General features: G+C 38.1%; 1 protein-coding gene and 1 pseudogene across 1 annotated transcript; one reads left to right on the forward strand and one right to left on the reverse strand.

The window, feature by feature from the left end:
• The first annotated feature begins 66878 nt into the window (after positions 1 to 66878).
• On the forward strand, positions 66879 to 69853 carry LOC109560974 (PR domain zinc finger protein 14-like; annotated as a pseudogene).
• Positions 69854 to 194388: 124535 nt separating this feature from the next.
• CHSY3 (chondroitin sulfate synthase 3) lies at positions 194389 to 485116 on the reverse strand. The gene is made up of 3 exons (XM_019964587.2): positions 483936 to 485116; positions 481118 to 481401; positions 194389 to 197539 (listed from the first exon to the last, which is right to left on the reverse strand). Exons 1-3 carry the CDS (start codon positions 484735 to 484737, stop codon positions 195977 to 195979), a joined length of 2649 nt encoding a protein of 882 aa, XP_019820146.2. The 5' UTR covers positions 484738 to 485116; the 3' UTR covers positions 194389 to 195976.
• Positions 485117 to 492107: the final 6991 nt, after the last annotated feature.

Raw genomic sequence — 492107 nt, forward strand, 5'->3', positions numbered from 1 at the left:
ACAACAACTACAAGATTTAATGTGATCACGACGATCTGTGGGCTTACTTATTTTAGGAATATCAGCTTTAATAGCAGCAATTGCTTCTGTTACTGTGGCAGCAATATCATTGACTCAACAAGTGCATACTGCCCAATATGTTGATACCATGTCTAAAAATGTTTCTTTAACTCTAGCAACACAGAAAGTTATAGATAGAAAATTGGAGATGAGAGTAGAGGCCTTAAAAGAGGCAATAATGCATATTGGGACTGAGTTACAGGCTTTAAAAGTGAAAATGGCTCTGTCTTGCCACGCTGATTACTGGTGGATATGCGTGACATCTTTAAAGGTAAACGAGACAGATTATAAATGAAAAAAATTACAAATCATATTTCAGGTGTTTGGAACAGCTCTGACATTGGCTTAGGGAAACTTCAAAATCAAATACAGGCCCTGGAACACTGTCGACTGGATTTTACCACCGCTGGAGCAGCTAATGACTTACTTCACACCTTCTCTAACTTTACTTCTGGAAAAAACATTCTAATATCTTTAGTTCTAATTTTGCTTCTCATAATCATTCTTCCTTGTATTGTCAGGATTCTTTGGCAGAGCATTCAAAAGCTCGAGACTGAGCTGCCTCTGGCTGTTTTAAGAAATAAAAAAGGGGGAGATGCGGGGAGCGAGCGCCTCTGGCAAAGGTCATGAGGAAGGAGGCTTGGCATACGCAAAGGCGGGATCAAGCCTCAGGAGTCTCCCTGGAAATTCTCGAGCAATCTACCCCCAAAGCCAGAGTCTGCCTACTTTCTGCTTTGTGCTTTCACCTACACCTCTGACTTTACGGGGGGCTCTCCCCAACGACCTCTCTGAAAAAAGAGTTAGCTTACAGCTCCAGTTAATAATTCCTGGGTGTGACAGTGTTTAACCTACAAACTCCTTTGGAAATCCTCTAGCCTGCTTGAATAGGTTTTTCCGGCCACATGTGATTGTTCAGAGCCTCCCAACTGTGAGAGGCAGGAGATGTTCTAAACTGTCTAAACACAGATTCTTTTGAGTAGTTAAAAGATTGATTAGAAATTGTATTGGTGAAGGGATTTTCACTTGTTGGGCCAATGTTTGCTGCTAAGTTTCCATATCCCTTACCTGCTGTGTCCCTGGCAGTGTATTGATTAATATAGTTGGTGTAAGTAGTAGCTTTAATGTTTGTAACCTGGGACCCTTGAGTTAATTCTTTTTCTTGTTATAGCCCACCACACCTTTGCTCTGTAGGAATGCAACTTTATCTAATGCTTTTCGGAGGCTGGCGCCTGACTTGAGAATAATCACCTTTAGAGAAAAAGGCCTCCGGGCCAGAAGATGATGCAAATCACCTAAACTTTTGCATATGATATGTTTGCAGGAAGAAAGCCTGGCTTACTGCATGACTCTACCCCTTCCCCCATTATCCTCTATGCATAACTTAAGGTATAAAAACTACTTTGGAAAATAAAGTGCGGGCCTTGTTCACCGAAACTTGGTCTCACCATGTCGTTCTTTCTCTTACCTTCTGGCTGAATTATTCAGCCTCTTTTCTCCACTGAATTTCCTCACTGAGCTATCCTTATTTCAGCCTCTTTTCTTCACTGAATTTTACTGAGCTATCCTCATTCTATTACTCTTTATATCCTTAATTAACATTTAATTAAGCAATTGTTTCCTGATCTTCGCCGACGCTGTCCCCGCTTCGAATTCCCTGGATCAGCCGGGGCTGGTCCCCGGCAAAACATACCACATTTAGCACAATAGAAATCTGGTTGAAAGGTTGGCTGTTGACTAATAGAATTCTAAATCTCTGGGTTTGACTTCCCAGGGACTTAATGATGGAAGAATTATTATTTTCTTTAATGATTCAGTTCTTCTATGAATTCAAAGAAGATCCTACTGGGTTAGCTCTTCCCCAACTTTACCTTTTTTTCCCTTTTGGCAAAAGCATTTCAAAGATAATGATTTGGAAGCATGGCTATTCCATTTTTTCATAGGTAATGGAGTTTGCTGTTTCCATTCACACTTTTGCATTTGGTATTTCTCAAGCAAAAAGCATGCAGAATTTGCTTTTCCATCTTTAACAACAGTCCAAATGTGACCAGTTGCCTAGTAACTAATTGTTCTTGCAACGAAGACCAAAATACACATATCTTACTTCCAAGGTTACAAGTCATGATATCATAGAAAGGGGTGGTATCTCCATGGGCCCAAGAATGAAAGAGTTTTAAATACTGACATCCTAGATGCTAATGAAGAAGCTGTCATCTGATTTATTTGAGAGATAATAGCATTGTTGCCACAGATTCAACAAAATCATATTCTCTGGCTTTTCATTCATAAACTGTACTTTTTTACTTTTATAAACTTGAATGAAGATATTCTGAAACAATTAGGAAAGTTCACAAAAGCTGTAATTTTGAAATTCCAATCTAATATACATGAAGTATTGGCATTTTTGTGAAACATAAGTCATGAAATTATATTTCTATCTTTTGGCTCACACGTCTGGTTCTTATTCATTATGAGGCAATTCAAAGCTCTCAGTTCTGCAATCTTAGTGCCTTGATTTGATAGGTTCTACAGAATCTGGAAGAGGTCAGTTTTCATTCCAATCCCAAAGAAGGTGAATGCCAAAGAATGTTCAAACTACTGTACAATTGTGCTCATTTCACGTTAGCAAGGTAAGCTCAAAGTCCTTCAAGCTAGGCTTTAACAGTACATGAAGCAAGAAATTCCAGATTTACAAGCTGGATTTAGAAAAGGCAGATGGACCAGGGATCAAATTGCCAACATTGGCTGGATCATAGAAAAGGCAAGGGAATTCCAGAAAAAAATCTACTTCTGCTTCATTGACTATGCTAAAGCTTTTGACTGTGTGGATCACAACAAACTGTGGAAAATTCAAGAGATGGATTGAATGCCAGACTACCATAGCTGCCTCCTGAGAAATCTGTATTTAGGTCAAGAAGCAACAGTTAGAACCAGACATGGAACAATGGACGGGTGCAAAATTGGGAAGGGAGTATGTCAAGGCTGTGCATTGTCACCCTGCTAATTTAACTTCTATACATCACATGAAATGTGAGGCTGGATGACTCACAGCTAGAATCAAGATTGCCAGGAGAAATTTCAATAACCTCAGATATGCAGATTAACACCATCCTAATGGCAGAAAGAGAAGAGGAACTAAAGAGTCTCTTCATGAAGGAAAAAGAGGAGAGTGAAAAAGCTGGCTTAAAGCTCAACACTCAAAAAACAAGTATCATGGCATCTGGTACCATCACTTCATGGCAAATAGAGAAAAAATGGAAACAGTGACAGAATTTATTTTCTTGGGTTCCAAAATCACTGTGGATGGTGACTGTAGCCATGGAATTAAAAGACACTTGCTCTTCGGAAGAAAAGCTATGACAAATCTAGACAGCACATTAAAAAGCAGAGACATCACTTTGCTAACAAACGACCATATAGTGAAAACTATGGTTTTTCCAGTAGTCATGAATGGATGTGAGAGTTGAATCATAAAGAAGATTGAGCACCAAAGAATTGATGCTTTCAAACTTTGGTGCTGGAGAAGACTCTTGAGAGCCCCTTGGACTGCAAGGAGATCAAACCAGTCAGTCCTAAAGGAAATCAGTCCTGAATATTCATTGGAAGAACTGATGCTGAAGCTGAAGTTCCACCTCCTAATGTGAAGAGCCGACTTATTGGAAAAGACCCTGATGCTGGGAAAGAGTGAAGGCAGAAAGAGAAGGGGGCAAAAGAGGATGAAATGGCTGGATGGCATTACTAACACAGTGGACATGAGTTTGAGCAAACTGTGGGAGATGGTGAAGGGCAGGGAAGCCTGGCACACTGCAGTCCATTGGGTTGCAAAGTGCGGACATGACTGAGCAACTGAAAAATAAAACGTTCATTATATTGATTGTTGTTGAGATCTCATGGGTGCATATATGCAACAAAGATACCAACTTGTAAGTTATAAAGATTTGCTATTTATAGTACGACAAAAGTTGTTTATCATTTTTAATTTTCAGGGAAAAAAATTTTTAAACCACAATGACAGTACTTTTAAACCCATTATAAAAGCTAAAACTTAGAAGTCAGACAAAATGAAATGTTAGTAAGAATATGTGGTGACAGAAATTTTTATACATTCCTGGTGGTTGTATAAAGTGGAACAACACTTTGGAAAATTATTTGGCATTTTCCTATAAATTTAAACCCACATTTATTCTGTAATTTAGAAATTTAACTCTTGGATATTTACCCAAGGGGATAAAAACATATACCCTCACAAAGCCTTTCACAATACTGTTTCTGGCAGCTTTATTAAACTCAGCACCAAATTAGAAACAAGTAAAATGTCCTTCAACAAGATATTTGATAATTCATGAAATCTTTATAGAGTTAAAAAATAGTACCAAGTAATACAAGGGATCGAGTTACCAATGCACGCATCCCCAAAACATTATGCTGAGAGAAAGAAACAAGATACAAAACAGTACATGCTGTCAATATCACATGATTTCATCTGAATAAAGTTGAAATCAGGCAAAACTAATCAGTGGTGACGGGAATCAAGCTATTGTTTCTACGGGGTAAGACACTGTCTGGACAAAGGGACAATGGAAATTTTTGGTGCAATGGAAATATTCTGTATTCTTACTGGGATGGTGATTACATGAGCGTATGTGTTTGTTAAGCTCAAAACCGAACACTTAAAAATCTGTGTATTTCACCGTATGTATTTTACTTCAATACGATGGAATATTAATCAGACATAAAAATGAAATACTGCCATTTGAAGCAGCATGGATGAACCTAGAGATTGTCATACTGAGTGAAGTAAGTCAGAGAAAGAGAAGTATCATAGGGTATCGCTTTGTGTAGAATCTAAAAAAGGGTTACAAAGCTATTTACATTTTCTATGTGAATGATAAAAATTATCTCCAAATAACTTTTTAAAATTCCTAGCCTATGCCCTAACATATTTTTTTTCTTTTTATACTATCTAGGGCCTCCAATAAAACACAGAATAGATGTGGTGGTAAGGGACATATCTGACTTATATGTTATTTTTAAGGGGTTACTTCTACTGTTATTTTATTTAAGATGATGTTTGTTCTATATTTATGATAAAGTTATATTAGGCTTTGGAAATTCCCATCTATTTCTAATTTACTGTTTGTTCTATTTGTATTATATATGGAATCATATATTGAAAGCAAATGCTTTTTTTTGCAACTACCACCATGCTGGAGGTAGGAAATGTTGATTAGAATCTAGTTTGGTTTCTCGAGACTAGTTCCCCAGAGTTTTTAACTCTGGTCTCTGTAATCTTGGGTCCTCTGACTCATTCTTATTCTATGAGAAATGGCTTATATTTCCATCTGAGCAGTTCTATAGTACTGTTTCCTCCCCTTAGATGGCTGAGGGCTGAGTCCTCTTTTCATTTTCAACAATCTCTATCCTTTTCAGTCCAAAATACACCAAATCCTTTAAATGTTTTGTTGACTTTCTCTATATTAGATTATAATCCACTCTATTAGATTACAGCCACACTTGTATATATCTTTAATCCATGATCATTTCTACTTCTGGCTGAAAAGCCAAGGTTATAAGGCAATGCATTAACTTTTTGAACCCCTTTGCTAGCGGAGAAGCTATAAGGGCCACCTCAAATTTATCAGGGTCTTGTTACGAGTCTGATATTTGCACCTATGACTTGATCTGATTTCAACTAGATTTTGGAATAAAAGCCCTTAAAGCTCTTAATGGACCGATTTTCATGCTTACATAAATGAAAAGGCAAGAAACACTGATTCTCAGGGGAAAAGTACAGGTAATTATTTGAATATATCAATAATAGCAAGTATAAGAAAATAAAGTAAAATTAACAATCCACTGTTCTTAACTATCCCTTTCCCATGGCAACCGTGTTGGTTTTCTCAGTCTATGAGTCTCCTTCTGTTTTGTAAGTAAGTTCATTTGTACCATTTCTTTTTAGATTTTACATGTAAGGGATGTCTGCAAAGTTTAAATGGATAATAACAAAAACCTATTGTATAGCACATGGAGCTCTGCTCAGTGTTATGTGCCAGCTTGTATGGAAGGAGGATTTGGGGGAATGCATGCATGTGTATGTATGGCTGAGTCCCTCTGTTGTTTACCTGAAACTGTCACAACATTGTTAATTGGCTATACGCCAATGCAAAATGTTTTTGGTGTTAAAAAATAAAAATAAAATTTAAAAAACCAACCAAACAAAAAAAATCCACTGTTGTTTCATTTTTTAAATGGAAATAATTATGACACCTCCCTCAAGGACTGGTTAGTATTTCCTTTTAGTTTTCAAATGTAAAAACTCTGGGATAGGAAGACAAAGAACCTAATTTTTTACCTCCTGAATTATAAATTATTTTTAAGGGGAAACCCACTGTCTTCATTCTTCCTTGATTCTATTCTTTCAGCTTCTGAAAAGATTAGTTACAGAGTCCCTATGTTAAGCTCCTTATGCAGACAGTCTGTACTATTTCAAGAGCACTTCTTCCTGACAAAATACTGCTGGACTAACTAAACAAGGGAACAGAGCTTCATATGAAAGATGTGGTCATTAACTGCTCAACCAGATTAATTAAAGTTGGTCATTTTACTTGTGCTACTTAATTCTCATCATAATCACTGATACATTTTAAAACTCAATTGATGGCTTTTAAAACTAAAAGAAAAATCAATATTAATTTTATATCATGGAAAGAGAGAGTGTTTCTGGATAAATTCAATATCTAAGGAAGAGACTCACAAATCTATTTAAATAGAAAGGTCAGCCATAGAAACTTCAAGTAAATCAAAAGCTAACCAGCCATGGCTGTTTCATTATCTCCAAGTGAAAGGCAATCTCTGGAAATTGTGTGCTATGATTAATAGAATTTACATGGCTTGTTTTTATTTCCTTGCCAAATGCTGTCTGCTGAATAGCTACCAAAATCTTCCCTTCATAGATGATGAGACAAAGGTTATAAAATTTTATCAAAAGAAATTTATTTAACTTATATGTATAGGGCATCTGCTAAATGCCAGGCTAGGCACTAAAAATACCAGGATTCTGCCTGAATGGAAGGCTTCTCTATGGGAGAAAAAATAACAGTGAAGACTTTGTAATTAAAAAAATGCATTTTCACTGTAATTTATGACTATGAAACTTCTATGAAGTAGACCAATCTTATACCACGCATAATGTAAAATCTTCTGACTTTTAATGATTTAAATAAAATGAGGCATGAAAAACTGTTGTAAATGTGGGACAAAAATGATATACAATTCACTTTTGTTCCACATCTACATCTCTAAGGAATCACTATTTTACTAACATATTAGGGATCCAAATTGGTGATCTTAATCAAAATATCTTAATCATAAGAGGTTTTTATTTATTTATACTTAAGCCTAAAGACATTGATCAAAGTAAGAGTCAGCTGGTTATATTTTAGTATGGCATTAATTAATATTTTGGCTTTGACTTTTTCTATACCAGATATCAAGAAGCTTTTTCTATGAACGACCATACAGCAAAAATATGTAGGCGTGGGCCAGTTTCTGTAACAACCACTCAATTCTAAAGTTGCAGTAGGAACGAAGTCCTAGACAAAACACATGAGTGGATCCGTTACCACAAAATTTCACTTCAAAACCATGAGGTGGGCTGGACTGTGGCTGTGGGACACAGTTTGGCAGTCTGTATACTACAGGTACATTTTCTTTATTTTCAATTTCAAGATTTCTTTCTTTTTTTGGTCTTTATTTTATGTGATACTTATTATAGTAACTAAACAGTCCTTACTTATTCTTTTTCAAAAATTAACAGTGAATCTCAAATACAGTTGATATTACCATCTGGCATTTTTTCACAAGACCTTATGTACTTTAGTTCTTAATTTCCTGCAAATGAATGATCATATCATTTCCTTAAACTGTTTTTACTACTACATGATGGCATATTTGTATCAGCTTATAAATTTTCCTTATGGTAGATTTCACTGAAAATCTTAACTTTTAATCAAATATAATTCTTTGGAGCTACACTGTATCATGCAACTTTGGAATAGAGACCAGGGAAAGAGGAAAGGTAGAACAATTTGTCTTCTGCTTCCAAAAAAGCATTCCAAAATTCTCATTTAGAATATTGCTTTTTCTACTGTAGCATGAAAAATCTGAAGCTAAACCTTATTAATGTGCATCACTGCAAGTTATATTCAAGCCCCTTTTAATTTCTCAGTTGGATCTCTATGTCCTTGAAATTATTTGAATGAGCATTACTTCTTTTCTCTTGACAAAGATGAATAGTAAGTACTTTGACGGGATATTTTTATCTATTCTTGACTATATTTGCATGCCTTATCATGAAGAAGATATAGGAATGCAAGTTCATTTCGAAAAACATATAAACTTTTATCAAAAGGAAATATTAGATATATTTCTTGATTTTATACAATAAAATCTAGCACCCAATTGCAACAACTGAGGATATGTTCCTCTTAATAATTATGTTGTTTTCTTTAATAATAAAAACATTTTCTTCTGGCTAAATGTTTTCAAGTTATGGGGGTAGGGGGAGAAAAAAGGATGACATAATATATAATACCTAATTCCTAAGGAGGTTTTTTTTTCCCCATTTGTTTGGAGTGACTAGAGAATCATGACCACGTGGTCTGTGACATCATATTTTTATAGTAGAAAACTACTAATGAAGGATATTTCAGTATTCCTACCAGGAAATCCTAAGTTTTACATTAAGAATGTTTAAATTAAAATAACAAACTAATAATTATCTTAGAAGAGGTTTTTTTACAAAGTCCTCCAATTTCTGCCTTTTCATGCACATCTTTTGATGCTCAATTTTTAAATGCAGTTTTTCCTCAGGAAACAACATTTATTAAGATTTCATATTTAAATCAAAGCTAAGTTTCTATGCATGTATGTATAAATATTTTAAAATCTTAATTCCTAGCAGAGGTTTTATTTTTTAAAAATACATAAATTTTATCAGTCAGTAATGTAAAGAATAACTTATTCATTTACATTTTATTTCAATAAGATAAGGAATCAGGCATCATTTTACTCAACCTCACTCACCCATTCAGCTCTACATTTCATTAATAAAATCTGGGATTTTATATACAGATAATATATCTTACCATTATTTGTTACCTTTATGTTTATATATATAAGCTTTCTGTTTATATATATAAACTTTGTTTATGAGGTTTTGTTACTAGATTTTCTGGCTCTTGTACCCAGACGTTCCATTTGGAAGGATCTAAGTTTTTGATTCCTGAAAGCCCCTCTGCAAGGGGTAGTGGAAATATTCTCCTATTTCTTCCTATGGTTGAAGCCCTTTTGTGATTTGATGCGTAAAAATTCCTTTTAAATTTTGCAGATAATTAAACTGAATTTTTAGAACTTTAGTGATGTTACATGCTACTGCTAAGTCATTTCGTTTCAGTCGTGTCCGACTCTGTGCAACCCCACAGACAGCAGCCCACCAGGCTCCCCGTCCCCAGGATTCTCCAGGCAAGAACACTGGAGTGGGTTGCCATTTCCTTCTCCAATGCATGAAAGTGAAAAGTGAAAGTGAAGTCGCTCAGTCGTGTCCGACTCTTAGCGACCCAATGGACTGCAGCCTACCAGGCTCCTCGGTCCATGGGATTTTCCAGGCAAGAGTACTGGAGTGGGGTGCCAGTGCCTTCTCCAAGTGATGTTACATACGTATGTGCATTTTGATGAATGTCTCAGTGGAAAATGAAGGTGGCAGTTCAGATTCCTCTACTAAACAACCATTACTATACCCCAGAAATCAGTATTTTCAGATGTGTGTGTGTGTTGGGGTGTGTGTTGGGGTGTGTGTGTGTGTGTTGTTGTTGTGTGTGTGTGTGTGTGCTCCGTCATGTCTGACTCTTTGCGATCCCATAGACTGTAGCCTGCCAGGTCCCTCTGCCCAGGCAAGAATACTGGAATGGGTTGCCATTTTCTACTCCCGGGGATCTTTCCAACCCAGGGATCAAACCCACATCTCTTGTGTCTCCTGCTTTGATAAGCAGATTCTTTACCAATACCACCACCTGGACAGAATAGCTTAAAATGTCCTGGAAGAGCCATCATAAAAAATGTTTTGGGAAAAAACCAAAAACTCAACTGCAACAAATATGGTGACCATATTTTCACTATTTACTCTTACTTCATATATCACAACTTATTTGATCACAATGTTTCAAGATTAAAGTTGCATATCAGTTAAATTTTATGGCCCATTTTTTCCCTTAAATGTTAAATCGTTTAAAGAAAATATCTTTACTCATATGGAAGTTATTCCCTGAAAAAAATAAACATAGCTGTACTTTGAAATATCTTACAAAGTTTACTTGATAATTATATTATTAAAAGGTAGTTGTTGTTTAGTCACTAAGTCATGTCCAACTCTTTGTGAACCTATGAACTGTAGCCCACCAGGCTCCTCTGTCCATGGAATTTCCCAGTCAAGAATATTGGAGTGGGTTTCCATTTCCTCCTCCAGGGGATCTCCCTGATCCAGGGATTGAAACCATGTCTCCTACATTGGAAGGTAGATTCTTTACCACTGAGACACCAGGGAAGCCCATTATTAAAAGGACAACACTTTTAACATGAATTTGGAGATATATAATAAATCTCTACTATGTCCAATATATTACCAGGTTTCTGGAACATAGCTGGTAAAGAACAAACCATAATCAAGTAAAAAGTTAAATACTTTAAAAGAAATAGCTATATGATCACTAAAAATAAAAGAAACATTTCCCTAGATTGCAACTTAATATGCTTCCTTCAAGCATAAGAATCTAGTTTCCTGACTTCTTTCTTTTTCATTAGGCAAAGTTGATGCTGTGCAATGGTTTAAACCTTTTGGAATTATACTTTAAAACTGAGTACAGGGAGCATTTCTCTGAGCAGTGGATTATTTTTGTAGATTCTTTTTTTTTTTTGTAGATTCTTATATTATGATTATTGACCACACCTGCTGAAGAAACCACATGCTTACTGGGCAAGTTGGGGAGGGTCTAGGAAATCAACCAGTAGTACTGAGACAAGATAAATTATTTTATGTGAGTGATTAGAATTTGCATTATTTTCTTATTCCTAACAAGTTTCAGATTATTTAATTTAAAAATAAAGATTATATTTTGGGGGAATAGGTAAAAATAGGTAGAATCCGGCTGCTATGCAGGAGACCTGGGTTTGACTCCTGGGTCAGGGAGATTTGCTGGAAAAGAGATAGCTACTGACTCCAGTATTCTTGGGCTTCCTTTATAAATCAACGGGTAAAGAATCCATCTGAAGTGCAAGAGACCTGGGTTCAGTCCCTGGGTTGGGAAGATTCCCTGGAGAAGGGAACGGCTACCCACTCCAGTATTCTGGCCTGGAGAATTTCATGGGAGTATAATCCATGCAGTCACAAAGAGTTGGATACGACTGAGCGACTTTCTCCTTCCATCATAAGAAGTTATACCAGAACCAGCAGTTAAAATAAACTCTATAGAAATTCTCAGTATGTCAATGTTCTTACATCTGCTACCAGTTGTCTAAGCCCTAGGCACACTTACAACTAGATTTCCACCCATCTTCAATGCAAAACACTATCTCATCACATCCTTTACTTAAAATTTAAAAATCATCTTGTTTGTACACAGGACACTGGGCTATGCTCAGGAGAATGACATGAACAACTATAAGAGAGCTTAGTATATGAGAACAAATTTAATTTTCCACAGGTTTCCTACAGTGAATTTTCTTCAAAGAGAATAAAAGCAAAAAGTTTGTTTCTTCTGTATAAAAGAAAGGAGGGCATACTAAAAGGCCAAGACTTTGCTCTAATTAAAACACTAACAATAATGGCACTTAAATCCTCATTTTCTTACAAAGTATGTGAAGAATACATGCACATGGTTTTCCAAGCACTGGTCTTGTCACCACTGTCGGTAAACACGTCATCTCTTTCACAACTCAGTGCTTTGAGCTTCCACATGATCTGTTGCTATTAAATGGAGATGTAACATTGAGAACTAGTCTGTATGTTCTATTTATATAAATTTCAGTATATGATAAGTAGCAGGGTCCTAATTTGGGGGACAGATTAAGAAGTATCACAATAAATCCAGGCTTAAAAATGAGAGAAACACAAAGCCATATGCACTGCATTTGTTTTTTTTTTAATCTTGCTTGTACAGGCTTTAAAAAAGCCAAAACAGGGCTTCCCTGGTGGTCCAGTGGTTAAGACTCTGCCTTGCAACGCAGGGCACACTGGTTTGACCCCTGGTCTGGAAAGATCCCACATGCCACAGGGCAACTAAGCCAGTGTGCTGCAACTACTGAGCCCATACTCTAGAGCCCAAAAGCCACAGCTACTGAAGCCCATATGCCCTAGAGTCTGCGCTCCATAATAAGAGAAGCCTGTGCACTGCAACCAGAGTAGCCCCCACTCACCACTAGAGAAAGCCCGCACACAGCACCGAAGACGCAGCACAGCCAAAAAATAAATAAAATACATTAAAAAAATTTAAAAAGAAAAAAAAAACCAGTTGGCACTAGTGTTTTATGCCACTCTGATAAATTAACAGGGGAAAAAAGAGCAATAAATACTGATAAAATTACAATTTTCAATATGGTTGTCAGAGTCAAATTCTAGGAAGCTTACCAAGTTGTTAGTTTAGAAATTCTATGAACACACATATTTTCTAAAGAACACATATCATTCATCATATAGAGGTTCTCTCATTTCATCCCCATATGATACAGCTTCTTTTTTTCACTGGTATAAACATTTAGGTTAGATGAAATAATGACAAAAATCAGTAGGAAGTAACAAACAGTGGCTAGCACTATTTATGTTGCATATAAAAAACTAAGAGATAGTGTGAGCAAAATTAGTCCTAAAACATATAGAAATGTAATATAAAGCCCCCTTGGAAAATCCCATAGCTCTACTGGTCACATAAGAATCAATGCCATTTGGTGAGTGCACTGTTTGACTTAGGACGAACTGGAGCTAGGATTGACCTTCTTTCACCTAAAATCAGGATACCTGAGGAACCCTGTACCTGTTTAGCTTTGCCTAGATACTTATTTTTCATATTTTTATTCAGAATACTGTTCAAATGCAAGCAATCTGCATTCTATTTTGTCCATATAGCCTCAATCCAATGTCCACTCATCACAAATCCAAGACTTTGTCTGCTCTAGCTCCTCAGGCAACAGACTGAGGATTTATATTTTTTTTAATGAGGAATTTCTCTCAAAATCTTTTCAACACTTTGTTATCCAAATTCTTATATGCAAAATGGCAGATCTTGATTCTCTGGCTTCCTTCCTCATCTGATACACTGACAGAATAAGAGATGACTCTTGTTATTGAAAAACTTGGGGTTCTTTGCTTTGAAGGTTAGTGACTTTTTTTTTTCTCCTAAGACTCTCTGGGCTCAGACATGTACAGACTGAATGAATTCACAGATTCCTCCTTCCCCTTCCACCTTTCAGATCACTGACATCAATAATGACCAAGTAAGACTGTATGGCCCTTAACTTTATCAAATAATCATTTAATTTCTGGAAATTTGAATGAGGCTTATAATGGGAGCCAACAAATAGTTTGGTACCTAAGGTCTAGCTTATGCTTTAGAACAATGCTTTTTTCACTGTTATAAATTAAGACAAAAGTATCAGAATTAAAGTGTGAATTATAATACATCATTAGAATCAAATTGTAGGAGATTTTGGCATTGAGGGCATGGGAAAAACTCTGATACCCATCTTTATCTTTTTAAAAGTGATACACTAATGAGTTTATAGAGATCACTGATGTCTACAATTCTAAGTACATTCCACACCAAAAAGTATGATTTAGCCAGACACACATTTTTCTTATTTTTCAGGATATTTACTATACTAATACTACTCTAAGAAAAGTGAAAATTTCTCAGTTGTGTCCAACTCTTTCCGACTCCATAGACTGTACCTGCTAGGCTCCTCCGTCCATGGAACTCTCCAGACAAGAATACTGGAGGGAGTAGCTGTTCCCTTCTCCATGGGATCTTCCCAACCCAGTGATTGAACTTAGGTCTTCCACATTGCAGGCGGATTCTTTACTGTCTGAGCTACGAGGGAAGCCCATTGTAGTAAGCAAACAAACAAATCATAAAACATTTGAATCAGAGCTAGATCCTACTCAAAAATATAAAATTAATTAGATGTGGTGTTAAATTAGATAAGGTATGTGTGTCAGTAAAGTTTTGCTAAATAACTTCATCATGCAAATTGAAAAAGAAACAAAGAGTAGTTGTCTATTTACAGTATAACTTTTTAAAAAGTATATAACATCTAGTAAAATTCATGTAAAAATTAAAATTTTCTGTTAAAAATGTAAAGTCCTATAATAGAGTCAGTGTTAAAAAGATGAAACTAATTCATTCAAAGAGTTAATTTTTTCAAACTTAAAGCTAGTCTTTTGACTGTGGGCTCTCTCTTATCTCATTTGAGGCCCTTAGTTATTCTATATTTGTGGCTTATCACTCCACTGAAATATCTTTAAAAAGTCACTCAAATTTCCAAATTCATAAACAAAGAGGAAAATCTTCCATCCTTCTTCTTCAATCATTCAATGGCATTTCACACCAGTCACCACGCCTTCCTTCACATAAACCTCTCCTCCCTCAGTCTTGGTGCCCTCCTAGAGCTTTCTTTTCAGCCTGTCCTTTACATGGTGTTAATCCTTGGGTTTTCTGCCTTCTGTTTCTCTTTGCCTTCTCTGAGAAATGTTAAACTTTCCTTCTGCTTTAGCTTTCACAATCATGCCAAATGTGATGCCGAAGCTTAGAATTTATTGCCACTTTATCCCCCGCTACATGCCCGTGATTTAAAACAGAATCTGTTTATAAATCCTTCCAGATTTGTTCATTCTCCAAATCCATCACAATGTGAACTGAAAATAGAGTTCATTTCCCCAGATGAAGTTTGATAATCATGGGCAGATCTCCATCAAGGATATGGGAACAACTCCAAAGAAATATAAACTAGGTGTTCCTCACAGTGTGTTTTGCCAGGATACAGCTCATGGATGGTTCAACAACTTTATATTAAATAACAGCAACTACTCAGAGAATATTATTACCAGCAGCTCTGGGCCTTTCACATGAATAGCTGAAATCAAAAGAATGCAGCAAAAATATTCTTAAGAAGCAATCACATCCAGGTAACTTTCTGGTTTGGACAGCCTGTCCTCTGCATGTTTGTGGTTCACGTGTGTCTGCTTCCTGTGCTTGCTGTTTATATTAAAAGGTGTCAGCACAGTTTTTCAAGATATGTATATCATTTTCATCGTACTATCAGTGGTCAAAGGTAAAAATCAGTGAGTGTATCTAAAAATTCTATTTCACATAGAAATAAATTTTATAAATAATGATTTGGACAGTAAACATTAGTTAATGTCAATTAATTGTTATTGTTAGTTAACTGTCAATGTGTAACAATGCTCAGATATTTAAAACCAATAATAAAAGATGCCATTATCTGAAAACTAAACGTTAGCTCAAAGGGTAAGAAGTATGCTGAGCCTCTCTAGTAATTCATATTAAAGCAAAGATAAAATATTTTATTAGAGAGCCATAGAATTTAATTATTGGGGACATGTTAGAATTTTCATGAAGCAAATTGTAAAAAATTATCATTTATAGAGAAGGCTATTGTGTATAGGGAATATCTCTTCCATAAGCTTTCATTTTTCTCAGTAAAATCTCATATTAATGTGTTTATCCACCAAAGTTATACAAGAATTACATTTCTACAATAGGTAACAAAGTTACAGGAGCAAGAGTATTTTAATTGGATTATTCCTATCTCTGTTAAGCTTTCCTCAAAATAATTTAAAAATAAAGCATTCACCCAAGGGATAAAATGTTCAAGCAGGAATGGCAAGATAAATATATGACAGGAAAGAGGATGAACTCCTGTTTGGTTCAGTAAATTGTCTGGTGTATTTATTTGTTTTCCATTATGTGTAAGGTGCTACAAAGAATTATGAAAATGGGATGGAATCAAGATGAGGACTATCTTTGCACAGCAAATGACTTTTCAATACAGCAGTTAATTGAACTGTTTTCCTGTAACGAAGGTCACAGACAGTATTATTAACTATCAGAAATTTTAGAGAAAAGTGTCACACTCTCACTATTTGGAAATTTTATTTAGTCCTATTAAGTTACAAGAGAAAACTAAACATAGTCTACAAAATTAAGATAAACTACTGGCAGGGCTACATTTTCTTCACTTATTTCAAGTAACTTTGTTCATTTTTCACTGTCTCACTAAGCTATCCATTACTGACCATACTGTTTTGGAGAATACAATAATACCAATGACAGAACCTGGGAAAATGTCTTCAGGGTGACGATTTGCATTTACACAGACACTTCCCATAAGCAGAGAATACATAGATGATTGTAGCCAGTACAATCCTTGAACCAATTCAAGAGGGGTCCCAGGCCTGGATACAGCACTTGAGAAGGCCCGTCCCTTGTCTTCCTTTCATCTTGCCATAAGGGCAAAGAGCTAGGAGGCCAAGGGACAAGTTCACTGTGATACTGTATGTTTCCCCACTTCTTCACCATGTTTTTGGTGCCTGAGATGCTGGAATACCCTGCCCAAATGGTGCCAAGCCTATATCCAAGGCCTGTACCAAGCGCTCCCCAGGCCCACCTTCCAGAATGTAGATCACATCTCCACTGTGGTCATCCTTAGGTTATAGGAATGACTAAGGAAGAGACACCGTATGAAAGAATGGAGCTGGATAAGGTTGTATAGGTGCGGGAGGGAAAAGAAGGAAAGTGGGCCCAGGAGCAGCTTTTCTTATGTGGCCATATCTACACATTTGCTCATGTTGCTCCCCATCTGCAGTTCTCCTTATTCTCCTGGTGAATTCTGACTTACTTTTCAAGGCTAGCTTCCTGGGCATACTGCTTATTTCTTAATTTATACATGTTTCTATTATTGCACTTATATGATACTACAGTTGTTTGCTTATCTGTTTTCCCTTTGAGCTCTTGAGTGCTGATAAAATATTTTATTCCATTTCTGTATCCCTCATGCCTTTCCCTATGCATATACTAAAGTATCACGTGACAGATGTTAATGATTTCTTTTGATCTAAATAGTGATCACATATTATCTAAACAAAATTTAAGACTCTCATTTCAGCTGATTAGTGAGTGACCCAAATAAATTTATTGTGTAGTATCCTTGTTACAGAAAGCTGCTATTCTAAATATGTTTTACAGAATAATTGAGAGTTTTCTTGGTATGATACTCTTATTTGTTCAACTGGCATATGAGTACAAGGGAAAAGAAAAATATGGCTAGATTAAGATAAAATTAATAATTCCAAAAATTCTGATTAATTATTGAACTCAACAAGTCCTCAGAATCAAGAAGATACTTGATAACAGAAAAAAAAGCAATGGTGTAATGGAAGTTTATCTTTCAGGCTATTCTATAGAGACTTTATACTGGGTAGCATAATTTCATTATCTACCATAAAAAATAATGGAAAAACTTCATTTTTGCGTATCTTGTACTGTTTTGCGTCAAACAGTGCCTTGCATTATTCTGTATAATTCTGTGTAAAACTGTCCTTGTGAAAATGTTAAGTAACCACAAACACAGTTTTAATGAAAAAAGTGTCAAGAAGCCTATCAACTGCTACATATTTATTTCTACCAATTACAATAATGTGAACTTTCTGCCTAAATATCACTCCATTTAATATTTGTAATGAGCATCTGTTAAAGTTCTGTTCAGTTACTCTTTGTTGAACATCTTTCTAAACTCATACTGTGCTTGTTATGTAGGTTCCAAGAGAAATAATGAGTTGGAAGTCATTATCCAAATTATAAAGATTTCCTAGAAAATTAAATCAAACACATTTAGGAAAACATAAAGGAGCAATAATTAAATAAGTACTCAGCAAGGGCCTTGGAAAATTTAGGAAGAAGGACATAAGTACAATTTGGCTTCAATTTGGTTTCAGGAAGGGTAAATGCTTGTGTGGGTCTTGAAAGCTGGATTTAAATAAGTAAAAGGTAGAGAGAACTTTGGAGGACTCAGGGCTTGAGGTGGATCATGGTTGCCTATATGAGGTAACACAACTGGAGCCATGCAGATCAGAACAAGCAAATACCTGCTTTGAGATGACATTTTAACTCATGAGAACCAAATATTAGCCAATTATCTGATTAAATCAGTTGACAGTGGGATACAGGAGATAATAATATTGTTTGGAAATAAAGAAAACAGGTAATTCTGAAAAAGCAACTTACTTACTACTATACCAAACAATGTTTTTGTAGCCCAAATCATTCCTGAGTTCGAAATTGTAATTTCTACATGAATTCTTAGCATTTATTTATAATTTAATGCCTCAAATTTGTCAAACTCAATATGTATAAGAGAACCCTTCATTTTCATTCAAATATCCACATATCAGTAAATGTTCCACCATATATCTAGTTTTTTAAGGCAGAAGTCTACTTTTGTCCAGTTGGTTGTCAACCCCTGCTTACTTTTACATCCAATTTTCCATCAAGTTTTAATCTACCTTGAAAATATGAGTAACTCTACCTTCCTATGTCCATACCTATGGCTTCTATCAATTGTATCTCTAATCTGAATTTTTGCAGCCACCCCTCAGCTGCTCCCTTTGTGACTAGTAATCTTTCCCTATATTATCTTAAAATGTAAAGAAGATCCTGCTCATTTGTTACTTGAAACCCCTTAAAGGCTTCCATCACACTTGGAATAAAAATTCCAATGACTTCCTGCACCTCCTGATCCTTCCTGCATTCACCCTGATTTATTTCTCCATCCTTATCATTTAATACACCTTCCCTGATCACTATGCTCCTGCCACAGTTTTCTTTCCTGAGTTCTTTTGTTGTCATCCACTCCAGTTTTCACATGACTATCACCTTCTAACTATTTAATTTTCAGTTTAAACATGCACTTCTCAAATAAGTTTTTTTCGCATATAAGTAACCGTTTCACCCCATACCCATTTTTTTTATCGCTTTCATAGTATTTACCACAATTTATAAAGTCTCTTTCATTTGCTAGCTACTATGCTTTTTCTTATATTCTGTGAGAACAGGAACCACTCCTTTTTGATTCACTACTACATTTACTTCAACTAGCATGGTTCCTGGAACATAATAGGTACTCAAGTAATATTTGTTATCAAATAAGCAGATTTGGGGTACATTTACCAATATATAGCCCTCTGAAGTACTTTGAAAAAATACTTTAATGTAAATCATACTGATATTAATGTTTCCTCTTAAAATAATATTCAGACAAGTTGGAATATAAGTATTAGTATTTAAACAAAGAAAGAATCAATCAATACAATTTTAAGTTCAATGGTGATGGTAAATTGGAATGACCATAATGAAAAACAGTATGAGTATTTCTCAAAAACTTGAAAACAAAACCACCATATGGTCTAGCAATCCTACTTCTGGGTATATAATCAAAGGAAACGAAATGAGTATCTCAAAAAATATCTACATTACCAGGTTCATTTCAACATCACTTGCAATAGCCAAGATGTGCAAACATCAGCATCCCTGGAAAGATGAATGAAAAATAGGGACAGGAAAATCTGGCACATGCATGCACACACACACACACAGAGGAATATTATTCAGACAGAGAAATATCTTGCCATTTGTGACAACACAGATGACCCTGGCAGACATTATGTTAAGTGAAATAAGCCAACCATAGAAAGACAAACATTGTATCATCTCATTTATATGTGGAATCTTAAAGAGCTGAATTTACAGGACCAAAGAATAGAATTGTGATTGTCAGGGGCTGCAGGGTATTGGGAAATGGGGAGATACTGTTCAAAAGATGAGCAAATTCTGGGGATCTAAGATATAGCATGGTGACTACAGTGAATATTAATAATACTCTATTGTATACTTGAAATTTTCTAAGAAAACCTGTGCTGTGCTAAGTCACTTCAGCCATGTCTCACTCTTTGCCATCCTATGGACTGTAGCCTGCCAGGTTCCTCTGTCCACGGGATTCTCCAGGCAAGAATACTCGAGTGGGTTGCCATTTCCTTCTCCAGAGGATCATCCTGACCCAGGGACTGAATCTGCATCTCTTATGTCTCCTGCACCGGCAGGCAGGTTCTTTACCATGAGCACCACGTGCTAAGAAAATTGATCTTAAGTATTCTCACCACAAAAAATAGTAACTATTTGATGTGATGGACATACTAATTAACTTGATTGTGGGAATTATTTCACAATGTTTACATATACCAAAACATCAAGTTGTATAATTCAAATATATATTTTTACTTGTCAATTATATCTCAATAATTCTGGAAAATGGTGAAGGTAATATATAATTCAATATAACACTACTCTGCAGACCTTAGTAATCTCTGATATACCAGATAAGAACAAAGGTTTCCAAAATGTCAATCCTTAGATGGCAAAAGACACTTGCTACTTTCAAACTCGGTTGATCTTTACAATTAATTTCAGAAAAATGAACTGCTTGCAATATAAAATTTCATCTATTAATTTCACATTTAACCTCATAATTTAAAAGTGACTTCTATTTGCCAGTGGATTATTGATCAAAAATATGTTTGTAAATAGCATTTGCTCATTTTTGAAATGAGGTGTGAAAGAGTATTTCAAATTTTTCCAATCTCATGAAAGAATAGTCAAAATTTCTGAGAAAAGTAAAAGCTACTCTAGACATGCTTATTTTTCATAGTTTGGTTTTGGGTTAAATTAAAAAACACAATAGATCAAATATAACTCAGGTCTTAATAAGATTTTTCTTCTGGATAAAAATTTCAGGTGATAGAAACGGAAAGAATTTTAAGTCTAAATCCTTTTTTTTTCATTTTTGGGGTAGACTCAGTGCATACTGGGCAGTTATTAATTACAAGATAGAAGAATCTGTCCTTAAGTTAAAATGGAAATTCATTCCAATCAGTGCTACCTCTACAATTCAATCTCCTGGGGAAAGAGTGCCAGCAAAAACACGTGAGAACAAATCATTCTAGACAAGGTATGAAATGCGATACATCTTAACATTTACACATTTATTTTTTTCTCTTCTATAGAACCTAGCAAACAATTGTATTATTATGAGGCAAAGTAGTGTTTATAATAAAAAAAATTACATTCAATTCAGTTGCTCAGTCATGTCCAGCTCTCTGTGACCCCATGGACTGCAGCACGCTAGGCCTCCCTGTCCATCACCAACTTCCGGAGCTTGCTCAAACTCACGTCCATTGAGTCGGTGATGCCGTCCAACCATCTCATCCTCTGTTGTCCCCTTCTCCTCCGGCCTTCACTCTTTCCCAGCATCAGGGTCTTTTCAAATGAGTCAGCTCTTCTCATTAGGTCGCCAAAGTATTGGAGTTTCAACTTCAACATCACTCCTTCCAATGAACATTCAGGACTGATTTCCTTTAGGATGGACTGGTTGGATCTCCTTGCAGTCCAGGGGACTCTCAAGAGTCTTCTCTTGAGAAAACTGGCAATGTCTCTGCTTTATACTAAGTTGGTCATAGCTTTTCTTCCAAGGAACAAGCATCTTTTATTTTCATACATTCACTATCTGCAGTGATTTTAGAGCCCCGAAAGATAAAGTCTGCCACTGTTTCCACTGTTTCCTCATCTATTTGCCATGAAGTGAAGGGACCGGATGTCATGATCTTTGTTTTTGAATGCTGAGCTTTAAGCCAACTTTTTCACTCTCCTCTTTCACTTTCATCAAGAGTCTCTTTAGTTCTTCACTTTCTGCCATAAGGGTCATGTCATCTGCATATCTGAGGTTATTGATATTTATCCCAGCAATTTTGACTCCACCTTGTGCTTCCTCCAGCCCAGCGTTTCTCATGATGTACTCTGCATGTAAGTTAAATAAGCAGGGTGACAATATACAGCCTTGACGTACTCCTTTTCCTATTTGGGACCAGTCTGTTGTTCCATGTCCAGTTCTCACTGTTGCTTCCCGACCTGGAGCGGCAAGCAGCTGAGAGAAGATACCCCGTGTCCAAGATCAGGAGCAGCGGCCGTCAGGAGATACCCCACATCCAAGGTCAGGAGCAGTGCCTGCGCTTCACTGGAGCAGCCGTGAATAGATATTCCTCTTCCAAGAACAGGAGCGGGCGGCTGCACTTCGCTGGACCAGCCATGTGGAAATACCCCATGTCCAAGATTAGAGAAACTCCACTAAGATGGTAGGTGCTGGAGTGGCTGTGAGGAGATACCCCACATCCAAGGGCAATGGAGAAGCCCCAGCAAGATGGCAGGAGGGGCGAATTTGCATTTAGAATCAAACTCCTTTCCTGCCAGAGACACTCACAGGGCTCAAACCAATCTTGTGTGCACCAGGACCCAGGGACCCCACAGAGACTAACACAGAACTGTGTTTGATCATCTCCTGTGGAGGTATGGGTCAGCAGTGGACTGCCACAGGGCCAGGGGCTCTGGCTGTGGGTATGGCATAAGTCCTCTTGGAGGAGGTCGCCATTTACCCCACCATAGAGCTGCCAAAACTTACACAGGACTGGGAATAGACTCTTGGAGGGCACAACAGAACCTTGTGCACCAGGACCCAGGAGAAAGGAACAGTGACCCCACAGGAGACAGTCCCAGACTTGCGTGTGGTTTGTCCGGGAGTCTCCGACGGAGGCGTGGGTCTGTGGTGGCCTGCTGCAAGGTTGGGGGCATGGACTCTAGCAGTACCTGCATGGGATCTTTTGAGGGTGATCACCTTATCTTCATTAACCTCCACCATAGTTTGGCCCCAGGTAAATAGTAGGGAGGGAACACAGCTCCACCCATCAACAGAAAATTGGATTAAAAATTTACTGAGCATGGCCCCACCCATCAGAAGAAGACCCAGTATCCCCCTCAGTCAGTCTATTCCATCAGGAAGCTTTCATAAGCCTCTTATCCTTCTCCATCAGAGGGTAGACAGATTGAAAACCACTATCACAGAAAACTAACCGATCTAATCACATGGACCACAGCCTTGTCTAAGGAAACTGAGCCATTCAACGTAGGATCACTCAAGATGGACAGGTCATGGTGGAGAGTTCTGACAAAATGTGGTCCACTGAAGAAGGGAATACCAAATCACTTCAGTATTCCTGCCTTGAGAACCCCATGAACAGTATGAAAAGACAAAAAGATAGGACAATGAAAGATAAACTCCCCAATTCAGTAGGTGCCCAATACACTATTGGAGAACAGTGGAGAAATAACTCCAGAAAGAATGAAAGTGGTGGCGGTGGTGAAGTCGTTAAGTCGTGTCCGACTCTTGTGACCCCATGGACTGTAGCCCGCCAGGCTCCTCTGTCCATGAGATTTTCCAGGCAAGAATACTGGAGTGGATTTCCATTTCCTTCCGCAGGGGATCTTCCCAACCCAGGAATTGAACCCAGGTCTCCTGCATTGCAGGCAGATTCTTTACCGACTTAGCTATGAGGGAAGCCCTAGAAAGAATGAAGAGACGGAGCCAAAGCAAAAACAATATCCAGTTGTGGATGTGACTGGTGATGGAAGCAAGGTCCGATGCTATAAAGAGCAATATTGCATAGGAACCTGGAATGTTAGGTCCATGAATCAAGGCAAATTGGAAGTTTCAAACAGGAGATGGCAAGAGTAAATGTAGATATTTTAGGAATCAGCCAACTAAAATGGACTGGAATGGGTAAATTTAACTCAGATGACCATTATATCTACTACTGTGGGCAAGAATCCCTTAGAAGACATGGAGTAGCCATCACAATAAACAAAAGAGTCTGAAATACAGTGCTTGGATGCAGTCTCAAAAATGACTGAATGATCTCTGTTCATTTCCAGAAACCATTCAATATCACAGTAATCCAAGTCTATGCCCTGACCAGTAATGCTGAAGAAGCTGAAGTTGAATGGTTCTATGAAGACTTACAAGAACTTCTAGAACTAACACCCCCAAAAGATGTCCTTTTCATTACAGGGTACTGGAATGCAAAAGTAGGAAGTCATGAAACACCTGGAGTAACAGGCAAATTTGGCCTTGGAGTACAGAATGAAGAACGGCAAAGGCTAACAGATTTCTGCCATAAGAATGCATTGGTCATAGCAAACACCTTCTTTCAACAACACAAGAGAAGACTCTACACATGGACATCACCAGATGGTCAACACCAAAATTAGATTGATTATATTCTTTGCAGCCAAAGATGGAGAAGCTCTATATAGTTAGCGAAATTGAAGAAAGTAGGGAAAACCACTAGACCATTCAGGTATGACCTAAATCAAATCCCTTATGATTATACAGTGGAAGTGAGAAATAGATTTAAGGGACTAGATCTGATATAGTGCCTGATGAAATATGGTCGCAGGTTTGTGTTATTGTACAGGAAACAGGGATCAAAACCATCCCCAAGAAAAAGAAATGCAAAAAAAGCAAAATGGTTGTCTGCGGAGGTGTTACTAATAGCTGTGAAAAGAAGAGAAGCGAAAAGCAAAGGAGAAAAGGAAAGATATACCCATCTGAATGCAGAGTTTCAAAGAATAGCAAGGAGAGATAAGAAAGCCTTCTTCAGTGATCAGTGCAAAGAAATAGAGGAAAACAATAAAATGGGAAAGACTAGAGATCTCTTCAAGAAAATTAGAGATACCAAGGGAACATTTCATGAAAAGTTGGGCTCAATAAATGACAGAAATGGTATGGACCTGATAGAAGCAGAAGATATAAGAAGAGGTGGTAAGAATACACAGAAGAACTGTACAAAACAGATCTTCATAACTCAGATAATCACGATGGTGCGATCACTCACCTAGAGCCAGACATCCTGGAATATGAAGTCAAGTGGGCCTTAGGAAGCATCACTGTGAACAAAGCTAGTGGAGGTGATGGAATTCCAGTTGAGCTATTTCAAATCCTAAAAAATGATGTTGTGAAAGAATTACATTATAGAAAGACATTTTGGATTTTAATCTTTCTGTTTCAAAACTGCTCCTCATTCTGGGACAAACCTCATTGTGATTTTTCTACTTGATATGAATCAAAAATTTCAGGACACAAAATAATATATTTCTTATTCCTCTATATTAAAAAGAACATGTAAACCATGCTCAGTTACTACTCATGACACTCTAGAGCATCTCTGCTTAGCAGTAGCAAATTCAATGACCCATGAAGTGTTGGCCACCAAGCTCTTGGGGGGTGTGTCTGTATATGCTCAGTCATTTAGTAATAGCTGACTCTTTGAGACCCCACGGACTATAGCCTGCCAGGCTCCTCTGTCCATGGGATTCTCTAGGCAAGAATATTAAAGTGGCTTGCCATTTCCTCCTTCAGGGACTCCTCCCTGAATCAGGGACTGAACCTGCACCTTCTTTATCTCCTACACTGGCAGGCAGATTCTTTACTACTGCACCACCTGGTCACGGTTTCAGCATGGCAGGGGCAGACAAAATGAGGAGAGGTGGATCATGACTTGTATCCGCCTAAACAACGAGCTCAAAATCCCAGTCTACATTCACAACTATGATCTAAGAGAACAGAAGTAAGGTAAGTGGTAAAGTTAACACACTGCCATAATGTCATTTAGTGTAAAGTCCTAAGTAATTTCTTAAATGGAGATTTAGGTATTTTTCCCAAATGGGTTTAGATAGAGTAATCACGGGATTCTGGAACTGAAAATCTTAAAGCCAGGAGATACATATGTAATAACCAACATTCCTTGTGAAAACTTAGATATATTTTATAGAAAAAAGAGAAACTCCTTCTTAGGGCAGTGTTTGTAATACAAAATAATATATTTTGTCACAATAAGGGAAACATTATATGGCAGAATAAGAAATTAAAGTTTTTTCTGTCTCCCTTAAAAGTCCCAAACTATAAAATTAAAACTCAGTCATGGTATCTATTAACCCTGCAATGAATTTTATCATATTTTATAATCAAATATAAAAATCACATGTAAGCTATCATATATAAACCATCATAATGGTTAAAATCATACAGAAGTTTCTAACTTATTTTGTAGATTGTGAGATATTGTAGATAGAGATAAGAAATACTTCTAAGGACCAAACATTTTTAATGATTTCCCAAGATTCAAGTGGATTTATAGTTAACAGATTTTTTAATAGAAGATACAGTTCACAAAAAAAGTTAATTTACAAAACTAGATGCAGTTTACCAAATGGAATTAGTAATAGCATCTAGTAATCCAAAGTAAGAAAAGGAGAATGAGGTTTAAATGAATCGGAGAACACTCGAATTAAATCAGCTCACCTCTCTTGTGAACCAAATGAGCTTACATTGTAAGTATTCTTTGATTCACTCCAGCAATCCAAAATGGCCTAAGTATTCAGCTAAGCAGTAATTTTATTTGCAATTACTTAGACTTTATAAGTGCTGACTGGTCATGGCGTGTGTTTTTATTTGTTGTGAATTAACAAAGACGACCTTCCTAGATACACTAGAGTCATTTGTCCCATCACTAGAATATATTGATTTGGCATTACAAAAAAGAAGTAAAACAAATGGGCCATATGTGTAACTCTTTTTAAGAAACATTTATATAATTTGACCTAGGGAAAAATGGTGACATTTCAGAGGATTCTTTTGGGGAAAAGATGAGAAGGACACTGAGATCTCTCTTCATGGAAGGCTTTTAAAGTAAAATATACCTCAAATCTACAGAAAATTTATAATGGCATTCATAATGAAAAATTCACTCATCTCTCTCTGAGAAAGATCTTATTTTGTACTTCCTCAACATATTGTCACACTGGATGCATTTGAATTTGTACAAGACAAAATTCTCTTTAATAGTGAAGGAAACTATAGAGTATCTTTCACTTTTAAGTCGCAAGATATTGGCAAAGATTCCCTTGAACTTCCAGTGTCCTCAGTATAACACTCATTGAGAGGTATTATAGCATATGGATTATAGTAAAAGTTTGGAGCCATGCAGATCTGGGTTCAAATTCTGGCTCCAATACTGGATCATTACAAGCGAAAGAAAATACAGTTTAAACGAGTCTAAGCAGGAATTGGGGCAATTGGTGGAACCCCTCCTGCATTCAACCGTGCAGCTCCTGGAGCTGAATTTGATCCAAACAAACGTCGCCGATACTAATAAAATTGCAGTGTCTAGTTTCCCAAAACCCTTCAAAGAAGGACGCTTTTTGGATTTAGCCGAATTCTACTCTGGAAAAGTGTTAGGGATTCCTCCCAATAGTTTAGGTCTTCCCTGCCTGTAGTACTCTAGGGAGTATGTTGGAGGCAGGGGGTAAGGGAGGGCTGATATTTAACAAATCAGTTCTATGTGGTATATCCTTTCACTAATCAGTTCTGTGTGGTGCATTCCTAAAATCTCATGTGATTGTTGAGAGCCTGCAAGGGCCAGGGAGCCATGGCAGAATGGATCCAGTTAGAGCCCCCATTAATCTTAATCATTCCACTCTTTGCCCACTCTGTTCTATTTGCTTTCTTGTTCTTACACCACCCCCACCACCCCAGTCGGTAAAGAATCTGCCTGCAATGCTGGAGACCTGGGTTCGATTCCTGGGTTGGGAAGATCCCCTGGAGAAGGAAATGGCAACCCACTCCAGGATTCTTGCCTGGAGAATCCCACAGACAGAGGAGCCTGGCAGGCTACAGTCCATGGGGTCGCAAGAGTCAGACATGACTTAGTGCACTGTCTCAAGCAATTTTTAAAAATCTCTTTGCGCGGAGGAGCCAAGATGGCGGAGGAGTAGGACAGGGAGAACACTTTCTCCCCCACAAATTCATCAAAAGAGCATTTAAACGTCGAGTAAATTCCACAAAACAACTTCTGAATGCCGGCAGAGGACATCAGGCACCCAGAAAAGCAATCCAACTCTTTGAAAGGAGGTAGGAAAAAATATAAAAGACAAAAAAAGAGACAAAAGAGGGAGGGATGGAGTTCCGTCCCGGGAAGGGAGTCTTAAAAAGAGAGAAGTTTCCAAACACCAGGAAACCTTCTCACTGCCGAATCTGTGCCGAGCTTTGGAAGCACAGAGGGCAACATAACAGGAAGAAAAAATAAATAAACAATTAAAACTCGAAGATTGCGAGTCCTACGGTAACTCCCCCAGCGGAGAAGAAGCGCAGACGCCTGCACGCGCCATTAACAAGCGGGGGCTGGGCAGGGAGGCGCAGCGCGGGCTGCATCGCTTAGAGTAAGAATCTGGCCTGAATACCCTGAGCACTATCTGAGCGAAATAATTTGGGCTAGCAAACCAGACTGTGGGATATCTACCACGCGAAAAGCCAGCCCCAACCTAAGACACCGCCAGGCCCGCGCACGGAACAAAGAATTGAACAGAGATAGCCGGCTGAAGACCTTCCCCCTCCGGTGACAGGCAGCCAGAGCCGGAGGGGGGCAATCGCAGCCCCAGAGAGACATTATCTATAAAACTGTAAGCAGGCTTCTTTGCTAACTAAAACTTCTTGGGGGTCTGGACGGTTAACATCTGCCTAAGAAGGTGCGCCGGTTTTACGCCCAGATAACCGAGTGGCGGGGAGGCGATAAGTCGCAGCATTGGCACTCGCCAAACACCTCATCACTTGAGCTGCTCGGACCTGGGAAGAGCACAATACTCAGGCCCAACTGAGTCTGCGCCTCTGAGGACTATCCGAGTGCCTGAACCTGAGTGGCTTGGACCTGGGAGGTACATGCAACCCAGGGCCAGCCTCGGATTGTTCCCGGCGGAACAACCTAGAACCCGAGCAGTGTGGGCAGGGAGGCTACACGCGCCGTGAGCGGGGGCAGACCCAGTGTGGCTGAGGCACTGCGAGCGCACGCCAGTGTTATTTGTTTGCAGCATCCCTCCCTCCCTCCCTCCCCACAGCGCGACTGAACAAAGAGAAGAAATACAGTTCCACCCATCAGAACACTGACACAAGCTTCCCTAACCAGGAAACCTTGACAAGCCACCTGTACAAACCCACACACAGCGAGGAAAAGCCACAATAAAGAGAACTCCACAAACTGCCAGAATACAGAAAGGACACCCCAAACTCAGCAATTTAAACAAGATGAAGAGACAGAGGAATAGCCAGCAGATAAAGGAACAGGATAAATGCCCACCAAACCAAACAAAAGAGGAAGAGATAGGGAATCTACCTGATAAAGAATTCCGAATAATGATAGTGAAATTGATCCAAAATCTTGAAATTAAAATGGAATCACAGATAAACAGCCTGGAGACAAGGATTGAGAAGATGCAAGAAAGGTTTAACAAGGACCTAGAAGAAATAAAAAAGAGTCAATATATAATGAATAATGCAATAAATGAAATTAAAGACACTCTGGAGGCAACAAATAGTAGAATAACAGAGGCAGAAGATAGGATTAGTGAATTAGAAGATAGAATGGTAGAAATAAATCAATCAGAGAGAATAAAAGAAAAACGAATTAAAAGAAATGAGGACAATCTCAGAGACCTCCAGGACAATATTAAACGCTACAACATTCGAATCATAGGGGTTCCAGAAGAAGAAGACAAAAAGAAAGACCATGAGAAAATACTTGAGGAGATAATAGTTGAAAACTTCCCTAAATTGGGGAAGGAAATAAACACCCAAGTCCAAGAAACCCAGAGAATCCCAAACAGGATAAACCCAAGGCGAAACACCCCAAGACACATATTAATCAAATTAACAAAGATCAAACATAAAGAACAAATATTAAAAGCAGCAAGGGAAAAACAACAAATAACACACAAGGGAATTCCCATAAGGATAACAGCTGATCTTTCAATAGAAACTCTTCAAGCCAGGAGGGAATGGCAAGACATACTTAAAATGATGAAAGAAAATAACCTACAGCCCAGATTATTGTACCCAGCAAGGATTTCATTCAAGTATGAAGGAGAAATCAAAAGCTTCTCAGACAAGCAAAAGCTGAGAGAATTCTGCACCACCAAACCAGCTCTACAACAAATACTAAAGGATATTCTCTAGACAGGAAACACAAAAATGGTGTATAAATTCGAACCCCAAACAATAAAGTAAATGGCAATGGGATCACACTTATCAGTAATTACCTTAAACGTAAATGGGTTGAATGCCCCAACCAAAAGACAAAGACTGGCTGAATGGATACAAAAACAAGACCCCTACATATGTTGTCTACAGGAGACCCACCTCAAAACAGGGGACACATACAGACTGAAAGTGAAGGGCTGGAAAAAGATTTTCCATGCAAATAGGGACCAAAAGAAAGCAGGAGTAGCAATACTCATATCAGATAAAATAGACTTTAAAACAAAGGCTGTGAAAAGAGACAAAGAAGGTCACTACATAATGATCAAAGGATCAATCCAAGAAGAAGATATAACAATTATAAATATATATGCACCCAACACGGGAGCACCACAGTATGTAAGACAAATGCTAACAAGTATGAAAGGAGAAATTAACAATAACACAATAATAGTGGGAGACTTTAATACCCCACTCACACCTATGGATAGATCAACTAAACAGAAAATTAACAAGGAAACACAAACTTTAAACGATACAATAGACCAGTTAGACCTAATTGATATCTATAGGACATTTCATCCCAAAACAATGAATTTCACCTTTTTCTCAAGCGCACATGGAACCTTCTCCAGGATAGATCACATCCTGGGCCATAAAGCTAGCCTTGGTAAATTCAAAAAAATAGAAATCATTCCAAGCATCTTTTCTGACCACAATGCAGTAAGATTAGATCTCAATTACAGGAGAAAAACTATTAAAAATTCCAACATATGGAGGCTGAACAACACGCTGCTGAATAACCAACAAATCACAGAAGAAATCAAAAAAGAAATCAAAATTTGCATAGAAACGAATGAAAATGAAAACACAACAACCCAAAACCTGTGGGACACAGTAAAAGCAGTCCTAAGGGGAAAGTTCATAGCAATACAGGCACACCTCAAGAAACAAGAAAAAAGTCAAATAAATAACCTAACTCTACACCTAAAGCAACTAGAAAAGGAAGAAATGAAGAACCCCAGGGTTAGTAGAAGGAAAGAAATCTTAAAAATTAGAGCAGAAATAAATGCAAAAGAAACAAAAGAGACCATAGCAAAAATCAACAAAGCCAAAAGCTGGTTCTTTGAAAGGATAAATAAAATTGACAAACCATTAGCCAGACTCATCAAGAAACAAAGAGAGAAAAATCAAATCAATAAAATTAGAAATGACAGTGGAGAGATCACAACAGACAACATAGAAATACAAAGGATCATAAGAGACTATTATCAACAATTATATGCCAATAAAATGGACAACGAGGAAGAAATGGACAAATTCTTAGAAAAGTACAACTTTCCAAAACTCGACCAGGAAGAAATAGAAAACCTTAACAGACCCATCACAAGCACGGAAATTGAAACTGTAATCAAAAATCTTCCAGCAAACAAAAGCCCAGGTCCAGACGGCTTCACAGCTGAATTCTACCAAAAATTTAGAGAAGAGCTAACACCTATCCTGCTCAAACTCTTCCAGAAAATTGCAGAGGAAGGTAAACTTCCAAACTCATTCTATGAGGCCACCATCACCCTAATACCAAAACCTGACAAAGATGCCACAAAAAAAGAAAACTACAGGCCAATATCACTGATGAACATAGATGCAAAAATCCTAAACAAAATTCTAGCAATCAGAATCCAGCAACACATTAAAAAGATCATACACCATGACCAAGTGGGCTTTATCCCAGGGATGCAAGGATTCTTCAATATCCGCAAATCAATCAATGTAATACACCACATTAACAAATTGAAAAACAAAAACCATATGATTATCTCAATAGATGCAGAGAAAGCCTTTGACAAAATTCAACATGCGTTTATGATAAAAACTCTCCAGAAAGCAGGAATAGAAGGAACATACCTCAACATAATAAAAGCTATATATGACAAACCCACAGCAAACATTATCCTCAATGGTGAAAAATTGAAAGCATTCCCTCTAAAGTCAGGAACAAGACAAGGGTGCCCACTTTCACCATTACTATTCAACATAGTTTTGGAAGTTTTGGCTACAGCAATCAGAGCAGAAAAAGAAATAAAAGGAATCCAAATTGGAAAAGAAGAAGTAAAACTCTCACTATTTGCAGATGACATGATCCTCTACATAGAAAACCCTAAAGATTCCACCAGAAAATTACTAGAACTAATCAATGATTATAGTAAAGTTGCAGGATATAAAATCAACACACAGAAATCCCTTGCATTCCTATACACTAATAATGAGAAAACAGAAAGAGAAATTAAGGAAACAATTCCATTCACCATTGCAATGAAAAGAATAAAATACTTAGGAATATATCTACCTAAAGAAACTAAAGACCTATATATAGAAAACTATAAAACACTGGTGAAAGAAATCAAAGAGGACACTAATAGATGGAGAAATATACCATGTTCATGGATTGGAAGAATCAATATAGTGAAAATGAATATACTACCCAAAGCAATTTATAGATTCAATGCAATCCCTATCAAGCTACCAACAGTATTCTTCACAGAGCTAGAACAAATAATTTCACAATTTGTATGGAAATACAAAAAACCTCGAATAGCCAAAGCGATCTTGAGAAAGAAAAATGGAACTGGAGGAATCAACCTACCTGACTTCAGGCTCTACTACAAAGCCACAGTTATCAAGACAGTATGGTACTGGCACAAAGACAGAAATATAGATCAATGGAACAAAATAGAAAGCCCAGAGATAAATCCACGCACATATGGACACCTTATCTTTGACAAAGGAGGCAAGAATGTACAGTGGATTAAAGACAATCTCTTTAACAAGTGGTGCTGGGAAATCTGGTCAACCACTTGTAAAAGAATGAAACTAGAACACTTTCTAACACCATATACAAAAATAAACTCAAAATGGATTAAAGATCTCAACGTAAGACCAGAAACTATAAAACTCCTAGAGGAGAACATAGGCAAAACACTCTCTGACATACATCACAGCAGGATCTTCTATGACCCACCTCCCAGAATATTGGAAATAAAAGCAAAAATAAACAAATGGGACGTAATTAAACTTAAAAGCTTCTGCACATCAAAGGAAACTATTAGCAAGGTGAAAAGACAGCCTTCAGAATGGGAGAAAATAATAGCAAATGAAGCAACTGACAAACAACTAATCTCAAAAATATACAAGCAACTCCTACAGCTCAACTCCAGAAAAATAAATGACCCAATCAAAAAATGGACCAAAGATCTAAATAGACATTTCTCCAAAGAAGACATACAGATGGCTAACAAACACATGAAAAGATGCTCAACATCACTCATTATCAGAGAAATGCAAATCAAAACCACTATGAGGTACCATTTCACACCAGTCAGAATGGCTGCGATCCAAAAGTCTACAAATAATAAATGCTGGAGAGGGTGTGGAGAAAAGGGAACCCTCTTACACTGTTGGTGGGAATGCAAACTAGTACAGCCACTATGGAGAACAGTGTGGAGATTCCTTAAAAAACTGGAAATAGAACTGCCTTATGGTCCAGCAATCCCACTGCTGGGCATACACACTGAGGAAACCAGAAGGGAAAGAGACACGTGTACCCCAATGTTCATCGCAGCACTGTTTATAATAGCCAGGACATGGAAGCAACCTAGATGTCCATCAGCAGATGAATGGATAAGAAAGCCATGGTACATATACACAATGGAGTATTACTCAGCCATTAAAAAGAATACATTTGAATCAGTTCTAATGAGGTGGATGAAACTGGAGCCTATTATACAGAGTGAAGTAAGCCAGAAGGAAAAACATAAATATAGTATACTAACGCATATATATGGAATTTAGAAAGATGGTAACGATAACCCTGTATACGAGACAGCAAAAGAGACACTGATGTATAGAACAGTCTTATGGACTCTGTGGGAGAGGGAGAGGGTGGGAAGATTTGGGAGAATGGCATTGAAACATGTGAAATGTCATGTATGAAACGAGATGCCAGTCCAGGTTCAGTGCACGATGCTGGATGCTTGGGGCTGGTGTGCTGGGACGGCCCAGGGGGATGGTATGGGGAGGGGGGAGGGAGGAGGGTTCAGGATGGGGAGCACGTGTATACCTGAAATTTAAAAAAAAAAATAAATAAATAAACTCAAAAAAAAAATAAATAAAAATAAAATAAATAATTAAAAAAAAAAATCTCTTTGCGCAAATAATTTTTAAAAATTTAGCATAGCTGAAACTTTATTCCCTTTGGTCAACATTTATTCCACCCCTCACCCCCTCCCCTAGGCCCTGGCATGCATGTTCTACTTTCTGCTTCTATGAATTTGATTTTTTTAATTAAATTTATTTAATTGGAAGTTAATTACTTTACAATATTGTATTGGTTTTGCCATACATCAACATGAATTCGCCACGGGTGTACACGTGCTCCCCAGCCTGAACCCCCCTCCCACCTCCCTCCCTGTACCATCCCTCTGGGTCATACCAGTGCACCAGCCCCAAGCAACTTCTATCCTGCATTGAACCTGGACTGGCGATTCATTTCTTATATGGTATTATACATGTTTCAATGCCATTCTCCCAAATCATCCCACCCTCGCCCTCTCCCACAGAGTCCAAAAGACTGTTCTATACATCTGTGTCTCTTTTGCTGTCTCACATACAGGGTTGTCATTACTATCTTTCTAAATTCCATATATATGCATTAGTATACTGTATTGGTGTTTTTCTTTCTGGCTTTTTTTTTTTTTTTAAGATTCTACATATAAATGAAGTCATACGGTATTTGTCTTCCTCAGTCTTATCTTACTAGGCATAATGTCCTTCAGGTTCACCCATATTCTTACAAATGGTAGGATTTCCTTCTTTTTTTAAGTTGAATAATATTCCATTGCATATTTACCATATTTTCACAGTTTTGGCTGCAAAATGAATAAATTTAGGAGATCTAATGTACAGCATGGTGACCATAGTTAACTGTACTGTATTATATACTTGAAATTTCCTAAGACATTTTAATGCTCAAAAACAACAAAAAAGGTACCTATGTGAGATGATAGATATGTGTATCAAAACATGTTTACACATGTTAAATATAAACAATTTTCATTTGTCAGTTATATTCAAAAAGCTAAAAACAAGTCCCGGAGGGAGTTAGGGTCAGCTGAATTCAGGGATCAAATAGGGTTAACAAGACTGAATTTTCTTCACCATTTGGCATGTTTCTCTCTCTTTCCCACTATGATTTTGTTTATTTGCTGGAAAATGGTTAAAGCTCCATATTCTCCCAAGAGTAAAATCCAGCCATGAAGATGACAGGCTTACAGAGCTTAAAAATTACATGATCTGAAAGTTAAATTCGATTACTAGAGAGAGGTAAATGGATTTTCGGGGACAAAAATGCCATTTCCCCTAAAATCTTCTATTGACTGTGTGATCTTCAGCAACTTACTTAACTCACCCAAGTACAAAATGGACATCACAACACAGACTATGTTCTATGGTGTCCTGGGAGTTAAATAAATTTTTGACAATAGTTTCTAAAACTCTTGGCAGAATGCAGACAAATAATAAGTGAGGAATAAAACTGCTGAAAATGCTCCAGAAAGAGCTGGAATAGAAAAACGGGGTCCCGGCCTCAGCTCCTGATCACTAGGATGGATGGTCTCTCTAAAGCGAAACCACACTTCCGTGACAAAAATACATCTGAAAGTGTGCAGCTAAGTGCAAACCAGAGCTTAAACTTGCCAAAGAAAATTACACTAGCATGTAGGAAAGGTGTTAGTGTTTGGCAAAGAGAAAGAAAAAGGAAAAAAAAAAAAAAACATTTGTACCCTTGTTATATGAAAAATACATCATTTGGTTTCATCCTTCTAGTTACAGATGAAAAGGAGAGAATGAAGGACAAAGCCATAGCTTCATGCATGTACAACAGCTGGATATGGGGCGGGGCGGGGTGGGGGGGAACTGGTGAGATTTCCCTGTGTCTGCCAGGGATCTTCAGACTGGTATCTCAAAGTTTACCCACTGTACTAGAATGATGAGACACAGAGAGGAAAGAGCAAACGAGAGAGAGTAGAGAGAGAAAAGGAAAGATTAAGGTGAAGAAGGGGTAAAGAGGGGAGACATGGAGGAAGGAAGCAAGGATAAAGCAGAGATATGTGCATTACTCCACAGTAGCAAATGGAGAAGGGGCACTTGATCTCCTTAGAAACATGCTAATGACTTTATTCCAAGTTCCTTGTGTACGAAATATGGATTTTCAGATGAGAACAACAGATAACTGCCCTAACTGGGAAAATGCCTGGAAGTAGAATACTGATTCCAAAAACTCTCTAACAGTCCTGTATTGTCGGAACTCAAGGCACCTTCTGGAGACAGGAGGTAGACTACAGGGATGAATCACAGTGGTTCCTGTTAATTCAGTTGTAGTCACATAATAAAGACTACAAAAGAAGCACAACAGGGCAAGTTGGTAGATATACTAAGCAGGTTTGACAATTATCTTTTTTTTTCCATTTCTATCTCAGAGTCCCTCCAAACACAATATGGATTTTTATTAAATGGTGTTCAATATACATGTATGTTTTGCCACAGGGTTATTTGACTTTATCAGTATGCTATCATAATCAAGTAGGCAACAATTTGCAATTGATAATTATCCAAAACAATTCAACACACTATATTGAAGATATCTTAATAACAAAATTTTTAGGGGAAGAAGTGCTACAAAGAGTAGTTAAGGCTGTAATTATTCATATGACAAATAAAGATTGGTTGATAAACCTACCCACTACTATATATAAAACAGGTTACCTGATAAGAACTGATAGAGCACAGGAAACTGTACCTGATAGTCTGTAATGAGTTATATGCGAACAGAATCAAAAAGTGGATATAAGTATATGTGTAACTGACCCACTTGCTGTATACCTGAAGGTAATGCAACATTGAAAATCAACTAAAATCCAATAAAATTTTAACTATTCAAAGGCTCACTGAGGATTTGAAATCTGGGGCAATTACATGAGGTGGAGCAACCAGCTAACATATTAATAATCTTGCTACTAAACAAAATACCCATTCACTGTCATTACATAGCCCTCACATACATTGTTCTTTTTAAACTTTTAAATTGTTAATTACCTTTCACAGTAATGAGAAGAAAAATGTCTTTTATATTTACCTTGATTTTATCTTCCCTAGTGCTTTCTTGATGAACCTGCTAAAGTTTTATCTGTTTTGTCTATCTTTTCAATGAACTACCTTTTAGTTTCATTGATCTTTTTCTACTGTTTTGTCTCTTATTTCATTTATTTTTCCTTGCTCTGATCTTTATGATTTCTTTCCTTCTGTAAACTGTGTGTTTTGTTTGGTCGTCTTTCTCTAGTTGCTTTAGGTATAAGGTTAGTTTTTTATTTGGAATTTTTTCTTATTTCCTAAGATCATATTGCTATAAACTCCCTTCTTAGCACTGCTTTTGCTGCATCCCACAGATTTTGGATCATTATGTTTCCATTTTCATTTGTCTCTAGGTTATTTTTTGATTTCTTCAGTGATCTATTTGTTGTTTTAGTAGCATACTGTTTAGCCTCCATGTGTTTCTGTTTTTTGTTTTTAAAGTACAGTTGTAATTTCTGATCTCATAGCACTGTGGTCAGTAAAGATACTTGATGTGATTTCAGTTTTCTTAAATTTACCTAAGCTTGCTTTATGGCTCAGCATGTGATCTATCCTAGAGAATGTTTCACGTGCACTTGAAAAGAATATTGTATTCTGCTGCTTTTGGATGGAATGCTCTGTAAATGTCAATTAAACCCATCTGCTTTAATGAGTCATTAAGGCCTGTGTTTCAACAGTTCTATATAGAGTTCTGCCAAGAGGATACACTGGTCATAGAAAACACTCCCTTCCAACAACACAAGAGAAGACTCTACACATGGACATCACCAGATGGTCAACACCGAAATCAGATTGATTATATTCTTTGCAGCCAAAAATGGAGAAGCTCTATACAGTCAGCAAAAACAAGACCAGGAGCTGACTATGGCTCAGATCATGAACTCCTTATTGCCAAATTCAGACTGAAATTGAAGAAAATGGAGAAAACGACTAGACCATTCAGGTATGACCTAAATCAAATCCCTTATGATTATACAGTGGAAGGGAGAACTAGATTTAAGGGACTAGATATGATAGAGTGCCTGATGAACTATGGATGGAGGTTCGTGGCATTATACAGGAGACAGGAATCAAGAACATCCCCAAGAAAAAGAAATGCAAAAAGGCAAAATGGATGTCTGAGGAGGCCTTACAAATAGCTGTGAAAAGAAGGGAAGCGAAAAGCAAAGGAGAAAAGGAAAGATATACCCATCTGAATGCAGAATTCCAAAGAATAGCAAGGAGAGATAAGAAAGCCTTCCTCAGCAATCAATGCAAAGAAATAGAGGGAAACAATAGAGGGAAATACTAGAGATATTTTCAAGAAAATTAGAGATACCAAGGGAACATTTCATGCAAAGATGGGCACAATAAAGGACAGAAATGGTATGGATCTAACAGAAGCAGAAGATATTAAGAAGAGGTGGCAAGAATACACAGAAGAACTGTACAAAAAGATCTTCATGACCCAGATAATCACAATGGTGTGATCACTCACCTAGAGCCAGACATCCTGGAATGTGAAGTCAAGTGGGCCTTAGGAAGCATCACTACTAACAAAGCTAGTGGAGGTGATATAATTCCAGTTGAGCTATTTCAAATCCTGAAAGATGATGCTGTGAAAGTCCTGCACTCAATATGCCAGCAAATTTGGAAAAACTAGCAGTGGCCACAGGACTGGAAAAGGTCAGTTTTCATTCTAATCCCAAAGAAAGGCAATGCCAAAGAATGCTAAAACTACAAGTAACATAATGCTCAAAATTCTCTAAGCCAGTCTTCAGCAATACGTGAACCGTGAACTTCCAGATGTTCAACCTGGTTTTAGAAAAGGCAGAGGAACCAGAGATCAAATTGCCAACATCCGCTGGATCATGGAAAAAGCAAGAGAGTTCCAGAAAAAACATCTATTTCTGCTTTATTGACTATGCCAAAGCCTTTGACTGTGTGGATCACAATAAACTGTGGAAAATTCTGAAAGAGATGGGAATAACAGACCACCTGACCTGCCTCTTGAGAAACCTATATGCAGGTCAGGAAGCAACAGTTAGAACTAGATATGGAACAACAGACTGGTTCCAAATAGAAGAGGAGTATGTCAATGCTATATATTGTCACCCTGCTTACTTAACTTCTATGCAGAGTACATCATGAGAAATGCTGGGCTGGAAGAAGCACAAGCTGGAATCAAGATTGCCGGGAGAAATATCAATCACCTCAGATATGCAGATGACACCACCCTTATGGCAGAAAGTGAAGAGGAACTAAAAAGCCTCTTGATGAAAGTGAAAGAGGAGAGTGAAAAAGTTGGCTTAAAGCTCAACATTCAGAAAACTAAGATCATGGCATCTGGTCCCATCACTTCATGGCAAATAGATGGGGAAACAGTGGAAACAGTGTCAGACTTTATTTTTGGGGGCTCCAAAATCACTGCAGATGGTGACTGCAGCCATGAAATTAAAAGATGCTTACTCCTTGGAAGGAAAGTTATGACCAACCTAGACAGCATATTCAAAAGCAGAGACATTACTTTGCCAACAAAGGTCCGTCTAGTCAAGGCTATGGTTTTTCCATTGGTCTTGTATGGATGTGAGAGTTGGACTGTGAAGAAAGCTGAGCACCAAAGAATTGATGCTTTTGAACTGTGGTGTTGGAGAAGACTCTTGAGAGTCCCTTGGACTGCAAGGAGATCCATCCAGTTCATTCTGAAGGTCAGCCCTGGGATTTCTTTGGAAGGAATGATGCTAAAGCTGAAACTCCAGTACTTTGGCCACCTCATGTGAAGAGTTGACTCACTGGAAAAAAACTCTGATGCTGCGAGGGATTGGGGGCAGGAGGAGAAGGAGATGACAGAGGATGGGATGGCTGGATGGCATTACTCACTTGATGGATATGAGTCTGAGTGAACTCCGGGAGTTGGTGATGGACAGGGAGGCCTGGCATGCTGCGATTCATGGGGTCGCAAAGAGTCGGACACGACTGAGTGACTGAACTGAACTGAACTGAACTGAGCTCTTGTATTTGTGCTGGGTTTTGGACACAAGATTTCCTGCTCTAATTGAACAGATTTCTTTTTTGTTTATGGCAGAGCCTGAAACCAAGTGATTTTCCTCCTTCTCCCTCAACCAGAAGTCTTCTGATCTGCCGTTCCGTGGAAGCAGTATTTTTTCATCTAGGTCCTGGGGTTGGAAAGGTATGAGGAAATCCTCTCTCAAGGCCCTTATGGTTTCATTTATGTGAAAGTAGTATTTAGAAAAGCAGTTGATATTTTGTGTGACTCAAGTGGCAACTGATAATCATTTGCATACCTGCATGGTAGAGAGGGCAATTTCCAGTCTCCTGACTTTTCTGTGGGCACTGGATGGATGCCTATGCCTACGCAAAAGAGCTCTCAGGTTAATATGGCCTCCCCTCTTCACTAACACTCTCAGTTATTCAAAACTGATTTGCTAGCCCTGGTTAGCTGGCCTACTACTGTATAGCTATAAAGGATGTAAAGGGCTATAGTTTATTATGGAGGGTATAACCAGTGCCATGAAGGCATAAGGAATCAGGAAGAGAGGCTTTTTCTTGTCCAGAGCGCAAAAAGGAATAAGTGACTTACTCAACATTAACAGAGTTTGAAATATAAATTTTCAGTCCCCACCAGCATAAATCCTATTTTAGAAAAAATGTTGAGTGGGATCCCAAAAATCAAGAGAAAAAAGCAAAATTTTATTAATATTATTTAACAATGTAGGATATATCGATACTACTTACTTATTCAGAAAGTAAATGAAATGACAAGGTGAGTTTTTGATGAACACAGGCATTTAAAATTTGGACTTACTCACATGGGCAAATGGATGGTTATGGTACAATGTTTTCAATCATCTATCTTGAAATCTTAGGATATTCTTCAGTTAAGAAGAATTGGCAAGAAAAGATTTTTGTCCTTGAAAACTGCATAAATATGAATAAATCTATCATAAAATTAGCATACTGATCATCTTTAATATGCTAAACCATGCTACATAGCACATTTATGTTTTAAATTATACCTTTAATAGTATAAATGTATTTATAAAATTCAAATTGATTTGGTGACATCCTGAACCCCCTCTAGAGACACTCCATCCATCTGAATCATAAATTTATAAGAAAAGAGTTACCCATAAAAATACTGAAATAAATAAAATATAGTTTCTAATTAGTCTGGTGAGGGTAAATATACTAAAGTTCCCATTCTCCACTAGCTATTTTGAATGTAGCTTAACACCTGGTTTGCTCTATTTCCCCCTAAACAAATGTATTAGTTACTATGTTAGCATAGTCAGAGACTTTCCAAGAAATTTAGCTTCATAATACCAACTAAAATAGTTCTCTTGAGAGAATGAGCCATAAAATCACTTTTGTAAAAGCATACAAGTTATTTTTTGTACAATTAAATTTATCTAGAACCTACAGGGCAAGGGGTAACTCAAATTTGTTTTTTTTTAAATTTTTTTTGGCATCAAAACCAACACAAGAGGTGACAAGTCAAGGCCTTAAAATAATCATGTTGATATTTCAATGACAGCCTTATCCATAGGAGAATACATTTTATTTTCCAAATCCACTAATGTAAATTCAGCCTTTACCAAATTAAGAACATTTTAATCTCCTCACAGTACACTCTGACTGAAGATTTAGGCACCTTCCAAATAGTAGTGATTAGTATTCAAACATTCTTGCCTTTCAGAAAATGCTTTTGAACAAATTGATGTGTAAATTGAACAAACTATCAGCTCCATCTCATTATTAAAGAACAGCAATTTTGGCACTTCCTCTGCCAGGTCCTTTGTTTTAGTAAAAAATGTCTTACATTTTGTGATAGACTCCACTAGTCCACTGGTTCGTTTACAATGCTTTCACCAAGCCCCCCGTGTGTCTTGAAAACCAGCTGAGTCTCATTTCCCTTCCATTTTGGACTACACATTTGGAGCACCACGTAATGGTTTTGGCTATATGAGCAGTAGCAGAATGATTCCAGAACCATTCCAACCATTGCTTTCGGCTTTAATTCACTTTTATTAGTCTTTGATTGTGTTGACAAGACCCAGCTGTGAGTCTAATTATCAATACTTCTACAAAGTCTTGGTGCTTATGACACCATCAGAGCAGGAAAAATCAGGACTAGTATCTTAACTAAAGAGATTGTAATTTAATGTGATTTTAAATTATCTGATAATAATGTGATGACACTTTTAGATAGATCAAAAGATGGCTCTTCTACCACAGCAAATAAAAAGCAGAAAAATTTTGTATGCTAACAACCTGGTTTTGCTCAAGGTTTTGAACCAATGGAAGCTGTATAATTCAAAAGTTACTGATACAAAAAAGGATTCAACAAAAAAGATTTCCATTGATGAATATTTTAAAAGCCAGAATTAAACAAATCCATACAGAAAACTTTGGCATTAACTATTCAGCTAGACATGTGGAGAAATCATATTAATGGCCTTTTGCTAAGTTCTTTTTTCTACCTGTGGTGGATAAAAGTTCAGGATAAATTATTTATCTTTTGGGGGAAACTGTGATGGCTATGTAATGGGTCACTTGGCTAAGATGAAAACTGTATTACCCAGAATTCTCCTTTTTGTAAGTTTCCTATTAGGGCAAACCAGAAGAAGACTCTTTCAAGACTGGAAAGAACTAGGAACACAGGCAGCTATTTTGTAACTTACTCATATAGCTGATTGGCTGGTTCATCTCAAAGGTACAAGGCAGGAATTTAACCTCCAATTCTCTACTTTTTCTGGATTCATCTTCAGTTTTTTTCTGGGTTTTGGCCAGGTGTGTATTTAGCTCTATAATCCCTTCTGCAGGATACAATTTTCACTAACATCAGAGACAACAAGAATGGACATGAGTTTCAGTCCATCTTCCAGGGGTTTCAGCACTTTTTCACCGGGTTCCACCTCACACTTGTGATTTTCCCTTCCTAACTGCCTGACTATGAACTTCAAGCTCCAGTAATAGATGTGAAGACAGATACCATTTTAAAAAGACTATTTAACCAGTCTGATTATGTAAGCCAATTACCTGTGATAAATATGTATATGTATATATAGGTATGTATGTGTATATAAATGTATATAATTTATGTTGTCTCTCTTCTCTAGCAGCTCTGAGGGAAAAGAATTTTGTATCTAGAATTTTATAAAAAGACAAATTTTTAATCAAGTTAAAGGGAAAAATGAAATTATTTCAAGACATATTAAGAATTCAGAAAGTTTCCCTCCCAAGTACTCTTTGAGGAAACTTATTGAGTACATTCTATAAAAGCAGATATCCAAGATAGAAGGTATACAAAATCCAAGAAACAGGACAGATACAGGATAGGACAGAAAGGAACATGACAGACACAGGACCACAAGAGCAAATGGAAGAAATGTGAGGAAAGACAGCTGGGCAATAAGCCTGAAAAATAATTGGTCCAAAATCGATGAGGGAAGTCTTAAATTTTAAGAATACTTTAAAAAGAAAGTAGAGTTACTGCAACAAATAATTAGATGTATATGGTGAACAGTCTTAGAGATAAATTCTTATCCTCTTCTCATCAAGAAAAAAAGGAGGATAACTCTTATCTTCCTCTTCTCACCATCTACAAACTACAGGGGTGCAGAATGGGGAGAGCTGTACAAGAAAGTCATGATGAAGAATAATATCCTGAGTAGTTAATTTTATGTTAGAAAATGGTACACACAGGAGACAAATATTATGCTTTTCAACTGCTTTAAACCTTTTGTACATCCCTTTTATGCTTGGAGAGTTTTTTGTCTCTGAATCTGTATCCCCAAAGCAGAAATCCCCAACTCACTCCCTTTCAGCCATGTATGTGATGCAGGCTCTGCCATACAGATACAGCCTTATAAGACCTGGAAATAGACAATGTGCAGAAGCAGTCAAAACCTTCTAATAGGCTGGCAGAGAAGACCAGTCTTCACCAGTCTTCAGTGAGAGAAAAAGCAGAAGTTTAAACATCAAGAGCTGAGAATACAAAGACACACTCTGGTGACTGTATTCTTATGTGATAGCAGGAAGGCTCCAACTGATATCACATTGTGTTCAATGGGATAGCAGGATTTCCTCCATGAAATAATTTGTCCATGCTGCTCCTTACAATGCCTCCAAATCTAACTGTTCAGTCCTGACATATAGCCTGATCTGAAAATGACATTATTTTCCATTTGAACTACCTATAACAGGTTGTGCCATTTGAAATTAAGAAAATTCACTTATGTAGTAATTGGTACCAAGAGTTTCAGAAGAAAGCAGAACTTGAAGGAAATGAGAATTAACACTTGGTCATGCAACTCTGGCAACCCGTAATAAGACTTTTAGACCTTGTAATTGCTACCTATGAACAGTAAAAAAGGAACAAGGCTCTTCCTCTCTATACTGGAGAGAGTACAGAAACACACTGACAAATAGAGCGATAAGAAACAAACCTCCGAATTTCTTTCTTTCACAGTGCTTAAGTAAATAAAAACAAAAACAAAAAAATCATATTTTTTTGTAAACTGCTAAATTATATCAACTTAATTTGAAATATCACCTGGGATCTTATGGGAGAATCAGAACGATGGTTGGAAGAGTGGCATCCTTGGTATTAAAATGGAGACATGCAGGTGTATGCGGATTACTCAGAGAACCCCAAACTTCACACTCCTTCTGCCATTCTGAAAACTAGCAACGCCTTTCCTGCTTGACATAATTGTTCACTGCTTCTTGGCTTCTTTTTTCCTTTTTTTTTCCCCTGGAAACTTAGGCTACGGTTAACAAAACTACCTTATCAGGAGCTCACTCTATCAATCAAATCTTCACAAAAAGATCCCAAATCTGAGGATTTCAAATATGATACAGGCTCTGATTTCTCATGTAGTGAGTTTAGAACTTGCCACTCCATTATAAGAAGTAAAAAGATGAACACTGAAAATTCAAAACTTATTCTTAGAGCCATAAGAGAAGTGAGGTCACCAGGCAAACTGCTGCTCTCAAAACTGGAGAGACTAACAAGAACATACAGAGAATCACAACTCACATGAGTAGAACTCATGAGCTGAAACCTCTCTGGGAACCAGTTTCTGATAGGAAAATAACTGTAGCCGACAAATTGCGAGAGGCTCAGAGTGGACAAGTTTTATAGTTTAGAAGTCCAGGAGGACTCAGTATTGGGGGGTTGGGGGGGTCCACATTTTTGCAAGTTTTACAGGTCCTTAACCAGGATCTCATAACATGTATCAGAGAAAACTCCTCATGCTGTTCATGGGAATATAAATTGCTATAGCCACTATGGAAAATAGTATGGAGCTTCCTTAAAAACTAAAATTAGAGTTACCCTGTGATCCTTCAAGCATGAATCTGGATAAAACTGTAATTTGAAAAGATACATGCACCTCAGTGTTCACTGCAGCACTATTTACAATAGCCAAGATGTGGAAACAACCTAAATGACCCTCAAGGGGTGAATAAAGGCGATGTGGTGTATTTACACAATGGAATATTACTCAGCCATTAAACTAAACGAAATACTGCCATTTGCAGCATGGATGAACCTAGAGACGATCATATTAAGTAAAGTAAGCCAAGGACAAATACCATGATACCTTTTCCATGTGGAATATTAAAAAACATAAAAACGAACTTATATACAAAACAGAAATAGACCCATAGATAGAGAAAACAAACTTATAGTTACGAAAGAGAGAAGAGGGGATGAATACATTAGGAGTTTGGGATTAATATATACATATTACTATATATAAAATAGATAACAAACAAGGACCTACTACATAGCATAGGGAACCATACTCAATATTCTGAAATAAACAATAAGGGAAAATAATATGAAAACTGAATCACTTTTCTATACACCTGAAACTAACACAACACTGTAAATCATGTTTACATGATTATGTTCTCTGTAAACACAAACATATTTACAGTTTATGTTCTCTGCTTTTCTGATTCACGTTAAAAAAGGCAGGTTAATCAAATCTTTTACAGGTCATAAGTGGTATAAAAATCAAGCTAATATTCATACCATTTTAGTTAGTACTTTTTAAAAACTGTCTTAAGATTTAATACAATTCTTTCCCTTTGAGAAACATCTGAGATCCTAAAACTGATATTTGACTGTTATTTTTTGCTTTAAAAAGTATGTTAATAGAAACTTTAGTATGCAACATAAATGATAACCTCACCAATCTTATCAACATTTGTACATGAATGAGAAGACAGGATTAAAAAAAAATAAAAGAAGACTATAACCAGAGGATAACTGGTTGTTGTTCAGTTGTTAAGTCATGTCTGACTGTGACTCCATGAACTGCAGCATCCCTGTCCTTCACCATCTCCCGCAGTTTGCTCAAACTCATTTCCATTGAGTAAGTGATGGAATCCAACCATCTCATCCTCTGCCATCCCCTTCTCTTGTACTCAATCTTTCCTAGCATTAGGATCTTTTCCAGTGAGTCGGCTCTTCATATCAGGTGGCCACAGTATTGGAGCTTCAGCTTCAACATCAGTCCTTCCAATGAATATTCAGGGTTGATTTCCTTTAGGATTGACTGGTTTGATCTTGCAGTCCAAGGGACTCTCAAGAGTCTTCTCCAACACCACAGTTCAAAAGGATCAGTTCTTTGGTGCTCAGCCTTCTTTATGGTCTAACTCTCACATCCATACACAGCTATTGGAAAAACTGTAGCTTTGACTGTATGGAACTTTGTTGGCAAAGTGATGTCTCTGCTTTTTAATACACTGTCTAGGTTTGTCATAGCTATTCTTCCAAGGAGCTAGCATCATTTAATTTTGTGGCTACAGTCACCATCCACATTGATTTTGCAGCCCAAGAAAATGAAATCTGACAGTTTCCACATTTTAAGGATAAACATATGTGTAAGTAATAGTCAGTCATGTCTGATTCTTTGGGACCCTGTGGACTGTAGCCTGTCAGGCTTGTCTGTCCATGGAATTCTCTAGGCAAGAATCCTGGAGTGTACATTGCCATTCCCTTCTCCAGGCGATCTTCCTGACCCAGAGATTGAACTCAGTTCTCCTGCATTACAGGCAGATTCTTTACTATCTGAGCTGCAAGGGAAGCCTGTCATTAAATCTACTAGATATCTTATAAAAACTCCTGAAGCATGGTAGGGAAAGCTCCTGAGCACAATGTGATCCAACTTTTTAGCTTAAAATTATCTGGCCTGTAAAATGTTTTAACTAAATAAAATACAGCTTTGGATTTCTAACCTTTCATTCTATATTTTTCTCTTAGTATAAAGTGAAAGATTTGAAATTATCCTATATAGCCAAACAGCTGTTTCATCTTCAAGTAAGTTCAGCTTTCCTAAGCTTATTTATAAGATCAAGTGTCTTCAATTTACAGCATCCAGTCTTTTCCTAAACATCAAAGAGTATAAACATTCCTTGTATTCACAGGACATATGAGAATAGTTGCCACATGATTAAATTCTTCCAACATAGGTCCATTTAAAAACATTTAAATGAATTTTACCACTGGTTTGATATGATATGATACTGTCTGCATCTTGAAATAAGTTTCTTCACGTCACATCTTCCAGGCAATACTTAACACATATGCATGAAATCAATGGGCTGTTATTTTCCCATTGTCTTAAGTGAGATAGAATCCAAATTCCTACAAGTCAACATCTTCTCAATATTACAGATTAATCTAATATCACTCATGAATTACAACACAACAATGCCATCATTTATCATTTAGAATTCACTGCTGGGAATAGATATCACTCAAGGTATTTAAAAAGGAAGGGGTTTAATGAAAATAATCAAATTAACATTCAAAGAACTGAATGAGTTGGGTCTAAGACCACCAAGAATGACTCCCAGAATAATAAAAATAACAATTAGGGAAACTATTCTATTTACAACAGCATCAGAAACAATAAAAGACGTAGGAATAAATTTAACAGAAGAAGGACTGAATTTAAATTTGGCCAAGAAATCCTTGAAATGAACTGAATTTCCTGAAAGCATCTAGAATGAGTTGCCTGCAGTAAGGCAGTCTAGAGCTTTATTATAAAACATGTTAAAACTCCATTTTTAGACATTTGATCTTATAGGCCAATGGAACTGTATCTTTACATTAGTCTATATATTTTGAATTTCTGCGGACACAAAAAAGTGTGCCTTCATACTCAGAATGGGATTCCCTGGTGGCTCAGATAGTAGAGCCTGCCTCCAATGCTGGAGACCTGGGTTTGATTCCTTGGTTGGGAAGATCCCCTGGAGAAGGAAATGGCAACCCACTCCAGTATTCTAGCCTGGAAAATCCCATGGACAGAGGAGCCTGCCAGGCTACAGTCCATGGGGTCTCAAAGAGTTGGACACGACTGAGTGACTTCACTTTCATTCTCTTTCTTTTTTCATACTCAGAACATACTAACTTAACTGAATTCAAACTATTAACTTAAAAAAAAATAAAAGTACTATTAAAAAAACATATACAGTGAATAATCAACTTGACTCAGGATTCTACTTCCAAATGAGTGGGATATTTTTCCTGCAGCATATAGGGCAGATACTCAAAACAAAATATAGATGTTGGCAAGTTTCTATTTTAAAAGATAGGCTTTACTCATTGTTTCTAGCTCATTTATTTCTGTCCTTGTTTAATTGCTTATAAGCTCTTAGGGTATTATAAGATAGATAATAGTTCCACAAAAATGTTTTTGTTATGTAAATTATAGTATACATGCAATAAAAAGTTTTATATTAGATCTTAGCATCAAATTCCTCTAACTGCATGAGTCAACTACACTGGCTTTTAACATCTAAAAAATTTGTACCACATTCAAATCTCTCTCTCATATTATTCAGAAAATAAATTACAGGAAAAGCACTAAAATGGTTTCCTCTTAACCTAATTATGAAAAGTGACTTAGTATGGCACACTTAGTACACTTAGTCGCATGTTAAAATGAGCACAGAAAAGGAAGTCAACAAGGAGAGAAGAGCTGTAATAGCCGGTATCACAAAGTATCAAGGAAAGCACTTGAAAATGATTCATAAAGCTTTCAAAGCATCAAATGGTTCCATATATGCCATTACCCATAAGAGCAACTATTTCCACTTCTGACAGCTTGGAGGTACAGGAAGCTGCTCATTGAGGATGTCGGCAATTATCTGTTTGATTCTGTGGTACCTGCTCCACTAAACCAATCAAAGAGAAACCCAAGGTAGTTGCAGTTAGAAATCAATTCTTTTTGCTGCTTCATTTTAAATGTGTTATTGGCTAAGGTGTTGGTATTGAATGATGCCGTAGCTAGGTGTTTCACTGCATTTAGATTCTTGAATTAAAATTCTGCTTCTAAGTCACTACAATTACATACCTCAGTTTACTTGCATATTCTGAAATGTTATGCCTTATCAGGACTCTCTGTCCCCCTAAATTGGGGATTTCCTCAGACCTCACATTTTGTAATTGGGAAAGTGACTTCTCTGATAATTTAACTAGTTGTTAGTAATGAAAGCTAAACAGAGAACTGGAGCTTATAGGTGATTTACATCCAGGACATAATTAATTGTCCATGAGAGAATTATTTTCTATAATGTTTATTTAACATGTACCATACTCCCTTGTATGTTTAAATATTCTTTTTGTTATCATATTATATCTTTCCAGTCTGTGCTTAGGGGCCATTGGTACTATTTTCCAGTGCTCCACCACAGCAACTAACGTTACATGTGATCATAAACTACTGGGCTGACAGGATCCTCTCACTCAACACCTTCACATCAAAGATGAAGAAACAGATCTACAAGTTTGAATGACTTTCTAGAGGTCACAGAGTTAATTTCAAATGTAGAGTGAAAACACAGATTTCCAGTGTTCTCTCTACTATGTTGTACAATCTCTGAAGCCAGGATGTCATTCTCATGTATTCAGTGACAATGGTCCTTGTATGGAGGAGACTCTCCCTGACAGAGGACAAGTGATCATGATGATTCTGACATTGTGCTGCTGGCTTCTTTTTGAAGACACTACTATTAACTCCCTGCAAGATGAGCCTGCAATTCAGCCACATTTTTGGTAGGGGCAATTGATTATCAATAAGCCAAACATATTCTTAATTGACTCCTCGGGTTTATGGTCAAGGACTAAAGTAGAAGAAACTTGCCTACTTTAGCATTATTTTTCTCAATAAAACACTTGGCAAGAATCAACTACAAAAATCTAGAAAGAGAAGTCAATTTTAGCAAGAATTTTAGATCAAGGAAGGAAAGGTCTGTTTTGGCTGCAATTTGCAAATCTCTTTCCAGCCAATATACCAAGACTGAAAGAAAGCACATACGTGTCAGTTCCATTAAGGTGATGAGGCAGAAATTCAAATAATATGAACCACCCCAGACTTATGCTAAATGACTGAAAACAAATTCAATTTAACTTTGTTTAACCAAGAAGAGAATTCTTATTTCATCTGAGGGCCAAGCAACATTTATTCAGACAACTCCTACAGAATTATAGCCATAAACATTGAACACCACAGTTAAAAAGGGCTTAAAACCTTGGAGATTATTGGAGATTGACTGTCTACATGACAACTGAGAAGCTGTGCTGACCTGCTCCCCATTGAATATAGTGAAAACTATATTGAACAAAAACATTTTTTAAAAAAACGAAACTATGGAAATGGACCTAAAGGCAAACAGTAAATGAAGAAACATCAACTAAAGAAAATTTTGAAATTTTGGTTTAAATGAAAGTACAAGAGTTTGTGGTATTCGAAGAAGAGTACTCACTACTACACCTCCCAAATGAGCAAGGTGGGGACTCCATTCCAAACTGCTGCAGCTTCGAACACAGGGCTCCTTGTCCCCAGCTCCCTGTCACAAAGCAATTTCCCCTCAGGGTAGAGTAAGACATTTCACCCCACCCCCTAGCTACCTGTTGTTGAGGCTATATCCTGGATGAATGTCATTGAGGGGCAGCCCTCACTCATGGTACAAAGTCTTTACTACATGATACTGTCAGCCTGAAAGTGGAGGCTCTTTTTATCTTTGCCCTGGTTCATGAAGCAGTAGTCCCATGTTAGGTGAGATAAGCACCTGAGGACTTCTGTCTCCTCTACCCTGACTTCTTAGGATTCCAATCCTAGAGGGAGAAGGGTCACTCAAAGAGAAGCATACCACTGTTCACAGTTTAACTCTTGAGCCCAAGGTTAGAGATTTTGCCTGGGGTGGACAAACTGTAAAACAGCTCTGAATCACCGAATCACTTCCTGAACTGATTTCGCTGGAGAAAATCAAGCCTAAGGGCATTCTCAAAATCTGTGGAAGTTGCAGTGAAAGGCAACTGGGAGGAAATTTAAGCTCAGTTGATAAAGAATCCGCCTGGAATGCAGGAGACCTGGGTTTGATTCCTGGGTCAGGAAGATCCACTGGAGGCAGTATAGGCTACCCACCCCAGTATCCTTAGGCTTCCTTTGCGGCTCAGTTAGTAAAGAATCCGTCTGCAATGCGGGAGACCTGGGTTCAATCCCTGGGTTGGGAAGACCCCTTGGAGAAGGGAAAGGCTACCCACTCCAGTATTCTGGCGTGGAGAATTCCATGGACTGTGTATTCCATAGGGTCTCAAATAGTGGGACACGACTGAGCAACTTTCACTTTCACTTTCAAACCAGTAGGCTGGGTAATTTATAAGAGTTCTCTCTTATAACTACAGACAACTAGGCCAAAACAACTAGACAGAAGATCCCACAAGAAAATAAAAGACTTTAGCAACTCTGAGCCAGCTAGATCTAACAGATATTTATTTAGCACTCCACACAACAGCAAGAGGATATATGCAGATTTAATATTCTCCAGGATAATCTATATGCTAGGCCATAATCCAAAACTCAATAAACTTAAAAGGCTAGAACAATACAAAATGTGTTCTCCTACCACAATGGAACGGAATTAGAAATCAGTAGTAAGAGAAAATTTGGAAAACTCATTAATATGTTTAAACAACACACTCCTAAATAACCAATGGGTTAAAAAAGAACTCAAAAGGGAAATCAGAAAATACACTGAGATAAACGAAAACAAGACACAACAAATACATTGCTTAGAAAGAAATGTATAGCTATATGCCTATGTTAAGGAAGATCCAAATCAATAACCTAAACTTCTACGTAAGACACTAAGAAACCAAAGAGACTAAAGTAAGCAGAAGGAAAGAAATAATAAAGGGTGTGTGTGTGTGTGTGTGTGTGTGTATGTGAGTGTGAGTGTGTGTGTGCTCCGCCATCTGACTTTGTGATCCCATGGACTGTAGCCCACCTCTGTCCATGGAATTTTCAGGCAAGAATACTCGAGAGGGTTGCCACTTCCTCCTCTGGGTATCTTCCCAACCCATGGATCAAACCCGCATTTCTTGTGTCTCCTGCATTGGCAGGTGGATTCTCTGCCACTTGAGAAGCCCTAATAAAGGTTAGAGGAGAAATTAATTAATAGAAACAGTAAGTTAACATCTCCAAAGGAACAGTAGTCTTCTTTCTCCAGGAAAGCACTATAGGAGGGCTGTGGCTGATGAATTCAGTAGCTTATAATACTTTGCTTTTGTTACTTACTGTCACATTGGACTAGGCTTCCCCAGTGGCTCAGATGGTAAAGAATCTCCCTGCAATGCAGGAGAACAGAGTTCAATCCCTGGGTCAGGAAGATCCCCTGCAGAAGGGAATGGCAACCCACTCCAGTATTCTTGCCTGGAGAATTCCATGGACAGAGGAGCCTGGTGGGCTACAGTCCACGGGGTCACTAAGAGGCAGACGTGACTAAGCCGCTAACACTTTCACCCCACTGGACCACAAGTTGTCATTCAGTTAAACTTTAGACAGAATTTCTTTTCTGAATAAATGGAACCACTATCTATGTAGATGTGCAAACGACAGAATATTCCCAACCTTCATTAAAATTGCATGTACACATGGATATTGAATAGGTATCTTAAAACAACAAACCCAATTTTGGATGATCAAAAATTCTTTTCTCTCCCTTCTATCCTTGGAAAATCTATTCCTCCCCAGGTCTATTTCTTCCATCTAAGAACATGACCTATGCAGTTGTTCAACCAAAAATAGAGAGGGATCTCTTTCTTGATAATATCTAATCCAACAGTAAATCCTTCCTTGTTTACCTCAAAAACAACCCGAAATGTGTATTTGTTTTCTCCATCTTCATCAATGACATACTAGTCACGACCATCATCTTCCATCTGCAAATGGAATCTAATCACCTTGCTTTTCAAAACAATTTTATGCCTTTTCCTAGGCACTGCATAAAATGTAAACTGTTGAACTTGGTACACCAGGTCTGACACAATTTAGCCATGCCTGCCTCTCCAACTTCATTTCTTCTATTACCCTTTTGTTCACCAGTTTCCAGACAAAGTGGCCTTTATTTACTTGATGATATTAGGTGTTTTCTTTCTTTTTTTTTTTTAATTACAGCATCTTCACTGGCTTTTTTATTGTGATCTGGAATACTCCAACTCTATTTCTTGTGACTGGGTCATTTTTGTCATTAATACGTCAACTTAACTCTTACCTACTCCCTAGACACTTCTAAGTAAAAATATTTCTTCAGGCACTATTATCACTGTATTTTATTTTCCTCAAAATAAATATCATTTTCATATATTTTATTCATTTCTTGTTTATCTATTTGTCTCTTCCAATGGACTGTAAGCTTCACAAGAGCAGAGACCTTGTCGATCCTGTTCACTGGTATATCCTCAGCTACTGAAGAATGCCCAGCAAATGGTAGTGACTCCATAAATAAATGAACACATTCTTGAAATTTCCTACTATTCCAATCCTATATTCAACCTTTTACTGTTGTTTACTGTTTTAATGTTGAATAATCCTGGTGGTATTAGTTTATAAATATCTTTTGAATATATCTACTTCTTCCCATTCCCTCTATTACCTTGCCAGATAACATTAATCTCTTAACTGAGATTAAGAATCTCTGACTCTGAGACAGCCTCCTACCTGAATTTCTGGTATCATCTTTTGTCCCTCTCTCATCTTCTTACCACCCTGAAGATATGAATAATCCATTCAAAACTATAATAGAATCATGTCGCTCTGCTATTTGGTAATGTTCAGTGGCTTCCCACTGTTAGACAAATATAAAAATTACTAAGAGCTACAAGGCCATAGGTGGTCTTATTCCTATATACCTCTTCAGTTTCATCTCACTATTTTCTCCTTCATGCTCCAATTTCTGGCCACCCTGGCTTTCACTGAATTACTTGCCCTATTCTGCTTTTTGCATCACGAAGCTTTAGTGTGTGCTACTCCATCAGCCTGGAACAGTTGTCTTACTCCTCTTTAATACTTATGTTTCAGATCTCAATCAAGAGTGTTAAATGCTTTAGGAAAGTCGTGTTTGATCCATAGTCAAGATCAAATACTCAAGCCTGGGTTATCAGCAGGAACACTGTTGAAAAAAGAAGAAAAGTGAGAAAATAAAAAAAGAAAATCCAGATGAGATGCCTGGGTTCATCCCATGCTTGTTGGGTCAGATTATAAAGGAGAGGGTTCTAGCCACTCATATTTTCTAAACAACCTCCCCTTCTGTTTGTTATCTCTGATTATGAAACTCTGATTCTACAGGATCTCAAGCTATTGCTGAAAATACTTCAAACATTGAGACTAAACTATTTCTCAAGGCTGAGCATCCCCTTTTGGTTAGCTCCAACTGATCATTAGAAAGATCAATTTTAGTGACTGAGCAAAAATTGGTTTTCCCTCAACCTCTTTCAACTGATGCTCATTCTGTACCTCTAACATATATAACAAATTCGAATTTGGTGAAACACAGGGCTGCTTTGTTTTACTGACAAGTCATCTGACACTTTGACTCATAATAAGCTTTCTTTTCATCTAGTATCTAAGCCTCTGACACTGATGCTAACTAACGCTTCCCCCCTTAATGCACATGGACAGTGTTCTGTGTGTCTTTTTCACTTGAGCATACTATTCTTCAATATACCTATTGTATTTGATTTCATTCCATTTAGCCTATTCTAGAATGACAAAATCTTTGGGGTCCTGATCTGCTACCCTTCTGTTTTACTTCTTCTAGTAATGAATATAGATGTGCCTTCAGAAAATCATTAATGAAAATGTTTAATAAAAAAAAATCTAGATCACAGACATTTTCTATGTCACTGAAAACATTTCTTTACACTAAATTCTTCTGATATCAACTCAGTTACAAATTCACCATTTAATCAGTTTAGACAATATTGAAAACTTTCCAAAATGTGATAGTTTGGACAACTATAACAAAATATCATAAACTGGGTAACTTATAATCAACATAAATTTATTTCTTACAGTTGTGGAGGTTGGGATGTCCAAGATCAGGGAGCTGGCACATTCTGTACCTGGTGAAAGCCCCCTTCCAGTTTGTAGACTATCAACTTTTCCCTCTGTCTTCACTTGGCAGAACAGGCAAGGGAACTCATTTTCAAAGTGCATTTATTTCATTCATGAGGGATCTGCCCCCATGATTTAATCACCTCTCAAATGTGCCGACCCCTAATACTAACTATAACATTGGGCAGTAGGATTTCAATGTTTGAACTTCAGGGGCACAAAAATATTTAGCCTATAGCACCCTGTGTATATGTGCTCAGTTGCTCAGTCATGTCTGACTCTTTGCAATCCCATGTACTGTAGTCACCCAAGCTCCTCTGTCCTGGAATTTTCCAGGCAAGAATACTGGAGCGGGTTGTCATTTTCCACTCCAGGGGATCTTCCCGGCCCAGGAATCAAATCCGAGTCTCTTACATCTCCTACACTGGCAGACGGATTCTTTTACCACTGTGCCACCTGGGAAACACCCAGGATATTTTATCTAAAGCTTCTTTTAAAACAATGGCAACAGTCATAAAATAGCTTATTTTATTCCGGGTGTTATTATGTATTAGGCAGCATTTTTCTCGAGCTTAAATCTATTAATTTATGTGACAAGAACTCAAAGAAAAGTGAACATTGCAATTTTTATTGTTTTCTTTCCAATTATTATTTCTATTATTATTGTCCTTAGCAGTTCTATAACCAATTGTAACATTGTCAGGAAAAAAAAAAGGAAAACAAACTGTAGTTACTCTGATATAACTTGTTTTAATGAGGCCATGCTGGCTTTAATGATCCTGTTTCCTTTCCCAATTGCTCACATATCAACCTTAAAATAATATATTTTAAATTTTAGCCTGGAAAAAAGGCCAAGTTTTCTTGTTTGCAGAGTGTACATATCAGAACTGCTTTTTTTGGTTGTTGTTTCTGCATAGTACCTTAGAGTTACTCAGTATTAACTGTAGGAGAAATGCACATTTTTGGAAGTTTGGGATCAGATTATTAAATAAAGTCTATTTGAAAGGCAGACATGATTAATACTTCAATGCTTATACAGACCACCAAATGGCTGATTAATGTGTCTTAATAGTTCATTTTTTATATTCTAAGGATGATTATACCACTTTCTATATAGGCACAAGTGATTATCACAGATTTTTGACCACTAAGTTAAAACTATCTTGATTATAGCGTACAGCAACATTTAGATAGGCACTTCATCTCTAAAGAGGTTTCATGTAATGACTAATATGCAGTATTAGGAAGGAACCTCCATTCCTCTGGTTTTGTTTTTCCATACAGAGTGACAATAACCCTATAATACCCAGTCTTCTTTCTTCATCCCTGTATACCCAATCCTCTTTGCTCATCCCTTCCTTTATTCTACCTCATACAGAAGAAGTGTTTGTGGTTGACTGGGCAAGGGCATTGATTCATGTATTTTAATTAGCAGAGCTCATCTATTAAACATCTATGGGCTCTGGGGATTAATTTTCTTTTTTTCCCACTCAGGACAGTTATCCCGGGTCAGTATATCTGGTTAACTCAAAGTTTCCCTTGGTAAGTTTTAGCAAATCTTTTGGTCAGCAAATGAAAGTCATAGCCTCTAATTAGCTTTATTAATACTAAAACCAGTATTTGATCTCTGTCATTCTCTCTTCCATGTCTTATTTCTCAATTGGTTCTAAATTCAAGATGGAGCCAAAAAAGGGTGTGATTTATTGGTTTTCCCACACTGAGAACTCTCCAGCTCATTCTTTGAGATCCCATAGGATCTAAATGTTTTTCTTGAGGACTGTGAGACTTTCTTTAACTTAGCTGGAGGTATTTACCCAGAAACAACACGTCTTATTCATGATGGCTCAAGTCCCTCCTTGTTTAGGAATCAGCAGATCTATCTCCTATTTTGGAGGGCAACCCCTGCCAAGTTGCGTTGGCTCTTTAGAGCTATCCTGAGGAATCCTATCCCTAGAAACTTAATTTTGGGGGTGTTCATTAGAATAGCACTCATTTTTGGTTCTGAACAGGCATTTGGCTCTCCCAGGGGCTCACAGGTGTAGAGTGTCCTCTTCTGTTTTCTTCCATGGCTGGACTCATGAATAGTGAATCCAGGAATTGTGTCCTGGTACCTTGACTGATGTGGGGGTAGAAAGTATTGCAGGGTAGGGGCCCTTCCACACGAGCTGGAGTTGAGCCTTTGGGGACCCGTCTTTCCAGACTTTAATTAGGACTTGAGTCCCTGGAGCATATAGTGGTGGCTCTTTAGAATCTTTTGAGTCCTGGTTGACATTACACAAGCATATATCCTGTTGGAATTGCCCAATGGCCATGGTTTAAGACCAGAGGGTCTGAGCCTCTGGATCTAGGAAGAGGTCACTGACACAAACCACAGGTCTCCCATATAGCATCTCATAAGGACTAAGACCAACCTGTTCCTTAGGGGCAATACGGGTGAAGAGGAGAGCTGTTGGTAAAGCCTTCTTCTATCCCAGGGAGGTCTCCTGGGTTATCTTTTTTATCGCTGATTTTAAGAATTGGTTGGCTCTTTCTACTTTTCCTGAAGACTGAGGCCTCCAGACAATTGGAAACAATAAGGAATGCCCAATGCTTTAGAGACCCCTTGGGTGACCTTAGAAGTAAATGATGTCCCATTGTCACTTTATAACGACTTGGGCAGACCAAATCTTGGAATGATTTCATGGAGCAGTTTTTTTTTACCACCTCCTCAGCCTTCTCAGTCTGAGTGGGAAAGCCTTCAGTCCATCCTGTGAATGTATCTATCATGACTGGTACGTATTTATACCCTTGAGAAACTGGCATCTGGGTGAAGTCCATCTGCCAGTCCTTTCCTGGGTTGGGTCCATGCCATTGGATGGGCTGGGCTAGCTGGGGTTCCCGAGCTCCTTGGAGGTTGTTTAACTGGAAAGTGGAAAAAGAGGAGACCATTTGCCTTATAATCATTTGGAGGCTTGTTCCTCTGAAGGACCTTTCTAGTAATTTTTGGAGTGGTGGCATGTAAGGAGTTAACCAACTTCCATTGGAGGTTCCCAGGCAGAAAAGGGAGTCCCTCCTTTTGGAACACCCCATATGATCTTCTTGAAAGCCCTCACTCATAGCTTTAAGAGTCTCACCTTCAGTATATGAAGGAGTTTCTAGCAAATTAGTCTGTGGAACTAAGGTGGCAAACCCTATTAGGTCATTGTTCTGTACTGCTGCTCTCTCAGCTGCCTGATCAGCTACTTGGTTCCCTCGTGCCACTTCCGTGCTCCCTTTTTGGTGTCCTTTACAATGGGAGACTGAAACCTCGGCGGGCAGATGGACTGCCTCCAAGAGCCTAAGGCTTTGATCACCATATTTGACTGGAGACCCTCACATGGTCAAGTGGCCCTTTTCTTTCCAAATAGCAGCATGTGCGTGTAGCACCAGAAAGGCATACTTGGAGTCAGTGTAAATGGCTACTCTTTTTCCTTTTCTCAGCTCTAAAGCTCGAGTCAGGGCTGTGAGCTCAGCCAATTGGGCTGAAGTACCTGGTGGCAAAGGTTTAGCCTCTATGGTCTCAAAGTTAGAGACTACTGCATATCCAGCTCTTCTTTTTCTATCCAGGACAAAACTGCTTCCATCAGTGTACCAGATTTCCTCAGGATTGGTCAGAGGATCTTTTGACAATCCCTCTCGGGGTTTTGTACAGTGGCCTAAAGTTTCTAGGCAAGAGTAAAAGGGTAGAGAGCCCTCAGGGGTAGGCAGGAACATAGCTGGGTTAAGAACCTCACAAGGGGATACAGTCAGGCCTGGATTTTCCATCAGCACTACTTGATATCTGAGAATCCTTTGATCAGACATCCATAAATGGCCTCTCTGATTCAGGAGTTGTTTTACTTGGTGGCTGGCAAAAATAGTTTGCCCCCAGAGAGTTTTAAAGCATCTTCTATCAGGACCACAATAGCTGCAAGATTTTGAAGGCAGGGAAAGATCGCTTCCTAATAAGGGAGTAGGACACTCAGGGACCACCAGAAACTGGTGGGAAAATATTTGTCCATCCCAACAACAAAGTGCTCTGGTGCATCTGTTTGTAATTGTCTCTCCTGTAGCACCCAAAATGGTACAGGTTTGGGAGGAGAAGGCTCTGGAGAAGGAGGTCAGGACACAGTAGGTAGCCCCTGTATCAAACAAGAAATTCTCGGATCTACCTGCCACATGCAGTTGTACCCTTGGCTCCAGCCCTGTGATGGTTATCTGTGACAGTCGGGTTGGCTGGAGTGGGCCACTTCAGTCCTGTTGAACCACTGTGAGGGAAGGCTTGGTGCTTGACCTTGAGGCTTTTGGGCCCCAAGGGCAGAGTGCCGCCCAATGTCCCAGTTGATGGCATTTGTAGCAAGCCATTTAAGGAGACTTGCTATGGTTTGGCAGAGAAGGCAACGGCACCCCACTCCAGCACTCTTGCCTGGAAAATCCCATGGACGGAGGAGCCTGGTGGGCTGCAGTCCATCGGGTCGCTAAGAGTCGGACACAACTGAGCAACTTCACTTTCACTTTTCACTTTCATGCATTGGAGAAGGAAATGGCAACCCACTCCAGTGTCCTTGCCTGGAGAATCCCAGGGACAGGGGGAGCCTGGTGGGCTGCCTCTGGGGTCTCACAGAGTCGGACACAACTGAAGTGACTTAGCAGCAGCAGCAGCCATGGTTTGGACACTCTTTGGCCTGTATACAGATTAGACATTTGCCTTGTGCCTGTCCTTTGAGGACTTGGGGTTTGCCATAGGACTTCCCTAGAAGGCGGCCAGCATCTGGGCATGCCTCGTCTCTTTCATTCTCTCCCTTTCCTGGGCCCTTGGCCTCCCTCTCCTGTTCTTTGTTATAAAAGGTATTGGTGGCTGTCTGGACCATCTCATCTAAAGAAGCAGCAGGGTCCTGCTGCTGTAGCTGTTGTAAGTTTATCCTGATGCCTGATGCACATTGGGACAGGAATTTGTCCTTTAAAATCAGCTGTCCCTCATAAGAGTCTAAGTTCAGATTGGTAAACTTTTGAAGGTCCCTTTTTAGATGTTCCAGAAAGGCAATGGGATTCTCATTGGGCTTCTGAGTTACTGCTGAGACCAGGCACAGTCCCACAACTAATAGGCATCCTTCTATTTCCATGGGTGGGCTTCCTTAGGGGTGAGTCTTTCTGAAGCTTATCCTACCCAGTACTGTTGCAACCTGAGAGCTGGGTGTCCCTGAATCAGGATGCAGATCCCCAGACAGGTTGAGGCATCACAATTATCTGGAGATCGAATCCCTAGGCAGGTTGAGGCAGGTCAGCCTCCTGAGAATTGGGTCCCTAGGCAGGTCAAGGCATGCTGACCTCCTGGGACCCCTGGGCAGGTGGATCCCCAAGCAGGTTGAGGCATGACAACCACCTGAGGACCAGATCCCTAGACAGGTCAAGGCAGGTCGACCTCCTGGGACCCCCACGCTGGAGTTGGGCATCCCCAAGGTCTCCAGTGTGACTAGTGCTGGGCAGAATTAAGGGATTGTAATCTTACTCATCGGAGAAGGCAATGGCACCCCACTCCAGTACTTTTGCCTAGAAAATCCCATGGACGGAGGAGCCTGGTAGGCTGCAGTCCATGAGGTCGCTAGAGTCAGACACGACTGAGTGACTTCACTTTCACTTTTCACTTTCATGCATTGGAGAAGGAAATGGCAACCCACTCCAGTGTTCTTGCCTGGAGAATCCCAGGGACGGGGAAGCCTGGTAGGCTGCTGTCTATGGGGTCACACAGAGTCGGACACGACTGAAGCGACTTAGCAGCAGTAGCAGCAGCAATCTTACTCATTGCTAGTTTGTCCACCATGGATGGGAATAGAAACCATGATGTAAAGCAATCCAAGCCTGCGCCCTGAGACTGGGAACCTGGTGCAACAGCCATAAGCCTTATCCTCTTATTGCTCTGAGGGAATGTAGGTAACTGATTTCTTCCCTAGTCCTCCACAAAAGCAGTTTAGGGTGTTTCCAATGGTAAACATTTTATTGTCATAGATCCACTTTAGGTAATAACAGAAGTAATGACAAAGGAGTGGGTTATTTGGTCCTGTTAGGGGCATTAAGAGTATTTAATAATAAGCAGGGTGGAGCGATGTTGTCTACAAGGGAGCAGGGTCCTGGTTGTAGGAGTTAGGAAGTGGTTTAGGAACAAATCAGTAAGAGACAACAGACCAGATGTTCAATAAAAGTGGAGTGGCGATTTGATCCGAGGGGTATGTTTGTGACTTTAGGAGAAGGTTAGTAAGGGTTTGGGCCCAAATGGCCTGCAGGGCTAATTCCCAAGTGGCAAAAATTATCCCTGGAAGCCCAATTGCCCTTGAAGGGATGCCACCAACAGATGGACTTCTAGCACTGTGTGCCTGACACCCGCCCTAGAGGGTTCACTGAGAGATGCTGTTGTTGCACATGTTGTAGGAAACATGGAAGATGAAGGCCTGAATATCTAGAAGGATTGGATATTATACAGTATTTCCCTCCCAAGGGCCAGCTATTTTATGTTTGTCCCTCCAGAAGATTGTAGAGGAAACACTGTGGGCCAGGAAGGGGCTCAGGAAAAGAGCATGAAATAGGAGGGAAGAGGGCAGGGCACAACTTTTGAAAGAATGACATAGCCCAAGGGCATAACATAAACAGATTAAAATCAGATGGGCCCAAGATGACCAGGCAAATTCAACTAAACCTTGATCCTCAATCTGCAAGCTAAATGACACAACCAGAGGTGCCAGGACAGTTCCAAGACACTGTCAAAAGGAGTTGGAATGAACCTCCCACTCATTAGCATATGAAATCACCCAGCCCATAAAAAACCAACCTCACCACATTCCATGTCCATCGCACTCGCCCTCAGTGATGGCCCACACTCTTGGAGTGTGCTTCTCTCTGAATCCGAACAAATCCACCTCTTACCTATTGCTGTGTTTCTCACTGAATTTTTTTTGCAATGAGACATCAAGAACCTGAGCTTCATTAGATCCTAAAATCAGGCACCCAGGGTTTTGGCTGGGCTCAAGACCCAGCAGAATACGACTAAGTGGCTAAGCATAGCACAGAGTCCCTGCCACGTGGGTTTGGGTCCTAATCTTAGGTAAACAGTTTCAAACACAACTTTTCCCCTTCAGGAGAGATGATGACCTGCCCAATATTTTGTAAGCAGTGGCATAGATGGAGAGAGGAGCTGAAGGACTGAAGGAAAATGCAGTGAGAAAAACATGCCGAGGAAACCCCTTCATAATCTGCCAGAAAATCTGCTAAGTACCTGACCTGTGCTCACAATTTTCATTGGCCTAATCCTTGGCACAAAGATTAAGGAAAGAGGAACCCTCACGCACTTGGGCAACAGCTACTAAGGAGCAGCAGATAGTAGAGCCTTTGGGACACATTGGGGAGTAACCCCTGCCAGAGTCCCTCACTGCACCCACTGCCACTCACCTGTCTGCAGGGGTTTCAAGAAACAAGAATCAAGAGATTGTAAAGGAATTAAGATTTTGCTAGCCATATGTCCTCCCAGCCATATGAGCAAGGACCTCCTACCTTAACCGGAGGTCTACTGGAATCTGAGACTGAGCTGTGTGAGCTTGATGTCAAATTTGTTATTGCAGTCCTGGTTCCCCGCATGCTGGGCTTCTTCTCACTTTCACTGCACTAGGTTTTCTTTGTGATCAGCTTCCACTGTGGGAGCTTTCACAAAGTTGGGCTTCTGCTGTGCTTGGCCTCTGCCTCGTAGGGGCCAAACCGAGGTTGTTTCAGCCAGGTTAAATCTGAGTCATGGCACCAGATATGTTGGGGGAGTGTGTAATTTCCTTGGTTCGGTCTCACTGCAGCAAAAACTTGAAGCAGCAGACCAGTGTTACAGCTCGGTTTTATTTGGCAAGCAAAGGAAAATACAACCTTAGGCATGAGGGCGGACCGACCCAAAAGAGGCCTCAATCCATCTTGGCTTCCTTCTTTTTATATGTTTGTCTCCTCCCCATCACCCCTTGAGCCTGCCCTATGCAAACTGGGCTGGCCAAGAAGCGGGTGTGTTTGTTTTGCCTGAAGTTCTCACTCTGGTCCTCGGACCTTCCTTTGTTCCATTTTTGCAGGCTTCTCCCTTCTTTGTCTTTTAGTCACCACCATTTTGGACTCCTTTTTCCTATTCTAACTACCTAACACCTTTAAATTTATTAATATATCATTTTAATTCCATATGGCTCAGATCTGTAGCCTCACCCACATAATATAGAAACAAAATCTTCTTATTTAATCATGAATACATTTCTTTTTTTTTAATTTTATTTTTAAACTTTACAATATTGTATTAGTTTTGCCAAATATCGAAATGAATCCACCACAGGTATACCTGTGTTCCCCATCCTGAACCCTCCTCCCTCCTCCCTCCCCATACCCTCCCTCTGGGTCGTCCCAGTGCACCAGCCCCAAGCATCCAGTATCGTGCATCGAACCTGGACTGGCGACTCGTTTCATACATGATATTATACATGTTTCACTGCTATTCTCCCAAATCTCCCCACCCTCTCCCTCTCCCACAGAGTCCATAAGACTGATCTATACATCAGTGTCTCTTTTGCTGTCTCGTACACAGGGTTATTGTTACCATCTTTCTAAATTCCATATATATGCGTTAGTATACTGTATTGGTGTTTTTCTTTCTGGCTTACTTCACTCTGTATAATGAATACATTTCTAAAAGCAAATTTCCAAAGCATCATTCCTTCCCCAATCTACCCTTCTAATTCCATGATATTAAAATTATGTACCATACATGGTTAGTGACTCATTTCCTGAAGAGAAGCAGGAGTTTATACAGTAACATGCTGTTTTTATGTACTTTTTAAAACAAAATGAACAATAGAACAAAAAAATGCCCTTGTGAGAAAATCAAGAATTCGTTCAGTTGCAAGTGATACAAACTCAATTTCAACTAGTTTAAGTAAAACAAAAATAAAACAAAAAGGGAACTAAAAGACTCTATAAACTGGAAAAAGAAGGGATACTGTGCTACAGTAACAGCAGGTACCCACTGCGTTCCACTGACCGGCGCCCTTGCATGCACACACAAACTGCTATATACATATTTCCTTCCAAATATACAATTCATTTAAGTGTTTGTTCAGCATTATTTACACAATTATTACAAGGAATGAAGAATGCACTCTCAGTGTTAGGAGGTGAAATAGATGAAAGTAAAAACCTACCTCAACTACCACAAGCAATCCCTGCTTTTATACCAGTTTATCAGATTATAGCTACAGGCTCTTTTTTTTTTTTTTCTTTAAATACACATACACACTTAAGTTTTTAGAGAAACATACAATGTTGATGCATGCATGTATATCTTTGTGTTTTTCACAGAAAAGTCACACTTCATGTAATATAAAAATTGCTTCCATCCCTCTCCCTCTCGCCCACCACAATAAGTCCCTTGGAGAGTTTGCCATGTCATTTTCAAACCTGATATATAGTATGTCATGGCTGTATATACCATAATCTATTTGCAGTTTATTTTCCCACTAATGGACATACAGGCTGCTTCCAATTTTACAGTAATAAACAATACTGCAATGAAAATACTCGTTTATTCCTTCTTCTGAGTATAGTATTAAAACTGGGTGTATAACAAGAAATTGTATAAATTGTGTTTATATTTTCTTCCCTGTTTTCCATTAGTCTGTGATTTTCATTATTTGGCTACCATTTACATATTTTACTATTAATCCAGTGTTCACTGTTTGTATATTCTTTTCCATCTTGCTTTCTAACATCTTGCTTTCTAACACTGCTTATAGTGAAGTGTATTGGTTGCAGAGACTTTAAAAATGTTATATAGTCAAGTTTATCAATTTAACTTTATGGCTTCTAATTTTGGTTTACAGAGAGCTTCCATAACCCACAGTCCCCAGATTATTTTGATTTATTTTCTTTAAAAGTAATTTTATGTTTCAGAACTTTAATTCAACTAGAATTTATTTTTACAACTCAAGTGAAGAAGATCTTTAACTGTGGTTTTGCCAAATACTTATCAGAATTTTCAGCACTACCTTTAGGTAGCTTAAAGGTTCTCTGTCAATTCAAAAGAGTTAAAATTATTTTTATAACTAACTTTCCATATACATAGGTCACTTTCTGTCAAAATGATCAGTTTTTTACATCTGTACCAAATAACCAGTGCTTTAATTATTTTATATTAGAGAAAATTGTCTCAAACATTTCGCTGTAAATCATCTCAGTTGCTTTCTACTTTAAACTGAGCTAGAACAGAGACTGGATTTACTCTTCCAGAAGAAATACTGGACAAAATACACAAACAATAGTCTTTAAGACATTGAAAAAGGAAAATGATCACTGAGAGAAAGGAAACAAATTTAGGCTTACCACTGTCACAGGTTTATGACCTTGAATGTTCCAGGCAACAGAACAGGGAGGAAAAACCCAGGCAGAGCCTGGGCGATTTCCTGACCTGAGATGGTGGAAATGGGAACTGAGTGGCTATAGTTAGCCCAAACACTACTCTGTTACTAACAAGTCTCAAAAGTAGAAACTATTCCAAGTAACTTAATCTCATCTCAGAACAAAGCTCAATCATACACGTTATCAATGCAAAAATGTCCAGCACTTAAGGCAAAATTCTCAATGTCTGACATTGGGGAAACCCAGGAAAAGACAACCCCAAATTAGGGGGGAAAAATAATACTAATAAAAAGCAAACAACAAGGTCTGAAAAGCCCAGCACACCTGAGGTGGCAAGCTTTCCGGGCAGGGACTCGCCATGCTGGGGTGGTCTGGGGTGGCCTTGTGGCCACCAGGGGAGGCTGGACCCTAGGACAAGGGGTGCTTCCTGCCTGACTGGCTCCAGAGAAGCTCCCAACACCTAGCTGCATACTATGCACCTTTACCGTCCACCCCCAACTATGGCCACTACAGGTACGCCCTGACCCCCAAAGAGGAGGGCTTCCAACCTTTCTCACAGTTGCAGTCCCTGTCCACATAGGCTTCTGGACAGCATCTTCCTTGCTGTGTACACTGGCCTGACCTTGCCAAGGGAGCCACTCTATGACCTGCCCTGGTACAGCAAGCTGCCAACTTGGTACCCTATTCCTCACCTCCCCAAGGAGGTGGCACACTTCCAGAATGGCAGTCACCACCAGCGAAGACTTGGGACACACTGGTGGCCACTGTGATGGTGGACAGTGCTGGGAACCTGAAATTTTCATTTTGCTGCCGCCCAGGGATGCTTTGCTATTACCTGAGAGGCCAAAGCCCTCCCTGCTGTTACCTGAGTCCCCCAGTGACCTCTGGAAAGTCAAAGTGTTAGCTGTGCAGTCCTTAGGTCTAGTTTTGTGATCGCATGGACTGTAGCCCACCAGGCTCCTCTGTTGATGGAATTCTCCAGCCCCAAACTCGTGAACTGAGGGGAGGGCATCTCACCGCTACCACTTTACCCAGGAAGACCTGCACGTAGGTCTATACTGGGTCATCCCCAGCCCGCAGCTTTCAGCTCACCTGCACCATGCAATTTCCAGCCTCCTGATCCCCACCGACAGCTCCAGGTCTGATTTTCCTCCTCAGACTCTGAATAACAACTCCCTTCAGCTACCAGAAGGTCTCCACCTCCAGCAGATGGAAGTTCGGTGAAGTCACAGATTTAGGGGTATTCTATAGTAGCTTGGGGGCCAAAGGAATCAGGTTTGGGACCTTTCAGCATAAAGTGGTCAACACCAGTGAAGTCAAGACACAAGTCCTTAATACATGGGAGATCTTTGAAGATGGTCATTTGAGCCACTGTATTGATGGAAAAGGAGGTGCAAGGAACTGGACATCCTATGTCAGCTGTGCCAGCTGGAGAAGAACCTTGTGGCCAGACTATGTCAAGGGCAGATCTTTTATGAAAGCTGTAAGGAGACCTACCAGAACCAAGAGCTCCTCCTGTGGTATGGAGATTGCTGTAATATCTTTGGATATTCCGGTGAGCCTACAGGTTGTAAAGCAGGGGAAGCAGGCATCCTGCTTTGGGTCCTCCAAAGGGGATGACACATCTTTGCCATACCCAGTGAGGCCCTCTTAGTGGAAGGACTGGGCTCTTTCCTGCAGCTTCTCCACTTGCCTATGGAATGTCTCCCTTCCAACTCTAACGCAGAACACAAAACTGAGGGCGTGTCTAACCAGATGGCCATTACCCAGATGGAGGAAGATGTCATGTCCTCATCTTTCCAAAGCTTCTGAACCTACTTCTGTTCACCAGCATACTTCTTCTTCTATCCCTTAACCCGTTCACAGAGAAAAAAATAAAAGTGAAACAAATGGATGCAACCTCTGCCTTAAAAAAAAAGCAAATAAGAAAACAGAGATTAAAATTAACAGTGATATAAAGTTGGTTGTCATAACTATATTCCACATGGTTAATAAGTTCAGTAAAAAACTGAGCATGTTGAATAGAGACATGGAAAGTATAAAAAAGATCCAAAAAACTCCAAACCAAAATCTCAGAGCTTAAAATTATGTCAGAAATGAAAAATCCTCTGGATGCGACTGATGGCTGACTGGATATTGCAGCACAAATAATTGATGAACTTGAAGACATAGCAACAGAGATTATAGAATACGAAAAAGAGAGCAGAAAGTCTAAAATAATGATGAGGAGAATTAGCGAGCTATGTGACAACTTCAAGCAACCTAATATATGTGTGATTAAAGTCCCAGAAGTAGAGAAGAAACAGGGGGTACAGAAAAAACATATGAAGAATAATGGCTCAATTTTTTGCTAATTTTATGAAAAGTATAGTGCACAGCGTGAAGTTTTACAAAGGCAAAAGAAACATTTTAAAAACGGCACCAGAGCATATCATGATCAAACTGCTCAAAACCAGTGATAAAGGCAAAAATATTAAAAACAGCCAGAGAAAAAAGACACATTACATACAAAGGAATAGAGATAAGGATGGCAAAATATTTCTTATCAGAAGTAATATGAACCTGGCCATAGTGGAGCAACATCTTTAAAGTACTAAAAAAAAATCAACTTATTAATAGAAATCTATACTTAGCAAGGGGCAGGGAGGTTTGGGAGGGAGACAAAACTACAGAAAGGAAGAAACCTTTGTGGATGATGAATATGTTCATTGTCTTGATGAACAGGTATGTACCTATGTCAAAATGTATCAAAATATGCACTTCAAATTTGCAATTTATCATATGTCAATATATTTAAATAAAGCTATTAACTTTTTTAATGGTGAAAAATTTGGCATTCTTACACAGTTTACTATTTTCTTTTTTAAAATCAGCTGGTCAAGTTTCATTGTAATCTCTAATGGAATTTAAATTTGAATTCCACTGATGCATGATATGAGAAAGAACTGATATGATTTTGATTCCATTTTCTTAATTTGTGTGTGGGTTCTGATTGTTTCTGGAAATGTTGAACTGTCTAAATTGTGTCTTTTCAATTTCTCTTTCCTCCTTGAACCTTACAGGCATACTTGTAATTTCAAAAATGTCCCAACTAACTTCAATGTATGAATGAAAGTACAGTTATTCCCCCATCAAAGGGTAACAACCAGTTTCTCTATCCAGTTGTATCTAGTTATTATCCAATAACACATGTTCCTCTGCTGCTGCTAAGTCGCTTCAGTTGTGTCGACTCTGTGCGACTCCATAGACGGCAGCCCACTAGGCTCCCCAGCCCCTGGGATTCTCCAGGCAAGAACAATGGAGTGGGTTGCCATTGTCTTCTCCAATGCATGAAAGTGAAAAGTGAAAGTGAAGTCGCTCAGTCGTGTCCGATCCTCAGCGACCCCATGGACTGCAGCCTACCAGGCTCCTCCATCCATGGGATTTTCCAGGCAAGAGTACTGGAGTGGGGTGCCACTGCCTTCTCCCCAGTTCCAAATTCAGGATCTCTAACTGAACAGATTCAGAAATGGTTCCTTAGGATCCCGTTAATTCAAACCACAATGGGAGGAAAGATTGAGAAGTTCTCATTTAGAAATGGAGGAATAGGTCCTGGTAGTCGTGATTTGGGTCCAGGATTTACATCATATCCAGATGGGCCCGAGAAGCAGAGGTTTCCTACTCCGGAAGTAGTACAAGTTACTTATTCTGCCTAACTGGCTGCCTCTTGCTCTGCTTCCTGTAAATATCTCTTTCTGATACTAGAGAGAGGTATACTATAAAGACTACCGCTGCTGGTGACCATGCCAGTTCAGCAGTCCAGATGTTGTTGCTGCCTGGTTTATGGCCTAAAAAACAGCAGAGATATTGAGCAATCATAAGCCTTGGATGCCTGCCTCAGATCTCTCTGACAATCCAACTCCTGAAATTTATTGGTTCTCTATCAATTTTGCTCTTACAAACTCTGCTACCTACCAACCAAAACCAGAATCTTTAGTAGCCAGAACTTTGAATCCAGGCATCATCTGAGTATTTTATGTTCCTTAGCAATTGGCATGCAGATTTTATCTTGTCCCCAGTTACCAACCTAAAAGGTCGTGTTGGCTTCTGCGTAATGGCAACATAAAATTACAATCTGTGATGGTGAAAGAGAGCTAATCTGCCCCAAAGTTCATCCCAGTGAAAAGCACAGTTAATGTAGAAAATTACTCCTTGTGTAACACAGCACATGGAACTGTAGACCATCAGGTGGTTGTGAGTAATCATGCCGCAATGAGCGTGGACTGCAGGTATTTGCTTGATATCCTGTTTTCAAATCTTTTGACATATACCCACAAGTGGAACTGCCATTTAGTTATTTAGTTCTATTTTAGTTCTTGAGGATATTCTATATTGCTATCCACGGGTTGCATCAATCTGCATTCCCACCAAGAGGGCACAAGAGTTAGTCCCTTTTCTTCCACATCCTCCCCAGCACTTCTTATTTCTTGCTTTTGTGACAACAAATGTGCCAGTCTAACAAGTGGGAGGTGATAGTTCATGTGGATTTAATTTGCATTTCCTCGATGATTTCTACTGTTGAGCACCTTTTCATGTATCTGTTGGCCTACTGTATTTCTTCTTTGAAAAAAGTCTATTCAGTTCACAGCAGGATCCTCTATGACCCACCTCCCAGAATATTGGAAATCAAAGCAAAAATAAACAAATGGGATCTAATTAAACTTAAAAGCTTCTGCATAACAAAAGAAACTATAAGCAAGGTGAAAAGACAGCCTTCAGAATGGGAGAAAATAATAGCAAATGAAGCAACTGACAAACAACTAATCTCAGAAATATACAAGCAACTCCTACAGCTCAACTCCAGAAAAATAAATGACCCAATCAAAAAATGGGCCAAAGAACTAAATAGACATTTCTCCAAAGAAGGCATACAGATGGCTAACAAACACATGAAAAGATGCTCAACATCACTCATTATCAGAGAAATGCAAATCAAAACCACAATGAGGTACCATTTCACGCCAGTCAGAATGGCTGTGATCCAAAAGTCTACAAGCAATAAATGCTGGAGAGGATGTGGAGAAAAGGGAACCCTCTTACACTGTTGGTGGGAATGCAAACTAGTACAGCCACTATGGAGAACAGTGTGGAGATTCCTTAAAAAACTGGAAATAGAACTGCCTTATGATCCAGCAATCCCACTGCTGGGCATATACACTGAGGAAACCAGAAGGGAAAGAGACACATGTACCCCAATGTTCGTTGCAGCACTGTTTATAATAGCCAGGACATGGAAGCAACCTAGATGTCCATCAGCAGATGAATGGATAAGAAAGCTGTGGTACATATACACAATGGAGTATTACTCAGCCATTAAAAAGAATACATTTGAATCAGTTCTAATGAGGTGGATGAAACTGGAGCCTATTATACAGAGTGAAGTAAGCCAGAAAGAAAAACACCAATACAGTATGCTAACGCATATATATGGGATTTAGAAAGATGGTAACGATAACCCTGTATGCGAGACAGCAAAAGAGACACAAATGTATAGAACAGTCTTTTGGACTCTGTGGGAGAGGGAGGCGGGGATGATTTGGGAGAATGGCATTAAAACATGTATAATATCATATAAGAAATGAATCACCAATCCAGGTACGATGCAGGATACAGGAAGCTTGGGGCTGGTGCACTGGGATGACCCAGAGGGATAGTATGGGGAGGGAGGTCGGAGGGGGGTTCAGGATGAAGAACACGTGTACACCCGTGGTGGATGCATGTTGATGTATGGCAAAAACCAATACAATATTGTAAAGTAAAAATAAATAAATAAAATAAAATCAGATTGTTTAGGGGTTTTTGTATTCTTATGCCAGTTTGTTGTTGAACTATAGATGATACTGCAGACTGCCTCAGGTTTACCTGATGCCACCTTCTGGTCTCAGAGTAAATACACCTTTATCATCCATTATTTATATATTAACTCCCACATAAAAGATCACTTCAGTTCAGTTCAGTCACTCAGTCGTGTCCGACTCTTTGCGACCCCATGAATCGCAGCAAGCCAGGCCTCCCTGTCCATCACCAACTCCCAGAGCTTACCCAAACTCATGTCCATCGAGTCGGTGATGCCATCCAGCCATCTCATCCTCTGTCTTCCCCTTTTCCTCCTGTCCCAAATCCCTCCCAGCATTAGGGTCTTTTCCAATGAATCAACTCTTTGCATGAGGTGGCCAAAGTATTGGAGTTTCAGCTTCAGCATCAGTCCTTCCAATGAGCACCCAGAACTGATGTCCTTTAGGATGGACTGGTTGGATCTCCTTGCAGTCCAAGGGACTCTCAAGAGTCTTCTCCAACACCATAGTTCAAATGCATCAATTCTTCGGTGCTCAGCTTTCTTCACAGTCCAACTCTCACACCCATACATGACCACTGGAAAAACCATAGCCTTGACTAGACGGACTTTAGTTGGCAAAGTAATGTCTCTGCTTTTGAATATGCTACCACTTAGCGTTTATTAATTTATTTTTTTAACATTCAGCTAATACATTGGCTGCTTTGCTAGTCATAGAACACATTACCCTTGTCAAGTTTGGTGGACGATGACTGGTCTCTTTGTCAGGGAGCAACAGTTTCAAAGGATCTAACTTACAAGAAGGTAGAAATTATCTTTGTCAGATAATATCTTTGTCAGATAAGTAAATGTTCTTGATGGGACAAAAAAACAAAAAGAAAGCCTTGAAAGTGATGGCATCAAGGATTGACATCACCTGATAAAAACCAGTAATTTTTTTTAGGCCGAAATTTTGTAAGTTAAAAAGCAGAAGATTTACCCAATCTCCCAATTCCCGAATCTCTTACATTTGAAGGAAATTCCAGTGGATAAACTCAAGTATGTACCTGCTTAAAAAATCAAAGATTCTTTGCTTTGCTCTTACATTCTAGAATTGTGGAAAATTTGTGAATTAATAACAAAATACTAATAATAGTTAACATTTATTCAGTGTTTGTCACATGCCAGATTCTAAGTACTTTCCATACATTGATTTATTAACCCTCATAACAACCATTATGAGGCAACTATTGTTAGTATTCCTATTTAAGAGGTTAGTAAATGGAAGGCCTGGAGTTTAGACTCAGGGCTGTCTGCTGCTGAGTGGGCATATTCACCTCTCTACAAACTGCCTTTCTTTTAGTACATAGAAGGTTCTCAATATGACTTTTCAGAATGAAAAGAATGAAAAGTACACCGAGGACTGCAGGAATGATAAAAGAAGGACCTTGTATATTTTCTTAATCTTGAAATACTAAAAGGTTGGGCTTCTCTGGTGGCTCAGCTAGTAAAGAATCTGCCTGTAATGCGGGAGACCTGGGTTTGATCCCAGGGTTGGAAAGATCTCCTGTAGAAGGCAAAGGCTACCCTTTTCAGTATGTTAGCCTGAAGAATTCCATGGTCTGTATTGTCCATGGGGTCGCAAAGAGTCAGACATGACTGAACAATTTTCACTTTCCTATCTTTTGGAGGGTAAATTTGAAGAAAATTTTAATACTCTTAAAAAATGTTTCCAGTAGCACATTTGGTTTCATAAAAGCTGTGCTTCTTATCTTCTAGGTATTCTTAGGATATTGCTTGGAACCCTTTTTAAATTCTACATGCTATAAGCTACTCTGACATAATGGATCTTTTGAAAGTACATAAATTGCCATTTAAGAAGTGCCTAAACACCAGAAGAATCTAAGTTCTGTATCCATTCACTCGAGATGAGTTTTTGTGGAGGTAAGCTTCCTTGCTGCTGTTTTACAGGAATGAGAGTTTGGCTGCCTATCCTGCGACAGGTGCTGAGGTAAATACTTTCTGACCTCTCAACTCCTTTAGTCAGACTCAGTTCTTCATAAGCAACAACTGCTCTATGTGTCCGGCTAGTCATCAAAGGGATTCTCAGGCCTTCTTTCACCAACATCACAAGTTTAATTCTTTTAATTGTGCTCAAGTCATCTACATGGGTCTCTGAAACAACAATTTTCTGCTGAATTAAGCAAGGTTGTAAATTCAAAGAGGATAGCTTACTACAAAGGCTTATTGGATTGCAAATCAATGTAAACAATTTACTTCAAAGGTCTCTGCCTGGATCAACACTTAAGGTTGAAATGTGCTTCAATAGTGCCTGAAAGCTTAAACAAAACTGTCATTTAGATATTCCACATTTTCATGTTGTAGTTTGACAGATTTTTCCTCATTCTGTTTTCTCACTAAAAAAGATTAGTCATTTGCATTTTAGAATCTTCTAAGAGTTATTCTGTTGATCTACTATGACTTTTGATTACATTGAGAAGAATGTTCACACTCCAAGTTTCATGAAATTTTACTCTCAAGTAGACTGGAATAACAGACAAATTCTCAATATGTTTCTGAAACTTCTTTTAAAAATTGTTCATACAATTTTAATAACATTTTCTTTAAACATTGGACTTCTGTACAGAAGGTTGTATCTTAAGCAAATGTAAGAAAACTTTTATTTCAATTGTTTAATTGCTTTCCCCTGTAAGTCATTCCAACCCAAACCGCCCAACCAAGCAAGCACTCTATACCATTGAGTGTTGTGTTTTTCTTGTTCAGTTCAGTTGTTCAGTCGTGTCCAACTCTTTGCGACCTCATGACCCCAGAATGCCAGGCCTCCCTGTCCATCGCCAACTCCTGGAGTTTACTCAAACTCATGTCCATTGAATCAGTGATGCCATCCAACCATTTCATCCTCTGTCATCCCCTTATTCTCCTGCCCTCTATCTTTCCCAGCATCAGGGTCTTTTCCAATGAGTCAGTTCTTCGCATCAGGTGGCCTAAGTACTGGAGTTTCAGCTTTAACATCACTCCTTCCAATGAACACTCAGGACTGATCTCCTTTAGGATGGACTGGTTGGATATCCTTGCAGACCAAGGGACTCTCAAGAGTCTTCTCCAACACCACAGTTCAAAAGCATCAGTTGTTCGGTGCTCAGCTTTCTTTATAGTCCAACTCTCACATTCATACATGACTACTGGAAAATCCATAGCCTTGACTAGACGGACCTTTATTGGCAAAGTAACGTCTCTGCTTTTGAATATGCTGTCTAGGTTGGTCATAGCTTTTCTTCCAAGGAGCAAGCATCTTTTAATTTCATGGCTGCAGCGACTATCTGCAGTGATTCTGGAGCCCAAAAAACTAAAGTCTGCCACTGTTTCCACTGTTTCCCCATCTATTTGCCATGAAGTGATGGGACCGGATGCCATGATCTTAAGTTTTCTGAATGTTGAGCTTTAAGCCAACTTTTTCACTTTTCATTTTCATCAAGAGGCTCTTTAGTTCTTTTTCATTTTTTGCCATAAGGGTGGTGTCATCTGCATATCTGAGGGTATTGATATTTCTCCCAGCAATCTTGATTCCAGCTTGTGCTTCATCCAGCCCAGCATTTCTCATGATGTACTCTGCATATAAGTTAAATAAGCAGGGTGACAATATACAGCCTCGACATACTCCTTTTCCTATTTGGAACCAGTCTGTTGTTCCATGTCCAGTATGTGTTTATAAAACATGTATTCTTATTTTAAGGTGATGTATTTTTAATCTCTGTAAGATATATTAGGCTATACAAATTATTCTGGTGTGTTTTCTAAACTTTTCTCATACGAGCACATAGTTTGGAGTGGGTTTTTTTGGTTGAATTTTTTGATCATGGTAAAATTTACATGGAGAAAAATACACAGATCTTAAGTGTCCACTGATGAGTTTTGATAAAAGGATTCATTTCTATAATGATTATTCCAATGAGATACAAACTACAGAAATTTTTCTGTTCACTCCTTTACTTAACACTCAGCCATTATTTTGATTCCTATCAACATTTATTGACAGACTTGCAAATCAGAAAATAAAAATTATTTATATAGGAATAAGTGAGGAAGTGAAAAGACTGATGAAAGATCATGTAGTTTATAAGATTGAATTCTGAAATTCTTATAACTGTATTTTGTGTGATATCTTGACTTGTTGGAAGAATCTTTTAACAGAATTTCTATTTTTAATTGGAAAAATTTACATGAGAAGGCCTATGATTTGCATATGCATTTGGTAAAATTTCAGAAGGATTATAAATAGAATTTATGAAAGTAGTCTTGAAAAACATTTTTTTATTGAAAAAAGATATTCTAAATGAAGCAAAAAATGCAGTACTGGGAAAAATACATGGGTTAAAATATATGTAAATTTTAATATGGAAATAATAAAAATTGAGAATATCAGCCATTTAGAAAAAAATATTGCCTGGATGTTAAACAAAAAACCACATACAGAGAGAATATTTTCTCCATTAAAAGTAGTATGGTATTCAAAGAAGAGCTCATTAAAAATGTCAAATATCTTCAAAACTACTAACAATAAAATTAAACTTTTAAGGTATTTGTATTATCTGGAAAAATAAGACCAGCTGAATAACAGGGACATACTATTAGAGACTAATAAAGTTTTCAAACTAATTAAAGTAGATGCATATGTGTCAAGAATAAGTATTTAAATTATGCTGTTTTTAATGTTGGATAATTAATGATTTTAAAAAATGATTTCATGGACATAAATGCATGTTAGTTTCATTTTAAGAAAATTACATTTAAAAATAATTGTTGAGAAAAAGTATCTTATAGATCCACACATATAATAAAACTAATTTTGTAGTCAATAAGTAAATATTTAAAAATTAAAATTTTCCTTTTCTCAAGCAATTCCAAAAAACTGAAGAGGATGGAACACCCCCAAATTTATTTTATGAAGCCAACATTACCCTGATACCAAAACCAGACAATGAGATTACAAAAAAGGAAAATTACTTGCCAATATTTCTATTAAATATTGATGTCAAAATCCTCATCAAAACATCAGCAAGCCAAATTGACAATATACAAAAAGGATCATACACCATGATCTAGTGAGCTGTATTCCAGGGATGCAAGGATGGTTCAATACCTACAGATCAACCAATGTGATACACCACACCAACAAAAGAAAGGATAAGATCACAGGATTATCTCAAGAGATGCAGAAAAGGCATCCAATTAACTCAACATCCATTCATGATTAAAACTCTTATCAAAGTTGAAAGAAAGCAAACATCTCAATATAATAAAGGTATTTTATGGCACAGATAATATACTCAATGGAGAAAGTTGGAAATTTCTTCTTCTCAAATCATGAAGAAGGATGCACACTGTCACCACTTCTATCTTACATAACACTGGAAGTCTCAGTAACAGCAATCAGACATGAGAAAGAAAAGGTATTCAAATTAGAAGAAAAAAAAAAAAAGAAGTAAAACTGTCATTGCTGACATGATACTAGAAAGAGAAAACCCTAAAATCTCCACCAAAAAATTCTTAGAATAAATTGAGTTCAGTAAAGGTGGAGGATGGTGATGGTGAAGTCACTCAGTTGTGTCCGACCCTTTGCGACCCCATGGACTGTAGCCTACCAGGCTTCCCCATCTATGGGATTCTCCAGGCAAGAATATGAGAGTGGATTACCATTTCCTTCTCCAGGGTATCTTCCCAACCCAGGGACTGAACCCAGGTCTCCCACATTGGAGGCAGACGCTTTAACCTTTGAGCCACCAGGGAAGCCCTGGTGGAGGATACAAGTCTAATATTCAGAAATATGTTGCTTTTTATAGTGCTAACAATGAAAGAGAAAGCAAGAAAACCATCCCATTTAAAATCACATAAAAATTATAAAATATTTAATAAACTAAACAATAAGAGAAAGACCTATATTCCAAAGACTTTATAACACTGACGAAGGAAACTGAAGATGATACCAAAAAAATGGAAAGATAATTCATATCATGAATTGGAAGTATTAATACTGCTAAAATTGCCATACTACCAAAAGAAATATATAGATTTAATGTAATCTCTATCAAAATACTCATGACAGTTTTCACAGAACTAAAACAAACATCCCTAAAATTTATATGGAACCACAAAAGACCTATAATAACCAAAGAATAAAGCTAGAAGTATCATTGCTACCTGACTTTAGACAATGCTACAAAACTACAGTAAACAGAACCATATGGTGCTGGCACAAAACCAGGCATATAGATCAATGGAAAAATCCATAAGTAAACCCACACACTTAGGTAAATTATGATAAAAAAGTAAGGATACACAGTAGAGGAAAAATAGTCTCTTCAAAGAATGTTGCTCTGAAAACTGAACAACTACATGTAAAAGAATGAATAAGAACATTTTCTCACATTATATAAAAAAAATTAACTCAGAATGGATTAAAGACTTAAATATAAGATCAGAAACAATAAAATTCCTAGAAGAAAACTTAGGCAGAGCACTCTTTGACATAAATTGCAGCAATAATTTCTAGATCTACCTTCTAAGGCAAAGGAAACATAAGCAAAAGTAAACAAATGAGAACTAATTAAACTTATAAGCATTTGCACAGCAAAGAAAGCCATTCCCCATACCAAAAAAATATATACTGAAAGAAAAATATTTATGAATGATATGACCAATAAGGGGATAATATCCAAAATATATAAATCAAGTCAAAATTAAAAAAAAAAAAAACAAAAAAAACCCTGGTTAAAGAATGGGCAGAAGACCTGAATAGACGTTTTTCCAAAGAAGACATACAGACGGCCAACAGGCACATGAAAACATGCTCAACATCACTAATCATCAGAGAAATGCAAATCAAAAGAAAAATGAGGTAACACCTCAAACCTGTCAGAATGGCTATCATCAAGATGTCTACAAATGACGAATACTGGCAAGGATGTGGAGAAAAGGGAAACCTAGTACAAGGTTGGTGGGGGTAAATTGGTGCAGCCAATATAGAAAACTTATGGAGATTCCTCAAAAAAACGAAAAGTAGAACTCCCATATAATGCAACAATTCCACTCCTTAGTATTTATCTGAAGAAAATGAAAAATTTTGAAAAGACACATGCACTCTAATGTTCACAGTAGCATTATTTACTATAGTCAAGATATGGAAGCCACCAATGTGTCCATGGATGAATGGATAAAGATGTGGTATAAATATATACACACACAATAGAATATTAGCCATAAAGAGAACGAAATCTTTCCATTTGAAACAACACAGATGGACTTAGTGGGTATTATGCTTAGAGAAATAAGTCAGACAGATAAAGACAAATACTGTATGTTATCACTTATATGTGGAATCAAAAAAAATGAATTAATATAACAAATCAGAAATAGGCTCACAGATATAAAGAACAAACTAGTGGCAACCTGTGAGGAGAGGAACTGGGGAGGGCAAGATAGGGGTAAGGAATTAAGATCTATAAACCACTAAGAATAACATATATAAGCTATCAGGCTATATTTTACAGCACAGGGGATATAGCGAATATTTTACAGTAATTAAATGGAGCAAAATCTACAAAACTGTTGAATCACTACGATGTACACCAGAAACTAACAATATCATAAATCAGCTATATTTCATTAAATTTTAATTACATAAATTATTTTAGCATCTTTTTTTATTCTCTAAAGTGCCCTAGTTTAGAAAATAAATTACATAATCACTATGATGAACAATGTCCTTGAAATTTCTTATGTGACATTCACTCTCTAAGAAAGTAAAAATACAATCCCTAACAATGAGTTATCTTTTTTTTTTTTTTAAACTTTACACTATTGTATTAGTTTTGCCAAATATCGAAATGAATCCGCCACAGGTATACCTGTGTTCCCCATCCTGAACCCTCCTCCCTCCTCCCTCCCCACACCCTCCCTCTGGGTCATCCCAGTGCACCAGTCCCAAGCATCCAGTATCGTGCATCGAACCTGGACTGGCGACTCGTTTCATGCATAATATTATACATGTTTCAATGCCATTCTCCCAAATCTCCCCACCCTCTCCCTCTCCCACAGAGTTCCATAAGACTTCCTGTAATGCAAGCTGTCTATGGAAGCACATTCTCTTTCCTACTCACTGCTTTATGTTGAGCAGTTAGAACAGGGCCAAAATATAGTAGAGGCTGACTAATAAAATCTTACAAAACACTCTTTTGTTATGGGACAGATGTGTTTTCAACATACCTAATGGCAATTTATATTCCCAACACATTTATATGAAATTATTTACTTGAAATTATTAATGAAATGAATTTGGCCATGGCAGTAAAATGATTTTCACCATATATTGTTATAACATTTTAGAAAGCTATTTCAGATATATATATATCATAAAAGAAAAATTCAAACTCAATCATTTAAAATATTCACTAATAAAAAATATATATATTTAAATACTGTATAGCCAGAATCTCCCTTGAGCAAAAGTAGTACAATTTTATGTCTTCAGAATTTGTTATGGGTAGGTGCATTTTCATCATGACTAATGGGAACTAGAGAGGTGATGGAATTCCAGTTGAGCTATTTCAAATCCTGAAAGATGATGCTGTGAAACTGCTGCACTCAATATGCCAGCAAACCTGGTAAACTCAACAGTGGCCACAGGACTGGAAAAGGTCAGTTTTGATTCCAATCCCAAAGAAAGGCAATGCCAAAGAATGCTCAAACTACCACAGAATTGCACTCATCTCACATGCTAGCAAAGTAATGCTCAAAATTCTCCAAGCCAGGCTTCAACAGTACGTGAACCATCAATGTCCAGATGTTCAAGCCGATTTTAGAAAAGGCAGAGGAACCAGAGATCAAATTGCCAACATCCACTGGATCATTGAAAAAGCAAGAGACTTCCAGAGAAACATCTATTTCTGCTTTATTGACTATGCCAAAGCCTTTGACTATGTGGATCACAACAATCTGTGGAAAATTCTGAAAGAGATGGGAATACCAGACCACCTGACCTGCCTCTTGAAAAACCTGTATTCAGGTCAGGAAGCAACAGGTAGAAATGGACATAGAACAACAGACTGGTTCCAAATAGGAAAAGGAGTACGTCGAGGCTGTATATTGTCACCCTGCTTATTTAACTTATATGCAGAGTACATCATGAAAAACACCAGGCTGGATAAACCACAAGCTGGAATCAAGATTACCGAGAGAAATATCAATAAATTCAGATATGCAGATGACACCACCCTTATGGCAAAAAGTGAAGAAGAACTAAAGAGCCTCTTGATGAAAGTGAAAGAGGAGACTGAAAATGTTGGCTTAAAGCTCAACATTCAGAAAACTTAAGATCATGGCATCCGGTCCCATCACTTCATGGCAAATAGATGGGGAAACAGTAGAAACAGTGTCAGACTTTATTTTTGGGGGCTCCAAAATCACTGCAGATGGTGACTGCAGCCATGAAATTAAAAGACGCTTGCTCCTTGGAAGAAAAGCTATGACCAACCTAGATAGCATATTAAAAAGCAGAGATTACTTCGCCAACAAAGGTCTGTCTAGTCAAGGCTATGGTTTTTCCAGTGGTCATGTATGGATGTGAGAGTTGGACTATAAAGCTGACCACTGAATAATTGATGGTTTTGAACTGTGGTGTTGGACAAGACTCTTGAGAGTCCCTTGGTGTGCAAGGAGACCCAACCAGTCCATCCTAAAGGACATCAGTCCTGAGTGTTCACTTGAAGGAGTGAGGTTAAAGCTGAAACTCCAGTACTTAGGCCACCTGATGCAAAGAACTGACTCATTGGAAAAGAGCCTGATGCTGGGAAAAATTGAGGGCCAGAGGAGAAGGGGATGACAGAGGATGAGATGGTTGGATGGCATCGCCGACTCAATGGACATGATTTTGGGTAAACTCCGGGTGTTGGTGATGAACAGGGAGCCTGGCATGTTGCAGTCCATGGGGTTGCAAAGAGTCGGATTTGACTGAGCGACTGAACTGAACTGAAATGAACGGGAACTTGCTTTCGTACTAAACCGATAATATTTTCTTCATGTCTCTACCTTGAACTAGAACTTACAGTGGTTTTCTACTTCTGGGTCAAGTAAAATTTACTTATTTCTGAAAGTATTTAATTATAAATTTATTTTTATGAAATGGTCACATGTACTTACAAAAGGTAGACTGACAATGGAAATTTCTTTTCCAACAATCACAAGTAAGGCAGATTAGGCATTCAGTTAGATCTTGGTTCCCCAAGGTGAGAAGACACAGCTGTGAGTCCAGGGAATCCTAGAAACTGTATGTATAGGGCAGTATCCCAGAAACAAGAGGAAGGCACTAACAAGAGACTCTGAAGACCTGCAGAGGTTTCCCTCAAGTCTTTAGCTGAGGACTGATCAGCATATTTGTGCGGAGAAACTGTCTGAAGACAAAGAAAAGAATCACCAGGAAAAAAGTAGGGAGAGTAAGTACTGAGCTTATTCCAGACAAAGTGATAAACTTAACAAACAAAAATAAACAAAATACAAAAACGCTGCTAAGTCACTTCAGTCGTGTCCGACTCTGTGCGACCCCATAGACGGCAGTCCACCAGGCTCCCCCATCCCTGGGGTTCTCCAGGCAGGAATGCTGGAGTGGGTTGCCATTTCCTTCTCCAATGCATGAAAGTGAAAAGTGAAAGGGAATTCGGTCAGTCGTGTCCGACTCTTAGCGACCCCCTGGACTGCAGCCTACCAGGCTCCTCCATCCATGGGATTTTCCAGGCAAGAGTACTGGAGTGGGGTGCCGTCGCCTTCCCCGAAATACAAAAATATGCAGCACTAAATAAGATAAAATTTATCTCGCATCCAGTAAGAAGGGGCTTCCCTTGTGACTCAGCTGGTAAAGAATCTGCCTGCAATGTGGGAGACCTGGGTTTGATTCCTGGGTTGGGAAAATCCCCTGGAGAAGGGAAAGGCTATCCACTCCAGTGTTCTGGTCTGGAGAATTCCATGGACTGTATAGTCCATGGGGTTGCAAAGAGTCAGACACGGCTGAGTGACTTTCACTCTCACTTTCCAGTAAGAAATTACCAGAGAGGCAAGGAAGAAAGAAAAAAGGCCCATAATACGGAGAAAAATCAATCAAAAGAAATGACAGAATAATAAAGATGACAGAACTAGTAAACAAGGACATTAAAATAGTTTTATAACTGTAATTCACATTTTCAAAAAACTAGGGGAAAAAGGAGGATATGGAAAAAAAGACCCAAATTGTTCTTTTAGAATGAAAATAATGTCAAAAATAAACACACTGCGATTAATGGCAGATCAGATATTGAAGCCAAATAAGATTCGTGAACTTGAAAGCCAGGAGAAAACTACAAAATGAAACACATGAAGAAAATGACTTAAAAAAAATGGTAACAGTGCATGAGTGAGTTAATAAACAACTTCAAGTTGCTTAATATACATGGTTCATGAAGAAAAGATAAGAAATAACATGTAGTTGAAGAGCAGAAAAGACCTATAGTTGAAATAATGGCTGAAAAATTTTCCAATTTGATGAAAATTACAACCCTCACAGACCCATAGAGCTCAAATAACTGCAATCACAAAAGACAAAACTACATCAAGGCACATATTAATCAAATTACTGAAAACTAGTGGTATAGAAATAACCTTAAAATCAACCAGAGGAAAAAAACACAAAATGTACACATGACAATAAATACAGATGACAGTGTATTTCTCACTGGACACAATGCAAATAAGAAGAGCAACATCTTTAAGTACTGGGGTGGTTGAGGTGAGGGGTGGGGTTTTCAATCTAGACTTTTATTTCTAGCACATATTTTTTAAAACTAAGGAAGACTAAGCTTTTTCATTATACAAAATCTAAAAGAATTATTAGCATCAGAGCTGCACTTCAAGAAATGTTTAAAGATGCTCTTCAGACAGAAAGAAAATGGTATCAGAAGGAGATGCAAATCTATACAAAGTAAGAATGAACACTGGAAATGGTATCTTCAAGATTTAAGTAAAATTTATTTTTATTATTATTTAAATATTTTTGAAAGGTTATTGAGAATTTAAAGCAAAAGCAATAACAATGCACTAATACAGGAAGAAATAAAATATATAGCAATGACAGTGCAAAATCAGGCAAGAAGAAATGAACATATCTAACTGCAAGGTCCTTATATTATCTGTGAAGTGGCATAATACCAATTAAAAGTTGATTGTGATATATTAACTATGTATATCATATAACCTCAAAAGAACCACTAGCATAATCCCAAAAAGTTGTAGTAAGATAAGAAAAGAGATAAATAGAAGAAAAAGTATGCAATTCAAAGAAGACAATGAAAAACAAAAAGGAACAAGAACAGAAGGAAAATAGGAAATTTATAGCATGATGATAGATTTAAATCAAAACATATCAGTAATCATATTAAATGGGAATAGTCTAATCACTCCAATAACCATGGACTGTAGCCCACCAGGCTCCTCTGTCCATGAGATTTCCCAGGCAAGAACACTGGAGTAGGTTGCCATTTCCTCCTCCAGGGGATCTTCCTGACCCAGGAATCAAACCTGCATCTCCTGGGTCTTCAGCATTGCAGGTGGATTCTTTACCACTTAAGCCATCAGGGAAGCCCTTTTTAATTATAAAGGAAGGACAGTCAGTTTGGATAGAAAGGTGACACTCAACTAAATGCTGCCCAAGAAACACTCTTTAATTAAAAAGCTACAAAGAAGTTAACTGAAAATTGATGGGAAAATACATGTAATGGTCATGTATGGATGTGAAAGTTGGACTGTGAAGATAGCTGAGTGCTGAAAAATTGATGCTTTTGAACTGTGGTGTTGGAGAAGACTCTTGAGAGTCCCTTGGACCGCAAGGATATCCAACCAGTCCATCCTAAAGGAGTTCAGTCCTTGATATTCATTGGAAGGACTGATGCTAAAGCTGAAGCTCCAATACTTTGGCCACCTCATGCAAAGAGTTGACTCATTGGAAAAGACCCTGATGCTGGGAGGGATTGGGGGCAGGAGGAGAAAGGGATGACAGAAGATGAGATGGCTGGATGGCATCACCGACTCGATGGACCTGAGTTTGGGTAAACTCTGGGAGTTGATGGACAGGGAGGCCTGGTGTGCTGTGATTCATGGGGTCGCAAAGAGTTGGACACGACTGAGCAACTGAACTGAACTGAAAGGAAAGAGTCTTTAAAAGTGTGGTACCAAATTTCCAACTTAGACTAAGTGAGATTGATATTTCCCTACATTTATACTGAACTCTTAAAGAACAGAAGCCACAACTTATTCGTTTCTCTAGTCCTAAGACATGCACAGTGCCGAGATCTTTCTACATATTCAGAGAATATTTGTAGAATGGCTGAAAATAAGGCTTAACATTTCTAACATTTGCAATGAATTTTTAAGCAGCTCTAACACAATTGTGTTTACTTTTTTGCATTGATTCCATATTTCTATCAGTTTGGTGTTCCTACCAATTAATGCATATTTTCAAAATGTCCAAGTATAGTTCTACAGAACTTACCATTTTTTAAGTCACATTCATTTACCTCATACTTCCCTGATAATTATAAATGTCTGTAACAAAATGTGAATGAGCATGGACACCAGGAAATTACTCTTTCTGCTTTAAGTACAAGTCTATCATCATGTACCAATTTTTAAAAATAAAAGCATGATTTTATTGGGTAAATATATAAGGATCCAAAAAAATCTGAAAAACATTGCTATGCTGACTAATAGTCAGAATGTTTTTGTAGAAATTTTCCAAAACAAGTTTGTGAGAAAGCATTACCCTTCTTGTCCCCTTTTTTGGCTTGTCTTTCATTTTTGTTATTTTAATCAGTGTTTTCTCCAAGCTGAATGATGTTGTTTGCTAGTCTCCCTACGTTACATGAAATGAATCTGAAAACCCTCCGAGATGTTTAAATAGCAAATGCAGTGAATATTCATCATGTGGAATTAGTACAGTATCTTGAGATGTTCATTTTTTTTTTTTTAATGGCCTCTCTTTACCACAAAGAACCATCACCCAATGTGGTATTAAAAACAAAGGATGGCCGTTGTTGGATCTTATATTACACTGACAGTAGAAAAGGAACAACTCTGAGATCACCCAGGTGACAAGCTCTGAATAACCCACTTTCAAGGTTTATGTCTTATCAAGTATTTTGGGAAAAATCAGTAAAATTTGTTTACTCAGATAATATTTCTAACAAGAAATGAACTAAATAATTATAAACTGGCTGAATAAACTAATATCCATTCACTGCTAATTTCTGATACAATAAAACTGCAAACTTAATAGTTTTCTGTTGATCACAAGAAATTATCAGACTTATAAAAACTAGAACTTTCCAGTGAGATGTTGGAATTCCCTGGTGGCTCAGCTGGTAAAGAATCTGCCCTCAGTGCGGGAGACCTGGGTTTGATCCCTGGGTTGGGAAGATCCCCTGGACAAGGGAATGGATACCCACTCCAATATTCTTGCCTGGAAAATTTTATGGACAGAGAAGCCTGATGGGTTACAGAACACAGGGCCGCAGAGTTGGACATGACTGAGCAACTAACACACGCACAGCTAGAAAAATAACTAGATCTGCCAATTGTTGTAGTTACTTTTATTCCTGCCACTCTTCTCATTAACATTTACTTGAAAAAACACACATAGGGAGATGTTAATTATATAGAGCCAGTGAAGGAGTTCTGCAGAATGTACTGTGATTTCTGATTTATGGAAAGACTTTATCTTGAGTCACATTCAATTTGTGTATCTTATTTATTTGTATTATCAAGTCTAATAGAAAGAAAGAAAAAGGAGCAAAGTCTAACAAAATCAAGTGACAGAAGACTTGAGGTCACTGTGATTTTTTCAAATGTGCTTCATTAGTTGGGTGGTACTTATTTGAACTATATTTTTGCCTTTCCTCTTTAAAATAAACTTTAAAAGCTAGAAAAATAACTAGATCTGCCAATTGTTGTAGTTACTTTTATTCCTGCCACTCTTCTCATTAACATTTACTTGGAAAAATAAAAAGACTCCAAGAATTGGTGACAGTAATTTTAATTCCATGTGTTAAGTTTATTTATTGAACTGTTTCAAAATTTCAAAATTTAAGGCTAGCTTGATAGCAAAATTAGTATATTTAAATTTTATCTTCAGTAACTACTAGGAGATTTTTTAAATGTATAATTTCCAAGTTACTAAAGAGAAAAGAACAAAGAAGACTCGATTAGTTAGAGAAATGGAGGGAAAATAAATAAAACAAACCAAAAAAAACCCCCCAAAGTTCAAAGAAAACCCATAAGTAGGTCTTGACAAATCCAGAGTATCTGTTAGAGTAACTTTACAAACTATTTGGGACACAATTCATGTATTATATCCCTTATAGCCTTTTCTTAAAGCCTCTATTAAATATGGAGATTAGAAGGTCCATTAGTCATTTTCCTGGCAAATAGAAGTTTCCATTCTGTCAAATATCTGGAAATCAAATGTTGGTATTTTTCATACAATTATTGTCAAGAAACATTTCCTTAGGGATATCAAACTAGCTGCCAGTAGAAGGAACTAAAAAACACATTTGTCCATTTGTTCTGCCTCCAGAGACGATTTGCCTTTGCCACTTGGGTGCCAATTGGTAACGAAAACACATTTGAACATATTAAAACTAACAATCTGTGCAACAGACACTCACTGCCCTTCAGAATAGGCCAGGAAATGTCGCTGGTGCCACTGATACAATTTAAATTTAGATGCAATTAGACTTTGACCCAAGCTTTATCTCCCCAAATTTGAGCTGTTTGCTGCCATTTGATGAAGATCCTTCTATGTCACAAAAATGTACATTTCAAAAGCACCATAAACACGATCCTTGCAAAAACACATGACTTTTCAGAGACTCTTCACAAGCACAGAGATACTGCTTTTCCTCCTTGTTTCCCAATGATGTATGTATATATATATGAATTAATATATACATACAATAGGATCAAACTAAAGTTTCCAAAGATGACTACGAAAAAATTAAAATTTTAAAAAGAAATTTAAGCAGAGTTTTTTTTTTAAACTAGTAATTGTAGGTGGATGTTTTCCAAAGAGGGCTGAATGAAACAACACAAAGCTAAAGTGAGATGAATATCAAAACAGTTTCCCTTTTTTTCTGTCTTAATGCAAGAAAATAGGAAAATCTGACTACATACATCAGAACGTATAGAAGTTCTGGTTCATGCTAATTAAGAATTATCTAGATGGATTTTCTAAGCCTCTGGCAGAACTGGAAGCTCCGTAAGCACCAAGTATTGTTATAATCTTGAACAGAGATTTCAAGTCAAAACTTGTCAAATTTGATAAATTCAAATTTTCCAAAGAAAAGTCTCAGAATACAAGTGAGTGGGAAATATAAAGGTGTGAGTAAAGAGTGCTCCTCCATAGATGGATAAGAAAACACAAAACAGACTATAGATAAATAATAAAATAGAGCAAGATAAGACATATATAAGGACAGAAAATGCCCCCGGCAATCTAATGATGAAATTAATCACTGTACAAATGAGCAAGAATAAAAAGTCATACTATTAAATGGTATATCACTACAAGTACTTTCACTTACTAGTGATTATGCTGCTGCTGCTGCTGCTGCTGCTAAGTCGCTTCAGTCGTGTCCGACTCTGTGTGACCCCATAGACGGCAGCCCACCAGGCTCCCCCGTCCCTGGGATTCTCCAGGCAAGAACACTGGAGTGGGTTACTAGTGATTATAGTGCACAGCTTATAATAGTGTCAAGAACAAGAATATGAAGAAAATTTTCAGTATTTCCCCCAATGAATTCAACTGGTATATCGGTATATCCTTATCTATCTTTGTGAAAAGAAGAAAAAAATCTAAATCATAAGGGAATGACCAAATTATCTTTGTGGATATCCTCAAAGAAATATGGTATAGGAATTAAAGATGCCTATTAAACTTGGAGTAATTTGAAAACCTTAAACTATTCTAATGATAAACCAAGAAAAATTAGCTCAAAAAGTTTTACATGTAAAGTTTGATGACAACTATGTAAACCACAATCTATGCACAGAAACACATCAAAACAGTTACTAAAGTCTTCTTTAGGAGCTGACACCAATGATACAGTTCTTTTCTTTATATTTTCCTGTATCTTAAAAATTATTTATAATGAATCTTACAGCATACTTTTTTTGTATAAAATGTAAGGTTTTCTTTAGGCTCACTTAGGCTATGTAAAAGTGTCCCTTTAATTTCCTTTCCAGATACTATCTAACATTCCTGCATTTACTTATATCTTCTCGAGACATTATTTTATAGTCTCCTCAGCTTTTGTTTCACTTGCTTCCTCTTTAGCCTGGATTTAAATGAATCAAATACATTCAGTTGATCAATAATGAATAACAAATGATCATTTTGCTATTTTCCCAAGTCACAGATCAGATCTTTTTCTTTAATTAATTGAATTATTTGACATTACATTGCTTCCCCCAATAGCTATACTCCATATTTTTTGTACACTCGTAAATCAAGATAAAGTTAAGTATACTACCATCACATACAAGAGAGGCAAAAGAGTGCTATGCATGTGTCAGCTGACAAAAACACTCCACAACACTCAAATGCAGTCTTTTAGGCTACCGACAACTGAAACAATACCAAAACAATCTATCCCTGGAATTGAGCTTGCTCCCTTCTTCATAAATTTTGTCAGGTATCATCATCTCACTTGGAAGGTTTGGTTAGCTCTCCTCGGTTTTTACATAATTATCTTAATTGAGAGTCTTTCCTTATGTAAGGAATAAAATAAAGGTAATCACAATATAATAATATTATCTATATCTACTATTTTTTATGCATACAAATAGTAAGGAGTCTCCACTCCAGTACTCTTGCCTGGAAAATCCCATGGATGGAGGGGCTTGGTGGGTTGCAGTCCATGGGGTTGCTAAGAGTCGGACATGATTGAGTGACTTCACTTTCACTTTTCACTTTCATGCATTGGAGAAGGAAATGGCAACCCACTCCAGTGTTCTTGCCTGGAGAATCCCAGAGACAGGGGAGCCTGGTGGGCTGCCGTCTATGGGGTCGCACAGAGTCGGACACGACTGAAGCGACTTAGCAGCAGCAGCAGCAGTATAGTTAACACAGCTGGAGTGTACAGATGTACTGAATTCCTTACATTTTGTACTAAGAGTCATGAATTTTATTTTTCTTAATTATGCAAATTAAGATGTATGAGGCTCACAGTTCTAATACATATCTAAATATTAATGAGTTTTAAAAGTGTGTCTAAATTTTCTTAGTCCTTCTATACTTAGTTTCAATAAAACTTCAGAAAACAATGTCTGCCTCTTCTTGGTCTGTACCAAAGCTGAGGTGAAAATATTTTAAAGCTCATTAAAATTTATTTTAAAAATGAGGAAATTTTCTTTTCATACAAGTTCTATTTACATATCATTAAATATCAAAACTAAAATAGTCCAACAGGAGAATGAAAAAAATGTGACTGATTGATGTACCTGTTCTTATTTGCTTAATGACAGTCCTAGTCTTGCTTATATACAATCAACATTTCAACATTTAAAAGTCTGCAGTCATCATGGAAGTCAAAAATTATAAAGTCAAAGGGAAACCAAAAGTACAAAACATAAAGTGTAATTTGTTTTCTACGCCATCATACATTTTCTCATGGTTAGGATGTTGCACTGATGGCCTCTGATCTTGAGATCAGCCATCTATAGTTTTTGAGCAAATTATGAGATGGGAAGGGAAGAGGAAAGCTACTGCCCTCATTAAAAAGCCTATGAACAGAACCAAACGACGTATCTGTTCTGTATACACTCTGAAGGTAGCGTGGTTCATAGTTTTAATGATTACAATTTTATATAAAAAACTGCCCATTCCCTGTTTTTTGTTATTTTCTCTGTTTCTTTCTGTCACTTTCTTGTGGTTGTCTTCCAAGAATGAAGAAACACACAATGGGGCTAAGAAGCTCTGGACATGGAGCCAACTGGTCAGCTCTGCTTAGTTCTTAAATGACACAGACCAGTTGTTATTTTTCTGAACCTCAGAGGCTTAATCTAAAAGAGGGGTAATATTATCTGTGTACTTCTTGTAATTTTGAGTCTCAATAAAATTAGGTTTAGTACAATTACACTGAAAAAGTATATCAATATTATTACATCTTCTTTGTTTACAGTATTCAGTTTCAGCATGAAGAAGCTTATTAATTATTCCAGTATTTTAACAGTGCCTATATATATATATATATATAGGCTATATAAATTTTTGCCCAAAATATATAATAATTACTCCAGACAGCAGGCATATGGTTAACCAACTTAATAATACTGAGCTGGACAAGTTTTCAGCATATCATTAGACACAAGTGAATTCCAACAAGTAATTTAACACTTTGAAATTGCCTACTTGCCAAATGCCATGCTGTGTAAAAGAACTGAAATGGAAGAGTACGGTCATTATTTGAACAATGGAAACCAAAACACCACTTTTGTCTCTTTCATAGCAAATGGCTTTTGAACTCAATTTCACCTTTAGAAAAAAGGAGACTTGGTCTTTCTTTCACTAATTTCATTTCTTAAAAACTCTGCTTATTGCTGTGCATAAATTCCCTATCAAAGAAACGATCCTATACAGTAGGTGTTATCATCTCCATTTTTCAGATAAAGAAACTGAGTTACAAAGGATTACACAGGCTTCACCTGAAACATGAATATGCTACACTCTTAAAACTATGTACTGTGATGAAGATGTACTTCTTAAAGCTGCAATGAAAAATAGCATTTTTATGACTTAAAACCAATGTACTTAAATGCTGCTCTGTATCAATTACTAAATATAGTATCTATTATATAGCAATTCCTCAAAAATGGTCACTATCATTGTCACTAATAATATTCCAAAAAATTACAGACAAATCATAAGAAATACTGAGTCATGATAAGAGTCAAGAAAGATTTTTTCATTTTAAAATATTATCAGGAATGTTCAAATGAATTTTTGGACAGAATAATAAAAAGCCAATCAAAGTGGCAAATTAGAGTGCTTTTTTTCTTTTCATAATTTTACAGGTCACTTATACAAGCACTGTAAATTAATGAAATTTCCTGGGCTCTAGGAGCATATCAGAATAAAACTGCCTCAAGTGTTCTTTCTAGAGAGACCATTACATTGCAGCACCATTAGATTAACAACTTCATTGTGAGAGAGGAAAGGGGAAAGTCACTTAATTTATAAAAGTGATAAATTACTTCAATTCAAAATTGAATTAATCAGTAAGTACACATTTCAGAAAGAATGAAGTTCAAATCCTCAATAGACTTACAGCCCTTTTTAAAGGCAAGACTATCCATTATTTTCAATCTAGTGGAACATCAAATATTACCAATAGCAGAATATTTCTGTTAAAATCATATTCATTTTTAAAGTATAGTGCAGGAGACACCCTGGTTGGAAAGATCCCCTGGAGGGCATGGCAATCCACTCCAGTATTCTCACCTGGAGAATCCCATGGACAGAGAAGCCTGGCAGGCTACAGTCCATAGGGTCGCAAAGAATCGAACACGACTGAAGCGACTGAGCAAGCATGCATGCATTTAGAAAGCCATTAGATATTTAAACATTTAGTACACTACTAATAATAACTGTAGCAAAAGACTGATCTGTTTGACTCTATACAGACAATTTGGACAGGTAAAGATAACGATCAGAAATTTCCAAAAACACATAGGAAAAAAAAGTTTTCCTCTTTAACAAAGTAAAAGATGGAACACTTTAATTGGAACTATGCCAACATTCCATAAATGTTTACTACTTAAAGTTGATACTAGGAGTTTCTGGTTGTTATTTCAAATGCAAATTTTGTCATACTTGCATTTGGAGCAGTTACTGAGGAACCTGGTCCTCAACTGCACTCCATGGTCTCTCCCACGACTTGTCCAGTGACATAGAGACAACAAGCTGATGCGAACAGCTGCATTGCAGAACTCAAGATTTAGAGACTAGAAAGGGAGACAAGGCATCAGCAAATCTTCCTGGAGGCACCGCCAAGTTCTTGAACTTGCACAGCTTGTTGCTTAGACCATATACCCAGTCAGAAACAATTAACACCATCTTTCGGTGGGTTTTATCATAGTGCTGCTAGTGGCTCCTGAGATGAAGTGACTACATATGGCAATAGCCTCATGAGAGGCCTTCCTCAACAGCAGGAATCAGGAAAGGAAGAACTTTTCCCAAACGAGGCATCTATTTTTTTTTTTTTTTTTTTTATGCTACAGCCCTGGGCCAAATCTTGTTATGGCATCTTCCCAGGTGCCCAATTTGCTAGCACTCCTCCCTTGTCTATGAGTGTCTTATTTCCCCGGACTTCCCCTCCTCACCTACTTACTCTGCCTATTATTACTTTGTGCTGACTATCAATAAATTTTTCCTAAGGTCTTTATTACAGTGGACCCAGTAAGGCAATAACCTGTACAGGAAGCCGTCTGATTTTTCCATCCACTAAAAAAGCCTTTTGTTCAGGGCTGCCTGGTAGACTTCCACTACCTCTGCTACTAGGTTAGCTCAGGCCACTTGTCTTTTTGAGAAGTGATTTATCATAATTGCTACCTTTCCCTTGATCACAAAAGATAAATTCTCCTTTCTCCTGCTTACATGGAACAAAACAAATGAAGAATTGTATTACCAATGAGTTTGTATGATCCCACTCACAGCCTTAGTCTTGTGTAAGGATAAAATGTGCCACCTACTTTGCCAATCTCCTGCACTAAACCACAGCATTCCTGAGAATGCTAGTCACTTCTCTCAACAATCACTAAAGCTAAATTTGGAAATTCATTCATTTGCCTGGTTCTCCTTGGATTGTTTTAACAACTCTGGAGCAGTAAAGATAGTGAACTGGGACTTCAACATAACTGTTCTCTAGGGAATAACACGGGTGACCTGGACTATGTCAGACTTACAGGTTTGCTTCCCACTGGGATATACAAAGTCTGCACACATACACACACGTACACATGTGTGCATATCTACAGGTTATGTAGTTATGAAATTCAGTTGTCTCAAGAAACAACTGAAACAAGAGTTGTCCTGAAACCTGGTTTCAGGTCACCCAAGAAACCAGCACATTGGGACGACCCAGAGGGATGGTATGGGGAGGGAGGAGGGAGGAGGGTTCAGGATGGGGAACACATGTATACCTGTGGTGGATTCATTTTGATGTTTGGCAAAACTAATACAATTATGTAAAGTTTAAAAATAAAATAAAATTAAAAAAAATAAATAAAATAAAATTTTAAACTTTTAAAATGTTTTTCAAGATCAAACTCTGTTTAAGAGAAAACATTTTAACTCACATCTTGCTCTATGAATATTAAGAGTATAAATTATAAAACATCAATTCAAGGTAAGAAAAAGAATTAGTTAAGATATAAGGAACTGGAAGTTGTAAATATTTTTAGTTTTTGAGACAATTATGATAACTAAATGTTATGTAGTTTTTAAACATGCCAGGTACTATGCTAAGTACCACAGATAAATTATTTCATTTGTTGCTTTCAGCAACATGGTAAGTTAGATTCTAATATTATCTCTATTTGTAAAATAAAGAAACAAGTTCAGAGGAATTAAGTACCTACCCCAAAGCATACAGCCAAAAAATGACAAAATGGAACCAGAACACAGGTCTGCCTTTGGGACAGCAAAGATAGGGCTTAGAGGATCTAAAAATCTTCTCTCTCTAGCAATACTGTGCATCATTTGTCCCCAGTTCTTCATGTTCCAGTCATGCTGGCCTTCATTCAATTTTTCATATTCTTTATGTTTCTACAGTTCCTACTCCTGGACTTACCCCATTATAATATTTAATAATAATATATTTACTCTGATTGTTTGGTTAATTTCTTTCTCCATCACTAGTGAAGGCCAAGTGCCATGTCCACTTTGCTTACTGTTACTTGAGAAGAACAGGATGGAGTGGTACTCAAAAGCATGGGTTTTGGAGCCAAACTACCTGACTTCCCTACTTAATGTTACCATGCATAAGTTATTTAACTTCTGTCTCAATGTTTTCATCTATAAAATGAGGACAGCAATAACACTTACTTCATGAGAAGTATTAAGGAGTAAATGGGTTTTTAAAACATGAACACTTGAACCATATCTTGGTACTAGCAGGGTTAAATAAGAATCAGTTTATTATTATTCCTGTTTATTTCTAACAACTGTCCAGGGCTTGTTAGATAGCAATAGAAAGCACTTCATACATATTTTTAAAATAAATGCATGTTGTGCATGCACAAATGAATGACTAAATCTTCTAGAGTTATCCCAATATCATCTTTGGCTTCATCCCATCACAGATATTCAAGGTTTGACACTGACTACCCCCTGGTGGCTCAGACAGTAAAGCGTCTGTCTGCAATGCAGGAGACACAGGTTCAATCCCTGCGTTGGGACGGTCCGCTGGAGAAGGAAATGGCAGCCCCCTCCAGTATTCTTGCCTGGAAAATCCTATGGACGGTGGAGCCTGGTAGGCTACCATCCGTCGGGTCGCAAAGAATCAGACAAAACTGAGCGACTTCACTTCACCAAAAATTTAGCCAAGTATTAGTGCTGCTTAATCCTGCATCAAGTATACACATCATCTCTGTATCCTCTTGAAGAGTTCTGACTTTGGAGTTTTGAGGTCATAGATATGATCCTTCCACTCTTAAATGAATAACTTAGTGTCATGGCTTGGTACTGGCAGCTTCAAAATATTTCTTTTTTCTTCTAAGAAAGTGAGAAAGAATACAGAAAATTCACTGACAAGATCTGAGCTCAGAAAACCTTTGGGTATATTCAAAATTGCCTTGCAGTTGTAAAACAAGAGCATGCCCTTCTGATAACCAAACTGCACATGAACATTTCATATCAATAATGATACATTTTTGGACACTTACCATGTTTCAAGAATTTAACATACACAATCCCCAAACATCATAACAACCCTATGTGGGAACTGCCATTATTTCCATTTTATCAGGGAGAAACTTAATAGAAGTTAAGGAACTTGAGCAAACTTGTACAAGAATAGGAAGGCATGTGATTGGAATAATATAGAGCCTCATTTTATTCTTGTATAGGTTACTCTGAATTCAGTAATTAGCACAAATACCTTCTAAACGAAAGATAATTGCTAAAAGTCAGATTTTTAGCACACTGAAGGCAATTAGTAAAGATGTTAAAACATCAGTAAATGTGGTTTGCTTTCAAATGTCAAAGATAAAAATAACACTAAAATATTTTTGGCATCTTTACTAGACTTCCCATCTTTGGGCATGAGCTAAGGCAATGGTTTTATTCATGTTTCCTCAGGAACACAGCTAAGATTTAGTGGGTAGGTTAAATTTAGTGTGGAGCTACTGTTTGCAGCTGTCTGTTATAAAGCAGATGTTAGATTCTGTCAATATCATATTTGCAGAAAAATACAGTTCCTTTGGCTTTAATTTGTGAAAAAGTAAGATCTTTCCTAATAGAGGAACCCTAGAGGCCATCTGTCCAAGGGAAAGAGCCTATTCCCAAGCTGACCAAAACAGCATGAAAAGTATTTATTTATGCTGTAGCTTAAAGTCTTATGTACATGCTCAGTCGCATCTGATTCTTTGTGACCCCATGGACTGTAGCCCACCAGGCTTCTCTGTTCATGGAAATTTCAAGGCAAGAATACGGGAGCAGGCTGCCATTTTCTCCTCCAGGGGATCTCCCAACCCAGGGATCCAACAGCATCTGTCTCCTGCACTGGCAGGCAGATTCTTTACCACTATGCCACAAAGTCCTATGACTAGGCTTTAAAGGGACAAACAGGATTTCAACCTGGCAGACAAGAATAAACTGCCCCAGCTAAGAAAACCAATGAAGAGAGAACCCAGATGAGTGAGTTTTCCTTATGTTTAAGTTGCAGTCAGTTATACAGTGATGCTTACAGATCCACTGAATGAGAGACTTAATATTCCCCTCAGACCAAACTTTAAGTTTCTTCCTGCCTATATAAGACCCTGAAATCCCTTTTCCTAGAGAATTTACTGTAGACAATTTAGAATTCTAAAGTCTTTCTCCATTCCTTGAGATGGAAATCTTCTCCCACCTTCCTGTTTCACAACCCAAGGAAGTCTTTCTAAAGTCCCAGGGAGCCAATTCTCCTACTGAAATGTAATCATCAAAGTCAGAACCCAAGCCTCTAACTCCCAGTCTCTGTGGGAGGATAGGAGACAAATTCTCGTAAGAGCCAGGTAGCAAACACAAGTGGTCTAATCACATTGATCAATCTCCCATTCTCCAACATCCTCTAGTACTTTTCCGCCAGTTTACCTCTGTCAACTATACACTGGAACTTGCCATCTACTTCTACAAGGATTTAAATCATGTGCTGCTGCAGCTGCCAATTTTAAGTTCAGTTCAGTTGCTGAGTCATGTCTGACTCTTTGCGACCCCATGGACTGCAGCACACCAGGCTTCCCTGTCCATCAGCAACTCCTGGAACTTGCTTAAACTCACATCCATCAAATCAGTGATGCCATCCAACCATCTCATCCTCTGTCATCCCCTTATCCTCCTGCCTTCAATCTTTCCCAGCATCAGGGTCTTTCCAAATGAGTCCGTTCTTCACATCATGTGGCCAAAGCATTGGAGTTTCAGCTTCAGCATCAGTCCTTCCAATGAATATTCAGGACTGATTTCCTTTACGATTGACTGGTTTGATCTTCTTGCTGTCCAAGGGATTCTCAAGAGTCTTCTCTAACACCACAGTTCAAAAGCATAAGTTCTTCCATGCCTGGCTTTCTTTATAGTCCAACTCTCACATCCATACATGACTACTGGAAAAACCATAACTTTAACTAGATGGACCTTTGTTGGCAAGGTGATTTTCAACACCTCCTGAAAAGAGTCCAGGATGCAGAGCAGAAATGAGGCACTCTGTCCTACTGGAAAAAGTGGCAGAACAGGTCTTCAGATAGATATTTTCAGAAGCCAATTTTATTAGTCCAGTTCTTATATCTCCTCATATCTAGACAAGCACTAAAACCCTTCATGATGATGGTCTGCTCCTTGTGACTAGCAGTAATTGTCACATGACTAGCAGAAACCTGCAAAAATATGTGCTTGGATGAGAACAAGATAGTGGGGGAGTAGGTGGATGTGAAGTACATCTCCCTCCATGGAAACATCAGGAATATACCAACAGAATAGGACCCCAGACAGCGGGGGGCCCTCTATGTGCCTGAGACACTGAACAACAGAGAAGGACCCCAGGCAAGGGAGCCCTCTAAGTGCCTGAATAGGTGAAGCTGCGGAGAAAGACTAGCCAAAGAGGCCTTCTGATCTCCACCTATAAAAGGCTCATAAAAAAGACACTGATAGGGCCATACCTCCTGCGGCAGAGGCAGTCCCTGTCCCTGCACACTGGTGCTGCTAGGGTCCCCACAAGCCAAGCAGCAGAACCACCTCCACGTTCAGCTCTCACTGGGGCAGAGCTGCCACAGGCAAAAAAGTCTTGCGTCTATACACACAGGGTTGCTTTGGTCGTGTCCGACTCTTTGAAACCCTGTAGACTGTGGCCTGCCAGGCTTCTCTGTCAGGGAGGGGGTTCTCCAGGCAAGAATACTGGAGCGTATTGGCCAATACTGATTGCCATACCCTTCTAGAGCACTATATTTTCTGTTGCCCTAGCTGCCAACTCCCATGAGTATCTGGTGCTTCCAGAACCGCTGTGACCCAAGCAGCTGGACCACCTCCACACCTGGCCCTCACAGGGGCAAACCCAAGCCCTCCAAGGGCAGCCTCAGGAGCTAAACCCCAGTGGACGACCCATATGTATAGGTGGAAAGAGAACCACAACTGAAACCCAGAGGCAGTGTGACTAAAGAAGAAGATCCAAAATCTTCCCACCAGCTATACAAGCTGAAGATTAAATCCACATGGTCAATGAGGCAGACTCTGTGTCTATGGAATATATAAAAGGCTACTGAGAGCTCCCACAAAAGAAAACGCACTAGTTCTGATAGCTGTGGACATTGGAGGCAAGAACACACAGGAGTAGGACCAGATTAGAAACTGAGCTGCCCCCACAGCAGGTCCAGAGATCAGCTCAGTGTTGGAGGGCATCCTAGGGAGGTGAGGTGGATTGTGCCTCCCAGCGAGGGAAAGACTGACAGCAGTGACTCAAGGAAAACATTTATTATTCTTATGTTTTGACTTCTTCTGTAGATTCTTTTGGATTTCTTTCTTCTTTTTCTTTTCCTTCCCCCGCAACCCCGTCCCCCCAGTCCCCCGCCCCCAACTCTGTTGTAGTTGCCAATTTTATTGGCACTAAGAAATCCAATTAAGCTTTTGAGCTTTTTTTTTCCCCTCAGTCTCATTTTTTATTGTTGTCATAAACCTCTGCCTCTACATTGGTCTTTTGCAGTTCTGTGGAGTTTTCCTTTTTTTTTTTTTTTCTTTTTTTAATTTTTAAACCTATTATTATTTTTTCTACATTTATTCATTTGCTTTTCCTACTGTTCCTTTCCCATTGCAGTTAACTTTTAATGTATATAAATCTTCTTTATCTACCTCTATTTAACACTGCATATCTAGTTTTTCTTTCTTTTATGTCCTTTCCTCTGAACATAATTTTTAGCTTTATTTTCATTGCTTTATTCCCCAATTGGCAATTTGCTTTAGTTTTGTTTTCCAGTTTGTGCTTTAATTAGTTTTGTTCTGGTAGATATAATTTTTGTTTTTCTTTGTTCATCAGGTCAATCTACTGTACTCTATTTTCGTTGGACTGTTTTGATTTTGCTTATGGGTGATATGTATATGTGCATATTCAGTCACATTTCCTATTGTTGTTATAAACCTCTGCCTCTACGTTGGGCTTTTGCAGTTCTGTAGAGTTTTCCTTTTTTTCCCCCTTTTTTCTTTCTTCCTCTGTTTTTTCTTTTCTCTTTTTTATAATTTTAATTTTTAAAATCTATTATATTTTTCTACATTTATTCCTTTGTTTGCCTTTTCTACTGTTCTTCTCCCATTGCAGTTAATCTTTAATGTATATAACTCTTCTTCATCCACCTCTATTTAACTTTGCATATCTATTCTTTCTTTCTTTTCTTTCCTTTCCTCTCAACATATTGCTTTAGTCTCCACTTGGCACCTTGCTTTAGTTTTGTTTTCCAGTTTGTGCTTAAGTTAGTTTTGCTCTTAACTGGGAAATACAATTTTTGATTTCCTTTGTTCGGCGGGTCAGTCTACTGTACTTTGTTTTTGTTGTACTGTTTTCACTTTGCTCATGGGTGTATATGTATATGTATATATTTCATTATTTTAAATATTATTTGCCTGATTTTGTAACTGTCATTTGTGTGGGGTTCATCTTTGGTTTCTCGTTTTTGGATATTTATTTTAATCTCACTTAATACCATAACAAACCACTTGTGGAATCTTCATTCTTGACCAGAAATCAAGCCCTGAGCCTTTGGAGTGGGAGCACTGACTCCAAGATCCTAGACTACCAGAGAACTAACCCTAGGTAGTATCAAATAGTGAGAACTCACACAAACGAAACCACTTGAATACAAGACCTGGCATCACCCAACCATGAGTAGCACCCTTTGCAGGACACCACATCTAAACAACAAACAAAACAAAAATACAAACCCAATCATAGCAGACAGGATTACCACCTCACTCAGCCTTGCCCATCAGAGGAAAAACAAACAAACAAACAAAAACTCAGCACACATCTCACCCTATAGAAGCTCACACAAACCACTGCACCAACCTTAGGAGGACAGAAACTAAAAGGAAGAGAGTATTCAACCTTCTTCAAGCAGAGAATTCAACTTTCCTTGAAGCCTGGGAAAAGAAAACCTCAAACACAATAACTCAAAAAAAAAAAAAAAAAAAAACAAATAGAGAAATACTGCACAAATGAAGGAACAAACTAGAAACACAGAAGTCCAAATAAATGAGGAGGAAATAGGCAAACTACCTAAAAAGGAATTCAGAATAATGATAGTAAAGATGATCAAAAGCCTTGAAAACAAAATGGAGAAAATGTAAGAATCAATTAACAAAGACCTAGAAGAATTAAAAAGTAAACATGCAGAGACAAACAACACAATTACTGAAATTAAAAATACTCCAGAAGGAGGAATCAACCTGCCTGACTTCAGGTTATACTACAAAGCCACAGTTATCAAGACAGTATGGTACTGGCACAAAGACATAAATATAGATCAATGGAACAAAATAGGAAGTCCAGAGATACATCCACACACCTATGGACACCCTATCTTAGACAAAGGAGGTGAGAATATACAATAGAGAAAAGATAATCTCTTTAACAACTGGTGCTGGGAAAACTGGTCAACCACCTGTAAAAGAATGAAACTAGAACACTTTCTAACACCATACACAAAAATAAACTCAAAATGGATTAAAGATCTAAATGTAAGACCAGAAACTATAAAACTCCTAGAGGGAAACATAGGCAAAACACTCTCTGACATAAAACACACAGCAGGATCCTCTATGACCCACCTCCCAGAGTAATGGAAATAAAAGCAAAAATAAACAAATGGGACCTAATTAAATTTAAAAGTTTTGCACAATGAAGGAAGCTATAAGCAAGGTGAAAAGACAGCATTCAGAATGGGAGAAAATAAAGCAAACAAAGCAACTGACAAAGAATTAATCTCAAAAATATACAAGCTAAGAGTTGGACACAACTGAGCGACTTCACTTTCACTTTTCACTTTCATGCACTGGAGAAGGAAATAGCAACCCACTCCAGTGTTCTTGCCTGGAGAATCCCAAGGACAGGGGAGCCTGGTGGGCTGCTGTCTATGGGGTTGCACAGAGTCAGACGCGACTAAAGCAACTTAGCAGCAGCAGCAGCATGCAGCTCAATACCAGAAAAATAAACGATCTAATCAAAAAATGGGCCAAAGAACTAAACAGACATTTCTACAAAGAAGACATATAGATGGGTAACAAACATATGAAAAGATGCTCAACATCACTCATTATCAGAGAAATGCAAATCAAAACCACAAAGAGGTATCATCTCACGCCAGTCTGAATGGCTGCTATCAAAAAGTTTACAAACAGTAAATGCTGGAGAGGGTGCAGAGAAAAAGGAACACTCATGCACTGCTGGTGGGAATGCAAACTAGTACAGCCACTATGGAGAACAGTGTGGAGATTCCTTAAAAAACTGGAAATAGAACTGCCATATGACCCAGCAATCCCACTGCTGGGCATACACACCGAGGAAACCAGAATTGAAAGAGACACATGTACCCCAATGTTCATCGCAGCACTGTTTATAATAGCCAGGACATGGAAGCAACCTAGATGTCCACTGACAGATGAATGGATAAGAAAGCTGTGGTACATATACATAATGAAATATTACTCAGCTATTAAAAAGAATGCATTTGAATCAGTTCTAATGAGGTGGATGAAACTGGAGCCTATTATACAGAGTGAAGTAAGCCAGAAAGAAAAACACCAATACAGTATATAACACATATATATGGAATTTAGAAAGATGGTAACGATGACCCTATATGCAAGATAGCAAAAGAGACACAGATATAAAGAACAGAGTTTTGGACTCTGTGGGAGAAGGCAAGGGTCAGATGATTTAAGAGAAGAGCATTGAAACATGTATATTACCATATGTGAAATAGATAGCCAGTCCAAGTTCGATGCATGAAACAGGGCACTCAAAGCCAGTGCACTCGAACAACTCTGAGGGATGGGATGGGGAGGGTGGTGGGAGGGGGGTTCAGGATGGGGGACACATGTACACCCATGGCTGATTCATGTCAATGTATGGCCAAAACCAGTACAATATTGTATAGTAATTAGCCTCCAATTAAATTAATTAATTAAAAAATACTCTAGAAGGAATTAATAGCAGAATATCTGAAGCAGAAGAATGAATTAGTGAGCTGGAAGATAAAATAGTGGAAATAACTCCTGAAGAGCAGAATAAGGTAAAAATAATGAAAAGAGCTAAGGACAGTCTTAGAGACCTCTGGGACCATAACAAATGTACCAACATTCGAATTGTATGGGTCCCAGAAGAAGAGAAAAAGAAAGGGTAGGAGAACAATTTTTAAGAGATTGTAGTTGAACATTTCCCCAACATGGTGAAGGAAACAGTCAATCAAATCCTAGAGGCACAAAGAGTCCCATACAGGATAAATCCAAGGAGAAACATGCCAAGACACATACTAATCAAACTAACAAAGACTAAACACAAAGAATATTAAAAGCAGCAAGGGGGAAGCAACAAGTAATATACAAGGGAAACCCCTATGCTTAACAGCTGATCTTTCAGCAGAAACTCTGAAGGCCAGAAGGGAATAGCAGGATATATTTCAAGTACTGAAAGGGAAAAATCTACAACCAACATTACTGTACCTGGTAAGGATCTCATTCAAAATTGATGGAGAAAAAAATGCTTTTCAGACAAACAAAAGGTAAGATAATGCAGTACCACCAAAGCTTTACAACACATGTTAAAGGGACTTATATAGTCAAGAAATATAACAGAAGAAAAAGATCTACAAAACCAACGTCAAACAATTAAGAAAATGGCAATAGGAATGTATATATCAATAATTAATTTAAATGTAAATGGATTAAATGCTCCAACCAAAAGACAAAGACTGGCTGAATGGATACAAAAACAAGACCCATATATATATGCTGTCGACAAGAGACCCACATCAGACCTAAAGACACATACAGACTGAAAGTGAGAGGATGGAAAAATATATTCCATGCAAATAGGAAGCAAAAGAAAGCTGGAGTAGCATCCTCCCTCAGAATGGGAGAATAGCAAATGCAATAACTGACAAAGGATTAATTTTCAAAATATATAAGCAGCTCATACAACTCAATGCCAGAAAGACAAACAACCTAATAAAAAAAGTGGGAAAAAGACTTAGACATTTCTCCAAAGACATACATGGCTAACAAACACATGAAAAGATGCTCAATTATTAGAGAAATGCAAATCAAAACTATAATGAGACATTACCTCACACCAGTCAGAATGGCCACCATAAAAAAGTCTACAAACAATAAATGGTGGAAAGGGTATGGAAAAACGGGAAGGTTCTTGCACTGTTGGTGGGAATGTAAATGGATACAGCCACTATGGAAGACGGTATGGGGGTTCCTTAAAAAACGAGGAATAAAATCACCATAGGACTCAGCAATCCCACTCCTGGGCATATACCCTGAGGAAACCAAAACTGAAAAAGACACACGTATCCCATTGTTCATTAAAGCACTATTTACAATAGTTAGAACATGGAAGCAACCTAGATGTCCATCGACAGATGAAGATAAAAAAGTTATACATATACACAATGGAATATTACTCAGCCATAAAAAGGAACATATTTGAGTCAGTTCTGATGCGGTGGATGAACCTAGAACTTGTTATACAGAGTGAAGTGAGTCAGAAGCAGAAAGATAAATATTGTATTCTAATGCACGTGTATGGAATCTAGAAAAAAGGTACTGAAGAATTTATTTACAGGGCAGCACTCCTTGGAAGAAAAGTTATGACCAACCTAAATAGCATATTGAAAAGCAGAAACATTACTTTGCCAACAAAGGTCCGTCTAGTCAAGGCTTTGGTTTTTCCAGTGGTCATGTATGGATGTGAGAGTTGGACTGTGAAGAAAGCTGAGCGCCAAAGAATTGATGCTTTTCAACTGTGGTGTTGGATAAGGCTCTTGAGAGTCCCTTGGACTCAAGGAGATCCAACCAGTCCATTCTGAAGGAGATCAGCCCTGGGTGTTCTTTGGAAGGAATGATGCTAAAGCTGAAACTCCAGTACCTTGGCCATCTCACGCGAAGAGCTGACTCATTGGAAAAGACTCTGATGCTGGGAGGGATTGGGGGCAGGAGGAGAAGGGGACAACAGAGGATGAGATGGCTGGATGGCATCACTGACTCGATGGACGAGAGTCTGAGTGAACTCCAGGAGATGGTGATGGACAGGGAGGCCTGGCGTGCTGCGATTCATGGGGTCACAAGAGTCGGACATGACTGAGCGACTGAACTGAACTGAATTGAATGGAGAACAGAGATGGACTTACGGACATGGGGAAAGAGGAGGAGAGGGTGAGATGTATGGAAAGAGTAACATGGAAACTTACACTACCATATGTAAAATAGATAGCCAACGGGAATTTGCTGTATGTCTCAGGAAACTCAAATAGGGGCTCTGTATCAACCTAGATGGGTGGGATGGGGAGGTAGATGGAAGGAAGTTTCAAAAGGGAGAGGATATATGTATACTTATGGCTGATTAATGTTGAGGTTTGGCAGAAAACAGCAAAATTCTGTAAAGCAATTATCCTTCAATAAAAAATAAAATTAATTTTTAAAAATCTCAAAAAAAAAAAGTGCTTGATTGTATGTACTCCTCCTTCACCAAAATCACATATACACTGATGGTCCCCCCTACCTCTTTGGAGCAGTTTCTCAGAGCTATCTGAGATGCTGTCTCCTGAGCTACAGTCCTCATTTTGTCCCAAATAAAACTCAACTCACAACTCTCATGGTGTGCATTTTTTTTTAAGTCAGCACCTCAGTGTTTAAAAACATTCCCATCTTTTTTTTTCAACCGGAGTTGAATTCAAGCTCTCTTCCCTCTTGCAATACTCTTAATAAGTTTACCTTGCCTATTTAACTCCATCAGGTGCAATTTTCTTTGACATCTCAGAGGAACTTCTTTTAGAAAGACACTGCTGTAAGGTCAAGTTTCTAGCAGCTCTACCTTCTACTCTACAATCAAACTGTCAAAAACCCCCGTAATACCCACTCCAGCCATTAAACCCCCGATTCTGTCTCACCAGCTCTAAAATAAAACCAGTTAACACTAACTTACGATTTTTTGTGTGTGTTCCACTGGACTGTGAGCTCCTGGAAGGAAGAGAAAGTTTTTATTCACTTTTCTATTCCCAGTGGCTAAGCCAATACCTGCAGGACACACTCGCATCACTCTAAGGGGAACACTCAGGCAACCTTCTCATACCTTATATATGGGGTGACCATATAGTTCTCGTTTACATCAGGACAGTTTTGAGAGTGAAAACAATTTTATATAATTTCTGAAATATTTTGTTGCCACATGAATTAGTCTTTTTAAAATAATGATTAAGGAAAAAAAGTCCCTAAAATTTATTTAATAAGTTTAGATGCTGAAGAATCACAGGCTTTCTGAATTTCAACCCATTCCAGAACAGAATATCAATTTATACAACTATAAACAGAAATTCAATCAAATGTTCTTCTCATAAGATATTCCAAAACACAGTTATAGAATTTCAAAATTTATCCTATACCTCAGCTGAATTCCCATCATCTAATTTCTTTAGTTCCTCTCTTGCTGTCACAGGGATGTATTTCAATTGCTCTGTTTGCAAGCTTTGTCTTCAAAAATTCAACTTGATAAAGTTAAATTTTTGGTGCTCCATCTGTTGAGTACTTTTATTAAAGACCTTTTACTTGTTTTTAAAATGTAACCAAATTTTATTTTGTAGTAATGGTCTACACTATTGTAGAACATTTAGACTGAAATTTAAATATTCTCCAAAGATTTAGTATTTCTAAAATTTTCCTGATGATGGAGAGAGAAACAAAGTCATGCTGAAGTATTTATTTTATACAATATGGCTTTCTCAGGAAACAATTTGAAGTCCAGTTACATACATAACGTGACTTACAGATTTTAACGTTTTGCTTGTATGAAGATTGGTAGTGCATTTCCACTTACTTGGATGCATTATACACCTCAAACAATTTCAAGGTGATTTCTGTTCCATAAACACTTTAATTTATTAATAACCCTTTTTTCACTATAATGTTCTGAGCTACTGAAATCTCTATTCATATTATCAACACACAAGAAACTCTTTTAACACCATTTTAACTACTAAATAAAGTCATATCTCTTTTTAATAATGTCACTTTTGACAGATTTAACTTCTGAAAGCTTTACTTTCTTCCATGAATTGGATTTTAAAAAATGGAACCATTGTTAGAATCTATTGGTTTCTATTTCAAGCAAACTGATGACATTGACATAAAATCTATGTAACTGAGCAATTCCCCTTTTGCTAATGCATTAATAGCCATTGATTCATTCTATGTATACATACAAGAAAATCTAAAGTCATAATGAGCAAAATTAATACTGATGAAAACAATTATATAACTGAAATGAAAAGTCATATTTCTGGAGTGATAAGCAAACTGACCTTTGTAGCTATATGTATTAAATCATTGTCTTTGATCACAGTCCTAAAATAATGATTAAATTTTAGGATGGGGAGGCTTCTTAAGCAGATGTGTTCTCTGGTTTTGAGTGTCAACGTGATTCACTATTGTGCCCCTGGTGGATGGTAAATGTCCACAAACATTTTAAGTCAAACCTACAATATTAAAATTGACTAACAAACATGATGCATTCATTTTTTTCATTAAATATATGCTTTTGTTTTTAAAACTATATTGCTATGAAATGATTTAATTTAAACTTGAAAACATTACAAAACAATAAAATAAAAAGCTGTAGAATTATAGCATGGAATAAGAAGCCATATCACTGACGATGCAGCAGAACCATTAAATCTTTCACATACTCCTTCCTCTAATTCCCCTGTTCACCCCGACCCACCCTGAGGCTTCCTACCTCTAGTAGGTTGAGACACCAAGTGGGGAGCAGGAGTCAGGTACTTTCCTCACCAATTCTTGGGAACTTCTTTGGGGAAAAAAAAAAAACATATATACATATCAAAATTTATGCACAATTCGTTGAAGGAAGCCGGTGCACGTGTGGAGCCCTAGGTCTTAGGCATTAGCTTCACAGTCCATGGGCTGGTCAAGGGGAGGAAAGGGCTGCCAGTCCCCAGCACCGCTGCTGCTAAGTCACTTCAGTCGTGTCCGACTCTGTGCGCCCCCATAGACGGCAGCCCACCAGGCTCCCCCATCCCTGGGATTCTCCAGGCAAGAACACTGGAGTGGGTTGCCATTTCCTTCTCCAATGCATGAAACTGAAAAGTGAAAGTGAAGTCGCTCAGTCGTGTCCGACTCTTCGCGACCTCATGGACCGCAGCCTACCAGGCTCCTCTGCCCATGGTATTTTTCCAGGCAAGAGTACTGGAGTGGGGTGCCATTGCCTTCTCCGAGTCCCCAGCACAGGACACAGTAAATACAGGCCAGGCGCTGAGACGCCCGACAAAGGGAGGAAGGGACAAGACAGAAGGCTGCTGAGGAGAGCCGTAACCAGACCCTGTAAAAATTTATAATCCACAGTAAGGAATCTGAAGAGGATAAACAAGTGAATAAAGTACTTAATTACTAGGAAACTTTTTTTTTGTTTCTTTCTTTTGGAGAGGATGGGCTGAGAGGAACGGAGCTTCAGAACTGGCTCAGACAATGGTGGAACCAAGCCAGAGAGGCCCAGTAGCTGAAACCCGATCTCGCGGAATCTTGGGAGATCTTGGCGGGGGTTGGGGGTGGGGCTAAGCTTCTGGCGCGGAATTCTGGAGTACTGATCTGATAGAATGATGCTAAAGCTGAAACTCCAGTACTTTGGCCACCTCATGCGAAGAGTTGACTCATTGGAAAAGACTCTGATGCTGGGAGGGCTTGGGGGCAGGAGGAGAAGGGGACGACAGAGGATGAGATGGCTGGGTGGCATCACCGACTCGATGGACGTGAGTCTGAGTGAACTCCGGGAGTTGGTGATGGACAGGAAGGCCTGGCGTGCTGCGATTCATGGGGTCGCAAAGAGTCGACACGACTGAGCGACTGAACTGAACTGAATTTGCATCTTCCAAAGCCAGGGCACCCCTAATGTACTGTTCCATATGCACACCCTTGGCACGGTTCCTGCCTGCTGCTGAAAGGATCTAAAGTTTGTCCCAGGAGACCATCTCTGCCTGTTCCTAAGAAAATGACTTGAAGAGCAGTCTAAGGGCATTGCTCTCTGCTTCTGAACCTGTCAGCGCATTAGGATGGGGATGCTGGCTCCTCCACCTACCGTAGGGAATACCATGGTCCAGGGCCTGGTCAGATGGATGGAGTGAGGGGTTTCCAAAAAAGGACTTGGGTGTAAGCAAAAGGAGAAAGATTTCTTCCATCGTCCAAAGACAGTCATCTAATGGCACCCATATACAGAAATTTAAGCTCTTGGATGGATGAGGCTCCTGCACTGACATGGCTCTCCATTTCCCATCTGCAGAGTGTGAGAATTAGACTAAGATTGCTTGTGCCTTAAAAATTTAGTTCCAAAATTCTTTGAAAATATTCTCTTTTTCTTACATTGACTTTGAAGATTCCTAGGAAAAAAAGTTTTCTATAGATTCCTAATACAAGGTGAATTTGAGCTTGTTTTACTGTGATTATCTTTTCTAGTACTAGGATGCAGTATTAATCATTTGTTCTTGTCACAAATTTTATGACATTTTCATCTTGACTTCCTCCTTCAACTATGACATCCATAAGGGTAGTGAAAAGGTAGTGACAAGTACTTGTCTCTAAACCTCTCAAAGTGACAAGTGAAGTGTCTAGCACATGTCTACTGTATCTGAAAGCCTTTGCTGCATGACACACCATCCCAAAACTTATTGACTAAAACAACAAACATGTATTATTTCTCACAATTCAGTGAGTTGACATGGTATGTTTGCTAATATTGACCACAACCAGTCACATGACCGTGCCAGATTCAGAGGGTAGTGAAAGACTCCGCCTCATGTTGAGACCAGATTCTTTAAATCTATCCTATCCACCCAGAAACTGGTGATTTCTGAATTCATATTTCTGCATCACCCTCTAGGTGTCCCTAAAACAGGAATGCAAGGGTTTTCCACTGTATCTCTCTATCCCTCATGTGGCTGGAACTGTAGGTGTAGGGGGAAATGGAAGTGAAGAAACTATAAGGAATGCGATTCTGTTTGAAGGTTAAAAGGAGAATAGGAAAGAAATATTCCTCCACATCCCCATTATTATAAAAATACTAGAATGAAATAGAAGCTGAACAAGAAACCCTTGATATTTTACCTAACTGATGTTTAATAAACACCAATATTAAAATGTTACATTTTATACAGCCAAGGTTTGTTCATGTGGAATGGTGAAAAGAATAGATACATTTTGGCATTTCTCAGATCATTATTTGAATTCTATCTAGGCCAGTGACTAGCATGAGACTTTGAAACAATAAAATTTTACCCTCAGTTTTCCAATTTGATAAATGAGATAATCATACTTCAGAATACTACTCTGAAAGTTAAACTATGTAACATAACATACATGCTTCACACATGTTAGGCACTCAAAAGTTGGTTTCTTCCCTTCCTTATGTTTATACTTACTTTCTTTGATTTATACATTATTACATGTTTTTTGAAAAGACCTGAGTTCTTCAATCATAAACCTTAAAAGCATTTTCTATGTTAATAGCTCACATACACAAATATGTATATATATAGTATATACAGTAACCCTGTTATAGCTCTTGCTAGGTTCTAAGTGTTGTTATAAATGTTCCTTTTAAAGTAATTTATTTAAACCTCACAATATCTATGCAGTTGGTAATACTACCATGATTTAGTACAGAAGAAAACCATATATAGGGATGTGTCTTACACCTGGCCAAAAAATGAAGCTGAAATTATAACCCACACAAGTGTGTCTCCTGATATGTTCTTCTAATCACTGTACTAAGCTGCCACTCTAAGGCAAAGATTCACTGCAGCTATAGTTAGTAAAATGACTTTAAAAAATTAATTATATCAATTAAACTGAAATGTGATTCTGTTTCAATTAAAATAATTAGCACATGCTTTCCCCATATACTTGTACCCCCTAGCAGTGTTTTAAAACAAAAAAGTCTAGAAAAGGAAATACCACCCACATTGCATTGCTTATTTTTCTGAAAGTGTTTGGGGAGATGGCCTAAATCTGGGAAAAAATTTCACGGTACTATAATTTTAACTAGCTACTATAGTGGAGAAGGCCATGGCACCCCACTCCAGTACTCTTGCCTGGAAAATCCCATGGATGGAGGAGCCTGGTGTGCTGCAGTCCATGGGGTTGCTAAGAGTTGGACACGACTGTGTGACTTCACTTGCACTTTTCACTTTCATGTATTGGAGAAGGAAATAGCAACCCACTCCAGTGTTCTTGCCTGGAGAATCCCAGGGACCGGGTAGCCTGGTGGGCTGCATAGTCCAGTCTATGGGGTCACATAGAGTCGGACATGACTGAAGCAACTTAGCAGCAGCAGCAGCATAATGCCTTGAACTTTAGAACAGAACCCTAACAAGAATAGGTTGGATATATAAGAATATAGCTTAACTCTAGCAAACTTTTGGAACTAAAAATGGGTAGTCATTTTGAAAAGGACAAGGACTAGGTAAAATATTCAAAAGGTCAAGGCAAATTTTGTTATATCTAAAATAGTCATGCCTCATCATGCAGTTCCAAATATCACCTAGTATACAAAATTGTACAGTTGTTTTAATTCTATTTGCATTTGGGAAATGCTAAGAATATATTGGACAGGCATTTTGATAGAAATGCACAGCACATTTTCTTTTTAAAGAAAGAAACTCTTTCTACAGAGAATTCAATTCAGCAGTAACTAAAAAACTAAAAACACTGAGTCAACTAAATGCAGTCATATAGTTCAATACTGAAAATATATGATAGTTGGAAAAATCCAGCACCTCTTACTTTATGGAAGACAGAACACATTGTTTTTCTCTGCTGGTGCCTTTTACCTTCCTAAGATTTCCTTTTCTCCCATCTTTATTCACGTCACTGAATGTTTTGTGCCCTTCGATGGCTTAAATGAATACTACTTACTCTGCATTTTCTGCTGAAGTGGCCCCTCAGCCTTCTATACTCTATTTACATTGAGGGTCAGGTTGGGACAAGACGGGTAGTCTTCTCGTTTAACATTGTCATTTCTTGCCAGATCACGGCCCATGCCTCATGTTAAAATCTGCACTATCTGCGCTTCTGAGCCTCTATTACAGGCCCAAATGGTATAAAGCCCTCCTATGTTTCTGTCCTGGACATACCCTGTATTTTGAGCAGCTCCCCCTCTTAATTCTGTTATTGCTCTATACATGAGATGATTCATGCAACATCGACCTCAAATTTATTCACTTCTTCAGCTCCAGAAATCTTCAGCTCCACTCTACTGTAGCCTCACACACATGCCCTTACTTTGAACCTAGTTATTATCCAGAACACTATCCAGAGCAAGCTGCTTAAGGACAGGGGCAGTTATTCTAGGGTTGATAACAGCATCCTCATCCATTAGCACAGCATCTAGTATATATTAGATACTTAACTAGTTATTCATAAATGAATACATTAATCACATCCCATCAGGAAATGTTAAACTCCAATTAATTATTTCATCTCTTCCTAACTTTCCTTGGGCCCTAGTTTTCTTAGGACCTAAATTCCAATGTTTCTTTCTTATCACAATGACTCATTATCCGCATCCTTTTTCTATTTCCTCCTCCTCTCTCAGCCACCCTCTATGTTTCACGTGTTTTACTGATCAATACCAAAACGACAAACTTCTGACCAAACACTCCTCTGTATCACTTGCCCATTCCAACACCATACATAGTCATACCGCAGTACTCTGAATCATCCTGTGTTTAACGACATTGCCTTGCCCACTACTGCTGTATAAGAACAAGAACATTTTAAGGCGTTGCCCCAGGAGTTAGAGAGTTGTGACAAAATTTTAAAACCCACAGATGTGCACTTCTGATCATGTCCATCCATGAGATGAAATGGCAGTAGTAATGATTCACTGTCTACTTATTCATAACACTCTTAATGAGAACCTGTTTGGAGTTAGAAACAAGGTCAGGTTCCGAGGACATAAAGAAGAAAACATGTGTCCTACTTTCAAGAGTTTGCTCACAATCTATTAAGACGACAGATATTCAGATTTGGTTCTCTCACTCATACTGTATATAAACCAACATGAGTGAAGATGGAAATTCTGACAGGAGTATAAATATGGTATAAATTATAGGATATCAAATCAAGATAATGAAATTAATTTTATGTAAATAAACATGTGTTAAGAAAAGTGAGAATAGAAGACGTACTAAATTGCCAATATGATTTCTGTTATGAAGAAGAGATAACTATAAATATTTTAAAATAAATAACATAAAGCATTCATATCAATCTTTAAAGTTAATCAAATATATTCACTATCAAATCCTGTTTCTTCACTTTTAGATCTTAAGAACTGGAGCCTGTATTCACCTAACAAAGGTCATCCTAAAATTCTGTGCCTAGAACTAAATAAATACTTGTTCCTGTCACATTTCCTGTTTGTTACTCAGTGCTGTCACAAGGTGCCTAAAGCAATGAAATTTGGGTTAGAAAGAAAAACAAGTATCAGAGTTTGAAATTCACAAAAATTTTGAATAGTGAAAGGTTCAGAAGTTAAAATTCTGAGTTGGGAGCTCACCAGGATCAGAGGAGTTCTTCGGTTAATAGGTGATTATTTATAAGGGGTAATATACCACTTTCATTCCCCCTTCTCACCAGGAGAATTAGGTGATTATGTTATTTAAATGAAACCTGATATCAGTATGCACCATGCTCATAGCAGTGCCCTATTATTCTGTGGCTTTTTGATTAAGGAAGTCACTGATACTCTCTAATCCTTTCATAGTACCCCAATTTTTTTTTCAGAAAATTGAATTCTTCTGATATATATATACATATATATACACACACATATATATGTATGTACATATATATATACATATATATATATATATCAGTAAAGATTATTGATATATATTGGGGCTTCCCTGGTGGCTCAGAGGTTAAAGCATCTGCCTGCAATGTGGGAGATCTGGGTTCAATCCCTGGGTGGGGAAGATCCCCTGGAAAAGGAAATGGCAACCCACTCCAGTATTCTTGCCTGGAGAATCCCATGGATGGAGGAGCCTGGTAGGCTACAGTCCACAGGGTCGCAAAGAGTCAGACATGACTGAGCAACTTCACTTTCACTTTCATATATATCAGTACAGATTATTAACCTAGTCACATCAAATCTGTCACATCTTAGTGTAACTAAATATCCCTGAAAGTAAAGTTGTGTAACATTTCATCAGAAAGTTGGAGAAAATAGGGTTAATACCATTAGCAACGAACTTAAACCAAAATAGTGACCCTGATTCAACAGAATTCAATCCAAGACTGGTTCTCAATGAGAGATTTGCCTGAGGACAAAAGTTAGCCTGTCCAAAGGAAATGCTCTTGGAAATGCCTTCTTTATTGTAATTAAGCCCTTCCTATACCCCACTGGCTTAAAATTTTGACTTAACACTAAACTTTTTTTCATAGTTTTCTGAAGTTTTTTATACTAGACAGAACCAAAGTCCCACAAGGATACTCCTTACATGACTAGGCCTACTCTTGGAAATCACAGATAGTATCTAACAGATAGGTAAGGTCCAGCCAATGCAGACAGTTATCCATGATATTGTAATTCATAATAAGAAATTGCAAAAAAAAAATAAAAAATAAAATAATAGGAACAGAAACCTCTAACAGACTCAGGAGACCTGAGGAGGGAACTCTCATGCCCTGCAACATTAGCCAAGACTAATAGGAAGAAGAAAGACTCCCCTTCTTTCCCAGCAAGTGACTCAGCCAATGAAGAGCCATGGACTCTTTGTTTACTCGAGCCTTCTCAGCTTCCTCTCCCTCTCTGTAAAAGTGTTCTGGTTTTCTTGCTGTGCGGAGAACTTGCATATGGAGTACTTGCTTATGACTCACTGTGGTTGCAGACCCTAAACTGTGATTCTCTGCTGATCCCAAATAAATCTTTGCTGGAATGAAATAATAAACAAAATGAAAGGCAATCCACAGTTTGGGAGAAAATATCTGCAAATGATGTGACTGAAAAGGGATCAATTACCCAAATTTATAAACAGCTCGAGATACATCACAGTAGTAAAACAAACAACCCCAAAGAAAAATGGGCAGAAGACCTAAATAGGCATTTCTCCAAAGAAGACATACAGATGGCCAAGAGGCACATGAAAAGATGTTCAATATCACTAATTATTAGAGAAATGCAAACCAAAACTTCAATGAGATATTACCTCACACCAGCCAGAATGGTGTGAAAATCCACACACAAAAAAATACACTGTTGGTGGGAATGTATTTGGTACAGCCACTACGGAGAATAGCATGAAGGTTCTTTAAAAAACTGAAAACAGAGCTAACCATATGACCCTACAATCCCATTCCTGGGCATATATCTGGAGAAAAATATAGCATGAAAGGATACATGCACCCCAGTGTTCACTGCAGCACTGTTTACAACAGCCAAATCTTGGAAGTAACCTAAATGTCCATGGACAGAGGAATGGATAAAGGTGATGTGGTACATATATATAATAGACTACTACTCGGCCATTAGAAAGAATGAAATAATGCCATTTGCAGTAACATGGACGGACCTAGAGATGGTAATACTGAGTCAACTAAGTCAGACAGAGAGGGAGAAATATTATATGACATCCCTTATACGTGGAATCTAAAAGAAAATGATTCAAATGAACTTACTTACAAAACAGAAAAAGACTCACAGATTTAAAGAACAAACTTATGGCCGCCAGGATTGGGGAAAAAATGAGAGGAAGGGATAATTAGGGAGTTTGGGATGGACATGTACACACTGCTATGTTTAAAATGGATAATCAACAAGGACCTACTGAATAGCACAGGGAACTCTGCTGAATGTTATGTGACAGCTAGATGGGAGAGGAGTTTGGGGAATACATGTATATGTATGGCTGAGTCCCTCTGGTGTTCTCCTGAAACTATCACAATATTTTTGTTAATTGGCTCTACCCCAATACAAAATAAAAAGTTAAAAAAACAAATATTCACTTGAGAAACATCTGGCAGTCTATCTAAGTGTTTTAGGTTAATAAAATATATATTTGGCTTTTGTCTTCATTTCTAATTCAGAGCTGCTAAAACCATTAGAATTTCTGAAGAGAAAAGAGTCATAAAGCTGTCTTCTGTTATGTTAACGAGGTGACTTGGGGAAATCACCTAGGTAACCTAAGGATGGGGGCCAGTTGCATTCCCCACCTCCCACTCCCACCTCTAGAGAGGGGAGGTGGGTAGAACTTAAATTGATTGCCAATGGTTTGATCAGTATTGACTGCAATGAAGTACCCCACAAAACTGAAAAGGATGGGGCTTGGAGAGCTTCCAGGTTGATGAACACATGGGCATATTGGGAGAGTGATGCACTTTGAGAGAGCATGGAAGCTTCATACCCTCTTCCTATGTATCACTTCCATTTGCTGTTCCTTTAGTAATAAACCAGTAACAAGTAAGTTAAGTTTTTCTTTAAGTTCTGTGAGCTGTTCTTCCAAATAAATCAAACCCAAGGAGCTATCTTTGGAACCTTCAATCTATAGCTGGCTGGCAGGAAGCACAGGTGATAACCTGGACTTGCAACTCTTCCCTTGTTTGCAGGGGAGAGCAGGCAATTTTGTAGGATGAAACCCTTAATATTGGCTCTAAAACTATCTACAGTAGATAGTCTCAGAATTGAGTTGAATTGTAGAACATCCACCTGGCGTTGGAGAATTGCTTGATGGTATGGGAACCCACTACCTTTGTGTGCATGCCTGCATGCGTGCACACACACACAGACACAAAAAGAAACTGGTGATCAATCATTAGTATTTAAAACAAAATTTACAATGACTGATTGATTTAGGACTGTGTGAAGGTTGAATTATTGATAGACAGACTAACCCCATTTTATGTACGAAGAGTTACATACATTTTATCAGTACATACTAACAAATTCAAGTTACAAAGAATACCCAATGGATTCTGCTAACAACATCTAGGCATTCAGCACTCAGGCACCAATGATGATGCTTAATTGAAATGGCTAAGTGAAGAGTCTCTGGATTCTTAACTGGGGAGGTATGGGGGAGTTCCACAATGCCCTTGATTTATACAGATTCTGGACTTTACCGAATAGATACTTCACTCTTATGACTTTTATTACTACATCACCTAATTCTTAAGATTTGTTTAATAACAGGTTTATAGAACTAAAGTTCACTCCAGAAATGATGACACCATGTTTCAGTTCTGGCTCCCTGAGCTTGGTGTTTGATAATGAGCAACCTTTGCTGCAACGGATATATTTTCTCTGTATAATTACAATGGAAGGTATGCTTTTAAAAGGAGGGAAAGATCTTTTCTTACTTGTAGCCTAAAATGAAAATAGATTCCTTATTTTTAGAGTATCATGACATTTCATATGCAACATCATTAAGCATCCCCCAATAATGGCCAATGCAGCCTGGTGTGCTGCGGTCCATGGGGCAGCAAAGAGTCAGACATAACTGAGTGACTGAACTGAACTGAATGATGGCCAAAACAGAGTAATCATTTCATTAACACTTAACATCACAGCACATATGGAAGATACCAAAACACACTTCTCACTCAATGCAAACATTCCAGGATGGATATATGAGGTCCCTTCTGGAAGAGCCCTGATGAGGAAAATTTTGGAGAGCATAAGGAAGCCTTTCTCATTTTTTAATTAGTAAATTTTTAAAAAAATCTTTTGTTTATTTTTACATTATATTAAGCCTGAGTTCTTCTATTCCTCTAATTGGACTTCTGTCTTTTGTTATTTATTTGCAAATGTTGGCCTTTTAACCATTAGAGTACAGTTATCACACTCTCTTCCCTCATCCTGAACTTTGATTTATTCACTTTCCATTGTTCGGGGAATAAATGCATTGGTCTATATTTCTCTAGGCAGTGATTTCTTTAGTAGCACAGATTAGGACAAAATCTATTTAAACAAAAAAATGACACTTTTAAAGAGAGTTATAGGGATATATCAGAGACTTCAAGGGAAGGGCAAATAAGTTCCTCAACAGATTGTGACAGGGAGTAAAAGTCACTAGGAATACAGGCATCTATGCTCTGTGTGTGTGTTACTGTAGAGAGGAATTTTTTTCACCTCTGTTTCTCTGAGTGGATTGGCTTCAGTTTCCTTTCTCTCTAAAGAGTTAATTTCTCTGGCCCAGCATGGTTAACTCAGATGCCATTTTACATGACTTTCTTGTTGAACTGATAAATAAACTAGTCTTTGTGTCCTAATACCAAATTCCCAGAGAACACATATAATTAGCTTAAACTGTAGAATGACATGTATTGACTCAGTCAATTTGGCTTGATAGCAAGAATTCATTTACGGTTTGAAGGTGAGAATGAGTTTTTTCAGAAAAAGAACAGTTGTAAAGTGAACAGAAGTTTTTTTCTTCTCATAATCATCTAAAGACATAACATGGTATTTTAGATGTGATCTGAATAAAGCAGAGTGTCTTGACAGGCTATGACTTCTTTCCAGCATACATTATAGTTCATTAATGAAGCACTAGATTGAGTTACAGTGATATTTAAAGTAATATCTTAATTATCAAAGAGACTAATGATCACAAAGCTTCTGGAAGCTTTTTCTTTAATATTTCTTTTATCACTTAAATAAGGAATGGTATTGATATATAGATTTGAAAAGTAGCAATTTAATGCTATGAACAAATGTTATTTGTAGAACTGTAGAAACTATGGGCTTCCCTGGTGGCTCAGTGGTAAAGAATCTGCCTGCCAAGGCAGAAGACCTAAATTTGATCCCTGGGTCAGGAAGATTCCCTGGAGAAGGAAATGGCAACCCACTCCAGTATCCTTGCCTAGAAATCCTGTGGACAGAAGAGCCTGGCAGGCTACAGTCCATCGGGTCACAAAAGATCTGGACATGACCAAGCAACTAAACAAGAGAGAAACTATAGAATGAGATCTATCATGGGTCACATGGATTATTATTGAGACCATTTGAGTCTTAACATTTTTTTTATGATGTTACTAGAATACTAAGTCAAGAAATCTTATAGATCATTAATACATCTTACCTAATTCTATTTACCAATTATTTTCACCACAGATTTAATGCAAATTGGCAAAGTTTTCATAAAAAGATCATGAAAATGGGATATGATATCAAACAATTAAACTAATGAACTATCATTGGCTCATGCCATCTAATAAATCACTGGATGATTTATGACTGAAATATATATATATGATAATTTCTATGAAGTTTTAGTAATTTTTACCATATTTTCAGAAATTGGCTAAAATATTGAGGAAGCATACTTAACCATAAGAGCTATGCATAGGACATTCAAATTTATCAGTGGAATACTTTTTATTTTTGAGACATCTGGTCTAATAAAAAATATATGTATCCTTTTACAGTACAGAATGCCCTTCTGTTTGTTTTTTTATTTCCTCCCCAGACAGATTTACTTACTGCACTATTTACCTCAAAGGCCTAGCAGTGCCCAGAGTGAAACAGTGAATGATAAATCACTCATTTTTTAGTTTACTATGTGACAGACACTCTGTCATATGGGGATCCTGAGTGTCCAGTTCTAAAACTCTTATTAGAGTTTCTGAGTTACTGGCAAACTCATTAGAAGTATGGCCAAAACCTGAGAAAGTAACCATGAAAAAGAGAAGTCATACAAAAAAAATTCTAGTCCTTTCTTGCTTTTGTAAAATACCTTAACTTTCAAGGACCAGGAACGGGTCTTTGCTCTCCTTTTCCATTTGAAGATGGCAGTAAATATATTGGAGCTGTTCAACATTAGTGAAGTTGTTAAAATATTCAAGATGCTCATATTTAAAATATGTTTCATAGGTTGGAATTAGTGACTTGCTTCCAAAAACCAGAGTATGAAAAGGGAAAATAGTAACTTCACAGTAAACTAGCAGACACTACCTTGATCAAGTGGCCAAGTATAAGATCACCAGTGATGTCATCTAATATGATGTAAGAAGAATATTTCATCTATGTGGTATTCTTCCCCAAAACTCATAGGCCCAGTTAAACGGTAGGAAGACACCACATTGAGAGGCACAGTCTTCAAACCTGACTTTTCAGTCTGTCAACCTCATAAAAACAAGGAAGCTTGTTTGATGCTTTAAAGCAGTTAAGGTCATGAAAAACAAGACAGTCTGAGGAACTGTCACTCATCAGAGGAGACAAGGGAGACATGACAACTGAGTGCAGTGTGGTACCCTGGACTGGATCCTGGAACAGAGAAGGGATGTTGGTGGAAAAACTGTTGAAATCCAAATAATGTCCTCAGCTTAGGTATTCATTTCTTCATCTAGACAAATGCATCATGGTTATATAAGACAGTAACATGAGGAGAAACTACCCGAATGACCTCTCTATGAAACTTTTCTGTAAATCTAAAATTATTCTAAAATAGTTTACTTTAAAATATATGCTTTAAATAATGATGATCTTGCATGTGAGTTACTACTCAACTCTCCATTTTTCAATTTTGCCATTTTACGCTTCTTTCTCATTTCTCCATTTTGTTTTACTCGCGATAAATAAATGCATAGATGTTTGATAAAGCATAAAAAGCTTTTCAGCCCTCAATTTGTTTATGGATAGCAGGATAAAAGAATACATAGCTATGTAAGGGTTTGCTTTGCAATCCTTTACAAGCTTGCAGCAATAACTAATTGCTAATGATATTTTAGGTTAGTTTTAAGTGTATTTGATAATATACATTATAAAAAAGCTTGTAATTATTCAGTGTTTTCAAAACCTTTTAGACACATATTACAAAGCCTTTCTGGACACCCAGTCATTATTTTTCCTTGCTAAATTTATTTCCAATGTCACACTTGTGATGTCACTGAAGGCAGAGTATTGACAGTTCCCATTCTTAAAGGGCTTGCCCCTGCCAGTGCGCTGACAGTCTGTTTTCCCCACAGAATGCATTTCAATGTTATTTCAAATATGAACGTTTTTGAGGTAATATTCCAATTGTTTTCTTTGTATAAAGGTTAAGTGGCTAAATCTTCCTGCACTGAACTAAGAGAGAAGGGTATATTTGGCATACAAATGTTTTCCTGAGCACAGAGTCAATCAATGGTTTTCTTTAGGCACTCCAAGAGTTCCATTACCAAAGAAGATAATACACATAGTTAAAAAGGATTTTGTATAAAATGTATTTTGAAATCACTTCCTAATGCTAAATAATGATTTGAAAATAATTTTTCTGATCCAAAATAATGTATGTTTATATATCAATTTTTCACATTTCTAAAAACTGTAAGAGATTCTTAACATAGCTTATAGTAAAATTGTAAGCAATTCCAATTAAGTATTTTACCATTTTCATTAAAATACTCACTATTAATAAGTATATACTATATTAAAGAAATTATTCTTCCCTGTAAAAATTTTCATTCAGATTTTCACAGGAAATGTTTTTACTCAAAATCTAAGTCCATATTCTGCTACAAAATTTACAGTATAAAGTAAAATTTGGTAGCAGATAGTCAGATACTTGGAAACCTAAACTCATTTTAAAAGATATTCGTATTATCTAAAGTAATTGTTTTAAACATTGAGGCTTTTTTTAGATATTGTCACAGTTTTCCAATTAGCATGTATAAATGAAATCAAAGACTTAAAAAAACTATAAAATTTTAGTTTAATAGTAAAAATATACTGTTTGAAGCCATTCCAAGAGACAAAGTATAATATTTTTGCCTTATGTCAGTATTTAACATTTATTATGACGACTTAGTATATATAAAATTTTTCAACTTATTTTTGTCCAATGTGGAGAGAATTCCATATAAGAGCAATTTCAACTTTTTTCTCTTCTTATATTTTAATTATGAATTTACAAATATAGTGGTCTGTAGCACTTGGTTTGTAATGGGAACAAGCTTCTACACTTTTCTCCAAGACCTCATTAAAGAAGATAGATTAACAATTTATAAGACATTATAATAAAGCGGTAGGAGGGAGATCCATCAGAAAACATGAAGTATCAATAAATGGAATAGATGGGTGATGACAGAGCATGGGAAATAATAACCTAGAATATATGAGGAGAGGGTAGCAGGTGAGGAGGGAATAGGTTGTCTGGAAAAATTCACAGCAATACTCTAGTCAGACAGCAGGTATGGCTGTGGCCCACAGTGAGTCATGAGCTGCCAGCAGAACGAACGTTTGCAATCCTCTACATGACACAATGCACAATTCTTTCTCTATACCATGCGTCGTGTGTAACAGTCATTCACTTAGAATCCAAGCAAAAGGGAAAAATGTCATACTCCTTTAAGGAGATATAATTTATTATCTAGCAAAATCTGGGGCAGAGAGAGTAATGTTGGAGCTCCAAAGCAAAATTCTCCATACCCTGGTGCAGAAGAGTTTCATGTAAAATGGCCAGTTCTGCCTACCTACACTGAGCACCTTGTTAGAATTCCTATTGATAGTCTCATATATGAAGGAACAATAAAGAATAAAGGAAAGTTAGTTGAATAAATGAAAAAGCCCAAGATGAACTGAAAAAGAGCCCCCAAAGAAAACATAAATAAAAAAGAGAATATAAAGGAAAAAACAGTCATTAAAAAATTTCCTAAAGATTAAATACAGGATTGTCAAAGTAAAAATGTGGAAAGTGTAGAATATAAATACTGAAAAGATATACTGAAAATATTGAAAAAACATACTGAAAAGATATTAAAGTGAAACAAAAAGAAAACAATAAAAGGTGGGATATAAGTGAAAAATAAAGAGATTTAAAGAATCATGCCACATCTGGATAACAGATAATACAAAAAAGTCCAGAAGTAAAATGGAAGAAACTATGAAAGAAATCATACAGGATTGGGACGTTAAAGGTACTCCAAGTTAGATTATAATAAAATGTTCTGATAATTTCTTGCTATATATTGACATTTCAGTACTAACCCTGTACCCTACTCATGCTCATCATGCCTATTCAACATTTTATTGGAGAGCCTAGTCAATGCAAGGAGGCACAAAGAAGGAAATAAAAGGAGAAATATGACCGCCTCTGTTGACAGACAATATGATTGCCTATGTAAATAATCCCAATAAAAGTACAAAAAAGTTTTTAGAATTAGCAGTTTTTAAAGAGGTAATAAACTACAGTCAATATACAAAATTGATTGTATTTTTATGTGCCAGCAATGAACTGGAAATTAAAAATGGAAAAAATTATTTTTATAAAACATAGAAAAACATGAAATACTTAGGTGTTAATATAACAGATCCTTTATAAAATATATATGCTGTTCACTGCAATACACTGATGTAAGAAAACAAAGGCGATCTAAACATGTGACATACTGCATTCATGTATAGAAGACTCAGGATTGTAATTTGTCCCCAAAGTGATCTACAGATGCAATGTAATCCCAACAAAAAATTCCAGTAATTTTCCAGTTTTTTTTTCCCATAAACTGAGAAGTGGCTACTGAGATTTATATGAAAATAAGAAATGAATTATCCAGAATAACCAAAAATAAATTTGAAGAAGAACAGGGCAGAGAATGACACCAACAGCTATTATTACTTACTCTAAAGCAAGAGTAATCAAGAGTGCAATACTGGCAAAGGGATGAACATATAGATAAATGTAACAGAATAAAGAATCCAAAATAAGCCTCACATGTAAGTGGTCAATTGATTTTTGACAAAGGCTAATTTTTGACATGGGCAATTCAATAGACAGAAACAATTTTTAACAGATAGTGCTGGACACTGAACATTTCATATGCAAAATAAACCTCTATCCACAGATCAAAGACCTAAATTTAACATGAACTATATAACCTCTAGAGAAAATGAAGGAAAAGTTTGTTTCTTAGTTATGACATCAAAAGAACAATCCATAAAAGAAAAAAACATGACAAATTTATAAAATAGACTTCATGGAAACTAGAAAACCTCTCCTCTTTGAAAGATAGCATTCAAAGAATGAATAAACAAGTCACAGAATTTGAGAAAATATTTACAAAACACATATTTGAAAAAACACAATATATATCCAGAATATAAATGGATGTGATGTGAACAGACAGAAAGATACATGAATGGAAAATAAACACTAGAAAAGCCTCTGCTCAGAGTTAAACCCTAAGAAAATATAAATTAAAATCAGTGAGATACCACTACCCACAATTTAAAATGACTATAATAAAGTTAGTAAAATAAAAACCTGACAATATCAAATGCTAATGAGGTTGCTATGGAACTAGATTCTTCCAATTGAACAAGGAAAATTCTTAAGCATTGCTGATGAGAAAACAGAATGGAAAACTGCTCAGCATTTCTTGTAAAATTAAATATGCACTTACATAACCCATTATTCCTACTACTAGGAATGTACTCAAATGAAAAAAAAAAGCTTATGTTACAAAAACAGCTATGTGTGGATATTTATAACAACTTGATTCATAATTACCAAAAATTAGAAATAATTCAAATTTTCTTTTGCTGGTAAATTAATAAACTAACCATTGTATAGTGATACAACAAAAGGCTATTCAACAATAGAAAGATACAGACTGATACAGGAAACAAGATGGATGAATTTCAAATCTACTCGGCTAAAAAAAAAAAGCTAGACTCAAAAGCCAAATCCTATTTAATTCCAACTATGCACCATTCTGGAATAAGTAAAACTACAAGAAGAGAAAACTGATCAGTAATTACCAGAGCTTGGGGATGAAAGGAGGGTTTGGTTCTAAAAATGCACCTACATTTTAATTTAAAGGCCATCATAACAGGCATGGATAATAAAGTTAAGATGTGGTAGTATTTTAAGCAGTAAGTAACATTAGTTCAATATTTGTCATTTGGCCATATAACAGAATGACTAAACCAAAAATATGGAGACCATGTAGCCACCATGCTAATTTAGGCTGATGACTTCATATCTAAAATAATATTTTCAATCCCTCTGTCATATTTTAAAAGGACTATGTGTTATGATCAACCTAGATAGCATATTCAAAAGCAGAGACATTACTTTGCCAACAAAGGTCCGTCTAGTCAAGGCTATGGTTTTTCCTGTGGTCATGTATGGATGTGAGAGTTGGACTGTGAAGAAGGCTGAGTGCCGAAGAATTGATGCTTTTGAACTGTGGTGTTGGAGAAGACTCTTGAGAGTCCCTTGGACTGCAAGGAGATCCAACCAGTCCATTTTAAAGGAGATCAGCCCTGGGATTTCTTTGGAAGGAATGATGCTAAAGCTGAAACTCCAGTACTTTGGCCACCTCATGTGAAGAGTTGATTCATTGGAAAAGACTCTGATGCTGGGAGGGATTGGGGGCAAGAGGAGAAGGGGACGACAGAGGATGAGATGGCTGAATGGCATCATTGACTCGATGGACATGAGTCTGAGTGAACTCCGGGAGTTGGTTATGGACAGGGAGGCGTGGCATGCTGCGATTCATGGGGTCACAAAGAGTCGGACACGACTGAGCGACTGATCTGATCTGATGTGTTTAAAAAGGACACAATAGCAATTGTCCAGAATTGTTTGATAAACATGACATATTTAGAATATTTGAAATAAGTAAGGAAGATTGAACTTTAACTGTTCTTTGAAAAGGGTAAAAGAAAACACAAATTCCATGAAAAAGCACTGGTCTGTACACTTTATTTCTACAGATAGCAGAACTCAGACATATTGTTATAGTTACACGGATACACACCTGAATCCTAAATAATGACAGTAACAACTGAAAGAAGTGGTAACAGAACTATATCTAACTCTGGGCAAAAATTGGGTACTATATGTGAGAATGCTTTGAAAGAGACTCTTTTTATTGATGAGCAATTAACATTACTCTAGAGGCTGTGCTAGTAGCCACAACCACTCATGCCACCAATATTAAGTACTGAACATCAATATTAAGATAGGCATGGTACAAAATGTTGGGCATAGGAACATGTGTTATTCAGTCTTCCTCATTGGAAATTTCTGAATCAAATGGAGGAGAGAGATGGTGGTTTGTGATTTCTCGTAAGAAACAGATATATTTGTTCTTCCTCCACAGTTCCTGGCTCAGAGCTCCCAAACCATTGGCATTTAAGTGATGGGAGCCATAAAGGTGTCTTCTGTTACATTTGGATAGGGCTGGCTGCTTCAGGAGCCAGTGCTGTGATTAGAGGTTGGCACTTTCATTCCCATCCCCCAACCTTGGGGATGCCAGAGGGGCAGGAGCATGAATCTACTGCCACTGGCAAATGATTTAGTAATGTCTGTATAATGGAGTCTCAAAAACAAACAAAAAACCCTAAAAGGACTAGGTTCAGAAGCTTCTGGATTGGTGAACACATGGAAATATCGAGACTTTGGTGAGCTCAGAGAGGGCATGAAAGTTCTGTACCCTCTACACATATCTTGCCCTACACATGTCTTATATCTGGATGTTTCTGATTTATATTCTTCAGTAATAAACCAGTAATATAGTGAATAGGCTCCAGGAGTTGATGATGGACAGGGAAGCCTGGCTTGCTGCAGTCCATGGGGTCGCAAAGAATCAGACACGACTGAGCAACTGAACTGACTAGTAAGTAATTTTTTCTCTGAATTCTGTAACCTGCTCCAGCAAATTAATCAAACCCAAGGAGGGAGTCTTTGGAAATTCAAATATATAGCCAGTTAATCAGAAGCACAGGTGATAATCAGACTTGCAGTTGGCTTCTGAAGTGGGAGGGGGCAGGTGCGTGGGAGTGACCCCTCAGCCTGTGGAATCTGATGCTATCTCCAAGTAGACACTGTTAGAATTGAGATGAATTATAGGACACCCAGCTACCATCCAGAGAATTGCTTGGTGGTATATGGGGGAACCACTTCCTCCCAGTGCAATTCGGTCTAGAACCTAATTTAGAGACAGACACACAAAATGATTATTAGCATAGTAATGATAATTTTGGGACCCAGGGCAAGTTGCCACTAAGTATGCCTCAATGGCATATTGATTATTCTAAATTAAAGTTACTCAAGAAACAGCTGATTCAAGAGAAGCACTTAGACCTTCCTCTCTGTCTCCCTGACACCAGGAAATAAAACTCCCGTTGAAAGGTGCCCTCCCTGTACCAGCAGGCAGGAAGATGTCCTTATCATCAGAGACGGGAATTGAGGGCCAAGAAGCCTGTATAAACAAATCATGTTACTTCTTTAGCAATTTACCATCCAAGCCCAAACTTTGCTTGAATTCTTTATTAATTACGCACCCCCATCTAATTTATTTGTTCTTTCGAGTCCTTTCAACTTTTTTGTATCTTCACCTAAAAAGCATAAAAGCTGTCTACTTTGGCCACTTCTTAGTTTCTACTTCCGTGAGACCACCATACACGCATGAATCTCTTTCTTGTTCTCTCGTTAATCTGTCTTGTGTCAATTTTATTATTGGTCCAGCCATAAGAACTCAAGAGGGATAGAGGAAGAAATCCCCCCAACAGTAAACACATAAAAATTTATGTGCAAAGAATACTGAGAACAGTGAATAAGATGAAATTAACAAACACCCCTGCTCCTCTTGCTCCAGGGTTAAGACAGTTTCTACACAAAGAAGGAATGTGAGCTGTAAGGGTGAAGTGATTGTTTTTAAAAGCAGAGTACAGCTTGTGCTTTTATATAACCAGACATGGGAAAGAGATGGCCATGTTCATAAACCACAACTAGTGTGCTATAGCAAGAACTGTAGTCTGCAAACCTGATGTGGGTATTGCTGGCTGAGTATTTAGACTCTGAAAGCATATGAACACATGGTAAATATTAAGGGATTTAATATCCTCAGTCCTCTAAAGTTGTTTTCAGAAAACAGATGTGCCTGAGAAAGCACCATTTTTTTAAGGCCCCATAACGGATGGAGACTTGGGGCATTACGGCCTGTCCTGGGATCCTCTAAGGTTCAAGGTATTGTCATAGTGGGGCAGAGGGAATAATGACAATTTTCATAAGAAGATCTTGCTGCTTTTCTTATTAGACTTTCTAAAAACATGTCATTACTGAGGGAAAGAATTAGTAAGAAATATGGAACGGAGCAGGACTTTAATGTCTCCTTACGACACACCCATGGCAAGGTTCTGTGCCTTGTCCATCTGTCTCAGAATGAGATTTCCATAGTCCCCTATAAAACGAGGAGTAAATAATCTCAATACTGAATTCTCACTAAGAAAAAGTTGGGGGAGAACTGTCAAACATCAGTGTCTTACATGTTTTGCATTGTGTTTATCACGAAAAGGTTAAAAATCCTAATTTTATCTCTGAAAGATCAAGGTTGTATTTTCAAATAAAACAAAACTTTTTATAAAAGAGGCAGGAGGTATAGGTTCAATACCTGGTCAGGAAGATCCCCTGGAGAAGGAAATACACTCCAGTATTCTTGTCTAGAAAATCCCATGGATAGAGGAGCTTAGTGGGCTACACTCCACGGAGTTGGAAAGAGTCAGACACAACTTAGTGACTAAACAACAACAATAATGTTATTTAGCTCAAGAGTTCAAATAATTGAGTGACTTTGGACCAACAAAGAATCGTATCCAATGCAATCCAATCCAATCCCTCTACTTATCCAAGAGAATGAAGCTTCTCAGCTTATATATCTATGGGGAAAAAAAGAAAATGCCATTCATATATTTACAGGATATGTTTCCAATCAATTATTAATTTTTGAGTCAGCTACTTACTATCAAATTGTCCATATATGTTGTTTTGTTTGACTACTTACTACTAATAGCTATATTGCTAGTTTAATTCAGAATAAATATTTTCACTCTTAAAATCTTTGGTCACAGGAAACTGAAAAATCAATTTCAATGCTTAAATATATTTTTTGTTGGAGAGCCACAAAAATGGATAAAGCCATCTCGCCTTGTGGAAAAGGAGAGAAAAAGAAAATTATAAGAATATTAGTACTGAGAGAAGACTAGGAAGGAAAAGAGCCATAAAACTTAATGGTGACAGAAGATAGAGAGGTAGTAGGCAAATTAAATGTGAGAACTCAGGTTTTGAGTATTTTAAGAAGGAAAAACATATAATCAAATACTGCTGTGAGCAAAGTAAGGCAAGACCTGACCTGTATCAATTGGATTTAGTTACAAGGAGGTCATTGGTGATTTTTTTTTCAGGACTCTGTAAGGCTGTTTTAAACTACTAAGAAATTTAAAAGATATTATCTTGAGATGCTCCCAAACACAAAGAATCTTATCCAATGCAAGCATTAAAAAAGGATTTATTTTTTCACGAGACTTATATCATTATTTCTATGTATCCCTTGAAGCTCCTATAACAGGAAATATTGTTTTATCACAAAGAAATCTAGCCAATGAATTTTCTTTTTTGGAATATTTTGGTAGTATTAAGCCATGGTTGGGAATCTTAATTCACTAGTCTTTTATAATAATGATTTATATTTAGCTTGTATATTCTCTTTAACTGATTTTAGTAACTGCACTTGTATTAAAGAAAAATAATTGCTATGTATTTAGGCATTAATTCATCATTTTAGGAATTTATTATTTTTAAGACTTTCTGGTAAAAGACTGTCAGTGTATTATTTGAGGAAATAGGTCCAAGGGAGTGCTAAACTAAGAAACAAAATTATTAAAAAAAAAAACAAACAGAAAAACCACTGACTTTCCAATATTATGAAGCTCAAAATATGTTAAATTTTGCTAATGAATTTTTAAGAATGCATGCCTTAGAGACAGACATTAACAAAGATAGTGGAAAGTGGCTTTTTTTCCAGTTGATATAAAAATGCACATTACTTATCAACACACTGAACAAACGATATTTAAAATGAAGAAATTCACTAGTATGTAGTAAAATTTCTCAGGATCTACATTTACTTGTGGACTATGAGCAAAATAAATCATAATTTCACTCAAGGCTGTTAAAGGAATTCCTTTGGAATTTAACTGACAATTTAAAGCAGACGTTCCTATAAATAACAAATGTTGGTGAGGCTATGGAGAAAGGGGAACCCTTGTATACTATTGGTGGGAATGTTAAATTGGTACAACCATTATGGAAAACAATATGGAGGCTTCTCAACAAACAAACAAACAAACAGAAAACAAAAATAGAGCTAGCATATGACCCAGCAATTCTACTCTTGAGTGTGTATATATATATATCTAGAGCAAAACAAAAACAGTAATTCAAAAAAATACATGCACCCCAATGTTCAGAGCAACATTAGTTACAATTGCCAGTATGGAAGAAACTTGTAATTTACATATTAAATTAAACTTGTAATTTACAATTACAAGTATGGAAGAAAGCTAAGATGTGTTCGTCAACAAATGAAAGGATAAAGAAGCTGTGATACACATGCACACACGTGTGTGCACACACACACATATATACACACAATGGAATACTACTCATCCATAAAAATAAAATTTTGCCATTTGCAACAACATGGAAAAACTCGGAGAGCATTATACTAAGTGAAATAAGTCAGACAAATACTGTATGACATCACTTATATGTGGAATCTAAAAAAATAAAACTAGTGAACAAAACAGAAAGGAGACTCAGAGATACAGAGAACAAACTAATGTCTACCAACAGGCAGAGGGAAGAGGGGAGGGACAATACAGAGGTAGAGGGGCAAAAAAGGGTTATTAAATGAAATCGTGTGTGAGAAATTTTTCAAAATCATAAAGCATTATAGAATCTTTAAAATCTTTCATTTAATTAACACAATAACAACAACAAAAACAAGGCTCCTGCCAAAATAGAGACAAATTGTGCTTGGTCTAAAAGGCATTTATACGTCTGACTTGAACACGTCAGAGCTGAGATATGCTCTCTAGTGTGATGGACAGCTCTACCAGGCTCTATTGTCTTTCACCCTGGTGAAAGTGAATGTGAAAGTGAAGGTCGCTCAGTGGTATCTGACTCTGAGACCGCATGGACTCTAGAGTCCATTGAATTCTCCATGCCAGAATACTGGAGTGGGTAGCCTTTCCCTTCTCCAGGGGAATCTTCCCGACCCAGGGATCGAACCCAGGTCTCCCGCATTGCAGGCAGATTCTTTACCAGCTGAGCCACAAGGGAAGCCCTTCACCCTGGTAATCGACCCTTTTACCAGCCTAACCCTGAAGGTTCGGCATCTGTACCCCAACTTTAGAACCTTAATCTGGCTACAGTGAGTAAAATACAGGTCAAAGGCAGGGAATTTTAACCTATACGTTCACATACCTGTATTAAAATTAATCTATTTCTGTTTGCCATCCTGGGCTTCTCTATTCCAGACCAATAGTGATTTGACAAGAATAAAAATTATGTGATGTGGATGTGTAATTTGTTTAACGGAACTAATTAACAATCAGTGCCTGGTTTACAAAGTTTCCTTTCTGTCCTCTCAGCGTGACATACTTGAGGGGTAAGCCAGGGGCCTATTAGCAAAATGGTTTGAGGTCTGTCCAGAGTTATTGAGCTCTGGGCATCACATAAAACGATAACCTAGGTAGATCACTTATGTGTGAGTAAATGTTTCTATTTTTAAATGAATATCTTAGAACAGTTTTCAGTTTACAGAAAAAGTGTGAAGATAACACAAAGTTCTTATAGACTCCATACTCAATTTCTCCTACTAATAACATCTTACATCAGTATGGTATGTGTGTTGGAATGAATGAATAAATATTGATACATTATTACTAATTAAAATTCACACTTCACCTGAATCTTCTTAGTTTTTACCTAATGTGCTTGTCCTGCTCCAAGATCTTTTCCAGGACACTATTTCATCTGTAGTCACTGTGTTTCATAAGCTTCCTCTCAGTTGTGACAATTTCTCAGACTTTCCTTGTTTTGATGACCTTGAAGGTTATGAGGAATACTGGTCAGATATTTTGTGAAATGTCCTTCAGCTGAGATTTGTCTGATGTTTTCTCATGATCATGGAGGGGTTATTGGATTTGGGAAGAAGACCAAAAGAGGTATAGGACCATTTTCACCACCTAAATAAAGGACACATGCTGTCAACATGACTCATCATTGTTGATGTTGACCTTGATCACCTGGCTGAAGTAGTGTGTGTCCGTTTCCTCTAAAGTTACTGTTTTTCTCCCCCTTTTTAAACTGCATTCTTTGGAAGGAAGTCACCATGTATAGCCCACAGTTAAGTAGCAGGAAACTCTCTTGCATCTCCTTGAGAGTGGAGACTTATCTATATAAGTCATTTGGAATTCTTCTGCAGGTAAGATTTCTCTATTCTCTCCCTGTGATTTACTTATTCAATCACCTGTTTATATCAGTATGGACTCATGAATATTTATTTTATATTTGGTGTTATAACACAATACTACTTAATTTTGTTGCTCAATTTGTTCCAGCTTTGGCTGCTGAGAGCTTTTTCAGTTGGGGTCTGTGCCACTCTGATATACCTCCATCACTGTGGGATGGATGGATGGATAGAATTTGGAACTATAAGATGTTCCAGGAGTATTTATTATATTTCCTGCCCGAGGTAAAAATTTTAAATGGCTCTCTAGTGGGGGAAAAGCCTCAATTTGTGGCATTTGCTGTTTGCTGTTGTTGTTTGTCAGTAAGTCATGTCCAACTCATTTGAGACCCCATGAACTGTAATCCGCCAGACTCCTCTATCCATGGGATTTCCCAGGCAAGGATACTGGAGTGCGTTGCCATTTCCTGTGCTATAAATACTTCACTATCGCCAGTTTCAAGCTACCAAAATGCTGTCACTGTATGGAGAGTTGGGTAAGGACAGGCAGTAGCACACTCTTATATTGTATTTCTACCACATAGTTGCAATGGACCTCAAGAGCACAAATAATATAAAATAAAGTAAAAATAACTAGAAAGAGAAATATTTTTATTACTTAATACATTTGTATAATTTAGTTGTAGGTTTTAATACATTTGTATAATTTAGTTGTAAGTTTTAATACATTTGTATAATTTAATTGTAAGTTTACAAAGTTTAACTTTTAATAATGGCTATTTTAATAGCAGGTTCACAAAATGCCTGCAAATTTAACAATTTGATCTTGCAAGTCAGCTATGGTACACCACTGAAATGGGTGTTAAGCAGAATTCATTATACTTATGATGACAATTATGAAGAAAAAGCAGACAAGAAGGAGAAGAAAGAAGAGAAACCAGCTTGAGACATGCTTATATTACCAGTAATGTGTAAGAGCTCCATATGCATTGTGTTGTTTAATTTCACAAATCAGCCCATGGGACAGATCAGAATTAAGGGAAATTTGAGGAATTTGACAGCCAGAAAATGACTGTCATAAAAGATAATCTTCATAAATTAGATGCATTTTTCTTTTCTAAAAAATACTTTTTCATATTCTCTCCTTACAGTGTATATTTAGAATACACAAAAAGCAAAATGTCACTTTAACATTTTGACAGTTCATTAGCTCCACTTACATATTTTTCTTTTACTGATGCCAGAAAGGGACAAATAACTGATTGCTGACTTTTACAGATTAAGGGGACAGTGAGGGATATAGAAAATATACAAGCTGTTACAGAAAATAAACATGATGTAGTAATTATATTCAGTATAACTCAGTTTCCATTAATAACAGTCAAAAATAGCACATAATAATAAATGCCATTTTGGACATTTTCTAAATTAAGGTGATCTTTAATTATTTAAAAATATTAAATTTCATGCAGCATTTTACTAAAAGCTTTAGTGAAGCTTACTGGAGCTTGCACACTGGATGGAAGTGCCACAAAAAAGGATAAACTAAAAATGGTGAAGTCATCTGAAGTTTTTTTACTTTAAAACTACATAAGATACTACGGCAGTAACTAGCAAATCAATTATCACACTACTGCTCTCCATACAAATTATCTGAAAATAAACTCTCTCCTATTAATACTTTTACTGCACCAATAACTGCTAAAAAGCAAAAAAGGTCATTTCTGAAGATAATCAAACAAGAAACTCTTAAGCTGTAAATGCTGAAACGCCTGCAGTGTCCTGAGTGTAACCCCCAAAGACAATGATACCTCACATCATGATTTGGGCTCCCAGGAAGGGTAACCTGAAGATGCTTCAGAATATGGTGCGCTTTCATAGTTCTTCCCTCCAAAATGCTGTCCTGATTTTCAGCCTCTGTGATCAGCATCTATTTCTTGGATAGATGATTTTCTATCTTCATTAATGGATTTTATAATAAAATGCTCATCAAAAGATTTTTACAAAGAATAACAAATTGTTACTAAATAGACCTGTGATTTTTAAATGTGATCATTTCAACTCCTTAATCTGTAATAAGGCAATTTATATTATACCAACAGTTCCTTGGATAGTCTAATTTGAAGAAGACTGTACCTTCCAAGATGGTTACCCACCACAGGGGCTACTGGGTACATAAAATATAGCTAGTGACACATGCTGAAATAATAATATTTTGAATATATTAGGTAAGTTAAAATATAATCATAAAATTTATTTTGTGTGTTTCTTTTAATATGGCCATTTATATTTCTACCATAAAGTAAGCCATGCCCATTCAAATCAAAAGCCAGAAAGAATAGAGGCTTTTGGTATTTAGAGCAAACAGGTAGCAAATCTTACCATTTGGATGTGGGCATCTTGAGAGAAGAATGCTTTCTCCACAGAGGAAACTATTTTGGGTGATGGTTTAAAGAAGGGAATATAGGCTTCCTTGATGGTTCATGCTAAAGAATCTGCCTGCCAGTGCAGGAGACACAGGTTTGATCTCTGATCCGGGAAGATTCCACATGCTACAGAGCAAATAAGCCTGTGTACCACAGCTACTGAACCTGCGCTCTAGAGCCCAGGAGTCGCAACTACCGAGTCCATGTGCCTACAGCTCGGCAGCAAGAGAAACCACTGCAGTGAGAAGCCCGTGCGCTACACCTAGAGTGTAGTCCCAACTCACCGCAACCAGAGAAAAGCCCACACAGCAACAAAGACCCAGCACGGCCATAAATAGGTAAGTAAATAACTTTAAAAAAATAAGGGAATGCAGTGTTAAGGGGCTGGGTATGAACGTCGATTTCCACTCATGAATTATGTGACCCTGGACAAGTTATTTAATCTAATTCCTCACCCTTCTGTTTTGGAAAAAGATTATGGTATTTTTATCCCAGGAATGTTGTGAGGAAGAAATGGAATAGCAGCTATGCAAAACACTTCGTGTTGCCTTGGTACACAGTGAGCACAAAATAAATGCTGGCTATGTTGCTTGTATCCTATTACGATGATTACTGATATATAAGAACTAGACTTCTACAGGGTTTAGATGAATGATGGTAACACTTAAGATGAAAAATATAAAGTGTATAGCAAAAGAATTCTATTCTGATATGGAATATAACAAACATATTCTTTGAACACCAGCCATGTTCCAGGCACTGTGATGGGAATTACAAATTTTGGAGTTTTGAAAAATTACAGATTTTGAAGTTTTAAAAAATAAACAAACAAAAATACAGCAAATACGATCCCAGAGAGAATTTTCGTATAGAAAGTATAGGAATGTTTACTCATTAAGATATGAGAAAGACATTTGTCTTCTTTAAAAGTATGTAGTCTACAAAACTTTAAATCACATTGACTACAACCAATAAGAAAGTAAAGACTCCTTCACTAAACTTTGTTATAAGTTTCCTTTACTTTAATCAACTATTTGAAGTTAGTAAACATTTAAGAAGTCAAATGTTACTCATTTTTCTAATTTCAATGAGTAAAATGACTAGACAGTTTTTAATAATAAGTATAAAGAATGTATTAAAGGAATTTCTATACAATTTAATCAATTAGGAAGAAATATAGCTTTCTACTTATTCAGTGGGAGCACCTGTAAAATTAGTACATTAAAATTCCTGTAAAATTAGTACATTAGTAATTATTTGTACTAACAATTATATTCTAACAAACTAAAACTATAATTAAAAGTTAATAGGACAGGTAGAAGTCTGCTGATTACTTTGCTAACAGAACAAAGAGTAAAATTCTTATCACTATTTTAAGATTAACTTAAAAATATCAGACCCCCTTCAACAGTCAAGGAGGTTTGTCCTTTGAGAAAGGAATATACTTATTAATGGAGAAATGTCATTTCAGATTTTATTGCAGACCACTATCCTTACATTATTGGACAATCCTGCCTCCAGTGTGGCTAAAAAGTTAAAAGAGAAAAACAGATCTTGGAAATACCAAGAGGATCATTCTAGTTTCTAAAGTTGTAAGCATTTCGTATAATCAGTTCTCTCAATATGGAATGGACATTAAAGGCTTTTAATAAAACTTTTTTGTTGTTGTTATAACAGTATCAAGAAGGCAATGGCACCCCACTCCAGTACTCTTGCCTGGAAAATCCCATGGACGGAAGAGCCTGGTAGGCTGCAGTCCATGGGGTTGCTAAGAGTCAGACATGACTGAGCGACTTCACTTTCACTTTTCACTTTCATGCACTGGAGGAGGAAATGGCAACCCACTCCAGTGTTCTTCCCTGGAGAATCCCAGGGATGGCGGGGCCTGGTGGGCTGCTGTCTATGGGGTCGAACAGAGTCGGACACAGCTGAAGCGACTTAGCAGTAGCAGCAGCAACAGTATCAACACAGTTAAAGACATCAAGAAGATACAAGTGCTCCAAAATTTAAAGACAATTTATTTAAATCAAGGTGAACTACAATGGAGGGAGATGATTTTCTCATGGCTCCCCTGATCAGTGAGTCTTAAAATTAAACATTACTTGAGCGTGTGTTAGTGTTTCTTTAAAAGATGCAACTGTTACAATCTTTTCAAATAAATCGATTTAAGATTTCAAATATCTATAGTCCCTTCTCTTTCAAAGAATTTTTAAAATTCATGCATCTTGAAGGTTAACATAAGCCCTTACAATGAGGCAGACACTCTGCTAGGTCCGTACAACCCTAGGAAGTTGGTGCTACCGTTCCATGCAATTTTACAGTGAGAAAGTTGGGACCTAAGGAGGTGCAGTAACAAATCTGAATACAGGGACTTGGGCTGGCAGATATAGCCTGTAACCCAAACAGGCTAACTCCAGAGCCCAACCTGAACAATGAGAAATCTTACTGTAAAGCAGCGTAAGAGTCACAGCGTCCTGCCTTAGAAAGTCAATTCAGGAGGTCTGGAGAGGGGCCCAGTAAAAAGCTTTTATTTTTAAAAAACAACAACAACAACAAGTATACTATAGTGTTGCTTTGTTTCATTTCTCATTGCTATACTGACCCAGTTTTGAGGTTCTGATTACAGCCCTGTCAATTCCTTTTTCTGAGCAACTGATTAAGTCTACACCCCAATTACTCTCCTTATTGAAGCTCACAGTCTGGGCAACTAAACACCACCCCAATAGCTCCAGGACCTGGTTACAGACAACTACGCAGAGCACCAAAACCCTGGAACCCTCCAAGTTCTTCAAGTCAGCCAATCCCCAGGATCCTTGCAAACCTACTAACCTTGTCCCACCGGCCATAGAAGAGCTGCCCTTAAGAGCTGCAGCTTGCTACTATGCTGTCCCAGCCTGGAACCCACTGTGGGTCCTCCCTGGCCACTCTCTCTCCCCTGGAGCTATAAGTGGCAAGAGTTCTGTCTTTCATCTATCCAACTGTCAATGTGCTACGTCTCAACATCAAAATAACCTGTAAGTAATATGAGGCGATCAACACTGTGAGCAGGATGGCATGGCCAAGACCGCTCACCCTTGAATAACTAACTTTCTGGGGTTCTGCTCTTGGTTCACTCATTGGTTCTCAAGCACCCTGAGACTAGTGGCTTGGACTTGAAGTTGAGCTTTCACTTGGATAGCCTTGCTTCGTACTGCTGTGCCTGCCAGAGAAGACTGCTGGTCTCCCTGAGGGATATTCAAAATGAGCTGTGCTAACCAGTTAGCACACCGACTCCAGGGACTAAGATCAGTCCAAGTGGGGGCACATCTCAGGGCACTAGAAGGACACGCCTCTTGAGCCTCACTTTCCTGGGTTGGGACATTTAAATAGGACCTAATTAACTAGCAGGTCCTTAAGCCCACTCCTTGTGCATTTGAAAGCTGATTTTATTTGCTCTAAAATGTGAAAAAATAAATGGTGCCTCTTGGTGGATCACTGCCACCTTGATGCTGTGGTCCCACCCATTAAGGCCCCAAACCCAATACCCAATATTATTAAAATGATTAATCTCATCTAATTAATAACTGAAAAATACATTGGTATTACAGATTTGGCTCAGATGTTCTTCTTCAATGCCTGTTTCAACAATTTGTTAGTCAACATTCACCCTCATGTCTGAAGGCACCTTTGTGCCTTCACAGAGGTGCCTTCAGGTGCAAGGCAAAATGCACCTCTACTAGGCTGCCATGGAGGACCTCAGCAGCTTGTCCCCACACAGACTTCATAGACAAGATCTTAAACTGCATGTGTCTTTCTTCAGAGCACAGGTATAACATACTGATCAACGTTTTCTCCAAGGAGTTTTGACACACATACTCATCAAGGACATGAATGTGCAACAACTTTTAGTTCTTTTGGGGTTATAGAGGCAATCAATTCCTCATTTGCAAATTTTACTTAATCTCACAGATACAGCTATTAATGAATCAGCTGCTTTAAAAGGGAGCCCACTTTAGCAAAAGGCTCTAGAATTCACCTAGATTAAAATGAACAGGCTCTTCCATTAGTGTCCTCAAAGAGTCCTTCACCATAGAGGCTTTAGCAACCCCTTCTCATGCCTGCTGGATTCTCTGATTAGCCATGGACTCTAGGACCCTTAGGAGAAGGCAATGGCACCCCACTCCAGTACTCTTGCCTGGAAAATCCCATGGTGGAGGAGCCTGGTGGGCTGCAATCCATGGGGTTGCAAACAGTTGGACACGACTGAGCGACTTCACTTTCACTTTTCACGTTCATGCACTGGAGAAGGAAATGGCAACCCACTCCAATGTTCTTGCCTGGAGAAACCCAGGGACGGCGGAGCCTAGTGGGCTGCCGTCTATGGGGTCACACAGAGTTGGGCATGACTGAAGCGACTTAGCAGCTAGGACTCTTAAGAGACAGAAATGCAACAGATCATTGGCCCATGTTTATACAGATGAGATCAAAGAAAAGTCTTAGGGAACCATCTGAAGCTTGAAGTATGGGGCAAAAGATAGAGAACAGCCCAATTTATTCTGTTAATAATACAATACAGGTGATAACATTAGACTCCAAGCTTTATTTATTTTATTATTTTTTTTCAAGTTTTATTTTTAAAGTACAACTGTGTGTGAAGAGAGAATAAAGGTCAGAGAAAATAGGTACAATTATATTATTGTAAGGACTTTGAACCAACGGAAATTGGGAAAGGAATATGTCAAGGTTGTATGTTGTATAAGCAGTTGTATAAATACTGCTTATTTAACTTATATGAAGAATACATCATGCAAAATGCCAGGCTGGATAAAGCACAAGCTGGAATCAAGATTTCTGGGAGAAATATCAATAACCTCAGATATGCAGATGATACCACCCTTATGGCAGAAAGTGAAGAGAACTAAAGAGCCTCTTGATGAAAGTGAAAGAGGAGAGTGAAAAAGTTGGCTTATAATTCAACATTCAAAAAATGAAATGACATCTGGTCCCATCACTTCATGGCAAATAGATGGGGAAGCTATGGAAACAGTGACAGACTTTACTTTCTTGGGCTCCAAAATTGCTGCAGATGGTGACTGCAGCCATGAAATTAAAAGACGCTTGCTCATTGGAACAAAAGCTATGACCAACCTAGGCAGCTTATTAAAAAGCAGACACATTACTTTGCCAACAAAGTCCATCTATTCAAAGCTATGGTTTTTCAAGCAGTCATGTATGGATATGAAAATTGAACCATAAAGAAGGCTGAGCATCAAAGAATTGATGCTTTTGAACTGTGGTGTTGGAGAAGACTCCTGGGAGTCCCTTGAACTGCAATAAGATCCAACCAGTCCATCCTAAAGGAAATCAGTCCTGAATATTCATTGGAAGAACTGATGCTGAAGCTGAAACTCCAATACTTTGGCCACCTGATGTGCAGAACTAACCCACTAGAAAAGACCCTGATGCTGGGCAAGATTGAAGGCAGGAGGAGAAGGGGACAACAGAGGATGAAATGGTTGGATGGCATCACTGACTCAATGGACATGAGTTTGAGCAAGCTCAGGGGGATGGTGGAGGACAGTAAGGGCTGGTGTGTTGCAATCCATGGGATGGCAAAGAGTTGGACACAACTGAGAGACTGAACAACAACCAACAACAAGGACTTTGAAATGGTAAGAGTTGATAAAAGCCTAAATTAAGAAAATGACAGTGTGGCTAGAAAGTCAACAGTTTCAAGATAGATTCTAATCAACTGAATATGAGAACTGAAGAATAAATATCTGTGAAACACTAGATATCTAGCATGAGAAATGGTGTAGATTGTGACAAGTTTCAATCATAGTGAAAGAGCCAAGGCCCTTTGTAAGTTTTTTGAATAATTCAGGCTCCAGGATTCTGTCCTGTCCAAAAACAGGGGGAAGAGATCCTTAAATAATTCTTAAGATGGGCTTTTCTGTTAAACGTGACTATCTAGAGGCCAAATATTTAATACATTTATAAAAGAAAAAAAGGTGATGATTTACATAACTCATTTTATTACTTATTTGAGAGGAACTTATGTTAAGCCAGTAGATTTATCAATTACAAGGTCTCTGCTAATACAGTAAAGTTAGTTTCAACAGAGTGAACTTCTTTGGTGGCAAGTTGCAGGGGGGAGATTCATGCTAGGCATTTGTAATGAGTAGACTGCCTTCTAATAAAAGTGGACGGTGCAGCGAAATTGAGGGTAAAGTTTGGAATAAGAAAAATGTCATTTCTGCTTGCCTGCTTAGGACTTATTCTAAAATGGAGAAGAAGAAGCCATAGAGAGGTAAGCATATTAAACACAGAGGAAAATCAGTATAAACCAGGAGAAGCATCTGCTGCAGATGATTCTGAATTCATTTATCGAATTTTAACCTTCAGCACAGAATCCTATTGTAAGCACATGAAGTAATTTTAGAGAAACGGCCAGATAGTTTTGTCAGGCTCGTAAGTTTAAAAAAAAAAAAAAATTATAGTTCAGATAGTATCATACATAAAAGCAGACAGAAATATTCTGATGAATAATCATTTAGATTGCTCTGAGGTAATTCAGATTACCAGTAAAAGACTGCTCTGATGTATATAAGAATCACTAGCAAAAAAAAAATCACTGAGTACTTTTTAAAAAGCAAGCTTATTGGTAGACACTAAGTCACTGGCCTGAATTATTAACTAAAGAAACAGATTTACTGAAGTTGGTGAAGCAAAATGAACTATTTTTAAATATATTAATTCATTGCTGATGGTGAAAGAACTTCATACATAAGTAAGGGCCATAACATTTTTATGAAATCAGTGCTACTATTTAATCAGAAGAAAACTTTCCAAGATGGGGACAGGAACCATCTGAACCAAGTTTGCAATGAACACAGTCTATTAATAGAAAAGCAAAGAGACTAACCAGTGAGAAATTGAGTTAACAAATAGGACAGGGTTAGATCAGTGGCTCTCAACAAGGAATGATTTTGCTTCTCCTCCCTCCTCAACCCCCCCACCCCTGCCCCACTGCCAGGGACATCTGGCAATGTTTGGAGACATTTTGGGAGTTCAGTAGATAGAGGCCAGGTTTGCTGCTAAACATCTTGCAATGCACAAGGGAGCCTTACACAAACATGAACTTCCAGACCAAAATGTCAGAATGCCAAGGTTGAGAAGCCCCGGCCTAGTTAAATTGGAGGAGTTCAGTTTATTTTAGATGGAAGCAAAGAACTGTTGCTTCTGCTGCTGCTGCTGCTGCTGCTGCTGGGTCACTTCAGTCGTGTCCAACTTTGTGGGGCCCCACAGATGGCAGCCTACGAGGCTCCCCCGTCCCTAGGATTCTGGAGTGGGTTGCCATTTCCTTATCCAATGCATGAAAGTGAAAAGTGAAAGTGAAGTCGCTCAGTCGTGTCCGACTCTTAGCGACCCCATGGACTGCAGCCTACCAGGCTCCTCCGTCCGTGATTTTCCAGGCAAGAGTACTGGAGTGGGGTGCCATTGCCTTCTCCGAAAGAACTGTTAGAGATGTTAAATCAGCTGGTGACACAATGAAATCATCCTGACAATGACTAGACTAGAAGCGAGATGTAGCTAATGGATGAGGACATGGAAGGAGAAACTAGGGAATACAGGTCTGAGGAAGCAGGTGACCACTGAAGTGGTCCTCTGGGAGATAAAGAGGAAGAGCTCAAAGCGAGTGATCTATGAAGAGAAAACAACCTCATACGAATTGAACTATTCTGAAACTGAATCCATAAGTGATCGATTTACCTCTGATGTTATCCTTTATCAACTGTTAAGACTCTAAACTTCCTCAATGGTCCTAATCTAGGTCCTTTATTGTTAAGTCATTTAAGAGCTTGGACAGCAAAAGTATTTTTGTAAACTATTAAATTACTTGGCTTTTTTCTCTTTAATTTTAAAATATGTAACATTTTCACATGGTTCTTAATATAAAAATACTCAGAAAAGTATATGGCAAAAAAAAAAAAAAAATTCTCTCAGCCTTGTTCTCCACGTGATGGTTCCCACCTACCTACCTACATACCTTCTCTTAAGTTTCTTATATCCTTGAAGCATTTTTATGTCATTACTGACTCAACTGAGAGACTCTTATGTTTTTAAATCAGTAATAGTATATCAATTCTGAGATTGTGTTTATAAAAATAAAGTATTTATAAGAAAAAGAGCACAATTCAACTGTTTCAGTGTGAGTAAAGAAAACAGAACTATGAAATAAGGAGGCGGCTTACTTAAACATTATTCTCACCCCTGTTTCTAAGTGCAAAGAAATGGAGGTAGAGGGAAAAGCAGTGTTGGATCTGCAGAGTGAAATGGAAGTTTCTTTTGATAAGAATTCTAAATCCACAAAAATACTTGCAGTACAACTGAACTGCTGAACAACAGGCTTTAAAAAGTTGTCAGAAAAGATGTGACAAGACAAGCAGCCAAAATAAATATCTGAGCTAGAAGTCAAATTGACAATCCTCAGAGAATTTTGACCAAGACTCTCCACAGAGCAGGGTCCGAGGCCTGACTGAAGCTAACTGAGGAAAATCTATGACATGTGTAGCAAAAAAATAGGTGTTATTAAGAATTCATTTGGAGGTTACTAATATCTTTTAGGGTTATTTACTATAATTAATAAAGTCAAAATATGTTCTTAAAAAAGAAAAGTTTCACATGAAAGGATTATGTATGGAACTTATGAGAAACAGCAGTACAAGGTTTCAATATTTCTCAGGAAATTTTACTGTAAAATTTCTCTAATACAATAAAAATTTCTAAAGCATAACCAAAATGCTACTAAAAGAGTTTCATTCCTTTGCTATTCTTTGAGCTTCTACTGGTGTCTGGACTGACCCAGGTGCTAAAAATGCAGCAAGGGATGAAGAAAAGTTCCTGTACACATGATGCTTATATTGAAAGGAGAATGGAGGGAGGAGGTGAGCAGAGTCGACTATAAACAACAGGTAGGAAAGATAATTTGCTACATTAGAACTTGGAGAGATAAACAAGGAGTACTACTCTGTTCCTATTTTGTTTCCTTCTTTTGCCTACAAAGAGTTATATTCAAATTGGAAAGCATAGAGAACACATTATAATGAGTCAATCATAGGTCAGAAGACATGAAACTAGAAATTAGAAGTGACCTTCCCCACAAAATCATATTTAAGAAAAGTGGAAAGATTTGCAGATGTAATTATAAGACATTAGCTACATTTTACATTTTTATAAAGATAAATGAAGTTTGGGAAACTGGTCAAAAGTTTCTAAATTGGGGTGAAAAGTGGTTTCCTGAAGCTTTACACCAATGTGTTAATTGTTGATCCTGATTAGCACCCTAGAAATGAATATCAAAAAGAATGGTTCTATCAAGGACTCAGTGGACATGAATTTGAGCAAACTCCGGGAGACAGTGAAGGAGAGGGAAGCCTGGTATGCTACAGTCCATGGGGCTGCAAAGGGTCAGACACGACTTAGCAACTGAACAACAAATCTTTATGAAAAGGATGCACCAATTACTGAACACCAGCAGAGATTAACTGGCTAGAATATCTAAAGCAGAGGAAAATGTTTTGAAATACTCCATCTTGATTTACCAAAGCATTTTCTCCAAAGTCTTCTGGATAAAATAGAGCAATGTGACTTACTGATGTATACAAAGTTTCAATGAACGATAGTGACAAACCACAACCAAGAAAATGTAGTCTGCATCCATTGAAAATCTGACATGGCATTAAGATAACATGATACTCTACACAGAAAATCCTTAAGATGTCACCCAAAAACCACTAGAGTTCATCAATGAATTTGGTAAACTTGCAGGATACAAAACTAATATACATAAATCTCTTGCATTTGTATATACTAACAATGAACTATCAGAAAGAGAAATTAAGGGAACAATTCCATTTACAATTGCATCAAAAAGAATAATATACCCAGAAATAAACCCAGCTAAGGAGGTAAAAGACCTGTACTCAAAAAACTTCAAGACACTTATGGAAGAAATTGAAGACAACACTAACAGATGAAAAGATATTCCATGTTCACTGATTATAAGAATGAATATTGTTAAAATGACCATACTGCCCAAGGCAATCTACAAATTCAATGTAATCCCTATAAAACTAGCATAAACATTTTTCACAGAACTAGAATAAATGATTTTCTAATTTGTATGGAAATACAAAAGCCCCCAAATAGCCAAAAAATATCTTGAGAAAGAACAGAGCTGGAGGTATCACACTTTCTGACTTTAGAACTACAGTAATCAAACCAGTATGGTACTGGCACATAAATAGACACATAGATCAATAAAACAGAATAGAGAGTTGAAATAAACCCTTGCATTTATGGTCAATTAATCTATGACAAAGGATGCAAGAATATACAGTGGAAAAAAGACAGTCTGTTCAATAAGTGTGTTGGGAAAACTGAACAGCTACAGCTAAAAGAATGAAATTGGAATATCCTTTAATACAATACACAAAATAAATTCAAAATGGATTAAAGAGCTAAATTTGAGATCTGAAACTCCTAGAAGAATATACAGGCAGAACACTATTTGATATAAATCACAACAATATTTTTTTGATCTGTCTCCTAAAACAAAGGAAATAAAAGCAAAAATAAAATGAATGGGACCTAATTAAACTTAAAATCTTTTACACAGCAAAGGAAACCAATGGTGAAATGAAAAGACAACCTTCTAAAGGGGAGAAAGTATTTGCAAATTATATGACCAATAAGGGTTAATATCTAAAAATATGTAATCAGCTCACAAAATTCAACAGCAAAAAGACTTCATTAAAGAAATGAGCAGAAGACATTTTTCTAAAGACATACAGATGGCCAACAGGTACATAAAAATATGTTCAATATCACTAGTAACCAGATAAATGCAAGTCAAAACAACAATGAGGTGTCACCTCACATCTGTAAGAATGGCCATAAGAAAAAATACCCATAATGACAAATGTTGGCAAGGATATGGAGAAAGGGGAACCCTCACCCACTGTTGGTAGGAATGCAAATTGGTGCAGCTACTGTGGAAAACAATATGAATGTTTCTCAAAAGTAAAAATAGACCTACCATGTGGCCCAGCAATTTCACTCCTGGGTATAAATTTTGAAAAAAAAGAAAAAAACCCACTAATTAAAATAGGATGGGCTTCCTTGGTGGCTCAGTGGTAAAGAACCCACCTGCCAATGCAGGAGATCTGGGTTCAATCTGTGGGTCGGGAAGATCCCCTAGAGAAGGAAATGGCAACCCACTTCAGTATTCTTGCCCAGGAAATCTCATGAACAGAGGAGTCTAGCAGGCTACAATCCACGGGGTTGCAAATGAGTCAGACATGACTTAGTGACTAAGTAACAGCAACAATTCAAAAAGATACATGCACCCCAATGGTCACAGCAGCATTACTTAAGGTTGCCAATATATGGAAGCAATCTAAGTGTCCATCAACTGATGAATGGATAAAGAAGCTGTGGTGTGTGTGTATTCAAACAAAGGAACACTACTCAACCATAAATAAAAAAGAATGAAATTTTGCCTGATGCAACAGCATGGATGGACTTGAAGGGTATTATACTGAGTGAAAAAAAATACTGTATGATATCACTTAGATGTGCAATCTAAAAAATACAACAAACTAGTGAATATAAGAAAACATGAACAGACTCAAAGATATGGAGAATAAATTAGTGGTACTAGTGGGGAGAGGGAAAGGAAGAGAAGCTGAGAGGGGTACAGGATTAAGAGATACAAACTAGTATATAAAATAAATAACCTACAAGCATTTATAATACAACACACAGAATATGGCCAACATTTTATAATAAGTATAAATGGAATATAACCTTTTAAAACGGTGAATCACTGTGTTGTACACCTGAAACTTACAAAATATTGTACATCGACTACACCTCAATTTAAAAAATTGTAAAATAAAGTTAGGCATTAAAATAAAACTACTGGATACCTCCAAATCATGGAAATAAAATATGACAACTCAATAGTTTTCTGCTGCAACATCAGGAAGAAAGAAATAACCAAATAATATATACCTCCTGAAGAAAGTATAATATGCAATACTACCTATGAAGTAATCATGGCAAAGAAAGGTGGGGGGGGGGATCTGAAATGAATCTAATTTTCTAGTTTTTATGAAAATTTATATAAAGTATCTTTGGAACGTTTGTGTCTCATCTAGTTTTTATGAAAACTAATATTTATAACTAGTCAGCAGAGAACAGATAAGGCGGCTGAGCGGACAACCATTTAGGAAATTGCTCCTGGGTACATGCCCATCAGCCATCTGGAAAGCTTCAAGAACAGCTGGTAGACAATCTGAAAGGAGTTAACTTGTAGAAATGAAACTCATGGGTATGTGTTTCGACAATAATTTGGATCGCAGTCGTGATTGTAATAACGGTTGTCTTCATTCACAGTTTTACCTCAGCTCACACTTCCTCTTCAAATTCCATAGAGACTGTTCATGCCACCTCACCAATGGCCTCCAATGGTCATTTATTTGTCCTTATGCTACCTGACCTAACAGGAGCACTTGTCCAGTGGACAACATCCTCCTTTTGAATACATCTTCTTTATTTGCCTTTTGCTATTTGCCTCACTCTTACATTCATTTTGCTTCATAGGCCACTTCTTCTCAATGTCCTCCAAAGAGGCCTCTTTTTCTTTGAAACCTCTAAGTACTAGATGTCTATTTAATAGTCATCTTTTCCCTCATTTTGGAGAAGGAAATGGCAACCCACTCCAGTACCCTTGCGTGGAAAATCCCATGGACAGAGGAGCCTTGTATACTACAGTCCATGGGGTCGCAAAGAGTCGGACACGACTGAGCGACTTCACTCTCCTTTCCTTTCACTTTCCTTTTCCCCTCATTTACGCTTGAATCCGTCAGCAAATCCTGCAGGCCTATGTCTTCAAACCACATCCCGGATCTGACCTCTTTATCACCACTATGGCTATCACATTAGTCCATGTGATCATTATCTCTCAACTGCACTTTTGTAAATGGCTTCAAAATAGATGTGTCCACTTTCTCTTCAGAGTTCTACCAGAGCCTATTCTAACACAGCAGCTGGAATCATCTTTTAAAATGTTGTATCATGTGACTCAGATGCTTAAAACCCTTCAACTAAATTCACACTAGGACAAAAGTCCACAGTCCTGCTGTGGACGAGGCTGTGATGACCTCTCCTTCCTTCTTTCCTGGCATTCCTTTGTGTACTCCGGCCAGCCTGGCCTCCCCGCTGTACCTTCAGTTCCCCATATACACCACACTCCCACCTGAGAGTCCTTTTGTTTGCTTTCTCAAAGATATTCCTTTCTCAAATAACACTGCCATCACTGCTTTTCAATTACCCTGCTCACAGCACTTTGAGATAATTGGAATCCTAGCCTAAGTCTGGGTGCTGACTGTCTACCATCCCTAACTAGAATGTACACTCCACGAAGACAGGCGCTTTGTCTCTTTTCCACTCTAGAGTATCCTCAACACAAGCAAAACGTGAGACATGGAATAGAAGCTCAATGAATACTCATCGCATGAGTGAAATAATGAAGGAAATAAGAGAATAGAATAATAATTCCACTATTTTCTGCTCTGATCAAAGTTTTTCAGAGTATTTTGTTTGTTACTTAGCACCACATTTTAAGGATGCTGCAAGACAGGGCCAAGGAGGCTGACAATGATGCTATTAGGTACCTAATAGGAAGAAATGGTTAGAAGCTAGGTACGTACACACACACAGCCAGCCACATGATGATGAACGTAGAGATTGGAGCTATAAGCCTGAGAACACCGGTGACTGCTGGCAAGCCACCAGGAGTACCAAGAGGCAAGGAAGGTTCCTTTTGGTTTTAGAGGAAGGGTGGCCTGCCAACACCTTGATTTTGGACTTGTTGCTTCCAGAACTATGAGACAATACATTTCTCTTGTTTTAAGCCACCCCCTTTTGCAGCACTTTGTTATGCAACCCAAGGAAGTTAATACAGATGGTAAGTCTAGAAAATCATATTTTTTTGAGGAACAGATCTTCCACCTACAAAAGAAATATGCTGGTAAGAAGCATGATTACAGACAAATATTAAAAACCAACTTTAAAGTCCTTGGTAGGGCAATACATAGGAGAGAGTATCTACTTATCTGAGTAGTTTTAGAGGACATATCCTAGGTTATTTATTAATTGGGGCTGCATTTCAAAGAGTTGTGAAATATTAGGTAGTCAGCTTGACAAAAAGAAAGCCAGATATGCCTGGTCACATCTGTTGAACAGTCAGAAAGAATCTGCCAGATGCTTATGTAAATGAGAGCTAAAAATTCTGCTGGCAAAGAACTCAAGCAATATAAGCTGCCGAAGTTCAAAGACGTCAGTACATATCTGGCAAGCTATCAGGGTGGAACCAAAAAATTCAGTGTTCAGGAAGTACAGAGGAATGTCTAAGGGGAAAAAAATCTGAAGAAAAAGCATCAGGCACTCTGAGGGTGCATTAGTTAGGGCTGAAGCAGAGAAGCAGGACTGTTATGAGCAATACGGAATAAAGGGTTTAGTACAGAGATTAGATTTTACACAACCGTGGGATCTGGTGAAGAAATCTACGAAAAGCTGTTACTTCTATGTCTGGTCATGGGCCTGAATTTACTGTCAGTTAGCAGGACCAGAATTTGGCTTGAAAAGCACAACATGAAGCAGGGGAGAATGAGGATAAATAGAACCTGAAACACCAACAAACTGAAATCACATGGTCAAAATTTAATGATTGTCTCTCTCTCTCTCTCACCACCTCCAATGTCAACCATGCAGGAGAGCTCCAAAAGGAATTGGAGTTTACTATAGAACTGTGCATGTGTCTAGCCCAGAAGCAGAAAAGCTCGAAGAGATCTGGAAAGAGCCAGATACAAGGCTGGGAACTGAGTGAGACACTAGTCCTTGGTACAAAACTTCATGGCGAGCCAAGAAGTTTCCCAGGTGGCACAGTGGTAAAGGATCCGCCTGCCAATGCAGGAGATGGAAGAGCCCCAGGTTCGATTCCCTGAGCTGGGAAGATTCCCTGGAGTAGGAAATGGCAACCCACTCCAGTATCTGTGCCTGGAAAATTCCATGGACAGAGGAGCCTTGCAGGCTATAGTCCATGGTGTCACAGAGTCAGACATGACTCTGCCATAGAGCATGCACACACACACACACACACAAAATGCTTAGTAGTCAAGATAAACATTTTAATAAACTACTTTAAAAATCAAATTACTGCAAAACTCTGTGATAAATAAAATACCAAAATTTTATATAAAGATAGCATACAACAGAGATTAATGTAACACTAGTCAAGGCTGAGTAGTACAAGGGCAAAGTGAGATCCTGTCTTTATCAGTATAATTGTTAATAGTGCAGGGTAATATAACAGGGTCCTCTCTTCCATTCAATGGTCAGGTATAGTTGAATTGGCCTAAGGTTGGGGATGGCTGAAGGGATTAAATTCAGACTTGTTTACCGAACTAGAAACTGCCTGGTTGTTCAAATCAGATAACACTTTATAGATTTCTTCACATAGTTCAGATCTGGAACAGCTGAATCAATTAGCCAATACCAGCAATCTCTAAGGATCAAACCACTATACTTACTCTCTGCTGCCTGTTAACAGTGACTACATCCAACTTCTTTCTGGCAATTTTGTGCTACCACTTGACCTCTAACACTCTAGGGTCCTATTATCTCTGCTGAAACAAGCCTAGAGTTTGACTGACAGTAGTTTCTAATGTCATGTATCACCTACCAACAGCAGCTGCAACTGAGACCTTCAAGGATGCTGATGCTTATTTCTCACAACCTTGATGAAGGGATGGTTCTTCAGACCCTTTTGGAAGAAAAGGTTAGGAGCTAGGTATGGCAGTTATTAACATATGATAAATCCACTTTAGAGTTCTGATATCCTTACACCTTTAGATACTGATCTCTATCTATCACCAAAAGTTTGGCAACTCAACCTTTTCTTCAATGTGGGTCAACTTTGGGTCCAAGTTTCCATCAACCAACAGAAGAAATTGTGAGTTACTCCGAGTGGTCCAGGTTAACACAATGAACCCAGAACTTCTGCTCAGTGCATCCATAGTAGCAAATTCAGCCAAGTCCAGCTTTATATTCCTTCTATTCTGATGCAATATTCCTTGGTGACCACCCTCATATATGTCCCTTAGACACATTATCAATATAAATTAGCAAAATCTTGGAATTTTTGGTGTTTGAGACTCCTCACAAATTATACTTTATCCTCTGGGACTTGTACCTGAGTTATAGCTCTAATACAATGAGAAGTCCTTAGAAAGATCCACAGCCCCTTCTAAGGAAACCACCACCAGGGAAGGAGGTAAAGGGAGACTAAACTCCTCTCACAGGAGGGAAAGAATACGTCTATTGGCAAAGGAAGTGTGGTCAAATACAGTGGTCAAGGTTAGCAGCTTCAATGGTTGCTGCCTCATCCCAAAGAGATGGGCTAGAGACCAACAGCAACATGAGCTAGTTACATGTGGTACCCTACACCGACCATAGGAGCTAATGGCAGCTGACCCATTTCCGCCCTCTAAATCTCACCATATCTCCTGTGGCCAACCCTCATTCAAAACTATAGGTAAAAGGGAATTCCTGAAAAAGTGGTTTTAGCTTGGCTAACTGATTTTTTGCTTCTGTTTGTAATTTTGTACATCAAATCAGAGTATATTAGATTTCATATTTATGTTCACTTCTTTCTTGTGAAATAGAAACATGCTTTTACAAATATGTTCATGTGAGGGGTGTGTGTGGTTAAAATGAAATAAAATATTTACAATATTTATTTTTATATTAAGACTCAAAATGTTTGGTCATTTTCACATTAACCTAAACCCTGGAGATACTTTAATTTTGACTCTTTATAACTGACTCACTTTTAATTTCATTAATCACGGAATAGTAGAAATTGGTAGTGTTTCTATCCTTACCATTTCCTGGAAACGACATAATAAAGGAATAAGAAAAGAAAATTACAGAGGCAATTCAATTTCACATGCTCTACTCTAGGCTATTGTCAAAGTCATTTCCTAACATATCAATCACTGTTTCCTGAGACAAGACAATACCTGCCAAGAACAGCTGGATGCCGCGTGAAAACTGAGGAGAGGACCATCACTTGCTTTTAGAAAAATGTATCAATTCAACCTGTTTAAATAAAATAGTTAGCATTTCCCCAAAATTACATGGTTCTTCAGGCTGCAGAGTCTAAATGAAACTCATTCTTAGAACTGCTGCAGGACAAGGAATGTAACTAGATAACTTAAGTTTAAATTAAGAAAGAAGTTCTTGGTAAATGATTATGGATGCGAAAGGACAAGATAAGACATCTGTCAAAGTTTGGGGGACAGTCACCATCAATATTTATAAGCATGTTTTTCCTGTGAGAAGCCAGGAAGATCATCCAGCTCTTTTGATGGAAGATCTGCACTGATTGTTCCCACTTTCCAAAATGTTTCCTTTGACATAGGAAGTCATATCAAATTTTGGGTCAAAGTCATTACTGTTATTCAGCAAACATATATCAGTACAAGATATCTGCTCTTATTTGTTCTGATTTGTTAGATCTGTATTCTGATGGTCAGAGTCTATTCTGATTGTTTAGTATCTGCATCACATGATTCATTAAACTATGTCATATGTCATCCCAGCCTGAACCAACAGATATTATCTTAATTATTATAATTTGTATTGTGATAACTCATGGGGAAAGTTGTCACATAATCTTCTTTCATGAGGTCTTTGCCAATCTTTGGGTATGTCCATATAAACTGCAGAAGAGATTTTTAAGTTCCATATAAAATCTGCTGTAATTCTGATAGAACTGCCTTGAATTTAAAAATTTAGGAGAATTTATGATTTTGTGTTTTTTTCCCATAAATATAGATAGAATACATATCTATTTACAGGTTCTTTGATATTTTTCAAAAATATATGTTTTTTATTTATCTGGATACTCATGGTTTTATTATTATCATGATCACTTGTCAACTTAAAGAAAAATGCCCAACATTAGGGTTGTGAGTTTAAGTTGTATTCAGGGCCTTGCTGAGGACTATAGCCTAGGTGAGAACACTCAGCTATAAGGAAACTGTTCCAAAGAGGTAGAGGAGAGCCAGTTTATAGATGATTTTTAGCTAGGAAATACATGTAGTCAAGGGCTTCCCTGGTGGCTCTGACAGTAAAGAATCTGCCTGCAATGTAGAAAACCCTGGTTCTATTCCTGGGTCGGGAAGATCCCCTGGAGAAGGGAATGGCTACCCACTCCAGTATTCTTGCCTGGAGAATTCCATGGACAAAGGAGCCTGGTGGGTTACAGTCTGTAGGATTGCAAAGAGCCAGACACCACTGAGTGACTCACTTTTTTCACTTTTCATGCATACATCTTGGTAAAAGACTACTGCTATTCACAAAGAACAGCTATCTCAACATCTTCATGCTTTCGTATGTACTGGAAGATGCGAGAATCTGGGTTCATTAAAATTCTTCCTGAGATACACATATAACCAAAGGCCTGCCTGTCCAAAGCACCTGTTCCTGTGTTAGTATCTTCTCCGAGTGTACTGTCACTCAGCGATGGCTGTGAGGTACAAATTAACCATCATAGAACTGTGGGGTGAGCAACACTCTGTGTTATTCATTGTTCTCAGGCCCACTGGTGTTCTTCCAAATTATATATCTAAACTCTAATTTCTACTCTTCCCTTTTGCAGATTTCTGTATAATTAGTTAATTTTTACTGTGGTTGTTAATCTATTCAAACATACTTGTAATCTTAACTTTTTATGTTTGTCCTATTTTTCTATCCTATTGCTTCTGTCTTTTCTTCTTACTGTTTTAGCAACATGTATCCTTCATTTCTTTTACCTTTTATCTTTGAACTTTACACCCAAATTCTAATATTGGACAATTTATTAATTCCTCTTCAAAATAAGACACAACTCATAAACCACAATAAATATAATCATCCCCTACCTAATGTACAAGCTGTTGCTATTCTGTATTTTCATTCTCTTGTCTATATATATATATATATATATATACACACACACACAGTATTTGTTTAGGTTTACATATATTTCCCATTTCATTTCTCACTAGTTCCTTCACATTTCAGGTTCTCCTCTTCCTTAAAATGTATTGTTCTATTGTGAGAATATCCTCATTGACAACCAAGTCTGCCATTCTCGAAGAAGTAAAGAATCATGTGATTAATTTTTAAAATATCTTGGTAGAATAAATATCATTTATTTTTTTCTGCCCTGCATGAACGCTAAATTCAAATAGTAGAATTTTATTCAAGTTAGAAGTATTCATTTTTTAAGCAAATTTCAAAGTTGGCAGAAATATTCTCCCAACTAGTATATGTGGCAGAACCATCAGCAGGTCTAATTTCATATACTTTATAGAAGTTCATATCTCTACTTCAGAGCTTTTTCTGTAAGTTTTGATTTGTTCTTAAAAACAGTGCTCCATTCTATAATCAGGTAATAGATGCTTGTTGACTATCTCACTACATTACACCATTTATTTTTGTTTAATCTCAGAGGCCTCCTGTGGACTGTAATCAGTCTGAAATATTACAGAAGCACAATAAAAAACTAACACTGAAATCTCAGCTTTCTGCTGAAATCAAAAACAAATGTGCTTGTAAAATTGTGAGACCATCTCATTAAGCACTCAGTTCAGCTGAGTTCAGTCCCTCAGTCATGTCCGACTCTTTGCGACCCCATGAATCGCAGCACGCCAGGCCTCCCTGTCCATCACCAGCTCCCGGAGTTCACTCAAACTCATGTCCATGGAGTAGGTGATGCCATCCAGCCATCTCATCCTCTGTCATCCCCTTCTCCTCCTGCCCTCAATCCCTCCCAGCATCAGAGTCTTTTCCAATGAGTCAACTCTTTGCATGAGGTGGCCAAAGTACTGGAGTTTCAGTTTCAGCATGTCTTTCCAATGAACACGCAGGACTGATCTCCTTTAGGATGGACTGGTTGGATCTCCTTGCAGTCCAAGGGACTCTCAAGAGTCTTCTCCAACACCACAGTTCAAAAGCATCAATTCTTCGGTGCTCAGCCGTCTTCACAGTCCAACTCTCACATCCATACATGACCACAGGAAAAACCATAGCCTTGACTAGACGGACCTTTGTTGGCAAAGTAATGTCTGCTTTTCAATATGCTATCTAGGTTGGTCATAACTTTCCTTCCAAGGAGTAAGCGTCTTTTAATTTCATGGCTGCAATCACCATCTGCAGTGATTTTGGAGCCCCCAAAAATAAAGTCTGACACCATTTTCACTGTTTCCCCATCTATTTCCCATGAAGTGATGGGAACAGATGCCATGATTTTAGTTTTCTGAATGTTGAGCTTTAAGCCAACTTTTTCAGTCTCCTCTTTCACTTTCATCAAGAGGCTTTTGAGTTCCTCTTCACTTTCTGCCATAAGGGTGGTGTCATCTGCATATGAGGTTATTGATACTTCTCCTGGCAATCTTGATTCCAGCTTGTGCTTCTTCCAGCCCAGCGTTTCTCATGATGTACTCTGCATATAAGTTAAATAAGCAGGGTGACAATATACAGCCTTGACGTACTCCTTTTCCTATTTGGAACCAGTCTGTTGTTTCATGTTCTAACTGTTGCTTCCTGACCTGCATATAGGTTTCTCAAGAGGCAAGTCAGGTGGCCTGGTATTCCCATCTCTTTCAGAATTTTCCACAGTTTATTTTGATCCACACAGTCCAAGGCTTTGGCATAGTCAATAAAGCAGAAATAGATGTTTTTCTGGAACTCTCTTGCTTTTTCCATGATCCAGCGGATGTTGGCAATTTGATATCTGGTTCCTCTGCCTTTTCTAAAACCAGCTTGAACATCAGGAAGTTCACGGTTCACGTATTGCTGAAGCCTGGCTTGGAGAATTTTGAGCATTACTTTACTAGCGTGTGAGATGAGTGCAATTGTGTGGTAGTTTGAGCATTCTTTGGCATTGCCTTTCTTTGGGATTGGAGTGAAAACTGACCTTTTTCAGTCCTGTGGCCACTGCTGACTTTTCCAAATCCGCTGGCATATTGAGTGCAGCACTTTCACAGCATCATCTTTCAGGATTTGAAATAGCTCAACTAGAATTCCATCATCTCCACTAGCTTTGTTTGTAGTGATGCTTTCTAAGGCCCACTTGACTTCACATTCCAGGATGTCTGGCTCTAGGTGAGTGATCACACCATCGTGATTATCTGGGTCGTGAAGATCTTTTTTTGTACAGTTCTTCTGTGTATTCTTGCCACCTCTTCTTAATATCTTCTGCTTCTGTTAGGTCCATACCATTTCTGTCCTTTATGGAGCCCATCTTTGCATGAAATGTTCCCTTGGTATCTCTAATTTTCTTGAAGAGATCTCTAGCACTCATGGAGTATACAAAAATTATACTGAGAGGTCTTAGAGATATTAAAATGACATAGGCTTAAAACAGATTAAATGCATTATCAATTTGGTCCTTTCTGTCACTCAGTTTGATCATTTAGTCATCAAAGGAAACCTCAAAGTCAGCATCTGCATTCCTCACTCCCTACACCAAGGTGCAAAACTTTTACAAAGTATTTACCCAGAAAATAACTAGTTCCATTTCTCAAAGTACTTTCAGCATTTTTAAAGTATTTAAAATTATTTTCATTTGCCATATAGTGCTAACTAAAAGAGCATTTTCATGCTTGTCTGTAGACACACATTTTATGTAAAATTATCCAAGAAACCTTATAGATAACACTATCAAAGCATTTTGGCAATAGAAATATTTCTCAACAAATGGATAAACAAATGACATTATGTTTATTAAAAAGCCTGATTTTAACTAAAACTCTGGATGAGTTAGTAAACTGCTATACACATTACTGTGTGAAACAGTCTGTAATACCTGGATACTCTAAGGTGGAATTCTCAGTAGGTTTCCAGCAATTGCCTCTTTCTTTCTCTGTCTTGGTCAGTGTCCCACCTGTACCAGGTAATCCTGCTACATATTTTCAAACTTGGATTAAACACCACTGTAGATTACAGAACTTCATTATTTGAGTGGCTGCTGAAAGGCCAGATGATGCAGTCCAGGAACCTTAGTCTCCATGGAACTAATAGTGACCTCTAGGAAATGGGAAACAGGAAGGAACTAACCAGATGAATTAGTTATTCACCTCTTTTTTTTCTCTCTCCTATAGATTATTCCAAGTTCAATTCCTTTCGTAGTCGTTCCTTAGAAGTACTGTACTTGCCCAAGTACACAAGTCTGCCTAGTGACTTGCTGTATGTATCACATTATATTCCTTGCTTCATTTTCATTTTTCCTCACTCTCAATGCCTAAGGCTTGTACTTTCCTCCCGAATTACTGCCAACCTAATTCTTGCCTCCAGTTCTTCTTTAGAAGACCCAGGCAAAGGCAGTAGTGCATCATCATAGCAGAATTTTTTATATACACACTCTCAGAATCTGGTAGCAGAGGAAAAAACACACTGTATCCTTGTAAAAATGTGTCTATTTCCTTAATTTCTTTTCCTCAAGAATTAAAATCTCTCTTTATATTATTAAACTTCAAGAGAGATCACCACTGAGTTAAATATTAATTATGCTAAGGAGTAATATTGAAATAGATTTTATGGTTTGACTCAGGGCACTATGATAAGCCAGATTTCTTCAGAGTTTATAGGCAAATAATGAAAATTATGAAATGTTATAATCTCAATCAGATTTAGAGAGAACAGGAGTTTCAGAACAAATCATAAATAGCAAAAATCTCTGGTAAGGTTTCTTCTACCTTACTTCTTCCTCTGTGTCCCCTTCATATGGAAATAGATGGCTGGTTACAGTTGAGTATTGTTTGAGGGAGGTAAAATAATAAAAGAATTCAAGAATTTATCTGTAGAGAAAAAAATCATCCTTAAGACTCTTTCTCCAAGTCAGACTTGGTCTTAGAAACTCTCTTGCTTCTGTGAATTTGGCAATACCAAATGAATAAATTAAAATATCCAAAGTTTTCTACAATCTATGGCTTCTGCTATGCAGCCCTTATATTTTTAGTAAGGGTTCCAAATAAAATAGGAGTTATGTGGTAGTAAAGAGTATATTTCACTTGACAGATAATACATTGAAATCCAAAGAAGTTATTTCCTAAGCTATGTCTAACTCTAAAGCCTCTGTTTATTTCATTACTCCACAGATGGTGAATGATGAGTGTAAAGTGAGGGACACAAAAGAAAAATTTCTAAGATCTAACTTAATTCTATTGGAGAAGTCACAATATTTCTGGAAACTTTGTGGGAAATCAGTTTTGATAATTTCCTGTAAAGATATTTATCTTCCTATAAGGATACAGTTATTCTATATGTATGGTATGATTTTTCTAACAAGACTTCACCCTCACTGTTTTTCTGAACTGTCATTAGGTGGCAACAGATGGTTCTGAAAGACATGGTCTCATTTAAGGTACTTCTGTGTTGAAATGCCAAGATGCAAATCTGTAGACAAAGGCTACAGATAAAGTGAGCCTTAATATATGGCCAAAGTTTAGGGGTATAAAATGTTTGTAAAAATACAATCCTCAAACACCTATTATTCAAACAATGGTCCTGGGGTCAGCAGCATTGGTATCAGCTGAAAGCTTCCTAGAAATGCAGAAATGAATGCCTTACTCCAGACTTACAGTACCAGAAGTGCATCTTAACAAGATCCTCAACTTTGAAAAGTAATACTCTGATAGACTATACAGATGTTGGATCTAGCTAAAGTCAAGAGAAGAAGCACAAAATCAGTACTTACCTAAGGTAATTTTGGCTGGAAGCAAGAGGACAAGAAAAAAAAAAAAATGACTTCCAATGTATCAGCCAGGGTTCTCCAGAGAAACATAACTGATAGACCTATCTATCTATCTTCAAACTGAAACACTGGCTTTTCCTGGGTCTTGAACCTGCTGGCTCTCAGGCTGGACTATGACACTGGTGCTGTCTCATTGTCAGCCTCCTTAACTGCATAAGCCAAGACCTTCTAATAAATTTCTGTCTCTCTCAAAATATATGTTTTAACAGATAGATATCCTTAAGGAATTTGCTCATGCAGTCATAGAGGTTACAAGTCTCAAAATCTGCATTTGGCAAGCTGGAGACCCAAGGAAGTCAATAAGCTCAGTTTATGTTCAAGTCTGAAGGTCTGAGAACCAGGAGAACCAAAGGTATAGTCCAGTCTGAAAGCCAGCAGGATCAAGACCTAGGAGGAACTGATGTTTCAATTCAAGCTTGAAGGCAGGGAAAAAACTCAAAGTTTCTGCTCAAGGCAGTTAGGTAGGAGAAATACCCTCTTACTCAGCTTTTCTGTTCCATTAAAGGTCTTCAACAGATTGAATGAGGCACACCCACTTTAGGGAGAACAATTTGTTTTACTCAGACTAGCAATTCAACTGTTAATTTCACGGAGAATCATCTTCACAGGCACACCCAGAATAATGTTTGACCAAGTGCCTGGGAACTCATGGCCAGACAAAACTGCCACATCAAAGTCTCCATTATACCCGATAAGATCTAGAATTAAATGAAGGTAGGTAGCATCATCAGAAAACATAACTAAATCACTGAAGAGACAGTCTCACTACCACCCTGAGATTAAGAAAGAAATCTTTATAGGGTCAAGGCAGAACCTTTACCCAGTCCTACATAGAATATTCAGCATGTATTTTTAAAAGACTTCATTCAGACCCAAAACAGATAGCAAATTAAATGTCTACAAGCAGTAACTGAAACACAAAAAGCAGAACATGTGCTTAAAAAAAAAATCCAACTACTAGAGAAATATCTCAGTGTAAGCAATCAGCAAAATAAAACTTGAATAATACCCAATATTAAAATTTTAATTATAGAAATATTAAACTCTTAAAACTTTTCTTTAATGTGTTACTATTTTGATTTCCAGTCTGAAACCTCACATATTTCTGTGGTGTATGCATGCTTACTTAGTCATGTTTGACTCTTTGCGACCCCATGGACTGTAGACCACCAGGTTCCTCTGTCCATGGAATTTTCCAGGCAAGCATACTGAAGTGGGTTGCCATTTCCAAGGATCTTCCCAACCCAGGGATCGATCCTTTGTTTCCTGAGTCTCCTGCATTGGCAGGTGGATTAGTTACCACTGTGCCACCTGGGAAGCCCTATTTCAGTGATAACCATAATATAAAAATCAAGTGTCATTTTAGTTTTGATCTTTTGGAGTAGTTCTTATTTTTAATCAATTTCTTGATTGAAAAGAATGGTACACAAACATAGTTACTCATGAACATGGATAAAATCTTGCAACATGATTTATATTTAGGGAATCAATTCCTAGGATATTTATAGAATTTTGGTTTCTAATATTATTCTACTTAGTTTTAGTATTATGTGGTGCTATAATTCAGTAACATCCATTAGTACTTTTCATTCACATTTTCAAACTTAGGAAAGTGAACTGGAAAATAATAGTTTATTTTCATAAATTTTGAAATTAAAGAATTTTATTTTTGAAAATTGTTTCCTAACCTCTGAATTTTTAGACGGCAACTCAAGCCATTACTTCATTTTGAAAACCAATCTCTACTTAGGAAAGCAGACCAATTGGGCCCTGCCTAATGAAGTTCCCAAAGTCATAACTTCCCTAGAAAAGAGCAAATTAAAACATACATTGGTGTAATGATATAAATTCTTTTGAAGACCTTGCTGAGAACAGTCAAAGGAATTTCAGTAGGTTAAAATGTTCAGCAGAAAATATTTGATCTAGTCTTCACCAGTTAGCTGATTTTCACTGCTTTAAAATTTCCATAAAATGATTCAGTACCACTTCATAAGAAAACCACCTAACCTCAGTTTAACAGAGCCAGCCACCACATTGGACTTGCAGTTCATCAATCAAGACAGAACTGTCTTCAGTTCAAGCCAGGAGAACACAACTCAGATAATAGTATTTGTTCTTACCAAAGATCTCTATCCCTTTTCTTTAATCCCAATAGAATCCCGATTTTTTTTTCCCTAGAAAATCAACTTCTTCTAACTGTTCATGTATTTCAGGGAAAGTGACTCAACTTCCAGCTTCCAGGGCAGGCTTTACTGGTATTAATATAATTCCTTTTACCAGTGATTGGTTTTAGGAAAGATTTCACATCTTCCACTGGATAGTAAAGTTTTTGAAAAATGTGTCCAGCATCTCATCAACCTGAATGTAAAACTGACATGGAGCAAGCGTATGGTCTTTAATGACACATCAAAGATACTGAATCCATCAACCTTAAACCTTCCCTTGGTCTGAACTTCCTACATATAAAATTATTAATTTTCATACTCTAAGCCAATTTGAGTTGGAATTTTCAATTCCGTGCAGTTGATAGGATTCTATATGATATGGGTGAAGTTTCACTTTCAACTTGTGAACACAATTCTATCCTGTTGAATGATACAATGAATTTATGTTCATTCAGCACTGCAAAATGTTTTCTTCTCAAATTTATGCCCTATAAGAGATCCAACATTTGAAGAACCATTCCTTAGCTGAACCATCTGTAGGCACTCATCAATTTTGACCAGTCTGTACTAAAATTCATAAGATGCTTTGTAAAACAAAGTTTAAATTGGTTCCTAATGCTGTGTTTGTCATGGGTACCATGTTTAAAATTTTTTGATCATATAACAATCTGTCATAATAAATACTGTTGTCTAGGTGGAATTATTTATATCTACATTCTCAACACCTGCAGTAGAAACATGCCACATACAATTTGACTTTTTCATGCAATTGTTCAGGAAATTCTCAGCTAACTCTTCAACATGCTGATGAGTACTAATTTCTAAGAATTAAATTAGAAATTATTTGTGGTTTCAATTCACTATCACTGTTTCATTCAATAGACATACTCATCTGCCAGAGGCTTTGAATACATGGAGAATAATTTTACTTAAGACAACTCTATTCCACAATAGTACTATTTTTTTCATACAGAAAAAGAATGTTTTAAATAATACGTCTTTGCTATCTTGGGCATTAAGGTTTTTTATTCATGAATAGTTTCAAATATGTATCATAATTCTGTCCAAAATAATTGTGTTTCATAATAATGACTTACTCTGCAGTTTTCTAACACAGCCACATTTGGTTTGCACACCAAACAAGCAGCATCCTCTTCAATCATTATAATAAATATGTGTTCTCCTATTTTTCTTTAAAAAATATATTGCCCTATTACTTTTATATTTCAATTTTGGGAGAGAAATATTTCGCTGAACTCCACTGTAAGAAAGCACAAGTACAATGATAAATGGCAAATGACACTTTGTTTCACTGTCAAATAAACAGCAAGAACGGGAGGGGCTGTGCAGAGGAGAGACTGCGCAAGAGGTCCCGACCCAGGCACAGTGGGCGTGGTTCCTCACTTTCAGCTCACATCCGCCACTATAGAGAGTGTTGCCAGCCTGAATTTTCAGCAGAAACTGGAAGGCATATTTTTATGTGAAACTCCCAATTTTAGATTCTGACAACCAATTAAAACTTTTAAAACCCTCTTTGGACCAACACTATACAAATCATAAAAAACGAGTACGCATTTCTAGCACTTTGTTTCTAGAGTGGAGGGTTCCGTAATTTCATGTCTTCCTTGTCCTCCAATTACATCCTTATTTTGTTGAACACCTCTTTTAGCAGCTTGTTTAGAAGGAGTGAGAGATTAAGATCTTATGTGTATCAAAATGTCTTAAGAATATCTTTCCCCTGGCTGATAACTTGTCTGAGCATGGAAACTTTTGAATAAAGTTAATTTTTCCTCAGGGAGGATATTGCTTCATTTCGTTATCTTTTAGGATTCAGAATTCTGAAGTCATTTGATTTCTTTGCCCTTTGTAACATTTGTTTTTCCTCTGTCTGGAAGCTTATAGAATCATCTCATTTCCTTTATTTTAAAAATTCCCCTTTATCATTATTTTCCAGTTATTGAGTTATTTTAGCTCTATGATGTTTTAAATTTCCAAGAGCTTGTTTTAATTTCTGAATGTTCCTTTTCATGGTAACTTGTACTTCATTCATTTTGGGGATTTTGGTCTTATTGTTATAGCTTTCTTCTCCTTGTATTTTCTGTTTCCTCCAAGTCTTTTCTTCTCTGGTTATTTTTTCTGCCTTTTTCTCTCTTTCAGGTTAGAAACTTTGCTCGGATGTTTGGTAGTCCTTGTTTACCTGCTTGTATTTATGTGCATTAGCAACCCACTCCAGTGTTCTTGCTTGGAGAATCCCATGGATGAAGAAGCCTGGTAGGCTGCAGTCCATGGGGTCGCACAGAGTCGGACATGACTGAAGCGACTTAGCAGCAGCAGCAGCAGTATAAAATTAGATTGGAAGCTCTGAGGACATGAATGCAACTGAGCAAAGTGATCTGACGGAACTGGTTAATTTTAGAAAACCTTAGTTGTATTTTAAAAAATTTCTTCTGGATTTCCCAGAGGAAATTCTTCTAAACTGCCTAAAAGGTAAAGACCTGCATTCCAGCTGAAGAAGGGAAGAGGTTTTATGGTCTCTGTATGTGGAATGAACACATCAAGTTAATCCCCCTGTTTGCAGCACAGCACCCCCAACCTCAAAGGTGCCTGGTGGTGTCTCTCAAGTAAATTATTCTCACAAGTAAAAAATCTCCAACATCTTGTGGTGAGGAGTGGAGACAGGCGAAGGAGCTGGGGTATGAGGCAGAGAATTTATAAATCTGGCTTCTTAACTTCTTTTAACCAAGTTTCTTTACCTCAATCCCATACTCCATACATACCGTCTTCTGGAAGGTCTTAGCCCAACAATTCCCACATCACTGGGGAATTTTCTATTCTGCTTAAATGTCTGACTTATTCAAGTAATTTCCAGTTTCCAAAATTTTGACACTGTCTCCTCTCCTATTCTCCATGTCCTTGTGAATTTAAACCTATTAAAGTTGGGTAGGTTTAATCTCCACCTTTAACTCGATGCAGATTAACTCTCTTAAATATATTAGAAATTACTATGGTTTTTGGTTGGGTCTTTAAACTTGCAGCTTCAGGGAGTAAATGGTGACAATGATGATGATGATGATGATAGGAATTAAGTATTTCTTCTGTATAAGATACTCTACAAAATGCTTTACAGGGAAAAATATCAAGTATATTTAAAAACAGTATAAACTTGATATTAATATGTGTATTTTCATATTTTGCCTTTGAGGGAAATGTGGAATAGATATTAACAAAAACCCCTTCAGCAGTGAAATATTTTCTTACCAATATTTTTACCTCATCATTTTCTCTCCCCACAGTGGCTATAATGCAGTAGCATTTTATACAGTAGAAATCATTTCTTATACCTAGCTTTGAGAGGAATGTTTCTAATGTTTTACCTCTGATTTCCTCTAATTACAAAATCTGTTGTATATGTCTGATTAGAACACAGTTTGGAAAGGGTCTTTCCCTCTACTTTTAGATTGCTAAGTGTTTTGTTTACTTATTCTCCAGGCAAGAATACCGGAGTGGGTTGCCATTCCCTTCTCCAGGGGATCTTCCCAACCCAGGGATTGAACTCAGGTCTCCCTTACTGCAAACAGACTCTTTACCATGTGAGCCATCAGGGAAGCCCTTTACTTATCAAATTAGGATTTATTGTATTTATCAGCGTTTATTAACCCATCCATATAATCAAATTGGATATTGATAATGTACAATGTAAAAATCTAATTTTACATTGAAAATACAATTACAGTAGCAAATTTCAGAATGCTGAGCAGCACTAGTTTTCCAAACTCTCACACCATATTATCAATCCATAAATGGATATATTAATGTTTATTTTCATAGAAAATGATCTACTTCTCTATTTCAAAATTTACTGACACAGAAAGTTGAAAATAGTGTTGTTAAGTGATTTAAGTACTAAAAAGTACATAAAGAACTTAGAATAACTCTGTCATAAAGTACTCAATAAAAATTATTATTAATTTGATGTGTTACAGGTATATTTTTATAATTGTCATCTATTCTATATAATTACACATGTGTGTGTGTGTATTCAGACAGGTTCTTTTAAAATTATACAGACCTAGAATGCCTTTTTGGCCCTTTAAAGCAATTTTTTTTTTTTTTCTCATTTGAAAGCTTAACTCGGTGCAAAAACTTATTCTCATTCAAAATTTTTAGGGAAAGAAATCCTACACACCCTCTATAATGATGGCAATGTAGAGTTTTTATTCAATTAAGGGTGGATAACTAGTTTTAATAATGCAAAAAAGCAAAATGGCTGTCTGGGGAGGCCTTACAAATAGCTGTGAAAAGAAGAGAAGTGAAAACCAAAGGAGAAAAGGAAAGATATAAGCATCTGAATGCAGAGTTCCAAAGAATAGCAAGAAGAGATAAGAAAGCCTTCCTCAGTGATCAGTGCAAAGAAATAGAAGAAAACAACAGAATGGGAAAGACTAGAGATCTCTTCAAGAAAATTAGAGATACCAAGGGAACATTTCATACAAAGACGAGCTCGATAAAGGACAGAAATGCTATAGACCTAACAGAAGCAGAAGATATTAAGAAGAGATGGCAAGAATACACAGAAGAACTGTACAAAAAAGATCTTCATGACCCAGATAATCATGATGGTGTAATCACTCACCTAGAGCCAGACATCCTGGAATGGGAAGTCAAGTGGGCCTTAGAAAGCATCACTACGAACAAAGCTAGTGGAGATGATGGAATTCCAGTTGAGCTATTTCAAATCCTGAAAGATGGTGCTGTGAAAGTGCTGCACTCAATATGCCAGCAAATTTGGAAAACTCAGCAGTGGCCACAGGACTGGAAAAGGTCGGTTTTCATTCCAATCCCAAAGAAAGGCAATGCCAAAGAATGCTCAAACTACCACACAATTGCACTCATCTCACATGCTAGTAAAGTAATACTCAAAATTCTCCAAGCCAGGCTTCAGCAATACGTGAACCGTGAAATTCCTGATGTTCAAGCTGGTTTTAGAAAAGGCAGAGGAACCAGAGATCAAAGTGCCAACATCCACTGGATCATGGAAAAAGCAAGAGAGTTCCAGAAAAACATCTATTTCTGCTTTATTGACTATGCCAAAGCCTTTGACTGTGTGGATCAAAATAAACTGTGGAAAATTCTGAAAGAGATAGGAATACCAGACCACCTGACCTGCCTCTTGAAAAAGCTGTATTCAGGTCAGGAAGCAACAGTTAGAAACAGACATGGAACAACAGACTGGTTCCAAATAGGAAAAGGAGTACATCAAGGCTATATATTGTCACCCTGCTTATTTAACCTATATACAGAGTACATCATGACAAACGCTGGACTGGAAGAAACACAAGCTGGGATCAAGATTGCCAGGAGAAATATCAATAACCTCAGATATGCAGATGACACCACCCTTATGGCAGAAAGTGAAGAGGAACTAAAAAGCCTCTTGATGAAAGTGAAAGTGGAGAGTGAAAAAGTTGGCTTAAAGCTCAACATTCAGAAAATGAAGATCATGGCATCCGGTCCCATCACTTCATGGGAAATAGATGGGGAAACAGTGGAAACAGTGTCAGACTTTATTTTTGGGGGCTCCAAAATCACTGTAGATGGTGACTGCAGCCATGAAATTAAAAGACACTTACTCCTTGGAAGGAAAGTTATGACCAACCTAGACAGCATATTCAAAAGCAGAGACATTACTTTGCCAACAAAGGTCTGTCTAGTCAAGGCTATGGTTTTTCCAGTGGTCATGTATGGATGTGAGAGTTGGACTGTGAAGACGGCTGAGCACCGAAGAATTGATGGTTTTGAACTGTGGTGTTGGAGAAGACTCTTGAGAGTCCCTTGGACTGCAAGGAGATCCAACCAGTCCATTGTGAAGGAGATCAGCCCTGGGATTTCTGTGGAAGGAATGATGCTAAGGCTGAAACTCCAGTACTTTGGCCACCTCATGTGAAGAGTTGACTCATTGGAAAAGACTCTGATGCTGGGAGGGATTGGAGGCAAGAGGAGAAGGGGATGACAGAGGATGAGATGGCTGGATGGCATCACTGACTCGATGGACGTGAGTCTGAGTGAACTCCGGGAGTTGGTGATGGACAGGGAGGTCTGGCGTGCTGCGATTCATGGGGTCGCAAAGAGTTGGACACAATTGAGCGACTGAACTGAACTGAACTAGTTTTAGGGGCTTCCTCAGAAGCTCAGAAGTAAAGAATCTGCCTGCCAGTACAGGAGATGCAACAGACATTGGTTTGATCCCTAGCTCTGGAAGATTCCCTAAAGAAAGAAATGGCAGCCCATCACAGTATTCTTGCCTAAGAAATCCCATGAACAGAGAAGCACTGTGGGCTATGGACTCATGGGATCACAAAAGAGTCAGACATGACTTAGCAACTAAAAACAAGGTGATTTTATTTTTTAAGTAGAGCCTGCAGGAAAAAGCTACATTTATTTGCTTCTTTGTTCCTAGAAATACGTAACTATTTATTTAGTGGTAAATCCTACATGCCAAAAGCTGCACTAGTGAAATACAAAGATAGTAAGGCATAGTTTTGAGTATCTAACTTGCTCAAAATTTAGTGCAGAAGACTGACATATCAATAAATATCTGTAATGCAACATGTCAACATACACAGACTACCCTAAAAGAGATATGTGGAAATGCTGTCGAGCTCCAAGAATGGAACAAAATCATTTCACAAGTTTTATACGGTGTGAGGATCTTGGAGAAAGTTACAGAGAAGAAATGTCCTCAGCCTGTCATTGGCTGCCAATTTCAATAGGATGACTCATTTATTTTCCTGGATCTCATCAGCCACAGGTAACCATCTCACCAATATCTCGCCCCAAGTCCTACCCAGTTTTGTTTCTGAAACAGTCTTCTATCTGCTCAGGCATGTTGGTGAGTGACTTTCTCTTTTCTTGGAAGAGTTAGGAAGGAGAACCACCTGATTACCCACTCAGGATTGAATGCTAAAGCTGCCCACAATACAACAGTCACCACACACTCCGATTCCACAGGTCTAATTTTTAGCCTTACAACCAGGACTTCGGTTGCTGCCCAATCACCGGTTCCATTCAAAAGTTACTGATCCCACATTATTTCCACTAAAGCCAATACTTCATGTGTCCACTATAGATGCCATTATACAGTGTGACAGCATTCAGGCAAATTTGATATATCTGTCCATCCTCTCACATATTTGAGCTTTCCTGAAGTCTTTTACAACCTGAATCAGATCACATCATTTCTCTCCTTACACTCTCCAAAAGGCTTCCCATCTCACTGAGTTAAAGCCAAAGTCACTGTATCTTGCAATGCCCTCTATGACCTGGCTCTTAACTACCACTGAAGTCTCATTTCTCATACACTCCACCCCAACTACTGTTTTGTAACCATATGTGTCTCTCTGTCCTCTTCCTCCAACCTCAGGTACAGTCCCACCTTAAGACGTAGCACGTGCTTTCCCGTTGCCAAGGAAATTCTTATCTCACACATCAGTCTGCTGCTGCTGCTGAATTCAAATCTCTGCTCAATAGTCACCTTCTTAGAGAGGCCTTCTCAGGCTAGCGTGTATAAAATTGCAAGCTCCTCTCCCTCTGGCACTATCTTCCCTAGCTTGTTTTACTTTTCTTCACAGCACATAATAAACTCTGACATTTGTGCCTGTTTTGTTTTCTGTGTCCTCTAGTGGAATGTGGGCACAGTACTGTTTTGGCCACTGTTTTATCTCCAGTACCTGGAATAATACATGGCACTTACTAGGTCTTCGTTAAATATTGTTGAAAGATTGAATTCCTAAGGCATTTGATCCTTTCCTGTGCTGCTCATTACACTGAGATTTGCAGAGCAATTCACATTCACACCTCGTTTGTTTTGTATATTACATTGCCACATTTGAGTAATGAGATTGTGCAGAACCCCAATATGAGAATGAAAAATTAAATGGATAAACAAATACGTATTGTTACATAAAAATATAGTGCATTCTCAGGTAAGAGAATACTGAGAGGAATAAAGAATATACATTTTTGTGCAAAACCAGACATATACAGTGATATCTTCTGTCCACTTAATTCATCCAGAATGTTGAGAGTGGTCAATAACTTACTAAATATATTGAAATTTGAGGGACCTAAGTAGACTCTTCTTTCTTTTATGTGATTCATCTTAGTAGCTGGGATGCTCCATTTTTATAATTGAAGCCTGTTTAATCTAGTCTAGGATATTATGAGACTTGGTTTATAATGAATAAAATAATTAAGAGCAAAATAGGATTAAGTTAATAATTTTTCCAAATATTTTCCCCCAGGGAAAGTTCTGCTTTTTAATACTAGCCTGAATTGATTTGAAGGCTTATTAAGAGAAAATGAAAGATTTGTAAAAGGTTCTGTTTGTTTTAAGAGGAGGAATGCATTATTTTTATTCCCGAGGGGGAAAATATGCAACTAGTTGATTCTGCTCTTTCCACTGCAGAAACCAGAAGCAGTTTCCTCATAAGCATTTCCATTATTTTTCTCCAAGTCCTCTATTAAGTATTTTAACAGCAAAATGTTTGCCTAAAGGAACAGGGGAATTAGATGAATATGAAACAAAAGAGAATATTTAGATTATTTGTTATCAATATGATCTACATGATTTCTATCTTTCTGAATTTACTGAAGTTTCCTTGGTGGTCTAATATGTAGTGAGTTGTTTTAAGAGTTCCATGGGAATACACAAAGAAACAGTATTGTGTATTGTTAGGGTATTGTGTTTGAGACACACTGATTAGGTCAACCATATGATTGATTATATTACAAGAACTGTTACATATTTTGGTCTGCTTCATCAATCATGATCTGACAGTTTATTTAAATTCACCTACAACTACTGTGAATTTCTACAAGCACTTTTGCTTTATGTATATTTATGGTGTGACAGTTGGTATATAAAGATGTTTTAAAGTTACATCCTTATTCTAGACTGCATGCACTTCATCACTTAAAAGGGTACTCTTTTTCTTATTTATCATTATGCCTTGAATAAAACTTATCCACCAAGCCCACAACTTTGTTAAATATCCAAATATATCCTTCATTCCATTATTAACCATTTCCATGTCTGGGTATTTTTTATTCTTCTTCCATACTGTATTATAGTACTACTCTATTATACTGAAAACTCAGATTAAGTTCTAATTTTAACCATTACCAACATACTTTGGATGAAATAGAGAAAGGAAGAAAAAATGGGCAATCGATTAAATACATAAATAGAGAATTAGCAACATCAAAAACAAACAAGCAAACAAAAATACCATAGGGTTGTAATAACTTCCTTCAACTAGTCTTGAAGTGATAGTTGGTATTTATAACGTCTGTGTTCTTCAGCCGGTAGGGTCGAGTGATACAGTGATACAAACCTTTCTTCCTGTGGGGGATGAGACTTAGTAGTTTTTATTATTATTGCTTAGTTTTAAACTCCATGAATCTTTTCAAGTGAAGCAGAAGTGCTAACAAGCATCCTAGAGAAAACTGTGGGCTTCAGATGTACTTCCCCCTTCTACTGTGTAATATCAATCATATTCACTCTCTCATCAGTCACTACAGAGAATCTATCCACTCCATTCTTTCCTCATTGCTTCAAGGGCAGAAAGAGCCCCAACAGTCAGCTGGCAACCTCAGCATCAAGGTCAAGTGAATCCTTATTTTATGCCCTCATGAATGATTTCCTGTCTTGGAAACCAAAAATCAAAAACTGCCAAAAATATAGCTAGAGAGAATAAAAGCCAATCTTGACAAAAGGTTCATTAAGAGAAATAATGAGACGTACCATGCCCTTGCTGGCTATATTCTGGCTATGGAAAGCGAAAAAATTTAGATACTGATTACTGGTTTAGAGAGCATCCCATAGGACAGCACCTCAAATTTAAAAGTCGTTGTCACCAGCTGGTATCATACTGAATAATTTACTGACCACTGAACCATTTTATAATAAATCCCTTAAGTATCAAGCTGTCTTGTCATTTTCACCACAAAAGAATTTCTTTGTTAAAAACAATGTATAAGGGATACAATTATGGGAAATATGGGATTCAGGATGTCTAACAAAGACAATCTATATTCAGGAAAAAAAAAAAATGTATTCCGGTAGGGGTGGTGGAATTCTGCCCCATCCATGCTGATATGGCTGACTATTCAACCCTCCTATCCCTAACTGGAGGGAAAAGGGTCTGTTTTGGTCTGTGCTGTTAGTATATGAGGCACTTAGTGGGGTTAGCCAGATGAACTTCTGTTAGGGAAAGCCAAGGTTGTTTATAATGCATATAATCTGGTATCTTTGCCACTTTGCTCAACCCATTGAGCAAACAAGCATTGAGGTAAGATTAAAGAGTCACAAAGACATCCCTAGAACGCATCTTATAGTTTATCTGATTACTGAAAGCCTGGTCTGCAATATGTCTTTCATGAATATTTATACAAGACACATATATTCTATACTCCAGGCACATTTTGAGGAAACCATATATCAAATTGGCTTAAATATTGTTACTGGTCCTTCCAGTAATCCGACCATTCCATCCAAAATTGAGCCACTATTTATCAATCAGTATACAGTCATACTCTTGCCAACCCTTTTCCACACCCTCCAGATATATCACCTGAAGACACAGCTAACAGGACACTATTGCTTCTTCACTGTAGTTCAAGGATAGGAGGCTGCAACAATTCTTTTCCAGTTACTACCATCAAACTGTGCGCACTTACCTGCAAACCAGGCTCAGCTATGTTCTTCCTCAGTCAACTGTGTCTTGGTAATCTTGACATGCGGCCATAGACCAATGTTGAGGAAGGGGTGGTATTGCCAGCATCTTCGAGTAAATAATTGAAGACCAGACGCATTAACCACCTAACAGCAGGCACATGAGCAGTGAGCTACAGTTCAGCTGGCCCTGGACTGTCAGGCCCTCAAGGTCAGTGTGGCCATGGCCTTTCCAAAACCACCTGGATACTGTCATGGGGGAGAAGGGTCCCCGTTTGCAATACTGGGGTTGAAAACGTGACGCCAATTAGTCCCCATTAGATCGTGCTGCTGATGGGGTCCTTGGGCCTCACCATGAACCAAGACTCCCAGGTGATTCTCATTCTACGACTGGTCCGTCTCACCTATCAACAAGGCCTCGGTGTTCCCGAAAACGTGCAGCTTCAGAGTGAATGAGAGGCTCTGTACAAGTGTGAGCTCAGACACTGGCAGATGCTTGGTTTCTTTCCCACAAGAGTCCCGGAGAGTAACCGGACCTCCTCCAAACTGCTTCGGGCCAGGACTGACTCCTCTGTGTGTTTCCCTTCGCTCCGGGGATTTGCCCAAGCCACGCAGGCGCATTCGCTCTCTCTCCCGGGCCTCCCTGAGGCACGACCACCTCAGCAACGTGTCTCTTATTTCCCAGGTGGTGTCTCTTATTCAAAGATCCCTCAGCCAGCCGCTCGCCTCACCCTCATCCCCCGTCCCAGCAAGACTTTAAGTTCGCCCAGCACCTCCCCCCACTCCCCTTCATGGGGAATAGGCGACGTTCGGTGGGATTGGAATTAGGTAGCCGTATTGGGTCCCCCTGAAGGAGATCAGTTCATTCTGAAGGAGATCAGCCCTGGGATTTCTTTGGAAGGAATGATGCTAAAGCTGAAACTCCAGTACTTTGGCCACCTCATGCGAAGAGTTGACTCATTGGAAAAGACTCTGATGCTGGGAAGGATTGGGGGCAGGAGGAGAAGCGGACGACAGAGGATGAGATGGCTGGATGGCATCACTGACTCGATGGACCTGAGTCTGAATGAACTCCGGGAGTTGGTGATGGACAGGGAGGCCTGGCGTGCTGAGATTCATGGGGTTGCAAAGAGTCGGACACGACTGAGCGACTGATCTGATTGGGTCCCCAATGAACCAGCTCCAGTTATCTGGCCCCTCACGACCCTTGAGTTCTTTAAGATCTATGCTTTCTCTGAACCTCAAGGACTCACACGCACAGTATACATCCTTTCAATAAGTCTTGGGTGGGTCCGAACCCCCCAGACAGTGCCGTCCATGTGGAGGGATTCCCTCTGCCTCAGTACACGATACGTTAGAACTTAGAACATTCCAACATAGTTTGTAATATCTTAAAGACTGCATTCACCTGGAGGTGAGGGCTTGAGGAAGGCACATTCTCAGGCACATTAAATTGAGAGAACTTGGAACAGATTTTCTGGAAGGGGGAGGATGAGGTGGTATTTGGAGAGAAAGATATATAAGTAGAAAAGAGCATAGATGCAAATAGAAATGGTGTCTTCCACTCCTTTGGGTAGAGATCCCCAGGATCAAGTTGAAAGAAATTCCATATAGGCTTGGGTGAACAGACAAACTTGTTCTTCACTTTATGTAGTCTAAGAAGGTCCTTGTGCCTTAGAGGAATGTGCATCTGAACAGTACTCAGGAGTGACTGACTGAATAATGTAGACAGACGGTCCAGAGAACAGATTCCTATAGCAGTGAAGAAAGTAATAGCTTAGAGCTCCAAGAGGGAATGCGAGATGACAGAGAGAATAAGAAGGTAGAGAAGATACAGATTACAAGGATCTGACACCTGCAAGTCATTAACATTATCTTGTAGCTTAGAATGACAGGGATCAGATAAGATGCTTCTCCATAACAGAAGCCAGAACCAAGACCAGAGTGATGTGGTGATACACTTATCTCTCAGTGCCAGAATGATAACCTGCACCTTAGATACTGGGTTCATAACCAATGAGTTGAAAATGAGAAAGAGGGGGTGGGACATGAATTGACTTGGGTATTTACCCAATGTGACTGAATTCTAAAGCAGGCATGACTAAGTCACTTGAATTGACATATTTAAGTTTTCTATCATTAGCAGACATAGTATTGCACTAAATTCCAGACTAAAGCAAGCTTTTTATAGATAAGCAGAGCCATATCAGCATTCATACTTTGAGAAAGGTGCCTGCTATGGATACAGGTGGGAATGCAAAGGACTTTGGAGAAATCTGCATGCAGAAAGTGAAATCATCTAGGCTTTCGACAACATGGGCTGGGAAGATAGATTGCACCTGGAAGAGAGTCAAACATAAGGACAAACAAGCGGTCATTAATTCTCCTCCATCATCCTTTAGTTTTGCTCAGAATACAATGTTAGGGGAGGGGCTGATGAGAAGAACAAGGTTATTGGATTCTGTAACACATCTAGAATTGAATCTAAAGGTGAGCTAAAAATATCCAAAATTTCTGCCAATCCTGTCCCTACACAAATATTGAATATATCAAAGAGGTGGCACCTCAGGAAACTTGGGCTTGAGTTAATCACAAGTGAAAATCAATTTACATATTCAACCTATTGGACATATCCTCCTGGGAGGAATATGAATGATCAGCCCTCAAACAAGCTGGGAGACACAAAGGCTTGCACTATTTGAGAAATAAAAAAATAAACATTCACTCTCCAATATTCCTTTATACACAATTCTCAGAATATAATAAAATGCATTACAAACATGAAAGAGGAAAATGTGATTCAGAACCAAGAGAAACAGTTGATAGAAGCAGACTTGCAGATAGGCAAGTTACTGAAATTAGCAGGCAAGAAGAGCCTTAAGATAATTATTAATAATCTGTTAAATAGTTTAAGGGAAAATATGGATATAATCTGTGAAGAGATGGGACACTTCAAGAAAAATATAGAAACTCTAAAAAAGAACTAAGAAGAAATTTTAGATCTTAAAAATGCAATAACTGAAATAAAAATTCCAGTGGATTGGTTTTTTTCTTGTAATACCCAATCTGCTCTTTTATCATGATTCAGTGATGGCTCAGTGAAATGAAAAGTTAAAACCAAAATGAAATATCAGAAAAGCTAAAATCAGAAAGCTATGTACTGGAGACATTGTAAAGAAAAATAACTTTCATACATTGCTGGTAGGAGTGTAAATAAAATAATAAATCCCTCTGAACAACCCTTTGCACAACATTAAACATACATCTCTTCTACAACCTAGCAATTCTGCTCCTTAGCAAAGGACAAGAACATGTGAGCACACACACACAAAATGTGAAGATTTATTCACCATGGTTCCAAACTGAAAACATTTCAAACATCTACCCATAGTATAATTCACTTTAAAATTTTAATAGGATACTATATAGCAGAGAATAGGATATGTCATAGCAGAGAAAAAGAAAAAAAATGCTGGTACATATAACTACATGAAAATCATAAAAAACATTATGCTGAAATAGAACTAAAAATGTACTTACTGCATGATTCTGTTCATATGAAATTCAGGAATAGGATGAAACTAATTTATGGTTAATAGAGTTTAGGATGATGGTTACCTCTGGGTACATAGCTGTATGTTTACTAGAAGGCTTCATAGGGAAACCACTGGGGAAAAGGAATATGTCTTGATCTGGGTGCAGTTCATATGTGTGTACACACACAAAAATTCATCAGGCAGTACACTAAAATTTGTGTACTTTACTGAATTCAAATTATATTGCAATAAATAAAATGATATATTTAACATAGGCTACTACAGCAAGATGTTCTAGAATTTTCAGGATAATACAGCTAAATACAAAATAAAAATAAGAAAATAGTAAATATGATTTGTTTAGCAGTTACCAGAATATAGGATAACATCTATTAAGTGGCTCTTGAAATGGTTTATACATTCTAGAATCATGTATGTTACAGTATGTTACAGTCATTGATGCCCACCTCCTAGCTGTGGGATCTGGGCACAGTAACTTAATCTTTGTGTTTCTGTGTTCTCGTGTGTAAAAGAGAGATAGCAATAGTATTTACCTGATAGTATTATTGTAGGACAAATGAGAAAATATCTATAATTATTAGAGTGCCTGGAAAATGAGTAGATATCAACAAATGTTTGTTATCATTATTACTTGTAGTATTATCCAAACCTGTATCTTTTTCAGATATAAATATTTGTTAAAAATAGCCCATGTGTCTGTTGTAAGGAAGGCCATAAATAACAAATAGTGATTTCTTAGTAAAATATTTCTGAAGGTTTATTCTTAAAATTAATAAAAGATATTTAGGGATAAAACTCATTTAAATTTGTCATCTGGAAAGATGTGAGGAAGGGAGAGCACTTTATACACATATATACATGCGTGGAGACAATTTTATAAACAATATGCTGAAATTTATCACAAAATTGAAGATAAAGGTCATGGACTTTAACATTTGATTATGAAAGAATCTTAAATGCATATTTTTCTTTGTCATTCACCATTTAGCCTTCATTTACAGAATAAAGTCCAAAGTTCTTAGTATGACAGGAAAGGTCTTTATTAGGGCTTTTTTTTTTTTTTTTTAAGAAGATGAAACCTACCTGCTCTCTGGTCCACAAAAAATTTACATTGACTCCACTGAACTTCTAATACATTCCTGGACCATAGCATTTCACGCGTTTTTCAGTAGTTCTTTGCTCTTCTTCCTTTTTTCCTAGACTATGTGTTCCTTAGGGGCACCAGCCTTATTTTAATCAGCTTTGATCAGAAATTAGTACCATGATGAGAGGAATACAATAGGTACTTAAAACCATTTACTGAATGAATAACTACTTAGAAGCCTAAAATTAACAGAAGCAGGGGCAGGGGAAAGTCAGAGAACATACACAGCTGTCTAAAATGATCAGAAACAGTCACTCTATAAATTAATGTATAATAAGAGCAGGAGAGTGAGCATCTGCTTAAGGAAAGGATACTGAGAAATAAAGATACAGCAACAGCTTTCCGTTTATCATTTTCAGAGCAGCAAGCAGCTATTTAGAGCCACTCATCAAAGACTACTTAAGAAAAAGAAAGATGATGATAATGAAGTGTGATGAGCTTAAGGTTTAAAAAAGATTGTTGCTATTATTATTATTATGTACTACAACGGAAAGAAGAAAAATAATTTTAAAATTCCATCCTTGAATATTAAAACTGTTGGAAACCAGGAATATTGAAATGCATATAAATCAGAACTGTTTTAAATTATTAAAAAAAAAAAAAACAACCCAAAAACAGGGAAGAGAAGAGGGTGACACAAGCAGGGAAACAATGACAAGGAGAAAAACTGCTGGATTTTTTTTTAAGTGTATATTTTCTCTTGGAGTACCAATGATCTTGTTTGATTGCATGAAAATTCAAAATACATATTATATCTATCATTCTCTTACATAAAAAGATTTTCATTTTTTAGGTTATTTAATGAACTAGCCTAGGTCAACAAAAATGCTGGGTTTGCCTCTGTGAACGTGCTAAGTTCTTCACAGCATTTGAAAATCACTGGCGAGGTAAAGGAACCAATTAAACATACTCTTTTGAGATTTCAGTTTCCTGTGTCAATTTAACACTTTGGTCTAATCAAAACTCTTGATTGACACGTCTTCCTATTGTGACATTTCCAACCCACTAGAAATTCTTTGTCTCTGAGAGATTGACAGTGTTCTGTGAAGCGCCTTTTAAACCCGCTTTCCATGCATACACCTGTCTTCTGCTTGAGAAAAATAATAGCAGTTAACTCTTGACCCTTTCGTAAGTGCATCACTTTGGTTGTTTCAGTTTCTCTTGTATTGAGATTAGAACTTTCAAGCTTCAAACAGAGTCAGTATTTCTTTCCCTAGTTTTAATTCCTAGTTTTCAGGAGAGAAAGAGTTCAGCAATTTTCGAAGTATCTTGAATATGTGATAGATTTAAAAGGGTCACAAATTCTTTGTAATTATTCCCATTGGGAGGTAAAGTGGAATTCCCTCTCCTTCATGACTTGATTAATGAATAGAACGTGGCACACTTCCGAAGCTAGCTTTTAATAAGCCTTCCATACTCTGCCTTGGGAACTTAAAATTTTGCTGGAGCTCTCAGATGTCTTGTAAGAAGCTCAACTACCCTGGAGCAATCGTGCTTTGAGAATCCCTAGCAACACAAAGCAGAGAAGGCAATGGCACCCCACTCCAGTACTCTTGCCTGGAGAGTCCCAAGGACAGAGGAGCCTGGTGGGCTGCAGTCCATGGGGTCGCTGAGACTTGGACACGACTGAGCACCTTCACTTTCACTTTTCACTTTCATGCACTGGAGAAGGAAATGGCAACCCACTCCAGTGTTCTTGCCTGGAGAATCCCAGGGACGGGGGAGCCTGGTGGGCTGCCATCTATGGGGTCTCACAGAGTTGGACACGACTGAAGCGACTTAGCAGCAGCAGCAGCAGCCACATGAAGAGGGCTCTGGAGGATGATACACCATGTACTGAAGAGAGGGAAAGAAGGGAGAGGGAGACAGAACCAAAAGCACCACAGCTCCAGACATGTGAGTGAAGGCACCATCTTGGAAATGTATCCTCCGTCCCCAGCCATCCCAGTGATGCCATGGGAATCAGCTGAGCCTTTCCTGTATTTCTGGCCCACACAATCATGAAGAATAAAAAATGTCTGCTTTAAGCCACAAAATTCGGGGAATAGTTGGTTATGTAGCAATAGTTAACCGGAACAATCGGGAATCTACCAAAAGCTTCTTGAGATGTTTTTGTAAAATCAATCTTGCTTTCTACTTCTGCTTCAGTAGACCATCTGGATAAATAACAAAACAATTATTAAATTAAAAGTTATCTAATTTGCATGTAATAGGTCACTCAGAGAGTGTTCAACTAAAATATGACTTTTAATTATGGAAATAATAGCAATAACAAAAATTGATATTCTTCAGACCCTTCCTTAATTTTTCCCCAAGGAATGATGAAGTGTTACCAGTTCTAACTACCTGAAAATTTCTGCAGAACAGTTTGTGCTTTTTTGACATGGTTGGAAATTAATGAGTGAAGAGGATGTCAAGTTCATAAAAATGACAAACGCGTTTGTCATTAACAGATGCATTAATCTCTGTCAGGAGAAAAATCTTTCATTTGAGGAATAAATTAAATAAAATTCTCATGCTGAAATTCCATCCCCATTGAAAATAAGCCTTTAATGCTAAACTTTCATTTGGGATGAAGTTTTTTTTTTTTTTTAACTTAAAAGCAAGGACATTTAACACACACACACACAAAAACATGTCACATTTCTGTCTGATCAATAAATTCCAATGAATGGTAGAGGACTGTAAAGTGAAACAAGAAAGAATACGCACTGGATACAAGTGAGCATTATTTCTTTCAGGAGGACGTTCCTAGGAATTTTTGAGGCAAAAGTATTGAGTCAGCCTTGATTTTTAACCCCCTTTGAAAAAAAGGCATTATGTTGCTTTCTTTTAGTTTTCTGAATCAATATAAAAGTGGGACTTCAAAAACCCAATTTCTTGAGTCATTGGCAGGTAAGATAATTAAAAGAAAAAGAGAAGCCCAGATACACTGATAACCAGAAATTAAAATAAACATTTTGAAACAGGGACGAAGAGAAAGTATGGTTAATTCCCAAGCTTGATAGAAAACCAGTTTCATGCTCCAGACGCTGCCAAGCATGTCACATACGATCAAATCACTCAATGATTTTTAAGAGAGAGTACACTGGAGTTCAGGAGTCAATGTTCCATGAATATTTTTTTATATCTCTTCATGGTCAGAGCTTACTGAGCCAACAGTGCTAGTAACCTGGGTTAAAAGCGCATGAATGGTAAGCACACTTTGGAAATTCAAGTCAGATACCTCAGAGAATGCTTTACATTTTACCTCCCCTGGCCTCGTTTACTTAATCGATTACAAGGATAATGGTTCTAGAGTCCCTCTGTCCTTATTTCCTCAGAGATGACTTTTTCAGAGAAAGATAAGGTTTCTCCTTGTCCCCTCCGAGGATGGGCAGGATGGGCAGCTCCACCAGGCATCCTATGAAAGCTCTGAGAGTCATAATTTTGGAATTCTTGTCCCGGGATACTGAGCCCCACTCTGCATCTGTCAGATTTACCTGCTTGTACTGCCTCAACTTGTAGGAGGTTGGGGTATGGGAAATCAGTGCAAGATGTTGTGTAAAGAAATAATCTGTCATTTAAGTGAGAAAACTCATGTCTTTTGTCAGGACAAAGCAAATATAGCTATAAAAACATAACAGGACTGGGGTCTATAGGATAAAATCTCCCGTATTTGTGGTGAGAACTATGTTTAGGGTTTGGAAATCCCTGAGTTCTCTTAATCAAATTTCTATCCTATTTTTTCTCTGTGTGTGTGTGTGTGTGTGCTCAGTTGCTTCAGTTGTGTCTGTCTCTTTGCAACCCTATGGACTGTAGTCTGCCAGACTCCCCTGTCCACGGAATTCTCCAGGCAAGAATACTGGAGTAGGTTGCCATGCCCTCCTTCAGGGGATCTTCCCGACCCGGGGATCAAACCCGTATCTCCTGCATTGCAGGCTGATTCTTTACCCACTGAGCCACCTGGGAAGTCCATTTTTTCCTCTATAATCCTTGAAAAATAAAATATTTTAATAAAAGCTAATTATGTATTAGAGATATTACTAAAGTGAAATTAAGCATTTATTTTAATAGAACTGCATAAAAAATTTAGCTAGACCCAAAATTCTTTGCATCACTAGAATTTGAGTACAAATGCAGAAATGTGGTCACTAGTTAAGTGGAAAATTATTTCTCTTACCGAAAATGGGTGGGATTATTGGGAGTGGGGTGCAGGTTTTGCCAAGTTTACAGTCTTGGCACAGTGCCTTGTATTAGCTGGTAATCAGTACACGTTAATGGAGGTAAATCGAATAGGTAATTTGTCCTGTGATAGTTTATATGTGAGTAGAGACCCATCCCAAATCACAAAGATTCAATGTAATGATGAAAATATTATAAAATAAAATAACCTGTAATCTAGCCAATGAAGCAGAAGTAGATGTTTTTCTAGAACTCTCTTGCTTTTTCGATGATCCAACGTATGTTGGCAATTTGATCTCTGGTTCCTCTGCCTTTTCTAAATCCAGCTTCAACATCTAGAAGTTCACGGTTCATGTACTGTTGAACTCTGGCTTGGAGAAACTGTGGAAAATTCTTAAAGAGATGGGAATACCAGACCACCTGACTTGCCTCTTGAGAAATCTGTATGCAGGTCAAGAAGCAACAGTTAGAACCAGACATGAAACTACAGACTGGTTCCAAATTGGGAAAGGAGTAGTCAAGGCTGTATATTGTCACCCTGCTTATTTAACTTATATGCAGAGTACATCATGAGAAATGCTGGGCTGGAAGAAGCATAAGCTGGAATCAAGATTTCCAGGAGAATATCAATAACCTCAGATATGCAGATGACACCACACTTAATGATAGAAAGCAAAGAACTATAGAGCCTCTTGATGAAAGTGAAAGAGGAGAGTGAAAAAGTTGGCTTAAAACTCAACATTCAGAAAACTACTGGTCCCATCACTTCATGGCAGATAGATGGGGAAACAGTGGAAACAGTGATAGACTTTATTTTGGGGGGGGGGCTCCAAAATCACTGCAGATAATGACTGCAGCAATGAAGTTAAAAGACGCTTGCTCCTTGGAAGAAAAGTTATGACCAACCTAGACAGCATATTAAAAAGCAGAGACATAACAAATGTCTGTATAGTCAAAGCAATGGTTTTTCAAGTAGTCATGTATGGATGTGAGAGTTGGACTATAAAGAAAGCTGAGTGCTGAAGAACTGATGCTTTTGAACTGTGGTGTTGAAAACTCTTGAGAGTCCCTTGGACTGCGAGGAGATCCAACCAGTCCATCCTAAAGGAAATCCGTCCTGAATATTCATTGGAAGGACTGATGCTGAAGCTGAAACTCCAATACTTTGGCCACCTAATGTGAAGAACTGACTCACTGGTTAGGACCCTGCTGCTGGGAAAGATTGAGGGTAGGAGGAAAAGGGGATGACAGAGGATGAGATGGTTGGATGGTATCATTGAATCAACGGACATGGGTTTGAGTAAACTCCAGGAGTTGGTGATAGACAGGGAGGCCTGGCATCCTGCAGCCCATGGGATTGCATGGAGTCGGACATGACTGAGTGACTGGACTGAAATGAATTGAATCAAGCCATGGGTTTCCCAGGTGGTGCTAGCCTGCCAGTGCAGGATGTAAGAGTCACGAGTTTCATCCCTGGGTCGGGAAGATCCTCTGGAGGAGGGCATGGCAACCCAGTCCAGTATTCTTGCCTGGAGAATCCCCATGGACAGAGGAGCCTGGTGGATTATAGTCCATGGGGTCACAAAGAGTCAGACATGACTGAAGTGACTGTGCACACATATATGCATGCATGCAATCTATCCATATTTAATATGTCCATTATGAAAATATGATGTCATGAAAGAATAAGAATGGTCTGCATTAAAAGAGTAAGAAGAAGAATTTCTTCCAGTATCTCCATCACTTTTGGGAGACTGGCAGACTAGAATTTTCTGGACTGCTTGGTAATTAAAATGCTCACAGTGAAGAAAATAGAGCTGGAGTTAGGAAATGCTAAGTTGAAAGATATATATCAAACAATTAGTTTTTTTCCATAATTCAGTTTTCTTTCACTTATTCATACTTGTGTGATGGATATAACATATCAATTAACTGTTAGTCATAAGCTATGGCTAGACCCTTTTTCAATTGACTACCCAAAAGATACAACCTTCATGTACTACTTGCAAAGTATATATATAACTGTAAAGTTCAGTTAACTTAAAATAACTATATCAAATATCGTATTATATCACTTAAATATGGAATCTAAAAAATGATATAAATAAACTTATTTACAAAATAGAAATAGACTCATAGACATAGAAGACAAATTTATGGTACCAAAAGAAGGGAGTGGGTGAGGGATAAATTAGGAGTTTGGGATTAAGACTATGTGGTTAGGAAAGCCTCACTCACCAAGCGACCTTTGTAGTGAGACCTGAGTTACAAAAAGGAGTCAGCTAGGAGAAGATCTCTAGGACCCGCTTTCCAATTCAGGGAACAACAGCAGCAGAGGCCTAAAGGCGGGAGCGAGCTTGGCATGCTTCAAAGTTCAAGTACCGGCCCCAGTAATGGGAACAGAATGAAGCTAGGTATAAGGGAGGGGACAAGGGGCAGGGGCGGATAATACCAGGCAGGTGCCTGGTGACAGCATAAGGAGTTTAGGTTTTATTCTAAGTATACTTGGAAAACTTTAGAAACCTTTGAAAAGAGAAGCAACAATGAAACTATACATAATCAAAATTCTGCTTATTTTTGGAGTTGTATAACATGCTAATTCAAGCAACAACTTGGGTCTTCTAAAGTCAGTGAAGATTCTTATGGAAATACAGACTGTCCTTAGGTATTATTTTAAAACAAAAAATGAATCTAGAATATCACTTATATGTGAAATCTAAAAACAAATGATACAGATGAACTTATTTACAAACAAAAACAGATGAACAGATTTCAAAAACAAAAGGGAAAGTGGTGGGGGAGGGATAAATCAGGAGTTTGGGATTAACAGGTACACACTACTTTATATAGAATAGATAAAAAATAAGTTCCTACTATATAGCACAGGAAACTATATATTCAATATTTTGTAACAATCTATAGTGAAAAAGAATCTGAAATATATATATATATATATATATTCTTTCTCTATTCACACAAATATAACTGAATCACTATGCTGTATACTAGAAACTCATACCAACATTGTAAATCAACTGTACTTCAATAAAAACAAAAACAAACAAACAAAAACACCAAAGATGAATCTTGTAATTTCCAAAGTAATTCAGGTGTTCAAACTACTTTTTAAAAAACTACATTTGGCTTCAATGGAAAGGAAAAAGAGGTTAGTACTATGCATCTTTGATCAATTTTGAGATTAAAATATATTTTTTCAAAAAGTACCCTAGTGTTTAATAAAACATTTTATTAAATATCCATTGAAAGAATTTTAAAATGTGTAATATAATATTCAAGCTTCTGAATATACCAAAGAAATCAATTAGAATGAGAAATGAATTCAGCAGTTCTGCCCATGTGACAGAGAGACTGCTATGAAGAACAGAAGAAATAATGAGCTGCAGGTTAGAGTTCTGGTTCAGGAACAAGTTCCCATCTAAAGAGAAAAGCGCTAGAAACAAAAAGGTCAAAGAATAAAGGAAATACAAAAGTACACACAAATGCATGGGAGAAAGAGACTCATTACCATGCAAATTTCTCTAAATGGCCTTCCATTTCCTTGCAGCTAATTTTTGTAAAGAATTTCTTAAACTCATATTTCTTTTCTGAGAATGCCCAGCGAAATTATACCTGCAACTGACTCATAACAGGATTTTTTTAACCAAAAATGTTATGAATTCTCCCAGAATATCTATTGTTTCATAAGTCACTTTGACATTTTCCCATATGATTCAGAGACTAAAATTTATTTCATGAAATAATACTAATAAAATTAAAAGAATATCCAGGAGCTATTAGAGGGAAACAATGAAGCATGTCTTAGAAGCAAAAACTAGTATGTTTGATATATTCATTTATTTAATGAGTAAGAACAGTTAATTATACAATTTAAAAGCATATATAAAAGTATGTCATTTCATTCCAAAAAACTATTCATTCTGTGCAGCTTTAAGGTCTTTCTTTTAGATATTTGTCCCACTATTTGTGAGTCTCGTTTTCATATTAACTCACTCCTTTAAGATGTTTTGAAAACATGAATTTTAGTATTATGGACAACCCAGTCATTTGGTGGAGACTGATGCTGTCAAGGCAGTGGTTTGAAGATAATGAGATGTTATCTTGATATACTGTCTCCAATAAGTCATTAGTGTATGTTTGTTAAGTGAGGAACTATCGAAAGGAGGAGGAAGGGACATTCACTTTGCTCACCTGTAAGATGAGGATATGGTACCTACTTTAGAATTGATGAAGCTCAAAGGAGATGATGTTTCCCCAAATAACACTGCAGAGTAAGTAAGCATTTAATGATTGGTAGCTGTTTTGCTGTTATAATGGTAAGTCAAATAACATAAACAAATCATGTTGCCTTTTCCTCTTCCTTATTAAAATGGCTTCCTGTATGAAGTGTTTGGGGACAGAGGGAACTTTCCCTAAATAAACTGCATGTTGTCTAAGGGGCAAGTGTAACAGAAAAGATGAATGAGAACAATAATGCGACCTTTTCCTTCTGAGCCCTTTCTGAACTCTGAGCCTTTTAAAAAGAATTCTGTTTGTCTTATGTAGAACATGAAAACATAAACATTACTGATATTAGGAAAGCATAGTGGTAACTGTATAAATCATACAATTATTTGGTATTCTTAATCTCCATATAATAATCTTTCCAGAAAAATAATATAAAATATATGTAAAAGAAAATGATTTCTAAAAATACACAGTAAGGTTTATTCATAAAGTCTCCTTTCCTGTAAATGACTGAAAATTAATCCAATAAATATTTTGATGCAATGCTTTTCCTATTAAAGTACAAACCTGAATTTAATGTTAAACAGATTAATTGAGCACTTGGAAGCACTCCTAGGGGATAGTAGAATTTTAAACTTCTCTGCCTCCAGTCTAAATACTCAAGAGGCAGCGTAAGATCCATACCCTTGGGATTCTGGTTGGCTAACAAGGAGGATAAGTAATTCCAGCATACTTTAAATAGACCAGGGTTGCTAATAAAAAAGAGTTGAAAAACATGTTCACGTAAGCCTTCAAACTCGTGATTTATACGGTAGTAATTTCTCAAAACCAACACTAGAAACTTGTAGTCTAAACATTACATCGCTTGTATCGAGTAGTTCTTAACTGTGGGAGACAAGGAAGAATCTACTAGCAGTAAAAAGGAAGGAGACTATTAAAAGGAAAGTGGGTCATCAGTATGTTGAAATGGCATGAAAACCAGAAGGCAAGTGACAAAGAATGATGCAAACGTATACAATGCACTATCTCCCCTCACCCCCCTCCCCATTTTCTCAGTATTATGGATTTTTTAATTGGCTGTGCTGGGTTTTCATCACTGCATGTGGGCTTTCTCTAATTGCAACAAGCAGGGTCTACTCTGTAGATGCAGTGCACTGGTTTCTCATTGAAGTGGTTTGTCTCACAGAGTACGGAGTGTAGAGTTTGGGCTCAACAGCTGTGGCACATGGGTTTAGTTGCTCTGTGGTGTGTGGAATATTCCTGGATCAAGAATCAAACCTATGTCTCCTCCCCTGGAGGGTGAATTCTTAACCACTTGACCAACAGGGAAGTCCAAGTATTATGATTTTAATTAAAATTTTATTTATCACCTATAAAAGATTTTCCTTTTATAAGTATAAAGCAAGGAAATGGCAAACCACTTCAGCATTCTTGCCTTGAGAACCCCGTGAACAGTATGAAAAGGCAAAATGATATGACACTGAAAGATGAACTCCCTAGGTCGGTAGGTGCCCGATATCGCTACTGGAGAAGAGTGGAGAAATAACTCCAGAAAGAATGAAGAGACAGAGCCAAAGCAAAAACAACACCTAGTTGTGGATGTGACTGGTGATGGAAGTAAAACACGATGCTGTAGAGAACAATATTCGGAGAAGGCAATGGCACCCCACTCCAGTACTCTTGCCTGGAAAATCCCATGGATGGAGGAGACTGGTAGGCTGCAGTCCATGGGGTCGCTAAGAGTCAGACACGACTGAGAGACTTCACTTTCACTTTTCACTTTCATGCATCGGAGAAGGAAATGGCAACCTACTCCAGTGTTCTTGCCTGGAGAATCCTAGGCACGGGGGAGCCTGGTGGGCTGCCGTCTATGGGGTCACACAGAGTCAGACACGACTGAAGTGACTTAGCATAGCATAGCATAGAGAACAATATTACATAGGAGCCTGGACTGTTAGGTCCTGAATCAAGGTAAATTGGAAGTGGTCAAACAGGAGATGGCAAGAGTGAGCACCAACATTTTAGGAATCAGTCAACTAAATGGACTGGAATGGGTGAATTTAACTCAGATGACCATTATATCTACTACCGTGGGCAAGAATCCCTTAGAAGAAATGGAGTAGCCCTCACAGTCATCAGAAGAGTCCAAAATGCGGTACATGGATGCAATCTCAAAAATGACAGAAAGATCTCTATTTGTTTCCAAGGCAAAACATTCAATATCCCAGTAATCCAAGTCTATGCCCCAACCAGTAATGCTGAAGAAGGTGAAGTTGAATGGTTCTATGAAGACATACAACACCTTCTAGAATGAACACCCAAGAGATGTACTTTTCATTACAGGGGACTGGAATGCAAAAGTAGGAAGTCAAGAGCTATCTAGAGTAATAAGCAAATTTGGCCATAGAGTACAAAACAAAGCAGGTCAAAGGCTAACAGTTTTACCAAGAGTATGCACCGCTCATAGCAACACCCTGTTCCAACAACACAGATAATACTCTACGCATGGACATCACCAGATGGAAATACCGATATCAGATTGATTATCTTCTTTGCAGCCAAAGTTGAACAAGCTCTATACAGTCAGCAAAAACAAGACCAGGAGCTGACTGTGTCTCATATCATGAACTCCTTATTGCCAATTTCAGACTCAAATTGAAGAAAGTAGGGAATACCACAAGACCATTCAGGTATGACCTAAATCAAATCCCTTATGATTAAACAAAGGAAGTGACAAATAGATTCAAGGGATTAGATCTGATAGAGAGAGTGCCTGAAGAACTGTGGATGGAAATTCATGACATGGTACAGGAGGCAGTGATCAAGAACATCCCCAAGAAAAAGAAATGCAAAAAGGCAAAATGGTTGTCTGAGGAGGCCTTACAAATAGCTGAGAAAAGAAGAGAAGCTAAAGGCAAAGGAGAAAAGGAAAGATATACCCATTTGAATGCAGACTTCCAAAGAATAGCAAGGAAAGATAAGAAAGCCTTCCTCAGTGATCAGTGCAAAGAAATAGAGGAAAACAATAGAATGGGAAGGACTAGAGATCTATTCAAGGAAATTAGAGATACCAAGGGAACATTTCATGTAAATATGTGCACAATAAAGGACAGAAATGGTATGGACCTAACAGAAACAGAAGATATTAAGAAGAGATGGCAAGAATACATAGAAGAACTATACAAAAATGATCTTCATGGCCCAGATAACCACAATGGTGTGATCACTCACCTAGAGCCAGACATCCTGGAATGTGAAGTCAAGTGGGCCTTAGGAAGCATCACTACGAACAAAGCTAGTGGAGATGATGGAATTCCAGTTGAGCTATTCCAAATCCTGAAAGATGATGCTGTGAAAGTGCTGCACTCAATATGCCAGCGAATTTGGAAAACTCAGCAGTGGCCACAGGACTGGAAAAGGTCAGTTTTCATTCTAATCTCAGAGAAAGGCAATGCCAAAGAATGCTCAAACTACCACACAATTGCACTCATCTCACACGCTAGTAAAGTAATGCTCAAAATTCTCCAAGCCAGGCTTCAGCAGTATATGAACCAAGAACTTCCAGATTCAAGCTGGATTTAGAAAAGGCAGAGGAACCAGAGATCAAATTGCCAACATCTGCTGGATCATCAAAAAAGCAAGAGAGTTCCAGAAAAACATCTACTTCTGCTTAATTGACTGTGCCAAAGCCTTTGACTGTGTGGATCACAACAAACTGTGGACAATTCTTCAAGAGGTGGGAATACCAGACTACCTTACCTCCCTCCTGAAAACTCTGTATGCAGGTCAAGAAGAAACAGTTAGAACCGGTCCTGGAAAAATGGACTAGCATCAGGACTGTATATTAGTCACCTTGCTTATTTAACTTATATGCAGGGAATATCATGCAGAATGCTGGGCTGAATGAAGCACAAGCTGGAATCAAGATTTCCGGGAGAAATATCAATAACCTCAGATATGCAGATGACACCACCCTTATGGCTGAAAGCGAAGAAGAACTAAAGAGCCTCTTGATGAAGTGAAAGAGGAGAGTGAAAAAGTTGGCTTAAAACTCAACATTCAAAAAATAAAGATCATGGCATCCAGTTCCATCACTTCAAGACAAATAGGTGGGGAAACAAAAGAAACAGTGAAGGATTTTATATTTTGGGGCTCCAAAATCACTGCAGACAGTGACTGCCACCATGATATTAAAACGCTTGCTCCTTGGAAGAAAAGCTATGACCAACCTACACAGCATTTTAAATAGCAGAGACATTACTTTGCTGACAAAGGTCTGCAAACCATAGACAAAGCTATGGTTTTTCCAGTGGTCATGTATGGATATGAGAGTTGGACTATAAAGAAGGCTGAACACCGAAGAATTGATGCTTTTGAACTATGGCGTTGGAGAAGACTCATGAGAATCTTTGGACTGCAAGGAGGTTCAACCAGTCAATCGTAAAGGAAATCAGTCCTGAATAGTCACTGGAAGGACTGATGCTGAAGCTCGAATACGTTGGCCACTTGATGGGCGGTACTGACTCATTGGAAAAGACCCTAATGCTGGGAAAGATTGAAGGCAGGAGGAGTAGGGGACAACAGAGGGTGAGATAATTGGATTGCATTACTGACTTGATGGACATGAGTTTGAGCAACTCCAGGGGTTGGTGATGGACAGGGAAGCCTGGTGTGCTGCAGCCCATGGGGTCACAAAGAGTTGGACACAACAGAGCAACTGAAGTGATCAACTGATTAATCCTTAAGTTGTGGTATTTGTTTTCATTTTCATATGAACTTTTAGACTGAGTTAGTTTTGACTCTCATCAAGTTGAACACTTGACGCCAAGATCCAGTAACAAGAATCAAGGCAGATCTGTATGTCTGTATTTGAAATTCACCTAGGTATACACCTACTTCTACCCATTAAGAGAGAATGAGAAAATGTGATGCTTGTGGGAATTTAGGAAATAGAATTTGAGGAAGAACTGAGAATGAGATGGAGACCAGCCCCACAGAAGCAACCCTAATACTAGGGAGAGGTTTGCTTTCAGGTAATGTATATTTTCACAGTCATAAATTTTTTACAGGAGAACATTATTCCCAAGCAAGGTTTCAATAAATGTTTGCTAATCAATTAACATACAGATAAGAGCAAATATTCTAGGAGTTATAAAAAAACCCTTTCCTGTTGAAGTCTTTATATATAGTAGATCCAATTTAAATAAAAAATTATCCTCCTAATCTTAGACATACCGATTCCTTCAGAAGTGATTCTATAAATAAAGACTGAGGTTGGGTGCTGATAGAACAGCAAGAACACTTACCAATGCATGATGGATAATCAAAACTCAGCACTCTCAGCTTTGATACCAACCTATGGACAAATAAACCATGGTTGAATTTGACTGAAATAAAATCCTGCATGGGGGATAATTCCAAATATGGCACAGAGGTTGGCAGCTTCTGGCGAGAGAAAGGAAAAGGGAGACTAACAACTAGCTGTCAAACTGCAGGCAATACTAGAATATCCTGGCTTCACTGTGCCAGCACCAGGCGGTTTGCTGCCTGCTGCAGATGTGGCTGTGTCATCACTTGGGGGCATGAATTACTGCTGAGGACTCATTATCCCGCCATCTGTTGGGTCAACCCCGGCAGCGTGACTGGTGCCTGAGTGAGGCTGTGGGCTACAGAGGCAGAGCCCACCGGTATATTCTGGGACTCCATCCTGCTTCTACTGTTGTTGCTGCTCTAAATAGAAGGCCTAGGAGGCTTCTGGCCTCAGCACAAACTATCTGTACTACATGCCTGACAGTGATTAGGATGCTAATAAAAGTACAGATGGGGAAGGTAGGCAAGTCACAGCACTAAAAACTGAGAACAGATCCATTTATTATCCTTCAGGACACTACTTTGCCCCATAATATCCATAATTACAGACTACTTCTGAAGAGATATGCCATCAGTATTTAAGGACAAATGGGAGTTTAAGTGGCCAATTCCCCGGATTACCTATAATCCCCTCTTAGATATTCACACTAAGTTCCTATGGGGTGCAGAACCATGGATGCAGATAACTCAGAAAGCATGAGGAGTTAGGGAAGGAAAGGCAGATGGCCACATAATGAAAAGTATGGTGAGACCTTCATTCTCCCATGTACATTCATCATTGTGGCCCAGATGAAGCTACAAATACTTTATTGGCTATTTGAGACTCATCTTGATGTATTTTACCTGACTAAACCATGAAATTAAAAGACACTTACTCCTTGGAAGGAAAGTTATGACCAACCTAGATAGCATATTCAAAAACAGAGACATTACTTTGACAACAAAGGTCCGTCTAGTCAAGGCTATGGTTTTTCCAGTAGTCATGTATGGATGTGAGAGTTGGACTGTGAAGAAAGTTGAGCGCCGAAGAATTGATGCTTTTGGACTGTGGTGTTGGAGAAGACTCTTGAGAGCCCCTTGGGCTGCAAGGAGATTAAACCAGTCCATTCTGAAGGAGATCAGTCCTGGGTGTTCTTTGGAAGGAATAATGCTAAAGCTGAAACTCCAATACTTTGGCCCCCTCATGCGAAGAGTTGACTCATTGGAAAAGACTCTGATGCTGGGAAGGATTGGGGGCAGGAGGAGAAGGGGACGACAGAGGATGAGATGGCTGGATGGCATCACCGACTTGATGGACATGGGTTTGGGTGAACTCTGGGGGTTGGTGATGGACAGGGAGGCCTGGTGTGCTGCGATTCATGGGGTCGCAAAGAGTCGGACACAACTGAGTGACTGAACTGAACTGAACTGAAACATTTTTTTTACCTGATTAAAAATGTGTTCTTTAGGGTAAAAAGAGCAGATGAAGGAAGATACTACCTCTCTTTCTAGGTCCAGGTCTACCTTAGGCTACTCCCTCCAGGACAAGGCAGTCCTAGGTGAGGGCTCAATAGGCCTGGCAGCACTACCACCTCTCTCTGAGCAATATTAACACTTACGTATGCAATCCATAAAAATGGTGCCGATGAGCCTATTTGCAGGGAGGAATAGAGGCACAGATGCAGAGAACAGACTTGTGCATGCAGTGGGGGAAGGAGAAGATGGGACAAATTGAGAGAGTAGCACTGACATATATATACTACCATGTATAAAATAGACCGGAGAAGGTGATGGCACCCCACTCCAGTACTCTTGCCTGGAAAATCCCATGGACGGAGGAGCCTGGTGGGCTGCAGTCCATGGGGTCACTAGGAGTCGGACACGACTGAGCGACTTCACTTTCACTTTTCACTTTCATGCATTGGAGAAGGAAATGGCAACCCAGTCCAGTGTTCTTGCCTGGAGAATCCCAGGGACGGGGGAGCCTGGTGGGCTGCTGTCTATGGGGTCGCACAGAGTCAGACATGACTGAAGCAACTTAGCAGCAGCAGCATAAAATAGACAGCTAGTAGGAAGCTGCTGTATAACACAGGGAGCTCAGCTCAGGGCTCGGTGATGACCTAGAGGGGTGGGAGGGAGGCTCACAAGGAAGGGGATACATGTACACTAATAGCTGATTCATGTTGTTGTACAGCAGGAACTAACACAACATTGTATAGTAATTATACTCCAATTAAAAATAAATTAAAAACCAGGAAAAAAGAAAAGAAAAAGGGCCTCATCTTCTGAGTCCTCCTCCCCGAAGAAGGAATTGCCCAGGGATAATCTGAAAATGCAACTATGAAAAGTCAGAGTGGCCCAGCTATGGGGCTGCTGACCAGAGATGGGCTTCAGCTTTCCACATGAAAAACAAGGGAACATTGTTAACTTACCTTTCCAGTGAGCACTTAGTGTCTTGGTTGGACTATCAGTTCACACACTTATTTCATTCCAGTAGTTCCCATCTATTAACTAGGCACAAAGGGCCCAACTCTTAGATTCAGAAATATATCAGCTGCATCACGCTATGTCTGTAAGGGGACAGTGACATAAACAGTCAAGCAATTATGCAGTGACATTCATCGTGGACAGCTTCTGCTCTCAGCTGGCTGAACCCACGTAGAAGGGCTGCTGCTGGCATCGGGAATTCTGAAAATGTTTTCCTGCTAGCTGAGGTCCAATGACTTGGAAGCAAGTAGAGAGAAGAAATCCTGCTCCAACACAGTGCTACTCAGAGAGAGCCAGCAAAGTGGGCAAAGACTGGGATCAAAGCCTGCTGCTACTGCTAAGTCGCTTCAGTCGTGTCCAGCTCTGTGAGACCCCATAGATGGCAGCCCACCAGGCTCCCCCATCCCTGGGATTCTCCAGGCAAAGGCTAAAGAGGCTCTAACTAAGCAAAAGATCAGCAAACTTCTCTCTGTCGAGAACAAGCAAAGAGCAAATCAAGCTGAATAACAGATCAAATGTGGCTATGGAGTCGGCTGGATCTTTGCTCCCCCGTTGTCCCCTACATTCTCCCCAACAACTGAAAAGCCATGGGTTACAGTAGAAAGACGGGTGCTTTCGATTCAGACAGTAATGAGCATACATTTCTTAATTCTAAAACAAGCCAACTGTGTGAATTCAGGATAAATTACTTCATGACTCATGGCCTCAGTTTCCATATCTGTTGAATGAAGAAGGAGAATCAATATTCTGAGAGCTATCGAGAGGATTACATATAAAAGGATAATATAAGTAAAATGTACAGTGTTATACTGAGTGAACAGAAGGTGATCAATAAGATGATGCTGAAGGTTAATGAAATGGCTGTTGTGCTGATATTTACATAGAACATCCATAGCTGTCCAAATAAAGCAATGCCAATAACACACACGCTGTGCCTCAGGCTGCACTCACGCTGGTTACCCTTCAACCATGGGGTTTAAACTAACAGATACTCTGTGCACAAAAAAACACTCTTAGCTTTGCTAGTATCATTTCAATAAATTTGCGGTCAAGAAATATTGCGGTACCTGAAAAAAAATCATAGGAAAGCTAATGCAAAATTATAAAATAGAATTTAAGTACATTTATATTAGTTTCAGTACAGCATGCATGTGTGTAGTTAAGTCCAAATGAGATCTTTGCATTCCCTTGTTTCATCAGAAGAATTTCATCAGAGAAATGATGAAAGTGGAGAATGCCACCTCATCCCCGGGCAGGTGCCTCATGACTTTCTAACACTTGGAGGGGTTTTAAATGAGCTCTTTGCATTTATTCCTCAGTAAAACTCTGCTATTTCAGTTGCCCTAATTAAAGAGGAGATCCTGATTTCTTTTCTCCTTTAATAACATCATTAATAATTATTATTTAGTAATAAATCTTCCCAGGTGACTATCTGTACTAAATATAAGTATACTTATCACAAGGAAAATAAAATCTGCAAAAGAGCTAAGAGAACAATGCAGGAAAAGAGCTATTAGAAGAGGGTTGTGAAGGACAGAGACAACATGAGAGCAGAGATCAGCTCTGAAATGTCAGCCTTGTCACGATTTTTAACATCTAAAAGTGCCATTAATTCCTCTCTAATGAATCTTACATTATTAAGATTATATGTTTTAGTCAAGGAAAGTGCCATATTTGTCACAATATTAAGCAATGTTATTTTTTTGAAACCCCCAAAAGGTCTTTGCTAAAAGAGATGGTTGCCACATAAGAAAGTCATTACTAAGGCAAATGCTATATGACCTCAGGACAGTCAGTTCCAAATAATGGTAATAACTTACAATTGCTTTCAAATCAATTTTGATGCAAATTTTAGTGTTCTAGTTTGAAAAAAGAAAATCAAAGTACAAAACAGCATGTATAATAGGCTACATTTTATGTATCAAGGGAGAAGAAAATAAATATATGTCTTTTCTGCTTGTGAAACTGTAGAAAAACATGCACACAAACATACATACACCTAAAATGGTGGTTATGTGCAGTTAAGGATAGATTTGGGTGAATAGAGCCTGAGACTGACAGTGGTAGACATTTGACATCTTGTCTGATTTTGGAACTATGCAAATATATTACTTATTTACAAGATGAAATTTAAAAAATATGCTTTCACAAGAGCTTCTTATACAGATTTTCATTTTCTCTTACATTTATTGAATAAGATTATATTTTTCTACAAACTGGGCACTACTGATTCAGATTTGAGAAAGAATGGTATAGAAATGAAACATTTTCCTATGTGTTTTATAAATAGCAATATAATTGTAAAATTAATTTTATATTCATAATGTCTGCATTTATTTTCGTATCTTTGTGCCATCTGCCAACCTGTATTAAAATCTGATTTTGACCTATTCTTGGTTCAGTTTGATCACAAAGCTAATGAGATCAAAGAGGAATACTTCCTCCAGATTGTAAATTATTGACTAAACAATTCCTCATTTTAATCACTTATGAAAGCCAGAACTCAAAGCATATTGATATAAACATCATGCCCATAATCCCTTATTAATGTTTCCAGCCTTTGTAGCAAGCATGCTTTGGTGACTATGACCATTAAGAAATACATCAAATTTGACCAAAAGGAAACAACACAAATTTTTCAGTGTTTTTGAAAAAGAATACTGTCATACCTGTTTTATTATAAATAACCAGGTTCTGTCATATTTTATCTTCTTGCCAGCAAATGAAGGACATTGTTTCATAAAGCTTCTAAAATGTACATGAATATTTAATTAAATCATATTTCCTTGAGAAAATAAAGTTCATTCGCATTTATAGCAGACTGTTGTGAGGAGTAAGATAATTGTCATAAGACCAGGGTAGCCAGTACCGGTTGCTCGTGGACCAAAACTCCTCAAAATTTTAAAACTTTTTTTAAAAAATAAACTTACAATCATAAGTGTTCATTTACTTTAAAAATCCTAAAGATGAAGAAAATTATTGTCTATATATTTAAGTCCTTGTATAAATTACAAAACTCAAGTTTATGTTACAGAGTCCCTTCCCCATAGGAAGCATAAAGCACTTTTGTGGTACCTTTCACCAGTAAATATTTGTATCACATTGAATTTGACAAACGAAAGAAAAGTCGATATTGCATCTTAAAGCCCCAAGAGAACATTCTTCTAAGCTGTCTCTCATGTTGAATGAGCTTCAAAAGTCATTTGATTGCCACGATTTAACTCAATCTCAAATAAAGATATATAAAAGTAATATGCCTATTGACTTCAGTAGAAATCTGAAATATCAGTGAACTGCAGACTCTTCTTGTTTGAGGTCAACAAACACTCTTTGGAAGACAACCAAGAGTAGTTTAAGACCTGGACAACAAAATAAAATTATAACAATAATAATTATAATAATAAAAATAACAATAAAATTAAACAACAACAACCAACAATGAGGTAAACTCCCCTTTAAAAAAGGCAATATGTGTTGCCTGGATTGTCAGGAGAGAGTTCGATTGTACCTGACACCCAAATGTTTTTCCAGCCATAGTTCAGCCAGTTGCACGGTTGAGGCAAAAGTACTTGCCTTGGATCCTAAGCACATCTTATACTGCTTAGGGTCCAAGTTAGGGTCACAATGAACTGGATGGAAAATGTGGACCACTCCTACTTCTTGACTTCTGAAGGGCCTCAAGCCAGATAGAATGACTTTATTGTAGAGATCTACATCTTCCAGTCCCCAGCCTTGTATTGAGGTATCAAATCCACCTGCTCCCAGAAGATCACTTTTATAAATACAGGTAATTCCATATCCATAATCTCTCCAGAATCCAGTCTTCTTTGAGAAGACGAAGTCGTCATCGGTTGGAGGGCTCCCCCCATTGGTTACCTTTGGGTCATACTGGCTAAAGATGATGGGGTAGTACACCTGTTGTCCCTGAATTGTATTGTCTCTACATCGTTGGAGAAAATCTCCTCTGAAGATCAAGTCAACATCACAAAATAGCAGCAAAGTATCATTGTCAAACTGGGAAGATCCCATTTCAAGACCAAGACCTCTGGAAAACTCCCCCTTCATGGGGATCAGGGTGATTTCTGCTTTGGGGTACTTGTTCTGATATTCTTGTATAAGCTCAATATGCTTGTTGGAATCTTGGCCAGAATCCTTACTGAAAAGGATGATGACCAGTTTTACATTCTGCTTTGGGATAAGACAAGTGTTTTCAAAGTTCTCCATGAATCTCAAGAAAGTGTCATACCTTCCAATGAGAGGGACAAGAATGTGTATTTTCTTTTCACTGTGCCCTCCCACTTCTTTGGCACCTTGAAAAGAAGACAGTATCTTTAAAGAATTCGATATAAAGGAGAATGATTGAGTGTCACTGTTAATACTCTCTACAAGACTGTTGACATCTAGCTCTTCAGTTTCTCTGAAGAAAGGCTTGCTGAACAACTGCTGAAGATAGGCATGGCGTCTTACTGGCACAGTCAGTTTCCTCCCCTTGTGTCTTTTGTATAAGAGAAGTAAATCCAAAATGTACTCCACCCCATGCATGGGATCAACCCTGCGGTAGCCATATTGAATTTCTTTGAAGTCAATGAGCCGTCCTCTCGTCTTGGCATTCTCATTGATCATCTCCATCACCTGTAGGACAGTATCATCCAGCGCTGTTCTCAGGATGCTATTGATGCTCTGTCGAGGAGGCTGGTTCTCAGATGCCGAGTAAAGGAGTTTCCCTGTCAGGAACTCCCATTCTATCACTTCATCTCTCTCCCGAGGCTGGAAGTGGTTGAAAGAAGGCATTACTCCCAGCTGCTGGTCCTCTTTGCTCACTTCGCTATTACTAAGCTTGCTCATCAGCGCACTCTCCCGGTGGAGCTGGATGGTGCGGTAGCGCAGTTCAGAAATTTTGCGGCTGAGCATGTAATTATGAAGCCTGTATTGGTAGGCGGGCCTTTTGTTTGGATGAAGTGTTATGGCTGCATGGATTTTGCTGTTGTGAAGGTCTTGGATATAACCCTTGCGATTGTGTTCATAATTTTCATGGAACAGTTGCTGCATCTGAAAAGTAGAAGGAAATCAAGATGTTAAAATAAATTTAAAAAGAAACTAAGCAATAAAACATTTAAACTAAAATATTTAATAAGAATTACTTATACCGTATTTCATAACAAAAATGATATAAAATATGAAAAATGGGAAAAAATCTTTAATGGGCACTTCACAAAAGAGAATGTGTAAATGCCTGATAAACATACAAAACATTTCTCTAGCTCATTCATCACCAGTGTAATGCAATTTAAAGTCACAATGTGATATTTAACCTACAAAAATGGCTAATGATACATAATGTGCTGTCAAAGTATTAATAGCAGATTTGGAACTCTCATACACAGCTGGTGAGAATGTAACTTGGTTCAACCACTGTGGAAAACTGTATTGACTAAAATGATCAAATGCATTCCCTGTTACTCAGTAATTCTACTCTTAGAAATATGCCTAATACAAATACACGCATACATTTACCTAAATATATATATATTTTTTTTCAAAGCAGTATTATTCATAATACACCCAAACTGAAAGCAACCTGAATGTACATCAAGAATTGATAAATAAATCTAATAGAAAATAATACATCAATTAAAATAAATGAAATACTACTGCTCAACAACACAGACAAACTCACAAACAAGTAAAAGAAGCCATGTACAAATGAATACATTTTATATGATTCTATTCATATGAAATTAAGAAACAGGTACAGCTAACTGATGCAGTTAGCTATAAGAATAGGTGATCAAAAATCCAGAAAGGGGGCAGGAAGCTCTGCAGTGTTAACAGTATTGAATTTGCTATCTAAGTCATGGTGACACATATGCATTTAATTTGTGAACATTCACTCAAGTATTACTTACGATGTATTTGCTAGCCCCCGATTAATAAATAACTTTCTTTTAAAAATATGCATATACATGCATGTAAAACCAGGTAGGTTTTTTGATATGTATGTACCTAAATGTGTGTGGATATGTGAGAGGGGAGAGAGAGAATATGAATATCAGAATTTTCCTAGCGAAGGTGACCTAAAAAATGTAAGACCAATACCATGACAGATTCTTTATCTCCAGTATTTCACTTGGTTCTTATTCTATACTCTTAGATTTTCAAATCAACATGATCTGACTTTGAAGAATGTAACAGCAGATATTCTGAGATGGATTTTGGACTTGATTCAAGAGAGTTTAGTTACATCCAATATTTTTTCCTAAAAACATATACCAATTTTTATTTGAAACTTTGATGTTAAATCAAATCAAATCCATATGAATGGGCTATTATAGCTCTAATTTTGTATTATGATCCTTCATCTGAAATTGCCTCAACATATTACTTTAGGTAGGTTTGCATGGGTTTTTTTTTGGTATGCAACAAGATAAAAAATTCTAATGGCATATAGAATATTAATTTTACCACCTCTACAAAGTATTGGCTCTCTGAAACTATTCTTTCTTAAGGCCTGCTTTACATTACTAACAAAACAGGAACATGCTAAATTAAATAGGAGACATTGCTCAGAGGTGAACTGTTCAATTGCAGACTTATCTAGCTCCTTTAGTGATACTGAAGTGATTAATACTGCACAACTTGATGAAGGTGATATTTGTTATAGAACAAAGATTATCAGTATTAAAGTATTAAAGTATTAAAATGGTTAAGGAACTTGCATCACTCATATCATTACAACACAAGTTCCCTATATAGTGCTTATTTTTCTAGTGTATTCCTTTGCAGAAATATTATAAGCAAAGTCAGTGAGGGGGGCAATATTTAAAAAGAGCACACTCATACATACTCTAGGTAGTGTGGTACTGATAAGATCATCTTGAATTCATGTTATATTTTCCATTAAGAAACATAGAGTATATCCAAATTTTCTGTTTATATGTAGGGAGGATCAAGTGTTGCAGCATAGACAGGAGAATGCTTAAGAGCCTGACTGTGAAATTAGCCAGATCTAGACTTGAGAACTGGCTCCACCATTTCTAAGCCATTTCCTATCCAATCTATTTAAGTCTCAGTCTCCTAATCTATAACAGAGAAAATGCCAACCACCTCAATGTATATTAAAATGTTGCTCAATAAGAAAAATATATATATACGTTGCTTAGTACTATGTCTGGTATCAATCAAGACAATCAAGACAAGGATCTGCCAGCCTCCTCCTGAGATTCCTCTTTTTAACTAGGAGTTTTCAGAGAATGAGAGCAGCACTCTTTAGGCTTGCCTCGTCTTTGTTCATTTCTGGAAATGCTTGGGAACAGTTATAATTTGGCCATATACACTCAGTGCTTCAATGTATCAAGCATACCATTGAGGAACCTTCTGCTAATAAAAATCCTCAACATTTTACTACAAGAGAGATAAAGTATTGTGGGGATTTTTGGGAAACCAAGGTTCAGGAAGGTTGATTTAACCAAGGGTCTACTGAGAGTAATGAGATTATGACCAGAACTAGAATAAGCAGTCACTTTTGCTACTTATCACACAAAATTTTGAATACAGCAAAATTGTTTTAAGAAAAAGTATAAAATACACATTTAAAATTATATTAGCTTGTTTGAAATAATTCAGAATTTCCTTTCCCTTATAGAATTTTCAGTTGATTTCATGGTACCTCCACAACCTTACACTGAAAGTAAAAATCATTTCACACTAACAAAATCACTGACATCAATAAAAGCAAAAGCAACTGACATCAATGGGTCCTGACTGATTCCAGTGTTTCTGCAAGTTTCTGTGTTTCAAAGTCTCTGCAAGAGAAAAAGACTAGATGAAAAAATAGCCTCACACCACCAAGAAAAGAATTCATGAAACTGAGGAAAATATTAAGGGACAGTTCTAAAAATCATAAGAAGAATTTTCCTCTCTCTTGGAAAACAACAAATTAGAAATATAAGATCTCAGGGATGTGATGGTAGAGATGAAATGTCAGTTCACAGAACTAAGAAATAAAGATAAGCTGTCTTTATTATATGTCTTTGTTATATATATTATATCTTTGTATATTATACAAAATAAACTCAGATGTGAAAATTAAGTCATAAGAAAAATAAAGAATAAACACTGTGGAAGGCTCAGTAAAGGGGAAAAAATAGAAATTAAGAAAGCTAAAAAATGAAATATAAATAAAGTTATGATGGTTTAGAGAGAAATTATTCAGGACTTAGAAAAGTACGTTGTTTAGAGTAACTGCTATTAATAAGAGTTATAATAAGAGTAAGCTATTATTATTACTATATTTGTTACTTTTTTTTATATTATTATCATTAGTGTAAGTATTGAATAAATGAGTAAAGAAGAATGGCCTCATTTCCTTAGAAAAGAACTCAAATATGCTCAGTACAGCCATCATTTAATTTCAGATCATCATCTAAAAACTAAAAGACTGAATTGTCTTTTAAGAGGTCTTTGTTGAAGTGAAGTGGAAATAAAAGGCCATGCCATTATCAGAAAGCTTTGTGTTCTTTATTAAGAAAATAATTTAATTATTTTTTCTCTATGAAAGAGAAAATGTATTTATATAAAGAACCTATTTCAATTTATTATAAGTTCTTTTGTCCCCATTAGTCCACTTCATTTCTCATAAAAAGGATTCTCTAATTTAGAAAATTTCTTTAAATCTCTTCCTACATATCAGACTAAGGAGGACTTGGGAAAGAAAGTATTCTTGTTCGAGGAAGTACAGAGTCAAATTAGAATAATTCATGAAGGTGAACAAGGAAATAATAAATCATTAAAGATGTGTAAAATATAATGGTGACTAGGTACCTAAGGGCTGGGAAATTTGCCTTGCAAATATTTTAATTCATTTTACTATGATTTAGTTATGCAGTTGTACACAACTAAAGGGAGAGTCTTAGTGCCTTTGATGTAAATATCTAGTGATTTTTCTCTTATTTTTTAAGACTAGTAGATATAAAGGTTCAGAGCAAAATAGTGAATTTTTGAATTAACACTATTACTTTTCTTCAATTATTATCTTCACATATTAACAGTAAAGTTCTTAAACTATGTCCTGCCTTTCTGGTAATAATGACACAATGAAAACAGTACCTAATTCTAAACATTAAGAAGAAGAAGTAAGTTTGGGAAAATAAACATCCATATGTCATTCTATAATTATAAATAGAATGAAAAAATGTTAAAGGTATACAGTTTGAATAAGTATTGGAATTTGACTGCAAAGAACTAAAAATGATAAGATATACTCTTGTTATGCTTGTCACAGAAAATTGAGAGCATTACATATTTTGCCACTAAAGATTTTTAAAAATAATAGCACCTTGGCAATAGCCACATCTAATCCACAAATTCTAGTTAAAAAATTCAATGCACGCAAGTAATAAAATTGCATGAAACTACATGCATAAACATAAGTAAAACTTGGGAAATCTACATAAGATCAGTGAAATATATTAATGCCAATATCCTGGCTGGGATATGTCACTATAGTTTTGCAAGATTTTGCCACTGGGAGAAAGTGCTTTAACAAATCCATGGGATTTCCTTGCATTATTTTTTAGTTGCTATCATAATTATCTAAAAGTAAAAATCATATCATTAAAAAAAGTCATCCCAAAGTCTACTTAAAAGAAGGTGTTAAAACTTGTAGTTCAAAGGTTGTGGATCCAAAACTGTGACTTTGCTTTTGTTCACCTGGTAAACCCAGTGTTTTGAATACACTTGAAAAATGTTAAGTGAGCAGTGCATTTTCCAGTAATTTTCAGTCCCATAAAGTTTCTTTATGTTTGTTTTATGAATTTAAAGTTGTCTGAGGGCATTTGTGTTCTTGACTATCCTTTTTAGTAACAAAAAAAAATCATAAAATGTCTTCTCCTTTTGAAATTCTGTCACAGGCCACAACACAGATGAACCCTGAAGACATTACACTAAGTGAAATCAGCTAGTTACAAAAAGACAAATACCATGATTCTACTTTTATGAGATCTACAAAGTAGTCAAACTCATAGAGACAGAAACTAGAATGGTAGTTTCTAGAGGCTGGGGGAGGGGGAAATGAATTGTTCTGTGGGTACCAAGTTTCAGTTTTGAAAGATGAAAAAGTTCTGTTGTTGCACAACAATGTGAATTAGCTGACATCACTAAACTGTACCCTTGAAAATGATAAAGACGGTAAGAAAATCTTTTCCTTTTATTCCACATGAGCCTCACCTTTCCCAAACAGGAAATCTGGTCAATTACAAACCACAATCTGGCCAATTACTATGTAGTAAGTGAAAGGTGTGAACGGCTCAGTCATGTCTGACTCTTTGCGACACCATGGGGACTGTAGCCTGCCAGGCTCCTCTGTCCATGGACTTCTCCAGGCAAGAATACTGGAGTGTGTTGGCATTCATTCCCTTCTCCAGGGGATCTTCCTGACCCAGGGATCAAACCCGGGTCTCCTGCATTTCAGGCAGACTCTTTACATAGCAGGCAGATTAATTTCATTCCTGGGTATGAGCAAAAAAATCTTTCCCTTTGGCTACAGGCTCAGATTTTGCATATTATAATTCCTCAGAAAGAAAGGCAGACCTTGCACCCAGACAAGGGCAGAGAAGCAATACAAGAAAGACAGCATTGCAGAGAGTGCTGAACACATACTGAGCTGTGCCTAAGATTACCCCCAGACTTCCTAGCGTCCTAGGACAGGAGTTTCACCTCTCATTCAGGTAGTTTAGCGGTGGTTCTGTCACTTGCAACCAAAGGAATCCTGTCAAAAACAATCTGGTAAATGGATGTGTTTTAATTTTAGCTCTGGATTAATGCTCTGTATGATTTGCCTCTGTTTCATTAGCTAGTTTAATTTTGGTTGAAATCCTAAACAATCTCATACGCGCAATCTGTACCATTAAAACTGGTACTTTTTTTTTCTGTTACATTTAATTTTGTTAGCTATTTTAGTTTAAGAAAAAACAACCTGTCAGACAACACAGAAAATAGCTTCCAGATACTCCTAGTTGTGATGAAGTTTTCTCAGCAGTATATATTTGCAACAGTTTAAAAATACTTTCAGACAACATAGAAAATCATCAAGTGATACAGATTTCCCAGCAGGGTATATTCTGGACACATGCCATTACAGGCAAACTTCAAAGGCATTTAAAATAAAAAAACAATCACCAAGTTCATAAGATTTCAGTTTATAATATTATGGCACATAATCAATTGTTGGTTTAAATAAATCCATATACCTTAATTAAAATTAACCTGTTAGAAATAAAGTAATACTATGATTAAATATGGGCTTCCCTGGTGACTCAGAGAGTAAAGCGTCTGCCTACAATGTGGGAGACCCAGGTTCGATCCCTCGGTCAGGAAGATCCCCTGGAGAAGGAAATAAAACTAATGATAATTGAACTTGATTGCATATCAATCTGCTAGATTTAGCCTGACATACACACATTCAGGCAGTTATCATACAAATGCTTCCTGATATTATAGTTAAGATAATAGCAGATGATTGTTGAAACTGATACAATTCACTTCCCCTGTAGATATTTTTAAATCTGGTAAATAGTCAAGTAAATTTTTTGCATTCAATATTACCTTAAAGCTTTTAATCTATTCACAATTTATTATAGTGAAGAGCAAAGAGGAATTTTGAAGAAATTTTTAAGCTGCCTCTTTGCAAACCTACACACATTCTTTCTTGATCTCATACCAATATAACTTAACTATGCCCTTCACTGGTGATTTAATTACCACACAATAACTTATATGAGACAATGGGAAAGAAGGAAGTTATCACTTTCCAACTAAACTTTCAAGACCTCTGAAAAACAAATGGAAAGATAGTCATTGCATGCAATTTTGAAAGACATGAACACAATTAATGAATCTTATCCTCTGAAGGAAACGTATTAACTATATGCTGGAACTGATCATGCATAAAATTATACCTTGCTTTCCAAATAAAAAAAGAAAGTAGTCTATTTTCTAGCTCATGAATTTTATTCCAGTTATGAAAGCTTTGAAAACCCAAGTTGTTTCCTCTTTAACTATGAAGATGCTAAAGCTACAGTTAAAGACTTCTGCTGTTGCTGTTGATTTGTTATTTCCATTCTCCCGAAATTCAAGCTACCAATCATTTATCCTCATGAAAGACTGAATATGAAAGTGTTAGTTGCTCAGTCGTATCTGACTGTGACACTGTGGACTGTAGCCCTCCGGGTAGGAGGCATTTCCTCTGTCCATGGGATTTTTCAGGCAAGAATACTGGAGTGGGTTGCTATTTCCTTCTCTAGCAGATCTTCCTAACCCAGGTATCAAACCCAGGTCTCTTGCATTGCAGGCAGATTTTTTACCATCTGAACCACGAGGGAAGCCCAAAAGACTGATTATAAGCTTGCTAATTTGAATGAACAGCATATTATCCACTAAGGTAGAAGGTACAAGAATGGAGCAGACTTATGATTTTTTACTTAGAGACTGACATGTACTTCTATAATTATGAACTTAGGCTACAAGACCATTTTTAGTGATCATTAATATTCCTCAAATAAAGAAAGTGAAAGTGAAGTCACTCAGTCATGTCCAACTCTTTTCGACCCCATGGACTGTAGCCTACCATGCTCTTCTGTCCATGGGATTTTCCAGGCAAGAGTACTGGAGTGGGTTGCCATTTCCTTCTCTAGAGGATCTTCCCAACTCAGGGATTGAACTTGGGTCTCCTGCATTGTAGGAAGATGCTTTACCATCTGAGCAGCAGGGAAATAACTTCAGGGTAATTTGGAGCACCATTTGTAAGAAGCTATAAGTTGATGATCTTCCAAGAAATAAAAGGAAGGCATCACACAGTTTAATGTTAACTGGTTTATGTTAGTAGGTCTATGTTTAATGTCAGTAGGTCTATGTTTAAATATACTCTGAAATGAAAATAAGATATTATTTCTCAAGATTAAAGAATGAAAATTTAATATTCATTATGTAGAAAGTTGACTTAGGCTGTCAGTACATTATAGAGTACAATCTTATTGGATAAATTGGGTAGAAGAATATAGTACAATGTGCATAGCAGATGTTCGAGAAACCTGCTGCTGCTGCTGCTAAATCGCTTCAGTCGTGTCCAACTCTGTGCGACCCCATGGACTTCAGCCTACCAGGCTTCTCCGTCCATGGGATTCTCCAGGCAAGAACACTGGAGTGGGTTGCCATTTCCTTCTCCAATGCATGAAAGTGGAAAGTGAAAGTAAAGTTGCTCAGTTGTGTCTGACTCTTAGCAACCCCATGGACTGCAGCCTACCAGGCTCTTCCGTCTAGTGGAATCCAATTAATAAAACTTTTGAAAACACGAGAAAGATAACAGATCTATGAAAGTATGACAATTTCAGTAACTTTCCTGACCAAACCATTCCTGATGTAATCCCTTCCATAATTTTATCTGCCTCTTATAATTGCAGAATGAATGACACATTCATTCATTTAAAAATATCCATTGTGTTTCTACAACATGTTAGTTGCTATGGTAGAGCAACAAAGAAGCCTAGTCCCTGCCCTCATGGAGTTGACTGCCTACTGGGAGAGACAAGCACTAAACATATAAACTCATCAACAGCTATCTAATTTTGACAAGTTATTAATTATGCCATTTGGTACCTGTTATTTTGAAAACTGAAAGTAAAGTCGCTCAGTCGTGTCTGACTCTTTGCGACCCCATAGACTGTAGCCTACCAGGCTCCTCTGCCCATGGGATTTTCCAGGCAAGAGTATTGGAGTGGGTTGCCATTTCCTTCTCTAGCAGATCTTCCCAACCCAGGGATTGAACCCAGGTCTCCGGCATTGTAGGCAGACGCTTTACCATCTGAGCCACCTTACTTGACTTTATATGCCTTTCTAGATAACCTGCTCCTATGGGTCTCCTGGGTAGAGTACTTAATAAAATATTTATAATTAATTTTTAATAAATTCACATATTCACTCCCAAACTAGTTGGTAACCAAAACAGGAATCAAAACATTTACTCTCAGAACTCTGATTCTCTAACGGAAAATTTTCAGCATTCTGCATTATTTCTCAGGCTTTTGAATGTTTCTTTAAGTATAAAAATGCAATGTAACAGAAGTCTTCACACATCTGTGTTGTACAAGATTTGGCAAATACCTTAAAGCTTTTATATCTCACTTAAGTAGTCACTTGCACTCCAATACTGTTAGACCATAACTGATGGTGGTCATACATCTTTTGACTATTTTCATAATTGATGTAGTCACCCAACCAGGGTGAAAGGTGGAGGACACCCATCATCTTTCCTGCTCTGTGCCACTGGAATGTGAAATAATCGTAAGAGTCCAAACTGAGTCTAAGTCAGGCTGGCCTCTGTCACATTAATCATTTCTGCACAAGTAAATGAAGTGCTGCTGAGAGACCACGAAAAATGGGAATGAAAGCAAAGCTGGAAGAAGGTCTTTGACACCTGCATGGAGACACAGCAGTCTTCCTTTCAAGAAATAGGACACAACTAAGGTTAAAGTCAGAGAAGGCGATGGCACCCCACTCCAGTACTCTTGCCTAGAAAATCCCATGGACGGAGGAGCCTGGTGGGCTGCAGTCCATGGGGTTGCTAGGAGTCGGACACGACTGAGCGACTTCACTTTCACTTTTCACTTTCATGCATTGGAGGAGGAAATGGCAACCCACTCCAGAATTCTTGCCTGGAGAATCCCAGGGACGGGGGAGCCTGGTGGGCTGCCATCTATGGGGTCCCACAGAGTCGGACACGACTGAAGCGACTTAGCAGCAGCACCAGCAAGGTTAAAGTGGATGGAGTGAGAACTGGATTGGGGGTACATTTCAGTTACTTAAAGGAAAGAAAAACGAACCTCTCCTGCTCATTCCTCTTTCATTCTTTTAGCTTGTGCTCATGCATGTCTATTTTGAGCCAAGATCCTGGCTCTGGAGTCATGGCCCTGGCTTTGAGATCTGCTCCTCCATTCCCCATCTGACCCCGGACAAAGTACAACTTCTGGGAGAAGAAGAACTCCTGGACTGTTGTGTACATTATATAAAACATGCTTAAAATAGTGTCTGGCATCAATGGGTATCTTTATTATTACATAAACTCTAGACAGTGAAATTTATGACACTTTAAAGCAGACTCAAAGATTTTCCTGCTATATGCTAACATCTAATTTGATAGGTTACTCATGAGTAGCCTTTAGTATACATAAAGTGTAAAGATTTTAAAATTGTATTTACTTTGCCTATAAGAAAAGATTTGTACTTTTAGATCAGTTTCCAGATCATCATCATCATTTCCATGATCATCCAGATCATCAATCTAGTAGATCATCAATGGGTGATCAAAATGGTCTTGATACTCCCTTTAGCTGGACTAAACTCTGGACAGGTTTCTACCTGATTTAAAGGTCCCTTACCTCTCTTCTCTTGGAACATTCACTTTAGAAAACTCGTGATTGTAAATGCTGCCTCTGCTCCTTTGAGTCATCAATCTTTCAGCCTCTTGCCAGTTTTATAAGCCAGGACTCTTTATCAAGTAGCTGGTATCCCTTTGAAATCAAGTAGTCCTTTGAAGGCGATGGCACCCCACTTTAGTACTCTTGCCTGGAAATTCCCATGGATGGAGGAGCCTGGTGGGCTACAGTCCATGGGGTCGCGAAGAGTTGGACACGCTGAGCGACTTCACTTTCACTTTTCACTTTCATGCATTAGAGAAGGAAATGGCAACCCACTGCAGTGTTCTTGCCTGAAGAATCCCAGGGACAGGGCAGCCTGGTGGGCTGCCGTCTATGGGGTCACACAGAGTCAGACATGACTGAAGCGACTTAGCAGCAGCCCTTTGAAATGTAATCATCCAGAAAGACAAATCCTATGTCCCTGTCTTAAGGGGAGGGTAGGAGGCTTACTTCCATAAGCACCAATTAGCAAACACAGATGGTCTGATACCACTGACCAATGTCCATGCTAAAGTCCTCCAGAACTTTTTCATGACCTCATCCCAGCACTTACAAACTCTCCTGCCTTGTGTTTCAGAGGTAGTTGAATTTAGTCTCTCTCCTCTATTGCAACAGTTTGAATAAGGTCTTCCGGCCCTGCTTAACTCTGTCATGTGTAAGTTTTCTTTCACACAGGTCACAAGCAGTACTTGGTGATGCATTGTCTTGATTCATTTAAAACTCTTTGCTCTCATTAGCTTAAAAAAAAAAAAGAAAGAAAAGAAAGGCTCAAATTAAGATCCTACTCCTTATGGTGTAATCAAGGAGATAAGTAGTGCTTCCTTCCAGCTGATTTTACTAACATTAAAGTTTTATGAAAAATTATGAAGATCCCTAGAGCTAAACATCCAATTAAAATAAAATAAGCATGGCAGGATGTCTATTATAATGTTTTTCTTAGAAGAAAATTCCTAATTATAGTGCTGTAGACTTCTGCATGGGCTCAGCACTGCTGTGGGAATGGAAAGGAATCACAGCTCTAATTAACAGGTAGGTGTTTCCAAGATGGTGCTAAACTAAAAATAAGTAAAGCATCATCTTTTAAAAGTCAAATTTTCTGGAAATGAAAAGACAATGATTTGAGTCATTTTGACCTTTTTAATTACACTGATATTTCCTTACTGGAGATTGGGTATACAGCATTTTTGTATCACATATGTCAAGTTGACACAACAGAAAAACGTAATTTGCTTTAGGGATTGATAAAATTATTTCATGAGATCCAGTTAGTGTCAGAGTACATTCATTAGCTTTAGTAAAAGAGAAAGGATAATTTGGGTTTCAAGTTGCAGAGTTATCTTTCAAGCTAGGTTAAAAGGAGTTATTTTTAAAAGTCATCTTATCTGAGCAGATAAATGACTTTTTAGTCCTAAGAAGCAAAGGTAGAATTCCAAGAAGAGAACAGATGAAAGCTGAGCAATACAACTATGCTTAGTACAAGCAATGACTTAAAAAGATATATTTTATAAATAAGCAAAATTATACACTCCAAATCCCACTAGCTTTGAGGTTTGTTTTCATGACTATTCAATGATATTCCTCCCAATACTGAAGGGCATTTAAAATATTTTCTACATAATTTTTATAGGGTTATTTAAGAAAATAGATCACTTATTTAATGAATATTATGTCTAATTTTTTAGTATTTTGTATGGCTAATCTCAATGGCACATTCATTGTAAAAATACTTCATAAAAAGGTAAATGACTTGCAATCACAATTTAATATATGAGTTATAGAACAATTAGCTATTTACAAGGAAAAATAAATTTAGATACTCACCTACCTCACATCTTATACTGAATACATTATATACATATATGTGTGTACATATGTCTGTATTTCAGATGTATTAAAGATCTAAATCCTACTAGTGTCATCCCTTAAAACAAGAAAAAATACTGTAAAAGAATCAGAAAAATGTAGGTAAGCATTTACATTTTCTAAGCACATGGATAAATCCTTAAGCAAAAACAAAACCATAAGCAAAAACATAAATAAAAATTATAGGTAGTATTATATCAACTGCAAAACATCACCATATCAAAACTCCATAAATAAAACTTAAAACCAAATATTAAATTGGAAAAGTGATTCTTGAAATAATGATGCCATGTCAAGAGTTATTATCCTTAATATATCATTAATCTATCATTGCTCTCCTTTAACCCTCATCACCAATTTTAATCTCTTTCATCTCCCAACTATCACCTGAATCTTTATTCTCTTCTTTCTATCTTCAGGATGGCCACTCTGGTCCAAGATACCAAGAACTCTCTCTGTATTTCTGTACTAATCACCTTTCTGACTATGTCTCATCTGACCACTCTCCAAATGGTTCCCTATGATGCAACCTGAGTCAACTTTCCAAGACGCATATATGATCACATGACCCTCCTTTTCCCCATCGATGACAGCCAGTGCTCTTGGAATGATCATGCATTCCTCTCCAGCTTTCTCTCTTACCTCCTGTCCTCTATGCTCTAGTCCTACTGGCTTCCTTTCTCTCTTTATTGCCTTTGCACATGCTTTCCCACTATCAGTTTAAATATCACTGCCTCATGGATACCTTCTCTGAAAAGATTAGGCCTGGTATATATTCCCCTGGTACCAGGCCCCATTCTTCCCCATGATTTGACTCAGTTTTAATTTTACATTAGTTTTTTCATCTAAATATATGTCTCTATCACAAATTTGGGAGTTTTCTGAAGTCTAAGAGTATGTCACAGTTTCACTCTATCTTCAGTCCCTGGTACGGTGTAAATGGCTTCCCTGGTGGCACAGATGGTAAAGAATCTGCCAGCTATGCAGGGGACCCAGGTTCGATCCCTAGGTCTGGAAGATCCCCTGGAGAAGGTCCCCACTCCAGTACTGTTGCCTGGAGAATTCCATGGATAGAGGAGTCTGGCGGGGTTCATGGGGTGCAAAGAGTCAGACACGACTGAGCAACTAACGCTTTCACACTATGCTGTAAGTAATGCAGGACTAGGGCTGTCTGTAATCACATGCCTCTGATTTTCAGAATTTCTAAATTCAGAATTCAGATTCCAGATTTTCAGAAAAGACAAAGACTTAAAGATCCTACTAGAATAAATCTGGTCTTTAAGTCTCTGCTTTAAAGCCTATCTCAGCACAGTGATAAAGTGAAAGGGAAAAAATGAATAAAACATATAATATACTAAAAGAAACAAATATAGTTTCTTCTCCTGACGTTCTAGTTCTCTGCCTAGCACCACTGATTTTCTTCCTGATATATACACTCATTACTTCAGCAATGTTGCAGATTCCTTTCTTCCTCTTCCCAGCAACCCCTTTCAACATGTTGTATTTATTTCTTTTACAACCACTTCCTAATTATCCTTTTGTTTCCTCCCTTTTACTGCTTGGACCCTGGTTCAAGTTTGGATTACTGTAAACATTTCCATTATGGACATAGGCAGTAATACTCAAAGGTGCCATAAAAGATACAGAAAAGATGAAATATAAGTGTATAAATTTGAACATGCCTAAATCAGAACTCCAGGAGAAACCAAGAGGACAAATTTCACAGGACTCTGGAGCCCATTTCTCTCCTCACTTCAATCAGAGCAGCTCTGCTTTGTATTATTATATATTAAGTTTTAAAGTAACAGCTTATTTGAAAAAAATTTCTGCAAACAGGAAAAAAACAATTTGAAAAATCACTATTCTCTATCACGTGAAGTTGCCCTTTCTGCATACTCTGGCCAATTCAAACACTATACATCCTTTTAAATCTAGCTAAATGTTTACCACACGAATGTATCTTCTGTTAATTCCAGGACAGCCTGACTCTTTTTTTTGCAAGGCATGACAGAGCTCACTGTATCACACAGTTTGGTATTTACTATAATACTTGGTTTTCTAATTTATTCTTTTGTCAATTAGAGAGTCATTCATTTAGCTAATTAGCTATTTACTTATTTTCACTCCATTCCTATCCAAAGTTAGATTGTAAATTTATTTTGGCAAAGAAACTACCTAGCAGATTTTGAATTTAACCCACTATGACTAGTGTTGGGTAATTCAGGATGACAAAATCTGATCAAATGATAATGTTTTTAATGAAGAAAAAAATAAATATGTTATCTTAGAAAAAATAAATAGATTTTTCCTACTACAGAATCTAGAATAAATGGGAGTAGCTCTTTGGGACCGTAAGTTGAGAAAGTTTCATAAGTTGAAGAGAAAAGTGCTTTGACAAGTTCGGAGTGAGTCCAGGGGACTGACTTTATCATTTGTGTAAGGACATGAAATGTGAGGCACACTGTTTCTGCTTAAATGTCTTCTTTGTCAAAACAAATAGTTCCTATGTATGTTTATGTGAGTTATCTGCAAGAAAAAAAAATTAACCAAGCATAAAATATACTTGAAAATATATTCAGAAAACTAAGATCATGGCATCTGGTCCCATCACTTCATGGGAAATAGATGGGGAAACAGTGGAAACAGTGTCAGACTTTATTTTTTGGGGCTTGAAAACCACTGCAGATGGTGACTGCAGCCATGAAATTAAAAGACGCTTACTCCTTGGAAGGAAAGTTATGACCAACCTAGATAGCATATTCAAAAGCAGAGACATTACTTTGCCAACTAAGATCCATCTAGTCAAGGCTATGGTTTTTCCTGTGGTCATGTATGGATGTGAGAGTTGGACTGTGAAGAAAGCTAAGCGCCGAAGAATTGATGCCTTTGAACTGTGGTGTTGGAGAAGACTCTTGAGAGTCCCTTGGACTGCAAGGAGATCCAACCAGTCCATTCTGAAGGAGATCAGCCCTGGGATTTCTTTGGAAGGAATGATGCTAAAGCTGAAACTCCAGTACTTTGGCCACCTCATGCGAAGAGTTGACTCATTGGAAAAGACTCTGATGCTGGGAGGGATTGGGGGCAGGAGGAGAAGGGGACGACAGAGGATGAGATAGCTGGATAGCATCACTGACTCGATGGATGTGAGTTTGAGTGAACTCCGGGAGATGGTGATGGACAGGGAGGCCTGGTGTGCTGCAATTCATGGGGTCACAAAGAGTCAGACATGACTGAGCGACTGAACTGAACTGAAAATATACTTTATGTGCATTTTGACAAATACTTTCTCTATATAATAATATCATGTATGACACTAAAAGATTTATTCTACTCTTCTCAAATTTAAAGTTTTTTTTTTGAGAATGAGAACCACTGTGATATTATGTGATATTATGTTTGTCCTCCAAATGTTTGCTTTCCATGTAATCCTTCCTCAAACTTCTTGATCCTTTTGTTTTTTTTTTGGAAGGATGGGGCTAAGCATTAAGTAGTGCCTGATAAATGAATTCAATAATTAATATACCAGAGTGCTGATCTGCAGAAGCTGCACTGATTGAAAAATTGCTTGTTTGATGATAAAATAAACTTGAAAGTAATTGCAATTACATAGAGAAGGTACAATATTGCTATATTCACATCACCTGAGTTTAGATCTAACTTGATTGCAGCTTTGTAATTTATTCCTTCTGTATTATTGTGAGATCCACACTATAATTGCTATGTGGCTTTTCTATCACCCTTCAAGATTCCCTTCTTACGGTGTCCTCACAGCTCTGCTCCAAAACTGGCACTTGTAGAAAATGTAACGAGAAATAACATACAAACTAAAAACAAACAAAGACAGGAATCTTGAGAGGCAGTTTCATGGCTTTTTTAAAAAGGAATATTGGGAAGGAGTTGATTTTACAAGAAAGACCATTGGATTGGTAATCTTTTAGTAAGCTATGTGATAGTGAGCAAGCAATTTTATTTGTATCAATCTTGTTACCCATTAAATGGTGAGAATAAACCATTGCCTTTCAAATATACAATATTGGTGTGAAGGTCAAAGAAGAACAATTATGTGAAAATATTAAATATATTCTTATACATGATATATTATTTAAATAAGCAGCTTAAAAGAAAAGATATACAAAAATTTATCTCTGATTAAATATTAATGTTTAATAAATGTCCCAACAAGGCAAGGAATGATATAAACACAGAACTATCTATAGATAAGAGAGGAGGAACTAAAGAGTGTCTTGATGAAAGTGAAAGAGGAGAGTAAAAGAGTTGGCTTAAAACTCAACATTCAAAAAATGAAGATTATGGCATACAGTCCTATCACTTCATGGAAAACAGACAGGGAAACAATGGAAACAGTGACAGACTTTATTTTCTTGGGCTCCAAAATCACTGTGGATGATGACTTCAGCCATGCAATTAAAAGATGCTTGCTCCTTGGAAGAAAAGATATAACCAACCTAGACAGCATATTAAAAAGCAGAGATTACTTTGCCGAAAAAGGTCCATCTTGTCAAAGCTATGGTCTTTCCAGTAGCCATGTAAATAGATGTGAGAACTGGATCATAAAGAAAGCTGAGCACTGAAGAATTGATGCTTTTGAACTGCGGTGTTGGAGAAGACTTTTGAGAGTCCCTTGGACTGCAAGCAGATCAAACTAGTCAGTCCTAAAGGAAATCAGTCCTGAATATTCATTGGAAGGACTGATGCTGAAGCTGAAACTCCAATACTTTGGCCACCTGATGTGCAGAACTGATTCATTGGAAAAGACCCTGAAGCTGTGAAAGATTGACGGCAGGAGGAGAAAGGGACAACAGAGGACGAGTTAGTTGGATGGCATCACTGACTCAATGGACAAGAGTTTGAGCAAGCTCCGGGAGTTGTTGATGGACAGGGAAGCCTGACATGCTGTAGTCCATGGGGTCGCAAAGAGCTGGACACAACTGAGCAACTGAACTGAACTGATCTGTAGATGAAAGATCTATCGGGGAGTAAAATCAAGTCCTTTTTGGTATAAATCTTAAATATTATTCAAGGATACTTTTATGTTTTCAGCTAGTATTTTTCAAGTAAAATAAAATTGAATGTTCAATTGAAATTAGTAATCCTCAATGGAATAACAGTATACTAGAATTTGGGGTAAAGTATACAGATACTACGGAGAAGGCGATGGCACCCCACTCCAGTACTCTTGCCTGGAAAGTCCCATGACGGAGGAGCCTGGTAGGCTGCAGTCCATGGGGTCGAGAAGAGTCAGACACAACTGAGCGACTTCACTTTCACTTTTCACTTTCATGCATTGGAGAAGGCAATGGCAACCCACTCCAGTGTTCTTGCCTGGAGAATCCCAGGGACGGGGGGAGCCTGATGGGCTGCCGTCTATGGGATCGCACAGAGTTGGACACGACTGAAGTGACTTAGCAGCAGCAGCAGCGTACAGATACTATGGTTTGAATAAAACATAATCTAAAATTATCACTGCTTTCATTATTTTTACCACACTTTTTCCATCTAAAGTTTTAAATAACAGCAAAGAAGGACATCAGATTAGTAAATTAGTTTAAAAAAAAAAAACAGGAAACTCGGATTTCAGTAATTTGCTTTAGAACTTTGGGTTTCTTAAAACTCCAACAGGAAAAGTAAGAGTGGTTTTAAATTAGATGTTTTCTTCTTTCTGAATCCCTGAAATAATTTGTTTGCCTTTTTGTGTAAGGCAAAATAATCAAACTACATTTTAGGGAAATAAAATCACTCAGTTCTACATCAAAACATTATGCTAAGTCCAAAGTGGTGAGAAAATGCAATAAGCCTTCTTTTACTGCAACGAGTTTGTAATAACTGTATAATTGACTGATATCCTTTCCAAAATAACCATGCCAATTTTGTGATAAATATTATGATGTACCTTTAAAATCCTAACAAAAAAGTATACAACTATTAAAGAGAATTTAAGAACATAAGAGCAATATCTGAATAAATTGCCCAACCTATCATAATCCTGAATAAGCAATTCTTTAAAATATAATTTCTAAGTTAGTTAAAAACTGATTAATTAATTATTATAATTTATTTTAAAATACAATGCAATTCCAGAAAACATATCAGCTTAAAAAAAATGGAGCTTGATAGGCTTACCCTAAAATATCTATGGTGGTTGAATAAAACTAGCTAACAAAAGCTTGAAAAGGAAGACATCAAATTTCCTTGAGTAACTTATGTTGTGTGGTAAAAGTATAAAAATAGACAAACAGATTAACAGAGTAGAATAAACAATCCACAAAGAGTCCTACATATATTCAGAATTTGGGTAAACTAAAGGTAGTAATTTAGTAATTTTAATAGGTAGGTAAAGGATAAACCATTCAACAACTATTATTAGGACAACTGTCCATCATTTAGGAAAAATAAATTTGATTCCTAATATAGACCACACCCAGAAATACAAGTTTTAGATGATTAATAATCTATATGCAGAAACACAAAACTATAGACGTATTAGAATAAATTACTTTTTCCCTCCCTATCTTTAAAAAAAATATATTAAACTTCAGAGCCTACTTTGAATAAAGAGAAAAAAGATTTTCAAAGAGGAAAAGACTACATATGCTAAGGGTATATACAGGAAAAAGCCCCAAAAGGAACCCAAGAATTCTTTGTTTCTGCCACTTGGGGACTTTATTTTCATAAGACTCAGATGAATCAATTTTGCTCTTTGTTCTCTTAAGTAAGTTGTATCAAAGTCATTGAATATATTTGCCTGCGGGAAGGCAGGAAACTATTTGTTCAGACTTTTTGGTATTGTCTTCCTAAATGGATTATGGAGAATCTTGCCACAGGGGTGAGAGGGCTGGCTATGGGATCTGGTGACTGTTGCTTAGTTGTTAAGCTGTGTTGGACTCTTTGTGACCTCATGAACTGCAGTACACCAAGTTCCTCTGTCCTTCACTGGGTTTGAATCCTGCTCTACCTATTGTGATCTGCTGCTGCTGCTGCTGTCACTTCAGTCGTGTCCAACTCTGTGTGACCCCATAGATGGCAGCCCACCAGGCTTCCCCGTCCCTGGGATTGTGATCTAGCATAAATCATTCAGTATTCCTTTAACCCAATTTTCCTGCCAGTAAAAGGTAGACAATATTGTAGTGATCATGGAAATTAATTAGTATACACAACACATCTGGGAGAATGTCTGGCACACAGTCATCACTCAATAAATATTTCACCAGAATAGTAGCAATGATTGAATATCACAGACAGCCCATAGACTATGCTCCCTGGAAAGTAATAATAAAAACAACCTGCACTTCATTCCACTTTCTGGAGGTGCTCCTGGTATTCCCTCCAAAGGTTTAACTGTAGCTGTTGTGAGTTCTGCTGGCAACGCCTCTCATCCTCTACTCCTACCTTCATCTGCCAACTGAGCAACACCATCCAGATGACAACCTTCCCTTAGGAACTGAAGATTCCTTTTTGGAAGCACAGAGCCGAAACCAGTGTAGGTTTCTTTCTGCTACGAAGGGGTGCATTTAATGCTAGAAACAGAAAGGAGATTTCCATGACTCCTCCGCTCTGTAAGAATAAAAGAATTAAAACTCTCTAGCTCAAAGAAGCATCTCCAAATGCAGAAGACACCAGGACAGCACATAGTAGGTGCTCCCCAAACTGCTTAATGGATTTTGAGAGAAGGAAGCAAGAGGCAAAGGGAGGAAATTAGAAGGGGAAGGAGACAGGCATCTGAGAAGAAATGAGGCCCAAACTCCACCGATGGATGGGCCTTTACTAGAAGAAAAGACATTTCCTGTGTTACACTAAGGGAATGAGGAGAAAAGGGTGCGGAATGAGGAGAAAAGGGTGCAGAATCAGGCAGGGCTGAGTGTCAGGTGGTGGAAAAGGGACTGGCCATGGCATGTTTTGTAAGTAACTACTTCTAAGTAGCATAGAATATTGGGAGTAAGATGGTCGGAGAACTTGCTTGTTCACAATTTAACTCTTCTTGGTTGAAATGAGTAAAGCTGTAGTTCTAACTTTCATAATCTTCCCTTGAACAAAAGTAGGATGCAAAAATTCAATCTGTTCCAGATTTAGATCCAAAATGGTATGAAAGATTTGACAGAAATCATCTCCTAAGATGAAGTTGTCTTTAAATGGTGCTAATGAATCTCAAAATAGAGTATATCTCCAAAACATATGCTTCTTTTTTTTTTTTTTTCTGAAAGCAGGGTGACACCTTCAAACTCTTTTCAAACCACTGTGTTGCCTATGATTTAGAGGGAAAAAACCCAAGCCTACTAATATGGAGTTTTAGTTGGAAATATCCCGTGTCACATTAGATGGGCACTTCTACCAGAAGCTGTCCCATGGTAATGTCCCCAGGAAAAGATTATGTTGGACGCATTTCTTGGCTGCCTTACAGCAATTAATGGTGCCCATCCCTGTTCTTCTTGCCCTTTCAATCACTACCAATATCCTAAGTCTCACCACTCACACATCCAGTCATGTGTGCAAAATTGCTATAATAAGTATAACTGACATATGCTAATTCAGTTGTGTAAAGTTATTAGATTTAATTTGCCATCTCACAGAGAAAATTCATATTTATAATTAAGATACTGCATTCAAGCATTTATTTCATTTACTTATTATGCCTCAACTGAAAGGTTGATAAAGGGGGGGAAATACATGTAAAACCAAAGAGCTTGTAACTTAGTCATCTTTTTTTAGGATTTTTTTTTTCAATTAACTGATTTATTTTAATTGGAGGATAATTACTTGACAATATTGTGATGGTTTTTGCCATACATCAACATGAATCGGCCACAGGTATACATGTGTCCCCCGCATTCTGAACCAGCCTCCCACCGCCCTCCCCACCCTATCTCTCTGGGTTGTCCCAGAGCACCAGCTTTGGGTGCCCTGCTTTATGCATTGAACTTGCAATGGCCATCTGTTTTACATATGGTAATGTACATGTTTCAATGCTATTCCTTCAAATCATCCCACCCTCGCCTTCTCCCACTGAGTCCAAAGTCTATTATTTACATCTGTCTTCTTTGCTGCCCTGCGTGTAGGATTGTCAGTACCATCTTTCTAAATCCCATACATATGCGCTAATATACAGTACTTGTCTTTCTCTTTCTGTCTGTCTTCACTCTGTATAATAGGCTCCAGGTATATCCACCTCATTAAAACTGACTCAAATGTGTTTCTTTTTATGGCTGAATAATACTCTCCATGTGTATAGGTCATTGTGATATATAAATACGTATAGTCATCTTAATAACAACTTTTGTGTGAAATCTTCTTTAGAACATCTTAATACAGGATTAAAGAATAAATGCTTTTTAATACACTGAAAATCTCTGACTACACTTTTCTCTTTCTTCCTTTACACTTAAGTAATACTTTCCAGGTTATGTTGCAAAAGCTTCGGAACAAACTTTCAACTCATTTGTACTTTCCTTGATGAAATATCACTATTTACAAAATTCATTCCCCTGATAATTGGCTGCCCCTGATTTAGAAATCAAAGGTTGTCCAGCTCTTTAGAACATACCTCGTCCAAGCCTCAATCCATCTAAACTGAGAAACTGACATTAAATGTTTACTAGGTGCTCTTGTTGGCCATGAAGAACTCCAGTGAATTTAACATAGAATAGACCCTACTGTTATTTGATTCTTTAGGAACAAGAGAGCATCAGAGAAGATGGTAGAGTTGAGATTCAAACTCGGGCAAGTCAGAATCCAAAGGCATGCTCCTCCCACTCAACCAGTCTAATGAAACTTTAATGATTAGGATTAGGTAGCTTCCTGGCTAACTGATTTATTTCTTGAACATATCTGAGTCAGAAAAATTTTCTCTGCTAGTCTTTGGCCCTTTAACTCTTAACTGCTGATGTTTCGTTCTAATATCTTGTGTTCTAGTGCCAAATGCAGATGAGATTCCTTATTCCACACAACATCCTTTCACATGAATGATGACTATGACTAATTTTGCTGCAGTGCAGCCTAAATAGATCCTATTGGCACACCAGTTCTTCACCTCTAAACATAGTGCTGCTGGATTTTAGTCCTCTTCGAGTATAATAACCAACCACACTCCAAGCATGGCCTGATCAGAACAGCATTCTATTTGGCTCCTTATCTTGGCCTTTTGAAAAGGTATTGTATACTTAATTCTCTTAACTAACATTTACGCTCTTAATCTTCACAGGGTTCCTAAACATGATGTGCTTCCTGTCTATACCTCCACCTGAGCCTCTCATAAGAACAAGAGAGAGAGAAGTCAACCCGGGGTAGCATGCCTACAAAGCTCTCTCTCTCCATCAACAATGTCATCAACGGCATGTCTGGGTACCATAGGTAAACAACCTTTCACAAATTCAGGTTTGAATCTAAGCCTCACTTTCAAGCAGACAAGTGATCTGGACAAGGAGATTTAACCCATTAAGCTTAGTTTTTTAAATTCTCAAGTTGGGAATGATAGTACCCTCTCATAGACATCTTAGCAATGACATTTGTAGATTCTAAGATCATCTACACACAGAGTAGATGCTTAAGAAAAAGTACTTGCTGTTTAAAAAAAAAAAAAAAAAAAAGCTTTCCAGGATATTGTCACAAGAGATGACTGTCAAAAAGTCCATGGTTCCAGTTTCAGTCAGGAGTTCTCCCTGCAATGCAGCATGCTTGCATGTGGCATACCTAGCTCATGCAGTAATCAACTAAACCCTCTAATAATTTGTCTCTTCACTACTTAAACAAAACTATCCTTGCATGTAATAACATCATGTGTTCTCTGAGCACTGGGTGCAGGGGCACTGATGCTCAGAGTGTGATATGTGGTGTGATACCCTAGGCTGGTTCTAGGAATGCATTCCTGGTTGACTTTGACATGTTATATTTCCTCATTCAAATCACTCAGCTTCTGCCATCCCACTTTTCTGATTTATAAAATAGTGATAATGATATTGACCCATCTCACAGGCAGGCTATGAAGAAATGCTAGTTAATGTTCATGAAACCCTTTAAAAACAGAAATTGTTATTTAAAGGCTAAATATGTGTATTCAACAGAGGACAAGTGTAACTTGGGAGTAACATGTCCTAGATGCTGAAACAGCCTTGTCTTGCTCAAACCAGAAAACCTTATAAACAATCTGACACCTGCTCAAAATCCATACCCTCACTCTATTTTGAAGCAACACAATTTTTACGGATTTTGTGACTGAAAGCTAGAAATAAGCAGTAACTTGAATGTCTCTCTTTCTAAAAGATGCAGGATGTATTTTCAAGGATTGTCAGAAAGAGAAGTTACTAAATTGCACAGGCGGGAATAAAATGACTCCAGGTAGAATATGATATGCTAAGAAATCTGACAGTTCAAGACTCTTTTCTGTAAAAACTCAATATTACCAATACAGGTTTAACACTACTCTACTCATGCAATAAGATCCATTGATTTGGATCAACAGATACAACTTGCTCTCAAATTCTAAACTGTCAGAGTAAGAAAACATTTTTGGGATTGACAAATAGATTAGGAGTGTAAAATGGTTTAAAAACAAGAGACAACTCGAGTTATCTCAGCCTTCTGCTAAGGCAGACCTTACCAGAGCTGAACAGCTGTTTAGCAGAATCTCACTGATGGATGAACTGGTACCCTAGGAACTAGGCGGAGGGTTGCAGAGGCTTCTGAAAAGGAAGCTGCTAAATATTCCTCCCAGTGACTTTTCACCAACTCATCCAGTGTAGGATCCCCCCACCCCTTGCTCCCAGGACATATAGAACATAATACCCAAACCATCTGGAAACGTTTTGAGTTGTCTTTTTACCCCACCAGGGGCCTATGGCAGGATTTGTATTTTCCAAGCTTTTCAATTTTAAACAGTTAATCATCTTAGAGAATAGGGATGTGCAAAGCTGGCAGTGTTTCTTAGGAGACTTGATGCGAACTCAGTAGAGGAAAAGCAATGTTTTTAGTTTGAAGTGGAAGGTTGCATTAAACATGAAGTAAATATGCCTTCCTGAGCTGCCAGAATCTAAAAATAGGCCCTTGAACAGATTTTAAAGTGCCATTCTATGCTTTCTCCATTGAAGCCACTGGCACTATTAGCCTGATTACTATGTAAGAACAGGGCCAGATGGCTTGCCCTTGAACTGAAATCAAAGGGCCTTCTTTCATGTGAGCATTTTTTCACAGTGATGGCTTCCTAAATATGTAAAGATTCCGTGCTTAGTACACAAAGGGAATCCATTGCCCATCACGAACTTCCTCTCCAGAGTTCAGTACTAGGTTTTCTCCGCACACTGAATAATTACAAGCAAAATAAACTCAGGGAAACGCCTCCTACAGCTCATAATTCAGATAGCAATGTGTCCTGGAAAGGCAGTCTCCCACTTATTCAACATTTAAATTCTCTATTAAAGGATCAAATATGTCGGACTTGCACTCAAGGTTTTGCCTAGGAGATTGCTAGAAATACAGGCTTTTGGGTCCCATGCCGGACCTACAGAATCAGAAGCCACAGTTTCTCAAGATTCCCAAGTGGCCTGGATGCAAGTTCAAGTTTTAGGTGCACAGAGTTAGTCACTTTCAGTCCAACTCTCTGTCTCCCTAGTAAGACCTCTAATTCCCTTAGTAGTTCAACTGTATTATGTTGCAGTCCTAACAGTAACTTTAAATCCTTCTGCTACAATATAGGGCTTCCCTGGTGGCTCAGCTGGTAAAGAATCCACCTGCAATGTGGGAGACCTGGGTTCAGTCCCTGGTTTGTAAGATACCCTGGAGAAGGGAATGGTTACAATATAATATTAAATAAGAAAGAATTTAAGCTGAGAGTTACAAAGCCATACCACACTGACACCTCATGTCAAAGTTAATGAACCAGTTGCTATTTATTGAACATCTTACTATGTGCATTTCATTCAAAAATGAAACAGACATGCTCTCAACCCAAAGAACTCACATTAAGAAATAGCAGATGTAGGAAAAGAGTCAGACACGACTGAGCGGCTTCACTTTCACTTTTCACTTTCATGCATTGGAGAAGGAAATGGCAACCCACTCCAGTGTTCTTGCCTGGAGAATCCCAGAGACAGGGGAGCCTGGTGGGCTGCCGTCTCTGGGGTCGCACAGAGTTGGACACGACTGAAGTGACTTAGCAGTAGCAGCAGCAGGAAAAGCTTTGAAAATCAAGTAAGAAGTTACTGTTTTGTAAGAGACATTTACATTTATAAGGGAAAGCTCCATTTGCTAGAGTGTCTCCCTCTCTTGACCTCTGAAGAGGAGGCTGACTAAATCACTGGAAACCTGTATCAATGGAGAAAGCATAACTTTTTTTGTATGCCAATCTGCCCTTGTTTTCTGCACTTTTCCTGGTATCCTCCTATAATTGACCACTGCCCCCACCACTACCCCTGGAGACGGTGTTTAAGGTGGTGGCTTTGGGCTAATTGTGTCTTCCTTGGTAGCTCAGTGGTAAAGAATCTGCCTGCAATGCAGGAGACTCAGGAGATGTGGGTTTAACCCCTGGGTCGGGAAGATCACCTGGAGGGCATAGCAACCTACTCCGGTATTTTTCCCTGGAGAATCCCATGGACAGAGAAGCCTGGTGGGCTACACAGTCCATAGGGTCACAAAGAGTCAGACTGAACTGAGCTCACTCACTTGGGTCAATGAGTTTTCTTGGGTCTCTTCTATGTATACAGGAGGTAGGCATGTTATTAAACTTCTACTTACTTTTCTCCTGTTCATCTGCCTTTTGTCATGAGGGGTGAGGGTGAGTATGACAGCAGGTCTCAGCCAAGAACATAACAGAGTTGAGGGAAATTATTTTGCCTCCCCTACATTACCAAAAAATGAAAGAAAGGCTTTTAACACATATTCGAGGGACATTAAATATTATCAATCAAGTTGATTTCATATTTCTTCTTAAACAGCTTTTCAAAACAGCTGTGATTCTTTTATTTGCTGCTTTTTAAGAGAAACTTTTATATCTTGCTATATCTGTAATTTTAATTGTAAGTATTCCATCTGTGATTTTAAATTATTTATTTAACCTCCAATATTAGTGAGAAAGCATTGATTAGGAACTTAAATAGCTCTCTCCCTCTTACTTACTATCATAGAAAAAAAAATTAAATGCTCTTTGGTGAAGAAAATAGCTCAACATAAAAATATCTACAAAAATTTCAGAAAGAAGAGAAATGATGAAGTTTATCAGAGTATTAAAACATATTGTTAAGCATATTTTATTTAATTTTTCAAAGTGTGCTCTGGAAATCATTAATGTAGTCAGTCTGCAGCTGCTTCTTTTTGAATACAGAGGGTAAGAATGGGAAGACCACAGCTTTCATGGCAAGTCAACGATTTTGGTTACGGTCACAAAGTTTGGAAATTTCTCTGGCCTTCAAATATTTCGCTATTATTTCTTCATAGTAAATATTAGAAATAAATGCCTAGAACAAAGGCTTTTTATTTGAGTTTTCAAATTTAAAAGGTTTTAAACATTTGAATCACTCAACTGAGGTGTGATTAACATGTAAGAAGCTTTACGTATTTGATGTATATTATTTGTGAGTTTCTGGACTGGTATGTATCCATGGATTCTTTACCAGTTGAGCTACCAGGCAAGTCCAGGACAGGAAAGCCTGGCATGCTGCAGTCCATGGGGTCACAGAGTCGGACGTGACTGAGTGACTGAACTGACTGATGCATCCATGGAACCAATGCCACCATCAAGGCCACAGACAGAGTCATCATTTGCTAAAGGTTCCCCTCATCCCTGTTGTTGCTGTTATATTCTTATTATAGTCTGTATGTGCACAGTGTGTGATGTTTATTAAGGGCACTTAAGAACTACCCTCTTGGAAGTTGCTGTTTAACACAAGGAGTTCAACCTGCTGCTCTGTGACAATCTAGAGGGGTGGGATGGAATGGGATGTGGGAGGGAGGTTGAAGAAAGAATATATGTGTACTTATGGCTGATTCATGTTGATGTATGGCAGAAACCAATACAACATTGTAACACAATCATCCTTCAATTAAAAACTAAGAAAAAAAAAAAGAACTCCCCCCTTGGATCCGTAATTTTAAACTTCAGTGTGAAGATGCTGCTGGGGGGAGAGGCACTTGTTTAAAAAAATGCAGATTTCCAGGTCTTATCTAAATACAGTAGAATTCTGATTTTTCAAAAGAGCCCTAAGTGATTTTGATGCAAATGGCCCCAGAATTACATATTTAATGATGCTGGGCTGATGATGCACAGAATGTCTGGAATCTTCAAGGAAATTAAAAACTTCTGAGATATATCCACAGTGATCATGCCAGTGAATGCGAGTTCCATGAGGAAACGGACTTGTCTGACCAGTTCACAGTCACATACCCAGTGCTGAGGTCAGCACCTGGCACAGAGTGGAGACTCCATAGCCATTCGTTGAGTGAATTCATGAAAGAATGAGCTGACCGTGTCAGCAGGTGCTTCTAGATTCCACGCCCTTTACTTGGTCCTCTGTCTCAAATTAAACATCAGTCAGGTAACGGAGTCATGTCACGACCTGCTCATCAAAAGACACACTGGCAGGCTCAGAATGGTGACATTCTGCAAAGTCATCAGCAGTCTTGACATTTATGCTGATTAGTTTTCTTCTTGGACCACTCACAAAATGAGAATATATCTGACAGACTTGCAACGCCTGGGTGGATTACGATGCACCAGCATCCGTTTTCCAAACGCTTTCTCTAACACATCATACAGGATACGGCACGCATAGTCCTAGTTCAATGCTGTGTACATCTGAGCGATATTGAACCACAGAGGTTCTTTTTCCCCAGATCTTGTGAGCTTGTGAAATGTTTCTGCATTAGTTCAGTCATGCTCTGAAACCAATTTGGTGTGATGTTGCAACTGCAGCTAGAGGTGAAGGGAGTGGGGTTGGGTAGGCCCACATAAACACATGATTTCTTTTACAAAATCTTTTATTATTTCTCTAGGGCACATGGAAATATTTTTATGAAACCTTCAAGTTACATAAAACACAGAGGAAGAAACCAATACAGTTGCAAGTCTTATTCCTCCTTAGAGATTCGGAAGAGATGGAAAACCCATACCATTAACCACTGCAACCGATCCAGTGCTACTTCAAACGTGCTTTTCATTTGTAAAGACATAAGCACTAATACAGTTTCGACTTTGGAGGTCCTAATCTATCCTGCAAATTAGCACACTTGGCATGAAAGTTCACAGTGCTCTGAACACCAGGCTACAAAACTCCTGAGATTGCTTTAGCCCTAAATATTGTGTAACCATTCGAATTCCATTGATAGTATATGTTCAAGCATTGTTATTTATCAATACTGGTTGACTGCATACTTCTCTGTTTATTGATGGTTTTTTCAATGGTTTCTCTAGCACATTACTTCCAGTTTTCATTTTGAAATAATAAATATTTGTTTTACAAAATTTGGGAAATAAAAAGTAGTCAAAATATCCATGTTTCCAAAATCACATGAGCATCACCATTAATATTTTTATATACATACTTTCAATCTTTTTCTATTTATTTGTATACAAGGCATATGCAATTTCACAATCTACTTTTAAAGATAGCTAGTTCAAATAGTTCATAAATATCTTAATGGTTGCATTAAAATTTCAATCATAATTTATATTTAAAATTACTGTAACTTCCCACTTCCTTAAAGAAATTTGGGCACAGATACTGATGTATTTAGCAATAAATGCAAAGCAGCAACTCTGTGTAACTCCAATCCTGGGAAATAGATCTTACCCTTATATACCAGGCTGTTTGTCTATAATGCAGTTCTCACTCTTCAAATAAATCAGTTCTATTTAACATGATAATCTATCATAATGAGAAGCCATTACACATGCAGCTAAAATGTTGGGCGTTTTAGAAGTTAAAGACATTTTAACTGAAACTTCAAAAATAGAATATCACCTAGTAGTAACATTAAGCAGAGCACTTCATCTTTCTATGACTTGATTTATTCTCTTTAAATAAAATGTCAAAAATATTTTCATTTAATTCTATTGCTTCGAAACATATGAAATTTAAAATGGAAAGAATTACAAGACCCATTTAGCAATCCACACTTATAGTAGGAGAGTTTAATGTAGATTTCTCAGTAAATGATAGATCAGTAACTGGAAGGAATGAATGTTTGTGTGCACTCAGTCATGTCTGACTCTCTGTAGTGCCATGGACTGTAGCCCACCAGGCTCCTCTGCCCATGTGATTTTCTAGGCAAGAATACTGGAGCAGGTTGCCATTTCCTTCTCCATATGACTTGATTTCTAATTTCTTTTAAAAAGGGGAAATGATGTATAAATGAAGATAAAGCTGGCATGCAAATCAGCAGTGGTACTGACTACCTGAAATAAAGTTCAGCTAAAACAATCACAATTCACATATACTTCTAAGACTGGCTCTCAGAACGATGTCTGTATCTGAGAAAAACAGGATCTCAGGCTATACTGCAAAAATCTCAATCATCGGCCCAGATTTGATGTGGAGGGATACTCTGCAAACAAAGATTTTCACCTTTTAACTTCTCTGGATCTCAGCTGCATCATGTGAAAATGGGGCAAACAGTATTATCATTAGGTAACAATATGTGAAAAACTTTGGAGGTTTTGGGAAGATTTTTCTGTGTTCTGAAGTACTATTACTTTATATAAAAAGTCGTTAAAACTGCCATTAGCAAATATGAAAGTGCTTCTGAATATTTTTCAGCTTGGAAAAAATATCTTTATAGAAGAAAAACTTTTAGAATCTTTTAAGTAATAGTGACCTATGGTCACCTACAAGTCATTTTCACCAGTATCTAGTTACGCTTAAATTGACTTCAAAAAAAGAAGATAGAGCCATGTAAAAGTGCCATTCTGATGTTTATTTTCTGATATTATTTTTCCCTGAATATAAAGGTCATACTTAATTTCCTATACTACTGGTAGGGCTGCAAAACTGGCTCAACCTCTTTGGATAACTGTTTGGTAGCACTGCTAAGTATATGTATATCCCATGACCGCTGATCCTACTCCTTAATCTATATAAAAAAATGTACATCTTTTCACCAAAAGCCATGTATAAACTTTTTCATAAGAGCAATAGTATGTAATAGCTGCCAAGAGTAGCAATAGCCCCAAATTGAAAAGAGTCCAAGTATCTATTGACCATTAGAATGAATGAATGAATGAATCATGCAAATGAATAAACCAGACCTCTATGCAACAATATAGGTGACTGTCACAAATGCAACGCTGAATGACAGAAGACACACACAAAAAAGCCTAACTACATGAATTCATAGATTTAAAGTTCCAACAGCTGAGATTAATTTGGCCTGCTTAGAACTCTGGTACCTTAGAGGGTATTTTAAGGTGTTTTTTTTTTTTTTTTTTTTCCTGTTTGGCTTATTTTCACTAGTAAATTCAGTATTATGTCTTGCTACTACAACCATTCTCACACTTAACTAACTCTGGAGGAGTAGTCCCTTTCTGTTTTAGCTGATGAATTCAAGCCAGTGTCATCAGACCAGTTGTGACAATGATCAAAGGAAAGAAACAGTCTGAAGAAGACCTAGCTAGTTTTTATGCCTAGCTATCACTGTACTTTTATCTACAAAAACATTCTCTGTTGTCCTTATAGATTTTTTTTTTTAGTACACATGGAATTCATAGCAATGCATATTAGTATGGGATAATTTCCACTCAGAAACAGCTTTAAAAGTAAGAGTTTGATGATCTTGAGTTTATGCTTATTGTCTCTTGACATTATGTAATTGATTCCCACAAAAACAACAAAAGCCTTTAAAACAAGATGGATTCTGATACCTTACTTCAAGAAAACAGTATTAGCAAGTGATAGATTGTGTGTTGAGGTGTCACACATTTCCAAACATTTACAGAAGACAGAATGCAGGGTCAGTTTCATGTACACTATTTCTGTTTCTTTCACAATTGCTCCCTTTCCTCTTTCTGTCTATCCCGCTCCCTGCTATCTCCTGTGTTCTGGCTGATGAGAAATCTTAAGCTCCACCCACACAGGATCACTTGATTCTGCCCTGTTTCCTGGGGCATGGCCACTCTGAAAACTCACCAAAGCAGCTATTAAGCTGCTTTTCCACCCTTGGAAAGTAGAGATTTGAGACTTTGAACCAGATGGTCTAAAAGATCCCTACACATTTAATAGCAGCAGCAACTGCCAGGATAATTTCTGCTCAGAAACAGCTTTAAAAGTAAGAGTTTGATGATCTTGAGTTTATGCTTTCATTGTCTCTTGACATTATGTAATTGATTCCCACAAAAACAACAAAAGCCTTTAAAACAAGATGGATTTTGAAACCTTACTGCAAAATATTTTCTTCAGATTTAATCACATTGAAATATTTTATTTCTTATTTAGCTAAGAGTAACATTTCAGAAAAGAAAGGTTTCAACTTTCCAATTGGAAAATAAAAAATATAAGCAAAAAGCCAAGATTCTCACATCAGAGAATACATGTTTGAGAGCCAGCAAATAAAATTATTGTTGCCAAATGAAGTCGTGATTTGCTTTAAATAAATGAAATCATTACATGTGTGTGTGTGTGTGTGTGTGTGTGTGTTGCAAAATACACTAAGATTCGTATTTCCTCAGTTTGTAGCTTGGCCATATAAGCCAATGTCTAAATAAGATTCAGGAAATACTGATTGGTAGTCTAGTGATATGAAAACCATATTACTTTGGAATGTTTTTAAAAAAGCCTTCAAATCCTGTCACTGCACCTGACTTCACAACTAAATTTTGTGAGAAGCATTTACATTTTTGAGGTGAGGTCTATTATAAACATAATCATAGGCTAAAAATTGTTTTAAAATCATACTCGAAATGGACCCAAGGCCTAAATGTAAGGCTGGACACTACAAAATTCTTAGAGGAAAATATAGGCAGAACACTCTTTGACATAAATCATAGCAAGATCTTTTTTGATCCACCTCCTAGAATAATGAAAATATAAACAAAAATAAATGAATGGGATCTAATTAAACTTAAAAGACTTTGCACAGCAAAGGAAACCATAAACAAAATGAAAAGACAACCCACGGAATGGGAGAAAATATTTGCAAGTGAAGTGACTGACAAAGGATTAATCTCCAAAATACAAAAATATCTCATGCAACTCTATGTCAAAAAAAACAAACAACCCAGTCATAAAATGGGCAAAAGATCTAAATAGACATTTCTCCAAAGGATACATGCTGCTGCTGCTGCTGCTAAGTCGCTTCAGTCGTGTCTGACTCTGTGCGACCCCATAGACGGAAGCCCACTAGGCTCCCCTGTCCTTGGGATTCTCCAGGCAAGAACACTGGAATGGGTTGCCATTTCCTTCTCCAATGCATGAAAGTGAAAAGTGAAAGTGAAGTCGCTCAGTCGTGTCCGACTCTTAGCGACCCCATGGACTGCAGCCTACCAGGCTCCTCAGTCCATGGGATTTTCCAGGCAAGAGTACTGGAGTGGGGTGCCATTGCCTTCTCCGAAAGGATACATACAGGTGGCCAAAAAGCACATGAAAAGATGCTCAACATCATTAATTGTCAGAGAAATGTAAATCAAAACTACAATGAGGTATCACCTCACACCGGTCAGAATGGGCATTATCAAAAAGTCTACAAACAATAAATGCTGAAGATGGTGTGGAGAAAAGGGAACCCTTCTACACTGTTGGTGGGAATGTAAATTGCTATAACCACTATAGAAAACAGTACAGATTTCCTTAAAAAACTAAAAATACAACTACCATATGATCTAGCAATCCCACTCCTAGGCATGTATCTGGAGAAAACCATAATTTGAAAAGACACAGGTACCTCACCGCTCACTGCAGCACTATTTACAATAGCCACGATATGGAAGCAACCTAAGTGTCCATCATTAGAGTAACTGATAAAGAAGGCGTGGTACATATATAAGATGCAATATTACTCAGCCATAAAAAAGAACAAAATAATGCCATTTGCAGCAACATGAATAGACTTAGAGATTATCATACTAAGTAAAGTAAGTCAGAGAAAAATATTATATATCACTCATATGTGGAATCTAACTTTTAAAATGATATTAACACAGATGAATTTATTTACAAAATAGACTCACAGGCTTTGAAAACAAACCTATTGTTACCAAAGGGGAAACGTGGGAGAGGGGAGCAATAAATTAGGGAATTTGGGGTTAACAAACACACACTACTATATATAAATTAGATAACCACCAGAACCTACTACATAACACAGGGAAGTCTATCCAATATTCTGTAATAACCTATATGAGTAAAGAATCTGAAAAAGAATGAATATATGCTTATGTATAACTGAATCACTTTGCTATACATCTGAAACTAACACAACATCGTACATCAACCCTATCCCAATAAATTAAAAAATGGTCATATTATTAAGCATTCCACCAATACAGTACCTTCAAAATACTGCATTCTGCTTCCAGTTGCTTCACAATAGTCCGTATCTATTCTAATGACACATCTTATGATAGCTGTATTCTTTGCCACATTTCAAATATATAATACTCAAGTAGAACTGCATGGTTTTGATATTCTATTGTAAAAACTCAGAAGGCAGCCACATGTCCCAAAGCCAGGAGAGAAGAAAACCTCAAACTCAAAATGAAGAGGATCCCATTCTAAAAAATTGTTTTTGTGCAGATTTTCTAACAAAGTGTTGCTTCAACTATTATGGTTGACAGCTTTTTGCCTGACTAGTGTCAAGATGTAACTTTATCACATTCATTCGGACCTGTAGCTCACACTAAGACTTCAGTGCCCTGCCAAAGAACAACAGAGCCCACACGGCTTGCTCTCAGCTTCTGAACTTACAAAGTAGGAAAAATCATCACCTGCTGTTATCGCTACTTCTCTCTTCAAGGTTGGTTTCCATGTGTCTTGCCCAAGGGATCTCCTTGAGCCAACTGATGACTCGCCTTGGCTGACTTACTGTTTGAATAGATTTCTTTGAGAATCTCATCACTGCTCTATTTTAACAAAGTGATTTAGTTCCAACAGGAACTGTATGAGCTCTTAAGTTAATATATCCTTATCTCATAATTCATGACTATTTTAGCAATATCTTGCTGATTGTTAAAGCAGATTGAGGGTTTATTCTTTATGTGGCCTCTATTATCTCTATTACATTATCTTTGCCAATGATTATGAAATGGAGTCAAATTGGAACATATCTGTTACATATGATTACTCCCCAAAAGATAGTTTTTCAAAAGGGTGTTGATTTAGGACTATGATTTAATAGTTTACATTTTAATATGGATTAGCCTAACCACTTCGGATCTGCAAGGAAAAATAACATAAATGCTAACCTTGGAAAGTCTTTTGCCAGAAAACAAAATCATCTCAACCTATTATTTATCATCATTCTCAACAATAAAAATACATCTTTCGCAAGCACAAATTAAGAGGAAGCTTTCCTTTATCTTTCTCCTAGAAGACCATAAACCACTTGCCACCTTGTGAAAATTCATTCATTTGACAAATATTAATTAAGCACCAATATATACCATGAACCATACCAGACTAGGTACACAGAAGCAAACTCAAGTGACATGATACTGCCCTTCAGACTTTTCCCTAGGCTATTTCCCTTTTCATATAATTGGATTCAGAATCTTAGTGGGATTATCAATGTTGAAATTATAAAATCAGTTACCTCTTTCAGTTACCTATATTCACTTTCTGCCATGTAAGTGCGTTCCCATTTCAGATTCTCTGCCTGGCTGACTACTTCGAATTCCCTACCTCTAAGCTATGCACACTACCAGTGCCCTGTATGCACAGGGTCCTCCCTTACTTGTTCTACCAACTTTAGAGGGAAAGTGTGCCTACCCTTAGGTGGGTGTGAGTTTTCCTGGCTGTTGCTGATAGCCTGTGTCTACCTCTGGCTGCAGCCTGCCTCTAGACTCCTAAGGAGATGCTGCCCTTGGCTCATGTACATATGCCCTGGCACCTGGGGCTGGCTCGGCCCTCACACAACCTCCTCAGCCCAGCTGTGCCTCTTTGGCTCCACAATTCGGCCAAATGAGCCTCAATTCTGAAAAACAACACCTGCAGCAGTGGTAAGCAGGAGTAACAAACCTGCCATGTCTGGCATACGGATGTATTTATGTATTTTGTTTGGCCAGCACAGTGTTGATACACAGATTTTTTTCTCTCTCTCTTTTTTTTAAAAAGAAACTCACTACTAACATTTAAGAATTAGAAATTTTCACATAAAACCCCCAAACATACAAAAATCAAAAACTGGGCTTCCAGGCTGGTTAGAAGGTAGAAGGTGGAAGCTATAACATATGCTGGGTCCAAACAATCTTCTACCGGAAATGAGCAGTCTTTGATTCTTCAGGTTGTGTTATTTCTCTCTCCAGATGTTACCACTGGTGTGTAGTCCGTGGTCTCTATCAACCACAGTCAAATGTCAATGTCTATGGTCATGTCTGTACTGCTGCTTTTTTTCATATGGAAGATTTGAGTGGAAAGTTCATATATTCTTCTACCTCTGTCTCTTCTACAAGTGGGAAAACAAATGATTGATTTAAAAAGGGCTTCCCAGGTGGCACTAGAGGTAAAGAACCAGCCTGCCACTGCAGGAGATGTAAGAGACTTCGGTTCCATCCCTGGGTTGGGAAGACCCCTTGGAGAAGGAAATGGTAACCCACTCCTATTCTTGCCTAGAGAATCCCATGGAAAGAAAAGCCTGGCAGGCTACAGTCCATGGGATCACAAAGAGTTGGACACGACTGAAGTCATTTAGCACACAGCACAAAGGTGGGAGTTTCGAAAGGGAGAGAGAGAGACAGAGAGAGAGGATACATACCTATTAAGGGAAGAGAAGACCCTTCCATTCCTGAATGTTTAATGTGCAACCTTTCTGATATACCTCCAGTCAAATTCACACATTCACCTTAACTGCCTGATTCCTGATTCCTGTTCCCATTCAAGTTTTTGACCCATTTAATAGAGTGCTTTAAGGAAAAGGCTCAGAGGGTGAAAGGATTCAAAATCAAGCAGAAATACTGAGAATACCTGGTGGGATATTTAGCTGGAAAAGAGAACATTTAGAAACTTAGAATCTTTTCATGTCTGAATAGCTATTAGAAGAAGCACTAACTTTGTCTTTGTGGTTCCAGGGGGCCAATAATGAGGAAGGGTTTGTAGGGAGATGTATTTGGGGATGTTTTAAATGGTATGAAAAACATTAGGATACAACAAGATTCTACATTCCTGGATGTGTGCCACCAGGGTCTGTAGGAGCATCTAGACTCGTTTTCTTTCAGCCCCAAATGGCTATGATTTTTAAATGGCAGGAGACACTGTAGTAAGAACAATGGTGCTTCCCTCAGTTTTCTCTGAAGAGAGGAGGCCGGATAAAGGATGTATATAAAGAAAACTGAAGAAAGAATGAGAGGTAACAGTTTTAAATACAGAGTATTGTTGGGAGCCAGTGAAAGATTAAAAATCCCAAGAACTGTGAAGGCATACTAGGCCTCCTGAGGCTTATAAGGCTTTGGGCACTGAAATAAAACTCTTTAACTCAGAGACAATACACTTTTACCTTTCTATTATAAGGTACAAGTTCCGCAGGAGAAAAAAATTCCTGGAACAAACTCTAAGGTGATTCATCATAATGATATCTACCACTTATGTACTTGTTAAGTGTCAAAGCAAGGCTATTTCACACTTCCTTTAGGCATATGCTAGGATCATCAAAAATAATATATCTCGTTTTAATTATAGTCATTTTAAACACAAACATATTCTTGTCTTTGAAAATAATCCCTATGAAATACTTTGCACATATCAATTAAATTTTTTACTTTGGAATACTTTTTGTTCAGTGAAAGAAATGGAAAATTCAAAATGTAATAATTTCCATTTTATTTTTCCTCTTTATATATAAGTTAAGTTTTATAGGCTAAGGTGTACATCTCTGGGTCTGTAGCAGACACCCCAAAGTCATGTAGAAAGGGTAGTTTAATAAGCATTGCTGAGAGATCGAGATTTATTAAAGAAATTTTTATAACTACCCTGATAACATTTTTACATGCGGATCCAGGTAATTTTAGTTGTTCGGCTTTGTTTTGCCTCAAAATCCCCATATACTTATGGCTTACTTTAACATCTCAAAGCTTATTTCCCTCACACAGAATACTATATATTACATAGACCATCAGTTATTAGGATGAAACTTGATTGTAAGCATTTAATATATTTTCTATATCAGAAGAAGAATTGTAATAAAAACAAATTTACCCTCATAAAATATATATAGCTATACAAATCGAGATTGCCAGGGGAAATATCAATAACCTCAGATATGCAGATAACACCACCCTTATGGCAGAAAGTGAAGAAGAACTGAAGAGCCTCTTGATGAAAGTGAAAGAGGAGAGGGAAAAAGTTGGCTTAAAGCTCAACATTCAGAAAACTAAGATCATGGCATCCGGTCCCATCACTTGATGGAAAATAGATGGGGAAACAGTGGAAATAGTGGCTGACTTTATTTTTCTGGGCTCCAAAATCACTGCGGATGGTGATTGCAGCCACGAAATTAAAAGAAGCTTGCTCCTTGGAAGGAGAGTTATGACCAACCTAGATAGCATATTAAAAAGCAGAGACATTATTTTGCCAACAAAGGTCCGTCTAGACAAGGCTATGGTTTTTCCAGTGGTCATGTATGGATGTGAGAGTTGGACTATAAAGAAAGCTGAGCACAGAAGAATTAATGCTTTTGAACTGTGGTGTTGGAGAAGACTCTTGAGGGTCCCTGGGACTGCAAGGAGATCCAACCAGTCCATACTAAAGGAGATTAGTCCTGGGTGTTCATTGGAGGGACTGATGTTTAAGCTAAAATTCCAATACTTTGGCCACCTGATGTGGAGAGCTGACTCATTTGAAAAGACCCTGATGCTGGGAAAGATTGAGGACAGGAGGAGAAGGGGACAACAGAGGATGAGATGGTTGGATGGCATCACTGACACAATGGACATGGGTTTGGGTGGACTCCGGGAGTTAGTGATGGACAGGGAGGCCTGGCGTGCTACAGTTCATGGGGTTGCAAAGAGCCAGACATGACTGAGCGACTGAACTGAATTGAACTGATACAAATCGAATTCTAACATGGTATGAGAAAACTTTACTGAGCCTGGAATGCATCTGATCATGGTTGGTGCTTTGTCACAGCCTATAACATGAAGCCACTCTCCCAGGAGAAGACCAGCCTGTGCCCAGGGTGATGAGTGAGACTCTTCAAAAGGATATACATAGTAACAGAGTTTCTAATAGACAATTTTAATAACATTCTATTTTTGCTATCTTTCAGATACCATTCACATTCTACACAGGTTTATTGTTTGTTTTTCTGTTCTAACTTCTTGTCTTTGAAGGAGGAAATGTCAGGAAAATATAGAAATAGAAAAAAAATGTATTGTCCAAGATACAAGGGAAAAACTGATTTTATTACCAGTCCTACAGCCTTCACTCTCATATCTAAGTCTTGAAGAATGATGTCTCTATGGGAATTCCAAGACTTTGCTTTCTAGTTACACAATGTATTGCTGCTAAGTCGCTTCAGTCATTTCTGACTCTGTGTGACCCCATAGATGGCAGTCCACCAGGCTCCCCCATCCCTGGGATTCTCCAGGCAAGAACACTGGAGTGGGTTGCCATTTCCTTCTCCAATGCATGAAAGTGAAAAGTGAAAGTGAAGTTGCTCAGTCGTATCCGACTCCTAGGGACCCCGTGGACTGCAGCCTACCAGGCTCCTCCATCCGTGGGATTTTCCAGGCAAGAGTACTGGAGTGGGGTGCCATTGCCTTCTCCATACAATGTATTAGCTAGTCCTTTTTTGCAGTGTATCTGTACACTATTGCCTGAGGCCGTGGGATTATCCATTTACCTATCTATCTATCGATCTCAAGAACCAGTTAAGCTCTATCTTCTTTCTGTCTCTGAGCCCACACTTTCTCATTTGTTAAAAAGAAAAAAAATACTATTTTGCTTATCTGAATATTTTTTAAAATATGTGTAAAATTTCCATCTGTTGGACACCATACACATAGCTATAATATCATCGATATCTTATGCTTTCTCACAGAAAGGGAGAATTTATTGGAAGTATGAGAATGAAGATCTTGTAATGCAATAAAACTTGCCTTCTGGGCTTCCCTGGTGGCTCAGTGGTAAAGAATCCATTTACGAATGCAGGAGACATGGGTTCAATCCTTGGTCCAGGAAGATACCCCTTGCAGCAGATCAACTAAGCCCATGCATCATAACAACTGAGCCTGTTCTCCAGACCCCAGGAGCTGCAACTGCTGAGCACATGCACTGCAACTACTAAAGCTTGCATGCCCTAGAGCTCATACTCTGCAACAAGAGAAGCCACCACAATGAGAAGCTCTCACACCACAATGCAGAGTAGCAGCCACTCACCACAACTAGAGAAAACCCTATGCAGTGATGAAGACCAGCACAGCCAAAAATAAATAAATAAATGATTTTTTAAAAATTTGCCTTTTAAAGTGAAAAGGCAAGTCACAAACTGGGCGAAGATATCTGCAACACATATAATGACACGTTTATCATACAGTACACACAAAAAGTATAACCCAAAGAGAATAATAAACAAGACTGTTTACAATAACCAAGACATGGAAGCAACCCAAATGTCCATCAACAGAAGAATGAATAAAGAAGATGTACATACACACAGTGGAATAAAATTAAAAAGAATGAAATGATGCCATTTGCAGCAACATGGATGGACCTAGAGATGGCCATAATGAGTTAATATTGTTTATATGCAGAATCTTAAAATATACGAACTTATAAAACAGAAACAGATTCAGAGAATGAACTTACGGTTACCAAGGAGGGGCAGGGGAAGGACAGATAGGGAGCTTGGTATTGACATGTTTTAATAACAAGTTGACAGAGTAAATTTACTTGTGATAAACCTAATTAAAAATCAGGCTTAGGGATTTTGCTGGTGGTCCATTGGTTAGGATTTTGCCTTCCAGTGAAAGAGGAGTGGATTTAACCCCTGGTCAGGGAGTTAAGATCCCGTATGCCTTATGATCAAGAAAGCAAAAACATAAAACAGAAGCAATATTGTAACAAGTTCAATAAAGACTTTTAAAAAACAGGGTGGACTTAATATCTTTTTCATTTTCTTAAAAATTAATTTTATCTCTTTTACAAAAGAATATTTTTAATCTTTGAAGTACTAAAAATAAAACAACAAAAGAAAAATGAGACTGATCATTCAACAAAGATACTTTGACCCTAGACAGTTTTTGCTCTAGGGAGGCTATCAAGAACAACCATGTCAATATTGCTGTGATAGCAAAACAGTAACAGTAAAAACCTTAAAACTGAAACCAACAAACTCACAAAAAAGACCATTAGCCGAAGTCCAGATAAGTAACTTATGGTATACTAACACAATGGAATATTAAACAATAGTAAAAATTAATGGACTATAATAATACAAAATAATATGAGCAAATCTTAGAAAAGTAACGTTGAGCAATAAAAGCAAGCTGCAGAGAGTTCTATACAGTGTGGCACCATTTTTATAAAGCTCAATACATACAATTGACTCATTCATTAACAAGTTAATGAATGAATGAATTAAAATAGTTTTAAGGCATACATACTAACATGAAAGAATTTTGTGTTTAAAGCAGGAAAATGATGTGCTCTAACCCCAATATAATATAATAGATACTATGCTGAGGCAATGGTTGTAGGTTAGGGGAGAAATAGAATCATTTATTGATGATGATCTGGTTTAAGTTGGATGATAAGTCCAAAAATGTTTTTTATTATTATACCTTATATTTTAAATATGTTTTTTTTTAATTTTTGATGCACAAAATAATTCAAAAATAGAAAGCATACTCCAAGCAAAATTTAATCAATTTCAGAAAAGAACTGTCAAAAGTTTTGTGGTTCATGTGTTGCAAATAATGAGATTCTGACTCAAGTCTAAAGATAATCAACATCTCCATTAGATTATAAAATCTAACTATAAAAACATTTGAAGTCAGGTATTGTAGTAAAATATGTCATTAAGACAAAAATCATATATAAGATATAAGAACTTAAAAAAATTGTCATGGTCTCTCTGTAAATGGCCATACAGTCAAAATAGGAATAAAGTCAACAGTTACATATCTTACATATATATAAATAAAGCCACATCTGGTGTAAGGAATTTGGCATTCTAACATAGTTCAAATATGTCTCAAGCTGTCATATCTCAGGAACAAATCTGTGGCTGGAAGTACATGGCAAAATCAATAGGCAGGATCCTATTTCAGGGTGATTCAAGATGAAGAGAATTAGGAGAGGCAAGAGGATACTAAGTAAGTGATAAATCAAAATCATGAAGATAATACACTAGGGGAAGGTGACAGAAGATAATAAACTAGGGGAAAGGTGACAGGGACGTGAAAGGGGCAAGTGATACATGGAGGTCAGAGATGTCGTCTCTGAGGAAGTAGCCATTAAGCATAACATTTTCTGGAGGCAAAAAAATCTGTTAGCTCAATGGCCCTGAATGGGACCAAGGTTGCCGTATCTGAAAAACAGAACCAGATCTATCTGGCTGAAGCCATGAAGTTGAAGGCCTGTTTAGGCGGAGGTCACGTGGCCTTGCCCACCATGGGGAAGTTTCTCAGAAGTTTGTTGATCAACTTCTTTTGGCCTCACTCTACAGGCTACACACTTGCCCTGCTCACTGTGATAACACCTCCATAGATACAACTGCCAACTACACACCATAATTCTCATATCTTTTTGTATCTTTCACCAGACACACTGCTGACAGTCACATAAATTCAGCCTGCCAGCTTCTCCAGTTGGTGTTCGCACAGGTTCCTAAAATTCAACAGAACCAAAACCTCACACATTCCCCAGCAGCACAGCCCCTTCTGTGGGGGCCCTGCCCCTGCTCACCCAGTTAATCACTGCAGAATGTGGGAGTCAGCCTCAATTGTGTTGTTCCACTCACTCCTCGAGTTCATGACTGAGTATTACTGATGCGAACTCATAACATGTCTTATCTGTGCCCTGACCTCCATTCCTGCCATTTCCTTAGTAACTGTCACCCCACCTATAATTATTACGCTGGTCTATTTTGCTGTTCTTCCTGCCTCAGGTCTTGCCCACCTCTAATTTGTCTTGCACACGATTCTTACAGGAAACTTTTTAAAGGGCATGTCTGCCTTAAAACTCGTCAATTGCTTGCCTTGCCTAGAGGATAAAGTCCAAACTCTTAATGAGGCATGTAAAGCCTCTGGGCTCTGTTCCCTGACTCCTTTCCATGCCATTCACATGCAAGGCTCCAGCCGAACTGAGACTGGCAGTTCCCCAGAGAGAATCATTACTCTCTCTGTCCTCATTGCACTAGTATAAACTTCCAAGGCAGCATGGAAAATATTGTTGCTCTTATTTGATAATTTGCCTTTCTTCACACCTTCCATCGATCCTCCATATTCAGGACAGAACCTACTAGCCCGTGGGTCGTGGCTACCTTCTTACTGAATGACTCAGAAGTGCATTAAGATCTGTCTGTTTAATTTCTAGATAAATCTCAAGCTTTCTTTTCCCCCATCATCCCTGCCAAAGCTCAGATGTGTGTCTCATCAGATCTGGCCTGGACTATTTCAATAGCTTCTGAAATGGCCCACTCTCACAGTTCTCAAGTCCATCTGCCATACAGCTGCCAGAGTTAAAATCCGCTCACATTGCTCCCTGCCTTAAAACGTAAGCTGCTCAAAGCTCCTTGGCATGAAGATCCATAACTCTCCCTGAATTTCTTTGTAGCCATCACACACGCAGTACACTTCAGTTGTACAAACTTGGAGTCTCCCTAATTGATTTCTTGCTGAACTAATTCTTCTGCCTCAATCTTTCGTTTCTTCTCTACCTCTTACATCACTCCCTCCCCAATCCTTTCTCTGTCTGGCTTAAAGGACTCAGCCATTAAGATTCAAATCAAGTATTACCTAATTAGTAAGCCTTCCTCTGACCCTTACCTGGCTACACACCTCTTCAGATTCCCACAGTATTCAGTGCATACCTGGATTATACAAAACCATGTGCTATTATTTTTTACTAACTTGCTTGTCTCCTTCATTGGCTTCATGGAAGGCGGGAGTCTGGAATTTTTCTTAAAATGAATCCTTGACACAGGGCATAATGCCTAGGAAATGGTGGGCCTTCCATAAACATGTCTAAGAACAGGAGAAAAATTAATGTTCTTAATTTTAATATATTGATAACATATGGCCTCTAAACAATTATATAAGCAAAATAACAATGGCTGTTTCTGATTTTTTTTTTTTTTTGAGTCTGAAGATTAATGAGGGCAGCAACATAATCTTCTGTCTTTTTACTTTTGCTAGGAAATACATAATCAAGACATAGTCACTTGCATGAAACACTATTTCCAGAGAAATGAGTAATGAGTTTAACACTGCTTGCAAAGCCTGAGAGCCTTCTAAACAGCATTTAAGTGACAGTTTTGACATTTAGGGAAACCAATTCATTGTGATATGAGGAGATGGAGATTCAGGGTACCAAACAAATCATGGTAACAAACAACAAATAAAATTAAATTTTGGAGTGTGGAGAGTCATGAAAGAACATGACTGGCATGAGCTACAAACTGAAACAAATGAAAATATATGTAAAAGGAATTAAAAGTTGATTCTAAACAGCTACAATGCTTCTCGGTCTGGTTTTCCAAAGAAAAATCTCAATATCTATTCAGCAATTCATCCTGCAACCCTCAAAAGGAATGAAATAACTCTGTATCTGTCAGTATGCAGTGTTTTTTGTTTTTGTTTTTGTTTTAATTTTATTTTATTTTTAAACTTTACAATATTGCATTAGTTTTGCCAAATATCGAAATGAATCCGCCACAGGTATACCTGTGTTCCCCATCCTGAACCCTCCCTCCTCCCTCCCCATACCCTCCCTCTGGGTCGTCCCAGTGCACCAGCCCCAAGCATCCAGTATCGTGCATCGAACCTGGACTGGCGACTCGTTTCATACATGATATTATACATGTTTCAATGCCATTCTCCCAAATCTCCCCACCCTCTCCAAGAGATGTTACTAAGTGAAAGAAAACTAAAGTACAGGAGAGTATTTATATAATATACTAACATTCATAGCCAAAAGGAAGAGAACATACATACACAAATATATGTATATGTGTGTATATATTTGTAAAGGTGTGTATATCTATGACTATATCTATGCCCATCTATATCTATATACAAAAAATATTTCTGGAAAGATTAAATTCACAAATGGGTAACTCCAGGGAATGTTCTTTAGGGTCTGGTGATGGAGAGAAACACACTTTTCAGTTTACCCTTTTGCAGTAGCTTATGAATGTTTAGCCACATGTCACAAAATCATCAGGGGGAGAAAACACAAAATGTGGAAGAACATCTAAGTAAATAAACCAGAGATGACTGTGCAATTTAATTGTTCACTCTGTTTTAAAGAAACTATACCACAATTATCTTTACCATTAAAACACTGAACTATGACATTTCAACTGTGTGTACACTAATGTTGCAAGCAATATGTAAAATTATATATATTTTTAAAGTTAAAACCTTCAATCATAAGATCTTAAATAAATAAGTATAGGAGTATTAACAGTAATTAGTAATTTCAAGAGGATTTGATATTTTTTAGGAACAGTAAAGTTAGCTAAGTTTGTCCTCCAAGGAGGTAAAAGTCCTTTTCAAGACAATAAATGTCTTCAACATATGTATGTAACTGGGATGTCACATGAACACATAATTAAAGATTATAATCAGTGACTATCAACAGGATTCAGAAAAATGTTACATGTTCTTGATGGCTATCTGCCAATGTTAAATTAATGATCCTAATCCTTATTGTGCCTTTACCAAAATAGGTAACTGGAATATAGTATTTTGATTTCTAAGCCTCCCCTTCTAAAGTTCACACAAAACTTATGACTTGCCTGATAGAAACAAAAAAATAAAACAAAAAACTGTTGGAATGTTCAAATAAATCACCATGAACTCTAGTATAGTAATAACTTAGAGATAAGGACCACTGCCTACGTACAGAATCAGACAAACCTAAGCTTGAATGAAAATGTGCCACTTTCAAGCTCTGTAACCCTGTAAAGCAAAACAGCTTACAAAAGCTTCACTGTCCCCTTCAGGGGCTTCCCTGGTGGCTCAGAGGGTAAACAGTCTGCCTGCAATGCAGGAGACCCAGATTCAATCCCTGGGTCACGAAGATCCCCTGGAGAAGGAAATGGCAACCCACTCCAGTATTCTTGCCAGGGGAATCTCGTGGGCAGAGGAGGCTGGCCAGTTATAATCCATGGGGTCATAAAGAGTCGAATGTGACTGAGCATGCACACATTAGCATTGTCTCCTTCAATAACAAAGGGAACATGTCTCTTTGGGTTGTTTAAAACATTTCTGTTTGGGAAAATATAAATAAAACATTAAGTAAATGGCCTTCAGTAGATGCCCAAATGTTATTCATATGGTAACAGTAATACTTATAATAGTTATTAATCCTAACAATATATCAATAGTATTGTTCACGTGGTCTTCCCAGGTGGTACAGTGGTAAAGAATCTGCCTGCCAATGCAGGAGATCCATGCATTGGTAAGATCCCCTGGAATAGGAAAAGGCAACTCACTCCAGTATTCTTGCTTAGAAAATTCCATGGACAGAGGAGGCTGGTGAGCTACAGTCTATGGGGTTGCAAAGAGTCAGACACAACTAAGCAACTGCGTACACACCCCCCCACACACAGCACTGTTCACATGAAACAACTGGAAATCAAGAACTAGAATCAAGCACTGGAGGAGAGTAAGTAATCTAAGTAAAGCCAGTATGGTCTGGGAGCAATTTAAACAAGTTATCTCTACCGCTGCTCTCCATCAGGGTGGCAGCTCATTAGGAGACCCTTTCACTGTTTCCATACCTTACAGTCTTATCTCTATGCTTAACTTCTGCTGAAACTTACTTTCTGAGATATGGTAGAAGTTAGAACATTCCATTAATTCCAAGTTCCTGACAGCTAAAAGTATAAATTATGTGTCCCAGATGGCACCCAAAGCTACCCAATAATCATGCATGTCTATACACAGCAAGGGGGCAATTTCAAGAATGACTGGAGGAGAAAAAATATATTACAAGTAATCTGCACAGTTATCTCACCGATGACTGAGAATTTAATGGAAGCAAAATTATTAAAACATTCTGACTCTGGCCCTTGTCACAGTGTTGAGACTAAGTCCTTCTTGTGTCTACCAAGAGGAACTTTTGGTAAATGGGTAAATGGTTATATAATCTTTTACCAAAAAATCCCAGGACTCAGCACTAACAACATCTGTCCAACATGCCCAATTATATTGCAGAAGAAGTCGAGAAGGGACATATTTTACACACCCACAGGAATTTCTAATAAAGGTTTTCTGAATGAATTATACCCTGTTAGGGGGCTTAGAAAATATTAACTGTAACTTTTGTGATGCCTTTAGGGAAAGACTACAGAGTCAGATTCTGAGGACTGTATTGGGCTCTCTCAGGGTTTCCCAACCTTGGTGTTATTGACATTTGGGGCTGGAAAATTATTTGGTGTGTGTGTGTGTCCGTGTGTGCGTTTGTGTAGATGTGTGAAGGGGGTCAACTTACACACGTAGGATGTTTGGTTACATGTTGGCTTTTACCGATTAGATGTAATTGCTAGGTGTGACAATCATGTTTTCAGATGTTGCTGAATGCCTCCTGGAGTGGAAGGTAAAAATACTGTAGATAAGAAATGCTGCAATTCCTGTATTGATCAAATCAATTCTTGCTTCTGTAAGCCTATTCACTTTCTAAAGGAGTGCACATATTACATATCTAATTCCTTCAAGGGAGTGAGGGAAGGTCTCATCTTTTAAAACTGTTTGATAACTAACATCTCTACTCCTTCCCTGATAGCTCAGTTGGTAAAGAATCTGCCTGCAATGCAGGAGACCTGGGTTCGATCCCTGGGTTGGGAAGATCCCCTGGAGAAGGGAAAGGCTACCCACTCCAGTATTCTGGCCTGGAGAATTCCATGGACTGTATAGTCTATGGGGTCGCAAAGAGTTGGACACAACTGAGTGATTTTCACTTTCACTTCATCAATTTATTCATTCTTTTTCTAAAGAAATGATCAGCAGCCAGAAATATATTTTGGAAGTACTTTATTCATGAACCCATGCTGTCACCTGTTATGCTAGGAGGATGAAAACTTTGAATAATAAAGCTTTTGTTTGCTTATTTGATTTTCTTTTGCTTTAATTTCTTGATTGGCATAAATAACTAGGACAATGTATTCGTCACCACTGTAATAATTGTTCTCTTTCTTGTTTATTTTCTCACTGTCGACTTCAGTCCACTCCAAATCTTATCTACTGTATTGGCTATTTTGATATTTTCATAGGGAGATACACCTGTGGTTTACATACCCCCTCCATACATACACACACGTGTATGAAAGCCTGTGGTGCAGAGTGGAGGGAGATTGGACATGGCATCAGTTCCTGTGAAGGATCTTGTATGACTGACATCTGCTGTGATCCCTCAACAGATATTTGGTGCTTAATTTTTAAGATCAATTATTGATCAACCAAAGACAATAAAGATAAGAAAAGTTAATTATAGTGGAAGTATGATATCCTGCAGAGGGTGAAACCAGACCTCTGTAGAACTAGGGGCCAATGCTATATGAACAAAATAAAATTAAACACAGAGATACAAGAAATCATGGCACAAGAGTTATAAGAAACATTGTGAACAAGGCTGGAGAACAGCATAAATGTTAGAAAGGGTGCCTTCTTGAAAAGTTCAACTGTGAGGTTGTTTTTCCTGAGGCAGAAGCCAGCATTTGAGAAAAAGCTCCCAACAGGAAGAATCACTAAACAATACAGTGAGCCAAGCAAGTTGCTACTTATTCTATAAGGAAGGTCAAAATCAAGCCAAAGGACATCTTCCTACTGAAATACATAGGGAAGACTACAATTTAACCCCAACAAAGTCAGTTAACAGAACATGTGCCTTATATACCCATATATCCCACTGGAAAACAGCCTAGCTACTTATATCAACTTGAATTTTGGTACTGTAGCTGAAATCCTATGAATAGTGGGTTATTCTACAATAATATCATGTCATATTACATTATAATTATGTATTATTATACATAATACATTGGAGCGGGAAATGGCAACTCACCCCAATATTCTTGCCTGGGAAATCCCATGGACAGAGGAGCCTGCTGAGCGACAGTCCATGACGTCACAGAGTCAGACACGACTGACTGACACACACACACACACATATACGTAATACACAGGCTCTGACAACCAGTAAGACACAGGGAGAGCTCCAGAGTTAGAGCTTCTAACAGACCGTACATGCTCTTTCTATTACAATATACTTTCAGGAAAAAATTTAAAATTAACTTAAATACTCACTTTCCTAAACTTCTATGTATATTTACTTCATTGCATCTCTAAAGAAGGTAAAGGACTAAACATTTTATTAGTGTTGTAAACAGTACACGTATAACCATGTAAGGGAAGGTTATCATTCTCTTTGAAACTTAGAAAGATAAACAGAGCAATGAAATTCTTGTATGTTGCAAATTAATTTGGGCCACGTAAACAAGGGAGTATTCTTAACAAAGACAGCAATTCGATTGCTTACCTAAAAGCTCTGGATCCTTAACTTCGTGCAGCTAGCCGCACATGGTGTATGCAGAGCTTGGAAGCCCTGTTTAACCAACTCTTCAGAGCAAGTCCACATTTCAGGGGGGTCAAACCTTGATCTAACCACCTTACATGGCCATTTAGCCAAGGGAAGATTCAAAATGGTGGCATCTTTTATTAGTGTTATATTTTAGGTATTCATTAGTGGAGAGCAGATTTTGCGAAGAGAACACACTGGTCAAGGCAAACATTCTCTTCCAACAACACAAGTGAAGACTCTACACATGGACATCACCAGATGGTCAACACCGAAATCAGACTGATTATATTCTTTTAAGCCAAAGATGGAGAAGCTCTGTAGAGTCATCAAAAAAAAAAAAAAAAAAAAGACCATGAGCTGACTGTGGCTCAGATAATGAACTCTCTATTGCCGAGGAAAGGAAAGGAAAGTCGCTCAGTCATGTCCAACTCTTTGCAACTCCATGGACTGTAGTCCACAGGTTCCTCTGTCCATGGGAATTCCCAAGCAAGAATACTGGAATGGGTTGGCATTTTCTTCTCCAGGGAATCTTCCTGACCCACGGATTGAACCTGGGTCTCCTGCATCGCATGCAGACTCTTTATTGTCCGAACCACTAAATTCAGACTTAAATTGAAGAAAGTAGGGAAAACCATTAGACTATTCAGGTATGACCTAAATCAAATCCCTTATGATTACACAGTGGAAGTGACAAACAGATTCAAGGGATTAGATCAGATAGTCAGAGTGCCTTCAGATCTAAGGATGGAGGTTCATAACTTTGTTCAGGAGGTAGTGATCAAAACCATCCCCAAGAAAAATAAATGCAAAATGGCAAAATGGCTGTCTGAGGAGGCCTTACAAATAGCTGAGAAAAGAAGAGAAGCTAAAGGCAAAGGAGAAAGGGAAAGATATATCCATTTGAATGTGGAGTTCCAAGGAATAGCAAGGAGGGATAAGAAAGCTTTCTCAGTGATCAGTGCAAAGAAATAGAGGAAAACATTAGAATGGGAAAGACTAGACATCTCTTCAAGAAAATCAGAGATACCAAGGGAACATTTCATGCAAAGATGGACACAATAAAGGACAGAAATGGTATGGACCTAACAGAAGCAGAAGATATTAAGAAGAGGTGGCAAGAATACACAGAAGGACTGTAAAAAAACAATCTTAATGACATGGATGAACCACAATGGTGTGATCACTTACCAAGAGCCAGACATCGGGGAATGTGAAGTCAAGTGGGCCCTTTAGGAAGCATCACTACGAACAAAGCTACAGCTATTTCAAATCCTAAAAGACAATGCTATGAAAGTGCTGCACTCAATATGCCAGCAAATTTGGAAAACCCAGCAGTGGCCACAGGACTGGAAAAGGTCAGTTTTCATTACAATCCCAAAGAAAGGCAATGCCAAAGAATGTTCAAACTACCACAGAATTACACTCATCTCACACACTAGTAAAGTAATGCTCAAAATTCTCCAAGCTAGGCTTCAACAGTATATGAATTGAGAACTTCCAAACGTTCAAGCTGGATTTAGAAAAGGCAGAGGAACAAGAGATCAAATGGCCAACATCCGTTGGATCATAGGAAAAGCAAGAGAGTTCCAGAAAGACATCTACTTCTGCTTCATTGACTAGGCTAAAGTCTTTGACTGTGTGAATCACAACAAACTGGAAAATTCTTAAGGGATGGGAATACCAGTCCACTTTACCTGCCTCCTGAGAAATCTTTATGCAGATCAAGAAGCAACAGTTAGAAATGGACATTGAACAATGGACTGGTTCCAAATTGGGAAAGGAGTACGTCAAGGCTGTATATTGTCACCCTGCTTATTTAACTTCTATGCAAAGTGCATCACCTGAGATGCTGGGCTGGATGAAGCACAAGTTTGAGTCAAGATTGCTGGGAGAAATATCAATCACCTCAGATATGCAGATGACACCACCCTTATGGCAGAAAGCGAAGAACTAAAGAGCCTCTTGATCAAAGTGAAAGAGGAGAGTGAAAAAGTTGGCTTAAAACTGAACATTCAAAAAACTAAGATCACAGCATCTGGTCCCACCACTTAATGGCACATAGGTGGGGAAACAATGGAGACATTGACAGACTTTTTTTCTTGGGCTCCAAAATCACTGCAGATGGTGATTGCAGCCATAAAATTAAAAGAAGCTTGCTCCTTGGGAAAAGAGGTATGACAAGCTTAGGCAGCATATTAAAAAGCAGACACATTACTTTGCCAACAAAGGTCCGTCTAGTCAGAGCTGTGATTTTTTCAGTAGTCATGTACGGATGTGAGAGTTGGACCATAAAGAAAGCTGAGCACTGAAGAACTGATGCTTTTGAACTGTGGTGTTGGAGAAGACTCTTGACAGTCTTTTGGACTGCAAGGAGATCAAACCAGTCAATCCTAAAGTAAATCGGTCCTGAATATTCATTAGAAGGACTGATGCTGAAGCTTCAATATTTTGGTCACCTCATGCGGTAAGCTGACTCATTAGAAAAGACCCTGATGCTGGGAAAGAATGAAAGCAGGAAGAGAAGGGAACAACAGAGGATGAGATGGTTGGATGGCATCACCAACTCTATGCACATGAGTTGAGCAAGCTCCGGGAGTTGGTGACGGACAGGGAAGCCTGGCAGGCTCAGTCCATGGGGTTGCAAAGAGTCAGACACGATTGAGCAACTGAACTGAGCTGAGTGGAGAGCAATACAACAAAGAATTGAGGACCATCCACATAACTGGCCCTGATTATCTTTAAGTTTTTTTTTTTTTTTTTTAATGTGGACCATTTTTAAAGTCTTTACTGAATTTATTACAACCTTGCTTCTGTTTTACATTTTAGTTTTTTGGCCCTGAGGCATGTGGGATCTTATCTCCCTAATCAGGGATTGAACCCAGACCACCTGCTTGGTAGGCAAATCTTAACCACCGGACCACCAGGCAAGTCCTGGCCTTGATTATCTTAAGGAAACTTGATACAGAGGACTTTCCAGTGTCCACTGCAGTTGAGACATATATCACTAGTATTGTGTGCATGAGTGTTTGCCTGCATGCATTTCCCTAGAGAACTGACCAACTGGAATAGTCATAACTTTGCTTGAGCATTCTCCAGTCAGAGGGGTTGAAAAAGGGTGTGTGTATGTGGGGGGGATCTCATAGTTTCTTTAATATACACATGCGTGTGCCCCTCCTTTAATGAGAAATAACGGTTGTTGGGGAAATACATTTTAATCCTGCTCACTTCTGAGAGCAGAAATGTTAAAAGAGACTTGTATTTTTTTTTTTTTCACTCTGGGATTTTGCTATTTTCATTCTTCAGTATGTGTTCAGTATTAGAACTGGAAACATTTCCTTGCGATAAGATAAAAACATTACTTTTCATATTAAATTTTCCATAAAGTTGGGATCGACTTCTTTTAAACTTTGTGAATAATTTAAAGTTGCAAATTGTCAGTGTGGTGATGGTAATTTAGGTACATACTTCCTTTCTTGGTTGATAAGGTGCTGAAAGTCTACCTCACTGCTATATTTCAAAGCATATATTTATAGAATTGAGAACACTAATAGTGTATAATCATAATAAAGCATCCTACGCTCTGAAATAATCTTTTTTAGAAGAGAACAAAACCTTGTTAGTTCATCTTCATGGAGAAAAAGCATGGGAAACGGGTTAACCCTTACACAGCTGCTGCTGTGTTGACAATTTCAGGATCAATGATTTTTCAATTATTTACCCAAACTTGAGAACTTACTAATTTTGTGACTGTCGAGTTTTCCTAATTTATGACTTGGTAATGGTCATAAGTTATGTGAAAATAAACAAAAAAGTTTATTCATGAAAGTGAAAGTGTTAGTCGTGTTTAACTGTGTGCTCCCACGGACTATAGCCCAACAGGCTACTCTGTCCATGGGATTCTCCAGGCAAGAATACTGAAATGAGTTGCCATTCTCTTCTCCAGAGGATCTTCCCAACCCAGGGACTGAACCCAGATCTCCTGCATTGCAGGTAAATTTTTACCGTTTGATCCGCCATGGTTTATTCATTGATTTACAGAATACGACTTTGCTGAGGTAACAACTAAAAGTGAGACATTACTGTATTATTATTACAAGCTGATGGTACTTGTTAATTAAAGAGATATCAGGGTTTAGCAGAAAGAACATGGATTTAGAGGCAGACAACTCTATAATAATATGGAAACCAGAACCTACATTTTATTGATGAGGTAATTTTCTTAATCTCTCTGCTCTTCTTTTACTTCAGATTTCACATGGGGAGATGACACTCAGCTTACAGATTTTAGAAAAATCATTAAATATAATGTAAGAAAGCAGCAGAATGTATGGCATAAAATAGAGGCTGACTTTGGAAATATTAGTATAGTTACGCACAAGTTAAGACTTTTTAAAAAGTCTTAAGTCTATGAGGACTGGCTCGAGAGAAGCACGTGGCATGCAGTCATCCCGACTAATGCTACAGCATTTGTACCATCACAGTATGGTGACAACTTACACTTGGAGAGCAAAGTTGCTGCTTGATTCAGATTAGTTTCCATGAGAGTGTCTGCATACATATCACAGAAAAACAGATAGAGCCTTTGCTTGGAGATGACAACATCTTTCTTGTCTCTTGGAGCAATGTTGTACTAATACAAAGCCAGAAAACATTTAGCAGAGCCACACAGGCCACGAGCAACAGAACCACAGCAAAGCCCTTATTGCCTCTGTTGGAAGTCAGACAGGGTGGCTCATAAGCAAAGTAAGAAGTTAAAGGAAAAAAGACAATAATGACAAGTTGACCCTACAGCTCCCAATGGTACTTTTCATTTCTAGATAATTACAGAAGTGCCCCTTTTATTCTCAAAACATCTCGGTTCATTTGCTCTATCATAAGGTCATGCTACTACTAAATCATATGACAAAAAAAAAAAGCCAATAAATGAAATGTGAACAATCTGATCATTCAAGTTCTGGCTAACCAAAACAAAGGGCAAAGACATAAGATCATAAATTCATAAGATCAACATGCACTCAGTTTACAGACAGAGTCTCTCTCTCTCTTCCCGGCTCCCTCATTTTCTGACTCTCTCCTTCATGATAAAATTACAGGCCAATCTTATTACTACATGAAAAAATTAAAAAGGTGGGCGCCATTCGTACTAGGAAATTCTACTTAATACCACAAGCACAGTTATGTCTTCACTGATTCAGAGTTGGTAACTTAAGGACTATAAACGCAAGCCCAACATGTTACAACAGCATTTGGAAGCAGAGCAGTGGACTCTCTAATGTTACAGCCTAAGACTTGGCATTTGTTACTAAACCTATATAACCAGTAACCATTGGTCTTTCTTCCTCAGGTAAGGTTAATGAGCCCAGCAGAGACCACTCAGCAGGAAATCAATACTAGCATATTTATCAACTAACTGTGATGTATTAGGGACTCTGTATTGTGAAGAAAACTATATGGGGAGAAGACATGAAATCAGTTCTCATGCCTCCTCAAAATGTGAGTATTAATTAAAAAGCATTTGCCAAAGAACAACGAGAAAACAAGAATATAAACAGGCATTTGCAAAAGATAAATCCAAGGTATTATCATGATAATCAGTATAAAGTAAATCAGAAAAGTCTGTAAGGAAGACACCTTGAGAGCTGGGAGGATATAGTCAGCTTAAATGTTCCAATTAATCTTACTCATTTTATTGGCTATAGAGTAAGAGGGATGGCATTTCTGGGGCCAGTTGACACAATCAGGAGAAAGAGGGTCATAAAATGTAAAATTCATGCTTGTTACCCAAGAAAACCTAAGACAGCACCATCCTTACAAGAGCAGTTCTCAGGATCACTTCTCTCTTCTAGTTTTTGTTTTGCCACCATCGATTCGACAGATTCAAAGGCAAACAAACCTGTTCTCAAGTGACCTTCACAGCAGTGCACAGATTTGTGATCAAAATGGGAGTCAGAGGCTAAATTTCAATTCCATTATTCTTTTCTTATATTAGATATTTATTGGAGTTCATCACTGTCTCTATATTGAAATTTTATTATTTAGAGCTCAGCATTTCATTTCCAACCTTTATTCCCCTTTGTGCTCTAGGGATGAAGTAAAAAAGAAGAAAAATGAAGCATGGCTAATAGTCCATTTATTTTATTTTAACAATCATTTTCTCTGCTAGGATTTTTACTGATGTTGAGAAAAAATGTGAGAGGTGACTTAAGAACTATGCTATGCCAGAGATGCTGAAGGGTACTTCAGCTTATTTCTGGATTGCCTCTTTATTATCTATCCCCAACTTTGTGTCTTCAGCCATACCTCACACTATGCTCCCTCTCATTCTCACCATGCAGCCACAATAGAGTTTTTCCAGTGTTTCTAATGGACTGCAGTTCTTTGCACTGCACGACATTGGTACATGCCACGCCCTCTGCCTTACAAGGATGGGAACAGCTCTGAGTAATTATCTCCTACTGACCATAATTCATACATCTTCTCAGTAAGCCATTTTCCTGTAGGATGTGTTCTGTAAGTCATGTCTTTATAAATGTACATTCATTCATCTTTTTATCAGTTTTAAGCTCCAAGGGGTAATGAATCGCAGAAGAAATGGAGTAGCCATCATAGTCAACAAGAGTCCAAAATGCAGTACTTGGATGTGATCTCAAAAACGACATAATGTTCTCTGTTCATTTCCAAGGCAAACCATTCAACATCATGGTAAACCAAGTCTATGCCCCGACCAGTAATGCTGACAAAGCTGAAGCTGAACAGTTCTATGAAGACCTACAAGATCTTTTAGAACTAACACCCAAAAAAGATGTCCTTTCATTATAGGGGATTGGAATGCAAAATTAGGAAGTCAAGAAACACCTGGAGTAACAGGCAAATTTGTCTTTGGAGGACAGAATGAAGCAGGGCAAAGGCTAATAGAATTTTGCCAAGAGAATGCACTGGTCATAGCAAACACCCTCTTCCAACAACACAAGAGAAGACTCTACACATGGACATCACCAGAAGGTCAACACCGAAATCAGACTGATTATGTTCTTTGCAGCCAAAGATGGAGAAGCTCTATACAGTCAGCAAAAACAAACCCGGAAGTGGACTGTGGCTCAGATCATGAACTCCTTATTGCCAAATTCAGACTGAAGTTGAAGAAAGTGGGGAAAACCACTTAACCATTCAGGTATGACCTAAATAAAATCCCTTATGATTATAAGTGGAAGTGAGAAATAGATTTAAGGGACTAGATCTGATAGACAGAGTGCCTGATGAACTATGGACAGAGGTTCATGACACTGTATAGGAGACAGGGATCAAGACCATCCCCATGGAAAAGAAATGCAAAAAAGTAAAATGGCTGTCTGAGGAGGCCTTACAAATAACTGAGAAAAAGAAGAGAAGCAGAAAGAAAAGGAGAAAAGGAAAGATTTGAATGCAGAGTTCCAAAGAATAGCAAGGAGAGATAAGAAAGCCTTCCTCAGTGAACAGTACAAAGAAATAGAGGAAAACAATAGAATGGGAAAGACTAGCGATCTCTTCAAGAAAATCAGAGATACCAAGGGAACATTTCATGCAAAGATGGGTTCAATAAAAGACAGAAATGGTATGGACCTGATAGAAGCAGAAGATTTTAAGAAGAGGTGGCAAGAATACACAGAAGAACTATACAAAAAAGATCTTCATGACCCAGTTAATCACGATGGTGTGATCACTCACCTAGAGCCAGACATCCTGGAATGTGAAGTCAAGTGGGCCTTAGAAAGCATCACTACGAACAAAGCTAGTGGAGGTGATGGAATTCCAGTTGAGCTATTTCAAATCCTGAAAGATGATGCTGTGAAAGTGTTGCACTCAATATGTCAGCAAATTGGGAAACTCAGCAGTAGCCACAAGACTGGAAAGGTCAGTTTTCATTCCAATCCCTAAGAAAGGCAATGCCAAAGAATGCTCAAATTATCGCACAATTGTACTCCTCTCAAACACTAGTAAAGTAATGCTCAAAATTCTCCAAGCCAGGCTTCAGCAATACATGAACTGTGAACTTCCAGATGTTCAAGCTGGTTTTAGAAAAGGCAGAGGAACCAGAGATCAAATTGCCAACATCTGCTGGATCATGGAAAAAGCAAGAGAGTTCCAGAAAAACATCTATTTATGTTTTATTGACTGCAAAAGCCTTTGACTGTGTGGGTCACCATGAACTGTGGAAAATTCTGAAAGAGATGGGAATACCAGACCACCTGACCTGCCTTTTGAGAAACCGTATGCAGGTCAGGAAGCAACAGTTAGAACTGCCAGTCCAGTTTGATGCACGATACTGGATGCTTGGGGCTGGTGCACTGGGACGACCCAGAGGGATGGTATGGGGAGGGAGGAGGGAGGAGGGTTCAGGATGGGGAGCACATGTATACCTGTGATGGATTCATTTTTATATTTGGCAAAACTAATACAATTATGTAAAGTTTAAAAAAAAAAAAAAAAAAGAACTGGACATGGAACAACAGACTGGTTCCAAATAGGAAAAGGAGTACGTCAAGGCTGTATTTTGTCACCCTGCTTATTTAACTTCTATGCAGAGTATATCATGAGAAATGCTGGGCTGGAGGAAGCACAAGCTGGAATCAAGATTGCTGGGAGAAATATCAATAACCTCAGATATGCAGATGATACCACCCTTATGGCAGAAAGTGAAGAAGAACTAAAGAGCCTCTTGATGAAAGTGAAAGAGGAGAGTGAAAAAGTTGGCTTAAAGCTCAACATTCAGAAAACGAAGATCATGGCATCCGGTCCCATCACTTCATGAGAAATAGATGGGGAAACAGTGGAAACAGTGTCAGACTTTATTTTTTTGGGCTCCAAAATCACTGCAGATGGTGACTGCAGCCATGAAATTAAAAGACACTTACTCCTTGGAAGGAAAGTTATGACCAACCTGGACAGCATATTCAAAAACAGAGACATTACTTTGCCAACAAAGGTCCATCTAGTCAAGGCTATGGTTTTTCCAGTGGTCATGTATGGATGTGAGTTGGACTATAAAGAAAGCTGAGCACTGAAGAATTGATGGTTTTGAACTGTAATGTTGGATAAGACTCTTGAGTGGTCCTTGGACTTCAAGGAGATCCAACCAGTCCATCCTAAAGGAGATCAGTCCTGGGTGTTCATTGGAAGGACTCATGTTGAAGCTGAAACTCCAATACTTTGGCCCCTGATGCGAAGTGCTGACTCATTTGAAAAGACCCTTATGCTGGGAAAGATTGAGGGCAGAAGGAGAAGGGGACGACAGAGGATGAGATGGTTGGATGCATCACCGACTCAATGGACATGAGTTTGGGTAGGCTCTGGAAGTTGGTGATGGACAGGGAAGCATGGTATGCTAAAGTTCAGGGGGTCGCAGAGTCAGACACAACTGAGCAACTGAACTGAAGTTCAACATGCATTTTTTAAAAAAATATTTTCACAGAAATAACTTACTAGCTAATTGAAGCTTTAACATGCTTGCAAGACCCATTGTTTTCCTATTTTATAGACATGATTATGATGATGACTACTGCTTACTCAATCTTAGTAGGATATTCCCAGGTAGAGGTTTCAGGGGAAAGGAATATGGAAGAAAGATATGAAATGCCATTGATGCAGGATGAGTTTGGCTTGGAGCAGCTATTTCAGCCCTTTGACACACTCTTTTGCCACCAGGGCACACATCCTGTTTACATCACTTATAAGCTATTGAGAAATTCTGTCTCATATTTTGTCATGTGACTGACTGACGTTGTTGTTGATTCGTTAAGTTCTGCCTGACTCTTCTGTAACCCCATAGACTTTAGCCTGTCAGGCTCCTTTGTCTATGGATTTTCTTCCAGGCAAGAATACTGGAATGGGTTTCCATTCCCTTCTGCAGGGGACCTTCCTTACCCAGAGATTGAACCGGGGTCTCCTCGATTGCAGACATATTTTTTTTACCACTGAGCCACCTGGGAAGCCCGGCAAATTACTGAATCTTTATTGCTTAATTCGTTCTATGCTTTTCTTCCAGTGCTCTTAGAACTGTTTATTCCTTTATATTAACTTTTGTTAACACTGTGACAAACTGTTTTTGAGCACTGATCATGTCTGTGTACAAATTTGTGTGTATGGATATGTGTGTATTGGCACTTGAGAACTTGATAAAAAGCAATAAAGAGCAGTAAGTTACATGCCCTAAAACATTTATTTGAAAAACAAATCAGCACATTCATCAGATTGAAAATGGTGAATTTAAAACCTACACTTTTTCTGAAATGCTCTCCCTATTTGGGCTCAACAAAAATACTTTTATTTATTTATTTATTTTAATTTTATTTTATTTTTAAACTTTACAATATTGTATTAGTTTTGCCAAATATCGAAATGAATCCGCCACAGGTATACATGTGTTCCCCATCCTACTTTTAAATCATTGTAATTTTATTTTTAACACAGTAGCCACTCTATAAAATTAATCTTTTATTTTTATAAATATCTGATGGAAATGTTTTTAGTTATTGGCTGTTTTTGCTACTGAGCCTTTAACAAGTCTTTTCATTCTTCATGTTATGGGGGTGAAGGGGGGTCACACCTATCAATTCAAGAGAAGGTCAGTAGGCTGGATCCAGAATATTTATTTGCTCCAAGTATCTGAAATCTAAAGGTAGGATAGCATCGAATACCACAGAAATCCTGCCATGGGGTGAGTCAGCATCACTTTTCTTGACCACTGAACTGACAGCAAACAGAGATCAGAAATGACTCCCTATGTGGTAATTTGTTCGTGTTCTCTCCTGCTTCTAATATGTGTTGGTTTGAAAGCACATTTGTAAAGGACATGAAGGAAAAGCACACAACAGTTCAAAAACTTACAGCTGGCTGGCTGATAATCTCTTTCCCTTGTATTTTTAAATATGTAGGTAAGCCAAAATACTGAGTTTCCCCAGAAAATACTCAAAACGTCGGAAGCAGCATAAACAGCACCACCTTCAACCTACCAGCAAACACCAGCTGTCACGTACCCACGATCACACAACTGTCTGCCCGCCTCCCTTTGATAACTGCCACAAACACATCTTTCAAGACAATGCTGTCAGAAAGCTGAGAGCTGCCTTTGTGCTCCTTCCCACTGGCTGCTAAGAGAACAAAAACGTATACTCCTATTTCGTTTGCTTTTCCCTTTTCAGAAAGGCTTCAAGAAAAAGTCCAAGTATGGAACAACATTCACCATTAAGACCCAAAGAGCAATACAAAGTAAGAATTGCCCTCAGATTAAACAAAGATCCTCCATGTTTTGTTTTGTACAAATCGTATCTTAAAATCTGAAAAAAAAAAGTCTGTTTCAACTTCAAGAAAAAATATGGTCTACTAATTATAGAGAAAGGGGGGAACAATAAAAATAGCGACAAACTGAAGGAGCTTGGGGTCGCCTAATTCAACACACGTCCTCTTGTGTAGAGAGTCTTAGCACACAGTAAGCACACAATAAATCCACAGTGGATCTATGGAACGTGCAGCCAAGAGCACTGAGGCCCAGACTTATCCAGGGTCACGTAGCCACGAAGCATCAGTCAGTCTCTAACATTCAGTCCATTGCTGGCTCCATCATGTAAGCCAAGATTCATCTTTCTCGGCAGCCTTACTTTCCCCAGGTCTAAAATGTGATAAGCAATTTGAAGATTTATATGGCCCAACATATGGGTTTACTCTTATTGCTTGCCTCTCACCAATGACGAAGAAGGTACTTGTTATTTCTTACAAGAAAACAAATAAATATTGGAATGAATGACTTCAAGCCTATTTAACAAGATGACTACCCTAAATTCCTCATAAATCACATATACATCACAGCACACAAATATTCTACTGTAGTTATCTAACATGGGCTGTGCCCCCTTTATCTATATATGTCTGTGTCCAAGCTTTATAACTGGAGCTACAGTGAAGCTCGCAGAGAAATTACAGAGACTCCCTCTAATGAATTTATAGTCTGGCCTTCAATTGTGAAAAACTACCGAAGGAAAAGAAATTCACCAGTCTCCTCTATCAATTTACCTTGACTTGACATCTTCTCTCTAAATACATTAGAAAAATGGATCTTTCAGCTTCTGGTCCGTGTGAAATATGGTTTCACCCCTCCATCCCTCCTTCTCTCCTCATTCCTTCCATTTACCTATCTACTCAGTGTTTAGTTGTGGAGCTCCTACTCCTTGTCATGAACACTATTAGATTTTAGGACCTTGTTATGGAAAATCCATGGACACAGGAACCTGGCTGGCTACAGTCCATAAGGTTGCACAGAGTAGGATATGACTGAAGCAACTTAGCATAGCATTCAAAGTGTGGATTAGCAGCAGCAGCATCAGAACCAAACAGAACCTGCCTTTTAACAAGACCCCCAGTGAACCATGCTCAAATTAAAGTTGAGGAAGTACCATGAAGACATGGTCCCCATCCTTGAGATTTACAAAACCTGTCAGGAAACAGACAGGGCCAGATCCTGCCTGAACAGAGCAGCTGGACACATTTTTTTTTTTTTTTTTTTATATGAAGCGGATAGCTCAATACACTGTTTAAAAAAAAAAAGTATTTATTGAATTAGTTACCCTATTGCTTCTGTTTTATCATTTGGTTTTTTGGTGCTGAAGCATATGGGACCATGGATTGAACCTGCATGCCCTTAACTTGAAGGTGAAGTCCTGACCACTAGACTGCCAGGCAAGGCCCTAGACACTTTTTAAAAGGTACTGATCCCCATATGGCTGAAGGGTGGTGGGCACGTGACGTGGCAAATAGAGGCATTTTCATGCAAATTAGAAAAAGGAGCCTCTTCCTCCAGGCAGTCTCATTCACATGCCTGGACTCAGGGCTGCAGGAAGCAGCATGCAGGCCAGATTCAAGTAACTGAGTGACTTGTACAACTAGAAGTATTGTACAGTGTGTCCCTGAGATAGTCATTTTTTTGTCTTTCTTCCTCCCTCCCTCTCTTCTCTTTCTCTCCCTGTCTTGTTCTCTTTCTCTCTTTCAAGAGAGACTGACAGCCCCCATTCCCAGCACACCCAAAGGAATAGATTGTATATTATTCCGGGAAGAATGAACATTAACTATAGACAAAAGAAGATACTATAGGAACTGCCCAACTTACACAATGATCAGGTTTTCAGGTTTGTTTACAGGAAGATGATACAAGAAGCAATGGAAGAAATGTAAGAAGTTAAAAAAAAACAGAGCAGAGATATTTAAGGGAAACCCCTCAGAGTGTCTAAGCAAGAGGTAATGAAGCCCTGGAAGACTGTGAAGGTCACCAAGGAGCAAGACTGGAAGGCTCTCTAGACGAATGAGTGGGGGTGGGAAGTGGAAGAGTGGATATTTCTAATCCAGGAAACCACATGGACAATGAGTCAAGAGTACAAGCCATGATCTCCCACCAGGGCAGATAATCCCTTCTGCTGGGAGTATCAGGTTGAATGTGTCAAGCAGAAGCCTGCAATAAAGATGGAAATCCAGGAGCCTGTGCTGCTCTGCGTGGGAGAGGGCATATGAGTGTCCAAGTGGAGCCCCTCCCTGAGGTCGGAGGTCCTGCAGAGGCATTCCAACACACTGAACACCCACGCAATGAATCAACGGCACAAAGCAATAGCTAGACTTCCATTTTCCTCATGCATTCAACCCTTCCTCCTGCAATCACGGCCACAAAATGGCCTGTTTATGTAAATAATCTGGGAACTGCTGAATGGCAGAAAAAGAGAGCAGAAAGCACACAGCAAATGGCCAGAGTCAGTCCGGGTTTGGAATTCTGGATGTTTCATTTTCTAAATACGACCTTGGGCAAAGTGCTTCTCTCTAAAACTGTCTTCCTGCCTGTGCAATGGAGGTAGCGGTCTGATGTTCCTGTCTGGTTGTCAAAGATAGGATGACCACATTTCCCCGTGTTTCCAGGACAGTCTTTTTTTTTTTTTTTAACAGCTGTTGCTCCTGATTAATTATTAAGTGTTCCCTTTCCTTCTCAAATGTGTGAGTTTGAAAGAAAACGGTATGCTATCTCCTAATCATGGGGACATTAAATGAAAAGATGCGTGGAAAGCTAGACCCAGACTTCTAGCCATCACTTTCCCCCCTCTTCTCTGTGCATGAAAGAAAGGAAATTGGCCAGCTCTTCATTAATGAAGCCCCACCTAATGACTCACCTGAACACAGAAGCATCACAGCACTCCTACTTCATGGACACTTAGCTAAAGAATCACTTTAGCAAAGTGCTTTGCCCATGGTAATCTAGGGAATAAAATTTCACTTCCATGAAAAGAAAAGGCACAATTCTCCATTTTAAGGTTACATGCGGAGAAAGGAAATTGATGGTAATTTGCAAAAATACTGCTGGAAAGTATCATACTTTGCAGCATATGCTCACCTGCTCCAATCCACCCTCCCATATACAGAGCAAGAGCTGAAAGTCAATGTGGATCATTGCTATTAACACAGGTAGTAATCCTGGGTGAGCTAGCAATTGTCTACTTAGAGCAACCTGGTTTAATGATAAGACATCTTGGCAAATTCTGATTGTTTCCGGTAAGTATATTTGCATTTAAATACACTGTAAATGCCCTAAGTCATATATGTTGAAAACAGAGCTTAAGTATCAGTTATTAATGCCTGAGAATTTCAAGGAAACACAACAGTGTTTCCAAGGAAAAGGATCTGGAAACATCAGTATTCCACAGATGTACGGAATATGTGACACTAGATGAGTTGTTTACTCCCAGCTCTGTCACTCTCTGGCCATGAGATCTCAAGGGGATTTCTTTGGGCTTCAGTTTCATTGGCTATAGACTAAATAGTTTGGAAGCTTCTGTTTCCAACATTCTTTCCAGCACCCGAGTTCCATGACTGCATGCTTCCCTAGTGTAGAGATTACCAACATACGACACATCTTCCAGGCTCCTCTGCATTCTGGAGGCACATGAACACCATCACTCTTCCATTCCCACCAAGTCCTTATGTTCCACCAAGAAGCTTCCTATACTGGCATCTCTTTGCTTCTTTATCACACCCCTCTGGAGGGTTTCTGTGTTCTCCTTGACCTGCTCCCCTCTAGTTTCACTTGAGAGACAAGGAGCTGCTAGGAAGGGGAGGGACACACTGTAAGAATTAGAATGCTCTCTTTTCTCATCTCAACCCTCTCCTCCATCCTCCAAAAGGTAGTCCATCTCCCCAGGACAAATGATCCATATAAACTGCAAAAATATAACACCAGTCAGTCAATACTTCTGTTTTTAGCACAGTGAATTCTTCAGTCAAACCATTCAAACTAGAGCTGAAAGATGATTTCCCACTTAGGGTAGGTTAGTCAATTCCCTCATGATACTCCTGAGCGAGTTTTCAGGAGAACCAATTTTAAATAAGTTTGGCTTCAACAGTCACAGTGGATCACCTGACCTTTACCTGCTACTGCTGCCTGCAGGCTGACATTCCTCCAAGTGGCACACAGATGGGCTTTGTGCAACCCTAGGCAATCCATGGAGGTAGCAAATGCTCCATTTCAGGAAGAGTGATGGAGTGAAATCAGGATGCACCACTTGGCACCAGCCAACCGCCCACAGAGGTGGAATAATTCATCACAGCCAGTTACAGCGATTGTTCCATCAGGATAAAGAAAAGCATGTGCCAATGAACTTTCTAACAGGATTAATACTGCCCGGGAATCTTCCTTCTCTTTAATTCATATGAACTCCTGTTTAGTCCATAGGAACAAACATTCCAGAAGAATCAAACACTGGATATAAAAAGTGACAAACTTATTTCAAGAACATATTTAAAAGCACGGTGCTTACTCTGATTTAGAAGACAGTATTTATAGCTGGATTGTATCAGAGAATGAACATTACAATTACCATTCTGTCCTTGTCACATTTGGAGAGCTCCTCTAAGATAATTAGTATGATTGCTTAAGGCTGTGGGAGCATAACCCTCCTTTTAAACACTTTTTTTTTAAAGTGCTGGAAATGTTGTTGTTGCTATTTGGGTCAAATTTCTTAAAACTTCCCAGAAAGATTTTTCAAAAATAACTCCAGGAGGCAAATGAAGGAATCACCAGGGAGATTCTTGAGAAGGAAGGGGTACCAAGGCACGCTGGCTGAGTCACTTTGGGATAGATAATGAACTGAGGGCTTGAAGTCCCCCTAGGCAAGAAATGAGAACCTCTGGTGTGTTTAGTGAGAAGACACTGGGAAGAAGAGAGGAGCCTTTGCTGTGGTACTAGGTGCTTGACATGGGACATGGAGAAACCGAATGGTGGGCTACCCTGGGCCTCCCTAGGCTGCAAGTCTGGAAGACAAATCCAGGATGCGGCCATTCCAAAGAGTAGTGCTGCCTTAAAAACTGTCCTCGTATCAGGACGTAACCTGACTGAGCTCAGATCAAATGTTATTTAGGACTAAAGGCTGCAGGCACTGTGTTCTTAGTTGCTGGAAATTCACTAACACAATCTGGGCACAGACAGGAAATCAGCAAAGACCATGCTATAATCATCCCTCATGAAAAAATTGACAACTGGATTCTATATAAGGTATTGAGAGTGATGTAATAGAGATCAAGACAGACAATCATGCAGAAGTGAAAGATACTGTAGGAATACAGAAAACCTTGAATCACTAAGAAATATGAGGGGGAAAGGACAGAAAAGTGACAAATTCTGGCTTAGGAAGAATAATCAGGGCTTTCACTTTCAAGGAACATCAGAAGCAGAAAAGAATTTGATGTGCTAAGCTGTGGGAACATGAAGATATAAAACATAAGCAAAAATATTAGAAAATGTCAACATGGAAAAACACTTCATGAAAACTGGGAAATTGTGAAATTCATGCATTGCTCTGAAGTGATTTTTTTTCAGATCTCATATTGCAATTTAGGAATATAAACATTAACAACAAAACATTAAAGTTGATTATTTGCTTACAAAATGATTCTGTTCTCTGTATTTATGGAAGTAAAGACATGGAAGGCAAAAAATTTTAAACTTTTCTTTTGGGAGGGTGTGAGATGAGATTTGAAAACAAAAAGAAAATCCTCTCTACAGTCATTCATACTATAATCTTTCAATTTCACTGTAGAAGATATATAAAAAGTTGAGAAAAGAAATAAAATGATCTAAATTTTAATAAACTTTATTTAATATTTGCTTAATTTTTCTCTGCATATATATATATATATATATATATATATTTGTTGTTATTTAGTTGCTACGTCATGTCCGACTCTTTTGCAACCACAAGGACTTTAGCCCTCCAGGCTCCTTCTGTCCATGGGATTTCCCAGGCAAGAATACTGGAGTGGGTTGCCATTTTCTTCTCCAGGGGATCTTCCCAATTTAGGGATCAAAGTCTCATCTCCCGCATTGGCAAGTGGGTTCTACCACTAGGCCACCAGGGACACAGAATGTTTTATAGTTGTGATCATATTTTACACACAATATTTTGGCTTTATTTGGAGTTTGACATGTCAATTGTACACTGCAAAGTGATAGCTACACATGCCATTGTTAGTTGAAAGATCCAGGACTTATTGGAGAACTGTTCCATACAAGTGTGGCATCTTCAGGAGTCAGCTAAAGACAGATGCTCCTGGAGGCAATAGGCAGGAAGAGAAACAGGTACTAGGAAAGGGAGCAGGATCACTTGTCTCACTCAGCCTGGGACGGCTAGATGACATCCTAAAGGACAGCTAGAAAGGGACATCATCTGAAGAGTCCTTGCGACTATTTTGAAAATGGCAAGGGCAATAAAAGGATAAAGCTTTTTGCTTCAGGAACATCACATGAAGAAGCTCTCCAGGAGTCTGCTTCTGGTTAATTTATTATTGTATTTATCAAACACTTCCATGGCAGTACTAGGCATTCATGATACCTCCATGAAGTGGATGCTATTATTATTCTCAGGATGGAAATTACAAAGTGCTACATGTTTTCACATTCTAATTTCACACAGGGGCTTAGGAAGCCAGAAGAACAGCAATGTCCAGGAGGACTTTACTATACTAACTTTCTTTACTATATTTACTTTACTATACGTACTTTCCCAAGCCTTGTCTTCTATATCAACCACCATCACATTAAAAACTTTTTTTTTTCTTAATTTTATTTTATTTTTAAACTTTACATAATTGTATTAGTTTTGCCAAATATCAAAATGAATCCGCCACAGGTATACATGTGTTCCCCATCCTGAACCCTCCTCCCTCCTCCCTCCCCATACCATCCCTCTGGGTCATCCCAGTGCACCAGCCCCAAGCATCCAGTATCGTGCATTGAACCTGGACTGGCAACTCGTTTCTTACATGATATTTTACATGTTTCAATGTCATTCTCCCAAATCTCCCCACCCTCTCCCTCTCCCACAGAGTCCAAAAGACTGTTCTATACATCAGTGTCTCTTTTGCTGTCTCGTACACAGGGTTATTGTTACCATCTTTCTAAATTCCATATATATGTGTTAGTATACTGTATTGGTGTTTTTCCTTCTGGCTTACTTCACTCTGTATAATAGGCTCCAGTTTCATCCACCTCATTAGAACTGATTCAAATGTATTCTTTTTAATGGCTGAGTAATACTCCATTGTGTATATGTACCATGGCTTTCTTATCCATTCATCTGCTGATGGACATCTAGGTTGCTTCCATGTCCTGGCTATTATAAACAGTGCTGCAATGAACATTGGGGTACACGTGTCTCTTTCCCTTCTGGTTTCCTCAGTGTGTATGCCCAGCAGTGGGGTTGCTGGATCATAAGGCAGTTCCATTTCCAGTTTTTTAAGGAATCTCCACACTGTTCTCCATAGTGGCTGTACTAGTTTGCATTCCCACCAACAGTGTAAGAGGGTTCCCTTTTCTCCACACCCTCTCCAGCATTTATTATTTGTAGACTTTTGGATCGCAGCCATTCTGACTGGTGTGAAATGGTATCTCATAGTGGTTTTGATTTGCATTTCTCTGATAATGAGTGATGTTGAGCATCTTTTCATGTGTTTGTTAGCCATCTGTATGTCTTCTTTGGAGAAATGTCTATTTAGATCTTTGGCCCATTTTTTGATTGGGTCATTTATTTTTCTGGAGTTGAGCTGTAGGAGTTTCTTGTATATTTTTGAGATTAGTTGTTTGTCAGTTGCTTCATTTGCTATTATTTTCTCCCATTCTGAAGGCTGTCTTTTCACCTTGCTTAGAGTTTCCTTTGATGTGCAGAAGCTTTTAAGATTAATTAGGTCCCATTTGTTTATTTTTGCTTTTATTTCCAATATTCTGGGAGGTGGGTCATAGAGCATCCTGCTGTGATGTATGTCAGAGAGTGTTTTGCCTATGTTCTCCTCTAGGAGTTTTATAGTTTCTGGTTTTACGTTTAGATCTTTAATCCATTTTGAGTTTATTTTTGTGTATGGTTTTAGAAAGTGTTCTAGTTTCATTCTTTTACAAGTGGTTGACTAGTTTTCCCAGCACCACTTGTTAAAGAGATTGTCTTTAATCCATTGTATATTCTTGCCTCCTTTGTCAAAGATAAGATGTCCATATTTGCGTGGATTTATCTCTGGGCTTTCTATTTTGTTCCACTGATCTATATTTCTGTCTTTGTGCCAGTACCATACTGTCTTGATAACTGTGGCTTTGTAGTAGAGCCTGAAGTCAGGTAGGTTGATTCCTCCAGTTCCATTCTTCTTTCTCAAGATCGCTTAGGCTATTCGAGGTTTTTTGAATTTCCATACAAATTGTGAAATTATTTGTTCTAGCTCTGTGAAGAATACTGTTGGTAGCTTGCACATTAAAAACTTTAATCACAATTCTCTAGTTGGAAAACTCTCCAGTCTTCTAGCTGTTTTGCTGTCCTTATAAGCCAATATTAAGAACCACAATTAAAACAACAATCATATTTGGGATAAACCATCATCTGGGATTTTCAAACCTACAGTGACATTTCTTAGGCTATTTCATACAAGTGATTTATGGTAACAAGAAAGAAAGAGATTATTAACAAAAACTGAGTCTCATAAAATGATACAAATGACGAAAAACAGTACAGGTAGTGATGAAGCTCTCATGTTGGTGATGAAAAAAGGAGAGTATAATTATAGGAACTGTATATTTAATTCTTATTGACTCCATTAAGAGAGACAACTTTTAGCACTTTTATGCTTCCTAGGAGAAGGCAATGGCACCCCACTCCAGTACTCTTGCCTGGAAAATCCCATGGAAGGAGGAGCCTGGTAGGCTGCAGTCCATGGGGTCGCTAAGAGTCGGACACGACTGAGCGACTTCACTTTCACTTTTCACTTTCATGCATTGGAGAAGGAAATGGCAACCCACTCCAGTGTTCTTGCCTGGAGAATCCCAGGAACGGGGGAGCCTGGTGGGCTGCCGTCTATGGGGTCGCACAGAGTCGGACACAACTGAGGTGACTTAGCAGCAGCAGCAGCAGTGATATTTTCAGGTGGAATATGTTTTAATAAAAAATAGTTGATTTTTATGTAACTGTGAAAAAAGAGCACTACAAAAATGACTCTGAGTGGTGACAGATATGGTGGGTGAAACAGCTCTGTGTGTGTGTGTGCGTGTGCGCTCTCCTGTAGATTTATGTTTCCTGCAACTCCTGGGCTGCATCAGACTGAAGAGGAGAGACTGAGCAGAAGGAGATACTGAGCTGTATGCCACACAAAGGAATCATGCAGTAGGAGCAGAACTCATCAGACACCGGTGTCCACTCTCTGCCAAGTCATTGAACAAATGTGTGTCCATGTTTCTGAACTGCTAGTTCTGGTTATTTTTCTCTTAATTCTGGATTGCTAGTTTTATAGAAAACACGAGTCTTTTGAATGGATAAAAATGTTCTTTTAATAGTTCTATCTTGCTTCTGAGATTAAATATATATTGTGACATTTATTGCCTGAGAGATAATGCAGTGCATAAAATCGTCCAGAAAATACATTCTTACAGAAGTCAAAACTCACACTTGTGTTGGACAAGGGCATACCAAAGATCCAAGCCTTCGCAAAAAAATTTATTGGGACATTATGCTTGATTTACACAAACACTAATGTTTTGGGGCTGAAATATTACCAGAAAGATAATCTATAAATTCATCATTTGTCATTTTCCCTGCTGTGAATGTTAGCTGATATTCTATCTCATATTCTTAACAGAAATTCTCTCTCCCCATATATGTATATACATATATTTTATTGTGTCATTTACAGTATGACTCATAATCACAGAATTCTAATATATCTCTCACCCCAAGAAAAGATTAATACAACTAGCTTAAAAGTGACTTGTAGTTGTCTCTTAATATCAGCTACAAATGAGTCTGTAACAGAAATTTTCTGCATTGAATTACTAACCATTGAATTACTGAGCCAAAGGAAAATGGAGTAAGGATGCTATGGACCACAGTGCCTAAAAGGGGAAATAGTTGAATTGTGGTGGAAAAAAAAAAAAAAAAAGAAGAGTGGAATGAGGATACTCTCTATTTACAGTCTTTCTCTTTCATTGTCTTTTTGTTTGTTCAATATCTCATCAAGAACCCAATGGCAGCTTGTGCAATCAGCACACCGATTTATCACCTCCAAACAATGCCAGCCCATGCCTCTACAAACTAAACAAAGGTGACTCTGAGTAGAAAAATATGTTTATAACGAGACTCGAACTTTTATGTTTATATTATTCTTAATTAAAAATACTATTCAAGTGGAACATCACAGGGCAATTTGGAGAGGTAGTGTAGGAGAGTATAGTGATTCTCGGTGGTTCTCCAGGTGATTACCAGATGGGCAGCAGCATCACCTTGAAACTTAGAAATGTAAATTCTCAGGCTCTACCCCACATTTATTGAGTAAGAAATTCCAAGGAGGAGGTCTGAGGATGGATTTCTAACAAGCTTCTAGCCGAGACTGATGTACCTGATTCAGGAATCACACTTAGGAGCTGATGGATTAGAACACCGACTCTGAAGCTAGGCCTAGTCCTTCACCAGATGTGAGTAAGCCTGAAGAATTTGAATTTAGTTTTCTCATCTGTAAACGGGACTGAGGTAGTGAGTATGTCACAGAATTGCATCAAGGGTTAAATGAATCAACCACTTAAAAACCCTGCCTGACATTTATTAAGTCCTATATATGTGGTTTTTCAAAAAAATAAAGTGTGTGAAACCCAATGCATCTGTTATATTTCACTCACACACTCAGCTCAGTTTACCTGCTCAGATTCTGCCAGCATTTATTTCCATATGGCAGAAGGAAGTCAGCTGAATCCAGTAGTTTTCAGTAACTATCAACTACTAGAATCACCTGGGGATCTTTTGGAAATTTACTGATTTCATGATTTTGATTTATTTGATCTAAACTGAAGCTCAGGTGTTAGAATATTTTAAATGCTCTTCAGGAAATTCCAATGTTCAACCAGGATTAGAAACTATTACCTTAACTTATAAATAAGTGGTACATTTCTAGAATACATTGGTAATATTTAGGATCCTTTGTGAATCAACATAAAGACTTTTATACCGAATAGAGCAAAGCTCTAGTGCGACATAGAGAGCTGTTTGAAAACTTAGGTTGATTGTGTAATATGGCTGCAAACCCCAAAACACCTGGATCTTGACATATCTCAGGCCTTAGAATAAAATAAACCATGTATATTCAGGGTGATAAAATGTATACTTTAAGGCAATTCGCTTTGATGTGTACAGAATTTTAAACACCTGATTATTGATTGAAGGAGTGATTCTTCAATCTTGGCAATACGAGTGAAAACACAAATATAGCAAATTCTTGGCATTTAAGGGTTTAAAGTTATCAGTTTTTCATCCTGAAAGTCCATAGCTAGAGGGGTTTGCACTTTACAGAAACACAGATTCAAAGGAGTCATGCCATGGAGCTGGAAAAATGGATTCGAACTGCTTTAGCGAGTAAGCATAGCCGATGGGGTAGCATCCTTTGCCAGCATCCCACAGCACGTTTTCAATGATGAAAATATGGAGGTTTGTTTATAGATAAGGGCAAAGCAAAGCAAAGGGTAAAGGAGAAAGGGAAAGATATACCCAACTGAATGGAGACTTCCAAACAGTAGCAAGGAGAGATAAAGCGTTAAGTGAATAATGCAAAGAAATAGAAGAAAACAATAGAATGGGAAAAACTAGAGATCTCTTCAAGAAAATTAGAGATATAAGGGAACATTTCATGCAAAGATGGGTACAATAAAGGACAGAAATGGTATGGACCTAACAGAAGCAGAAGAGATTAAGAAGAGGTGGCAAGAATACACAGAACTGTATAAAAACAATCTTAATGATCTGGATAACCACAGTGGTGTGGTCACTCACCTAGAGCCAGATGTCTTGGAGTGCTAAGTCAAGTGGGCCTTAGGAAGCATTACTCCTAACAAAGCTAGTGGAGGGGATGGAATTCCAGCTAAGCTACTTCAAATCCTAAAAGATGATGCCGTTAAAGTTTTGTACTCAACATGGCAGCTAATTTGGAAAACTCAGAAGTGGCCACAGGACTGGAAATGTCAGTTTTCATTTCAATCCCAAAGAAGGGCAGCACCAAAGAATGTTCAAACTACCACACAACTGCACTCATTTCACATGTCAGCAAGGTGCTCAAATGTTCAGGCTAGGCTTCAACACTTCATGAACCAAGAACTTCCAGATGTACAAGCTAGATTTAGAAAAGATAGAGGAACCAGAGATCAAATTGCCAACATCTGCTGGATCAAAGAAAAAGCAAGAGAATTCCAGAAAAACATTTACCTCTTCTTCCTTGACTATGCTAAACCTTTGACTTGTGTGGATCACAACAAACTACGGAAAATTCTTCAAGAGATGGAAAATACCAAACCATCTTACCTGCCTGTTGAGAAATCTGTATGCAGATCAAGAAGCAACAGTTAGAACTGGGCATGCAACAACATACTGGTTCCAAACTGGGAAAGGAGTATGTCAAAGCTATATATTGTCACCCTGTTTATTTAACTTATATGCATAGTACATCATGAGAAATGCCAGGATGGATGATGCACAAGCTGGAATCAAGATTGCTGGGACAAATATCAATAACCTCAGATATGCAGCTGACACCACCCTTATGACAGAAAGTGAAGAGGAACTAAAAAGCCTCTTGATAAAAGTGAAACAGGAGAGTGAAAAGGTTGGCTTAAAACTCAACATTCAAAAAACTAAGATCATGGCATCTGGTCCCATCACTTCATGGCAAATAGATGGGAAAAAAATGAAACAGTGACAGACTTTATTTTCTTGGTCTCCAAAATCGCTGCAGATGCTGACTGCAGCCATAAAATTAAAAGATGCTTGCTCCTTGGAAGAAAAGCTATGAAAAACCTAGACATCATATTAAAAAGCAAAGACATCATTTTGCTGACAAAGGTCCATATAGTCAATGCTATGGTTTTTCCAGTAGTCATGTATGGATGTGAGAGTTGGACCTTAAATAAGGTTGAGTGCCAAACAACTGATGTTTTCGAGCTGTGGTGCTGATGAAGACTCTTGACAGTCCCTTGGACTGCAAGGAGATCAAACCAGTCAATCCTAAAGGAAATAAATCCTGAATACTCATTGGAAGGGCTGATGCTGAAGCTGAAGCTCCAATACTTTGGCCACCTGATGCGAAAAGCTGACTCACTGGAAAAGACTGATACTGGAACAGACTGAAGGAAAGAGGAGAAGGGGAGGACAGAGGATGAAATGGCTGGATGGCATCAAGTACTCAATGGACATGAGTCTGAGCAAACTCCAGGAGATGGTGAAAGATGGTGAAAGACGGCCTGGCGTGCTGTAGTCCATGGTGTCACAGAGTCAGACGCAACTGTGCAACTTAACAACAACAATGAGGAACATACCAAAAAAAATTAAAAAAGTCTGGCTTCCCTGGTGGCTCAGTGGTAAGGAATTCGCATGCCAATGTATAAGATAACAGTTCGATCCCTGGTCTGGGGAGACTCCACATGCTCAGAACAGCTAAGCCCGTGTGCCACAACTACTGAGCCTATGCTTTAGAGCCTGGGAGCCGCAACTACTGATCCTGCGTGCTCCAGAGCCTGTGTTTAGCAACAAGAGAAGAAACTGCAATGAGAATCCCCCGCATTGCAACCTGAGAGTCACCCCCTCTTGCCACAACTACAGAAAAGCCCATGGAGCAACCAAGGCCAAGCACAGAGAATAAATAAATAAAATTTATTTTTTTAAGTGAAAAATAAAATTATTGGCTTAAAAAAAAGGTCAAGTTTCAATGAAAGTAGAAACGATAGCTATAAAAAGCTACTCACAGCAAAAATCAGTATTTCACAAGAGTGGATGCCTGTCCAAACATTTTTATGTTCCCAATTCTAGAGATTTCTAAAAATCTTATAAGTATTCCTTTTGAAGACATCAAGGATACAATGTACACAGGGTTTAAGGGTCTCTTATAATACCACATATTTCACTTAGATTCAATAAACCCTCCAAGTTAATGAAATGGAAAGAAACCACACTTCTTACATAAAACAGGAGTTAAATGCATTTATGTAAGTTAGGAAAAAAATTGCATGTAAGTGTCCATCAACTATGAAGATTGTATCTCCCTAAGCCTCAAGATAGCTCTTATGAAATCTGAGCTTCATAACTGCCAGCATAAACTCCCCTGGGCAGAAGAAAAGCCACAGATTAGATTGTGGTTTACCTGAGTTTTCCCTTGAGAAATGTTAGACCATATTTCTAATGAATTACCAAAGCTAAAGAAGCAACAGTTTTACACAGCTGCTCCCTCTCTGTGTTAATGTGGGCATGCTGGCAGGATAAAGAAAATCAGATGAAGATATATATTTCTTAATCCTAAACTGAGGTATCTATTTTACTGAAAACACAACTCTTTGTGGTGGAAGTTTAACTAACGGCAAAAATGTATTCAACCTTTTCTCAAGAAATTAAATGAGAAACACTAGTGACTCAATCAAACTCATGTTCACTCAAAGCCAAGGCAAATTTTCAAAATCACTACAAAAATAAGATTCTGGAGCATTTCTTGTAGACAAATCCCAGCAAAAAAATTCAGAAGCAACTAGGTTTGCTATTGATAATCTCAATCTCTCAATGTTTCCCTTTATCAAAGAAGTTGCAGACTGTATGGTATTTCCAACCCCAATAGTGAAAAGCCTTTTTCTGTGGGAAATTATAAGCAATGGGTTCCCAAGAAATTTTAAACTTCCCATTCTCTGTGCTACCTCTATATCCAATCTCTAGGCCATCTCTTTGTTTGAGGCTCTGCAGCTTCCAAACCACTTACAAGTCAAAGAAGACGACTGTGAAGACTAAATGAGATGATGTATGAAACCTGCCTACCACAGTGTTCAGCTCCGATTAGATTCTAGATAAATAGCAAAGTTCAATCTCTTACCCAGTTCCCACCCAGTATTTTCATTTCCACATTGCTTTATAAAGTATTATGTATGCAAAGTTTTGTTTTGAAAATTACTTTCTCCACAGCAGGAAACTTTGTTCTTTAAAGAAGCAAAGATAAAGTCTTTGATGGACGTGCTCTTTATACTCAATACTGATGAGTGAAAAAAAAAAAAAAACTTGAACTGAAATTTGGAAATTGAGAAAAAACTGCTTGACCAACATATTTACATTTAAGTCTCAAAACTGTGTGCTTTGTTTATGCTTAATAAAGATTTTAGCCTTCTTCTTGCTGGACCCAACTTCAAACATATTAATCTGCCTCTTACTTTTACTAAAAACATTTTACTGGCGAGTTTTCTACCAAGAATTTCCATTTTGCAATGGTAGGTCTGCAGTGTGCTTTCAAATTTTCTCTTCTTATTACTTTCAATAGCAGATCACCCCCTAGTGGAAATGTAGTATGTATTTCTGTAAATTTAAAGAAAATCCATGTCATTTAAAATGATGTTTATACTCCTAAGCAAAGACTGAAGGGGGACTATGTAATCAACATAGATTTCAAAATTATAGTAAGTCTGCATTTGCATAACAATAGACAAATAGTTTTAAAATTTCTTAGTGTGTTAGTCATTCAGTTGTGTCCAACTCTTTGAGACCCCATGGACTGTAGCCTGCCAGGCTTCTCTGTCCACGGGATTCTCCAGGGAAGAATACTGGAGTGGGTTGCCATTCTCTTCTCCAAAGGATCTTTCCAACCCAGGGGTTGAACCTGGGTCTCCTGCATTGCAGGCAGATTCTTTACCATCTGAACCACCAGTGTGCATCCTAATTCACAAGTTAACATCCATTTTCATTAGAACTTTTTTTCATTTTCAAAGAATGGTTACTTATAGACTGTAACTGTAGTGGATTGTTATCATCTTTCTGCCCAAGAAACTTGAGGTGAAGACATAGGCAAATGAGTAATATTCAATCTTCAGATTATTTGGACCCGTTTGTAGAAGAAAATGTTCACAATATATGAAATAAACATTTAACTTTATACTGAATGGATGCTATATATCGGGACTACTCTGGGTGCTGGACAGATGCTATTTCATTAATAAACTTTAAAAAATACTTTTAGATAAAAATGCAAAATTATTGTCTCTATGTGTGAATCCACTTCTGAGTTTATAATATAGCATGTGAATGTTATAATGAAAAGTCTAAGTACCAATGCAGTTATTCTTTTAAATGTCATAAAACCTTACCACATTTACAAAGCAAGTCCCAACAAATTGGCCAAACCTCACATTAACCTCACAACCTCATGTACGTACAACTGTGTTTTTAGGATAATATAATGACAATGCATTACAACTTAGATTAAGTGTTAATTTTCTATTTTTTCATCATTCTATGGAATATTGAGGACAAGTATTACTCCTGAAAGAATAAAAATCCAATCTCATATAACTGGAAATTACCACTTACAGTAAATTGGCCAAAGGGAAAATTATTTGTATTAAGATACTTTACATAGACTCTGGATTGCCCTATAAAATGTAAAATGTATACACAAATATAAAACTATAATATAAAACATTAATGCAGAAGGATAATTTCTTAAAACTTTTCTCTGGAATTAATCATAGAAATTCCAACAGGGGCATGATGCTTACAGATAACTTCAAATATATCACTAACACATTTAAATATACATGCATCTTTGTGAATTTTCATTACATAAAAAGTGTTTGCAAGCATTTTAAAATTAAATGTGTAATAACTACAGTGCATAAGCTAGAAATAAGGAAGGGATATTAATTCTTGCCTGATCTAGCTTTCAAGACTTTTGGGAGTACCTAAATTAAAAAAAAAATAATAATGTATCAAAGTTTTTTAAAAAGAATTATAAAATTTTCAGGAATTGTTACATTTGTATCAGATTGTTTTCTGAAAGTAAAATTGTTTTCTGTTTTCTGATAATGAAACTTTCTGATAATAAAAAAATATTTCTTGTTTTCTTAATAAAAAACATTTCTCATTCTGTAAGTGCTAAAGGAATCTACCAGCTTCAGGAAAGAGTGTGTTAAACAGTGAAACAAACATAACCTCTTGCTCTTCTGCTTCCTGTGAAAGGAAGTCAGAGAGATTTGGGAATAAACTAGTTAATCGATTAATTGTGAATACAGATGGAGAGGCTAGAGGCTGCTTCGAATGCAGGATATCAATGATTAGACCTACTTACTAAACTGAACTGACTGGACTGGTCAAATATCACAAAGTTTTACATTGTATCCATTCCAGTCTAATTTTTAACTTCTGAGTCCTACCAGAGTTTGTTGTATAAATTGCCAAAACATATTTTCACAGCACATTATGTAATTCTATGAGTGGAGTTAGTGCTACCTAACAACACATTTGCAAAAGTGATACATGTATGTATAAAGCAGAAGAAAACCAACTTATTTTCAAATTATTTTAATATAGGTACCTTTCTCTTTATGTAGATACATAATAGCCCTCTAGGAATGCTTAATTATTAATATCCAGTTAAAGGGACTTAGAGCAAGTCACCTTTATTTAAAAATACATATGACCCAGCAATCCCACTGCTGGGCATACACACCAAGGAAATTGGAATTGAAAGAGACGTGTACACCAATGTTCATCACAGCACTGTTTACAATAGCTAGGACGTGGAAGCAACCTAGATGTCCATTGGCAGATGAATGGATAAGAAAACTGTGATACATATACACAATGGAATATTACTCAGCTAATAAAAAGAACACATTTGAATCAGTTCTAATGAGGTGGATGAAACTGGAGCCTATTATACAGAGTGAAGTAAGTCAGAAAGAAAAACACCAGTACAGTATATTAACACATATATATGGAATTTAGAAAGTTGGTAACAATGACCCTATATGCGAGACAGCAAAAGAGACACAGATATAAAGAACAGACTTTTGGACTCTGGGGGAGAAGGCAAGGGTGGGATGATATGAAAGAAAAGCACTGAAACATGTATATTACCATATGTGAAAGAGATCACCTGTCCAAGTTTGATGCATGAAACAGGGCACTCAGGGCTGGTGTACTGGGGCAACCCTGAGGGATGGGACAGGGAGGGAGGTGGGAGCAGGGTTCAGGATGGAGGACACGTGTACACCCATGGCTGATTCATGCCAATGTATGGCAAAAACCACTACAATATTGTAAAGTAATTAGCCTCCAATTAAAATAAATATATTAATTAAAAACATATATATATATATATATATATACACTATTTATTTTGCTGAGCTAGTGGAACTCTTCATTACTAACATTAGTTATTGTAACATTATGAAGAAGCCAGGAAAATTTACCTAATGCTCGGATGGTAAAACTGCAATTCAGATCAGTTTTACCTCTGTTTTTACAGATGAAGAATAAAGAATTAAGGCTCTTATCCAAATAATACAAGCTACAGAAGTAGAAATCATTTTTCTTTGAAAAAACACAACATTAAATGAAGAACCATTACCAATGTTATGCTGTATTAAGCATATTAGCAACCTCAGTTACTCATATTTTAGTAAAAGATCTAAGATCCTTCAATGGCACCGCCAGAAATGGACTGTTATGGGGACAAAATGGCAGCAATTAGCTGTCACTCAATCTCAGCTCTTCAAAGCATAACCAAAGCACAGATAAAAGAGGTCACTGAGATTCTGGAGCATATGCCACATAAAAGCTGCTTTGACGAAAATCATCAACCTTCCTGAGTATTTATCCAAAGATGGCTTGATTCTTATTGTAATTTTTCTAATCAGGTTCATTTCCAGGCTTTCTTGTTCATGCAGCTAATAAATATAGTAAATGATGCATTTTGAGGAAGGTTTCACGACCCCCAGAACAGTGACAGTTGAGATTAGAAAACTGTCTTTGAGACAGACAAACATAACCATACCAATGTGTCACACAATCAGGAATATTTATAGCAGATGATGCCAAGGACAGGTTAAACTGTGTTCAGTACCTTCCTGCCAACAATCCCTTCTTAGGCCGATTTCACTTTCTTTTCCTTTATGGAAGTTTATCACCACATTTATTTATTTGGTAATAGGTTTACTGTCTGTATCCCTGAACTGAATTAACCTGAACGTGTTAGTCGCTTCAGACTAACACAGTCGTGCCCGACTGTGCAATCCCATTGCCTGTAGCCCGCCAGGCTCCTCTGTCCATGGGATTCTCCAGGCAGGAATACTGGAGTGGGTTGCCATGCCCTCCAGAGGATCTTCCCCACCCAGGGATCAAATCCAGGTCTCCTGCGTTGCAAGCAGATTCTTTTACCCTCTGAGCCACCAGTCTGTACATCTACAATAGAATAAAAGCTGCTTGGAGGCAGGGACTTGATCTACTTTATTCCCTAATGTATCCTCAGTGCTCTCCATATACAAGGATTCTAAGTAATTGATGGACCTGTAGGGTGTGGTTTGTCCTCCTGTACTGCTAGGGACAACAGGCCCTAGACACAAAGTATTTTGTGATAAGGATGTTCTTTTACAGCATTCCAAACTGTGTGAATTAATGAAAAAGCATAAGCGCATGACAGTGTGATATACTCACTTAGGTGATTGAAAAGCTAAGCAATGTTTTTTCATACTATTAATAAAATAAAATTCCCTTTCAATTATTGTGGTTCATTAAAGGCATTGTGTGGTGCAGTAAAATAACATGCCTGGTAGCTATTTCTCTAAAAGAAACCTGAGCCACTTACTCTCAAATCTAAATCCACGTGGGCTTGTTTGTTTTAAGAGACTGAATAAGACTCTCAGAGTGAAACACTTTCACGTATTCACAACAACAACAACAACAAAACTGAAACCAAAAATAAAACCCTAAATCTCTGTTCAATAGAAAGAAAAGACCAACACTTCAGTCCTCAGGGCAATGCTAGGAAAAGACATTTTGACAGAATTATGGGACATATGTGATAGAAGGTGGGGGCGGGAGATATGCATAGGGCTGTATTGCTATAAAGATCTGAACTTTGTTTTCCTTAATCTCAAACTCGTATTTTCCACTTCAATTGATTGTCACATTGTTGTCACAGCAATTATCCCTAAAAACTACTAAGGCCACCTGCTCAAATAGTAAGTATGGTTGCTTTGACTTGATGCATCAAATTCAAACTTCCCTATCAACTGAGGCCTTTGATAGCCTGGACTTATCATATTAGTCTCCCATTAGCATCTATAACTGGAGAAAGCAATGGCACCCCACTCCAGTACTCTTGCCTGGAAAATCCCATGGATGGAGGGGCCTGGTGCGCTGCAGTCCATGGGGTCGCTGGGAGTGGGACACGACTAAGCGACTTCACTTTCGCTTTTCACTTTCGTGCATTGGAGAAGAAAATGGCAAACCACTCCAGTGTTCTTGCCTGGAGAATCCCAGGGACGGGGGAGCCTGGTGGGCTGCCGTCTATGGGGTCACACAGAGTCGGACACGACTGATGCGACTTAGCAGCAGCAGCAGCAGCATCCATAACAGCATCTTAAAAAAGAGCTCCTAGAAAATCCACCCCACCCCATGCCTTTGTTCAGGGTACTGCTATTTCACTGTTCTTCCTTCTCTCTGGTTACCTGACTTCTCAAGCTATGAGACCAGGAGCCCTGGACCTCTGCTGGGGTTTTTGGTGTGAAGTCTCTCCTGAAATGAAGGTAATCTCTTCCTCCAGTTCCCAAGTCCCCAGTTCTTCTTTCTGAGTCTCATTATGCTTCACCAACAAAGCACATCATCATGATGTAAGGTGGTATTTGAAAACACGTTTAGTTAATTTGATCAAGAGTGCTAATTCATTCCGGAAGCCACATAAGTATGTGTGAGAGTATTCTTTGGTGAGAAAGGATTCCCATAAGAAAACATCACAGCTGAGATGCACTGAAATATGTGTTTAATCAACAGCTTCAATTTTAATCTGCTGGCAAATACGCAGAAGTATTTCTTTTATTAATGTGAATAAGCAAGCTATCTATGCCTCTGCTGAGTTTTACGGACTGGTGATATAAACTGTAAAAGGTAAGCTCCTAAAGTAAAAATCAACTTTAAAAAAACCCCTAAAGTTAATATAAAAGTGTGCTTTCAAGTTTAACCACCAAAACAGCAGATGTATTTGGCCATTTATGAAAAAGGAAAGCTTAAATTGAAAGTCCATTTACTCTCTGCCTAGAACAAGCTGCTGCTTTTAAAATATAAGACATTTTGAGGATATAGGAGACTCCTGGCAACACTATCAGTAATGAATTATCTCAGAGTAAATAATGTATCTTCACCAGCTCAAGAAATGTGCTTCTTGGCAGGTACAAAGGACAGTCAGAATTAGGAAGGTATTTTATAAACAGAGTGAAGTGCAAATACAAAAAGCAAAATTTGCCTATATATTAGAAGCTAATGCCCTCAGGTAAACTTATGCATAACATTAAGAATTCCCTATTTGTAGTAGTAAATGTTTATGCACTATAAAATTGTTCACAGAGAAAAATATTTCATTTTCAGTAAATACTTTTATATATCCATGTACATATATACACACACATATCTATTTTTCTTCCAGCAGTCAGATATTCCTCTCTTAGCTGATAGCACAATGCTACCATTTTCTAAGTCTCAAGTATGCTCTGCAAAAAGATGGAACGTGAATGGACCAAAATATAAAAGGAAGGTAATTACAATGAGACTGCAGCATATAAAGGGACATTTAAGAATGCCTTATAAGACACACTAGGCCTTCATACATTTTACCTTACTTTCTCCTCTCACTGTGGTACAATATCATAGACGCACAAGACTCAATGGAATCACTTTAATATAATCTTCTTAATACATTAATCTCAGAATTCCACAGATCCCCTCACTTTTAGATTGCGTACAACCCTTCTCCTGCATAAGTAGGTTTGCCTCACAACTTTCAAATATGGCCAGAAGGCTAAACAAGACCACAGAGTATGCTGTTGCTAGAAATTTTCTACATTCTAGAAATGGTTCTGCTAGTGCATGGCTTGCTCCCAATAGGAGTCTCTTAATTAGCCTCTGCCGTATGTTCATCTGGCTATATCCATAGCTGCATCCAGGCATAAGGAGTCTGAGCAGCCTCACTTTCCTAGGCGGGCATGTGATTCATTTTTTTTAGGCAAATGAATAACTGTGCTGCTGCCCTCTGAGTTCCTTGGTAAATACTTTGCTCTTCAACTGGAACACTCTGCTAGAGCCATTTTAATAACTTTTCTCAGAGAACAAGCTGCTAGGAAAACATGAAGGCAAGACAGTCCACAGAGAAGGGAGAACCAAGTTCTGAAATACCATGGACCGGAAGATATCTGGCCCGTTTCCATCTTCCTTCTCCATAATTGGGCCAATATACAGAAGCTTACATTCTAATTAAACTATGTTCATAGCTCATGCACTGGCTTTAGATTCAAGAATTATTTGTGGTCACCAACATTATCTTATCCTATGAATCATGTTCTTAAATCTAGTAGATAAAATATCAGGCATGGGCTTAAACACCAGCAAGTTAAGTGGCCCCAACTCAGAGTGAAACCACCTTGCTCCTGCCATAGAACAAGCAAACATAGTCACTGATCAAATGACTAACGATATTACTGCTTGCTAGGTTGAATTTCTGTTTGTAGGAGGAGAGCAATTAAAAAACACAAAGAGTGTCTTCCTTGATAGTTAACGCCCAGTAAGTTTTTTGAATTATATTAAAAGATTTTAAATTACACTGATTTATTAATAGTAATGGTCTTCCCAGGTGGCATTAGTGGTAAAAACAAACAAACAAAAAAACTGCCTGCCAATGCAGGAGATGTAAGTGATGCAGGTTCCATCCTTGGGTCAGGAAGATCCCCCAGAGGAGGAAATGGTAACCCACTCCAGTATTCTTGCCTGGAGAATCCCATGGACTGAGAAGGCTGGCAGGCTACAGACCATAGGGTCACAAGAAGTCGGACACGACTGAAGTGACTTAGCATGCATGCCCATTAACAGTAAACATTTTACTATTGTTTAATTATAACAATATTCAAGATTGATAACAAAAGATAATTTTTGAAATATTTTAAAATTGATCTATTGATAGGATATAACAAAAATATATTAGAATTCACACGTGTGATAGATTTTGAGCTCAATTCTTTGTGTTCATGTGTGTGTACTGTGTTTTTTGTTTCTGGCTTTATTGAGATAAAATTGGCAAGTAACACAGTATAAGTTTAAAGTATACAACACGATGGTTTCTACATACTATGAAAAGATTATTATAAATAGGGTTAGTTAATATTTCTACCACCTTACATGATTACTTTTGTGTTGGGGGGAGGACATTTAAGATCTACAATCTTAGTAAATTCTAAGCATATGATATAGTGCTGTGAACTATAGTCACTATGCTTTACAGCAGATCTGCGGGACTTATTCATATTATAACTGGAAGTTTGTACCTTTTGACTAACATCTTGGTGGGAAAAAAATGACACTTAAATGTAATAATGAAGAATTTCAATATAATAATACCATAAACAATGATATTTTTCTTAGTACAGTCTTGCTTTCAACATTCATTACGAGCTATGAAATGCAAAAGTAAAATGGTGCTTGGAAATAGTCTGATCCTTTAAAATAAACTCAAAGGGAGCAACTGAATTTTGAGAAGCCTCATTAAAAATTCAGTTCAGTTCAGTTCAGTCGCTCAGTCGTGTCTGACTCTTTGTGACCCTATGAATCGCAGCACACCAGGCCTCCCTGTCCATCACAAACTCCCGGAGTTCACCCAGACTCACGTCCATCGAGTCAGTGATGCCATCCAGCCATCTCATCCTCTGTCGTCCCCTTCTCCTCCTGCCCCCAATCCCTCCCAGCATCAGAGTCTTTTCCAATGAGTCAACTCTTCGCATGAGGTGGCCAAAGTACTGGAGTTTCAGCCTTAGCATCATTCCTTCCAAAGAAATCCCAGGGCTGATCTCCTTCACAATGGACTGGTTGGATCTCCTTGCAGTCCAAGGGACTCTCAAGAGTCTTCTCCAACACCACAGTTCAAAAGCATCAATTCTTTGGAGCTCAGCCTTCTTCACAGTCCAACTCTCACATCCATACATGACCACTGGAAAAACCATAGCCTTGACTAGATGAACCTTTGTTGGCAAAGTAATGTCTCGCTTTTGAATATGGAGTTAACGTGGCTTAATTTTCAACCAGTAGCAGATTTTAAATGCTTCCTAAATCAAAATACTTAAAGTAATTGGAATTAGGTGATTTCCCAACATTCTATTATGGTACAATGACAGAATTATGTACCTATGAGTTTCTAAATATATGGATTATTTGAGCTATTTACCCAGTATTCTCCTTTAAGAATGAAATACTATGAAAAATATTGGCTTGAGTGACAAGGCCATGTGTTTTTGGTGATTTTTTTTCCCCCAGGAGAAACGTTTGGGCTGTATAGTGTTTCTCACAGGCTTATAATAATTCCTGAATAATGATGAGAAATATATGTATATTATTCTATGGGGGAAGTGATAAAGTAAAAAATGACATTTATTTGGTCATTAATCTGGCTGAAATCATGCTTTGACAATGTTAAATTAACAAAGCAAATCAAAATCATGAGGTGTATTTCAAGACTGTGCGGCAGTGTGATCACTAGTGAGAAAATGTGAGTATAAAGAAATAGTTCACTGAATACCAGCTCGTCTGAGATTCTCCAGCTGTCAGATAATTGCTAGCAGTCTTAGTTTTCAATTAAAGAGCGCTTCAGGGATTATTTATTATATTTAGATGCAAAAAGATTGTTCACACCTCTGGGGCAACTCAACTAGAGAAATTTATACCAGAGAAGTGAAAATTTTATATGTCAGGGCCAAGTTGAGATGGGCTTTTTCCTGACTGGTACAGTTGATGTTTGATTAAATCAAAAGTTAATCAACTGGTTTTTTTGTAAAGTCTACTTAAGAGTGTGGATGGTAATTACAAGTTTACAAGGGGGAAAGGGGGAAGGACGGATGGATGGGGAGTTTGGGATCAGCAGATGTAAACTATTCTATGTAAAATGCATAAACAACAAGGTCCTACTGTACAGCACAGGGAACTATTTCAATATCCTGTGATAAACCATAATGGAAAAGAATATGAAAATGAATGCATATATACATATATAACTGAATCACTTTTCTGTCCAACAGAAATTAATACAACACCATAAATCAATTATACCACAACCACATGTGTTTATAAGGAATATCACCTTCATAAGGATTAAATCACACAATTCTTGCAAAGCACTAACTCAGGGCTTGGAGAATAATAATAAGCACTTAACAACATCTACTTTGTTTAGTTACTATTACTAAGAGGCCTAAATTTAACTCTTCTATTCAAGCTTTAGGTGGAATCTAGAGAAAAATTAATTACTAGATACTTTGATAAATAGGTACATAAAAATATAAAACATTTAAATGAATTATATGTCTAAATCTTCAAATTATGTTGAAAGAGTACACTAAAAGCCTTCTTTTTCTCTCTGTCCTTCTGTGAAATATTTTCATCCCTTCTCCTTGTGCTCATAAAAACATTCTCCTACCAACACTTGGGGTTTTTGCAAATATAGTATGTACTTTCCAAGTTTCTCCTGAAATACTCTCTATTTCTTGTGATCATATTTAAATAAAATGAACAATAAGTGGTAGAGGACTAATGAGTCCAAGCACTATTTAGCCATCTGAGCACAGTCTATGACTGAGTCTGATTTAGCCTGTACCAAAGTTTCTGCTACAATTGCCAGTCAGCTCTGAAAGCTTGGCAGCTCTGGCTTCGAGAGATTGACATAGCTCTTATGTGCCACGGATTAACTCATGATTTTAACCTGAGAATACGTGCAAGGATGATCATCTGGGAATGTTTTGTCATTCGACTCTGACCTAACTTTAGAATCACAAATCCAGTTGATAGTAACAGACATCTCCTCATGTGAGTATATAAGAAATGAAAAGATGGAGTGCTTAACATCACATTTATAGGTAATTACTTGCATATAAAGCAAATAAATTATGTTCAAAATAGAATTATTCTCACACATTTCATGCGTGAGCCAACATGAAATGTTGCCCTTTACTTATAAAGGCAGGGAAAATTCCTACTTCATTGTCATTGTTAAATTATGTAATTTTTGAGAACTATATAAGACTTTATATGGCCATACATCCCTGACCTCTGTGGCAAAATATGATTCAATTTTAGTTAAAATATTACTAACAATGAACATAACTACTTGCCTCCATATCATTAACCAGCATGCCAAAGGAGGTGTGGAGAAATGGAAAGCACTGCCTTTCAAATATTTTCTCAAAGACACTTGTTTGGAAAGAAGCATTGGAAATGCCAGTAAGAAAGACAAATTCAATACAATTATTCCATTTTTATCAACTACCAAATAAACATTTTCAGACAGTCTCCAAACCAGTCTGTGGGAGGTAGAGTAAAGGAGTCAAGGTTATTTTAGATGTATACAGTTGTATGACTCACTGGGGGGAAAATGAATGTGTTGATTTACCAGTATATTGTATCAATTACAGGCACTGCTCTGCCTAACTGCTCCTGAGCTCTGCATGCTTAGTAGAGAATGAATTGAAATCTGTCCAGGTGCACATTTAGGGTTGTGCTGCAGAGTCAAGTCAAGCCCATACTATAAAATAAAGGCATGTTTTAAGGGAACATTCTAAAACATTTAAAAGTTTCCAGAGACACCAATGGATAGGCTCTGGTTATAGATAATGAAAAGCAAATATCACTGTTATTCAAAGTTAAAATACTGATCAAGAGTTCTTTCTAATTTTAATGCTAATTTCATATTTTTTAAATACTCTGATGGCTCCTTTGATGAAATAAACTCTTATAAACTTGATAATTTTTCTCCTGGGCTTGAGAAAATAGAGTTAGGAATTAGGGTTTTCAGATGTCACTTGCCTTTCCCTCACTTTCTGAACTCTGTCAGAGCCACCTCCATCAGGTAAGAGTTCCAGATGGATCAGAAGGATTAATATGTTCCAGTTGCTACGTTGAATAATTTACTTAAATCACCCACTATAGTTCTGTCCCCAATACCTTAAGGTAAGTGTCATTATTCTTCTCTGATCCTCCCTGCTTCAGAGAAGTCTCCAGTTTGTCCACGGTCATAGAGCCAGTAAGAGGCAGAGACATACTTTTATCCTTGGTGGTTGGTTGCTGATCCCTGTCAATTAACCACCAACTTATCAGCGCACAGCTCTCATAGGTGCCCAACCCTACAGGTTAAGGTCTACAAACATGGTCGTATCGACCCTGTCAGGTTATGAAAGATTGCCTTTCATTGGGAAGCAGGCAAATCAATTATTCTTTATTAATTATTTTTTGAAGTGCTTGCAGAACTGAAGAATGGCTGTCAGGGATTAAGAAGGAGGCAGGGCAGAAAGGGAGGCAAGGTGGGTGTGAAAGGACAATAAGAGGGATCCTTTGGGGGATAGACATGTTCTGTATCTTGACTGTGCCATACCTGTGCAATAGATTAAAACTTTGTCCCCCGAACCCCCTAAATTCATATGCTGAAACTTAATCCCCATAATATCTGGAGGTGGGTCTTTTGGAAGGTGATTAGGTCATGACAGTGAAGCCCTCATAAATGGGATTAGTGCCCTTATAAGAGACCCCAGAGAGCTCCCTTGCCTATTCCTTCAGGTAACAACACAGCAAGAAAGCCTGACATGAACCAGGAAATAGATCCTCGCCAAACACCAAATCTGTCAGTGCCTTGATCTTGGTCTCCCTGGCACCCAGAGCAGTTTGTTATTTAAGCCTCCCAGTCTGTGGTACTTTTTGTCAGAGCAGTCTGAATGGACTGAGACACTTCCATTGTTATATTGCCTTCTAGTTTTATAAGATATTTCCACTGGGTGAAAACTCAGTAATGGACATGCAGGATCTCTCTCTGTTATTTCCTATAACTACATATGAATCAGCAATTATCTCAAAATAAAACATTTAATTAAACACGGTGCAGGCATTTTCCCACATAGTTACACAAAACTAATGTAAAATACAAAACTAAATAAAACTACAAAGCCAGGTCCGTGTTTGAAAATCCAACCCAGGAACGAAGCCCATATGGCAGCCAGGGGTAGGGAGTGAGACCCCACAGAAGCACTTTCTCAATTCAGTCATCCTCCCAGGGAGCAGGAGATGCCCAGTCCCTGCTGGAGGCTCCTCTGTGACAGGCCAAGAGGAGAAAATGAGCGATGGAAGCCAGTCTTTGTAGGGTTCCTTCCTAGGTCTGCTCACACAGGGAGACAAGCAGAGAGATGGGAGACTTTCTCCAAGGCTTGTCTGGCCCTCTGGGCTGACTGGCTTCTCTGGGAAGCCTGCTATTAGATGTACCCAATAGCTGGTGTCAGGGTTATAAAAGGAACCACTCAGAAAATGATAGAAGAGTTGGTGACCTAGGGACTCTGAAGAGGCCACTCTGCAAGCAGAAGAGAATGTACTACTCTACATCTGACATACTATCTAGCAGCTTAGGGCTCCATGGGCAATCAGTAATTCCATATTTCTTAGCAGATTTATAGTTAAGTCACAGAGTTATCAAAGAAAACTTCTCTATGTCTGTGTGTGCACACATGTAGGCACACCAAAGGGGAGCAAAAACCCAGATCTGGCCTTTGAAAGCAGCATACTGAAATACTGTATTTAAATATCAAAATATTATCGACTACAAATCATAATAGGAGAAAGAGAGAGAAAGAAAGCAGTAAAAATGTTAGAACTTGAAGGAGAAAAGATGACTTGCGGATAACCCAAGGTCTCCATTATGGTAATTCTTCCAGGTACTTCTTTCCATTAAAAGCATTTGGAAGTTACCGGCTCTATACTTGGGATGAAGTAGCTGAACTTTACAACAAATGAGAGATGGCACAACTGCTTCTCACTGCAGGTGGTGGTCACTCATTTAAAAAAGGTACTAAAAAACTGTTTGGCAAAGGTTTTATACTATATTATGGATAGAAGGATTAAAAAATTCTTTTTATTCTGAGATAACTTTAGATTCACAGAAGAGTTGCAAAAATAGTACAGAGAATTCCCATATACCCTTTGCCCAGCTTCTCCTCTCTTGATGTTTTACATAACCATAGAAGAGACATAAAAACTAAGAGCTCTGATACAATCCTAGTAACTAAAGAACAGAAGAGAACTGATTTAGATTTCTCTAGTTTCTCCAGGAAAGTAATTTTTCTGTTTCTGGATCCAATTCAGGATCCTATATTGCATTTAATTGTCATGTCTCCTTAAGTCACTTCAAGGCTAGCGTAGTTCCTCAACCTTGTTCACCTTTCTTGACCTTGATGCTTTTTGAGGATTGTTTGGGTTATTTTATAGATTGTTCCTCCATTTCGCTTTGTTGATGCTTTCTCGTGATAACAGTGAGACTATGCATTACCTGGAGTGATACCACACAGGCGTGTCCTCTGTGCATCATATCAGAGGTTTCATTATGACCATTTATTATTGATGGTGATGTTAACCTTGGCTAAGATCACGCTACCAGGATTAGTGCAGTTCAGTTGCTCAGTCATTTCCAACTGTGCGATCCCATGGACTGCAGCACGCCAGTCCTCCCTGTCCATCGCCAACTTCTGGAGTTTACCCAAACTCATGTCCATTGAGACGGTGACGCCATCCAACCATCTCATCCTCTGTCATCCCCTTCTCCTCCTGCCCCCAATCTTTCCCAGCATCAGGGTCTTTTCAAATGAGTCAGTTCTTTGCATCAGGTGGCCAAAGTATTGGAGTTTCAGCTTCAACATCAGTCCTTCCAATGAATATTCAGGACTGATCTTTAGAATGGACTGGTTGAATCTCCTTGCAGTCCAAGGGACTCTCAAAAGTCTTCTCCAACACCACAGTTCAAAAGCATCAATTCTTCGGTGCTCAGCTTTCTTTACAGTCCAACTCTCACATCCATACATGACCACTGGAAAAACCATGGCCTTGACTAGATGGACCTTTGTTGGCAAAGTAATGTCTCTGCTTTTGAATATGCTATCAGGATAGTCCATGGTAAAAATACTATTTTTCTATTTGTAATTGCCAAATATTTTGGGGGAGATCCTTTGTGCTGTCAGACATGACTCTGACATGTCTGAGTCTTTGTGACCCCATGGGTTGTAGCCTGCCAGGCTCCTCTGTCCACAGGATTCTGCAGGCAAAAATACTGGAGTGGGTTGCCATTTCTTCTTCCAGGGGATCTTCCCGACCCAGGAATTGAACCCATATCTCTGGGGTCTCCTGCACTGCAGGTAGGTTCTTTACCCACTAAGCCACCTGGCTTAATCTAATTTTAGCACCCATTTATGGATCTTGCTTGCACCAGTTATCACTGTGATAGCCTATTAGTGATTTTCTATTTATGCATTTGTATTTCTAATAAAGTCCTTCCTTCTATATTTATAACTGCAGGAAAGAGTTGCTGTTTAAGCCCCCTTATTTATTCAATTATTTATTTATATCAGTATAGGGTCATGAATATTTATTCATTTCCTTAAATTATAACCCGGTACTATCGTTGTTGCTCAAGTTCTTTCTGGTTGGTGCCTATGCCACTTCACTATGCCTCACCTCCTCTTACTTGAAGCACATTTCACTATCTGCATCACAGAAGTCACAGGATGCTCAACAGTCATCTTGTATTTTCACTGCTCCAATCCTAGAATCAATCAGGTCTCCAAGGATCCCTCATTTTTTCATTGCAGAACATATTAATATTTAGAGAGGACTATATGAGCACTCAGTGCGGTCCTTGCCACTAAGGAAATGACTAATTCTAGCCCCTTCACTGAAGAGAACTAAGGAATATGTGTATGCACATTAACTCATGTATGCACAAGCCTCTGTATTTCTGTATCTACTTTTGTGTGTAAGTAATAAAAGACAGAAGAACAAGAGATCAACTTGACAACATTCCCTGGATCATAGAGAAAGCAAGGGGATTCCATAAAAACATCTACCTCAGTTTCATCGCTAAAGCCTTTAACTGTGTGGATCATAATGAACTGTGGAAAGCTCTTAAAGAGACAACCATCTTACCCGTCTCCTGAGAAACCTGTATATGTGGGTCAAGAAGCAACAGTTAGAACCCTGTATGGAACAACTGATTCGTTTAGGATTGAAAAAGGAGTATGACAGGGCTGTCTGCTGTCATCCTGTTTATTGAACCTATACACTGAGCATATCCTGAGAAACGCTGGGCCAGATATATGAAAATTAAGACAAGGTGAAATTAAGATAAGCAGGAAAAACATCAACAACCTCAGATATGCAGATGATACCACTCTAACGGCAGAAAGCAAAGAAGAACTAAAGAGCCTCTTAATGAGGATGGCTTAAAACTAAATATTTAAAAAACTAAGATCATGGCATCCAGTCCCATTACTTCATGGCAAATAGAAGGGGAAAAGGTGGAAATAGGGACAGAATTCCTCTTCTTGGGCTCTACAATCACTGCGAATGGTAAGTGCAGCCATGAAATCAGAAGATGATTGCTTCTTAGCCAGAAAGCTATGACAAACCTAGGCAATGTGTTGAAAAGCAGAGACATTACTCGGACAAAGCTCTGCACAGTCAAGGTTATGGTCTTCCCGACAAAGGTCCGCATCATCAAGGATATGGTCTTCCCAGTGGCCATGTACGGCTGTGAAAGCTGGACCATAAAGAAGGCAGAGCGCCAAAGGACTGTGGTGCCTTCGAACTGTGGTGCTGGAGAAGACCCCTGAGAGGCCCTTAGGCAGCAAGGAGATCAAACCAGTCAGTCTCAGGGGAAATCAACCCTGAATACTCATTGGAAGGACTGATGCTGAAACATCCAATATTTTGGTCACCGAACATCTGACTCATTTCACACGTCCCTGATGCTGGGAAAGATTGAGGGCAGAAGGAGAAGATGACGTCAGAGGATGAGATGGCTGGATGACGTCACCAATGCAATGGACATGAACCTGGGCAAACTTCCAGAGATGGTGAGGGACAGGGAGGCCTGGCGTGCTGTGATCCATGGGGTTGCAAAGAATCAAACGTGACTGGGCAACTGAACACCAAATATATGTATGTACACATGATGTGTATATATATTTTATGCACCCATACTGCCTCTAACCCTGTACACTGGGTTCATTTTCCCTTTTTCTTGTCCTTTTTCTAACTCCTTATTCTGATAGGGTGAAACCTGGCCTTCGTCATCTGTATTCAACTCTAGTATACAGAATTCCTTACTAATATGCCTATGAGAAACACATTTATGAGATGACAGTGCTTGTGTACAGTTTGGTCGGTTGTTTACAAACAGCATCCCAGTCGAAGCACTACTTTCCAAAGTCACGCAGATCGGGTCCTTTCTTCCCCATCCTCCTCAGGGTAGGTATGTGGTTCACATGTAATACAGGTAGGCTCATTTGTCTGCATTCTATTTTTCCTGCATCTCCTTTTTCCTTTTTAATTACTGAGCAATATTTGCTTTTTGTGGTGTACAGTTCTTTGGATTTTAACAAAAGCGTGAAACTGTGTATCTACCTCCACAGTTCCATATAGAACAGTTTCATCAACCCCCCAAGATTTCTCTGTGCTAATTCTGTATAGAAAACTCTGCCCCAAACCTTTATCAAAGCAAGCTTATGCTTCAATTATCCCGGTATATGGTTTGGAATTAATTAGAATTAAATAGAGCAGTTTAGGCATGTAATAATAATAATACATCTAATGTCAGTATAGTGAAAAAGCCTAATCTGTAAAGCTGCTGCTTACATCAGTGCTTAGGTTCTACCTTGAACTGGATCTAAACAGCTCAAAAAATCACACCATGGATTTTTTGTTGTTGTTAATTTTTCCTTCCTTGGTTGTTTACACTTGGAATCTCCCAAGGCACCCAGAGTCCAGAATCACTATTTATAGAAAAGCAATAAAAAAAAAAACCCCGCCTGCTCTTTTACTCCTCCACATGGTGAAAGACTGCAGTTCAGGAAAGCAGTCCGGTACGCACTGAAGATCCCGAGAAGGACTACCATTTGTGACACCACCGAGCCCCTCCAGAGACTGTGCTAACACCAAATGGCCCCTGTGGAGAGGACCAGCGTTTTTGTTTTTGTTTTTTTCAATGTATCCCATTACTTTGTAATTATTGCAAGCAATTGTGGATCATGGTGAAATGGGATGGAAGACCATGATTAGCAGGATGTTACGAGAAGGCAGTAAAGGAGATATGTAGTCATATCTTTTAGTTAGCAGAAAAAACAAACAACAACACAAAAAACATTTTAAATTATGATGTGGACTTTTTCTATGCTTAAGTAGAAATTTCTCAAAGTATGTTTCTTGGTGGTTACTATCTGTGGTTACAACTAAATACAGGGAGGAAAAGAAACCCACCCTTCGAGAGGATGCTGTCTCCTTGCGGCCCAATCAAGCAGAGCACAGACGGTACAGCTGCCCTGGACCAGCAGCTGTGTAATCTGTGAAACCTAATACATCTCTCTTGCATTTCCTTCTATGCAAAACACCCCACATAATATACAACTATTAAGGTTGCTGTGATAATTAAGTTAAAGCATATGAAGCACCTAGAACAAAGAAGTATACAATAATAATAATAGCTAGTAGTAGTATTTGTGCACGGACTTTCCAGGCGGTACTCATGTGCTCAGTCACCTCAGTCTTAGAAGAATTCTGGAGTGGTTAGCCTTTCCCTCCTCCAGTGGATCTTTCCCACCCAGGGATTGAACCCGGCTCTCCTACATTGCAGGCAGTTTCTTTACTGTCTGAGTCACCAGGGAAGCGGCTCAAACCTAAACAGCATCATAGTAGAGGTCCCAGGTCCAGACTGTGCCAAATTCACAGTGGGTTTTGGCCAATTTACACAAATCTGGCTTCCTAGTAGGGGAGGTCTGCCAGTACTTCCTATATTATGGCATTTGTAACTCCAATTTCTCCCTAAACTAACCTCTTCTCTGCAGTGTGATAGATTGTAGCAGGATGGGGTAAAAAGCATTTTCTCATGTTATATGCAAAAAGCCAAGGTGGGCTCAGGGTTTTTAGGTTTTCAAAGATGATAGGGCCCCTCTACCTTCCTGATGATGTGCGACAGTGGAGTCCAGGAGTGAAGGGTTCCGAGGAAGGATCAGAAACACTGTGGGGCCTTCACACCCAGGGCTCAGCAACAGACCTCACTCAGAGCCACAGGCACGGAGAGGAAGAAGACAACAGACTCCAGTCACTGACTGGCTTTGTTGCTGCAGACGAATGAGAGCACATTTCCTCCGGGGATTCCCAAATCTAACTGCTGGGGACCTGACCTGGGCAGTGTCAGCAAAACAGGCATCTCCACCGGGAATGGAATTACTTTTATCCTTCAGGCTAGTTAACCTTACAAAGCATGGAGGACCTAGAAATATCAATTAACCGCAAATAACCAAAACAATGCCCATAGACAACAAAACCAGTAAAATTGGAATTTTGTGAAATTTTCCTCAGAAAGGAAGTTTCCTCCCAAAAAGAAAAAAACCTTTCTTCAAGCACAGTTTTAAAAGTCTATGTAAAGAAAATCTAAATGTTATACGTTATTAGAGAAAACAGTATTAATTTCATGTTGTGCTTTAGGCATTGTTAACATCATACAATGTTCCTATCAATTTTATGAAGTATAATTACCTTAATCCTCCAGATAAAGAGCATGAAAACTGAAAAAGTGAAAAAAAAAAAAAAAAACTTTTTAGCATCTTCAGAAAGATCTTCAAATGAGCATTTATTTGGCTTGGTCCTGCCATCCAACATTTAAGCTATTCACAGCTGTTTTGCAGATACCGAAAAGGATGCTTCAAATTTTCCTTTTTTTTTTTTTGTGGTTAATTTATTTCAAGATTAATTCTCTCTACCAAGCGGGAATTCAAATTCATGTGTTTACATTCCGGATCACAAAGGAACAACTGAAAACAAAATGCTTTAAAAGATTTCCAAAGCTCAGCAACCCTTGGCTTTCTAACAAAAATATAGAGATTCTCACTTTAGCAAATCAAGGACACTTGGGATAATTACACCCTAGAAGGACTGAATCATGGTCCTGATAACAGGAGAGCAAAAGCCTACATAATTAAACAGAACAAAAGCAAAGCAGTTTTTTCTTTAAAGTTCAGAAACAGCAGACCCGGTGCTTCTGGCAAGGGTCCGGGTTCATTTCTGGTAAACAGGAATTATAACTACTTCATAAACAGAACAGCCCAAATGAAAAGAAAAAAGATCTGAAAAAGGAGAAAGCATCCACATGGTGGACAGATAGTTTCTAGCAGGCTGTACTAACAACATTCTCTACACAGAGTATTCATTCACTCGTTTCATAGGCAAAAGCCAAGTAAGGTCCCCTTTATTTTCAAAGATTTATAAAGTCCACATGTTGAGAAGTAGCAGTCTGAGAGGGAGTGCTTGCTTCCTTCTGAACTATTTGTGATATTTTTAATATCACAAGCACAATAGTCTTAAATGGGAACAACTCCATGTTTTCTATATGTATCCTGAGTAAATATATTATGTGCATTAAGGTTCATGAGCGCTGAATGTAATCACTGCAGAGAGAAATGGGTGGGCCCTGCAACATGATACATGTTCCCCAGACTTTGGAGGATGCAGGGATCAGTACAAGCTCACAGCTGAAAAGTTTACATGCTCAGTAGACCTCGAGCCCAAAAAGAGGAGAGAGTAACAGTGGGGAGAGGAGAGAACAGAGGTGGACCCTTGAGGAAGGGAGCCAACACTGCATTTTTCCTGAAGTGATTCCACCCAGATGGACACATGTTAAGAGAAGTGACCAGAAAGGAAGCATTGACAGCCAAGGGGGGCTAGCCAGAGGGACTTCAGCATTCCAGGGAATCAGGAGACTCCAGTGAAGGGCTCCTGGAGGAACACACAAAAGCGCTTCACAAGAAAAAGAATGTGCAATTGGATGACACCATCCCAGCCTTTCCTGCCCCCTTATCTCACCTTCTCTCCTCCTCATCCAGCTCTCCGAAGCACAGGCAGCAGGTGAGTCTAAGAGGAGGCAAAGGGTGAAGAAGCTAAGGCAGGCCTGAGCAGGGGAAGACAGTAAATTTCAAGCTAGTAAAAATTTGATGTTAGGCTGCAGTGAACATTTTATTGCCTGAAAAACAAAACCACTTGATACCTAGAGTAAATGCAAAAGCCATGGCAATTGTAAGGGACTTTAGCCAGGGGCATGAAGGAAAGACAATGGCATGCAAGAATGAAGATGTGTGTCCCCTACTGTGTTCAACTAGTTCAATAGACCAGTTACGACTGCATTTTCACATTGAAGTGTAAATATTGGATGAATAACCTTATTAGCCCACAGTTGTTATCTGGACACATGCTGACAATAATAAGCTTCTATTTCCCTTGTCATCAGAACTACATGGATGCCAATTTACAGAGCTCTGCATTTCCTTTACCCATCTGCCTACATATACCCACACAGGGAGAAATATATAATTAGGCACACACAAATAAGTAACAGGAGTCCAGTTTTCTAAACAGATGAGAAGAAATCAAATGATCATACTCAAGTCAGGCAATGGTGACTCCTCTAAAATCAGTTCAGCAAACATTTTTCAACCAATACTTGTATCTTCACTATTACAAACTAATTGGATACTGGAAAATCAAGTTTATACAACTAAACACATTTCGTACCATCTGCAAATTGAAACTACTGATAAGCGAAAGTTTAATACCTATTTGAAGGCAGCATTTTTTTTCTTCTCTTGGTCATTATATGATGCTTAATTAACTAAATGAGCTTTCTATTATTGAATAAAATAACTCTATATCATCCAAGATAGAAAATGCTCTAATTTAAAATGCATTATAATTATAGACAGAATTTCTGACACTGAGGTGACTCATTTATCTTGTCTGTGATGTTTTCGAGGTTCCTACATATCAACATTTCCTATTCACTGCTAAGTCGCTTCAGTCGTGTCCGACTCTGCGCAACCCCAGAGACGGCAACCCACCAAGCTCCCCGGTCCCTGGGATTCTCCAGGCAAGAACACTGGAGTGGGTTGCCATTTCCTTCTCCAATGCATGAAAGTGAAAAGTGAAAGTGAAGTTGCTCAGTCATGTCCGACTCCTAGCGACCCCATGGACTGCAGCCTACCAGGCTCCTCTGTCCATGGGATTTTCCAGGCAAGAGTACCGGAGTGGGTTGCCATTGCCTTCTCCGTCCTATTCACTTTACACTTTCCTGTTTAAAAATCTGATATAAAATGCTCCCACTGTTGAAGAGAATAAATTTTCAGTAATTCCAGATATCTGTAACATAATCTGCAACACAGAAGAAAGTAGAGAAAGGGCCTCTTTAAGGTTATCATATAGAATTAACATAAATCATGTTAAGGCAACTATAAAAAAAAAATACTCAGTTTGTAGTAAACTTCAGTTCTGACTAAATCACATCAATGGTTAAAGAGAAGAAGGTAAACATGAGTGCTGGGTAGTAGGGTTATTTAATAAAATTCACATTTCATATTTAGAGAAAGGAAGACAATGAAATATAATCTCCAACTTAAAAGTAAAATAAAAATAAAACAGAAAGATCAGCACAAATCTTTTTATAAAAATGCCCCAAAAAAGTATGCTCCTTAAAAGCTTCTGAGGAATTTCAATACAGATAGAAACAAGCAAAAAGAACAATAATACTTTATGATAATGATCTTGAATCATCATAAAAATGTTTGCTGGCAATTAGAAAAAGGTATTTTAAGAACTCATACTAATATAACTTCATATTAGAAAGATACACTGGAGAAAACCTGCTAAAATGGAAAAGCACAGAATAAAATAATCCTTTATTGTATAAAATATTCATCTATATTTATTATCTAGCTCCTTAATAATGCCACATAAATCAGAGGTTACCACATGTGATGATTCTAATTGATTGTAATACTTTTCTCGTCAAATTTATGGCTAAGTAATAATACTTATACCTCCTGATAACATAGAATTGTTAGCCTTAGGGCAGTGGAAATGAGTTTTGAGAAAAGAGAAAGATAGGATGTATTTTCCTATGCACACATTTCCATAAAATGCTAACATTAGCAGAGACATTTTTAAAATAATAGAACAGGATCCAGTGAAAAAAAGATGCCTTGCCAGCTCAATACTTTCTCTGTTCTAACATAAGTACGTACGTAGGAAGATGAAGAATTGAGAAATGAATTAGCTTTACTGATGATCAAATGGACAACCCCCAAATACAAAATAAAATAATTGAAATGAGACCAAACAGTGCTTTTGAGCACAGTTATCACTTATAATAGGGAGAGACAAGTATTCAGGTCTTGGGCAAGTTGTCTCTACACTGTATTCAATTAGAACTTGCGACACTGAAAATAATTGAAGCTCCTATTTCTGTCATCTCTGTTTTTATGACTAACATAATTCCTACTCTTACAAAAAGGTTCTCAAGATCGTTGGTTGCCAGGGTGTAATGGGGGAATGCGGTTGCGGGGGGCGGGTGGGTATGAATAGGTAGAGCATAGAGAATCTTTAGGGCAGTGAATATACTCTGATATTATAATGATGGGTAAATGTCATTAGACATTTCTCCAAACTCATGGCATATACAAGATCAAGAGTGACCTGTAATGTAAACTATAGACTTTGAGTATTATGATGTGTCAATGTAGGTTCATCAGTTGTAACAAATGTATTACTCTGATGGAGGATGTTGATAATAGGAGAATCCACACATGTGAGGAGCAGAATGCATACAGAAAGTCTCTGTAGATCCCTCTTAATTTTGCAGTGACCCCAAAATGTCTCTAAAAAATACAGTCTTAAAAAAATGTTCTCCAGCCTCTTGGGAGAGCTCCTTTCAGCCAAGCATGTGCAAGTAATTAAATATACTTCATTTCTGTAATTGGGAAACTTGGGTTTATCATGTGTTTGTTGAGGACTTTTTGTAAGCACGGCCAAACACATGTAAACATGTCTTCTCACCCCTGTTCCACCCCATTTGTGATACCTGGGGATAAGATACAATATGCTCAATAGGGAAATGTTGCTGTTCAGTCACTCAGTTGTATCTGACTCTTTGCCACCCCATGGACTGCAACACACCAGGCTTCTCTGTACTTCACCATTTCCCAGAATTTGCTAAAACTCATGACCATTGAATCGGTGATGCCAACCAACCATCTCATCCTCTGTCATCCCCTACTCCTCCTGCCCTAAAACTTGCCCAGCATCAGAGTCTTTCTCCACTGAATCAGCTTTTGCATCAGGTGGCCAAAGTATTGGCGCTTCATCTTTAGCATCAGTTCTCCAATGAATATTCAGGACTGATTTCCTTTAGGATTGACTGGTTTGATCTCCTTGCTTTCCAAGGGACTCTAAAGAGTCTTCTCAAACACCACAGTTTGAGGGCATCAATTCTTCAGCGCTCAGCATTTCTTATTATCCAGCTCTCACATCTGTACATGACTACTGGAAAAACCATAGCTTTTTCTGGACAGACTTTTGTCAGCAAAGTAATGTCTCTGCTTTTTAATACACTGTCTAGATTTGTCATTGCTTTTCTTCCAAGGAGCAAGCGTCTTTTAATTTCATGGCTGCAGTCACTGTCTGCCGTGATTTTGGAGTTCAAGAAAATAAAGTCTCTCACTGTTTCCATTGTTCCCCCAACTATTTGCCATGAAGTGATGGGACGGATGCCATGATCTTTGTTTTTTGAATACTGAGTTTTAAGCCAACATTTTCACTTTCCTCTTTCACCTTCATCAAGAGGCTCTTTAGTTCCTCTGACTTTCTGCCACAAGGGTGGTGTCATCTGTATATCTGAGGTTATTGATATTTCTCCCAGCAATCTTGACTCCAGCTTGTGCTTCATCCAACCTCAACATTTCACATGATGTACTCTGAATAGAAGTTAAATAAGCAGGGTGACAATATACAGCATTGACATACCCCTTTCCTTATTTGGATTCAGTCCATTGTTCCAAGTCATTTTAACTGTTGCTTCTTGACCTGCATACAGATTTCACAGGAGGCAGGTAAGGTGGTTTGGTATTCCCATCTCTTTAAGAATTTTCCACAGTTTGTTGTGACAGTCATTTAAAACAAGTCAGGCAGGGAATTTGATCAGATTCTTTAATTAGGGATCAGCATCAGCGAGATTTAGTCAGATAAACTCTCTTAACAATAGAAAAGGAAAGAGTCCCTTGACAGCATTGAATACCAAGGATAAATCATTGTGGGGAAATGTCTTATTAGATCAAACACATGATTTGAAAATAAACTTTTTTTGATTTAATTTCTTATCTCTGAATAAAATAATAACTGTTTCTCAAATCTGTCATATCCAGAATCTCATGTATTAATTTTTCCAGAGAATTCATATTTTTTTAATGTAATAAATCACTTGATAATTGTCAATAATTGTTACTTTTTCAAATCAAAGCTCTTCATCATGTAACACATATGCAAAAATTCAGCAATTTACTCTAAATGTCATTTCTGTTAGATTTTTGAAATAGGGCCATTATCATAAAAATTCCATGAATCTCCAATGGAGATGACTAATGCTAACAGTTAGGATTGCATTATCCTGGACTGAGGTAAGAAATACAATTTTCCATTGTATTCATATAATGTGCACACCAGTCTGTGGGTATTCCTTAGAGAAGGATTATGTTCAGTGCAGAATATCTTTGGAGATGTACTTCTGATTAAAGACATATAAATATAGATAATCTCTAGTTTAAGCAATAACTTGGGATTGTTTTCCTTAATTCTCCTATTAAATCTTTGTGGCAAATATTTTAAAAGGGAGGAAAAGAATATATGTTGGATGTAAAGTGTTCTTTTGAGACATTACACAACATACCTAATTTAATCCTCACACCATGCCCATGGGATATATAATCTTCAATTTGGAAAAAGGGGCTTAGAGACTCTGACTGACCAAGATCCACAGTAAAAGGAAGCATCTTAGACCCATTCTGCTCTTTTCTGCTTGGGTGCTGCCCACAATTTTCAGGCAAAAATGGAATGAAACAATATAGATGGTCTTTTTTAGAGAGAAGCTAATCTGTTTAGCTCAGAACACATTAACTTCTGGTTTTGACTATTTTCCAAGGATTACATTAAGTAATTGTTGAAATTTTGTTTACATTCCCATTCAGTTCAGTTCAGTTCAGTCTCTCAGTCATGTCTGACTCTTTGTGGCCTCATGGACCACAGCATACCAGGCCTCCCTGTCCATCACCAACTCCTGGAGTCTATTCAAACTCATCTTCATTGAGTCAGCGATGTCATCCAACCATCTCATCCTCTGTCATCCCCTTCTCCTCCTGCCTTCAATTTTTCCCAGCATCAGGGTCTTTTCAAATGAGTCAGTTCTTCGCACGAGGTAGCGAGTGTTGGAGTTGCAGCTTCAGCATCAGTCCTTCCAATGAACACTTAGGACTGATCTCCTTTAGGATGGACTGGGTGGATCTCCTTGCAGTCCAAGGGACTCTCAAGAGTCTTCTCCAATACCACAGTTCAAAAGCATCAATTCTTTGGTGCTCAGCTTTCTTTACAGTTCAACTCTACATCCATACATGACTACTGGAAAAACCATAGCCTGACTAGACGGACCTAGTAATGTCTCTGCTTTTTAATATGCTGTCTAGGTTGGTCATAACTTTTCTTCCATGGAGCAAGCGTCTTTTAATTTCATGGCTGCAGTCACCATCTGCAGTGATTTTGGAGCCCCAAAAAATAAAGTCAGCCACTGTTTTCACTGTTGCCCCATCTATTTGCCATGAAGTGATGGGACCAGATGCCATGACCTTATTTTTTTGCATGTTGAGCTTATGTTTCCATATTTTACCTAATATCCTAAGAACAAAGACAATATATTGTAAACAAAATAATAAATTCATTACAAAGTGCCCTGCTTGCAGAAATAAATTGTGAGAAGAAACAAATTCTACTGGGCTTCAATTGGCAACTCATAGAAATCAGCCCAGTTATAAAGCAGTCCTATAATCAATATGGACAGAGTGCCTACTATGTTCAGGGCCTGCTGGTGATGGGCAGAATAAATATGAAAAAAATCAAAGACTTCCCATAAAAAAATCTTAAATTGCCAAAAGCAATCCTGAAAAAAAAAGAACAAAGCTTGAGATATTGTGCTCCTTGATTTTAGTCTCTACTTCAAAGCCACAGTGATGAAAACAGCAAGATACTGACACACACAAAAAGACACATAGATGAATAAAACAGAAATAAACCCACACATCTACCATCAATTAAATATATGACAAAGGAGGCAAGAATATTCAATACAGAAAAGACAGTCCCTTCTATAAGTGCTGTTGAGAAAGCTGGACAGCTACATGCAAATCAGTGAAGAACACCCCTTCACACTGTACACAAAAATAAGCTCAAAATGTATTAAAAACCTAAATGTAAGACCATAAACCATAATGTTTCTAGAAGAGAATAGAGGTAGAAAACTCTTTGACATAAACTGAAGCAATACTTTTTGGGATCATCTTCAAAGGCAAAAGAAATAAAAGCAAAAATAAACAATAGGACCTAATTAAATTCAAAAGCTTTTGCACAGCAAAGGAAACTACTGTCTTTTCATTTTGTCAATGAATGGGACAGAATGGGAGAATGTACAGAATGTATAGAATGGGAGAAAATATTTTTAAATGATACAACCAACAGGGGTCATCCCTACTAGGGGTTAATATGAAAAGTAAATATATAGCTCAACAACTCGATATCAAACAAAGAACCTTATTTAAAAATGGGCAGGACTTCCCTGGTGGCACAGTGGATAAGAATCCGCCTGCCAATGCAGGAGACACTGGTTGTATACCTGGTCTGGAAAGATTCTACATGCCATGGAGCAACTAAGACCATAAGCCACAACTACTGAGCCCCCACGCTCTAGAGCCTGTAAACCACAACCACTGAGCCCACATTCTGCAACTACTGAAGCCTGTGTGCTTTAGGGCCCACAAGTCATAACTAATGAGCTCCTGTGCCACAATTACTGAAGCCCGTGTGCTCTAGAGCTGCTGCTGCTAAGTCACTTCAGTCGTGTCCGACTCTGTGTGATCCCATAGACGGCAGCCCACCAGGCTCCCCTGTCCCTGGGATTCTCCAGGCAAGAACACTGAAGTGGGTTGCAATTTCCTTCTCCAATGCATGAAAGTGAAAAATGAAAGTGAAGTCGCTCAGTCGTGTCCGACTCTTAGCGACCCCGTGGACTGCAGCCTACCAGGCTCCTCCGTCCATGGGATTTTCCAGGCAAGAGTACTGGAGTGGGGTGCCATTGCCTTAGCTAGCAAGTCACAAGTCTGAACCCGCATTCTGCAACTTTGGAAGCCCGTGTGCCTAGAGTCTGTGCTCCGCAACAAGAGAAGCCACTGCAAAGAGAAGCCCATGCACTGCAACTAGAGAGTACCTCCTGCTCTCTGCAACTACAGAAAACCCATGTGCAGCAACGAGGACATAGTACAGCAAAACAATTAAAAATAAATAAAGAAAACTGGATAAATTAAAGTGATTAGAAACATAGGCAGAAGATCTGAATAGACATTTTTCCAATGAAGACATACAAGTGATGAACAGGCACATGAAAAGATGTTCAACATTGCTGATTATTAGAGAAATGCAAACCCAAACCACAATATCACCTGACACTTGTCAGAATGGCTATCATCAAAAAGTTCACAAATAACTAATGTTGGCAAGGATGTGGAGAAAAGAGAACTTTTATATAGTGTTGGTTGGAACAAAAATTGGTGCAGCCACTATGGGAAATGGGGCTTCCCAGGTGGCTCAGTGGTAAAGAAATCTGCCTGCGATATAGGAGATGTGAGTTCAATCCCTGGGTGGGGAAGATCCCCTGAAGGAGGCAATGGCAACCCACTCCAGTATTCTTGCCTGGAAAATCCCATGGACAGAGAGTCTGGTGGGCTACAGTCCATGGGGTTACAAAGAGTCAGACAAAAGTGAGCACACAGCACTGACAGACAGACAGACTATGGAAAACAGTATGGAGATTCCTCAAAAACTACAATTAGAACTACCACATGCTCCAACAATTCTACTCGACTATGTATCTGGAGAAAATAAGCACTAATTTGAAAAGATACATGAACCCCAATGTTTACAGCAGCAATATTTACAATATCCAAGATACAGAAGCAACCCAAATGTCCATAAATAGATGAATGGGTGAAGAAGATGTGGTATATATAATACAATGGAATAGTACCCAGCCACAAAATTTTGCCACTTGCAACAACATGGATAGATCTAGAGTATATTATGCTTAGTAAATGAGTCAGTCAGAGAAAAATAAATACCCTATGCTATCCCTTATATGTGGAATGTAAAAAAAATAAATAAATGAATGTATAACAAAACAGAAATAGGCTCACAGATATAGAAAACAAACTAGTGGATACCAGTGGGGAGAAAGAAGGGAAATAAATAATATGATCAATAAGGATATATTGTACAGAACAGGGTTAATATCATAAATCAACTACTTTTCAATAAAATGTTTTTTAAATAAGAGAAACTATTCTAAAAGTAGTAATAAATATGCAATGCTCTGACCAAAAAAAGTAAAAATTATAGACTTTGGACACAAAGAGGGATGGGTACACAGAGCAATGGAAAGCATAATGGAGGTTTGACTGAGTTAGAAGGTAAAAAAATACTTCCTTGGTGAAGTGACTTATAAAACTATATTATTCTACTAGATTTGGATATGAAAAAAAGGATAAGTTTAAAACTTTTAGAGATTTAAAGTAGGGAGTTCAATCACTTAAATCTTTCCATTTATAGATGAATAAACTGGGGGCCAATTGACTAATTTTGGCCATAGAACCATTAAATAGATTGGATTCTTTTTGGCTTGTAGAACCAGATTCATGACTGATTGAGAGACAGATATATGTATATACAGAAATTTTATGTATATACTTAACACATTATTACCCAGCTGTGGATGTGACTGGTGATAGAAGCAAGGTCCGATGCTGTAAAGAGCAATATTGCATAGGAACCTGGAATGTCAGGTCCATGAATCAAGGCAAATTGGAAGTAGTCAAACAAGAGATGGCAAGAGTGAATGTTGACATTCTAGGAGTCAGCGAACTCAAATGGACTGGAATGGGTGAATTTAACTCAGATGACCATTATATCTACTACTGCAGGCAGGAATCCCTCAGAAGAAATGGAGTGGCCATCATGGTCAACAAAAGAGTCCGAAATGCAGTACTTGGATGCAATCTCAAAAATGACAGAATGATCTCTGTTCGTTTCCAAGGCAAACCATTCAATATCACAGTAATCCAAGTCTATGCCCCAACCAGTAACACTGAAGAAGCTGAACGGTTCTATGAAGACCTATAAGACCTTTTAGAACTAACACCCAAAAAAGATGTCCTTTTCATTATAGGGGACTGGAATGCAAAAGTAGGAAGTCAAGAAACACCTGGAGTAACAGACAAATTTGGCCTTGGAATACAGAATGAAGCGGGGCAAAGACTAATGGAGTTTTGCCAAGAAAATGCACTGGTCATAACAAACACTCTCTTCCAACAACACAAGAGAAGACTCTATACATGGACATCACCAGATGGTCAACACTGAAATCAGATTGATTATATTCTTTGCAGCCAAAGATGGAGAAGCTCTATACAGTCAGCAAAAACAAGACCAGGAGCTGACTGTGGCTCAGACCATGAACTCCTTATTGCCAAATTCAGACTTAAATTGAAGAAAGTAGGGAAAACCACTAGACCATTCAGGTATGACCTAAATTAAATCCCTTATGATTATACAGTAGAAGTGAGAAATAGATTTAAGGGCCTAGATCTGATAGACAGAGTGCCTGATGAACTATGGAATGAGGTTCGTGACACTGTACAGGAGACAGGGATCAAGACCATTCTCATAGAAAAGAAATGCAAAAAAGCAAAATGGCTGTCTGGGGAGGCCTTACAAATAGCTGTGAAAAGAAGAGAAGCGAAAAGCAAAGGAGAAAAGGAAAGATATAAACATTTGAATGCAGAGTTCCAAAGAATAGCAAGAAGAGATAAGAAAGCCTTCTTCAGCAATCAATGCAAAGAAGGAAACAACAGAGGAAAACAACAGAATGGGAAAGATTAGGGATCTCTTCAAGAAAATCAGAGACACCAAAGGAACATTTCATGCAAAGATGAGCTCGATAAAGGACAGAAATGCTATGGACCTAACAGAAGCAGAAGATATTAAGAAGAGATGGCAAGAATACACAGAAGAACTATACAAAAAAGATCTTCACGACCCAGATAATCACGATGGTGTGATCACTCACCTAGAGCCAGACATCCTGGAATGTGAAGTCAAGTGGGCCTTAGAAAGCATCACTACGAACAAAGCTAGTGGAGGTGATGGAATTCCAGTTGAGCTATTCCAAATCCTGAAAGATGATGCTGTGAAAGTGCTGCACTCAATATGCCAGCAAATTTGGAAAACTCAGCAGTGGCCACAGGACTGGAAAAGGTCAGTCTTCATTCCAATCCCAGAGAAAGGCAATGCCAAAGAATGCTCAAACTACCACACAGTTGCACTCATCTCACACACTAGTAAAGTAATGCTCAAAATTCTCCAAGCCAGGCTTCAGCAATATGTGAACCGTAAACTTCCTGATGTTCAAGCTGGTTTTAGAAAAGGCAGAGGAACCAGAGATCAAATTGCCAACATCTGCTGGATCATGGAAAAAGCAAGAGAGTTCCAGAAAAACATCTATTTCTGCTTTATTGACTATGCCAAAGCCTTTGACTGTGTGGATCACAATAAACTGTGGAAAGTTCTGAAAGAGATGGGAATACCAGACCACCTGATCTGCCTCTTGAGAACTTGTATGCAGGTCAGGAAGCAAGAGTTAGAACTGAACATGGAACAACAGACTGGTTCCAAATAGGAAAAGGAGTTCGTCAAGGCTGTATATTGTCACCCTGTTTATTTAACTTATATGCAGAGTACATCATGAGAAACGCTGGACTGTAAGAAACACAAGCTGGAATCAAGATTGCCGGGAGAAATATCAATAACCTCAGATATGCAGATGATACCACCCTGATGGCAGAAAGTGAAGAGGAACTAAAAAGCCTCTTGATGAAAGTGAAAGTGGAGAGTGAAAAAGTGGGCTTAAAGCTCAACATTCAGAAGATCATGGCATCCAGTCCCACCACTTCATGGGAAATAGATGGGGAAACAGTGGAAACAGTGTCAGACTTTATTTTTCTGGGCTCCAAAATCACTGCAGATGGTGACTGCAGCCATGAAATTAAAAGACGCTTACTCCTTGGAAGGAAAGTTATGACCAACCTAGATAGCATATTCAAAAGCAGAGACATTACTTTGCCAACAAAGGTTCGTCTAGTCAAGGCTATGGTTTTTCCTGTGGTCATGTATGGATGTGAGAGTTGGACTGTGATGAAGGCTGAGCGCCAAAGAATTGATGCTTTTGAACTGTGGTGTTGGAGAAGACTCTTGAGAGTCCCTTGGACTGCAAAGAGGTTCAACCAGTCCATTCTGAAGGAGATCAGTCATGGGTTTTCTTTGGAAGGAATGATGCTAAAGCTGAAACTCCAGTACTTTGGCCACCTCATGCGAAGAGTTGACTCATTGGAAAAGACTCTGATGCTGGGAGGGATTGCGGGCAGGAGGAGAAGGGGACACAGAGTTTGAGATGGCTGGATGGCATCACTGACTCGATGGACGTGAGTCTCAGTGAACTCCGGGAGTTTGTGATGGACAGGGAGGCCTCGCGGGCTGGGATTCATGGGGTCGCAAAGAGTCGGACACGACTGAGGGACTGATCTGATCTGAATGTGTGTGAGTAGCCATTTGTTTGTACGTGAATATCTCAATGTCTCCTGTCATCATATTCAGGTAACAAAAGATGTATTAATATGTTTCTGGTCAATAGGTTGTTAAGTACATGCATATGTATAAAAATAGGCAAGCATATTTCTTTAGGGCCAAAAATAGTTCCTGAGTAAGACCAACTATGAGCTTGTCAGAAAACAACAGAAAAATTTAATGGCTTCACAATACCACTTGGATCATTAGAAGGAAGCTAGAGAGAGAAATGTTAGGCTTCCAGTTCACTCACTTATACCAAGTATTTCATGTGAATATCAGGTTTCTGCATAAAATCTCCATGCAACAAAAATGGTTATTATTTTACTTTCATAGAAAAAAGAAAGATATAAAAAGGTTGAAATGTTTGCCTGAAGTCAGGGCACTTGACTTCAGTGTCAAGTGTCGACTTCAGTGTCGGATTCATCTACTGTGTTTCGGATTCATCTACTGTTTGAACTAAGTCTGCAACATTTGTATCTGTGTTCTTAACCTTGTTATCCTTTTCTCCTTCTCTCAAAACCATTTTCTTTAAGCCTAGAGGAGTACTTCATTCTACTCATGACAACAATCAGTGAAACCATATATAAGTAGCAAAAATATTTGTGTTTAAACCTAACAAGACAACATTCTGTTTTCTATATACATACATCCTGAAATCTATCCCAATGTCCAAAAACAAAATGACCACATGCGGAAAAAGTCTTCCTTGTAAGATATGGTTTCAAGCCTTTCAAAAAAAAAAATTTCCATGTATTTATAGGGGCATAAAACATATTTGAAAGAAAACGGTCTTCTTAGAAGACACGACAGCAGTACAAGTCACACGACCAAATGTCTACGGAAAGTAGCTCTGGCCTCAGCTTGGCACTTTGTCCTCCTTACGATCTATATCCAGGCTGGGAAAATGGATGGATGAATATTGTCATGCGTCTCAGAGGCAGACAAGATAAAAAAAAGTGGAAAAGAACGTTGTTTTGCTTCAAATTCAGCAGCTCCTGATATGTAGGCAGCGCTTTTCATTTGATGTTTGCTGGAATTTTTCACAAATGTAATCTCATCAATCCTCAGAATAACTTTTGGAGGAAAAGAAATCTCAGGACTTAATGCCCTGCTTTGATGACTATAGCACATTGCACAAGTGAGCCCTGAGGGGCAGATGATTAGAAAGAGGCTGGGGATGAGAGACAGGGCTGAGGTCAGGTACCGCTAGATCTATCTTACCCTCTACAGTTCTGCACAGCCTCCCCAGGGCCACCCAGAGGGGCACCTAACCTGTTTTCCTCCCTCCCTTTTGGATCCCAGCAGGGCCCCAGCAAAGGTTTAAGCACTGAACAAAAACAATCAGGCTGCTTTGATAACGTGAACAGGAATTTACTTTGGAGTTTTGTATTTTGTGCTTTTTAGAACCATCTATGCATCCTATATCCAAGTCATTTTTAACATCATGCCTGTAATAGTGACTGGGAGAGCAATCTGTCTTAGCAATGATTGGTTAGGCCAATAAGTCCAAATAATATCTATGGTTTTTGAACATCAGATAAAAAGTTGAAGTGTCAGCGCCCACTGGTGACAAAACTGACTTGTGAACTCAATTCTAAAAAATCTCAAACAAGGATCTCAGAAATTAATAGCTTTTATAATCCCAAAGGGATCACATTATTTAGGTGGGGCAGCTTTGCAGGGCCCACGGCATGTATTTCTCTATGTGGCAGCTCACAGGCAAGTGCTCACTGTCATCTTCCCAAAACAATGTGCAGGCCAACGGAGTAAGAGCATCCCAGCGTGAGGAGCCTGTGAAATAACTGGTGTTTCTTCAGCTGGAAAGAAAGCATTTATGATTCAGGTGACACACATATATATGGGTGGTAACATTCTGAGGATGGTCCCCCAGTGTGGTGTCTTTGGGATCCGGAGTTAGCCGGATTTAAAATCCTATTGCAACCTCTTATAAGGTGAACCTTTGATGAGTTCAAAACTCTTTAAATCTCAGCCTCCTCATCTCTACAGTGGAAATAATACTTCACAGTGTGGTAAAATTAAACAGAGAAAATTCACATACAGTACTTAGCAAGGTAACTGGCAAATACTGAGTGTTCAAGCGATGTGAGCTGTATGATTACATATTCATTTTCAACGTTACCTAGAAACAGTCTAACTAGGCAGTCTCTATTTGGTATATGTAATAAAACACACAGAATTTTTCTTCAGTATAAATTCCAGGTGAAAGAGATATATACATAGACACATATGTATTATGTATGTTAAAACTACTAAAAGGTTAATTTAAAAGTAAGACAATAATTAGGCATCATGTTTTTAAGGGTTAAAGGATCTGCTAACAGGTAATAGAGGTACTTCTGAATTATCGCTCCTGATATTTAGATTTCCCTGATAATCTCAAATTTCCATTTACCAGTACAGAATTTCTGCTGGTTTGCAAGGTATAATATACAATAAGATTTTTTTAACTCTTCTTGCCTACCTCTCTGAGCTAAACATACTGTCCTGAATACTAGAGATTATTAATTATGTTTCATATATCTTTTGAATATGGTATATCCAGGTATTGCTGGACCAACAGCTCTACAATGAGAATGGAGCTAATCTTTTTAAAAATTCCCATCTTAGCTGTGTCACACTGGCCATTTTATGGCTAGCAGGAGTTGCCAGGATACTTTTCTACTGTATATTTGGCTGAAATTAAATTCCAAAATCAGTAGGGATGTAGCAGTGGCATTTTGAATATTCTGTGAAGCAGGCTGTTCATTTCTTCCAGTCACATGTAGACACTATTTGCGTATCTCTTCCAACTATTTTTTTAAATTTTATTTGTTTTAATCGGAGGATAATTATTTACAATGTTGTGATGGCTTTTGCCATACATCAACATAAATTGGCCACAGGTATATACATATGTCTCCCCCATCTTCCAACTATTTTTGTCACTGTTTTCTTAGTCTAAAATCTTTAACTCCAAGGAACGACCACTGACTCCTCAACCTCGAATGTTACATTTAAATCCTAGTAGGAGTAACATCAGAGAAGGCACTGGTGACCCACTCCAGTACTCTTGCCTGGGAAATCCCATGGACGGAAGAGCCTGGAAGGCTGCAGTCCATGGGGTTGCTAAGAGTCAGACACGACTAAGCGACTTCGCTTTCACTTTTCACTTTCATGCATTGGAGAAGGAAATGGCAACCCACTCCAGTGTTCTTGCCTGGAGAATCCAAGGGATGGAGAAGCCTGGTGGGCTGCCGTCTATGGGGCCGCACAGAGTCGGACACGACTGACGCCACTTAGCAGCAGCAGCAGCAGGAGTAACATAGCCTCCTTAGGAAGAAGATATGCTTATTTTCATACTGAGTAAATTTCAAGAAAAGTAAAACTCTATTATGTATGTGTATCTAAATATATATTTTTCTTTCAGAGAACTTGGAAAGTGTGTATGTAGGAATATTTTCAAAAATATTAATCTCAAGAAATGTTATCATTTAAGTCTGAAATTATTGAGTTATGCATTCATATATTCATTCATTTTTCATGCACAAATATTTATTACTAGCCTATTCCTCAAGACTCAGGACACCAACATGAAAAGGAACAGTCCTTTTCCTTAAGGCCCTTTTAAACTAGTTAAGGGATAAAGAATACTCTCAAATAATTATAATGTGCCATAGCATGGGATGGAGCCACAAAAGAGGTGGAAATAAGTTCCCACCTAAGGGTCCATCAGCTTTGGAGACATGAGATTTGCTCTTAGTTGTGAGGGCAGGATGTCCCAAAACCAGATGCAAAACACATGGTGAGAAAAGAGAGGCAAAGTTCATGGACAAGGTTGCATCTGAGTCAGCTGTTTATAGCCTCTAGTAATTACGTGTAGAGAAAGGGCATTCCAGGTGGAAGAAAATAGATATGCAAGGCTGCAGAAGACCAGTGGCATAGGGTGTGTTCACAAAGTGGGGATAGTTAGTTCAAAGCAAGGCTGGAACCAGGAAGGGAACAGACGCACAAAGCTCAGTTTCAAGGCATACAGATCCTGGCCTTACAGAGACTGGATGTGGAGAATGGGAAAGGGTTAAAAGCTACAAAGACTTTAAGCCTCCATAGCTGACATGAGGGTGGCATCCTTGAAAGAAATGGGAAAATCAGGTTAAACAAAAATAGTATTTTTTTTTAATTTTAATTTTTTAACTTTACATAATTGTATTAGTTTTGCCAAATATCAAAATGAATCCGCCACAGGTATACATGTGTTCCCCATAGTATTTTTGGAAACCATGATAAATTCAGGTTGTATACCATTGAATTTGAGGTACTAGGAGAGCAACAGAAATGATCACAAGTAGTATAAATAAGTTACACTGGTCTAGATGAAAAGGACCTAGGGTGGCATGTGCCCTCTGCTCCCAGAGATGGCACAGTAAGCACCGTTCCATTTTCGCCAAGGCATTATTGTCTTCTTTACATTTTGTACTTTCATATGTATAGTCAATTGATTACCTTTACCCTACTAGATGCTAAGAACTGGAGGTCAAGATTTATATGTTTTGTCACATTATTCTTCACAGTGCTTAGCAAAAGGTATTCTCTCTGTATCAACCACTTGACAAATAAAACTTGAATGAATGAGGAAGGAAACAAGTCTGTCCTGAGAATCTAAATAAAACCAAGAGAGAAAGAACAAAGAGGCACTTTGGTATATTCAAAAAGGAATGTTTTTTCATAGACGAAAGTTCAGTTCAGTTACAGTCGTGTCCGACTCTGCGACCCCATGGACTGCAGCATGCCAGGCTTCTCTGTCCATCACCAATTAGCATAGCCTGTTCAAACTCATGTCCATCAAGTCAGTAATGCCATCCAACCATCTCATCCTCTGTTGTCCCCTTTTCCTCCTGCCTTCAATCTTTCCCAGCATCAAGGTCTTTTCTAAGGAGTCAGTTTGAATCAGATGGCCAAAGTATTGGAGTTTCAGCACCAGTTCTTCCAATGAGTATTCAGGACTGATTTCCTTTAGGATTAACTGGTTTGATCTTCTTGCAGTCCATGGGACTCTCAATGATCTTCTCCAACACCACAGTTCAAAAGCATCCATTCTTCAGCTCTCAGCTTTCTTTATAGTCCAACTCTCACATCCATACATGACTACTGGAAAAACCACAGCATTGGTTAGATGGACCTTTGTTGGCAAAATAATGTCTCTGCTTTTTAATATTACTGTCTAGGTTGGTCATAGTTTTTCTTCCCAGGAGCAACCGTCTTTTAATTTCATGGCCACAGTCACCATCCGCAGTGATTCTGGAGCCCAGAAAAATAGTCTGTCATGGTTTCCATTGTTTCCCCATCTATTAGCCATGAAGTAATGGAACCATATGCCATGATCTTAGTTTTCTGAATGCAGAGTTTCAAGCCAGCTTTTTCACTCTCCTCTTTTACTTTCATCAAGAAGCTCTTTAGTTCCTCTCACTTTCTGCCATAGGGGTGGTGTCATCTGCATATCTGAGGTTATTGATATTTCTCCTGGCAATCTTGATTCCAGCTTGTGCTTCTTCCAGCATGGCATTTCTCATGATGTACTCTGCATGTAAGTTAAATAAGCAAGGTGACAATATACAGCCTTGATGTACTCCTTTCCCTATTTGGAACCAGTCTGCTGTTCCCTGTCTGGTTCTAATGGTTGCTTCTTGACCTGCATACAGATTTCTCAGGAGGCAAGCAAGGTGGTCTGGTATTTCCTTCTTTAAGAATTTTCCATATTTTGTTGTGATCCACACAGTCAAAGGCTTTGCAGAAGTAGATGTTTTTCTGGAGCTTTCTTGCTTTTTCAATGACCCAACGAATATTGGCCATTTGATCTCTTGTTCCTCTGCATTTTCTAAATCCAGCTTGAACATCTGGAAGTTCTTGGTTCATGTACTGTTGAAGCCTCACTTTGAGAATTTATCTGTTTGTTTCCAAGCCAAGCCAGTCAATATCACAGTAATCCAAGTCTATGCCCCAACCACTAATGCTGAAGAAGCTGAATTGTTCTGTGAAGACCTACAAGATCTTCTAGAACTAACAACAAAAAATGATTTCCTTTTCATTATAGGGGACTGGAATGCAAAAGTAGGAAGTCAAGAGATTCCTGGAGTAACAGGCAAGTTTGGCCTTGGAGTACAAAATGAAGCAGGCCAAAGGCTAACAAGAGTTTTGCCAAGAGAAGACAATGCTCCTAGCAAACACACTGTTCCACCAACACAAGAGATGACTCTCTACAATGACATCAACAGACGGCCAATACCGAAATCGGATTGATTATATTCTTTGCAGCCGAAGGTGGAGAAGCTCTATACAGTTAGCAAAAACAAGACCGTGGCTCAGATGAAATTCAGACTTAAATTAAAGAAAGTAAGGAAAACTACTAGACCATTCAGGTATCACCTAAATCAAATCCCTTATGATTATACAGTGGAAGTGACAAATAGATTCAAGGGATCAGACTGACAGAGAGACAGACAAGGCTGGAACTGGGAAGACTACTGCATAATTTTAATTTTACATTTTCATGTGTTTTACAAAAAATTTTATAATTTTTTGGTAATTTTAATTGCATAAAAAAGGAAAGTATTTTAATTTTTTCTGCAAAGAAAGGAGAGAATAATAAGCTGGATAGAAAGGAGAGAATAATAAGCTGTATGTATCACTGGGCCTGAAATATTTTAAGCCCTTTTAAAGTATGCTTACCACAATATCCTTTTGCTGTTGTTGAAAACAGTGGGAGTTGTTTTAAAATAAACGTTATAGCATCTCAAAGTGAGACTTAATGGTCTCAAAGCCCTGTATTCTATTTCATACTGACAACATTCCAATAATAAAGGAATTCTTTTCTCATTTACAAATGATGAAACTGAAGTTATGTGGCTATTAAGTCAACAAGTCTGATAAAGGATTCCCACATTCTGACTTCTTTATTATTATTATTTGTTTCTTTAATTCTATATATATGTATATTATTGGGGTTTGTTTTTCAGTCGCTAAATTATGCCCAACTCTTTGCGACCCATGGGTTGGGATTATACAGCAATTTAACATTCTATCAATATTTTATTTTCAGCAGTTTCTAGATTTTAAGAGCGTTAATTTATATCCACATGGATTACACCCAAATCTATCCTCTTATTTCCCTCTTGTTTACAGCTTTATTCAACTGTATTGCCATGTCTTTTAGAAATGTGTGCCATAACTTCCAATAGGCAGAACATTATTAAAGAAAAGAGCTGAAAACTTATGCAATGGATAGCTGCATAGTAGCCATAAATGAGCTGTTAGATTGTCCAATGTGATATCATTTTTTTGGAACAAAGATGAGGAAACCAGAAGTCAGATGAACTAAATCAGTCTAATCCCCATGTGGAGAATACAGGTCTTTAGGTAGTAGTTCTGAAAACTTGAGTTTGTCACTTCAATCTCTGTATCTCATTTCTCCTATTTGTGAAGTCTGCTATGAGATGAGAAATAAATGTGAACGTGCTTTGGAAACTATATACAATATATCCTCTAACATGAAAATTGTGGGGAATACTATTATATTTTATTTCAATACAATTTTGCCAATGGTGATATTTTTCTACTCTGCTATACTTTGTTCCATGCTATGAGGTGAAATAAAACTGCTTCATTTTCTCACACAGACATGATGGATGTTTTCACTCATTTATTTTTATCGTTCGAACTGCTCAAAGGATGGGCCCAAATTCCTCTTCTAACAATATGTAAACAACAGGTTGGGAAATTAATTTTGAATGGAAACCTTAACTCATTTCCATGTAGACATCTAAATTTAAAAGACTGTGCCACAAAGAATTAGTTAATATTTACTTCACAAGTGCTACTTATGGTATAGTAATAAAAGTGGGTCTTTACTGATTTTCCAATTAGTTACAAAACAATAATGTGCTTATGGGGCTCTCTATATCTCAGTAGTGCTATTACTGAGAGAACACTGAATTAATTTATTGTCAGTGTTGGGCGTAAGATTGGATTCCACATGGTTATACTGGTATCGTCTTGAAAATAAATATATAGGATAGTTAAAAGGCACAGACAAAATAGACAAATGCATTAACATTTAACACCTGTCTATGAAACCTCCAAACTCTTCCCACTGCAAATAAAAAGACATCACATAAAAGTGACTTCCAATCTTTACCAAAGCACCAATAAAACAGATCTGAGCTTGAAAGGAGTCAAAATCTGAACTATTTTTATTCCTACCCAGTTTTATTTTGGCTGCTGAAGACAGTTTTAACACCATTGAGATTTATCTTACTTTTATTAACACTTTGAGAATATTGAAGATCTATATATTACCAAAATACTAAAAGTTGAATTTATTTTTATAAAAATATAATAAATAAGCCAGAAGTACAGTCTTTAGCCAAATAATTGAGTACTGACCTTAAAATTATTATCCAGTTTCAACTTTCAATAAAATCAACTGCATTAAAAAACTTCTATAATTAACTGCACATTTGTACTTGGAAGATTTTTTTTAAAATTTGATGATTTTAAGACAGCAAAATCAATGGAAAATTTAATGTGAAGAACTGGGTAAATCTGGACTTGGAGGATTCATTCATCCAACTCTTTGCTTTTCAATCACTATGCCCTAATCTTGACTTATTTGTGGTTGAAAATCAGACATTCCAGCCTTCACTAGCAAGAATCTTGATGATCCAATCAAACAGTATCAACCCTAGGGGCAACTCTAACTGCTTGATTAGTTTAACAGTTGGTTTAACAGTTGTCCTATTTTAACATTAAATGACAAGGAATAATCCAAGTGAAATAATAAAAGCAATTATATACATATATATATATATATATATATATACATGCTCTTCATATATATATGTGTGTGTGATTTTAATGAATAGAAACATCTGCATAAAGAGTATACTCAGGTAGAAATAGAAAGGGAAGATGATTATCAAGGTTTGACAATTACCTTTTTAAGAACCTGGCTGTTCAGAAAATACAAAAAAATGTTAACAGGAATGAGAGCACCAGTTTTTCAAAAAATAAAGTGTGGTGTCCCAAGGACAAAAGTATAGGGGGAAAAAAAAAAAACAAACCAAGGAGGGTCTTGGAATTCAGGAATGGAAAAAAACCCAGATCTTTATAGTCCTTCCCTCCCCCACATTGTAATGATTAACTGATTTCTGGTTCTCCTGAGCAGTATAACCTGTCTCCCCTCCCATGCCACAGGGAGAAGGTACTTGCCTTACTCTTCCCCACACCCAGTATACATGCCTCATCCAATCAGCAAATGACCCACAAGACCCCTATCCCACTCCTTGTACCCTGGTTATAAAAATGGACTAAGGACCTCTGTTCAAGGTCGGTTCTCCCTTGAGCTGGGCTGCTATTCTAACAGTGCTCCCACTCTAATAAACTTTATTTCCCTCTCTTTCTGTTTGTCTGGAAATTCTTTTCCAACCCTGGCAGAGACCACAACATAAAGAAATTCTTAGTCTATTTTATAACCTTAAGGTTAAAAAAAATCACTTGAGTTTTTCCTTTATAGATAAAATTAAAATTATGATATCAAATAACCATCTAACATTCCTACACAAAATCTTTGTACAAATTTGACTTAAATACTCTTTAAGTATTTAAAAAGAATCTTTCTCTTAAATTTAAGCCATACTTTGAGCCTTTACACAACTGTAGAAAAACAATACTGTGAAGATGGTAAGAGAGAGGTTTGGGAAGAAAAAAGGAGGATACCTCTTTATGAATGAGGAGATAACTTCCAGGGTTTTACATTGTCAAATCTGTAAAACAACTTCTTCCCACTGCCAACATTTGTGGGGAAAGAGTAGAATCAGGTTGGTTGAAAAGGCTAACTTGGACAGTCTGTCATGCTATAGGGACTATGCAAGGGGATCAAACCAGTCAATCCTAAAGGAAACCAACTCTGAATATTCATTGAAAGGCACTGATGCTGAAGCTGAAACTCCAGTCATTTGGCCACCCGACAGGAAGAGCTGACTCGCTGGAAAAGACCCTGATGCTGGGAAAGATTGAGGGCAGGAGGAGAAGGGGTCGATAGAGGCTGAGATGGTTGGATGGCATCACTGATTCAATGGACAGGAGTATAAGCAAACTCCAGGAGATAGTAAAGGACAGGGAAGCCTGGTGTGCTGCAGTCCAGGGGGCTGAAAGAGTTGGACGCAACTGAGCAACTGAACAACAGAAACAGGGACTATGTATGTGTGAGAAAAAATAGGTGTCTAAAAGACCTGTAGAGAGATAAGGAGCCTTGGAATCTTTGATACTGAACAATGAGTAAATTTAGAACAAATCACAAAAGGAAAATTTAGATCCATGGTGAAATTTATAGTGAAAGTCACTCAGTCGTGTCTGACGCTTTGCAACCCCATGGACTAGACAGTCCATGGAATTCTCCAGGCCAGAATATTGGAGTGGGTAGCCTTTCCCTTCTCCAGGGGATCTTCCCAAACCAGGGATCGAACCCAGCCCTTCAAATTAAGAAACTCAACATTGTTCAGATAGGTATCAAACTCTTCCTTACTTTTTAAAAGCATGCTCTAAAATAAGTATGCATTTGCTCTTCTGCTCAGTGTTTATAGAAATTTAGGTGCTTTGGGGAATATGCACATTTTTCACTGAAGTATGGTTGATTTACAGTGTGTCAGTTTTTGGAGTACAACAAAATGATTCAGTTATATATACACACATATATATATTTTTTCCATAAGAATATGTGCATATTTATACACACCATTCTTTATCATGTATACAGACAATTCAAGAAGCCACTTCTTCAAAGTGTATCCGCTCTAACCTTTGTTAGAGAACACCAGAAACCAGATTATTCATTTTTCTAATTTTGTACCAAAGATTTCTTAGAGGCCTTGTCTGAGAGTTATACTGTACTGGTTTCAGTTTCAATTTTGCTAGTAACTACTTTTATACATTTGTGCATTTTTTATTAACCTAAATATAGCAATTTCCCTCATTCATCATATACTTTTAATGAATTTCTATTGGAAGCAAAAGACTCCTTTAAGTTGCAATATGCATTCCTTTGATAAATTAATCAAAGAAATGGAGTATTCTTTAGATGGATATGGATAAATCTATCAAAGAAATAGAGTATAGAAGAAATGGAGTAGCCATCATAGTGAACAAAAGAGTCCAAAATGCAGGATGCAATTCAATCCAATCCTGGATGCAATCTCAAAAAAGACAGAATGATCTCTGTTCATTTCCAAGGCAAACCACTCAATATCACAGTAATCCAAGTCTATGCCCTGACCAGTAATGCTGAAGAAGCTGAAACTGAATGGTTCTATGAAGACCTACAAGACCTTCTAGAACTAACACCCAAAAAAGATGTCCTTTTCATTATAGCGGACTAGAATGCAAAAGTAGGGAGTCAAGAAATACCTGGAGTAACAGGCAAGTTTGGCCTTGGAGTACAGAATGAAGCAGGGCAAAGGCTAACAGAATTTTGCCAAGAGAACACACTGGTCATAGCAAATACCCTCTTCCAACAACACAAGAGAAGACTCTACACATGGATATCACCAGATGGTCAATACTGAAATCAGACTGATTACATTCTCTGCAGCTAAAGATGGAGAAGTTTTATACAGTCAGCAAAAACAAGACTGGGAGCTGACTGTGGCATAGACCATGAACTCCTTATTGCCAAATTCAGACTTAAATTAAAAAGTAGGGAAAACCACTAGACAATTCAGGTATGACCTAAATCAAACCCCATATGATTATACCGTGGAAGTGAAAAATAGAGTCAAGGGATTAGATGTGATAGACAGAATGACTGAAGAACTGTGGATAGAGGTTCCTGACATTGTACAGGAGGCAGGGATCAAGACCATCCTCAAGGGAAAAAAATGCAAAGAGGCAAAATGGTTGTCTGAGGAGGCCTTAAAAATGGCTGTAAATAGAAGAGAATATAAAGGCAAAGGAGAAAAGGAAAGATATACCCATTTGAATGCAGAGTTCCAAAGAATAGCAAGGAGAGATAAGAAAACCATCCTCAGATATCAATGCAAAGAAATAGAGGACAAAAATAGAATAGGAAAGACTAGAGATCTCTTCAAGAAAATTAGAGAAACCAAGGGAACATTTTATTCAAAGATGGGCTGAATAAAGGATGGAAATGGTATGGACCTAACAGAAGCAGAAGATATTAAGAAGAGGTGGCAAGAATACATAGAAGAACTGTACAAAAAAGAGCTTCATGACCAGAAAATCACAATGGTGTGATCACTCACCTACAGCCAGATATCCTGGAATGTGAAGTCAAGTGGGCCTTAGGAAGCTTCACTACGAACAAAGCAAGTGGAGGTGATGGAATTCCAGTTGAGCTACTTCAAGTCCTAAAGGATGATGCTGTGAAAGTGCTGCACTCAATATGCCAGCAAATTTGGAAAACTCAGCAGTGGCCACAGGACTGGAAAAGGTCAGTTTTCATTCCAATCCCAAAGAAAGGCAATGCCAAAAAATGCTCAAACTACCACACAATTGCACTCATCTCACACACTAGTAAAGTAATGCTCAAAATTCTCCAAGCCAGGCTTCAACACTATGTGAACCGTGAACTTCCTCATGTTTAAGATGGATTTAGAAAAGGCAGAGGAACCAGAGATCAACTTGCCAACATCTATTGGATCACTGAAAAAGCAAGCGAGTTTCAGAAAAATATCTACTTCTGCTTTACTGACTATGCCAAAGCCTTTGACTGTGTGGACCACAAAAAACTCTGGAAAATTCTTCAAGAGATGGGAATACCAGACCACCTGACCTGCCTCCTGAGAAATCTGTATGCAGGTCAGGAAGCAACAGTTAGAACTGGACATGGAACAACAGACTGGTTCCAAATAGGAAAAGGAGTACGTCAAGGCTGTATATTGTCACCCTGCTTATTTAACTTGTATGCAGAGTACATCATGAGAAATGCTGGGCTGGAAGAAGCACAAGCTGGAATTAAGATAGCTGGGAGAAATATCAATAACCTCAGATATGCAGATGACACCACCCTTACGGCCGAAAGTGAAGAAGAACTTCCAGACCCTCTTGACGAAATTGAAAGAGGAGAATAAAAAAGTTGGCTTAAAACTCAATATTCAGAAAACTAAGATCATGGCATCTGGTCCCATCACTTCATGACAAATAGATGGGGAAACAGTGGAAACAGTGACAGACTTTATTTGTTTGGGCTGTAAAATCACTGCAGATGGTGACTGCAGCCATGAAATTAAAAGACTCTTGCTCCTTGGAAGAAAAGTTATAACCAACCTAGACAGCATATTCAAAAGCAGAGACATTACTTTGCCAACAAAGGTCCATCTAGTCAAAGCTATTGTTTTTCCCATAGCCATGTATGGATGTGAGAGTTGGACTATAAAGAAAGCCGAGCACTGAAGAATTGATGCTTTTGAACTGTGGTGTTGGAGAAGACTCTTGAGAGTCCTTTGGACTGCAAGAAGATCCAACCAGTCCATCCTAAATGAAACCAGTCCTGAATATTCATTGGAAGGACTGATGTTGAAGCTGAAACTCCAATACTCTGGCCACCTGATGCAAAGAACTGACTCATTTGAAAAGACCCTGATGCTCAGAAAGATTGAAGGCAGGAGGAGAAGTGGACGACAGAGGATGAGATGGTTGGATGGCATCACTGACTCAGTGGAGATGAATCTGAGTAAACTCCTGGTGTTCTGCAGTCTACGGTGTCACAAAGAGTTGGACACGACTGAGTGACTGAACTGAACTGAACTGATAAATCTATGTAAAAAAATATATACCCACTTTTCTGATGCAAGACTGGAAGTGGAGGATTCACTTAACATCCCCAAGTATGTATGAGAAATGCTGCAGGGCAAGAGGGAGTAAAGAGAATTGGGCTAATTGATTTCCCTTTTTTTTTTTTTTTTTAAATTTTATTTTATTTTTAAACTTTACATAATTGTATTAGTTTTGCTAAATATCAAAATGAATCCGCCACAGGTGATTTCCAAGGCCATTTCTGATACTGACATAATAAGCAGTTAGAACTGGACATGGAAAAACAGACTGGTTCAAAATTGGGAAAGGAAAACGTCAAGGCTGTATATTGTCACACTGCTTGTTTAACTTATATGCAGAGTACATCATGCGAAATGTTGGACTGTATGAAGCACAAGTTGGAATCAAGATTGCTAGGAGAAGTATCAACAACTTCAGATACCAGTTGACACCACCCTTATGGCAGAAAGCCAAGAGGAACTAAAGAGCCTCTTGATGAAAGTGAAAGAGGAGAGTGAAAAAGGTGGTTTAAAACTCAACATTCAAAAAACTAAGATTATGGCATCTGGTCCCATTACTTCATGGCAAATAGATGAGGAAACAATGGAAACAGTGACAGACTTAATTTTCTTGGGCTACAAAATCACTCCAGATGGTGACTGCAGCCATGAAATTAAAAGACGCTTGCTCCTGGGAAGAAAAGCTAAGACTAATCTAGACAGCACATTAAAAAGCAGAGACATTCCTTTGAGGACAAAGGCCCATCTATGGACTATAGAAGGACTATGGTCAGATCTATGGTTTTTCCAGCAGTAATGTATGGATGTGACAGTTGGACCATAAAGAACTTTGAGCACCAAAGAACTGCTGCTTTTGAATTGTGGTATTGGAGAAGACTCTTGAGAGAACCATGTGCTGCAAGATCAAACCAGTCAATCCTAAAGGAAATCAGTCCTGAATATTCATTGGAAGGATTGCTGAGGCAGAAGCTCAAATACTCTGGTCACTGATCAAAGAGCTGATTCATTGGAAAAGACCCTGATAGTGGGAAAGATTGAAGGCAGGAGGAGAAGGGACAACAGAGGACAAGATGGTTCAATGGCATTGCCAACTCGATGGATATGCATTTCAGCAGGCTCTGGGAAATGGTGAAAGACAGGGAGGCCTGGCATGCTGCAGTTCAAGGAGTCCCAAAGAGTGGGACATGACAGAGCCTGAACAACAAAACCAAGCAAGGAAAGAATATATGTAAGACTATTAGAAAGTGCTTTAGCAAATCATTATGCTAATGTAGACCTTAGGAAACTGGATTCTGATTTCTTTCACTGGAAATTATATTTAACAACAATACCCACCTCACAGTGTTACTGTGAAGATTCAGTGAAATAATACATAGAATGTGCTTAGTATAATATTTGGCATTTAGAGACTGGCCAGTCAATAGTGTTCATTAATTTTAATACACTATCAGCTCACCTAAAATGAAAGATCAGCTTTTTGAACTAGACCTTGACTGTTGCAAACTGTAAATTAATTGACAACCCTGATGCTGGGAAAGATTCAAGGCAGAGGAGAAAAGAGCGACAGAGGATGAGACGGTTGGATGGCGTCATCGATTCAATGGACATGAACTTGGGCCTGGCCTGCTGCAGTCTGTGGAGTCACAACCAGTCGGACATGCCTGGGTGACTGAACAACAAGAACAAAACATCACATACCACCATAATTGATGAAATCTTTTAGAAAATATTTTTATAGAATTCCACTCTCCAAGACTGTGTTTCATACAAAAACAGTATGGTGGGAGCTTATTTCCTATTTTCTATCCAGACTTTTGTGCTTGGAATCCTTTTTGCCCTGCCATGAATCTCCTAATATATACCCAAGGATGTGAAGTGAACTTCCCACAGTCAGAGATTTTTATATTAGGAAAGGGAGTAGAAATTTTGTTCCACAGTCTTTCCTGCTTCAGAGGAGTGTTATTTTCCTTCCAGTGTTTTCCTGGTCACGACTAACAAGTAGGAAATTGGCACAATTGAAACAGCCCATCCTGTGAGCACCTGGACCATGATTTACAGTCAGAGGCATCAATTCAAAGCAGTAGAGAGCCTCTTCAGTAATTATAAAATCTTCTGAAAGTGAAATAGGCAATTAGTGAATTTCCATCTTATTTTTTAATTTTCATGGGAAACTCAAGTGTATTCAATTCTTTCACTTGCAATTATAGGGCTAATTAACAGGAATTGGTGGTGCTCTGTGTATGATAATGACACTTAGCTGTTGGCTGGAAAACCAATAAAGAATTACAAATGAAATTAAGTTCAATATGAAAACAGGCTACCTTGCAGAAGGAGTGAAAAGAAGTGTTGGCAACTTAAATATTAAATAATTACACACAATAAATGCCTGGATATTTATGAGCTGGGAGTCCAGTTATTCACTGGGACAGTTATTTACAAACTGACAAACATTAAACTTTCACAAACCTCAACTATGACTGAGATTTATTTTCTAAAGAGTTCTAGATTATTTTGGGGAACCTATACAACATTAAATCATTCAACCATGCTTTACTGTGATAGACTCTTGGAACCCAGATGAATAAAATACAGTCTACATCTCTGCGATCACAATCGAGTTAGAAAAGCTGATATGCCAACATTCATAATTCATATTCTTAACTTCTACCCTGAATATTCCTTTCATCTTTTTGTTCTAAAATCTCTCCCACAAGGGCATCACTTTCCCTGGAATCCTTACAAGGAGTTACTCTTCTAAAGCTTAGTCCATCAAGCATAAAAGTTTGGTAGATCCCTTAACTGCCACTATACATAGTCCCTGTCTTTCCTCTACAAAAACAGCCAATTTTGCATTTCCTGTCATCAAATTACGTCTGCTATCCTCTATCACAGTCAGCTACAGCAAATCTGGACCACTGTCCCTGAATCCTTGAAAATTTAAGCTCTTGAGTTTCTGAAAATATCTTTAATCCTGTCATAATTCTTTGTAATATCAACATCCATTAAAACCAACTTCATAATACTCTGGCCTCTCAAATCTTTATCCTCTTCACCTCAAATAGTATAATAATCTTATCATCCCTTTATGTTAGCCCTTCACTTCCAAGTCATCTTATTACAAATAAACGTAACCCATCCATAATTTCATTTTCCATTATCCCATCTTATGACTAGCATCTTCTATCATTCCAACATACTCCTTTAGTAACACCACAATTATTTAACACCTATAGGACCAATGATTGATCCTGTTAGTATTTTACTTATGTCCTTACTTCCCTCCTTCCTTAAATGATCCATGATCCATTAATATAATCCTCATAATAAAAATACTCTCAACTATTGCCACTCTATTGATTCACTTACTCCTTTTTTAAAAACACATCTGTGAATACAGCCAGTCTGCACTTACTCTGTACTTGCATGATTGAACAAGATGGGAGAAAAAAAATTGATTTCCACATCATCCTCATCGCAGTGGCAACCTCTATCTTGCTAGTTGGTCAGGTCAAAATATCTGGATTCATTTTTGACTCCTGCCTTTCTTCCACATACCACATTCAGTCCATCAGCAAATCCTGTTGATTCTCAGAGCAAAACCACCATTTAACTTCTTCTTACCACCTGTACTGGTGCTGCTCCAATCCAAGCCATCATCAGTTCCTCTATGGATTAATAGATTCCCAGCTTCCTATATTGCCATCCTGTGGTATTTTTTTAACATATTATCTCCTAATATTCTCCCTCTTACTTAGTGCCCCAAAGCCATACTAACCTTTTCCTTATTCTCAGAATAATCCAGGTATAAGCCAGGACCTTTGTTCTAAATTGCTCCTGTGCTGGAATGCCTTCTCCCTATCTAGCCACATGGCTCACGACCTCAGGATGGATGACGTATAAATTTTTAAAATAATTTGTACTGAAGTATACTTGATTTACAATGTGTGTGTTAGTTTTAGGTGAATAGCAAAGTGAATCAGTTATACATATGTATGTGTATATATATTCTTTTCATGTAGAGGTCATTACAGATTATTGAGTAGGTCATTACAGAGATTTAAGTGCAGTAGGTCTTTATCAGTTATCTCTTTTATATATAGTAATGTGTATATCTCAATCCCAATGTGGCATTTAAATGATCATAACAAAGAAAGTGGGACCTTATGAACTGCTTAAGAAAAGATGGCAAAAACATGAGGATGGTCAATTTAGCTAGGAGGAGTGAAAAGTAAAGCCACAAGAGCAAAACTTGGCATGAGAAGCTCTGACAAAAAAAATCCAGAAAACAGAACATTCCATCATACCTCTGCAAGGATCTAATTGGCAGGTATGACCAAAGTATAGGTGGATCCAGGAGAGTTTCACAGTCTGATTCTGATGGTTTTAAATATTTGAATCACACAACTTACCACCTTTACATTTCATACTCTCTCTAAAAATATTTAGTCATTTATAGATTCATGTAACTTTCTACTTGGTACATAATTGACTAGTAATTTTAAAGCAAACAGCTGACTGATTAGAAAAGACCCCATTGCTGGGAAAGACAGAGGGCAGGAGGAGAAGGGGGCGACAAGAGGAGGAGATGGTTGGATGGCATCACTGACTCAATGGACATGAGTTTGAGCACGCTCTGGGAGATGGTGAAGGACAGGGAAGCCTGGCATGCTGTGGTCCATGGGGTCGCAAAGAGTCGGACACAACTGAGTGACTGAACGACAACAACAAGTAACTTCAATGTCAATGCCCCTTTATTAAGTTTTTTAATTTACTGCTTCAACAAGCAACTGTTGTTACAATTGAGCATCCCAGACACTCGCTTACAAGCAAATAACATAGAGATCACTGATGTAAATATGTTGGACTTGACATTGTACATATTCTTTGTAATTGGTAAGCTGCATTTCGGCATCAGTGTTAGTGAATTTATTTTGATCCAAGAAGATTCTTCATCAATGTACTGACTTAACATTGACATTAATGGATATAATGTGGTTCAGTTATGGTAACTCCCGAAGTAAAAGCCCCTTTGTAGGGTTCTTTGTGTATTGGCACCTATCAGTGTCTTCTGCCTCACCCCACACAATGACTTATTTCCATTTCCAAATGTGAAGAAAATCTAAAGAAAGAGATATCAAGCTGGCACATACTCTGTTGAATTTGTAGTTGGTTCCAGCAGAAAATAATCATACAGCAAAATGACACTTAGAAATAATCTCTTTGGTCATGCTTAGACTAGCACAGTGTTTTTGCATGTAAGATAAAGATGGAAGGGGAACACAGATAATTCCAAATTTCCACCTAACAATAGCCATTATTTTATCTAATTACTCAAAGACTAGTTTCCTTAGGATTTCCCTCCTGGTTATACACTAGAAACAGTTTTAAATCTTTTAAATGAATATTTTTTGCCACTAAAAACGTCTGTTTTAATACAAATACTCTTCTCAAGTTTTTATTACACAGCTAATTGAGAAGTTGGGAGAGGGAACAAAATTTCATTATCTCAAAGAGTCATCCAATTAGAAGATATTTGAGTGTCCACTGCATGTAAACCATTCTGCTAAGTTTATAAAGGATATGCCAATATTAGAAATGCCTCTGCACACAAAGCATATTACAAAACAGAATTATAGAGACATATTTAATAAAAAGGTAGAAAGTATCAAAGTCATACAGAAACTTACATAGTCAATGATTATAATACTGAAGAGGAAGAGAACTATTTGACCAATGGAATTAGAGAAGACTTTAGAACTTCCCTTGTGCCTCAAACAGTAAAGAATCTGCCTGCAATATGGGAGACCCCAGATTTGAGAAGGAAAGGGCAGCCCATACCAGTATTCTAGCCTAGGAAATCCCATGGACAGAGGAGCCTGGTGAGCTATAGTTCAGGGGGTTGCAAAAGAGCTGAACTTGACTTAGTGACTAAATAACATCAAAAAGGAATATGGCACCCTAACCTAGCTGACAGTTATCCAGCACAGGATAAAACAGCACTCTCACTGATGTGGCCACCATGAGTCTCTATGATGACCTAGACCCTGAATAAGGCTAAGAAGTGTCTGTGAGGATGTTCCTGGGCTCACTGCCTTGTCTGCATTTTAGGTCTTTACCAGAACACCCAGATGAGTCTTCATTTTCTTCATAGAAATGTTAGATTTTATCAAGAAAATCACCTGGAAAAAAAAGTCAAAGTGCTTCTGCAAGTTAAGTAGAAATTAAAAAAAAAAAAAAGTGTAAGCTAAATAAAGCTTTATCTGCCCGAGGGCTGGGTGAAATCTTTGGAGATGCAAGGGAAGCTATGTTTGGGGTTTTCCTCACATTGCTTTTGGGGTAGTCAAACCTCACTGTACCAAACATCCAAGTTCCATTTTGTTTTAAGAGTGGAACAGTATAGAAATAACACTGGACTTAGAGCAAGGAGTCTTAAGTTTAAAGTCTTAAGTCTTAAATTGTATCTCTGTTACTAATTAGTTGTAGATATTTGGCCAAGGCTGTTACTTTGATTCTCCTTAGTCTTTTATTTTTCAAAAAAAAGGAAGTTGACCAAGTAGCTTCTATGTGCTTATTATGCTCTATCATTTTGGTGGTGGTGGTGGGGTGGTTATGGGGGTACAAAAGATTATACTCAAATGTTTCAGAATAACACTCTACATCATTGTCTGTGAAATCAAAAGGGATAGAAGATTTTGGTAGAAACTCAATAACACCTATGTATCTTCTAGATTATGATAGAAGAAAGAAATATGTATAGAGATATTAAAACAGAAGCAATGATTAGCAGAAACCTCTCACAGAAGTGACCGAAAAGGCTGACTTGGGGAAATATGGAGAAATGAGGGCAAAGATCCATGATTCTGTGTTGCTGCAGCCTCGGGACACTGTGTGTCCAATTTTGGGTTTATTTTCCATGGAAGGAGCCAGTATGTGTTTGGGAACAATGAGTTAATGCAATTCAACTAAAAGCACATTGGGGAGAATTTAATATAATATAAAGCAGAATGAATAAGGGAATTGTTTAGAATTAGGAAAATTGTGGGCCCTGAACCAATGTGACAAGGGAGGGTACTCTGTGTGAAGCAGATCTTTCAGTTTAGGAATCTGGAATCTCAGCAAAATGGAAAAGTTGATGAATAGCTGTGATTAAACAATGAAGTTAGACAATAAATTTAGGAATATATTAACAAATTGGGTCCAGTGTAAGAGTTAAAAGTACATCCTTCTCTGATCCCTTTACACTGTAGTGAAACAGTAGTGAGAGCTTAGACAGCTTATACATGCAGGTTCAGTCATGTCTGACTCTCTGAGACCCCATGGACAGTAGCCCGCCAGGCTTCTCCATCCATGGGACTTCCCAGGCAAGAACACTGGAGTGGGTTGCCATTTCCTTCTCCAGGTGATCTACCTGACTCAGGGATCAAACCCACGTCTCCTGCGTCTCCTACACTGCAGGCGGATTCTTTACCACTGTGCCACCTGGGAAGCCAAGACACCTTATACTTAACCAGCTTTTCTTGACTTACTATAAAGTTAATGCGTAAGGTTCCCAGGGAGAGCCTTTGGTAGTCCTGTGATCTCCACCAATTTGTCGGATGCCTCCAAGGACAAGCTGCTCCAAGGAAGAGCAAAGAGTCATATAATGGATGGAGTTTACTGAACTCCACACAAGCACTAGAAAGCAACCTCGTCTTACATGAATACCTTAAAACTGCCCCATAACCAGAATTTTCTATGGGAAGGAAGAGATGAAGGGCCATCGACCTACATGGCTTGTTTTTTTCTGTTTGTTTTTTATCAGCATTAGATACAGGCTAAGAGCTACTACCAATTCTTCTATAAATATACAAACATTATTAAGACAGAACTTTACAAACCGGCTCTAAATGTCAAAGTTGTTATTAGTCAGCAACAGTGTTCTTCCTGCAAAGTGAATTTATTCTTTCAAAGCCATGAACACAAAGTTCATATTTAAAGGCAAACCCAAACAACCATCACAAAAAAACAACAGATTTTTAAATAAATTCAATTGTTATGAGGCATTTGCATCTGTTGACTCAGTAGTAGCAAAATAATGGACTTCTTCCAGATGAATGAGCTACAGAAAACAAGTTCTGTTCACAGCATATGCAGGAAATCATTGTGCACAGAGTAAAGAAAAGAAGAAAAAAGAAACTGTTCTTGCAAACTAATGTATGCAAAGGAGAAACTATACGTGGATCCCTGATGTTCCAAAATAAAGATATTCATCCTAGGCAGCTATACAGAGAAGCATACTTCCTTAAACTTAACACAAAGGCAGCATCAAAAGAAGGAAAGAGGAAATTGTGTTTTCATACACACCGAGGAAACCAGAATTGAAAGAGACACGTGTACCCCAATGTTCATCACAGCACTGTTTATAATAGCCAGGACATGGAAGCAACCTAGATGTCCATCAGCAGACGAATGGATAAGAAAGCTATGGTACATATATACAATGGAGTATTACTCAGCCATTAAAAAGAATACATTTGAATCAGTTCTAATGAGGTGGATGAAACTGGAGCCTATTATACAGAGTGAAGTAAGTCAGAAAGAAAAACACCAATACAGTATTATAATGCATATACAGGGAATTTAGAAAGATGGTAATGATGACCCTGTATGTGAGACAGCAAAAGAGACACAGATGTATAGAACAGTCTTTTGGACTCCATGGGGGAGGGCAAGGGTGGGATGATTTGGGAGAATGGCAGTGAAACATGTGTATTATCGTGTGTGAAATGTATCACCAGTCCAGATTCGATGCATGAGACAGGGTGCTTGGGGCTGGTGCACTGGGATGACCCAGAGGGATGGGATGGGGAGGGAGGTAAGAGGCAGGGTTCAGGATGGGGAACACATGTACACTCGTGGTGGATTCATGTCAATGTATGGCAAAACCAATACAATATTGTAAAGTAATTAGCCTCAAATTAAAATAAATAAATTTATATTTTAAAAAATGAAGCATGCTTATTTGGTAATCTACCCAGTTTTTCCCTCTCTTCTCATGGTAAATGACTTTGGACTTAACTTTCTAGACCCCGCAAATTATTTGGGAGAATTCTGGAAAAAGGCCTTGTCATGGAAACTTTCTCAGAGTTGATTCTAGATGAAGACTCAGGCTGAAACTCCAATACTTTGGCCACCTCATGTGAAGAGTTGACTCATTGGAAAAGACTCTGATGCTGGGAGGGATTGGGGACAGGGGGAGAAGGGGACGACAGAGGATGAGATGGCTGGAGGGCATCACTGACTTGATAGATGTGAGTTTGAGTGGACTCCAGGGGTTGGTGATGGACAGGAAGGCCTGGCGTGCTGCAATTCATGGGGTCGCAAGGAGTCAGACATGACTGAGTGACTGAACTGAACTGATGTTAAATATGAAGTCAATAATAGCAAACAAGACTTTCATCTGTTTTCCAAATTAAGTAAAATCTTTGAACTGTTTTCTAAATTCTTAACATGTGTCACAGAAGTAGGTTTGCTCCTAAAACATGCCTAGAGCAAGCAAAGATCATTTCAAAACCACCACCTTTATTCCCAAACACAAAATAGATGGCCAATGAAGAGCTGGAGCAATAAACAAACTTCACCTCCAGGCCTGGCTCAGCCACTGCATAATTGGGTGCAAATTTCATACCCTCTGTGGACATTAATCTCTCTATGTAAAATGAATCTTATCCCTACTTGAGGACAGGAAAGAATATATGCAAAATTCCTGGCACATTTCTGATAGAGCCTGTGTACCTAAAGATAATTGTTAGTAATACTATTAGATAAGACTATCCAGCAGCTTACTGGCTAATGATGGAAATATTTTTAAATGTAAAGATGTCTCCAACTCAAGTGCCGAGTCAGTTGTTTTCTAAATCTTCCTTAACACATCACTGTTAATTTGGCAAGCCTCTTAGAAGTTCTCTTTCTCTAGAGTCTGAAAAGAGGCAGAAAGATTGCTCCTAGAGTCATCCTGTACTGTTAGAAACCCTCCTGGTCAGTACTCACTTCCCTAACTAACCAGGAAAATGAAAATGCTAATTATATAAAGAGATGGTGTTAGGGGAAGCACAGGACTGAAACCGCCTACCCTGGCCAGGCACCATAGTAACTGTTTGCATGAGTTGTGTTTCATGACAGGAGGTCCTGGTAAAGAACACGGAACTAACAAGCCACCACCAACCGGAAGAGTTCCGGAAAGATCAAAAGGAGACACCACGTGTCCAACCACCTCCCAGAATCCTTCTCCCTGGCAACATCTTGGCTGAACAAGGCATGCACCACCAGGAAGGACTCTGAGTAGAATGATTGGCTAAAGACAACCCCAAAACTAATCCCATCACCATAAAATCCAAGGCTGTGAGCCACACGGCAGAGTAGTTCTCCTGAGTTCCATTACCCTACTGCTCTCCACTGGGTACCCTTTCCCAATAAAATCTCTTGCTTTGTCAGCACATATGTCTCCTCAGACAATTCAATTCTGAGTATTATCTGAGTGTTAGACAAGAGCTCCGGAGAAGGCAATGGCACCCCACTCCAGTACTCTTGCCTGGAAAATCCCATGGATGGAGGAGCCTGGTAGGCTGCAGTCCATGGGGTCACTAAGAGTCGGACACGACTGAGCGACTTCACTTTTCACTTTCATGCATTGGAGAAGGAAATGGCAACCCACTCCAGTGTTCTTGCCTGGAGAATCCCAGGGACGGGGAAGCCTGGTGGGCTGCTGTCTATGGGATCACACAGAGTTGGACACGACTGAAGCAACTTAGCAGCAGCAGCAGCAGCAGCAGCAGCAGCAGCAGACAAGAGCTCAGTTTTGGGCCCCAGAAGGGGTCCCCCTTCCTGCAACAATTGGACACTCTCATCAGATATTTAATGACAGTAAGAAAAATGACAGGTTCTCAAGAGGAATAAAGATGGAAATTTAGGAAAAGAAGAAAGGAGATATAAAAGTACTATACAAATGTATGCCTGAGATGTCCCAACAATAATAAATCAGAAGAAGAATATTTTAGTACAGTGGAAATTGTGCTACTGAAACGCATCCAAGTTTGTGGATGAAAGTTGAGCTCCAAAGGCTATTTTAAAAGTCATACGGCTTATTCCTTTATGCTTAGAATCATTTTTTTTTCTTCATTTTCAGCTGCTCTCCATACCACCCCGAAATCAAATACCTGAAGAAATTCAGGCCAGTGGACATATATTCACAAAACTACTGCTCTAATTATTTCAACATAACAAGAAGAATCTCTAAAATTTATGTTGTTTCCAAAAGGTGAGAAAATTAAAAACCAGATGCAGCTATTTCATATAGAAGACTAAGTTCTATTTTGAATCTCAAAAGAAGAGATTTTGAATAAGAAAGAAGAGAATACCAAAAGAAGCCGCATTCAACAAAATCCAAAAGCTATTTATTATCCAACTGAATGCAAAATTATTTTTAAATGAAAATCTGTTTTTTATTTGGTCACTGACTCCTATCTGAAAAAAAATCTGTATTTTCTCAACATGCTTAAAAAAAAAAATTGGACAGGCAGAGGGGAATTAATACATACCTTAAAAGCATGGTCATATTTCAGTCTGATACATAAGAGACAGAGTAACTTATTCACTGGAAAAAATTCTTCATAACCTCTGGCAAATATGCAGATTAATAAAACAAAAATAACATGTGCTAACCTCTAGGCCTAATATTTAGAAATGAGTGTCTGATTTGTAGAAATATGGATTTCCTTGTAAATTACTTTCTTTTTTTTAATGTGGCTCAGATTCTAGATTTAATTAACAAACACAGCTATATGCATGAACTTTAAAGTTACAACTCACTAAACTATTAATCCATCTTAAGACATTCTTCTCTCTTGTAAATTCCACCTGGCATACACACTCATTCACTGATGCAAATAAAATTGTTTTGTGTTGATACTTGTTTTAATAATTGTTTCACTTCCTAAAAACTTCACATTCTGTGGTATTCCTTAGGTAGAATCAGGAATTCCTAATTTACAGAGTAGTTGTGGTAGGAAGGAAAATGCCCTTCCAAAGATATCCACATTAAGGTCCTGAAACTTGTGAATGTTACCTTATTTGGAGAAAAGGCCTTTGCAAAGGAACTAAGAATTTGGAGATGAGGTCAACCTGGATTATCTGGCTGAGTTCTGTATTAGTCAGAATTCTCTAGTAAAAGAGAACCAATAGGAAACAGAGACAGAGAGAAATAGAAACAGACACTGACTGATGAATTTTAAAGAATTAGTCTCATGCAATTGTTGTTGTTGTTCAGTCACCCAGTCATGTCTGACACTTTGCAACTCCATGGACTGCAGCACACCAGGCCTCTCCGTCCCTCATCACCTCCTGAAGCATGCCCAAGTTCATGCCCATTGCATCGGGGATGTTGTCCAGACATCCCATCCTCTGACACCCTCTTCTCTTCTGCCATCAATGTTTCCCAGCATCAGGGACTTTTCCAATGAGTCTCCTGTTCGCATCAGATGACCAAAATACTGGCGCTTCACTGGTAAGTCTACAATCTATACGTAGGTCTAGAAATTTAACTAAGAGGTCCTGCAGTCTTGAGTCTCATACTTGTAGTGCAGGCCAGTAGACTGGAAATGCTGGCAATTTTTTTATGTGAGTCTTATAGTAGAATCTCTTCTTTTCCTAGAAACCTCCAGTTTAGCTCTGAGGCTTTCAACTAATGGCCTGAGGTCCACCCACATTATTAAGGATAATGTTCTTAAGTTAATGGATTATAAATAAATGTTAATTACATCTACAAAATATTTGTGCAGAAATACCTAAACTAGCATTTGTCCAAACACTGAGCATCAGAGCCTAGCCAGGTTGACACTTAAAATGAAACCTCGCAGGCCCTCAGTCCAAAGACAAGTATCCTTGTAAGAGACACAGAAAAGAACAGATACAGAGGAGAAGGCCAGATGAACATAAAGCAGAGAAATGTGGCCTCAGGCCAGGGAAGCCGGCAACAACCAGAAACTAGAAGAGACAACAGATTCTCTCCTAGAGCCCCACGGGGAGAACAGCCATATTGACACCTTGATTTTGGGAGTTTGGCCTCCAGAACTGAAGAGAAAAGTTTCTGTTTTAAGGCACTAGCACAGGAAACGAATCTATTAGCTATAAAAAGAAAATTAATATCTACCTCAATCAGCCAATTAAACTAAACTTCTTCTAATATTATTTTATGATATAGGGGGCTTCCCAGGTGGCAGTGGGTAAAGAACCTGCCTGCAATGCAGGAGACACCAGAGATATGGGTTCGATTCCTAGGTTGGGAAGATCCCCTGGAGGAGGGCATGGCAACCCACTCCAGTATTCTTGCCTGGAGAATCCTGTGGACAGAGGAGCCTGATGGGCTACAGTCCATGGACGGCAAAGAGTCAGACATGACTAAAGCAACTGAGCACAGCTGAGCACAATCTAAATTTCTCTGAATATTATTTTGTGATATAATGATATGATTTTTTATCACCCCATGTCCATTTTTCATCTACCCATACACAAAATATAATTAACCAATGCAACATTTTTAAGACAATGAGCATCTTGACATCTGGATTCACTAATAAACCATAATTTGATCAACAAAAACAGGTTGCTGAATATAGTGTTGAGCAGAGATGCATCTGTATACATGTTCAGATGGAGGCAGCAGAGGGGCAAAGCTGGAGGAGTAGATAAAGAGGGAAACAGACATAAATGATTAAGACTGACGTTTCAAATATGTTGAATTTGAGGGGTTAGATAGACGCCTTGGTTTTCATTGACAGTTAATAAGATAGATACAAAGAGAAAACTGCCTAAGAATCATAGGTGGTTCTGCCACTAGTTTTTTTATATTTACCTTAAAAGTCAACATCATTTAACAAACGCAAAAGCTTAATGTTATTTCTTTTGTTATCAGCTCTGAAAATGAATCAACAACATATTGACCAGAGATATATTAATACACCTTTTGTTAACCAAATGTTATTGACCAGAGTGTTCCAATATTCACATACATAAGAAATTGCCAGCCACAGACATTAGTTGCTGCAAAAATCCCCCAGTCAATAATGACCTATAATATTAATGACAAATATTAGTATTATTGGCTTACTGATAAATACTTTCCTTTCAAAGGTAACACATTATGTGTTCTGTACTTTTATACTGAGTCATCCAAAGGAAAGAAAAACATTTTAATTTCAGAAAACAATGATACCAATAAGAACAATTACTATGTAATTAGCATGCGTCCTATTTGTAGTTTGGAAGCTACTTACTACACATAAAATATTTTCATAAACAGCTTCAGAAATAATTTCATTTTAGATAGTCTAAGAACTTAAGGTTCCCCATAATTTCAGGTGGTTTCCTTTAAAAGAAATACCAATATCAAACACATACATGGTGCTTCCATGCAACAGGCATTGTTCTATGTGCTTGGTGTATACTGGCTTATGTGGTCCTCTGAACAATACTGTATGTAAAGCAGATACAACTATTCCTAGTATATGTTGCATGAGGACAGTGAATCTCAGAAAGGGTAAGCGTCTTACTCATGCCACCTAGAGATAGGTTGGGAACGAGCCAGGACTTTATTCATGATCCAAATCACTAAACTCTACTAGTTTATGCATTCTATTTCACTTAGGAGAATGTGATAGGTGTGGAATTACTTAGTTTCCTTTTTAACTGATGTGGAAACAAGTTGTAAAACAAAAAGATTAATTATGAAAGTCGTTTCCCTTTATCATTTGCACCTGTAATCAGGAAAAAGTCATCTCTTGATTCCTTTTGAAATTCCTCTTCTTTCTTTAACCAAAAAAAAAACAAAACCCACCAAAAACTGAAGATGGGAACTATCATAAATGAAACTATCATTTTAACAAAAAGGCAGCACACTTTAAACCAAACTGAATACTGAGCTGTCAAATGTATTGCTCTGTTTTTAATTTTTTTGTTTAATTCTAAACTTTAATTTCTGATGAACCAGAAGTTCCTTTAACCAGCTGAGTCAGAGAGTTTCAGTGCCAAATTGATGCCATCAGATATTTTTTGGGTCAATGACTTAGATCCAATTCAGAGAAGTTAGATGTGCCAGAGAAAAGAAATTACAGTATGAGGTTTCAAAGCATGTCACACAAACCTCACTCCTTAGATGGGGCATTACAGGCATTCCCCTCTCTACCAAGGAGAGGTTTAATGAGCAGCAAATTCCAGGCAATAAGAACACTTACAAGCTCAAAAGGGAAAGAGAATCAACATCAATTCTCATCTTCCTTCCAAGTCTTTCCACCAGCTTCATTTTGATCCGTTGCTAAAATGACAGCTCTGCACGGAAGCGATGAAAGCACCACCGCCATCACCCTGCATGAGCTCAGACACCGACTACATCATCTCTTCAAAATGCCTGAGAGCCTCACTGGCACCCTGCTTGGAAAATTGAGTCCACTCCCAACCCAGGGCTTCTGGTGGCGGTTGCTGCTGCTGTGCAACTAATTCCCTATTCAGAATATTCTTTGGGATGTGGAGGGAACACACTGATGCTCTCAGGGTACTTCTGTCTTCACATCTTCTCATTCTCTGCCCTTGATGATGCTATTTGATTCCATGAAAATAATTAAGAAAGCTCATCTAAGGAACAGGTGAAGGAACTCTTACATCTCTTCTAGTAGTTCATCAAAAAAGCCAAGGACTTAAGATGCTTTCCAGTTTTTCCCAAGCCTTCTTTCTAAATCAATTAATGAAAACCTCAGCTCACAAGGAAAAATCCATACTCTGTGGTATTAACAGATCTGTTTAGACATCACAGCCACATACCCTATAGAATGGAAATAATGACCTTATCTTTATAACACTTTTGTAGACTCCCACATGTCCATAGCTAAAAATGACCATTTTGACAGGGGGCAAATACTGAGTGGAAGAGAAAAGGTTATGTCAGAATTACACAGTTGTTTGTCAAATAGGATTATGCAACTCACATTAGAAGCAGCCACTGAGGATCTGCTCAAGAAACAGGTCAGAGCACAGGCTTCACTTCACTCTCTCATCATAAATCTTTACAAATGACAGAAGAGAGAGACCCACAGGCTGATAACTTCCAGTACGGTGAAGAGCAGTCATGTCAAACTGGAGTGGCTGGTAGCCCTCCACCTCAACACACACTTGGAGTGAGAAAGAGCCAGCATGCTTGCCCACTCGCATCTTCAGACTCCAGTCATCCCTTTGGAGCTGTAAATGCCCCAGGTGAACAACTACATTCCCTAGGAACAGAAAGTCCCCAGACTCAGAAGACAAACTACTGGTATACTCCCCCCAGCAGCACATCCTAGCTTCTCACACAATCACTGGGGTCTGGCTGCAGTAAAACACTTCCGCAGTCACATAATACCAACAGCTAATATTTATTAATAATAAACACTTCATTATTCTCATAACATTAAAAGCTAATACTTATTGGTGCTGCTGTTGTTGTTCAGTCGTCTACTCATGTCTTACTCTTTGCAACCATATGGACTGCAGCATGCCAGGCCTCCCTGCCTCTCACCATTTCCTAAAGTTTGCCCAACTTCATGTCCATTGCATCCGTGATGCCAAACCAGCCATCTCATCCTCTAATGCCTCTTTCTCCTTCTGTCATCAATCTTTCCCAGCATAACGGACTTTTCCAATGAGTTGTCTGTTCATATCAGATGACAAAAAAATACTGGAGCTTCAGCTTCAGCATCCGTCCTGCCAACGAATATTCAGGGTTGATTTCCTTTAAGATTGACTGGTTGAGTGCTAAGGACAGGGTATGTGGTAGGCTGTCTTCCAAAACTTTTAAACACATAATTCCCACAAGCCACTTAATTGTGGCTCAATTAAAGTCACTTTTTTTTAAAAATAAAAAGCCACTTTTTTAGCCACTTAGAGCCACTCACAAAACCTTATAGCTAAGGCTATAATGGCCTTCTTTTTAAAGATGAGGAAACGGAGGTGCAGAAATGTGAAGTCACTAGTCACATCCCCAGCTCTGGGGCTCTGGACTTTGTACCCTTAATCACTTCATTAGACTTTCTCATGAGCTAACAAGGAATCTAAATGAGGAAAGCCAATGCCATGAAAAACAGGTAATGCATATTAATATATCTGGAAACAAAGTTAACAGAATAAACTGCTTTAAAATTTAGATTAAATATAATTAATGTCATCAGGAATATAAAAGCCTATAATATCTACAAAGAGTCAATTAATTTTGCAAGAAATGACAAAAATGATCATTGACATTTAAATTGCAATGGATAAGGGAACCCCCTTGAGGTCCAGTGGTTAGGATTTGGTGCTTCCACTGCAGGAGGAATGGTTTGATTCCTGGTTGGGGAACTGCTGCTGCTGCTGCTAAGTCTCTTCAGTCCTATCTGACTCTGTGCGACCCCATAGACGGCAGCTCACCAGGCTCCCCCGTCCCTGGAATTCTTCAGGCAAGAACACTGGAGTGGGTTGCCATTTCCTTCTCCAATGCATGAAAGTGAAAAGTGAAAGTGAAGTCACTCAGTTGTGTCCGACTCCTAGTGACCCCATGGACTGCAGCCTACCAGGCTCCTCCATCCATGGGATTTTCCAGGCAAGAGCACTGGAGTGGGGTGCCATTGCCTTCTCCAGGTTGGGGAACTAAGATCCTGCAAACCACACAGAGCAACAAACAAACAAAAAACAGCAATAGATAAGCTGAATCAGAGTAACTTACAGCTGAAGAACAAACTACAACAGCTAAGGAATTCTCAGTTAAAAATTCAGAGACACAGAAAGAATGAAAGCAAAGCCAAACGATATGGAAGACTGATTCTAATATTTGGCAATAAGCTTTCCAGAAACAGAGAATAAGCAAATAAAGCAATGCAAAGCAATAACAGGACAAAATGTCCTAAAACTGAGGAAAGTTTCAGGTTTAAGTTTTCAGATGTAGAAGTCCCAATAAATGCTTAGTCAAATAAATTAAAGAAACATATCTTAACACATCATGCATAAGCTTTCCAGAGTTTTAAACATTAGTATTTCACTGCTTTTGATCACCTTGAACTTATCATAACTAAAACATATCTAAAATTGGGCTCACCTGGATCATGGAAAAAGCAAGAGAGTTCCAGAAAAACATCTATTTCTGCTTTATTGACTATGCCAAAGCCTTTGACTGTGTGGACCACAAAAAAATCTGGAAAATTCTTCAAGAGATGGGAATACCAGATCACCTGATCTGCCTCTTGAGAAATTTGTATGCAGGTCAGGAAGCAACAGTTAGAACTGGACATGGAACAACAGACTGGTTCCAAATAGGAAAAGGAGTACGTCAAGGCTGTATATTGTCACCCTGCTTATTTAACTTATATGCAGAGTACATCATGAGAAACGCTGGACTTGAAGAAGCACAAGCTGGAATCAAGACTGCCGGGAGAAATATCAATAACCTCAGATATGCAGATGACACCACCCTTATGGCAGAAAGTGAAGAGGAACTAAAGAGCCTCTTGATGAAAGTGAAAGTGGAGAGTGAAAAAGTTGGCTTAAAGCTCAACATTCAGAAAACGAAGATCATGGCATCCGGTCCCATCACTTCATGGGAAATAGATGGGGAAACAGTGGAAACAGTGTCAGACTTTATTTTTCTGGGCTCCAAAATCACTGCAGATGGTGACTGCAGCCATGAAATTAAAAGATGCTTACTCGGAAGGAAAGTTATGTCCCACCTAGATAGCATATTCAAAAGCAGAGACATTACTTTGCCGACAAAGGTTTGTCTAGTCAAGGCTATGGTTTTTCCAGTGGTCATGTATGGATGTGACAGTTGGACTGTGAAGAAGGCTGAGTGCCGAAGAATTGATGCTTTTGAACTGTGGTGTTGGAGAAGACTCTTGAGAGTCCCTTGGACTGCAAGGAGATCCAACCAGTCCATTCTGAAGGAGATCAGCGCTGGGATTTCTTTGGAAGGAATGATGCTAAAGCTGAAACTCCAGTACTTTGGCCACCTCATGTGAAGAGCTGACTCATTTGAAAAGACTCTGATGCTGGGAGGGATTGGGGGCAAGAGGAGAAGGGGACGACAGAGTTTGAGATGGCTGGATGGCATCACTGACTCAATGGACGTGAGTCTCAGTGAACTCCGGGAGTTGGTGATGGACAGGGAGGCCTGGCGTGCTGCGATTCATGGGGTCACAAAGAGTCGGACACGACTGAGTGATTGAACTGAACTGAATCTAAATAGATTCATCTCATCTTAATTTCACCACATCTATCATCAGTATGAATATTCTTCCAATCACCCAGGCTTTCAATGAATGCCTTCCTTACTTTTTCTCTCTTCTGACTGCTAGACACTGACACATGTCCTCTGCAAATTTATATGTTGAAGCTCTCACTCCAAAGTGTGATGATATGTGGAAACAGGGCATTTGGGTGGTAATTAGGGCTAGACCAAGTCCTGAGGGTTAGGTCTTCGTGATGAGTTAATGCCCTTATCAGAAGAAATACCAAGAGTTTGCTCTCTCTCCACCACATAAGGACACAGTGAGAAGGTATAATCCAGGAAAAGCGTTCTCACCAGAACCTGACCATGTTGGTGCCCTAGTCTCAGACTTCCAGCCTCCAGCACTGTGAAAAGATAAATTTCTGTTGTTTACATCAAGTCTATGGGTATTTTGCTGTGGCAGCCCAAGCTAAGAAATTGACCATACTTATTTTTCATTCTACTTGGGTCTTTCAGTTATAAAGAACAGAGACTCACTCAGGCCAGGACTCATTATAAAGACACATGTGGCATTATAAAAGTGAGGGGATGATATGGAAGTTCACAATCATGAGGTATCAGCAGCCTGGTCTCATCATTAGGAACTGGAAGACAGTTCTGGACCAAGTGAGTAACTATGGCTCTGATAATCATAAAAACAAGGAATGATCTTCATTTTTAACATATTCAGTTCCACATTATGAATTTCTTCTATAAAGCTGCCTACTTGAGCTTCCTACCACAGATTCACTAATGTTTACCTTTCATTCTGTGCAACTTTGTTAGCGGAAGCACACTGATTGACTGAAACCACCCACCCTGGCCAGGCACCATAGTAACTATTTGCACGAGTTGTGTTTTACGACAGGAGGTCCTGGTAAGTAACACGGAACTAATAAACCACCACCAACCGGAAGAGTTCGGGAAAGATCCAAAGGAGACACCACATGTCCGACCACCTCCCAAAATCCTCACTGGCATCCATTTTGGCCGAACAAGGCATGAACCACCAGGAAGGACTCTGAGTCAGAAGGATTGGTTAAAGACAACCCAGAAACTAATCCCATCACCATAAAACCCGAGATTGTAAGCTGCATGGCAGAGCAGTTCTCCTGGGTTCCCTTACCGTACTGCGCTCCACCCGGGCACTCTTCTCCAATAAAATCTCTTGCTTTGTCAGCACATGTGTCTCCTCAGATAATTCATTTCTGAGTGTTAGACAAGAGCCCAGTTTCGGGTCCTGGAAGGGGTTCCCCTTCCTGCAACAGCTTCTGCTTAATTACAGTTCTTGCTTTCCTTGAATTTCTTGTGGTTTTGGTCTTTACTTTGTCTTTGCCCTTATTGTCTATACTATTCATGTGTTACTGCAAATCAATTACATCTCCTAGTTTTTATTTTATTTACTTCTCAGATGGTAAACAATCTGCCTGCAATAGAGGAGACCCAGGTTTGATCCCTGGGTCAGGAAGATCCCCTGGAGAAGAGAATGGCAGCACAGGCCAGTATTCTTGCCTGGAGAATCCCAAGGAGAGAGGAGCCTGGCAGGCTACAGTCCATAAGGTAGCAAAGAGTTGGACACAACTGAGTAACTAACACTTCCACTTTCTGTAATTCCAGTCCCCTCTATGTGACTGTGTCTTATAAATAGCAGCTGGTTTCCTTTTTACAACAAATTCTGTTTTAACTGCTCAATGTAAGGAGAATGTCTCTACCCGGGAATACATAAATTGCTGAACATCTCCAATCATGCTAAATATCACTTTCCTCTGAACTTATAACATTTATCACCATACAAGTGACTCACTAGTTAATTGTGCAATGCTGGGGAGTTCACCCATTCACTAGCTGTCTTTCACAATAATAAACATTTTATATCGTTTACTTGTCATGGCTGATACCTTTTCGTCTCTCCCAGGCATTCTTTCTAGCATCAGAGCCTTTTCCATTACTTAAAGTGATGGGTTTGTTGATTCGAGTCCATTTTTCTCAGTCTCATGTAGCTTTGAGACAATTTAAGTGCTTCTGTTTTCCACTTGTGAAATAGGGGCAGCAAAGAATAATCAGAGCCTGTAGATATTAGCTGATTACATTCAAGTAGATTAAGATGTAGAAAGCAAATAGCTAAAGACATAGGTTCCATTTGAAAACTGGAAAAAAAAATTCCATGATTGGTTTCAATTTTTCTTGATTGGACAGAAGTCTGTTTTCCTTTTGACTAAAATCCCTGTCTATTTTCTCTCAGATCAGAAAAGTTCTAAAATAAAAATAGTTATTATTGGTGGTGAACTGGTGTGAGCAGAGGCATGGGAGCAATGCTTCATCTCGAAATATTTCTTAGAACTATTTTTATTAATCATCATTCCCAAAGGGAAATATCTACAATGGCTATTATATGGTGAATAGCTATACAGTTAATAGAGGGAGAAAGTGTCTGGTTGACAACTCGACTTCCCACTTTCTCTGAGAATTGCATTCCCACATCGGGGTTAATGCACAGGAGTCATGATTGCACAAGCAGCAGCTCACAACTTCTCACTGGAGGGTGACTGCATGGGTTCTAGAAGCAAGCTTGGCTAATCAGACTCCTCTTTCTTTGTGACGAGAGATTTGGGTGAGAGGGGTCCCAGTACTTCTGCGTATGGGAGTACACCATGCAGAGAGGAAGCTGGGGAAGTGACTGTCTGTGGCAGTGTGAACTGAGAGTCCCTGTAAACTCATCTGCCGAGAAAGAAAAAAGGGATAACACAGATACACCTAGAAAAGCCAAGAGGAGGCAGATTATAGTTCTTGGTTGGCTCAGCTCCAATCTGTTCAGTATATTACACTTTTGTTTCTAAAACCTAATGCACACAGTTGTCATTCTCAATTCTACTCCAAACTTGCTCTGTCATTTCAATGTATGGCATCTATTTTTATGCCACTGGTCACCTCCTCTGGCAGCTCTAATTCTACAATTGATTTACAAGCCCATTCACAATTCACTTCAACTTGTTTTTCCCCGTTAGATTCTTCAAAATGCTTCACCAGGTTTGCATTTCATCTGTCTTGATCTCTGCTCCTTGTGTGTGCACTCAGGTGCGTCAGATTCTTTGCAACTCCGTGGATTAAAGTCCATCAGGAGTAAGGAATTTTCCAGGCAAGAATACTGTGGGTTGGATTTCCTTCTCCATGAATATGCCTTAAATGCTACCTCTCTCTTTTCCCATAAGAATGTCTCTTTCTTCAAATGCCTGATTGTGACTTCTCACTCTTAGTAGTTAAGATTTCCTTCACCTCAGAAAATGTCCCTCCCCACTCCCGCCCAGGTATTTATGACTCCATATGATAATTTTCTAAATCATTCTTTGGGGTCCTAAAATATACATCCACGTGGTATGAGTTTCTGGTATTTTAATGATTGCACTGTGAATACGTCAGGCTCACCACGGGCTCCCAATCAGTGTATTGAGTAAGAACACGTGTATACCCGTGGCAGATTCATGTTGATGTATGGCAAAACCAACACAATATTGTAAAGTAATTAGCTTCCAATTAAAATAAATAAATTTATCATAAAAAAATAAATAAAATAAAAAGAAATGTTCCCTTTCTTCTCAAAAATATGTCTTTCTGAGATTAGGAAAGTAAAATAGTCTAGAAAGAATAACAATTTTGTAGGATCTTAAAGACAGATGTCGGAGAAGGCAATGGCACCCCACTCCAGTACTCTTGCCTGGAAAATCCCATGGATGGAGGAGCCTGGTAGGCTGCAGTCCATGGGGTCGAAAAGAGTCAAACACAACTGAGCGACTTCCCTTTCACTTCTCACTTTCTTGCATTGGAGAAGGAAATGGCAACCCACTCTGGTGTTCTTGCCTGGAGAGTCCCAAGGACGGGGGAGCCTGGTGGGCTGCCGTCTATGGGGTCGCACAGAGTCGGACAAGACTGAAGCGACTTAGCAGCAGCAGCAGCAGCAAAGACAGATATACAACATCTCAAGAAGTTTAGTTTCTTTAAAAAAAATTCTACAGTGATTTAATAACTAACCTTATTGGTTTTAGTGATTTTAAATTATATTCCTTATATTTCACTAACAGAAACAACATATGAATATATCTTTATCTTAAAAACAAATTCAACACATACATACTACTATATGTAAAATAGATAACCACTAAGAACCCACGGTATAGATAGCACAGGGAACTCTATTCAGTATTCTGTAATAACCTATATGGGAAAAGAATCTAAAAGAGTGTATATATGTATAACTGACTCACTTTGCTGTACAGTAGAAATGAATGCAACACTGCAAACCAAGTATATGCCAATAAAAAAATAATTACAGGAGAATGAACACCAGTACTCCCACGCCCTCTTACCTAGGTGTATATTAAGAATCCCTGTTTCTTGACACTAAAGTACAACATGGGAGATATCAACTTTGATTTCTATTTTGCTTCTTGTATTGCAACTAAAATAAAGCTTGCATAAAGTAAAAAAAAAAAAATTCAAATAATAGAGACTTGTACAGAATATAATATGGGGCTTCCCTTCATGCAGTAAACCGCCACTTCCCTTTTCCCCTTCCACCTTCTTCCACAGAGGAGGTAGATGTAAGAGTTTCATGTACATTGTTCCAGATTTTTAATTGAAGATTTACTTGTAAATATGAATAATTTTTATATCAATACTTTGTTAACAAAAAATGATCATGCTTTATAGAACTCTAAAATTGATTATCTTCTGTTTAAGAATATTTTATATTTATCTTTCTATAATAAATAATACATGTAAATATAGCATATTTTTTGCTATAACTATGTTAATAGTCCAAAGACAGATGTGTAACAATTAACACAGCCATGTTGGTATTGCAACAATCCTACAGTGAAAAAGGATAAATTGTGATTTCATTTGCCAGCTGGGTTTGGTGACCATCTTACCAGTTGGTTTTCCTCAAACCTTGATATGTCTCACTTGCCTATTTGTATCTACAGACGAATGTCAATATTGGAAATGAGTCTATTTACATAAGCTAAGTTACAATACTTATTCCCTTGTCAGTGAAGACAGGTCCTTATCTAGAATTTGAATCCAAATATGTGTGATATTTGGATTCATTTGGATTCATGTGTCCATATTTCTTTCCTTGTTATCAGGTTTCCAGTTTTTATACATATTTTTTATTTGTTTTTGTTCCTAAATGTCAGCGCTTATAAAATCCTCTGTAATGGGTAAAGTAGTATCTATAACTAGCCATGGGATACTAGTCATTTAAATTATTATTTCTTTAGAAATTTCTGGTAGTTAAAAAAAGCAGCCAGTTAAATCAAGATTATGCAACATAACAAAAAATTGGTATTCTTTGTGTAGACAGAGCACTAGGCTTTCCATTAGCTGGCAGATGGTATCATTTACAAATTCCCCTTTTAACAATAATATATTGTTTGGAAAGAACACAAATGAAATGTAAATTATTTTTAAACAAGAAAACATAACAAATGGAAGCTAATTTGAATTATTCTTACAAAAGCTTTTAAAAAGAAATAATAGAAGATAACTGACATGCAACTGGCAGCCCTTGAACAACACTGGAAAGGGATACACAGGCCAAAAGAGCCACACCCAAAAACAATCCAACTACAGCTGCACTTTCATCTCTCTCCTTGGAATATCTACACAAGGACTAGACACCAGGTGGCTTAGTAGTAATATTTGGGTTCTTAGAGCTCAAACATTAAGGAGATACAGCTCACACATCATACTCACAAAAGATTCTCTTATGTGCCTTTGAAGGGTTGAAAAAAACTCTTAAGATACTAATACAAGGCTCTACTTTAAACTCCCCTGGCAAGGCATTCACAAAAATACAAACCATACAGGAATTTTACTACCCAACCAAGAGGGCAAAGGGATGACAAGTTTATTCCTTCATTGCACCAACTTCATGGTGCAGAAGAACTTTATTTCCTCCTATTTGCGAATTGACATGGGAAGACACAGTTACTGACATTCTCAATTAAGGACATGGGAAGATGTGCAGGAAATGTTCTCTCATTCACTGATTGTTGGTCATCGAAGAGAATCACCCAAGTAGGCATTAATTAATGAGTGCATCACACAGCATTTTATCAGGACATTTACAAAGCAAATTCTAGTGGAGTTTATCTTCCTACTTTATTAAGCAAACTTCTGTTATTCCTTTGATAGCACCTCTTTTAATTAAAATACGTATGTATGTACATATATATGTATAGTTTTACACATATATATTCAGTGTATATGTATGTATATGCTAAGTCACTTCAGTCGTGTCCAACTCTGTGCGACCCAATAGATGGCAGCCTACCAAGCTTCCCTGTCCCTGAGATTCTCCAGGCAAGAACACTGGAGTGGGTTGCCATTTCCTTCTCCAATGCATGAAAGTGAAAAGTGAAAGTGAAGTCGCTCAGTCGTGTCCAACTCTTAGTGACCCCATGGACTGCAGCCCACAAGGCTCCTCCATTCATGGGACTTTCTGGGCAACAGTACTGGAGTGGGAAGCCATTGCCTTCTCCGATGTATGTATGTGTATATATATATATATATATATATATATATATATATATTCAGTGCCAGAACACCTTGAAAGGTTTTTCCCAGAAGTCTACTTAGGCTTCCTAATTTAGAGGAGCTGCTACATTTGGACATCATGTAAGGGAACATCTGAGAATGATTTCTTGTTCCTTTTCACGGCATGTGCCAGCTATCTGTCGGCAAAGTGTAAAGGGACACAGCTTTAATGAATTATTTTATTTCATAAGAGCAGGTTTGTACTACGCAAGCATGTTCCCAGCTGACATAAAGAGAAGCTCCAGTCTCCGTCAATAAAATAATAAAAAAAAAAATACCTTCTTGAAGTGAAAATTTCTTGCCAATCATGAAAACCAAAACTCTCATTCTGGCCAAGTAAATGTCATACCTTATCTTTTATTTAGAAACTTCACATCAAGTTCTAAAGTGACAGTTTAGAAATGTATTAATATATCTCATGACTTACGGCCAAATTATACATATCAGTTATGTGACCACTATCCCATCTTTCCTCCTGCAACTTTGGTAAAGGAGAAAATAAGAGGGCTGAAAACTGGGTTTTGCTCACAATCCAAATCCTGGTATCTGTGCTCATCATCTCACATATTAGAAGGGGACTTAGAGAAGAATCTGGACAAAGTTTACATAACAAGATCAAAGAAGAAGAAAAATAGAGGAGAAGAAAGGGTAGGATCCAGTCTGGATGTGGGGGTGTTTGTTTTCTGACTGAAGGTGAGAGTTCACCTGGAGACAAGTAGAGACATGAATCTGTCCACCCAATCGTGCCTCTACGTCAATCTGTGCTCCATGCTTTTGAAGGGATACAAGAATTGCTTCTGCTGAAATAATTATATATAGGGTGCTCAATTTCCAGAGGTACATACTGAAAATCATAAACTGAAAAATAAAATAGGGACGAGGAATTACAAAGTACACAGAAATAGTCTTCAAGGAGTAGGAATACAGGAAGTACACGTGTGTGTGTTTAGTAGCTCAGTCATGTCCGACTCTTTGCAACCCCATGGACTGTAGCCCACCAGGCTCCTCTGTCCATCAGATTCTCCAGGCAAGAATACTGTGCTATGTATTTCACTTCATATTTTAAAAGATACTTGACTTTTTCACTTTTTCCTCCTCCTCCTTTGTTTTTTTTTCTTCTTCTTTGCTTTGTCCTTTTTTAAAACCAGATGCATGCAAAGCAGATGAGGTTATACTTTATTTTTACTTAAAAAAGAAAGAAAAAGGATGGACACTCCTAGAGTTGCAAGTTAAACAAAACCCTGAAAATATAATCTATTAAATAATTACAAAAAGGGAAACATTATATTAAAAACTGAATTTACAAAAGTAGTTAAAATATGTACATATATAATACAATGATAGGTTATAGGCAAACATGACGTCATTTTAAGGGACTTGAGTATCCATGGACTTTGCTATCCTGGAGTGGGAAGGGGTGTCCTGGGACCAATACCCTTCAAGGGTACTGAGAGATGACTGTATTTAACTTGTAATTAGATTGTATTTCTAAGATGCTATGGCTAGAAGTTCCTGTCTAGTTTATCTTCATATCATAGTAAGAACTCACATGGTACTTTACATACAGTAGGGGAAAAATAAATATTTATTGGATGAATGAGTCATTACTATTCCTAAAAGTAGTTAAATCTTTAAGAAGAAATATCAAATAAAAGGTGAGTTGAGTTAAAGTTATATGAATACATTCTTGAACATGTAAACATTTTACAATGATCAATGACAAAATTAAAAATACTTTCTCTTTTATTTTTATTATCCTGAGGTTTTTGCAGAATCAGATCTCATAGCTTCTCAAATATAAAAGTTTGACTTATTTATGCTTCTTATATTTACAGAAGATATGAGAAAACATGTACCCACTGAAACAAGATAGGAGAAACAGTACTATTTAAATTTTTTTTTATTTTAGCAAATTTTATAATTAATGTATTAATTAAAGTCTAATCTCTTCCATATAGATAACAACTGAATACACAACTTATTTATAACTAACTTGCTACCAATTAAGATGTCACCGAAAGTCTGATTTTTCTAGATAACCATTTTAATAGTAAATTTAAAAATTGATTCTAATTTCATGCAGAGGTCACAGAGAAAATTATTTATTGATGTTTAGAGCTCCACTTATCTGAGAAGTCTGTCCTGACAAGTTTAGCTTCCCTGCTCTTCCAATGAGGATAGTAAGGTGCCATCTGATTTCATCTTTTACTAGAAGGCAAGTTTATTCAAGTCAGGAAATACATCATATTTAATAGTGTGTGTCCAGTTACAGCTTCCCTCAAAATTAGTTGGTCAACAGTTATTTGGGACAATCCCAAGACTAAATCTATTAGTCTACAAGTTTAAGGTCAAAACGAAAACATCAAGTTTTGAAGTACCTTAATAACTAAACAATTTTTAATTTTGTTTTTTCATGATGACATCCCTCCCATCTCCTCAAACTGCAACCATTTATTTTAGCATATACTAAAAGAACGGCACAGCACACATGGCATTTAATTATTAGTCAGTTTAATTTTTGTCATGGATAATGTAGTTCACCTTCACTATAAGCCCCATTGCTTCCTAACCTTCAAATAGATTAGGACAGAGAAATTCAAGTTCTAAATGCAGGATCATTTCTACTTAAATGTAATTTGATAATAATAAAGTGGCCTCCCTGGGCAGTACTTTTTCCCCTGTAATGAGGTAATTTTAAAGATGTTAGTATAATGACAGGAGTTATAATAGTTGTTTCCCATTCTCTAGCCTTACCGATCATAGTAGAATTGGGACTGCTACTTACAAAATGTGCAGAAAAGTAGACTAAAGTCAAAATAAATGAGACAAGGTTGTCAAGAACCGGCACAGATAGATACTCGATGAAAGTTAATTTGCTTCACTCCTTGCCCTGCCACTGAGCACACAGCATTTTCCACAGCAAGAAGTCTGACGCACACTCGGCTCAGACGGTAAAGCATCTGCCTACAACCTGGGGGACCCGGGCCCAATCCCTGGGTCGGGAGGATCCCCTGGGGAAGGCAATGGCACCCCACTCCAGTACTCTTGCCTGGAAAATCCCATGGACAGAGGAGCCTGATAGGCTACGGTCCATGGGGTCACAAAGAATCAGACACAACTGAGCGACTTCACTTTCACTTCACTTGGCAGGGTTGGGAACTATGACCCACTTTGAGCATGCACATGCATAAGAGTGACATTTTCTGTCTCAGAAGACTTGCCTGACTGAGCAGGACCCAGGCTGAGGCAAACTAAAGAACATTCCCATAGCCTTAGCTGGTAATGGTACTCACAGAGCCTCCGCATTACCATCTCCTCCCATGGAGAGTACCACCTTCTCTACACCAGGGAAATCATCAGGCACCTGGACAGAACTGATTGAGCCTCCTTTCATGTGGATACGCTCAGGACTAATTTCATCCTGCACATTCCTGGCAACCAGCAGAAAGCACACTTCCTGGATCAAATCACTCATTCTGACTTGGACTTTCATCTCCAGTTGACTCTGCAAATTTTCTAATTTTCCTCACCTCTAAACATTTTCATGTGTCCTCTAAAATCCCATATCGATGATCACCAAACTTTCCTCAACTCTGAATTTCTCTTTATTCCTTTTGCCTTGCTATACCCAAATTTTTTTAATATAAATTTATTTAATTGGGGGTTAATTACTTTACAATATTGTATTGGTTTTGCCATACATCAACATGAATCCACCACCAGTGTACACGTGTTCCCCATTCTAAACCCCCCTTCACCTCCCTCCCCATACCATCCCTCTGGGTCGTCCCAGTGAACCAGCCCCAAGCATCCTGTATCCTGCATCGAACCTGGACTGGCGATTAGTTTCTTATATGATATTATACATCTTTCAATGTCATTCTCCCAAATCATCCCTCTCTCTCCCTCTCCCACAGAGTCCAAAAGACTGTTCTATACATCTGTGTCTCTTTTGCTGTCTTGCATACAGGGTTATCGTTACCATCTTTCTAAATTCCATATATATGTGTTAGTATACTGTATTGGTGTTTTTCTTTCTGGCTTACTTCACTCTGTATAATAGGCTCCAGTTTCATCCACCTCATTAGAACTGATTTAAATGTATTCTTTTTTATGGCTGAGTAATACTCCATTGTGTATATGTACCCTCCATTGTGTATATGTACCACAGCTTTCTTATCCATTCATCTGCTATACCCAAATTTGAGCACAGTTTTGTTGTTTTGCTTTGTTTTGCTTTCCTTTAAACCAGCCTCTCCTAGTAAATGCCTTTCCGTTTTCTTTTATACTCTGTGTGCCTTGGGGCCAGGAGGTGGGGATGTGTGTTCTTGACCCGTTTTCATATTTGTAATACAATTAATCCCATTAAAAACTCTAATTCCTTATGCCAACCAACTATGTCATACATCAAACTTTCTCACTTGGGTCATTCATCAGACTCGGGTGGTTCATTGACAACATGGATATCTCCTCTGTCATCCTTCTGGGTGATCAACATCCTGTAAATGACCCATCTAATACTCTGATGTCTTAATTCCTTGACTTCATCACTTCTAACAACCTTTCCCTATTCTCCTTCTTAGGCTCCCCCAGTATCCCAGTCCTGGTTTTCAACTGAGAATACTCTACCAGCTTTCATCTTGTATACAAGTATCAGTACTGACTACATCCCCCTACCCTTTTCATTTACTCACACACACAACTCAAAATTTCTACTACTTCATAATCACTGTCACTGACCCATCTACTTTTTTCACTGCTCATCACTATTCTCTCAACTTCTAATTATTTCCTTTGCTGTTGTTGTCCATTCGCTTAGTCATGTTCTGACTCTTTGTGACCCTATGGACTGTGCCCTCCAGGCTCCTCTGTTTATGGGATTCTCCAGGCAAGAATACTGGAGTAGGTTGCCATTTCCTTCCCCAGGAGATCTTTCCAACCCAGGGATCAACCCAGGTCTCTTGCATCTCTTACATTAGCAGGCAGATTCTTTACCACTGTGTCACCAGGGAAGCCCACTTATTTCCTCATCTGACTTCTATCCCATGATCCATCATTATAGTTGCTGCCTTATAAATAATTCCAATTTCTTGGCCACCCTGGAAAAACCTTGACCCAATTTTCTGCCATTATCTACATCTATATCTGAGCATCTAATATTGCTGGAAGAAATCACACAATGGGCTGACTGCTTCCAAATCAGATTCACAGCAGCCGCTATCAGATGGCTTTCAAAAGTACTAGCAAGTCCTTTTGTTTTCTAATAACGTCAATTTCCTACTCTTCAGAAAGATTATTTGACACATTTTCTTCTCCCTTAAACTGTCCCATTCCTTCCCTTACTCATTTTTGGCTCATGATTATACCTTTTACTTTATTGAGAAAATAGAAGCTATTAGGTGAGGATTCCCCACCTTCCTATCACTGTATCTAAAAACCTGCCTGCATCTGTACCCATCCTCTCTGTCTTCCCTCCTGTCACAATGGAGGAGGAGTTTCTTTTCGTACTAAAGGCCAACTTCTCCTCTTCCAACTCTTTTCAACTTCTAACTCTGCATCGCACCCTGCCTTGTCTCCTCTGGGATTTTGCAAGAGACTATCTTTGTCTTGTAACTTGAATTTCTCCTTTCTATTAGGTCAGTCTCATCAGTATGCACACACATGGTTAACAGTTTTTTATCTTTAAAAAATATACATTTCCTTTGACCTCATCTTCTCTCCAGCAACCATTTTTCTTGTCCCTATTTCAAAGCAAAAGCCCTTAAAAGATTTGGCTTAACTTTCTTTCTGTCCTCTTTTTCTCCTACCAATCATGCTTCAGTACACTTCAATCTGATGTCTGTCTACCGCACTTCTGAAATTCCTCATCAAGGTCACCTACAAACTCTGTGTTGTTAAATTCAATGACAATGTCTCTAGATTCATTTTTTAGCTTCAGATGACCTCCTGTCTTCTTCTCAAAATATCAATTATGTTGTTCTCCCTGTTACCATATTCTGCTGATTTTTATCCTTCTTTCTCAGTAACTCCTTGGGCCTATTTCCTTGTTCTTTCTTCTCTACTTGACTTTTAAACAATGAATTTCTTGACATCAGTCTAGTTCAGATTTTCTTGATCTATATTGTCTGCTTGAAGCAAACTTAGCTGATCCTGGGCCTTTAACTGCCACCGAAAATGTATACATTCTAGCATATGTATAACATTTTCAACTCTGACCTATAATCTATGCTATCAACTCAATTCAGTTGTATACCTGCCATCTCCATATCAGATGTCTAACAAGAATTTTAACCTCAGTATGGCCAAATCTAAGTCTTGATCCCCACCTTGATACTGCCTCCCCAGGCTGGTATCCGTCATCTCAATAAATGACCCTACCATTTACCTAGGTTGCTCAAATTAAAAAATAAATAGAAGATATCTTTAATTATTATTTTTTCTTATCTTTTAAAATCAGCAGGTTCTGGTGGTTTTATCTCCAAATATTGCTATCATTTATTACTTATTTCCACTGTTCTCACGCTCATGTGCATGCATCTTAGCAGCTTAAGTGATTTCCCAGCTTTCAACCTTGTGCCTCTATTCTATTTCTCCAGAGAAATTTCTTAAAAGCATTGCCATTCCCTTCTCCAGGGGATCTTCCCAACCCAGGGATCGAACCGGGGTCTCCTGCATTGCAGGCAGATTCTTTACCAGCTGAACTTCTAGGGAAGCCCAATTAGATCACATTGCTTCTCTGTTAGAAAACTATGAATTGTTTTCCACTTTCCTTACAATAAAACCCTCCCATTTGTCTGTAAGACCTTAAGAGATGAGGGCCTTGCCTCCCTTTCCATCCTTGTGCTGCAGCTTGGCCTGCAGTACCTCTCAGTGTGCAGCAGGAAGCCTGGCCTTTGCACCTGCCCTCAGATACACCAACTGTCATCCATGGCAGGTTCATTACTAAACAACTTCCATAAAGTCACCTCTCCCCATTCCTTTCTTTCAATCACCTCCTTAGCTCCCTTCACTGCATTCTCAAGATTTATACTTATCTTGTTTATTTTCCTGTTTATGTCTCCTCTAAAAGACCTTGAGTTTTATTAGGGCAGGTATCTGCTCTCCTTTACACCTCAGTATTCCCAGAATTGAGCACCGTGAAGAGTGCTGGGTAGGCACTTAATAAATATTTGCTTAATGAACAAAATGAATGAAGGAATGTATGAGATCATCAAATTCCTGTTGAAAATTCTCATTCATAGCACACAGATTTGTTACACAACCACAAGGCTGATAAAAGAAGCCTTACATGGGGAAATGGTTTTCACTGCAAAAATACACTGATCCTGAATCTAGAACTAAATTGTAATTAAATTCAGAAGCCAGTATTTGTCTTGAAAGACGTTTTAAAGGCTGCTCTTTTCCCATGATCTTTAGCACAGTCATAAACATTGTAAAAACGTGTGCACACTTCAGTTATTTTCCAATGATTTCTTAAACTGATTCTGCTACATTATATCAAATGCAACAAATGGATAATCTGTGTTATATGTGACTTATTTTCAAATTAGAAGGCGAAACACTCTGCAGTAGTACTGCAAAAGATAACCGTAGTCAGCACCCTTCATTTAGGATGATAGATGGCTAATGCTCTAACAGTTTAACTCAGAGAAAGCATACGCATTATTCCTGTCCACCAAACAGACAATGCAAACAGACCTATGTAGGGAAGGCTGTGACATGGGAAATATCTCAAATAACTTTGCTACCTATCTCCAATTTCTGGGTTTTCCCCATCACAGACTTCCAAATCCATGCAAAATCTCCTTTTGATTCTTTGAAAAGTGAAGTGTTAGTCTCTCAGTTGTGTCCCACTCTTTGCAACCCTCTGCAGTGTGGCCCGTCAGGCTTCTTTGTCTATGGGATTTTCCAGCCAAGAATACTGGAGTGGGTTGCCATGCCCTCCTCCAGGAGATCTTCCTGACCCAGGAACAACACCCATGCCTCCTGTGTCTCCTGCATTGCAGGGAGATTCTTTACCAGCTGGGCCCTCATTGAAGCCCTTTGATCCCTTCTCTCTTTATCAAAATCTATCCTCAGGAAAAGATCTGGTGAATCAATCACTTGGTATTATAGACTATAGAAAGTGAAAGTGAAGTGAAGTCGCTCAGTCGCGACCGACTCTTTGCGACCCCATAGACTGTAGCCTACCAGGCTCCTCCGTCCATGGGATTCTCCAGGCAAGAATACCGGAGTGGGTTGCCATTTTATAGACTATAAGACAAGAAAATAGATGACTCCTCCCTATTTGAACAATTAACATTATCTAGACATTTAACAATAAATAAAGTTACAGTTTAGTAAAGCAAACAAAACAAAAACCAAACTAAAAAATAAATAAAAGTTAATTTCTAACATGGAAGATTTTAGCCTTTCTGATAGGAGAGGTACTCTTGAAAACAAGAGGACTGCTTGTTAACCTAAAATTTATATCAAGATTAAGGGAAACATTTCAGCTTGCTTACTAGGTCAGTTATAGCTCTCGATGGGTTTCAGGTTTTAGGATAACTACCTGAGGTCAGTTACTTAACTCTCCATATTCCAATTTGGTGCTGCAGTTCTTGAGGGTAGAATTTTGTAAGTTATTCTCATAAGCTTGCTGAGGAACCAGAAATTTAAATTCCTTTTCTAAATACTTTCCTGTATCTCTACTAATGAGAGTTAGATAATATGTGCCATTAAAACAAGCACAAACTGCTCGAGGGCTTTTCACACAAGAAACAAAATAAGGAATTAATGTTTATTTGCTACATGAGGAGCGAGGAAGATTAAAAACATCAGGGTATCACTTTACCCCATAATAACAGTCCTGCTAACTGTAACCACTATAAACATGTCCCTACATGAGAAGAAAGCGACTGATTTCACCTCAAAAGACTGATTTCACTGTTATTTAGAAAAATTAAAAACACAGTTTTATTGAGCACTTTTATCAAACTTAGAACATAAACACAATATATCAATAAAAAACAAATAAATATTGAAACCCTGTCTTATATGTACAAGATGCTGATGGAACAAAATAATGAGCTTGGCTTGTTAAAGTCAGTAGACAGAAAGGAATTGATAGCATGATGAGCATTTATCATTTAAAAATTGTAATAGAAGGTGCAAATAATTCAAAGTTAGGGTATATGAATATTTATTTTCCCTTGATCTAATTAAAGATTTGCCTGAATAATTACTGTCTGGGGGGAAATGCATATTAGTTAAATGCTATGCTTCAATAAATTCATATGCAAATTAAAATGTAGAAGGTAGTAATGATATCTGGTAACAGGATATTCATGAATCTTAATGCCAGCCTTCCTTAAAATTTCTTAGAAAGGTTTTATCACTTCTATCAGGGTCCCCGTTTTGCAGTCTTTCTAATTTATAATTTAGAAAGACACAGGCATGGATAAAAGATGTAAGAAATACTTTTCCATTCTCTGAATTTTGGAATGCAATGGTTATCCATTTAATCTCTGTCTCTGTACTGCTTACCCATAACTATGTTAAAATACAGCTTTATGACTTTCAAAATAAGCAAATCTTTTAAAATGTCAAAAATGGAAATGTAATGACCTATATACATCAGTATCTTAAAGTCATATCTGTGCCTTTCTCTTTCTCTGAGCCTCATCTTTACAGAATTAGAACATACTTATCAGAAAACACTCATTATTTTGATCATTGTTAGTTTAGTATGATGACTGGAGCTAGGCAACCGACAGCTTGTGCATCACTTCTGGTGTCTCTTACATCTGATACCAACAATTAAGAGTAGAAGTGATGAAACGCAACATTCACCTTTGTCTTGGATTGGGTTGCCCAGGGGCAGGCTCAGGGGCACAGGTCTACTGAGGGAGCACCCTTGGATGAATGGGAATGAGGGAAGCAGTTAGAGCAGAAGAGGTTAAGCTGGATGTGGTCTCAAGCAGAGTCCAGCTGCACTGTGACTGCCTGGAGAAAAATGGATGCCACCCACACAGCAGAGTGTATTCCACCTTGAAGTATGGCGGCCTTCTTCTATAGCCTTTTACCAGTCCATCATTGGCTGAAAACGGATGCCTCCTTCAAGGGTGAGATAATTCCTGTTGTGCCAACAGCAATTCCCAGAGAAGCAGACGGTTTGAGCTGTTAGCAGCCAGCCCTTGCAGCAGCTTCCGGATGGGTTCACTGACGGATAGATGAAGATGTGCACTGTAGCCCAAGAGTGGAGACAAACAGGTCTTCCTTAGCCATCACATCTACTCATCAATATGAATTTGCTTCTGTTAAAGAAATACCCAAACTTTTTTTTTTCTGCTTGATCTTACTAAATATTATTTTTTCTTCTGAAAACAAACAGACTTAGTATATTTAATCATAAGTTGGCCTCCCAAAATGATCTGTATGGTATACACACTGAGGAAGTTTAAAAGGAGCCTTGAAAGAGCCACTTTTTCTCTTTCTTCAAGAAATACTGTGTCAACTTAGGTTGAAAACTGTTTATTTAGGTGTTTGATGTGAAGAATCCATTTTTCTGAAACCTAATCATTTCCTCATTTTGAGTGCCCATGAAGTCTCAAATTATTTGCCTTTCTAATTTTCACATCATAGCTGCATGTTATGATTTACAGCATTTCATAATATAATACTGAAAATGTAAGACCCATAGAGAATTCATCATAGACTACTTAGTAAATTCCCTGCTAGTCTGAGACCTCCCCACTGCCTCAAAATCAAATATGGGCAAAGAAAAGCAGTTTGGATAGCTGGAACCTTTTCACTGTCTCAAATACATATCATTACACGTCTGAATAATTTGAGGGAGCAAATTTTAGAATGACTATCTTGTCACAAGATATGGAAATTGGTACCCTGGATGTCTGATGACAATCTAAGGCTGACATCTGGACAAAGAAAGCTTCCCCTGAGACTTGATTGCTCACAGTGCGCTCTAAATGCAAGACAATTACTCCACGTTTCCATGAAAATGGTCACTGATTAGTGGTTGAAAATTCAATTTATTTTGAAAGCAACTTTTCTCAAATTTAATGGAAAGACACCCAATGGCCTCAATTAGCGCTCGTGCACCCAAGCTTCCAAGTATCTAGATTCTCAGCAATCAGTGATGCATTCAACAGATCACAAAACTCTGGATTCAGGTTCAAAATGTTTACAGCCACACTCTTCACTTTCCTCATGGAAGAAATAGATTAATTTCACCTAAGTCAACCTCCCTAAATCCATAGTGTCAGTGTTAAAATTTGAACTACTTAGACTAATATCCAGACTATTTCAAAATGGAGTGCTGGAAAATCAAATATCACAAAGAGAAAAGGGCAGCAGTAAAGTTCTTACAAGACAAATCCCTTTGCCACAATTTGTATGTAGGTTGGACTGCAAGGAGATCCAACCAGTCCATTCTAAAGGAGATCAGTCCTGGGTGTTCTTTGGAAGGAATGATGCTAAAGCTGAAACTCCAATACTTTGGCCACCTCATGCAAAGAGTTGACTCATTGGAAAAGACTCTGATGCTGGGAGGGATTGGGGGCAGGAGGAGAAGGGGACGACAGAGGATGAGATGGCTGGATGGCATCACTGACTCGATGGACGTGAGTTTGAGTGAACTCCGGGAGATGGTGATGGAGGGAGGCCTGGCGTGCTGAGATTCATGGGGTCACAAAGAGTTGGACACGACTGAACAACTGAACTGAACTGAAAGAAAACTGTTTATGCCACGGAGAGGAACTCTAAATCCTAGACAATGACTATAACAAAATTCCGGAATATTAAACAGTCTTATAAAATGCTTTAGCATTCAGTCAAGTAACTTTAGGAATACAATGAAATAATCACAAAGCTGTCTTTCCTGCTCCACCACTTACTGCCTAACGTAGGCGCGCGCGCGCGCACACACACACACACACACACACACTTTCTCTCTATCTCATCATCTATTTTCATTCTATAAACTATTCTGTTGCTGGAATTCTATCCTGGTAGATACTTTTCTTTTAAATCACTCTGCTGTCTTTAGAAAGGGAATCTACCACACAATTGCCACCTTGCTCTTGGTGTATCTTTAATTAGAGATAAATCAAAATCAGAAAAATGTCATGAAGATATTATAAGAAATTATAGTTATAACATCTTCATGACATTTTTCTCATTTTGAAAATCTGGAAAATATTTCATTTTTTTTCTTCCATCTGTAATAGATTCTGAGGAACCATTCCACTATAGAAACCTCCTAATTTTGGCATTAATGTTATGCTGTTTCTTGTTTTTTCAAGTAAAATTTAATTTCAAGTAAATTTAATTACCATAGGTAGAAAAGGAAAAGAGCCTGGGAAGTAAAGATAATCTTGTAACTAAGTTTGCTTCTTCTTTCCTAATGACTTCTGTTATAACTCTACTTAAAACCAGGCATTCATTCTTAACCACAATAATGGTTCACATATTGTATAGTGAGGTGCAGATAAACATTTTTTATCCAGGCCACAGAACATTCTTGTCTTCTGTTGCAGATGTAGAGGGAAATACCATTTGGCAAAAGGACAAAAATAGTCAAACAATGCACTGTGCAGAGGAAGGTAGAGAATCCCTCAACTGAATTAGCTGCCTCACAGTATCACTAAGGCTTTGATGTACTTCATTCTTTCCCAATCTCTGCATGCAGGGTATGAATCTATGCATGTAAAATCTCTACATTACTTACTTTTTATACAAATTTATCGTCATATTTCAGAGAAAGTTTATAAAACCTTTTCTATAAAGTTATAATTATGACCAAAAATAGCACAGTCACTTTGTAAGTTAAAAAGTGTATTTTCAAGTTTAATAACAATCAGCTGTAATATGAGAAGGTAACAGAACAATATTGATTTATAACTTCTCAAGCAGATAAAGGAGAAGGAAATGGCACCCCACTCCAGTACTCTTGCCTGGAAAATCCCATGGACAGAGGAGCCTGGTAGGCTACAGTCCATGGGGTCACGAAGAGTTGGACAGAAGTGAGCGACTTCACTTTCACTTATCACTTTCATGCATTGGAGAAGTGGCAACCCACTCCAGTGTTCTTGCCTGGAGAATCCCAGGGACAGAGGAGCCTGGTGGGCTGTGACAGGACTTAAGAGACTTAGCAGCAGCAGCAGCAGCAGCAGCAGCAGCAAGGAGATAAACATAAAGAGGGGTCCTTTTCACTCTAACTGAATCCTTTTCAAGGACAAATGATCTGGGGACAGAAAGGAAAGGATAATTACAGCATGTGAATAGTCTGCCATTTTGCTAGGCAGAAGTATTTAAAGTCATTTCTTACAGAGAGTTAAATAAAAAAGGAAATGTAAATTTCAGGAACTCCCTCTGCTGCAGAAATTAACCTATCAAAACAGGTATCTTTTGAATTCAGTAGCATTGCATATCACAGGGGCTAATGAAAGATCAAGTTCAGGTTAATAATATTTATCTTGCTTACCACCCTCTCACAGCCATTCCTTAAGAGTCAAATAGCACCACAAATTAAGGGTCAAGAGGCTAAGTGATTCTAAAAATAAGTATCTCATTACCGATACTAATGATCCTGGGATTAAAAACCAATCTACACTCTTTTCTCTATACTTGAACAGATGACTACTTTTAGGTGAAGGGAGGATTCAAATAGCTGAAAAGCTAACATCCCAAGGAGATGGTTATTTCTTCCAAGAGATCAGACTCTGAGACACACTCCTCTGCCCCCTATGAATGAACCCAGCACTGTGCTGCCCACTTTGAGGAACATCTAATTCTAGTGGGCATTATGCTAAGTGAAATAAGTTAGACAAAGACAAATGCCTTATGATCTCATTTACATGTGGAATCTAAAAAACAACAATCAAAAAACACCTCATAGAATGAGAGAACAGATTGGTTGCCAGGGGCACAGGGTAGGTGGTGGGAGAAGGGGGTGAAGGGAGTCAAAAGGTACAAACTTAGAGGTGTAAGTTCTGTGGATATAAATATAGCATTGTGACTATAGTTTATTGTATATATGAAAGTAGCTAAGAGAGTATATCTTAAAAATTTTTCATCACAAGAAAAAAGTGTATAACTATGTGAGGTAATGAATAACCCTAGGATAATCATGGTCCCATCACTTCATGGGAAATAGATGGGGAAACAGTGGAAACAGTGTCAGACTTTATCTTTTTGGGCTCCAAAATCACTGCAGATGGTGACTGCAGCCATGAAATTAAAAGACGCTTGCTCCTTGGAAGGAAAGTTATGACCAACCTAGATAGAATATTCAAAAGCAGAGACATTACTTTGCCAACAAAGGTCCGTCTAGCCAAGGCTATGGTTTTTCCTGTGGTCATGTATGGATGTGAGAGTGGAACTGTGAAGAAGGCTGAGCGCCGAAGAATTGATGTTTTTGAACTATGCTGTTGGAAAAGACTCTTGAGAGTCCCTTGGACTGCAAGGAGATCCAACCAGTCCATTCTAAAGGAGATCAGTCCTGGGTGTTCTTTGGAAGGAGTGATGCTAAAGCTGAAACTCCAATACTTTGGCCACCTTATACGAAGAGTTGACTCATTGGAAAAGACTCTGATGCTGGGAGGGATTGGGGGCAGAAGGAGAAGGGGACAATAGAGGATGAGATGGCTGGATAGCATCACCGATTGATGGACATGAGTTTGGGTGAACTCCGGGAGTTTGTGATGGACAGGGAGGCCTGGCGTGCTGCAATTCATGGGGTCGCAAAGAGTCGGACACGACTGAGCGACAGAACTGAACTGAACTGATGGGAAGGTGACTGCTACAGTTTTGCTGAGTACAGTCCCTAAGGAGTGCACGCTTCATGAGCATTGCCTAATTAATTCTTCACAGTGTCCTGGAAACAGCGTAAGAGAAATGAGTTTGAATTACTGTCAGGGTACAGCAGAGCGCAGGATAATATTCAGACGCCTAATCCACCTTCCACCTTTTTGTTAAGACCAGCAGTGCATCTGGAACCAAGCCAATGGTCTTCACTCAGGGTCGAGCAAAGTGACTTAGAACATTTTAAGCATCTACGACTTTTAAATTCAAGACAACCATGCCTGACACCAGGATGTGAATGAAGTGCTTGTAAAGCAGTACTGAATGAATGATCAAACTTGGCAAGGTGCTCTAGAATTATGCTGCACGGGCCACTATTCTGATCAACTACATACCTCGTTCTTAATTTCGCTGTGCTATCAAATAGCTGCAGAGATTTCAAGATATCATTTTAACTTAAAAAAAAGTAATTTACCAAGAAGCCATTGTTTTCAAAGTGAAGATCGGCTCTATCAGACTTTTCATGAACAGAACTGACCACCCCCTTCACACACTGTTCTTTACTCATTGCTACTGACCTCAGTTGATTTTCTGCTTCTTATATCTTGTGGACTATGTGACATATCACTCATTTCTCTTCACTGAGCATTTTCTCAGTGTTGTGTATAGCCTGAGATCATCTATAAGCCTCACACTGTTTTAGGTACTATAGCCAATTTAATTTGTTTTTCTCTCCCTTGTCTAGCAATACCTAATACCGTGGAGTGTCCAAGACCAAATGTAAACATGATTATGACTGGATCGCAGATATTCACATATTGTGATACTCATCTTTTTTTATTTTTAAAATCTTTTATCTTTTTTAAAATCTCTTGGCCGCACCAAGTGGCATATAGGAGCTTAGTTTCCTGACCAGGGATGGAACCCATGTCCCTTGCATTGGAAGCGTGGAGTCTTAACCACTGGACCACCAGGGAAGTCCCCATTTGGAAGATCCTGAAGGCAGGCTGATTCCTCTGTTTGTTTTGCTGTCAGTCCATTAGGAAATCCCACTGGCTCAATCTTCAAAACATATCCAGAAAAGTGCCTCTTCTCCCTCTCTCCTCCATTACTAAGTTTGGTTCAGGTCACTATCATCTCTCATTTGGATTGCTTCCACCCCCTCCTACATAATCTCACTGCTTCTTCCTTTGTTTTGATATATTTTCAATACATGTTGAAATGGAAGTCAACACTATCACTCCTGTGATCAAAATGCTTCTATGCATTCCCATCTCACTCATCATAAAAGTCCTAGTTCCTAAGACAACTTAGAAGACCTTCTCCACCATGTCCCTGTTCCTTACCATCTTTTTGGTCCATTCCTCTGTCCACACCATTCTAGCCATATTGACCTCCCTTCTCCTCCTTTAATACACCAAGGAAGTTCCTGTTTCAAGGCCTTTGCACCCGCTCTTCTCCCTGCCTGTGATGTTCATCTTCTATGTATTTGTCTGACTTGCTTTCTGACCTCTACTCAGTCTTTATTCAAATGTTATTTTTTAGTGACCACTTTCTGATTTAATCTTACAACACATGGTCCACTCCCCCCATCAGCACTCTCTGCTCTGACTTCTTGCTTCATTTTTTCACCATAGCACTTACTACCATGAGGTATGCTAAATATTTTTCTTTTTTAAAAATTGTTTATCTCGTTTTTATAAATACGAGTTCTGTGCAGTGAATAGCTGTGTCTCTTTTGTTCAAAGTTCAGTCACAGCCCCTAGATCTGTGCCTGTGCCATAAATATCTGTGGAATGGATCCTTTCTTGGTTTTGAAAGAAAACCAATTAAATGTCAAAGATGAGAATAGTGACAAATGCTTATAATGAAATGTTGCTAAAATTGTCAGTGCTCAGATTTATATTTGGGGAAATGAACCGTTCTTTTAAAAAAATATAAAGCTGTACCTCTTATAAATATGGAAGAGATGAATTCTGAATAACTTGAAATTAATAATGCTAGAGTCTCCCATAGGAGAATCATTCAAGATTAAAAGCTAAAACTCATCAGAATACTCATTGTAAAAGAAAGTAAAATGTGCTTCCATTTCATTTATGTTCTTTGTAAACAATAATAGCAACCCCCATAAATCTTGACTTCCGCATTATTCTAACATAAGAAAAAGTAGAACTAGCCACAATTAATGTAAATTTTATTTCAAGTGGTAAACACCAAAGCAATTTGCAAACAAGAATCTGGAGACTTTAGACACAATTAAGCAACAGCCAAAGGCAAGATTTAGTTGAATTTGATATGTTACTCTCCTCAACAACATCTTCCCTAAAAATTCACTCTTTCTGAAACTTGCTAAAATGTATTTTCCTAAGGCCAAAACCCACATCTTTCCATTTAAAGCTATCTTCCAAAGATGCAGAGAATTGCAAGTAGAACTTCATGAATCTGTTCTGATATTGTTATTGTTGTTCTGTCACTAAGTCATATCTGACTCTTTGTGAGCCCATGGACTGTAGCCTGCCTGCCAGGCTCCTCTGCCATGGGGCTTCCTAGGGAAGAATATGGGAATAGGTTGACATTTCCTTGCCCAGGGGATCTCCCTGTATCAGGGACTGAACCCATGTTTCTTGTGTGGGCAGGCAGGTTCTATACTACTGAGCCAGCAAGGAAGTCTTTCTGTTCTGATATAGTTAATTGTATTTACTCACTTGATTTTACTAAGAGTAAGAGCAGTAATTGATAAGTATTATTAAGCCCAAGGGTTTTACTGCACTAAAAATAAAAAAGGAAATATAAAGTAAACAAGTCTACCCTAATTTGGGCAGCCTATGAATAAGAACTGTGGGATCCTCAGATTCCAGCTCCTCCATTTACCAGCTGGCTTTGGTTCTCATATGTAAGGATTAATATAAGGGTTAACATTCAACAGGGTTATAAATAAAGTGCTTAGTAGAGTGTTTGAGTGCCAAATCAGTGGTAGGTATTATGATTAGTGAAAGCACATCAAAAGTATCTAATACTTTCATCATTCAATAAAGTTCCATTTATTACACAATAGTTTCATGAGAAGAGAATCAGTAATTGTGTATCTATTGGTCAGAGAGACCCTCACAGTATTCCATCTTCCCACCAGTATCTCTCCTTCTGTGTTTAAACTGAAAGGGTGAGAAACTACCTCTGGCAAGTGGGAGGAAGACGAGTTAAAAAGCAAAAGAAGTAAACAGTGTGGTCAAATACATGCTGGAGATGGAAGAAAAAGAGAAACTTGGAAGAAAATTCAGAATTCTGAATTATTACACTAGACTGATAAAATTTAATTACTTAAATGAGACTGTTTTATGACTAAAAGTACATGGAGGACTTTATGACTATAAACGGAAATACTAGGGATTTTTACAAATGGAGAAGCCCCATTCAGATTCCTCTCCAAGAAAGCACTGGAAGCCTAAGTATGAGAAGCATGATTGGCATCCAGCTGTCAGCTTCACCTGGGTCTGCCTCAGCTTTTAAGCCAAGGGCAGCATTTTCTCAGGGTGGTACCCAGTGTATGACTGAACAAGGCTTTGATACAAGGGCCTGGCCATTTCCACCCAACATGAGATGCTTCTCAAGTACACTCAGCTCAGAGCTCCTCCTACTGGGCTGGCTGAAACTTCATCAGGTCTGCATGGCTGACGGATGATTTTCCTGGTTCAATCAATCAATCCTGCCCCTTTCCTTTTCTTTCCACATGTGCTAACTTTGCAAAAAATCCTTTTGCACTAACTCCATCCTATTGTCTGCTTCCTGGAGAATCCAGCCTTCAGTAAGAATTATTTAAGATTCACCTTGGGAAACTCCAACAAACTTTAGGAGTACAGGTGTACCCCATAGCACCTACCTCTCTCATCTGTATTCAACTTTGATTTCTCAGGCATCTTTTAGACAGTAGTTTACTCTAAGTTTCAGGGGATGCATTTCATGCCCTCAGAGTAGTCTCCTTAAATCTTCCCTTTCTTAGCCCAATGTGAAGGGAGAAGCACCCCTTAGAAGGTGGGGGACCAGAAGACACTGCAGAGCTCTGTCCGGTAAATCTCCTTGAAGACTCTGTCGCTCGGCTCAGGTCGGAGCTGAAATCCTGCACTCCTCTCACTTGGAATCTAGGAGATGTTGACTCACAGCCAGTTTCTCTCTGAGGCAAGATCTGCCTTGATAAAGAGTTTCAGTCAAGGCTTCCATTTTAACCCTCTGTCATACAAATAAGCACTAACAAAATATTATTACATTATTAGAAATGGAATACATAGAGTGTAGATGCTAGGAATACTATTTTTCATACAATAACTATTTTAGGAGGGAAACACTCTCCGTTTAAAATTGTCACACATCTCTGATACATGGGAAAAAACGATTTGCATAAGAGACCATAACTATAGAGAAAAGAACATACTACAGAGATGCAACAGACACATTCCAAACCCATGCATACATAGTTACTTAACTGAATTTATAGACAATAAGTAGTAGAGGAACAGGGGTCAGTCATGGGTGAAACACAAGTCTGCTTTCACTTGGAATTTACTAAGTGTTTCACTGAATGCCTAAATTCTCTTATTTTTTAAATAGAAAATTTATTCAGGTACATCTGAGTCAAAGATCATTTTCTTCCTCCTAAAAGTTCCTAGTCTGTCTTTGTGACATATCAGAATGTTTGCTTGGGCATACTTCTGTTCAAATAAATTTCTCTCAATAGAGAGAATTTATTTTTAAAGCTGAAAACAACAGATTGTTACATATTTACTTAAATGTCACTTTGTGACATCAATTTGCATGCTTCATGAAGGAAAATATTGCACCTATTTGGTTCACTTTTGTGTACCAGCATCTTAAATAGTTGGGGTACGCTGCTGAATGAATAAGTTCACTGTTTGCAAACCATGTATGGTATTAAATATATTCTATAAAACAATGTACATGGTATTCACATTTTATGCATGATTATGTACTCTTGGAAATCTCAACCAATTCAAAACTTTCATAATTCACATGAATCCTGATGACCAATGACAGCTTTATTTGTTTACCAGCCTAAGCAATGATGTCACATGGAATATCATAAATGAAGTATACATATTACTTAATCAGCCATCTTTGGAATTTTGGAATTCTTTAACAGGTAGAGAGTTAATTTGGGCTGTCTATTAAAAGTTTTGTACATACAGTGAGACAAAAATATTGTATATAATACTATTCCAAGTTTATATTATGCAAAATTGCATAAAATCTATTAAAGGATGAGAGAGCAGCAAAAAAGTATATCATCCCATGGATGAACCAAAACAATTAGAGTCTAATAATATCAGTCCTTGAACAGACCTTCAGTTACCTTGTGTCAATAAAGATGCAGAAGTTAAGGACCCATCTGAACACACACAGGGCGAAGCAGCATCCAAATCTTCATATATTATATCCTCTTTTATTTTTAATAATTAATATTCTTTTTTTCAAAGAAAACATTAAGAACTAAGACTTCATACTCTCAGAACATGCCTATACATAAGCTACTCTCAGTTCAGTCGCTCAGTTGTGTCCGACCCTCTGTGACCCCATGGACTACATCACGCCGGGCTCCCCTGTCCAGCACCAACTACCAAAGCCTACTCAAATTGATGTCCATTGCGTCAGTGACGCCATCCAACCATCTCATCCTCTGTCAATCCCTTCTCCTCCCACCTTCAATCTTTCCCAGCATCAGGGTCTTCTCCAATGAGTCAGTTCTGCGCATCAGGTAGCCAAAGCATTGGAGTTTCAGCTTCAGCATCAGCATCAGTCCTTCCAATGAATATTCAGAACTGATCTCCTTTAGGATGGACAGGTTGGATCTCCTTGCAGTCCAAGGGACTCTCAAGAGTCTTCTCCAACACCACAGTACAAAAGCATCAATTCTTCGGCACTCAGGCTTTTTATCGTCCAAACCTCACATCCATACATGATTACTGGAAAAACCATCGCTTTGACTAGATGGACCTTTGTTGGTAAAGTAATATCTCTGCTTTTTAATATGCTGTCTACGTTGGTCTGAGTTTTTCTTCCAAGGAGCAAGAGTCCTTTAATTTCATGGCTGCAGTCACCATCTGCAGTGATTTTGGAGCTCAAAAAGATAAAGTCTGCCACTGTTGCCACCATTCCCTGTCCATTTGCCATGAAGTGATGGTACCAGATGCCGTGATTTTGGTTTTCTGAAAGTTGAGTTTTAAGCCAACTTTTTTACTCTGCTCTTTCACTTTCATCAAGAGGCTCTTTAGTTCTTCACTTTCTGCCATAACAGTGGTGTCATCTGCATCTGAGGTTATTAATATGTCTCCCAGCAATCCTGATTTCAGCGTGTGCTTCATCCAGCCCAGCGTTTCTCATGATGTACTCTGCATAGAAGTTAAATAAGCAGGATGACAATATACAGCCTTGACGTACTCCTTTCCCTATTTGGAACCAGTCTGTTGTCCCATGTCCAGTTCTATCTGTTGCTTCCTGACCTGCATACAGATTTCTCAAGAGGCAGGTCAGGTGGCCTGGTATTTCCATCTCTTTCAGAATTTTCCAGTTTGTGGTAATCCACACAGTCAAAAGCTTTGGCATAGTCAATAAACCAAAAGTTGATGTTTTTCTGGAACTTTCTTGCTTTTTCAGTGATCCAGCAGGTATTGGCAATTTGATCTCTGGTTCCTCTGCCTTTTCTAAATCCAGCTTGAACATCTGGAAGTTCACAGTTCATGTACTGCTGCAGCTTGGTTTGGAGAATTTTGAGCATTACTTTGCTAGCGTGTGAGATGAGTGTAATTGTGCGGTAGTTTGAGCATTCTTTAGAATTGCCTTTCTTTGGGATTGGAATGAAAACTGACCTTTTCCAGTCCTGTGGCCACTGCCGTGTTTTCCAGATTTGCTGGCATATTGAGTACAGCACTTTCACAGCATTATCTTTTAGGATTTGAAATAGCTCAACTGGAATGCCATCACTTCCACTAGCTTTGTTCACAGTGATGCTTTTTAAGGCCCACTTGACTTCACATTCCAGGATGTCTGGCTCTAGGTGAGTGATCACACCATCATGGTTATCTGGGCCATGCAGAACTTTTTTGTATAGTTCTTCTATGTATTCTTGCCACCTCTTCTTAATATCTTCTGCTTCTGTTAGGTCCATACCATTTCTGTCCTTTATTGAGCCCATCTTTGCATGAAATGTTCCCTTGGTATCTCTAATTTTCTTGAAGAGATCTCTAGTCTTTCCCATTCTATTGTTTTCCTTTATTTCTTTGCACTGATCACGGAGGAAGGCTTTCTTCTCTCCTTGCTATTCTTTGGAACTCTGCATTCAGATGATTATATCTTTCCTTTTCTCCTTTGCTTTTAGCTTCTGTTCTTTTCATAGCTATTTGTAAGGCCTCATCAGATGACCATTTTGCCTTTTTACATTTCTTTTTCTTGAGGATATTCTTGATCACTGCCTCCTGTACAATGTCATGAACCTCTGTCCATAGTTCTTCAGGCACTCTATCAGATGTAGTCCCTTGAATCTACTTGTCACTTTCACTGTACATTTGTAAGAGATTTGATTTAGCTATTAAAATTCAGAAAATCAAAACTATTTCCAAGCAATTAGGCAAAATTTTTCATTTTCTGCATAGCAAAATGTTTTATAAGAAACTAATATGCTAATGAGCCTTAACTACCATCCTCAGACCATCTTTGAATCTTCAAAGGAAAATTCAGAGAGCCTGGGCTCACAGGCACTCTTCAATAGCAACTCCAGGGAGTAAGATAGAATCCCCAAGAGCCACACAGAACTACTCTGACTGAGTAAAGAGCCCACCCCTAGGGCACTGTAGGATATGAGCGTAACAGCATTTCAAAGGTGGCTTTTGGAATGTAAAATGTCTAATTATTACTAATATAACACTTTTCAAAAACTATTTAAAGACCACAATTGAATTAACATTTTGAGAAAACAAAATAATAATCAAGAGTAACATTGCAATTTTTCTTTTTAAACTATGACAAAAGCAGGAGTATTTGAATCAGAGTCCTGACACAGGCTCCTCTGGGGGGAATTAACCCTGAAATGGAGTTTTAATAATAAAAACAACTTTATTGGACTTCCTGATAAAGGAAATTTAAACAAGGCTGCATCTGTTGCTAGAAAAAAAAAAAAATACACATTTAAAAAACTCTTCTGAAAACCATGTAGAGAGTAAAAAGATCAGCTGGATCGGATGGGGAGGGACATACAGGTGGAGAACAGAGGGTCTGGGGCGACAAAGCACTATGTATGGTACTGTAACAGTTATTGTTCAGTCACTTAGTCATGGCTGACTGTGTGGGACCCCATGGACTGCAGCACGCCAGGCTTCCCTGTCCTTGACTATCTCCCAGAGCTTGCTCAAACTCAAGTCCATTGAGTCGGTGATGCCACCCAACTATCTCATCCTCGGTTGCCCCCTTCTCCTCCTATAACAGTTGATACATGTCATTATACAGTTATCCAAACCCACAGAATGTGAAAAACCAAAAGTAAACCCTAATGGAAATTATGGACGTTTGGGTGATTGCAGTATATGATTACAATCTGTCAATATAGGTTCATTAACTGTAGCAAATATACCACTCAGTCTGGGATGCACAGGGCATGAAGAGGCAGTGATAATATGGGAAATCTCTGCTACCTTCCCCTTAATTTTGCTAAGCACCATAAACTGTTCTAAAAAAAGTAAAATAAAGCCTTAAAAAAATTGCTCTTCTAAACCTGCAATGCACAAAAAGCTAAATGTCACAGAAATGGAAAACTATGACATTTAAAGTTTCCCTTTTCAGTTGACTAGAACAAAAGATCAGCAATGATAAAGATATTTTAAGAGAGAAAATTCAAATATTGTTAAAGTATCCAAAATAATAAAAAAGATCAAACTAGAGAGTAAATTAGAGGATCTCTGCAAAGTAAATAGAAAAATGAGAAAGAAAAATCAGAAAAGTAATTCAGGAAAAACATTAAGCACAGGACAGATGCAAACGTTTGTGCCTACAATAGCTTTCATTTATAATATTTGGAGGAAAGAGGACTAATACACTACTTCTTATGTTTTTCAGCTGTCCAACAAAGATATGATTTGGCATGTTGTTGAGAAGGGGAAGTGGGGCTTCAAGCCTCCATTCCTGAAGGAAAGATAGAAATGGGGCATGATTTCTCTGTGTGCAAAATGGCAATGGATGCAAATGTGCTCTCTGACAGCAAGAAGAGATTATATTACTGGGAAGTCTGGATGATCTAAAACAACGTGTTAAATAAAACCCCAGGCATTGTTATTAAAAAAAAGAAAACAAAGGGAAATAAGAGCTACTGGGGAGAAGCAGAACGTGATTAAATACATTTACAATATACTTCAGATCAACTGCAACATTAGCATTATAAGCACTAAATGGTATAAATATCTAAACCAAACATCTTGTCTTGTAGATGAAGAAAGGAAAACCCAGAGAATTTAAATGCCTTGTGAGGCTCTGACATGGGTAGAATTCAGACCACAAGAGCTTAGGCCAGATTGTCTATTTTCTAAAGCCAGCTCAGTTGCTTGTTTATTTATTTATTTATTTTTCAGTTGTTTGTTTAATATATCCTGGTTAAAATACTTCAGTTCAGTTCAGTAGAGTCGCTCAGTCCTGTCCAACTCATTGGACTGCAGAACGTCAGGCCTCCTGGTCCATCATCAACTCTGGGAGTTTACTCAAACTCATGTCCATTGAGTCGGTGATGCCATCCAACCATCTCATCCTCTGTTGTCCCCTTCTTCCGCCTTCAATCTTTCCCAGCATGAGGGACTTTTCAAATGAGTCAGTTCTTTGCATCAGGTGGCCAAAGTATTGGAGTTTCAGCTTCTGAAACTCCAGTCCTTCCAAGGAATTCAGCCCTTCCAATGAATACTCAGAACTTATTTCCTTTAGGATAGACAGGTTGGATCTCCTTGCAGTCCAAGGGACTCTCAAGAGTCTTCTCCAACACCACAGTTCAAAAGCATCAATTCTTCGATGCTCAGCTTTCTTTATAGTCCAACACTCACATTCATACATGACTACTGGAAAAAACATAGCATTTACTAGATGGACCTTTGTTGGCAAAGTAATGTCTCTGCTTTTTAATATGCTGTCTAATAACTTTCCTTCCAAGGAGTAAATGTCTTTTAATTTCATAGCTGCAGTCACCATCTGCAGTGATTTTGGAGCCCAGAAAAATAAAGTCTGGCACTGTTTCCACTGTTTCCCTGTCTATTTACCATGAAGTGATGGGACCAGATGCCATGATCTTAGTTTTCTAAATGTTGGGTTTTAAGCCAACTTTTTCACTCTCTGATTTCACTTTCATCAAGAGGCTCTTCAAGTTCTTCTTCACTTTCTGCCATAAGAGTGGTGTCATCTGCATATCTGAGGTTATTGATATTTCTCCCAGCAATCTTGATTCCAGCTTATGCTTCTTCCAGCCCAGCATTTCTCATGATGTACTCTGCATAGAAGTTAAATAAGCAGGATGACAATATACAGCCTTGACGTACTCCTTTTCTTATTTGGAACCAGTCTGTTGTTCCATGTCCAGTTCTAACTGTTGCTTCCTGATCTGCATACAGATTTCTTAAGAGGCATATCAGGTGGTCTGGTATTCCCATCTCTTTCAGAACTTTCCACTGTTTATTGTGATCCATATAGTCAAAGGCTTTGGCGTAGTTAGTAAAGTAGAAATAGATGTTTTTCTGGAACTCTCTTGCTTTTTCTATGATCCAGCAGATGTTGGTAATTCGATCTCTGGTTCCTCTGTCTTTTCTAAATCCAACTTGAACATCTGGAAGTTCAAGGTTCATGTATTGTTGAAGTCTGGCTTGGAGAATTTTGAGCATTACTTTACTAGCGTGTGAGATGAGTGTAATTGTGTGGTAGTTTGAGCATTACTTGGCATTGGCTTTCTTTGGGATTGGAATGAAAACTGACCTTTTCCAGTCCTGTGGCCACTGCTGTGTTTTCCAGATTTGCTGGCATATTGAGTGCAGCACTTTCACAGCATCATCTTTCAGGATTTGAAATAGCTCAACTGGAATTCCATCACCTCCACTAATTTTGTTTGTAGTGATGCTTCCTAAGATCCACTTGACTTCACATTCCATGATGTCTGGCTCTAGGTAAGTGATCACACCATCGTGATTATCTGAGCCATGAAGATCTTTTTTGTATGGTTCTTCGGTGTATTCTTGCCATCTCTTCTTAATATCCTCTGCTTCTGTTAGGCCCATACCATTTCTGTCCTTTATTGAGCCCATCTTTGCATGAAATGTTCCCTTGGTATCTCTAATTTTCTTCAAGAGATCTCTAGTATTTCCCATTCTATTATTTTCCTCTATTTCTTTGCATTGATCACTGAGGAAGGCTTTCTTATCTCTCCTTGCTATTCTTTGGAACTCTGCATTCAAATGGGTATATCTTTCCTTTTCTCCTTTGCCTTTAGTTTCCCTTCTTTTTCAGCTATTTGTAAGGCCTCATCAGACAACCATTTTGCCATTTTGCATTTCTTTTTCTTGGGCATGTTCTTGATCACTGCCTCTTGTACAATGTCACGAACCTCTGTCCATAGTTCTTCAGGCGCTCTATCAGATCTAATCCCTTGAATCTATTTGTCACTTCCACTGTACAATCATAAGGGATTTGATTTAGGTCATACCTGAATGGTCTAGCAGTTTTCCCTACTTTCTTCAATTTCAGTCTGAATTTGGCAATAAGGAATTCATGATCAGAGCCACAGTCAGCTCCCAGTCTTGTTTTTGCTGACTGTATAGAGCTTCTCCATCTTTGGCTGCAAAGAATATAATCAATCTGATTTCGGTGTTGACCATATGGTGATGCCCACGTGTAGAGTCTTCTCTTGTGTTGTGTGGTTGAGGGTGCTTGCTATGACCAGTGTGTTCTCTTGGCAAAACTCTATTAGCCTTTGCCCTGCTTCATTCTGTACTCCAAGGCCAAACTTGCCTGTTACTCCAGGTGTTTCTTGACTTCCTACTTTTGCATTCCAGTCCCCTAAAATGAAAAGGACATTTTTTGGGGGTGTTAGTTCTACAAGGTCTTGTAGGTCTTCATAGAACCATTCAACTTGAGCTTCTTCAGTGTTACTGGTTGGGGCATAGACTTGGATTACCATGATATTGAATGGCTTGCCTTGGAAATGAACAGAGATCATTCTGTCGTTTTTGAGATTGCAATACTTTATTTTTCTCTAAACCACAATCTCCTCATTTGTTGAAGGGGTATAGTATGGTTCTAAACATTCAAAGATGTTATGGGGATATAAGATTATAATAAATATGCAGCACAGGGTCTGCTATGCAGTAAATACCTAAAATTATTGTGTTTATTATTGTCACACTGAATCCATTTTGAGTCTAACATGTCTGCGTGAAACAAAGCTCCTAGATACAGATATGGGCAAAACAGAATTTTACTTCCTCCTGGGGGACTGGGGTAAATGGGTTTTTGCTGGAGATATGGAAGAAGTGGTATTCTTGTTTCCATGGGATCACCAGCACTGATTTTCACACAAACTGTCAGAGACCATCCTGACATCAGAGGCTGCCAAGAAGTATAACCAACAAACAGGAAAGTAGGTGGGAGGGAGACAGAATAGAGGAGGTGACAAAGAGACGCACCTAGAGGGACAGAGAGAAGGGGGGAAAGAGAAGAGACACGAGGGAGAGTAGAGGTGGGGAAAAGAGGGCGAGGGGAGAGAGAGAGGAAAGAGAGACGTGTAGAGGCAGAGATAGAGGCAGGAAGAGTCAGTGGCAGAAATGATAAAGGAGACAGTTTTAAGAAGAGAGAAAAGGCAAAGAGGAGCAACAGAGACAGAAACAAAGAGGCAGAGAGAAAAGCAGAGACAGAAACAGACAGAAACATCAAGAGAGAGAATCACAGAAAGTGACATGCGAGAGAGAGAAAACTGATTTTTGTCAGCACCTTTTCTGAATGAATCAGGAATTAGTACCACCCCTGGATGTTTCAGTCATGTGAGACAATATATTATAATTTTTATTACAGAAACTTAAATTGGGTTTCACTTCAAATAAAATAATTATTAAACAGCTACTATGTACCAGGCAACATGTTGGACGCTCAAATACATAGCAAATCATCACCACCACCACCACCACCACCCCCATCATCATCTTTAATTACTGAAAACTGCTATACATCTAGAATTCTGCTGCATGCCATATTTGATTTAGCCCTTACATTAATCCTATGATCACATTTATTTTACAGATAAAATAAATGTTCAGAGAGGTTTGGGGCCTCTGCTAGTATCACATTCATTTTTGGGACCAGCTAAAACCCAGCAGAGCCATGGCTATTCTTCTAACTATATTCTCCTCTCCAAACTGGTCTAGGGTTTAGACTTTTCTAGACCCCAAATGAAAGACTAGGTCCTTAATCTGCTCTATGTTCATTAGACTCATGTTATAGAAAATATTCAGTTTGATGCAGAGCAGAGTGTCAGTGCCAGTGTAAAATTCCTTCCCCACTTATCCAGAAGTACCAGGTGCAAGAGAATCCTAAAGGCTGAATTCCCCATGGTACATCGGGCACATATTTCCTTAAAGGGCTGCAAGGGTAAGTCCTATGAGGCAGGGATTCCTCAGTGATTAAGCCCATAAATGCAGGAAAAGAGAACACTAACCATCCCACTGCCCATTCTTTAAGTTAGATTGGTATACATGAAGCCCTTGGGAAGGGGCATATTTTCTTCTCACAAACTAAAAAGAAAACAAGTGAACTAGGTAGTATTTTTTTAAGTGTGATAACAGAATAAAATGTTATAAGCATTTTGGTTCATTCACACGCTTTAAAACAAATTTAAATAAATTATTCGGCCAACTTTCAGAAGGGAGGTAATTTTTAAATTATAATTTCTTTATAATAACATAATTATAAAAACACAATCTAGTATAAAATGCCCAAAAAGGTACATACAATTTTAAGGGCAGCAAAATTCCATTTTCTAAGAATTAGTTCTGGACTATGGTTATTAAACATAATTTTACTGTAAGAATGCAAATTACCAAATTAGGCCCAGAAATTAGAAGGCATAAATCCATTTACACAATACCAGTAAAATATATCACTTCTATTTATAGATCCCACCTGATAAATCCATAATATTTTTTTTTTCTGATACAATGCAATGAATTCTATTGAAGGAAATCCTGCTCAGCAGTGTTTTCAGCAGGCAATTTATTTAAAAAATGATTATCCTCCTTTACTACAGTATTTAATTATAGTGAAAGCAGTTGATATTTTAATCACTTCATTACTCATATTTTAATGCTTATCCAATAAATGTGATGTTTTTCAAAATAGTAATTAAGAGGAAATACTACAGATACACAGTAATTCCTATTTATAGATGCTATAGGAAACTGCTAGGGAATTCAGAGTAATATGGAAAGTTCAAGGAAAGGAGGGCTGGAATGCAGGGGTTACAGGGAAAAAAGGGGGGAAAAATTAAGGAAAAAATTTTGAAGAGTAACCTTCCAAAAAAAAAAAAAAAGATGAACAGTAACTTTCCTTGGTTGAGACAACGTGGTCCCGTGAGCAGATTTCCTGCACATCCGTTCATTTCCTTCTCACCACCCTCGTCCCGAGAGGCACCCCGTCCCTCACCTAGATGCCGCATGGTGCTTTGAGTGACTGTGAAACTGGTCCCTCCTTGCTTCCTTTTCAGTCCACTCGCAACCTGGCAGCCCAGGTGACGTTAAATCAGAACGTACCATTCTCCTGCCTTAATAACTCCTCAGCTTCTTTTGTTAAAAGACAAAGCTTTTTGGTGATCCAAAAGGGCCCACCCAATCTGGCCCCTCTTGGTTCTCCAGCTTGTCTGAGGCCCCATTTCCCTTGCTTCCTTCACTACAGCTAGCGTGGGCACCTTTCTCAGGTAGGTTCTCTTTGGCATGTTGCTTCTTTGGCCTGGAGCACACTTCTGTGCACTTTTCACACGGCTTACTTCACCAGGTTTCAACCTAAAGGTTACTTCTTTAGAGAGACTTCACCGATCACTCCACCAAACCCAACTTAGGATCCTTCTGTTATTTTCTCTCATGCAAAGCCAAATCAAGGGGCCGGCCAGGCAGGAAGGATATTTAGGGGACCGATCCATAAAGGTCCCTAAGACGACACAGGAATGAGTATTACAGACTGAAGAAAACATGTATTTATCAAAGTTTTTCCCAAGTGATAAAGTCTTGGTTTTCCTTTTCACTGTGAAACTTGCTTCAGATCATAAATTAATGACTGGGACATCTGCTGAACCAATTAATGACTGCAGAATCAAAAAACAGAATTCAATCACAGTGCTGCCACGCTCAGCTTTGATCCTGTGCTGATCTGAACTTCTGATAACTTATTTTTCAAACTGAAATTAAAATAATAGCTGTCCAGCCTACTTCATGGTGTTTACCAAAGATTAAATTGGGTGGTGAATATGTAAGGTATCTTGCTGCTAAGTCCCTTCAGTCGCGTCCGACTCTGTGCAACCCCATAGACGGCAGCCCACCAGGCTCCCCCGTCCCTGGGATTCTCCAGGCAAGAACACTGGAGTGGGTTGCCATTTCCTTCTCCAATGCATGAAAGTGAAAAGCGAAAGTGAAGTTGCTCAGTCGTGTCCGACTCTTAGTGACCCCATGGTCTGCAGCCTACCAGGCTCCTCCATCCATGGGATTTTCCAGGCAAGAGTACTGGAGTAGGGTGCCATTGCCTTCTCCATCTTACCTCTGTAAAATACTTTTTACTATTTGTCAACATCATTAACTTGCCCAGTGAATCCCTACCGAGGTCTCACATATTTCCTTTTGCAGGGAGGACAGGAGCTGTGGTTGGAAGGTTATTTCTGTACTAAATAATATCAGTTACCTTTTGAATTCCCCTGTCAATCAAGTTTATATATAGTAGTTGACAGAGCAATGGTAGGGACCAGTCAGAATGTGCCAATCTCAAACTGCAGATTCTTCAATGGAAACTGACTACCTCAATGTTATATCTAATTTTCTTTCATGCTATCAATGGTAAGAAAGACTATCTAATTTCTCACCACTTTTCTAGGCATGTAGAAAAAAAATTAACTCTCTATATGGTGTATAAGAAATCAGCAGAAATACATTTTGTAAAATATGGTGTGATTAAGACTGTCTTATACTGTCTCATGACAGAAGTTAAAATGGAGATTCGATGCAGCTATGAGACCGCCGCACGGCCCACCAGGCAGGGAATCTGCTTCAGGGTCCATACGTAGTCTTCTCTCTTAGAGTACACCCTCCCCAGACTAACTGCTTGCACGTTCAAAGCACTCAAGACATTTCCCTTATACTCACCAAGTAAAGGCTTAATTAGAGACCCACTGGGCTTTCGTATTAAAAATATTTAGGTGAACTGCTGTCATTTTGAAATTTTATCAAATTGATTTAAATTGGATTCTATCTCTGCTGGAAAAGTGAGGGGAAAAAACCTTGATGATATGTTATGCCTAATGTGGAAAGAACTAACATCTCCCTGGAGGTTGGGGTTATACAATTACACAATTACCAGACAGGCAGTGAGAGAGCCTTCCATGGAGCAACGGCAGTTTTCAGTATCTTATGGCTCTCTTATTACAGGGAAGGATGGGGGTGGCACTGGATTAGTATAGAGGAGGTATAAGTGGGACCCAGGAAAAGCATCTATACTGCTTACTTATTTTATGTGGAATAAACTGTTCAAAAATTTTGAAAGGTGCTTATAATACCTGATATTAGGAAAATGTGATACTATGAGGCATCATAGTCATTCATGCAATAAAGTTTCATTTCCTTTTAAAAAGCTATTTTGTATAAATTTTTTTTTTTTTTTTTTTAGTTTTGCTACGTTGGATTTAAATAGTGTGTACTTTAATGCTGCATATTTAGAGAACAAGAGTATCCGCCTATGTTGAGTTAAATTGCCTGACTCATTTTCCCTCTCTGCACATTTTAATAACACAGGAGATAAAAAACGGAGTTGCAGGGAGTGGAGGGTGTTACATTACAACCTGGGTGTTAATTTCCACAACACTGTTCTCAGGATGGTCTTTAATACCCTGTGAAGATAGTTTTAGACTTCAACATCCTGTATTCACTGCTTATATATGTTTTATCGAAAACTTGCAACTTAGAGGCATAAGGCACAATGATCAGCTTTCATTTAACTTTGGTTGGGCCTTTCCCCTTTGTATGTTAAACACAACGGTTTAAAACAGCTGATGAAATTCTCATAAACACTCTTTATTCATTTCCCAAATTTATTTTCCATTATATTTTGCACTTATTACTATTATTGTACTATATTAGCTTCATGATAGCTATTGTGAGACACAGTGGGAAACAGACTTACAGAGAAATTAAGTTGCAGCACAGTCAGAATCAAAGGCCTGGCTGGGGTCCCTTGTGCGCTGTGCAATTTCCGTAGAAGTAATGTATGCACCCAAAACCTCTTGGTATTTACTAAATTCCCTATAACTGGGTTCACCAGCATTGGTAACAACTACAACCTTTTTTTTTTTTTTTTCCTGCAGAGTGGGGAAAATTTAAAAATTGAAACAGAAAGAAAAAAACTCAGAGACTATGCAGTTCATATGTTGAGGTCTTTCCATATCTGAAGGGGGAGTTGAGGCTCCCATTACCTAAGAGTATGCCCTGGAGAGAATCATTCTAGCCTGGAACATCCTAGGAGGTATTATGAAGTCTTTCAAGGATTTTGATAAGTATTCTCCAGGAATATTCAGGGATATTCTAGTCACTGTTTATGGCTTCCAGTATCTCAAGTTTATGAGTCTACCTCAAGTCAAGCTTACGGTATCTCAAGTTTAAGTCCATCATTATTTGACTTCAAAACACTGTTACTAGGAATGTAAACACATATATCCACTATATATACATTGGAGGTTTGTCAAAAAACTAAATATAGAGCTACCATACAACCTATCAATTCCACTCCTGGGTATATATCTGAAAAAAAAGAAAAAATGAAAACACAAATTTGAGAAGACATACGCAGCACAATGTTCATAGCAGCATTATTTACAATTATCAAGATATGGAAGCAACCTATCACCGGATGAATGGATCAACAAGATGGGACTGATATATATACACTTATATATCTATATGTATATGCATATAGATGCACACACAAACAGCGTGGAATACTACTCAGCCATAAAAAATGAAATTTTGCAATTAGTAATAACATGAATGGACTTGGAGGGTATTATGCTAAGTAAGTCAGAGAATGACAAATATAATATGATATCACTTATATGTGGAATCTAAAAAATACAACAAACTAGTGAATGTAATAAAAAAAGAAACAGACTCATAGATACAGATAACAAACTAGTGGTTACTTTTTTTGTCTTTCCAAAGAAAACCAAAATAATAGAACAGAATAATTCTGAATTTACCATTTAAGAAAAATTACTAGGAGAAACCAAAAGAACACATCATCCTCCAAGAGGAAATGGCTCAGAAGGGTCAAAACAGAGCTATTCTAGCAAACTTACTGGTCTTTCAAGTTAAAGACATTTTGAGTAGCCAACAAAAAAAAAAAAAAAGAAGAAGAAGAAGAAGAAGGCAGCACAGATCTTTAGTAGCCATAATAAATTCAAATCATTGACAATAATAAGCTGGTATAGATAGAAATAGATATTCACTAATTTCACAGGTACAAAATTAAAATTGTTTTCTGCATTAATACTATAAATCAAATTACCAAATCTATCCAGGTCCCATAATGAGGGGAGGTATTTCCAAAAGCAAATTCAGCCTTTTAGAGGACAGAAGAAATTTAATCTACTTCCCCATCAAATGAACTAATTCATTCATACCTATAAAGAATAATGTGTTAATTACCATCATACTCCATGTGTCTCTTCTGAGAGATGGAACACAATTACACAAAATGCATATTGGGAAGATAATGAACAAACAAAATGCATACTGGCAAGACAATAAGTAAACAATAGCAATAAAAACTTCTACTTTCAAATTTCATTAAAAACCCCAATAATTAGAGAAGGAAAAGTCTACATAATTTTTATGAAGTTGTAGTATATTTTGAAAATATGACACATTTGCTCCTTTCTTACTGTCTAAATATTTATCATAACATGAATTTAGATACTGTTTACCCTTTTCTGAAAAGGGAAACAGCATTGGTAAGGCAAATTAACTGAAGCAAAAAGAAGTATTAACATTGATTCTAGTTTTGGCAAATTTTGACAGAATATATCTTTACAGTGTATGTTATATATGTGATTATGTGTGTGTGTGTGCATGTGTACATACATATATATTGTGTGTGTGTGAGAAAGAGAGAGAAAACAGGTTGTGATAGCATTCTTTGCTGGTTAAACACATAGAAGGCTCCATTACCATGGAAACCATCAAGGGAAGCAATTTTTTTTTTCATTTATTCTCTTCTCATATTTAGCAAGATGAAGAAAAAAAGCAGGTTGCACTGTTGTAGTTAGAACAGGATTTCAGTTATGACTCAAAATAATAGTAATGAAAAGCTCCAATATTGATCGTTAAGCACTATTACTGTTGGGGGCACATTATTGGCGGTGGTAGAAAAGATAGCATTACAACATCTATAGGCATTGAAACCAAGAGTTTCTTAGTACAGCTCTTAGTCATCTGTGTGTGTTCGGTTGCTCAGTGTGTCCGACTCTTTGCAACCTCATGGACTGTAGAGCCCACCAGGCTCTTCTGTCCATGGAGTTTTCCAGGCAAGTATATTGGAATGGGTTGCCATTTTCTTCCCCAGGGGATTTTTCCAACCTAGGGCTCAAACCCAAGTCTTCTGCATCTTTTGCATTGCAGGCAGATTTTTTACCAAGGGGCTACTAGGGAAGCCCATACTTAGCCATGATTTCTGAGCTATTAATAAGATTATGTAGATGGTAATACATACTTATTGGAGTGTGAATCGGGACAAGATTCTTGTGATTAAACCCATCATCTTAAGCAAGTAATGTATAGAGTAATAAAACATAAGTGCAATACATAAATATAAATATAGCAACAAATAAACCAATATCCTGCCTCCAAGGATTATCACCTTATAAATACAATCATACAATTTCATTTATGTATTAATATTTGACAGTCACTTCTATATGGATATTCGCTGTACAGCAAATTCCTGGGGCACTGAATGAAACACAGCTCCTTCTCCTTTTCTTGTGAGCCTACAAGAAAGCTGAGAAGGAAAAACCTGTAAATAACTGGAAATGTTATGGTGTGGAGGAAAGTCGATAGAAGTCTGTACAAGGACAGATCGGAGTGCAGACATGCAGCATCTCCGGGCAGGGATCAGGGGAAGGGGATCAGGCAAGGGGATTCCCAGGGGGAGAACACAAGCACTCGAGCAGCCAAAGGTATTTCCTCCTTGGATGAAAGTCAGTGATTTCATGTTTATCAACTTGGGGTGGAGTCCAGATTCCTACGTCTCACTCCCAGAGTCTCTAGTTCTGCAGATCTGGGAAACAGTCTGGGAATTAATAATTTTAATATGCATCTCAGGTGACTCAGACACATGTGGTTGTGGGTGGAAAAAGACCACCAGAAAGGCGATGTGAAAAGTCTCAAGGAGGTACAGAAGGCTTTCTTCAAGGGAGCAGATTATGAACTTTAATAAGTAAGATGTGAGGGAACTGGAAAAAATTTAATAGGGGGGATCAAATTTGTGTTTTAGTAAGATCTCTAAGACAACAGTGTGGAGAAAGTATATGCGTCTCATTCTGAACATCAACAACCCATGAAAATAAGATGTTCTGATATTCTTCAGGAAAGCGTTCATTGGAGCTTATTTTCCATTATTTCAAGTGGAAAGAATTATAACGCATAATAAATAAATCAACCCAAATCCTTAACATTTTTCTAAAGCATATTTTAAATAACTACAGACTTTCTAAAGCATATTTTAAATAACTACAGACTATTGTTATATTTCCAGATAGAACAATACGATTGTGAAACCACAAAGCTTTGTGAAGAGTACCATAGCTTCTCATTTCAGTGATATCAAAGATGTACAAATTTTTAGCTGGTACTCAACCTAAGGCATTTTTACTGAATTAAAATTGTATAAACTTTTCCAATTAAAAGATCAAGTGAAAATATTCTACGATGCTTTAGTTTCAAAAACCAAAACGAGTTCTACCAGGAAAACACAAACCAGGTTGTCATCTGTGGAATAAATCTGTAGAAAGACTCACCAGTCTGGAAATAGATTAATTAGATAGAAATTGCAATAATCTAAGTGAGAAGAGATAGGAATTTGAACTAAGTAAAAGGGGATCCAAGTGGGAATAAAGAATTGAGTGGAGAAGTGATGGAAATAAGAGATATTTCAGAGATAAATCAATTAGGTAATAACTGAGGGAGATAAATGCGTTCTGGAAGGCAAAGGATGCCCAGTTTTCTTGGCTTAGTGATGGAGTAGCTGATGTTGCCGTTCATGGAAATAAAGATCACATGAGAAAAGGGAAAAGACAGACAAGGGTGAAATGAGTTGTTCTAGAATGTGTGTTACAGTCTAATAATATTGCCATGTTGATGGTAGCTGTAAGAACTCCTCAAATAAGCAGATGTTAAGTTCTGTTCAGTTCAGTAGTTCAGTCGTGTCCAACTTTTTGAGACCCCCATGGACTGTAGCATGCCAGGCTTCCCTGTCCATCACCAACGCCTGGAGCTTACTCAAACTCATGTCCATTGAGTCAGTGATGCCGTCAAGCCATCTCATCCTCTGTCTCCCCCTTCTACTCCTGCTTTCAATCTTTCCGAGCATCAGGGTTTTTTCAAATGAGTCAGTTCTTAGCATCAGGTGGCCAAAGTATTGGAGTTTCAGCTTCAACATCAGTCCTTCCAATGAATATTCCGGACTGATTTCCTTTAGGATGGACTGGTTGGATCTCCTTGCAGTCCAAGGGACTCTTAAGAGTCTTCTCCAACACCACAGTCCAAAACCATCAATTCTTCAGCACTCAGCTTTCTTTATAGTTCAACTCTCGCATCCATACATGACTACTGGAAAAACCAAAGCTTTGACTAGACAGACTTTTCTTGGCAAAGTAATGTCTGCTTTTTAATAAGCAGATGTAGAGACTGTTATTTAAATGACAACATGACACATTTTAGAAAAAAAAAATATGTTCTAGACGAAATATTAGGCTAGAGCCATGAAAATACAAGGCTTGCTGGTAGTTAGGATGTCAAATCATTTTCATAAATAAACAAACTACAAGAAATCTGTTTGACCTAATAGAATCACCGCAAAGTCTTTCATAACACTTCAAGAGACAAAGTTACAGCATCCTATGAAAAGTACAGGCTGAACCAGAAGCAGAGTACTACAGAAGTGTTTATTATCTCAATTGCATTTCGTTATTTATTAAGTATGTTAAATAGTTGGAAATGGATGCTTTCAATGTAAACAGTAACATTTCTGGATGCTCGTTAAAACACCAGGAGATGTCTATCTAGGCAAGAAACAGCGATTCATCCAGCAAATAAGGACCTGCCATCTTTCTACTGAGTTAATATGACTTATTTAAACAAATATCAAATCATAGTCTCTCTTTAAGGAGGAAAACAAAACAGTTGAGGTGGGAGAAGTTTGCTATTAAAAAATTAAAAATAAGAGAACCTAAAAAGAGCATCTCTGCAGTCTTCAGTGGCAATTCCCACATGAGATGACCAGGCAGTGGGCACCCAGCTATAACCCCCAGGCCACTTCCCAGGAAACACAGCAGTTGCTACAAAGGAGTTGCATGTCCTTCAGCCCCATTCTCCCAAGAGTAAGTTTCCTTGTTCAAGAGGCTTGAAGAGAGTTAGGGTTGATTTTCTCTTCTTCTGGCAATACTGGAAGTGGAAACAAAGCTGTTTTTGTTACTTTTGTTACTTTCTGAATTTCCTGTGTTAAATCCACTTAATGTCCCTGTTTAATTTTGTATTTAACTGGGTTCCAAAGCCATGTTTTAGTAAGCTCTATATTTTGCAACAAAAGATTGTTTAGAGACATTAAAAAAATTTGTTCCAGAACCTTAGCATTCAAGATGTTTGAAGGAAACAATAAGTAAGTGTAAACACTGATCAACAGAAAGGAATAGGGGGTGAGATTTCTTTGAAAAGAGACTTTGTGAGAGCCTGTCAAACTTTCTTATTGGAGAAAATAAAGATAATAAGGACTTCTCAGGAGATCAGATCAGCCAAGCAAAATTTTCACTTTCATTGCTTTCCCCTGCCATCATGATGAACCCCTACGCTCACCACCACCCCCGTCGGAGCCTGCAGACGCTAGAAGACCTGCTGGAGAGGCAGCGGGGGATGTTAATGACTCAAGAAAGCCTGCGGCAACCCAGAGACTGGCTTGTTAGGGAGTCTCAGTTTCTGACTGGGGAAAAACAAGCAGCAGGAATCTAAATGTGGTGCAGCCACTGAACTCCAGAATATCTGGAGGCAGGCAGCATCGTAAATACAGACCTTTCACAGTCAAACCTCTGTATCTGCATCGCCGCAAACAGAGATACTGCCAACACTATGCTTTGCCTCAAAGGACTTCAAACACCATAAAGTAACTAGTTTTTTTTAAAAAAAGTAAATCCTAGGTAAATCTGGGTTATCTCAGTGTCTTTCCATTTTCAGGGCTCTTGCCCTCATCCTGGTCCTCCTTATCATGATTAGATGGTTACAGTAGTCTCCTAAGACCCAACTCTCTTCAGGTCCTTGCCAACATCACCTGCACCACACCCCATTCTGATGTATCTCTTGATCATATTTCCCATACCAGCCCTCCTTCCCAATCTCCTGTACAACCTCAAGAGCTTTTACTTGTATCCACTGCCTACTAAATAAAATGCAAGCAGAAATCCTAGGTCAAACACACCATTTTGGCCTCTCGTCTAAGCAATCCTCAGTGTGATCTCTATGCTTCAGGCATTCTAGGGCTTTTCCTCTCTTGAATGTTATTAACATTTATTCAAATGTTAAATGTTATTTAACATTTATTAACATTTATTCACATTTATGAAATGGTGGATACACAAAAGCATCAGCTATGCCACTCAGCTTTATCTACTCACTCCACACACAGGATCTATCATACAATCTATGCACAGCCTAATTTCCTGATTGTGTGTCTTTATCTCCCCCTTTTAAATGGAAATTTCTTAAGGGTGATGATAACATCTTTTACAACTTTTTGCCCTTCACAACAGATTAGTAACTAAATAAAGAAACAATACAAAGGAAAAACATAAGAGAGTGCTGAATTTTTCACAGTATCTAAAGATGCCTGGATAGAATCTTAGGACAGTATTTTCAATACAAATTAACACCAGCAACAAGGTGTACATTGTTGTCCATGCACTGCACATTAAGAAACTTGTTCAGTCTTTTAGTTGTGTCCAACTTTTTGCAACCCCATGGACTGCAGCACACCAGGCTTCCCAATTCTTTCCCATCTCTCAAAGTTTGCTCAAACTAATGTCCACTGAGTCAATGATATTATCCAACCATCTTATCCTCTATTGCCCCCTTCTCCTCCTGCCCTCAATCTTTCCCAGAATTAGGGTCACTTCCAATGAGTCAGTTCTTTGCATCAGGTGGTCAAAGTACTGGAGTTTCAGCTTCAGCATCAGTCCTTCCAATGAGTACTGAGGGTTGATTTCCTTTAGGATTGACTGGCTTGATCTCTGTAGTCTAAGGGATTCTCAAGAGTCTTCTCCAACACCACAGTTCAAAACCATAAATTCTTCAGTGCTCAGCCTTCTTTTTGGTCCAACTCTCACATCCTTACATGACTACATTAAGAAACTAACTTATTGAAAATTCCATTTTATTACTCAAAGTGTAATCCAAGGACATACATCATTGGTATCACCTGTGAGCTTGTTAGAAAGGCAGACTGGCTCCACTTCAGACCTACTGAGTCAGATCCTTATTCTTAAAAGGGGATCATTTTTAAAATATTTATTTTTTATTATTTATTTGGCTATACCAGGTTTTAGTTGTAGCATATGGGATCAATTTTCCTGATCAGGGATCAAACCCAAGCCCCCTACATTGGGAGCACAGAGTCTTGGCCACTGGAGCACCAAAGAAGTCCTCAGGATTTGTATTTTTAACAAGATTCCTGGTTGATTAGTATGACATTAACATTTAAGTGAAAGTGAAACTCACTCAGTCGTGTCTGACTCTTTACAACCCTATGGACTATACAGTCCATGGAATTCTCCAGGCCAGAATACTAGAGTGGGTAGCCTTTCCCTTCTCCAGGGGATCTTCCCCACTCAGGAATCGAACCGGGGTCTCCTGCATTGCAGGTGGATTCTTTACCAGCTGAGCCACAGGGGTCATCCAACACTATAGCTTAGGGACCCCTCCTTACTGATTATATCTACACAGGATTAGATAAATTCTTAGAGGCCTCAAACAATAAAAATATAAACCCTTCCTATATGCAATTTAAATGACAACAATAAAATTTTAAAGTATAAAGCTCGGATTTTGTTTCCCTACTAATGAATACTGCAATGCTTTTCTTAAAGATATCAAAGTTGTTCATAAGATTTTTTGAGGATATTTTGCTGATGTGCCACACCTGTGCTTCATCTATCTTTTGGGTAATTCAACACAGTATTTTAAAAAATACAAAACTTTGGAGAAATGTCTATTTAGTTCTTTGGTCCATTTTTTGATTGGGTCATTTATTTTTCTGGAGTTGAGCTGTAGGAGTTGCTTGTATATTTTTGAGATTAGTTGTTTGTCAGTTGCTTCATTTGCTATTATTTTCTCCCATTCTGAAGGCTGTCTTTTCACCTTGCTAATACATGCTAACAAACACATGAAAAGATGCTCAACATCACTCATTATCAGAGAAATGCAAATCAAAACCACTATGAGGTACCATTTCACACCAGTCAGAATGGCTGCGATCCAAAAGTCTACAAATAATAAATGCTGGAGAGGGTGTGGAGAAAAGGGAACCCTCTTACACTGTTGGTGGGAATGCAAACTAGTACAGCCACTATGGAGAACAGTGTGGAGATTCCTTAAAAAACTGGAAATAGAACTGCCTTATGATCCAGCAATCCCACTGCTGGGCATACACACTGAGGAAACCAGAATTGAAAGAGACACGTATACCCCAATGTTCATCGCAGCACTGTTTCTAACAGCCAGGACATGGAAGCAACCTAGATGTCCATCAGCAGATGAATGGATAAGAAAGCTGTGGTACATATACACAATGGAGTATTACTCAGCCATTAAAAAGAAAACATTTGAATCAGTTCTAATGAGGTGGATGAAACTGGAGTACATCCAGTTATACAGAGTGAAGTAAGCCAGAAGGAAAAACACCAATACAGTATAATAATGCATATATATGGAATTTAGAAAGATGGTAGCAATAACCCTGTGTACGAGACAGCAAAAGAGACACTGATGTATAGAACAGTCTTATGGACTCTATGGGAGAAGGAGAGGGTGGGAAGATTTGGGAGAATGGCATTGAAACATGTAAAATATCATGTATGAAACGAGATGCCAGTCCAGGTTCGATGCACGATACTGGATGCTTGGGGCTGGTGCACTGGGATGACCCAGAGGGATGGTATGGGGAGGGAGGAGGGAGGAGGGAGGAGGGTTCAGGATGGGGAACACATGTATACCTGTGGCGGATTCATTTTGATATTTGGCAAAACTAATACAATTATGTAAAGTTTAAAAATAAAATAAAATTAAAAAAAAATACAAAACTTTATTAACAGTTTAAATATTGTCAAACTCTGTAGCATAAACTGTTGACCTCATAAAAGGTGACTTTTATGTGACTTTCAAACACATGACCCTAACCCAGAGCCTCATGAAGCTTACCACCGTCTTATCCACGACACAGCTGGCTCTTTAGCACTTGTTGTCCTCAACCCAGAGACTTTCAGAAGCCAGAGAACAAGCTCTGCAGCCTAACACTGCTCCATCTCTATCACATGTGTCACACTGCATGACCTCGTCCTCTTCCAGACAAACGTTTTATGCACAGTCCTAACTCAACACCGTAACCCAAATTTCCACTGTTTGGAAAATATTCCTCCTTGTTTTCTGCCTTTTTGAGCTCAGTCCTGAAGGTGATAACCAAGTATAAAATCCAAGAGCATGAGTTTGCTGACCACTCTAAAAACCCCAGTATCCCAAATACCCACCTATTTCCTGCAATACTTAGATTATTTTTGGCACACATTTTCCACACATACTACTTTGTGTGCTGCTACTGCTAAGTCACTTAAGTCGTGTCCGACTCTGTGCGACCCCATAGACGGCAGCCCACCAGGCTCCCCTGTCCCTGGGATTCTCCAGGCAAGAACACTGGAGTGGGTTGCCATTTCCTTCTCCAATGCATGAAAGTGAAAAGTGAAAGTGAAGTCGCTCAGTGGTGCCCGACTCTTAGCGACCCCATGGACTGCAGCCTACCAGGCTCCTCCGTCCCTGGGATTTTCCAGGCAAAAGTACTGGAGTGGGGTGCCATTGCCTTCTCTGAATCTAAATACCATCTCCTATCAAATGTATCACCATCCTCCAAATCTAGAGCATATGCAGGCAAAAACTGTATTAATCATGGTTAAGTGTGAAACCTTGCTTCGGAACATTGCTCACTATTAATTCTCAGAAGATATATGCTAGAACCATAGGAGTAATTGGTGGGCAAGTGGCTGAGGAATACCAGTTAGAAAACAAAGCTTTGAGTGCTCAAAGTGCTTGTCTAGAAACTGTTGTATTCCCCATGGTATTTAGGAAGGGCACTATTAAGAATGAGTGTGAGTGACAGTTGCTCAGTCATGCCTGACTCTGCAACCCCATGGACTGTAGCCTGCCAGGCTCCTCTGTTCATGGAATTCTCCAGGCCAGATTACTGGAGTAGGTTGCCATTTCCTATCATGTGTTTTTTATTTTATCTTTTTAAGTACAATTTGCCCAGCAACCAAGTTCCATGCCTGATCCTCTAGGATTTCAGTTACCTCTAGGAATACTCTAAAGAGGCAAGGGAGGAGATGAGTATGTGCTGTTGATAGTACAATGAAGATAAGTGAAAAGGAAAAAAGGCATGACTTAATATATTCTATAGCCAAAAATTATTTGGGGATTATATGTGCAATACCTCCCTCCTTCAATAGAAAGCTTTAGAGCTGACCACATTTCCAATTTGCAGTTGAGAGTGCTAAAGTGCTTAGGGCAGAAGTTATTCATTATTATCTGACTGTAAATCTGAACAGATAAAATAACAATTGTTAGGCTCTTTTCTAGCACTTTAATTTGAAATCTTACCAGAAATATCTACAGATTAAAAATGCAATTATAAAGAAATAATTAATTTTAAAATCATAGGTTTTTAAAGTTCCATATCTCCAGAATGTTAATATAAATCGAAATTCAGTAGTGTTGAGTCATATACAGAAATATTTACTACAGAAGTGACCTTTTAAAAATTAACTTTTATCAATAATAATAATAGCTTGTTTTAAACTATAACTTTTAAAAATCTTGGCTAATTTATTAATCTAAGTGATAGTGATTTTTGCAAAACTGGACTCTATGCTGCTGCTGCTGCTAAGTCGCTTCAGTCGTGTCTGACTCTGTGCGACCCCATAGACGGCAGCCCACCAGGCTCCCCCGTCCCTGGGATTCTCCAGTCAAGAACACTGGAGTGGGTTGCCATTTCCTTCTCCAATGCATGAAAGTGAAAAGTGAAAGTGAAATAGCTCAGTCGTGTCCAACTCTTAGCGACCCCAAGGACTGCAGCCTACCAGGCTCCTCGGTCCATGGGATTTTCTAGGCAAGAGTACTGGAGTGGGGTGCCATTGCCTTCTCCAACTGGACTCTATAATTATCTTTTAAAAGTTTTATATAGAGTTTTAACATGTGCTGTTGGAATAGAATTCTCAAATTACTAATGTTACATGTACACACAAGCCATCATCTTTAGATAATATTCAAATAATATTCACCTAATCCAATACTTGATATAATGGCAAATGGCATAAAGTTACTTGTATATCATAAAAATAAATGCTACATACACAATAAGATTGAGATTGTAAGGAGATTAGGTAACAAAGAAAATAAATTAAAACATGCATAAATATAACTTTAAAGTGACAAGTACACTCAAGTCCTATGTTATTATCTTTTAGTTTCATAAATTTTATTTCCCCATCTCCTAAACAGTATTCAAATCACTTTAAATAAAATATTCATATTGAAAATTATTCATTTTTAGAGATATGCAAATAACTCAGAGCTGCCTCAATCCACAAAAACCAATTAAAAAAAACCTGAAATATATTTAGGTCTTCACATTCTTACTCTAATCAAATCTCATATGTTTTCCTCATCCTATCTCTTCCCTGCTCAAGCAGATGTTGTTAACAAATGAAACAATAGGAAAAACAGAAATAGCTGGGTAACTGTAGCTTCTATGTTTTAGTCATTTTTTTACTTTATCATTTAGTCATTAATAAATATCAAGTTCCCATTTACTTATCTACTCTAGAGGATTTAAAATTTTCAAAGTAAATAGAACTATATTACTGACATTCAAAGATATAAAAATTTTAAATACTGCAAAATATGTTTATTTAATAAAAGATGTTGCATTATTCACTGTTTGCCACAATCAATCTCATACTATGTATCAGATAAGAAAAAAGGATAGTTTAATTTAAGAAAAGTGGTTGAATGGTCACTATATGGAGAACCCAAAAACAAACAAGAGGCAAATCCCTTCCTACATTTTAGCACTTCAAAGTTTACAGCATAAAGCAAGTTTAAAGATCGCCTATATTCAGAAAACGTTTAACTTCTCAATAGCTTCACATGTTTTAAAACATTCCAGGTACAGATCTCAAATACAAACATTCTCAAAGGAAAAAACAAAAAAGAAAACAAAACGGCTATCCCATCAAACTAGTCTTTAAATGAATAAATATCCACATGAGAGATTTGAGCCAATTCTAAAATTTCAATAAAAAGTGTTCTGAAAACTGGACAGCCACATGCAAAACAGTGAAACTACACCTCTCTCTTACGTTACCCACAAAAATCAACTCCAAACGGACTAGAAACTTAAATTTAAATCCTATCACTGTAAAACTCCTAGAAGAAAACGTAAGATCCTTGACATCATCAGTCTTGGCAATGAATTTTTTGGATTTGATGTCAAAAGTAAAGACAACAAAAGAAAAAAATAAGTAAGTGGCACTATATCAAACTAAAAAGCTGCACAGCGATGGAAACGACGAACACAATGACAAGGCAACCTGTGGAATGGGAGGAACTGCAAATCACGTTAACTTACTTGCCCTCCTCCAGGGGATCTTCCTGACCTAGGGATCGAACCTGTAACTCCTGCATTACAGGCATTACTAATCAAATATATGAAGAATTCACACAACACAAGAGCAAAGAACTAAACAATCTAATTTTAAAATGGGCAGATTATTAAATAGATATTTTCCCAAAGGAAACATAAACATAGTCAACAGGTACATAAAATTGTGCTCCACATCACTAATCAGAAATGTGTACATCAAAACTACTTGAGGTATGACCTTACAGCCCTAAGAATGACTATTCTTTAAAACACAAGAGGTAACAAGTGTTGGTGAGGCTGTGGAGAAAAAGGAACTTTTTGGCACTGTTGAAGAGAATGTAAATTGCTGCAGCCTCTACAGAAAGCAGTATGGAGGTTCCTCAAAAATTAAAAATAAAACTGTTACATGATACAGCAGTCTCACTTCTGGCAAGGTATCTAACAGAAATGAAAACAGTATCTTACAGAGATATCTGTACTCGCATGTTCATTAAAAAGCATTATTCACCAAAGCCAAGACTTGGAAACAATATAAGTGGACCAAAAAAATATGGTATTGTATAAAATGGAATACCATTCAGCCGTGAATATTTCTGAATATTATTCAGAAAGAACATCCTGCTATCTGTGACAACATGGATGGGACTTGAGGACATTATGCAGAGTGAGATAAGTCAGACAGAGGAAGAAAAATACTGCATAGTATCACTTATACATGGAATCTTTTTTTTTTTTTTTAAATGCTAAATTCTTGGAAACAGCGTAGAAAAAGGATTGTTGGAGATGGGGGTCAGGGGAAATAAGGAAAGGTTGGTAAAAGGGTACAAACTTCTAGCTATATGATTAACAAGCTCTGAGGATTTAATGTATTGTATGGTGACTATAGTTAATGATATGAACTTTATAATTGAAATTTGCTGAGAGAGTAAAACTTAAATGTTCTCCTATACACACACACACACACACACACACACACACACACACACACAGAGATAAATATGTGAGGTGATAGAGGAGGAGATCCTTTTACAATGTGTGTATATATATATGTATACTTTAAAAGTCTTAAAATTTCGTTCATCATTTACACCTCAATAAAGACTGAAGGGAAAAAAAAAGTGAGCATCTCTCAGTTACACAGTAACTTTTCTATGCAGTGTGGACCAAGAATAAGATGTTTATAAAATGTACTCTAGCTTATTAAAAATTTACTGAATCTCCTGTATATCAATTTTAATAAAGGAAATAAGTTTTTTGAATCTCAAATCTCAGCACTACAATGACTGTAGTAGTCAGACTGTCATCATAACTCTGAAGTAGCTACTTTTCAACAGTGAGCATCATAGCTCTACTGACTACTGGTAAAACTCTTCCATCAATGCTTTTCTGATTTAAACATGAGGTAAATATGAAATTTTCTACTAAGTTACCAAAAATGCAAATTCTTTAATATCTATTTTCCAACAAGTAAAGGAATAAATCATCCTAAAAAAAATAAAAGATATAAACATTGATTCATGACATCTTAAAGGAGGGTATGTCAAAAAAATCTCTATAGGTCAGAAGTAACTTTGGGTGCTTTAAGGTCCATATGGATTTCCCTGGTGATTTAGCAGTAAAGAATCTGCCTGCAATGCAGGAGTTGCAGTTTTGATGCCTGGGTCAGGAAGATCCCCTGGAGGAGGGCATGGCAACCCACTCCAGTATTCTTGCCTGGAGAATCCCATGGACAGAGAACCCTGGTGGGCCAAAGTCCAGAGGGACACAAAGAGCTGGACATGACTGAAGTAACTTAGCCTGCATGCATGCCAGGCTCATAAACCAGCCCTACCATGGGACATTTAACTTTCCTCCTATACAAAGTTCAGGACAACTGGACCACAACATCTCAAGTTGCCCACAGAAGAACTTTAAAATTCTTCTCCTTTTATTCGTTGGGATTATTTTTTAATAAAATATTGTTTAATCCTGTCTGGCTCACCTTTCTCTGTTTTGCCTCCTGAGCACATGAGCCAAGGACGGAAGGGAATGGGATCTTTTCCCTCCACTTTGCCCAGGAGCAAGACGGCCACCCACAAGGCCCAGTGTCACCCTGCCCTTGGCCAAATCTAACCTGAGCCTCCCCACTACAGCAAGGTCCCTGAGATAAGGCTTCCTGAGAATTTTTCTTTTATCATCACTTCACCATTTAGAGTAATCATCTACCAGATGCAAGGGTGAAAGGTCACTCTAACCACACTAACCCCCACAAGGAACCATAGTGTATGGCTTTTAAAGCCATGTGCCTTTCCAAGGGGCTTCCCAGGTGGTACTAGTGGTAAAGAACCCAGCTGCCAATGCAGAAGACATAAGAGACTCGGGTTTGATTCCTGGGTTCAGAAGATCCCCTGGAGGAGGGCCTGGCAGCCCACTCCAGTATTCTTACCTGGAAAGAATCCCATGGACAGAGGAGCCTGGTGAGCTACAGTTCATAGGGTTGCAAAGAGTCGGACATGACTGAAATGACTTAGCATGCATGCAGGCCCATCCAAAGACATCACACATCCCCTTTACATACCAGCAAAGTTGATTATCACATGGCATGCTCCTTATGAAAAACTCATGAGCTGAGTAGTCATGCTGCTAATCACATTACAGTTTTGAAAACAAGAACCTGGACTGTCACAGACCTCCCATCTGGAGTCCTAATAATTCAATGGGCAACGATCCCATCACAACACGAGAAAGCAGGGCACGGCGTCTCACAATACACACAACTGAGTTCAGTTGTTACAGGAGAGCTTAGAACAAATCAGTGTGAGTAGGAAGTTATCTGAGACATCCAGATAACATTCCTGTGCAAAGGGACAAGAGGAAACTGAGAAGGAACACAGGAAATTTAGACAAAGAGAAATCAGAAGCAGTAATTCAAAAACAAAGAAATGAAAGCATTTATAAAACAATTTGGGGGCACATCAGTTACATTGGAAAGGTAGGTATGTATTAATAAAACAAAAACAAAAACTTACTAAGAAAGAAAGAAAGGAAGGGAGGGAGGAAGGGAGGGAAGAGGGAAAGAAAGAGCTAGAGAAAGAAAGAAAGAAAACACAATATATGTCAAGGTTCCAACCATTAAAATTTGGCTCTTTAGACTCTAATCTGCTCTCAGTGGCCCCTTCATCACAGTGTGAGGCTCAGGATTGTCTGAAAATGACTCTGAGAATACCCTGGCTACTTAGACAGAGTTGGCTGTTATGGGAGTTCCCCTGTCTCCTGACAGGAGGGACCAGGGGGCTCAGCTTCCCATGACTTATCTCTACCTACAGAGAGAACTAGAATATCTTAGAGGATGAAACATCTGCAACACATGGCAGCTGGCATTTCCAGATTTTTAAATGGCTGGCATCCTGAATTCAGGCTCTCTGGCACCCATCAGCCTGTGTATCCCCCTCTAAACTATGTCCCCAGAAGCAGCCAGCCTTGACACATTTCTCTATGGAAAGAAAAAGCAGAGACATCACTTTGCCAACAAAGGTCCACCTAGTCAAAGCTATTGTCTTTCCAGTAATCAAGTACAAATGTGAGAGGTGGACCATAAAGAAGGCTGAGCACTGAAGAATTGATGCTTTAGAACTGTGGTGCTGGAGAAGACTCTTGAGAGTCTTATGGACTGTAAGGAGATCAAACCCATCAATCCGAAAGGAAATTAACCCTGAATATGCATTGGAAGGCCTGATGCTGAAGCTCCAATACTTTGGCCACTAATGCAAAGAGCCAACTCACTGGAAAAGACCCTGATGCTGGGAAAGACTGATGGCAGGAGGAGAAGAGGGTGATGGAGGATGAGATGGTTGGATGACGTTGTCAACTCAATGGACATGAGTTTGAGCAAACTTCAGGACATAGTGAAGGACAGGGAAGCTGGGCATGTTGCAGTCCATGAGGTCTTAAAGAGTCAGACACAATTAAGTGACTGAACAACAAACGGGAGGAAGAGATGGCCCCACACTTTCTCGTCTCTTGTTGATCCCGGGGTAGGTATACTGTCCCGACAAAGTCTGTTCCTTAACTATGAAGGCTTTGTAGAATTTTTCCTGAACCCTGGGCTATGAAAGGCAGAGACCCATAATGGTTCTCGTAAGAGACAACAGTTAAGAGACATAGAAGGAAACCACCTTGCCCTACCTTCATATATAGGCAATAGAATGTCATCTTTCATTGTTATTAAGTCATGGATTAAAAAGAATAGAACAAGAGTATAGAGAGTAATTCAAATGTAAATATGAGGATTGGCTTACACATCAATAACCTAAAGGCAACAAGGCAGAATTTTAACTAATTGTTTGAGCTACCTTTTTTTGTTGTTTTTGGTGGGGGGCGGGGGTGGGGGGTACCTTTTTGGTTTACACAGGATTATGGTTGTGCAGGTTAAATCTCTGAATGTCAGTTGCAGGCATACGGACATTTGTATTCCCCTAACTTAAAAATCTTCCCTGGTGGCTCAGAGGTTAAAGCGTCTGCCTCCAATGCGGGAGACCTGGATTCAATCCCTGGGTTGGGAAGATCCTCTGGAGAAGTAAATGGTAACCCACTCCAGTCTTCACTCCAGTATTCTTGCCTGGAGAATCCCATGGATGGAGAAGCCTGGTAGGTTACAGTCCACGGGGTTGCAAAGAGTTGGACACAACTGAGCAACTTCACTTACTTACTTACTTAACCTAAAAACACAGAAAGCTATTGGTCAGTGCATATTCAGAGTAAGAGATGACATTTTTTCATGAGCATAAGGATCTTTTAAAAATAATATGCTATTAATTTTTATGAAATCACTATGGAAAACAGCTAATACACAAGCTTTTAAATTACTCTATACCTATTACCCTCCCCTCTTACTAGGAGCAACAACACATCAATTCTCACAGAATGCTCTTAGTATTCTTCTTGTGGAATAAAGGAAGGAGGGAAAGGCATGCTCAGTGAGGTCCTGTTTATCTTGGTTCTCATCCCAGGCCCTTCACTGGACCCTTGTACCAATCTCTGCCACAGGCACAGCAGCACATTGCGTAATGCGTTATTGTCAACATCTCCATCATCTGGCAATTGCTTCAGTGGCCCACTTACTGAATGTCTTCAAAGGAAAAGAAAAGGAGAGTTTAAAAAAATGAATCCCAATGAAACTCTAATTCTAAAATTTTTTGAATCAAGACTATGTCTCAGATAACCGTTTCTTTCCTATAAAAATGAATCCAACCTCCAAGGAAACTGAGGGTTTGAGAGGTGGAGCCCTTTGCCTAAATGTTAAGCACATACGTCAAAAAGAACCCCAGATGTGTACCTGGCTTTTACTACAGTCTCTAAAATAACGGTTAGGCTTCAGGTCACTTAGTTTGGGGAGGAAGAGCGGGAGGGAGGGAGGGTGATAAAGAATATGAAAACATAATGAATACAATGAGTATATAATTAAAAGGTAGCAGGCATAATACATCTGAATATAAATCCATGTTAGAAAGATCTTTTAAACTGACAGAAATAATGTGAATTTTTAAAATAAAGTATAAATTTTGGTTGACTTGAAATTTAAAATCAGAGATAATTCTAGTCATTAACTCTTAAATTATAGACAGGCAAATAAAGATTATGCACCCTCATTCTATTTACCTAGTTATTTGGACCTGTTAGTAAAAGTGTTATTTTATAGTGCAACCTTTCACAAGTTTACACCAAAATCCTAAGATGCTTTTAAACCTTATTTTCCATCTCTTAAGATGGAAAAAAGACTTTTTCCAGGAAGCATGCCCTTCTCTCTCCTAAAAGGCAACAGAAGGTAAAATATTTATTATTCTTCATCATTATTTTGGAAAACTAAGTGTCTCTTCTTTTAAAAAGTCATGAGTTCTTTGAATACAGTGATCATCTTTATGAAAAATATTTTTCACCACTGTTCAAAGTTAGCTGCTAGTGAGACATAATGCTGAAATTCATCACAAGTTTCTTGGCAGGCGAAAGATTTTAGGTTTCTGAATGAACAAAGTGATGCTGTGTAAGAGGGAAATGACAACCAAATAAGCCACAGCCTTACAAAAATCAGTAGCTCTTACAGCAAATATGAAATGATTTCAAATATAGTCTTCAAAGATTTCTACGGACACAAACTGGATTGAGGATTTTTTTTTCTTTTTAAAGATGCATTTATATGCCCATGGGACTTGAGCCTGTGATAAATACACACTCTGAACATACTCACATACTTGAGGTTAATGAATTATGTCATTACTTATTACTTCCCTCCTTTATTCCCTCAACAAACATTTCCATAGAGACTCTTAATAGTAGGCAGGCGCTATTTTATGTGATAGGCATCACAGGGAGTTGCAAAAAGACAGTGTCTGACCTTGTAGGGTTTATAGTCCGACAAGCAAGACAGAAATTAAATGAATAACCACACAAAGATGGACTATACTGTGCTAAGTGCTGTTATTAATGGGTGCCTTGAGAGACCACTGAGAAGGGGATATCAGAGCAGATGCCTTAGAAAAAATGAATACCTATGCATTTTTAAAAACCGTTCATGAAGAATATTATAGAAACTTTTTTTAAAAGGCCAACAATGAACTGAAAAAATAATTTTGCCACATATGGCAAAGGACCAATTTTCTTACTGAATGAAGGGTTCCTACAAATGAGTAAGAAAAGCCTCTTATATAATTTAAAAATGCAAGTTAAAACAGCTGAAGAGGGACCTGCCACTTCTCACTAATCAGACTAACAAAATTCAAAAAGACTGATCATAAACAATATTGGTGAGTAGCTGACATGAAAGGTGCTTTCAGAAACTCATCGTAGGAACATAAATTGTGGCAACCGGCTTGCAATAAAATTTGGCAAGGTCTATTATCACTGAGAAAGCACAAATCCTTTGACCCAACATTTTGCTTCAAAAATTCACCCAAGAGATATATTTAAATGTGTATACAACTGCAGCATTGTTTTTAAAACAAAGGCTAAAACTATCTTAATGTTCGTTTATAGACTGAATCAATAAATGAAATTATGTCCACACAATGAAACACCTCACAGTTGGTTTTTAAAAAGAAGCAAATCCTCATGTAGTAGTATAGTAACACCTTAAAGATGCAAACTTTTAAGTGGGGAAAAATAACCAACGGTTATAACAGTGAATGTAGTATTCATTCACTCACACACGTTTACGCTGGCAGAAGAGTTAAAAATGTTTCCAAATATTTTACTGTTCAGTTACTGCAAATCAAATACTTGATCATTTCTGGGCATGAAGCCAAAGGGTCTGCGGTGGCAAAGAGACTTTCATGTCATTGTGCAGTTACTGTTTGACTTTTTAAATCCATGCATGGATAAGAATTTTTTATGGAAAAAAAGCTAGCTTAAGAAAAATCAATTTAAACAAGGAGGAGTGCTGCCCCTCGAACTTTATTGTCTGAGAGAAGATGAGATGGGTGTTATATACTGGTCATATGTATGGCATATGTTTTCAAATAACGGATTTTACAAAGTAAGTGCAAACAGTGGTCTGGTTTTCTTTAACTTGTTCTTTTTTTTTTTTTTTTAAGTCATCTTCAAGAATGAAACAAGAGCTATAAATTCTTAAATATACTTTGAGTCATCTGAGAAATGCATCCAACTGGTGGACTTCAAACATCAGAAGTTCGTGCAAAGACGATTCAAGAAAGAGAAACTAACAAACATTTATGGGGCACAGTTATGAGCCAAACATTGGCACTTCACAGAGCTTCATTCATTAGTTCAAAAAACTCACAAATTCAGCAGCTGTGCTTTGCACTAGGAATATTGAACACAAGTCATATAAGAGCTCTACTTTTATTAGTCTTTGAGTATGGTGGGGGAAACATCGTAAACAAGAAAATAAGACTGTGACAGATAGGATAAATGCTATAAAGAAAAGAAAAGTAAGGCCAATGATATAAGAACATGTCTGTGTATGTGTGAGCGTGTGTGTGTGTGTCGGGGATGGCAGACCTTAGGACTGATATGCGTTTGCCATTAAGATAAATTCTCTGAAACATCCAATCTGCTTCAGAAGTCTTCTTCAGAAACTTGACCACATGAAATTTATCTATAATGTTCATCAAGACAGAACCTGGCTGTGTACTTTTAAGACAAGTTCGGACAGTGAACTAGGAAATCAAATTTAAAAATCCAGTATACTGGTTGGGAGGCAGAAACTGTTGCTGGCATTTAGTTCTACAACATTTTAAAATGTAGGACGATGTAAGAGTAAACACATCCCACATATCCAAACAACTCCAGGGTTCTAAGAGGCAAAACCACCATCCGGTCCCACTGGCTTCTACAGTTTGTTAAGACATTCACAGATGGTGTCTGAAATAACACAGCTTCTCAAAAGATCTAAGCAAACTATCCCATCAGCTCTAGAGGGGTGACAAAGAAACTGGGCTACACTGAGTGTATCAATGACATCAGCTTTGAGAGTCACCCTCCAATGTGACCTAAAATAAGAATATGGATAATAACAACATTTAATCATAACAACAACAGTTACCATGGTGAAGAACTTCCCAGACACAAAATCATTTACTCTGACAAGGATTATTATTTTCTCTTTTAAGACGGGAAAACTGAGTCTTGAGGAAATTCAGTATCTTTCTCAAAACAAGGTGGTGAACAAAAGACAGACCAGGTCTTTAAATGAGGTCTGTTTGGTTCCAAGCCCCATGCTCTTTATCTATAAGCTGAGAGAGGGATGGGAGGTGAACGGAAGCAAACAGAGAGAAAGAAGAAAAAAAAAAAGAAAAACAAAAAAAGAAAAAAATGCCCAAACACATAACTCCAGGGTTTTCCAACATGTGAACTGAGAGGGGGTTATTGAATGCAGTGGAAATCTCTTCGTGTATATTCAATTTCTAAAAGGAATAAAGGAAACCTCTATGAACATGTACTACGTTTTTTAACGTACACAAATGCTATGGAACCAGATCATTCTTACAAGACAGAGTATAGTGGATATCAGGTGCTACAGTCATAATGAATGACTAAAACTAGAATCCTGATTCCAATACATATCAGTTGCAACATAAACTTCAGCAAGTCAGTTCAACTTTCTGAGCTCAATTTTCTCATCTGAAGCACCATATACGAGTACCCACTTCTTATATTTGGGGTGAAAATTAAGTGGTAATAGGTATAAGGCATTTAGGACAGTGTTCTGAGTGTCAGAACACTGAAGAAAAGTTTGCTCTCCAAAACACTGAACTCCGAACATTCAAAAATACTGAACAAACCTTTGTTGTTAACTTATCTCTAATAGTGGTAATAAAGACTGTGTGTGAGAACTAAATATAGAACTATAGATTTAGGGCACGATTTGACATAACATGGCACAACTGGGGATTTGCTAGGAAATTGCTACAAATAGCCCAGCACGCTGCAATTAGAAATGGCTTGGTTCTTTTGAACAAAACCTTTAGGCAGATCAGAGATTGAAAAGCCAGCCACAAACGGTAAAAGTGATTACAAACAGTCACTCCAGCTATGAAACACAGGAGTGACTGATGGGACAGGACTCCTGATTGCCATCTATCTACTTCGCTTTCAATACTGCCAATAACAAACATCAAGATTGCTTTCCTGCATTTTTGGCTGGATGATATAAAAATGCATTTCCTTTGAAAATCTAAAGACTATGAAATATATTCAACAACTCAATATAGTCTTCACATTCCAAAGGTGCCAATTATTTCCATTCCGTTTCTTATCTTGTACTTGTCATTTACTTCATCTTCTTTTCATAATTAAAAATAGCAGTAACTCAGTGATTTCCTGTTTCTTAAGTTTACATAAAATCGTATGTTATTAAAAAAGAAATATGAGCAGGAGAGATATTCTTATTCTTTCTGAAAACCACATTGGCTTAATCAAGGAGATCATCTAGTTGTGAGGCCAAGGTAATGTACTATTGAACTCTAGTCAGATTTCAACCTGCTTTTATTGTTGTTGTGCCTGAAAGATTAAAAAAAAAAAAAAGTGTGTGTCTTAGCAAAAGCATATAACATCCTGGAAGACAATGCTCACAGGTCTTCAATTTCAGCAAGCTGACTTACACCATCACGTGGCTGGTTTGAACTGCTAAAGGAGCACCCAGAAAAGAAGACTTCAGAGGAAAACTACAAAACAATTAATTACATAAAAGACTCTCTTCATCCACGATTGTCTGCATCCAGTGCTTCTCAGACAGAATTAAATGGAGAACAAAGAGTAGCTTGTACTATAAGATGGGTCTACCCATACACTCTAAAGAGGGTGCTTACCACAATGCAGTTACCTAGCAAACTGCAAGAAGCAACTTTATCTCTGCTAAAAATCCCAGGGATAACACTGTTCCTTAGATTCTTTTTTAATCTAAGGGCTAAGGGTTACCTACCTTCCTGATTTCCAGTCCAGAACAAGACTCCTCCTCTTCCCCTCTCCCCTTCCTTCTCTTCTTTCTACTCCTTCTTCCAGTGACAGACTACCCTTTACCCATGGGTAATGTTTTTGCATTACCCATGGCTGCTTCAAAGTTATATTACTTATAGAATCTGAACTTCATGGCTGTTAACAATGGCAACACAATCAATTTCATTAGGGCAGAAACTGGTTAAGACTTGACTTTTTAAAAAACTTGGAAGATTGTTGATTGGCTCTCAATGCCTCATCTATTGTTACCTTTATTACTGTTACATTATCCAGGATCAAAATATCAAACACATCAGCACTATCATTATTTTGTAATTAGAACACAAAGAGTAATTAAGGTATGTTGAAATTTCATACTTGAGGTGCCAAGCATACACTGGTATAAAAGCCAGAAATCTCAAGGTCATCCTGATTCCATCTACACTCTTCCTTTCCACTTTGAATCTGTCTTCAAATCTTTTACTCTACCTTATAAATTGTCTTCAGATGTCCTAGCTGACATCATCTCTCACCTGGATTACCACTACAAAACCCTTAATTTGTCTCAAGCTCCAGGCAGTTCTTTCTTCCGATTAACTCCTTACCTGTTAGTAGATGCTTTCCTAAGGACAAATACAATGATGCTATTCCTCAACTTAGTCACCATCGCTGTAATTATAGAGATGTGCAACCTCACAATCTTTTCTCACGTGACTCACCCATAATGAATTCACTTGGTGGCCCTCTGTGATCTTTAAGCTTGGTGTTCCACCTGTCTGAAGTGCCTTTCCTGGCATCCTTAAACCTGATAACAATAACCTCTCCATTAGGTCTTATTTAGGTGTGGTCTCCTTGGGAAGGCCATATTATACATCATGTGCCACTTCTCTGCATAATCACAGCCCTCTGATGTCTTGCTATGGTGCCTTTGTCAATCAAAATATAGTCACGTTATTGTTATTGTTTCTCTACTGTTCTTATTCTACTGTTAACTCTTAATCACTGGGACTATGGGCTTTTTGTTATTCATTCTGTTGTTCTCATATCCTAACCGAGAAAAGGTGCTCAGTAAGTTATTACTAAATGAATTTATGAAGGAAAAATTGAGTCCAGATATAAATGAATATAAGTGAAAACCACTACAGCATAAGCAATGGAGTTTGATTAGAGTAATACAACTTCAATGGAAAAGAGACTAGGATAATATTTCTAATACTAAGTCAGTTAGAGTTCAGTTCAGTTCAGTCGCTCAGTCATGTCCGACTCTGTGACCCCATGAATCACAGCACGCCAGGCCTCCTTGTCCATCACCAACTCCCAGAATTCACTCAAACTCACGTCCATCGAGTCGGTGATGCCATCAAGCCATCTCATTCTCTGTCATCCCCTTCTCATCCTGCCCCCAATCCCTCCCAGCATCAGAGTGTTTTCCAATGAGTCAACTCTTCGCCTGAGGTGGCCAAAGTACTGGAGTTTCAGCTTTAGCATCATTCCTTCCAAAGAACACCCAGGGCTGGTCTCCTTTAGAATGGACTGGTTGGATCTCCTTGCAGTCCAAGGGACTCTCAAGAGTCTTCTCCAACACCAATCTTTACTCAGATAGTGAAGATTAAGGTCTCTAAAATCAAGAGTCTGAGTTGAAAACATATTACCTACCCATCTTCAAACATACACATTGCTTCATATTAAATTTATATTTGGCCAAGAGGTAAATATTCTGAATCCAATCATATTTTAGACTAGCTGATAGAAAGGCCACAGAATGAGAAAGCAGCGAGTGAGTGCAGGTGTGTTCACACACACACACACACATGTACATACATACATACAAGTGTATACACACCAACTCAGTCCCTATTCCTGCTGTTTTCCAGCTTCTTGACTTGCAGAAAATCACTATGTGTCCCTAAGACAATTTCATTTACATTAAAAAAATATATTTTCTAACCATATCCTTCAACTAATTTGAGGTTTCCTGCCAGAAATCTTCAGACATTCTTTTACACAATGATAATTGTGCATGCTTGTTTAAAAAAATTAGATCTTCAAGTACACTCTCTTTTCTTTATACATTGGGCAACTCTTTGCGTCCATGATAGGTTAACTGATGAAAAGTCTCAAAAAGGTGTAAGATAATAATTTAGAAAGATGGTAACAATAACCCTGTATACGAGACAGCAAAAGAGACACTGATGTGTAGAACAGTCTTATGGACTCTGTGGGAGAGGGAGAGGGTGGGAAGGTTTGGGAGAAGGGCATTGAAACATATATACTATAATGTATGAAACGAGTCGCCAGTCTAGGTTCGATGCACGATACTGGATGCTTGGGGCTGGTGCACTGGGATGACCCAGAGGGATGGTATGGGGAGGGAGGAGGGAGGAGGGTTCAGGATGGGGAACACATGTATACCTGTGGCGGATTCATTTCGATATTTGGCAAAACCAATACAATAATGTAAAGTTTAAAAATAAAATAAAATTAAAAAAAATAATAATAAATTTGAAAGTTGATTATATACTAAGCAAAATTTTAGACAAAGAGTCAGTAGACTATGACTTCTGGACTGCCTGTTTTGGTAAATACATTTTCACTGCAACACACTAACATTCATTTCTTTATGGATAATCTATGACGCTTGCACATCAGAACAGTGGAGCTGAGGAGGGGCGCAAACCTGAAATGTTTACCATCTTCTTTTGCAGGAAAGTTTGCTGAATCTTGCTCAAGGTACTTTACATATATTGAGTCACTGAATCATAAAAACAATACTATGAAGCTGGCACCATGGTTATTCCCATTTTATGGATGATAAACTGAGGCACCAAAAAATTAAGTCATCTGTCCAAAGTCACAAAGCTAGCAAGTGGCTGAAACAATGGCACTTTTTAAACCACTGCCTGTCAAGTTAATACAATATAAAGAATCTAAGCAAAGAACACTACTCGAAATCACTTTTCTTGACTGTTGCTTACTCTGTATGTTATTTTCCACTGCTGCTGCTGCTAAGTTGCTTCAGTCATGGCCGACTCTGTGCGACCTCAGAGATGGCAGCCCACCAGGCTCCCCTGTCCCTGGGATTCTCCAGGCAAGAACACTGGAGTGGGTTGCCATTTCCTTCTCCAATGCTCCACTACAACACATCAATTTTACAAAACCTGATGTAAGAGAGAAAAGAGTTTGTATCTGCAAACTGGGAAACCTAGTTGTCACAGTGTTTGAATCCAAATTAACTTGATGCACTTTAATGGTTTGCTAGTTTTAAAATTAATAACTGCTTTCTAAATAATGAATAGCTCAGTACATATCTCATAAACAGTAATTATTTATATAAAACATATAGCGGCTTTCTTCAGAGTCATGCTGTATGCTATGAAATCCAGTAAAATCTCTGAGGAAGTAATTGGGAACCTTGATGCTTTCTTCTTTCAATGATGTACTTTTTTGGGAGTGGCTTCTAAAGTGTGAAGCTTTGGGGCCAAATTGTTAGAAAGTATCAGGATTACCAATGATTTCAAGCAGATTTTACTGGATTTCAACATCTCTTAATGTGCACTTCCTTTCATTTAGAGGCTTCCCTCACTGGAATGCAGCTCCGTGAAGTGGTACAGCCAGTAATGAAACATTTCAGGCAGAAATGTTCCAAATTGCCCTTCCAGGAGGTATGCCCCATGGATGATGCTGATACAGAAGAACAGTCTGTAAAGTTCTCCCACCTTTAAATTCTATAGCAGCATTTACATACTTCCACATTTTCTAAAATCTTAATGAGTAATTAAAATAATGTAATTATTGCCAAGATCAGAATTCTCTCTTGAGAAGTAAGTAGCTCCAAATGACTAAATCTTCTACTTTAGCCAAATGATCTCATAAAAGCTAACTCATACACAAGTGACACCTCTAGTAGAAAATACATAATGTATTCATTCATTTAGTAACATTGAGTGTTTACAATATGATAGGTTCTGTTCTAGATGCTGGAGATACAGCAGTGAACACAACTAATAAACATTTCTGCTGAGTCATCCTTAAAGTTTATCATAATTATACTCTAGCTGTAAATAAAAACGCTGCTCTGGTTTCAAAGGAAAATGAAACAAATATAGCAAATATGCATTTTTCTCCTTCAAAATCAAAATACGAAGAGGTGTAAAATAGTGTTATTATTTGTACAGTTGGTGGGAGACAGTAACTGCTAACAGATACTGCTTTTCATTCTGGCTTTATATGCCTTATTTGCTAGATTCTTCCTTTGAAACTTTTATATATGTTCTTAAAATGCTAATATTTAACTTTTTTCCTCTTGTCAGAAAAGGACTCTTTCAAGTCAAAGTTATAGCTTTGCAGAGTAAATGGAAAGATGATCATTTCTGCCCAACACCATGAAAGGAGAGTCAGCAACCAGACGATTACGTATATGCTGAGATTATAGACACACTCTGAGGATCGAGTAGACAAAGCATGACACCTGGCGATACAGGAAATGCAGAGCCCGTTGCTGTCCGTCCTCTTTCTAAAATATAGTCAACCCTCCAGTCCTCTATATCTGCAGGTTCCACATCCACTGATTCAACCAAACATGGATCGAAAGTATTGGGGAAAAAATAAATACAGAAAGCTCCAAAAAGCAAAACTTGAATTTGCTGGCAACTAGTCACATAACATTTACATTGTATTAGGTATCATAAGTAATCTAGAGGCAGTTTAGAGAGGCTCTACATAGGTTACACACAAATACTACACATGCCAGTTTACACAGGGACTTGAACATCCACTTATTTTGGTATCTGCAAGGGTCCTGGAACCAATGCCCTGAAAGGACACTGAGGGATAAGGGTATATGAATTCACGTACTCGGAAAAAGCAGAGGCCAACAATGACTAACACCAGCACAGAAGAAGAATATTTCTAGACAATGCTATGAAAGTGAATGAATTTCCCTGGTGGCTCAAATGGTAAAGAATCTGCCTGCAATGCAGAAGACCAGGGTTGGATCCATGGGTCAGGAACATACCCTGGAGAAAGGGATGGCAATCCCGTATTCCTGCCTGGAGAATTCCATGGACAGAGGAGCCTGGAGGGCTACAGTCCATGAAAGGGAATGGGGCCTCATGGCTACCCTTACCACTGCCTGATTCTCAAACAGTATTTAAAAATAGGTCTGCTTCTGAAAGCCATCTTGTAAGGAAGGTAATGGAAAATAATGATAATCTTTTAGATGAATATTAAAGTAAGCCTTCCATCAGTAATGTTTGCATCCCCTGTACTCCTCTCCTGAATGAGGGAAAAGGATTAAAAGAACCAAATACACGTAAAATGGCTGTGGTGTTATTACTCATCCAAATTCAGGGAACAATATGCCATTATCAGGAGAGTGCATGTCCCTGGACAAGAACACTAACCTGTTTTTAGCCCTGAATCCAAATGTCACTTTGAAGCAAATGTCATCCTGTGTCTCTAAATGTTTTATAAAATTTTATTGCACTTTTTGGTTCACTAAAACACACACAGAGATTATTTTTTTAATCGAACTGCTAATTATAAACTATAGCACAAGTATAAAGGGAAGATATTTGAGAATTATCTGAAACAGGAAGTTATGACATCTTTCAGTTCAGTTCAGTTCAGTCGCTCAGTTCATGCAACCCCATGAACCACAGCATGCCAGGCCTCCCTGTCCATCACCAACTCCCAGAGTTTACCCAAACTCATGTCCATCGAGTCGGTGATGCCATCCAGCCATCTCATCCTCTGTCGTCCCTTTCTCCTCCTGCCCTCAATCTTTCCCAGCATCAGAGTCTTTTCAAATGAGTCAGCACTTTGCATCAGGTGGCTAAAGTATTGGAGTTTCAACTTCAACATCAGTCCTTCCAATGAACACCCAGGACTGATCTACTTTAGGATGGACTGGTTGGATGTCCTTGCAGTCCAAGGGACTCTCAAGAGTCTTCTCCAACACCACACTTCAAAAGCATCAATTCTTCAGTGCTCAGCTTTCTTCACAGTCCAACTCTCACATCCATACATGACCACTGGAAAAACCATAGCCTTGACTAGACGGACCTTTGTTGGCAAAGTAATGTCTCTGCTTTTCAATATGCTATCTAGGTTGGTCATAACTTTTCTTCCAAGTGGTAAGCGTCTTTTAATTTCATGGATTGTAATCTTTAATTGACATTAAATGACTTCAGAGCCACAGATGCAGCTACTAGCATTAACAACTCTTTCCACATCTTTAACAACAACTGAAAGAAATGGCCCCCAAATAAAATCATGCTTCCCAAAATATTTACTTTCTTTATGGCCAGCTATCATTTAGGTATAATTTATGGTCAACTCATATATAACACAAATATGCCAGCTTACACATATGACCAAGACAGGGGGAGAAAATGGAGTTAACATGGTAATCTTCTTTGGAGAGGATTGAAACCAAGCCAGGGAATAGCATTGAATCTCTAATATCTATGAATGAGATTATTACTTTCCTTGAGAAGTCATTCCTTTAAACATGAGTGATATATATCTTTGCTAGAAACTCAGTATATTTCATGGAGAAGGCACTGGCACCCACTCCAGTACTCTTGCCTGGAAAATCCCATGGACAGAGAAGCTTGGTAGGCTGCTGTCCATGGATTCGCTAAGAGTCGGACAGGACTGAGTGACTTCACTTTCACTTGTCACTTTCATGCATTGGAGAAGGAAATGGCAATCCACTCCAGGGTTCTTGCCTGGAGAGTCACAGGGATGTGGGAGCCTGGTGGGCTGTTGTCTATGGGGTCACACAGAGTTGGACATGACTGAAGTGACTTAGCAGCAGCAGCAGCAGCAGCAGCAGCAGTATATTTCAATTAAGACATTACCCTCCACCAATACTATAAAGGAACTGATATCAAGAAACATTTCCTATCACTAATTACACAGAATCTATATTAAGGTTCAATTAATTTTTTTAAAAAAGCTTATTACAATAAAAGTATTTTATACCCACTTCACATAATAGGGACAGAATTTTACATTCTCAACATCATTGATTGGGATGCTGTTGATATTAGTCTTGTATTAAAGAGATCCCTCTATTTTTCAAATAGTTCTACAGGTAACATAAAGTTGAGTCCCCTGAATTTGACCCAGAGAACTTTATGAACAGATAGATGAACCTAATCCCTTCCACCACAAACTGAATTCTAGAGCAGTGGGTAAATCTTTATGTTTTCTGCCTTCTTTAATATTTTTATTTTGTTAAACATCAAGTTCTAATACAACCAGCAAACTTTGAAAAACATATTCCTTTAATAAAAACAAATTTTTAGAAATTTAAATAATTATAAAATAAGTGAAAAATTTTGCTTCCGTTTTTATATCTATTTTCTAATTTCCTTTAATCAAAGAAAATTCATTAATAAGAATATTTTTATAATTCATAAAGTGGCAATAAACCAATCAAGCTGGTATTTAAAACTCAGTAATATATTAAAAACTAAAAGACAGTCTCAGTCAAATGAAGTGTGAATGCTTTATTACGAAGAATTCTTTAAAAATGAGGTTTCCAATGCACTTTCTTGTTAATCGTCAGGCAGACAATCCTTCTTACTTACCATAATTAAATTTTTTTAACTAGAGTGCATTAGGATGTTTTGCTTAATATTCAGGAAATTATCATGATCATAAGTGAATCTTTACTGATGACTGAGGGTTTAGTGATCATTCAGAAGGATAATTATGAATATAATCATCATTCTACTTTCTGAAGAGTTGTTTGGGCTGGATTCACTTCCTGGAAGCTAGAGTAGGTGTTTTTCCGACACTTTTATTTTCCAAGCATTTTATGCATGAATTGGTCTTAACATTTCATAAAATGCACTGAAATGAGTCTGTATGTACCTAAGAATCCTAAGGCAATTTTCACAGTTTGAGTATACAGTTGGTGCTCAATAAATATGTGTTGAATAATTTATAGTCCACATCAGAGGAAACTGAAAAGACTTCATTTTCCTCAGAGATCAAAAGAATAGTTAAGCTTAATCTAAGTGTATACAGTAGAATGTTGATATGCTTCTAAAAATGGAGCAAATAATAAACTGATTTCTTTCATAATAATTAATATATTGCATTGCTTACATTTATAATACTGACAAATATGGTTCTCTAGGAAGACAAGGAATGCTAGGCAAAATATAGATTTAATTATAGTCTCAGTGAGTATAAGTTTAAAATAATTACAATATAGCACAGCACTAAAGGTCTCTTTAGGACTGAATGAGACCCTGAAAACATAGAGATTTCATCTTTCCATTCAGGAAACAGAGAAGAGAAGTAAGGCAAAAACACAACTTAAAATACACAAAGGATACCCACTAAATTTTACTTTTTAACTCAGTGGATGTATAATAGTCTTTTTTCAAAGTATACCTTAAAAGTTAAATTTTTATTTTAATAAACTATGCTTCCATATAGTATGGAAAGTTACAAACTGGTTAATGATAAAAAATAAAATTCAAATCCCAACCAGAAAATTATAATGAACATTAGCTATTGATAAATGCTACCATTTATCAAGCATTTACTGTATGCCAAGTACTGTGCCAATCCCTTTATCTGCATTGGTTAATTTAATTCTTAAAAGTGCTTTGTGAAGCAGGTACCATTTTAGCTTCTATCAGATAAGGAAGCATTAAAAAGTGAATTAAACTCCACATTTAAATCAAAAGCAAAAAGTATATACACTTCAAATCAAATTTAACTCTATCAATGTTTATACAACTTGCTGAGTGCTGCCTCTGACACTTTGCTTTAGCCAGATTAATATACATTTTCTAAAGCCTAGATATGGAATGTTTAATTTACATTTGAATTTGATGAAACTACTAAAATAAACTGGAAAGAGTGGATGAAAGGCAGTCTATTTTATACAGTAACTGTCTCTCTCACATTTTTTGTTTTTAAACCATAGATCTGAATTGTTCAAAAGAAAATTACACACTAGGCTAATAATCCCAGATACTAATTTTGATCAAAATATATAACTGCTTTTAAGACATTATTCTATTCTCCAAAGGAGAAAAGATGATTAAACAAATATGCTCACATCTACATGTAATAAATAGATGAAAGAGATAAACTATGTCTTTGTCCTATGTTTTAAAATATTTGTGTTTCTAAAGAAAACCAAGCCAACCACCCTAGTGTAGAGGTCATCATGGCAGGCAGCAGGGCGGGGGGTGGTGGTGGTGGTACAGGGGCGGTGCTTTTATATCAGAAGAATATAGATAAATATATACTGTAGCCTGCCAGGCTCCTCTGTCCATGGGATTCTCCAGGCAAGAATACTGGAGTGGGTTGTCATTTCCTTCTCCAGGGGATCTTCCCAACCCAGGTATCGAACCCAGGTCTCCAGCATTGCAGGCAGACACTTTATCCTCTGAGCCACCAGGGAAGCCCCTTATAGTTAAATATAGAAATACATAAAAAGAAGAATCATTGAAAACTGACTTCCTATCATATAAATGAATTAAGTACATAGTGTAGTATAAAGAATCTAAAAGAAGACTTACAAAGCAAATTAAATTATAGATGATTACTAAAAGATAGTAGTTACATCAGTAAAATTTAAAATATACATGGCACTCAAATTCTATTAAAAGTCAAGCAAGACTCTCACTCTAATTGAACTATTTTTTATGAACTGAACCATTGAAATACTACATAATATCATCCAGTGAAGAGTATATAAGAAACACAGATCCAAACCTTAAGTCAATTTTAATTCTCATTTATGATTTTAATTTTTTTTAAAGACTTTTTTGATGTGGAACCATTTTTAAAGTCTTTATTGAATTTGTTACAATATTGCTTCTGTTTTATGTTTTGGTTTTTTGGCCACAACACATGTGGGATCTTAGCTCCCTGACCAGGGATTGAACTGCAACTTCTGCACTGGAAGATAAATCTTAATCACTGGACTGCCATGGAAGTAATTAACTTTCTAATGCCACCTCATGTGAAGAGTTGACTCATTGGAAAAGACTCTGATGCTGGGAGGGATTGGGGGCAGGAGGAGAAGGGGACGACAGAGGATGAGATGGCTGGATGGCATCACCAACTCGATGGATGTGAGTTTGAGTAAACTCCAGGAGTTGGTGATTGCCTGGCGTGCTGCAATTCATGTGGTCGCAAAGAGTCGGACACGACTGAGTGACTGAACTGAACTGAAGTGAACTGAATGTAGTATTTTCCATATTACTTTCTGGTTTACACTGCTTACTACTAAACTAGCAATAATTTTGCTAGTGACAGTGGGATACAAATGGACAATTCTCTGACCTCTTAGGTCAGTAAATATATAAATAAATAAATACAGTTGTAGTTGGGAAGTTAACCATAATTTCAAGCTTAAAAAATAAATTATCAAATGTAGTGTTTCTTCTTCTGCCAGATCGACTTCCATATACTTAGATAAACTAAGATATAATTACTGGAGAAAATTCATAAAAGCATTCAAAAAGACAAAATACTCAGTGCTCATAGGAAACTCCCATCAATATTATGAGCTTATCTTCAGGATGACCTGTCTATATACATACATATGTTCTCTAAATAGAACAATTCCAAACATGTTTTACCACGTGCTTTTTTTCTATTGCGTTATCAGAAAGATCTTTCTAGGATAATGAATATAAATAACAGACAGTATACTTTTCACTGTCTGTACCATGCTACATTTTCTCAACATATCATGATTTTTTTTTTTCACTTACACCCCAGTAATTGACATATAGGCTGTTTCCAGTTTTTTCATTATTACAGACAGTGCTTCAAGAAATACTTTCATTCATATTACCCGCCAATGTGTTTTCTCCTGAAAATAAATATCAAGGAGTCAAATTTCTGGATTAAAGACTGTCCTTAAATATATTGACATTGCACCCAAGACTCTCTTACTACTTTTAAACTACTACTTAGCACCCAGAGACAGTACCTATCATAATTTGTAATAATTTGTAACTTCCCTTCAACTTTCCGTATGCTCATTTCTTCTGTATATGAACAAGCCTCTTTTTCTCAGTTTAATTCAAAATAATGTGGTCAAATTGTAGAGTAGCACTAATGGTAAAGAACCTATCTGCCAACGCAGAAGACATAAGAGATGTGGGTTCGATCCCTGGGTCAGGAAGTACCCCTGGAAGAGGGCATGGCAATCCACTCCATCATTCTTGCCTGGAGAATCTCAAGGACAGAGGAGTCTGGGGGGCCACAGTCCTTAGCGTCTCACAGAGCCAACTGAACTGACTTAGCATGAAAGCAACCAGTGGTCACAACTGGGGCTTCCGAGGTATGGTAAAGAATCCGCCTGCCAATGCAGGAGACACAGGAAATGCAGGAGACATGTGATTGATCCCTGAGTTGGGAAGATCCTCTGGAGTAGGAAATGGCAACCTGCTCCAGTATTCTTGCCAAGATAATTCCATGGATAGAGGAGACTGGTGGGCTACAGTCCATGGGGTCACAAAGAATCAGACATGACTGAGTGACTAAGCACACACATACGCACAATGGTTACATTTAACATAGATGCAATTCCATATGATTTCTTTCTGTGTACATGTAGTCTCTCATTCAAACCTATCATATTAAACTCAAAGAAGCCACATCAAAACAGCAAAGAAACTAAAAAATGTAATCCCGTCTTTTCACATATCTCAAAACTTCTACTTAAAAAACACACACCTCTAAATTTGGTCCAGTGGAGAATGCACTCAGATGAGGAGGACATGAAGCTTAATTCCCCCTGGTTTTGAAAGTTGTAAAAGATAAGGCCTACAGTACTGAAAGCAGGCACATTAGAATTCATAAGAGAATTCACAAAGAGTTTTCACATATTCATATGTACATTTTTAAAGATATAAATACACAACTGCTTTGAAAACTCTTACAATTAATGTTCAATAAAACAGACACTTGAAAGCCTGCTGCATTTTAGAAACTGTACTAATTTCTGGGGAGATATAAAGATGAATTAACTCTTAAAACTCAAGGAGCTTTCAATATATCTATCTTAAGAGAAGAATATGAATAAAGGTATTAAAAACTCACATTAGTACAATCTCCATTGGTAAGAGTTATTTTAAATAACTTAGATATGACTAAAATAAATATTTTATAAGATATTAATATGTTTGGGGATAAAAGACACAGGATAAATATTAAACTATTTCATCGGAAGCATAATTTTGATAATCTTCTTTTCAAAAGCAAAAAACAACAATGAAAGCCAACAATATAATCAGAACCGCAAGCTTGGAACTTTAGGAATATCCAAAAATAAATGACGTTAATTTTCAATTTACAGCACAGTAAACTCCTGTAAGTACTTAACACATTTACTTTCTGGAAAGACAGAAAATGGTGTTGAAACTAGAAACAAATACAACAAAAACTGAAAAAGAAAAGGGACTAGGGAAATCTGGTGAAGAAAGTTTTGATGGATTTCTTTCAGGACTGCCTTTCTATAATCCCCAGTTAGAAATCCACCTCTCCTCTATTTTTTTTCTCCTGAAGTTAACTGTTTTGTTTTTACTCATACATACAATGGTAACACTGCTGCTGCTGCTGCTAAGTCGCTTCAGTCGTGTCCGACTCTGTGCGACCCCATAGACGGTAGCCCACCAGGCTCCCCTGTCCCTGGGATTCTCCAGGCAAGAACACTGGAGTGGGTTGCCATTTCCTTCTCCAATGCATGAAAGTGAAAAGTGAAAGTGAAGTCGCTCAGTCGTGTCTGACTCCTAGCGACCCCATGGACTGCAGCCCACCAGGCTCCTCCATCCATGGAATTTGCCAGGCAAGAGTACTGGAGTGGGGTGCCATCGCCTTCTCCGTTGGTAATACTAAGCCCATCAAAATCAAGGAAATGGTGTGATATTTCCACATATGTTGTTAAAATGTTTCTTTTAAATTAAAACTTTAATACAGATTATCTCATCATTATTAATCTTTGACAGTTTTATGGTCATAAAAAACAGGTACTTTTCAATCTTTTATTCCCCCACAAAGTAAAAGAATATTTACTTAATGGGGATTATTACCATAGAAATGCAGATACCAGCTTCAAAGGTATGTTCACTGCATTCTTTGTCTAGATTTTGATGCACCATCAGCATAATGTATTTATTCTCAGCCTACATTGTTAAAACTCTCTTATAGATAAATTAAACCAGCTTTGGGTGCCATTAGACAAATGTGCACTTAATTTACTTAATAAAGACACATTATGTATGTACACTGCAGAAGGAAAGGGCATCCGACTCCAGTACTCTTGCCTGGAGAGTCCCAGGGACAGGGGGAGCCTGGTGGGCTGCCGTCTCTGGGGTCACACAGAGTCGGACACGACTGAAGTGACTTAGCAGCAGTAGCAGCAGCATGTATGTACACGTGGAGCAGGAAACGACAGCCCACTCCAGTATTCTTGCTTGGAGAATCCCATGGACAGAGGCGCCTGGCAGGCTACAGTCCATGGGGTCACAAGAGTCGGACGTGACTTAGCGACTAAACCACCACCACCATGTATGTACACAAAGGACCCCTTTACCTGGAGCTGCCACAGGAGTGAGCGGGAAGGGCTCACAGGGGCAGTTAGTCCCAAGAAATCTGTGTCCAAATAAAAGCACTGTCCTTAAAAGCTTGCTTAGACTTTATCATTTGTTTGTTAATCAGTAGGTCAAAATACAATCTACCCCTGAAAATGCTTTTTTTTTTTTAACTTATTCATTTTGTCCTTGGAGGTTGGTGTGATACCAGGAAAATGGTGCAACCTCTGGGGTGAAGGGACTTGGGGTTTGGATTGCAATAGTGTCATTTCCTGCATGACCTCTGGAACATATTACTTCACTCAAAATTATCTGAACTTTGGCTTTTTTGTAAGTAAATCAGGGTTAATAAATTCTACCCTAAGTAGTCCCTTTGTAGATTACAAAGGTGATATACATATACAAATATATATATAAAATCACCAGTGACTTTCGTAGTAGCTACTCAATTAAATGATATAGATTAAAATATTAGATTAATGAGAAACAAAAAGCAAAACTAAAATAAACAAGAAAATCTTACTTATAGACTTACCTAAAATATCTTATACCTAACTTACCTATGTCTAATACACAAGAAAATTGCTTTCTCAACAAATCAAAGAAGAAATTTTTATATATATATTTTTTATGGACTGCTCAAAGGAACTATCCCTGGGGACTATCATAAGAAAAAGTGATTTACTTTTGCTCTTATTTTTAACAAATCCTTTTCATGTTATGATAGAGATTTCTTCATCATGAGGTTAAAAACCCCTAAAGTAGCCAGTTCCTAAAAATCTGCTATAGTCTTCCATCTACAAAGTATTACATACATAGTCTGAAATCCCACCATTAAAATCAAAGACCTATGTGTGAAGACTTTTATGTACATGTAAATCTTTAAATCAGAAAAGTGAAGTCGCTCAGTCGTGTCCAACTCTTTGCGACCCCATGGACTGCAGCCCACCAGGCTCCTCCATCCATGGGATTTTCCAGGCAAGAGTACTGGAGTGGGGTGCCATCACCTTCTCCGAAAAAATCTATGTTAAATATTACTAAAGGAATATAATTTCCAAAAAAAAGGTAAGGTCCTCAGATACCCTTCATTCAACCCCTCTTTCATAACATTTGATTCTAATGTTCCAAGGAAATTCTCTGTGATTTTAAGCAGACATGTGTCACAGCAAATATTTGAGTACAATCACAGGGGTGTTACATATGAAAACAACAGGAATTATTACAGACGTCAAATCACTATATATTTCCTTATTTTACTTTTTATAATTTACAGGCTTTTGTTGTGCAGTTGCTTAGTTGTGTCAAACTTTTTGTGACCCCATGAACTGCAGCACACCAGGCTTCCCTGTCCTTCACTATCTTGCTTAGTTTGTTCAAACTCATGTCCATTGAATTGGTGATGTCATCCAAACATCTCATCCTCTGTCACCCCCTTCTCCTCCTGCCCTCAATACTTCCCAGCATCAGGGTCTTTTCCAGTGAGTCAGCTCTTCGCATCAGGTGGCCACACTACTGGAGCTTCAACTTTAGCATCAGTCCTTCCAATGAATATTCAGGGTTGATTACAGATTATCCTTTTTTTTTTTTTTAATGCTGTCCTTAATGTTCCTCAAATGATTCAGAGGGAAACACTATGCTCCATATTACAGAAACTGGAGCATGTCACTCTAAACATTTAGAATTTGTTTATTTTTGCATTATACTCTTATTTCTAAAAGATGATTATGTTTTAGAATGAGTAAGACAATCCATAAAGACTTTTCAATATCTGTAACCCTAGTTTCCTAATATCTCAGCAATATACTCATATAAATACATATGGAAATATATGAGTCATCCCATGGAAAGTTCTGACAAGTTAAGTGTAAAGTAAGTGTAAATTCTTAAATCTCGCCCTTCCTGGCAGGTAAGTGAAAGTGGGAAGTTGCTCAGTTGTGTCCAACTCTTTGCGATCCCATGGACTATACAGTCCATGGAATTCTCCAGGCCAGAATACTCGACTGGGTAGCCTTTCCCTTCTCCAGGGGATCTTCCCAACCCAGGGATTGAGCCCTGGTTTCCCGCATTGCAGGCAAATTCTTTACCAGCTGAGCCACATCCGAAGCCCGAGAATACTTCACTTATAACTCAGTTGGTAAAGAATCCACCTGCATTGCAGGAGACCCCAGTTTGATTTCTGAGTCAGGAAGATCTGCTGGAGAAGGGATAGGCTACCCACTCCAGTATTCTTGGGCTTCCCTTGTGCCTCAGTTGGCAGGTAAGCAGGGTGGCTTTTTTGTGTGTGAAATAGGTTTTTATGTAGATTCAACTTTAGGAATCCCTGGTTTCCAAGGATGTGAGGCAATCAGTTTAGAATTTGGCCTGCTTAGGCTCTGAAAGCTTCACAGGTATTTGCTCACCGGATGGTCACGTCAGCTTGTTTTGTTTTGTTTTTAATTTCATTGGAGCACAGTTGATTTGCAATGTTGTGTTAGTTTCAGGTACACAGCTTTAATAGCAGAAATACCTGAATTGGTAACAGAACACTGGTAAGATCAACCAGTATGCTATGCTATGCTATGCTAAGTTACTTCAGTTGTGTCCGACTCTGTGCGACCCCATAGACGGCAGCCCACCAGGCTCCCCCGTCCCTGGGATTCTCCAGGCAAGAACACTGGAGTGGGTTGCCATTTCCTTCTCCAATGCATGAAAGTGAAAAGTGAAAGTGAAGTCGCTCAGTCGTGTCCGACCCTCAGTGACCCCATGGACTGCAGCCCTCCAGGCTCCTCCATCCATGGGATTCTCCAGGCAAGAGTACTGGAGTGGGGTGCCATTGCCTTCTCCGATCAACCAGTATGCTGGCATCCAAATACAGTGTGTAAGAATCTGAAATGTTCATTAAAGATGAGATGGTTACTGAATGAAGTTGACTGTGAGAACACGTTCTGAGTCCAGGGGGAGGGGATAAGTTTAAAAGACACCACATCTGTTGATAGTGGAGGAAAAGGGTTCATTTGGCTCTTCACACTGCTGCAGGTAGTGCTCTGGGGGGTGCTTGGGGGGCCAAGTTTTGACTTCCTCCTTGGGAATTTTCTGCCTATCTTTACAATTTCCAGTTTATAAAAGACGGATGCTAGTTCCAAACTGACTGGTCACATCTTCCTTCTTTGTGAGACTCATCTCTCACAAATTCAGGGCTCATTTATGACAACTGTGAGGGTTCTAACACAGAGGCATTTTCAAACCAACGATTGTATCAAAAAGAGAGCAAATAAAACAGCAGACATTCTTGAACAAGATGAAACTGCAGCCAACTGTTTCAGTCCTGACACACGTCTCTTGGGGACCTTCTTGCACAAACCGAGGAGAGGAGAGCTACCGTAATGGCTTCAGGCATCTGAGCCAGCGAATTCAGTCTCTGCCTTTGACTACTGATCAGCCTTATTAAGTGTCTAAGTCAACTTTCAGGAAGAGATGACTCTGGTGCACTTTAGGTAAATGGACAAATATTTGCTAGATGTTGAATTAATAAATGCCTTATGCACCACATAACAAGTTGCAATAGAGTAAAATGAAATCTTAGAGCAAATTATATAGCAGCAACAATGCTTAATTTGCAGTCATGAGATCCTACTCCTGACTGACTACCGGTATGTGACCCAGTAAAAGCGTATGACTGTCACTAGGTCTATCTGAAGAGATAACTAGGTAGTGTCTTAACTTCCAAAACAAAGAGCTTAGACAAATCTATTGATTCAAACTACTGAATTGAACCTACAGATGCAGGGCAGATGCTATGCAACTGGATCCAGGTTGTGCCCCTAATTTCAATCAGAGAAGCTCTCATTTTATCTTTTTTTTTTTTTTTTTTAATACACAGAACAGTAAATTGGGTCAGACCAGTTGGAATACAGCCTCTTAACTACAGCCATAACCTGGGTAAGTCACTTCAATCCCCCATGCTCCAGTCTCCTTACCTGCCCAAAGAAGAAAATGATGGCAACCACCTCAGAAACTACCTCATTCAATTACTGTAATAGCCCTACACAAAATATGGGGAACACTGATATGCAGAAAATATGAGCTCAATTTTCACACAATAACTATCACCTTGTCATCATCATCACTATTATCAACACTGTCACCAAAGAGAAATATCACAAGGAAGGTGGTTCAAAAGTAATTTCTTCATTACACTGATGCCTCACTATGCAGAACATATGGAAAGTTTCAAAGGAAAATTCTATTTAAATATGCATAAAATGGCATATAGTCTATGCCAAAACTGTTTTATAAAATGAAGCACAATCATCAAATCATCAGATTAGAGAAAGTGCTTTCTATTTAAAATTTAATTTTGACCATCAGAGACACATTTGAAAAGAAATAACTTTGTTACATATGAAGTAATTAATAATTCATTATTGTATTAAAATACTGTCTTCACAGTAAAGAGCTTGACAATCAACTTATAATCAATGCTTTGCTTATACTGTTCAGCTTTCTGCTTCCTTTAGAAATCTAGGGTCAAGGAGAAGTCATTTTGTCATATAAATTATAAAGTAACCATTTTTAAGTAATAATTATATATAGATTGAAAGCTAAAGTTCTGTGTGGGCCAAGTTGTTCAGTCGTGTGGGACTCTTTATGACCCTATGGACTGTAGCCCACCAGGCTCCTCTGTCCATGGGGATTCTCCAGGCAAGAACACTGGAGTGGGTTGTCATACCCTCCTCCAGGGGGTCTTCCTGACCCAGGGATCACACTCTTCTGCCTCCCGCACTGGCAGGCAGGTTCTTTACCAGTAGCGCCACCTGGGAAGCCCCTAAAGTTCTGAGTAGATGCTAAAACATCAGAAACAATGAAAGCAACAGTCTTACTAGATTTTAAATATCATCATGCCTGACATTACTTCTGTACACTCTTATTTTATGCCAGAAACCTATTTTTCAGTATAAATTATAAATTTAGATCTTTTCTACAAGAAGAACACAGGCCACTCCACAGTGGCACGAAATCTGTAAGAGCAGCTGTGACTCCTTCACCATCTGCTGTGCTGTTCACCTGGACTCCCAGTGAAGGAAACCTGCTCAGCTTTCTGTTCCCAGAAGCACCTGGCAGTTTCTCTGAAATCATGAGGTGCACCAACTAACCCGGCTCAACAGCCCTGAAGCACCACAAGTACACAGGGGCTTTTGCTTTTTATTCTCAACCATGGTACATTTATCTCACCAGAGACAATTTAAAAGATTCTGGTGCTTCAGAATCCCAGTTCAAAGATGAGCAAAATAATGATATCAAGAGCAATGAAGGGTAAGAGAGAGCATAAATACATTTTAAACATTTCAATTGGAATTATTGTTCCTCTGACCATTCAATCCTTATTAAGAGTAACAGTATTTCCAAGCCAGAGTCAGTCCACATAAGGGCTAGTTAGTTTCTCCATCCTGTGGTAATCATCTGCACACCCAGACTGGCACATTCCATCCCTTGTATGTGAATCAGAAGGAGGTCCAGGCAGGAGTGAAACCAGATCAGTATAAAAGGCACCAAGAATTCAAAAGGTGCCCCTTCCCATGAAAGACTACTAGAAAGAAGTTACCTGCCCAAGAAATCCCATTTCCTTCCAAATACATTTGATGAAATATATTTCTAACATGTCATATCTAGGTACTTGTGCTAATGAGTTATTTTTACAACGACAGAAAATTCCAGGGGTGGTCAATCTATGAAGAATGCGGGGCAGATCGGAATTTGCCAAATAGACAAAATAAAAGCATTCCAGACTGAAGAACCAGCATGGAAAAAGTCATAGTGTTGTGTAATAGCATGTCATTCTAAGAGAAACACAAGTGGTTTGGGTTTTACAGCAAGTAGGGTAAATTTTATTAAGAAGGCAAGTGGGGGTAGATCTTGCTGGAGAGCTGGATTTTTGTCAATAGGGAGACATTGAAGAGCCCTCAGCATAAAAACACCTTACCCAGAGTGACACATTTTAGAAAGATTACTGTACAAGCAATTGTGTGGAAAAGGGGAAGGACTGTGAGGATGCAGCTCATCAATCCTCTGGGAGAGGTAATGAAGCCTTTAATCAAAGCACTGCCTCTAAAAATGGAAGAGAGATTTTACAAAACAACAATCTGTATTGTCTGCTGAAAATTCTAACAGAAATCATACCAAACAGCCATGGGCATTCGAGAGACAGAGAGGAAAATGAGTAATACAATTTTTGAAATCCTGAAGAAACTAAGCTACACTTTAACCTCAAAAATTTAGCAAACGTTGAAAAAGAAACACTTTATATTCATTCAAATAGGAACAAGAGTTTTTATCTTTCAGAAAACAGCTAGTCATACAGGAATATAATTCAGAGGTATATAAAAATTGGCAAAATTCACTCAGTGCACTTGAATGTGCAGTTAGAGGTCGTTAAGCTAGGCGTATGATAGGATTCTGGATTCTCTTTAAAATTCTTCATAAAAGGTGTCATAAAATTTGAAGACATAAAATAGGAATGAGCTCTTTTCAGAAAGCTGGCAATCTTGCACTGAGTAACATATGAATCAAGAATTATGACTTAACAGGACTAAAGTCCTGATAAGACATGCTTGGGATAGTGATAGTCGATCAGTTGTATCCAACTCTTTGTTACCCCAGTGGACTGTAGTCTGCTAGGCTCCTCTGTCCACGGAATCCTCCAGGCAAGAATACTGGAGTGGGTTGCCATTTCCTTCTCCAAAGGTTGGTACAGGCGGGACCACAAACACTAGAATGGAAAAAGAACTCACAAGAGAGGCATGTAGTGAAAGAGCCCTCAAAGGGGACGGACGGGCAGGAAGCATCATGTGAAAGAGTTAGAACTCCAGTGTGAGAGCAACAGAAGGCATGAGACTCATCGTGAGATGAGAAGGGATGGGTGACCCCTCACAAGATCCAGTCAATGAGCTGAAAGTTACATAAGAAGGAACAGGGTGGTACCTGGGAGAAAAGGGCAGAGTAGGCAAGACAGGACTACAGGACAGAGATGATGGGCCTGAGAAGACACACTGCACGTGACTAAGATAGGTAACTAGAGTACACAGGTATCCAAGGGTATGTATGATGGCCAAACCTAAGAACTGCACTGGGAGGAGAATAAAGAGGAGAGATGCCCTACTTATCTCTTGTCTGTTGCAGGTCAGGTTTTGAGTCAGGGAGAAATATCCTTTAAGAGTTCAATCGAGCGGCACTTTCCCATATTCATCTAAGATAAACAGATATACACACACACACCACAACTGCAGAAATAGGCTAGAGGGTGCTTTCATGGTGCAGATTTCCTAGAACAGAGCTCTTGAAACAGACATGAAGAGTTTTAATGAGCTAATAAGGTCATGAACTTTAGGTTATGAAAAAAAATCAAGATACCTCCTTCTATATATATACAGGCTGAGCGGACTAAACTGGGTTTGTTTCACCACATCCTGGAATACTAGAAATAGAAAGTGGGAAGGGAAGCATTCCAGGGACAGGGGTTAAGTGTCCTCAAGTCATCTCCTCTCTTGTGCATGATTTTTCATCCTTTTATCTTCCTAGAACTCTGATGTCTCTTTAGACGCTGGGATTTTCTTAGGATGCTTTTCTTAGGTACTGCTAGAGCTCTTAACAAATTCTGAATTTAAATGAAAAAATACTTTTATGTTGTTATTTTAAAGGTGAACATGCACTAAAATACTAAACACAAAACAACAAATATGCATAGGATTATTTCTCACTTTTAGGAAGAGGCAATGAATGTGTGGTTAGAGGTCACTCTAATTGAAAGAGCCATCACAGGCACACGTTGTTAGGATACTGTCCACCCTAGACAATGAGGAACTCTTCTCCCCATCTCCTATGTGACACACAGCTTTAATGGTAATTCCTAAAACGAAATATTGGAAGTATTACTCTGTGGTGTATATATACTGTGTATGGATTTTGTTACTCAGATCATAAGAGGATTGGAAAAATATGAAAATGTACTAGTTTACAGATGGTACCCTGACAGTCGGTTATTACCAGAAATTAGACACATTTAAGTTTTATTATCTAGTTAAAAGCAAAAACAAACACAAACGCATATAGGCCATGATGACACTGTTGGAGAGACAATTTGACTGAATGGAACAATATGACACTCCTCACGCTAGCAATGATGATGTTATAAACACATCCTATGTTCAATTAAGCCTTTAATGTTTTTCAACATGAGATTTCTCATTTTTAAATGGAAACAATTTTGCTTTGGTGAATCTTCAAAATTAAAGAATCAAACCAAGTATACATAACAAATTTTTTCCTTGCAGATTCCTCGCAGCTAAAAAAGTTTGTGCCCTGGTCCCTTTCTCATAGGCAATTGACAATGGTAGCAAGTAAGTACTTCTGCTTAGAATTTCTCCCTTATTCTCAAAAGTAAAATCTTTCCCAACTGAAATGCTCAGTGCTGATGAATTAGTCCTAGTCTAATAAAGTTTCACCTTGAAAGGAGTTAAACAATTACAGCTGGTCATCACTAGAAATTACAAGCCCTCGCCTAGTAACTGCATTTATTAATTGAACCCACATGCATTAAATAAAAGTCAGTTGTGTCCAAAGTCCCAGCTTGGTGTTACAGAAACAAACAAAAGGTATGATATGATCCCTGATCATCAGATGTTTACAATCTATTTGAAAATATAGTCACACACTGAGTATAGAGATGAATGAGGACGCAAAAGGTTAGGGAACAAAGAGCTGTGAAACAATATGGGCTAAAAGAGTTCTGGGAAAGCATGATTAATAGGGATGGGAATAGTTGAGAACGCCTTTGCCAAGGAAGTTGACTTGAGCCAGACTTGAAATACAGTAAGATCTGCCAAAGCAGCAAAAACACTCCAAGCACAGAGAACCCTACAGGAAAGGATTAGTGTCAATAACCACCAGGGCAAATTTAGGGAATAAGGAGGAAGATAGTTGGCCTTTCAGATTTGAGGGCTCAGAGTGGTAATCTAGAGACAATTTGGAATGTTTTTACATTTAGAAACTGATGATGTATTTTGAAGTCAATCTAATTGAGATTTACTCCATAGGTAGCAGGCAATATTGAATTTATTTTTGTAAATTACCTACTTTAATACAGTCAAAATTCCAATCTGATTCATAAGGGAAAATCTGTCTCTTGCCAGAATGATTTAGTCATTGTTGGTTAACGAGGCACATTGAGAGTTGCTCTAGGCGAGGCAGTCCTTTCGCAGTTTGAATTAGCTAGAGATGAAGAAAGAGTGCGGCTAAATTCCCAGTAGAACCCAGGCATGTTCAGAAATTTATAGCCACTAGTGACAATCTCTCCTTACCAAAATAAAGTCCTGGGGGACAGATTTCATGCACAATTTTAAACTGTTCCTAATTCTCATTCAGTACCTGGTCACTTCTTATAAATGACTGACTAATGGAAAATATAAACTACATTAATAATGTCTCTGAATATCATTTTAAGTTGCTGAAGCTATTTTCTAGAAGCAATGTGATACATCATAAAGAATTGGGGGTTTGAAAGCAGATAAACTTGACTCAGCAATTTTTTAGTGATCTGGCTTTAGACCCAATAACCTCTAAGCCACAGTTTTCTCATCTGTAAAACAGAAGTAATAACACTAACGTGCAGAGTTGCTGGGAGGTTAGATACATTAAAAAGCTTATCTAGCTCAGAGACTGATAATGTAATAAACAATTACATTTACAGTGTATAGTATTCTCATGCTAGTCTTTATTAATCAATGGTTGAAGATGTTAAAGCTGAAAGAATAGCATGTGAAAATAAAATTAGAACCAACCTCACAAATTATTATTATCTTTGGATATCTTTATTTTTTTTTTTTTTTTTGAAATGCTGAGTATCTTTTATTTTTTTATTTTTTTTTTTTTTAACATTTATTTTTTTTTTCTCTAATTTTATTTTATTTTTTAAACTTTACATAATTGTATTAGTTTAAAACAGCATGCCTTAATACAACTTATATATTGTCTAATTAAATAACATATTATCTACTATCTTTCTAAGCAAAATGACGCCAAACCTAAAATGCACGGTTTCTTACCTTATTATTAAAACTAAAATACACACAGAGCTCCTTTCATCTTAGAATACATTAGAGGAAAGAGTAATTTTGAAAACTTCTCTTTTACAATCTCTGGGATCTGTTCATTACATTATCTTTCAATTTAAAAAGCAGATAAATGGATGAGAAAGCTGTGGTACATATACACAATGGAGTATTACTCAGCCATTAAAAAGAATACATTTGAATCAGTTCTAATGAGGTGGATGAAACTGGAGCCTATTATACAGAGTGAAGTAAGCCAGAAAGAAAAACACCAATACAGTATACTAACACATATATATGGAATTTAGAAAGATGGTTAACGATAAGCCTGTATGCAAGACAGCAAAAGAGACACAGATGTATAGAACAGTCTTTTGGACTCTGTGGGAGAGGGCAAGGGTGGGATGATTTGGGAGAATGGCATTGAAACATGTATAATATCATATATGAAATGAATCGCCAGTTCAGGTTCGATGCATGATACAGGATGCTTGGGGCTGGTGCACTGGGATGACCCAGAGGGATGGTATGGGGAGGGAGGCAGGAGGAGGGGTTCAGGATGGGGAACACGTGTTTACCTGTGGTGGATTCATGTTGAGGTATGGCAAAACCAATACAATATTGTAAAGTAATTAACCTCCAATTAAAATAAATAAATTTATATTTTTTAAAAAAAGTCTATTTTCCTCTAAATTTTTTCATGTATTTTTAAAAAGAACACTAAGGAATGTGCTAAGTACACATTTTATAGGTACATACTGCAATAAAGTTTCTTTTTCTTCCTTCATGGAAAAGAACTGCCAAATTCATATATTTATCTGTCGTCATTCAGATAAACTGAAGTTCAGTTGCTCAGTCGTGTCTGACTCTTTGAGACTCCATGAACCGCAGCTCACCAGGCCTCCCTGTCCATCACCAACTCCCAGAGTCCACCCAAACCCATGTCCATTGAGTCAGTGATGCCATCCAACCATCTCATCCTCTGTCATCCCCTTCTTCTCCTGCCCTCAATCTTCCCAGCATCAGGGTCTTTTCAAATGAGTCAGCTCTTCGCATCAGGTGGCCAAGGTACTGGAGTTTCAGCCTCAACATCAGTCCTTCCAATGAACACCCAGGACTGATCTATTTGTCATAGTAGAGGCATTTACACTGATAAATGCCAATAATAATTTAGAGTTGCGTACATCAATTTTGTTTTTTCTCCAGTGCCATCCTGTGTATCATCAAGTTTAGATATTTATCAAATTCAAATCACAGCATGACTTTTTACAGCATGGCTTTACAGCCTAGGGTAGCTGGTGGCATTATTAATCATATTATACCCATAAGTCATGTCTCTTTTACAAAACAGAGAAAAAGTATGTCCACCATCATACAAAGAAAATTTCATCTGCAGTATCAACCAAGTCACAGTAATAAAGCACAGGATCTCAGGAAAAATGACACAAGCCACAAAATGCTACAGCTCGATTAGCTCAGTTCCACTTAAATAGCTTAGATAAATATAAAATTACTCTAAAGCTTTCTCCATTCCTCAACACTGATCAAATGTAAGTAGTATTTCATCTTAGCATGCCATTTAAGATCTCTCTCTATAAACATTTTCAACCTAAGAGCACTTATCATTCAGTTACTCATCCATGTATCCATCCAACCCTGAAGTCAAACATATATACTGAGTACATCTTATGTGCCAATCCTGCTAGGCTCAGGCGATACAAATGTTTAAAAGAGAAATCTTTTTCTCTAATCTCAAGTTGCTTACAGCCCAGTGGAAAAGACAATCAATGAGTCTACAGACAAATAAAACAATTACAAATGTAACAAGTCTTAAGAAAGAAGCAAACAAAGGGTTGTAACTGAAGATCTACTTTAAATACAGTAGTCAAATGAGGTCAGACTGAGACAATGACGTTTAAGTGGGAATCTAAGGGATGAGAAGAGGGAGCTTTGCAAACATGGGGGCCTTTCCATAGGCAGAGGCACAAGAAGCGAGGACAGAAAACAGCTCTGAGTATTGGAAAAACAGAAAGAAACGCAGTATTCATTTTATTTATTCAACAAATAAATACATGCATGCTGCTGAGTCACTTCAGTCATGTCCGACTCTGTGCAACCCCATAGACGGCAGCCCACCAGGATGCCCCGTCCCTGGGATTCTCCAGGCAAGAACACTGGAGTGGGTTGCCATTTCCTTCTCCAATGCATGAAAGGGAAAAGTGAAAGTGAAGTTGCTCAGTCATGTCCGACCCTCAGTGACCCCATGGACTGCAGCCTACCAGGCTCCTCCGTCCATGGGATTTTCCAGGCAAGAGTACTGGAGTGGGGTGCCATTGCCTTCTCTGAAATATATGCATAATGCTTCACTAATGTTTGGTTTGTTGTAAGTTCTTTTTTTCCCCTTGAGTCAACAGAAAATGTCTTAATGAATTAATTAAAATAGAACATTTTGTTCAAGCTTATAATGCTGGCTGACCATTAGCTATTGTAGACAAAGCACTAAGAATACCTTACCAACAGGATTCCACTGCTGAATAAAATAATTTAAAATTGGGGAGGAGGATACATTTTCTACTCCAAAGAATCTTGCAAATCCACTTACATCATGCTTTGAAACTGCACATCCTCTGTGTAAAGAGAAATGAATTAAATGCTTTAGGATAAAGTTTCTGTTAGGCCTGAGTTCAGTCAAAGTCAAAAAAAAAAACCAAAAACTGATAGTTGTTCTTAGAGTATTTCAAATTAAATGTCTATAAAGAGCAAGAAAATGTGGTTAGCATGCAATCAGCATACTTAATGATTTAACTGCAATTATCTAATGCTTAATTGAAGAAAATATGCATCATAAAACATGATCCATTTAATTACATTAAGTAATGTTTAAGCATTAAACATTAATGAGTAAATCATTACCTTGATAACAGAAGTAGTATCAATTACTTTAAATATAGTGGTATTTATACCGACTCCAGAAATCTGGTCCCAAATTTGTACCAACTTATTTAACCCTGGCTATGCCACCTGTTAACATCACATGTGTGATACGTGTACACAAAGTAAATTTTTTTGAGGTATCATTTTATAAGAAACAGGAAAACATCTGTCACACTGACCCACTCTTCTCCCATCTTTTGAAAGATACAGTAATTCTGTAAAATTATGTATACCAATACATAACAATGCTGATTAAACTGTAATTTGATATCCACTAAGTATAAACATTTTTTCAGAGAAATAAATTTTCACCACAGCAAATGCTAAAGAGATAACTTAAATCAGTGGTTAAATATTACCCAAGAAGTGGTTTGCAGATTTCCCAGCTCCACTTCTTAGAGATTCTGACTCAGTTAAGTCTGGAGTGGGGTCAAGAAATCTGCATTAACATATATTTCAGATGCAGATGGACTATCAGCAGCCTGAATTATATAGCCTGGAAAAGCACAAGAAGAATGTTTAAATACACTATGGCCTATTTGCTCCAAGATCTTATTGTCAGAATGCTTATCATTTAATAAAAATCTACAATCAAAATTACTGGCTCCCTTTTGCTTTTGCTCAAAGTGTGAGAAATATCTGCCATTTACAGACATAGTTATATCTCAACTCATAAGGAACCAATGAGAAACCAAGTGGTCAGATAAGATTACTAAACATTCCATCCACAACATGAGTGGTGTGGGAAAATCCTCTCTTCCCTACCCTGCCTTTCCAGGGTAAATGCTAACTGTCCCAAATTTCAATCACCCATCAGAATGATTTAATATGCATACATACATACATACACACACACATATATGAATGACTTAATATAGCACAAAGCATTTTGCACACAATATTCAATATAAGTTTGCCACATGACATTAAGGCATATCATTTTAATATTGGAAATGATATGGATTTTCCATACAAAAATCAAATACAAACGTTTAACTTCAAAAAGAGGCCAAACTTGAGAGGACATGGCCACATTTTAAAAACATCAGCTGCACAATCAAAACTGAAAAGAGAGAATCCACAGAGTTTATTGCACAATCATTTTAATCGATACTTATGATGGGTTTATAGGGTTTCTCAGGTGGTGCTAGTGGTAAAGAACCTGTCTGACAATACAGGAGACAAAAGAGACACGGGTTCGATCCCTGGGGTTGAGAAGATCCCCTGGAGGAGAACATGGCAACCCACTCCAGTATTCTTGCCTGGAGAATCCCCACGGACAGAGGAGCCTGGCGGGCTACAGTCCGTAGTGTGGCAAAGAGCCAGACACGACTGAAGCACCTTAGCATGTATACATGATGGGTTTATAAAAATATATTATGAGAAGATGCTACTCTAAGAGAAAGGAAAGCAGAATGCCGATTTCCAGTACAGTTTATATTTAATATGACACAATCAACTGGCTGACATCTTAACAATAGGTGTGAAGATTCCCTCTTCTTTTATCTTTATACTAAGGAAACATTTTATTTTAACCTGTGATAGACTTTAGAAGAGTACACCATTCTACTTTATGATGAGGGAAGAAGAATTTAGTTCAGAAAAACTAATGGGCAGCTTCTCAGGATTGACTTCTATTATATCATATATGCTCTTTTCTTGCCACTTTAAGCATTCATGCAAACTCAAGAAAAATGACTTAGCAGTAAATTTAATTAAATGAACAAAACTTGACATTAATGCTGCTTCTAGATGTGTCCTTTAAAAACCCTTACTCTGGCTGATTCCAAATACTTAGGCAAATTAATGCCTGTCAGATGAAGTGAATAACGCTTGCAGACACACTCAGGTTTAAGCATGGTTTGCCTTTGAATGATCCTTTCTATTCACTCATCGCCTTCTGTATAATTAATAGCCACTCTCCCAAATCACATGCCAGTTAATGAGATGCAGATAAAGGCCTAAAGGTCTGTACAGCAATTCAGTCTTAATGAAAGTCAATATCCTTTTGCCAAGAAAGCCCAGATCACATTTGGCTTTCTCAGATAATTAGGAGGGTTTTATGGAATCAAATAGTAGCAGACAGTGGTAAATATTAGACCTTTTAAATAAAAGCCATATTTAGTCAGAAAAAGAACAAAGTTATTTTTAACTTCTACAGAAATAAATTTGTTTTATCATCTTCAAAAGATATTTAAAGGAAAACAAGGTACACATATATGTGCACATCTATAATGTCATATAAATACATTTTATCAAGCAGGATCATTTGAAAATAGTTTTCATTCATATTACTTGATTTCTCTTGATTCAAATGTTAACTCTTCAGATTGGGGAAAAATGCCATTTACTGGTTTCATCTCCCTTTAGACTCTTTTTCTCACCCTACATAAATGTGGCCTGGGAAGTTATACATTATCCTGTATAATAAGACTCATTCTCATCCTTCCTAAACTCATACTTTCTGAACTGTACCTCATGCCCTAAAGTGTTCTTCTCTTCCCATCCACCCATATGCATTAAGAGATATCTGAGCCAGATATCTCCACACTTGAATTCAGTGTGCTCAGGAACCACTTTCTAGTTCTACTAAAAAATCAAACATCCTACTGATTATGTTAAAGACTTACAGGAGCTCGAGACATTTCTCTGTCCTCCCCAGATCACTGGTACCTGAGTCAGGTAGCTTCTTTGCAATCAACTTAATTTTATTCAGCCAATCTCATTCAGATAAATACAATTATCTGAAGAAAGAGGTAATTTTCCATTTCCCTTCCTTTTTTAATGAAAAAATGAAATGAAGGGAATTCTAAGGAAGATTCAGTTCAGTTCAGTGGCTCAGTCGTGTCCGACTCTTTGCGACCCCATGAATTGCACCACGCAAGGCCTCCCTGTCCATCACCAACTCCTGGAGTTCACTCAGACTTATGTCCATCGAGTTGCTGATGTCATCCAGCCATCTCATCCTCTGTCATCCCCTTCTCCCGCACCCAATCTCTCCCAGCATCAGGGTCTTTTCCAATGAGTCAACTCTTCACATGAGGTGGCCAAAGTATTGGAGTTTCAGTTTCAGCATCAGTCAGTCCTTCAATGAACACTCAGGACTGATCTCATTTAGGATGGACTGGTTGGATCTCCTTGCAGTCCAAGGGACTCTCAAGAGTCTTCTCCAACACCACAGTTCAAAAGCATCCATTCTTCAGCACTCAGCCTTCTTCACAGTCCAACTCTCACATCCATACATGGCCAGTGGAAAAACCATAGCCTTGACTAGATGGACCTTTGTTGGCCAAGTAATATCTCTGCTTTTGAATATGCTATCTAGGTTGGTCATAACTTTCCTTCCAAGGAGTAAGCATCTTTTAATTTCATGGCTGCAATCACCATCTTCAGTGATTTTGGAGCCCAGAAAAATAAAGTCTGACACTGTTTCCACTGTTTCCCCATCTATCTGCCATGAAGTGATGGGACCAGATGCCATGATCTTTGTTTTCTGAATGTTGAGCTTTAAGCCAACTTTTTCACTCTCCTCTTTCACTTTCATCAAGAGGCTTTTTAGTTCCTCTTCACTTTCTACCATCCGGGTGGTGTCATCTGCATATCTGAGGTTATTGATATTTCTCCCGGCAATCTTGATTCCAGCTTGTGCTTCTTCCAGCCCAGCGTTTCTCATGACGTACTCTGCATAGAAGTCAAATAAGCTGGGTGACAATATACAACCTTGACAGACTCCTTTTCCTATTTGGAACCAGTCTGTTGTTCCATGTCCAGATCTAACTGTTGCTTCCTGACCTGCATATAGGTTTCTCAAGAGGCATGTCAGGTGGTCTGGTATTCCCATCTCTTTCAGAACTTTCCACAGTTTATTATGGCCAAAAAATCAAAGGCTTTGGCATAGTCAGTAAAGCAGAAATAGATGTTTTTCTGGAACTCTCTTGCTTTTTCGATGATCCAGCGGATGTTGGCAATTTGATCTCTGGTTCCTCTGCCTTTTCTAAAACCAGCTTGAACATCTGGAAGTTCACAGTTCACGTACTGCTGAAGCCTGGCTTGGAGAATTTTGAGTATTACTTTACTAGCGTATGAGATGAGTGTAATTGTGCGGTAGTTTGAGCATTCTTTGGCATTGCTGGGATTGGATGAAAACTGACCTTTTCCAGTCCTGTGGCCACTGCTGAGTTTTCCAAATTTGCTGGCATATTGAGTGCAGCACTTTCACAGCATCATCTTTCAGGATTTGAAATAGCTCAACTGGAATTCCATCACCTCTACTAGCTTTGTTCATAGTGATGCTTTCTAAGGCCCACTTGACTTCACATTCCAGGATGTCTGGCTCTAGGTGAGTGATCACACCATCGTGATTATCTGGGTCGTGAAGATCTTTTTTGTACAGTTCATCTGTGTATTCTTGCCACCTCTTCTTAATATCTTCTGCTTCTCTTAGGTCCATACCATTTCTGTCCTTTATTGAGCCCATCTTTGCATGAAATGTTTCCTTGGTATCTCTAATTTTCTTGAAGAGATCTCTAGTCTTTCCCATTCTGTTGTTTTCCTCTATTTCTTTGCATTGATCGCTGAGGAAGGCTTTCTTATCTCTCCTTGCCATTCCTTGGAACTCCGCATTCAGATGCCTATAGCTATAGAAAACATTCTGCTCTTTATGGCTTATTCATTTATCTTTTATTAATTTTTCAGCACCTAAAATCCAATCCCCAATTTTGAGAATTTTTATAAGTTGCATTTTAAAGTATTGTAATGTGAAAGACTCTATGATGCTAAATATTTACATTTTGAACAATTTAAACAAAAGATCATTGATCTTCAGTTCTGAAAAATAAAGAAAATTGAAATAAGTAAGTCCCGCTATATTAAGCTAGATTTAAGCCATTTCCTCTTCCTATATATAGAAGGACCATTTTGTTACACACATGGTGACACATCGTGGGGCAGAGCAACACCCCGATGACCACAACTTCAAAGAAGTTCAAGTTAGATTTTTGATATTTCTGCAAACCAATGTTTGAATCAAGCCAACCTCAAATAACTGGATTAAGTTTCATATTGCCATATAAGGGGTACTTATTATATGTGAAGTACATTGGAGAATCAGTAAGAGAAATATAACATTTTTATTCTACAGATTAAAACACAGAGGGCAGTAGAGGAATGAAGTCTGATTTTAAACATAGCTCCTTTGATTATGAGTGTTTTTTCCATTACAACCTTGTCACTCCAAATTGGTCATATAAATAGAAGATGGTCAGAATCATTCATTTACTGCCTTCTTAAATTGCTTTCGACTCAAGTAACACTAGACACGTTGAGATCCTACACAAGGAGTCCTTTGACTTTAAGTATAAAATTACTCACAGCATGCCCAGTGTGAGACAGGCAACTGGGCACCAAGAGAGAAAATAAAGTCAGACACAGCTCCCTTCTTATTGTTACTTCTTATTGCCTTTTTTCTTTCCCTTTTTAAGGCCAGAGCTAAACACATTTCAAGAAAACTGATCCTCAATAGCAAGTTACAGGCTCTCCTTCAAGAAGACAGTGAATAAAACTGGACATTTTTATGGAACTGAAAAGCTCCCATTTGGTAAAGAATTTCTGCTGAATTTGCAGGCTTCATAAACTCCAAACTGATTTGATGGGTATATCCTGGGAGTTCTTCTGTTTTGATTTCTTTAAAATGTGCTAAGTCCCAAACAAAAATATCCATTATTAAAATTATATTACTTTGTTTATATCTTATTATCCAATTTAATGCTTCTAACAGCCCCAAGGCATGGGTTTTACGATTGCCCCATTTTCCGATGAACACACAGAAGTTCAAAAAAGATAAGGGCTATTGGACAAGCAGGTTGGAGAGTCAGGAGGCAAGCCACTCCAGGGCAGCAAATTGAACAGAGGACCTGTCTATCTGTTGACTGTGCACTAAGAAATGAGGCCTTGATTACTCTTATTCACCATATATATCCTTTAAATAAAAGGCACTGGATAATTTCCAAACATAAATTTACTTGGAAGAACAGATTAAGTAGAAGAAAAATATTCCACAACAGCTTGTACCATTAATTTTCACATGTGTGTAGAGAGATCTCCCCCTATCAAAACATGTTTATGATTAATAGAATCCATAATGCATGGAACATAACAAGACTTCCTCAGTCAACTACTGTTCACTGAATAGCTTTTAAACAGGAATTTAAGACTCTGATCTCACTAAATGATACATATTTCTACCAACAGGTTTTACAAGTGACAATGGGTGATGAACAAGTGTTTTATAATATAAGACAAAGCCTCTGGTGACCCCAGAAGGGACATCCCTACACTTCCTTTCTTACTGCTGGAACAAATAATTACTGTAGAAGAAAATGTCTGGCAAATGTGGAAAATTACCCTTTATCAATTATATGTTGGAATTAGTAATCTCTCTACAATTTCAGGTTTCTTTTTGAAAACTGTCAATTATCTTGCTTCAATGAAAAAAAGTAGAAAACTTTTCTTCAGCTACTCTCAGAAACAATGTATTGATTTATGATGTATTTAAATGGAACAACAGCAAGGCCCACTTTAGCACCAAAATGGCATATGATAACTTAAATTAAGACTTCCGCAAAGCAAGTGCACACAATAATTATATAACTGTCAGTAATGACAGTTAAAACAAACTTCAGATGAGCTGGAGGTAACATGGAAATTCTTGACTACAACGAAAGAACATGTGATGGTGTCACAGATTTTAAAACTAGCTGTTTTAAAGGACTGACTATTGTGTCCCTCAAATCATATGCTGAAGCCTCAATTTATTGGTATTGGGAAGGCAATTAGGTCATGAGGGTGGAGCCCACATGATGGAATTAGTGCCCTTATAGGAACAGACATGGACAGGAATTCTCAATTGGGACCAAAGTGGCCTGGACCTTGATTTTGGACTCCAAGCCTCCAGAACCATGAAAAATAAACGTCAACTGTTTAATCTGGACTTCCCTGGTGGCTCAGGGGTAACGAATCCACCTGCCAGTGCAGGAGACACAGGTTCAATCCCTGGTCTGGAAGATCCCCTGGAGAAGGAAATGGCAACCCACTCCAGTATTCTTCCCTGGAAAACCCTATAGACAGAGGAGCCCAGTGGGCTGCAGTCCATGGGGCTGTAAAGACTAGGACACAACTTAATGACTGAACAACAACAAATGTTTAAGTTACCCAGCCTAAGCTTATTTTGTTTAAGAAACCCAAGCTAAGTCTCTGGCCTATCAAAATCCCTGGAATAGATCTAGCCAATTCTGATTATTTTAAGATGATCAATATTTTTTAAAGATTTGTTTTCTGATGTGGAACAATTTTAAGGTCCTTACTGAATTTGTCACTATATTGCTTCTGTTTTATGTTTTGATAATTTTTGGCCGCAAAGTATGTGAGACCTTAGCTCTCTCACCAGAGATCAAACCTGTAGCCCCTGGATTAGACCAAGTCTTAACCACTGGGCCACCAGGGAAGTCCCTAAGATGATGAATTTAAGTGTTAAAGCAGTAATACCATTTGCCCAAAGTTAAATGTCAGCGTTTATCAGAAATTGGCCTGAAAACCAGACTTCGGATACTCATTTCATGGGTAACAGATATAACATGCATCCTCACCACTGCCCAATCTCTTGCCTCTTACTCCTAAAATGGAAACTCCTCTTAAACCTAAGTTTTTGCTAATACTCATACCCAGAGAATTCAAGGCAACGTTGAAGCTTGGAATTAAAAAAAATTAAAGGAAAAACATTTTAAATAAACATGTGCTAAGAGCTTGAAGGTATCAGGAGTGTCACCTGCCTTACCTATAGATATCACATGGCCTATCTCTGATTATAAGTATATTGTCCTGGGCAAATACAGCAATACTGCAGACACTAAAGGGATACAAGAATGGGATGGCCTCATTAGCCAATCACCCACAGAGGTGACAGAGAAGGTCCTACTGTCTCTTCTTGATGATTCCAGTCACTAAGTCATTCAGCAGCCTTCACTGGCTTCCCTGTTCACTCAAGGGAAAAGCAACATCCTTACAAAGGATTCCAAGCCTGCAATGGTCTGCTTACATCCCAAGATTTTACTGATTCCATACTACTGTTCTTAGCCTTGCTCACATCTCTCTTGTCTTAATGGCCTGCTTGTTAAGCCTCTGAGTACACCAAGCCCATGGTCACCACAAAGCCTCTGTACTTTCTCTGCCTAGAGCTTTCTTCCTTTAGATATTCACAGGGATCGCTCCACACTTGCTTTAGCCTCTGCTTACATGTTACGTCGGACAGAGCTTTTTCTGATTTTTCTTTGTAGCACTCGGCAGCACTTAACACAGAATAATTTATTTGTTGGTTCGTTGTCTGTCTTTCTGAACTAAAATGCAAATTCCAAGAGGGCTGGGATTTGGTTTTCTTCATCTTGAAATCTTTAGCACCTAAAACTCTTCTTGGCATATAATAGGCACTGAAATTTTGAACAAGTAAGTTTAACGTGCAAAGCTTACGTTAATGCTTGTTTTGTCGTTCTTCAGTCATTAACCTGTATGACTCTTTGTGACCCCATGGATTGCAGCACATCAGACTTCCTTCAATGCTTATATTTATAAAAATTATTACATTAATGGTTGGATGGCATCACCAACTCAATGGACATGAGTCTGAGCAAGCTCTGGGAGTTGGTGATGGAAATGAAGCGTGGAGTGCTGTAGTACATGGGGTTATAAAGAGCTGGACATACTGAGCGAATGAACTGAACTGATTACATTAATAAATATAAGCATGCTAATGCCTATAATATATTTATAAAAACATCACATCAAAATTAAATTTTAGAAGTCAATGACCTAAATCAATTAGCACACTGAATGCAAAGAGATTAGTTCCAGAGTATTTAACTTTTCCCTTGAAGACCAGCTCATTCATTCATTCACTCATTGAAAAGTTATTTACTGAGTGTTTACTATGAACCCACACAGATATGGATATAGGTGCTGGAGATAAGAGCCAGTGAACAAAGCACATTTTAAAAAAAATCTCCTATTATGAACTTAACATTACGAATTGCCAAAAGAATAATCACAATCCCAGTCACCTAAATCTTCAATAAGAGAGAACTATTAATATTAACTAAAATGACATAGTTGCAACAGAAGTAGATACTAGCAGCTGCTGCTGCTGCTAAGTCGCTTCAGTCATGTCTGACTCTGTGTGACCCCATAGACGGTAGCCCACCAGGCTCCCCCGTCCCTGGGATTCTCCAGGCAAGAACACTGGAGTGGGTTGCCATTTCCTTCTCCAATGCATGAAGGTGAAAAGTGAAAGTGAAGTCACTCGGTCGTGTCCGACTCTTAGCGACCCCATGGACTGCAGCCCACCAGGCTCCTCCATCCATGGGATTTTCCAGGCAAGAGTACTGGAGTGGGGTGCCATCGCCTTCTCCGAGATACTAGCAGAGATGGCTCCTAATGTGTGTGTGGCCAAACAGCCCGACAATTTCTAGTACCTAGTACTCTTCATCCCTCACCACCCACCCACACACACGCCCCTCCTGGCGCTGCACAGCCACCAGCACTGACATCTATCTTTCAAATTACAGTCAAGAAAACTCTCAAAGATTAGAGTCCTGATGGCAAAACAAAAGCCTATGTACAGCCCCTGATGCTGATGAGATGGACAATCACAGCTCACTGTGTTTAGACTGGTAATGAGGTAGATACCAACACAGCATTCTCACGAGACATATAACTACATTTTTGCAGTTACAAAAATCAAAAGTTTAAATTGGTAGAAATGAAACCCTCTAAATGGTTCAACCTATATTTTTGATAGCAGACTAAACATACTTCAAAAACATATCCATGTTTGAATGACAGAAAAAATATTTGGGGGGGGGTGTGGAAAGAAAGGTTAAGGTAAGAATATTTTGTGTTTTCAATCACATCTCTAAAAGTTAAAAAAAATAAGAAAGAAAAGTAAAGAAATGTTTATAGTGTGAGCAGCTTTATAGCTCAAGCGTTAGTTTGTACAGGGAGGAATAAAGACTGTTCATATTCATTTGAATTTTAAATATATCAGAATTATAATAACCTATCTTATGTTAGTCATTAAGATTATTTCTAAAGTGATTAAGATTGGGTACCTACTATTTGCTATACACTGGGGGAAAAAATCATACCAAATAACTCATTCATAGACTGTTAAATAGTGGCTGTTAAAATAAGGAGTATTGGAGATCATGCACTGTTTCCAGGTAGAATCTGAAACAGAAAAGAGACCCCTAATATTGTTAGGGATGGATTAGGAGCTATGGGAATTTCCCAAGCCATGTATGGATGCACACTGGGGCTACACTAGCCCCGAGCTTCTAGGAAGGTTATATTTATTCTCTTTCCTAGATCACTAGCACCTTCACCAACCTCCTCCCCAAGATAGGCAAGAGCCTGATTGTTGGGACCAGGGAGGTTACGGTGGGAGTGAAATGAAGTGAAAGTTGCTCAGTTGTGTCCAACTCTTTGCGACACCATGGACTACACAGTATATTGTATATACAGTATACAGTCCATGGAATTCTCCAGGCCAGAATACTGGAGTGGTTAACCTTTCCCTTCTCCAGGGGATCTTCCCAACTCAGGGGTTGAACCCAGGTCTCCTGCATTGCAGGCAGATTCTTTACCAGCTGAGCCACAAGGGAAGTCCACGGTGGCAGTACTTACTGGGAATTTCACCTTAGAAAAGGACCCACCTCTCCTTCTACACAAATACACACAGAGTCAAATCAGACCTGCAGACAGTCACTCTACAATCACATGCCAAAGGGCACATCAGATTCTCTTCTCTTGAAGCAGCTTCCAGCCCACATAGAAAGTCTGGCTCCTGAGGGAGAAACTGAATGATTTTCTTATTCCTACCCAGCCTAGACTTCTCTGTTGTCCATAAGGTGGGCCTGAAGGGGAGAGAACCCATTTTATCTACTGCTGACTGACACCCACATTCTGAGAGGTAAGGATAGAAAAATGAAGCTCCACCATGACTCAGAAGTAGTTCATCACAAGTGAATTACAGGACACACACACACACACACACACACACACACACACACATGCAGAATTTCTTATTAGTTTTTTTTTTTTAATTCTCAAAGAAAATTTAGAAAATCCTGACATTGTATATAGGACTCAAGATCAGCTGAGCCAATGCTGTAGAAGAAAATGAAAATGTGTATTTTCTGAGTCAGAAAACATAAGAGACTTTCAATTGATGACTAAGGGCAAGTAACACCAAGCAGAAGGTTGTAGACACTGCTCAGTGCTGCTCTGGGCTCCGTCCCAAACCCAACTAAAAATAGGTCAACTTAACTGCTGAATAGAGGGCTGCATTGTGAAAAGCAGCTGAAAATTGACTCCTCAATGTCATCTGCTGGTTATTTTCCCACTGCATTACACTTCACTAATATGTTAATAGTACGCACTGTGATTGGAATAGTGTTGAATTTTTTATAAACCCCACTATGTGCAGCACAGAAGTGAAATGTGGTTGCTTGTTCTGGCTTTGAAACTTATGAGTCATGTTGAATCTACAACCTTTCTTTTAGCTTCCTTCTCTATACCAAAAGAATCTGGAAAATGGTGTTTGTGCCCACTTTAAGCGCTGAGATATAAACCAAGTTAGCAGCTAAACATAGCTTTATAAACACTAAATGGTATAGAAATGTAAATTATTTGGAGTAGCTATAATCCACTTCTCTACTTCGAGAAATAAAATCATATTTTCCTTTAATAATCAACAATGTTCTAACTGCTTAGCACAGAGATCATCTGTCTCTACCACACCATAGTTTCACTGGGAGGATTATAAGCAATGGACAACTCTGGTCATCCTGGCCTCACCATTGAAGCTGGAACTCCGCGGCAACCACCTGAGTTTCCTAGAAGCCACCTTGAGGCTGGCAGAACTCCAGCAGCACAACATGTACCATAAATCTCACCTGAACCAGCTGCTCCAGGATGGCTACTATCTCCTGATGTGGCTATCATCTAGTTCACAGTCCATGGGCTCTAACCTCTCAGAGGCAATTTATCCTTCTAGATCATTTAGACAATTCTAGAGAATTCCTCTCTTACTCTGGAGTCTTATTTTGAATGCAGTTCTTGAGGTCAGGATTCTACCACTGAGTTAGCATCTACAAAAAGCCTGAGTCCAGACACCTGATGTCGCCATCGAAGATGAGGAAACAGGATCCCTTTGCTGGGCCAGAGAGAGAAAGCCAGTGTGATGGGAAACTGGGAAGCAGGCAGAAAAAGGCAGGGCTGCAAATGCAGGCAGGGGCCAGTCCAGGTGAGATCTTACAGCTATAGTAAGGACTTTGCTTTTATTTTGCTTGTTATTCAAAGTAACTAAAGAGTGTTAAGCAGAAGAGTAATGGGTCAGTTATAATCAGAAAAGATAAACACAGCTTCCTATTGGAGAACAGTCTTGAAGAATTAGGAAAGTTTTGGAATCTCTCTGGTAGCAGGTGATGCTAGCATAGATGAGGGTGTTTAGGGAGGTGACATGGGAAGAAGTAGATATTCTGGGGACCTTTAGGAAGCAATAGCAATAAGACTTGGTGACAGACTGAATTCAGGAAGTGCAAGACGAAAGCTCACAAATGACCCATGTTTCTATGTGCAATTAGCTTGGAGCTGCACTATTCACTGAGACCAAGGGAGCAAAGGCAGAGGATGCTGTTGAGAGTCAGGCTTTCAATCCTGGAGGTGTGAGTCTGAGGCTTGATTACAGTGATTCTTTTTGTGATCCCTAGTGAGATGAAACAGCTAGCTTGGGAAAGAGAAGAGAGTTTAACTGACAAGGGAAATTTCCTGAGAGAGCTGGTGATACAGGAAACAAATCCCAGATGAAGGGACTGGCATGACATGGCCAGAACCTCTCTTCTGTAACTGAGGGGAAAATTGAAAGGATGGCCGCAGATGCAGGTAGCTTCCTGATTTGGGTTGAGGGAAGCTGTGTTATCCTATGATGCCTTTCATTTTCTTTTCCATAGAAGAAACAGGGTCTTCTGTAGAAAATGACATGAGAAATAAGAGGAGGTTTGAATGGCTATTGAAAGTTTCTTTGTTAAACTATGTTGATTATAGAAAGTACAGTCATTGTATAAACTGACATCAGGTTGTATTTCTGCAAGAAAGTTTGGGCTTAAAGGGAGTTATGATAAAGCAAAGAGTTAGTGAAACTGTAGAATATGCTGTGGGGATAACACACACACTCTCTCTCTCTGTCTGTGTGTACATGTATATATATAACACCTTTCATACACCCCACTCCAGTACTCTTGCCTGGAAAATCCCATGGATGGAGGAGCCTGGTGGGCTGCAGTCCATGGGGTCGCACAGAGTCAGACACAACTGAGCAACTTCACTTTCACTTTTCACTTTCATGCATTGAAGAAGGAAATGGCAACCCACTCCAGTGTTCTTGCCTGGAGAATCCCAGGGACGGGGGAGCCTGGTGGGCTGCCGTCTATGGGGTCGCACAGAGTTGGACACGACTGAAGCGACTTAGCAGCAGCAGCAGCAGCAGCAGCATACTTAAGGAAGTATTAGTCGCTCTCACACGTCCGAGTCTTTGTGACCCCATGGACTCATAGCCCACCAGCCTCCTCTGTCCATGGGGTTTTCCAGGCAAGAATACTGGAGTGGGTAGTCACTCCCTTCTGCAGGGGATCTTCCCGACCCAGGGACTGAATCCAGGTCTCCTGCATTGCAGGCAGATTCTGACATATATATATATATATATATATATATATATATTATAAAATCACAGGTGATGTGAAAGGATGGAAGGCAATAAAATGGCTAGTGGAAGGAAAAGTAGGGAAGAGTTGAATGATTGTTCTGAAAGAAAATGTTGTTATCAGAAAAAGGGCTCTCTGAGGTGGTGTTTAAAATCAGGAACACAGAGAGATGAGAAAGCCTGGAGCAGTTTAGGGCTTTGGTGTGTCAGAGAAGGGCTTCCCTGGCATCAGAGTAACATCCCAGGGCTCAGTGCATATTGTGTAGAGTTTGCTTAGATATTAGATGACGAGGTGATGACAACTGACTACTGTTCCTTAAAAGGGGTAAGTAATCTAAAATTTTATTCTCGAATGAAAGGGTTCAACTTGGGAGCTGCAGACAATTCTGAGGAGAAATTTTCCCTACATTGCCATGGTTTCACATGAACGTACTGTAGGAGATAAAGGGCCAATGTGAACACATTTGTTATTCTCTCTCAGTTCAAACCCATTTATCATGATTACATACCTCTCCTGCTTTTACTGACTTTATATGTTACAATTAGGAAAGGAAGCATTTTGAGCAACTTTAGTAATGTCAGAAGTACTAAATTTAAAGAGGGAAGGAAGCAAGCAATTACCCCTCTTGGTGTATTCCATGCATTAGCTGTAATTTCCATTGCCCATTTTCTGAAAACTCACGTCTGTACCATTTATGGTGAAAAGCCAGTCAGACTTGCCGCAATCAACCAACATTCCAATTCAAGTCACTCTGGGAAGAATTTCAGCTCACAACATGCTGCAGAAATTTTCTACTGGTTTGAGCATATCCATTGGTAGACACAGTATTTAGAATATCTTAGAAGATAAACTACAAATTGATAACTCAGAACACTAGACCCAAAGTAAAATTACTACAAGGGCAGTCCTTTCTTACACTCTTCCTTAATCATGCTAACATTGGAAGTAGAGTACATATAAAATGTTCCATAAAATCTACCAAATAGATTTCAGGAAAAGTAAAAATTAGTTTATTTTTTAAACAATGAAACAAGCTTGTTGTTTAAAAAAATGACTATATAAAACAATGGAATTACTAAAACAACGCTGATGCAATTACACATTTATCTAAATTATCACAGATTTTACATCAAGAGTTTTAAAACATTAAAACAAATAAATCTAAAACCAGAGCTGGAGTTAAAATTACCCTTTTTATAATTTCCATTTTCTCAAGTATTCAAGTAAAGTGTCCAAATTCTTGCTCGTCTCACTACAGCCATCTTTTAAAATTAAAAATAAATTTACTTGAGCCATTCCATGAAAAAATAAACCTTTGAATTTTTATTTATTAAAAAATGTATTCAGTAATAAAATAACAAGATCAATGGCATTTTAAAAGGCAAATAAATTTTTGAAAATAAATATTTTGGAGACACATTTTTACCATGTTACTTTTGGTTAATAACCTTCAAAGGTCCTCCAGTGTTCACGAAATCAAGTTTCATTCATTTATTCACTATCTCTCTGCTATATGCCAAGCCCTAACTATCCTCCTGTGGACAAAGCCAAGTAGATAAAGAGGCCTATAAAACCAACCAAGGCTGTATAATGAATGACCTTGTTGGAAAGATGTGCTCAGAGCTTTGGGAACAGAAAAAAGTTAGGCATTAATAGGGTCCCAGAAAAGCCATTTTAATTTCATCAAATGGTGGCCTACTGTCATAAAACCAATTCTATTCAGAGTTCTCAGGATTAGGAATTTTCTAAGGTTTGTTTAAACAATATTACCAGCACAAGAAATGCTTAAATATTCAACAAGACTCAATTCTGTAGCAATGTTAAAAAAAAAAAAAAAAACACACAGAAAATTTAAGATGCTGTCAAGAAGTTAAAAAAAGAAAGTTTTACATCAAGTATAATCAAAGGAAAAACAATACCTTAAATTGTAACAAAAAGTACATGAAAGTACAACCGTGACTGAAGACAGTTTTCAAATTTAGTATAGCTCTCAGCATCTCTCCCATGCTGGTGACATGGAAATCTTAATGCAAATAAACCTAAAAATGCTATCAATGGAAACCACTTATGTTTAAACTCTTGCCTCTTTAAGCTGTACATTCAAGCTGAATAACAATGAGCTCAACTATTACAGATCATAAATATATGTTTATTGTTATTTTTCTCTATCCATATTGAAAATGACACAGCTCACATCCTTTTACATACAAACTAGTAGTTTCTTTGCTTTATAGAGTTATAATAAATATGAATGTGAACACATAGAGAAAAGAGTAATTTTGTTCAAATCTTTATTCGTAACATCCATATTTTAAAATGTAAATCATAATCAAAATACAAATTATAACTCCATAGATAAACTTAGGAAATATGAAGAGAGCACATCAAAAGGCAGAAATATTCTGCATATATGAACAATGCTTTTGCTTAGAAAAAGTAAGAAATTATTATTGGAAAATGGTAAGATTGGAATAGTTCCAATCACTTAATATTATTTACATGTCTATGAGGCAAAAATATCTTGGAAATATACAAAGACAATAAAAAATAAAATATTTTTCACAGGCAAGATTGATAGCTAACACTAACTATAATATTAGCACACAAATCTGCATATGAAGGAAAATATTGTTAAGTCTCATGAGAGAGGGAAACAAAGATGTGATTATATAAACTGATTAAAGAACATATTTAGCTGGGGTTTGTCCAGGAAGACTTCATTAAAAGGGGCAAGATTCAAGCTGATCTCTGAATGATAAACTGGACTTTGCTATGTTTGGCTAACAAACTAGGATAACAATTCACTTGTTTAGGCTAGTAGGGAAATATCAAATTCTGTCCTTCATTCTTTCAGGGATTAATCTTTGTATGTTTCTTTGTCCATTCAAAAATAATCTCTCTCTAGAAGAAATTAGTTTTCTATTTTCTTTAGAAAGAAGGCATTGAAAACAGTTTAACTTGGAGATTATATAACTTATTCAAATTCTATAGTTTCAGCCTCTATTTACTTCCAGTCTCCAGGAGAGCACCTACTTCTAACCATACCTCCTTTCATTATTTTATCCTTTTTTTAAATCTATGGGTAAAGAAACAAGAAAGCAATCTGGTTAGAAAAATACGGAAACACATAAATCAATGAAGTCCTTTATGAAGGATAAGAAATAAAGTTCTTGATTTTTCTCTAAGGTTTCTGTGACAGAAATTTTGAAACCACAGTACCTTTCTTGGTTTATTTTCAACCCTGCTTTGCAGGTTAAAAATAATTGACTGAACTTGTTAATAAGTAGGATGTCCATGAATGTAGAACCTGCAATAAAGTGAAACTTAATAGATAACAAAAATGATTCAACAAAAGCATTTAAGTTCCAAAAATCAAGTAATCCAGAGGACAGCTTTCTCCTGTAGGCTTGGAGGTCATCCACTTGCCTGCCCACTCACTCGGAGTAAGACTCATCAGTCAGCTCATCTCTCTCATACACACATGTGGGTCCCAGGGAGGTGGTCTACTCCAGAGAAAGGTCCAGTAGGACAGAGGCCAGAAAGACATTAGAAAGAAATCCACACAGCCTAATTAGAATAATCAACCAAAGTTTTCACTCAAATATGGCAGACAACCAAAAAATTCGCCTGATTTCCAAGGAAAATCAACAACATGAGCAAGAAAGAATAGGAATAAAAGGGCTATTGCTATTTCTAGCTATAAAAGAAAAACTCATAAACTAATAACACCCAAATGCTCAAGAAGGACATGATACCCATAAAAATAACTGGATGCTCTGCAAAGAAACCACTTGAGAACATTAAAAACTCAGAAAGTTACATGACTGCCAATTTAAGATCAATAGTAGGTCTGGAAGATAAATTCGAATATATTGCCCAAGATGTAAACCTAAGAAAGAGGAAAATATGAAAGAAAGATAAAACAGAGAATCGATTCAGCAGGTAAAAGATCTGAATAACGAGCATTAATTTCAGGGGAAAATGGGAAAAAATGTAGTGGAGAAATGCATCAGACACAATAGTGGAAAAACATCCCAAATTGAAAGGGCACAAGTATCTATGTTAAGATGAATAGGAACCTAGACACCTCGGCATATTATAACTGTGTCCTACCAGGCAATATGAGCCTATTTACAACCATGTTAACCTAGACAGCATATTCAAAAGTAGAGACATCACTTTGCCAACAAAGGTCCATCTAGTCAAGGCTATGGTTTTTCCAGTGGCCATGTATGGATGTGAGAGTTGGACTGTGAAGAAGGCTGAGCGCTGAAGAATTGATGCTTTTGAACTGTGGTGTTGGAGAAGACTCTTGAGAGTCCCTTGGACTGCAAGGAGATCCAACCAGTCCATTCTGAAGGAGATCAGCCCTGGGATTTCTTTGGAAGGAATGATGCTAAAGCTGAAACTGCAGTACTTTGGCCACCTCATGCGAAGAGTTGACTCATTGGAAAAGATCCTGATGCTGGGAGGGATTGGGGGCAGGAGAAGGGGACGACAGAGGATGAGAGGGCTGGATGGCATCACTGACTCAATGGACATGAATTTGGGTGAACTCCGGGAGTTGGTGGTGGACAGGGAGGCCTGGCATGCTGCAATTCATGGGGTCGCAAAGAGTCGGACATGACTGAGCGCCTGAACTGAACTTACTCCTTCACTGGAGCCAAATAAGGTTCTCCTGATTATCATGAGCTAAAGATAGCAGAAAAGAGTCAGATTCAATAGGGACATAATACAATAGCACCAAGATGAAGGTTAAAACAGCATCAATGAACACTAGGAGAAAGTTTTGTAGCAGTTCAGAAAGAAGAATGACACTCTTGAACTATTAGCTGCCGAAGATTACACAAAATTACTAGATTTGGTAAAAGAAAATTGATAGGATTAAAAATATCTTCATTCAGAACACCTGTGTATGTGTATTAATTTAACTATTCTTGAATGAAGCCATGTTCTAAACATTATTCTCAAAGTATCCATGTTATTCTAAAATATCTATTAATTAAAGCAATATAGATTTCACTTTCATTTATTCCTTTCCAATTGTTTTCAAAAATGCTAGTCACATTGAAAACCTTATATGTCAGTTTTTGCACTAACAACACATTTGAATTTACAGATTAGAAAAAAACCTGAAATAATATTAACTCTCAAAGTGCTGAAATGAAATTACAAAAAATATTATATTAATTATCATAATAACTTTTCTACCCAATCACATTTATTTATATAGACATGTATCACTTAAATATACTCATATTAATACCATGATTAAATAATAAAAAGCAACTTAAACCAAGACAGTATATTTAATGTAACTCACAATTTTATCAAATCAAAAACTGCATGTATTTAACTTAAATACATCTTTTTAAATTAAAAGTGGAGAAGGTACACATTAATGCAGATTCTAACATAAACAAAAAGTTCACATAAATTTATAATTGTGTTTAGATTATTAGGTTAGAAATTTCAGTTTTAACCCTATAACCTAATATTTTATCTTGACCTAATCTTGGATAATAATTGCCTCAATCTAGAGAAATCTCTTCTAGAAATATGCTTACCAAAATCCCCTAACCTGTCCCCAAAACCATTCTCTAGGATGCAGATATGAAATGAGAAATAAACATGTCTAGAAACATTGATTGTTTTTTCTCAAAGAAAGTATTTCTTCCAATCATTTTACTTAAAATCAGCCAACGTAACACAGACATGGTTAAAAGCAAAAGAAATAGCTGGTGAGTAATGTAGGAATATTCATCAAGGTGAAGCACTCGCATTGTGTTATACCTCACCAAGTCAAGTCGGGCTTCTCTGTTGCTATTCAAGTCACTGCTAAGTGTGGGAAGACTGTTAAAAATAAGTTTTGTGGCTCCAATAATATTTTTATAGTTTCACTTCTCTCAAAGTCTTGTTCTTTTTTTCTCAGAGAAAGTCAGAGCCTCTCAAATCCACAGGATTAAAAAAAAAGAAGAAGAAGAAAAAGTACCAGCCAGTTGAAGAGTTTTAAACAAAAAATAACTGGCAAAGTTTGGGAGCTAGGGCTCAATACCAGCATCGTTGCTCCTTAATAAGAAGAGAAACTAAATTTAAAAACCCACAAGTATTTTTATATGCCCTACCATGTGCAAGGTACTTTATTACATACTGTGAGAAATCCTCAATTTTTATCTACCCATCTCTTCTCCCATATTACCTGAAATGAAAAATCCATGAATCTCCTCTCTTTCTCTACATGCTCATCATATAGCAGAGTTATTCGAATTTTCCCAGACAGACAGGACACGTAACCTCAGAGAGATGTAAGCTCAATGCTTAAAAAGAATTTCTCCTGTCTTATTGCTAAAATTTTAAAATTCCTACAAATTAGGCATTTAATTTTATTCCTTCACACCTCATTTATTTTATTATAACTTTCTACCCTCAAAACTTGAAGCAGAGTTGATACTTCAGGAAACTGTGCCATATTTTCCCTGTGGCTTTTCTTAGGGTGCTCAAGCCCATCTGAAAAGAACAGGCCAGTGATTTTGGTTTTGTTTTCTCCCAGTAGGTGAATGCACCATGTTCTACATTCCTTCTGCCCCACAGTGTCTGAATGCCCATCTTTACCTACTAAACCCAAGGCAGTAGCTCAAAGAAGGCTTCAGAAAGATTCAGGGACTTTGAAAAGTAGAGTAATGAGGTATTAAACAGGCATCTGTTCTTACTGAAGCACAGCGGGTCCAACCTGTGGGCTCCTTTCATGGTAGTTTCCAATCCAGTTCATTTGGGAAGACAAATTTAAAGAAATTTTAAAAATCTAATAGACATCTTACCAGGAAATATTAGTGTACAAAAATTATCATTTGACATTATCATTTTATAAAAATGACAAAATCATCCTTGCTGTGCCATTCATTTTTCAATTAAAAATCCATTGTTTAAAATATGAACACATATTATGAAAGATACAGAGAAAGAGGACTGACTTTGTTCCACTTACCTGTTAGTAATTTTACTTAATAAGAAGCATGCATTACTTTTGTAATGTAAAAAAGGAGAAAAACTATAGAACTTGGAATTTTCATCTACAAGCAGGATAATTTTTTTTTTTAATGTAACACTTTTGCAAGTGTATTGATCTTTAAAATTAGATCACAGTTACAAATACATGTTCTGGTCAATAATTCAAAATACTAAACCAATTTCATTGTCCCAAATGAGTGACCTGAAGACCCTCTAACACAGGTGATTTATTAGGCCACCTGCACACAGTCTATAACTCTATTTAAGGAAATTAAAATGGATCTCTTCCTTGTTATCTTACATCACCAGCCTAGAACAACTAGTCTTCTCTCTCCTCCTCACCACCACCAGCTAATTATAACACCATGGGTATCTAGTTGGGCTACATAGTCCAAGAAAGGAGACCTCTAGGTTAAAGGTGCTGACTCTTCCTCAGATTAATTTCAACTAACACCTTTCCAAGCATCATAGGAAGAGATGCTGTAGACTTAGTGTTGAAGCACAGGGTAAAAGGGGTAATTTCCTGACTATTGCTTTCTAACTGGAAATTGTAAATTTAATAAGAATTCCTGAAGAGCTATCACTATAAAAGAGAGGTAGCATTAAATAGAATAAAGATATTCATAGAAAGCAACTTTAATATAACTCCTACTTGTGTGCTTCCCAGCTCTGTGCAATTCATGTTAGCATTCATCTAATTCATGAGATTTCTAGTTGATGTCATTATCATAGAGTTCTATGTTCTATGTGTATGATGACCAGTGTCTCTTTAATAGTACATTTCATACTATTTGTATTTATACTATATATCAGTTCAGTCACTCAGTCTTATCCAACTTTTTGTGACCCTATGGACTGCAGCACACCAAGCTTCTCTGTCCATCACGAACTCCTGGAGCTTACTCAAACTCATGTCCATTGAGTTGGTGATGCCATCCAACCATCTCATCCTCCGTTGTCCCCTTCTCCTCCTGCATTCAATCTTTCCCAGCATCAGGGTCTTCTCCAATGAATCAGTTCTTCGCATCTGGTGGCCAAAATATTGGAGCTTCAGCTTCAGCATATTCAGGACTGATTTCCTTTAAGATAGACTGGTTGGATCTCCTTGTACTCCAAGGGACTCTCAAGAGTCTTCTCCAACACCACAGTTCAAAAGCATCAATTCTTCAGCGCTCAGCTTTCTTCACAGTCCAACCCTCACATCCATACATGACTATGGGAAAAACCATAGCTTTGACTAGACAGATCTTTGTTGGCAAAGTAATGTCTCTACTTTTTAATAAGCTGTTTAGGTTGGTCGTAGCTTTTCTTCAAAGGAGGCTGAAGTCACCATCTGCAGTAAATTTGGAGTCCAAAAAAATAAACTGTATCACTTTTTCATTTTTTTCCCCATCTATTTGCCATGAAGTGATGGGACCAGATGCCATGATCTTAGTTTTGTAAATGTTGAGTTTTAAGCCAACTTTTTCACTCTCTTCTTTCACTTTCATCAAGAGGCTCTTTAGTTCTTCTTCGCTTTCTGCCATAATGGTGGTGTCATCTGCATGCTGCTGCTGCTAAGTCTCTTCAGTCATGTCCGACTCTGTGCGACCCCAGAGATGGCAGCCCACCAGGTTCCCCCGTCCCTGGGATTTTCTAGGCAAGAACACTGGAGTGGGTTGCCATTTCCTTCTCCAATGCATGAAAGTGAAAAGCGAAAGTGGAGTCGCTCAGTCGTGTCGGACTCCTAGCGACCCCATGGACTGCAGCCTACCAGGCTCCTCCATCCGTGGGATTTTCCAGGCAAGAGTACTGGAGTGGGGTGCCATTGCCTTCTCCAGTCATCTGCATACCTGAAGTTATTGATATTTCTCCTGGCAATCTTGATTCCAGCTTGTGCTTCATCCAGCCCAGCATTTCACATGATATACTCTGATATATAAGTTAAGCAAGCAGGGTGACAATATACAGCCTTGATGTACTCCTTTCCCGATTTGGAACCAGTCTGTTATTCCATATACAGTTAAAACTGTTGCTTCTTGACCTGAAGACAGATTTCTCAGAAGGCAGGTCAGGGGGTCTGGTATTTCCCATCTCTTGAAGAATTTTCCAGAGTTTGCTGTGATCCACACAGTCAAAGGCCTTGGCATAGTCAATAAAGCAGAAGTACATGTTTTTCTGGAACTCTCTTGCTTTGTCTATGATCCAGTGGAAGTTGGCAATTTGATCTCTGGGTCCTCTGCCTTTTCTAAATCCAGTTTGAACATCTGGAGGTTCACAGTTCACGTACTGTTGAAGACTGGCTTGAAGGATTTTGAGCAGTACTTTGCTAGCGTGTGAGAAGAGTGCAATTGTGCAGTAGTTTGAACATTTTTTGGCATCGCCTTTCTTTGGGATTAGAATGAAAACTGAATTTTTCCTGTCCTGTGGCCCCTGCTGAGTTTCCAAATTTGCTGGCATATTCAGTGGAGCACTTTCACAGCATCATCTTTCAGGATTTGAAATGGCTTAACTGGAATACCATCACCTCCACTAGCTTCATTCATATTGAAGCTTCCTAAGGCCCACTTGACTTCACCTTTCAGGATGTCTGGCTCTAGGTGAGTGATCACATCATTGTGATTATATGGGTGATGAAGATCTTTTTTGTATAGTTCTTCTGTATATTTTGCCACCTCTTCTTAATATCTTCTGCTTCTGTTAGGTCCATACCACTTCTGACCTTTATCAAGCCCATCTTTGCATTAAATGTTCCCTTGGTATCTCTAATTTTCTTGAAGAGATCTCTAGTCTTTCCCATTCTATTGTTTTCCTCTATTTTTCTGCACTGACCACTGAGGAAGGCTTTCTTATTTCTCCTTACTATACTTTGGAAATCTGCATTCAAATAGGTATATTCTTCCTTTTCTCCTTTGCCTTTAGCTTCTCTTCTTTTCTTAGCTATTTGTAAGGCCTCCTCAGACAACCATTTTGCCTTTTGCATTTCTTTCTCTTGGGGATGGTCTTGATCACTGTCTCCTGTACAATGTCACGAACCTCCATCTATAGTTCTTCAGGCACTCTGACTAACAGATCTAATCCCTTGAATCTATTTGTCACTTCCACTGTATAATCATTAGGGATTTGATTTAGGTTGTACCTGAATGGTCTAGTGGTTTTCCCTACTTTCTTCAATTTCAGTCTGAATTTGGCAATAAGGAGTTCATGATCTGAGCCACAGTCAGGTCCTGGTCTTGTTTTTGCTGACTGTATAGAGCTTCTCCATCTTTGGCTGCAAAGAATATAATCAATCTCATTTCGGTATTGACCATCTGGTGATGTCCATGTGTAGAGTCTTCTCTTGTGTTGTTGGAAGAGGGTGTTTGCTATGACAAGTGCATTCTCTTGACAAAACTCTGTTAGCCTTTGCCCTGCTTCATTCTGTACTCCAAGGCCAAACTTGCCTGTTACTCCAGGTAGCTCTTGACTTCCTACCTTTGCATTCCAGTCCCCCATAAAGAAAAGGACATCTTTCTGGGGTGTTAATTCTAGAATGTCTTGTAGGTCTTCATAGAACCATTCAACTTCAGCTTCTCAGCATTACTGATTGGGGCACAGACTTGGATTACCGTGATATTGAATGGTTTCCCTTGGAAACGAGCAGAGATCATTCTGTCATTGTTGAGACTGCACCCAAGTACTGCATTTCAGACTCTTCTGTTGACTGTGAGGGCTACTCCATTTCTTCTAAGGGATTCTTGCCCACAGTAGTAGATATAATGGTTATCTGAGTTAAATTCACCCATTCCAGTCCATTTTAGTTCACTGATTCCTTAAATGTCGATGTTCACTCTTGCCACATCCTGTTTGTTCACTTCCAATTTACCTTGATTCATTGACCTAACATTCCAGGTTCCTTTGCAATATTGTTCTTTACAGCATCGGACTTTACTTCCATCACCTGTTACATCTACAACAGGGTATTGTTTTGCTTTGGCTCCGTCTCTTCATTCTTTCTGGAGTTATTTCTCCACTGATCTCCAGTAACGTATTGGGCACCTACTGACTTGGGGAGGTCATCTTTCAGTGTCCTATATTTTTGCCTGTTCATACTTTCATGGGGTTCTCAAGGCAAGAATACTGAAGTGGTTTGACATTCCCTTGTCCAGTGGACAATGTTTTGTCAGAACTCTCCATCATTACCTGTCCGTCTTGGGTGGCCCTACATGGCATGGCTCATGGTTTCATTGAATTAGACAAGGCTGTGGTGCAGGTGATCAGTTTGATTAGTTTTCTGTGATTGTGGTTTTCATTCTGTCTGCCCTCTGATGGATAAGGATAAGAGGCTTATGGAAGCTTCCTGATGGAAGACACTGACTGAAGGGGAAACTGGGTCTCATGCTCAGTAAATCTTTAATCCGATTTTCTGTTGATGGGCAGGGCTGTGTTCCCTCCCTGTTGTTTGACCTGAGGCCAAACTAAGGTGGAGGTAATGAAGAAAATGGTGACCTCCTTCAAAAGGTCCCTTGCATGCACTGCCACAGTCAGTGGCCCAACCCTACACCAGGCCACACCTGGTGGATAGTCAACAGGTCATGGTGGATGACCCACGCCTCCGCCGGAGACTCCTGGACAGTCATGGGCAAGTCTGGGTCAGTCTCTTGCAGGGTCACTGCTTCTTTCTCCTCACAGTTCTTCACAAATTTATTGAAAGCATCTATTCTCTAGAGGTCTGAATAAGACCTGGTCCCTGTCTTCAAGCCATTTGGAGTACCAAATCAACTCTTCATCAAAGTTTATGTATAAAACACTGTGAAAGGAAAAAAGTTCTTAAGGATCATGATTGTTGACTTGAACTGTTTATTTCTATTGTACCTAAATATGTACAAACATATCACTATGTATAAAATCCACAGACTCATCCTGCATAATAACATCCTTTAAGATTCTATTTGGAGAAGGAAATGGCAACCCACTCCAGTATTCTTGCCTGGAAAATCTCATGGACAGAGGAGCCTGGTGGGCTCCAGTCCACGCGGTTGCAAGAGTCGGACATGACTAGCGAGTAAACAACCAGCACCAAGATTCTATTATAACACATCATCCAAACCTTCCAGAATCCGTTCATGTTCTACTATATAATTTTAATCAAAATAAAAATACAGAATAACTTCCATGAAGAACTTTCAGACTCAAAAAAAAAGCAACTCTTAATTCCATAAGGTCAAAAAAAAAAAAAAATCCTCTTATGGAACCCATTGGAAGCAAGATAAAGATAAAGGAAGCTAATCTCATAAACTGTTATCAACACTATTTGCAACATGCCATAAGTGAAGGAAGTCTTACACATAATTTCTTCCTCCTAAATCCATCATTACATAAAAGATACTTTTAAAAATTCAAAACAAAATAAACAAAATGTGTATTTTGGCCCCAATCTGGGAAGGTGGAATGCTAAGAGTACAGGTCTTGAAGTCAAATTTTAGTAAGATTATTTAAGCAACCTAAGTATCAATTTTCATTATTTGTAAAATGGAGATAAAAACACATACACTAAGGGTTACAAAGGAACCAAACAAAATAATAGGGAACATGCTAGGCACTGTGCCTAGCTAAATAAATGTGAAGTTTTTCCATTATTCTAGTGAATTAAGATAATCTCTGTTGGGGAAAATTTTAAGTAATTATTATTTGATTTTATTTTTGTACCAGAATAAAATTTGTACTCAAGAATATGGAGTAAACTTATTTTAGAAAAGTGATAGAAAACTACAAATATAATTGACAAAAAACAATAGAAATTTTGACATTTTAAAGAGAATAATATACGTATTTAAATAAACTAACTGCTCTTATGGTTTCAATAAGTGTTAATCTCTGGTAATATTCACATATTAGATGGGTTATATGAGCTAGAATTCACCTTATTAGAGTTTCAGTGGGCCTTGCTTGCTTTGATGAAAACATCAAAAGTGATGTTTTCAAAAGTGTATAGTAAAGTTTCACTAAAAAACATGATATAAAAATCACAATCAAGACACTGGTATAAATCAGTCTACTACTAAAGCTCTGTGTGTATGTGTGTGTATATGTCTGTGAACATATATACAATTACAGACATAAATATATGTATATAGATAGATGGATATGTTTGTGCTCTGTCGCTTCAGTTGTGTCTGACTCTTTGTGAACCCATGGACTGTAGCCTGCCAGGCTCCTCTGTCCATGGGATTCTCCATGCAGGGATACTGGAGTGGGTTGCCATGCCCTCCTCCAGGGGATCTTCCCACATATTCCCAGGGATCAAATCCGCATCTCCTGCAATGCAGGCAGATTCTTCACCGCTGAGCCATCAGGGAAAGCTGTATATAGACATATTTATCTGTAATACTATTTAGGTAAATAAATGTATATGCAATATACATAACATATAATATATATACATATTCATCCATACACATATACTTTCACATTAATCTGTATAATGTGTATAATAAATACATATATAGTATACATGTACAGATACATCCTACCTCATTTTTTTAAAAATAAAAGTGAAAAATTTTTTATAGTTTTGCATTATGATTTAATATAATCCTTTCTGGTAATTATAAATTGGAAGAAAATTTCTAACACAATTACTATCCACAGTCTGTTTTGGTAGAGAATAAAAAGACACGAAGCTATGTCTCTTACTTCATTCTTTTTGTTAAAACACCTAATGCAGGGTTTAATGAATACTTAATGATTGATAGATATTTCATATTATTAAATCTATAAAAGTGAAATTTTTTAAGCATAATTTATAAAATGATGAACAAGGTCAGCTTCAGATAATTCCAGTCTCCCAAGCATATTTTTCCATTTTTAAGCATCTACATGGAATTACTTATGTGTAGATTTGTTCTCAATGTATTTTGATAAAAGTTAACATAATGGCTAAAGAATATATGCATAAAAATTTTTTTGCAAAAGTCTAATGATGTATTTTTGACAACTACTTTCTCTGAAAAATTTTACATTCTGATTCACATGTAAGTTATCACCAAAAGTGAAAAGAATGAGTGAGAAGAATCAAAAGATCCCTCACATCTTAAATAATTCAATGATCAGAAGCTCATCTTATATTGGCAGTAAATAAAGATATCATTTTCTTTTTTAAAAAGCAAGCAACATGCCACTCCCACATTCTTTTAGATCTAGAAAATGAAGAATCTGCCTGCAATGAAGGAGACCCAGGTTCAATCCCTGGGTTGGGAAGATCCCCTGGAGAAGGAAATGGCAACCTACTCCAGTATTCTTGCCTGAAGACAGAAGAGCCTGGTGGGCTACAGTCCATGGGGTCACAAAGAGTCAGACACAACTGAGCAACTAACACATACCTTGTCCAGAGACTATGTGTGATGCTGCAGGCAGTGAGAATATATTCTCTATGTCCCCAAAGACTAAAGTAACCCAAACTGGCAAAATGAATTTAGAACACTTCTATTTGATGTTGAGCCTTTAAAGAATCCTTTCAATGGTATCATAATTTGATTAGCATAAACTACTTAGAATCTAAGATAATGTAGCAAGATCTTTCTTTAATAATTCTATAAATCAGATAACAGAAAAAGGTCCCCAGTGAATGGGAATAATATCAGCCACTATGATAAGAAACAGAATAATCAGAACTTCAGATATGCTTGATCTTTACATCTTCGTATCCTCAGGCTTTATCATCTCACTGTGAGGCAGTACTTATAAAAAGATTTCCCATGTTAATTGATATTATGGGCTCAGCATTAAAACAGTATGAGCACCTTGTTTTCAGTGTATCATTTTCAATACCGCTGAAGATTATTCATGTCTCAAATGGAAATCCACAATCATTGTAACAAAGTCCACTACCTGGCATAAATTCAAAGCATCATTTGATAAATTAAGACTATTCATATTGCAAGCCTTCATCTAGCAATATTCCCAGTTTGTGTTTGTCTTTTATTTTTAATCTGAAAAGTTCCTTACGTGATAGCCTACCAATATCACTGAACCTACATTTAAACAAGCAGGCAGGCAGACTTGGTTTTAATCCAAAGCAATTTATAACATTACACACTAGTGTTTGGGGGGAAAAATCCAAAACATGTTAATTTCTGGGTGTGTTTTTATTTTTCAAATTACATGTAGAGAAAATACCTGAAGCTGTATGCAAAACAGTGCTTGAAGGAAATAAGTAAAATTGTAAATTCTTATTCAACTATTACAAAATTAGAGTCTTAAAAAGTCCCGTTAAAAACTCTTTTGACTAGAGTCAAAAGAATGTAGCAGTGAATACCGCCTATTGATCAGTATGACTTGAAGCTCCACCATCTGGAGGAGCTTTCCACTCAAGGGAATAAGACAGCAACCAAAAAGAGAATAAAGCATATTCTCTTATAAAAGTGAAAGCAAGAGAGTGAACTCAAAGTGACTGATAGTATTTCTTTCTAGGGAAAAAAGGAAGATTTTGTGTATGACGTGGTTACTGAGGCAGCCCTTGAAGGACAATCTACATAAAAAGGAAAATTTCAGGCTCAGGGAACAGTGTAGCAAAACCACAGTGTCAGAAAATTCTAAGGGGGTGCTGAAGAGTTGATGGCCAGAATGCACAATGTATGGGTCACTGTAAGGGTAGAAGAGAGTAAGCTATGGAGCTGAAAGTTGAAGACCTTGCAGGCCATATATATTTTATATATGGACTCTGATCACCTATATTCCTTTCTTGTGTTTGAGGAATCCTCCATCTTAGCCTATCCAAGAAGCAAGGAAGGAAACATAGCCACATTCACAATCTTCCTTAGACCTAGGGTCCAGAAATCTGCCAGGGATTTTCCCATCGCCCTACATGATTCAGTAAGCTAGTGACATGAAGAGGCATAAGCGGTGCAGGCCATTTCCCTGCAGGGAAAGACTGTTGTGGATCCAAGGGCAGGGTCTGGTAAGTGAGGTCTGGTGTGTGCTTAGCCACAGAAGCGAACAACATCGCACCAGACAGCGACTGGAGCATGACTCTGGGCCTGTCCCTGGCACCCTAGCCTCAACCTGCTTCTCAGAGTCTGCCAGAATTTTGTAAAATGCCCAAGATACTTTAATAAGGCCCCTTCTGTCTATTCAGAGGAGGTACTTCCTCTTTCAATGAAGAATCCTGACTGATACGCCATTCAGAAGTTCTTTTTTTTTTTTTTCGCACTTAAGATGACTTTATTGTTTATCTGAAATTCTAATATAACTGGTGTCCTCTATTTCTATTTCTTTTTTTTAATATAAATTTATTTATTTTAATTGGAGGCTAATTACTTTACAATATTGTATTGGTTTTGCCATACATCAACATGAATCCACCACGGGTGTACACGTGTTCCCCATTCTAAACCCCCCTCCCACCTCCCTCTCCGTACATCCCTCTGGGTCATCCCAGTGCACCAGCCCCAAGCATTCAGAAGTTCTTGACCTTTTTGTAGAGAGTATAGAACCAAAAGGGGCTTCCCTGGTGGCTCAGTGGCAAAGAAGCTACCTGCAATGGCAGACACCAGGGTTTGATCTCTGGGTTGCGAAGATCCCCTGGAGAAGGAAATGGTTACCCACTTCAGTATTCTTGCCTGGACAGAAGAGCCTGACAGGCTACACTCCATGGGGTCGCAAACAGTTGGACACGACTAAGCAACTAACATTTTCATTTTTTTTCATACAACCAAAAGTCTATCAGAGGCAAGTTAATTTTCTCCAAATGTGGGTTTAATTTAGAAGTGTTCTATCTCTTACGCTTTAAAGAATTTTATAAAGTTGATCAGATTTTCTCAAAATTTTACATAAGAACATATGTATTATTCAATTGATAGTTAAAAAGAATATGGATATATATCATCTTTTTTAATTACAGATTCTCTTTTAATTGTTAGTATTTTACTGAAGCTTTGAAATCTTGATTTTTTTTTAACCTTTATCTTATTTTCCAAAATTGTCCTCTGAATCAACAAATAAGAAGTTGTTTCCTACTTCCAGATCTGTGCAGTCAGAAACTTCTCTGTAGCAATCTGCTTTTAAAAAGCATTCAAGAGGATATTTTCCTGTACCAACTTTGCAGATGAATACTGTCTAAACAGTGGTCAGTAATGTATAAGCTATATAAGTTAGCACCTGAATGTGGCCACATCAGATTAGAATTTGAGAACTGAAAATGCTGTGTTTTTACACTTTAAAAATGCAGTATTTCCATGTGGTCAACTCAGAATTCAGTAAAAAATCAATCAATCAATCAAAAGAACATTCCCGTCTCATTTCTAAGCCCAACAATTTTAGGTTTTCTTTTCGATGCATTCTACCTTTTCATTCAGGCAATTCTGCTTATAGAGAATTTCCCTTTGTTATCCTTGTTGTGCATGAATGAACTATGAAAATGCACACTCTGCCAAATTAATATTTGTCCAAGTGATAGATTGTTAAGACCCACCTTTTAATTGGATGAACGACCAAGTGGCCTCAAGAGTAATGTCTGTCCTTATTTATTCGGCATACAATATGAGTGTGCTGAGGTAAGGCTGTGCAGTGAATCTAATTCAGGGACAGAGAATGGATATATTCTTATTTCACATATCTCACAGGACTATATGTGACTCCTAGGAGGAAAAGTGATACATAATAAGACAACCTCTTTCATGGCTATGATCAGAAAGAGATTATTTAAACACTAAAGGGACTGTTAAAAGTATTTTAGAAAGTCTACTACAGAAAAAGGAATTTGAATATTCATATTAAAATTTTCTTACAATACAAAAAGAGGGAACTGCACAAGAAAAAAACATATTGCAACCAAGGAAAATTCTATCTTTACTAGAAATGTACCTCTTGGCACAGTAATTAAAATAGCTCTTTTTAGGAGTTTGTCTTCTTTTTATAGCCCAACCCAGTATGATTCATGTAATGTGAGGGTCTAATTCTTATTATGAGTAAGAATTTCTTTCTGTATTTCTAAGCACCACCTTTAAACTATGTGCTCCCAAATTTGTACCATGATGTTCCCAAGTAGGTTGTTAACAGTGACACTCTTTCCAGTTGTCAAAGCTAAACCTCTTAAAGCAACCTGTTTTCCCATCATTTCTCTTCTCATTTAGATCAGACCTTTATTGGAAATAAAAAGATGTATTACTTTTTGAAAACAAAGTAATATACCTAAGTCTAATTTTATGTTTTCCAAGAACTAAAACTGAGCCTTTTTTCACAGTCAAGTACCAATGAACAACCCATTCTAGATGAATAACAAAAGCTTCCTATCTACCTTTTCAAATCCAGTTACTCCTCTAGAATTTTCCACATACTGTGCTTCGGCTATCTTCCTCAAAGACGATTGTAATCACGGAACTTAATCACTGAAGAATATATGATAGTGTATATTGCATTGAATTCTTCTATATTGACTATATGCCCATTACCTAGCAATAAATGTATCACATTGGTTTATTCATTTCCCCACATGAAAAATCACTCTACATTTCATTAAGCAGATCACTCACAGTATTTTACGTATTAATATATTCTTGTGAAGAATAAAAGCATGCAAGGTACTGTCCCTGAAGTCCTAATTATACTGCAACATATAATTTATATGTTGAACTGAGGTAATGACTTATACTCCATTGTTAGACTATTTTTTCACATATTTTTTCACATATGTCCTAAGTATTTTTCAGTTTCATATAGTGAATGTAGGAAATCATTTTTAATGACTGTAATTCTGTCATAGGGTGCACAGTAGTTTCATCATTACATCTATATGTTTTCTCACTTATTAAGTATCACTCACAAATGTAAAGTCATCTCTGCTTTCTTTAGGAATAAGAGGATGAAAGTGAAATCACCAGGACAAAGGCTACATTAAAAATAACCAACATTGAAAACTTGAAATCAACTTTGATACTTTAAGTGTTCATTTCAGATGAACCTCAAGAAAAAGTGTTAAAAGCTAGTGTTTAAGAAGTTCAAAATCAATACTTTTAAAGGAATCAATTTGTTAGGTGCACCTTAAAAATCTTATAAATAAGTTCATATCACATATAAAACACATTCAAAAATCATTTTCCCAAAGACATTTAAAATTATATGACAGAAGTCAGAGATTAATGATAAATTTAGTTAGGGTCACATAAATCCCACTCCATAGATAGATTTATTATCACCTATTTTTGAAGTCTACTTGATTTTGATATGCTTGAAGTGATGGCCCACTGAATTAAGAAATTGTCAATGACTTTTACTTGTGCCTAACTATTCTACTCCAAGTCAAGTTGCAAAGAGTAGGACACAACTGAGCAACTGAACTGAACTGAACTATTCTACATGTAAGAAAAATTAAGTAACAACATTCAAGACTATTTAAAGGCTTCTCTTTATTAATACAACATTAGATAAACTCTTCTGTTATTCCCTCCTCTAGTTTTTTTAATTAATATTTAGCTAAGAATTTTGTTCTTAAAATGAAATATTTCTTGAATTATATTTATCCAGCATTAGTTGAATAATTGTGTATTTCCAAAGGAGAGAGCAGGAGAAGCATGGGTTGAAACAGCTGTCATGCTACCAAATCTAACAGCCTGATGTTAATTTTGAAACATTCCTCATTCTGCCAGGGAAGGCCTCCTATTGCTTTCCGAAGAATCATAATCTTATGGAATGAACCTTCCTTTGAGGCCCTCTAGGCTAAAGTTTATCTCATCAGTTTGAACCAGACCATTTCTGAGTCTGCATTCAGCTCTAACCTTCATTTGACAGCTCATCAGCCATGCCACCCTCCAATCACAGAGGAGGTTGTTATGAGACATTTATCTTTATATTTTAGTGTCTCAATATATTTTTATCACTCTGTGGTTCATAAAGCATTTTTAGATCCATTATCTCGTGTAACTGTCACAATCCAATAGAAAAGGTATGAAATCTATTATTAGTCCTCTTTTATAGGTGATTCAGGAAGACAAGGTGATAAAGTAACCGATGTTAGAGATATTATAAATACCTAGGTCTCTTCATGTCCAAGACAGTCAACATTCCACTATCTCTTCTAACATTCTCTGGTCATTTAGGCAAAAATAATCTTATTGCTTAAAATGATCTGTCATTTACCACCTTAAAATACACAAAAGTCTAAGAAATCTCAGCAGATCTTTTTTTATTACGATTTCTCTTATTTAAATAAATAGTAGTCTTTGAAATCCATTTCAGAATTAGCATAGACAATTTTCTACAATACATAAAAAATTATTGTATTTGATATATATGAACGACAACATGAAAAATGTCAATCCACTGAGGGTAAGGCAGGATTTGAGGATGCAAAAGTTCTAAACCACTGGATATTATCAAACCTTAGTAAGTAATGTAGGTATGATGGCTAATTTTACATGTCAGCTTGGCAAGGCTATGATGCCCAGCTGTTTGGTCAAACAACAGTCTATGATATTGTTATGAAGGTATTTTTAGATGTGATTAACATTTAAATCAGAACTCTGAGTAAAGCAAATACCCTTCACAGAGTGGGTGGGCCTCATCCAATCAGTTGAAGGCTCTCAGAGACAAAAATGAGAGTCCCCCAAAGAGCAAAGCATCCTGCCTCCAGACTGTTTTCAGATATGAGCTGCAACATCAACCCCTGCCAGAATTTCCAGCCTATCAGACTTTCCTATAGATTTTGGACTTACCAGCTCCCACATCGTGTGAACCAATTCCTAAAATCTCTCTGTCTCTCTACAGAGAGATGGATAGATAGGTAGTTAGACAGATATACATACTATTGGTTCTGTTTCCCTGGAGAACCCTAATGCACTATGTTAGATTTATTAATGCCTATTCCTAAGCTCCTTCTGCTTTTTATTCTCTGGGCTATGGAAGCTAGAAGTACTCAATTTACCCACCTCTCCTGCAGTCACAAATAATTCTAACCAGATATATGGAGGCAGAGGTCTATGGAGACTTCAATGCCTGAGAAAAAGGACTAAGCTCAAGCCAGTAGAAAGTATTCCGCCTTCCTACCTGGTACTAGGGTTAGTTTCTTTTAGATGCATGAAATCCATACGCATGGGAACAGAGTCAACACTCTTAGCAAAAGCAGACCAGAAAGACAGTAATAGCATGGGACCATGATGGATCATTTAGTATCTACTTAGTCACGGCCTACCCACCTACATACCTGGAAAACTGACAAACAAAAGCCACTGTGGCCAAGTTTTTTTTTTTAGTTAAACATATTCTTATCTGATACAATAACTTGTAAAATGGCTTTTGCAGATCTACCCCAATATTTACAGCATTAAACTGGTAAGTATTTGTTTCCTTATGAACAGGTTAGTAAAAAAAATAATTTTAAAAAGTAAAAAATTAGAAGCCCAAGTATAATTAAGCATGTATGATTTCCTTAATGAAAATCTGAGATAACAATTAATGAGTATCTTTTTTAAAAGACCTCATTTACAGCTACGCTGGAAGAAATCAGCCATGCTAATCAGTTGATACCCACAAAGCAAGACTAAGAATTCAGTTCACCCATAGGTACAAATAGCTCTAGAACAGCATTAATAAATAAGAATGTAGCCACATTTTTAGGCTAGATATACTTTTCACAAATAATACATTTTATTCACAAAGCTGCACAAATCAGAAGCTGTTTTCAGTGAAATAATAAAAATGAAAAAAAAATTATTTAGCATGATATATGACCCTAAATGGCAACCCACTCCAGTGTTCTTGCCTGGAGAATTCCAGGGACAGGGGAGCCTAGTGGGCTGCCGTCTATGGGGTCTCACAGAGTCGGACACGACTGAAGTGACTTAGCAGCAGCAGCATGACCCTAAAAAATAGGGTTATAGGCAGGTTTTAATATGATTATGGAGGCTGAAATAAAGGCATTTCAAAATGAACTGGATTGGAAAGACTGAGACACATTGTACAGGAATTTGAATAAAGCAGTTTTCAGAGTACATTAAATTAACCTAGTGGCTTAAGGTTTCCCAGAATTCTAAGACTAACTGAGAAACCAGAAGAGATCCTCAATTCCCAGTGGGAAAAGAGGATTGTCATTCATACTTTTCAGGGTCCATCTGTCAGCTCTTGTCTGGAGTCTTATGTACTCCTTTTTGGCAACAGTTCAGCTCTTAGTTACACACTGACACAATCAGCCTTATGTGGGTAGATATCTCTATTTTCTTCTTTCATGCTGTGACCTCCTCTTCTACAGCTTTGACCTCAGGGGGTCCAGACTGCCCACACAGTACCCAGAGAGCATCAGGCACAGCCCACCTTAGCTCACCTATGCTGAGGAAAATTGACCTACCTACTCTTTTAAGGTTAAGATAAGCTTTTCCATGAAGCCTTCCTGCCAAAATGGCATAGCCCCCATTGATGTGCCTTTTAAACATTTACAGTGCTCATCTATATACAACTCATCGATCCATGCTCATTTCCACACTATTAATATTCTCAATTTCACTATCCTTTTTCCCAGCTACACTCTAAATTCTTCAAGGGAAGAACAATTCATGGACTCTTACATACGGTTAAGTGCTTTAAACGCACTTATTCAGATATGGTCTCAGTTCAGTTCAGTTGCTCAGTCATATCAGATTCTTTGTGATCCCACGGACTGCAGCACAACAGGCCTCCCTGTCCATCACCAACCCCCAAAGTTTACTCAAACCCATGTCCATTGAGTCGGTGATGCCATCCAACCATCTCATTCTCTGTCATCCCCTTCTCCTCCTGCATTCAATCTTCCCCAGCATGAGGGTCTTTTCCAATGAGTCAGCTCTTTGCATCAGGTGGCCAAAGTGTTGGAGTTTCAGCTTCAGCATCAGTCCTTCCAATGAATATTCAGGACTGATCTCCTTTAGGATGAACTGGTTGGATCTCCTTGCAGTCCAAGGGACTCTCAAGAGTCTTCTCCAACACCAAAGTTCAAAAGCATCAATTCTTCAGCGCTCAGCTTTCTTTATAGTCAAACTCTCACATCCACACATGACCACTGGGAAAACCATAGCCTTGACTAGATGGACCTTTGTTGGCAAAGTAATGTCTTTGCTTTTTAATATGCTGTCTAGGATACAGTCTAACATCATGATATTTCTACTGTATAACTATTCATTTTGTTTAAACTCAAGAAGTAGCTGTATCTTTCTAAAACCATTATCTGAAGAACCATCTTTATTTTTGTATTATGTCTACAGCTAAGTGTACGACTGGCACTCAGCACAAATCAGCTCACTCTGATAATTCTAATAAGTATGTTAATAACTCCATTTACACATAGGGTTTTTCATGAGAATTTATTCAATGTAAGTTCATGTAAAAGTCACTCTTAGAAACTAATAATTATGAAACATTCATATTAAAAATCTCAGAAACAATAAGGGCTTTTACAAAGTCTTCACTCTTTTTGAAAAAAACATATTTCACCATTTCTGAGATACTACCTCTATGTGTGTGCTTTTTTGAGAAGTAAAGGAGAAATATTCATTCTAATATAAACTAATTATCAGAACAAGAAATATTCTTAAGATAAAATGAGCTCTCGGAATACATCCCAATAATTGAAATTCTAGTGTGATATATATGCCCATGTGCACTTCATTTATAAACAGTACAGCTGGGAAAACAATTTAGATAAAACTGACAGCCTACATTTTTACTCTTGCCCTGAGGTAGAGTAAAATATACAATTTTCTGTTTCCATTGAGAATGAAAACTTTACTGTTAGATATTTTTCTTGTAAACATAAATGCTAAGGACTGGAAGAACTCGAACAATTTTGGTCCCTTTCATTCATTCTTCACAGACCTCTTCCAGAAAGATTAAGAGACTCTTTATCTCTAACAGGTAAGCATGTCTAGTGGAGAGGGCAGTACCTCTCCATTCAGGGTCTTTACTGTCTGACCTTTGTAGCCTATCTCTTTTCTTTCCAATTTCCTCATACTGAATATACTTGAACTTGTCAATTCCTATCTGACATCAGAGATTCAAAATAAAAATGAAATGCCATTCTTTGAATCCTTAGGCAGAAGGTGAACATAACATTTCAAGAAAAATATGGTCTTGGGAATCAAATAAAACAGAGTTTGAAGCTAAACTCTGACAGCTCTCTAGTTGTGTGACCTTGGGCAAGTTACTGAATTGCTCTGAGCCTATTGTCCACTTCTAGCATAAGACAAGGTACACTTCACCTCACTTAATCCCCCTTGCTGCTGCTGCTGCTGTTAAGTCGCTTCAGTCACGTCTGACTCTGTGTGACCCCATAGACGGCAGCCCACCAGGCTCCCCCGTCCCTGGGATTCTCCAGGCAAGAATACTGGAGTGGGTTGCCATTTCCTTCTCCAATGCATGAAAGTGAAAAGTGAAAGTGAAGTCGCTCAGTCATGTCTGACTCTGTGCGACTCCATGGACTGCAGCCCACCAGGCCCTCCATCCATGGGATTTTCCAGGCAAGAGTACTGGAGTGGGGTGCCACTTGCTACATAACTAGTGATCAATAATTTATTTTCATGGCTCATATAACTATAAATCAATTTGGTGGTTAATTTGATTACATTATAGACCTAGAAAAGTTAAAAAGCTCAGATTATTACTTATCATAATCATAAAATACTAAACATTTCAGACATTTCCTAGCATATATTCATGAGATGGAGTAGAAATTAATAAAACCACACCAAGCTTCAGGCCAGCATTTGATCACACTGTCTACACGGCTTTTTACACTACAATAAGTCCTTGTTTTGACTTCCATTTTCTCTACAAGCAATAAAGCTTAACTATTAAAAGATCCAGAGATGCATCCAAATTTACTTCAAGAGTAAGGATAGCATAAAAAAAAATCTGATCAAACAGCACTATAACATGACGCCAGCACTACTAATCAATTTTTTAAATAAAAGAAAATCTATTTTACCCAGATCTAGATTAATTTGGCCAAGCCACATTGGTTCTATTCTACAGAAAAAAAATATGGCAAATATACCAACCCAAAAAAGTTTTCACAATTTTCTAATATTCCAAAATCTGTGACTAACAAATGTATATAAAATGGCAATAAGAATAATATGCCATGAACATCATTCTTGATTCAGCTTACACAGGAATTGCGGAGGCTGTCTGTGTTTATATCACATCAATACATACATTTAAACTGAAATTTACAACTAGGATAGTGAAACAAAAAACCGAAAAAGAAATTCATCACTCAAATCCTCCCAAATGTCTTTTCACATAGTGTTCTCAATCACAAATTTACCTTTGGACAAAGAATAAGATGAAAGTGGGAGCTCTTTAAAAAAATAAAAGCACAAATGTTTTACATAAGCAGGAACTATCAGGATTACTACTTACATACTTTACATAAAACTGATAATTGCTAAACAGTAACACCTGGAAAGCAGTGGAACCTATCTTCTGCTATTTTCATACACATTTTACAACTGTCTGTCAAATTTGGTAAAAATCAACTACACCCATTATCAACTGTTTCAAGTGATTCTTCAAAATGATGTATTTGACAAAACAGAACTTTGGTCTAATTCAACTGAGATTTAAGTTTTACGAGCCTTGAGTATTTTGAAAGTGCTTGCTAGGATTCTATTTGTATCTATGAACACAAAACCCACTCCATGTGACCCTTTATTAAAAATGTCAAACAGAAACGTCATATTTTCTCTCTGAATCTGGCAATTAAGTTTTACAAGAAAACTATAATCAAATTTCATAATGTGTCCAGATTATTAGGTCAAGCTTACTTTGTAAGCTCAGAAATCATTCTAAAAATGAGCTGAGGGAAAATAAAATCTGATAACACACTCTGAACACTATGAACTCTAGAAAACAGAAATATTAGGTAAATAAAGGACAGAAAGTTACATTTTAGTTAAGATTAAGAAAATTAGAAGTTAGGTAAGAAAAAGGATAGATAAGTAAACTTTATTTAAATAGGGGACTTATAGGACCTCATGATAAATGTCTACATTTATAGGGTTTGCTTCATGACTTTTTTAATTGCATAACTCATAATTATAATAAATATATATTTCAATTAATACAATGCCATTTATTATATTGCTTAGGTTTCAAAACACTAATTTATGGTATAGTGTTAAATGTTCTTTAAATGAAAAAACATCAGTTAAAATGGACTTGAAATTATTTTTACAACTGACTGAGTGTAAAACAGTCCATATGCAGAATTTACTCAACTGAATATATATTACAGTAATGTATGTGTAACAAATGTATACACTAGCAAAAGTAATCATTAGTTACACACTTATAACCAATGAAAATAAATATTCACAAACACTATTATAGAATATATTGTCAGAAGAACAATTATTGATTAACAAAGGTTATTTGACTGTGGTGGGTCTCTCTACAGACTTCCCAAAGTTAAGAGATATTCTTTCTATAAGGTGATTGACTACAACTTTGTAAATCTTTAAAAATATTTAATGGAAAACAAGGAAAGCAAGAAAGCTATACATTAAATAGGAGAAGTGCAGAATTTTAAAAAGCCTTGGGGTAAAGACATGAATCTTAATGTAAGCAATTACATGGGTATGATGGATTTATATGCTATGTAATAATCTAAAATTATCCTGCTCTAAATCTACCTGTAACAGAAGCACCTACAGTGCAATTAATTAAGACACAAACAGAATTATCTGTTCATAAATCTGAAACTCCAGTTTGACAAAGGAAGACATGTATCTAAGAGATATGGAACATTGAACTAAAGCCATTTCAAACAGAAACCTTATAAAATGACTTTATAAGAATAACTCTAAAAAATATTCTTTATTGAAAAAGCAGCATTCAGAACAATATTTCTATAGGCTACCTCTTGTGACACACAAAAATTAGTGACTGAGGGGAATACAGTATATAAACAGTTGTCTGACACCCAAGACAAACCCTGGAAGAAAAGAGTGGATACTTAATAGGTGGAGGGTTTCTCCAGGCAGATAGAAGACAGAATTTGAAAGATTTTTCACTGTATGTATTTTTATGCTTTTAGGGTTTTTTTTGTTTTTTTTTTTTTTTTTTGAGCCATTTTATAATATTATTTGTTCAGAGCACTAACTACAATTTACATTTTAAAGAATTTTAAGATAAGTCACTAACTTTAACAAATTAAATTTTAAACAAACTAAATTATTTCATCCTATGACTATGATTTGATTCTTCTTTTTTTATTTTTAAACAATAACTGCTTAATCTATGAGTGAAGCTTGCTTTAAAAAAAGGCATTTATGTAGTCTGATAATACAGCAGAGCAATACTCCTGTCTGTATAATCTGGGAAAGTTGTTCAAGTTATGTGGGCCTTACTTTTTAAGTATTTGCTAAATAAATGAATGATGAGACTCAATATACCCAAAATAGAACTCATTTCTCCTTTGCCCATGCCTCAGAGAAAACAATCACTGAAAACTACCTTCTTCCATTACTTCCTCCCTCTAGAGATATTACTTGCACCTCAGACAAAAACCTAGGAGTCACCTTAAACCCCATTCCCCCCGTACATCTAACCACTCACCTACTCTGTCAATTCTCTGCCCTCACTACCTTTCAATTCCATCTCTTCACCTTCACTTCCACTTTGACTCTTTGATTAAGACTCATCTCTAACTTGGGTATGGGGCAATAGCCTCCTAACTGTCTTGTTTCATTGTCCTTCGATACAAGAGCCTCCAATCCATCCTTCTGTGCTCCGGCCACTAAGGGATACACTGATCATGGCTGCGTATGAAGAATTCTTCAAAGCTCTCCATTATGGAACCGATTTTTCACTCTGTCATCAGAATCACCCAGAAAGATTTTTAACATACTATTCATGGTCTCCCCACCAACTGAGTCTAAATCAATTATATCAACCCCACTAACTCTAAGAAACACTCATCTACAAGGTATACTCTAAACTTTTGAGGAAGTCATACAGGGCCTTTCACAATCAAGTTCTACCAACAGCTTTGGAGCCTCATGTCTCCTGCCACTAGATACAATTGAATCAAACACACTATTCACTACCATGCTATTCTTTTGCCCTTGACTTCTTGTATATCCACACTTACTTGGCAATGTCCCTATACATGACCTCATTTGGAGGAAGCACTGTATCTTTCTATTCTCTTTGGGGTCTTCCCTTACATTCCTGTGTTCCCTAGGCTGCTGCTATTGGGCTATGCTCAGTCGAGTCTGACTCTTTGTGACCGCATGGGCTCTAGCCTACCAGGCTCCTCTGTCCACGGAATTTTCCAAGCAAGAATAGTGGAGCATGTTGCCATTTTCTACTCCAGGGGATCATCCCGACCCAGGAATCAAACTGGAGTCTCCAATGCAAGTGTCTCTTACATTGGCAGGCGGATTCTTTACCACTGCACCCCTGAGAAGCCCCCTGTGTACCCTATACTTTCCTCCATGATAGCAGTCAGCTATAGCAGTGGACAGGAAATATATGAGAATGACAGGCTGAAATTAAAGTCATCCCTTTAAGTTATGGTTTCTGTACTCATTGAAATAGATCACTAATAGCTTTTTCCCTGCCAAGCTCTAATTCAAAAAGTCACTGTTAAAGCAAATAATTCAATGGAAACCTTTCACCTATATTTTAAGAACTCTATTACTATATAGTATTCAAATGCAATATATAAAAACAGAAAAACCTTAAGCCTTGCATGGATAAACAATGTGTTTTTTTAAATGTTTTAAATCTTGTGTTTTTCTAAAACAAAAAAATAATATATGAACCATAAAAATCAGACCATAAGAAAACATACAATTGTTTTCATTTTATATATTAATATATTCACTTGGAACAGACAAGAAACAGACATAGAAATAAATGCAGAAATGCTGATTCTTCTCCTGTGATTTTTCCCAAAAGGGAAATATAACAAAAGGAAAAAATATAACTTTCAAGGAATAAAGATGGACTGTATATTTGAAAACAAAATTAATAAGCCACACGAGAATCACAAGTTTTTAACACTGTCCATGCTACTGGACTCAGTTGTCAAAGATTCTGATGTAATGAGTCAGGGATGTGTTCCAGCATCAGAATTTTTTCAAAGACCCCACAGAGCTCCCATCACGCAGTCAGGTTAAAGAACCACTGAACCAGCACCCTCCCTACTACAGCAAGGTCCATCTTTCAAAAGGCAATCGCAATAAAACTTTCCAATCAACATGATTTCCTTCCCATGAGGGGGAAAAAGGCATATTAACATTGTAAATTGGAAAATATTAATGAGAGTTGTTATGCAGGAATTAGCATATGTCAAGCATTATTCTAATAGCTTCCAATACATTGATCTTTGCATTCTTTGCAATGGCTCTGTAAAGCTGGCACTATTGCATGCTGATCTATTTCTGCAAAAATAGCTAATAGTTACAGAATGCTTACCACTGTCAGGTATCATTCTGAGTGCTGTCATATACATTAACTGATTTAATCTTCACCTCAGTGTCGTGAGGTAAGTACTGTTATATCGACTTGACAGATGAGGAAACTAAGGCACTGAGAAGTGAAATAACCTGACTAAGGTCACACAGCTAGTGAATGCCAGAGCTGGGGTGTGAAGCCAGGTACTTAAGCTCCAGACTTAATTAAAAAACAATTTTCTAGTGATCTGTGCTTCACTCAGTCGTGTCCAACTCTTTTCAACCCCATGGTTTATGCAGTTGATGGAATTCTCCAGGCCAGAATACGAGAGGGTAGCCTTTCCCTTCTCCAGGGGATCTTCCCAACCCAGATCTCCCACATTGCAGTTGGATTCTTTACCAGCTGAGCCACAAGGGAAGCCCAAGAATACTGGAGTTGGTAGCCTATCCCTTCTCCAGGGGATCTTCCCAACCCAAGAATGGAACTGGGGTCTCCTGCATTGCAGGCAGATTCTTTACCAACTGAGCTATGAGGGAAGCCCATATAACAGACCTAAGATATATTAATATGCAATAAAATTGCTAAATATGTCTTTAGCTTTCTCCTCTTCAGGAGACTGTAATACAAACAAGAGAGGATGATGCTCACCTAAGAAAATTAAAATAAGAATCATTTGATTCTAGTTCCAAGACAAGTACCACTGTTAGACACAACTGAGCACTCATGATTTAGAAGGAAAAAGACTGAGAAGGATGACAGAGATGGAAACCCAATTCGATATCAGATACGAAAGCAGAGACTGGTTGAGGACTGACTCTCCCTACCTGGGAGCTCCGTAAAGACAAGGAAGGTGTGTGTGCCCACTGCTGATAAAATGTGCTCAATAGATCTATTTGAGCAAATGAAATAAATGAGCTAGCTTTTAAGATGTAAGATAACTGAATTCTAAGGCAGAACACTTCAATTTATTATAACCTTATATATTTTTCACATTTTAAGATACTCATCATGAATATTAAATATCATTATTTCATTAAAGATTTATTCTTGTATAATAGAGTATTAGATATTATAATATACCATTTCATCATTAAAATGTGGATCTTTAAATCTTAATCGATCCATGTAAAATTTATGTTAAAATTAAAATTTATATAATCAATTTTAAATACATATAAGTATATAACTTATATAATACTTATTAAATTCATGAAAAAAAATACATTTCTAATAATCAGCTCAAAAGCTGGGTAACTCTAGGCTGAGTTGTTAGGAATTCTCTTGGGCCTGAGCCTGGGCTCCTCAGGTGAGGTCCACTATCTGTCCATGATTTGGTTTTATTCCTCCATTTGTAGCTGGCATCTCTACCTTCCTCTTAATGAGCAAAGCACAAACATGGACCTTCCCTTAATCAAGGACACAGTGGCTGTACTCTGGGTTCCCACTGAACAAAGTGCATAAATCAAACTTGCTGCTGGTCAGCCTAATATAGACCATTCAAGTAAGAAGAAATACCCATGGAGGGCTCTCTGAAGGCTATTTTCTTTCTTTTTTTATTATTATTTTTTTTTACTTTACAATATTGTATTGGTTTTGCCATACATCAACATGCATCCGCCACAGGTGTACACGTGTTCCCCATCCTGAACCCCCTCCCACCTCCCTCCATTAAGCAAATTATCAAAGAATGGCGTACTTGCATTGTCTCCAAGTAGAATTCCTCCTGAAGAACTGCCCTTCTGTGCTACCGTCCAGGTTTATAGTGAGGGAATTTCTAAGAAACATCCAAGCCAATCATACTATTCTACTTATCAAAGAAGTGGCGCTGAGTATATGATCCTTCATAGCCCCTGTCTGCTCCACGAAGAAGACTTCTCTTAAGTATCAATATAATGTTAAGCTAGTGTTCTCTTTAATGCCACAAAAAAAGGAGTTCAACGTGCATTTTTCCTCTTTGAAAAAAAATTTTTCTGTACATCTTCCTTTTCCCCCTGATTTTATTATATGTTATGTTTATTAATCTGTATATTTCTTTAAACCATCAATTTTTGAAGGTACTGGTACTCTATAAATAAATAGGTCTACAACTCCAATATTTTGGCCACCTCATGGGAAGAGTTGACTCATTGGAAAAGACTCTGATACTGTGAGGGATTGGGGGCAGGAGGAGAAGGGGACGACAGAGGATGAGATGGCTGGGTGGCATCACTGACTTGATGGACGTGAGTCTGAGTGAACTCCGGGAGTTGGTGATGGACAGGGAGGCCTGGCGTGCTGCGATTCATGGGGTTGCAAAGAGTCGGACGTGACTGTGTGACTGAACTGAACTGAACTGAACAATAAAAATGAAAGGAATATGAAAAGAAACCGACTGTGAAGAATGAAGGACTTAAGAATTAGAATTCTGACAAACCGCAACCCTTCAACTTTTCAGTTTACACGTTTTCCTGTTGTTCAATAATATTAAATAATGACTTTATGATTCAAGACCCTGATTTTTTAAATTTTAATAAAGTTATGTTTAGCTTAAACACCTTATTAAAAGTTAATGGCTTTCAAAATAATAAATGGTGAGTGAAGATTTTAAAATCTCAAAAAATTAAGATATCTATTTCATTCATAAGTTCTAAAACTATGCCTGCTGAATTTTAAAAATAAACATATTTCTTTGATTCAGTACTGTACTATAAATTGTCTAACACCTTTCAAAGACAGGGTGACATTAAATATCTGTCATGATTCAAACTGATTTATTTGTGGTTAAGCCTAAACTAGAGTACTGTTTATTAGGACAGTAAATGAAGAGCTCATTAGAATTCTGAGAAACTGCAACCCTTCAACTTTTCAATTTACATGTTTTCCTATTGTTCAATAATATTAAACAATGGCTTTATGATTCAAGACACTGATTTTTAAAATTTTAATAACGTTTATGTTTAGCTTAAACACCTTATTAAAAGTTAATCTGAAAATATTTGGAGCAAAAGAAGTCACATGCTATCATCAAAGTAAAGTGCAGTACGGTTATATGACAAATTACATTTCTTTGTATGTTGAAGCCTAATTCATCAATTCACTAGATAGAAAAGAGATTGAAATAAATGTTTCTTATATAGCTTTTTGGAAGCCAACACAAAGGAAGTGCAAGTAGAAAACTGACTTGGATTTTTTTTCAGGAAATTAGAATACTTTTGATTTATTAAGAAGGAAGAGTATTCAAAGGTTTTAAACTAATATGAGAATTTATGTTATCACGGAGCTAATTTCAAATTGCATGGAAGCATCTTCCCAGCTTAGCATTTTCCATAACTGTTAAAAAGCACACATTTTTCATAATTCAGGTTACTACCAGTTAACAATGAAAAAGAACTACCTAAGGCTACAAAACATGGAAAATCTGTACCAAGTTTCTCCTTCAACTCAGAATGTAATTTTATTTTGTACAATGAAGAAAACAGTGGGGTAGAAAGAGATTTCATAAAATCAGTGTGTGATGATTTCATCTGACAAGTGGAATGGGGGTGGGAAGAGTAGGTGTGAGAAGCTTACTGCTTTTAGTGAAGTTAAAAACTAAATATGGCTGAATCAGAACCAAGAAATGATTTCTGAAAGACTGAATTTAAGATAAAAATCCCAGACTTATACTTTTCCATAGATATTAATATACTTTGGGGGCATAAACTGTGTTCATGATGCAGTAAAATTAGCATTATAGAAAAAGGAAGCTCATAAGTTAGAGAAAGAAGCTAAGCAGGATATGTAACAGCCCCATAAGAATGGGGCACATATTTTAACCTTAATGGTTATGTTACAAAGAACTTATATATACTTAAATTTTATAGTTTAGCTCTCTGGTATTAGAAGCCCAGGGAAACTCTGCCAAAATATATTCTTTTGTGAAATAATGGAATTTTCTAGGGTGTTTATGGCCTTTAGGGGGCCAAGCTAAGACATAAGACACTTTGGTATGAAATTAACTCTTTAAGAAATCTAATAAAGATCTGTTTAGTCATAAGAAATGGTTTTTTAAACCACAGAGAAATATTACTATCAACATTGAGCTCTGCCTTGTTTGAAACAACATTTAATTAGACAATAAAGATATATATTCTTTGGCTCCATTTAACTGCAAACATTAAAAAGATAAATACACACTATTCTGAAAATGACTCTTAGATAGATAAAATGCAAAACTCCCTCACAGGGAAAAGAATTATGGAAATTAAGTTGTTTTAATGCTTGAATATAAGTGATCTTACTAAAACCAGAACCAAAGAAAAGGAACTTTCAATTCTAATAAGACACAGAATGAATATGAATTGTATAAAGAAATTTTCAACAGTGAGAACTTTCTAGTTATTTACCAAAAAATTCCTATAACAAAGAAAGTATAACTATATTATATGTTGTACAACTCTAAATGGCCAAGCTTGAAAAAATTAATTCAAAAATAATTAATTAAAAAAAATAATATACACTATTTAAAATAAACATCTCATTTTCACTAGAAAATTTATTCATATCCTGGAGAATGCTTTAATGAAATTTTCAACATGTGGATTATTGATTCAAAGTATAACACTCTTATACCTATCTGGCCAGGCAGTTAAATAAGCGTGCAAGGGGAGGTTGGTGCACAACAAGACCTGAAGGGACACAAGACTGCCTGCCTCTGCTAATGGCATCAAAAAACAAAATTTAAAAAAACCTTAAAACAACTTACATGCCAAACAACTTTCAAGAGCCATATGCAGCCTCCTAAACTGCCAGATTGTAGCCCAAATAACTAGAAAAACAGTAGCCAAGATAGAGCTCAACCAAAAATGTGAACTTAGCCAAGAGTAGATGCCAATAAATTCTAACACTCACAGAGTGTAAAGCATAGAATAATTTTTCACGATCACGCTTCAGTTAGTCATCTATACTTACACAATTTGAGGTATAAATAAGTATAATGGCAACTCATGAAATCTGTTGATTATGAACATCTGCCACATGTTCTTGAAAACTAGATGTTTCTAACTCCTGGTGGGAAAGTAAGAATCTCAATTCTGACTCTCCAATGATCTCAAGTATAGGGAGAACCAGTCTAAGATCCGTCAGCAACCAAAGGCCTCTCTATTCAGAAGGCTAGCCGTTCCTGGGCCCTACGAGTGATGTCTTGGAATATCAGGGTTGGCCTGTCATGAACACTTTAATTTACTGAAAACCTGATGAGGAGCAGTGCATATCAAAATGCAATTGTAATTTATTTTATTTATCATTAATGACAGAAGAAAGAAAAAGTAGGTAGAGATGACAGAGGAAGAAACAGATCAAAGGACCAAAAAATAAGACATTTTCCCAGACCACCAGGACCAGATGGTAAGGAAGAACTGAAGCTATATATCAGTTCCTGAAATGCCTGGGAAACCCCAAGATGGGGTTCTAGTTGCCTTGAGACATAGTTCCTGGGTGAGTCCTGTGAACTGACTGTAGGATGAGATACTGACTTCCTTTCCTGTTGAAAATTCCAATGAAACTCAGAAAAGGAGGTTAACCTATAAAGCCACACAGTCATTTTTTTATAATGTAGATAGAGTCTAGTCTGTATGGGATTCCTTAAATACATATATTAAATATCACTTGTTAAATAATATTTTCCACCATCTCCTTAAGATTATTTAATATGATGTTCAAAGACTGAAGCAAATATTTGTAGTGTGTGTCTTAAAGTCTTCCATGTTTTATGTTTTACTAATATTGGATTGTTTATAATTCTAAAATATTATAGAAACATACTGAATTCTTGTTCTTTGACAAAAAGAAACCTCAAACTTGAATGCTTCAATGAAAAAAATTTATTTCCAGTCTGACTTTTCTGATATAATTGAATCACTTATGACTAATAATTATTAAATGAATAAAATTGATGAATTGTGTTATATGTAATATACTATATGATCTATTCAGCATGACAATAATAACATCTATTGACAATTTACTATGTGCCAGATATATACTGTCAAAACTATATAGAACTATACATGGATCATGTCATCAATTCACTTAATCTTCTAGAAAATCTATGAGGCAGACACCATTACAATATCTACTTTCAACTGAATTAAACAAGACTCAAGAGAAGTAATTTAAAAAGACAATGAAACTAAGGAGCAGTACACTAGTGACTCAAATCCAAATTCAAGTTTATACCTCCGTCTCTCCCCACCCCCACCCCGACTTCTTTTCTCTCCTCTCCCTTGCCAATATCAGGCTTAATTGTATATATAATACAGAGAAAGTAGACTTCAATCTAGCAATAAAGAATACTAGAAGATTCCTAGAGTTTCAAAAATGTAATTTATAGTCAAGAATAGCTACATGCTATACTGCTGCTGCTGCTGCTAAGTCACTTCAGTCGTGTCCGACTCTGCGCGACCCCATAGACGGCAGCCCACCAGGCTCCCCCATCACTGGGATTCTCCAGGCAAGAACACTGGAGTGGGTTGCTATTTCCTTCTCCAATGCATGAAAGTGAGAATGGAAAGTGAAGTCACTCAGTCGTGTCCGACTCTTCACGACCCCATGGACTGCAGCCCACCAGGCTCCTCCGTCCAGGGGGTTTTCCAGGCAAGAGTACTGGAGTGGGGTGCCTTGCCTTCTCCACATGCTATACAATCTATAATTTTAATATTTTGTTTCAATTCTCTTCCTACAAGATCTGCAAGCCTATTTATCATTTTTAAAATATTCAGGCTTCCCTAGTGGCTCAGTGGTGAGGAGTCCACCTGCCAATGCAGGAGACACAGGTGTGATCCCTGATTGGGGATGATCCCACAAGCCACAGAGCAACTAAACCTGAGCACCACAACTACTGAACCTGTGCTCTGGGGCCCAAGATCCTCAACTACTGAGGTCTAAGCACCCAACAGCCCGTGCTTCGCAACGATAAAAGCTACTACAACGAGAAGCCTGTGCACTGCAACTGGAGAGTAGCCCCCACTCCCCAAAACTAGAGAAAAGCCCACACAGCAAAAAGGCCCAGCATAGCCAAAAATAAATAAACATCATAAAAAAGATAACATTCCATCATGTTTAATTTATTCAGACTCAGAAAGTGTGAGCATGTTTCTGTAACAGTCCTCTAAACTTCACAAGGACTTTCATGAGGAGGAAAGGTCAAATAAAATTCTGAAATCCATCAAAAGTTCAGCAAAGAAAATTCAAAATTTTAAGAAAATTTTTTTTGCAGATGGTTCTTTTAAAATAAATATGGAAACAAAATTATGGAGCAACATCATAGTTTATTCTGTGACTGGATGTGAAATCTCACCTTTATGTGAGTGCCAACCCAGAATGAAACAAATTAATTTTTTTAGTATAATGTGAACAGTAGCATAGTTGGACATTTCAAGTAATCTAAAATCCAAACTGGAAAGCCCTAATTTGGCTGTGTCCCAGTCCACCTACTCAGGTATCTATGAAATGTAGAATACACCCTAATGTTAAAACACTTACATAACTTAATTGTATACTTATCATTATTAAATTTATTAACAGATACTGTTTAATATATTCCTTGGTAATGAAAGTTTCCATCATTCCTTTAAATAAGACAGAGTTGTGGTTTGGGTTAGGATCAGAGTTAGGATTAAATCAATGTCAGCTGTAAAATATATGTTGTCTAAACTGCTCCTTTAAAGACTGAAATCCAAAAATAAAGTAAATTCTATACAATTGCTTAGCAAAACATCAAGTCAACATTCTGAAACAGTATTTCTTTAGAAAATAATGCTTTGTAAAGCTAGGAAAAAATGTAGAAATTATTTTTTTTTAATAGATTCTGAACTTAGTGATGGACAATTGTCAGTCTACAATCCAAATGTATTACCAAACGTTAATGTAAATATGGTGGTCATGAAGTTACACCCTACAAGGCTTGGCATCCCCTCTGTCTCTTCTCTTATTTAATGAAAATACCTAAGATCCCACTTATTCCAATAGAGAAGTCACAGATCTATGATAATTCCCTTTTAAGCGAACAAATATCTATATTATAAATAAAATACTAAGTCAATTCTTAAGCATGTATGTCACCTGAGCATATTTTACTGTCTTGCATCATGAATGAGTAGACTGCTTTATGAGGACTGCACCTTCATAGCAGAATCAATGAAAACTTAAATGGAAGGACATGAAACGAAAGGTTTTTTAAAACTGTCTAAGTGATATTAAGGCAATACAGTATCAGATAAAACACAATAATTTTCCATCTTTTATTTAAAATATGGATGATTTTTTACTCATCCATACAGAGCCAACATCTACAAAATGATATTTTTACGTAAACAAAAATCACCTGAGATTTTCATGTTAAATATTCATTCTTACCTTCCAGCTAGTTTTATATTAAATGGAGACAAATCTTTTTCATTAAATTTATTCCAAATTACCTATTTTTCAACTATAATGTACTTACTTATATCTTTATTATAAAAGTAGTTATTAGTCAGTTTTATAAAAGAAAATTCCTATTTCTATCAATAAAAGTAATGAGGTATATACTAATTTTCAATTTGCATAGTGCATATTCCAAGTAACTAGTTGTTACTAATATTTACTCTCTGTAATAAATATAAGAAATACTTTCTATAGTGTAGATATACTGAATCATTAAAAAAAAAAAAAAAAAAGCTAAATTAAGGAAAGTAGGATTACACTTCTAAAAGAAGAATGGAACTGTGTAATCTTGAGGTATAATGACTTCACAGGGAACATGTTTTCATAAAATGTTTCTTCTATACTAAGAAAGCGTGAAAATTTTGAAAAGATACCTACATGAATTAAGTTATAATTCACAGATGTGTGCACTGGGTAGCTAAAACATATTTAACTCCAACCACTTGAAAACCAAAGTACACTGAAAATTGCAACATGTTATTTAAGTGTTAAGTAATTTTTACTCAGATTAACTTTCAGGAAAACTGTTTTAAATACAACTGCTTTTCATGTCAAAACCAACTTCTGAAGGGGCAAAAAAAAAACCTCAGATTATTTTGTAAAACTAATTACTACAATGAAACAACAGTTCATAAACTCAGATGATTTAAATAATGGCTGCTACTGAGAAAAATGGAATAAAGGAAGACAAAAAATTTTAAAGAACCAGCCATAATATTAAGCAGTTATCACCTTCAGAACGGTTTTACCAGATAGTCATGCCTTTTAAAATGCTGTGAGTAAATCTATTATAAGTGATATAACATTATAAGTTAACTTTTTCTATGCTTTAAAAACACTGCATGTTAAATTTCCATGTAAGCATCTTCCAAGAAACTTCAGAGTTAAATTATTTGCAAAGAGATGCAATCACATACCTAACCAAAATGACAACAAAGGACAAAATGCTAAAGCTATGGCCCAAGAGCATAAAATCAGTCCTCTTGTTAGAGACAGGAAATGTATTTAAACACCAATAAACCAAATAAACAGGAAATAGCCTCTTCAAGAGATATGACTATACATGTAAGATGCTGCTTAAAGTTATGGGTCACACAAATAAGAAAACCTCAGACACACCTTAGCTCTAAGACAGCCTCTCCCACAATAGCCCTTGTGTCCATCACTGACTGTTGCTATCAATTTCAAGCAGACACAAAGACATGGAGAAAATAAATAAATAGAATCACTGACCCAGACTGTAAACTGTCACCTACCTGTAAAACGGGAACATTTTCATCACAGCTCAAGTCTTACCTCATAAGACCAGACACACTGAGTCCCGCCGAAACGTCGAACACATCTGCCTACTTCCACGTCCTCATGAGTCGTGTACATTTCTCTGAGGCATTCACCGATATGTGGCACCATCCTCCTGAGAACCTCGCGGCTGAAGATCATGCCAGGTCCTCCCATGCAGAAGTTCTCCCCAGGCTCCAGCCCCAGCTTTCCGAGTTCTTCAATATTCCCCAGACCAGTCTGGCCCAGGTAGAGGGGCTTGCTGCTATTCAGTGATCTAAGAAACTCTTCCAACTTATCACCTACAAAGAAAAAAAAAAAACAACAATCACTCCTTTTCCTAATTTCATAATCATTTATAACACACCAAGTAAGGGAAAGAGCTCCCAATATTGTGCATAAACTCTTGACAAGTCTCATACAATTGAAAAGAAGAAAAACCTCTTTGAATATTTCATTATTTAAAAAATACTAATTCATAAGTATTAAATTAAAATTAGATTTTATCAACCTTTTAGTCAATGAAAAACCTTAGTAAGTGTAACAGTCATTGGATTTTTTTAAAGCTTAAATAATGCTGAGAATAAAGACAGGCTTTTTAACATGTATGAAGTAATGATAAAATTCCCAGAAACATAATATTAAATATCAATATTTAGCACTGATAGGAAGATCATTGACACCCAGTAATTATTTTTTCCTGATAATTGATTTAGTTTACTGCTTCATCCTTAATTAAACTCAAGCCATAAACAACCCAAAAGATGTAGATGTTTGTGTGTACGTATGTACATACATACATATATATAGAGAGAGAGAGAGAGAAAGGGAGTCTGGGGGAGACTGAGAATATCAAACTTGTCTTGAAATATAACACTTTGGAACTTTGGAAAGCACTCTTTTGGAAAAAAAATTAACATTTGTTAAAATTTATATATACAATTGATTTATAAGTTTATAAGCTCATCAAGAAAAACAATCTTAAAATAAGGTTCTGTAGCTAAAACAGTTCCAAAGCATTAGGAACTCTACAAAGTGATACACTGGAATAAGTAGTTGCCATCTTTATTTTCCCAATCAGCATTTCTACTATGATTTTTGATGAGCACAGAATCTGCAGTCATTATCTTGATCCTATGCCATGTCCCCTTGGAGCTCAATGAGTTTTAGCTATTACTGGGTTCTTGATACAAAATGCATTTCATTCTTAATAGAAATGGAAAGAATATGGCACTTCAGTGTTCTGAAGGACAGTCTTTCATTAAAAGATACGATATGGATGGTGTTAATGCATTTTGGAAATTGCAGAGTGTGGCAAACTTCTGCCAGGAAACCTTTGTGATTTTAATGAGGCACAAAAGACATGGGGACTGTAAGATAGTGGATCTATCAATTATAGATAAAGATATCTACATACATCGTAGATACATGAGACAGTAGGTTCACCAGGAATGCAATTTCTTTTAAATTTTTGTATCAAAATTTTCAGTTCTTTATTTTCATATCTAATTATCAATATTTTATCTGCCAACCAGCCCTAAAGATTTCATTCCTCTCAACCGAAACCCAGAAAATCTCTAGATATTAACTCTACATTCAGTCCTTGTGCCAAAATGTGTCTGTTTGTTATTTGTTTGCTAAAAGAGTTATGTAAATGGTGCTACCTGAATCAGGAGAAAGCAATGAGGCTGCAAGTAGAGGCGGGTAAACTGAGTATAAGGGCTGCCCCTCTTTGACCAAGAAGCTAGGAAATGTGGAAACACCTCCTTCAATACAAGCCTGCTACTTCCCTTGTGTACCTCTCTGCGAAGAACAGGGCTGGAAAGCTTTCCTCTTGCTCTAAGGAACATCCTTTGGCTGAGTTTAGCAATCTCTGGCCAGAGCCACTCACACTCAGGGTGAAGGACGGCGCCTCTTTTAAAACTGACAAAGTTTTTTCGTGCCGGGGCTGCGCGTGGTTTGGGGAAGGACATCTAGCCTCTGTTTAACACCGCAACCACCCAGACAGACTGGAAGGGATCCACACTAGTGAGTGCTGGTACGGGCTGGAGCTCCTAGGGTCTGGATAATTCGCATGCAGCGTCCCTTTCCCCCCACCACTAATTCCTGTCAATACAGTCATCCCCTCTGGGGTTTACTGAGCTGTTGCCAAGGGGTAGGGAAAGGCTTGCTGCTCCACTGTGGTGGCTGAAGGAGCTGCCCGCTGGAGTGGTTGGGGTGCCCAAGGACTCCCACTGCGCGGCGGGTGGTGCGAAAGGGAAGGAAACGCACAGGAAAGGGTTTGGGACACCAAGGATGGTTCCTCGTTCTCACCAGTCCCGAAACTAAGCTAGATTTAGTTAAAACAAAAGGGCAGGGGAATAGCGAAGATCACCGATCGCCCGTCTGGCTCTCGCGGAATCCTCCATCCTCCTTTTCTCCACGGAGGACACGCCCCTCTGGGCCAACGTGGGAAACTATCACCACCTGGCAGGTAGAATGGGAATAGCCTCAGGTTTAACCCTGAGGTCCCTTTCCTCACCTTCCTACGCGGTAAGGAGTAGCAGCAAGCGATGGGCGGAAACCAGAGCAGCAAGAGTGAGGAAGGCAGAAAAAAAAAAAAAAAGCCAGGCAGGTCTGAGGAGGGTCCAGACCCGCAGCAGAGGAGGAGGAGCGGAGTTGGAATGGTGGGCGGAGGCGAGAGGTGGGGGCGACCGGCTGGGGGCTGCGGGAGCCGGAGCACGTGCAGGCAGAGAAGCAAGACAGGGGCTGGGCAGGGATCTGGGCTGGGCAGGGATTGGGGCTGGCTGCAGAGAAAGGAGGCGGGGAGGCGGGACAGCCGGCGCTGGGAGGTCACCTTTAATGTAGACATCGTCGTCGGCGCGCATGAACCACTCATACTTGTCCAGGTAGTGGTCGTGCATGTACTTGATCATCATGAAGGACTTTTTCTGGGGAGGGTAGGAGTCGTCCACCCCAGGCAGCGCGATGACAGGCAGGGGTGGCGGGGGCTGGCCAACTCCAGCGTTGGGGGGCTGCTGGCTGGAAAAGAACTCCACGCGGCCGGGAATGAAGCGCGCCCAAGTCCGCTGCGCTGCCAGCGCGCGGCTGCCCAGGTACTTCTGCGCGGTCATCACCCCCACGTACAGGAAATCGCGGGGTCGCGAGCTAGAGGCAGCGGCGCCCCCGTCCCCGCTGCCGTTGTGGCTACTCCCCGGCTGGCCGCTTCTCCGGTGCCCAGCCGCGCCCCTATCCTCTTCTTCTGGTTCCCCTTCAGCCACCGGGGCTCCGGGGAGCCCCGTCGCGCCTTCGGGCTCGCGTCCTCGCCGCCGCTGCTGCAGCGAAGGTGGCTGCTGCCAAGGGCTGCTCCGAAAACTGGTTACCCCGGGCGCTGCTTCAGGCAGCTGCGGCCCCCGGAGCTCCTGGCGCGCTGGGGGCGGCGACTGCCCTGGCCACTGCCGAGCATGAGGCTCGGGGAGCGGCTGCTGTGCGCCGGGGCCAGAGGCCGAGCGGCCGTAGTAGGAGCAAAGGCTGGAACCGCGTCTCTTCCTCTCGCTCAGCTCGGCCACTCTGGGGGCGATGAGCCAGGACGCAGCGGTGAAGCCCAGCACCAGCCCCAGTGCCACGCTCATCCACGGGCGACGGGAGCGCACGGCCATCGCGGCTGCCCGGGGCGCGGACGCTGGCTGAGTGGCCGCGGCGCTGCGCGCGGGTCTCGGTTCACACCCACCCCTTCTCCGCCTCCACGCCCCCAGCCCCGGCCGCTGCCGGCTGCCCAGGCTCCGACTCCTGATCGAGGTCGGAGCGCTCCCGGCGCCTAGCCGGCGGCGCGTTGCAGCTGCCCGCTGAGCTCCCCGCTCTGCTCTGGGTCCGGGTTCCGAGCGAGGGTCGGGAGTTAAACTTCTCCCGGCGGAGGCGGCGGCGGCGGCAGCGAGAGGAGCTGCAGGAGGACGAGGAGGTGGAGCGGCGGCGGCGGCGGCGGCGGCAACGCGTCCGCTCCTAGGCTGCCACCCTGTCACTGGCGCGCCTGGTCCCTCCCTCCTCTCTCCTTCCCGAACCCCCGCCCTCGCTCCCCACCCCCCCGCCGCCAAGCTCCGGACTGGCCCGGAGGAGGAGCCACGAGCACCACCACTGCCAGCCGTGGGGAAGCGCGGGCCGCGGTATTTTCCCGTTACCCGCCCGTGGACGCCCCCAGCTCGCGCCTCGGTCCAGAGCCGGCCTCCTCTCCGGAAGGAAAAGATCTCGGTCGGGCCGCCTCCAGCTTTCAGCGCCAACGTCCCCTCGTGCCTCCTCCCCGGGTCCTAGTTCGCCGTCCCATTTCCCGTCCCGTCCCGCCCCTCCGCCGGCCTCGCAACACACCCGCGTCCGGGGGCTCCGTCGCCCCCCTCCCAGCACGTCGGCTCCACTGACCTCATCGGCTGAGCTCGGGTCCCAGATCCCCGGGCGAGCGCCCGCATCTCCCTCCCCACTCGTCTCCCCCGGCCCGCAGCCGGGTAAGTCCCGGCGTGACCCTTCCCCATTCTGCCCCGCCCAGGTCCGCCCAGGCTCCTGTCTTCGCATTTTTCGGTCCTTTTCGCTTTAGTCTCGCGGCTGCCACTTCGTGTCTACTCTCTCCTTATCCCGCTCACTGCTCAGGAAACCATCTGTCCCACCCTAGCACCTCTCCACCCAGCCTTACCAACTCGCCATTCCCTACCTGCATCCTTCACCACTTTCAAAGCTACTCCCCAGCCATGCACAGAAGCACCACTGTCACTCCTAAGAAAATCTTGGCTGCTAAGTCACTTCAGTCGTGTCCGACTCTGTGCGACCCCATAGACGGCAGCCCACCAGGCTCCCCAGTCCCTGGGATTCTCCAGGCAAGAACACTGGAATGGGTTGCCATCTTGGAGGGACTAGAAATACCTATCCTGAAAGGCTATGGGAGGTCACAGTGAGTGGGAGCTTAATCCCCAAAGACAATAAACATTCCATCTTCCCCACCTGTATAGTTGGGGCATGTGAGGCTGCCTAGTGGTCCACTCCTCAGCTCTGCTTTGGTTTCATGGCTAGAACTTATTTGCAGTCTTGGTAGAGACTAGCTGAGAGGGACTGGTAAATTATGGAGAAATGTGAACAAATAACAGAGCCATCACCCAGAAGATTGAAACTAAGAAAATTCTTATCCCCCCACCCCAGAACTTAAAGTGAATGTGAAATCGCTCAGTTGTGTCCGACTCTTTGCGACCCCATGGACTGTAGCCTACCAGGTCCCTTCGTCAATGGGATTCTCTAGGCAAGAATACTGGAGTGGGTTGCCGTTTCCTTCTCCAGGAGATCTTTCCGACCTAGGGACTGAACCCAGGTCTCCCGCATTATAGTCAGACGCTTTACCCTCTGAGCCACAGAAAATAGAATGTTTATTCGTGTCTATAAAGCATTTTCTTTACTAAGACAATGACAGAAAATGTTTTACCTCTCCAATTAGGAGGGTTAAATCTCCAGCAACAGAATCTCAAAAAAGGTTAACTTGTATTGGCCAAAATGGCTTAAAAGTTATATTATGAAGAAATCACCTGAAGATAACTGACATTTGGAAGAAGGGAACATTTAAAAGCTTCCTCTCTAGAAATTGTGAATCTAACTACAGCCTGAGGTATATTTGGCATCCCAAGCCCTTTCCTCTTCTCCAAATTTCAGTCTTCTGTTTAGTACATCAAATGCAAAGGGATGGTATTGAATGGCATTAGACATAGGGCTGGATCCAGCAAGGTGCTGGCAGCGTCCTTGGAACAGTAGGCCTGCCTGGAGCCCTTTGAGGGGTGGTTCTTTCCACACCAGTCACTGGCTGTGCAGGAGCACGTCTGACTAAATGTTTCATCTGCTGGACAATGAAGCTCCTTTTCCATGTCTAGGTCTTGCCCAGAAACACTTGGGAATACAGATTACCGAACTCTTTCTCGAAGTTTAATGTTAGAATACGAAACTAATCAAACAAACAGGCCCCTTCTGATTTAAAACTACATCTTCCCAAGGACATTTTAAGCTTTCTAAAGCAGTGCTGTTCAATAGAACTCTCCTACAATGGAATTTTCTTTATCTGTGCTGTCCAATAAGGCAGCCAAATGCCAATGAGCAGTTGGCTAAAATGGTTGCGCAAAGGAATTTTCAATTTTATTAATTAATAATATTGATTTAAGTAGCTCCATGTGACTGGGGGGTTGCCATGTTGGACAGCACATTTCAAGAGGAAATTCATAATATTTAGTGTCCCCCTACCTGTGGTCCATTGTGAAGAACAAAGAGACCACCAACACACCAGGATATCCAACTGGTCATCCTTCCACAGGATGCGGTTCATGTAGTTGATCTAAAAAATCATTAATTCTCATCAGGCACAGATAAATTACTCGTCAACTTTTACACTATTTTGGGATAAAGTGAACTTCATTTATTCAATATCTATGTGTACAAAACTAAACATTAGACAAGGTGGGAGGCTCTAGATACGGAAATTTCACAAGGTACTCACTGCCACCTATCTGAAATTTATAGTACCATGAAGAAGACAGACATTAAATACCACAATACAAAATGAATTCCCGTGATGACAATTGATATGAAGGGAAAGTGTAGAGTACTCAAAGGGTATTGACAAGATCATCTAATTCAGTCTGGGAGCCAGAAAATTCATTTTTAGATACTGAAATAAAATGAAAAAAATGGAAATGATGTTCCATACTGGCTAAGTGACCTTGGGAAAATTATTTAAATTATCTGAGCTTCAGATTTCTCATCTGAATGTAAGTACATTTCTGTGGGGATTTATTAAGATATTATATGTAAATACTTAGCACAGTGTCTAGTTCATTTAGGCGCTCAGGAAATGTTTGTTCTCATTTTCTAACCCTTCATAATAAAATCTCTTTGATATCACCTTGCTTATTTTTAATGATATTCCACTTTTATTTAACAAATATTTATTTAGTGTCTATAATAAGCTAGACACTATTCTAAAGAAACAGCAAACAAAACAGTCAAAGCCCTTGAATTCATGGAGATTATATTCTACTTGGCCACCTCATGTGAAGAGTTGACTCATTGGAAAAGACTCTGATGCTGGGAGGGATTGGGGGCAGGAGGAGAAGGGGATGACAGAGGATGAGATGGCTGGATGGCATCACCGACTCGATGGACGTGAGTGTGAGTGAGCTCCGGGAGATGGTGATGGACAGGGAGGCCTGGTGAGCTGCGAATCATGGGGTCACAAAGAGTCGGACATGACTGAGCAGCTGAACTAAACTGAACTGAAGGAGAGATTGCACACACACACACCCTTGTACATATAATATGCCAGGTGATGATTATTTTGAAAAAATATAGTGGATGTGCACTTGTGTCAGATGAGGCCTTTTTAAATATATTGATCAGAGAAGTTCTTTCTGATAAGTTTAGCAGAGAACAGAAGAAAGTGAGGAAACCAACTATAAGTATATCCCAGAGAAGACTGTCCAGGAAGACAGAATAGTCAACACAAAGGCCTGAGATAGACATGGTAAATTTTAGAACAGCAAAGAGATCAATATAAGTTGAAAATGGAAGGGAGTTGGTGACTTGCTAATTATTTAAGCTAGTGTGGTTCAGTAGAATTATAATGTGAGCTATAAACACAATTAAATTTTTCGTGTAGCTACAATTTTTAAAAGTGAAATTCTAATAACACATTTCATTCAACTTAATATATACAATATATTATCATGGCAACAAGTAATCAGTATTAAATTTTTACTGTGAAAATTTACATTATTTTTTAACCAGTTCTGTTTTCCAAATCTATTGTATTTCTTACACTTAGAGCACATATCAGTTCAAGCTAACTACATTTCCAATGTTCCGTAGATACAGGTAACTAGTTCTACTATATTGGACAGTGTATATTCTGAGCCTGGAAGACATTTGAAAAGAATTTCTTTTATTCTGAGTGACAGTGAAGGTGTTAAGTGGTTTTTATTTATGTCTTTCAAGACCACTGTAGCTCTCATGGGGAAAAAAACAGAGGGGAAACAAAAGTAGACTCAGGGAAAGCATTTAAAACATTGTTGAAATCACTCCATGACTTTGAAACAGAAGAAAAAGAGTGTTCTTTCCTTCTTTCCATCGTGTCTGCACCTCTTCCTCACTTGTAATAAATAGAAGGACTGGGTAAGTTTGTTATATGAGTTTAATTTCATATTTATTGAGATTCCTCTAGCTATTTATTTGTTATTTCCCAAAGTCAGTGAGTAATTTTCTCATACTCACTTTAATTTTGAAGATACATGATTTTTAGGGTAGATAATTTTCTGGGAAATATCTACCAAGGACTAAATTTTTTATTAAAAAATAAAGTAATATGTTCTAGGAATAATATAAGGAAAAAATTTATTTGGATAAGCAGGGTGAAAAGTGACAGCTTTGTATAGAAACTTATCACTGAAGACAAATAAACATAATAAATGCATATTAAAATATAGCCAGATCAGAAGAAAGAATACAGAAATGTAGGTCAATGTACAATATTTCTGGCTAAAAATGTCTGATAGGATTACTATTCTGATTTAAAGAATAATGTTTCAATATATACACCTGTGAATCACCTGATTAGAAATCCCTATGAAGCACCCCAATAGTAGATTTTGAAAAAATAATAACAGAAATTTCATAAATTATAATAGTTTACAGGCGAAAGGTACAAAACAGATTCTCTGTCTTCTCCAGATCCTTTAACAGTTTCAAGCATGTCCATATTTGCCTATTGTAACACATGAATCATTTGCCTCCTTCTCCAAGCTGAAGCTGTTAGGACCTAAGGGACCATCTGGATTCACACTGAAGCAGAATTCTCACAGGAGTGTGTCCCTGGCTTTGGAATGACACTATGTCAACCACCCTGAAACCAAGTCTGGTACACTTAGAGCCCTTCAGCAGACTGTTCTGAAGGTTTTAGTTGATTGGAAAGAATTAGTGAGAACTTTAAAATCACAGACAAAGGTCCAAGTGAATTAAAAGGAGGATGCCATCCAGCCATCTCATCCTCTGACACCCTCTTCTCCTTCTGTCTCAATCTTTTTGAAGTAGGCATCAGACCATGGACAGTATAGTCCATGGTGTCGCAAAGAGTTGGACACAACCAGCAACTTTCACTTTCAGAGGCTGAGATGGCTGGATGGCATCACTGAGGCAATCGACATGAACTTGGGCAAACTTCCAGAGATGGTGAGGGACAGTCTATGGGGTCACAAAGAGTTGGACACAACTGAGCAACTGATCAGCAACATAGTCTGATCAGTTATGAAAGTTAAATATTTAAATACATGGTTCAACACACGCTTCTGTTACAAGGTGTAAGCAAAGACACTTTGATTTAGTACTTTACTGTGATATTTAGAATGTTATCATTTTTTTTCCTGACAGATCAAGACTAAGCTGATTTCATTTGCATGAAGCAATTCTGGCATCTAGTGGTTAATAATCATAATGTAATTCAGTTTATTTCTAAGGGACAGATTGTGTTGTAAAATAGTATTAACATCACCAATGAAGATTATAAACATAGAGCCGTAGTAAGATAACCATTTATATTTTTATTTCCTCAGAAATCAGCACGTAAGGGGATGATAGAAGCTCATATACTGAAACATGAAAAGGTAATTTTTTAGAGAACATTATAAAACTGTAAGTTTTAAAGCTACTATTGATGTGCATTTAGCTAACCAACATGAAAATATTATAGTTAATTTTTTTATACTGACAATACTTAATGCTACTAAGGAATTATTAATTTCTTTTTTGTGTATGATAAATGGTATTGTGACTATGTTTTTTAAGAGAAGTTCTTAGTTTTCAGAAATATATACTGAGGTATTTATAGATGTACTAGTATGATGTCTGGAATTCAAATAATATCAGATTGAGGGTGGTGCTAAGCGGATGGCCGTGTGGAGGGTGATGGGGTAAGAAGGGACTGAATGACCAAGTATTGATGATTACTGGGACTGGGTGATTATCTCTGGGGAGATTTGATATTCTCCATAATAAAAAGTTTAAAGAAAACATTTTAAGATCAGCATACATTCAGTTTTTATTTCCTAAAGTTTTATCTAAGACATGATGCACCTGTTCGAATTATCAGTATACTCTGAGAAGAAGGCAATGAAACTATGGCTGTCACTTATGAAAGGGTTAAGAGGTGACCATTTCAGAATTAACACTTGCCTATCTTCAATCCCTCCTGGGCCCGAATGACAGTCTCTTAGACATAAGCAAAACATCCAATCAAGCTTTTACAAATTAGGAAGCACTGTTTGTGATGTGAGGATTTGTTTTTTTTTTCCTGTAGTTGTCTATGATTAGGCAGTGAGCTTCAAGATCTTCAGAGAGCTTCTAATCACCAATCTGAATTTATTCTAAAAAGATTTTTTATTTTAATTTTCTCTTTTAGCTACTCTCCTAAAATACTAATAAACTTCAACTTAAAATTTACTGTCTTAAAAAGTTAAAATGTACATGCCATCTTTCCTCTGGTTTAATTTTCAAACTCAGTTAATTACTTGGTTTCTTTTCCTGTCCTACAGATCACTGCTGTTGAAAAGAAATAATATGATCCACATATACAATTAAAACTTCTCTAGAACCCACATTTTAAAGAGTAAAAACAGGTGAAGTTAATCTAAAGAATGCACTTTATTTTACCCACTATATCCAGTTCTATTAAGTTTTAAAGCTCATTTTTTGAATAGTAAAAAGACAAATGGATTTCAAAACATTTACAGGATTTATTGTGCTACTTTCTTAAGTATTGACATATAAATATTCATACTGATCAATACAAATATGATACATATGTATGTATGTATGTAAATACAGGTATATACAGTGAATATATATATAACATTTTTCTTTATAGCCACACTATCATTATGGAATAAACGTAAGAGGAGAGATTAGGGGATCTTGTCTTTTTTCTCATGAATATTTTTATTAAATTTCAGGATATTTTATAAGAAACAAG

The sequence above is a fragment of the Bos indicus genome, chromosome 7 (assembly GCF_029378745.1).
Source record: "Bos indicus isolate NIAB-ARS_2022 breed Sahiwal x Tharparkar chromosome 7, NIAB-ARS_B.indTharparkar_mat_pri_1.0, whole genome shotgun sequence".
Lineage (NCBI taxonomy): Eukaryota > Metazoa > Chordata > Mammalia > Artiodactyla > Bovidae > Bos > Bos indicus.

What these genes read in the sequence shown, in the direction of transcription:
- CHSY3 (XM_019964587.2), bottom strand. Translation starts at nt 484,737, where the DNA reads ATGGCCGTGCGCTCCCGTCGCCCGTGGATGAGCGTGGCACTGGGGCTG. An exon ending in CGACGATGTCTACATTAAAG is followed by an intron (nt 481,402 to 483,935) that starts GTGACCTCCCAG and finishes TTTTCTTTGTAG; the next exon opens with GTGATAAGTTGGAAGAGTTT. An exon ending in AGTGTGTCTGGTCTTATGAG is followed by an intron (nt 197,540 to 481,117) that starts GTAAGACTTGAG and finishes TCTACTTTTCAG; the next exon opens with ATGCAGCAACTGTTCCATGA.